A 576,716-nucleotide genomic window follows, 5' to 3' on the forward strand; every position below is an offset into this window, starting at 1 on the left:
GCTTGGGCAGCTGGAACCAACACTGTTATTTTCTGGGTGAGGGAATACTATAGATGCTGTAGATAGGCTAAGGAGCCTTCTAGAAATGGTCACCACCACCACCCCCCCAACAATGAACTAGAAAACATCTTCCTTGGTAAAGAAGGAATGGGGGCGGACTCTCCACGGTAGGGAGCACTCCAGTAGTCAGCTGCCTTTGGCCTGTGGGTGAGTGCTTGTCATTGCAAGAAGTCATCTGACTAATGTACCTGTTTCAGGTTCTGGTTTATATGTTCAAGGGAGACATATTTCAGTCAGTAACTTATTTCTTATGGCCTCTTGGGCTTAAATAAAATGTTGATTAGAGTAATTCAGGGTCCTCAAAGTAGTGCAAAACAGCTGCCATCTGCCACCGCTCTGGCTGGTAACTCATTTACTTTTCATAATGGGTTTCCACATCTATGAATTAAGTTTGAATGTGCTGCTTGTGCTCAGAGGAGCCGAGAAATGCCATGCTTTTGTGTTACAAGTCTCAGCAGTAAATGATTCAGTATTCATCACTGGTAGGGCTTAAAGAGAAACTAAATTTATTTGGAGAAGGGAGGCTCCCCCCACCTCCCACCCATCACCCCCTCCAGGACAAGCCTTTAATGTTCCCACCACAGTGCCTTGGTGGAATGGCTAATGTGTGTTTTGCATATTTATAAACACTTTGTTATTTATTAATGGGCCATTTCAGAGATAAAATTAGCACTCTGTTCACAGCACAGTCATTTCTCAAAGACACTCAGACTACTCACGTTAGAGGAGGTGTGAGCTCACAGAGGGAAGCACAGGCCCCATCTTTCTGCTGGAATGCCATTCCTCTAGAGTCTGTGCTGTAAAATCTAAATCAGAATCAAAGCACAACAAACAGCACCAGGGTCACACTAGTGACACCTCTAGCCAGAAATGTGTGACCACCATCTGGGAGGCCAGGGAGCTATGCTTCTGGCCCAGGCTGTGGCTGGGTCCTTCTGTGGTGCTCTGGGTTGATGGAAATTGGTCCTGTAGTGAAATTATCAAACCTGAGTGAGACTCTGATTCCTTTCTCGTCAAAATTGAGACGGGCTTTCTAGGACTAAGGAAGGGGAAAAGCAGCACAATAAAAACAGTGGCCAGAGGCTTTTTGTTTGGCTGATGTGACCACGTAAGAGACTCTTTTTTGGCTTTGATTGGACCAAGAGATGCAAAGCCAGACCCCTGGCAGTACGAAACTGCTAGTGGGGGCTGCTCAAAGGAGCCATCCTTGAACTACAGGCACCTGTAGGAGACCCTCATTGAGGGTCAATGAGGAGACCCTCAATGAGGAGACCTCTATGAGGAGACCCTCATTGCCAGACAAAAAGCCACATACCTGGTGTTTCTCCATGTTCTGAACATGCAGTGCACAGTGATGTATATTCGTTGTATGTTCCTCAGTGGCGTCTGCCCAACTTCCTCCCCCAGCTCCTTCCACTCCCCTTCCCCCAGGAATATTGCATGGTTTTTCCTGGAACACTCCTAAATATGTATAGACTGTTGAATCATGCTAAGCTCATTTAGCATAAAACTAGACCCATATTCCTTCCTTGAGAGGCTGGCTCTACAACCTGTGCTGGCCAGACTGGCTTCTCAGCTTAAGCTGTCTCCCCACCCATAAAAACTTCTTTCTGTAGTAATATATCCCTGTGATTTTTGGACTACAGTTCTTGCAAACTGATTGGCCAGAAATGCTGAGGGGTTGAGGCATGCCGGATTATATTTTAAATCCCCAGTATCTCCAGAATTCAGGCATTTCCTGACACCTTCAACCTAATGCCATTGCTGCCAGTGCTCACCTGGCTTCTCTGCAGTGATTTCTGAGTTTTTGAAATACCTGTCCTGGCCCCCCACCATCTCTTCTCCACCTCACCTCTAGAATGATCCTGCTCCAAATTTTCAAGGTTTAGTGTCTCACTTGGAGCAGTGATCCCCAAGGTCTTACACACCTCACTCTCCACCAAACTCAAGGCCAGGTCTAGCATCCCCAGCCCTGGCTTCCTCTGCTACAGCCTCTCTTGTGCTGGTTGTGGACTCTGCCTGAAACACTCTCTTCCAGGATAGCTAGATCTTGTCCATTCACTTCCTTCCTGTCTGCTCCAGGACCCTCCCTGGCTGCCTTCTATGAAATTCCACCTCCCCAACCACCCATGGCTTTTCGTGGCTCTCTTTCCTCCCTTGCTTTCATGCCACATGTGCTTAGCCTGCTGCACTACTTCCCGATTCCCTCCCTTGCTTTCATATCCACACACCCTGTGCTTTGCTAGCTATTGCTGTCTATTTCCTGGTTACTCCACTAGAATCGGAGTCCCTCTGGACAGGTTTGTGTGCTTTGTGCACTCAGATGCTCCAGGGTTCAGGGCAATACTTGGCATGGACTGTAGTTGGATGTCCAGTAAACATTTGTTGAATGAATGAACTGAGAGACGTGGGTTTGAGAATGACCGAGGCACTCCCTTATTCTGCATGGGGGAATGTCAGCAAGTCACTTTATTTCCTCCAGCTTGTCTCCCTGTCTGTAAAATGAAAACCATAATTCCTCCTGAGAAGTATTGGCATTGGGGTTAATTAGGCCATTCTTAGCATAGGGTCTCAGCAGGGCTTTGAGATTTGCTAGGGGTCTCCATCTAATAGTACCCGTGTGGAAACCTGTGAATCCCGCTTTCACTGTGTAGTCTGGAATGTTGTGCTTATAGAACCATTATGTATCTATTTACACATTTAGGAAAACTTAAATGGCCATCTCCTAAGTGAGTCTTGACTGTAGGATTTCAGAAAGTCAGCAATCAGTGTTGATGTTCTATGACTGGAAGCTTTTCAGACATTCAGGTAGAGGAAAGATGGGGTCATATTGTGTGACATAAGCCTGTGGAATTCAGGAAGAGTCAGTACTGCACTGGATAGGTTTATGTTCACATTCAAGAGGAATTTACTCTATATAGAGATTATCTTGTTCAGTTAATGTTATTTTGAACTTTGCTGTTTCCATAGTTATGTAAAGGCCATGCGCTTACAGAGTTTATATCAGGTTTTATGCTTCTACATACTAACAGTGTAGTGGAGTTCCACCAGGGACACAGAACCACTCTAAAAATCTGAGACAAAGGCACCTTAGTGGTCACCGGAGGAGGGTTGCTGAGAGCCAAGGGAGAATCTCTGCAAACTCAGGAAGCCACTCCCCACTAGAGGCTGAAGGAATAGCAGGTCTCTTTGGAGCCCAGGGTTCGGGCCACCAGGTGGAAGCTGAGACCCCCCAAAGAGCCTGTTTTAGGGGAAACTGGAGTCTTGTAGGAGGTGCAGTTGTTTGCAGAAGAGCTGCCCAAGGAAGCTGACTCCATTTCAATAGTGCACCCCCTTGGCGGAGTCCAGAAGAAGCCAGCTCACAGGGGAGATGGAAACTCATCCTGCAGGGAACAGCTAGCTCCTCCCCACTGTGTGTGTGTACACACACATACACATCATATACCTCATGCACACAGTGCACTCAGCACACACTACCCACCACACACATACCCACTCCACTCCCACATATACCTGTATACACATCTACTATGTGCATTATACACAGCACATACATAGCATGCATACACACACCACACACCATGCACACATATCACACAATACCACACACAGTGATAGACCACGCACACACATTACATACCAGACACATAACCACACACACCACATAGTATCTGTCATACACACACCATACATCACACATACCACATACCATATACATATCACACACAGCATATTATCAGACTTTATACATACACCCCATATATCACACATTACACAGCTGTACAACTCTAGTTATTATCTCAGGGCTTCTCATTTGTTTGAACCAATCAAATCCTTTTTTTAAAAAATCTTTTGTTCATTTAACTTTTTATTATCAATTCAATATTGATTCACAAAATCACATATTTAACAGGGGCATAATTCCACACTGTTCCCACCACCAGAGTTCTGAATCCCAAGTCCCTCCATGGTAAACCGCTGTGGTTCTCCCAAGGTTGCAGTCATGGGTTAACTGTCATCTCTACAACCATCTGTCTACATTTGCACATAACTGCCCCCTTTTTCTTCCAGGTCCCATCCTCTCTCCGTCCTCCAGGCCACACATAACTCTACATGTAAATGTCTCTCCCCTTTTTGTCTTCTCTCTCTACCTGATGGAGCTGGAGTTCAGAGTCCTCTTATCCTCTTCCTGCGATCACTCGATCACTCTCCCCTACTGGGAGTATGGATCAAAGTTGTTTTTGGGGTGCAGAAGGTAGAAGTTCTGGCTTCTCCACTAGATTGGGCATTGGCAGGTCGATCCATACCCCCAGCCTGTTTCTGTCTTTCCCTAGTGGGATAGGGCTCTGGAGAGGTAAGGTTCCAGGACACATTGGTAAAGTCATCTGCCCAGAAAAGTCAGGGTGGAATCATGGTAGCATCTGCAACTTGGTGTCTGGAAGGTGGCACGACATAAGTGAGACAAAATGGTTAATGAACAGGAACCAAAAAGTAGGAACAGAGCAGATGAGATTAGGGATCTTAGGCTGAAAGAAGGCTCAAAAGTCCATTTTAGGCATATATCTAGGGGCCCACGACTATGGTAGTTTTTGCTTGAGTTTGATAGCTAGGATGAAGTTGGATAAAAACATTGTCTGAGAAAATGGTGTCAGGGGGGTCGAGCGGTAGTGCAGCTGGTTAAGCGCACATGGCGCGAAGCACAAGGACCAGCGTAAGGATCCCAGTTCAAACCCCCATCTCCCCACCTGCAGTGGGGAGGGGTCGCTTCACAAGCAGTGAAGCAGGTCTGCAGGTGCCTGTCTTTCACCCTCTCTGTTTTCCCCTCCTCTCTCCATTTCTCTCTGTCCTATCCAACAACAAAAACATCAATAACAACAACAATAATAATTACCACAACAACGATAAAACAAGAGCAACAAAAAGGGGGAAAAATTAGTCTTCAGGTGCAGTGGATTTGTGGTGCAGGCACTGAGCCCCAGCAATAACCCTAGAGGCAAAAAAAGAAAAGAAGGAAAGAGAGAGAGAGAGAGAGAGAGAGAATGGTGTCAGAGTAGAGCAAAGGGCAAGAGAGTAGGATTAGAGCAGAAAGTAGCTCCCATTCTTGAAAATATTCTGTGGATAGAATTAACTATTTACCTCCATCCACCCAATCTAGGACCCATATATATGTTTATATTTAGCACCAGAGCCTGTATAACTTCTAAGTCTCTATTGGTCTGAGCTCGCAGTTCATGGTCACAACTGGGCACAGTGCAGGCTGCACTCATTTCAAGATCAATCTTCCTTGAGTGGCAGGATAGGATCCCTAGCCTCCCTTCGGAGACTGGGGCAGTCCCTACCATAGCTGCTCTATGGTGAGGGCAAGGTCCTGAGAGGGCCCACAAGAGGGCTTGTGATAATGTAGAAGTGACCAGTGGTGCTGCAGAGAGGAATTCATTAAAGGTCTAGGCCCATCATATTTGTGTGGGAATCCAAGGATTCCCTGATTAGGGCCCTAGATAGTGAGGTGGTGTGAGACTGACCAAAAGGGCCATCGTTAATCTTTTATTTATTTCATCCACTGGCAATGCCTAGAATCAAATCTGGCCTCAGGCATGCAAATCCTATGCTCTAATCACTGAGCTGCCTTCCTGGGGGCTGGTTAAATCCCTTTTCTTTTATTTACCTATGTATTTGTTCATTTATATTTAATTTTTGAAATAACATTGGCATAACTTTAGTTTGTTACCCAAAATCACAAGACAACAGAAAAGAAGGGTTTTATTGGTGAGAAGACAACTTAAGTTGGAAAGCCAGTCTGACCCACAGAGGCTACAGAGCCAGCTTCCGAAAGAAGTGGGGGTCTGGTTTTATGCGGAGTCGAGTTGGGGGGATGCAATAATAATCCATGCATATGTAGGAGTTTTCCAGGAAAAATCATACACATTGATGGGGGAAGGCAGCATCACAGGTGAAGATCATGTGACGAGCAGATGTCATCATGACACCACAGGTGTAGAAAGTGGTGGAGCAGGCCTGCGGGGTTCTGTCTCTAGCTTAGTCACAGGGAGCAGGTGGCTGCCAGTCCAGGAAAGCTCCACTGTGCAACCAGGGGCTGGGTCCTGATCACAACAAAGGTGTTGGTCCCGGCAGAGACTGAAGGGGCTGTTGGATCATCAAAACTACAAGCCTCAAGCCAGTCTTTCTCTTTTTGCTTCCTTAACCCTAGAGAGTCTGTCTCAGTTTTGAGGAGAAGGAATGGGGCCACAGAGCTGCACAAAGTTTGGATTACTTGGTTATAAGGTGTGAATCACTATAAATCGGCATCTGTACCTACTATACGAAGCTTAACATTAAAAGTCTGAGAACGGAGGGAAAAATGACAGAGGGAAAGAAGGAAGGAGGGGAAGAAGGAAGACAGGGTGGTGGGATACTCAGTCCTGAGCAGATTGGACATAGGTCATCTGTTAAGCTGAAGGGATATGCCCAGCACAGGAAGTTGCCATATCTTCCTCTTAGTTCCTACCATCTGTGTCCTCCTAGGCGTATTCTCTCACTGGGAGAGCTGTGGCCTTGCACACTCCAAGGCTGAGGTGGCAAGCTCCAGCTCTTCTCATTTCACAGGTCCTGGGCTGGGGGCGGGGAAAGGGAAGCCAGAGCTGTCTGTTTGGTCTGGTTAAACAGGCAGCACTTTTATTAGACATAAGCCTAAGGGAAAAAATAGAAAAACCTTCAGCTGGGGAAAGATTTCTATTTAGAGCTGGGAAACTGGGCCACTTTTCAGATCAGTGACCTATATTTCCTGCTATAGAAATTTAAGATGAAATAGCAGTTTTCATTGCTGCATGCAGCCCCTGAAACCCCATCAAAGGGCAGAAGGGAGTCTTAAAAGAGCCTCCCCATTTGAGAGCTAATAACACTGAATAATGGGAGAAAAAGGAGTTTCCCAGCTATGTCTTTGTTTTCAAGGAATAGCGGTGTTTGCTAACTGGTGGTTCCTTCAGAAATTAAAAAAAAAAAAAAAAGCCATTCCCATTCTGAGGTTCTTTCAAAAAGCACCAGCTGCCCTAGGCCCTTGCTCACCACCCGCAAGCCTAGGCTTGGTGTCTCCTGTTGGCATCAGCTGTATTCTGGACTTCTGAGCAGCCATGCACTTGATCTTGGATCAGGCTCTTTCCATGGGCCTCTGCGGCTCAGCTGAGGTGAAGAGGCTGTTGGGGGCTTGAGTGCCTGTGCTTCTTGGGGACTGGGGCGAGTATTGTTTAGAGAGAGAAGAGTGTACGTCCCCCCCCCCACACACACATCCAAGACTCTTGTTCTCTCCTCGCATCCTTACAAAGGACTCTGAGGGGCTCAAGACCAAATTTAGGTGCAGTTGATGAGGAGGAAAACACCCAGCCTATGATCACTTTATTTGCCTCTAATTCACAGGGTTTCCTGCTATTGTTGAAACAGGGAACCAGAAAAATCATTGATTCCCCACCTATGGTGGGTGTTTTATGTATATTTTTTTATGTAGTGTCAAGAAAAGAATCCAGGGCCTCTGGCATGTGCAATGCCATCACTGGACAGCCTCTCTGGATTGATGTTCTCATTCTTTTATTTCTTTGAGAAAGAAGGAGAGACTGCCCACTGTGCTGCTCCACCATCCATGGCTCAGACTCACAGCCTCTAGTGTGACAACGCCAGCACTCCCAACTGTTGAGCTATTTCCAGGCCCTGGGTATTTGTTCCCAGGGCCCCTGTTATCTGTTTCTTTCCTTTTTTTTTTTTTTAAATTTATTATTTATTTTATTTATTAGATAGAGACAGAGAGACATCTGCACCCCTGCTTCACCACTCGTGAAGCTTTCCCCCTGCAGGTGGGGACTGGGGGTTTGAACCTGGGTCCTTGTGCACTGTAACATGTGCTCAACCAGGTGTGCCACCTCCTCGCCCCATCTGTTTCTGTCCTGATCCCAATTCACTGAAAATTCTGTTCCCCATTCCCCAGGCTTTGAGTCACTGTCACAAACGACTCTGGGGAGGCCTGAGCATAGGAGTTCACATGCTAAGCCCCAGGCCCACTGTCTGCCCTACAAACATCTCCCCCCCCCCACATACTAAGAGAAAGGGTGGACATCTTAGGAACAGCCCCCACCCACTGGGTCTTAAAGTGAGAACATCTCTGGTCCTACCCCAGGCTGGATGGGTTGGGGGAAGGGGGGCAAGAGATGATCTTTTGTTTGTAGCCAGTGAGCTTAGGGGTGTCTGCCAGCCCCTCCTGACTAACACAAGTCCCAAGCACCTCATTATAGAGACCAGTTAGACGTTTTTGTCATTCCAGAGAGAAGCCCAAAAAGTGTGAGCTGAGCAGAAAGCTTGATGAACATGTTATTGCTGCTGGAGAAGCAGCAGGACACTCAGGTGTGGCCCTTCTCCCTGGGATCACTCAGGGATAACCCACACATACTGAGGATGCTTCTGTCCTGAGGGATTTTCAGCAAATGACCCCAAACCTAGTGGCTTAAAGGAGGATGCCTTCTCCTTCCACTTTTGAGGCTGGAAGCCAAGACGTCTGCAGGAGCATCCTCCCTCTCCAGACCAGGGCAGTGTCCTTCCTGCCTCACCCACCTTCATGGAGCTGCTGGTTATTTGTATGTCTGCCTCCCAGGTCACCTCTATGTGTCTCCCTCTGCCTTTCCTCTTACACTTGTTATGAATTTCAGGTCCACTTGGATAACCTAGAATTACTTCGTTTTCAAGATTCTTAATATCATTTGCAAAAATCCTTTTTCTTTTCTTTTTTCTTTTTCTTTTTCTTTTCTTTTCTTTTTTTGCCTCCAGGGTTATAGCTGGGGCTTGATACCTGGACTTATGAATCCACTGCTCCTGTGGCCATCTTTTTTGATTTTTTTTTGTTTTTGATAGAACAGAGAGAAATTGAAAGGGGAGGGGAAGATATAGAGGGAGGGAGAGAGAAAGACACCTGCATACTTGCTTCACCACTTATAAAGTGACCCCCCCTGCAGGTGGGGAGCTGGGGGCTAGAACCAGGATCCTCTCACTTTGTATTATCTGCACTTAACCTGGCGTGTCACTGCCTGGCCCCCTAAAAATCTTTTTTCCAAAACAGGTCAGCTCTGTACATTCTGGTTGGATGTGCCTTTGGGAGGAGCCACCATGCAATATAATCTATGAGTGATTTTTTTCTTTGGGGGGGGGGTGCTGCTGCCAGGCCAGGCTGTTTCTATCCCCTAGGACTCCTCTGTTTTATCTTCCAGGAGGTCCCTGTAGTAGGGATTATGGTGTGTGTTTATATAAGACATTTTATATTTGGGTTTTGGTTTACTAAATAATTTTTAAAAATATTTATTTATTCCCTTTTGTTGCCCTTGTTGTTTTATTGTTGTAGTTATTGTTGTTGTTATTGATGTCATTGTTGATAGGACAGAGAGAAATGGAGAGAGGAGGGGAAGACAGAGAGGGGGAGAGAAAGATAGACACCTGCAGACCTGCTTCACCACTTGTGAAGTGACTCCCCTGCAGATGGGGAGCCAGGGGCTCGAACCAGGATCCTTACGCCTGTCCTTGCGCTTTGCACCATGTGCGTTACCACCCAGCTCCCTATTAAGTAATTTTTAAAAACAAATTTCCCACTGCTACCAATGGAAGGTTTGGTTCTCACAACTCAAAAGACCAATAAATCAAGAAGCATGGATTGGTGAAGGCAAAGCAGATTTAGCCAGGTGCTAGCAAGCTCAAGAAAATAGCAGACTCACATCGTAAAAGATCATCTTTTTCTCAGGTTGGTGTTCAGGGCTTATAAAGGGCAGTTGGCCAGTGGGGGAGAAGGGGGTCTCATCACTCAGTCATCTGGCATAGGTAAGGGTTCTGTCACAAGGCTCCCTGTCTGGCAGAAGGAATCTGGTCATGGTGGCTTGGCAGCCTTGTAAAATTTTAGATAACATTGTTAAACAAATATCTGACCAAATGGCAGGCGCCTTGAGGGGTGGGAGAGGGTATAAAGAACATGAGTAGGAGACTGGGCGGTAGCACAGCAGTTAAGCGCACATGCCGCTAAGCACAAGGACTGGCATAAGGATCCTGGTTTGAGCACCGGCTCCCCACCTGCAGGGGGTAGCTCCACAGGCAGTGAAGTAGGTCTGCAGGTGTCTTTCTCTCCCTTCTATCTTCCCCATCTCTCTCCATTTCTCTCTGTCTTATCAACAAAGACATCAATAACAACAATAATAACCACCACAACAAAAGGGGTTAAAAAAGCCTCCAGGAGCAGTAGATTTGTAATGCAGGCACCGAGCCCTAGCAATAACCTTGAAAGCAAAAATAAATAAATAAATAAATAAATAAATAAATAAATAAATAAGGACATCTGTATATAGATAGCAAGATGGAATTAGTAAAGCTTGCAAGGATGGAAAAAAGATGGCCATCAGGAGCAGTGGATTCATAGTGCAGGCAGGCACTGAGCCCCAGCAATAATCCTGGAGGCAAAAAAAAGTATAAAAGATAGGAAAATACTCAGACTTTTGAAAGTTAGTCCTACTCTACATAAGGCTAGTGATTATCATCTGGCTATTTTATTTTGAGAGAGACAATAGATCATTGCTCAGCTCTGGCATATGTGGTGCCTACAGTGGAAACTGGATCTCAGACATTCAAGACTTGTGCTCCACTCTGAGCCATCTCCCAGACTTCCCTCCGCCTCACTCAATCTTCTTGAGTGTCTTTTTAAAAATATATATTTACTTATTCCCTTTTGTTGCTGTTGTTTTATTGTTGCAGTTTTTGCTGATGTCATCATTGTTGGATGGGACAGAGAGAAATGGAAAGAGGAGGGGAAGATGGGGGGGGAGATCTGCTTCACCAGCTGTGAAGCGACTCCCCTGCAGGTGGGGAGCTGGGGGCTTGAACTGGGATCCTTATGCAGGTCCTTGTGCTTTGCACCACGTGCGCCTAACCCGCTGTGCCTGACGCCTGAGCGTCTTTTCTTTTGCTGAGATATTTGCACCCATTTTAAAGACTGAAACTGAGATGGGTCTCAGGAACATCACATTACCTGTCCAAAGTCACCAGGTGGTGGGAGGCAGCGGGTATGCCCAGATATCCTTCCTGAACCCGAGACAGTGCATGTACTCCTCCAAGTCGTTTTTATTTTCTCCACTTTAGATGGTCACATTTTCACTTTTTTTCATTACTTGACAGACTTCTTTTTTTAAATATTTTATTTTATTTCCTTTTGTTGCCCTTGTTTTATTATTATAGTTATGATTGTTGTTGCTGTTGATGTAGTCATTGTTGGATAGGACAGAAATGGAGAGAGGAGGGGAAGACAGAGAGGGGGAGAGAAGTAGAGACACCTGCAGACCTGCTTCACTACTTGTGGCTCGACTCCCCTGCAGGTGGGGAGCCAGGGTCTCGAATCGAGATCCTTACACAGGTCCTTGCACTTTGCGCCACGTGCGCTTAACCCGCTGCGCTACCGCCTGACTCCCACTTGACAGACTTCTAAAATCCCTCTGCTGCTAAACCCCATCAAGTCACACAAGAAAAGTCATGTTGTGTTGTCTTGATTCTGTTAGATGTGGAGTCAGGCAGCAACTCTCAGAGGTAATTTTCTTTACAGAGAACAGGCCCTGTGACTGCTGAATTCAGGCCTGTGAATTCTCTTAAAGTATGAATGCCTTAGAGAGGTAGGGGCAGAGGGAGGTGCCCCTCTGTGGGTGATCCCACAGCGCCTAGAAGGAAGGAAATGTAGGTACTCTCTAGTCACCTAACAGATTAGGGAATCTGCTTGTGCACATGTCTCCTCTCCCCACTGGATTCAGTCCCACATCATGGGCTCCAGCCCCACCAGCCTTCTCTTGTTGCTCAAAGCCTCCGTCCCCTTGTTTGCCAGGTGCCAGTGGGGAATGCAGAGAGGCCAGCCTTGAACTAGTGGGGAAATGATTAGGGAGCTCTTTGAGAAACAGCTGCCCTATAAGTAGCTATAGCTGGAACTCCCAGTCTCTGGATTCACAAGGAATGTGGGGCCTCTGCCTTAGTCAGGCCTTACCTCTACCCCAGCTCCTGTCTAGCAGCAGGACTTAAAAGGACAGCCAAGTAGTAATGTTTGTGGATAGTAGCTGCTCATTTAATTCTTAATTTTTTTAAAGTTATATTTATTTATTGGATACAGACAGTCAGAAATCAAGAGGGAAAGGGGAGATAGAGAAGAAGGGAGACAGACACCTGTAGCATTGCTTAACCACTCGCAAAGCTTTCCCCCTGTAGGTGGGGACCTGGGGCTCAACCTGCATTGTAACATGTGCACTCAACCAGGTGTGCCACGACCTGGACCCACTTACTTCTCACAGTTATTGCTATTACTTCCATTTTGCAAAAGCCAAGTTCCAGAGAAGTTAAAGAACAGCCCCAAGAACTTAAGAGTTAAACAGAAGTAGGATTCACATTAGGCTGTCAGTCATCTCTTCCATCATCACCAAAAATATGCATTATTTGAAAAAAGTTTTTTTTCCCTTTTGTTGCCTTTTTAAAAAATTGTTCTTGTAATTATTATTATTGTTGTTGTTATTGATGTCGTCATTGTTGGATAGGACAGAAGTGGAGAGAAATGGGGAAGTCAGAGAGGGGGAGAGAAAGACAGACACCTGCAGACCTGCTTCACCGCCTGTGAAGTGAACGCCCTGCAGGTGGGGAGCTGGAGGCTTGAACCAGGATCCTTAACGCTGGTCCTTGAGCTATGCGCCACATGTGCTTAACCCCCTGTACTACTGCCGACCCTCAAAAGTTTTTTTTTTATTGAAGACATGTGTAAAGACATGTATAAGCTACAGTTTAACATCTCTTTCTCCCCACCCCTGCCAATGTGTGCTAGCCCATCTCATCCACTATGAGAATGTCCTTTCCCTCTAGTGTATGGTGTGGGTTCCCTCTCACTGTGGTGCTCTCCCAACCTAGTGACCCAAGATCTACAGACAGAAGTCAAGGGTTTCCTTCATGCTGTACCACTCAGTGAGAAGATAGTCAAGGGCATGGAGGTTGCTTCCTTTTCTATTTCTTCCCCTCTTTTTTTTTTTTTTCCTCCAGGGTTATTGCTGGGGCTTGGTGCCTGCACTACAAATTCACTGCTCCTGGAAGCCTTTTTTTTTTTTTTACCTTTTGTTGCCCTTGTTGTTCATCATTGCTGTTTTTTTAAATTTTAATTATCTTTATTTATTTATTGGATAGAGACAGCCAGATATTTGAGTGGGAAGGGGGTGATAGAGAGGGAGAGACAGAGAAACACCTGCAACATTGCTTCACTGCTTGTGAAGCTTTCCCCCTGCAAGTGGGGGACAGGGGCTCGAACCTGGGTCCTTGCTCATTGTAGCATGTGCACTTAACCAGGTGCGCCATCACCCAGCCCCCTGCTCTTTTTTTATTCTCTTTTAATTATTATTGTTGTTTACCATTGTTTTTGGTTTTTTGTTGTTGTTGCTGTCGTTAGATAGGACAGAGAGAAATGGAGGAGGGGAAGACAGAGAGGGGGAGAGAAAGATGGACACCTGCAGACCTGCTTCACAACTTGTGAAGCGACTCCCCTGCAGGTGGGGACCCAGGGGCTCGAACTGGGATCCTTGCGCTGGTCCTTGAGCTTGGTGCTACATGCGCTTAACCCGCTGCACTACCCCCCAGCCCCTTCTTCCCCTCTTGAGCATTCTTGGACTTGTCTCCTGGTGCGTGCGTACATACACGCACGCACGCACGCACGCACGCACGCACGCACAAGAGCTTCTCTAGAGCTGGATAATAGTTTGTCTGCTCTTTGCCTCTGGTTCTTGGCACAGAACTTCAAAAACTCTTAGAAATTCTAAAGTGATAGCAGCATCTTTGTTATAGCATTGAAGATACTCTTGGTGGGTCCCTGGCCAGTGTCAGAATGGGGCCTGGTCTTTAGAAACAGTAGACCTTTGAGGGTTGGGGTTTTTAGCTGTCTGACCCCTAGGTGTGTATTAGGGGCAGTGGGGTGGGAGGTGGGGATGAGACTGGAGATCACATTCCATGGTCAGTGATTTCAATATTTATGTCCTTGTAAGAACACCCCCCACCATACCCCACCCCACCCTGAGAACTCTGGTGGAGTTTTCCTGGTTGGGGACACACTGATGGCAAAGAAGGTGGTGTCCTCTGACTCCAAGGGGATGGGCAGAGAAGTTTTGGGTCTGGGACCTGGCCCCCCCACCCCCAACCTCAGTCTTTCATGATAAAACTGCAAGAGTTAAGTATACTACTTACCAGTCTTTCAACAAACTATCAAACCTGAGGAGGCTTTTGAGAACCCTGGAATTTATAGTTGCTATTCAGAATGGAGAGCCACAATAGCATCTGAATTGAATAATCAACCCCATAGGTGGCTTTGCCCATAGCCTGTGGGGTCAACACTCACTCCAGGTAGTTCCTGTCAGAACTGTATTTCAACATACTGGAGGTAAGAGAGTACCAGGACACACACATCCAGGGGTGACTGCTGCCAAGTTGTTTTCCAAAGCATCTGACTAATTCACAGCACCATTAATCAGCATCCCATAAATGTTCAGTTGGTTGCTACTCAGTCCAGACAAAATGGTGGGTTTTCTAACAATAACTCATGCTGATCTGATGGGTTTCATTGCTTTCTTACTGTGGTTTGGAATTTCCCTTTACTCCAAAGAAGTTCTCTTTCCATATGCTAATTGCTCTTTCAATTCCTTTCTTACAAAGTGCCTATTTATTTTTGAATACTGTAGAAAGTGGGTACCTGTTTCTTTCGCTCATTTTTTTAAATTGAAGCCAACAAATCAAAAATTTCCTTATTGAGTATATGTAATATTAGTTTCCATTTTGACCTTCCATTTTTATTTAACAATCTATTTTTATTAGTGATTTAATAACAAGATTGTAAAATAACAGGGATACAATTCCATATAGTTCCCACCAGAAGAGTTCCGTGTCCCCTCCCCTCCATTGGAAACTTCCCGGTTCTTTATCCCTGTGGGCGTATGGACCAACGTTCTCCATGGGGTGTAGAAGATGGAAGGTCTGGCTTCTGTAATTGCTTCTCCTCTGGACATGGACATTGGTAGTTGACCTTCCAGTTTTGCTTAAAAGTCTTTTTTGAAGAATTTTGATAGCATTTCTCAATCTTTGTGAATTATGTTTTCTGCGCCTAGTTTAATAAATTATTGGGGGAAATTATTGGCAGCAAGTTAAGCACATGTGGCGCAACCACTGGCGTAAGTATCCCAGTTCAAGCCCCCCAGCTCCCCACATGCAGGGGGGTTGCTTCACAAGCAGTGATGCAGGTCTTCGGGTATCTATCTTTCTCTCCCCCCTCTCTGTCTTCCCCTCCTCCATTTCTCTCTGTCCTATCCAACAACAACGACATTGATAACAGTAGTAATAACCACAACAATGATTTAAAAAAAAGGTAACAAAGGGGGGAAAAGTAGCCTCCGGGAGCAGTGGATTCATGGGTACATGCACCAAGCTCCAGCAATAACCCTGGAGGCAAAAAAGACAACAAAATTATTAAAGCCTAAAGACCTGTTTCTGTGTTGTCTTCTGAATTTGACATTTTGATTTTCACATGGAAGTGTTTCATCCACCTAGAGTTTATTTTTGTATATACTATGGGGGAGGCAAGGATACAGCTTCATTTGTTTCTACATCAGTAACTAGCTATCCCAGAACCAGCTATTAATTAGTCTTCCTTTGTGACTGAAATGCCAACTTCGCTGTAAACCAGTTTTCCATGTAAGAGAAGGTTTATTTTTGGCTTTCTGTCTTATTGGTTTATTTGTATATTTTGTCTCAATATTACTGATGCCTGCATTTTTGAAAAATTTAACTTCAGCTTTTACATCTGCTGCTGAGAGATTATTCCAACTCATGCTAAAGCTTTGATTATTCGTAGTAGCTTTGTTCCTCACTGTGTGTACACATTGAAGTCTGATAGTCCCATTGTGGTTTTAGGTCTCATTCTGCAGTACAGTTTCTCTGCTGGCTCTGGTTCAAGATTTCTTGTTGATTTTGAGCTATCACTTGGAACTTGGAATTCCTAAAGGACGGCTTGGATGGGTTGGATTGGCAATAACATCCTTGAGACAAAGAAGATGATTACTGTCAGGTGTCTGGGGTAGGACCAGCCCAGGACAGTTGGAGCTAAATTCTCACCTTGGGGCTTTTTCAAATAGACCAGGGAGTGTGAATTCAGCCTGTGAACCTGCATGCATCTGCACTGAGATTACCAACTCTCAGAGGAGGTTTTGTTTTCTTCTATAAAAGCCAGACACCGATTATCTTCCTTGTAGCATTTACAGGGAGGGGGTATCTCTTAGGTCTCTCTTATATGGGCGAGGCAACATTTCGACTCCCAGAATTTTGCTGGGAGTTCTCCAGTCACTGTACTTGGAGGGGGTCCTGAGTATGTCCTAACCAACAGGAAAGACAGAAAGGAAATGGAATTAGGGAGGCAACAAACTCACTGTTTATTATTGTATAGAAACAGAAATTGAGAGAGGAAGGGGAGATAGAGAGGGAGGGAGACAAGACACCTGTAGCCCTGCTTCACCACTCGTGAAGCTTTACCCCTGCAGGTGGGGACCAGAGGCTTGAACCCAGGTCCTTGTGCACTGTGTCATGTGCTCAACTAGGTGTGCCACTGCCTGGCCCCTCAGCCAAGCACTCTACCACACAATCTTAAATAAAAACTACAATAAACGATGGTAATGTATGTAAACACAACCCAAAGTGAGGAAAAGCAAGGGCAGAAGTGTATGGGAGCAAAATCCTGCCTGCTTGCAGATACAAACACTTCAGCTTTAAGGTCTCACACACCTCTTCCTGCTTCTGGGTTCACACATCATTTGCTCATTCTAGAAAGCTCCCCTGAGTCCTCTCAGGTGTGGCAACTAGCAGAACCATTACTTCCCCCTCCTCATTACTATGTGGAATATCACCAGTGTGTGGCAAACATTGTGTGGTTAAATAAACACACACTGACTCAGGCTCGAGAAAACATCTGGGAGCACCAGTTCTTGCTAGTGTAAGGCAGAGATGAGGGCTGCTTTACTGCAGCAATGCCTGGTAAACCTGTATTTTCTCTTGCTTGGTGTTTGGTGGGCACATTTGGATAAGTTACTAGATGTTGAGTTACAGGGTCAGACACATGCTGATCTCAGATTGGAGAGTCACTAGCTTTCTGTTCTCTAGTGATTTTCTCAGAAGCTGAGTGTGAGGGCTTCTGTTTCCAGTATATCCAGGTCAATACATTTAGTGTATCTTAAAACTGTTGTGAAGTCCCTCCCCCCTTTTTTCCTTTCTGCTAGAGACAGAGATTGAGAGGGAAGAGGGAGAGATGGAGAGAGACATGTGTGAAACTTCCCTGCAGGTAGGGACTGAGAACCTGAATATAGGTACTTGCTCTAATGTGTGTAATGTGTATGTTCTATCGGATATGCCCTGGTGAAGTCTTTTATAGTGTTGCTTCAGTTCTAACTCTGGTTCATAAATACCCAGTCAGATTCAGTGCTTAAGCCTCTATTGAGTTAGTGATCCCTCCCATTGCTGCTACTTTTTTCTCTATTTTGCCAAGTAGGTATATGGGTATAGGTACAGGTGTGTGTGTGTGTGTGTGTGTGTGTGTGTGTGTGTGTGTGTGCACTGTCCCACTTCTGACAGTGAGGAGGGTGACAGGTTCAGGAAGAGTTCCTTTTGCCATCTTCTGGAATCCTGCTGCCTCCTCAGGAAGGGGCCTTTGTCCTGTCTGCTCAGTGGATCATACTATCTGCTGCCCACATCTGTGGAAGGTGGGTCCCCTTCTAATCTTTCCCTACTGGCTAAGCTCCACCTAGCTTCTTGCTGGTCTGGCAGATTCTGAGTCCTGTCTGAGGGCTGATTTGGGTTGCAGCCCTCTTCACCCTCTGCCTGCAGGGCCTCAGCTTGCCCCTCTCGCCAGCAGTCTGCCTGTTGACCTGCAGACTCAGAACCTCCCACCACGCCCTGTACCGCCCCACCCCCATCTCTAGTGCTTAGCCAGGATGGGCTTTCAGTCAGCCTTCTCATGGGGGAAACACCTTCACAGATCCCAACTTCTCTCTCTTAATATTTTTATTATTGGATAGCAACAGAGAGAAATTGAGAAGTGAAGGGGAGATAGACACCTGCAGTCCTGCTCCACCACATGTAAAGTTACCCCCGTGCAGGTGGGGGCCAGGGGCTTGAACCTGGGTTCTGTGCATTGTAATATGTGCGCTTAAGCTTAACCAGGTGCACAACTACCTGGCTCTAGCACCCTAACTTTTAAATGATAAGGAAAGGCAGATAAACTGCCCAGCCCTGAACATAGAAGGTGCTCAACAGACATTGGTTTCCCTCCCTCTTCCTGCGGTAGGAAACCACTTCCTGTCTCTGTTCCTCTCAAACCCAACATGGTGCAATAGTGGGTAATAGGGGGAAAAGGAAAGAACGACAGTGCTTAGAGAGTAGTTACCCCATCATTCCGACAGATTTCACCTCCAGACTTCATGAATATACACCCGTGTGCGGGCTGGACAGGGACAACCTCTTTTACCCTCTCTTCACGCTTCCAAGCAGTAGGACCTCCATTAGAGTAACAGCCCTGCCTTCTCCTAAGGCCACGTGAGAAAGGAAGGACTTGGAGAAGAATCGGTCTGTGAAGCTTAGCATCTCCACCTTCTGGAATTATACAAAGGGCCCCCATTCTGCCTCGGGGTTCCCTGCTGTGAGGTTTGGAAGGACAGGATCTGGTCCTGCTGAGGGAGCCTGTTTTGGGCTGGTATTGTAATTCAGTAGAAGAAGTGATTCCTTCTAGGGTGCTATGTTGGGAAGCCCATAATAAGCCTCCCCCTCTCACGCCGCCCCCCTCTTCCTCTCTGCTTTCCCTCCTTCACTTCTTCCTCCTTGCTTCTCCCTTCCTTCCTTCCTCCCACTTCTTTCTCTCCCCTTCTCCTGTCTTTGCCTTTTGGTCCTCCTCCTTACCCTCCCTTTATTTTCCTCTCTTCTTTTCCCCATTCCCTTCTTCTACCTCCTTCTCCTTTCTCCTTCTCCTCTTGCCTCTGTCTCTCTCATTCCTTCTCTCTCATATATTGTTTAATTCCCTTTGAATGGTCATTAAATTCTCATCTTTTACTATCAAAACACCAGAACTCCTATACATTCATGTTCATATTTCTTTACTGTCTGTCTGATGAGCTGCTTAGGATAAATCACCAGAAGCTGGATTGTAGGATCAGATGATTTTAAATTTGAGAGGTATTACCTAATTTTTCTCCAGTTACTCTTTCATCAGCTGAGTGTGGGAGTTCCTTTTCCTCCATGCCCTAGACTGGCTATAATTAATTTTTAACAAAATCTTTGCTCATCTGCTAGCTGAAATATTGTTTTAATTTCCTTTCGGTTTATTACTACTGAGGCAGAACGGCAATTTGTTTTTCTTCTTTAATTTGCTCACCCAAGTTCTCTGTGAATTTTTCTGTGAGGATGATTTTCCCCTCTTTGATTTGTGGGTGTTGTTTTCCAGGTTAGAGATCTCAAGCCTCTGTTGGGGGTACATTAGCATAGGGGGTGAGAGGTTGGGTTTGCCAGGCTTTGAAGGAAGTTACTTAAACACTGCTGTGACTGCATCATCCTCAAATTAGTTCACACTTCACAGGCATGGAACACCATGCTCCCCCCCTACACACACACACACACACCACACACTACACACACACCCCCACACCACACCACACACACTACACACACACACACACACCCCACACTACACACACACACCACACAGACTACACACACACACACCCCACACTACACACACACACACACACACACACACACACCACACCCCTCCCCCCCTCCCCAGGAGGGGTCACTGGGAGAGGTGTGATGGTGGCAGCCAAGAGGCCTGGGTGACTTCACTATACAGTAATGATCTGGAGAGGGCAGGAGTCAGAACAAAGCAGCACTTCAGAGATGCATGTGGAGGCAGCTGCTCCATGTGATGATCTGTGAAAAAGACTGATGGGTTCAACTGTTTTTTTCCAAAGTGGAAGTGTTTTCAGTTTTTCCCTTGACATTTTTATTGATTTAATACTGCTTTACAATACTATAAGACATGCCATGGCTCATATAAAAGAAGGTATAGGATGCTTACTTTTTGAAATACCACTTGACTATTAAAAACCGACATTGTGTTTCAGGGTCAAATGAGTGGAACTGGAGGTGACTATGATAAGTAAATAAGTAATGAAGTGAAAGACAGATAATTTCATACATATGTGGCATATTAATAACTAAAATGTGAGAAAACCCACACTAACTTTTCGATTCCGTGGAAGCTTTGGTAGTTATCAGCAGAAATGGGGACCGATGGGGGAAGAAGAGTATGCTAGAGGTGCTAGATTCCAACTGGTATGATGGCACGAGAAGAGTTTTTTTTCAGTAAATAAATAAATAAATAACCTGAATACTGTTTAACTCTGGCTTATGGTGATGACAAGGATTGAACCTGAGACCTCTGGTGACTCAGGCATGAAAGTATTCTACTGCCCATGGTGCTATCTCCCTGGCTATATATTTATATACTTGATTTAATAATGACTGACAAGACTGTAGGATAAGAGGGGTACAATTCCATATAGTTCCCACCACCAGGGTTCTGTATCCAATCCCCTCCATTGGAAGCTTCCCTATTCTTTATCCCTCTGGGAGTATGGACCAAAATTCTTTATGGGGTGCAAAAGGTGGAAGGTCTGGCTTCTGTAATTGCTTCTCCACTGGACATGGGCATAGGTAGGTTGATCCATACTCCCAGCCTGTTTCTATCTTTCCCTCGTGGGGCAGGGCTCTGGAGAGGTAGGATTCTAGGTCATTGGTGAGGTCATCTGCCCAGGGAAGTCAGGTTGACATCATGATAGCATCTGCAACTTAGTGGCTGAAAAAGAAACATTAAGATATAAAGCAGAATAAATTGTTTAATAGTCAGGAACCTAAAGGTAAGACTATATCAATTTTTTTTAAAACCAGATCACTGCTAAGCTATAGGCTTTATTGGTGGGGTGAGGTAATTGAACCTGGAACCTTAGAACCTCAGGCATGAAAGCCCGTTGCATAACCACTATGTTATCTCCCCAGCCCTTGAACAGTTTTTTAAAGTAAGTTTTTCTTAGTGTTTCAGCTTTACCTGTTTGGATTTTGCCCCTATCCCTTAACTGCCAGAACTGTTTGTTAAATAAAATCCTCTTCCAGTTCTTTGCATCAGAACTGTACTTATTCAGTGTCTTCCTCTGGGTGACACTGCGCTTAGCTTAGAGCAGTAGCAGCAAGGCTCACTCAGTCAATCAGCACATTCATGAGAGAGGCACATGTTATACTTTCCCCAATTTGTTATAAGCCATTCTGTTAAGAGAATGGAGTCTCTTGAGGTCTGGGACTAGGCTGGTCCAGGTGTAGCCACAGCAAGGATGAAGCCATGAGACAAGCCCAAGACCTCCCAGGAGATCACTATGAACTTCCCACCAATCAGAATGGCAGTGATTAGAGCTTCGCTTGCATAAATAGACTAAGCCCCAACCCTTTTACCTATATAACCCTCTTCCTGGTCTCCTCATTCAGGCCCAGTGGCTGAGGAAGTAAGCTCTCCAAGCCCCAATAAACACAACTACAATAGAAGTTTTAAAACTGAGGCTGTAACTCAGGTTAGTGTGACTTGAGCAGGCTTTAGTTTCTTTTAAAAAAACATTTTATTTATTTTATTTTTGAGAGAGATGCAGAGAGAGCAACACAGAAATACCAGAGCACTGCTCAGCTCTGGCTTATGGTGGTGCGGGGGATTGAACCTGGGACTTCGGAGCCTCAGGCATGAGAGTCTGTTTGCATAACCATTATGCTATCTCCCTCGCCTGGCTTTAGTTTCTTAACAGAAGAGGCTGCGGTAGGCACCAGATCAAGAACTTAACACTTTTTTGCTCTACCTTTTAGAGTATAAACCACATCTTAAGAGTAATTTTTCTTGTAGCTCTAGGACTTCTGCCAGCAACCATCAGAATTTCTCCCTGACTTGTTGAGGAGGAAAGAGAAGAAAGTCTGGCTTGCCCTGCACCTTTCTTTAAAGAGAAAGTTGTTTTCCTCAGGTCTCCTGTCCTTCTTCCCCAACATCCCATTATACAAACTCACACCAAGTGTCTTAGATGCTGGAGGTGTCCTAGCTCTGATACCATCACTGGCAAAAAGGAGGGCATTCTTATGACTTAAATCAGGGTTTTCAAGGGCTGGTCCTTAGATCAGCAGCATCACCCCTACTGGGGATTAAACATTCTCAGGAGGGGTTGGAAGATGGCTCACCCAGTAGAGTGCACAGTTTGCCATGCTTGAGGGCCCATTGGGTTGAGTTCCCTTTGCCACATGTTTCACCTTGCACAGGGAAAGCTTCATGAGTAGTGGAGTGGTGCTGTGATGTCTCTCCTTTTCTGACTTTCCTTCCCTCTATATCTAAAATGACAGTCTGCCAGAAACAGTGGAATATGCAGGCATCAAGACCCAGCAAAGACCCTGGTGGGAGAAAAAATTTCTCAGGAGCTTCCCTAGATGTATAGAATCAAACTCCTGACTTTCTGACACCCATCAATTCAGAGACTGTCAGAGGCCTTGGAGCCTTAGGCAAGAGAGTCTTTTTGCATAACCATTACACTATTTCCACCACCACACTAGGTCTTTATTTTAGACAGGTAGGCTATTGAGATAAAATTCACATACTATATAATCACCTATTCAAAGCATATAATTGATTGTCTATTAATACAGTCTATTCATTCATCACATTTCTTTTAATAACATTTTAATCAGCCTCCAAAGAAACTCCACTTTCCCAGGACAACTCCCAATTCTTCCCTCACCCTCTGCCTTCAGCAGACATAAGTCTACTGGAGAGATTTGCCAGTTCTGGGCATTGCATATAAACAGAATCACAGGACATATGTCTTCTGTATCCAGTTTCTTCCACTTAGCATAATGCCTTCAGAGGCATTCATATTGTAGAAAGAACCTGCACTTTATTCCTACTCATTGCTAAATAATATTCCATTGGACCAAGATCCCAATAGCATAACACAGAAGAGAGACTTAGTTGAGCTGAATGCAGGATCGTCATGGCAACCTTCCTCTGGGGGTTCTCCAAGTCACATCCTAATAGCAAAGCTGAATTAAAGATGCAATATTTTATTTCTTCATTCATCAGTTGAGAGGCATCCATTCTTCACATCCTTCTTCCCCCTGCCTTTGACTAATGTGAATAGTGCTGCTATTGACTTTAATTTGCACATTTTTTTCCCATGAACAGAGGCTTTCATGTCTCTTGGGTACATGCCTAAAAATGAAATTTCTGGGTCATCTAGTAGTACTACATCTAACCTTTCTGATGAACTGCCAGACTATTTTCCCAAGTGTCTATAGCATTTGAAGATCCCCAGTTTATCAGCAGGTGATATTTTAAACCTAACTTTTTAAAGTAGAGAATAAACATAATAAAATACCCTAATTGTGGAAAGGTGGATGGCCATACAATAATAATGATTCCATATATTTTTCCCTTTGCTCTATCTAGATGATTGCTTTATGCCAACACTCATAAATCTCTTTCATTCTTCCTAACAGTTATATCTTATTCTGTTTCATGAATGTCTCATAATGGATTCCACTGGACCTCTTAAGGTCTTTCTTTTGCTAATGTAAACAGTGTTTTCTGTTGGAAGAGATTCTGTGTTTATATATATTTGTGTGAGAACAGATACATGCAATGAGATGTACAAGTGGAATTTCTGATTCAAAGGAAGGCCCATCTTAAATTCTTGATACTTTTCTGTTTTTTTAAAATTTATTTTAATAGAGAGGTTGAGAGAGAGAGAGAGTGAGAGAGTGAAAGAGGCCACAGAACCAAAATCCCACGTTTCCTTCAATGCAGTTGGGGCCAGGATCAAACCTGGGATGTGCACAAAGCAAAGCATTGCACTATCCAAGTGAACTATTTCACTGGCTCAAATTTTGATAGTTATTGGCAAAGTGCTACCCACCAGAGTTGCACCAATTTGTACCCATACCAGGAAAGACTCTTTGAAAACCTGTTTTCCCATCACCCCGTCCCAAAATTCTGGTGTCTTTTTAAAAAATTTCTTTATAAAAAGGAAACACTGACAAAACCATAGAATAAGAGGGGTACAACTCCACACACTTCCCACCAGAACTCCTTATCCCATCCCCTCCCTTGATAACTTTCCTATTCTTTAACCCTCTGACAGTATGGACCCAGGGTCATTGTGGGATGCAGAAGGTGGAAGGTCTGGCTTCTGTAGTTGCTTCCCCGCTGAACATGGGTGTTGACAGGTTGATCCATACTCCCAGCCTGCCTCTCTTTCCCTAGTGGGGCAGGGTTCTGGGAAATTGGAGCTCCAGGACATGTTGGTGGGGTCGTCTGTCCAGGGAAGTCTGGTTGGCATCATGGTGGCATCTGGAACCCGGTGTCTGAAAAGAGAGTTAACATACAAAGCCAAACAAACTGTTGACCAATCATGAACCTAAAGGCTAGAATAGTACAGATGAAGAGTTGGGGGGGGGGGAGTGTCTCTGTTTTGTAGATAGCTAGGCATATTTTATTTATATTCCAAAGGGCCTGTGGCTATACTAGTTTTCTGGTGCTTTTTTTTTTCCCCCCCTGAGCCTGAAATCTGATATTCAGGTGGATCCAAATTATTGTCTAGGGAGATGATGTCATGGCTGGATAAAGGACCAGAAAGCTGGATCAGGATAATATTTTAACATCTTATCTGTTGATACATATTTTTATCATTTAAATTGGTATTTACTTAAAAGGAATGTTGGTTATCAGATTTATCAGATAACCTTATCAGATTTCTTAGTCTAAAAATCCATCTTTCTATCTTTTTCTGGCAATCAGCTGCCCAGCCAGACCCTCAAAGCCTCCTGGCTTTTACACCAAGCAGCCGAAAGGCCTTCTCAGGATGAAAAGTAACAGACCAATACAAAAAGGTTAAAAATAAAACATCTCTGGAATAATAATGAAGGTCATTGCTATTCTATTGGCAAAAAAAAAAAAAATTTTTTTTTTACTGGCTCAGAAATTTACAGGCGCATGTGTCTCAGGAGGTCAGAGTAGCATGAGCATCTATTTCTTGGCAACTCAGAAACCAGGTGAAAATAGCTCTGAACCCTTCCATTGAGCAGTTCCAAATGGCATCAAGTCATCTTTTGGGGAAACCAGAGGCTAGTGTGTTTATACCTCCAGGATGTTCCTTCCCCATGCCCCCACCACCCATCTCCTCTGCTGCTGTTTGCTTCCCATTCCCAGCTCCTCCTTGATCCTCTGGAGTAGATTTTAAATGCCAGTTCCTCTGGGTCTTGTTAGAATACTTTATCAGTACCCATCTTTCTTGGCAGGGGCGACCTTTAACTCAGTTTTGCTGTCACTACCTGACTTGGACAACCTCCAAAGGCAGGTTGCCATGGTGATCCTGCATTCAGCTCAACCAAATCTGCCTTCTGTATCTTATTAAATGTTCCCAAAAAGGAAATCACACAGACTGGAGGATTTGAGGGTCATTCATAGGTAGCTGTGATGTTCTCTCCCCTGTGCTTCCTCCTCAATTATCAGCCTCTCCTCCTCTGCCATAAGGTCACTATTTGTCCCCTTCTCTTTCCCCCAATCCTCATAGTCATGGGAAGCACATATGTTTTAGAGGAGCAGGGGTGGGGGCTCGGTGATGGCAAATGTCAATTTCCCTTTCACAAGACATTTTTGCAGCTCAAATCTAGCACCACTGCTAATATCAGAAGTGCACATATAATGAGGCCATATTGAAGATGCTAATTGGATGGACTTGTTTTTGTTTTTGTTTGTTTTCTCTTTTCTTATTGGATTTTCCTCCTTTTGGAGACTGTTTTCACAGGGATTCTCATTAAATCTGAAGAAATCGTCTCTAGACCAAGGCCAGTGCTTCTTACTCCGAGAGAGGAGTTAGAAGCAAGTTTTTAAAAATTATTATTATTATTATTATTATTATTATTATTATTATTACCAGAGCACTGCTCAGTTCTGGTTTATGGTGGTGCAGGGGATTGAACCTGGGACTTTGGAGCCTCAGGCATGGGAGTCTGTTTGCATAACCATTATGCTATCTACACCTGCACGTAGAAGTGGGTGGTGTTGCTGCTGCTGGCAACTTTCAAAAGGTCACACTATCTGCCCAGCAGCTGAAGGAAAGGGGAGAAGGTGAGAACTGTGTGACCCCCAGAGAAACCATGACAGTCCAGACCAGCATCTCAGGCCTCTGATGTAGCAATCAGTCTGTAAAAAGATGAATGGGAACTGGGGAAACTAAAGCTGCTATCGGGACCACAGAACCTCAGTTCCCAAGTTTGGCCCTTGTCCTGGCTGTGACTTCTGTCTTCAGAAACAGAGACACCATATCTGCTCTAAGAGGAGGGAGCCTGACCCTCCTTCCAGTATACACACACAGAGGTGGGGGTACTGGGTGTATAGGAGAGAAGACTCTGGTCCCTGCTGTGTCCCCACCTCTGTTAGTCTTCTCGGTGGCTACAAATAAAGTCCCCCAGGCCTCACAGCTTCAGAGACAGATTTATTCCCTCACACACATGGAGACTGGCAGTCTGGGGCCAAGCTGTCTGCAGGACTGTTCCTGCTGTGTCCCCTCTCCTTGGCTTGGCCACTTTCCCCCAGGTCCTCACCTGGTCTCCCTTCTGCTCCTGTCTTTGTCTTGATCTCCACTCTCCTCACAAGGTCATCAGCCACAGTGGATTCCAGGCCACCCCAGTGACCCTGTTTTAACATAATTTCCTCCTTAAACACCCCACCTCCCCATACAGTCATATTTTGAGGTTCTGAGGTTGGTTAGGACTTCAGCATGTAAATTGGGGGACATTGTTCAGCTTAAAATACCCACTCAATGAGAAGACCTCTCTTCTGGGCCACTCTCTCCCATACTGTGTTCTCACAAGGAAGCAGCCAGAATTCTTTCCCAGAAGCCTGTGTCCAGACAGGTAAATGAGAACAGCTCCTCCCCTACTAGCTGTCAGTTTCTATGATGATGGAATGCCAATAAAATATAGTGTTCAGATAATAGAATAATCTGTTACAATAGAGTAAAACAGGAAGAATTCAGTAGGATCACCCCAGTGGAATGATCAAAACTCTAGGTTTGCTCATTGTACTCTCTCATCACTCTCTGCCTTCTCTTCAGTTGCAGTTAGCAGAGCTCTAGTTCACACATCACTTGGACTGGAATTAGTTTACTGTCACCTGTCCCTTATGACTACATGCTCTATCTGGGTAAGTACTACATCTGTTCTTTTCTGCACAGCCTGCACAGCTGTACACAGGGCTCTGGACTTAAGATGGTCCAACTTGGAATCTCTTGCCTTTGTGACGATGTCCAAAGTGATCGATCACATTCAGGAGAGACCATGAAGATACAATGGGATTCGGAAACATAACAACCAAAAGTCACTGGCAGCTCAGTAGCTGGAACATCTACTGTGGACCTGTGGCTACTGCCGTGACTGGGCTGCCATCAGAGGAAAGAGAGGACTTGCTTGCGTATTCCTAATCAGGAAAAGACCACAATTCCAAGCTGCCCAAGTACATTTGAGCAGATCTCAGGCCGTCAAGGGTAAGCATGATGCTTGGTGTGGTTGGTATGCTCAATATATATTCTGCTTGCAACTTCCGATGGGCTTACCAGGATATAACCTCATGATCAGTCAAGCCTGGTCTGTGTCACACTCACCTTGCTCAAGGGTTGTGACCCAATATGTGCTTGAAAAATGTACAGTGAGCACAGCCAAGAAGGCAGTGTCATGGTAGAGCACTTGACTTGTATGCATGAGATTTGGAGTAAGATTCTCAGCACCACATGTGCCAGAATGCTTTGGTCAGCCTCATATAAAAATCAATCTTAAAAATGTAGGAAGGGGTGGGGCTGAAGGGCTGAGTGGCAGATCACCCAGTAGAATGCCTGTATTACCCACCCTGAGACCCAGAAGACCGGGTGGGTACAGAGACAATGGAGAGCTGGTTGCTTGGGCTTCAAGGAGAGGAATGAAGGGGATGTTGATGGATGCCCCACTTGACAGTCACATCAAAGATCAGATGGGACTACTGCTGTCCCCAAGCCATGCCCTCTCACTGTTCCCCTGGATTCAGGTTCAGCCACAAGAAACTGAGGTGTAGAGTGTCTTGCAGCTCAGTAGAGAAGACAGGGTTGTGTTATTACTTGCCATTGAGTAAGGGACTCCCAATTTGTGCCTGCAGCACATGTAACAAAATTTAATGGCTCTCTCTTCTGGGTGGTGAAGCTCCAGGCTGTTTACAGATTGGAGGCGGGAGAAGGAGGCAGTCAGCAGGCCCTGAGTTAAGAGTGGGGAGGGTCCGGGACACAGGGAAGGGTGGTGAGGGGGAGCAGGAATGCTATATGACTTCTGTCCAGGAGCAAGGGTGAAGATGCAGGAACCAAGATCATGGCATTATCAGTGAATTACACAGGCTGGGGAATCTGTAGCAAAATTTCTTTTAAAAGCAAGTGATGATTCTGGGTGGACCTGAGCTGTGGACTGTAGCTTGGACTTCACACAGATTCTTTATTTTTCACAACTAGGCTCATCAAACTTGCCCACACCAACTCTTGCTGGGTCAGATATATTGTCTATGAAGTCTCTGATAGGTGTATGCTCATGACAGGAGAACCTGGAATAAATTGTGCTAAGCCTCCTACTGAGTGTTGAAATAAAGCAAGAGAAGAATTGGGGGGAAAGGAACCTGTATGACTCAAGGAAGTCTGCTTCACCTGAAGAAAACCACATTATTCTTTCAGTGAAGAAACTGGGAAGCTAAGATCTTTTATCATTTAATCTCTATTTCTCTTCCTCTTTGTCTCTATCAGAAAAGAAAGAAAATGGAGGTAAAGTGGTCATTGAAAATAGAGTCACCATGCAGGTACCAAGCCCCTGTGATAATGCTAGTGACAAAAATGAATCTAAATTTGTGGATTTCCAAACATTATGCTGTAAATTTAATTTATTGTAATGAGTTATTTATTTAAATATTTTCATAAAAGAGAGAAACCAAAATCACTGCTCAGCTCTGGCATATGACAATGCTGAGAACTGAACCTAGGGTTTCAGATATGCAAGTGTGCACATTTCTCTAGCCCTGGGATTTTAAATTTATTTGTGTTATTCATTGACTTATAAGAAATTTACTTTTAATTCCTTAGAATAGTCAGAGTTTTAACCTGTGGAGCAAAAGGAAGCCACAGGCCTTATACCCTTTTATGAGAAAGGAGAGTTTTTTACTGCCCATTTTATTTGGAGGTGAAAAGGTCTGTGTTGGGTTAGCAAAATAGCTTACTTGGTCAGTGGGTTGCTTTTTCATGTATGTGACCCACGTTCGAATCCAGCCTTTACCACTTGAAGGAAGCTTATGTACTATGGTCTCGTTCTTGCTGTCACTCTGTCTTTATCAGTAGAAACACATAGACACACACAATTAAAAAGGTCTTGTTGCTGACAACCATGTACTAAGACAACCAAGTATGGACCATATTAAACATAGAGCCTTCATTCCACAAGGAAAGCTGGGTCGGCCAGAGTTGGTTGGGAGGATTAGTGAGCTTAGGTCAGGGTCAAGAGCTACTTGATCTGAGTCATATAGTTAGTGTTGAGGACCAGCCTGGTCCAGTGAGCACAAAGCCATGGAGACATCTCCCCTTCCCTCAGTGAACTAGTTCTTGAAACAGGCTTGGGGGGGAGGTTACTTAGAAATGAAGCAGCTGATATGGGTGTTTGCAGCTGAGCTGCCCTTTCCTGCCTAATATTGGCAAGGGGTTGGGGCGGGGCAGGGCTTGATTACCAGGAGCCACTCACTCGCTCTGTGACCTTGGCAGCTGTTCTTTGAACTTCAGGCTCTTCATAAGCAAAGTGGGAGGAAGAGAGAGCCCACTGCACACACTCATTGGAAGAACAGAACCACATAATCTATGTAAACCTGTAGCATTAAGCCTGGCATAACATTTGGTCTCACCACTTGATTTGCAGTATCTATTCCATCTCAAGAGCTCAGTGACAGCAGTCTCACTGGGGCTGCACATGACCTTTGGCACATCCCAGTGGTGTGTATGACTCAGAGGCACAGTGTCAGTGTAATCATTTATGGATGATTTCCAAGTCCTCACTCTACATCTGGAAGGGCCAAGTCTCCTGACTGCTGGGTCTGCAGGTGACAAGTGGTCCTTGGGGATTTGCTGGAGGGATGGATGACAAGTCAGCTCCATTAGGCAGTTTCTAAAAGAGCATCATCTTGAATTCTCCCTGCCACTCTGGACATTGGGCACTGAAACTGTTGCACTCTGTGCTGTGAACTTTGTGCAATCTGGCCCATTGTAGAAACCAAAATCACTTAGTGGATTTCCTGGTTCGGGATGGAGTAGAAGAAATGACACAAAATAACTTAACAGAGAAGTAAAAGAGGCATTTTGTTCGTTCAAGGAGATTGTTGAACACCCAGTCCAAACACCCTTGTAACTAATTCATTACTTTACACCAAGCAGACATCTTTTAAATTAGGTGGAATACAAATGAGTCTTGTTTTGTGCCATTAATTTCAATGGTTTTGTACAATATTTGAATCACTGGCTTTTCTTCTCCTTTGGAGGCAGACCAAATCAGGCTGAATCGACTTGCACTAAAAGCCATTCATGGGACCCAGCCAGCCCTGTTTTGCAGATGGAACACCATATGCTTTGACTCCCCCCACCCCCTCCTTCTGTATGGAGTGGTAATATGCAACCCAAGAATAGAATGCACTGTTTCCTACATCTGCAATTCCGGTCACCTCTAACCCATGAACACTTCCCCTTCTGGACAGAAGCAGGAAAGTTCATCTGGAAAAGATTCAGAAAGATGCTGAGAGTCTAAAGGGATGCTTTTTGTTTTCTCTGGCCCTTTCTAGACTTACACCCTCAAATACAGTCAGTTCCAAGAGCATGATACAGCCAGAATATGGCACTTGGAAGGAATCCATTTTCACTTTTTCCAGGAATCTGTTAGGCCTTTTTAACTTCAAAGCATAACATTTGACTTTCTGTGGCGGTCAGGAGGCTCTTGAAATAACAAGGGAGGTGGTTTTGGTCTGTTCAAAAGTATTGAACTGAAGTTGATGTTTCTTGCGGAAATGTCAGGATTGATCACAGAAGGGCCGGGCTCAGGAGAGATGGGCAAATAGGTGTCTGGCTCATCTCTATAATGAGAGTGTGCCTTGAGCAATTTTGAGAGACATGGAGGGAAGGACCACATGTAAGTGAATGCAAAAAGTTTTCCTGCTTGTTCAGGTTGAGGTGCTTAAAAGAATTCTGAGCTGGGAATCCAGTCCTTTCACTGTAATTGCCAGCTGGGTGACCTTGAGGAAGAGGCAGAAGAATGTTTCTCTCCTCTGAAATACGGGGTTTTGGGAGGGCTGGTGGTGGATTTTATCTCTCATGCCCTTTTGCATTGGTGGGTGCTGGCTAAAGCTGTGGTCAAAGGCAGGGGAGGGGAGGTAAGATGAATTCCATGTCCACTGTGTGCATAAGAAGTGAGAGAATGTTTCATCACTTACCTGATTCAGACTCCAGTGTACCCAAGGTCTTTCCCAGCAATAACAAACATTTTGAAACTCTGACTTAGTTTGTTTAGCAATTAACCTCAAGAATCCTAGGCACCATTTGGAAACCTCTTCGTGACCGGGGAGGGGTCCTTCAACCTCCAAACCAATCTCTAACACCAGGAGCACCTCACCACAAGCTCCTCTATCCCTCTGCTCTGGGGAACCATTCTAGCAAAAGGCCATTCTATGTCATGGAAACACAGATGAAGCTGATCTAGAATTCTGATTGTAATGAGATTCTGATTGTAGACCAGAAGTGAGGAGCAGATAATGGGATTTAATCTTCAGACTGCCATGGTGTGGTCCACATCTTCCTGGATTTCTTTAAATAGCAATCAGCCATAATCATGACTCTTGAATTACTGAATGTTTATTTCCTGGGTCTTTAAAGATTCAATGTTAAGAAATTTCGGTGTCTGAGCTTCCCAACCCTTCCTTGTAGGCAGGTTTTCAAGCAAAGTGCTTGAATGGTTACCTATAGCAGCATTTTAAAACAGAGCTTTCAGTGTAACCTTTAACCAACGTGGCAAAGACTAAGAACTAAACAAAACCAGCCAAGAACCCTCATGTTCTTTTTTTTAATATGCTTTTTAAAAATATTTATTTATTTCCTTTTTGTTGCCCTTGTTTTTATTGCTGCTGTAGTTATTGTTGTTGTTATTGATGTCATTGTTGTTGGGTAGGACAGAGAGAAATGGAGAGAGGCAGGGAGACAGAGAGAGGGAGAGAAAGAAGCGACACCCCTGCAGGTGGGGATCCAGGGGCTCGAACCTGGATCTTTACGCCGGTCCTTGAGCTTTGCTTCATGTGCACTTAACCTGCTGAGCTACCGCCGGACTCCTGAACCCTCACATTCTAAGCCAGGAAACTGGACTTGCAAAGAGGATGACCTTAAACTAGTATCCTGCCTCTCAGCCTATCACCATCTCAAAGGAACCATAGTGAAACTGGCAATTAGAGGAGAGCAGAGCTTATTTTGGGGAGAGAATTGTTGACATACCATGTGACCTGTACCGCACACCAGCTGACACACTGTAAGGGAGAGGAGGCAGAAATAAGGGGAGGCAGGCAGTAGACCATGAGCAAAGCTGATGTTTCCAGAAATTGGGGAGATAACATACCTGATGTAGGTATGTTATCATGGGGATCAACCTCAGGACCTCATGCTTGAGAGTCTAAGGCTTTATCCGCTGTGCGACCTCCCAGACTGCCTGCCATAATTATTGTATCCCCATTTTCATTTTAAAAAATGGCACAACTGGACAGTATGTTCTACAACAGCCCTACATAGCAGGAGTGTGTCAGAGACTAAGGCATCAAAGCTGGTGGATAGGACTGCAGGAGACAGTGCTGTGAATATCCCAAGAGCTTAAAGGACCAGCAGGAATACTTTGCCTAGATGTTCTAGGACTTTACTAGAGGTGCAATTGTAAGGGTGATGAAAGGGGTATCTGGTGATTCTTGAGTGTTCATCTGCTAGCACTGTGCAAAATGGTGTTTGAAAACTGTATGTGTGCCCATGTGCAAATGCATGTGTATGTGTGTTAGCATGTGATCTATGTATTGTATGCATATGTGAGAAGTGTTTCTGTGCATGAGCATGTCTTTGTGCTAACCGGGAAAGACAAGACTTCTGTTTTGAAACAATCTCCAGTTTTCAGTGGCCCAACACAATGACAGTTAAGTTCTCACCTTCATATTCAGTGACCATTGCTCCAAATTGTTGTCTCCTCAGAACCATGCTAATTCTACAGATCCTTCATTAAGAAAAAAATACAGCCTGATGGTTCTATAATGGTTGTTGTATGTCTTATTCCAGAATTTCTGTGGCACTTTGCCTCTAGTTGGCTGATGGATCTAGAGTCACTTAGGCCTCACCCAACTCAGAGAGGGCTGGGCACTACTCAGAAATCCCTGTTCCTGTTAGGCAGCTGTGCCTATAGTCTTCCTCCCGTCTGATCACTGCATGTTGTTCTCAGTGGGACGTAGGCCAGCTCTGTCCCACTGCCATTTGGGAAGCAAAGTGGGGCATTTTTTAAAAAGCCATTAAAAAATTCATAATTACTAGTAAGATTCATATTGTTAAGATTTTAGGGTATAGTTCCCCACTGTACCCACTACGAATGTTCTGTGTCCCTACACTACTAATGGTAACCACCATAGCTATCACAGAGTCTTAGAGACAGTTTATTTGCTTCTGCTTTTGTTTGATTATCCAAGTCTGTGTGTCTCAGTTCTCTAGATTCCACATATGAGTGAAACCATCTGGTAGCTGTCTTTCATCTCTTTACTTATTTTTCTTTGCTTTTTATTTTATTTTATTTTATTTTTGACTCCAGAGTTGTCACTGGGGCTCAGTGCCTGCCTACAAATCCACTATTCCTGGAGGCCATCTTTTCTCCATTGTTGCTATTACTGTTATTGTTGTTGTTTCTCTGCTGTTGTTGGAAAGGACAGAGAGAACTCAAGAGAGGAGGGAAAGACAGAAAGACAGAGGGGGGAGAGAAAGATAGACACTGGCAGACTTGCTTCACCACTTGTGAAGTGGCCTCCCCTTGAAGATGGGGAGCCAGGGGCTCAAACTAGGATCCTTGCTGTGGGTCCTTGTGCTTTGCACTATGTGCACTTAACCCAATGTGCTACTACCACCTGGCCCCATCTTTACTTATTTTTCTAAGCATAATCACCTCCAGATGCATCCATTTTATTCCAAAGGACACAATATTATCTTTTTTGGTTGCAGAATGGTATTCCATGGGCTATATATTGCCATAGCTTCTTTAGCTAGTCATCTGTTGTTGGACATTTAGGCTGCTTCCAGTCTTGGGCTCTGGTGAATAATACAGCTATGAACATATCCCATTGACTGTGTAGCAGAAAAAGGGGCACTTTTCATTCACTGTCTTTCTTCTTTTTGCCAAGGGTGATAAGTTGATATCTTAGCACTGGAGCACTTTTGTGCATGACAGACTGGTTAATTCCACAAAGTGTGGTAGACCACTGAATGCAGAATGGGAGTTTTCTTTCTTGTCATGTAGAACATAAATGCATCTACCAGATATGTCCTTAAGGCCTAAAATTTGTTGTACCATGACTCTGGAACCATGGGTCTCCATAGTGAAAAATCAGCATATGCTAACTTTATCATGGATTTTTTTCTTTTTTCTTTTCTTTTCTTTTTTTTTTTTTTTTTTGAGCTCAGAAGAAGCAGAATGCCTCTTAATGTTTTAAGAGTTTATTTAATGGTTTATTTAAAGCTCAATGACAGCCTACTTTATTCTCTTTATAGGGAGTCATAAAAGATTCGATTTCCAGAAACAAATTGTAACTTGGCTTTTTTTTTTTTTTTTAATTTATTTCTTGGAGTCTATGGCAGAAGGAAGAGAGACTTCAGGGCCTGTATGTGGGACACAGGGCCAGTATTTAGAAGTTGCATCCTGAAATAGACTCTCCTGGGCTTAATCTTATCCAGGATAAGTGGGCCGTTGTTGGTGCTTTCTAAAGGAAGGACAAGGGGAAAAGGATGCTTTGTCTTTGGGGGTTTGACTTCTACACCCAATTCTAATGTTTGGAAGATTACTGGGACTTAGCTAATCCAGCACTACTTTTAAAGCTCACTCTAGGGAAGCAATATTTTGAACTAGCCCTGTATACAGATTTACAGGTGAGTGGTTGGCATGATTCAGTCCTTGGGGGCATAGAGTCAATACTTCCTCCTAATAGGCGCCATGGGCTGGAATTAGAGTCACAGCAGTCTTCTGTGGGTGGGTCTTTTTGGCCAGCCTTCTACTGCTCCACCATGGTAGGAGGAAAGTCTGTCTAGATTGTATCTTGCTTATGCCTGAATGTTTTCCCGGGAGACCTCATTGCAGTTTCACCAGGGAAGCCATGAAGTTCTTATAAGCCTTTCTTAGGCTTGCCAAAGACAACAGCTGAACCCCAAAATGGCAGAGTTGCTCTTGGTGCCCCAGCATTGGGAGAAGCCCCTCCCCACCCCACCCCCCACTGGTGCATGCTCCTTTGAAATAGGTGCAGCTCAGAGTCAGCACACGCACAGGCAGACTCAGAGATGATATCTCCTTTCCTGGGTGAACACAGCACGGAGCTCTGTTGGCCTCTGCAGTGTTGGGTGTGAGGTCACAAGCTCGGGTAGATCATCACCACTTAGCTGCCTGTCTCTGTGTCTCTATTTCATGTGCTGTCTCTGATATCTCTTCATCAGCCATGCTGACTGTCACATCACTTGACTACCTTACACAGTTTCTTAGAAAGGCATCACTGTATAGATTAGGCTTCTCTGCCCCACCCACTTCCAGATAGGCTTCTGGGTAGGTACATCCTCCTGTTGATCTCTTTACTTGAGGAAACAAACTGGGAGTCACCCCACTATTTACTATGTCTCATTTATTCCTGCCTTTCCTCTCTCCCTCTTCTAGGTGAAAGCTTTGATTTAGGGCAGAGGAGGGAGAGAGGGCAAGCCCCAGACAAGCCCTAGGCAAGGGACCGAGGGACCTGAAGCTGGTGGAGGAGATGCAGGCTGCCAGCCACAGGTCCATCTGGGGCAGAATCCCACTGTGGGTGGAATCAGAGAGGTGAAATCAGAGCACCAGAGTGCCTGCCCCACACCCCAGGAGAAAGGAGTTCCTGGCAGGTTCTGAAGATGCTCTGGAGGAAGGCTGCTATTAGTCATAAAATTTTGTACCCTAAATGCTGTTTGAAGCAGAGTGTTGTGAAAAGAGCATAGGCTCAGAAATTGGATCAATTACCACTCCTTCCTCAAATTAGCTAATAAGTCTGAACTCTATGTTTTCACTGGAAAATGTAGTTGATGTGTGTACTTTGCATATACACACAGCTACCTAGCTAGATAGAATCTCTGAGATGAAGCTTAGGGAATTGTGAACACCCTGGGTATTGGATTTGATAAACTAATGTTTGTCCCTACTCCCTTCTAACTTTTCTGCTGTATTTTGTGGTGTTGGAATTCTGGGATCTATTATTTCCCAGCCTCCCTCACCAACAGGATTCTGATTTCAATGCCAACAATGAGAGACAGTCATATATGACTTGAAAGTAGAAGAAAAATAAGCCACTGCAGTGTTTGCCATTATTTGGTGGGCAGTTACATGAGCTTGGGAAGAGTGCACATCTCTCTTGGGCCTCCCACTAAGTTTACCTTCTAGGGCAGTGGGGGCACAGACCACCAGTTTTCAGGCACAATATACTTCCTAACTTCCTTTTTAAAATAAAGTAATTTTATTTATTATTGGATACAGAGAGAAACTGAGAAGGGAGGGGGAGGTAGAAAGGGAAAGAGACAGAGAGACATCTGTAGTCTGGCTTCACCACTAGTGAAGCTTTCCCCTTGCAGGTGGGGACCGAGGGCTTAAACCTGTGTGTCCTTGTGCACTGTAATGTGTGTGCTTAAGTGGGTACACCATTGCCTGGCCCCTACTTCCTAATTTCCTAAGATTTAGTCATGACTTTCCTTGATTTGACCCTCTCAGTTCATCCAATAGTGCCTCTAATTTCTTGCAGTAAATATTTTTTCTTATTTTATTTTATTTTTGTGACCAGAGTTATTGCTGGGACTGAGTGTCTGCATGATGACTCAACTATAATATTCCTAGTGGCCGTCAATGTCTGATAGAGACAGAGAGAAACAGACACCTGTAGCACTGCACTGCTTGTGAAGCTTCCCACCTGCAGGTGGGGATCAGGGGCTTGAATGCAGGTCTTTTCACATGGCAACATGTGCCCTCTACAAGGGATCCACTGGGCAGCCCCCAGCGCCTTTTTTAGATTAGCGGTCACTCAAGTGTCCAACACCTGAAAGCCCAGAAATGCTTGAGAGCCTAGGAAACTAGGGTTCTGTGCATGCACACCAGTTCTTTCCTGACTTGGAGAGATTCTTCTCTCTTGTATGAGTTTTACTGGCTTATCTGAGTCTTACACATACAGAAAACATAGCTGGGGGAGTGTCTCAGTGTATAGACTATATTCTTAGCAGGCATGAGGACTTGGGTTCAGTCCCTGACATTGTAAATGCCAGAACTGAACTGTGGTCTCTCACAGTAAATAAATCTATCTTAAAAGAAAAAACAAAGAGAAACATTACCACATTTAAAAATTATGGGAAAGCTGGTGGGAATGGGGACTTCTGCTTCCTTACTATGAAAGAAGAAATTTGCAAATCTTGAAGCTAGACTTTGGGGGTTTGAATTGCAACTACTGGGATTGGTATGAGAAGCAGGCAAATGCTCAGACTTAAACAGAGACCTTCAGGAAGAAGTGATGGGACCTTGATGAAATCTGGATAAGAAGCTGAGGTGTTTTTTTGTTTGCTTGCTTGCTTTTGTTTGACTTACCAGAGCACTGCTCAGCTCTGGTTTTTGGTGGTGTGGTGGATTAAACCTAGGTCTTTGGTGCCTCAGGCATGAAACCCTTTTTGCATAACCATTGTGTTATCTCACCTCCCACCAAGAAGCTGAGATTTCAAAGTGACTTCTTGTTCCCTACTACTAGACAAGGAATCTCTGACAGAAGAGTGATCTCAGGCAGATTACATTAAACAGGAAAGAATGTAACCTGAACACAGGAAGAATCTTCCTAGTTCAGATGCATTCGAGACTGTGGGTGGGTAAAGATGATTGAAGTAAAGAGATGTACTCTATAACAGAGAGAGCTTCACCCACATAACCTGTGGGGACAGGAAGAAACCTATCATCTCAATGAAAGATGACTCTTTAATGTTTTACTGGACAGACCTCCTGATCCCTTCTAAATGAATGTGGACTGCACCCCTGACCCCTTTCAAATGGTGCTCTTAGAGTTCGTTATTCCACAACATTGACCTTATCTGAGAAGCACGAAGCCTTGTCTGCCTTCAGCCCACCCCTCCCTCATCAACAGGGAGGGAGCCTTCTTTCTACCCCTCTCTCCATCTTCCCTCCATGTGGGTTTTCAAAAAGATCATGCCCCCTTTTTACTCAGAGTCTGTCTTAGTCTTCATGGCAGAATCTACACAGACATGAGAGGGACTGTGAAGAGGGACTTCATTGGCTATGGGGATGCATCTCTGGTGGTGTGCTGCCGGATCCCCAGAGTCAGGGAGGGAAACCAGTTCAGCCGCCCAGGTAGGCGGCTCCTCCTGATTGAGGGGGTACTCAGTGGGAGAGTGCATGCTTCACAGGCTTGAGGCCCTGGGTTTACTCCCAGACACTAAAAACCAAACAACAACCCCGAAGGGCAGACAACTTCTCCCACCCAAGCTTCCAGCTTGTGTTCCCTCCTGTACTAGCCCTAGACCGCAGGGTGCAATGCCTGGGAATGCTGACCAGGAACCTCTGGTCTCGGTGCACTTGGGCCTCCCAGGGGTGAGTACTTCGAGGAGATCCTGAGATAAGTCAGGGGCCAGTCACTCTGGGGTCCACCCCGTGTGCTGGGTCTGACGGAAGAGGATGTGGGCTAGGGGAGGACACGGCAGAGGAGATGCTATGTCTGCTTTATTTTCATGCAGCACCTAGGAAGGAATGTAGGGTCTTGAGTGCATGTACTGCTACGTGGTCTCAAGGGCCCATTTCTTTCTTTTTAATTTTTTGCCTCTAGGGTTAAAAATAACCTGCAGGCTCAGTGCCTGCACTATGAATCCACTGCTCCTGGAGGCTGTTTTTTTTCCCTTGTGTTGATTGTTGTTGCTTTTATTATTGTTGTTACTGCTATCATTGTTGTTGGCTAGAACAGAGAAATCGAGAGGGGAGGGGAAGACAGAGAGGGGGAGAGAAAGATAGACACCTACAGACCTGCCTTACCGCTTGTGAAACGACCCCCTGCAGGTGGGGAGCCAGGGCTCAAACTAGGATCCATACACCAGTCTTTGAGCTTTGCGCCATGTGTGCTTAACCCGCTGTGTTACCGCCTGCCCCCCAGGGGTCTATTTCTTTCTCCCTTTTTTTTAGAGAGAAAAGAGAGAGAGGTGAGAGGAGAGACACCACAACATCACTCCACCATCCATAGAATTGCCCTGTGCTGTGAGGATGCTCTGAAGTGATGCCAGCACTTGAACCCAAGGCCTCAAACATGGTAAGGTGCTTGCTATATTGGGTAAGCTATCTCCCAGCTAACATGCTGCACCTGAAGGCCAGGCACCTCCAGGGCTCAGGGTATGAGGGGAGCTGATGGCTCCCGGAAGACAGGCCCTCTCACCTGGGACAATCAGAACTGTCTGAGGTCGCTGGGCTGGATGAGTCTTCTGTTTAGCACTGAGTTTCCTTCCAGACCACAGGAGATGGGCTAAGGTATCTAGAAACAAGATGCCCCTGACTCTTAAGTCTTTCTGTCGATGGGTAAAGTCAGTCAGGTGGTCTCTTATTCCAGATGAGCTGGGGGTTTGTGAAGGTATCCTGCTGTCTGTAGATGTAGGTGGACTCTGTCTGACTGATGTAGGTAGAATCAGAAGTGTTAAGTGGACCCAGAGAGCTGGCCCTGTATAGTAGAGGCCCTGAGGGGTGAGAGAAGGGTGATGAGGAGGAAAGGGAGCAAGGAGCCACAGTGGGGTGGTCCAGGAACACAGTTGACCAAGGTGGGCAGAGGGTGCCAACATCCTCAGTAGCCCCATTCCCAGATGCTGTGGTGACAGGGGCTCTTCACACTCAGACCTATATGCTGAACCCCTCTTTCCCAGGCCCCAACTCCCAATGAGCAGCTATGGGAAGGGAGGCAGGGAAATGTGGGTGTTGTGGAGACCATGGCCCCTCTGCTCACCAAGTAACCAGAGAGAGAGTTTCAGAAAATGGGAAGTACCATTCTTTTACTTATACAGCAGCCATTTGTTCATTATTGGGCCCCAATTGTATGTCAGGCCCTGGATACTCATAATCTACTGCCAGGACTTTAGATGGTCTTGTCACAAGAGGTCTGAGCCAGGCAGGGTCCTCTTTTTTATCTGCCAGCAAGAAGACAATTGGGAGACTGAAGTTCAAGCCCCGGGTCTAGCAAGGCCCCCAGCTGTCAAGGAAGGCTGGAGGCTGTGCATCTGCTGTGACTCAACCTGGTGACTGCGTCTCATTTCTAGGCAGGGTCCTATGAGGACAGCTGGTGATATCTGGCAGGTTTCACTGGAGAGTAGCTTATTCCCTCAGCTTTGGTCCTCTGCAGTGCTGGCTCCAGCCACTTTTCCAGACTGGTTCTGCCAAAGGGCACGTCCCATTTTTCTAGCAGCAGGAAGTCTGGCCACCTCCCCCCTCCCTGCCCCCATCTCATCCCAGCCTCAGGGCCAAGCAGCTTGGTGTCTGTAGACAGAGGTGCAGCTTCACCGCCAAGTTCAAAAGGCAACAGCTGTATCCACAGGGCCTGAGGCTGTGTAGCCAGAGCTGTTACCATGGCTGCACTAATGATCTGGAGTGGGGTGACAGAGTTGTATGTACATGCACAGAGATCAGTGTGGGAACAGCCCCTGTGGGACCTGGCTGGGTCAACTGTCATGTAATTTAAGGTGGGTCCCAAGGCTTCATCTCCATCAGAGTGCCTCAAGACCCAGGGGGACCACCTTAGCTTACAGGATTGGTGGCCCAGCACTATTTTAGAACCTGAGGATGTGGGTTCAAATTCTAGCTCAACCACTTCTTAACTTCTTAAATGTATTTGAGTTGAGAGACTTACTCATGTGCGATAATGCTGAGCAGACTCCCTGGCCTGGGTTCCTTATTCTGTATACTCAAGAAACAAGGAACTTCCTAAACTCTGTTTTAGCTTCATGTTGGAAAACCAATACTAGGTTAGATTTCTCTTAAATTTGTTCCTTACAAACAAGGATATAAACAATATGACTGTGTTTCTGAGCTTTCCACTTAGTCTAAGACAAGTTTCCTACAAATCTAGTAAGACAGAGAGAAAGAGATACACCCATGTGGTTCTACCCACTGAGCCATCTCCCTGTCCTGCTTCCTAGCTTTGGGGCCTTGGGAAAACCAGTCTACTTCTTTCCTTATCTATGAGATGGAGTAACAGAGGAAATCCCCCCACCCCCCGCCACACACACACACACACACACACACACACACACACACACACACACACACGTGCCTGGATGTTGGTCCATGAGAAGTATTGAGTTAGCATTCTTTTTGTCCTTGTCACCCCCTCCCCCTGGATCTCCTACTTACTCTTCAAGGCAACCCCTCCTGCTCCCAGTCCTCTGAGGGCTCTGTGCAGCCTCCCCTAGTCCTCTTAGTGCTTTCACACCCACACTTGCGATGTAAACTCAGGAGAGCCACACAGAACCCCTGCTCTGGGGTAAGACTGTCTGTGACATGACATGAGCTGTCACTGCCCTGTGATATGTGGGAACATGCTTTGGAGACCAAATCTTGGGCGGGGAAGCAGCTCAGTGGGTAGAGCACCCAGGTTCTATTCCTGGCACCACATCAGATAGGCAGGAAAGACAAAATCAAATAGAACACAAATGGCGGAGTGGTGCTCTAGTTTCTCTTTCTCTCACAGTAAAAATAAGAGACATCATCATCATTATCATAATCATAATAATAATTAACAATAATTTTTGCTATCTTCAGGGCTTCACCTTTTAGGTTAACAATTTCAGATACAGAGAGAGAGAGAGAGATACAGAGGGAGAGAGAAAGATACCACAGGACCAAAGTTTCCTCCACTGCAGTGAGGCACCCAGGCTGAAACCTGGGTCCTGCACGTGACAGAGCAGGCGCACTATCCGGGTGTGCTATTTTGCTAGCCCAAGACTAAATCTTCAGAGTTCTCATCGCAAAGAGAAGAAGCAACCCCTGCTTCCTTTCTTCTCAGAGTATCTATCTAAGATGGTGTGTATTAATCTGTGTGCTGTCACTTCACAGTGTGTGCCAATCTGCTGCCTTCCCTTTTACTGAATCTATATGAGACGGTGATGGTGATGAGCCCCTTGTGGACCAATCTATGCCCATCAAGCATGCCGTATGCTTCAGATTTACACCGATGGCTGTCAATTGTTTCTCAATAAAATGAGAGGAAAAGGGCAGGGTAGAAAGCATAATGGTTATGCAAACAGACTTTTATGCCTGAGGCTCTTAAGTCACGGGTTCAGTCCTCCACACCACCATAAGCCAGAGCTGAGCAGTGCTCCTGTTAAAAAGGGAAAAAAAAAAAAAAAAAAAAAAAAGGAAAAAAAAGAACTGGACCATGGATGAAAAACAAGGAGGAGGACAATCCACCACTTTTCCAGGCTCAGCCAACACGAAGCTTTCAGTATGGGGTCCTGCTTGGAGTCCAAGAGGGCCTGGGAGGAATTGTGAACAACCCAGGGTCCTGACCAATCTGTGACCATAGAGATACTTGGGCTCTTGTCCAGTCAGCAGCTGACATGGACAATGACTTTGCTGCCCAGGTGCTAGCTGTCCTAGGTCTCTCTCAGCCCTGCTGTGAGAGCAAGGTGGACTGGGAGGGTGGGGGTCAGCACAGTTGGTAGAGCACAGGACTTGCATATAGAAGGTCCCAGGTTTCATTCTCATCACCACCACTAGCCAGAGCAGGGCAGTGCTCTGTTCTCTTTCTCTGTCTCTCTCTGTGACTGGAAGGCAGAAAGCCAAACAGGAGTTTTCCAGACCTGGTGCCAGGGTGACACATTTGGACTTTTCTTCCAAGCACCAAGAAGAGTCATTGAGAATTAGGTGGACTGATTGGATGAGTAGAATCAAATGAGCATGTGGCTCATCTGCTACATGGAGCTGACCTCCCCATGTCCCCTCCTTGTCTCCTCCTCTCTCAGGACCCTGATTTACTTTGTCATAATAGCTCTGAGGAGAAGCAGACTGGCCTAGTCCAGTGGCCTCATCTGTGTCCCCTGGGCTCCTGAGTGACAGGTTTCTGGGTCATCTGGTGCCTGTCCCAGAGCTCCTGGGGTGCTGTTGGACACAGTGGACAGGGAGCTGCAGTCTCACCACCCCACCCCTGGAATGGGAAGCTGCATGCAGGCTTGCCTGCAGCCCAGAGAGCTACCTACACGCTGCCCCAGTGGCCTTCTCAACACTCAGTTACCATTAAATGCTAAACTCGGATGGTCCATCATCCCTGTGCTGACTGTCCACTGTGTCTTCATGACAGGCTCACTGCAAGTAGGAAATGGTAGGTGGGGCTCTGCAGACCACCCCTGTGGACTTATGGCTGTGCTTGGTCCTGCTGTCAGCCCCCCTTCCTCCTCCCACCTGGGCCCCAGGGCCTGCACTCCCCTACCCCAAACTGGCTGCTCACAGGGGGATGGTTCAGCTTTGGAAAAACTTCTTTTAAAAAAATATTTTTAAGCTGTGGAGGTAGCATAATGGTTATGGAAAAGACTTTTCATGTATGGGGCTGGGCAGTGGCCCACCAAGTTAAGTGTACATAGTATGATGCACAAGAACCCATGGCAAGGATCCCAGTTTGAGCCCGTCTCCCCACCTTCAGGGGGGTTGCTTCACAAGCAGTGAAGCAGGTCTGCAGGTGTTTTTCCTTCTCTCTCCCTCTCTATCTACCCCTCCCCTCTCTATTTCTGTCTGTTCTACCCAAAAAATGGCCACAGGAGCAGCAGATTCATAGTGGAGGCACCGAGCCCCAGCAATAACTCTGGAAGAAAAAAAAAAGACTTTCATGTCTGAGACTAGGAGATCTTAAGTTCATTCAGTTCCTGGCACCACCAGAATCCAGAGCTGAATAGTGCAGGGGGAGGGAGGCTTCACAAGCAGTGAATCAGGGCTACAGGTGGCTCCCTTTCTTTCCCTGTCTGTCTCCAACATTGCTTTGAATTTCTCTTTGTCCTATCAAGCAAAAATAAATACAAATTAAAAAATGAAAAAAAAAAGACTCTTGAGAGAGAAGAAGGGAGTAAGGGAGCGAGTGAGGGAGGGAGAGGGGGATAGAGACTGACCAAGACCAGAGCACTGGCATTGGGTGATGTTGGGGATTGATCCTGGGGCCTCAGACAGGCAAGTCCTATGCTCTAACAGACTGAACTATCTTCTAGGCCCCGGAAGAGGTTTTTCATATTTGGAAATTGTGACGTAAAAAACTTTGGGGTTTCTGTGGACATATGTTTTGAACTCAACTCCATTTTTCAGTTTCTAACTGGAGAATATGTTAGCTAAGTGACAGGAGGATGGAGAAAGTCCAAAGGGGTATTTAGGATCCTGGTTGCCTGGTTCTGTTAGGCTACAAGGAGGTTCCAGAAGAGCTGGCGGATCCAGAACTGACTCAGTACCACCTGTGGGAGTGGTCTACCTGAACTAAAAATTGGACTGGAAAGTCCTTCCCTCATGGAGAAGCCAAGGTGACTACACTGTTGCCCTGTAGTAGCCATGGAAACCTCTCTGTGCTCTGGGCCACCACAGGAACTGAGTCCCTGGTGCTTTGCCTCCCCAAGGGATGCTACCAGGCACTTCCCCTCCCCATTTCCTGCCAGCTCACCCCGTGGTCCCAGCAAAGGGCCCAGGTGCCAAGAGAGGCTCAGGCACTCTGGGCTGCCTGCCATTGGTGGTGCTGAGAGGAAGAACCTGAGAGGGGGCACAGAAGGTGAGGACGCAGTCACTTGAGGCTATCAGTGTCATCAAGCGTGGCCATTAAGGAAATGGTGGGCAGGGAGATGCTCTCCTCTGTCACCCCTGCTCACAGACCTCAGCAGATGCCCCTGCCCCATTGGTCCTGGAAGCACGGCCTTTGTTAGGCGTGCAGAGATGTATCAGCTAGTCCCCTCTTGGATCGGTTGGTCTCTCTGCCATCTGGACAACTTCGTACACCCAAAACAATAGCAGTGGAATGATTGTGAGGTCCTGCAGCTCCTCCCTGCCTGGCCAGACTGGAACAGCCTTTGGCCTCTCCCAAAAGGAAAGAGAGCATTGGCTGTGCTGATTGGCATTGAGCTTGGGTTCACACTGCCTTTACTCTGGGGAGTTCAGACTGGATCCCTGGCAACCAGGCCTCTGCTATGGGTGAGTGCCCAGCTTCCAGATCCCCAACTGGAAGGAAGAGTAGAGAAGTCTACAGTGTGCAGGTGAGAAGACAGGGGCAAATTCTGCCAGGATGTCCTGTCGCTTTATGTCAGTTTCAACCCATGCAAAGCAGGTAATGATTTGTGTGTCTATCCAAACCAGGTAACAGAGGTGCAAGTGACACTGTGGCTTCACCCCAGCCCTCAATAGGCACTGCAGTCTGGATCCAACAAACATTTATTGAGCACCTGCTGTGTGCTATGCACTAGCCTTGGTGCTGGGATGGACACGATGAATAAAACACAGTCCCTGCCCTTGGCGAGCTTACAGACTAAGGACAGCCAGAGGACAGGTGCACGGCAACTATAATACAAGGCAGAGCATGGTAAGTGCCATGAGAAAGGTACAAATAAAGTGCTATGGTGGTTTAGCAGAGGAGAGACCCCAGTGGTTGGCAAATCAGAGAGGGCTGCATGAAAGATGTGGCTTCTGTGTGGGTCTCGCAGGAAACAGGAGAGAGCATTCCAGGGGAGGACAGCAAGAACAAAGGCACAGAGACGGGAAGACGGGGTGCCTTTCCATGCAGGAAGTAAATCACTTCTAGGTGGACAGCAGGGTGGGGGACACAGGAAGTATGAAGTTTCACTGGGTCTGCAATGTCAGAATTAGGGCCTGTGTGTTATTTTGTGGGCCAGGGGGTCATTTAAGGGTTTGTGAATGGCTGGAGGTGAAAATGAGCTTGCAGGTTGAGGGTGGAGTGGAGGATAGACAAGCATGCAGGGGAACGTGGGAAAAGACTGCACATTGCCCAGGTGACAAGCAGAGCTGGCAGGGGTGGGGGACTGATGGGGAGCACCAGCAGGGGCATGGGTGGGGGAGACTCTGAGATGACTGTAGTGTCTCAGAAATGGGTGGTTGGGAACATCATGAGTCTTTGAGCAGAGAAGGGAGGGGAAGAGAGACAGGATGCTGACTCGGCTTAAGGTGCGATGAGTTTATCTGATGCTGGAGCAGTTGAGGGTGGGGTGGAATGTGTCCAAGGGGCAATGTGTTAATGGAGCTTGATCATCTGGGAGGTGTGGGGGTGCATGCTGGGGGGTAAAAAGCAGAAAGGGAAATCTAGGTCAGTGTTATCCTAGTGCCTCTTGAGATCAAGATGTCAATAAATAAATTAAATACATAAATAATAAATAAATACATAAATAAAGCAGGATGCGGCATTGGAAGGGAGGAGAAAAACCATGAGAACACAGCATCTTGGGGGCACAAGGGGCAGGGAGTGACCAGGAGGGGGTGCTGTGGAGCCAGGGATGGTGGAGAGCCTGGTGCTGAGAAGGGGCCTTGCATGCAGCTGTGTGGAGACCACTGGGCAGCTGGACCCAGGGTGGGGGGCAAAGGCCACACATCTCAGATGTGGGCATAAATGGAGGTAGGAGAATGCAGGAGCAGGGTGAGGGAGTGAGTGGGTACCAGTGGGCAGAGGAGATGGAGCTGGCACCGGGATGCTGAGGACAAGTGGGGAGATGCTGCTGGCATCATCTCCCAGAACTGGGAGGAAGGAGGGAGATCAGAAGGTTTTGAGGAGAGGCCTTATTTCACAGGTTCCAGCTCCTCATCCAAGGAGGCCACCTGGGGGCTGGAGACAAATGGAGGAGGCCTGATGGGCTTGGTGGAGCATCTGAGGGGGGCTGGCTGTCATCACTCCTGGGAAGCCTGTGGCTGCGGTTCTTATTAGGTAGGGGTCAGGCTAGAGCAGCACTGGCCGGTATCCTGAACCCTCCAGCAGCTGACCTGTGCTGGCTGCTGCCTAGAGATGGATCTCACTGAACTCAGCTCCAAGGATGGACCCCTCCTGACCAACGCCCCTCCCTCCCATGCATATCAGGGAAACCGTGATCAGGCCAGGGAGATAGCAGAGTAGATATGCAAAAGACTTTCATGTCTGAGGCTCCAAGGTCTCAGAGTCAATCCCCAGCACCACCATAAGGCAGTTCTCTAATGAAAACAAACACCCCCTGCCAAAAAAAAGAAAAAAGAAAAAAGAAAAAGCCACAATTTCCTAAGAGCCCTGACCCTTTACCGCCCTGCTGGGAAGAGTGTAGACAAGAGCAGGGCCAACTCCAGGACCTGACATGCCCCCACCCCACTCTGGAACATTCCAAACTGCAAGGTCATCCTGCCTATACACCTGGGTGCCAAGCGACAAGCTTCAAAAATCAAATGTCTCCCAATTGCCTTGGAGAGCCTGGAAGGGAGAGGAGTATAAGGGAAGACTGTGCTCCTTTTCCACTTCTTTCTTTTCCTGGAGGAGTGAGTCCAAACCATTTAGCTCCCACAGAGGCTGCTTTTTCACACACTCCTTTTATGATGCAAACCCCCATCTTAGGCTTCCAGCAACCACCAAACCAGTAGCAAGGACAGAAACACAGCCATGTTGCATTGTTGACAGAATCTGTGGCTGAAATGTCTGGATATTGGGTCACCAGTGTCCCCACCACCTCTGCTTGCTTCCTGGAAGCCATTAATTTGGGGGAAATATCTTGTTCTCTGTCGCCTTTGATTAATTATGTCCGGTCTCATAGCAGATCTTGATTACTTTCCTTAACTCCCTTCACCTTCTGGATAATGGTTTTTTACTTATCTTTCAAGTATGCTTTAGAACACTGTGATTTATCAGCCGAGGGAATACGTCTCGCAAATGGAGTCGGCTAGCGGCATGTCCGATGTGGCCTGTGACTCCTGAGCAGCTGGCCGAGCCCAGCTGTCCCAAGGGACAGTCTGCCCAGTATTCATATACTGTGTTTGGTTTTGAGTCTTTTTTTTTTTTTTTAAGTATTAATCTTCAGAGGGGAACAACAGGTTTTGTAAAATCCTGAACTTGCTGCCTCAGTGGGGGCTAGGGACGAAGGGTGTAGGGGTGGACGCCAGAACCTCTCTCCCGCAGAGCTGGGAACCTCAACGTCGTTGTGAAGCTCAGTTGCTGGCCAGAGTGACACAAAAAGTGACATGGACCCAGCAGTCGGGCTGCAAAGGCCCCCGGAGCATATGGTGCAGAAAGCAAACAGAGAGTGGTGACAGGGAGGTAGCACTCCAGGGACCAGCATTCTGTCAGGTCACATATTCGGGGGCTCTGGAGGCGCCCACAAGGCGATCAGAGCTGTTTCTCTAAAGGTTGGCATTTATTTTGATGGTGCCCTTTCAAGCTTTTGCTGTGGCTTCTCTGGTGGCAGAAGGGGGCAGTGCAGTCCTTGGGGTGACATTCTACCAGGGCAGGAGGGAGGTGAATTCTCAGAGTCCCTTTTACCTTGTAACAATTCAGCCTGGTTTAACACACACCTACAGACTGCTAGGTTGGCCACTCTTCTCCCTTGTTCTGCCATAGGTCACTTACATTAGAAAAAGGTGCTGATTTCTCAAAACAGGACCTGGGACACCTGGCTCCTCCCTATCAACTGTTTTGGGTCCAGATTCTGGGTGGTTCTTGTTAAGCCTGAGGGTGATTGGTCCATGGTGTGCTGCTGGCTCTGGCTGACTCAGCCGGTCACTCATGTTCACAGAGCAAGGCCTCAGCTGAGGTGGCCTTGGTGCCTAGTGCTCCACCGCCCCATGGAACGCTCCAAACTCCCACTCTCCATGAACGGTGCCATTTTTGTAGACTTGGGTTAACTGGTCTCCTAGGGTCTTGGTTTACCCAGAATCCACAGGCTTCAGAAGCTAGGGACATCTCTCCATTCACCCCCGAGTCCAAGCACCCTCCACACCAATGGGTACTGTGTCAAAATCCTGGGATTGGCTTCTCTTCATGTCGAGTCCTACCACACTCCCTCCCAAGATAGAGTCTCAATCCTATTCCGGTGGGCTGTCCACACCTTCTTCCTGTGGCTTTTCTGCCTAATGCTAGGTGAACACCACACAGTTATAAATACTCAGGTCCATATATATATGCAGGTAGAGAGAGAGATATATTCTGGTCACTGTTTTACACTTGAACAAAGAAAACCACTAGCCTGCTGTTTCTAGAGTTTGTGCCATCCCGACTCCCATCTATCTGCCTGTGGTGTAGACGGCAGGAAATGTGAGCCACTGAGTCCCCAGGAGCCCTCTTACGTGGCCCCATCGCACCTGCCCATGGTCATTTTCAAAGCCCCCTGCTCGTGCAGGCTCTTGAGGGCCTTGAACTCCAAGGGCATGGTGTGGGGGCTGGCCTGGGAGGTATAGCCATACTTGAGACTGTCGTAGTAGTGGTATTTGACAGGGTTCTGGTTCTGATCCAGTGGGAAGGGCCAGAAGCCATAGAGGTAGATCTGATTACAGAAGCGAGTGGCTAGGGTGTACATCAGGAGGCCAGTGGTGGGGCGCTTGATGTGGACCTTGTTGGTCAGCCAGTATCTGAAAGGAATCGACAAAGCAGAAAAGACACATAAGCTTATCAGTCATCCTTTTCAGAAAGGGGAACACACTCTCCAGCCCAGAACTGCCTCCTGCCAAATCAGGAGCTGTAGCGACCAACTGAGTAACAAAGTCCCACTTCCCTTCCTGGGGTGGTGGTAGGGATGGTGGTGGTGATGATGGCAGGGGAGATTTTTCTAGGAGTCCAAGCATCCTCTTCCTTTTCCAAGTGGTTCCCTCTATAGTGCTAAAGAACTAAACATTCTAGGTCAACAATAAATTCTTTCTTTTGGAGGTGGGTTGCTTTTGAATCAGACAAGGTTATAGATTCTCTTTAATAAAAATTTATGTATTTTAAATGGGTGGGGGGAGAGTGAATCAGCATCACTGTGGCCCATGTGAGCCGGGCATCAAGCTCAGGTCAGTTGCTCATGCTTGCAAGTCTAGTGTTCCAGCTACCATGAAACCTCCTCCCCCACCACCCAGACTGCAAGATTATAGATTCTCCTGCTTCTTCTTCTTCTTCTTTTTTTTTTTTTTCCAGATCACTGTTTAGCTCCGGCATATGGTTGTGTGGGGGTTTGAACCTGGAACTTTGGAGCCTCAGGCATGAGAGTCTCTTTGCATAATCATTATGCTATCTCCTCCACCTGAGATTATAGATTCTTATCAACCCATATAATTCTAGTCAATGATGCAATATTTGAGACAATGAATGCTACTTCAAGGGTCTCTCCAACCCAAATCACTGAGCCACCTTTCTGTTCCCTTAAATTTCCCTAGAGGCCTTCAGTGCTATTTGTGTCCAGAAAGGGGAAGGGGGGAGGTGGACTAGTGGTAAAGCAGCCAAGTTGCTCCTAGATGCCCTGAGGCTGCACACTCTCCCCGATGCTCCTGCCATCCCACCCCTGCAGAATCCATCCCCCTCCTACAACTGAGCTCATCTCATGTCTTCTTCCAGGTCAAACTGAGTTCACCATTCAGCTCTGTCTCCCCTTCTGGTATGCTGTTCAGTAGAGCTGATGCTGCTGGCTGTGTGGGTCCTTCCCCACTTGAAACCATACGGGGACTACATCCCGCACTCCTTTGTGGGGGGTTTAGTGTGGGGTGCAGCCAAGGCACGGTGCAGAGTAGTGCTCCACAGGTGCTCTTCTGTCTCCCGCAAGACCTGGTGATGGAAGGAAATGTCCCATCCCCTGCCCTCAGGAATTGCAAAGCTCCTGGAAAGATGACTTCAACCACCGAGGGAGAAATCCAATTGCCCTGGATCATGAATGGAGGCATCCCCCGCCAGCTGGCCTGACACTCTGCAAACATCAGAAATAAACTCACTGAGCTCGGGTTTGCAGGGTGTGTGTCACAGTACAGGCCTGGACTGATGAGCCTGGCTTCCATTGCACACAGCAGATATTTGCCTTCGTGGAGCTGGAAGTGGGGAGACATAGAAGAGAGGGAAACAAGCAGACGGTGTGGGGGGGAGGCAGTCACTGAGAATGGAACCGAGCTACCTGGGCTCTGGGATCAGGTGCCAGGTGTCAAGCCTGCTGGGAAAGGCAGTGATAAATCTAGGGCCCCATGGCCAGCAGGCACCACTGACTTCCTCTCTACCACAGCTTTGTCCGCCAGAGACACTAGGCAGTAAGGAGCAGCTTGCAAGAGAAGCTGACTGAGTAACCAGGACAAACCACTCTGATTTCCTTTCCATCTCCTCCATCACTCTGACCAATTTAGAGACTGTGTGTGCTGCCGACTAGTAGGCTATTTCTTTCCTTCACTTAATAGCTGGGCGTTGCAACACAAACTAATTAATTTTGCCTCCCTGAACGAGGTTAGCTGAGTGCAGCCGGGCCGCTATACTGACAATGCACCTTTAATATCCCAGGCTTAAGATTTTAATTAGGAGGCAAGGCAGTTTCAGAGAAGGCAGTAATTATTTTTCGAATCAGTTACCCCAATTGCCAAGATGATGAAGCGCTGCATTCTATGCTTGGGGACACCAATCATCATCAGGGATTGCCAAAATCGAAAATGAAAAACATATTGGTCCGTCCCATCTTCCTGGATTCCTGGGTTCAGTACATGGCAGGAATGTGGCTGCCACCATTTGAAGAAGGGACCAAAAGGACTTTCTCCAAGAAGTTCAAAGTGCTTTTTCCTTAAGGAGCAAGAAACTCCCCCAGGTGGTCGTCAAGGGACACCTGGTGACATTTTCTGCAAGATCTGCCACAGAGCTGGGAGCAGGACTCTCAGGCTGCTGGGTTCCTGTCATCTACCTCAGTGACCTTAGTCCTGATCCCGGAGTTCCACAGCCCAGGGCTGTCCCCTCCACGGGAGCTCTGCTTAAGGAGTAGGCTGTCCAGTTTTGCGGTAGTGGAGAGCTGGGTGTTAGCTCAGAATGTGGGGCTGCAGTGCAGAGCTGGTCAAACCCTCCACACACTCAAGGACAGTTTCTGGTTCCCAGGCCACTGTGCTCACCCATACCGGTGCCTTCACTCAGGGAAGCCAGGCCAACCTCCAATATGGCCAAGTCACTGAACATGCCCCAGAGACTCCTGGGGCACAGGATGACAGTGGGACCTCAGCTGAGCTAGCACTTCCTTCCCATGGGGCCCGAAGAGTCCTTCCCCCAGGAGCGTGCCCAGCCCCGTGCCACCTGCAGGTGCTGGTTTCCTCCTAGACACCTGCCTCCTGGGAATAGCGTTCCCCTTTTTTATTTCACCAAGGTTATCACTGGGGGGCTCGATGCCAGCACTATAAATCCACTGTTCTCAGCAACCTTTTTTTTTTTTTTTTTCCTCTTTCTATTTTATTTGATAGGACAGAGAGAAATTGAGACGAGAGGGGGAAATAGGGAGAGAAAAATATAGACTGCCGCAGTCCTGCTTCACTGCTTATGAAGTGCCCCCTGCAGGTGCTCAAACCTGGACCCCTGTGCATAGCAGTGTGTGTATACTCAACTGGGTGTACCACTACCTGGGCCCCCAACATCAGGGACTGTGCATGCGTGATATCTCCAAGCGGTTTTCCAGGTCCAGTTTTCCTTTTTGAGGGAGACAGAGAGACAGACAGAAAAAGGAACACCATAGTACTGCTCCACCACCAGTAGAGCTCCCTGGTGCAACCCAAGTAGTGCTGGGATTTGAACTCATGACCTGCAGTTTGTTGAGTTGCTCACTCTACAAGATGAACTATCTCTGCTTCCCCTCCAGAGCCGCCTTCTTGTGGTCTAAGCTTCTGGCCACTTTCTGCAGGAAGCCTCCCCAGATGGATGTGTGTTCAGTCTTCTTTCTTTCCTTAACACTGCACATACTACACTGTGCTGTAGTATTTGTCTACTTGTCTCTTTCCTCCCCTGCAATTTGAGTCTGTGATCAAGTGGACTGACTCCCTGCTTCTATATAATTCCAGATCCCAGCACAGCACTTGACAGATTTATTGAAATGAATGGAACCAAGCAAATAGAGGCCTGGACTCCTCTGCAGGTCTCTGGCAGGAGAAGTGACCGAGCTCAACCTCATGCCAGAACCTTTCTGGCCTGCAGGTGGGAATGGCTGTTGGCACTCAGGACAGAATGTTCTCAAAAGAAAGGAGCAAAAGCGTGATGCTGATTAGTTGAGGGGCTCCTCCTGCTACAGCCTCCCCTCCCTCCCACCCCCACCCCCAGGAGGAGAGACTGCTACCCACAGGCAGGTATTATCTCTGTGATTATCAGCTGAGATGCTGTGAGGCCATCTCTTGGGGGCTTAAACCTTCTGGCTGGATTCAGGAAGTAGCCAGGGAACTAGCTCAGCTGGTAGTGCACAGCACTTGCTTGCCTCAGGCTCCTGGTTCAGGAGTGGTGCTCTGGCTTCTCTCTCCGCCATGATTTAAATAATGAAAACAAATCTTAATAAAATAAAAACAAACCGATGCTGCTCCAAAACGGATTTAAAAAGAAAAACAGATTGCATCCAACTTCATTCATAATGAAAGGAATCCAATTTCAAATGACAATCAGACAACACTTTCCATTGGGATGGCAAAGATAGTAAATGTCGATCATATACCCCATGGGCAAGGTTGTAGGAAAGTGGGCATTTTCAGCTGCTACAGGTGAGAGTATAAGCTGGAAGCTCCCTTGAGGGAGGGCAGCCTGGCCATATGTAGAGAAATGAGAGCATTGTCCATCTGCTTTTTTTTAGCAGTGGTGCTTGTGGAAAGCACAGCTGTGCATGTATGCACGGAGTCAGGACCACAAGGTCTCGCTGGCCCCAAGGACACTGGCCTCAGAACAATCACTCTGCCTGCAATGGATTTTGTTGCAGAAGTGATGGTTCAGGCACAGTGGGACACGAGGTAGTTGTGAAACCACAAAGAAGGGATAAGCTAGTGTATGTTGATGGGGAGTAGTTTCCAGGACTGGATATGGCAAGGGGCTTAAGGCCTGTGTGGAAAGAGGGCTCTTTCTGGAAGGAGGTGCACAGGATCCAGCTTGACAGGTTGCATCTGAGGAGGAGGACTTGATGTTCACTTTTGTCCCTTTTGCATGACTTGGAATTTTCTTTCTTTTTTAAAAATTTTTTTTAAATCTTTATTTGCTGGATAGAGACAGTCAGAAATTGAGAGAGAAGGGGGTGATAGAGAGGGTGAGAGACAGAGAGACACCTGCAGCCCTGCTTCACCACTTGTGAAGCTTTCCCCCTGCAGGTGAGGGCCAGGGGCTCGAACCTGGGTCCCTGCGCACTGTAACATGTGCACTCAACCAAATGTACCACCACCTGGTCCTGGAATTTTCTTTCTTAAACATAATTTGTGATAGACTAGAACTCTGCTTTGTCATTTTATGAAGTACTGAGAATTGAACCCAGGGCTTCATGCATGCAAGGCATGTACTCCACAGCTGAACCATCCACGGGCCCTGAATTTTTTTAAATTGTATGTATAGTGATAATAAAAAAATAAACAACTGACCATTCACTAAATATGGCCAAATACCAGAACCATCTGTGCCCAAATAGCATAGAACTCCTGCCTTTTTTGCTCTGTCAGGCCATGGGGCATCGTTCTACTCTGTGTCACTGAGGGGAAGCCAGCACCAGCCCTATGGCTGGCTGTTAGGGGAGTGCTCTCTGGACTGTTGGTGTTGAGGATCTTGAACCCTTCAGCCTGGGATGGTCTCTCCTTGTGTTCTCTGAACTATCGTAATCCCCTGGGTTCCTGAGGCCCCTCCTCTGATGGCCTGTGCTCCCTCACCTGGCTGAGATGCCCACTGGACTAGTGCCAGTCTGAGTCCTGGCTCAAACCTCCTAGTGCCCACTGCAGCCCAAGTGTGGCTTCTTTCTCACTTCACAGTCCATCCTATGAGTCCCATCGCTGGAACTGAGCTTGTATCTTTTGCTAACCAGTTTCCTGAGGGCACACTTGATTGTAGCGATGCAGGGAGAGGGGTATTGCCTGAGCCTTTAGTGCTCACTGTTCATGCCCACAGCTGGCTTGGCACCCTTCTCAGATGGCTTCGTCCATCCCCTCCCCCTCATTGACCCCTTCCTCATGCAGTGACAACCAACCAGGGCTCTGAGATGCCTGCCAGGAAGGTGAGGCCTGAAGCCCCCAGAAGGGATGCCCAGGCTGTAGAGCAGGGCCCCTGAGAACGACAGGCAGGCCTTCTGCCTCACACTCCCCCTCCCTGAAATGCTTGGGCTTCAGCTCTCCCAGATGGGCCAGTTCTTGGGAGGACTCGATGTCAGATCTATTGTATCAAAGTATCTGTGGGCAGGACAGCTGTCTAGCCCAGCTGTAATGGGCTGAATGGTGTCCCCTCCAAGTTCAAATGCCCATCAAGATGTCAGGAAGAACAAACAAAAGATGCTCTAAACACACCATGGGATATACTCAGCCTTCAAGAGGAAGGCGATTCTGACTCAGCGACCATGGTGATGAAACCAGAGGCTCTGGTATGAAGTGAGATAAGTCAGTCACAAAGAAAGCAGCAGCAATAGCGTGCTTCTTAAAAGAATCAAAAGCCTATGATTCCTGGAAACAGAATAGTGGTTCCTGGGGGCCGGGGTTGGGGTGGGGAGGGAGTTTGCTTAATGGCTAGAGGTCACAGATTTGCAAGATGAAAGTTGTGAAGCTCTACCTCACAGCAGTATGGCTCTCCTTAACTGGCAGAGCTGTACACGAACAGTGAAGATGGTAAAGACGGTACATTTTATACGGTACATTTTATTCTATTGAAACATAGATAAAAAGGTAGCTTTCATGTTGTGTATATTTTGCTACTAAAAAAAGGGCAACCTTTCTCCCTGCCCCATAGATGGGGATGAACAGACAAAGGCTTTTACATCGGGATTCAGGGTTACTGTGCCAACCACAGTCCATGCTGGAACTTCAAGGGAGAAATTCTTAACTGGTGAGTCTGACATGACCCAGTGTTCACACCACCCCCCTTCCCCCTTCACTTCTGGCTCTACTTTTACCTCTTGATCCCATGGAACAAATCCGAGCCCTATAGCATGATGTTGGTGGCAGCCACCATGGTCACAGTAGTTAGGCTTGATGACAGGACCCTTCCCCAGCTTTCCCTCCCTTGCTGAAAACAGAGCCCCCCTCCACCCCCTATTTGCCTCTCCTGCAGTATTTCCTCCAGGGAGATCCTGCACAGGAAGATGTTAGCATCTCAGGATTAACAGCCTGTTTGTTTAAAGGGCCTCTTGATGGCGCCTAATGCTGTTTTGACAGATAAAAGTGAGTCAATTTTGGCTGGAAATAGCACCCTGCTCATGTGTCTTCCAGGTGGCTGCCCACACCCCACCCAAAGGACTTTTCTCTCCTTACCAAGGGGTAGCCTGCACCTCCTCTTATGCCCCCTACTCCCAAATCATGGAAAACTTTTCTCCTCAGGGGAAGAAATACATTTAAGGTAGCGATCTTCTCTTGTGCTTTTTTTTTTTTTTGTCCATGACTCTAATGAGAATCAGATGGGCAGCTGGATTCAGGACCAGACCCCATGTTGGCATCAGGGGTGCCGCCAGGGAACATTTATTAACAGTTGTCTCAGAAAGAAACTCTGTCTCTTAACATCTTCCAATAGGCAGGTGCTACCCCCAGACTCTTGTCACCTGAAGTAACTTCACTGTGACCCATTTGTCCAAGCGCCCATCCTAATAGTCATGCTGCATTTCTTATTTCTTCCATCTGGTGAGGTCCTTCAGTAGGCCCCACTGGCAAATTCTGTCACCTCTACTCTAATTTTTATAGCAACTCTTTAAATTATAATGATGAAACCACTGCATTGCTGCCACGTCTTAGTAGAAATCACAGACTTGCCTAACTAGACAAAGTCCTATTTCTGGGCTGGGAGAGAGCTCCCCAGGCAGAGAATGCTTCTCACCAGGATCTAGGCCCTGGGTTCAATCCTGGTGATAACATGGGAGTTCCATGTGATAACATGGTGAAGCAGTGCTGTGATATCTCTATCTTTGTATATACATATTTACATAAAATGAAAAGAACGAAAGCTGTGGCAATAGCTCAGCCTATTAGAGCACCATCTTGCATGCCTGAAGCATTGGAGGCCATCAGTGTATGCCAGAGCTAGGCAGTGCTCTGGTCCTCTGACTTTCTCTCCCTTCCCTATTATAATAAAATAAGTAAATCTTAAAATAAAAAGAATAGGGGCCTGGGCTATGGTGCATCTGGTTGAGTACACGCCTTACCATGTGCAAGGACCCAGGCTCAAGTCCCCAGTTCCCACCCATAGGAAGGAAGTTTTACAAACAGTGAAGCAGTGCTGCAGGTGTCTTTTTCTCTGTCCTTCTTTATCTTTCCCTTCTATCTCAGTTTCTCTTTGTCTCCAACAAATAAATACATTACCATAATAATAGAATGAAAAAAGCTAACTTGGGCATGGTGGTATTACAGATGCATAAAGCCCCAGGACTGCACTAAACAAAATAAATCTTGCTCATAGGGTCAAGTCATGGCTTGCCTGATAGAGCGCACACATCACCATGTGTAAGGACCTGGGTTTAAGTCCCTGGTTCCCACTTAACCAGGGGAAGGATTCACTAGCTGTGAAGCAGTGCTGCAGGTATTTCTCCTCTCTCTTTAATTTATTTCTCTCATCCTCCATATAAAAATGGCCATTGGGAGGCAGGTGGTAGCACAGCGGGTTAAGCATACATGGCGCGAAGTACAGAAGGATGCTGGTTTGAGCCCCCGCTCCCCACTTGCAGGGGAGTCAGTCGCATCACAGGCAGTGAAGTAGATCTGCAGGTGTCTGTCTTTCTCTCCTCCCCCTCTGTCTTCCCCTCCTCTCTCCATTTCTCTCTGTCCTATCTAACAACGACGACATCAAAAACAAACAAACAAACAAAACCAAAAAACGGCAACAGAAGGGAAAAATAAATATTAAATTTTTCTTTTTAAATGGCCATCTGGAGCAGTAGAGCCACACAGGCATCAAGTCCCAGCAAGAAGCAGCAAAAAAAAAAAAAAAAAAAAAAAAAGATAGAAAAGGAAGAAAAGAAAAAAACCTACTATTTCTTCTTTCCTTTCCTTCTTCCTTTTCTTTCTGTTTCCCTTTGGTGCCAGTGATAGGACCCAGGGTTGGCCACTCTCCATGCAGACCTTGGGTTCTACTGCTGAGCTGCAGCCCTGAGCCCCTGCTTCCACTTATGGCCTCCTAGGTTTATTCTCCGCCGCATCCCAGGGAGGAAGGTCCTTTACACAGCTTTCCAACCAGGGCCTACTTATTGGTCAGGGCAGGTGAATGGTGAACACAGCCCCTTGTCCCCACCTCCCCCTCCTGCAGAAATAATGCACAGAACAACCAAGCCATTTCCAGTGAATGACAAGGCCCTCCCGCCATGCCCGCCTGCCCGTGACAGCGCAGCTCACCCGCGGACGGCATGCAGCAGGCGCAGCGAGGGGTAGGCGGTGCGCACGTTGACGTGGTGCTTGAGGATGAGCGCATTGACCCACTCGACGCGCTCCTTGCCGCCACGGGCCATGAAGGCGGGGATCCACAGGATGCTGCCGTTGAGACTGTGCAGCCGCTGCAGCAGCTTCTCCCGCCACGTGGCATTCACCAGGTCCTCGAAGGCCCGCTGGATGACTGAGGGGTTCATGGTCACTAGGTCTGTCTTGAGCCCCACGTCCCGGGCATACTCCTGCACCGGTGCCAGGTTGCACCTGCGAGAAGGAAAGACAGGCCACTCAGTGCTGTGGGGGACAGCAGAGGCACTGCTGGGGACAAACATGGGACTTCGGACCCAGGACATCTTCTCAATCCCTGCCTGTCATATTCGCCTTCTCCTGCTGCTCGCTATGCTTATACTGAGCTCCAAGCAAACAGAGAACTTGGCTCAGCATGGAGGATGTAAAATGCTTCCCCACAAGACATCAGGCAGGATCTGATGGAGAGGAAGGAAGCAAACAAGGCAGCCTGCAAGATGGTCAGGCCAAGTGTGACAGAGAGGGCTCAGAAGGTATAGCCAAACTCAGCTCTCATGCTGTATGCTATATGATTCTCAGCCAGCTGTTCAACCTCTCTGTGCTTCTGGAGAGCTCCCTCATGAGAAATGACTACCCACAACACACATTCTTCTAGAAACTCACAAAGGAGTGCCCCTGCTTTGAGGGGCTACATCACAAGTTAGATCCTCTCATTGTGATGAAAGGATCAGGTGGCCTTCCTGGAGGTGGTGGGGATTGAGGGGAATCTACAAAGATGGATGTTCAGAATGTGGATAAATTACGTTAAGAAGCTGTTTCTCCAGCTTGTCAGAGCTGAAGAATCACCTTAGACACTTTAGACACTCACTTGAAGATCCAGTTCCTAGGCAGATCACCCTAGGGATTGATAGTTATTTTACAAGCTCTTCAGCTAAGTCTTGTGACCACTTTAGGAACTACCATGCTATGGCATTTTAGACACAAGAAACATATTCCAGGGGAGAATAGTGTGAAACCATGTGGGTACCAAGGGGAAGGCTGGGAATTTTGCTAAGTAAGGTATAATGTGTGGAGGAGATGGGACTGGAGAAGCAGCAGGGTAAGCTGGCAGAGGGACTGTATGGCAGGGGTTTCATTCTGAAGACAACAGGAGCTGTAGAAGGTTCTTGAGCAGGAGAATGGAATGGACAGATTTGCAGTGTAGGCAACAGACAATATGATCAATATGATTGTATGTGCTGGAGGGGAAGGGTCACTGTAATTTCTTGCTGACCCAGAGTTATGTGCTGTGTGTATGTGGTATGCATGTATGTGTGTGTGTGTTTTGTTTTCCCAGAGCACTGCTCAGCTCTGGCTTATGGTGGTGCAGGAGATTGAATTTAGGATTTTGATCTCAGGTATGAGAGTCCTTTTGCATAACCTTTAAGCTGTCTCCCCACCTCCACAGGTCTGCTTTGGGATCAACAACATTTAATCTTTCTCAGGAGACCTACCCTAGTGGGACCACTACTGGCCTCATGGCTAGCACTGTGAAGTCTCCTGCACAAAGACCAAGAGTCTGTTATGGGTGGTTCAGCAGGCTCCCCAGGGTCATCTGAGTTATGCAAGGATCCCCAAAGGTGGGGACTCTGAACCAAGGGCTCCCTTATGTACCTGGAGCAGGGCTATCACCAGCCAGGTGGTCAGATGGACACCTGAGTGCAGGGCCAGACCCCACACTGAAATCACTGGCAAATCCTGCTGCCTCCACTGCACATTTACAGCTACTATGTAAACTGCAATGTTGCAATTGTTGCATGGCCACAATGTCCCAGTGGAAGCCACAGTGTCATCTAGCAGGACTGTTGCAAGAGTTCCCTAACCTATCTCACTTCCTTCCCTTCTCTCTACTCCCCATTTTTAGACTGGAGGGTTTTGAGAAGTGGAGACAGAGTCATGGGACAGAAAGAACCTGGCAAAAGGTGACAGAGTTCCATTGACCTTGCTCACAGAATATGCAGAGTAAACACCCTATCTGTTCCCATGTCCCAGAACAAGACTAGTTTCCAAAGCCCAGGACAAGGCTGTCTTTGCTCTAGGGACAGTCTCAACAGAAACATGGGCTGGAGTGCTATTCCAGGATGAAATCTGAGGATTGTGTGTCCCACTTCTGACCACGGGACAGACAGTAAGGCCTTGTTTCTCCTCAGCCTGGGATGGAGGTGAGGTATAAGCTGACTGTCCCAGGTTATTGGACAATGAGACCTGCTACTTCATTCAAAATGTCTGTCAAGTACATACAAACCCAGCACTCTCTATTGCTTTCTAACTTCCCTGGCTATGACCATAGGATGACAAAAGTTAGTAGCAGAGCACAAGCTTTCAAAGCACCTTACAGAAGCTTTGCCAAGGGCTGCTGCTGGTGCACCTGACAGAGCACACGTCATCATGCACAAAGACTTGGATTCAGGCCTATGGTCTCCTATTGAAGGGGGGGAATGGTGAAGCGGTGCTGCAGGTCTCTCTCCTCCCCTCCCTCCCTGCCTTCCTGCTTCATTTTTCTCTGTCTCTTATCAAATAAAAGAAAGAGTAGAGGGGAAGAGGAATGATCACTGGAAGTGGCAGATTCATTGTGTAGGCACTAAGCCTACAGTGATAACTCTAGAGAAGTAGTAGTTTTGCAAATTTGGACCAGTGTTTCTCATAGGCTTTTTGTTGGCAAACTTTTTCTGCAAAAGGCCAGATCATAAATATTTAGGACTTTGTGCTCTCTGTTGTAATTCTTCAACTCTGCCCAAATAATTTAACATTGTTGTGGGAAAGCAGCCATGAGAATATAACAATGATGGACTGTGGCTGTGTTAGAATAAAGCTTTAGAAAACTAAGCTGTGTCCCATTAAAACTTTATAAAAATAGGATGTGCAGCATGGCTATGTCCAATAAATCTTTATAAAAATAGGCTGGAGGGGCAGCTGGGTAAGCTTAAGTGCTGTGGTGTCTGTCCTTATGTCTCTCTCCAGCTGAAAAAGTCAGCCAAGAGTGGTAAAGCTCAGTGATAACCAAAAGGAGAGCAGACCATGAGCTGTAATTGTAATTCTCTACTGTAGACCAGCATGGTAAATATCATAAACAAACAAACTTAAAGTCATCCTGAGTGAATAAAGGACAGAGCTGAGCCAGCAAGATAGCTCACATGGATAGTGCACTTTACGATGCACAGAACCCAGGTTTGATGTGACCCCGACCAAACTGAGGTTTAAAAACTTTGGTGTTGGGGGCCGGGTGGTATCACAGCGGGTTAAGCACACGTGGTGCAAAGCGCAAGGACCCGCGTAGGGATCCCACTTCGAGCCCCCGGCTCTCCATCTGCAGGGGAGTCGCTTCACAGGCGGTGAAGCAGGTCTACAGGTATCTTTATCTCCCCCTCTCTGTCTTCCCCTCCTCTCTCAATTTCTCTCTGTTCTATCCAACAACGACAACAATGATAATAACAACACTGATAGGGCAACAAAAAGGGAAACAATGGCCTCCAGGAGCAGTGGATTCCGTCTTGCAGGCACCGAGCCCCAGCAATAACCCTGGAGGCAAAAAAAAAAAAGCTTTGGTATTGTGGTATCTTTCTCTCTGTCTGTCTCTGTCTCTCTTCAGAAAATTGTCACAGAGCAGTGAAGCCCAGGGGAGGGCAAAAACGCAAACATTGCTGCCTTGGAGGGAGTGGGGAGTAAGCGGGTAGCAGGTAGGCCTCATATGCCTGAGGAGCCCTTGTTGCCACATATGAAGTAGATAAATTCCAGGTGGGGATCCAATTGTCTGGGTCAAAACCAAATAGAGCTGGGAGGTCGTTAAATTTCCAGCCAGCCCAGGTGCACAGGCTCGTGGACACGCCCAGATCGTCCACTGTGCGCACGGGGACGCCTGCATGCCAGGGATGGCGCAAGATAGAAATTCGACCAATCACCGCTTCACACCTTTCCACCAATCAGATCTGCACAAGACCCTCATTTGCATAGAGTAAACCTCTTTGTCCATAAGAGCGGCTCCCCTGAGGCCGCCATAGTCACAGGAATTCGGTGACTTTGGAGTCTGTGTCTCTCTCTCCCAGGTTCCTGAGAGACTCTGATGCGTGGAAGAGTTCATTCTTCACATGCAAGCACAGTCCTCAGGTGGGTGTCGCCACCGTGTCCCCACTCACCTGATGACAAAGCTGTGCGTGTCTATCTCGTGGCCGCAGCCGCTGTTGAGCAGGACGCCGGAATTGCCCACGATGGCGCAGCTCCCAAAGTGCTTGTTCTTGAGCGGCGACGTCCGGGGCAGCAGCTCGTACAGGTTCTGAGACACGTTCATCGTGCTGTCACGGTCAAAGATGTAGTGAATGATGTCGCCGGGCTTCAGGGTCCCCTTGAGGACAGAGATGTCCTTCTCAGCGTCCAGGAACTTCAGAATCTGCTTTCTGGAAAAAAACAAAGATGCTTGAGGAAGCCGCTTCCCTGCTACCCGTGGCCACCTGAAGTCACCTGTCCTCTGTCACCCTGCAGGGCCACGATCACTGCGCCCTCAGGCGAGGCTGAATCCAGACATGCCCGAGAAGGGCGAACTGACAGGAACCCAACCTGAGAAGGGCGTCCTGACAGGAACCCAGCCTGCAGGAGGTGGCCAACCTGGTTGCTGTGGTTACGCCTTCATCCCACAAGAGGTGGCAGTTGCCTGGGAGGTGACCCCATTAGGACACCAGGTGAGCTTACTCCTGGGCATACCTAGGAGGAATGGCCAGGAGTGTCTGGCGTTAGCACTGAGGTTCCATATCCTGGGGAAGCCTGAGCCCTGGATGCACCCAGACAGCAGCCACAGTGTCACACGCCTGTTATCTCAGTGGAGGTGAACTAGGAACAGGAAGCCAGGAGATGACTCTTGTCCCCCATTTATCCATTGTCTTTTTTTACCTCACTTTTTTTTTTTTCTGGCAGCTCAGTCAGCCCATGTATTATCATGCACAAGGTCTCTGGGTTCAGTCCCCACCTCCAGGGGGAAGCTTAACCAGAGATGAAGCCAAGTACTGCAGGTGTCTGCCTCTCCCTATTTTCACCTCCCCTCTCTCCTCAATTTCTCTCTTGTCTTACCAAAGGAAAAGAAATTCCTACCCCAAGCGGTGGATTCATTGTTCAGGTACTAGGCCCCAGCTGTAACCCTGGTGGCAATTAAATTTTTTTTAATCTTTATTTTTCATTTTTGAATATGAAAGACAAGCCAGAGCATCACCTGAAATGCTGAGGATTGAACTGGAACCGCAGGCATAAAAAACTGAGTAATTTCCCCCCAGCAGGGCTGTCGTTATTTTGCTAGAGTGAGTCCACTGACCCCAGTGGACTCTTTTCCCCTTTCAGTCTCAGAGACAGACAGAATAAAGGAGATAGCACAGCAGTGCCCCACTACTGGTGAAGCTTCTTCTCTGCATGCTGCTCACATTTGGTCCATGGGGCTGGGCCCCAGCTCCTTGCACATGGTAAACTGTGTGTTCTAGCAGCCGAACAATCATTCCCTGGGTGGTCTATTTTATCTGTTTGGTTATTCAGCCAGGGCACTACAGGGCATAACTGGATATTGGTGCTGTCTGGGAGGGAACCTGGGGCCTCATGCATTTAAGTGCTGTGTGTTACCACTGTGCTATCTCCCCAGATCTTCAGTGTCCTCTTTTCTTTTACAGAAACCTCTGGGCAAAGGGGCCTCCCTAGGGATGTGTGGGAGTATGGCTTTTGTGGGGTGTCACCCACACTGCTTTTGAGAACTTGGTCTGCTGTCAGTGAAGTGGTCTATTTTGTGGGATGCGTGAGCACTCCTGCTTGCTGTCTGGCTTGGCGTTTGTGAATGTTGATATCTCTGGTCCCATCTGGCAGGGTTCTTTTGTGTTGACTCAGAACAAAGGTGATAAAGGGACACTTTTCCAGGCTCGAGGGTGACTTTGACTTAGAGAAAGTTCGAGAATCACTGGGCAAAGTACACAGAATGGTGTACCCTCACAAAAAGGGTCGTGCGCTTGTTCAGAGTCACCAGGTGTTTTTAGTCAAATTCAGATTCTGCATACTACCCCTCCCTCCCCCCATCTGAGGATTCTATTTGGGAGGTTCTATTTATAGAACTGTTTGAATTACCCCAAAGAGCTTTAGAAATGATTCAAGTCATACAGAGAAAGAAGTTGGCACCAGCGGCTCAGCTGAGGCTAGTTTTATTTCTTGCAGAGAGCACTAATCTGGCATATGAGGAGCTGGGGTACCTCATGCCTACAGGCCTGTTCTCTCCCACTGTGCCACCTCCCAGCACCTCACTGTCATCCTTCCAGATGACTTGGATCACTTGCTCTCACACAGGGGAAGCCATCCTGGCTGAGAAATTTCTGTCTCTTGACGGAAAACAAAAGCACAGTTTTGATTTACCACACTCTACCACCAAGAATTATACAACTTGACAAATACAGTTTAGAAATTGCTAAAGCCTTTGTAATTACTTCCCCCAATGTATTTAAGTATAAAGAGAGCCCCCAGAAAGCCATAAATAAATACCTCTGTGAGTGGAATAATTTCTAATTAATTATGAGAAATTACTATCAATTATTAAACATCACTCCCAGTCTCTTATTATGAACAATTTGGGTGATTAATCGATGGAGGTGGCAGGAAATTCTCCTCCCCCTGGGTGAGAAGCCCTGCATTCCTGAAGGGCAGGATGTTTGCAGTCACTCCCAAAAGCTGTAGGCTGGGACAAATGTCTTCATAAGAAACCAAAGTGGGGAGACCCAGAGGAGGTCAGTGTGGATGGAAGCTGGATTGGCGAAGTATGACCACAAACAAAGACCCTAGGGCGTTTTGAGGGAACACCCAGGATTCTGAACCCCAGAACTGTGATGGGGTTGTATTTCTGTTGTCTGCAGCCACTGAGGTGGTGGGGGATTTGTGACAGTCACCCCTGGGAAGGGACACAGGAGCTTGCTCTGCTCAAGAGGCCAGTGATGATGAAGCCCACTGTGGGTACCCCAGAAGGGCTAAGGAGGGACAGGGTGGCAGGATGGTGGCACTTTGAAGGAGTCAGTTCTCCCAGGTGTTCCTTGGCTGCCAGCTCTCCAGCCTTGGGCCTCTCCTGTCCCTAGTTCCTTCATGTTCCAAAGCTAAGCCTTAAGACTTGGGAGTGGGGACATTTCCATTCTGACAGTCTGCCTACCTGGACAGGGCCCCTCTCTGCCCTACGTCAGCCACATTTGGTGGCTCTGACCTGTTGTGTCCTGGCCTCCATCTGTGTCACCCCCACCCCCACCTCCACTAGTGATGGCCTGGGAAGGTTGACCTTGACTGTTAAGGCTGTCTCCAAATGGTCCTGGCTAGGACACCTACTTCGTCACTTCCTGCCACCTCTCCAACAGAATTGAGCACAAACTTCTCCAACAGAATTGAGCACAAAAACACCAACTTCAGCTCCCATACATGCAGGACATAGCTTGGTATGCCGGGAAAACTCCTACCTAACCTTCAAAACACACTACTCCCAGCAGGGCTTTCCTGTTAGCCCTCTCAGTCCCCTCACTGAGCAAAGTACGCGCCTCACTGAGACCTGGGTATTTCTCCCTGCTCATAAGATGCAGAGCCTGGCTGTGCCTACCTCACTCCAGCTGCCCTGCCTTTGCTTTGATTTGTGTCTCCTGCTGCCTAGCACGTCTGATCCCTGTCAACACCTGATTCCTGGCACAACCCCAGCAGTGAGTGGCGGGCCTTTGCTGCTTGTCTTTGCTGGGCCCTTCTGGGCTGTATCAAAGTCAAGTGCCAACTCACCGAGGTCAGAATCCCTACCCCATTTTTTTCCTCCCTCCCCTAGAGAGAAGAGTGGAGCCCAGAAAATATACTCTGTAAAGATCAGGACAAGAACTGCTCCTCCCTTTGCAGCCAGTGGTCATGCCAGGGTCATCCAACACCTAAGTCTAGGGATGGCTGACTCCAGCCACAAGGACACACAGGCCCTCACTGCTGCTGCCCAGAGCCCCTCTCCACCCCAGCCTGGGGTTTTGACTGAGATGTAGTGAACCCACCTCTGCAGGAAGGACACTGTCTCCCCTACCCAGGGCCCTCTGGGTGTCACAGGGTACCAAACCCATGCTTTCTTTGTCCCCTGGGCAGCCGCCACTACCTGATCCTCAGCGACAGTGTCTGGTTGTGTCTCCAGGTGGCCGAGGCTGGCTGGATGCTGAGCTTCAAGCTTTCATTACTTCTATCAACAGCTGGTGATGAGGAGCCATTTATTACAACTTCGGCTCTGGGAAGGAGGAAAAAAAAAACCCAGGAAGAGGGTAGACAGGATCTGTTAGCACACCAATGACAAGTCTAATAGTTTTGTTTTTGTATGGGCTTGAATATAAACTTCTTCGCAAGAGCCAAATTGCAGTTATTACCTGCGAAGGGAAGGAGGTCTGTTTATCTTCCAGAATGCACTGACTGTCTCCCTCAGGTATAGCCTGAACACATTCCAGAGAGGGAAAAGAGTGATAAGACCCCCCCCCCCGTTTCCTCCCAGTGAAACCTTGCTGTCACTGTCAGAATGGTAATCCTTCTCCATGCTATTTTTACAGAATTACAAATAACAGCTGAATAAGCAGCCAAGTGTCTTGTGATGGCTTACAAACTTAATGAAGAGGGAACAAAACTTCATAGCTGGGTCCTGCCAAGAAGTCTCTGGCTCCTCCCCACAGTCCCTAGCTTCAGGGTTCAGGTGCTGTATCCCTGTTCCCCTCTGTTCTCAGCAGGGAAACCCCTTCTCTCCCCTCCCGGCTCCCCAGTGGTCTCACATAGCAGCTGCTCCATAAACAAGTGTTGGTTGAATTTGAGCTGGACCCTCAGGGAGTCTGAATCTGCTGGGACTCTGTATTCCCAGAGCAAAATGTAACTTGGGTGCACCCCAGCTTTCCACCACACTCAAGGACCAGTGTCATGGGGTCTGCTTGCATTTAGACACGAGAATCTATGCCAATAGGCTTCTGAGAATGTGGGTTATGGTGACATCTCTGAAGGCAGTGGAGAAGCCTGTCTGGCTCTGCCAGGGGGTGTAGATATATGCGGGTCACACCAGTGGGTGCCTTTTGTTGTGCCAATAGGGTGTTCTCCCTGTGAGGATGCATGGATCTGTGATGCCAAACTGGGGAGCTATAAAGAATCCAAACCTCACATCTCTGTCCTCTGCATTTTCCTTGGGAGGACCATGATTAAACCTGACAAAGCCCTCAGATTTAAAAAAAAATTATCTTTACTTATTGGATAGAGATAGCCAGAACTTGAGAGGGTAAGGGGAGATTGGGGGTGGGGGCAGAGAGACCTGCAGCACTGCTTCACCACCTACAAAGCTTTCCCCCTGCAGGTGGGGACTGGGGGTTTGAACCTGGGTTCTTGTGTATTCTAGTGCCACCACCTGGCCCCCTGACAAAGGCCCTTTAGTGAGCTCTAAACCCAGTGCTCTGTTGCTTGCTGTGGGTGGAGGAGAAATTCATTTGGGGTATGCTCTCCCTCCCCACCTGTACTCCTCACCCCTAGAGATTCCTGGCTCCTCTGGCTGAAGTCACCTGTCCTGAGTGTAAATATGTGTAACTTTGACAGATGACAGATGAAGGGGTTCTGAGTTTAGTTGATGCTGGTTTATGGGGCCCTCTGCAAGAAGGCAGAGTTTGGAATTGTGGCTGTCTCCAGGAAAGGAAGCAGAGGCCCTGGTGGAAAAAGTTCCCAAGTGGTGTGACTGTGGTGAAATGGCTTTATCTCTCTGAGCTTGTTTTCCCATGCAAGGAAAGGGTACAGGACAGGGAGCTAGCTGACTAGCACTGAGATTCTAGAATTCCATAACACACCCCAGAATTTCCTTTCCCCTGGGCTGCCTGTGCTGAGGCTATGGGGAGCAGGTTGTGGCTGTACCCTGCTGGGGCTCCCCTTTCCCACCCAGTCCTGACACAGACCCGTATGACAGATGTGTGTTTGCAGTGGTCCTCGTAAGAGGCTGGCTGAGGTTCTCGTCAGTGAACAACCTCCTAGCCCAGGCTTTCTGCGGCTAGTGTTATAATCTTGGGAGATCCCTGATATTCTGTGATTAGTGTTGTAATCTTGGGGGACACTTTTCAGAACCTGGGGTGCATTGGGAGTCCCTAGGCCCTCTCAGGAGTAGAGTGGTTCTGGTCTCCTCTGGGACACACAACAGCAGAGACAGGGAAGAAAAGTGATGTGCTCACATGGATTCAGTTGGAATTCCATGAGTCTCCACTTCTAGGGAGACCTTGGGTGGGGCAGGACAGTTAGAGTCTCATTGGAAGGGAAAAGAGAATGCCAAGTCATTTGACATAAACCATTGGCACAACTCAAGTGAAGGCTTTCTATTATCTAGCTTCCTATACACTCTCTCCCAATCCACCTGGAGGCAAGAGCTATATATTACGTGGAGTAGGATGTGTTCAATCTCTTGACCACCTCATGTATGTCCCTTCCTGACCCTGCACACTGACTGTCACTGCATCATGGGTCTCTGGTGCCCTCTTAACCTCCTGGGAGCTCAGCTTGTTCCATGCCCAGTGAAACATCAATATGGCAAAAGTAACAGAGGAGGTACTGTGTCCCCAAGTTCTGCCCACTTCTCCATGGATAGGTGCCCCCAAGAAGACCCTATGCTTGGAGCAGAGCCTCTGTCCCCCTCATTTACTTGAGGGCTGGGGGTGCAGTTCAATTGGGATCAAGTATGAGACTTGGTCCCAATTGGAAAGGCAGGCTGGGAGACAGTGTGGTGGTGGTGCATTGGCCTTGTATTGAGAAGTCCCATCACCACCAATAGATAGAGCTAAGCAATGCTCTGATCAATATTAATAAGAAGAATAAACGGAGTAATTTTAAAGAAAAGAGAAAGATAGTTGACAAAGTAGCTCACTTGGATAGTGTGCTACTATGTCATGATCCAGGTTTGAGCCCAGCCTCCACCACAATGAAGGAACCCTTGATGCTTTGGTCTCTTTCACACTTTTTTTCTGCCTCACTGCCTCTATCTGAAAAAAAAAAGTTAAATTAAAGAAGAAAGGGAGAAGTGGGAAGCAAAGTTTAGAAGCCAGGCACATAGCTGCACTCAGTCCCCTTGCATGCTGTCTGGGGGAGTGGGCAGCTGGAGTTTATAGGGCTGCAGGTCACAGCCATGGTGGAGTGCGGGGACCCAGAGACAGAGGCCAATCCCAGCAGTGGCAGTGCGGGTCTGCTGGCATGCTGAGCATGTGCACTGCTCCCAGCCTCCAGCTGTAATCGAGGTTAGCATTTCTGAGTTGACACCCTGTATCTATTTTAAGAGGTTTTAGCTAAATTCCAGAGATGTTTTTTATTTCCCTCTTAACCTTGGGCCAGGCCATCTACCACAGTGACACTGGGGAAGGTTCTGCTTCCCTCAGGCTCTCCACTGCTCAGCTGAAATGCAAATGAGGAATAGGCTCATCTGTGGGGTGGCTCAGGCACTTCTAGGTGGGTGGGCTTTTCTCTAGAGAGAGACTCTTAGCCTCTGCTCTTCCCATCTCTGTAGCCTCTAGACCTTGGGCCTTTTCATGGGCTCTTCTATCGACAGATCCACTCGCTTGCCCCAAGTGATTAGGGACATGCATAGCCAAAGTGAAACCAAACAGATCTGTTTGCTAAGTAAGAAGGGCACCATCCAGCAAAGAGGAGAAGCAGATTAATAGCTGCCTTACAGCAAAAACAAATGAACACAAAATCTAATTTACAAACCTATTAGATTTGCTATGTAAGCTGTTCACAGCTGATCTGATTGTACCTCTGCCTCCAGAATTCCTGCAAGACAAAGGAAATGCATTATTTATAAACCCAGCTCTTCTTTGCAAAGTCCTCTTCAATGACTAGGAGATTCCCCCAGCCTCCCCGGAGCCATAGCCAGAGGGCATTTGACTCTGGTTTGTCCAGCCCACACATAAACCCAAGCATTTTACAGAACTAGGCCTCCAGGATCCCCCCCCCCCCATTTGAACATTGTTTCAGTTCACACCAAGTTCCCCCCAGGAGACCTCCATTTGAGCCTTCAGAGATACCCCTTGGGGATTAATTTCCCCTGGTCATTCCCCAGAATAGTGGGACTCAGCATCTGCTCCAGTATGAATCAGCACACCCCTTCCCCTCCCTCCCCCCACCCCTGTGTTTGCACCAGGGCTTTTCTGCTTTCCACACACATGGAGTAAAACACCATCCATAGTAAAACTGTTGGCTTTTCACACTTGAGACCCTGGTAGTTCAACAGATGCTGTAAGATTGATTCAACAGTGCCTCCAACCAAATGTGGTGGTGACTTGCATATGGTGGCAGGAGAATGATGTTAACTGGTGTCACTCTGGGAGGTGTGAAGAGAGCAAGGGGTGGGCAAGTAATGAGGTCTTCTGTACCTGCTTTTGGAAGACAGGTCTGGGGAGTATCTAAGGCCCTTTTAGCCTTCACTGTCCTTTCAATCCTTTGAATCTTACTGTGGATGAAGCTGTTGGGCCATGGGATTTCTCCTGTGTCATTTTCACATGAATCCATTTGCCCCTGGTATCTAGGATTCCCAGCCTACTCTATTTTCCTCTATGTTCCCTCTCTTTACACACACACACACACACACACACACACACACACACACACACACACACACGGAGAGAGAAATTGAGAGGAAAGGGGGAGATAGAAAGAGCCATCTGTGGTACTCTTTCACTTCTTGTGAAGCTTCCCCCTTCCAGGGGAGGATCAGGGGCTTGAACCTGAGTCCTTGTGCACTATAATTTGTGCACTTTACCAGGTATGCCACTGCCTGGCCACTATGTGTTCTTAAAAAGTTGTGTGTTAGACTAGTTATTTTTATTATGGAAAATCTTTTTTTTCTCACTCTTCCTCTCTTTCTCTTTATTTTGTTTGACAGGACAGAGAGGAACTGAGGGGAAAGAAGGAGATAGAGACAGACACTTGCAGGGGGTGGGCAGTAGCACACCTGGTTAAAGCACACATAGTATGAAGCTCAAGGACCCACACAAGGATCCTGGTTTGAGCCCCTGGTTTCCCACCTTCAGAGAGGTTGTTTCACAAGTGGTGAAACAGGTCTGCAGGTGTTTATCTTTCTCTCCCCCTCTCTATCTTCTCCTCCCATCTCAATTTCTTTCTGTCCTACCCAGTAAAAAATGGGAAAAATGGCCACCAGAAGCAGTGGATTCATAGTGCCAGCACTGAGCTCCAGCAATAACCCTAGAGGTAGAGAGAGAGAGACAGGGAGAGAGAGAGAGAGAGAGAGAAGAGAGAGATTTGCAACACTGTTACACTGGTTGTGAATTATCTCCTGCAGGTGGAGAGCAGGGGCTTGAACCCAGGTCCTGTGCATGGTAACGTGAGCTTAACCAGGTGTACTACTGTCTGGTAGCCTTCTCATTGGTTTTTAGCCTGTGTGGTTTGGGGATTATTACCTTGTACTTTTTTCTCTTTTTGTTTACACTTCTGTCTAGTCTCTCTTTCTTTGTTGCCACCAGGGCTTTACTGCTCCAAACCAACTTTTTCCGATAGAAGGAGAGGGGTGGGCAGCAGGTGCCTCCCCAGTGGAGCACACACAGTACATGCTTAAGGACTCGGTCACCACATAGGCACACCTTCTTCATGGGCAGTGGAGTGGAACTGCAGGGCCTTTCCCCTCTTTCTGTCTCCGCACTGCCTGTTTCTGTCTCTCATCTTCAATTTAGAGGAAAAAACAAAACAGCTGTGCGGAGCAGTGGAGTCCTACAGGTACCAAGCCCCAGTAATAGTGCTGGTGGCAGAGAGAGACATATATACCACAGCACTGAAACCTCCCCCATCACCTAGTACTCCCATGTGGTATGCTGGGGGCTCCAATCGGGTCACGTGCATGGCAAAGCAAGTGTTCTCCCAGGTGAGCTACCTTGCCAGTCCCTCTCTAGTCTTTCAGTCAAGGTGTTGGTGCACTGAAGAGGAAAACTGCAACCACTGGGAACGCTATGGAATTGAAAGGAGTCCTGTGGTGCTGGGAGAATTTGACAGCCATACATGGAAAAATGAAACTAGACCACCACTTAATACCATGCACCAAATTCAGATCGAAATGGACCAGAAGGGAGTCGGGCGGTAGGCGATAGGTTAAGCGCACATGGCGTGAAAGTGCAAGGACCAGCGTAAGGATCTGGTTTGAGCCCCCGGCTACCCACCTGCAGGGGAGCAGTGAAGCAGGTCTGCAGGTGTCTATCTTTCTTTTCCCCTCTCTCTGTCTCTCCTCTTCTCTCCATTTTTCTCTGTCCTATCCAACAATAGTGACAACAACAACAGTAATAATAATCACAACAATGATAAAAGAATAAGGGCAACAAAAGGGGAAAAAATGGCTTCTAGGAGCAGTGGATTCATGGTGCAGGCACCGAGCCCCAGCAATAACTCTGGAGGCAAAAAAAAAAAAAAGAAATGGACCAAAGACCTGGATATTAGAAACTCTAAAGTTTTTTTTTTTTTTTTTTTGGCTTCCAGGGTTATTGCTGGGGCTTGGTGCCTGCACCACAAAATCCACTGCTTGTTATTTTATTGTTGTGGTTACTTTTGTTGTTGTCGTTGTTTGGATAGGACAGAGAGAAATGGAGAGAGAAGGGGAAGACAGAGGGGAAAGAAAGATAGACATCTGCAGGCCTATTTCACCACCTGTGAAGTAACTTCCCTGCAGGTGGGGAGCCAGGGGCTCGAACCGGTATCCTTATGCTTCACGTCATGTGCGCTTAACCAGCTTGCGCTACCTCTCTGCCCCCCAGAAAGTCTAAAGTTTATAGAAAAAGACATCAGTGAAACATTGCAGGATCTTCGCATCAAACATGTAGTTGGAGACTCAACCCCATGGGCATAGGAAATAAAAACAAGAGTAACTAAATGGGAATACATCAAACTAGTAAGCTTCTCCATAAGAATAACTAGGCAACTCAGTAAATGGGAGAAGATATTTGCACATCACACATCTGGCAAGTGACTGATACCAGACATCTATAAAGTTTGGTACTGCTCTACAAAAAGGGAAAAAATAACCCAATTAAAAAAGTGGGCCAAAGAACTAAATAAATAGTTTTCTAAAAAAGAGATACCCATGGCCCACAGACACATGAAGAAATGTTCCACTTCACTTATCATTAGAGAAATGCAAATGAAAACTACATTGAAATTCTATCTCACAGACCTATAAAAATGTCCTACATCAACAAAATGGGAAATGACAGGTGTTGGCAAGATTGTGGAGAAAAAGAAACTCTGTCTCACTGCTGGTGGGAATGCAAACAATGGCATCAATAACAACCACAACAATAATAACTACAACAGTAAAAAACAAGGGCAACAAAAGGGAATAAGTACATAAATATTTTTTAAAAAGAAAGAAATACATGAACTTGCAAAGAAAGAAAAAAGGGGGGCTGGGCAATGGCGCATCTGGTTAAATGCACACATTACAGTGCACAAGGATCTAGGTTCAAGCCCCCAGGCCCCCCAACCCATAGGGGGAAAGCTTCACAAGCAGTAAAGCAGTGCAGCAAGTGTCTCTCTTCCTCTCTATTCCTCTTCGCTCTAAATTTTTCTCTGTCCTATTGAATAAATAAATAAAGTTAAAAGAAAACAACAACAACAACAAACTGTCTCGAAGACTTTGAGAACCATGGTGACTATTTATTACTTTTGGGAGGTGGGAGGTTGGGGATAGAACCTTGTGGGTGTGGTGTAGAATTATACCCTGCAATCTAACAATCTTGTAACCCACTGTTAATCATACATAAAAAAGGAAAAGAAAGGAGTCTTGTGATTTAATGAAAAGTCTTTGGGGGAAAAGTTAATACCTATTTCTATTTTGGTTTTAAGTCTGCATATTTCAATCTATTTTCTTTAGGACTGCATACTTGTATGTGTCGTTTTCTGATAGATTGACTTATTTTCCAACATTTTTTTGGCAGCAGGTTATATTTTCTCATTTCACAGTCATAACTACTTGGTCAGATGTGGTCAGGACTTTTCTGAAAGCTGTTGGCCACACCTCCCTGGCTTTTCATATTCCCCCACTCTGACCCTGCTTTCAAAATCAGTACTTGCCCCAAGGGAGGACCTGCTGGGCTAGAGGTGAAGCCAGGCTGAGTAGTTGAAACACAGTGATAACAGGAGACTAATGAAGGCTAATGGAATGAAAAAGATCATTTAGAAATATTGCATAGAAGAGTTGATGTATGATTTAAAAAATCATTATCAATGAGAAATAGCTGGTTAACAATCTGAAGGTGAATGAGAGGGTGTTGGCCAAGTGTTAACCAACTCTAGACAGAAATATATTTCAAGTCGATGTAACCAGTGTTCTCCAAGCTCCAGTAATTCTCATAACCTATCACCAGCTCACCATATTGGTCTCCCATACCATCCTCTACTTGTTTTTTGTTTTTTTTTTAAAGGAAAAACTAGTTTGATCTTTTTTTTGTTTTGAAAATTCATCAGTAATTTTTTTTTCCTTTAAATTGTCACCAGGGTTATTGCTGGGGCTCAGTAGCTACATGATGAATTCACCACTTTTTTTTTTTTTTTTTTTGTAAAAATGGTGTGTGTGTTTTTTTTTTTTTTTTTTTTTTTTTTTTTTTTTTTTTTTTAGAGAGAGACAGGAGAAATTGAGAGGGAAGGGAAGATAGAAAGGGAGAGGAAGAGAGACAATTATAGCACTACTTTACTGCTTGTAAAACCTCCCTCCACCCTCCACAGGTGGGGCCTGGGGGCCTGAACCTGGGTCCTTGCTCATGGTAATGTACTTTACCTGGTGTGGCACCACCTGGCCCCTTCATCAGTAAAATCTAATAAAAACAATAGTCTATAAATTGAAATGACATTTAATTGCTTTACTAGAAAGTGAAATAAATGTAGGAAATGAAAAACTACATTTTAACAAGAAAAATAAGTAATATTCTATGATATAACTAACTCTTAACACAATTGAAATTACATTGATATTGGTCCCAATCTGTAATGCAATAATCTCAGACTTTAATAGATGCATAATCAGTAAAATCAGTACGTCCGTCACATTATAAAGCTTCTATCTCAAATATAAAATCTTGCAGCAAACTTGGAGCCATACTATTATATACTTAGTGTTTATTTATTTATGTTTTAATTTTTTCCATTGCCACCAGGGTTCTTTCTGGGGCTCAGTGCCTGCATCACAAATCCACTACTCCCGGCAGCCATTTTTCTTTATTTGATAGAAATTGAGAAATTTGATAGAAAGAGAAATTGAGAGAGGAAGGGGAGATAAAGAGGAACAGAGGTAGAGATGTGCAGTGCTTGCTTCACCACTTGTGAAACTTCCATACTGCAGGTGGGGTGAGGGTGTGCAAAACTGGGTCCTTTCAAATGGTAACGTGTGTGCTTAACTGGGTCTACCCACCATTGCCCAGCCTTCTGCTTCATTTTTTAATTGACTCAGCTTTTTTTTTATTTTACTTTTTTTTTTTCTTCCGGGGTTATTTCTAGGGCTTGGTGCCTGTGCTATGAATCCATTGCTCCTGGAGGCTATTTTTTTCCCATTTTGTTGCCCTTGATGTTGTTGGATAGGACAGAGAGAAATCAAGAGAGGAGGGGAGACAAAGGGGAAGAGAAAGACACCTACAGACCTGCTTCAGCACTTGTGTACTGAACCCCCCTGCAGGTGGGGAGCTAGGGGCTCAAACTGGGATCCTTAGGCCAGTTCTTTTGCTCTGCGCCACATGAGCTTAACCTGCTGTGCTACCACCCGACCCCCAATCGACTCAGCTCTTTAAACTTTCTCCTTCTCCTATGCAGTGTCATCTGTGAAAATATATATTTAATGACATGCATACTCATTTGAAAAAAGCACACAAGATCATTAACACAAAAATATTTATCAATAGAATTCCTAAAGACACCTTACATCATCACCAGGAATACTTGCAGCACACTCTGGGGAAGATTGAGTTAAACAGTTAAAATTTCAAGAAGGCAGTTCCTAAAAAAATCAGCAAGAAAATACCAAACATATCAGATGCCAAAACTTATCAAATCTCTGATACGGTCTCAAAAGTGTATGCAACGGACTTTTTACAACTTAAGTTGTAAGAGAAAATGTAGACAGATGAGGTTTCATAAGAATTTAAAGCTCTGTGTATACAAAGAGAAAATCTCCACCAACTCTGTTTGCCCCCTTTGTGAAATGTACTCCAGGAGCAGCCAGCACACATGGAGCCCATTGTGTTCTGAGGACTGGAGAGGACCCAGGTCCAGCAGTGGGTAGCTCCCCCATAGCTTTCTCCCCACATCTCAGAGCACCAGGCCCTGCTGACAACTCACATGCCCTTCCAAACCCACCTTCCCTCTCACTGGAGGCTTCCAACCTCAGCACTTGGGGCTGAATGTTTGACGTGAGGCAGTTTTCTGTTCAGCATAGAACGTTAGTACGTCTGACCTCTCTCCATCTAATGCCAGTGATGTCTGGAAACATCACTATAGGAGATTTCCAATATGTCCCTTTCCTGCCAGCTGCGGCCAAGAAGATGGAGGCCCTCCCCATCACCATCCGGCCACCCCAGCCCTCGGCATCACAAGCCCTTGCCCAGCCCCATCTAAATGAGAAATATATAGAAAAGCATTTTGCTCATGAGAAAGAGCTCTATAAAATAAAGTGACCGAGTGTAGTAACAGTTTCAAGAACATCCAGTCTTTCATCTTCCCCTCCCAAAGCATTCATTTCTGTCATGTCACCTTATTGTCTTTATTTCATAGAATTACAGGTGTGACTAGAGAAATCTTTGCATCACACGGTCTAAACATCTCAAGAGTTGAGACCAAAGCCTGGACATTTGGTTCTGGCCTCAACCACCTCGGCTGCTCCCTCCCTTAGAACATAAACCCCAGGTCAGGATGTAAGAGGAGGCATATGGACCATGCCTTTGCCTCTCCTTTTCCATCCTCTGACCTGGAGTGCTCTACTGACTCTGGGTAGACAGCTGGCCAGGGAGTGTGCCTTTTGAAGCAATCCAGAACCCACAGTACTCAACCTCCTTTATTAGGGCCTCACTCTGGGTCCCGAATGACCTGCTCTAATAACCCTAGAGCCCAGTGTCTGACAAGTAGGGACAGTACCTGTGCCCCACAGCCTGTAGGATTATTCAGACTGTTGAACCTAAGTTCCTTTCCCTGTACCCCACCTGGGAATATAACTGCCTGCCTTTTCAAATCTCCTGATGGCCTGAAAGTACGTACCCAATAATAACTCTCATACAAAATCCAGAGGAGTGTCGTGCATACCTTTTTAGTTGGGCACAAAATTTTGATCAGCTGAGGCTCAGCCAACCAAGTCAAGTGTCAGCACTTAGATGGGCTTTTCCTCCGCAGTCTTCCCTGCAGCTTGCTTGCCATGTTCCCATGTGTTATTTATCCTTGTACAAGACACAATTTCACAGCACAGATACCCTGGGAGTGAGCAACCCATCATTCAGAGCAACTCGTATTGCAGGCATTTGGCTCAAAATGAATCACATGAATTGACAAGGGATTTTTCTTTTTTCTAATTAGGTTTCATCTCCAACCTCACCAAAACAAACTTACCTTCCCTGTAGTGGGGGAACAGAGTGACAGTCGATGATGATCAGGTAAGAAAAATCGGCTAAAGATAATTCACACAGTGACATAGTCATAGAAACACAGATGTTTAAATCATCTAAATGAGAAATATATGGGAAAGCACTTCACTCATGAGGAAGAGCTCTATAAAACAAAGCATAACGATTGCAGTAACAGCTGTCCACTTGACCTGCTAAGCATTCTCCGATGTGCTGATGACAAAGGCTGACTGCCTCACAGGTCGACACTCCAGAATGCCAATCTCCTTTGCACTGTTGGCATGAATGCTGTTAAAGAAACACTCTGCACAGCTATGCAATCAGCAAATCCCAAACCTATATTTCTTCTTAACCTCTTCATCCAAGCCCAGTATTTACAGGTAAGGTAAAGTCCAATGTAGTTTGGTCTCACGGCTGTGTCAAACCCCAGGACCTCAATTTCTTGCTGGCAAGTTAGGCTCCGTAACTTTGAGGAGCTGACAGCTTAAATTGAATTAATAGCCTGGACCCAACTCAAACAGTTCATTAGTCTTGAGACTAGAAGACAGACTAAAGAGAGATTCATAGACTTGCATCAGATGGCTCTTCCTTCCTTGCTCAGGGAGGACACTGAATACTTTCTTTCAATGTGTGCACTGGGGGTTCCAGCCTGTTGACATGGGGGGTAGCTAGGGTACACACACTCAAGAATGTGGTTCCACAGACCCATGGGGGTAGGGAGGAAAAAGCAGGGAAATGGTGGATTTGGGCTCAATCCCAGGAACAGAGCTAGGGCTCCCAACAGGGCTCAGAGGTATATATTTTTTAATTTCTTTATTGGGGAATTAATGTTTTACATATGACAGTAAATACAATAGTTTGTACATGCATAACATTCCCAGTTTCCCATATAACAATACAACCCTCACTAGGTCCTTTGTCATCCTTCTTGGACTTTTATTCTCCTGCCCCCACCCACCCCAAAGTCTTTTACTTTGGTGCAACATGCCAATTCCAGTTCAGGTTCTACTTGTGTTTTCTCTTCTGATCTTGTTTTTCAACTTCTGCCTGAGTGTGAGATCATCCCATATTCATCCTTCTGTTTCTGACTTATTTCACTTAATGTGAATTTCTCAAGGTCCATCCAAGATCGGCTGAAAACGGAGAAGTCTCCATTTTTTATAGCTGAGTAGTATTCCATTGTGTATATATACCACAACTTGCTCAGCTGTTGTTGGACACTTGTGTTGCTTCCAGGTTTTGGCTGTTACAAATTGTACTGCTAAGAACATATGTGTACACAGATCTTTTTTGGCTGGGTATGTTGGGTTCCTTAGGACAAATCCCCAGGAGAGGAATTGCAGGATCATAGGGTAGGTCCATTTTTAGCCTTCTGAGAGTTCTCCAGACTGTTCTCCACAGAGGTTGGAGCTATTTACATTCCCACCAGCAGTGCAGGAGGGTTCCTTTGACCCCACAACCTCTCCAGCATTTGTTAGTTACCTTTTCTGATATATGACATTCTCATAGGAGTGAAGTGGTATCTCATTGTTGTCTTTATTTGCATTTCTCTGACAATCAGAGATTTGGAGAATTTTTCATGTGTTTCTCAGCCTTTTAGGTCTATTCTGTGGTGAATATTCTGTTCATGTCCTCTCCCCATTTTTGGATGGAGTCATTTGTTTTCTTGTTGTTGAGTTTGGCAAGCTCTGTATATATGTTGGTTGTTAGCCTCTTGTCTGATGTATGGCATGTAAAGATCTTCTCCCATTCTGTGAGGGGTCTCTTGGTTTGGGTAGTGGTTTCTTTTGCTGTGCAGAAGCTTTTTAATTTGGTGTAGTCCCATAGGTTTATACTTGCCTTAATCTTCTTTGTAATTGGATTCGTTTCATTGAAGATGTCTTTAAAATTTATGTGGAAAAGAGTTCTGCCAATATTTTCCTCTTAAGTAGCTGATAGTTTCTGGTCTGACATCTAAGTCCTTGATCCACCTGGAATTTACTTTAGTATTTGATGAAATATAGTGGTTCAGTTTCATTCTTCTGCATGTTTCAATCCATTTTTTCCAACACCATTTGTTTAAGAGACTCTGCTTTCCCCTCAGAGGTATTATTTTAAGAGTTAAAATGAATGATCAAATATTCATGACGAAATTTCTCTTTTAACCCATTAGGTGTCCAATTCAGTGGCATTAAGTATCTTCATGAGGTTGTGTAGCCGTCACCACTCCTGACCTCCAGCAGTTTTTCTTTACCCCAGACAGGGACCCTGAACCCATTAAACAACAGCTTCCCTGCCCCTTCTCCCCTGGTTGATGTTACGTTTTTATCACTATGAGTCTGCTTATTGTAGATATGCTATCCACATGTGATAATGCAGAATTTGTCCTTTTGTGCCTGGTTTCTTTCACTTAAGTGTGATGCTCTGGTTTTGAGGTGGCAATTATAAGTAGGCAGGAAGTCAGAAGAAGGGAAGAAAAGCCCCTTCTGAGTGTGGATCCCTGGCCACAGTGATAAGCACAGGAAAGGAGGCCCCACAGGCTGGCCTATGTGGGGATGGCCTGGGCTCTTAAGTAGCAGCTGCCAACAATTTGAACTTGCAGCCTCTCCCTTCCTCCACCTGAGCAACTAACTGTACTTGACCAAGTGTCCAGGTGGGCAAGGGGCCCGGTAGGGCTGATCCAGGGCATACCCTCCCCATGAGGCTGGCAGTGATGGTCTCTTTAGCTATCCTAGCACAATAGCCAACATGGCACCTGTCCTCCACTGGGAGTCGGCACTGCTGAGAAGGCTGCAGCAGGGACTCCCTGACTCTGAGCTGGGCTGCTGTGCGAGCCCTTGTCCATTGGGGCCAGTCACTGAGTCCTTTCCTGGTATTACCACCTGGTATTACCTGCGCTTGCTAGCTTCTCCCCACCAATGGGGAGTCCTTGATGAGGGACTCATAACTGTTTACCATCTGGTTCAGACTGAGAATTACCAGGGTCATCAGGAGACCTAAAGGTCCAAGGTCAGACTTTGCAAATTTGAGAATGGAGCTGCTGATCCATGCCATCAACCACTTTATAAATACAGCCTTCCCAACTGTTGTGTAGAAAATCCAGTAAGTAAAAAGAGAGAAAACAAACTTCTCTACATTTCTTTCTTTTTTTAAAGTATCTGTCAGGGATTCATGCATGCTATTCCAATGTTCCTGGAGGGCCTTTCTCTCTCTCTCTCTCTCTCTCTCTCCCTCCCTCCCTCCCTCTCCCTCTCTTTAAATTTATTTTTAGATAGATAAATAGGCAGACACCACAATACCACTCTTTATTCATGGAGCTTTCCCTGTTGCCTTGTATGGTGCTCTCATGTGGTGCTGGGGACTCATACCTGGGTCCTCAAGCATGGTAAAGTGTGCTCTCTACCAGGTGAATTCTCTCCTGTCCATCCACAAACTTCTTACTGACAAAAATAAAAATGTTAGCAGTAACTGAGCACAGTAGTCCCTGCCTTCCCAGGGGTTCAGCTACTCACAGTCACCCACAGACTGAAAACTTTATTTGCAACAAGGTATTTGCAATAAGAAGGAAGGAGAGTGAGAAACAGACCATACTCATATAACTTTCATTATGGTAGATTGATGTAATTGATCTCTTTTGCTATCAGTTTTTGTTATTAATCTGTCAGTGGGTCTGATTTATAAACTAAACCTTGTTATAGGAATGTGCAAACAGGGAAATGAATAGTATATGTAGAGCTTGGCACTGCCTGTGGTTCCAAGCCCACAGGGGGTTGGAATATATTCCCCACAGATCAGAGGTGCAACTGCATATTTTTGCTAACAGATATCTTAGAGAACATAATCTTGTTTAACTGAGGTTCAACCTTAAATGTTCCTGTCACCATTATAGGGAAGTGGCCTCACTCTTCTCCAGAGCCTTCCCTTGCCTCTAGGAAACACTCTCCCCTCCCCTTTAGTGAGCTCACTGAATTGCTCTGCAACTCTCTTGTAGAACTCCACTCTTTCTACAGAGAGCTGTCCTGTGGAGAAGCAGGTTAGGAGGCTGAGACAAGGCTCCCTGGGTCCAAATTATAGTTGAAGTAATTATTAGCCTTATAATCTTTGACCATTACTTAACAGATTTGGGAGCTTTCATTTGTTAATTCATCTGTAACATGAGGAACTGTATCTACTTCAGTGTTGTCATAAAGATTACAGGAGCTAAAGAATGCCATTTAGAATAGCACTCTACATTAATGTTATGTCTCTTTTGATCTTCCCAACCATTTAAAGATATGTAATCATTCCCAGCTTGATCACAGGGTCACACAGTAGCAGGGATGTGGTTGGGGGTGACTAGTGAGCCATACTTTCCCAGCCTCTGCTCTGGAATGTGAAGAGCCAAATGTTCCCCCCACCCCCAACTCCTCCCTGTGGCAGCTTCTAGGTCATATTCTTGTTGACATTCTTCTGGTTGAAGTGGGGTCTGCTCCCACAAGCAAGGCTTCCCTGAAGTCACTCTCCAGAAGGGAGGACCATGGGCTCCATGCAACAGCTCGCTTCCAGCAAGAGCACCACTATGGCTGGAATTGGCTGGTCACTTCTGGACTTTAAGCAGCTTCAGCTTTGTAGGCAGTGAGTGTCATGTATGACATGGGTTTTACACCAAGTTTAGCTTTAGTTCCAGGACCATCCAGTTTGTCAGTATCCCAGTTTGTCAGTCTCCTCCAGTCCTACTCACCCACCTTCTTGTCATCAGGCCTAGTAGCTCTACCTGCTCAGTGGTCCTGAGACACCCCTTTCTATACAGCAAGTCTTGAGATTGTGCATAAGCTCTTAAACCCCAAAGATAACTCAGAGTTCTAGAGAAACCAGTGGGTCCCAGCCTTGCTAGTGGTGTTTCTGTGGCAGCAACATGTTCCATATAGGCTTCTCTGCAGCCCTGCTTCACCACTTATGAAGCTTCTCCCTGAAGGTGGGGACTGGGGCTTGAACCTAGGTCCTTATGCATGATGATGCGTGTAAATGGTAAAGTGTGCCACTGCCTGGCTCCTGCAAACTTCTTTTTTTTTTAATATTTATTTTATTTATTTATTCCCTTTTGTTGCCCTTGTTGTTTTATTGTTATAGTTATTATTGTTGTTGTCATTGGATAGGACAGAGAGAAATGGAGAGAGGAGGGGAAGACAGGAGGAGAGAAAGATAGACACCTGCAGACCTGCTTCACCGCCTGTGAAGCGACTCCCCTGTAGGTGGGGAGCCGGGGTTCGAACCGGGACCCTTATGCCGGTCCTTGTGCTTTGCGCCACCTGCGCTTAACCCGCTGTGCTACAGCCCGACTCCCTCCTGCAAACTTCTTACAGCCTGGTCTACATGGATCTGTTTCCTCACCCGTCCTGACCTGGGGCCACTCAAGTCTGTTTTATGTCCCCACCACTCTCTTAACAGAGCTCTCTCGTAGGACCACCTGCAACGGGCGGTTTCAGTGTCCATCCCAGACCTTCTGGGTGAGGAAAGTTGGGGCTGTTAGGTCAGGAGTGGTTGAGGGCCCCCGGACAGACCTTTCCCTTTGGAGGAAGTAGACTTCCGGGAGGAGACTTGATGAATGAACAGCCCACATGAAGAGCTGGCTTAGAGTCCTCAGGGCATCTTTAAATTCCTTCTGGCTCAGAAAATCCATTATTTTAAATCATCTGCTCTCCACGCTTTAAGGTTCCATTTACAGCGACATAAAAACCCTCCTCGATCCTTACTGTTCCCCTGGCAGAGGGTGTCCCCAATTAAAACTCTGATTTCCCTCTGTTTACACCCAACAAGATCTTGTCCAGCATTCCCTTCTATATTCACAGGAATATTCTTTTTTTTTTTTTTTTTTTTTTTACCTTTTGTTGCCCCTTTTAAAAATTGTTGTTGTTATTGATGTCATTGTTAGGACAGAGAGTAATGGAGAGAAGAGGGGAAGACGGGGAGAATGTTGGAAAGTAGACAGTGAGTGTGAGGTATCATCTTGTGTGAGGTCTGAAAGTGGGGGACCTAGAAGGCAGGTGTGCCCAGAGCTATATGGGGAGTATAGGTCCCCCACTTTCAGACCTCACACAAGATGATACCTCACACCCTCCGTCTACTTCCCAACATTCTCAGAGATTACACCTACCTTGCTTCTTCAGAATCCAGTAGGGGAGGGGCTACACCTCCAACCGCCCCTCCCACATGGGGTTCTCTCTTCCAAGACCATCCAGCCTTTAGAGTTTACCACTGAGAGATGGGGCACCCTGCACTTGGGCCGTTACCTGGGTCCTGCCCTGGCTTCTGCTCCTGTCTCATCTGCAGTGGGCTTCTCTCCCAGGCAGGACTGTCTGAAATGCAAACACCCAGACTCCTTGAAGTTCCCCAGGGTTCCCTCCATGACCCCCAGCTTTCACAGTGGTCAGACCCACCCACACTACTTTGAGGGTCTTTCAAAGCTGGCCTTCTGTCCTTATTGCCTTCAGACAGACTACACACTGTGCCCCTAACACGTGTGTGCATGCACTTCCCCCTCTCTCCCTCCCTCTTATTCTCCCTCTCTCTGTGTCTCTCTGTCTCTGTTTCTGTTTCTCTGTCTCTCTGTCTTTCTCTCTCTCTCTCACACACACACACACACAAACACACACACACAAACACACACACGAACCTCTACTCAGTTCCAAATACTTAATTCAGAGTGAGCTGCTGGCCCTAGTGGTGTTTGGCTAGAGGTGTGTGGGATGGTGCCTCAGACAGTGTTCAACCTTGGGGACATCAAAGAGGCAGGGAAACCTCCCAGGACTGATGGTCATGTAAAGCATTTTCTTTCTTTTTCTTTTTTTTTTTTTATTTAAAGATTTTATTTATTTATTGATGAGAAAGATAGGAGGAGAGAGAAAAAGAACCAGACATCACTCTGGTACATGTGCTGTGGGGACTTGAACTCAGGACCTCACGCTTGAGAGTCAAGCACTTTATCCTCTGCACCACCTCCCGGACCACATAAAACATTTTCTATTCCACTGGTGGAACTGAGAAGTGGCAATGCCTGGGGGTGGGGTGGGGGCATACCTATTGTTCTTTCCAGCAGTCCACACTCCTTCCTGTTGTCTGTCATTCAGGAAATCCCCTGGGCCTCAGGGCTTTGAGTGAGATCCCTAGATGTGCTCCCCCCATGCCCTTTGGGCAGCAAACCTCAGTTCCTGTCTCTCTGTGTGATGCAAGCCTGCAGGACCTAGGGTGACAGAGAAGAGCTGTCTTTGGAGACAGCACTGGGTCAGAGCCCAGGACACCAGGAGGCACTCCCCTGCAGAGGTCTGTGGGAAAAGCTTCAGGCAGAGGCAGCTCAGTCACAGCTCTTCTCTCCTTTAAAACCCCAGGGAGGGGAGTCGGGTGGTAGTGCAGTGGGTTACATGCAGGTGGCACAAAGTGCAAGGACTGATGTAAGGATCCCGGTTTGAGCCCGGAGTTGCTTCACAAGCAGTGAAGCAGGTCTCAGGTGTCTATGTTTCTCTCCCCCTCTCTGTCTTCCCCTCCTCTCTCCATTTCTCTCTGTCCTATCCAACAACAATGACAACAATAATAACTACAACAAGAAAACAGCAAGGGCAACAAAAGGGAATAAATAAATATTTAAAAAAAAACCCAGGGAGGGAGTTTGGTGGGTGAGCACGCAGTGGGGGGCTACCACACACTCTTTGATACGCCCCCCACCCCAGTAGCAGATGAACAGGTACTGTCTTTTGCTGTTCCCAGGCTGGGGCCTTGAGGGAGCTTCACAGTCACCCAACTTTCTATAGAGTGGGGGGCTGGGGACAAGGTTAGGTGGCATCAGAGCCCTGTATCTGAGCTTCCAGAACCTCACCCCTCTTGCTCCTGCTGCCAGGAAATCCCTGGGGGTTGGGTAGGAAGCAAGCCCACCCTCATCCTAGTCTTGAAATTTACACAAAGGGTCCATCCATCTTAAAGGACTCTCAAAGGAGTGTGCCAAACTGAGAGGGCCAACTGGGCCCTGGTGCAGGCATTGTGAGAGCTGCCGGGAGAGGGTTGAGCTCAGAGGACACGCAGGTCCTGCCCAGGCACAATGGTCAGCATCTGGACTGGACAGGCCCAAATGGAAAGAGAATAAGCAGAGAGCCGTGGTAACAGAGACCAAATTTCTAGACCTCGCTGGGGTCTAGATTCATCCAGTGGCAGAGAATTCTTTACTGGTTAATTCCCCACATGACCACTAACTCTGTTTTCTTGAAAGAAATGCCTCTTGGACCCATTGCTATTCAAAAAGTAGAAGGAAACAAGCATACACTCATGGTTTGTGGTGTGATCCTGGCTCCCCCTTAACCAGCAGGGTATTTAAGTCAGAGCTTCCTCACCATGCTCCCACCTCTCCCCCGCCCCCACCCCGCAAATGAGTAAACTGTGAAGCATAAATGAGGTGACGAGGACATGTAAACAGCCTGGCAGATGCTGCTTTTGCTTTATTTGTATTATTGCTCTTGCCTATACTCTTCCAAGACTGGCCAGGAGGCAGCATAGAGGGCAAGCAAGCATGAGGTCCTGGGTTCGGTTCTCTGGTGCCATAAAAGCAAAGTGCTGATCTGTTTTTTTTTTTTTCATTGTTTTTTTTGTTAATAAAATAAATATAAATACACCTTTAAAAAATAAACTTCTATGCAAGGAGAGAGTGAATCCTAGCAGGATTCCTCTTCCTTCCCTCCAAACAGGAACTGAGCTGACAGGCTGTGGACCTGTGCTTCCTGTGCAAATGGGCATAAAATCTAAACTGGAGACAGGAGGCGTTCACACACACATGCTCATGAGACAGCCCCCAGCTACAGCAAAGGAGCCATCCTGCACCCCCCACCCCCAAGCCTTGTGTGTTGCTAAGAAAACAGAGATGAAAATAGAGGTTGACAAGTGGGGCTTGGGGAGTGACAGAGAAGAGCTGTCTTTGGAGACAGCACTGGGCCAGAGCCCTGGATACTGGGAGGCACTCCCCTGCAAAGGTCTGTGGGAAAAGCATCAGGCAGAGGCAGCTCAGTCACAGCTCTTCCCTCCTTTAAGTCCCCAGCTGTTTCTGGTCTCTCTACTTCCAGAAGGTGGTCTCTCTGTCCACATCCCTCATCTCTCCCCTGCCCTGGTTACTGGTCTCTTTTACCCTGAAATTAGGGTTTTATCCTATAACCTCTCTCCTTTTTCTTCCCTCCAATTTTTTCCTTTGTTTTCACAATTATACTCTGGCATGTGTATGCTGTTCTTCTCCTACCTGGCCTCTACCCATTTCTGCTCCTTCTCTTACCTCCAGCAACGCCAGTCAGCCAGCATGCCCCCTAATCAGGGCACTTCACTTCCTGTTTCTAGGGGCCCACTGATTTACTCTCGTCCCACATCTACCCTGTCCATGGCCTTTGCCACCTGAGTTCTCCTCCCAGCACTCTAGGTGAGGGTACAGCACAGAGCACAGCTCTGGGCTTCATCCATGCTCTGGCTTCACCTGTCTCTCCAAGATCACTTCCCAGCTCCATTCCAATGTCGCTGCTAATGTTACTCTCTTACAAACAGTTCCTAGTTGTATGCTATCTCAGCAGTGACCACAGGCCCGTCATTGCCTGTAAAATACAGAGCAGTGCTCTGTGGTCACTGAAGATTCTCAGTTTTTATTAAGATTTATTTATTCCTTTTCATGAGAGAAAGAGACACACATGAGCACTGCTCACCTCTGACAGAAGGTCATGCTAGAGACAGCCTGGGGCACCTATATCCTCATGCCCACAACCCTGGTGCACCACCACTATACTGTCTCCTTGACCCTACTTTGTGATTTATGACTCCTTTATCCCCACACAGAGGAACCATGTCCTCTTAATAGCACCTTGCTAAAAACTAGTTTCATCCCTGGCTTTGCAGGACTCCTGCCCTGTGGAGTACAGCCACTGGCCAAAGCGTCACTGACAGGCTCTAAAGGACAGTCACTTGGTCTCTGTTACCATAGCTCTCTTATTCTCTTTCCATTTGGGCCTGTCCAGTCCAGATGCTGACCATTGTGCCTGGGCAGGACCTGGGTGTCCTCTGAGCTCAACCCTCTCCTGGCAGCTCTCACATTGCCTGCACCAGGGCCCAGTTGGCCCTCTCAGTTTGGCACACTCCTTTGAGAGTCCTTTAAGATGGATGGACCCGTTGTTTAAATTTCAAGACTAGGATGAGGGAGATAGCATAATGGTATGCAAAGACACTCATGCCTGAGGCTCTAAAGTCACCGGGTTCAATCCCACAACCACTGTAAACCAGAACTGAGCAGTGCTCTGGTAAAAAAAAAAAATTCAAAAATTCTTGGATCACTTAAAGCCCATCACTGACTCACCAAGAGGCTGTCAGAGTACAGATCAACCCCCAGAGAACCCAGCGTGAACTCCACCCCCAACACTGGCTCTGAGTCCCCAGTCACCCCTCCTTATCCCCCTCCACCCCCAGCCCAGTTGCAAAGGCTCCTGTCATGCACTGCAGCTGTCTCTAGCTAGGACGCTGCTTCCCATACAGGCCACCAACCTCATTCTCTTTCCAACCAAGTCCTGGCCTGCCTTCAGGCAGCTCCCTGGTCCCACTTCCTCCAGAAAACATCTCTCTTGTCCCCAGTCCTGGTTGGGGACTCCCCCTTTGGGGCTTCTCTGTTCCACGAGCATACTGTTATCATCTGGAGGGGCTCTGCCAGGAGGTCAGGGACACCACCGGGCTAATACACTGTACGCACGTTGCTTGTTGGTGACGATGAATCTTCCTGATAACCGACAGGAAGAAGCTCCACAAACCCCCTAGTTTCACTATGCCTGACAGCAGCTCTCTGCTTATTTACACCTGCTCCTGTGCTGTTCTGAGGTGGTTTGTAAGCATGACTTATCTGGAAATGGATCCTGCTGTGATAGGGTGACTTTCCCTGTGGGGGTGCTGCCGAGCTAGGAACCCCCACACTAGGGAAGTCACTTGGCAAGTTTATCAAGAGGAATCACTGAGAGGCAGACACACACCCCATTCATGGCTCGCATGGTCAGAGTGTGAGTGTCTTTTCTCCCCAATACAGGCTTGTTTTCTTGTGTGTGTTGGGCACGTAGATGGTGAAAATAGACCAGCATCTATTTATTGCCCAGCTCTAAAATTTCAGAGCAAGGAACTTAGAAGCCTAGCAGAGGATGAGGTATTTCTGGGCTGTGTGGAAGAGAAGCATTCACTGAGTGAGTTGTGGCCCATTGGAGGCAGGGAAAACCTGTGGATTCATCTAGATGATTTACAGTTTACAGATGGGGAAACAGAGACCCAGAGCACTTAGGGTCTCCTTGAAGGCCCTGGCCACCAGTGGCAGGTTCATCACCCAGGCCCAGATCCCTGGAGTCACATTCACACCTGACACACTACTCATCATCACACGGGGCACCCTCTGCCCCCAGCTCCCTGGCACTATATGCCATCTGGTGTTACCCAATTCTACCCCAGGGCTGGAAAACCCCATGCTGAGTGACTCAGATACCTTCCTGCACAGAGCCAGACCCCAGGGTGCCGACCCAGCCCAGCTTCCTCCAGCATCCTGTGAGGCTGGTGCTCTGCATGGAAGGCAGGGGGAGGGGACAGCCTGGTGCAGCAGCCCTGAGCACGACTCAGGCACCTGAGCAGCCTTGCCTGAGTATTTGCCAGATAAACAGGACAGAAGTGGTTCCTTCCCTCACAAAAAATCATCTTGTGGAAAATGAAAATGACACAAACAAGAGTCCACATAGTACCACCTCAGCCAGGCAGAACAGTCCCCTCCAGTGGCTAATCTCTGCCGATTTCCAAGACAGAAAATAAAAACAACGCTCCGCAGTGGGGCTCTGATGAAGATGGAAAATCCAAAAGTCAACACACATGACTTTATTTTATCGCAATTGATCTCAGCTCCCAGATGTTCCAGTTTCAAAAGCTAAGATTAGATGCCATTAAGCCTGCTGGACTGGCATTGATTGAAAAGCCCTTCTTGAGGCTCTGGGATGGAGGAGCTTGCTGGGCCCCTTGTCACTCTCCTGCTTGCCAGCTGAGCTCAGCCAGCCACAGCCCTCTCACCTGGCAGCCCCCTCACCCCCACCCCCTGCCTCTGGTCCCCTTGCTGGCCACATCTTTCCAGAGCCCTGGTTTCCACACCCCAGGCCTCAGAGCCTCTGCAGCCCCCTGTATCCACCCTCTGACAGGAACTCTGACTACCTGTGGGACTGTCTTCCTTTGTGAAATCGGGAAAAACAAAGTGGACTCCTCTTACAAAGATTGGCTTCAGGTCTGACAAGTGTGCAGGGAGTAGCCATTCCATCCCTCTTTTTGCCATGGAGAGAAAGAAATGGTGGCAGAAGAGGCAGGCTGGGAGTATGGATCAACCATTCAATGCTCATGTTCAGTGGGGAAGCAATTACAGAAGCCAGACCTTCCACCGTCTGCATCCCACAATGACCTGGGGTCCATACTTCCAGAGGGATAAAGAATAGGAAATCTATCAGGGGAGGGGATGGGATATGGAGATCTGGTGGTGGGAAATGTGTGGAGTTGTACCCCTCTTATCCTATGGTTTTTGTCAGTGTTGCCTTTTTATAAATGAAAATGAAAATTAAAAAGAGAGAGAGAGAGAAAGAGAGTTTCAAGGACTTGTCTATATTAGTGCCATTTTGTTATTAGTTTTTTGCTTTTATTGCCACCGGGGTTATTGTCAGGGCTTAATGCCAACACCATGAATTCACCACTCCAGGTGGTCATTCCCCTTCCCCTTTTTTCTTCTTTCTATTTTTTATTAGAAAGGACAATTGTTAATGTCTCCTTTTTTTAAATAAATAAAAAAATTTAAAAAAGAAAAAGAAAAAAAAAGAAATGGTGGCAGAATCATGCTATAGGAACCTTCCTGAGCCTCTCCCCAGGAGCTAACCCTGTCCTTCCTTTATCTCCCACCAGTGCCTACTCTCTGCTAGGCACCATCTGAGGGCGAGATGCCCAGCATATAGAGCTGACTGTTCCTAGCCCTCCAAGGAGCCAACCATCAGGAGAAGCAGTTCAAGAACTGTTGGGTGTTGGGACTGAAAGATGATTCACTGGGTAGGGCATGCACAGCCCAGATTCCAACCCAGACACCACACAGGAGAGCCATGGCACAAGGAGAAACTCAGTGCAGTGGTGTTTTTCCCACTCTCTATGCTTCTCTGTCTCTGTCTCTCTACCTGAAATTTAAAAAGAAATGAAAAGTTGACCCTAGGAAAGGTGAAAGCACACACAATGTGCTTTTTACAGGGCTAACAAGATAGCTTACCTGCTCTGCCAATCAAAAGGCCCTGATTCAATTCCAGCTTCTGCCATGCTAGGGGAAGCTTTAATGCTGTAGTGTGTCCCCCCTACACACACAGTTATTGTCTTCTTGTCCTGTCTCCTATCTGAAAAAGTCAGCCTGAGGTGGGTAGACACAGACACACAGACACACACACACACACACACACACACACACGCACGCACGCACGCGCTCGTGAGAGGTAGGGTACTCAGGAGATGGTTAGCTGGCGGCTAGCCCAGTGGTAGTATTGGGGCTGGAAGGAGCCCACAGACCTCAACCATTGTTGCAAGACTTTCATTGGAGGATTATGGGGGAGGGCTATGACTTTCCAGATACAATGAGAAACAGCCTCTATGACTGGCTGCTCTGTGGAAGACTAACTCACTTCCTCTGGAGCCAGCCAGCATGGTGCTGTCATGGCTTGGTGTGTGTGTGTGTGTGTGGGGGGGGGGGGTTGGAGGGGGCAGAGGAGCAAGACTGGCTTATTACTGCCCAGACTCTGATCATTCGCAGGATCAACCATCATGTGTTTTGCTAATTCCAGTTTATTGACTTTATACTTCCCTTTAAACCAACTCAGTTAAAAGCATAAATGAATTTATCATAAACAGACTGTTTATATCACTACCACAAATAGAAAACAGTATCCTTTTCCCTAAGTAGAAAGTAGCAGTGAAAAATACAAAGTCTATCTTCACCTGAGGCCATGGTTTAGTTCTAAAAAGCGCCCCTAGCCCTGCCTTCCAGGGCCTCAAGATGCCCCCTCAGTCCCTCTGCTATTTCATAACCAAATCCCAGGCCAGGCAGCCCACCAAAACCACTCAGCAACCCCAAGCCCCCAGGGAACTGTTGCAATGTGTGTCAACTGTGAAGGGGGGAGAGTTGCCATGTGAATGATCACATACTTGCAGGGCTTGTGAGAGAGGGGGCTTAATGTCCCAGCTGGGAGGGCTTTGCTGTCCAGCTTCTTGGGAGACTTTGTAAAGATTTATTTATACCAATAAAAAGCTTGAAGGGGAGAAAACTAGAGTACATTCTGGCATATGTGGTGCCAAGGCTTGAACCTGGAACCTCACTCTTGGAAGTCCTATGTTCTGCCACTGTGCCATCTCCTGGGCTGCTCTCTGGGATTCCTCCTGTCCTGTGCTCCAGCCTGAGTGCACACAGGCTGCCTCTAGTTGAGACTCACTGCAACTTCATTCTTCATCTTCACTAGCTCAGTTCAGTCCTGGGCTGGGATTTCCTCTGGCCTCAGTCCTCACTTGGGAAAAGGGAGGAGGAGGCCACTGGCCAGACCCTTCAACCCAGGAAATGCCCAGATAGATCCAGACCTAGTTCAGTTCTTCTGTTTTTTTGTTTGTTTGTTTGTGTTTGCCTCCAGGGTTATTGCTGGGGCTCAGTGCCTGTACTACATGAATCCACTGCTCTTGGAGGTCATTTTTTTCCTCATTTTGTTGCCCTTGTTGTTATTGCTATTGTTGCCATTGATGTTCTTGTTGTTGGATAGGACAGAGAGAAATGGGGGGGGGGGAGAGACAGAAAGGAGGAGAGAAAGACACCTGTAGACCCGCTTCACCACTTGTGAAGCGACCCTCCTGCAGGTGGGGAGCCGGGGGCCGAACCGGGATCCTTAAGTTGGTCCTTGGCGCTTTGCGCCATGTGCACTTAACCCACTGCATTATTGCCTAGCCCCTTCAGTTCAGTTCCTCTATGTTTACTAAGCAGTTACCTTATTTGAGTCTGTCTGCTTGTCCCTAAAAATGGGCTTCTCGGGCTGTGTAATATATACATGCAAATTAAGGTAGGAAAAACCCTCTGTGTCATCCCACAAAAGTCTATAGAACCAGTCACTAAACTTCCTGTCACCCATTTGAAGGTCACTCTAGGCCAGCTCTAGGCAGTGAGTCTTCCCTGGTTTGCCAGGAAACCAGTGACTCCTTAGGGGTAAGCACACCAATAGGCAAGTCTCCTGATACCTGCAGGCTGAGGGTAAGTAGGCCTGAGAGATTGTGCTTCTCCCAGAATCCAGAGGGTGTCTGGGGTGTTGCTCCCAGGACCACTCTGGGTGAGGAGGCTTTAGCTGGCGGGTGTCTGTGTGGCTTCACAAGAGCCAAGTAAGTGTAAGCACCATCTGGAACTTGACATGCAGATTCTCAGGCCCCTGCTCTTGTCTGCTAAGTCACAGACTCTGGGGTGGGGTGCGCACATTTCCATCCATCCGCCTTTATTCCTGATGATGGACACTGAGCACCTTTTCACTCTGGCTGCCTCTTGGGGACTGTGAAACAGCTTCAAGGGGGAAAGACAGCTCTACCCTAGCTCTTCCTGGCCCCAACCCCTGCATGAGGGTTGGGGGGTTACCAGGGGTCTAGATCTGGGGGGAAGGGTGGTCGGGGCTGTCTGTGCCCTTAATGTCTGCCTTCTATCCCTACCTAGACTTTCAGGCAATTCAGAGCCCCTTCACTAAGTACCGGCAGACCAACAGGTGTGTACAGGTTTCCCGCAAAGATGTGTATACTAACTGTCCAATCCCCCCCTTTTTTTAATTGGATAGGACAGAGAGAAACTGAGGGGAGAGGGGGAGAGAAAGACAGACAGCTGCAGACCTGCTTCACTGCTTGTGAAGTGACCCCCCTGCAGGTGGGGGACTGGGGGCTTGAACTGGGATCTTTCAGTGGGTCCTTGCGCTTCATACTATGTGCGCTTAACCCGGTGTGTTACCACTTGACCCCCTTACTGTCCAGTTCCTAAGACCCAAGTGCCAGGGAAGTGTGTCCCCACTAACTCTGTCCCTCCTTCTCTCCCTCCACTCCTTCCCCAGCCCCCATACTTCTTGGCACCACCTTCTTTTCTACATTAACTAATACTGATATCGGTGTTGATTTGAGAGTGCCACCACCATGCTCTTAAACTAGATCACCACCTCTTGAGCACCTGCCAGGACCTCTGCCACCACTCTCATTTTGGGCGAGTCTCACATAATGTAAAGTACATCTCTCCTACCTCGAACGGCACACTTGGCAGTGTCAGAGTTGTGCAGCCAGGCCCCAGAATGCTTCTCGTCCTGCAAAACTGAGACTCTGGACCCCTAGATAGAAACTCCATTTTCTTCCATCCTGAGTTCTGTCTCCGGAACCTGCCCACCCCAGTGACCCAACTGTGCATGTGACTCAGCGCACAAGTACTGCCATGATGGGCTTGCTTCACTTAACAAGATGTCTTTTCGGGTCTTGCACTGTCACCTATGTTGGGATTTCCTTCCTCTTCGAGGCCACGTCACATTCAATTTCACCTCTGTACTGTCCCATCTTTTAGTGACATTTCGGTCTGTGACAGATTGCATGTCGCACGGTAGCCTGTCTGTCAAGCAGCCTGTCGTGCTGTGGGCTGCACCTCCCGGGTGTGTGTGATGCCCACACAGCTGCTATACCACCTCGCCATACACTGCGTTTTTGTTTCACTTTTGCCTTCAAGGTTTGGGCTTTGTGCCTGTATGATTCCACTGCTCCTGGCATACACTTTATTATTATTATTATTATTATTATTATTATTATTATTATTATTGTTGAGGATGAGAGACATAGCTAGAGAGGGGAAGACACACAGCCCTACTCCACTGCTCATGAAGCTTCCCCTTTGCAGGTGCTTCCATGCGGGGATGGGGGCTTGAACCTGAGTTCTTGTGCATGGTGAAGTATGTGCTCTACTGGGTGAGTCATCTCTTGGTATTTCTCATAGCATCTCCCTGCCATTCAGTGATGCAGGGCTGTAGCGCACTTTGTTTATGCATTCACCCATTGGTGGGCTCCACTTGGCTCTTGTGAACACTACTGTCATGAACAGGGTGTGTCATCTCTATTCTGGCCCCTGCTTCAGTGCCTTTGAGAACACACCCCAAGTGAATGAACTCCTGGATCTCACGGTGGCTCTATCTGTGAACAACCACCATAGCTGCCCATAGCAGCTGCACCACTGTATGTATCTGTCCTCAGAACATGGTGAGTTGGGCACCCTTAGCCACTTTATACAGGATGAGAAACTGATAATGCAAAGGGTGAGGTCCCCTGCCTGATTACACAGTTGAGAAGTGCTTCCCTAGAGCGTAGAGCCGCAGTCTCCCTTGGTCGGCAGCAGGGCGAGGTTCCTGGGGACACCCCAGTCTCCCTGACTCTCTGAGGCTAGTGCTCTCTTAGGCTTGGTAGCACCTGGGCTGCACAAGTCTCTGGGGTGGTGGGGGAGGTCCTTTGTGCACAGCTACCTAAGGAGGCCTCTGGCCAGCCCTGAGGCTCACGCCCAGGTCAGGGGCCCCATTGGGAACTTCTCTTGCCCTTCTCTGTTTCTTCCAGCAACTGTGCTTACAGGTCAGTTCTCATATTTCAGTAACTCCAGGGGTATGCATGGGGTGCTGGCTCCTTACAGGAAAACAGCAACACAAAGTCCTGTCAGTGCCCCAACTCCCTCCTCCCCCGATCTTACTCCACCTCCTTTAATATTTAAGCCACTCTAACATTTTTCAAGGAAGAAGGTGTGAATTATCCTGGGTATCACTCCAATATGTTTGTTTCTGAAACTGGAGAGTGGGAAACCTACTGACAGACAGTACCTCATCCTCACTGGGCAGAAAGCCCTCAGGAGCACAACCCCTACCCCCCACTGAAATGCACCCTAGTGGTGGCTCACCCTCTGGGCCCCCAGATACCGCCAGCTCCCCTTTACAGACTTTCTGTGTGGTATGAAAGTAGAGGCCCGGACCTCCCAGAGCACAGAAGGAGCCAAGAGCAGCACCAAGGCAGCCAGGCCAGCAGTGAGGCCTGAGCAAGACCTGCACCATCTTGAGCCCCCCGTGTTCTCTGCAAAGGAAGGCAGAGTGGCGAGGGGGCTATGGTGACCTGTGGGCTCTGCTCTCAGTGGAAAACAAATAAGGTCCCCCAGCATTTGCTTCTCTGCAGAAGCCCACCCCTCCCAGATAGCTTCATCCCTCCCTCCCAGGTGCCCAGCTGCCTGTGAAGCTGGCTGCTCTGATTCTTTTGTCTTTCCCCCAAAGAAAACTCCTCCAGGTCTTAATCATGTGTTCTGCTTCTCTCTATCTCTGTAATGAGGTGGACAAACAGGTCTTTTGTTCCAGAGCTATTCTGATGGGGGCCAGAAGGTGGCAGGAGGAGAGAAGGAAACAATGCAGGGCCAGGCAAAGCCCCCCAGCCTTGTTGCACTGGTCTTTGGGTTCTGTGTGTTGACCCCCAGCATTGCCTTCCAGGCTGCTCTCTCCTGCACCCTTCTGCATCTCCAAGCTTTTGCCTCTGGAAATGCCAGCATGCGTGTTCTCTCCATGGATGCCATTCAGTCCCTCATCGTGGATAGTTCTCCTCCTTCCCTGGAGCTTGGTTCAAATCCTAGCTCAGCCACTAGCTGTGAGACTTTGCCTGAGTTCTTCTACTCTTCTGCACCTCAGTTTCCTTATCTGTAAATGGAGACACTACTTGGATCTATATAGCTATATAGACTATAGCTGACTATAGCTGAAGTGCTTATGGCAGTGCCTGGCATATGACAGACACTCCCAGCATGGCCCTCTGCTGCTCTGCCTGCATCAGGGCCCCCAGAGGAAGGATGTTTACTCCTCAGGATAAGCCCAGGCCCTAGGATATTAGATGTCCTGAATCTGCTATTTTTCATAGATCAGACCGGGGAAGCTGGAGGGTTTCCTGCCTCTTTACCTAAGGAGGAGCATCACAGTCACTCTACTGGGTAAGAGGGGTAGCCTCAGTACCCCAGAGGAAACTCAGAGCCTCAGCTCCAAACGTGGAAGAGTTCTGCTGGGTACACTCTGGGGCAGCTCCAGAGTATCATGGGAACTTGCCCCTTCCCTGGCTGCAGGTGCCAGTCCTGCCCACACTGACATGGGCTTGTATCTTGCTGGAGCTATCCCCTTTGCCAAAGCAGCTCCCTGTGACAGCTGAGGCTGAGAAAAGACTAGGACAGACAGGTCTCATCAGGGCACCAGCGGCTCCCTGGCTGAGTGACGAATTACAGGCCATTGGGGAGAATTTAAAACCAGCCCAGCTGCCACCCAGGAGAGTGACTAATCTCCACATTTAAGGCTGAGCCTCAGGCCAGCAGCCATTCAGATTCATGGATGGCTCCCTAGGTAGATGGCACTCAGACATGCCCCAGAGGGGGTCTGGGGCCTGCCCCAGTCCTGGCAGGGGGGACCTGCTGCACACCCTGGCAGCCTTCACCTCCAGGCCCTGCCCTTTGCCTTTTCACTGTGTTTCTCCACCTGTTCTTGAACCCAGTTTTGCTTGAGCCACTGAGAAATAGGAGGCTCCTGAATTTAATTTGGGTTCTATGCAGCTACCCAACCATCCATCGCCATCCCTCGCTCAGCTGGTACTTGAAAAAAAACCAGACTCCTACCCTGTCCCCCACCCCACACCTGTTTAAAGTAAACCCTGGAGAAGAAATCTGCCACATGTCTTAGTCCTTCTGGAAGGCTCCTTTCAGGAGCCAGTCTTGGAGAAGAGATGGTCCTGGGTGCTCTCTCTGCCACTTTAACATTCTCCTAAAATGTAAATATGGTCACTCTTTTCTCTTGTGGTTTTTTTTTTCTCTCTCTCAGAACTATTTTCTTTTTCCTTTTTTTGTTAAAAATATTCATTTATTTATTGGATAAAAACAGCCAGAAATTTGGAAGGAATGGGATGATAGAGGGGAAAAAAGACACCCACAACACTTTCTTCAGCACCTGAAAAGCTTTATCTCTGCAGGTGGGGTTTTGTGGTTCTCCAAGAACCCCCTTACCCTTGAACCAGCATTCAGCACCCCTGAACCAGCATCCAGCACCCCTGCCTTGGAGGCCCTGTGCTGCCACACTCCATTGAACCTCCAACTGCAGCCCTAGAGACTACTGCAGCCCCCACAAGGGGCTGTTCTGTCTCCCCACACCCTGACTTCCCATGTCCTTGGCAGGCTCTTTATCTTCCTGGCCACCTCTCACTTTGCCTTTTCAGTTGGGAACAAACTCCCTGGCTTGAATACCTCCCCATTTAGGTGGTGGAGATGGACAGAGGGCCACTTCCTGTCCAGCAGGAGGGTAGATGGGGGCAGTGGCACTCTTGCTTTCTGCACAATAGAGGCAAAACAGATGCCTCACATGAGTATCCCCACTGATACACCTCCCCAGCCCAACTTCTCCCCCCTAATGTTTCAGAATAAAAGGGGGGGCGCAAGCACACAGTAGCAACACACAGGACTTGCATGGAAGAGGCTCCATGCACCACTCCACCATCTGTGAATTCTCCTTACCACTCTCATGTGGTGCTGGTACCGAAACCCCAGCCTTACTGTGTCAGGAGGGTGCTATTCTGCTGAGCCACCTCCCTGGGGACTTCCATATGTGCTTAAAAGCAACCAGAGCCATTATGGAGTTCTGTGCTCTCTGAGAAGTATCTATAATTTGCAATTTACAGCCTCCTTGATTTGTAGAACTTAAACAATTTGAAAGCCTAGCAACCCTGCTTTACCAAGGGAAAGAGGTCCGGAGTGGTGAGTCGGTTTCTAAGACAGATATCTATTTACAATTTAAATGTGATGCTAGGAACAGTTGGCAACAAGGACTCAGTGCAAGTGAGTTAAAACAGACCTTCTTCCTTTCCTGTTTTATTCTCCAGTCATGTTCACACTTGAGTGAAATGCACCAGGGCTGGGGAGAAGAATGGGATTAAAAGGAAAGATTGTGTGGTCTTGAGCTGGTATGTGCACCCCTCCAGAACACCAGGCCACTCACTTGTCTGATCCTCTTGCATGGTGCTCCTCACCCCATTCTCCTGTGGCAGCAGTAGCCCCTACTATGATCTAGTCATGACTCAGGACCAGAGCTGTCCTCCTCATCAAGGCCCTTTCCAGAGAGGGCTGATGGTGGACTGGGTTGCACTGGGCCCCCTGACCATTGTGTCCTGGGCGGCACAGCTTCTGACCAGCAGTGCCCATTCTGATAGGTTGGTGGTATCCAAGAGGGACCTGTTTTTTATTTTATTTAAAAATTATTTCATCTTATCTTACTGTCATTAAGGGGCTTCACTGATCTGGGTCAACTTTTGCAGGCAAAACAAAGCAGAGGGGAAGATAGCACAATGCCGAAGTTTCCTTTAGGGCAGTGGGACCGGGCTTGAATCTGGGCAGCACATATGGAAAAGCAGTTATCCTTTCAGGTGAGCTGTCTTGCTGGCTGAGGGTCTTATCATTAAGTATCTGATGCCATCCCTGGTTCGGACCCCCGGGTGTCTAGGAGCATAGCAGGTGGAAATGGCACATCCTTCATCACCACACCGAACTAGAGGGATAGGTCAGGGTGTGAGCGCCAAGCCCTTCCATGCTCTCCTCCATCTTTTCTCTTTCTAACCAGTGGAAGCTGAGACTGTTAAGAGCAGACCTGGCTCTTAGGAAAGCACTGGTTGGAGCTCCAGTGGCGCAATCGGTTAGCGTGCGGTACTTATACGGGAAAGCACTGGTCTTTGCACAAATCTCACAGAATGAGTTGGGAAGGCTGGCTCCCAGCCTGCAGGGGGAAAGACACCCCAGGACATGGCTGGGCTACTTGCTTTCTCTCTGGCAACCTCATGGTCTCTTTCTCTGCCTTAGTTTCCTCCCTGACAGCTGGAGACAGCCACAACACCTAGTTGTGGGCCGGGTGTTGAGTGGGGCAGGCCTTTGAAGCTGTGGGCACAGAGTCTTCCTCTGGCAGGTTACCGCCGGGCACTGTCTGCAAAGCACTTGGACCAGCTCTTGGCTCACAGCAAGTGCTCAGTACATGCTGACAGCTTGTATCCCCATCTACCTTTGTCATCACCCTGGTCACTGTTGCTACCACTGGATAGCTCCTTCTTATCCTGAGTTCTGGGACTCTGTGAGACCAAGTCTCTGGCTTCAGAGGACACTGGGTGGGCAGTGCAGTCCTCTCCAGCCAGGTGTCCTCTACACTCAGTAGTGATGTATCTCAGGGCCACAGGTGCCCTAACTGGGAACAGGGAATGTCTTAGGGTACTCCCCAGGTCATCCTTTGGGAAAGAGACTCAGGAAGAGCCACCAGAGGACAGCTCTGCCCCTCACAACAACCACTAAGACCCCTCAGCAGAACAGGGCCTGAAGCCTCCTTCTCCCCATCCACCCCAAAGCCTCACTTAATGAAAAAGGAAATCAAGAGCCTAAGGAAGTGTATCCCAGCATTGTTAGTGCAGAGCACACACACAGTTTTCTCTGTCCTCACTCACTTCTCCTTGCTTAATCCTTGGGAGTTTCTCTCCAAAGGGAGGATCTTAACAGACCCCAGGGGGACAAGGTCCACTGCCTTCTGGAAACAGCCTCCTCTTTCAGAACCACTGGCCCCCTCACTCCCTGAGGGCAGACATAGGCAGGTGGAGGGCAAGTAAGGGAAGGGGGCCAGGGCTTGAGTGAGACCCCAAGTCATACTCCTGACTGCCTGGCCACTGAGCATATACCTCCTGGAGTCCCAGCTGGTTGCTCAAAGCGGGTTAAATAAGTGACCGAGCTTGAAACCTCCCTGTAGGCAGATAGAAAAGGCTGTGGGGAGCCTTTTGCCCTGTCCCCAAACATAGCAAATCCTCTACTTCTTGGAGCTAACCATGTGGGAGGCAAAATGGGGTGGGGGGCATGAAAAAGAGAAAGGAGTTGTTTTTCAAGCTGGGACCAGTAATTTAAGCCATGGGGAGGGTAGGGCAGTGTCACCCCTCGATCTACTTGGCATTGTTCTAGACAGAGATCCCCAGAGAAACATCACCAGGGCTCACCCAAAGCAGAAGAGCCTACAGTTTGGACCATTCAATTTGGGCAAGCCGATGTGTATGGGTGAGGGGGGGGCGCTGGGGGGCGCTGGTAACAGTGCAGTTGGCAGGAGCAGGCATTTGTATGTGTGAAGTGGCATCCTGGCTGCAATTTAGTCACTGCAAGTCTCTGTCGTGTAGAATGTGTCCCCTGAAAGTCTAATGCAGTGCTGGGTGTGCCAGGGGGTCAGGGCAGGGCCCCGGGCTGTGTGACAGCAGAAAAAGGGTGGCCTCTCCTGGGTCAGGGTCAGTGGTCTGGGCTGGGCAAAGACCTCTCTGAGAGGTGAGTGAGTGGTGGTCGGGTGTTTGGAGGAAGGCTGAGGCCAGGGAGTCCCGGTCACCCCCAGAGTTGGCTCAGGATCCCCTCTGGCCCGCGGTCCAGAGTGTGTGTGTGTGTAGTGTGCTTCTTGCTGCGTGGGAGCCGGCAGCTGCGATCTCTGCACAGGCTCTATGAAAGTTTTCCGAGCTCTCCAGGAGGGGGAGGGAGGAGGGGGAGGAAGAAAATGGGGTTTTCCATGCGCGGGGCCAACGGGATCCTGGGGCTGCCTTGCTGGGAGGGCTGCCTGCCCCAGGTGTGGGCCCGGTAGGCATCGCCCTTCCCATGGGCCAGGCGGCTACGGGGCGGGTCCCCCACGCGCGCGCGCAGGAGTGAACATGGGACAGACAAAAGAGGTGTGCTGGGGAGCTCGCACCGCCAACCCCCTCCCCCGGGAGCGGACCTCCGCTGGCTCGGAGTCCCTGCCTTCTCGGGCTCAGGTCGGGCAGGGAGCCTGTGGCACCCCTGGGCCTGCCCATCTGCCCACTGAGGGCTGGAGGCTCTTTGTGGTGCGGAGTTGCAGAGAAGCTGGTCTCCGCGTGCTGGGGGCTGGGGAGGCGGGGCGCGGGTCTCAGCGTGGGGGGAGGCGGCGGTTTGTGTCCCACGCTGCAAGTGCGCGCCTGGAAGTCACGCCCCTATCACGTCCCCCAACCCGGGTGCGGGAGGCTGCTGGGTGAGGCTACGCACCTGCCCCCGCCCCCACCCCCACCCCCACCCCCGCGGGAGGCCGGACAGACTTTTTTGAAACGTTTCAGTTTGAGCTGAGAGCGCCAGGGAGCCGGAGGGAGGTGCGGGGAGTTGGGGGGGGCAAGGGTGGGCCGCGAAGTGGGCTGAGTAGCTAAAGCACGGCGGTGGGGGGCACTCAACATGCTCTCCCCGCGCCCAGCCTTCGCGGTGTCAGCCCCCGCCCCATTGCCGGGCTGGGGCTCCTGTGCGGGTGGGGGGCGCGGGTCGGGTGTATCCGGACACTTCACCTCCGGAGGTCGGTAGAGGCCTCGCCCCCCCGGCCCGGGGACCCCTTCCTCCAGCGCGGAGGGCCCCGCGCGCCCCCTGCCCACTTTACGGAGGCGAGAAAGCGGCCGCGACAGAGACAAAGAAACTCCAGCCGCCTCCACTCCCGCCCCCCGCGCGCCCCGGACACTCCCCGGCGCCCCCCGGCGACCCGGCCACGGGCGGGCGGACACTCGGGGGGTAGGTGGGCGCCCCGAGACCCGCCGGCCAGGCCGCCCGAGCCGCCCGCTTGCCCCCCCGGGACCTCCTCTTCTGCCGCGCCCCCACCCGCCGCCCTCACCTCCCGGCGGAGCTCAGGGGGTGCTACGCACACAAAGCGGGTCGGGGCCCGGGGCCGAGGCGTAGAGGTTTACCCGATCTCCTCCTCGATCTCCGAGATGTCCGCGAGGATGAGGAAGACCACGAGCAGCGTGAGCGCGGCCAGCATCCAGCTCCGGAACTGCAGCTGCATGGTGCTCCCGCCGAGCCGGCGGCGCAGGGGCCCAGGCGCTCCGCCCGCCCGCGCTCCGGGGTCCCGCGGCGGCGAAGGGAAGACACTGCGCGGCCGCCGCTGCTCCCGGGCTCCGGGCTGCTCCGGCTGCGCCCGCCAGCCCGCCCCGCCCTCCTCCCGGCTCTCCCCACCTCTCCCCGCCCTTCCCCCCTCCCCGCGCCCCGCTCCGCGCGCAGTTTGACAGCTTCGCGCCTCGCCTCTGCCCGCCTCTCCAGTCCGGGTAACTCCCGCGTCCAGCGAGCTCGCCCGGCCGCTCCAGCTTCCCGCTCCTGAGGGCTCCCGAGGCGGGGGCCGCCCACTCTCCCCGCGGAAGCCGTGCTGGGGCACCGCGTGCGCCCGGGTGCAGAGCCCAACCCGCCCAGAGCGCGCACACGGCGCACCCCGCACCCCGCCGACTGGCGGAGCCCCTGCGCCGCCAGCTCTTTGTCCAGCGCTCTCGCTCTTTCACAAAGTTTTGCCTGCACAAAGACCCACGTCTGGGGACAGTTCCCAGCGCGCAGCCAGGTGGAGACTCCAGCAGTTGACAAATGAGCTGAGGGGAGGAGAGAGGAGACTCTCCTGACTGGCGAAGTTCTGGCAGGTTTTGATGGTCCAGACAGTCACCTTGGGCTCCTTCTGTTGACCTGGGCCCCTGCAGTCGCACAGCCACGCAGGTCCTTCCTTTCTCTTTCCTGCCCACAGAAACTCACTATGCCTACCAGCCTTGACCCTGGGCCCAAAGCCACGCGTCATCTGCTTTGTCATGCTCCACTCACACAAAATCACTCTCCCCATGCCCATCTTCAACTAAAGGCCTTCTAGAAAAATCTAGCTCCCCATACGCGGTGCTTCTTTCGCCCCCAGCCCCATATATTTTACCCTCTTAGACAGCTTCACTCAAATTAGATTTGCACAAACTATTAGCCATACATGGGAAGAGCTCCATTCAGTTTTACTGGCATAGGCCATTACTTTTTTTCTTTCTTTCTGTCTTGCATTAATTGTAGTAGTCCTGAAATCAGCAAGCACAGCTACCCAGAAGTCATCATCCAGTTTTTGAAAAGATTTTGGGGGCTTGAGTGTTGTTTCAAGGAGTTGTGGGGACTATGCCAAATCCTGGAAAGCACTCAGGAATGATCAGAGGGACAGATTGGCCACCTCTGTAGAACCAGGCTTCAGAGGCTGAGTCTGGTGGTTAGGACTTGCTGAAACATCTTAAATGAGATGCACTGTTGCGCTGCTCGCTGTTTGACCACCTCCTTCATCCACTCCATCACTCTAATATTTATTGTGCCAGATTACTAGGAGGGGGGGTATGTTTCCTGCCCTCTAGTGGTTTGGGTTCAGGAAGAAGACACCTGTGTGACTGCAGGCTGGGACCTGAGCTGCATGTAGCTGTGGGCTCCTGTGTAGTTTGTAACATTTTGTGGGATCACTGCTAGATGGAGGAGAAACTGGCTGACCTCCTCCTCCTTTCTCTGTCTACTATATTGTCCCTCTGTGGGGCACTCCAAGGCCACTTTGTGAATGACCCTGTTCACCCCAGCACAGGCAGGCTCTCTGAAGCAAGCACTGCCACAGTGAAACCACTTCCTATCAGGTGATCCATGTGACCATCCCAGGCTCCAAGTCTCCGTCCTTAAGGTCCACTTGAGAAAAGTCAGGATGAGTGTCCAGGAAAGTGGAATCAGATGGAACGATTCCATCCCTTGTAGAGAAATGCTGGTAGCCAAGCCCCCAGTCCTCAAGTGCATCTGTTGGGAAATAGAGCGAGCTTTGTAGTGGGAGGCTTTGCCAATGCTGAGATCTTCAAAACGGGGCTTCACTTGCAGGCTGACAGGCGTCTAGGATTGCTCTCCGTCAACACTTGGCTTTGGGTCTGTGTGGGGCAGCTGTGCACAGCGACCTGTGCGTGCCTACCAGCCCTGGCCCCTGGCTCTGCAGGCTAAGCTTGCTCTGGGACCTGCCAAGAGAAAGAGTGATCGGACACACCAGCTGACACTGGCTAGTCACCCATGGATGTCTGCTCTCCATCTGATGCTTCATTTCCACAAGCCCCTTCTCATGTCTTGGCTTTCCCATAGACAGGAAGGCCTCACATTAATCACTTTAGCCTGAGCCGGTGAAAGGATGGGCTCAAACAGGAGCTGTATGAGAGTGGCAGCAAATTAAAAGTCATTACTGCCATTAACATTTTAACTCAAATTAACAAAGGGTATTAGCTATTTGGGAAAACTAGTATGGGCCTGAGAAGTGAGGGTTAATGAGGGAGAGGAGCCAGAGTGGGGGTGGGAGCTCTGCCATGACCTTAAGGGCACATGGGCTATGACTAGCCTGGGCAGCCCTTCTCTGTCTCTGACTGCCGCAAAGGGGCACCTCTCCTTCTACAATACATCCAGAGTGGAAAGCCATGGAGGCCCCCAAACTGCCCACCATTCCCACTTCTCCCAAACCCCCATGTAGCATTTTAAATCAGTTTTCATCTTGGCAGCATCACACAACCCTCCTGGCAGCCCTTCCACAGGTGGTGCTGTCTCCAGCTTGCACTGAAGGAAACTGAGGCTCAGGCAAGGCATAATTGCGTGAGATGTCTCTGGTAGCAGAAATTGACTCAGTGTAAGTCCCTGGGATTCAGTGACTTCCAGGCAGAGATTGCTAAGGTCACCTCCAACTCCAAGGGCAGGTCTCAATGGCTTTGTAAGCTGTGATTCTGACTCTGCCCCCCAGTTGCTCAGGATTCAGGGAACAAACTCCTCTCACTTACTCCCACCCCCTGCACACCCTTTCCCTTGCTGAGACTTGGGATCATAAATCTCAATTTCCATCTCCCTACATGGAAGAGATGTGTCTTCTTTACCCAGACTCTTTTAAAACTCTGTAATAAATAATAATTTTCTTACCCAGCATTCGGACCCAGTTCCCAGCACCCACCCTTGAACTCATTCTGAAAGCAGTTCTGACTTGAAAACTGCCAAGTTATAAGGTTCCTCTTCTCTCCACAGGATGGGGTCTGAGTGGGGGGACTGGCTTGTGGTGTACTGAGTGGGTGGGGAGATGGACTATCATAGTTGGAACAGACTAATAGGCTATTTTGTTCCTGCACCTTCAGTAACAGAGAGCCCACTTCTTTTAAAATCACTAAGTTCTGAATGTTCTTGCAAATGCAAGGTTCCCCCTTCAAAGTCAGAATTGGGAACAGTGTGGAAAAGCAGGCACATTTGCATTCCATTTGGAGCTTTCATAAATAGCAAAATTGTATATTAGCCCAAGAAAGAAAGGAAATATACCCAGGTAACTGCTGTACATGTTCAGACTTATCAGCAAGAGGTGTGTGTGTGTGTGTAGGAGCCCACAGTGAGGTACAGGGCCTGGGAGATGGTTTTACCTTTATTTCCCTGGAATTTACCCCCAGACTCTTCATTCAGGGTAAAAGAGGGCTCTGAACCAAAATGTGGAGTCAAGTACTAGAAAGCAGAGACAGAAGAGAAAAACATTGTTCTGTGCCAGTGTTCCTGCCTAACGATTATAGGTTATGATGGTCCCTGAATCAGCTCCCTGGTCCTGGTGTTCCTCTCCTGCCGCCTCTGAGGAAGCTGCTATGTCCACCCTCCCAACTTCAGTCTTCTCACTCCTTGCTTGTTGTTAGAGAGCAGGTAACGGGAGCAAAGGCCATGTGCCCATCCACCTACTGCTTGCCTTGCATGGCCTGGCCACCCCCATGGTTCAAAGGGATGGCTGAGGACTGCAGGCAGGTTCCAGCCCCTGCCTGGGGGCCCCCGAGGGTCTTATCTGCTCAAACCCTGGGACCCAGAGATTCTTCACAGACCCATGGATAATGTCATAGAGAGCAAGAGAGCAGACCCAACCCTTCTGCCTCTGCAGTGGGGACAGCGTTGTAGTACGGCACACACACCCTTTCGTTTTGTTCCTCGGGACATGGCAGATTATGAGGAGGCTTTCTTCCTCTTCCTCTCCCTGCCCCCCACTTGCCGCATGGGGGAGCTCAGTCAGCACCTGCTCACTTCACACCCAATGTCAAGTCTCACTGTCCTGTCCAAAGTTGGAGGAAGTGGGCCCCAGTGTCCCCACTATGGACACACAGTATGATGGTCCCCAAAGCTCAGGGATTAGTAAAGGCAGAAACTGCAGCTAGCAGGGGATGGTTGTCGTCAGTGTGTTGCCTTTTTTTTTTTTTTTTAAAGTATCACTTATTTTACTGTACATTTATAAGCCTTGCTAAGGGTTCAGTTTCACCACCAGTACAGTCACCTCCAACAACCCAGTGATGGGTAGCAATAGGAAGTCGTCACAAGAGCTGGCGAGATAGCTCATTTGGATGATGTGCTACTTTGCCATGTGTGTGACCTGAGTCTAAGCCTGGCCCCCACCACATTGAAGGAAATTTAAATGCTGTTGGTGAAGCCCTTTCCCCAATGGCCCATGACATCCAGGTTCTAAGCAGTAGGGTGGAGGAATAGAGAGAGCAGAAAGGAACATTCTGGAAGGTCACCACACCATGCTCCTGTTTACATTCCATTGTTTAGAAGACTATCATGCCAGCACACCTAACTGCAAGGGAAGCATGAAGCGAACTTTTATCTTCACTGACCATCTGCTCACCCGAGAATCAGGATGTTCTGGAAGCAGGGAAAGGCAGATGTGGGGAGCATCAGGCAGGCTCTGCCCCAGAGGGGCTGGGAAAGGTTGGCAGAGGTTTTCCTTCCCTTCTCAGGCTCTACTGGAGGCCTCCTGCCTTCAGATGATAGTGTGGAGGGTAGACTTGTATTTCTGTGTCTGTTTCACATTGCTGCATTTTTTTTTTGCCTCCAGGGTTACCCTGGAGCTCAGTGCCTGCACCACAAATCCACTGCTCCTGGAGGCCATTATTCCCGTTTTTGTTGCCCTTTTGCCCTTGTTATTACTGTTACTGTTACCATCATTGTTGTTGTTGGATAGGACAGAAATATCAACAAAGGCAAGACGGGGAGAGAAAGATAGACACCTGCAGACTTGCTTCACCACCTGTGAAGCGACCTCCAGCAGGTGGGGAGCTGGAGGCATGAACTGGTCCCTGAACTGGGACCACCTTGTGCTTTGTGCCATGTGCACTTAACCTGCTGCACTACCGCCCGGCCCCTGCATCTCCGTTTCTTATCACCCAACTCAGCTACATTTGTTTCATGGTCACCATCCTAGGGAGGCAGGGTAATGGCTCTTTTTATTCTAATTCCTAGGACTTTGCTGACTATGGAGAATAGCCCTCCTCAGGTTTATCAGTTTTTACCGTGAGTAGGGCCCTGTGTTTGAGCCCTTGCACTACATGGGAGCATCATGGACAGAGCAGGGCTTTAGTATCTCTTCCTCCCTCCTCTGTCTCTGCCTGTTGCCTGTCCTCTTCTCTCTCCCTCTCTAAGGATATAGAACTAAAAAATTGGCTAGTAGGCTACCATGCACAAGGTCCTTGGTTCATACCTCAGAGCTGCACAAAACATGGTTTGCAGTAGTGTTCCTCAAGCTGTTCCTGACACAGGACCAGGGTTTTAATTTTTTTATCCATTACAGACTAGTATGTGCCCTTCTGCCTGCCAATATGCAGTTCACACTGAGTACCATCCATGCTGTGTGTTGGGAACCCCTCTTCATCCAAGGGGACCATTGATCACACCTGTCACTGTCACACAGTGTGAAATTGATGTAAGTTCCTAAACCCTTGCCTTTGGTTTCTCAGAGACAACCAGTAGCATTCAATCCACACCCTGGCCTAGGTGCTTGACCACATATTGACTCCTTCTAGCTAAGAGTTGGCCTTGCAGTCACATTGGTCACTCACTGCTCAGAACTTAGCTCTGGGAGTCAGGCGGTGCGCAGCAGGTTAAGTGAACGTGGCGCAAAGCACAAGGCCCAGCTGAAGGATCCCGGTTCAAGCCTCTGGCTTCCCACCTGCAGGGGAGTCACTTCACAGGCGGTGAAGCAGGTCTGCAGGTGCCTATCTTTCTCTCCCCATCTCTGTCTCCCCCTCCTCTCTCCATTTCTCTCTGTCCTATCCAACAACAGTAAAAGCAATAACAACAACAATAATTATAACAACAATGAAAAACAACAAGGGCAACAAAAGGGAAAATAAATAAATAAATAAAATACCTAATTTAAAAAAAAAAGAACTTAGCTCTTTGTATGAACTTAGTTACTTTGTTCCATCTTTCTTGACATTAAAGGGAGAAGGTGATACTTAATTCTTGAGTTTCTACACGAACGAAGATCACGAGTTTAAAGCTCTCAGGAGAATACTGGCACAGAGTAAGTGCTCAGGACACACTGGCTTACTATTCAGACTGATGCCTAAATAGAAAGATATATGGCAGGCAAACTTGTTATTGCTGGCTGATGACATTTGGGCTGATCTTTATTTTTCTCTCCAAACTCTTGTCTGTTTTATAAAATTCCCACAATGAGCACAAATTACTCTGCAATCAAGAAAGGAAGTCATTAAATTTTGCTGTGTCTATTTTCCCCATGTTAAATTTTTTTCCTGCCAGAGTTTAATATTCTCTCTCAATAGCTCAAAACAAACACACATATTAGTAAAGAAAATTGGTTTTGCAAATAATTTCTAATCTTTCTTTGATGTTTTTATATACACCTACCTAATATTCACATTGCAATTTCCAGCAGGGGAAAGCACAGTCTATAAACCTTTGCCCACTGTCTTTGGAACCACGGAGATATTTCCAGGACCTCCTTCCCTCTCATAGAGGGATGTCTCCTGGTGGTCACCTCATGGGCATTTCTGTGGGCTCTGTGTTATCTCAAGTCCCAACTTGCAGAGGAGAGGGCCAGCTTGGTTCATGACCACATGCTGCACACACGTCGCCAATTTCTAGGGTCAGAGGGGGGTGCTTCCTCACTCTGCTTCTTCACCTCAAACTGCCCGTGGCTTTGTGCTGGCCATAGCACCAAGGGCATGTTAAAGGGGGAAGGGCAGCCAGCTCCTGATCAGGAATCTTTCCCTTACAAACCCTCACTGAGAAAGACCTCAGCTTCCGCCTGGCACTAGGTCCTTGCTGCAGCCATGGCTCTGACAAGAAGGGCCCTCGCCTTGAGTGCAGCTGTGTGAGACCACTTCATACCTGAGAATAGCCCTATTCCATTATTCTTTTGCAGGGGAGGGGGACATTTATTAAGATGAAAAAAGAAGGCAGTAATGAAAGAAAGCTCTGCCTAGTACAACCTAGCACTAGAATGGAAAAACAACCTAGCAGTGTAGTGTATCTTTGTGTCCTAGCAGTTCTCTACAGTAAGTTGGAACTCCACTTATAATTGATGGTTCTAGTAAATGTTGCCCAACAGGGAAATGATGTTGATGAGTCTAGGTGAATGTCAAGATTAGTAGCCGTGTCCCTGCCCCCGTGTTAGGGTACTATTGGTAAGAGCTGTGATTTGTTTGCTTCCCAATCTTTGGTCAGTAGCAGAAGCCCAGCTATAGCCTTGGTACAGTGGAGAGCATATAGTCAAATGGGCTTCCACTAAGCAAATCCAGTAAGGTGACAGGTGTGTGTGTGTGTGTGTGTGTGTGTGTGTTTGTGTGTGTGAATCCTCTGGGACTCAGAGCAGTTTAGTAAATTTCTTTGTGTGACCTCCAGCTGTCTGGGTTCAGCCTGTGAGTGTGGAAGTTACTCACACTCTGAGTCAGAAAAGACCAAGTGACTTATCCAAAATAGCAGCAGTACCTGGATGAGAGAGTGAGCAGGAAGCCCAGTTTTCATCCAAAGGGAAAAGCCAGGTCTCACATCCAGGAAGCCCCCAGAGTGGGCCGTTATTCCCCTATAAGTGCCCATAAGTTCCTTGGCCAGACTCTAAATGTTTCTGGAGTCAGCTTATGACTGCTGACTCTGCAGGACTTGTGGGTTGTGGACTTGTAGGGAAACTACCTAATGCCTAGAGGGCCAGGAGACCTTCAGGAATGTGCTTCTCTTGCCCTTTTGGCTAATTCTCAGGTGGCCCATTTGGGAGGAGTTTCACAGTATTTGGTAGTTTCCTTTTGTTCAAGATTTATTTATTTATTTATTTATTTATGAGGAGAGACCAGAGTACCCCTCAGGGCATTGAATGTGGGTCCAGGTTAACTCACCTGGGAGGTTCTAAGGTTCCAGAACTTCATGGGGCCTTTTATGAGCCCCCAGCCCTTTTCTCAGCATTGCCATTCTACCTTTCTACCTGGATGGCAAACTCCTAGGCTTTTCTGTATCTTCTGTAGCTTTTGTTTCTGCAGTGCAGCACATGTTAAAGGAGACTCTTGGGGTTCCAGACCTCCCTCCCTTCCTGTCTGTCTGCCAGCTGCTGGGAGGGTTAGACATGCTTCCCGCAGGACCAGTCGTGGCCGACCACAGCTGGCCTCTGTCCAAGGTGTGTCCACGAAGGAAGAAAACAAAAGCAAAGCTGCATTCACTTCAGGCTCCATTAGGGGTGTGCACTGGGCAAGAAAATCAATGGGGAAGAGGGAGCTGGCAAGAGAACTTCTTTGCCTCCTTTTCTAGAATGGAATTGACCACAAATCACCACAGGGTGGAAATCACAAGCAGCACCCAGGTGAAAGAAAGGGAAATTTGAAAATAACATCCAACAAACATTTTTGTTGTCATTTCCAAAGTATGATTACAAAAGAGAACTGTGTTTTTTCTCTTCAAATGGCAAAATACCAGCTGGGACCCAGCTCTCCAGTCAGCAGCTGGCATTGTGAGCACCTGAAGCCTTGTGTGGAGCAGGAATTATCACCCAAGGTTGCCACAGCCATTTGCAAGGAAACAATTCTTAAATATCAATAATATTGATGATTCATAACAATTGGTTAGATAATAGAAAACCATTTTACAGAAGCCAGTAAAGAGAGGGCTTCCTTGAGGAGTGGTTAACTGCTCAAAAGTCACCCTCCTCTGCTGACAGAAAACAATATAGAAGGGATTTGGTGAGCAGGCATTGAAAACAAAATCGTTTTGTTGTTTGTGAAATAGTCTCAACAGAATCACTTTGCCTTCATACAACTTGTGAATGGGCCGCTCCACCAAGAGGAGGGATTTCTTTTCTTTTTCTTTTTTTTCTTTTCTTTTCCTTTCCTTTTCTTTCTTTCTTTTTTTTTGCCTCCAGGGTTATTGCTGGGCTGAGTGCCTGCACTATAAATCCACTAGTCCTGGAGGCCATTTTTTTCCCTTTGTTGCCCCTGTTGTTTATTGTTATCATTGTTATTATTACTGTTGCTGTCATTGTTGGATAGGACAGAGAGAAATCGAGAAAGGAAGAGAAGACAGAGAAGGGGAGAGACAGACACCTGCAGACCAGCTTGTGAAGCGACTCCCCTGCAGGTGGGGGGCAGGGGCCTCGACTGGGATCCTTGCACCAGTCCTTGTGCTTTGCTCCATGTGCGCTTAACCCACTGCACCACCACCTGACCCCTGAGGGATGTGTTTTCTACCAGTCACTGGTTTCTTTCTTTCTTTCTTTTTAAGAAAATATGTCATTTTGTTGGGGAGGGTGGCATTATTGAGGGAAATGATTTACCACACACTTGTCACAGGTATACAGTTTCTTATCTTCCTGTGGAATAGGTGTCTACACACCACACTTACCACCAACTGTCATCTTTCTTGCTTCAGTGCAGCAGGTCCTCAACCCCCTTCAGTTCCCTCCCATCCTCTCCCCTCCCATCCCCTCCTCTTCTTTCAGTGTCCTTGGATCTGTTGCAGCAGACTATAGACCTGAGTCTCATTCTGTGTTTTCCCCCTTTTCTTTATTTTTCAAATACCGCCTGTGAATGAAATCATGTGTTGTTCTCCTTCTAGCTTATCTCACTTAGCACAGTTCCTTCAAGTCCCTTCTAGTGTGTATTCACTGATTTGTTTCACAGGGTCAACCCTGGTTGTTTAGAATTCCTCCTATTTGAAAGATTTCCCCCAACCCTCCTTTGTTGTCCCATTGTGATAGCTTAGGGGAGCCACCAGGTGGCACTGCGCTAGATGAGAGGGTCCCCCAAGTGAAGTGAAATGCTGGGTTGAACCAGTTCCCACCAAATAATGGGCCAGAGAAGTCAAAAGAGAAATGGAGAGAATGAGAGTGAGAGAACTCAACCACCAGGCATCTTGCATTTGGTTTACTGATCAGCAATGGACTCAGGGAAGCCTGTTGCAGTCACCAAGTAACTAGAGTTGAGATGGAAAGCAGGCATGGTATTCTCAGGAAATCACATAGGGAGATAGATCCAATTGACCTCTGCAGAGGGTCCCTTTAATTAACACTGCTTCCTGCCTTGGTGAGGAAATGAGATCCGAACTACTGTTCATATAGTCAATAGCACCAGTCAATAACAGGTCAACACCTGGCACTGCCTCTGGTCAGCGTCGATGTGCATTTCTAGCAATTTTAAATGGAAAATCTAAAAAAAAAATCAAGTATCCCCACTTCCCTGACATATGTTTAGACCAAGAATCAGAGTCTTTCTCTTTGACTCCCGTTCCCTTACTAGAGGCAAGCAGCTGGAACAGGACACCTGCTTCTTCGAGGGAAAAGGAAGAGAGTCGTTGCTACACACTGTGCCCTCACAGCTCTCGCACCACCACGGAAGTGCTTATTAAATATCATACCCACAAGAGCCCAGCCCTTTACTGGTACATGAGAAGCCGAGGCCAGAGCATTTCCTCCCTGGAGTCTTTGCACATAGCTTCCCGGTTTGATTATGGGGCAATGCCTGTTACACGTTACACAGATAAAGCTGCACCCAACCTCTCATTAACTTAATGGATTTCTCCAGTCAGTCCTCCAGGGATGTGGAGGGAAGCTACTGAAACCTGCAGCAAGTGTAAGTGTGTTGATAAATGCATCTCCTGCTCCTCCAGTTTTCGAAGAGAGTAAGCTGTGCTCCCAGCACCGCAGGAGCTGTTGCCCTTAGTTTGCTTTCTTGCCCTGCTTCCCTGGCGAGAATATTTATTAATTTTGGTGCACTTTGTCTGTCCTGGGAGTTCCCTGGCCCATTTCTTATGGGGATTATTGTTTTTGAATCACCTGTAGGAAGTGTTGACTTTGCCGAGGAAATGCTTTTTCCTCACCTTCAGAGGCAATAACTGTTTTTTACTAACTGCCTCTCTGAATATGAATCATGGATGATAAAACCAAAGCCCAAGTTTAACCTGAACCACACACACACACAAAAAAAAAAAAAATCAAGAAAAATATTTGAAAGTGCTTTTGAGTCTGATGGCCCCAAATATTCTTCCTCTCAACAAGGTTCCTCATTCCCTATCATGGAAAATGTCTGAATTGCACACTGTGCCCCCCACCTATTGAGGAGTCACATGGAACCCACTTGTTATTAAGGAAAAGGACCCATAGTGTTTCCATTTCATTGAGGCTGGATCAGCACCTTCACAAAGAACAGATTTTAAGTAAGTAGGAACTGTCCCATATACTGTGCACAGATGGGGAGACTGGAGCAGGTTCTCTGGTGATAGAACAGAGCTGTCCTCTGAGGACATTGGTCAGGGCTGAATTCTGGTAGAAAATTTGAGATGTTGAATTGCCATGGAATAAACAGAAAGGTGACATAACAGTTTACAACTTATTTGGCTAATTTCATATACTTGTGACAGCCATCAAGTATCTGGAGCATATTTCATGTTTACAGTGGAGTTTGTGATTTGGGGTGACTTTAATTCACGTCTCCCTTCTCTGTGTTTCAGGTTGGGTTCTTAGGAAGTAGGTGAAGTTTGGGTTAGAAGTTACTAACATCTCATGAAGATACAAGGCAGGGATATAATCCGCCTAGTAGAACATGCACCTTGGCAGGCACAGGTCCTGGGTTCTAATCCCTGTTATCACATGGGAACACCATGGACAGCATGGCAGGAGATCCATGAGCAGTGGAGTGGTGGTGCAATATTGCTGTCTCTCTAAACTAGAAAGTAAAGGGTTGGCTCAGCGGGCTTCTCAGCAGTCACATGGCTCATGCTAACAGTTCTGGTGCCACATTAAAAAACCTCATTTATTAGGGTCAATTCATGGATATGAGAAGGAGGAGAAGGACAGTGTAGGAGAAGTTGACCTTCAGTACAGGTCTGATAAAGCTTCATCCAGCCCTGGCCCAGGGGGTGGGAGGGAGGTCTTCCATGGAGAAGTTGGAAGGTTCTGTACTCATGATGGAAAGTTCTGGACTCAGGGTCACTTGCTCAGGTTCCACTGTCTCTCATAGGCTGCTTTCAGAGGGTGGAGGGCTCTTCCTTGTAGATGCCATGGCCTGACTAGAGCCCAGGTGCCAGTGGGCACTGTGGTTCTGTCCCTGGAACTTTCCACTTGCTTCCTGCCACCAGTAACAGCAATGGTCCTGTTGGGTCATCAGCTCAGGCAACAGGCTGCTTGCTCTGTAGCTGGATCTGCAGCCTGTCCTGTCCAGCTCTGGGCACTGCTCAGCGTGTCCTGCAGTCCAGGTCACCCATCTGCCTCTCGAATGGAACTCAGTGAGTGGAGCAGGATGCTTCCTGAGCTTGGCAAAGCCTGCCAGGCCCTGTGCCCCGCTTCTTCTTCATGGTGGGGGTGTATGTTGCAATGTTTACCTTGAGCATGCATCTGTCCAGGCATTCCCCTGACCACTATACCCCTAAAATCGCATTGCTGTAATGGTCCCACAGTTTCCTAGTCTAGCTCCCATGTTCAGGAGCAGACATGTGGCACCAGAGCAGCCATTTCTTCATTGTTTGGCCCAGCTGTTAACCATATCGACCCCGGAGAGGGAAGATGAAGTGCAGTGTTCAAAGTACTTTGTTCTCTTTGTGGGGAGAGTTCATGTGTCTGTGAGACCAAACTATGAATGTATATCACCCCCCCCCCCCCATTACAGAGGCTGAGAGTTGTTTCAGACCCTCTTTTCTACTAGGGATCATGGGTTTTCCTTCACTGAATCATTGGCCACAGGCCAGGTACCCGAGGCCTGTCCGTCTGAGCTGAGTCAGTGCAGCTGGCCTGACAGCTGTGCTTTGGGCCACTACTTTGTGGGGCTCGTGTTACTTCATTGTCATCTTTCAGGACCCATCTGCTGTCTGCCAGGGGCCTGACAGGTGAATCAATTAAAACTGTGATGGAGACTGCATCCTCTATAGTCTGTCAAGCAGGGGTCAGCAGACCTTCCTCTAAAGAGCTAGCTAATACATCTTTTAGGCTCAGAGGCTATCCTGTCTCTAACTATTCCAGTCCTCAGCAGTGCAAGAGATATGTATTGGCAAGCATGACTGTGTTCCAATAAAACTTTATTTAGAGAGAGACAGGTTTGGCCTGTGGGCTGCAATTCACAGCCCTAGCTTTAGGTCTAGAGGAGTATTGCTAACTGTTGTTATGGATGTAATTTACCATCTCACTTTGGAGGGTGAGGGTGTGTTTGGCAGTCAAGCAGTTTCCATGGGTTGCTTTTCACATGTCCATACATTTCACTAATAAGGGGCTGTTGAGGCAGAAGGAACTCAGACAACCAATGAGCCATGGCAGTGTGTTTGCATAGATCTCACCCCTCAACCCCTGAATTCTATGAGGTTAAGGTGAGTAGGTCTCTTGGTGCTGCACACACAGGTTTGTGCTACAGCTGAGAGACAGTGAGCTCAGGGGGTGCAGAACCTTGCAAAGGGTTACTGGCATCTCTGCCCATCCCCTTGGCAGAGGGATTAGAGTCTCAGCACATTAGTAGCCAAGAAACTATTCTGAGCAGAGGGCGATGCTACCATCCTGGAATGTCTGTGGTCTCTGTTGCTTGGGAGGCCTGTTTTTCCTCTTTCTTTCTTTCTTTCTTTCTTTCTTTCTTTCTTTCTTTCTTTCTCTCTCTCTCTCTCTCTCTCTCTCTCTCTTTCTTTCTTTCACCAGAGCACTAATCTGCTTTGGCTTATGGTGGTGCTGGTGATTGAACCTGGAACTTCAGAATCTCTGGCATGAGTTTCTTTTGTATAACCATTATGCTATCTACCCTCTTCCAAGACCCATTTCCTAGCTCCCAGGATTGAGACTCTGTGGGACCCTGCTCAGAAGATAAGCAGAAATGCCAGAATGGTGGAGATTTACCTGCAAACTGGTGTGCAGTTCCAGAGGCTTCCATTTGACTTTCCCCTCTGTGTCAGCTTCACCACATAGATCAGTGACCTAATATGGGGCTTTCCCCCACTACCAAGTATGATAACCCCAAATATACACCTGGAACCCTTAGAAATGACCATTAGGAGCATGAACTTGGCCAGCATGCCACTGGTTGGTTACCTGTCTCCATGGTGCTCCTCATCTCATAGGCTGGGAGGCGGAGGGAGGACGGTGACACTTCTGACTTATGAGGACCAGCATGAATGCAGGCCTATCTATATCTGACAGTCTTCTAAACGTGTGAGTGTCCTTTTCTCTACTTGGACAGATGCCTGATTAGTGGTGGCAGGTCTCTTTAAGCTCACTCCTCCTCAGCTGATTCCAGATAGTGTCTTGCCCCCATCATTCCACTGGGGTGGCTCTCACTCCCCTTGCTATCTCAGAGGATGGCCCCCGTCTTGCCGACCAAAGGGTCCATTTTCTGTTTCCATCTTGCTTGTCCCCAAGGCACCTGACTTATCAGCCCCTTCCTCCTCTTTGAGGACTTCACCTCAAGTTCTAGGGAGAGCACTCTGCTGGGTGACCTTTTCTTTTCTTGCCCTCCATGATTCCCTTATTCTCTGGCTGAACAGGATTCAGTCCTGAGCCCCTTGGTATCTCCAGTAGCAACAGCTTCTTTGCTGATATGATCTTAGGGACCCAAGTCTTTAAATACCTCCTGTATGCTGAGAGCTTTCCCCTTTCACTCTCCAGCTGTCCTGGCCCTTGCATTTTGCTCTAGACATCAGCTGCTCATGTCTCTTCTCCACTAGGGTGACTTTGCCCCACCTCAAGTGGACTCTCAGTTTCCTCCACTGTGCCAGATGGTGTCCTTCTCGCCTGCTATGCTCCGTCCCCACCACAGCAACTGGATATCATATCCCCAGACCCTCTCCATTGGCTTCCAGTTTAGATTCTGCCCACAGAATGCATTTGCATGAGATTTGGAAGGATGAAGAGGAGCTGAAACCAAATGATTGCTTCTCCTGGACTTGTACATGAGAGATCTTGCAGTGGCCTCTGACATGTTCCTGTAAATCACCTACCTCTGAAGCTGAAGTCATCACTAGAGTTTCCCAAACTTCCGTAGCCTCCTTGCCCTCTGAAATCTGGAGGTAAACCATGCCTTCACTGCCTTCCCACTTAGGAGGGTTTTGTAAGCATCTACTCCCTTAAGTCTTTTCCTGCTTAAAATACTTTCAACTGTTTCCCTTCTGAGTACCCTCTGAATTGCATATTAATATGCACCAGAAAACACTGAAGGCTTTTACAAAAAGGCTGATGAACATACCCAGACTTCTGACTCGTTAGGTCCTAGGTAGGAACCCAGGGGCCACGCTCTGAGAACCATTCATCTCAGCCTTCACCACACCTGCTAACGGTACCACTGGTCATATATCAGCAGATGCTTACATCTCAAACCTAGAAATCATTCTTGCTTCTTCTCTTTGCTTTGTGACCATCGTCAGGATCTTGGTTATTTGCCGGAAGCAAGTGACTTTCAGAGTCCTCCTGATACTTGCCCCAAGTGTCCTGCTAGTAGGTGGCATTGAAACCCTCTGAGACTGACTGTGGTCAAATCCTTCTCCAACTCCCCAACAGGCCTGCTGGAAGGGCTGGGGTGCCTGCTAGAGACCTGAGTTGAAGTGAGTCTCCCCTGCAGGGATTTCCCCATCACCGGGGTAGCTCTGGATAAAGGCCCAGAGCTGAACCGTAGAGCCAGGTGTCATGGCACTGGGCTCTTGATGGCCAGTGCTGAGAGCTGTGCAAGCCAACTGGCCCAGCCAAGTGCTCCTCCACACCTGGCAGCACAGCATGGCATCCACCCTATTGATCTTTGCCATTTGCTAAATGGAAAAATGGTATTATGCTGTTGTAAATGCAGACAATTTCACCTCATGTGAGAGTGAGCATCTCTCCCTGTTCCCCTCTGCAAGCAGCCCAGTCGTGAGGGAGGATGCTTGTGGACCTCAGGATCCCTCGAATGTGTCTTTTCTTTGTACAGGGAAGGAGTATAGGTAGGCTCTTTTAAAGAGGGAGTGAAAACTACTTAGATTAAAGGCAGATACATCATTTGTCCAACACCTTGGTGATGGGGACAGAGCAGTGGCGCACCTGGTTAAGCACACATAGTGCTAAGCACAAGGACCTGCGCAAGGATCCAGGTTTAAGCCCCTGGCTCTCTACCTGCAAAAGAGGCGATGCCTCACACACAGACAGTGAAGCAGGTGTCTACAGGTGTCTGTCTTTCTCTCTTCCTCTCTATCACCCCCTCTCTCAATTTCTCTCTGTCCTATCTAATAAAATGGGGGGAAATGGCCTCTAGGAGCAGTGGATTCATAATGCCAACAGTGAGCCCAGCGATAACCCTGGAGGCAAAAACAAAACAAACAAACAAACAAACAAAAACCCTGATAATTAAGACATCAAAACGACAGAATATTTAGGGAAAAGTTCTAGTATCCTGGCATCAGAGAGGAGACTGTTTTGGATAGACGGATCTTCCTCTGTCCTGTCTGGAGCCCCCAATATCCTCAACAATATGCTCCTCCCACCTAGATACCACCTGACAGAAGAACTGGCACCCCTGCCCCTACTTCCCACCACTGTGCTCCCATATCTAATCAGGGGAGATTGGCCCATAACTCCAGCCTCAGGAAACACCAGAAGGGAAGGGAAGACACCGAGGGAAAAAGAAATGATACAGTAAATCCTTGTGCTTACAGGTTCAATGGGAGCTGTGAGTCAGAGCCATGCATTTGGCAGCGCTGAAATGATACTAATGAATGCAAAACTTATGACTCATGCACTTCTCAACCCACCGTGTAACTCCTTAAGAGAAAAGGAGACTCCTAAATCTGGAGTTTGTCTAAGCTGAGACCCGAGACACAGGCACACACACACACACACACACACACACACACACACACACAGCTGGAGTGTGAAGGAGGGAGATCTTTTGAATTTTTCTTCCTTTACTGTGTGTGTCTGTGTGATTGTAAACAGATTCTTTTTTTGAATGGGAACTGAGAATTTCTGCAAGAAAGTGAAGAATAAGTCATTGGAGTCAGGTGTGGGGTGGGGACAGTGCCTGAGGGTGTGGTCGTGGCACTGGAGTGACCTATCCTCCTTTGAGTGCTTGCTTCCTGTTCAGTTTCTAAAGGTGAAGGGGAGACACCCCTGGCAGCTGTGATAAGAGTTGTGTCACATTAAGGGCTTCCTTTTAAAAAATTTTTTTTTTCCCTCCTCCAGGGTTATTGCTGGGCTCGGTGCCTGCACCATGAATCCACCGCTCCTGGAGGCCATTTTTTTCCCCCTTTTGTTGCCCTTGTTGTAGCTTCGTTGTGGTTATTATTATTATTATTGCCCTTGTTGACACAATTCGTTGTTGGATAGGACAGAGAGAGATGGAGAGAGATAGGGGAAGACAGAGGGGGAGAGAAAGATAGACACCTGCAGACCTGCTTCACCACCTGTGAAGCGACTCCCCTGCAGGTGGGGAGCCGGGGGCTCGAACCGGGATCCTTACGCCGGTCCCTGCGCTTTGCGCCACATGCGCTTAACCCACTGCGCCACCGCCCGACCCCTAAAAAATATTTTTTATTATCTTTATTTATTGGATAGAGATCATCAGAAATGGAGAGGGGAGAGAGAGATAGAAAGACACCTGCAGTCCTGCTTCACCACTTGTGAAGCTTTCCCCTTGCAGGTGGGGATCAGGGGCTCGAACCAGGGTCCTTGGGCACTGTAACATGCGCTCAACCAGGTGAGCCACCACTTGGCCCCTGTTAAGGGCTTCCTAACAGGTATTCGTGGAGCCCTGGTCCTCATGTGTGATTGCACACCCAAGTGAGACCCACACAGAAGCAGATCTGACTTCATCACCTGTGTGCTTCTGCCCATAAAGAAAAGCATTCTGCTTCCAGCAGCACAGATTGGGGTGTTTCTATGGCTCCTCTGATGTGCCCTGAATTCTGTTGAGGTTCTTGTATCCTTCACTCATTTAACCATGATAGCTTTTCTTTTTAATTATGCAAATTATTTATTCTGAGATATCTAAAATCTGAACAAAAACATCTTGGAACTTCTTAGAAAACAGGCCTATAGAGTGACTCCTTCCTTCTCTACAACATTAACCGTAATTGGAGGGGGGAACCCAGACATACAGAAAGATTCATATTGCTTCAGTTTCTCCTGCAGTTCTGTGATTTCAAATACCTCTGTTTTGTTGAGGTATAAGCTGAAATTTTTGGTGAAGTCATGAAAAGAAAAAATGATATGGCAAACTCCTGAAGGAAGCTCAAAGGTATAGAAGAGACGCCCCCTCCTCCCCAGTGGTACAATTTTTCCGACAGGTCATAAAACCTCTAAATCCTGAGCCTAACCTTCCCTCAGACATAGCTGTGCAGGAAAAGATAACAGTAACTAGAACAAACACACCCGAGCATTGGGCACAAGCCCCACCCCCTGAACGTTGCAGCCTCTGCTCCTGTGAGAATGATTTCTGCCCTCAGCCTGCAGCCCCCTATATAAGCTGTGCCTTCTCTTTGTTCAGGGCCCAGAATTCTTTAAGAGCATGAGCTGTTTATGTGGCCCACTAATGTTAATAAAGTTTCTTCTCTTCCCAAATCCTCATGACTCTTTAGTCTTGTTTGCCACATCAGTAAGAAAAAAGGAGAAGAGAAGATACAAAAAAAAAAAAAAAAATCCATCCCTCCAATACAGTTGGGGACGGGATAAACACACAACTAAACCCTAAGTTATAGTTCTTTCTGTTAACATATACAGTAACTACAAAAAAAAAAATCATTCTGAAGAAAAAAAAATTCCCTTCTTGGAACTCTGGGTTGGTGGGCTGAGTCTCCTGGTTCTGCAGGTGTCAACACTGAGCCCCAGGAATGTTCTGTGGCCTGCCCAAGGCTCCCAGCTAGTGAGTGGTGATGCTGGGTCTTACTGACTGAAAGTTGTGTCTTCCCCAAATTCACATGCTACAGCCCAACCCCCAATCCAATGTTTGAAGATAGCTCTGGGAGTTAATGAGACTTAGTTGCAGGCATAAATGGGACTCTCTAGATGGGCTTGGAGTCTTAGAAGAGATGCCAGGGAGCATGCTGTCATTTTTTGTCTACAAGAGAACACAGCAGGTAGGTGGTCATCTGCAAGTCAGGAAGAGAGCCCTCACCCAAACACGACCCCAGCTTCCAGCTTCCTGGACTGTGCAACAGTAAATGCCTGCTGTTTAAGGCCCAGCCCGTGGCATCTCCTTATGGCAGCCCTGCCAGATAAGGTGCTAGGCTTAGTCACATCTGTCTAACTTCAGCAGCCTGGTTCACCCCAGTCTACCTGCTGTCTCTTTAAGATGATTTCTGATTCCATGCTGCTACTGTGGGAAAACACACAATAACTGTAGTCTTAACTCCTGGTGAGGCACATGCAAATTGCCCTGAGAAATCTAATGTCCTAATGGTGCTTTTCAGAGTGATACATTTGATTCTGTTCTGCAGTCAGTAATAGTAAGTCAGTATCCACAAAAGTTAATGTGGTTCCAGGTTTTGTAGAACTCTAGTTTGGAGAAATAATTAAAAAGCTCCAAACAGTAGAATTTCCTTTATAAAGAAGTTCGTTCTTCTTTCAACTATTCCCCAGTTCTTGCCTTTGAAAAACGGAGTGTAGACAGACTTGTTCAGGACTGATAATATATTTGTCTAAACATCTAAAGGCTGAATTATATTGAGAAATCCTTTAGGAACTTTTCAGATCCAAAACATATATATGTACTTGCTACTGACCTTTTTCCCTAAGTGAAAGGGGCCTGAACATCAAGTTCATTGTCTACCTCCCCTTTGGAAAGCTCTTGGTTTGAAGTCCTTACCTCATGGTGGCCCTGTCCTTGGACATGAGCTCAGGGTCACCAACAAAGGTGAAATATCACCTCTGTTTTGATGCCACTCAATGCCTTGTCCAACCCCATCCATCTTTTTTTCTGATTTATCTCCAACTTTGTGCTTAAACAATCACTTTTGTTCTCTATTTTATTTCTCTCTCCTTCAGCAATGGAAAAACCAAATGAAGCTCAAACCTGTGATCTCCAGAACTCTCTCCCACCTCATCACAGGTAGGTAAGACTTTCCTTTGAACAGACACTTTGCTTTATTAAGTACCACATATTTGGGGATTATTTTACTTAAAGGCCTATGACTTGTTTTAGTGACATTATTACTGAATACTTTATCCCAACTAAGAGTTCAAGTTACAAATGTTAAGAAGGTATGTACTCATGCTTGTGTCCTAATTATTTATGAAATGTTTTAGCATAGAATTTTCCAAGTTACTGTGGAAACATCATGTCCTGCATTTAAGTTACTGTGCAGCTAGTGAACAGAGGAGACACTTTGGTGCTGACAGAAGACTAAGGCTTTGGTCTGAAACAAGTTTCAGCTCCCTGCTGTGCTTTCCAGTTGATGTGATTTACTTGCTCTTTTGCCCCAGTTTCCTTGTTTCTGAAGTGAAGTAATATCACCTGCCCTTTATGACTGAGAACTATGTGGAGAAAGCACTTCCTTGGTGGCACATTGCCTGCTTGCATTTTCAGTAGGGTTCAAATGAAGGTGTGATCCAGGCTGTGCTCTGACACTGGAGCCACCATACCTCCCTCCTTTCCACTTGTGTCGGCAGCTCCAGTGCTTCTTCACAAATGCAGGTTGGAAGAGCTCATGCCTTTTGCCTGCTGCCTTGTACACTGCAGCTCCAGGCAACTTGAGTTGTGGTTAAACAAGCACCGATTGTGCAAAGGCCTGGGCTCTGGGGACTCAGGACCAGTTGTCTTCCTAAAATGTTCCAGGCTAGTCTGTGCTAGGAGAACAAAGAGCAGTGCTCCACGTCAACTAGAAATCAGCCCAAGAAGCATGGGACATCTCCTGGGGACAGATTGTCCTCTTGGTGGGAGTGATACTAGGTCTCCCACTATAGATTGAGGGAGAGGTGGATGCTACCTTTCATGTGATAGGTGATGAAAAGGAAAGAACTCAGGAGGGCCATTTTATAATGGCAAAGGGAAGGCCTCTCCAAGGGTGAAACATGGGAGCAGGGACCCAACTAGATGAACAGACCTACCTGTGCCTATTTAGGGACAGAGGTGGGATGGCTGCCCTCCCATTGGCCCAAGCCAGGGGTGGGAGGAGGGCACTTCCTGGGAATAGGACTTCAGTCCTAAACCTGAATGGTTCCAGTCAAATCAGGGTTGTGGGTCCCCCTGGGAAGAACATCCAGGTAGAAGGAACAGCAGAGACCAGCTCTACTAAGAGGGAAAGAACATGGTGTTTTTGGGGGTGTGGGAGAGGCTGATATAGCAGGCACGTGGCCAAGTAGGAGGAGAGAGACGGAGACAGGCTGGTAGATCAGGGAAAAGGTGGGTAGAGACCTCCACCTTAGCAGGGTCCCCAGGCTTCAGCTGTAGGGAAGGGAGAAGACCCCACAGAGGTATGAGTCTGCCCTGGTGTACCCTGGTGGCACCCTGGGGTTACATCAGGAGCAACAAAGCAATTAGTTCTTCCAGGATCAGATTTGACTCCATCCTCTAGCCCAGTGGTCTTTAGACTCACCTATGAGAGAACCCTAGTTCAGCCTCTCCAACACTGTCAACCTCTGAGGTAAGTAGTCAGAATATCCCTTGATCCCTGGCGAGTTCCAAAGGCATTCAGGCTGGAGAGAGCCATTTTCTGGAAGAAACTTTGCCCCGTGGCCCCTCTACCACCAGGGTGCTGCTACCCCACAGGAAGCAGGGCTTCACACAGTAATGGGCTCCCATCCATGGGAGAGCTTCTTTCTTGTCCATCCCAGACTGGTGCTTTCCTTCCCACCCCTAGGGGCAGGTTTGGGATCTGCCTCCCATCACCTGGCGGTGGGCTGGAACAGAGGCAACTGGCCAGAGGAAGCAGAGTACTGGAAGGAGAGACTGTTGCCGGCATGAGTAGTCGCAACAGCAAGCACTGTCAGAGCCAGACATCTGGCCAGTGCCCATCCTGAAGGTGCTCTTGAAGCAAATGCAGAAGCAGAGATAGAGGGTTCTTGCAAGTGGGGACCAGTGAGTACTCTAGGCAGAGAAGTGGGTTTCCTTTCAAGTCGAAGCAGAACCCACAATGAATTGGAGACAAGTAGAAATAACACCACAGCCCCTGAGAAGTAAGATACAACTGAGAAAAGCCTAGCTGAGCCAGGTGCAGGCAGGCAGAAAGCAACCCTGGGGAGAGCACTTGTTTTGTGGTGAGGAAAAGGCGGACGTGGCTCTCACTTTCTGTGATTTACAGTGTGTGTGCGCACCACAGCTGGCCAACCTCATGGCCAGGGCAGGCTCTCCGTTTCTCCCATGCTGCTTCTGTTGTCTCTGTGCAGGCCAAGGGCTGCCATTGACTTCATTTATGGAAGCAGACTTGAACTGAGGGGTTCAGGTGAAAGCCCAGTTTGAGGACAGCCTGGGAAGGCAGCTCTCCTTGGAAAGGGGCCCTTGTGTTCTGACCTGTCTCTGGGGATGCACACAGTATGCTGGTGTCAGTGACCCCAGCATAGAGAAGAACTGCACAGTTGTTTGTGAAACAAACAAACAAAAAAGCCGTGGACTGGGTGGTCAGAATGTTACTGCAGTGTTAGGGAGCCAGAAAGATCTGGAAGGAGCACTAGTTGTCAAAGTGGAGAAACCAGGGGGAGGGGTTTACAGGTCAGCAGTCAAGCATGTGCATGACCGGCCTAAGGATCCCAGTTTGAGCCCCGGGCTCCCCAGCTGCAGGGGAGTCTCTTCACAGTCAGTGAAGCAGGTTTGCAGTTGTCTCTCTTTCTCTCCCCCTCTGTCTTCTGCTCCTCTCTCCCTTTCTCTCTGCCCTATCTAACAATGATGACATCAACAACAATAATAACTACAACAACAATAAAAAATAACTGGGCAACAAGAAGGAAAAAAAATAAATATAAAGAAATTGGAGAGGTTGAGGGATTCATGTGCTTGAGTGTCTTTAGGATGAGATATCAGATATATCCTTTATGAATGCTTCTCCTTCCTCCAAATCCCCATCCTGTCAGCTCCTATGGTGAGTGAATCAGCTCCTTGACAAGGACCAGATATTGACCGAGGTCCTGACAGGAAGAAACAGAATTTGCTTTGCTCAGTGATTTAAATAGATGTAGTTTGCAGACACCTCAGGGCTGCTTTAAGCACTGTGAAGGGCCAGCCTCTGAGCCTCCCAAGCTCTGTGGTCTCAGAGAGGCATCTCCGTGAACCTCCACTATTGCTGCTTCTCTTTTGGAAGCGCTTCTGGGGGCTGCAGAGGAGGGGGTTAAATGACACTGCCTCTGAGCAGATGATGAGAGAATGATTTCCCGAAGCTGAGCTGAACCAGAGCTCTGCCCTGGCAGAGGCCCCGATAACAGCATGCACTGCGAGAAAGGTCTCTGCGGATTTTCACAGAAAAGGGCAGATTGAAAGCAAACAAAAGGATAAAGAACTGGAACCTTTAATAGCTAGAGAGGAGCCGGGTGGTGGGATCAGGCCTTGCCAGGTCCTGTCTCCTGGGACCTCTGAGCCCTAATCCCATTACACACCACATTTAGCGGCAAACTCCTGGAAGACAGAATCTATGAATATCTCCCCTGAACATGTGATAATGAACTTGACTGCTTCCCCAGACCCCAGGCCCCAGGGTTCCCCTGCACTGATGCCTATCTTGGTCTTCCCACCTGAACACACTCATCCAGAGATCTGTCTCCACCACCCACTTTCCTCTTCCATCCTCTTATCTGGGAAGAAAAGAATATTTAGACATTTAATTGGCATGTAACGAGATAACTGTAACAAGTTAATTAGTTCTCAATTAAGTTGCATTTACCATGCTTCCTGCGTGTGTTCTTGGCAATTAGGGGGGAATCTAATGAACTTGGAGGAGCTTCTTGCTTCCCGAAGAAGCAGGGGGAGACCACCTCCAAAAGCCTGCACCACAGCAGGCGTTGTTTCTGGAACACCAGCATCCCAGGCCACAGCCAACCCATCTCAGGCTCATTTGCATGGAACAGCTGGCCCATCAGCCAGACAGTGCGTGGAGCTGAGCTGGTGCTGTGCCTTAGACAGGCCTGGGCACGGTGGGCTGGGGGAGAGTGTGGGCTTTGGGACTAAAAGGAAATGGGCTCCTATCCTGCCTGCTGCTCCCCAGCTGTGCCACTCTGGCGAAGTCCCCCAAGTCTCCAGGCCTCAGTCTCCCTATTCCTCTGCTAGGCATAATAATTGGGTGCTCCTAAAGTTGCTGGGTGGATTGTTGAAGGGGTGGTGGTGAAGCCTGTGGAGCTGTGTACAGTCGACATTATTAGTTTGCAGACTTTCCTTTCTGGGATCTGAGATTTTGAAGGATTTGAGTGAAGAGGTTATTTGGCAAAGTGCTGGGGTTTTAATTGTCATTTAAAGTCCCTGCAGGGGGACCCGGGTGGTAGTGTAGCAGGGTGTTAAGCCTGGTTGGAGCCTCAGTTCCCCACTTGCTGGGAGGTAGCTTCACAAGCAGTGAAGCAGGTCTGTGGGTGTCTGTCTTTCTCTCTCCCTCTCTATCTCCCTTCCTCTCTCAATTTCTTTCTGTCCTATCTGATAAAAACGAGGGGAAAAAAGGCCTCCAGGAGCAGTGGATTCATAGTGCTGGCACTGAACCCCAGTGATAACCCTGGAGGCAAAAAAAAAAAAATAAATAAAACTGACTGCAGGAGCCTTGCTTCAGATCACAGTGCCCTGTGTGTGCTGACAACTCCTGAAAGCACTATCAGGATAGTACAGGACATGCCAGGGAATGTGCAGGTGGATAAGGTTCATTATTCACTTTATCCTGGTGTCTCCCCTAAGATAACATTATTCACTGAGACTTGAGATCAGATACATGTTTGCATTTCTCAATCAAACACCAAGGAGGAATAAGAGCAGCACTAGTCCCCTATGGGGTAAAGGGAGGAACCATAGAGGATGAAAAAGGGTGTAGCTCCCAGACTAGCCTGTTCCTAAAACCCCGAGGGCCTCCCTCCCTCCCTCCCTCCCTCCCTCCCTCCCTCCCTCTCTTCTTCCTCCCCTCTCTCCCCCCAGTCTCTTTCTCTCCTTGCACCCTCTCTCCCCTCCACCCCCAGCCACAGGCTCACCTCTCCAGTGTCAGCTATGATTAAAAAGCCATGTTGAAGAATTGAAGAATCATCAGAAGGAGGGGAAAAAATTTACAAACTAATTTGCATTTTAATGAATTTTTAATTGAACCCAAATCTGTTGTTTCTTTTTAAAGATGCAGAGCTGACTTTGTGGTCTCTGCTGCTGAGGGCCGAGTGGGAACTTAATGTGATAAAAACAGTGATAGTGCTAAGCTTAATTTGGTTTGAAAACTCACCCGGAAAGGCTACTAGGAGTCTGGGAGTGTCAAGGATCTGAAAGCAGGGGGCTGGAGGGCCAAGCAGGATGGGAAGATGGTGCAGCCTATGCTGGGCCATCACCTTCAGCTCTCCTCCCTGCTGTCATCTTTGGGGTTTCCATGTGCAGGTCTGAGCAGAACAATGGGTTTCTTCATTAGCTTTGTTTTTTTGTTGTCAACAACAGCTCCTCTTCTTTCTTATATTTTATTTAACTATTTATTCCACCTGTCTCCCAGGAATGAACCCAGGGCCTTGAGCAAGCGTTAAAGTGCTGATCTACCTGTCTAGTAGATACCAGTAGTTTCATTCTTTATTTCTCAGAGAGGAGAGACACCACAGCACCACTCCACCATCCATGATGCCCCATCCCCCTTTCCTTGTTGTCACTTAATGGGGTCTTAGCAGGTATCACACTTAGATACGCAGATGATGGTCAAGGCGATAGGTGGGCCTTTTTTGGGAAAGAGGGGCCACAACAGAAAGAAATGGAATGGCCTGGGATTTCCTCCTGCTTACAGGCTGACCTGTCACTTTCCAGTGGGTACTGGCAGAAGACATGACACTTCTGGGGTAGAGACAAAGGGACTTAATTACTCACAGCAAAATCTATAGTTAGAGCTCCTTGTTGGTCTCTGTCTTCCGTGAGCTGCAGTCCCTTGGCTGGGAGTGACATAGGCAGTGGAGTGTGTAACAAGAGAGCGACATGATCTCTGAGGAGGCCACCCTGTCACAAGGAGGGAATAATGCCTGCTTCAGGCAGGGAGAAGCTTCCTCCCCCACACAGACCCTGAGGAGTGGCAGCCAGCGCCTCACATCCCAGCAGCATAGCAGGAGCCTGCAAAGGTGTTGGGCTGTGAGTTCACATCCTCCCAGGCACCAGGCCTGCACACCTAGAGCTGTGTGCCAGTGATGAGCTGGGTGGTTTGCTGGGCAGAGGCTTGTCTGCAATGGAAAGGATGGCCCTGGAAGTCCTCTAGGTTTGACTATTTGGTCTTGGGGGAAATTTTAGGCTGCTACTTGATGAATGTCTTGATGAATGTCCCAACTCCTCCTCTTGCACTTCCAGGCTTGTCTGTCTCTCACCTCTCTCTCCTGGTCTTTAGCTTCAGCCCTGATAGCCAGACATGAACACATCTCCCTCCAAGGCGATGACCATGGAAGAGAAAGACATCACATACAGGTTTTCAAGGTTTAAATACTGCTTAAGTGTAGCAGAAAATTGTGGAGAGATTGCTTGCAGCCTTTTTCTTCTTTAAACACAGGGAAGATAACAATCCACAGGCTGAGGACAGGAGGGAATGGTCAGAGATGAAGCACAAACTTTGGGTCTTTCTTTTTTATTTAATTGAAAAAGAAGATTTATATATTTATCTAGGAAAGAGAGGAGGAGGAGGGAAGAGAACCAGAGCACCACTCTGGCATATGTGATGTCAGTGATTGAATATATGCTTTATCCACTGGGCCACCTCCCAGACTCTGTGTGGGCCTTTATATGTATTTATTTATTTATTTTGGTCATTGCCAAGGTTCACCATTCTGGGCTGACTTTTTTAGATAGAAACAGAGATGGAGACGCGTGCGTGCACGCACACGCGCGCGCGCGCACACACACACACACACACAGAGAGAGAGAGAGAGAGAGAGAGAGAGAGAGAGAGAGAGAACAATGCCAAAGCTTCTCCTCAGTTCCATGGGGGCTGGGACACAAACCTGAGTTTCAGGCATGGAGATGCAGACACACTTCCAGGTAAGCTGTCTTGCCAGTCTGAGGTGTGGGCTCCTCTCAAGCTGCCTTTGGGGATGCCTACTGCATAGATACTCTCAGGATAAGCTATAAAGGAAGAAAACACAGTATCCTGGGAAAAGTGGTCACAGAAATATTTTGTAGGTGGGGTTGTATTATCTATGTAACAAGAGAGATGAGAGCATTACTCTAGCATATGCACTGCTGGGGTTTCAACTTGGGGCCTCACACAGTCAAGTCTCTACATTATGAGTCAACTCCCTGTCACTCCATAAAATTTCTTATGACATAAGGAAATATTAAATTTTGCTTTTTTCCAGGGTCAGCTTTTGCAGGGTACCTGGTGGTCTGGGTTGACATCTACCCATACACCCATCTTCCCATCTGCTTATCTGTCCATTCACTCATAATCCTATCCATTCATCCACTCATCCACCCATCTACTCAAGTGTTCTACTTCTCTGTGATTTATTTAGTCAGTGTAGTTTCCTATAGAGGGAAACATCAGAGACTGTGGAAATATGTGGAAAGACTTTCATGCCTGAGGCACCAAAGTTCTCAGGTTCAATCCCCAGCATCACTAGAACCTGGAGTTTAGCAGAGCTCTGGTAAAACAACAACAACAACAAAGAAAAAACTTAGTTGGTTTGGGCTAACAAGATAGCTCACTCAGAAAGTGTGCTACTTTGCCATGTGTGTGACCCATGTTTGAGCCTGGCCCCCACTGCATTAAAGCAAGTTTCAGTGTGGTCTCTTTCTCCCTCTCTTATCTCGCTCTAATGGGATAGATAGATAGATAGATAGATAGATAGATAGATAGATAGATAGGTATGGAAAGAAAGAAGAAACTATCAGGAAAGCTGTGACACTGTGAATACAAACAAGAAGAGGAGAAAATTCCCTCAAGAAAATTGTCTTCTCTGTCATTCTTCCCTTCAGTCATTGAACTCTTGCCTCTTTTAAGCCTCTGGACTCTCCTGTAGTCCTGTCATCCCAGGGAAGTCCTTAGACAGAGGAGAGAAGGCAGGCCATTCATCTTCACTGTTGTCCAGACCAGGGCCCAAGGGCTGACCAGGGATTCCTGCACACTGGGCAGGGGCTTGTCTCAGCTCGACAAGGACAAGCAGTTCTGGTCTGACTACTCCTCAGATGTATCCCTTACAATCCAACCACAGACATAAATCAAACCTCTCTAATTTCAGAAGCTCTCTTTCTGTTAGGTGAAAGGTGAAAGGACAAATCTTTGTAATCTTCCAGTGCTATAGATATGTTAAGAATATCCTGAACATTTCACTTTTCCTGAATTAGGATTGAGGATAGGGAAGACGAAATCCAAATAGTTGCCAGATGAGATTTGGACATATGATTTAGATAGCGTCAGTAAATGTCTGAAAAATAATAATTTGCCTCCTACTTGCCATAATGAATGCTTAAATTATTTTATTTTAAAGACCTATTTCTTTATTTTGAGAGAGATGGAACACTGTTCAGCTGTGAGACATGCAGTACATGACTAAACCCCAGGTCTCATGTATGCAAGTCCTGTTCTCTCTCCTGAGCCATATCCTGGGCCACACTGTTTAAATGATTTTAAAATGTCTTACAAAATGAGAAGCGCTTCCACAAGTGATGTTTTTAATAATTAAGAACACAATAATCACAAAAGCAAAACATGATAGAAATGCATAGAAAATGATCCTGATGACAACAGAGAAGCTTTGCCGTTCAGAGAAACTGCACAGACGGAATATGTGTGCACGCATACGCATACACACGTGTGACATTGGGCAGGAAGCCTAAGGAGCTGCCTCTTACCATTACCAAATGAGAGAGCTGTTCCAAACACACTATTTTCATGGTTCCCTTGTGGACTCAGGTATTATCAACCAAGGCAGGTAGAATTCCCTCTCTTTGTCCTTCACTTACCTCTTTCACATTCTGCAACAGACGTGCTTGAATAAGGAACACAGGTGCTTGAATTCTACCACCACAGCTCCTGCTGTAGTCAACCACCATCCATGCTAATTATAACTGCTGATCAGAGAAACTAGCTTCAGTTTCACAGAGAACTGGAGGTGGGGTGGATAATTGGAAGCTACCTATCATACACAGCATCTCTGCAGACTCAGAGGCTATAGTGTAGGCACTGTTGCTTCAGCCATCTCCCACATGTCACTTCTACACTTCATTTTTTAAATTATTATTATTTTTACAAGAGCCCTGTTCAGCTCTGGCTTATTGATTGTGGTGCTGGGGATGGAACCCGGGACTTTGGTGCCTGAGGCATGATAGTCTGCTGCATAAACCACTATGCTGCTTCCACAGCCCCACATTCACACTTTAAAATGAACATGGACTCCTATGAGCTATGTATTCTACAACAATAACCAAAAGTGCATTAGCTTTATGCTTTGTAATCCATGTTTCAATATTCCTAGAAAACACCCAGGTGTCTAAGAATTATACATTGATTAGTTTATTTTTTATGTTTTTTCCATGATCTTAATTCACCTAAAGTTGCTGGAATTGTATCTAAACTGATTTCATATAAAATATAATTACTGATGAATTGTTAGAATAATGACTCAATTTTGTTAAATAAAAATTTACATTTTTTTTAATAATCTTAGTTATCACTGGAATCATGTTAGCTCGTTGGATTAGTAAGCCTGTATAAATTTAGTAACTTCAGATTTTTCTTTTTCTTTTGGTGGTATAGTTGCTTTTAAAAAATATTTTGTTTTATCATCTCTGTAGGCTAATTTTTTCAGATAGAAAGACTGAGATAGGGGCCGGGTGGTGGCACACCTGGTGGAGAGCACCAGGTTACAGTGCTCAAGCCCCTAGTCCCCACCTGCAGGGGGAAAGCTTTGCGAGTGGTGAAGCAGGGATGCAGGTGTCTCTCTGTCTCTCTCCCTCTCTCCTTCCTTCTCCATTTCTGACTGTATCTATCCAGTAAATAAAGATAATAATAAAAAAAAAGTCAGAGAGAAAGATCACAGCTCTGTAGCTTCTTTCAGTGTTGTGGGCATCAGACTGGGACCTGGGTTATGCCCATGACAAAATAAGTGTAATAGCCTAGTGAACTATCTTTCCAACGCCTTTTTTTTTCTTTCTTTTGCCTTCATGGTTATTGCTGGGGCTTGGTGCCAGCAATACGAACCCACTGCTCCTGGTGGCCATTTTTTCTATTTTTATTGGACAGGACAGTGAGAAATTGAGGGGGAGGGGGAGATAGAGAGAGAGGAAGATAGACACTTGCAGGCCTGCTTTACCACTTGTGAAGTGACGCCCCCTGCAGCTGGGGAGCTGAGGCCTTGAGCTGGGATCCCTATGCAGGTCCCTGTGCTTCGTAGTATGTGTGCTTAATCCAGTGCACCACCGCCCGACACCCCCAACACCTCTTTTGTTTGTTTGCTCAATTCTGGCTTAAGGTGGTGCCTGGGTTGAATTTGGGACTATTGGTGCCTCACGCATAAAAATCTGTTGTATAAATATCTGAGCTATTTTCTGACCTTAACTAATATTTATTTTCTGAGTGAGAGAGACATACCCACACAGGTACCAAGCAGCTCTCAGTTTGCTCTGGCTATGTGGTGTCGGCACTCAAACCTGGCTCTTCAGATTTGAAAATCCTGTGCTCTATCATTGAGTTCTGCCCCGGCTCTCAGCTATTTTTTCTTGAGGAAAAAGAGCCAAGTAAAATGAAATGTACATTTCGATGATGCCTAACACTGAGAAATCAGAAGAAAGACACCCAGATTTTCTTTTTTTAATTATTTTTATTTATTTATTTATTACTGGATAGACACAGAGAGAAACTGAGAGGGGAGAGAGACAGAGAGACACGTACAGCTCTACCTCACCATTTGTGAAGCTTTCCCCCTGCTGGTGGGGACCAGGGGCTTGAACCTGGGTTCTTGCGCACTATAATGTGTGCGCTTAACCAGGTGTGCCACCACCTGGTCCCCAGATTTTCTTGATGAGCATTGACTTGCACACATTTATCATAACTGTGTGAGCTTTGATTCTTAAAATGTTTCTGAGTTGACACTTCAAAGATTTTCTTCCCAGGTTTAGCATACTGAAGAATCAGAAATTCAGGGGTTTTATTTACTGAGAATTTTAGGAGTATTCCATTTATAAGATTATCTATGTTTATAAACAAGTTAAAGAGAGCTCCTTTAATGTAAGAAACAGACATATCTATTAATACTCTCAACAGCAGGAAAACATTTCATACTCTTACAATGAGAAGATAAGGCCTTTCTCTATTATAGAGTCAGATCGTATATATCTTCAGTTCTACAGCTTTAGCCAGAAATCAAAAATAAATACATAAACACAGAAATCCACTAGTTTAGATGTCAAAGAGCTGATCTTTCTTATGACCATGAAATTGTTAACTGCCATGAGCTGTTTAAAACAGACAAATCCATAGTGCTAAGTACAAGGACCAGTGCAAGGATCCTGGTTTGAGCCCCTGACTCCCCACCTGCAGGGGGGCCACTTCACAAGCAGTGAAGCAGGTCCGCAGGTGTCAATATTTCTCTCCCCCTCTCTGTCTTCTCCTCCTCTCTCAATTTCTCTCTGTCCTATCCAGCAACAACAATAGTAGCAGCAACAACAACAATGGAAAAAAGATGGCCACCAGGAGCAGTGGATTCATAGTGCAGGCACCGAACTCCAGAGTTAACCCTGGAGGCAACAAACAAACAGACAGACAAATCAAACCACAAACCAGGTAATCTGGCATGTCACCTGATGAAGACTAGCTCTGTGACACTGCTCAACAGAGCTGATCACCTAGTCAGACCATGAGTCCAAATTCCTAATTGCTGTGGCAACTTCGGGGAAGAAATTCTTTAGCTCCAAGGAACCAGATAGAAAACAAGGTAGCAAATCAGTGCAGAAGAAAAGCTTTCTGTCTTTCCTCTTGCCTGACACACTTGTCACATTGGCAGATCTGGGCCCTGTGTATAAGTCTGAATGACACAGGAAAACAAAAGTGGCACAGGTAATTGAGTCTTCTTGAGGGAAAGACTCCATATCAGGCTCCCTTCCCCCTGAGATAGACAGAAAAAGGGGTCTGGAAAGTACACTCTCTGTTTCCTGGTTTCCATAGTCTGTGACACTCATTTAAAGTTATACATTATAGCTGAGTTATTTTTCTGGTGTTGAAAACCTCATAAAGTCTTCACATGCAAAGCTGTGTTAGGGAATCCAGGGTATTAAATAAGAAGGTTTGAAAATTGGATAGTGTCCTTCCAATAAGCACTGATGAGCATGTCTTTTTTATTTTCTCTCTATATGCTTATTAATATTTTGATAAAAGGTTTTCCTTGGAGGGGGATCTGGGTGGTGGCACACCTGGTTAAGCTCACACAGTACAAAGTACAAGGACCTGCAAAAGGATCCGGGTTCAAATCCCCAGCTCCCCACCTGCATGGGGGGATGCTTCACAGGTGGTGAAGCAGGTCTGCAGGTGTCTTATCTTTGTCTCTCTCCCTCTCTATCTTCCCCCATCTCCTTTCAGTTTCTCTCTGTCCTATCTAATAAAATGGGAAAAAAATGGCCACCAGGAGCAGTGGGCTCCTTGTGCTGGCACCAAGTCCCAATTATAACGCTAGAGGCAAAAAAAAAAAAATTCTTTGTATTTCCTGCCCTACATATTAACTGTTTTGTTTCAAATTAGTTTTATTAGTGAAATAATGATGAACAAGACAATTATTGTCATATGAGCACAACTTCTTATCACCCTGTGATAGTTGTCTGTACACTACTCCCAACACTCAAGTCCTCCTCCACCACCCTGCATGGTGTAGCCCAGTCCTCTCTCAACTTCCTCCTGTCTTCCTCCAGAGTCCTTGGCTCTGTAGCAACAGACCACATCTTTTCCAAGTTTCACCCTGTGTTCTTTTCCTTCCTTGTTTTTCTCTTCTTTTCTTTTCTTTCCTGCCTCTAGGGTTATTGCTAGGGTTTGGTGCCAGCACTATGAATCTACTGCTCCTGGAAGCTATTTTTCCCCCCTATTTTAAAAAATTGAATAGGACAGAGATAAATTGAGAAGGGAGAGAGGGAGAGAGAATGACAGACACCTTCAGACCTGCTTCACTGCTTGTGAAGCATCCCCCCTACAGGTAGGGTTGTGGGGGCTCAAACCCAGATCCTAGTGCAGATCCTTGCACTTTGTACTATGTGAGCTTAACTGGGTGTGCCACTATCTGGCCCCCTCCTTCCTTGTTTCTTAAGTTCCACCTAAAAGTGAAATCACCTCCCCTGCCCACAGGGTGCTAGGTGCCTACACAGTGGATCCACTCTTCCTGGAAGCCAGTTTTCCTTTTTTAATTATAATAAAGACAGGAATAGGTTGAGAGAGAAAGAGACATCTGCAGCATATTCCACCAATACATCTATTCCTCCAGATAAAATGCCCAATAGTGGGATTGCTGGATCATAAGGTAATTCCATTTTTATTTGTTGAAGGACTTTCCGTACAGTCTTCCAAAGGGGCTCTCTGTGCCTTTTCATATATTGTGCCTCCCTTCTCTTTGTTCTGTTGATGAACTCTTACTCATCCTTTGAAATCGGGATCATTTTCCCCACTGAATGTCTTCCCTTACCTGTTCAGGGAATACAATTACTGCTTTCTCCTTCCTTTACAATGAATCTGTTTCTGTTTCTTGAGACTCATATAGAATAGGTCTGTTTCCCTACTGGACCATGAGCCCCCAGGGAAGGACTTTCTTGTTTCCCCAGTGCCTGCCCAGACAGGTACTCAGCAAGTATAGACCAAGCTAAACTGACTCTGAAGCATCAGATACACACTCGCTCTCAATGCACATAGAGTTTGCAGAACTTTCCAATCTGTGACTGCTGCTGCACTGCCAAATCTGAGAAACCATAAACTCAACATACAGAGCCAAATTTAATTAATCATTTTGAATGAGTTATTTAATTTTTCTCAGCCTCATCATAATCTTTCTGTGTCATATTTCTACTCAAAAATTCCCATTGATCTGTGGTCCTTGCTGTAATAAATCTAAATTGCCTTCAGTGTGGCCAGGACAATCACTCAGGACTTATATGCACAAGGCCACAGATCCAGTCCCCGCTAGTGCTGGACTGGTGATTAGTGTATCTTTTTAACTTTTGAAGTTTCCCCAGCTAAAGAGAGGCCAGTTTTTGTGCCTAAATGTCCCAGGACCCAAACTTGTAATCTCCCCCTTTCCATGCTTGGCTCAAAAGACCCAGATGCCCATCCTAGCCCTGTCGTTTTCTCATCTCTCCAAGCAGTCTCTCCATTAGTAAAAGAAGCAGAAAAACAATCGCATGAGCTGAGAGTGAGGTGAGGGTTTGGACAGATACCTTTTCCCATCATAGATTGGCTTGAGGTTCCAAGAAGTTCTCCAGTCTAGAGGACACTTTGAAAACTGTGAAGAAGCAGACACACACACACACACACACACACACACACACACACACACACACACACACACACACACACAGTGACTAGCTGTCCTCAGTGCTGAGCGTGCAGACAGATCCAGGTTTCACCCCCTCGATGTCTGCACCCAGCCCACCCCTTTGAGTTGATGATGGGAGGCGGGGTAGAGTTAAAGGCCTCCACCCTTATCCCCACCAAGATCCAGGTCACACACATTCATTTGCCTGGCCTGAACACTCATGTCCCCTTCCACATCAAGGCCAAGCCAGCTTGACCCAGGGTGATGTCAGATATGGAGGGACCCTTGGCACCCATTCTGCACCCACACTGGGAGTGCAGGAGGTGACCACAGCTCTCTGGTTGGCCCCGTTCTTACTGGCAGTAGCAGGTGGACACATTTCATTCTATGCATCTTCCTAGTCCTTCCCATCATTGCAGGCCTTGCCAGCCTCTCTGGATCATGGGTGGGCTCTAAAAACAAGTCTCATTTGGAATAGTGGGCTGTTGCTTATATGGCTTCCTTGCATAGTGTCTGTGAAAAGGGACAGAAGTGCATATGGGGACCATCTGGGTGCCTGGTAGTGGGAACAGAGGGAAGGGGTGGGACTCCTGGCACTGTGTCGGGACTTCTGCATGAGCTCACACAAGGCCCCAAACTCTAGCTTCCAAGCACAGCTGCAGAATTGAGAAGGTGCTGTGACTGGGCCTGACCTCCCCCCACCCTCACCCTAGGTAGGACTGGCTGGAGACCACAGTCGGCCTCCTCTGAGGACACGAACTTCTCCTTCATCTGCTTTCCTTTGCCTGCCAGCTCGTGTTCACTCTGGCCCAATGGCCCTGCCTTTGCTAAGGGACCTTCTGCTCCAGCGCTGGTTGCCTCTGGTTCCTACCTCCACTGCTAGGGGCTGCAGGGAAATCGCTGTGTGCCTCAGTCCTCTCCCTTGCATGATTCCCTGGGTACCACACTTTCCCTCCAGGGAGAGTTTTAACACCATTACTAGGATCATGATTCAGCTGCTGTTTAGTGAACCACCTGCTATGTGCCAGGCACTATGCTCTGGGATTTCACCAGGCTTTTCACTGATGGTGCAGGAAACGGCTGCTCATGGTGCCATTGACAGCTTCTGAAAACTCCACACAGGGGCCCAGCCTGCTGGTGAACTGTCTGATTTCCCTTTTCCAGGGAGTGGTAGTATATCTGTCAGTCAGCTTCCTGTACCAGTCAATCAGAATGAGACTGGAGTTACTTTGAGGGACACCAACTATTCCCCAGCTGGACAGAATTAATGAATAGAACTGACCTGGTTCTAGATGAATAGAACTAACCATCGCTCCCCTCTTCTGCGGTGCTTCAGTCATTGGAGAAATGGCTAGATACCCCTTGACTCCCTCCTCTTGCTGTTGTGAGAAAAGCTGAAGCTGATGCCCTTGTGCCTGTGCCAGGCACAAAAGGAATTCTAGAACCTTAACTTCTGGGTGTGGAGACCTGCAGGGTGGGGCAGTCTGGGCCATTGGTTACAACCTTGGGCTCAGTATCAGACTGCTCCACCCTGCAGGTCTCCACACTCTGTAGGTGGGGGGCTGGGGGCTCGAACTGTGATCCCTGTGCCAGTCCTCATGCTTTGTGCCATGTGCGCTTAACCCACTGCACTACTGCCCAAACCTCATATGTGTGTGCTTTTTAAAAAAATATATTTATTTATTTATTCTCTTGTGTTGCCCTCGTTTTTTTTTTGTTTGTTTGTTTTTTATAGTTATTATTGTTGTCATTGTTGTTGGATAGGACAGAGAGAAATGGAGAGAGGAGGTGAAGACAGAGAAGAGGAGAGAAAGATAGACACCTGCAGACCTGCTTCACCGTCTGTGAAGCGACACCCCAGCAGGTGGGGAGCCTGGGGCTCGAACAGGGATCCTTAAGCCAGTCCTTGTGCTTTGTGCTACCGCCTGGCTCCCATGCGTGTGTTTTAAGACAGCTGGCTGAGGAGTTTCTCTTTGCTTGCTTGTCTGCAAGCTTCTTCCTCCTTTGTTCCCTAGAAAGACTATCGGTGAATCTTGGCCTCCTTGCTCCGCAGGCCCATCTCCTTACCCCGTTTATGCAGCCCCGTCATCATAGGGCTCTGTATATTCTCGGACTCTACCTCCTCCTGCTCTTCCTCTTTTCATGCTTTATGTGGCAAAAATATGTGGGAAAATATGTATATAGTCAAAGCATTCCATAATAGTCAGTGTACCTCAACTAGTAGTACCAAACTTCAAATCAATTTTTATTTATTTTTTTGTTTGTTTATTAAATAGACAAACACTGCCCCTTCCTTTCTGTGGTCACCACTGAGCTGTAATTGACATGTAACCTGTTGTTTTTAGGTGTATGACATAATGATTAAGTGTTTTTATACAGTGCAAAACTATTGCCATGGTAGGTCTGGTTGCTACCTGTCACCAGAGAGAATGGGCTGTTAGGAGTTACTAAGCACATAGTGCTCAGGTGTGCTCTGCAGTATTGACTCCAGCTGCCTTCTGCCATCTGTAGATGATGTCCCCATGTTTTACTCTGTGACTGAAAATCTGCTCCTCTTGACCCCCTTCCCCTGATCCATGTTTTGTTGCCCCTGTCCCATCTCACAGCCACCAATCTGTTGTCTGTGTTCATGAATCTTGTCTGTTTTTAATTAATTTTATGATGCACAGAGAGGGGTGTGATCACCGCTCAGCTCTGACTTATGTGGTTCCAGAACATGCAAGCCCTGTGTTCTGCCACTGAGCCAACTCCCTGGCTGTTCTTTAAGATCCTTTTGTGCTATTATGAGAGCCAGAGACCACATCCCGATGGCTTGATTTAAGATCACTTTTACTCTTTGAGGTCACAAAGCATTTGATTTTCTGCCCCCTCCTTCTGGAAGCTTCCCCACCACAAGGCAGAATTAGACTTCTCCTCCTTTGTGTGCTCATAGTTACTGAATTCAAGGTTCAAACTGCTTGCAGCTCAGAAGGCCAAGAGACAAGGTTTGGTGTAGGTTTATTCAGGTGCTGTCAGCCTGAGCAGATGGCAGACTCCTGTCTCAGGAAGTATCTTCTTTGCTGACTGGGGTTTGGGGCTTTATAAAGGGCAGCAGGGGGAGGAGAAAGTCTGTCAACTGGTTGCTTGGCTGACATAAAGGGTCTGGTCACTCGGAGCAAATCCCTGGGGGCCTGTCTGTCTCTCCTAAAACCTGAAAAAATACCATGTGACACCTTTTGCCTGGCTGGCTGTGACTGGCTTCTGGTTTAACACTCCTGCATGTGGGGAAACATGGCAGAGGATCTGAGAAGCACAGTTTGTGGGGCATGATGTTGTCTGCATTGCTCACATATTGTACGGCCTGTTTGTGGATGTCTCCTGCCGCTCCCTGAGGCTATGACCATCCCACAACCATTGCAGGAGTGGACAGGAGCCCTGGCTTAGCTTCAGGCAAGTGGGCAAGCTGCCTTGGGAGACTCTGCAACAGCAACTTTCCTCCTGCTGCCCTCCTGGCTGCTCCCACTTCTGTGATTTAATTGGGATTTGGAATTTCAGCCTCTTGGCTGGCCCTTCAGAAAGACAGTCATCAGCAAGAAAGCACCCGCCTAGCCTCCCACCTCCAGTGCTGGCAGAAATGTGTACCCCCACATGACTCTCCAGCACCTGAACCTGACCCAGAGGCTGCTCCAGCTCTGCTGAGTGGCAGAGGGGTCTGGAGACTTCCCTGTACCTCGCCAGGCACCATCTCGCTCATCATGGAGCCTAGGAAACTAATGAACAGGGAGGAAAGCCACAGGGATTTCAAACAGACAGCCAGGCTCTGCACCCCGATTCTGGTGGAATTAAGGGAGCTAATGTGCTGGCCACAGGGCTCAGCTGGTCCTCTCTGCGTAGCTTGATGGCACCTCCTCCCCTTTAGATGAGGAGATGCTGGCAGGGCCATAGCGGCACTAGGCCACAAATGCCAAGCAGGGCCAGCTGTGCCGGGTTTTGGAGGAGCAGAAGATGCCCTGGCAACTATCCTGCTCCCTTCCCTCTCTGATTTCCAGAGAAATCTGAAGGGATTGTCCACCAGTTGTGGGCATGCTAGGTGCCCAGGATGCTTCATTGCACCCACCCACAGCCCTGCAGCTTCTCCATCACCCATCAGACCTCACCTCTCCTCCCTCCCTCCCTCCCTTCTCTCCTTCCTTCCTTCCTTCCTTCCTTCCTTCCTACCTTCCATCCTTCCGTCCTTCTTTCCTTCCTTCCTTTTACCAGAGTTATTGCTGGGGCTCGGTGCCTGCACATCCAACCTACCACACCTGACAGCTATTTTTTCCTTTTCCTTTTCCTTTATTTGCTAGGACAGAGAGAAATTGAGAGAGTTGGGGAATATAGAAACAGAGAGACACCTGCAGACCTGCTTCACTGCTTGTGAAACTTCTCCTTTGCAGGTAGGGAGCAGGGGCTCGAACCCAGGTCCTTGTGCATGGTAATGTGCACACTCAACCAGGGCACCACTGCCCAAGGGCTCTCTTTCCAGCACAGTGGTGCCCCAGAGACAGGCCACCACCCCCAGCTTCTTAAGCAAGAGCTGCTCAGCAGCTGGCACCCTGCCTCCATATCTCAGTCTGGGCAGCACCTCCCATCCTTGCCTCCTACCCTGCAGCTCCAAACTTAGGTTGGGGCTAAACAAGCAGAAAGGAGGAGACCTGGAGAGGGGAGGAACAGGCTGATCTGAGCCCTGGCTTATTTCCAGGAACCTGGACAGACCCTCCCCGACTAGTGTGACTGTGTGTGCTCTCCCTCTGGCTGTCCCTGAGCTGGTGCCTGCCTTTTGAAAGCAGGGTGTGAAACACCCCCATCTGGATCTTTGAGCATGGTGCCTGGTTTGAGGAGAGGGTGCACAGAAGTTTGGGGTGTGAAAACTGCTGGTCTTTAAGGGATGTGGGATGCTGAATTCTAGAAGGTTCACCTGGTTCTGTAGTCCACAGTGACCAGAAGGCAAACGATGTTTACTAAGCATGAACTACAGGTTAGGCTCCACCCTGGCCACATCTACTCATCACCCCCATCGCACACTTGACAAACAGTGAGATACATACACTTGCTGGCTGTCCAGATGCCTTTGCTTGTGAGAAATAGCAAATTCTGTGTAAACTGGCCTAGATAAAGGACACCATTGGCTTGGAACAGCCAAGGCTCCTGAGGCAGCAGACCTCAAGGGAGACGAGGCCTAGAAGGTTCCTTCCATGCTAACTAAGACCTCTGGATTATTCTTATTTATTTATTATTAGATAGAGATAGAGAGAAGTTGAGAGGGTAGGGGGAGGTAAAGGGAGAGAGACAGAGAGACACCTGCAGTCCTGCTTCACCACTCATGAAGCTTTCCCCCAACAGTTGGGGACTGGGGGATTGAACCAGGGTCCTTACTCACTGGAATGTGAGTGCTTAACCAGGTGCACTGCCATCTGACCCCTCCCTCTCAGTCTCTATCACGAGGCTGTGCAGAGTCCATCATTTTTGCTTTTGGCCAAGTCAGATTGTTCTAGTGGCTCCATGTTGAGCCTTGTCAGACTCCATTTCAAGTTCAGGAGCCCTAGGATGAAAGGGAAAGGAGTGTGGTCTCCAAATAGAAACTTATTAAATAGTATCAGTAACTACAGTAGCCAGAGGCCAGTCCCCAGGGGCGAGTGCAGCTGGTTGTAGGTGTGCCTAAGTGGGGCCCTAGACTTGGTGATGTGACAGTAGGATTCCATACCTGGGCCAGACAGTGCAGCTGATAGCACACACACATTACTGTGCTTAAGGACCCAGGTTCAAATCCCTCCACCTGCAGGAGTGAAGTTTCATAAGTAGTGGAGCAGTGTTGCTGGTGTCTTCTCTGCTCTGTTTCTCTCTGTCCTTATCAGAAAGGAGGAGAGAGGGAGAGAGAGAGAAAGAGAAAGAGAGAAAGAGAGCTGAGAGCTGGCTAAGAGAAATTGGCCATTGGGAATGGTGGAATTGTAGTGTAGTCATCAAGTCCCAGCAATAATCCTAGTGGGGAGGAAGGAAGGAAGGAAGGAAGGAAGGAAGGAAGGAAGGATGGAAGGAAGGAGGGAAGGAAGGAAGGACAAAAAAAAAAAGACAGACAAAAAAAGGAAGGGAGAGAGGAAGGGAAGAATTATAACTCATCAGGTCCCTGGGTGGCACATGGCATTTTGCTGTTGTTCAATCCTCTGCTCCGAGGGGCTGTGTGGAAATGCCATCCTTTGCTGCCATGATTGCCATCCTGTCTTCACCTCTGTCTGCAAGGGCCAACTCTGTGTCCTTGCTCCAAAAGGAAATCTGCCAATCTCCATGGTGAGAACAAAATGCATGTTACCACTCCAGAGAGTCAGCATCATACTTTCTGAGGTGTGGGTGCAGGGTGATGACAGGTCCCTGGACACCAGGACCTTGGGTGTGAGGCCACTGTGCTGTGGAATCCACTGTGATCTTTTCAGTCAGCGATTCCAGTCAGCATAGACCTGACCCCAGAGGGGGTGTGGCCCTCTTATCCTAGATCCCTAGTGGACTCCAGGGACTGGCAACACTCACAGAGCAAGCCCCACCTCACACGTTTCACTTGTTCTTGACATGAACCCCTTCCCCACTCCATTCACAGTTCCCTTGGCATCAGAAAAAATTGGTGTGAATTCTCTGTGGTGTTGGAGTTCTGTCAGTACAAGAGCTGCATCCCAAATAATGCTTGTGTGACTGCCCTGGTGGGTTCTAAACAGAGGAAGGTTTGAGACACTGAATGCTTTCTCAGGTATGGCCTTCTGCCTCCCCAGTGGGTGCTGGCGGGCCTGCCAAGACTAATGATGGACTGGTGGGTTGACAGTGTAGACTCACTGTCCTAGGCCAGCAAGCAGTTCCCAGGTAGCTCTCCCCCTCTCCGTTTTCCCTAGACTGTTGCCTCCCCAAGTGGTACATACAATCACAGCCTCTGCACCCTCCCTGGCCAGCAGTGTCTTAGCTCAGAGCTAAGTCTGTCCTGGCATGTGCAGTACTGCCTGGCTCATGGGATTTGTCTTTTGCAGGCCCTGGACCAGAGGTCAGGCTGTGCATCTGTACGTGGTGCTGGCCTCTGCTCTGCTGCCCATCACTGCTTTGTGGCAGACTGATGGACTGGGAAAGAGGTGATAAATGTGAGTGCCCAGAAAGTCAAGGGCTCATCTAAGCCCTGTGCCTAGAACAGACCTTCTCTAATTGAGTCCCTGATAACAGAAGGACATTTACAGTTTGAAAAAAATGGAGGGAGAAACATCTTGAATTCTGTGTCTAGCTGGTAAGAAGGTTAGAAATGACTCTTTTGGGGGCTGGGTGCTATGCACACTGAGCGCATATAGTACAAAGCACAAGGACCTGCGCAAGGATCCCAGTTCTTGCCCTTGGCTCCCCACCTGCAGGGGGGTCACTTCGCAAGCAGTGAAGCAGGTCTGCAGGTTTCTGTCTTTCCTTCTCTCTATCTTCCCCATCTCTCTCAATATCTCCCTGTACTAGCCAATAAAAAAATGAAAAAAAAAAAAAAAGGCCTCCACTAGCAGTGGATTCATAGTGCTGGCACCGAGCCCTTTGGATACCCCCTGGGGGGGAGGCTCTTTAGTGAAGAGTAATAGTTGAGATGCTAGACCAGTAGCATAAACAATCCAGAATGTTCCCCAGCTTCTGTCCCCAGAGAGGAAGCGCAGACCTGATTTCCTAATGGGTCCTGTGCACAAGCTTTGGTGCTAGCAGCCCAAGGTGGACCAGCCATGGCTATGTGGAAGTGAGAACATAGGCTGGCCTTGATGGGCCCACACTGAGGAAGTCTCTGTTCCCAGAGATGGTCCTATTCATCAGGAGATACCCCAGTTTGCAAAACATCCATTCAGGCCTTAATTACTAATAATCCCAGCATGGAGACCTCCATTGAGGGTGGCACAATAGTCTGGCTTGGTAATCAGTGCCCCATTCATGCTCCAGTCAGTGCAAACAAATGAGCCTGTGGAGCTCTGGAGCAGGCACCAGAGGACAGGGAGAGGGGGGTTTCCCTTTCCTTTGTTGGGGCGTTCCTCTAATTAGGATCCCATTCACATGCTAATCAGCTCTGGATGATGGGCAGTGGGGGAAGCCCAGTGCCCCATAGGGTCTGCAGTCTCCTGCAAGCTGAGGTGCTCCTCCATCTTTTTTTTCCCTGACCAGAAGTGGCCCTGGTTCTGGCCAGGGGCTGTCCTGAACTCTGTTTCCAATAGGCTGAGGGCTACCTCTGAGCTGGGCCCAGCCGCATGTGCATGTCACCCTGGGGTCAGGTGCTCCAGGTGCTCTGTTCTCTTTATACCTTCTCACAAATATGGGCATGGTTGCACTCTTGCTACCCCGACTGGAGAGATGTGGAATCCTACTCTGTCTGGCTCTCCCCAGTCTCATGGCTATTGAGTTGAACTGGCTGCTGCCCCCTATGACCCAGGAGCACATATTGAAATGCAGCCCAGCGGGAAGGACGGGTCTGGAAACTGCTGTTGAGACACCCTTCATGGGCAATCTAGAGCAAGCAACAGTGGGGACTGGGACCAGGATGTCAGTGCTCAGACAGCACCAGACTCGCAAATCACAATTCATTCCAGGATTGTTCACATCCCTTCAGATAAGGACAGTGTGTGTGTGGGGGGAGGGGGGGTGTAGGGGTGGCTCTGCTTCATATACTAACTATAGATGCAGAAGTCTGCCATAAAATGTTAGCTAGTGAGACCAAGTTTTTTAAAAATTTTTTTATTTGTGATTAATAGTCACAAGATTTTAAGGTGACAGTATACAGTCCACACCACATTCACCACCAAAGTTCTGTATCCCCACTCTCCCATCTCCCAAAGGTAACTACCATAGTTCTCACAAATTTTAGAAAAAGTATGCTTGCCTTTTTCTTTTCTTTTTTTTTTTTTGCAAGTTTCTATATATCAGTTCTCTAGCTTCCACATGAGTGAAACCATCTGGTTTCATCTCTTCATGTTTTTCACTAATCATAAGTGTTAAAGAGATTGGGAGGGGGCAGCCTCTGTCCGCATTCCGAGAGAGTTCGCCATTATGAATTGATAAGAGAACATGATTATTGAGGTAATTTTAAACTTTATTGGACACAACATGTCCAATAAAGTTTAAAATTAAACTTATTGGACACAACAACATGTTAAGAGAGAGAGAAAAAGAGAGAGAGAGAGAGAAAGGGGACCCACTTATACATGGTGGTTCCGGGAGAGAGAGAATAAGGATAGAGAAAGACTTACATGATGCTGTCTGGGCCAGAGAGAGAGAGCCTGAAGGCAATCCATTTCTGGTTTTTATACTCAAAACCCAACCTACACCTCCCAAACCACACCTGTAGCCACTCCCATCTCTGAGTGGTCTTTCTCTCCCTCAACTTAATTACCTCCAGTTCCATCAATTTTGTCCCAAAGGACACACTACAATCTTTTGGGACTGCAGAGTAATATTCCATGGAATATATATCCCATAAGTTCTTTAGCCAGTCATCTGATGATGGACATTGAGGCTGCTTCAATTCTTTGGCTATTGTGAATAATGCAGCTATGAACATAGGGGTGCATATGCCCCTTCCAACTAGTGTCTGAGTATCTTTTGGATACATGCCTAAGAGTGGTATTGCTGGACCATAAGGTCATTCCATTTTTTTTTAAATTTAAAATTTTTTATTTATAAAAAGGAAACATTGACTAAACCATAAGGATAAGAGGGGTACAACTTCACACAATTCCCACCTCCAGAACCCTGTATCCAATCCCCTCCCCTGATAGCTTTCCTATTCTTTATCCCTCTGGGAGTATGGACCCAAGGTTATCGTGGGATGCAGAAGGTGGAAGGTCTGGCTTCTGTAATTGCTTCCTCGCTGGATATGGGTGTTGACAGGTCGATACATACTCCCAGTCTGCCTCTCTCTTTCCCTAGTGGGGAAGGGCTCTAGGAAAATGGAGCTCCAGAACACATTGGTGGGGTTGTCTGTCCAGGGAAGTCTGGTCAGCATCATGCTAGCATCTGGAATCTGGTGGTTGACAAGAGAGTTAGCATACAAAGCCAAACAAATTGTTGACCAATCATGGACCTAAGGGCTGGAATAGTGTAGATGAAGAGTTTGTAGGTAGCTAGTAGGCATATTTTAGTTATATTCCAAAGGTCCTGTGGTTATACTAGTTTGTTTGTTTGTTTGTTTCCTTTTTCTCTTTTCCCCTGAGCCTGAAATCTGATATGCCAGTGGATCCAAGTTATTGTCTGGGAAGATGATGTCATGGCTAGAAAAAGGACCAGAAAGCTGAATCAGGGAAGAGAGTAGCTCCCTAATATGGGAAGGGGGTATAAATATTGTTGACTGTAAACCCCATCGATTTGATGTCATCTGGGGCCCATAATCAGTTTCGGAGCCTATGTGACCTCTGCATCCCTCTAGATTTGAGCTCACATTCTGTGGTCACAAGTAGGAACATTCCAAGCTGACCCAATATCGACCCATCTCCCTCAGGTATGTTGTCCATAGAGTATGTTGTCCATCCTCCCTTCGGAGGATGGAACATTCTCTACCATTGTTGGTCCAAGTTGAGGGCAAGGTCCTATGGGGGCCCACAAAGGGGTCTGTTGTGTTATTCCTGATAAGAAATGGCCAGTAACAATGGAGAGAGGAATTTATTCGAGGTCTAGGCGCATCAAGTCTGTTTGGAAATCTCAGGATTCCCCAATTAGGGCCCCAGCTGATAGAAGATAATTTCATTTTTATTGAGATCAACATTTTTATAGACTAACATAGAAGAGAATCTCTGTAGATGACTTAGAACAGTCCCAGGCCCAGCAGGAACAATGTAGGATCATGCACACCTATCATCTTGGACGAGGCATATAAAGAATGCCTCCCATAGAAATGAGGAAGACCAGACTGAGCACGAGGCAGGACTTCACAGCTAGCAGACTTTCAGGGTTAGAAAGCTGTGTAATTCCAAGTGCTGCTACATGTTTCGGGACAGAGCCCTGGGCACTGCTGCCAGAATGCACAGTGGGTGCCTTTTCTTGGCTGAGAACCTTTGGAGAATGTGGTGGAGCAGCTCAGTGGCACTGCCTTTTGGTATTGCTCTCCGGGAGCATGTTCCAGACCCTTCCCTGGGTCTAGGTGTCAGGGTGCTGGAGAAGACCACCCCCAATAAATGGAGGTCCCTGGCAGAGCAGGGGACAGCCTAGCAGGGATTGACTAGCTGTAGCTGTAGCAACATGGATGAACTTTAGAAAAACTGCAATTCTGTGAGAAAAGTAAGAAGCAGAATGAAATCTATAATCCACTAAAATTTCTGAGAAAGTGCACATGGTGAGGGAGCCAGGCAGCTTTGCAACAGAGGGTAGAGAGGTGCGTGTGGGAGCTTCCAGCATGGAGCGGGGACTGGGATGGGCAGGAGACAGATGGCTCTCTGAGTACAATCACTCAGGTGAGGCTTGCTTACAGGGTGTCGGAGGGTGTAGGGAAGAACAGTATGAGGAAAGCTGAGTTATTAGTTCAGTTCCCCTGCAGGGGCTGGAGGAAGGAGGGTTGCAGCGACTAGAGGGTACAGAGGCTGCAGAGAGCTTCCAGGGGGAGCTGAGTGACCTTCCGGGCCTGGGAAGCCCTCACTCCAGGCCTCTAAGACCCACAGTGCAGAGTCCTGGTGCATTCCCCTGACCTCGCCTCCCCTGGCCCCTGGCCCCCATCCAGCTGGAGTTTCCCACTGGCCGTTGCACAGAAAGCCACAGGCCAGCCGGGCCACCACAGCCCACCAAGTCATAGATAGGGGCAGCCAGGTGACTAAGGGAAGCTAGGAGGTGAGGCCAGCAAGATAGCTCCCCTGGGAGGGTGCCTGCTTTGCCACGCGCACAACACAGGTTCAAGCCTGGCTCTCACCTCCCTTGGGGAAATTTCAGGGCTATAGTGTCTTTCCCTCTCCCTCTGTCTTTGCCTCCATCTCTGTCTGAAAAAAGTCAATTCAGAGCAGTAAAGCTCAGGCAATGACAAAAAAAAAAATAGTAAAGAAAAGAAAAGAAAAAACACAAAGAATATATGTTATATGAACCTAGGGGGGCCTAGCAACAAAAAAGATGATTCTTTACCTACAGAGAAATCTGGGACTAGCTGTCAGGGAATGAAGTTCTTTTCCACATTCTCCATATCCTGCATAGTGACGTGTGTGTGTGTGTGTGTGTGTGTGTGTGTGTGTGTGTGTGTTTAGCGCTCAGGTTAATATATTTGCATTTCTTATCCTTTCTATAAAGTTGGTGAGTTATCACACAGTGCACCAGTGGTGTCTAGTAATAGTCAGATTTTGGAGACATGACCTTTGAATTTGCAAGTGTGAACCATGGCATTAGAGTCCTATTTAAATAAGTACTGGCAGCTGAAGAGAGCTCACAGGTACATAAATCATTCACTACAGGACCAGTGTGCCTTTCATTTCCTGCTGCTTTTTCCTCCAGTGAACTGAAGGGGGAGCATCCTCCAGGAGGTATTGGGGTATTATCAGTCTTAGATTTGGGGAAGACACACTCTTATGGGTCTCACTATGAACACTCTACAGTCTACCCTCTTTGTTGTAGAAATAAACCCTGTTTGTTGTTAGGATAACTGTTTTTATCTGTGGCCAACACCTCATTTTTGTTAAATCTTCAGAGCTAGTCAAAACACAGAATTTCAGAGCCTGCTTTCATGGAATCCTCCTAGGTCTGAAATACTTCTTCATCAGGCCTTAGAGTTTCCAGCCAGAGTTTGGAAATGACTTTCTTGATTGAGTGTATCTCCATCTGTGATTACCAAGCACAGCCATCCATCTCCACAATGTAGCCCCCATGCCTGCTTCAATCTTTGATTAATCCAGATTTCTCCTACTTCCCTTTATTACAGACATTAATGTTTAAAATGCCACAGTTGCTAAGAGTTCATTGAAGTCTCAGGAAAATTCCATTTCTTTCTCCAGTTGAGTGATGATTTTACTGAGGACTGTTAGACCAGGGGCCGGGTGGTGGCACACCTGGTTGAGTGTACATGTTACAATGCACAAGGCCATGGGTTCAAGCCCCCAGTTCCCACCTGCAGAGGGAAAACTTCACAAGTGGTGAAGCAGGGCTGCAGGTGTCTCTCTGTCTCTGTTCTTCTCTATATCCTCCTACTCTCTCGATATCTGGCTGTCTCTGTCAAGTAAATAAAGATAATAAATTAAAAAAAAAGAACTACTGCCCTATAGTGTAAACAGAAGATGGATATATATATATATATATATATATATATATATATTAATTATTTTTTCTGTGTCATACCACGGTTGGAAGTTAGTATTAGTGACCCCTGTAGATGTCACAGACATTTACTAAGTGAATTCCCCCACTGAACTCTGGGTTTGGACATCAGGGGTGCCTCTCAGGTCTCTGAGACCTGAGGTAGTGGAACACAGCCCCTCAGACTTTGAGGATACGGCCCAGAGCTCAGTGAAACCCAGAGGTTAACAAATGTGACTTTGCTGAAGGTTCACGTCAGGCAGCAAACCAGTTAAAGGTTCAGACAAACCAAATACCTTGATTGAATGTTCCTTGCAAAGAAAAGACCTTAGGAGGTGAGACAGACCTTGCTCAGGGATGCTAGGTAGACCAGAATCCAAGTGCCAAGCTCTCTGGAGGTGAACAAAAGAAAGCTTCAGGGACAGAGACTCCAGACAGAAATGTCAAGGCTTCTGAGGCCACAAGGGCAAGCCTGGGGGCACAGACCATTCAGTAGTCAGCAGCTGCTTAGACTTATGGTCAGGCGAACCCATTGTAGTCAGTGGAGACTGGCTCTGAAATTCTACTAGGCCAGTGGGTCCTAGTGTATGCTGCATGCTTGTGGAGAAAGGAGAGGGTGGTGAGTGCAATGGGAAGGAGGGAGGAAGGCAAGTGGAGTGGGAGGGATGCAATCAACCTAATCAGAAGAAACATTCTCCAAATGTTATTTTCTGATCATATTTTGGAGATTTTCCTTTATTACTTGGTGCCTTTGTGTAATCTTTAAATTGATTTGTCAGTACTCACTAGTAAAATGTCTGTCATATAGAGAGGCAGAATTTTAAGAAAATAAATGTGAAGGAGACACATAAAATGAACTCCAAGTTTTAAGTTTCCCTGTCAATGGGAGGAGATCTGTTCTGTCAGCCCTTGACAGCCCTGCCATCTCAGTCCAGGTCAGCACTGTCTGTTTTGTGAGCAGTTTGAAGTCTTCCGCCCTCAGCAGCTGGAATGAGAACAGAGCCTTCTCAGTGGAAGGCCTTGTGTGAGGGGGAAGCATTTTCACAGGTGGGACTAAAACTTTCCTCTGGCAGGGAGTCTGGAAGTGGAAGGCAGCTTAGATAACTCCTGAGGAGCACAGCATCCATCCAGCCTCGATTGATTCTCCTCCTGTTTGTCCTCTCACTCAGCTGTCCATCCATCCATCTATCTACCCACCCACTGACCCATCCATTTAGTCACTCCACAAAACAATAGGCACTATGCAAAGCCTGTGGTACAAATAATAATTAACCTAAAGGAAATTCGGTGGGGGGAGGATTCTAGAACAGATGTTCCTAACCTTGACAGCACATAGGTACTCTTTGGGGAGCCACAGAGGGGCCAGTGCCTGGGTTCCACTCCATGAGGAGCCTCTTTGGTCTCCATGGGATGAAACCTGCCCATCAGCCTCTTGACTGAGCTCCAGGCAGGCATGCACATGCCTTAGGGAGGGTGATTCTGGACAGGTTGGGGAAGGGAAGACAGTCCAAGAATAAACACACAGAGCACAGGAACTCACGGTGCCTGAGGAAGGATGAAGGGGAGACATAGGGGAGAGTGCTGGGGTGGTTTCCTGGTGGCAGGGGACAAGCAGGCTAGGGCAGCCAGATGGCACAGGGAGGCATATCCTCAAACCCAGAGGGTTCAGAGAGGCTCATCGGGGAGGTGGACATTAAGTCCTTCCACTGAAGGACAGCTGAGGTGGGACAAATGGATGTGGTGTGGAAGGACAGCTGAGGTGGGACAAATGGATGTGGTGTGGAAGGACAGCTGAGGTGGGACAAATGGATGTGGTGTGGAATACCCCACCCCTCTCCCACTTGCCAGGTGGAGGGGACAGGAAGAGAGAGGTGTCTGGCAGAGCCCAAGGCAGGAGGGAGAGAATGACATGAAGACAAACGCTGGAGACCAGAAGCTGGGGATGAAGGCAATGGAGAGCTTTGACATCCTCAGCCTTAGACATGGGCCGCCAAGGTGAAGGAGGAGGTCTCACGCTCCGAGGCAGCCTAGAGGGTGGTGGGTGAGCCATGGATGTGGTGCAGTTTTCAGACCTTTCTCGTCCCTGACACAGCTGTCGGGCACATTATTTTAATCTAATGAGTAAGAGACATTTTCTTACCCTTTACACTCAGAAGCTGGCTTCTGTGCAGCGTTGTTCCGGAGATCAATCTTGAAATTGCTGCTGTTGGAAAGCAGCTCGTGGGGGTGGAGATGAGGGCAACAGGGCAGAAACAGGATTTTTTTCTTAAACAAAACAAAACAAAAAACCAAAAAACATTGCCACCTCAAAAACCAATTAGCAGGGAAGGCAGGGTGAGTAACATTCCTGCTAGCTGTTCCCTGGAGGCTGGGCCCTGCAACCTGCCTCTGTACTCTCACTAGGGGGCACCGTGTCTGGAATTTGAGGTGAGACCTGGCTGACATTGACTCAGACAACCTGATACAGACCAGTTAGTGGCTAAGGTACCCATGCGCTTGCTTCCTTAGGAACTGAGAACCTAGAGCTGCCCCACACCCGCCTCTGACCCCTGGTGTTCTGGTTCTCTCCTGGGTTCTGCAGTGTTCTGGCACCTCAGGCACCCCCACCTGGCTGTGCAGCTGGGAATATCCCTGTGTGAATGTGGGTGTCTCTCATGAGGGCTTCACCCCTGCCCTACTCTTCCTAAGAACGGGGTGGGGGGGCTCTGAAGCCAGAGTTCCACTACACACCTCCCTCCTGCCATTCTCCAAGCAGCACCATGGTGTGGCTTACCCCCCTCCCCCTGGCTTCCAGAACATCTGACTTCACCCCAGCTGCTTGTCCCAGGCCCTGACTGAAGTCAAACATGCTTCAGCGCTCAGGGAAGATGCTAAGGCCCCTTGTGTCTGCAGAACCTTGCCAGGAGGAACAGGAGCTCCACCTGCTTCCACTCCTGAGCTGGGTGACCCAGGGCATTTGTTGCACTGCTCTGAGCCTCAGTCTCTTCACCTGAGAACTGAGTGGGGAAACCATGCTTCCATCCCATAGTGGTGATGAGCATTAAGTGATGTGATAGGTGTCATGCTTGGCCTGGAACGGCATCTGGTCAGTAAGTGTGTGGTGCCCTTACCCTTGTTATATGAGGTTCTTCTCCTTGCCCGTGGCTTATGGGCCTGTTTCCTGGGCCCCACCTGACTGAGATGTGGGTCAATCTTTGTTCCCTATCTCCCACCCCTAACTCTATCCCCAGTGTAGCTAGCCCTCTAGCTCCTTGCCAGCCACCAGTCCTGCACTCTGACTATCCATCTTGCTGTCTGTGGCAGGTGTTGCTGTCACACACATACCCCCAGCACCCAGGCTCCCATTTTCACTCAGTGACAGAACCTATCAGGGAGCACACAGCCTGTCAGAGCACTAACTTGCAGACCTGAAGCCCAGTACCACTCCCGGTACCACTTATGCCACAGCCAGGCAGTGCTCTGGTCTACCTCTTCCCCATTCCCCCTCTCCATTTGTGTCTCTTTCTCCTTTTTTAAGGAAAAAAAAACCCCAAAACCCAGTAATATTCTTTTTTTAGTATTTATTTTCTCTTGTTGTCCTTGTTTTTTTATTGTTGTAGTAGTTATTGTTGTTATTGATGTTGTCATTGTTAGATAGGACAAGAGAGAAATGGAGAGAGGAGGAGAAGACAGAGGGGAGAGAAAGATAGACACCTGCAGACCTGCTTTACCGCCTGTGAAGCGACTTCCCTGTAGGTGGGGAGCCGGGGGCTTGAACAGGGATCCTTATGCCGGTCCTTTTGCTTTGCGCCACCCGCTGCACTACTGCCCGACTCCCACCCAGTAATATTCTAGCCAGTGTCCTCACCTCCCCAGACCCCCTGAAGGACAGCTCCATGTGTATTTAGCAGGTGCATATGACCAATGATTATTTTATTGGGGTTGGGTGGTGGTGCACCAGGTTGAATGTACATGTTACCATGTGTGAGGACCCAAGTTAAAGCCCCAGATCCCTACCTGCTGGAGTGAGTGAGTGGGGAGGGAGCTTCATGAGTGGTAAAACAGTGCTTCAGGTATTCCTATCCCTCTCCCTATGCATCCATCCATCCATCCATCCATCTACACCTATCTATCTATCTATCTATCTATCTATCTATCTATCAGAATGATGAGCCCTGAGTGGTAACCATCTTCGGCTGGTAGAGGACACTCTTGGGATTCAGTGGCTGCATCTCACACCCCAGGCTCCAGGTCTCCAGTGTGCAGCCACAGGTTCTCCCAGCCTTTCCCATCTTGCTAAACATACCAGCAGGGCTGGAAAGTCACCACCGACTCCCCAACATGGTCAGAAAGATGAGGTTCCCTCCCTCCCCTTGGCTCTGAATGGGGGAGGGTGCTGTGTGGCATGGGCAGGGGCCAGGTAAGCAACAGCCTGATGACCAGGGCATGACAGGGTGCAGCTGGTGAAGGAGAGCCACCCTCTGCTCTTCCGGGGACCCATGTGGTGTCTAGCACTGTGCCCTCTCGTTGCGTTCTGTTGATCTGTCTCTGTCTCTCTTTTTTTAAGATGGTACCTAAGAATAAACTCAGGACCTCATGTATTCTGGCTGCTGTGAAATGGCTTCCTGGGTCTGTTTTTTCACTTATTCTTTAGAGGGAAAGAAACACCACAGACCTACTCCACCACTCGTGGAGCTCTTCCTGCCACTGTCCAACCCAGAGCTCACACCCTTATATTTGGGAAGGCATAGCTCTTCAGGAAGAATTACCCCTGTGCCCACATTAATTGGTTTTTCTAATTTCCAAATGGAGGAGGAAGAGTTGTGTTCATATATATACATGCTAACAACACAGATACAAAAAAAAAAAGAAAAAGAAAAAGAAAAAAAAAAAGGAATAGAAAAATCCCTTCTGTGCCTGTGCTCCTGACTGTCCTCTTCCTCTTGCTAGATTTTTATTTATCCTTTCAGAAATAAGTCATGTGTTTAAAGTTTAATCAGACAGGCTGGAGAAGTCTACCCTAGCCATCGACCCAAAGCATAGTGGCTCAAAAAAGAAAAACATGTCTGCTTTCCTCCCCACTGTTGAGCCATACATCTTCACAGGTTGGTAGGAACTCTGGTCCCCAAACCAGCCAGTCACTCTGTGGGGTAGGGGCAGACTGAAGGGTCCTGCATTGGCAGCTAAATGCTGCAGTCTACAAAGGACACTGAAGCGTAGGAAGTGTGTCACTTCTACTTCAGACTGTTGGAGTAAGAGCCCCCCACTTCCCACCCTGGTGGAGCAGGGAGGCCAACTCACCTGACTCAGATGCAGAAACTGAGACTAGAGAAAGGTTTGACAGCTGATCCTCAAACACCGGTTCATGGTAGGTTCCAACTTGTTTTGTAAAGATCCTCCAAATATTTCAGAAGTGTCTATCTCATGCCTGTCTCATGCAGTCAAAATAATTGAGTATGAAAAAGTAGATGCGGAAATGATAACATATTTATACATGTGTCACAGCATATTGCAACGTTCCTGTTGGGAGCACCTGTTTATTGAATAGCTGTCTCCTGAGTGAGGGGAGGCATCTCTGCCCCCCACTCCTTTCGCAGTCCCTGATGCCCTGGGTTGAGGAGGAAGGAATACGGTGATTTAAGATTCTCTGGGCTTGAGGCAGAGAAAGCTCAGGAAGGTGTCCGGCCAGCTTTCTGGCATGGCTCCTGCTCTCACTGAGCCTCAGGCCTGGTGCCAGCCTGCCAGCCCCCAGGTTTTCCCTGCCTAGGAAAAGACAGGAGTTGGCGTGTCACCAACACACTGGCCACCTCTTGGATCGAGTTCCTCCAGCCACGCAGGATAGCCACACAGAGCCCTTTAAAAGGTGCTTGCGATGATTTAATTAAATCTGACAGATTTTTTAAAAACCACTAACTGGAGACCTTGGCTTGATTCCCATTTCTCTCTCTTTCTTTTTTCCTGCTGCTAAAGGTTAATAGTAAGCTTAGCTCCTTCTCTAGTTCCAGAGCCTCACTGGTACTGGGCACCCCTGGGGATTGGGACAGCCTCTGCACCGCCACCATGGAGCCACTTTCTCTCCTTTCCTTGACAGAAGGGGGTGGTCTACACAGGCAGCACAGGCATGAAACATGTCTCCTAGGCTCAGTGATAAAGCTCATGTGAGCTGCCATCTAGGGGCAAAGATAATTCCAGCCCAGAGCACCCTTGCCCTAGAAAGCAGCCAACTCCAGAGACCACACAAGTTACTGGACTCACCAGTCTACTATGGTGGGAATGCTCTGGAACTCAAAGCTTGGAGCTATGTGTGGACCACTTGGCAGAGGTCAGAGCCAGACTTTATCCCTCACCCCCCATGGGCAATTGTCACAGCCTGGTCTGAATCAGGAAGTTTCTGATCAAGAAATTAGCCACCCAGCATGGAATCTGGTGACACAGTACAGAAGCCCCTTGTACCCATGTTGACCCTAGACCATCAGCTTCAGTGCTGATGAAGCCATTCATGTATGTTTAGGGCCTTGACCACAGTCACTTGACTTAAAGCAACTGGTCCAGGCCTCAAACATGATTCCTTCAGCTCTCTGGGAAGCATTTCCTCCACTACCCAGTAGGGGTGCTCTCCTACCTCCTGGAGTCAGGCCTCCCCTGGCTCTGGGAGCACCAGAGATTGGTGGAAAGTACCAGAAAGGTCTTCCCTGCAGGGAATGAAGCCTAGCTGACCCCTGATTTCATATCCACAGCCTCCAGAATGAATCCATCGCTGCTGTTACAAGATACTCACTGTGGAAATGTGTGTCAATAGCCCTGAAATGACCCCTAACAGTCCTCAGCAGCAACACAGCCCCTGCGGAGTGCAGGGCCCTGAAAGTAGAAAGAAGCTGGTCCTGGCCCAGTGCCGGTCAACAACTGTTAGTTGAACGAATGCTAAAACTATAAGAATATAAAGGAAAGTGGGAGCCTAAATAGAGGGTAAACACATAATTAATGTGGTAAGATAGTAGCCTCACAGGAGGCAAATGAAAGTTTACTGGGAGTTAACAAGCACTTTTGGAGCACAATTTGTATCACTGCCCTGATTCTCAAAGGAGGAGCCAACATTCTCTCTGACAGTCATATACCTTGAAGTGGAATCAGGACAGACAAGATGGCAGGCAGCTAACTGATTCTCTCCCATTTTTTTCACATCACTGATGCCTAATATGACAGCTTCTTCACCCAGGCCCTAGGGAAAGAGTTTAAGCTCTTCCTGCATCTAAACAGTTATTTTACCCAGACAGACTCAAGACTCAATTTGGTACTCAGGCCTGCAAGAATAGCCTCAAAATAGCCACAGATATTAGCATGATTTGATAGCCACACATCCATGATTTGATCTTCAGAACCATTTTGGGAAGCTGGAAGGACAAATTTCACTTGCTGAAAAGAGACTTGCATACTGTTAACCGACTTACACACAACTAAGAGAGCTGATGGCTGGATCTAAATTTGACTTTTTACCCCAGACTTAACAGTGATTAAAAGACAGCAGGGGGGTGGGGTGGGCAGTAGCTTACCGGGTTAAACACACATAGTACAAAGCATAAGGACCAGCACAAATTCCTGATTTAAGCCCCCAGCTCCTCACCTACAGGGAGGTCTCTTCACAAGTGGTGGAACAGGTCTGCAAGTGTCTTTCTCTCCCCGTCTTCCCTTCTTATCTCAGTTTCTCTCCGTCCTATCCAACAACAACTATAACACCAACAATAACAGCAATAGCAACAACAATAATGAGAAAAAGATGGCCAGCAGGAGCAGTGGATTCACAGTTCAGGCACTGAGCCCTAGCAATAACCCTGGAGGCAAAAAACAAACAAACGAACAAAATAACAGCAAGGACAAAGGGGCCTGGGCAGTGGCACAACCAGTGGAGTGAACACATTACCATGCACAAGGACCAGGTTCAAGCCTCCTGTCCCCACCTGCAGGGGAAAAGCTTCATAAATGTTGAAGCAGTGCTACAGGTGTCTCTGTCTTGCTTCCTCTGTATGTTCCCCTTCCCTCTCAATTTCTCTGCCCTATAAAAAAAAGGAAAAGAAAATGGCCAGTGGCTACTAGAAGCAGTGGATTGCTTTTGCAGATGCCAAGCACCAGCAATAATCTAATAGCAAAATAACCCCTCCATGCCCCCCCCCAATACAGCAAACAGAAATAAAATCTTTATCCATTGACTAGCTTCATGCTCACTTGAAAAACACACTATGTTCTCTGGCACACAGACACCTGCAGCCACATCTGCACCTTCTGCAGGCTTTTTCTTGCTCCTGTGTGGGTGGGCAGAGATGCCACACCTCAGACCCCACTTACTGCTGCCCATAGACTCTGCCCAGGCTGGACACACCACCTCACCACCAAAGAGTATGTGTTGGTTCAGGCATAAAGTCATTTCCTTTCTAACTTCACATCTTTTGGTTTCTGACTCCCCCCCCCCCCCCCCCGAAAAAGAACTAAGTTAAATTTTGAACCAGAAAGGGCAAAATGTGTTATGGTATCCCCTAACAGCTGTGAGTGTGACCCAGATTGGAGGCAGGGGCTGTGCAGATATGTGCTGAGCTCTGGGTAGAATCACCCATGGCCTGGTGATCATAGAAGATCCATTCACTGCTGTCTCCATGCGAAAGAAGGGGGAGTGGTGATTCTTAGACACAGGAGGACAGAGAGGCCACTCAATTGCTGAGGCAGAGGGAAAGCAAAGCAACATCTGGAGCTGCCAGATGCTGGAGTGGTGGGGAGACCCTTCACCAGAGGCTTGCAGAGGGTGTGTGGTCCCACCAGGCTCTCTTGTTTTTTTGGAATCATGAGAGAGCTTTGATCCAAACATCAGACTAATAGTAACTCCTCCCAAGATAACCCTTGGGAATGAGCTGCTTTTAGATCCTTATCTCCTATTTCTGTCACCAGAATTCCCAATTTTTTTTTTTTTGGATGCAGATCATATTTTCCTGCTTCTTTGGCCATTTTGATTAGTGGATGTTATGTATTTTATGTTGTTGGTTGTGGGCATTTTGGGGGGGGGGGCTCCAGGGTTATTGCTGGGGCTCGGTGCCTATACTACAAATCCACTGCTCCTGGAGGCCATTTTTTGGGGGGGAGATAGGGCAGAGATAAATAAAGAGGTTAGGGAGAAATAGAGAGGGAGAGACTAACTAGATACCTGCAGATCTACTTCACCACTTGTGAAGTGACCTCCCTGCAAGTGGGGAGCTGGGGGCTTGAACCAGGATCCTTGTGTGGGTTCTTGCATTGTTGTTGGCTTTTCTTTTTCTTTCCCTCCAGGGTTATCACTGAGGCTCAGTGCCTTCACTATGAATCCACTGCTCCTGCAGGCTGTTTTTTTCCTTTTTGTTGCCGTTGTTGTTTATTGTTGTTGTTGTTATTGTTGCTGTCATTGTTGGACAGGACAGAGAAAAATCAAGAGAGGAGGGGAAGAAAGAGAGGGGAGAGAAAGATAGACACTTGCAGACCTGCTTCACTGCTAATGAAGCAACCCCCTGCAGGTGGGGAACCGGGGACTTGAATCAGGATCCTTACACCGGCTCTTGTGCTTCGCGCCATGTGTCCTTAACCCGCTGTGCTACCGCCCGGTCCCATGTTCTTTTATATAGTATAGATTTTGCTTTGGCACACTGTGAAATGACTTGGAATCAAATTTACATCTTTCTGAGGTTTGCTTTTAAATTTTTTTTAGGGCTAGTCGGAGAGCCTTATGAGTAAGTCAGCATGCTTCTGGGGACTTTGCCTATAGTAAGAGGTCTCTCTGCTCTGACTGGGTAGGGGACACACAGCCTTGTGTGAGCCCTGGGAGTTGGTCGTGGGTTGCTTCCTAATTGCTCTTTCTTTAGTTTTTGGTAATTTCTCTTCAAACACGTGCAGATCAACACTCAAGGGGGGAAGGAAGGTGCCACATCCCCAAGAGCACACACATCATGAGCAAGGACCCAGGTCTAAGCCCCTCGTCCCCAGTTATAGGATGTAGGTTTCACAAGTGATGAAGCAGTGCTGCAGTTGTCTGTCTTTCTCTCTCCCTCTTTATTTCCCCCTCTCAGTTTCTCTCTGCATCTATTAAAAAGAAAGGAAATCTTCAGTCTAGAACTGTGAAGCCTGGGGGCCAAGCAGTGGCTCACCTGGTTAAGTGCAGATATTACAGTTCACAGGGACCCAGGTTTAAGCCCCTGGTCCCCACCTGCAAGTGGAAAACTTCACAAGTGGTGAATCAGGGCTGCAGGAGTCTCTGTCTCTCTCCATTTCTGTCTCCTATTTCCCTCTCAATTTCTCTCTGTCTCTATCCAATAATAAGTACATAAAAATACTTTAAAAAAAAAAAAAGAACTGTGAAGCCTTGGTGATAATGGTAACAAAACAAAAAAGACTCAATCCCCATCTTGTATCTCTTCTTCTTTGCTCCTTCAAATCTGTTGCCTTGGACACAACTGCGTTCTCCACTCTGCCCCTCCCGCACCCTAACTCAGGGAGCGTCCCTGGCAATTGGACTTCATCTCCCTTTGCAGAGCCTGGAGAAAGCCTGCAGGCAGTAAGCCAGGGCAACCACAGGCTCTCTGCGTCTGTGCTGTCTCTCTCTTGTCCAGTGTCTGCTGAATGTGCAGGTCAGATTTTCTAGTTGTGTTATATTGGCATGGTTGTTTTTTTTTTTTTTTTTTTTTCTGTTTTCCACGCAGATTTAGCCTATAACTGTGTTCTCACATCTTTCTGACCCTTGTGTCTCTCCATACACCAAGCCAGGGTTTCTCAAGCTTGACACTCTGGTCATTTTGGGCTGGAAAACACCTTGCTCTGAGGCACTCCACTGTACATAATAGAAGCCAAGCAGCCCTCCTAGCCTACAGCCTCTAGATGCCAACAGCACAGTCCCACTTAGATGTGACATTCAGAACACTCAGATTGTGCCAGACATCACCACTGTCCACTGGCCAAATTCATCTCCAGGTGAGGGGCTCTAGTCCAGAGTAGCTAAGGCCTCTCTCGGAGCCATTGTTGTTGTCTATTCTCTGATTGTGTACAGAGATACATCCTTTCCACCAAGGACTTACCTTTCTGGGGAGTTTTGTTCACTAATATTTCCAGAGATTTAACTCTGACTTTAAATGCCTTTTATTCTGGTGACTTTGGCAAAGAATATAGGACAAAGACACAGAAGCTGAGGAGAGATTATCACCTACATTTCAGGCTTAGGTGAAGGGAAGATGACTGAAAGCGTTCATTTTCTCAGTAGGGATGTCTTCTACTGTGAGCTTCACAATAGATACATCAGTGAGAACAAGCAAACGACATTTTCAGAGCTTTTTGTATGTCTCAGAGCAACAACAACAAACAATTATTGAGTACTGATTCCCATAATTTATATCTGGAAAATATGCCATTACTAAATACTATGAAAAACAGATTTATGTGAATACTCCTGAGCCCTGTCCTCTTAGAATGGCTGAATGGAACCTTTTCTGTAAACATGAAGAAAAACTGGCAGTTTGTCACCAGTCAGCAAAACTCCAGAACAGTCAGAAGGTACTGACCACTAAATGGAAGAGGCAGTCTTTCTTTTAATGAGCTGCCTTGAGCATCTACCATGTTTTTAATCTGTTGAGTAGTTGATTTTCTCTTTCTTTCTTCCTTTCTTCCTTCCTTCCTTTCTTTCTTTTCTTTTTTCTTTTTTTTTAACCAGAGCACTGCTCAGCTCTGGTTTATGGTAGTGCAGGGGATTGAACCTGGCACTTTGGAACCTCAGGCATGAGAATCTCTTTGCATAACCATTATGCTATCTACCCCTGCCCAGTAGTTGATTTTTTTTTACACTTAAAAACATTGCACAATTAATTTGTTTTCATTGAAGAACAATTACAAAGTCCAAGTGGACAAAATGAAAGAAACCATGACAACAGCCACTTGTATTCCTGTGTGGACATCCTTGTAGAGTGTTCTACATTTCCCGTGTTAGACTCTTATCTGTACCTGCAGACGATCTACCTTTAGGGGGAAAAAATCGAGGGAAGCAGGAGTTAATCTGGTAGAGTGCACACTTATGTATGAGGATTCAGGTTTGAGATCCCAGTCACCAGATGAAAGTACCTGCAGCGAGAAGCTTCATGAGTGGCAGAGCAGTGCTGTGGTGTCTCGCCTCTCTCTGTCTCTATCTCCTTCTCTGTCTTTCATCCTTTGTTGGGGGGAAAACAAACAAGAAAAAAGTAAGGAGGGAAAATCTTCAGGGAGCTAGGGAATTGGAAGACACTGTCCTGAAGCTCTGTTGTCAAAAAAATAAATAATAAATAATACTACTAATAAATGATACTCTATATATCTTTATAGTATTTTACTCTTTTGTCTGTATTATATATGATGCATCATATATTGGTATCATAAATATCTGTCTGTATTAGCAATCAGAGCTGTATGACCTTTATATGGGTGCATAAGTTCGTTGTCCACTAGAACTGGGATGGGGCTGGAACAAACTTTAGTTCAATCTATGATAAGGCCCTGATGCAGGTTCTAAATTTTGTCTTTATAAGCAAAATACTGTTGGACTTCTACTTATATGCTGTCTGTGTGGTTTTCTAGTTTTTTCCCCCCCTTAGCACACTAAATACTGACCTCTCAGATCATTCCTCTGATAAGACCTGCATACTAGGCATTCCTCTTGTAAAGCAGGAGATTAGTTTTCAGGTGGAACCCTTGGCTCAGAGAACCAGAGGGTGAAGTTTGCAATAGAGGTCCAAGGGCAGGAAGCTGGGGCAAAGATCTCTCTTTGAGCAGCTACACACTTTTGTTACTCCATTCTATTAAATATTCTGTATTCTGAATAGAATATTTCATTTTGCTATATGAACATTGTAGGATAGGAGTGATATTCCCATGGAATTCACAGACCCTTTACACGCCTCCCCAGGGTTGAGAATTACACAAGATGTGTCCACCAGGTGTGGAGATCTTGAGTGCCCTTTTGAGTGCCACATCTGCTTTTCATACCATAAGAACTGGGCTTGTTGTTTTGGTTGTGTTCAAGATTTTTATCTCCTCTATGTTTAGGTACCTATTTATTTAGCTAGTGGTACTGGAGTCCTGTGCTATGTGTGCAATATCACTGCTCATAGACCAATGCTTTTTCTCTTCTCTCTCTCTTTCTCTTTAAAATTTCTAATAGAGAAAGAAAGGGAAAGAGGGACAGAGAGAAAGGAGAGAGATTATTCCATGGAGCTTCTCCTTTGCATGGTACCCCTATGTGGTGCTGGGGCTTGAACCCAGGGCTTATGTATTCTACCAAGTGAGTTTTCCCAGATACTAGGCACTGTCTTAAAAAAGTAGTTGCAGTGCGTTGGCAGGTGGCTCACCTGGTGGTGCCCACATGCCACCATGGAAGAGGATACTGCTTTGAGCCCCAGTGTGCCACACAGGAGGGCCTTCATGGGGGAAACTTCATAAGCAGTGGGAGTGGTGTCTCTTTTTATCTCATATTCCCCTCCCTCAATATTTATCATCTTCTGTCTAGAGGAAAGGGAAAAAAAATGGGTTACTAGGAGTGGTGGAGTCATGTAGGCATTGAACCCCAGCAGTAATCTTTTGATAAAAAAAATTGTAATTAGAGTATTCACCATTGAATCCTTTTTTATTTCCATGATAATGTGCCAGTGAGTTTCCATAATGTCTTGAGAAGCACCGTCTGGAGATTTGGGCTGATATTTGCTATAGACTCAGTGCCCCCCCCCCCCAATTTAGAGGTTGATGTCCAAACCCACAGTGTGATAGTATGAGGAAGTGGGGTCTGTGTAAGGGCTTTAGGCCCAGGTGAAGTCATGAGAATAGGGGCCCATGATGGGATTAGCACAGTAAGATGAAGAAAACACCTGTATCTCTCCCTTCTCCCCTGGGTGGGCACATGGGGTCATCCTCTACAAAGCAGGGAAAGGGATCTGTCCAACCAGGAGTGGAGTCTGCTAGCATTGTCATTTTGGACCTTGGTCTTCTGGAACTGTCTGGGTTTAAGCCCCCCAGTTCACAGTATTTCGTCAGGACACTGAGCTGACTAAAACAGTGTCATAGACAGGATTATTTGTCCATCTCTTTTTCAGTTACACACTGTCATTGCCTGGGTTTTAAGAAGGTCTCTCTTGATCCCTTTATCATCAGTTCTTCACCATGGATGTCAGGGTGGTAGGTTTCTGCTCTCCACCTCCTCCTCTTTCTCCTCTTCCTCCTTCTCCTACTTTTTCCTTCATCTATTGTTTTGAACAAGGAGGAGAGCTGAAGTGCTGGAGCAGACGGAGGCTGGCTTCCTCGAGACAGACTTTCTTCCACTGATGAAATATGTATGATGCCAGGTTGCCTAGCAATGGCCACCGGCTCTGCCTGTGATCACGAGGGGGCACTTCCCCCGGAGACACAGCCAAGAGAAAACCAGCCTAACAAAACAGCTTCTGCTTCCCTGATGAAAGTTCTCCTGCTTCCAGGCTGGGAAAATGTTTGTCAGGGAGATGGTTGCATTGGCTGGAATAATTCAACAGCTGGGTGAGAGTCAGGCTGGAGGAAGACTTTAAGGAGATAAAGGCAGGGTGGTTGTCAAGAAGCACCGTCTGTCATGTAGCAAAGTGTTCTCTTTTTTGTCACAGCCCACTGACACGTATCCTGCCTACACTGTCCTTGTTCCTGTCTCTTGCTCGGGTCTGGCTGTCAAATTTGGGGCTCACTACATACTGTAAACCAGGCCTTCAGGGGTCAAGGTCCCAGAATGCAGTGCCAATTATTTCCAGGGCTGTTGGCTACCAGGTACTGGAGCATCCCACAAAGAAGGGGATGAGGCTGGAGTTCATGACTAAAATGTTAGGTGTTAGAATATAGTTCTTTTAAGGGGAGGGATGCTCAAAGACTTGACACTTCCTAGACGTCCTTTTTATTTCTTCCCAGGTGTTGTTATCCAACCACTCAAAGTCAAGACAGTCGAAATCATTGTGACTGAACCCAAATTTCTCCTTTCTTCCCTTCTTTCTTCACCTCCTTCATCCTTTTCTCAATTTTTAATCACAAAGAACATTTTCCCCTCTGCCCACAAATCCTATATTTCAAACAAGAGTCACCAAGTAAATGTTACTCCACACAAAAGCGAAGACCACTTCCCCGTGTCAGACGTGTGGCCTCAGCAGGCAGGCATTGGCAGAACTGAAGTTGCTCAACCTCCTCAGAGCAAATTAACATGTACACTTGGAAACTGTGACTCTGATCTGTGCTTGGTCTTCTTTTTCCAGATGAAGAGAGCTTCTTGACGGGCTCACACTAATGTCAACAACTCCGGGGCCACTGGAGACCTGGGCTCACGGGAAGCCCCTAGGGTGCTGTGGAAGGGGCCACACCTGGGTGGTGCTGCCGCACAGCCAACCTGCCCCGTGGAGAGCACACCTGTGAGGTGCGCTCTGCCCTGCCCCCAGGGCTCCAATCTAGAAGATTGAGGTCAGCTGGCCTTGCAGAGGAAGTGTGGTGACTCATGACCTGGAAGCAGTTGTGTCTGCAGCCAACACTGGAAGCGCGAGTCTCTCAGGCCTACTCACCCCTGTGGAGGACACCAGCCCACAGGCTGAACCTTGGAGCCTGAGGAGGAGCCAGGCCAGGGCCTGAAGGCAGCGCCCTCAGGAGCAGGAGCTGGAAGATGGCCTTGTCACCCAGGTAAACCCCCAATGCTGGTGTGAAACCTATAGCATTTCTCCTCACAGCCAGGCACTCTGAGCTCAGTTCTGTGTGAGTGAGTGAGAGAGGGAGAGGGAGAGGAGAGAGAATATGTGTGTGAGTGGAGGGGTGGTGAGGGGCTGAGGGCAGGGCTGTTGAGTCCTGTGGGTGGGGTGCAGGAGCCCCAGAGGCTGCAGTGTCACCCCAAGTTGGCCTCCAGCCTTCCCTCCCTTCCTCCTCCCTCCCTCCCTCCTTCCACTCCTTCTCCCTCCCTCCTTCCACTCCTTCTCCCTCCCTCCCCTCCTACTCCCTCCCCTCCTCCTCCCTCCCCCCTCCCTCCTTTCCTCTCCTCCCTCCCTTACCTGCTCCCTCCCTCCTTTCCTCTCTCCCTCCCTTACCTGCTCCCTCCCTCCTTTCCTCTCTCCCTCCCCTCCTCCCTCCCTTACCTTCCTCCTTTCCTCTCTCCCTCCCTCTGTTTCTCCTCTCCTCCCTCCTTCCCCTCCTCCCTCCCTCACGCCCTCCCTTCCTCCTTTCTTCTCTCCTCCCTCCCTTCCTCCTTTGCTCTCTCCTCTCTCCCTTCCTCCTTTCTTCTCTCTTCCCTCCCTTCCCCCAGAGAAGAACCAGCAGCTTTCAGAGACCCCCAGAGACACCCCTGGGGGCGAGGGTATTCCCCCAATCCATGCAGTGATAGTTCTAGTGGGCAGAAGAGTTTATCCAGTAACCAAGTCCAAAACCAGGTCCCCCAGCCCCTCCCCCAGCTTCTGCAAAGGCCTCCTGCTGCAGAGTCAACCATTGGCCAACTGGGCAGGTCCCTGTCAGCCTGTAGGGCCCCTTGCTTGTCAGAGCTGCACTTTCTGGAAGTCTGCACCTTGGCCAGGTCAGGAGAGAGTGAGAGAATAGGAGCTGGCGGGCCTTTTGCTCCACAGACAGAGCCAATGCTCAGCCAGCCTGAACTAACAGAGAGTGTGGACCTCAGTAGAGAGCGACCACCGGCAGCCAGGATCAACACCCTTCAGGTGCTTCATACTGTGTACAGGAAAAGTGGACAGAACAGGTTTCACACTGGTGCCTGTCTACCTAATCTCTCTGCTGGGGAATACAAAGAGCCTACAGAAGTCCTGAGTTTGAAGGTCTCTAGGGGCCAGTGGGATACAGATGGATTTTAAGATGCCACATGCCTTTCTCTGCTTCCCAAACATCCCACAGAGAGCTTGGCTACATTAGCACACTTTAAAACCATTTTAGTGGTTTATATTAAGTGGCAATTTTAGTCTTGTGTCAAGTTGGGGGCAGAATATTATTTGAGTTTACATATCTTTAAATGATGTTCTTACTCTTATTTAAATATTGTTAACCTCTAACAGCGATGTAGATTGTTTTTCAATTACATAGTATCTCTTTAAATCACAGGTGTTTTTTTCTGAAAGAAAGAAAAAAAAAACCTTTACAAATATTCCCATTTGATCAAGTAGTTCCATTTCTGAGACACCAACTAAAGAAATAATGTTAAATATAGAAAGCACTTGGGAATGAGGATGTTCAGCAGTTTGTATAAAATGAAAACAAATCCTTAGTAAAAAAAAAACATCTTAAAGTGTCTAATTAAAGAAAGAATATGAAATCATTCTAAATGATTGGCAAACATTTAGCAAAGTGAGAAATAATAATTTTAAGAGCAAAAAAATTGTAAGATTGCTTATTTAATATAGTCATACTTGGGGATTACAAGTTGTAATTTTGATTTACATAGGTGTGTGAATTAAGCAAAAATACTGAGCATGGATTCTCACCAAAGCACTGGACACATTATAGCCTTCATTAAGTGCTAGTTCTTAGTTTTCTATACACATGTAAATTTGTAGAGTAAAAAGTATAAAGGGGGAGTCGGGCTGTAGCGCAGCGGGTTAAGCACAGGTGGCGCAAAGCACAAGGACCGGCATAAGGATCCCGGTTCGAACCCCGGCTCCCCACCTGCAGGGGAGTTGCTTCACAGGCGGTGAAGCAGGTCTACAGGTGTCTATCTTTCTCTCCTCCTCTCTGTCTTCCCCTCCTCTCTCCATTTCTCTCTGTCCTATCCAACAACGACAACAACAATAATAACTACAACAATAAAACAACAAGGGCAACAAAAGGGAATAAATAAATAAAATAAAATAAAATAAAAAATTTTAAAAAAGTATAAAGGGACAGTCATTCAGTACTTCATTATGATGGAGGTAAATTTAAAATTTAGGAGTATTTTTATAATTCTACATTTTTCAGATACTTAATATATATATATTTTTTTTTCCTCAAGGGTTACTGTTGGTGCTCGGTGCCTGCACTATGAATTCACCGCTCCTGGCAGCCATTTTTTCCATTTGGTTGCCCTTGTTATTGTTCTTACTGTTGCCACTGCTGTTGTTGTTGTTGTTGGATAGGACAGAGAGAAATTGAGAGAGGAGGGGGAAGACAGAGTGGGGAGATAAAGACAGACACCTGCAAGACCTGCTTCTCTGCTTGTGAAGTGACCCTCCTGCAGGTGGGGAGTTGGGGGCTCAAACCTGGATCCTTGCACTGGCCCCTGTGCTTTGTGCCATGTGCGCTTAACCCCATTAACTAATATTTCTTTACTGTGGGTGAGTAGAATTAGATAATCAGCAGAAACCTCACTGTCTCATCTCCCCATGGAAGCAGCATGTACGGGGAGGAGGGCCCTGCAGTGCTCTTACACACCCACCTCACCCAGATATGGTCAGAGGGTGGTGGTAAAGGGCACCAGGCAATGCTCAGAAGAGCAGCTTCAGTGGAGTGTGTGTTCCCTTACACTTCTGTGCATGTGTGTGAAATTAGATCCCTTGAAATCTTAGTTTTGTAAAAGTCTGTTAAGTCACCAATGAAAAAGCTGGGGGAAAGAAAGAAAGGAAGGAAGAAAGAGCAAGAGAAGCAAGAGATGAGAGACTCATACAGACAGGTCTAAGAAGGAATAAATCTGAAAGACACCTGAGGGGAAGGCGATCTCCATGGGTTTGCTTCTTCCAGGACAAGTGTCTGGGCACAATGGGGGTGTGTATAGATTGTGCTGCTTGTCTCCATGCATCCCAGGGGCAGCTGGAGAGTGTTTATCTCACTCAGACAATCAGGACAGAGTGATTTGCCCTAATCCAACATGGTGAAAACCAGCACCTACGGTGGCTCTGCTGGGCATGGCATATGGGTGTGGGAAGTAGTTCATGGTGGAGGGGTGCTTATTCAGGAAGATGGATTTTTGAGAAGAAACATCACCTTTAGCATTCTAGGGCAGGGGTCCTGCTGCGGCTTTTATCTTCCCAGTACCTTCCATTTCCTGCAGTTTCCACCTTGTGGCCATGTGAGTATAAAGATTTAGCTGTCTGGGAGGCAGGTGCATGGGGAAAAAGTATTCTCACCTTTCCTCACTTTCACAGGCAACTTCCATTAAATGGTTGATTCCCACTGGGTGATGAAAGACCTCCAAGGTGAGCCCACTTTCAGACAATTCTAGTACAGACTTGGGTCAAAAATAAAATCATGCTGGAAGCTGTCTGCTATACTGTGGCCAAAAGGTGGAGGCTCCTCACTGTCCCTCTTGTCTGCACTGGTCATGAAGGTGGGGACCAGGGTGGGCACTGAGGAAGGATAGTCTTTCTGCTCAGGAGCTATTGGAGGCCTTGTTCCCTCATCGAAGCTTTTGGTGGTGTTAATGCACTATCTAGAGCCAGCTCTCTAATTCCTTGTTATTGCACCCAGAGGCAGTTTAAGCTCTGAGAGCAAGAGTCAAACTCTCAAATAGGCTGAATAATCATTAGCCTTTAAATTAAGGGTTACTCACTACACAGATCTGAATGTTAACTGCCGAGTACTATCAGCTTCCATGGCTATCAGTATGGAGGTGACAAATGTGACCTCAGTCATTCTTGGCTCCGCTTGGCATGTCAGATACCAGCATTGAACCTGTAAAGTCAAATAGTTGCTTTCTGGTTTATGAGACCTGGATGCTTCTGCAGTGCTCATGAGTGAACTCAAGGCAGGCTGGCAAAATATTTGAAAACCAAATTTCTACTTTGAACACACCCAAGGCTCACTAACTGCTGATTCCTGTGCTTGCTGTGGTTCAGGTTTCACCATTCTAGCCCCTGGCTGTGTGATGTTGGGTTGGTCGCTCAGTGCTCCTAGGTTGTCCAAAGTGCAATGACTGGCTTCATGGGAGGGATGGACCCACTCAGACTTGGACTCTGTTATAGGCAGAGACTTCAGAGATTCTCTACCCTTCTTATCTGTTCTCATGAAATTATCTTAACCACCAACCTCCCCCATATATTCAACTACTATATAAAGTATACAAATAAAATATCAGAAGAAAAAAAATCGAACCTTTTTCACATGGACACAGCATATCAGAAATCTGGAAACATGCACAATCTCTACTCTGTGGCAGTTGTATTCTAGCTATGGCACTAGTTCCACAATATTTGAAAATATCTGTGGGTCAGACAATGATAGCACATGCTACCATGTGTAAGGACCTGGGTTCAAGCTCCTGGCCCCCCATCTGCAAGGAGGGAAGTTTCACAAATGGTGTAGTGCTTCAGGTGTATTTTCTTCCTTTCTCTCTTCCTCTTTATTCCTTCTTTTTTTCTCTGTGTGTATAAGAAGAAAAAGAAAAAGAAAATGACCACTAAGAGTAGTGGAGTTATCATTGCATGCATGGAGCCTCAGGAATTACCCTGGTAATAAAAAAAGAAAGGTAGCTTAGCAGAAAAGATGTTAGAAGCTGAGTAAGTCTGGCTGACACATTGTATCACCCTCTGAGTAACGTACAGTCCACACAGCTATTGAGTGTCCACTTGCAGAACTACATAGATGCACTCTGGCTCTTCTCATTCCCTCTGTGTCTTGAACCCTCTCAAAACTTTCCACCTCTTGGTTTCTCTCAGACTATTTAGAGTGTTATCGTTATGATTGTCACTGGAGCTTAAATGCTGCAGGCCATTTTTTTTTTCCAGATAAAAACAGAGGATCAGAGAGAGACACTACAGCACCAAAGCTTCCCTCAGTGCACTGGAGGTTTCGTTTGAACCTGATGGTGTCCATGGTAAAGCTAGATGGATGTTGCCTAGACTATTTCTCTGATGTTCCTCTGAGTGATTCAGTTATTTCCCCATCAATTTTCTCTAGTTCTCATCTCAACATAAAGAGCCCACCAGTGATTTTCAAGGGCAAATGTGTCTGGGTAGGTAGGAATATGCACTGGGATTTTTACATAGTTAGGGTCAAGGGGGAGCCAGAGACGACCCGAACTGCCCCTGTGGCTACAGACAGACTATGACCCACATAGTCAATGACTGCCACCTCTCCAGATTCAAAGGAGGTCTCGAAACTTTACATCAGGCTCAACCTGACGCTGTTGACTGGCTACGGAAGAATGGCAAATGCTAGAAGAAGAAGAAGTTTTCCCCAGGATGTGCCAAAGGCACTACTGTTTGCTCTGGGATGCTGGGGTGGGAGATGGGAGATCCCAGAACAGTGCTTTGCCTGGTTATCTGACTGCCTGAGTGCAGCAGGAAATTATTCTCCCTGCTGGCACTAAGAGTCTGCCTTCTCACCCCAAATGGGGGCTTCGAAGATCTGCTTATCTGTGTAAACAAACCCTGCTGATTCCTTTCTCCTCCTCCTCCTCCTCCTCCTCCAAAGAGAGAGAGGAGAGAAGAGAGAGAGGAGAGAGACTGATGGTTTTCTTGCTGTGTCACCTCCCAATCTGAAGTTTAATTCTTTTCTAAAGTGTAGCTAAGCCTAAACATTTTCTTTTCCTTCCAAATTTGTTACCATCTTTCTGGGAAGCATAGAACCTATTGATCTGATCATAGAGCCCCTGTTTTATGCACCTATATGAACTGCAGGTGTGCCCCAAAGTTAAGCAGTGTGAATGAAACTTTGATCTCGTTTCAGTTTATTATTGACCAGACAAATGGAGGGGCTAGGAACAGACCCAGAAAATGCCTGTACAATATTAATAAATAGAGAAAGGGGAGAAAAGGAGGCCAACTGTGACATATGGTGGTGCTGGGGATCGAGCCTGCAGACTCTGGGCCCTCAGGCATGCAAGTTGGTGCTCTGACTGAACTCTATTTCTTACCCTAAGTTTCTAATTTCTAAAAGCCCCACTTAATTCTCCTAAGTAGCTTCTTAAAAATTCCAACCTGGGGGGTCGGGCAGTGGTGCAGTGGGTTAAGCGCATGTAGCGCAATGCGCAGGGACCGGCATAAGGATCCTGGTTCGAGCCCCCGGCTCCCCACCTGCAGGGGAGTCGCTTCACGGGCAGTGAAGCATGTCTGCAGGTGTCTATCTTTCTCTCCCCCTCTCTCTGTCTTCCCCTCCTCTCTCCATTTCTCTCTGTCCTATCCAACAACAAAGCAACATCAACAATGGCAATAATAACCGCAACGAGGCTGCAACAACTAGGGCAACAAAAGGGGCAAAATGGCCTCTAGGAGCGGTGGATTCATGGTGCAGGCACTGAGCCCAGCAATAACCCTGGAGGAAAAAAAAAAAAATTCCAACCTGGTCTTGTAGTTCCCACTGATGATTTCTTCAACATGGTCTTAAATTCGTTTGCTTTATTGTCCTTTCAAGTTGTCCTGTGAGCTCCAGTTCTCCATTTGACTCATTAGCCCTTTTGGGACCTTGAGCCCCATTTGTTTCTTTTCTCATTGATTGTGAATTCCTCCCCAGTGGGGCTTTTCTTATCTGTAGTTGGGCTGCAAGTGTCTCTGAAGGGTGCTTGGGGCTTGTTGTAGCAAGAATTCTAGGAGAGGCACCTGTTCCTTTCTCAGCATGGGCTTTCATTAAGTGGTGGCATAATTTTTGGGCTAAGCATTAGAACTTCTTTATCTCCATTTCCCTGAGCTTGCTTTTTCCCTCTGCCTCTGGCCCCAGGAGGACACATCTCCTTGCTGTCTCCCAAAGCCCATGGCAGTCTGGGTGACAAAGTAGCTCCTCATCCTTCAGCTGTTAAGCCCTGTGTCCCCTCCCCTCACACTTGGTGCTGCTTTTCTTGTCACTTTACTGGCTGTCCCTCACTTCTCTCTGCTGTCAGGAGTAGTCTCTCTGCATGTCTTCAGACCACATCCCAAAGGATGAAGTGGAGTCACATCCTCCCTTCCCCTTTCCGCTGGCTGACTTGTCTAAAGGCACTGGTGAAATTAAGGCTTCTCTTCACTGACTTCTGTATGACTCTGCTTAGATGACTTCCTTAGATTATTTTAGAGATGATTTGAGGTGTATGTCATTTTAGAAGTTTTTGAGGGGAGCTTACATCATTTAACATTTTTCTTATCTTTTATTTAGGATGGAGACATGAGTTGAGAGGGAAGGGGGAGATAAAGAGGGAGAAAGACACTTGCAGTACCATTTTCACTGCTTGTGAAACCTTACTCCTGCAGGTGGGGACTGGGGCCTTGAACCTGGGTCCTTGTGCACTTTAATGTGGGTGCTCAGCCAGGTGCTTTACCACCCAGCCCCTCATTTACCAATCTTGTTTAATTAGTTTTGCCATAAGGGCTTTCACTGGGGCATCATGGCTGAACAGTTCACCTCTCTAGCAATCTCTTTTTTTTTTAAATGTGTGTGTGTGTGTGTGGGAGACCATAGCACTGCTGCACCATTTGAAGATTTAGTCTTCTTCCAGCTGCCATTTGGTCAGATAATTGCTTTGCAGATACTGTTTTCATCTATGACTTGACCATCCATATTCCTAGTAGTGTCTTTTGATGTTCAGAAGTTTTTTTGTTTTTTTTTTTTAAAATATTTATTTTATTTATTTATTCCCTTTTGTTGTCCTTGTTGTTTTATTGTTGTAGTTATTATTGTTGTTGTTGGATAGGACAGAGAGAAATGGAGAGAGGAGGGGAAGACAGAGAGGAGGAGAGAAAGATAGACACCTGCAGACCTGCTTCACCGCCTGTGAAGCGACTCCCCTGCAGGTGGGGAGCCGGGGTTTGAACCGGGATCCTTATGCCGGTCCTTGTGCTTTGCGCCACCTGTGCTTAACCCGCTGCGCTACAGCCCGACTCCCGTTCAGAAGTTTTTAATTTGATGACATCCACTTATCAGATCTCTCTCTTTGTGGTTGCTGCTTTCTGTGTCCTGTTTCTAACATTTGCTGACCCCAGGGTATAAAGCTATTCTATGTCTATTGAGGATTGATAGTGTTAAGTTTCACTGCTGAGTTTATGGTCCATCTTGAATTAGCTTTTGTGTCTGATATTTTCCACCATGAATATTAAGTAGTTTCCACCCCATTTGTTAAAAATTGTATATTTATTTACTCTTCAATTTCTCTCAACAGCGTTTTTCCATTCTCAATATAGAGATCTCACTTATCTTTCATTTTTAGGTTAAATCACAAACTATTTAATTTTAGATGTGATTTTTAGAGAGAGAGAGAGAGACTGATAAATCAGAGCATTATTCCAGTCTCTGTAGTGCTGGGAATTGAACGTGGGGTCTCAGCCACACAAGCCATTATTGTTTAATATCATTTAACACTGTCTGTACACTAGTGTATAAAATACAATATATACTTTTATATTTTCTGAATTAAAAAAAAATGGTTGTATGAAGCTTCCCTTCCCCTTTCTTTCCTTTACTTTTATATTCTTTTATTTTCCTTATCTTTTCCCCCTCCCTCCTCCTCCTCCCTCTCTCCCTCCTTCCTTCCTTTTTTCCTTCCTCCTCCTCTGTCCCCTCTCTTTCTCGCTCTCTCTCTATTTCTTTCTTCCCAGAGAACTCACTGCTCAGCTCTGGGTTAACGGTAGTGCCGGTGATTGAGCCTGAGACCTCTCAGCTTCAGACATGAAGTGCTTTCCCCTTTTTTGCAGCTCTATTTAACTCTGTCTAATTATAATCATTAGCATAGCATTAGTGAAAATGTGGTAAAGAACCAATGAGAGCACAGTAACTCTGCTATGGTATTGATAGTTTCCCAAAATGCTCCCAAATAAACATGCAGCAGTGTGTGTGTGTGTGTATGTGGGGGGAATTCAGTAAACTTATGGTTACAAAATGGTGATATATTTTGTAGTCATTGAAATTTTCTTTTCTTTTTGCTTTCAGGGTTATTGCTGGGGCTTGATGCCTGCACTACAAATCCACTGTTCCTGTGGTCATTTTTCATTTTTTTTTTTTTGGATAGGACAGAAATGGAGGGGAAGATAGGGAGAGAGAGAAAGACACCTGCAGACCTGTTTCGCTGCTTGCAAAGCAACCCCCCGCAGGTGGGGAGCCAGGGGCTTGAACCAGAATCTCTGTGCAGGCCCTTAAGCTTCATACTATGTGTGCTTAACCCAGTGTGCCACCACCCAGCCCTCAAGCCACTGAAATTTTCTTGAATAACCTTTAATAGGTGTGTGGAGAAAAGCTGATTTTATTTTATTGGGGGGTAGGGCAGGAGACAAAAACCAGAATAGTGATATTGTATTCAAAATCAATGTCACAATCTTGGTGTCTCAGCATATGAAAGGCTTAGCACAGTGAGGGTCAACTCAGAAATCTAAGCTGGCTGTTCTGCCCTCTTGTGAATCCAGTGTTCTAGACAAATGGTCCCTTAGGTTCTGTTACAGGAAGTATTGTCCAGAGAAGCTGGGAGGCCCAGCCCAGCCCAGCCCAGCCCAGCCCAGCATAGCAGCTGTTGTGTCAGGGAGCTGGTATATTCCCACAGCACTGTGGAGAGAAGCTGGCTCCTCACCTCAGCTCACTCCACATGCTACCAGTGAGGGAGGGAAGTGTCACCTGTACAGCAATGGCCCTAGAAGTTCCTCTAGCTCTATATAGATAACTTCCTTTGCAGTTACCACTCTGACTCCCTCACTCCTAACAGAGAGAAGCACTAGAGCACTGCTCAGCTCTGGCATTTATGGTGATGCCAGAGAAGGAATTTATGACCTCTGCGTATGAAAGTCTGGTGTGTGACCTCTGTGCTAGCTTCCTCACTCCTAAGGCAATCAATTACTGAATGGCAACAGAAGGCCAAGCAATATGGACAGCAGGATTAGCCACAGTCCCCTTTGAGGCTACCCAGCATGCCTGGCCTGCTGTCCATGGAAGGAGCTTTATCTGGTATTATGTATCATGGAAGGAGCACTGCTGCCAATACAGAGTGCTCATACCCTGCTACCAGAGGGACCCAAATGCCAGTCACGTGGTGACTTGTCTCCCAGGTGGTGTGCACTCCATTTTAATTGAGACTTATTTTGTCTATAAGAAAGGGGAAGAGAGAGTGAGGGAGGGTGGGAGAGAGAACACACACATTGCTCAGTTCTGTCTGACCCAGGATCTTATCTGACTCTCAGATATGCAAGTCCTGTGCTCTGATTCACTGAGCTGTCTCCTCTGCCTGAAATCCACACTGTTTTTCTGTTGTTCACTGTAGTTGGAAGGCTCTCAGTATGGGGTAAAAAGGCATCTCAGCATCACCAGGTGGTTTTTTAAATATCTCTGTCTGAGGTATTCATCTTTCCCTGGAGATTTTGCAGACTCTGCTGGGGTTATGAAGGCTGGCACTGGCAGAGGGAATGAGTATCTATTGAGCATTTGCCAAGTGTTTCTGATCTAGAGTGCCTCAAACTGACCTCAATTTTCCTCTAAAAGGAACAAAGAAAGTCAGTAGTTTGAAGAAGTGAGTCAATCTGAGTGACCAGGAGATAGAAAAGAAATCATGCTTGTTGTGAGGTTGAAGAGGGTGTCACTTTTATGCGAGAAGATAGCTATGGGGAGACTGTTTTAACAAAAGAAGAGAACTCTAGAGTTATCTCACTGGGTTGGGAACTTATCTTACTATGCATGAGGCCTGAGTTTATATCCTTTATATGGGGGTTGCCATAGCACTGAGGGAAGCTCCCTCCCTCCCTCTCTATCTGAATGAAATAGGGACCTGGGAGCTGTGAAGTCACACATTGTGAGGTTCTTCCTCACAATATTACAAAAATTATATTATTTTATTTATTTATTTTATTTATTACAAAATAATATTTTATTACAAAAAGTAATAAAAGGAAGGAAAAGATCTTGGAAATAAAGCATGATATAAACAAGAAGATTAAACATCAAATCCAGTTACTAGAAGTTAGTTCACTAAATGTTCCTCTCCTAGAAAACACAACCAAAACTCAAAAAGTCAGAGGTGGCTCTTTCAAATGAAAAGCTGAATAAACAGAGTAGAGCCAAGGTTCAGTGTCCACAAAACAGAAGATCCAGGTGGAAAAGTGGGAGGGGATGAAAGAGAAGCAGGAGGAAATGTCCTGGCCTGAGTTTGACTTTGGCCTTCTCACCACAGGAAGACCCGGTACCCTTATCTGATTCTGCACGGCAAGGAGTCAAGAGTGGGAAGCTAGTACTGTGCACAGGACAGAGTGAGACCCCAGGCCTTGCGTCTGTGACTGGCGGAGGTTGGCGGGCCAGCTCACTCTTTCCCCAGACCTCCCTGAACTGCCTGCAGCCCCAGGCAGCATGGGATAGTGCCCATTCTCATGGCACAATATGGAGTCCTTCAGGGTTCTGTTGGATCAATGCTGCAGTCCTCCACCAACACCAGTCACCCCCTTCCTCCGGAGCAGAGTCACACTTGCTTTCACTGCTCAGCAATGGCCCACTGTCCTCCTTAGGTGGATTCGTATCCCTACCTGACTGAGTTCTGGGGGCTGAGCAAGAAATGGTGAGGATTAGTGACAGGGTGCAGTTTCCCTGAAACAGGCTGTGGTCCCTGGGGCTGCTTTCTTCCTAGAGTTCTGGGGACTCCACTTCTGTCAACCCCAGGCTGTGGCAGAGGACACTGAAGCCTGCTTCTCACTTCCCAGACCCTCATTCCCACACTCACTGGTGAGCACTGGGCCCCCATCCTCTGTGAGTGCCTTCCCACTGCTTCTGCAACTAAGCCTCCATCACACTTGTCTCCTCACACTGGCTGCCTTAGGGGTGAGGAGCCTGGCGATGGCCTCTTCTTTCTGGGACTCTGTTTCTGCTGCTGCATGCCATCTTTTCCAGCATGTCCTCTGTCCACATGCTTGGTCCTTCTCTGACTCCTCATGAGAGAACCCACCACCCTTTACTAAAGCTGTCTCTGTCTCTGCATCTTTGGGTTTAGACCTTGGGACTCTGGAGGGCTGTCTCCATCTCAGCACCACTCAGGCCAAGGGTACTCAATGTGTGGATGCCTGAAGGAATGAGTGCCAGATCCTCATGCATGTTTTCAGTGAATGGTTTGCTGTTTGGCAACATGAACCACTAAGGTTATCTGGCAGCTGGTGAAATAGTTCACCTCGATAGTGTCCTGCTTTGTTACGTGCATGGCCCAGGTTTGAGACTGGCCCCCAATCCATTGAAGGAAGTTTGAGTGCGCCGTTCTACCTCCTTCTCTCTCTCTTAAAAAGAGGAGGAGGAGTTTTGCAGACTGGCATGGCTGTGCCTTAGCATCTCCATGAAGCTGACAGCTTGAGAAAAAGTTCATTTTTCTCTAGATAGCTGGCGGGTTCTTGGGCCCTCAAGACTCAGGTAAAAGGATTTTGAGAAAAGTCCTGCCAATAGTCACCAAATGGTTGACAACGTTAGTGTGGCTGGTGAAAGGCAGTGAGTGCTCTCTGTGCCCTGGAGGCCGCATCCTAAGCCCCAACTCACAGCTCCCTGAGGTGGTTAGTAGCCAGTGGATTCAGCTCTGCTAGCTAACAGCTGTGGGGGTTCAGCTTCCAGGGAACCAACCTCCTAGCCAAAACATGACTCTGGCTCCCAGAGAAATGATCCTGTTCCCTGCTGCCTTCCATCCAAGTGAAAAAGTGAGGGGAGCAGACACTGAGGTGTGGGGTGACCCAGGGAGGCCAGAGAGCCAGCCCTTCAGTGAAAGAAACAGGCCAAGAAACAGGCTATGGTTTCCAAACACTGGTCTCCCAAATTTTGCAAGGTGCTTTGAGAAATCTCCTGTGTATATTAACTGCAAGTTACACATTCCCTGCCTTATATTTTGCCTTGTTTCATCCTAAAATCACATGGAGTAAACTCGGCAGTTAGAGAACCCCTTCCTTGATTTCCCTGTCCTTCTAAAAGCAGTCATTATTAACCCATTGATGCCTGTTTTAATATGTAATTATTATAGCTTTGCTGCACTTACAGAATGATTTACCTCCCTTTCTACTCTTAATAGCATTTGCATTGAAATAACAATTTAAAGGCTATACTTAAAAACCAGTTCATTTTTCATTATAATATAAATCCAGTATATACTTACTAAACAAAAACTTAGGAGAAAAAACAAATTTTTAAAGTACTACAAACACAGGTAATGACTATATTTTGTGATGTTTTCCTTCAGTTATTTATTTTTATTTCTATTTATTAGATAGAGACTGCCAGAAATGTAGAGAGAAGGGGGAGGTAGAGAGACCTCTGCAATCCTGCTTCACCACTTGCAAAGCTTCCACACTGAGGTGGGGACCGGGGATTCAAACCTGGGTCCTTATACATTGTAACATGATATGCACTCAACCAGTTTGTCACCACCTGGCCCCTCCTTCAGGCTTCAGGTGTTTCTTGGGCTTGGGCAGGGAGGTTTTTTTTGTTTTTTTTAATTCAGTTGTAATTAAGCACTAGGTGCAAGAACATAGCTCTTTCTCTAACTTAGGGAATGTTTATTGCCATAACACACCCTATAATTATCACTAGATCTTTTCAGACATAGTTTTAATGACTCTAATATTCTTTTGACTAAATGTGGGGCATTAAATTGTTGGCAGTCTCCCTTTTCTAAATATAACCGCACTGAACATTTCCCTTATTATCTAGGAGGGATTCCAATTTTCTGTACATAGTACTTGTTGGTGATGAGGATTATTATGAATTACATTTTTTTTGATGCTCCAGTTCTGCAGCATCAGTTCTTCAGAAGAGAGGGGCTAGCTTCCCTTGAAAGTACAATAAATGGTTATTACACAGATCTTCAAAGTCACACAGCATGTTGGTGGCTTCTGAGCAGAGAAAACAGTTATACTGGAGGTTTGGGCCTGGTAGGTCCTTACCAGTCTGTGCCTAGTGCACAAAACTGCCTCTCTCTCTCTCTCTCTCTCTCTCCCTCTCCCCCTTCCTCCCTCCCTCCCTCCCTCTCTCTTTACAAAGGACCAGTGCCTGGCTCACAGTTCAAGCAGAATGTCACTGCATTTCCTGCACTGTGGACCCAGGATCTTCCCCAGCTCACCACATCGAGGTGGATAAACCTGTAATGTGTTTTCAAAGCATTTTACAACCATTTAGGAGCAAAGTGAGCAAGAACAAAGCAAAATCGTGCCAGCTATAGACCCATGGATTCACTGCTTCTGGCAGCCATTTTTTCCCCTCTTTTTCTTCTTATTCAATGTGAGAGAAAAATTCAGAGGGTGTGGGAGATGGAAAGACAGAGAGACACTTGCAGTACTTGCTTCACTACTCAGGAATCATCCCTCCTGCACGTGCTGAGTGGGTGCTTGAACCTGGTAATGTGTGCGCTTAACCCGGTTCACCAGCATCCAGCCTGTCTGCCCTCCACCCATTCTTCCTCTTTCTAAAATGGGACACACTGAGAAACCAAAGTACTGCTCTATCATCCAGGAAGCACCCTTAGGTGCTGTCCATGATGCTTCTACTTAAAAAAATGATTTCAGGGGTCAGGCAGTAGCACAGTGGGTTAAGTGCACGTGGCGCAAAGAGCAGGGACCAGCGTAAGGATCCTGGTTCGAGCCCCTGGCTCCCCACCTGCAGGGGAGTCTCTTCACAGGTAGTGAAGCAGGTCTGCAGGTGTCTATCTTTCTCTCCCCCTTTCTGTCTTCCCCATCTCTCTTGATTTCTCTCTGTCCTATCCAGCAATGAATGACAACAACAATAACCACAATAAGGCTACAACAACAAGGGCAACAAAAGGGGGGAAAACGTGGCCTCTAGGAGCAGTGGATTCATGGTGCAGGCACCGAGCCCCAGCAATAACCCTGGAGGCAAAATAAAATAATTTCAGGGGGGTTGGGCAGTAGTGCAGTAGGTTAAGCACACATGGCGGCAAACACATGGACCGGTGTAAAGGATCCCAGTTCGAGCCCCTGGCTCCCCACCTGCAGGGGGGTTGCTTCAGAAGCGGTGAAGCAGATCTGCAGGTGTCTTTCTCTTCCCTTCTCTGTCTCCCCCTCCTCTCTCCATTTCTTTCTGTCCTGTCCCAACAACAGCAACAATGGCAACAATAACAAGAGCAACAAAATGGGCAAAACAGCCTCCAGGAGCAGTGGATTCATAGTGCAGGCACCAAGCCCCAACAGTAACTCTGGAGGCAAAATAATAATAATAATTTCAGAAACAGTTACTGTAATAAAACAGCAGGTGGTCTCTAAAGAGTTGGTGTGCCTTGTGCACTAACAGCAGCTCCCTTTTGCAGGTGAGAACAAATGAGGCTAAGAGAGGTGAGGCAATTGCTCAAGGTTGCACAGCTGGTTCCTGCAGAAGACAACTTACAGGTATGTGTCACACCACGTCAGCTCACCTGCCTTCTACAACAAAACTTTGGGTGTTGAATTAATCTGGGATATGCTAAAAAAAATAACAGCACGTGTGTCTAGGCCCAGTCTACTGGTGCTGTCATCCTTGGCACGCTTAGCTCTGGGCTGTCCAGCTCCTCTCTGGACCATATGCTAAGTGTTAGCAGCGGATGTCACTTTTGATGTCTATAGATCCTGTTGTGGCACATCTCTCCTCTTGTATTTTATTCCTACCACAGACTGAGATGTTCTAGCTCTATATTGTGAGATTGGCCGAAACTTTGCTATACAATGAGCACTTTCATCTTAAAGATGTCATCCTAAAACTGAGCTGTCTTATGGGGTGTGACTTCACTATAAATATGACATTTCCCGGGGGGATTGTATTTTTTAATTGTGGTTATTATTATTGTTATTGATGTTATTGTTGTTGGATAGGACAGAGAGAAATTGAGGAGGGGAAGATGGGGAGAGATAGACACCTGCAGACCTGCTTCACTGCTTGTGAAGCGACTCCCCTGCAGGTGGGGAGCCAGGGGCTCGAACTGGGATCCTTACGGACTTTGTGCTTCGTGCTATGTGCGCTTAACCCGCTGTGCTACTGCCTGACCCCCACGGATTGTATTTCTAACCTTGGCAGGTACCCTCATGTTGCTTCCCTGAAACTGTGAATCCCTGGTGCTTTTGATCGGAATAATTTACCTTATTTCCACATGCTGGAGGGAAAGGGGAGCTCTTCTAAAGGGGGACGGGGAGGGAAGGGGCAGGAACATAGTTCTCGCTGCTTTCTGGAGGCTAATCACAGAGCTCACTGACTGAACATGTTGGGAGGCTTCTCTGAGGCACTATCCACCCAGCTCTGCAGAGAGGGATTTCGTGTCCTTGACCTCTCGGGAGATAAACTGGAGGAGAGGCAGTCTTCAAAGGCTGGCATCCTTACTGCCTCCTCATCCAGTGCTCTCAAGGGACACTTGATTCCTGAAAGGAATAGGTCTTGTTCTGCGCCTGTGACTGATGTGTCACATCTGAAACTATTACCCAGGGAGGGGGTGTGCATGGAGGCCCGCTGTACTTTTAAGTCATGTTTCACATTAAAGAAGCTCACAGCTTCTCAAGGGAGTGGATCCAGCATGACTTTAGCCTGTGTCTTAGCAGCCTCTTCCTTCCCAGGGACGATGTTGGTGTTGGGGAGTGTGTGTGATGGATTCACAGGGAGGAGAGACCCCACTTTCTCTATGACCTCCAGGCCTCAGTCAGTTTTAATTGATGAACATAAGCAGACTCCAGGCCACTGCAAAGGAACTGCTGCTTTTTTCCAGACAAGCCAGGGCCCCATTATGCAGACACCCCAGCACAAGGACAGTGCTGGCTTCTGGCTGAGTGCTACTTCTTGGGAGGAGGTGCTGGTGTTCCTGCCTGGGGGTGGGGGCTCCTGCCCCATGCAGGTCAGCTTGGTGGGCGTCATGCTGTGACTCATACACTATGTGGTTGAGCAAATTCCTGTGGCCTCTGCCATAGCAGCCAGGACCCTGGAAGGTGTGGGTGCAGGCCTGGTAGCTGTTTCTGTAGAGCAGCTGCGCATGTTCTGAGGCTTCGCTTCTGGCTCCTATCAGTTTGGCTTGGCTCAGCATAGAGTGCACTGAGCAAGGCAGGAAGGTACCACTTCCTGTTGTCAGTAATGTGGATGTTCTGCCCTTTACCCTGATTTCAACCAGGTTAGGAAACTGCGCTCGGCAGACCTGTTTCCTGGAAGTTGGGGAGCTGTTCCACTGCTTCCCTCTGCCTCTATGATTTTGTTTTTTAGTTGCAAGTTGCTTTGGAGTCACTGAGCCAGGGATTGTGTTTTAAGTTTGCCTTGTCTGCACCACACACACACACACACACACACACACACACACACACACACACACACACCATGGTTCTCTGTCCCTGCTGTGTGCTCAATAGTAATTATTTAAATCTTCAGAGAGTTCTGGTTCTATTAATATTAGTTTGTTAGCCTTTACTGGCTTTGAGAATTTTAAGAAATAAAGGTCCATCTCCATTGGAATAAGCTGTCTTGGCTCCATTCTTTGACCCAAGTCCCCATTCTGTCATCCAGCTCTTTCCCCTGAGAATGAATCAAACCAGAAGACTTCAGTTCCCAAGCCAGAGTCCCCTGCCTCCAATGTCATGTGCTCTTGAGATATTTCCCTCTGGAGGGAAGCTTCCTCCCTTCATCTCTTCAGGGTGAATACAGGGTGGTCTCACAGCTGTTACTTGAGAGGCACAGCAGTGAAAGGGAAACTCAGGGCCAAACTTGGAAGGGGTGAGGTCTATTGCAGCAAAACAAAAGATTCTGGACTGGGGGGGAGGAGGGGTGGGTGACATGAGGGTGAAGAGAGACTGAAGTTGATGGGAGTTGTGTGCAGATGTCTGTCGGGGAGATAAGGGATTCAACTCATATATCAATGTGTCCTGTAAAGCATTATTTTCCCTATAAAATGATTTTGAAAAAATAGTAATCTCACCTTTGTCAAACCAAACTTAATAAATACATTAAATTCTACTGGGGTCAGAGAGATTGTTCACTAGGTAGGGTGCCTGTATTGCCATAGATGATGCTGAGGCTTGAGCCCCCAGCACCTCATGAGGGTGCTGTGGTGAGAGGAAGCCATAGTGCTGCACTCTCCCTCTCTTGTCTGTCTGTCTGTCTGTCTGAATGAGGAAAAGTGGCCAAGTGTGGTGAAATTGCCTTACTTCTGCACACATAATTTTTTTACCCAGGGTAGCCTCTTCCCAGCCTGGGAAGCCTAACACTCTGTCCCCTTGGAGAGCTTTCATTTCACAGGTGTTAGCATCTGTGTGCTGCCATGGAGATGCTGACAGACACATGCTACACATGTGCAACCTGACTGCTCCCTCTACCATCATGGCCTTCAGTGTTTGCCCTGCAGCTGCCCTAGAGCCTCACCACCCCCACCCCAGCACACCCCTGTTCCAAGGATGCCCAGTACATCTGCATGGCAAAGAGGATCTGCTGTCTATGGTGGGGGGTAGTGTGAGGACCTGATGAATTCTGAGCTTCTTACACAAAAGGGGTGTGGGGGGAGGTTTAGAGAGTAGTCGTAGGTAGGGTGTGAGGTGCGTCACTGTACTGAGATCTTGAGCTTTCTCCTGCCAACTGACTGAGGAGCTCCCAGAAATTGGTAGAGTACTCCAGGCTCTGACTATAGTCACTTTAATAAAATTTCTGTGTAGCTCATTGTGCAAAACTGTAATGTGTCTGTATAATCCATACCTGGAAGCATAATATGAACAGGTGCTCAGGCGTTCATTTCCCAACTTTAGGAGCAGAGCATTGCAAGGACTATCCAGACTCTACACTTCTCCAGTCTCATGTCCCCGCCTGGTCCCACAGCCTCTGACGCATACACATACACCCACACACCCTCCTGCAACTAGAGGAATAGAGATGAGTGTTTAAATAATGTGATTTCACTAATTCTTACTCATACTTTTTATAAAATGTTATTGTGATGTCATATTCTTGAGTTCACTCAAAGTATGTTTCAAACATTCATCAGCACTCACTTTTTTGTACTTCTGCATAGCACTCCCTTCTGTGCTCAAAGCACACCTCTCTGATCTTATTGGTAGTTAACTGAGTTATTTCTAACTTGTTATTATGAAAAATACAACTAACAGTATCCTTGGACATATGTGCAAGAGTGCTTACTGTGCTGGATTTGATTCTTGTGGATGGTGTGAGGTAGGAATGGATTCACTTTTCCAAAGAGTGCCAGGAAATACTAAGATTTCTATTAAGTAATTCATCCTTACCTCAGCGATGGGCAAAATAAATGAGAAGTTTGTCTCTTTTTCTCTCATGTAGCTATGTAGATTTGTGGACCTTCTTTTTTGGTTCTAACTTTGTATATACTCCTTTATCTATATTTAAACTACTATTTATTTGTTTAAAAAAAGTCTTTAAAATATTTCACTGACAAACCATTGACGTGTACATCATCTTAAGTGTCCAGCATTGTAATTTGATTCCTGTATATATTGTATTATGCGTTCTACCAGAAGCCTAGTTTCCATCTACCGCCAAGCATAAAATTGACCTTCCCCCTCCCTACTCCCCGTCTGGCTACCACCATTTAGTTCTAATTAGTCGAAGAGCTTGGGTTTTGTTGTTGTTGTTTGTTTGTTTAATTTGCTTACATTTCCTTTCATTTTTGTTAATTTTTGAGTATTTATTTATTTTCTTTTGTTGCCCTTGTTTTATTGTTGTAGTTATTGTTGATGTCATCATTGTTGGATAGGACAGAAAAATAGAGAGAGGAGGGGAAATGGGGGGGGTGGAGAGAAAGACACCTGCAGATCTGCTTCACCGCTTGTGAAGCGATCCCCCTGCAGGTGGGGAGCCGGGGGCTCGAACTGGGATCTTTACTCCAATCCTTGCACTTTGTGTCACCTGCGCTTAACCCGCTGCACTACCGCCCGACTCTCTACATTTTCATTTCTACATATGAGTGATACAACCTGGCATTTTTCCTTCCATCTGGTTTATTCTCTTAGTAGAATGCCCTCAGGGCCCATCCATGTTGTAGAAAATGGCAAGATTCTGTTTTGTTACATATCTTCTTTATTCACTCACCCATCAATGGAGGTTTAGGTTACTTCTCTATCTTGGCTAGTGAAAATATATTTTCGGTGAATATAGATAGGGGAGCATATTTCCTTTCAAATTCAATTTTAAATACTTAGGATAGATAGCCAGAAATGGAATAACTGGGCCTTATGCTATTTCTTTTTTTTTTTAATTAATTAATTAATTTATTTATTCCCTTTTGTTGCCCTTGTTGTTTTATTGTTGTAGTTATTATTGTTGTTATTGATGCCATTGTTATTGATATCGTTGTTGTTGGATAGGACAGAGAGAAATGGAGAGCAGAGGGGAAGACGGGGAGAGAAAGACAGACACCTGCAGATCTGCTTCACCGCCTGTGAAGCAACTCCCCTGCAGGTGGGGAGCCGGGGGCTCAAACCGGGATCCTTATGCTGGTCCTTGTGCTTTGTGCCACCCGTATTAACCTGCTGCGCTACCATCTGACTCCCCCTTATGCTATTTTTATTTATCACATTTAGAGAAGTCTTCATGCAGTTTTTATTTTATTTTATTTTTTGCATTATCTTTATTTATTGTATAGAGAGAGCCGGAAATTGAAGGGAAGGGAGTGATAGAGAGGGAGAGAGACAGAGATACCTGCAGCACTGCTTCACCGCTTGCAAAGCGTTCCCCTGCAGGTGGGAACTGGGGGCTCAAACCTGGGTCCCTGACCACTGTAACATGTGCGCTCAACCAGGTGCGCTACCACCCAGCCTCCTTATGCAGTTTTTCTGTAGTGACTGCTTCAGTATGCGTTCTCATCAGCTATGTGTTACGGCCCTCTTCTCTCCGCATCATCAGATTTTTTTGTTGTTGTTACCTCCAGGGTTATCGCTCCAGGGTTATTGCTGCACTATGAATTCACTGCTTCTGGAGGCCATCTTTTTCCCCATTGCTGCTGCTGCTGCTGCTGCTGTATAGGACAGAGAAAAGATGTTCAGTAGGAGCTGGGTGGTGGTGCACCCAGTGAGTGCACACATTACCATGCACATGGACCGGGTTTGAGCCCCTGTTTCACCTGCTAGGGGTATGCTTCCTGAATGGCGGAGTAGATCTGCATATGTCCCTCTCCCTCTCCCTCTCCCCCTATCTCTCTCTCTCTCTCTCTCTACTGCCTCTCTCAATTTCTCTGTCCTATTAAACAAAATAGAAAGAAAACAAACAGGAAGAGTGCCAGCACCAAGTCCCAGTGATAACCCTGGTGGCAATTAAACAAATGCCCAATATTACTATGCAACCTTTATTGTTTTCTTGTTTAAGGTATCTTACTAGGTACTTATAGTTTAAGTTCAGCATCTTTCTGGGGGAACTTGAAAATTTATATCTGTCTTGCCAATCTTTACTACAGATTTTTATCTTAAAATCTATTTTGTGTGTTACCAGCATAGTTACAGCACCTTTCTTTGTCTAATACATAGATGAAATATTTTATTTTTTCTGTACTTTACAGATATTTTACACAAGCATACTGCTGAATTTTATAAACTAAGTCAGAATACTATTGACTTGTAAGAAATTTTTATCCCCAATTACTATTATATCCTTTTTGTTTCTTCTTTTCCTCCAGGGTTATCACTGGGGCTCTTTGCCAGCACTACGAATCCACTGCCCCTAGCAGCCACTTTTTCCAATTTATTGGATAGGACAGAGAGAAATTGAGAGGGGAGGAAGAGATAGAGGGAGAGAAAGACCTGCTGACCTGCTTTGCCACTTTCTACATTTCTATTTTTACTTCATTTCTGTATTTAAACACTCATCAGTTAACTATTTTCTTCATTTCTACTTGTATTTTCCTAAAAACAGTCCTTACTTTTTAAAAAAGAATTGTAGCTCCCAAATTCAGTTCCCCTTTTATTTATATGAAGACATTATTATTTCATTCTTTTTATTTTCAATTTATATTTATACCACTAAAAATAATTGGGACTTATTGCCTTTGTTCCTTCCTCCCTTTTCTTTCCTTCATCCTGTTTTTGATAACCAGGCAGAGGGAGAGGAGCAGGCACAGCTGTAGCACTGCTCTACAGTTTGCGATGCTTCCCCTGTGTGGCCCCCACATGGTAATGCCGGCACTCTACCTATGAGTTGCCATGTGGCCCTGTGTTTCCAACATTTTTTTAATATTTATTTTATTTATTTATTCCCTTTTGTTGCCCTTGTTTTATTGTAGTTATTATTGTTGTTGTCGTTATTGGATAGGACAGAGAGAAATGGAGAGAGGAGGGGAAGACAGAGAGGAGGAGAGAAAGATAGACACCTGCAGACCTGCTTCACCGCCTGTGAAGCGACTCTCCTGCAGGTAGGGAGCCGGGGTTCGAACCAGGATCCTTATGTCGGTTCTTGTGCTTTGCGCCACCTGCGCTTAACCCGCTGCGCTACAGCCCGACTCCCTTCCAACATTTTTGTTATGAAACTTGAATAAAATACATGTTGTTTGTGGGAACAGCAGTAAGAAAACTTTATGTAGCTATTTTTTAATTAAACCACTTTTTTTTGTTGAACCATATGAACGCTGTAAGCATCATAACATTCTTCTACATAATGATTCTATCACATTGCTGAACACATTAGTGTAACGCCATCTAATATTGGATATGTAGTCAGTGTCTCTCAGTTGCTCTTATAAAATCTTACTACTTGTCCTATGTTTGTCTTATAACCAGGTTTGTATTTTAATTGGTTGTCTTTAGCCTCTTTTTACTTTAAACTGTACTTGTATGAGTGGACTTTTAAAAATCTAGTCTTAAGAAAACTTCTCATTCTGAGTTTGTTGACTTAGTTGTGCTATAGGCCCCAGGTCTAATCACTTGGCGAAGGAGTCAGTCTCATTACTGAAAGATGCTTTGAGGCAGTCACACACTTCTGGGAAGCGCTTTGAAAACACTATTTCAATGGATTCTTGCTTCCTTTGTAACGGTTGAGATGGCTGGTAAGTCTTCTTTCTTCTTCTTTCTTTGTTGTTCCCTTTTAAGGCTTCTACATTTAAGAACCTCCAACTGATTTTAAGACCATCTCTATTCCTTTGGTGTTCTGCAAGTTAAGTTTATTGTATCTAGGAATGGAGATCTTCATATTTCTTGAATCTGCTATTCATTCAGTTTCCTCATTCTTACATTTTTATCTTTTTTCCATGCTGAGAAATCTAAATCATTATACTTCAAATACTGTTTCTTGCCCATTCTTTATTCTTTTGCTTCCTCTAAATCTTTCATATCTTAGTCTCATATAGATGAATGCTGAAATGTTTAAGGGTGAAATGTCATAATGTTTGCCGTTTACCTTTAAATGGTTTAGCAAAAATAGATGTATATAAACCATTATTTAGACCTTTTCAGAGTAGAAAGTTGGAAATAGAATGAGAATGAAATAAGGATGTTTTCATATAAAGAAAAAAGGAGTTTGTGAAATATTGTTCTTCTGTGTCTAATGTCTAAAAACCATCCACAGATGTACAGAAGATCTACTTTTCAGTTCTCAGAGACTGTCAGCTAGCTTTTCTGTGTTCTTTAACCTCTCTCTAGGAGCTTAAAGCCGAGTTATTGTATTTTACATTCTCATGAATTCTACCTTATTCCAATTTGCTTGTCAGTTCTCATAGACTGTTACCTCTAGTAATTTAATGATTCACCTTTTTATTCTTAAAACACATTTAACAACCTATCCACACTTTACTTGACAGTTGTGAAGGCTTTATAGACATGGCCTGTCATTCTAACTTTCTTTTGGAGTTATTTTTTTATTTTATTTTTTTTTTTGATGATTTTTGCTAGGAGGAAGCCCAGCCTTTTTAGAACTGTTTATTTATTTATTTATTTATTTATTTTTATTAGTGATTTGATATTGATTTAAAAATTATGGGATAACAGGGCATAATTCCATAATCTCACCACTAGAATTCTGTATCTCCATTCCCTCCATTGGAAGCTGCAGTAGTTCTCCCAAGGTCACAGACGTTCATTGACTATTTCTGTAACTGTCTGTCTGTCTGTCTGTCTCTCTCTCTCTAAATATATATTTGCCTGCTTTTTCCTATTGTCCTGCCGTCTCTTCCTTTCTAATCATACCTATACCTATTACTACTTCCAAATATCCTTTTTTCCTCTTCTTTTTTTTCTCCTCCAGGGTTATTGCTGGGCTCGGTGCCTGCACCATGAATCCACCGCTCCTGGAGGCCATTTTTCCCCCTTTTTGTTGCCCTAGTTGTTGCAGCCTTGTTGCGGTTATTATTGCCATTGTTGACGTTGCTTTGTTGTTGGATAGGACAGAGAGAAATGGAGAGAGGAGGGGAAGACAGAGAGAGGGGGAGAGAAAGACAGACACCTGCAGACCTGCTTCACCGCCTGTGAAGCTCCCCTGCAGGTGGGGAGCCGGGGGCTAGAACCGGGATCCTTACGCCGGTCCCTGCGCTTTGCGCCACGTGCGCTTAACCCACTGCGCCACCGCCCGACCCCTCCTTTTTTCCTCTTCTTACTCTGAGTCCTTAATAATTGGAATTCAGAGTCCTCTGGTCATATTCCCCTAAGATTTCTCCCCTTCTGGAAATATAGACCAGATTCTTTATGAGGTGCAGAAGATAGGAGTTCTGGTTTCTGCAATTGCTTCTCCACTGGACATGGGCGTTGGCAGGTTGATCCATACCCCCAGCCTGTTTCTGTCTTTCCCCAGTGGGGTAGGGCTCTGAAGAGGTAAAGTTCCAGGACACATTGGTGAGGTCATTTGCCCAACAGAGTTCAGGACGGACTTATAGTAGCATTTGAAACTTGGTGGCTAAAAGATGATAAGATTCAAAGCAGGACAAATTGCTTAATAAGCAGGGGCCAGAAAGTAGGAATAGAGCAGATGTGTTTAGGGATATTGAGGTGGAAAGAAGCTAGGAAGTCTATTTTAGGTAAGGGACGCAAGGCTTTAGTAATTTTTGCCTAAACTTGCTAATTAACATGTGGACTAAAAATATTGTCTGGGAAGATGGTGTCAGAGTTGAGAATAGTACTAGAAATTTAGATGAGAGCAGAGAATAGCTCCCAAACTTAAAGCAGTACAGTTAACTGTTCAGCCCATCAGTCTGATGCATAGATACTCACATTTAGCACAGGAGTCTGTAACCTTTGAGTCCCTGTTAGTTTGAGCTTGCAGTCTATGGTCACAGTTAGGAATATTCTAGGCTGCACTCATTTCAAGACCAGTCTTCCTCAAGTGTGAGGGGTGGGTGGGTGGCAGAGTAGGGTGATCTGGCCTCCCTTCAGGGAGTAGGGCAGTCCTTACCATTGCTACTTTATAGAGGGCATGTTCCTGGAGAGGCCCACAAGAGGTCTTATGATAATGTTCCTGATGGAAGTGACCAGTGATGGTGGAGAGAGGGATCTATTAGAGATCTTGGCCCATATTGTCTTTGGGGGAACCCAAGGATTTCCAGATGATGGGGAGACTAATCACAGAGGACTATTATGCACTCTTACTTTGAGGTATATAGTTGGCCTAATTTATGGATAGGTATATACATGTATCCAGTTCCCTAGGCTCTAGCCTATATCTAGGATCTGTAACTTTTTTTTAGAGAATGTGTCATTTGAAATGGAATTAGGTAGTCCCATGTGTTAGGAATGGTCTCACCAGATGATTGAAGTTGGAAGGTTGACATCTCAGGCTTGGTGTCTCTGGATACAATCAAAAGCAAAGAGGCAATGGCAGCATAATGTGGCTTGGTGGCACTGGTTGCACTGGTTGATCTGTTGAGGTCAGCAGAGAGGCAGTATAACAGGGTAGGAGATCAAGAGGAGAGGCATCTAGAAATACAGGCAACGTCCCAGAAGTTCCAGTACTGGAAGAAATACAGATTTTGAAGATAATGGGGAAAGTTCCTTGCAGTTTAGAACTCTGAGTCCTTGTTGAAGCCTGGGCTGCATTTCTGTAGGCTCTGTTGGTTCTTCCCAGACCACAGGAGTCATGAAGACTCAGATCCCTGTTAAGAAATCTCTCCAAGAGGTTTTGCATTATAAATGACTCGAATGGCTTTTGTATATGGGTAGTTTGTTATCATAGAAACTCTGAGCCTGTTATAAAATTTCATTTATTTTTATTTAACTTTATTGTTTGATTTTGTTTTTCTTGTCTCAGGGTTATTGCTGGGCCTCAGTGCCAGCACTATGAATCCACTGCTCCTGGTGGCCGTTTTTTCCATTTTTTATTGGATAGGAGAGAGGAGGGCGAGATAGAGAGGGAGAGAGAAAGATAGACACCTGCAGACCTGCTTCATGAATTGTGAAGTGACTCCCCTGCAGGTGGGGAGCTGGGGGCTTGAACCAGGATCCTTGTGCTTTGTACTATGTGCGCTTAACCCAGTGTGCCACCCAGCCCCCTTGTTTTATTTTTTTAAACTCTTCTCATTTCCCATGACTCTGCATTGCAGTCCTGGATTGAGACATGTATCTCACTACCTTGATTGTGGGCTATGGCCCAGAACATGCTGCCTTGCATCTGGCTGTGCCTGTGCTTGTCCTAGCTCGCCACCTCAGCAGCACACCAGCCCCTCTAGCCCTCCGGGAGTTAGAGTACACCTTGCTCACCACTGTGCCACCAGGTACATGGTTTCCTGAAAGTAACAGGCTTAATACTAGCTGTTTGCCAACTTCTAAGGTGTAAACACTCCAGCCATGCTCAGTTTTCCCACTACCACTGGCCTGGCAGCTAGATCTAAGCTTTCCTTAAGTTTCTAGTGCTGACTTTCCCAGCCAGCAGACCTGGCATTAGTACACAGCTGCCACCTTGGCATATCACAGAGAAGTCACTTGACTTGCTGAATTAAAGCACAAAGTAATTTCCCCCTTCTCTAGACATTTCAAAGTAGTTAGTTGAGTGAAATTGCCTCTCAGAGCTTCCTGTCCTATTTTCTTTTCACTTTAGGCAAAAAATACCCAAATACCTTTGTTCTCTAATGTCTTCCCTCAATTTCTTACAAGACTGCAAAATAAAAACGAGTAAAATGGGAATGAGAATTCTAACATGATGTGGAAAGCAAAGTTTGCCTTAAGTAAGATTCAGTGTAATCAATGCCTCTGTGGGTAATAATAATAATAACAATAAAGAAGTATGTGGGCTGCAATTCCAAAAGCAAATTTTCTGGTTTTGCAAAATTGGAAGGAAAGAAAAAATGCCAGGTCAGAGTGGGTTTCTCTTAGTGAGCTAATTGGCTTTTTGGCTAGACTATGCCTAGCATTTCTAATTGGCTTAATTGGCCCCGTTGAATTGCCTGTGGGACAAAGATATCCAGTACATTCTTCAAATCATAGAAGTTTAGAAAAGATGGAGAGTGATTTGCAGTGTTAGTGCTAAGAACAAGTCTCATGAGAGAGAGAACACTGTAGCTGGGCCTCAGAAGAAGTGCATGACTCAGCCAGCCCACAGTGCAGGCATCTGGAGAGCTAGGAAGCATCTGGAAACGTCACCAGCTCTGCCTTTCCAATGTCACCGGGCTCTGCCAGTGCTGTGACAATGTACAGACCTGTGGATGCAAAGGTGTCTTTCTCAGCTGTGGACAGAAAGACTCCTCTCCCTTGAAGAAGGTGGCTGAGGACTTTTGCTACTCCAGTTGATTTAGGTTGACTTTGAAAGGAACTAGGAATTCTGGAAAGGAATTTTCATAGCATAGGCAGTTTTAAAGGAAAATAGCTAAATGATCTCTTCCTTGACATTGGTCTTTTCCTGTCAGAGGGTCCCAGGATGTGATTATGGTAGATTGACTCCATGTTGGCTTAGAAACTAGAGGTGTGTCTGAAATTGGAGCAAAGACTGGCAGGTTCTGAGCCTTCCAGGTTGTGGGAGTTCTAAGATAAAGCATTTTAAGTGTTTGTTGTAAACAGTTGGTTGAGTTATCATTCTCATCCTCGAAAGCCAGAAACTTGAAACCAAAATCCTCCGGTTCCCTGATCCCACTCACTCACCACTCTTATTCATCATTTCTCACTAATATCACCAAGCCCACCACCCTCCTCCATTCCTCTTTCTGCTATTTTCCTGCAGAGACCTGCCAATCATGTCTTTGTTTCCAGCTTGTTTTCATTATCAGTTATGATGAATTCCTGTTGCCTACAGTAGCTCTCTCTCTCTCTCTCTCTCTCTTTCTCTCTCTCTCTGTCAGCTTAAACAAAGTAAGTCTTGTGTTTCTTCTCAAATAGAGAAGGCTGAGAGCTATGTGGCCTTTGGGGACTGTGCTGGTCCCTCTGTGGACAACAGCACTAGTTGTTTCTGCTTCACTGTTCTCAGCAGGTGGCTCCCACCCACAGGGCTGCCTCCTGGCAGCAAGGTGGACTCAGCTGCTACCACCATTTCATCCCCATTCCAGGTGGTGACAAGAAAGAGGATGACAGAGGCAAAAGAATTCTCTGAAATCAATGCTTTTCCAGAAGCCTTCCCTGAGTCTCTCATAGCTCATGAAATACCCCTATGTGAAAAGTGGCCCAGGAAAGTAATTTTTTTAAGTTGAAGAGGGACCAGGTGGTGGCTCACCTGGTAAAGTGTACATATTACTCTGCACAAGGACCCAGGTTCAAGTGCCATCCTTATCTGCAGGGGGAAGCTTCAGGAGTAGTGGAATAGTGCTGCAAGTGTCTCTTCCTTTCTCTCTCCTCACTATCAGAAAAAGAATAAAAGACAGGGAAAAAGGCTGCTGGGAGCTCTGGAGTCATCATATGGGCAGTGAGCCCCTGTGATAACCTTGGTGGCCAAAAACATATTGCTATTTTCCCATAAATACAGGCTCTGTTAATAAAAGAGGAAAATGGATACAACAAGGTGGCTGACAGTGACTGCCACATGCGTTGGTCTTTGTGTCCCTTATGAAAAAGCAGAGTGGTCCTGTCAGCCACCCAGGTGAGCCCCTGCTGTCCACCAGGTCCTATAAGCCTTGCCTCTTCTGTTTTTCCTCTTGTCATTCCCACCTCCTACCCCCCCCCCCACTGCCCCAGGTGGCCTAAATTCAGCTCCCTCCCCAAGTCCCTTTATCACTTCTGTTCCTCCTCTAGACCCAGGTTAACCTTAGAGGTCCTCTGAAGGGGCAATACCTGCAAGACAGGCCAGGTGTTCCTCCTCTCCTGCAGGGAGTACTTGCTACCTCTCTGTATCTCTTGCTTGTTTCTCTGCCCAGAGAGTTGCAAACTCTTGGGGAAAGGGGGGGGGGGTGATTTTAGCCATCTGAACATCTCCCAGGTGGCAGTGACAGCCCATCAGAACACTTTCTGCATTGTGGTTGAATGGGTAAGCTGACTTGGGGATGAAAGCATGGGCTGGTTGTAGGGTTGCTTATCCAGACGATTCCAGGAGTGTACTCAGTGGGAACATGGTGCGAAATGTGGAGAGAAGGGAGAGGAACCAGGGGGACAATGAAATGACCCATGAGGGCTGACTGGCTTTTTTTCTTCTTCTTCTTTCTTTTTTTTCCTTAATCACAACACTGCTTGCTCAGCTCTGGCTCATGATGGTGCAGGGGATTAAACCTGGGACTTTGGAGCCTCAGGCATGAGAGTCTATTTGCATAACCATTAGGCTACCTACCCCTGCAAGGGCTGACTGCCTTTAGCTCCACCATTTATATTGGAAGTTGATAGAAAAACCATGGAGCAGAGAAGGTTTTTGTGCCTAGCCATCAGATGATTGTCCATATTATAAGCTGACTCAAGAGATTAAGTGGTGGTTCATGTTAGGGCCCTGGGAGTCCTTGGCCTGAGCCAGGCCTTTGTGGGGACTAGCTCCCTGGCCTCAACATGCATACGATATATAAACAGTTGATTTCTTGAGGGTATGAAGCCATCAAGCTTTATTCTGGAGCATCACACTGAAACAGCGCTATCTTCCTGATCATCCGGGTCAGCTATTCTCTACTGGAAGCTGATCTTTGCTCAGGACTAAGAAGTGGAGGGAAGGTGGGTGGGCTCCTGCCACTCAGACTCCAGGCCTGTTTCTGGGCTTGGGATAGTGAACAGAAGTGTGGGGGTTCCCCTGTGGACTGAGAAGCTATCATGCCCTGCAAATCCCCTTGCTAATAGGGTAGTGTCCGTTGGGTAGGGTAGGGTAGTCTAGGCTCTGTCCGTTGCACCACTTAAACTTTAAATTGGGCATTTATGCTGCAGGAGATAGAGGGGAGACACAGCTCTAACCCATTGGTAGAGTAGAAGCTGAGTAACATGGGATTCTAGTAACAGATAGGACCTGAGTTTTGCCACGTATTTGACCACATTCATGCAGGCAGTGCTTTGTTCCTCTTTATATGTTTGACAGCAAGTCTCAGCACCATATGAAAGGCACCGTAGCTTCAGGGGAACCTCCAAAACTGTGGCATCTTTTCCTTTCTCTAATTCTCTACCTCTGTCTGAATGAAAAAGCTGCCCAGGTGGTGAAATCATACATGTGTAAGCCCTGGCTGCCCATGCTTCCCCCCCCCCCAAAAAAAATACTAGTGTCAGAGAGGCTCTCTGAGAGCCAAGCCCTAAAACGTACCTTTTGAATGGAGGAATGAATGATTATGTTGTACTAGCTGAATATTTTAAGGAATGAGTCATGTGACTTTTGTCCTACTTAAGAGGTCCTCAGCCCTGTTGGTTTTGGAGTCCTGCATCCCCTCACAAGGATTTCATCCCTGATTCTAACTGACTAGACAGATGTGGCAGACAGGCCAATCTTACTGTGGGCCTCACAAATTCAACTGTAATTTTTTGTTTCTGTGTGTCATCTTAGTGTCTAAGAAGTTAAATCAGGCATTTTATAACATGGCTTTATTGTCCTTCTCCATTCAAATGGAGAAATCATTTTATTGTAGTTGGGAGGCTCCTGGCTGAAGAAGAGCATGGTGTGCAGATGAACTGGCATCTAATGAGCGTTTCACTCCCCATGCTTAGAAATGTGTATGCTTAGCTCCCTGTTCCTTAGAGCAGAGAGGGAAGAGGCTGCTCACATAATAACTGTTCCATGTAACACACAAAGAAAACATCTGAAACAAAAACCAATGAAATCAGGCTTCCACACTTTGGAGTATCTCATCACTCTGCTAGAGTGTAACTAAAACTTTATAGTCTCAAAAAACTTAAGTAAGCAATTTCAACAGTTCATCTGTTATTAAAGTGACTCTTGTTGATCCTCCCTTCCGAGCCCCTTTGGAAATTCTGTAAGTCTTCTCACGCAGGAGAGCATCAGACTATGTTTCTTGAAGTATGATTGGTAATTCTCTTGAAAATGCTCTGTAATGGCTCTGAGTTGGAAAGGGCTTCTTGAGTTTTAGGAAGCAAACTGCAGTTTTCAGAGCTCATAGTTACCATCCTGAAGTTTTCTCTGGCAGGCTGGGGTGATAGCTCAATGGGGAACATGTGCACCTTGCCATGTGTTTAGGCCAGGTTCAGACCCCTGCACCCCAGTGAACACTCTGGTGCTGTGCTGACCCCTCCCCACCCCCATGAAAAGGCTGGCCTGGGAATGGTGAAATCATACTCAAGAGGCTCTGGTTCTGGGGAAATAATGTCCTCCTCTGCTTAAGTTAAAGACTGAAGTTGTTTGACATTGGAGTAGCACAGGTGACCTCCTCACTGATGACTGCACCAACATTCTTTTACCTGGTTGTTGGAGATGGGACGGGGTGGGGGTAGCAGGCATTAAGAATGGTAGGAAGAGTAAGACCAAATCACAAAATACACCATTGTAACTGGACAACTCCCCAAATTAAGGAGAGATGACTTCCATCTCTACTTAGAAGGCTGAGATGATACTTGAGAGCCTTTCCCAGGACCTGTTTGATGTAGCTGACGTGGTGTGAGTTCAAAGCAGCTTTGTTCTCCACAGCCAGGCGTAGCTCTCTACAGTTTGGAGTCTCAGCAGAAACAGCATCCTTCTTCCTAACCCCCCTGCCCCGCCATATCTCCTGGAAGGGCTTCAGAGGCAGCACAGACACTGGGCAGCCAGCAGTGATAGGAAACTGGGCTTGTGGGGTTCTAGAATATGTCCTCTTTCTGTACATTTGGCAGACAGGCCTAGCTTTGAACTAAGTGATTTGCTTCATCTCTCTGAGCCAGGGGCTCACAACTGGGGCTGTCTCTGTTCCCAAGGAATGGATAGGAACAGCACACTGCCTGGTGCCAGGAGACTCTGCTACCTCCTGCAGGGTGAGCTGGCCTCAAATGTTAGTGGTGTTGGAGTTAAGAAAACCTGCGCCAAGCCCCAGCGTCCTCAGCAGCGGTGGCAGCAGCGGCAGCAGTAGCCCCATATGGTAGGGTGAGGAGAGCTAGGGCAGTGATGATGGCTTGTCTGTAGGTCCCTGGAAACTGCTGTTGAAGCAAAAGGACATGTAAGGAAACCCGTTTGACACAGACTGACTGATGGGAATAAAAGGAATTTCTGCTGTATATTTCTGATCACAAAAGCATCAGCAAACTACTCAAGAAAGCTCCCAAGACACTTCTGTGATTAAATAATCAGAGGTATTAAGTCATTTATTCATTCATTCATTCATTTCGCAACCATCTGACTCCAGTTCTTGGGTGACACTTATTCATTCATTCATTCATTTCACAACCATCTGATTCTAGTTTTGGGGTGACCAGAACCCTTCCTGGCAGCTCAGGGTCAGTGAGGGTCCCCTCTCAGGTCACACACACACACACACACACACACACACACACACCATGGCTTTCATTATGTTAAGATTAGTCTTCCTGTACTCAATTTGTCCTTTTCACGAATAGAATGATAGATTTTGTCAAAGGCCATTTTTTGCATCTATTGAGGTTGAGGTCTATGTCTATTTTTATTCTATTATGAACATAGAACCATTCTTGTATAAGAGGAAGAATCCCACTTGGTCATGGTGAATGAGCCTTCTAGTGTGCTGTTGAATTAGGTTTTCTGGTATTTTGATAATTTTTACATCCATATTCATGGGGATATTGACCCATAGTTTTCTTACTGATAGTGTCCTTAATTGGGTTCAGTGCCAGGGTCATGCTGGCCTTGTAAAGTGAATTTTGAAGTTTTCCATTTCACTTCAGTTTTTTGAAAGTTTGATAAAGATTTGTATTTTCTTTAAATGTTCGGTGAATTTGCCAATAACAGTCTGGCCCTGGCCTTTTCTTTGTATGCATGTTTTATTTTTGGTTGCTGACTTTCCTCATTATTGATCTGTTCATATTCTCCAATTCTTTATGATTCAATCTTTTTTTTTTTTAAGTAGAGGCCCAGAAGGGGGGGAGAAGAGGGAGAGAGAGACAGAGATATCACAGTACTGAAGCTTCCCTTAATGAAGGGGGCGGGCCCTGTTCTCATCCCTACGTCATGCACACCACAAAGCAAAGTTCTAGCCAAGTGAGCCATTTAGTTGACCCATGATGCACTCTTGGTGGGGTATATGTTGTAGGAATGTATGCATTTCTTCATTTGTCCAGTTATTGTGTAATTAATTGTTCAGAGCAGTTTCTCATCATCCTTTGTGTTTCCGTAGTATCAGTTGAAATGTCTCCTCTTTTGCCTCTAAGGTTATTGCTAGGGCTAGATGTCTACAATACAAATGCACAGCTCCAGTGGACATTTTTCCCACTTTTTTTGTGGGATAAAGCAGAGAGAAATTGAGAGGGGAGGGGAAGGTAGAGAGAAAGATGAATACCCGCAGACCTGCTTCACCACTTGTAAAGTGTCCCCCCTGCAGGTGGGGAGCTGGGGGCTTGAACTGGAATCCTTGTGCTTTGTACTGTGTTTCCTTAACCCAGTGTGCTACTGCCCAGCCCCAACATTTCTAATTTTATTTGAGCTTTTTTTTTCTTGGTTATTCTAGCTAAAGATTTTCTGTTTTTTTTTTTTTTTACCTTATTTGTTATTTATATTTATTTACATCTGTTCCAGTCTGTATTATTTCCTTCCTTCTGCTTATACTGTGCTTAGTGCTTCCTCTTCTCATTCCCTGAGGTATAAATTAGGCTATTTATTGCATATCTTTTTATTGGATCTTTTTTTTTCTTGATGGATATATCTATAGGAATATACTTTCTTTATAGTAACTTTATCTGTATTTCAGCTAAAATTGATAATGTTGTATATCAATTTTCATTTTTTCCAATGCTCTTTTTTTTTAAGCAAGGCGTAGCCACTCCTGCCCACTTTCTCAGACAGAGACACCAAAGCATCTTTCAGTGTGGTAGGGACCAGTCTTTAACCTGGGCCACACAACTGATAGAGTAGGCCCACTATCCAGATGAGCTGTCTTGCAAGCCTTGCCTCAAGACTTTTTAAAAAGTCCCTGCTGGTTCCCTTTCTGATCTTTTGATTGATAAATTGTTGCTTACTTTTTATGGATTTGTGAATTTTTCATTTTCTTCCATCATTGATTTTTAGTTGCATGCTATTATTTTCGGGAAAGATATTTTATATAATTTCCTTTTGTATTTGCCAAGCCTTTTTTCCTTCAAGTTAACAATCTATCCTGGAAAATGTAGCCTTTGTGTTTAAGAAGAGTGTTCTCTTTGGCTGTTGGAAGGGCGCTCTATGCATGCTTGTTCTGTTGAGCCTGTAGTCTGTTCAGATTCACTTTCTGTCCACATGAGCTGTCCAGTGTTGAAAGTGAGGTAGCCAAGCCCTTCATGATGATGACGGCATATGTGTATTTCTTTTAGCCAGTTATTATTCACTTTCTGTCTTTAGGTGCTCCAGTGTTTGTGCCGAACAGTTTATGGTTATCGCATCTTCTCCATTAAATGATGATCCTTTTGTGGGGTTGAGCAGTGGCACACCCAGTATAGCATACTGCCAGGAGCCATTTCTCTGCTTGATAGAAGCTAAGCCTTGAAACAACAGAAGCCCTTGAGATAAGTTTCTAATTCCCGTAGGGAGGATGTTTGCCAGAAACTAAGTGACAAACTAAGTGACATATAGTTATAGTGACATACCATATAGTTATAGTTTAACAGAAATGATTGCAAGGGACCCTCCACCGCGATCTCTGCCTCCCCCTTCCCCCTATGCTCCCCCTTTCCCAAAGCCTTATAATGCCTGTGAACACAGTAAAATTTTGCAGCTTGATCAGAAACTTGTCTTGCTGTCGTTCTTTCATGTCTCTTGTCCCTGTCATTCTAGGTCTTTTAGGTTCCTAGCCCCTGTTCACCGCCCTGCTGGTCGGGGCAGCATACTATACACAAGGACTTGAGTTCAAACCCCTGTACCTCAGCTTCAGAGGGGAAGCTTCACCAATGGTGGAACAGTATTGTGTGTCTGTTTCTCATTCTCTCCACCGTCTCTATTTCTGTCTCTCAGAAAAAGGGAAAAAAATCTCATCATGCAGGCACAGAACCCTAGTGATAACCCTGATGGCAAAATGAAAAGGAAAAAAATATCCTTTCACTGTTTGTATCATGACTTTCCTTGTCTCCTATAGCCATACTTAGTTTAATATCTATTTTGTCTGATGTAAGCACTGTGCTTTCTTTTGTTTACCACTTCTTTGGAATACCTGTTCCCAGTTAATGAGAATATTAAAAGCCAAAGTGTAGGGAATAACACATTATTGGATTCTTTTTTTAAATCCATTGACCCAATCTGTTTTTTGCTTGGAATCAGTCAGCTCAGCTTGGAGTACTGGACAGGTGAGCTTGTGGTATCCACATATGGGGTGCTTCTGCCTGGCTCCACTCTTCAGTGTTGTGGTGGCTGACTGTTCAGTGGTCAGCTGAGGTCTGTGGCTCTGGCTCCCATGTGCACATCACTCAGGCATTGACCCTATAGGTCTGACTCCAGCCTTCACTGTGTGATGATAATGCCACTACGATGTAGTAGGACACAGAGACATGTGGCTTCAGCTGCATGTTTCCTGTGCTGGAATTATCAAAGGCTCCTGCTAAAAACTGAATCATTGGGAAAAAGACAAGCTTGGGGCACCCCACCCCCCAATTTCAGAGAAGGGATTTAAGCTCATCTTTATAAACACCAAGGGAAACAAGTCCCTGGCAGGAACCTGCTGTGGAGTGAAGTGTTTGCCCTTTGCCCTGTGTGTCTGCAGCCAGGCAGGCAGCCCCCAGCAGAGCTGGGTCTGGGCAAGGGGAGGGTCCGCCACAGGCTGATAAGAAATCTTTTGGGGCGGGGGTCAGGTGGTAGCGCAGCGGGTTAAGCGCACATGGTGCAAAGGGCAAGGACCTGCGAAAGGATCCTGGTTCAAACCCCTGGCTCCCCACCTGCAGAGGGATCAGTGAAGCAGGTCTACAGGTGTCTCTCTTTCTCTCCCCTCTCTGTCTTCTCCTCTCTCCATTTCTCTCTGTCCTAGCCAACAACAACAACATCAATAACAACAACAATAATAACCACAGCAACGACAAAAAACAACAAAGGGAAGAAAAAGGGAAAAAATAGCCTCCAGGAGTAATGGATTCATGGTGCAGGCACCGAGCCCCAGTAGTAACTGTGGAAGCAAAAAATAAATAAATAAAAGAGAAAAAAAAGGAACATTTTGGGGCATGACTTGGAGGTCTAAGAGGTTGTGTTTTTTTTTTTTTCTTTAAAAAAATAGCCATTTAAGCTAATGACTGCTCCAGCCCTTGTGCATCAAATGTCATTTACAGGGTCAGCAAGTGGAATAAAAAGGAAAATGACAAGTTTCGAGCAGACATGCAGGTGGCATGTACCCAAAAGTACAGGGGCCAGGAGTACAGACCATGAGCTGAAAGAAGGGGGGAAATGTGGTGTCATTTAGGAGGAAAGGGGGAGGTATCTAGCTAGAGCAAAGCCTGAGCAAGGGGGGAAGGTGGAGAGAGAGATACAGAAAGACAGACAGACAGACAGACAGACAGAGGTGGGTTGAGGGCAATTTCTTTTTTATCAACCTCAGTAAACAAAGGGGTTCAGAATGGAGATGTGGGCTCAGATGTCACTTCCCTCTCTCCTGGAAGCTCGCCACAATCAAGGAAAGGTAAAAATAAAGAAATGTCTCAAGCAACACTGAAGAGTGAGAAAGGAAAAGGCTTTAGAGCAAGAAAACTCCAGGGACCTGCTGGGCAGTGTAAGTTGGGGTCCTTCAGGGAAAGGGAAGGAGTACAGGGGAGTGGAGGAAGGAGGGCGTGAGAGAGGAAAAGGGAGGGAGAGAGAGGAGAAGAGGGGGATGTGCAAAGGGGAGAGGCAGACTAAGAAAGAGCCAAAGTGGCAAGGCAGGAAATGAAGATGCCAGACCTGAAGACAGGAGTAATTCTCTTTTGGTGGGGACATAGGATGGCGGTGAGGGGTTAGCCTCTCAGTCCAGTTCAGATGCTCAGTATGGGGGAAGCCCTCACCTCGAACAAGGCAGAGAATGCTGCTTCATTCCATCTGCAGGTATCTGGGTGCTTGTGGATGGCAATGGAAAAGGGAGCTATGGAGCGGAGGGGCCAGCAGCTAAATAGTTAACACTAAAAGGAAAAACACCAGCCTGGAAACATAGCTCACTTGGATAGTGTGCTGCTACTCCAAGAACAAGACCCAAGTTCAAGCCTGCCCTTCACTGCATTGAACTCCTTCCAGGAATCTTTTTGTGCTGTGGTCTCTCTCCCTCTCTTTCTGTTGAAGAGATAAAAAGGAAGGAAGATAGCTACCTCATAACATCTGAGCAAAGGAAAATCATCAGATCTCAATAGAATTCTAGAATGTTCTCTGAGGAATCACCTCTCGAGAAAAGGTTCCTGTAGGAAATGTACACATCTCTTGTTCACTCTTTCAAAATCGTTGGGGAACATTACATTTGTGGGGAGCAAAATCTAAAATTAAGACTTGAGGTTGAGGGGACTAGGGGGCTTACCAAGTGGCAGAGCACAGGACTTGCATGCCTGGGGTCCCAGATTTGATCCCTAGCAATGCACATGGCAGAGCTAAGCAGTGATCAGGCCTCTCATAAAACATACATAAACATGGGGTTAAACTATGAAATGACTGGCATGCGATCACTTTTGAATTACAAAGTTGGCAGTTTTATGTAGTTCAACCAAATAGTTTTTCAATGATAAAAACTGAGACATCAAGGGGCTTGAGGGGACAGAAATAGATGAATGTAGGCAATGAAAAGTAAGGGTCTGGGTGAGCTCCCCATGTTATGCTTAAGGGCCTGGGTTTAAGCCCCTGTCCACACCTGCAGGGGTGAGCTTCATAAGCAGGGGGGCAGGTCTTCAGATGTCTCTCCCCCTCCCTTCCAAGATCAGATGAGATTGGGTGTGTTCAGGGTGGTATAGTCATAGACATCCCCTCTCTTTCCCCCTTCTCCCCCTCAATTTTTCTGTGCTTACCCAAGAAATAAGTAAATATTTAAAGACATAAAAATGAAGTAGACATTGCAAAAAGTACAGTGATTTAGCAGTCTCATTTGAAATGCTATAGTAAGATTCGGAGGGGAAGGATAAAGTGATCAAGATGATTAATACTCACAGATTATCCGCAGCGCACCTTTCCTCCATTCTGTAAGCCATGCACTCATTGTTGGCAGTAGCTGCCTTGTGTCTGAAAGGAGACTCAGGACAGCAGTGGTTCTTAGGCCTGGAAATGAGGACACGTTTCCTGCTGCTGGGGGAGAAGGGTGCCGACCCATCTCAGTCTGCTTAGTGAGCCCGCCCGCTGTGGCCCCAGCCGCTCCACACACCCCCAGCCCTCCCCTTCAGAAGAGGCTCTGATCTGTCTGCACTCCTTGGCTATCAAGGCTTTTGACCAGTGTCCTGAAGGCAATGGCTTTTGGGTTTTGCTAGTGACTTAAGTCTTTTATTTGATAAAGGCGGGAATATTGGAAAATGGTCTGCAGGGAAGTGTGGCGGTGTGCTCACAGGACAGGCATACCTTGGGTGCTCTTCCTCAGGAAACAAATCCAGAAAGACTTGTCTAGGAAGCTGGGGCCTGAGACATTCGTGACAACAGTGCATTGAACTCTCATGCCTCTTGCTCCAGAGGTAACACTATCATAAGCAAGAGGTGAGCAGTGCTCTTATTTCCCCCTTTCCTCCATGTGAAAATGAGTAAAATTAAAATTAAAAAATATTTTATTTATTTAGAAATCATGTGGTGATGATGATTTTTGCCTCCAGGGTTATTGCTGGGGCTTGATGCCTACACTACACATCCACTGCTGCTGGAGGCCATGCTTCCCATTTTGTTGCCCTTGTTGTTGCCATTCCTGTTCTTGTTGGGTAGGACAGAGAGAAATCAAGAGAAGAGCGGAAGACAGAGAAGAGGCGAGAAAGACAGACCTGCTTCACCACTTGTGAAGTGACCCCCCCCCCCCGCAGGTGGGGACCTGGGGGCTTGAACTGGGATCCTTATGCTGGTCCTTGTGCTTCCTGCCATGTGTGCTTAACCTGCTGTGCTAACACCTGGCCCCAATGTGATTATTTCTAATTAAAGTGGTATAATTTTAGATAAGACATAAGAAGTTGTAAATATTTGTGAAATAAACAAAATCTTGTCTGGCAGAGCTAATGGTTATAGGGTATATACTTATTTTTAAATAATCCAAGCCTTATTAAAAGCAAACATTTATTCATATTTATAACTATATTATCTGTTAAGATATTTAGTTTTGTCCTCCTTTGATTTTTTAATTACATCAGAAATACTTTCATGTCATCAAAAATGCTCCATAAATATTTTTAATGACTGAGTAATATTCCATTTTCCAACTGTACAATGATTAAATATAAGTGACTTGAGTATGAGAATGTTTCTAGTACTTCAGTGTTAGAAATAATGCCACAAGACTCACTTAGATATAAATCTCTGTCTTCAGTCTTCATAGGATCCATTCACAGAAGTAAAATCACTGATTCAGAGAGGATAAAATCTTTTACAGCTTGTGACAGATATTGACAAATCATGTTCTGCAAACTTTAACAAAATACATTGCCACTAGAAGTTTATGAGAATATATGTCTCACTGAATCCTCCCAAATTTCTAGTATTGTTATTTAAAGTATCTTGACAATGGTGAATCATGAGGAACAGTATCTGATAGTTTGCTTTGTATCCGTTTGCTTGGCATTGAGTTTGAACTCTTTCTCACTCACTCATGTGCCACATTTCATTTGCTTCTAAAGTGCTTGACATTCATTATGTTGTCGTCTTCTTCATAATTTTTGTTTTCCCAAAGTGACTGTACCATTTTGTATCCTAACAGCAGGGTTGACATCCTCGCCACCATTGTAGACATTCAGAAAACTGTACAGTGGGGTCTTGTGGTTTAAGTTTACACTTCCCTAATGACTGCTGGCATTGAGTATTTGGGGTGTTTATTTCCAATTTATATATTCTTTACTGAAGTTCATTTGAAATCTTTTTGTCCACTTTACTAGGTTATTTATTTGCTTATGATTGTGTCTTGAGAGTTTGCTATTCTGGATACACTCCGCAGATATGTGACTTGCAAATATTTCCTCCTAGTCTGTGCCTCATTTCTTTTTCTTCTTTTCTTTTCATCCTCTCAGCAGTATTTTTGCAGAGCAGAATTTCTTATTGTTGGAGAAACATGATTTATTGTGTTTCTGTCTAATAGGGTATACTTTGGGTGTTGCATCTAATCGTTCTCTAATGCAGTGTCACAGTGATGATCTCATTGTTTTGTCCAGAATTTTTATAGTTATACATTTAAGCCTATAATCAATTTTGAATCAATTTTATATGTTATATAATAGGATGTGAAACTCCTTTTATTACATAGGCACATATGTGTGTCCCAGATATACTTGAAATCATTATCTTTTCTCCACTAATTTGCTTTTATATTTTTGTTAAAAATCAATTGACCAGTAGTTGTGCAGTAGCGCAGTGGGTTAAGCGTACATGATACAAAGCACAAGGACCAGTGTAAGGATCCTGGTTTGAGCCCCCAGCTCCTCACCTGCAGAGGAGTCGCTTCACAAGTGGTGAAACAGGTCTGCAGGTGTCTCTCTTTCTCTCCCCCTCTCTGTCTTTCCCTCCTCTCTCCATTTCTCTCTGTCCTATCCAACAATGACAACATCAGTAACAATAATAGCTACAACAGTAAAACAAGGGCAACAAAAGGGAATAAATACATATTTTAAAAAAATCAATTGACTTTTTTTTTTTTTTTTTTTTTGCCTCCAGGGTTATTGCTGGGCTCGGTGCCTGCACTACGAATCCACTGCTCCTGGAGACCATTTTTCCCATTTTATTGCCCTTGTTGTTGTGCTTGTAGTAATTATTGTTATTGTTGTCATAGGTTGTTGTTGGATAGGACAGAGAGAAATAGAGAGAGGAGGGGATGACAGAGGGGGAGAGAAAGATAGACACCTGCAGACCTGCTCCACTGCTTGCGAAGCAACCCCCTGCAGGTGGAGAGCTGGGGGCTCGAACTGGGATCTTTAGGCGGTCCTTGCACTTTGCGCCATGTGCACTTAACCAGCTGTGTTACTGCCCAGCTCCCCAGTGGACCATATTTCTGTGGGTCCATTATGTTTGGATTCATTATTCTGTTTCTTTAATGCATGCATCTTACCTTTTACCAGAACTACACTGTCTTCATTACTAACTTTAATCTTAAAATCAAGTGGTATAAATCCTCTGAACTCACTCTTTTTCAAAATTGTTTTTGACAATTCTAATTGTTTTGTTCATTTAAATAATAGACTCGGGCTGGGACGTGGCTCACCCCAGAGAGCACACCTGTCACTGTGTGTGAGGACATGGGTTCAAGTGCCCAGCCACCATGGGAGGAGTACCTGTAGGGGAGAGGCTTCACAGGGGGGCAATAATGCTGCAGTGTCTCTCCTCTCACTGCCTCTCATTATCTAAAAAAAAGGGTGGAGTGGGAAGACTGATGGAAGTAGTGAGTCATACAGGCACCATGCCCCAGTGTTAAACCAGGTGGCAGAAAAAAATTCATTTTGCAATATCTACCAGAAAAACTGCGAGGATTTATTTTAGCGATTGCATCAAATTTATGATCATTTTGAGGAAAATTGGCATCTCAAACAACATTTTTTAAATCCATGATCATGGTATGGCAACATATTTCTATATATTTTCTCTTTTTACTGTTGTGCAGTTTTCCAAGTACAGGTCCTACACATTTGTTAGCTATATACTAACATTTTAATTTGTGTTAAAGCAGTACTTAAAATTTCTGGTATGATTGCTCAACTCTAGAAACAAAGTGGTTTGTGTTACATCACGACTGTCAGCATGGGTTTAGCTGCACTCCACAAGTATTGACATGCTATATTTTCATTTTCTTTCAGTTCAAAATATTTTCTCATTTTTCTTGTGACATTCTCTTTGATGGGCTAGTTTAAAGTACATTGCTTTATATAAAAGTATTGCTGAATTTTCCAGAGCTATTTCTGTTACTGAATTCTATTTCAGAAAATAAGGAAAGTACTGCATGAGAATTTAGTTCTTTTAAATTTTCTAATATCTGTAGGGGGATCAGGACATGGTTACCTTAATGAATGTTCTGCACACCTCTACAAAGGGATGCATAATGGGCTTCAGTTCACTTGAATGAATATTCGCTAACCCAATCTATTAGGTCCCAGTGATTGATAACATAGCCTGGGATTTATACATGCTGCCAAGTTTGTTTGTTCCACTGACACTTTGTTGATGTGTTGTATTTTCTAAGTGTACTGGTAGATAACTGATTTCTTCTCTCACTTCTGTCAAATTCGGCTTTATGAATTGAAGTGCCTTTGCTAGGCACATACACATTTAGATCAGATAATTCTTCTTTATAAAATCACCCACACATTAGTGTGTGAAGACTGCCCTAGCAACGTGTCATGCAGTAGAAATATATTTTCTCACAGTCCTGGAAGCTGGACATCTGAGTTCACAGTGTCTTGAGGGTGATTCTCTGTGGGGTCTTTCTTCCTGATGTGCACAAGACTTTTCTCACTGTTTCTCATGTAACTGTTCTCCTGCAGGTATAGTGTGAATATTACTATAAATGGATTTAGGCTTACTATTTTATATTTTCTATTTAGTCTCTTCTGAGTTTTGTTCCTTTGTCTCTTCTTTCCTGCTGTATTTTGCGTTACTGGAATATCCTTCAGTAACACACTATAGCTTATGTACTGGTTTCTAGGCTGTTCTTCTTTGTGCTTTTGTTTTGTTGTTGTCGTCTTAGCTCTAGGGATTATGATGTACATTCCAAACCTTCCTAGTTCTATTTTACTACTGGGAGTAAAAGTCAGAAAGCTTATAGCTATGCACATCTTTTACCCTGTTCCGTCCTTTATAGTTTTCCTTTCATACCACAGACAACAGAATTTAAGGTAACCTTGACTATATACCCAGATTAATGCAATTAAGTAAATCTGGTAAATCTTAAATTATTTCAAGTACTTTTTATTCCCTACAAAAACCTTTCTCTGCTTTCTCTTGAATTCCAATACATGAGGGTGAATGAAACCTTAGTTATCCTAGAGGTCCTACAATTATTATTTGTGTTTTTCTGATTTCATTTCTGTTAATCTATTTTCAGGCCCAGTGACTTAACTCTTTCATTTTCATTCTGCTCTTTGAGTCATAAAGTCAAGTCTTAGTTTCAGATAATATATTTTTTGTTTGAAGTCTTTGGTCTTAGACTGGATCTGTTCACCTGGATGGTGCACCTGCTTTGGCATCTGTACTGACCAGTTGCTACCCCTCCATCTCCCCATTTCTCTGTATGTGAAAAAAGTTGGTTTGGCCTGGTGATAACAGAAAATAGTTCCCTCTGGTTCCTTTGTTGTGCCTATTTCTTTTCTGACATCTGTCACTTCATTCATGTCAGCTGTACTCACCTACTGATATGGAAACAGCAGTTTAAACTCTTCTTATGATAAATCCAGCCTCAAGGGTGGCATCTAGTGATTGTCTTTTCCTGGTGAATTGGCTACATTTTTCTCCATTCTCTTTAGAGTGATTTTTGGATTCTATTCTCAACCCTGTAAAAATTACGAGGACTAACATTTTCTGGAGTATGTGGATTTTCACAAGCAACCTGGTTGAATTTAGACTGAAAGTTCTGTCTGTCTTTATGTGGATAGTGGTTCTGATATCAAATCTTTTTTTAATGCGAAGAATCCTTTGCTGTTTTTGACTTCCTTTTCTTTTGAAATGCATCCATTTTACAAGAGTATGCAAAGTGTTGTTGGATTCTCTTAAACCTGTTCTTTCAGTTATTTTCTGGTACATATGGGACTCTTGTTTTTTTTGTGAGAACTATGGTGGTTATCTTTTTTCTTTATGGGGGGGAATTAATGGTTTGCAGTCAACAGTAAAATACAGTAATTGCTGCATGTGTAACATTTCTCAGTTTTCTACATAACAATTCAACCCCCACTAGGTCCTCCTCTGCCATCATGTTCCAGGACCTGAACCCTCCCCCCATTATACCAAACCTGGTCTAAGTTCTTTGTGTCTTCTTTTTTCTCTTCTCTTCTTTTTCCTTCTCCTCCTCTCCCTCCTCCTCCTCACCAGTGCACTGCTTAGCTCTGGCTTAGGGTGCTGTGGGGGATTGAACCTAGGACTTCAGAATCTCGGGCATGACAGTCTGTTTGCATAACTATTGCATACTGTCTACCTCTACCCTTGTGTTTTCTTATTTTTCAACTTTTTAAAATTATTAGTGATATGATAATTATTGAAAAGTTTGTGGAATAAGAGGGGTACAAATCCATATAATTCCATCACCAGAGTTTCATGTCCCATCCTCTCCATTGGAAGTGTTCCTATTCTTTATCCCTCTGGGAGTATGGACCAAAGATCTCTATGGGGTACAGAAGGTTGGAGGTCTGGCTTCTGTAATTGCTTCTCTGCTAGACATAGGTGTTGACAGGTCGGTTGTTACCTATGGGGCTGTTTTGAGACACACATCCAATCATTCTCATAGTTCAAATTTTTTTTTTATTTTTTATTTTATTTTATTTTTTTACCTCCAGGGTTATTACTGGGGCTCAGTACCTGCACTACAAATCTACCACTCCTGGTGGCCACTTTTTTTCCCGTTGTTGTTGCTGGTTTGTTGATGTTGTTTTTGGATAGGACAGAGAAATCAAGAGAGGAGGGGAAGAGAAAGATAGACACCTGCAGACCTGCTTCACAGATTGCAAAGTGAGCCCCCCTGCAGGTGGGGAGCCAGAGGTTCAAACTGGCATCTTTGTGTCTGGCATCCTTGAGCCAGTCCTTGTGTTTTGCATTGTGTGCACTTAACATGGTGTGCTATATCACCTACCCCCTCAAAGCAAATCTTTCAAGTTATTTTATTGTCATCTCCAGGGCTTCACCACTTTTGGATGGCTTTTTCAGGCAGGAGGGGAAGAGGGAGAGAGACCACAGTGCTGAGCCTCCTTCAGTGTGGTGGGGGTAGGCTTGAACCTGTGTCAGACACCTGGCAAAGCAGCATACTATCCAGGTGAGCTCCTCTGGCCCCCCAACGCAAACCTTTAGAGTATGCACTCCTAGTCATCATTCCAGTGCCCTATTCATGTCCTATTTTAACTTGCAGAACTACTGTATGTACTCTGTGTGTGCACCCTCTTTATCCTACCCAGCATTGTGGGCAAGTTCAGCCAGACATTCCGTTTGACTCAAAATAATATAGAAAAGCTGTCTTTGGATTGATGTAAATGATATTTTTGGTTCAATCATTTTAGCAGGTGAGCTTGGCGAAAGAGTTGAAAGTACTGAGACTGTGGACTGGCCCATATAAGAAATTTGATTTCCTCGGGATTTTTTTTTTCTCTTTATTCATCTACCTTTTTGTTTGTTGTTGCCTTCAGGGTTATCACTTAGGCTCATTGCCTGTACTATAAATCTGCCACTCACTGAGGCCATTTTATTTTCTTTTTCCTCTGTTTTTATTGGATAAGACAGAAATTGAGAGGAGGGATGGGAGATACAGAAGGAGAAAGACACCTACAGACCCACTTCTCGGCTCTTGAAACTTCCCTCCTGCAGGTGGGGAATGGGCGCACGAACCTAGGTCTTTGCCAGAGTAGCCTGTGCACTTCACCGGTGTGCCTGCACCTGGCCCCCTTTTTGTTTCTCTTCATTGCCACCAGGGTTATCTCTGAGTCTGGGTGCTGGCTTGATGGATCCATCACTCCTGGTGGCCATCCTTTCCTTTCTCTTTCCTTTTATTTTTTATTAGCTAGGACAGAGCTAAATTGAGAAGGGAAGGGGAAAGAGAGATACCTACAGACTTACTTCACTGCTCCTGAAACTAGAGTGGGTGTCGTAACTTGGGTCCTTTCTCATAGTTAAGCATGCTCTCAACCTAGTGTGCCACCGCCCAGTCTAGCATTTTACAGTTGAGACTCTGTTTCATGTCATTAAAACCTTGCATTCCTGGGATAAAACTCAAATTGTAAGTGAACTTTGAAATATTGAAAAACCCAAATTGAAAGACTATTTTTGAAACCCAAACTGCTGCCTGATGGGCACTGATATAGGATTTCTTTTCTGTGATTTTTGTCATTACATTTGATTTATTAAGGAGATCTCATGTTGTATTAGTGAGTTGTGATAAAATTACATCTGTCATTGTGAATGCCTAATGTGCCAATTCCTTTCTTGGTTTATTTTATATCTTCATGAAAATCAGATAGCTATTATTTTAAGGACTTTACAAGAGATTTTTAGTTTAGAAGAGTTACTTTATTGAACAGTATTTTACTGAAGGCAGTTACTAAAAAAAACAGATATTTTTCTTCAAGGTGGTTATAAGTGACAAAGGCAGATTTCAAATGCAAATTCACAAATGTACCCCAAAGCATCCTCCTTTCATAGAAGAGAAGAAAAAGAAACAACTAGATACTTTTGTGGGAATAAGATATTTCTATTACAATTTTTGTTTGATAGAAGGTAAGTGACAGAGGGGTAAAGAGACACACCGCAGCACTGCTCAACCACTTGTGAAGCTTTCCCTGTGCAGTGCTCCCATGGAGGCTCAAAAACATGGCAGAGTATGCCTGCAGTTAATGTGCTGAACTTACAGAAAGTATTTGAGTGGTGAGTGAGTGAGAGCAGCAGGCAGCTCTGAGGGGCATTCTGGGTGGTGGGGAATGTGCCTTAGTAACAGGTGAGAGAGAAGAGGAGCTGGGGTCAGGGCCACACACGGCAGACCCTCGCCCACCACTGGCAGAAGCAGCTGCCCTCCCACCCCCACTGGTCTCTTAGTGGATGTGATTTAGAGACAGAAGAGGGTCACAGGTGCACAGGTGAGATCACCAGGTCCAGGAGGGCGCTTCACCCCAAGGGCCCCACCAGTCAGCATGACTTTAACTTCTCTGAGAGCTCAAACTTTTAAAGGGCAGACATAATATCTTGCCTATTGAAATCTGCTGTCACTATCAGAGTTCATCAGACCTGTGGGGTGGAGGACAGTCAGTCATCCTGGTGGTTCCCTAACCAGCTAGTCCTCCCACCTGAGGGAACCCCTCTGCTCAGAAAGGCCTGCTGGTGGAGGAACCCTGCCTCCCCAACTCCTTCCTCTCAGCTTGGGCCAAAGGTGGACGTGTTCACAAGACAGGTTCTGAGAGACTCTGGAAGGGGAAGTAGATGTAGCTGTCGGGGCTTAGCACTCAAAGAACCGCATGCTTGATGAGTATTTTGGTTTTCAATTTGCCTGGTATGTTCCACACTTGGAGTAGAAGGGCCAGAGACCTGGAAATGTCAAGCAGTGAAACAAACAAAAACCTGATGGAATCCTGATCTTCTTAACCAGAGAGGCAGGAAAGGGGCAGCCTAGTAAGAAAGAAAACTTTGGTGATCTGACGGCCCACCAGTGTCTGGAGTGAATACAAGGTACAAGGTTCAATCTCTGGTATTGCATGTGCCAGGGAGATGCTCTGGTTCTCTCCCCCTGCCCCTCCCTCACCTCCCCCACACACATGCGCAGACAGTACCTGGGGAGCTTACCTCAGTCTTCCCTGGCATGGGGAGTGCTCTCCCCATCTCAGTCGGGTGCTCAGAGGCCTCACACAGTCAGGGATGACCCCCTTCCTCACCCAGTGAGGACAAGGCCCACCAGAACCCATGATCCCAGCCCAGGGGAGACCACCTGGAATGTGGCCGGTGCTATGGCTTTGGAATCAGGAAGGAGGCAGCCTCTAATGCGACTCCCTTCTTTTTTATTTTAATTTTTATTTAAAAATGGAAATATTGACAAGACCATAGGATAAGAGGGATACATGTCCAAACAGTTCCCACCACCAGAACTCTGTATCCTGTTCCCTCCCCTGATAGCTTTCCTATTCTTTATCCCTTTGGGAATATGGACCCAGGACCATTGTGGGGTGCAGAAGGTGGAAGGTCTGGCTTCTGTAATTGCTTCCCCACTGAACATGGGTGTTGACAGGTTGATCCATACTCCCAGCCTGCCTCTCTCTCTCTCCCTAGTGGGGCGGGGCTCTGGGGAAGTGGTGCTGCAGGACACATGGTGGTGACTCCCCTTTTCAGGGCTGTTTGGCCACTTAGTTTCCTTAAGATTCCACATGAGCCTTAGGGAGGACTTTTCTGTTCCAGAGATCACTGTCGAGTGTTTGAGAGTGTTTGCCTCAGGTCTGTAGGACACTTTGTGTATGGACAGTATCAAATTCACTTAAGCACAGGAATCTTTCCATTTTGTTAAGACTTTTAAAAATATGTCTGCAGTGATCAGTGATTTGACTAGCAGTTGCTTCCATGATAGTAAGGAGTTGTCATTCACTCAGATGTCCTCAGCGGTGATTGGCTGAGCAGACTGATTACACGTCGATCGATCCGCGATGCAGCATCACCTTGCCCAGCTCTCAAATAGGCAGTCTGTTCGCAGCTACCCCATGTTGTAAGGTTCCTCCATCTACTTTTTTTGTAATGATGAAATTATATAAAAGAGCAGGTGAGAAGTTGCCAGGATGGAGGGGTGAGGATGCATAGGGTGATGGGTACTCTATGCCTCTGCCCCTTCTGGAAGGGGAGATGCTTCCATTGGGTGGGGCTGGGCGCCTGGCTCCTTGACTCTTCACAATTATGTGCGAACCTGCACTTATTTCAAAGTGAAAAACGGCAGAGAAAAAGGCACAGAGATGTTCAGTAGCTTTAAAGTTGCCATAGACCCTTGAATAGTGGAAAGAAGGCACTGCATTCAGCAAAGAGCGGCTGGGAGGGCTACAGGCCTGCTTTCTGCTGTGAGTGAAAGGAGTCAAGGTCTCCTCTCTCTCTAAGCTAGGAACAAGAGTGGCATTGCTGACACAGCTGAGACAGGAAACAGGTCTAGAGACCTGGCGGGGGCAGAGTGGGGTGAAGGGGTCTGCCCTAAATGCTGTACCTCTGGATTGTGTTGTCTCAGGCACCCTGAGACTGTAACTGCCAGAGTGGGGCGAAGCGTGCACTACTGTCCATGGGGTACTGGGAACCAACTGGATATGACTTGGGGGAGCAGGTGGCAGGAGGCTTGGGTTTCTGTTCTGTGAGAGTCTACTTTAAAAATCACTTGCAGAGTAAAAACAACAGCCAACAGGCAGTTAGACTGAGAGTAAGAGAGAAAAGCATGGGCTCATGCGTGTTAAGTGCCTTGTGTGATTTTTCAGTATAGTGCAGATTCTGTAGAAACACCTAGTATGGCAGCCTGGGAGCAAGGCCAGCCTGAGGGCTGGGCACTGGGGCAGAACCTGGGTTAGGGCTGAGTTCTTCTCAGAATCCCCAGGCTGAACCCCTCTTCTCTCCATCATTCTGTGCTGGGTGCTAGGAGCGAGCTGCATTCCTGGGGAGCAGGAACGGCACACACCAGAAAGAGCGAGATGCTCCCCCGCTCACTCCATGGAGGATGCCAGCCTGGTGACCACTGGAGCAGAGTTAGGGAACAGATGTGGAGTTTCCATAGCAACCAGTGGGTGGCTCCAAATGAAGAAGGAACTGTTTCTTAGACTGGGCCCTGGGGGTGACAGTGACACTAACCCTGCCTTCCCACATTTTCTGTGTCTTTAGGAATGTTGTGGGGGTGGGGTGCACAGGAGTAAACTAGGCTGGGTGTCACTGAAGGAGGACAGTTCATTTTCGTGATACTGTACACCAACCTGCCACAGCAACATGAGCCTGCTGGGAGATGAGGAGGCTGATGGACCCTCCCAGATGTGGGGTTGGCCCCTCCTCGACACTTCCCTTGGCTCCCAAGCACTGGTATTGGTGTCTCCTAAGCAGGCCCCTCACCCCTCCCCTGGCTCTGCCTGCTGGGAGCAGAGGGGTCCACTGGGTATAACTGCAGGGGTCCAGGGCCCAGGGCCCAGCTAAGCTGTGTGCTCTTAGCCTTTAACAGAGCCCCTTCTCTGTCTCTGTTGCCTGCTTACCTTTGAGTGCATTTCTCTAGAAAAGCTCCGATTAGCTTATGAATAGCCCAGTCACACTACATCCTGATTTGGGTGTCAAAAGCCCTGATTACCACTGACCCCTGCCTGGGCATCAGCTGTGACTCTGCAGGGTTAGTGGCAGACATGGCAGCTCCCTGCTGCTGCCTACCTTGGGCTGTACCCCAGGAGCCCGAGCCTCAGCTGCTTCCAGGCAGGGCAGCCCCAGAGCTCCCAGGCAGGCAGGGGAGACCAACATCTGCTATCTCAGCCAGCAGACACCTGGCTTCCATCTTTGTGGGCGACAGACAGGACATGTTGATGCCACCATGTACCTGAACGCATATGTGTGTGTGACTCCCAACTCATGGCACCTGGGGAAGGGGTGTGCGTGTGTGTGTGAGTGTGAGGGTGTGTGTGTGTGTGTGTGTGTGTGTGTGTGTGTGTGTGTGTGTGTGTGTATTTAAGAAACAGACTCAGAGTTCATTTGTTTTAATTTAATAAGACAGAGAGAAATTGAGATAGGTAGGGAGAGAGACACCTGTAGCCTTGCTTTACTGCTTGTGAAGCTTCTTCCTGAAGGGAGGTCTGGGGGCTTGAACCTAGGTCCTTGTGTACAGTAATGTGTGCACTCAGCTGAGGTGTGACCTCTCAGAGCCTTGAAAAGTCGTATTTTTCAAGCAGCTTTAATTCACAGGGTCATACAGTGTATCCATCTAGAGTGCTGCAACTCGGCCTCTGCCCCCAATATCAATGGGAGAACATTTCAATCACCCCAAGAGAAGCCCCCAGCCTCTTAGCTGTCACTTTAGTTGTCCCAAGTAGTCTCTGCTCCTGGCAAACACTCGTGTACTTTGTGTCCTTACAGAGTTTTCTCTTCTTCAAATTTTATAGAAACAGTCTCACTGAGTCTGCTCTCCACTCAGGTGTGCAGCCCTTCCGTGCTTTTTTCCGGGCAGAATCCTATTCCACCTTGGGTGCAGCCCACATCCCATCCATCCATCGTGTCTGGATGTGTTCTAATCCATAAAATGATTTTTGTTAAATACATTTTCTTTCACTTACTGGTTTACTATATTGTAGGTTTCAGTGCAGATCACCCCTGATGAGAGTCTCAGCTCACCCCCGCCCCCACAGAAGGTCCCTTTCCACTCAGACCTACTCCAGCGCCTGCTCCTCCCACCTGCTGTTTCCCCTGGGGAGTCCCCCAGAGACTGGGAGCTGTCTGTGTTGCTTTCTAATTCATTTGTTTTGTTTATTAGGATTCCAGTTTTGAGTTGAAACCATTTGGTGACTGTCTTGCACTTCCTGACTGACTTAGCACAGTCACCTCCAGTCCCGTCCATCTTGCTGCAGAAGGCACGCTGCCATCTTTTAAATGGCTGATTGCTATTCTGTTGCGTGTCTGACCCAAGCTTCATCCTCCAGCAGCTGTCGATGGGCATTTAGGCTGGTCCCGTGGCTCCCGTGCTGCTGTGAGCAGATCCCTTTGTGAATTAATGTTTTCCTATTAGTTTGATAAACACTCAGCTTTAGCATCCAAATGTTGCCATCGACTTCGGATCTGTAGGATCTGGGTATAAGTTTTATGCATCGGATGTGATGCTCCAAGACTGGCAGACAAGGTGCCTGCCCACAGGCTGTGATGCTGGGCTGGGTCCTGGGGGCCCTACCTGCGGCCATATGGAGGAGAGGGTGCACTCGGCCACAGGCAGAGGCTGGAAAGGTGGGGAGGGGGTCTCAGCAGGTGGCTGCTGCTCAGCTCACACCATCATGCTGGCAACTGGCGTGAGGGTCCAGCTTCTCTTGTGGTTCTGGGGCTCAAACCCCAGTCCTCCACGTGACGGCGTGCGCTGACTGTGAGCCTTCCCGGGGGCTGGGCTGAGTTCTGGTGTGTGCACTAGTGTGTAAGTGCAGTGCAATCTCTAGGTGAGATTTGTTGAGTGAGTGCTGGGGGCCCAGGGGCAGCCTGGTGGAAGAGCACAGGACTTGTATGTATGAGACCACCCCACCCCCAGGCTCCAGGGCTGCAGGTTCAATCCCCAGCACCACAGGAGACCTGGGCAGTGCTCTGGTTTCTCTCTCCTAATGTAAAAATCTTTTTAAAATAATGAAAAGTAAAAATAAAGAGGCAACTTACAGGTAGGGCGCAGGCCTTGCTGCACATGTGGCTCTGGTTGAGCCCAGGTGCCGTGTGTGGGTGTGATGACCTCTCCCCACCCTGCTCTCTGTGTCTCCCTGTCTCTTTGCCCTCCTGTCTCCTATCTGTGTAAATAACAGGGTTGGTTGTGGAGCAGTGAGATCATGCATGGGCGGTGCCCAGTTTAGCAACTAACTAAAGAAAAAGGAGGCAAGTTCTGCGAGGATTTAGAACAACAACAGATTTCTGGCTATAGAAGGGCCTTTGGGAAGCTCGAGAACCAACAGCCATTGGGTGTACAGGAAGCCCTTGTTGAGAAGGTAGAGAGAGGTTTAGTCTGAAGGGGCATGGAGGGGAACAGGAGGCTTTCAGTTGCATCCTTCAGGTTGGGTGTGGATGCCACACAGACCCTCCCCAGGGAAATGGCTTCAGGTTGCTAGACAGGAAGCCACAGGTGAATTAGAGCGGCTCCCTGTGTCTGTGCAGGTGTTGTCTGTGGTTCCATAAAGGTTATGGAGCAGAAGAAGACATTGTCTGAGGAACAGATCGCAGTAGAGGATGCACCATGTGGGCCCAGATGTGATTTAGTGTCAGGCTGGTGTGGGGCCTGGGGGATGGGCAGCAGAAGCTTCTGGAATCTCCACTGACTCAACATGGGCTGCGGATACTGCTTCCCCACCTAGGTTCAGCTGGTGTGACCATGTGGAAGGGCCAAGCTGGCTTTGGAAGGCGCTTTAGTCTGGTCCCCAGGGGCTGGCTAGGATGGGGAAGCTACCCTGGGGGCTGCGGTGTGGATGAATCCCTGAGCCCTTGGTAGGCCTGAGCTAGAGGCCCACAGCCCTGCATTGGGTATGGGGGGAGGGGCATCAGCAGTGCAGTTTCTCGGCCCTACGAGGTGCCCATTGAAAATATGTTTCGACATCCTCGCAGCTGGTAAGCACACTGAGAACCCCAGCACTGGAGTGCCAGGCTTGGGAAGCCCGCTCCTGAATTCTCTAGGATGCACCTTGCCCTGGTGACTTGTGATTTTGCGCACTGATAGGGCAGCCCTGCCTCCTCTTCCCTGAGCCTGGCCTCCCTGTGCTTTGCTCACCTTCCTGATGGTCTTACTGACCCAACTGGCCCCCGTCTGTGCACGCTACTTCTGGTTCATTATCCTTGTTGACATGGAGGGATTCTTTTTTTTTTTTTTTTTTTTTTTACCAGAGCACTGCTCAGCTCTGACTTATGGTGGTGCAGGGGATTGAACCTGGGACTTTGGAGCCTCAGACATGAGTCTCTTTGCATAACCATTATGCTATCTACCCCTGCCCTAGAGGGATTCTTAATAGACTCTAGTGGTGCTTTGACCTTTACAGATTTTCAGTTACTCCTGATTCTGCATCTGCTGCTGTAGACTGTACAGCTATTTCAATGGTAAAATTGTCAGATCTGGCATCCCATATATATATATATGATTATTTTCTTATATTCTTGATCTTAAAAAAAATGAATACAAATGTTTCTAGTGGAGGGGACACAGAACTCTGGTGTTGGGAACTGTATGGAATTGTACCCGTTATCTTACAGTATTGTTAATCATTATTAAATCACTAGTAAAAAATGTTAAAAAATGGGGCCAGGTGGTGGAGCACCTGGTTGAGCTCACATATCAGAATGTGCAGGTACCTGGGTTCAAGTCCCTTCTCCCCACCTGCAGGGGGAAACCTCACAAGTGGTGAAGTAATGCTGCAGGTGTCTCTCACTCACTCTTTCTGTCCCCCTCCCCAACTTCTGTTCAACAAATAACAAATAACAAAATATTTAAAAACCTGAACTGGGAATGTCTTCCAAGCCTTTATAGCCTATAGGCATGTTTCACTATAAAAGTTATGGGGGTTTTGTACTTCTTCCTGGGGACCAATAATCACACTGTCCCCATATCCTTAGTATTTTCTGGGAATTGAAATGCTCTCCTTTAATATATTCAAAGTCCCCATGTCAATGTCTATTTTTGGATGTAAGTTTAAACCTTCAATCTGTTTATCTGTTCCCAAAAGAGTGGTGTTTTGTTTTGCTTTGTTTTGCCTCCAGGGTTATTGCTGGGGCTCTGTGCCTTTACTTACTAATCCACTGCTCCTGGAGGCCATTTTCCCCAATTTTGTTGTTCTTGTTGTTGCCACCATTGCTGCTGCTGTTGTTGGATAGGAGAGAGAAATGGAGAGAGGAGGGGAAGACAGAAGGGGAGAGAAAGATACACATCTGTAGACCTGCCTCACCATTAGCAAAGTGTGACCCTCCTGCAGGTGGGGAGCCAGGGCTCGAACTGGGATCCTTACTCTGGTCCTTGTGCTTCACGCCACTTGCGCTTAACCCACTGCACTACCTACTGCCTGGCCCCCAAATGAGTGGTTTTAAGTGCCCAAGCTTCATTAACATTTTGATTTTTTTTTTTTTTTTAGGTAGCTAGTTCTCATTCATTGTTCTTTTTTTTTGTTGTTTTCTGAATCACCATGAATATTTCTGAGCACTTCCATTTGAATTTTTGCAATCAGCTTGTGAATTTCCATAGACACTCTTATTGAGAGTTTCTTGGAAATTACATTAAAATCATAGATTCATTTGGGCAGAAATCACATTTTCTCAGTATTTAGTCATCTGATCTTGGATTATGGTAATGCTGTTTCTCAAGTTACTGTCTTTATCTTTGAGGATGTTCCACAGTTTTTTTTTCTAAAATAAATAATGTGCATTTCTATTAGGCATTTTTATAGGTTGTATGCAGTGTCCTGAATGAGAGATGCCATCATTACTGTTGTGATGATTATTAAGTATGAAGTAATTTGAAGCCTCTGTAAATGAACTGGGCTGAGTACAGCTTTTATATGCTGGTGCCTTTGCATTTGCATTTTTAGAAACCTGAAAGCTATGTAGGCAGGGAGTTTATATTCGTCAGTGCTCAAGAAATGGGGTCCTGTCCCTGTATCTGTGTGGTCCAGCTAGAAGGATGTGCGCCGTTACACAAATGAGGGGTGGGGGGAGGGGGCCCAACAAAGGGGGGAGTGGTGGCCTTGCCTACTCACAAGTCTATATGCACCCAACAACAGCTTAGTCACCAAGGAGACAGCTAGCTATTCAGTCCAGTTTCCAGACAGAAAGATCTACACTAACAACACAAAGTAATAGGGCTTTGCGCCAAAGTAAAAGACACAGGTGGGGGAGGGAGGGTTCAGGCCCTGGAACGTGAAGGCGGAGGAGGACCTATGTGGGGAGTTAAGAGTGCTATGTGGAAAACTGAGAAATGCTACACATGTACACACTACTGTATTTTACCGTTGACTGTAAATCATTAATTTCCCAATAAAGGGGAAAAAAGAAAATACAGAATAAGAAAAAAAAAACAACTTTGGGCATAAAAAATGTAAGAGTATGTCTAACTACAACAGTTTCAGTTCAGTATTTGCAAGAGGTCAGGAATGATCTCTTCCAAATACTTGAAAATACTATCAGCCTGGATGTAGTTTAGTTTTAGTCTTAAGAGGCGTATTGGTTCATGAACTTGGCTTGGTCTCAGGACCTTGCACCTTACAGTGCTTGTGGCCTGCACTGTAGGCATTTTCACGTGTGCAGTGGGTATTGAGACTTCTGTTTCCCTATTTTCACTTCGATAGCTTCATAGGGAATTTCTCTTCCATGCGTGAGAAAATGTGCAAGTGATCAATATGTTCTTTACATCCAGCAAAAGCTTCAGGACCTTATAACCAGACTGAAGTAAGTTCTACAGGAAAGATACCTGTTTCTGGATTTTTCCCATGGTAAAATCAAGTTTCATCTCCCATTCTCTCTCTCTCTTTCTCCCTCACTCCCTCCATCCCTCTTTCTTTTCTTCTCTTCCTTGTGTCTGGGGCTTCAGCACTTCAGGTTGACTTTTCCAGACAGAGACAGAAGCAGAGAGAGAGGGAAAGACATCTTAGCACTGATGCTTCCTCCAGTGTGGTGGAGCCTGTGCTCCAGCCTAGACACATGCATGGCAAAGCAGCACAGTACCCCAGTGAGCAATTTTTTCAGCCCTTTGACACTTCTCTTTTCAGGCACCTTGAAAGGACATGAACATAGATTCTGCCCAGACTCAGCAGTGAGGTGCTACATATAAGCACATGTAGCTGACAGACACCAGCTACTGGGAGGCCTTCAGAGTCACAGACAGGAGGCCAAGATTTAGAAGTGAAAACACCAACCAGTGCTCACTGCTGTGAAAGCAGTCAGAGTACTGGACTGCCCTCAGGAGGGAGGGAACCCCCTTATTGCTCAGGGCCATTGCTTTGGGCCCCAGAACTATTGCTCCTTTGTTTTGGAATTTAAGAATATCTTTGTTAATGCCATCTGTAAAGCTATTTGGGGCAGGGTAGGTAGAATAATGGTTATGCAAAGAGACTGTCATGTCAGATGCTCCAAAGTCCTAGGTTCAGTCTCCTGCAGCACCATAAACCAGAGCTGAGCAGTCTCTGTTTTGTTTTGTTTTTTTTTTTAAGGAAGATATTTTGAGTCAAATCCAAGTATCAGCATTCGATAACTTGGAAAATTCACAGACATAATTCGTAACTTTGTGAAGTGGCCACAATGTACTATATCCTTGGTCTACTTTCAAAAATAAAATTCTCTGGCCAGGAAAGGTGTTATCCCTGAATTGACCTGAGCACAAAGTAGCACTGCATTGTTTATGAATCTGTCTAGTACACAGGTCAAAAGGAATTATTGGCATGCGTCGTTTTATAAAAAACCATCAAAGTCATTGCTTCGTAGAGTCACTCGGTGTTTATAAGGGGTGGATTCCCGCTGGTTTTGGGATTCTGAGAACCAGGTTAATAAAAAAAAAAAAAGATCTAGCTTGGAGAAGCATTTCTGAAATACCTCTGGGGAGTAGATTTCTCTTAATAATCCAACCAGCCATTGGCTGTCATTCTTCCAGTTTAATTATGTTTATCTGCCAATTGGGGCCTCTGCTTCTTGTGCCTGTCATTTCAGTGGGTGCAAATGGGGACAGAGATAATTATTCCCAGGGCAGTAATAGCTGTTATAATTATTTACCCATGCACGTTAGCTCAGTTTGAAATGCAGCCCTTTCCCCCAGTGGCCACTCACACCATCCCATCCCTTCCTCTGTTGGCTGGTGGGGAGGCAGCAGAGGGACCCTGACTGGAAGTGTTTGTGAAAGATGTGGCCTTGCTCAGTGTTCCTCAGCATCCTCTGTTGTAAGGGCTGCCAGCCTCCTTGCTGAAGCCCCTTCCCATAGCAGGGCAGAGTGTGGTGGCCGAGCCGCATGAGAAGAGGCTTCTGGGAGACTGCAGATCCTGGCTCTGTCCTTTGGCCCATCAGGCTCACACCTGTTTCTCAAGGAGCGTACCCAGGTGGGCACAAATTGTGGTAGTTTTCCTCCCATCCCTGGAGGCTTGCTTTCCAGCACCCTAGATGTCAGTTTATGGGGTGCAGGGCACCCAGCCAAGCCTGGATCAATGTTATTAATTAGGTGTCAAAGCTGGGGTGTCACTTTTGGCAAGAGGGAAGACATCCTTAAGAGAGGCACTGCCTGGCTTTCTGCCCCTAAATCAAATCGAGCAGTTGTGTTAAAATTCAGGCTTCTGTTGGGAAGAGGCAGTGACACCTTGCACTCTGGCCGTGCACTGACTTGGCTCATCGCTGGGGAGATTCTGGGGTCGGGCTGAGGTGGGGGAGGTAGGAGCAGCCCTGGAGGCTCCTTGTAACAGGCTCTGGCGAGCTGGGAGGGAGGGAGGTGAGGTGGGTGTGGGTTTCCAGAGCCTGGCCCCTGGGGAGCAGGGCTCCAGCAGGGTCAGAGCCAGGACCACAGTGGGGGCAACATCTGGGCAGGGCTGAGCCCACCGGTCTCCCTAGCAGCCACCTTGGGCTTCTCTGGCTCGATCTGCCAAACCTCCCTGGAGATGGCAGCAGTGTGAACACCCCTCACCCCCAGCATCCGGTGAGGATGGACACAGCCTCCACCCCTGTTGTTGAGCTGTGAGCAGAGTGCTGGCATCAAGCTCAGAGCCAGAACAAGATGGTTGTACTAATAGCAGAAGGCTCTGCATCTTCTTTGGGCTATTTTCATCTTAGCTACATCCAGCTGTGGCTTAACCATGAAAATCTGGTAACTTCCATACAGAATAAGCCCCCACAGAAGAGTGTGTGTGTGTGTGTGTGTGTGTGTGTGTGTGTGTGTGTGTGTGTGTGTTTGGGCGAGGGGTGGCAGGCAGGGCGAATCAGGCCTTGGGGCTGAACTGGGGTAGGAAGCCCAGGACAGAGGATCTATCTGGGGTGCTGTGGCCCCACCTGAGGACTGGGGCGGAAAGTAGGGTGCTCAGAGTCCGTGCTCTAGAGAAGCCTCTTAGAATGTGGCTCCTTTCCAGGGGAATAGTGGCTTCTGCCACATCTGAATCCCTGGGCCCATTTCTGTACTCATGCATTTGTCACCCTGCCTCTGGGTTTAGGGTTAACCACCTCCTCCATTTCATACTCAATGTGCTCTGAAGGAGCAGAGAGGCGAGGTTATCTGTGCAACACTTAGAAGATCTGAAAAGTGCTCCCCAGGAGGGGCCGTAGATGCCTGTTCACGCGCTTCACAGCTGGGTGCAGGCAGGTCAGGACACTTCTCTGAGGCCTTTCTGCATTTGCTGCAGGTGTTTCTCTGCAGATACAGAAACAGTTCTGCAGCAGTGGCTAGGCCCCAAAGGAATACAGCTCTTTGTGAAGTGGGTGCATTTGCTGATTCTGAGTCCATACTCAAAGCCACAGAAATAGGGTTTTATTTAGCTGACGGAGCCATGTGCATGGCCAATCGGCCTCTTCACAAACTCTGGGAAAGGCTGGATGCTTGCCCCTGGCGGTCCCAGCGGTCTCGGCAGGGAGGGCGTCTGGAGCTTATGCAGCGCTGACCCTTGTCCCCAGGCTGGCTGAGTACGTTGTGAACACATCTCTCACCGGTCTGCTTCAGTGCTGAGGAGAGGCTCCTGAGTCCAAATAAGAAACAGTGAACACAAACGGAGGGTGCAGAGACAGTGCCCCTAGAAACCACTTTTATGGGAAGAGGCAGCAAGAGGAGAGGAGTCAGGCAGTGGTTAAAAAAGCAGTGAGTGATGCTGGACTCGAGAAGGACCCACCTGCTTCCCCACCTCCCACTGAACCTCTAGCACGAACACAGCCCGGCACCCAGAGGGCCAACTACCCACAATGTCAGCCACTTCAGCATCTCTGCACGTCGGTACGGAGAATATTGAAGTTGCATTTTCTTGGGAATTTTATGCTAGACAGAATAAATCATGTTACTTTACAAAAACAAAGAAAACTGGCCTAAGTAACAGCACCAGGCTAAAACAGCCCTTGCAACATGCAGGGGGTGGGTAATAGGCCTCAGAGGAGGCAGCTGGTCTGCGCACGCCCTTCCTGACTGTCCCTCCAGCGTGGAGCCGTGTAGGGCTAAGGGCACCATCTTCATGCATGCAAGCTTCCCTGCAGACAAGGAGCTGGAGAGGGCAAGAGGTGAGGTGGAACAGGGGTGAGGAAGTGGGTCAGTCACTAGGGCTAGTCCTGTAAGAGGAGGAGGAGGAACATTCTAGATCTTTGGTTTAAGAAGCAAAGCAGAACATCTGTCCCTGGTGCTCAGGACCAGCCAAGGAGGTGAGGAAGGTAGCAGGGACTGAACAAGGGCCCAGGTGTATGGGCAGCATGGGTGGTGCTGGGGCTGGGGGCAGGCATGGGCCTCAACCACTGTGAATGCCACCTGCTCCACGAGGCAGGGAGGTCTTCAGAGGAGACTGGAGAAGCAGAAAGGAGACTCAGGTGACAAAGAGCTCCCCACCCCACCCCAACTTGCCCCTCCCCTCCGCACTCCACAGGGGCTGGGGAGTGATGACCGGAGGGCATCTGCCATGAGCCCTCATGTTCCTGCAGCTGTGCCTCCCTCTCCCTGGATTTCTGCAGGTGGCAGTGGGGGCAGGAGGCAGGCCACTTGCTTAGTGCCACACTGGGGTCAAGTGCTGGGGGAAGGTAAGAATGCCAGCTTGTTTTTACCTCCACAGTCTCCTGAGTCCAGATCATACACAACCAGAAACGGTCCGCTAGTGAAGCTGGGGGTGCTCCCAGCCCAGACACAAGCGAGAGGAAGGAGAGAGATTACAGCAGGAGACTGAGGAAGAATTAAAATAGTGCTTTAATATAATTCTCAGCAAACGTACAGTATGAACTTTACATCACGGATTTCTAAACTGCTCATCTGGAAAATATAGAAGCTGCAAAAATACAGGATAGCACACTCAAAGTAAATTGAGTGTGCTCGTCCCTGCCTCCACTCAGGGACTCAGGTGACTCTGACCCCTCCTGCTGGGACCCAGCCTGGGCTGTTTCCAGAAGAGCTGTGGGAGCCCTTAGGCAGAGGGGCAGGGGGTCTAAATCAGGTCAGCAAGCAGCCCCCAGTGGACCTAGGAGGCACTGCTGCAAGGGAGTGGGCACAGCAGGCTGGCACTGCCCAGGACTCCTGCACCCCCCCCCACCACAGTCCTTGTCACAGGCCTGTGCTCAGGGCCTCCAAGGACCGCGGATGGCCAGATGATCTGCACAGGCCCTGGGGTCCTGGTGGCAGCCAGCCGTCCTCTGCAGGACCAGGAGGAGCCCTCAGCCGCTGACAAAGGAGTCTTCAGAAGGTGAGTGTGACTCAGGGCAGGCTTTCTCAGGCTCAATGTCTTGGTACTCAGTGCCTAAAGGGAGGAGGGGAGAAGAGCCAAGAGGAAAGAGAGATCGGTCTCTGCTGCATTTCCTATGGTATGTCAGGCTTATGCAACAATAGCACCACGGGTCTGCGGTGGGACGGACAAGAGCAGGAAGTCATGGGATGGGGTTCTGGGGTTGGCTCCTCACACCTCAAGGAACCAAATTCCAGCCTCCAAACACCTAAGATGGCCAGATCTCTGAGAAGCCCATCTCTGGTAGTCAAGCAGATGTCCTCTCATGGGGGTAAGATGATCCCAGAAGAAGAGGAAGACGCGCCCTGTCCGTGTTCCATGTACATCCCCAGCAACAGGCCTTGTGTCACTGTGATTTCCCCAAAGAGGGGACTGTGTGCCGAGAAAACTAGCCTCCACATGAGGTCACTTTCTGCAAACCTGTGGAGCCCTTTGCTCCCCAGTCAGCTGCAGACAGTCCCTGCATGCTGAGGGGGACAGGCTCATGACAGCAGGGCTGTGAAGGCTCTGCCTCACCCTCCCATAGAGGCTGTGGCTCCAAAGAGGAAACACTAAACACCCAACTTGACTGATGTGACATTCTGGGCAGTGAGGGGCAAGGGGAGCCCCTAGAAGTCTCAGGCACTTCCTTCTCTTAGACTTGGACCCGTACTACGCAAGGGGGCAGTTAGGCCCTGGGACTCCCTCCCTCGGGGTTTTGCCGCTTGATACGTGGGTGTCAGAAGCGTCAGCCTCCTTGTCCTAGGCAATCTGAGTGCCAGGTGTGCGTGCGCTCGTGTGTATGGGGTGGTCTGTGGGAGGCCAGGTGGGCAGGTGTAAGCGATGGTGCAGAGGTGGCTCTAGCGGGCAAGATAAGGATATAAGGAAGCTTGAAAGCTCCAGCCGATGTGGATGAGGAAGGAGGAAGAGAGAAATATTCTTAATGGTCTGCAATGTTGAACTGTTTTAAGAGTTACCATGTTCAGGTGTTGAGCCTAGAAGCAAAAATGTGCAAGGGGACTTGGTCTGGGCATCTACCTCAGGGATGTGGCGGCAGCCAGATTCTTGTCGTCTGTCCTCACTGTGGAGGCCAGGCTGCCTGTCCTGGTGACTCTGGTGACCCCGGGAAGCTCTCCACACCTGTGCCCTAGCTGGGCTACTCGCCTACTTACTTCCAGCTCCTCTTCTGGCCCTGGATGGATTCTAAAATCAAACTTAGCTATGTGAGAGCTATCTTCTATTAAGTTGACGAGGACATTACTTGGGAGGATTCTGTGGGATGCTAAGACCTCAGCCTCCAGGAAAATCTATTCTTTTGCTCCATGTCCACAGAACAAAAGACATACTCACTGCCTTATGGGAAATATTCAGAGTATATGCTAATTGCCACCTCCAGAATGTTGGCCTCAATCATTAGTGCTAAAATAGAAATGTCTAGAAACTGTTCCTGAAAGTCATATACCTAAGAAGAGGTGAGATGTACCTGAGGGTGGCCAGCATTGGTGTGTCTGGAGGCCCTGGGTAGGCTGTGGGTCTCCCCACCCCACCTCAGGACTTTTCTCCCATTTCCTGTCTGTCTCTGGTACCCCAAGTCAATCAATGGCTGAGCTGTGTGTTCTGCAGAGTAACAGAAGAACAAACTCCCCTGGAAGAGAGCAGCCACTGTGCTCCGATTGCCCCATCAGGGACCATGTATCACATGATGTGTGCAGGCCCTGCAGACCTCAGAGTCTGGATAAGAAAGTTCCCACAGACCCCTCCTGGCTTGAGCTCTGGGTGTCACTTCCCTGCCTCCTTCCCCTCTCGTGGAAACTGGAGCTAATAGCAGATCCACTCCCAGGATGACTGTCAGGACTAAAGGAGCTAAGCACATACTAAGCTGCTTCACAGTGTCAGGAGAGTGCTAGCCACAGTGATGACTAGCAAGTATTAGTGCTGCTGGGTGGACGGGGGCCGTGAGAGACTGGTCAGCATCCAGACTCTTTTGTTTCTTCCGTCTGCCTTGCCCACGTCCACCTCCACCCTTGGAGAGAAGGACCATTACTAGGTAAGACCCCAGCAGGTGGCAGGGATGGGAGGGGCTGTAGGGTCTGACAATGAAGGGGCACCTCAGTGACATGCCAGAGCCCAGCTGTAGCATCTCCCCAAATATGCCGACCTACTTCCATCTGGTCCCAGAACTCAGGGCCCTGAGGCGCCTGGACAGAGGCCCTCAGACCTGGCCTAGCTGCTCCCGAGCAGGGACACAGGCTGGCCCAGAAAGCTGCCTTCACAGGGTGTTGGGCCTCTTCTCTGCCTTCTGGCTGCTGCTCGTAGGTCTCTGATCTTTCTTGGGAGATTCCTGATTGCTGGTGTCATGGCTGCCCTTCCTGCACTCTTGTCATGCTGCTGTTTCTGCAGGGCGGGGACCATGTTTTATCACCTCTCTCTCTGGCTGGGGCCACACATTGAGGGAAAGGGATTAATCCAGGCCTAGGTGACAGGGAGCCTGGGGACCCAGCCCCACACTCTCCCTTCTGACCCCACTCCTGGGACCCACAGGTTCTGAGTTCAGTCCCTGATTTTCCATTTCAGGCCTTTCAGCTCTGGTCCACAAACCTGAGGAAGGGTATGTGCAGACAGTGGGCTCACATCCCAGCCTGGATGACAGGCCCCAGGAGGCAAGTGAACAGGCTCATCTTCCTTCCACAGTCAGCAGTCTCTGGTGCTGCTCTGCTCTGCTCTGCCTTGCCAACCTACTACTGAGCTACGATAGTGTGGGGAGGGCTGTCAGAACTGCTGTTCAGAACCTAGAATTTGGACTGAATGAGGGGACAGTGAATGAGGCAGGAAAAGGAAGAGTAAGGCTGTGGGTGGCCAAGTCTGCTGTGCATCCAGTACCTTTCCTTGTGGGTGGCCCCAACAAGGAAGGGAAGGATCGTCAGTAAGCTATTTGTCTGTTCTTTCCCCTCGTGGATATCAAACACAAATAACTGTCACTCTCCCAAAGTGGACAGAGGCTTTTATCTTGTGCTTCTGCTCTTCAGTCTGTTCAGCTGCAGGGACCTCTACCCACTGACCTCCTGTACCCTGTACCCTGCGCGCTGCTGAGGAGGGTGTGGGGACCTGTGAGGACTTTCTCTGTGAGCACATTATACACTTGTTCAGTGCACTGGATGCTCCTGAATGGGCTGCTGTGGAAGTGGGGAAGAAGTGCCATCAGCCACACGGCCCACTTTCCTGAGAAGATTTCTCCACACCACAGCTGCTATCTATGTTTCAGAGGGCATCTCAGGCCAGTATGTCTACGGGGGGAGGGAGACTAATGTGTCAGCTCTGAGGAAAGCAGTGGCCTTCAGGGATCAAAGCAGCCTCATAGCTGAGCCTTTGGAGAAAGGAGCAGCCCTGGCAGCTCACAGCCTAGGTGGCGAGACAGCAAAGTGCCCCTAGAGCTTCTTTGTCCAGACCTGTGTCCTTCATAGGCAGGAGCTACTGGGGAAACACTTCCTAGTCTGGGAGCTTTCTTCTTGTCTGAAGTCTCAGCAGAGAGGGCTTTTCCTTTTCTTTTTTTATAAAATAAAAAAAATATGTATCTTTATTTGACAGAGACAGCCAGAAATCAAGAGGGATGGAGGTGATAGAGAGGGACAACGACAACTGCTTTACCACTCGCAAAGCTTTCCCCTGCAGTTAGGGACCGGGGACTCAAACCCAGGTCCTTGTGCATTGTAGCATGTTCACTCAGTCAGCAGAGATGGTGGACAAATGGGTCTTCTAACAGACAGCAGGGAACTTGAGGATTCACATTCTGAGTCTGTTCTGCCCATCACACTAGGTTTTTGTTCTGTAGCCCAAGAGAACTTACCAGTCTGAAAGATAACACACAGTACTTCAGAGCCATGTGCGCTGGGGAGCTTTGCATTTATCTCTGAGACTGGGCCCTGGAGCTCTTTTGTCATCCTGCTATTTTACCCTAAAGTCCTAGGGGCAAAATCTAAAATGCAAAGGATTTTTTTTTTGTAGTTATGGAGAAAGATAAGACACCTGCTTCACCACCTGTGAAGCCACTCCCCTGCATGTGGGGAGCTGGGGGCTTGAACCGGGATCCTAATGTTGGTCCTTGCGCTTAACCCACTGTGCTACTGCCCAAAATCCCCGCAAAGGATTTTTTTAAAAAACCAGTAAGCTGTGGACACAGTAGGTCTGAGATCTATGTGTGTGTGTCCTGAGCTTGGAGTGGGCAGGACCAGAATCTAAGCACCACAGACCTGGAGCGAGTGAGGCAGAGCTCTCAGTGCCATGAAATGGAAGACCCTCCCCACAGACAGAGAGGGGCACCAAAGCTGGAGAGCTAGCTTGCCAAGCCTGAGTGTCCCCACAGCAGGAAGCAAGCTTCTCCTTCAGGGGGTCACCCTGGCTTGGTGCTCTGTGCTGCTCCTCAAATCCTCCTGCTTTTGATGTGAAAGACTTGTCTCTCCACCTCTTTGTCTTTCCAGTTTCTCTCGTCTCGTAGGTGAACTGGCCAGGTAACTGAGACTCTGGAAGCCTGGCAGAGGTCAGTGAAGACAGCAGGGTGAAGGCAAGCCTCACAGGGCTTTCCACTAGCTTCAGTCTCTTAGCACACACAGACCTCTTCCAGACTGACCTGGGAACATTTCTGACTGTTTCATGCACACAGCAGCTTTTAGAAACGGTGTGGGTCTTTTCACTGTCTCAGGGTGCTCAGCAGCCGATTGGTATGAGAGCACAGCCTCTCTCTCCCCAGAAACACTAGGCCCATCTAAACACCCACACGCTGAGAAGCACGCCTCTTGCAATTCCAGGCCTGAATAGGAAAGGTTCCCCATGGCAGTGATCACTGAGTCAGGAGGAGAGCAAGAAGGGAGGTTTCAAATGTGACTCATATACACTCTTCTGTAAGTTTTTTTCTTTTCCTTATAACATAGTATATTCTCATTTTAGCAGAATATTCATATAAGGATAAAATGATAAAAAAAATTACAGACTAATTACATCCCTAGAATCACATTTTTGGTGAATTAAAAAGAGGAGAAACGTAAAAGCAAACAGTGTAATAAATCAGCTTAGAGAATTGTTAGTGACTGACGGGTTAACATAGATTTTAGAAGTGGTTAAAAATAGTATTGGAGGTTTATACAGACAACAGTTTGAAACTCATATGCATTGCATGTTGTTTTAAAAAAAATGGCAAAATGTTTGGCAAATGACTTGGGCTACAGTGGGTTTCATCGGCTCTGAGCGAGTCAGTCATAGCCAGCGAGGCCCACAGCTTCCTGAGGTCACTCTGCGGGGCTGAGGGGCAGGAAGGGAGGTGCTGCCCCCCTGAGGCCCTCAGTCTTGAACATGGAAATGGAGCTGGTGAGAGGTGCCAATCACAGCCTCTAGCACGGCTCACCCCGTAGCGTCGCTGAGAGAGCTCTGGCCCTGGGGCCACAGGCAGACGGGCTGAGGCATCTACAGAGGACTGTGGCACCAGATATGTCACTAGTGCTTATCCTGGCAATGCTGTCAACTTGGGTCTATTTCACTTAGTAGACATTTTAAAATATATATATATATTTTTGTTTGGGGTGTGTGTATCCAGAAAGATCCGTTCTCCACGCGGGCCACATTGTTCCCTGAACTTGTCGGCGCCTGTTGCTCGCAGCTGTCGGCCTCCCACAAGACCACGAGGTGCCTCCCAGAGCAGGTTCTGGCCCATGGGCCGCAGTGCAAACACAAGGTCCCAAGCTCTTTGTCCTGACTCCTGTCTGGCTCTGGTTTTGAGGAAAAGGACAAAGGTCGTGTGTGTCTGTGTGTGTACTGTGTTTTTTTTTTTTTTTTTTGAAAAATGACCCTTTGATTTCTAACAGTTCACCCACCCTTGGTCATTATAAAACAGACTCCATGTTTTCACACCACTCATGGTCTTCCAGGTTATAGATAAACTTGGTCCTATGTGTCTGGTGGGGCACCGGGTCCCTCCCCAGGTTCTCTAGGGTCAGAGTAGAGGCAAAGAACTCACTGGTGGTCAGCCCGCCCTCGTGGTTTTTGATGTAGCGCTTGTAGTTCTTACGCAGGCACTGCCACGTGGTGGTGTAGAGCAGGAAGGCGAAGGCCTTGAGCGTGATGGCGATGCTCACGTACAGGTACCGGTAGGCCACGTTGTCGTAGAGGGCGCAGGCACCCTTCTCCCCGCAGAAAGTGCTCCAAAACAGGCAGGTGGAGTCAATGCCAGCCCCGAAGATGAGCGGTGGTGGGATGAAGCCTGGGGGAGGGAGAGCATGTCAGTCCTGCGCTGGGTTCCCTCTCCCTGCCCACATGGTTCTGCCCCTTCTTGATGAACAGACTGCACACAACTGTAGTCGTCTGTGCCTTAGTTTCTCCTCTGCAAAAGGGGCTAACATCAGCTCTTGTCATCTAGCTGCTGCACGCCAAGCCAGTGCCAGCTATTTCCCTTCCAGGGGCTCCGAGGACTGTGTCTAGAGAGGAGGGACCCAGGACCAGAAGTGAAGGTAAGTACAGAAACAGTGTACACACATCAGCAAAATGGCCAAGGAGTCTGTGCTAGCCCTGAGTTCAGCGGGCACCTGCTCTGGGGTGTCCCATCCAGACAGATTAGATGGGCTGCAGTCTGGCCATCAGCATTTTTATTCCAACATTCTCAGGTGATTTGCAGCTGTCGGAGGAAATGTTTCTTCTATGAGAAAGCAGTGAGTGGGTCATTTACCCAAAGTAACTGCTTCAGAGAAGCATCCCGTCACCTTCAGTGGACCTCACAAAGGGGAAGAGAGCTCACAGCCTAGAACATTCTTGCCAAGGCTGCAGTGTCTGTGCCCCTCTGGAATATGGCGATGTCCAGATTCTGAACCTGAAATAGATCCACCACAGCAGGACTTCCTTTCTGAGGGGCCCTCAAACTCATTCCCGGGCAGCTTGCTGATGGAGTCAGCATTATCTGCCCCCGAAGCTCAGCACACCCCCCCCCACACACACACTTCAGTCTTGGGGGGCTCTCCTCTTTCCCTGGTCCTAGGCCCCCCTCCCAGCTTGGCTTTCACATGTGGGAGGTATCTGCCTTTGTCATTCTACAGCCAACTAAGGAAGGACTGGTCCTCTTTTTATCAGTGACCGTGGGCCAAGCCACTCAGACCTCTTAGCTTGGGGCTCGCCTCATCTTCACACCCTCTAATCTATTCCTCTTTCCTGCAATCCCGCTTAAACTCTTGGGGGCAGGGACTCTGATCCCTGCAAAGTTCTGGGTCCCCATATTTTGGAGAGGGTTGCTCAGTGTAGGAAGGAAATACCTTCCAGAGAAGGTGCTGACACCACCTTCAAGTCCAGATTTGGCAAATCATGCCCGGGGGAAGGAATATTAATCTTAATCAAATGTAAATATTTTTTAGGGGATTTAAAAAAAGCAAGCTGAACATTTCAAAATACACCTGCCTTGCTGGAAACACCTGGTTAAAATCTCTCTGGGGGTCAGACTCAAGATGTGACCAGAGTTGTGCAGCCAGTACTGGGATTCCTGGGAGACACTTCAGAGTAAGTCACTACATGCTCCTGCCCTACACACCCAGAGCGCCTGAAGGTCTGCCGCCCATCAGCTAGCATTACCACCACTCCTTCCCTGGCCCCAAAGACACACACAAGTATCTTGGAAGAACAGCTCCACCCTTTCTCAAGCTCTCCTCACCTACAGTGGTACATCCACTTTCCATTGGGCACATAACTCAGTGACCTGTATGGGCTAAGACCAACCTTTTAGGAAATATCAGATAAATGTTAGTGATATGTGGGTCACAGTCGTGGAGAAATGCTGCTGTAGCCTCTGTTTAAACTCCAACACAGGGTTTATGGCTCCCGCCCCAGGATTCCTAAGAGCAGGGCTGTGCTCACTTACCTGGGTCTGGTCCATGGAGATTTAAATTTATTATACAATAAACACATTGTTCATTAAATGTGTATTTGGAATGGTTTTGCCTGACTTAGTGATACTACCTTCCCAGAAGGCCTCACTGTGCGAGCATGCACAGGGGCCAGACCTTGTTCCTAAACTGTAGGAATGGTCACAGTGAATGACGTCCTCAGGCAAGCATATCTAATGCTCATTCAACTTTAAAATAAGTGTATAGTGATCATCTCTGGATGACCAACGAATGCTCTATTATTCCAGAGGGTCCAGCAGAGCCACTCACCTGCACAGAGTGCCCAGGCTCCTTGAGCACGGTGACGTGCTCTATCACTGAGCTATGTCCCTGGCCATTAATCCTGGAGTGTAGACTCCTAACAAGAAAGTCACATAAGCCCCAAGTGTGGAGAGTTTGGAAGCATTTCACAAGCTGCTCATGGTTGCTCATTGAGGGTGCCAGGTTACGCCATCACGTTCCTTCCTCATCTGTTAGGATCTAGGGTGGCAGGAAGACAGACTAATGGGACAGAAACTGCAGCATCAAGGGAGCACTGAGTTTAGGATAAAAGTCAGGAGGAAACTTCTTCTTGTTTATGAAGAATTATAAATAGCATCCTTAAAGTAGACAAGCCCAGGCAATGTGACTTTACTGATATTTACTCACCTGTCCACAAGCACCCAGCTCAGTATAGAGGGAATTAAGAGAGAATACGTACCCAACAGACGCAGGAGGAGGAAGAGCACTCCCAGGGCGTAGGACTTGAGTTCAGGGCTGACCGTCCTGTGGGTAAAGAGAAGAGCGTGATGCTGAACTAGCAGCTGCCCACTATGGACCTGCTGTAGAAAAATCACTTCATGGCTTTGCTTTTTTTTTTTTTTCCTACACTCCTTGCCCAAAGTCTGAAGAAAAAAAAACTGCAGTGTCAAGTCTAGGAATTTAAGGGTACTGTAACACAAATACAGTCATGCAGTCTTCATTTAGTGACAGGGCAGCCGCTACTGGGGACACCATTTTTGTCTCCCCACAGCACAGTCCGACTCACGTCAGCCTATGAGGCCCACGGTTTGGTGCTTTGCCAGCCCCTTAGCAGGATCTTACCCCACACTTTCTAGAAGACTTCAGAACATAACATTTTCTTTAGGGCGAGGGGTAGGGGTTTGGAAACAACAGACTCCAGGTTAGAAGGGCCCTGATTGTCCAGTGCTCAGGCCCCAGCATCACTGGAACACTTCTTCCATCCAAGTCTGGGGGCAGGAGGGCTTGGCTAGAGTCAGCAGCAGTCTAGGATGCTGAGCCTGTCTGGGCAAGTCACTCTGAGGTGCTGCAGGGCCAGCATCATCAGACATGGATGCGCTTTGACATCTTTGGCCTATTTGAGAGGAAACACTTAAGTGTACAGTGTGTGATGGGGAAGCCCCCACCCTGGAGAGAAGCAGGGCCCATATTTGCACATCCACCTGAAGGTACTGGATCTAAAGACACAAAGGCAAATGTCCTCATCAAGAAAAGATGCTGGAGCTATCCTGTCACTGGAAAGAAAAGCAAGGAGCTAAGATCCTCCTCCTATCCTTTTAGGAAGCTGGTTCCCAACTCAGGGGAGACACACAGATGTGGTCATAGGGAGGTGGAGGGGCTCCCAACTTGACGCAAGGCCCGGTGGAAAACACGTAGCTCCTTTGAGACGTGTTGCTTCATCTCTTTCAGGCTCGGGCTCTCCTACAGGGCCCTAGCAAGTGGTCAGGCCTGCCTCCAGCTCACATGTGAGAACATGAGAGAAACAGGGTTAGTGCACCTCTGGGCTGAGACTCAGAACGTTTGGGCCCTTATACCTCTGTCTGGAACATCTGTGATGTCAAGTTCCGGCCTGTCCCAGCAGACACAGGCAGGGAGCCTACTCAAACTCCATTGCCTCTCTGGGTGCTGTATAGACTAACTTGCCCAACTCAACTCCCTGTCCTGCTCTCCCCATGAAACAATAGCAGTCCCTTGTTCTGTGTCCTCACTGGATTTCAGGAGAGATCTATGGAGCTTTCTGTCAACCAACCCAGCAGCTTCCACAGGCATGACTTCCATTGGGGCCAGGGCCCTGCCAGCTCCTTTGAAGTGCTTCTCCCCACTCTAACCCTGGTGGAAAACCCCCTGGTCCGATTCTTACTGTGTAGCAGTAAACACTCTCCTGGCTTGTATTTCAGCCCGAGTAGGAGGTGGATATGGAACAGTCTAGGTCTCTAGGCCATCTGACCCACTGAAGGGAATCCAGCATTTCCCCCCAAATCTCCAAGAGCTATTGATCAGCCTGAGATTTGGAAGTGATTATGATTTCAACCAGCTCTGTTTGCTCTGCCAAAAAACCAGGGAGCTGGTTCAGATCATGGGGATGTCTGGTCACTGCCTGGGGGCTTCCTGTTTTGTGGCACCTTTTGTATGTGAACACAGTATCCTTTCATGGACATTTCTAATCATGAAAAATAAGTGACTCAATGTAGTCATGCTAAACCCATACCCGCGATCTGGCAGGTTCTGCTCTTAGGCAGATTGTACATGACCGCCTCCTCCACAGATCAGTTAAGAGTTCATTTCATAAGTGACCTTATAGATCCTTAACAATTTTTGCTCTTGTGGTATGATAATCCCAGTCACTATTCCAGTTCAGGTTTTCCCTGCTAGTTGTCCTTAACATTGTAATGAAAATCGGAATGCACTGAGCTTGCTTTCTTGTAGTAAAGGGTTTTCCTAAGTGATGAGATGTAGAGTTACTGCACAGAAGTCTGAACACTTTGAAGGCTCTTGACTCAGCTGACCCAGGGTTCTGGTGGCCGCCAGCAACAGGTTATTTCACCCCACGTATTGCCACAGATTGTGGAGCTGCTTGCTGGTGCTCAGCGCTTGCTGTTTTTACCGAGCATCAGATGCAAGTGGCTACTGCTGCCCTGAGCTTGTTGACAGGCTTTTCTGGCAACCTGCTCCAAACCACGGTGCTCTGTATAAATTCTCTTCCTGAGGACCCCCCAGGGCAGGAAGCAGTCCGAGACCTGGGCACACCCAGCCTCTGGGGTCCCATGCAATTGTCCCAGCGGCTGCACTATCTCACTGGTGTCCCAACTCTGGCTCAGAAGGGATGTGGGAGGGAATACCTTACCTCTGAGGACCTTACACAAAGCGCCACAACCGTAATGTCTAATGTACTGTGAACCCAGAGAGAGAGTCACCCCATCGCAGGTGCTCACTAGCCCCTCATGTCTGAGGACAGTCTCCTTCACTGTCCACGCACCACCAGACACTGCCTCAGCCCCTCAAGCCATCAGTGTACCCCACAACCTTGCAGGAGGCTTGCAGGGCACCCCTGCTCCCAGAGTGAGAAACCAGCAGGTCCTAACTACTCTCACGTTATTTGAACGATCAGTCTGTCCCTTCCAGATTCTCCTGCAGAGGGCGCTCCTGGGAGGGCCCTTCGTGCTGTGTGTCTAGGTGGGAGGCAGAAGTTCTCTAGGACAGCTGCAGACACATGGGTCTGGCTGAGCTTACCTGATGAGGATGATGACAGAGGGTGTCTGTGCCATGGCCCCGATCATGCTGCAGACACACATGACGCACAGGAAGGTGAGGAATGCCTCCTGGCACCCAGGGCTGGGGCATTTCCCAGGCACCACAGTCGCGTTTTCGGGTGGGATAGTCGTGAGGCACGCACAGCCAGTGAGATTCTGCAAGGCAAGCACTGTCCTTTAAATGGGGCATCTCTGCTTTCTAATCCCCCAGCCACGCGTCAGCTGAGTTGTCACAGTCTACTTTATGCATCTGCTCCATGAAGTGGGCCCAGATAAATGAGCTGCACAACACATCCACAGACACGGAAACTAGGGGTGGGGGAGCTGATCCCGTCTCTCATGCATTTCCTTTCCACGCTCAAAATTTCCTCAGTAAGCAGTGCCCCCCCTCCACACACACAATTAGAGGGGAAATTGTGCTTCTATAACATAATAAAACATTGCCGAATTAACATTCTAATTACTCGCCAATTTGTCCTCTTTTTTATGCAGTCATAATTACACTGAGGTGAATTAAAAGAGGTAAATCAGGTAACCTGCACATTGTTGGTTCAGTGCCGAATGTGGCACTTGTGACAAAGGACGTGCTGGGGGAGGACGGGGTGTTCTAAACTGGCTAAGAAGGCAAAGAGGGCTAAGGGAATTCGGGGAGCTTGGAGCGGGTGGTGGAGCAGAGCTGGAGCCCAGGGACCTGCATGTATTAATACACGATCAGAGAGAGAGAGGAAGCCATTGCATTCTATTTGATCTCAGGGTGGAGTCTGCCCAGCTGCCCCCGCTCCCAGGAATCCCTGATGGCAGAGGCAGAGCAGCAAGCCTTCAGCCAATTAAGCTTCAGTAGTAACAGTGCCTAGGCCTTCAGTGAATACAGCACGAAAACAATCCCAAACGTTTTTCAGCGCTTTCTCCCCAGGCCGGGCTAGCAGGGCGCAACCCAGATACCCCACCAAGGGGCCAGCGGCTTCCTCCATCCTCTCCCCTCACCCTCTGTCCTTTCCCCACAGACCACAGCAAGAGCTTCTGAACCCCCAAAGCTGTGCGGGATGTTTTCAGGGGTACCTGCACAGGGTGTCTCTGGGGGTGGCTCATCACAGCATCCGGACACCCAGGGGGTTGTCTGCCAGTGCTGAGGCCCGGCCTGCTGGCTCTCTGCCTTTTAGCTCTGCCTGGAGATTTTCCAGCTCTTGTTCAAACCCAGTGCTGATGTCTCTGCTCTTCCCTGAAACTGGCTCAGCCCAACCTGCCCCCCATCCAAAGAGGCTTGCAGAAAAGGTGTGTGCAGTTTTCACTGAGGGTCTCAGTGCACAGCCCTGGGACACAAGCGGTTTGGAAGGTACGGGGCGCAGGGGCGGGGGACTCTTTAGGAAGCAGGACTTCTCCCCAGCCCTCACTCAGAACGCCATGTCCTGCCTTGCCTGGAACAGGACGCTGTTGCTCTGTACCCCAATCTCACCCACCACCTCAGCTCCCCCACTCTGTCTTCTCATAGCTTCCATCTCCACAGTATGGAAGGGATTGATCACACCAGGTGACTGTACCTGGACCCCACCATCCACTGTTCTCTCTGGAGCTGCAGGGAGCCCAAGTCCTAGAAACTCCTCTCTGGTCTCTTAGCCCATGCACCCAGCTCCCCTTTTCCGTGTCCAGGCTGGCACCTTCCCCACTCTCTGGTCTGGCTCTACTCCATCTGTGTTACCATTTAAGGGCCTCATAACACCTCTACATTTCACCTCTACTCTGGAGGCCTCCCAGACGCTTCCTAAGAGCACGCAGAGACATCAGGTCCCTCCTGAAACAGCACCCCTGGGGTCCCGCTGTGGTCAAGGCCCTCAGGCCTGGAGTAGAATTAGACGCTGGGCTCCATGCCGTCCCGTGTGCTCAACCTGTCCGTGAAGCAGACGTCCCCTGAATGGAGTGAGCCTGGGGCAGGGCCAAGCAGCCAGGGGGAGGGGACAGGTGAGGCCACACCAAGCCAGAAACAGGCAGGTCCAGCATGCAGCTGTGAAGGTAGCGACAGGCTGTGCCCAGGAGAAAAGCAGGGATGGACACCCCCCCCCCCCCCCCCCCGCCAAGTTGTGGGCATTCTGTGCTGACTTCCTCACTAGACAGTCCGTGTTTGAGATGAGCTGTGAAAGAGGATAGGGAGGTGTGATCAGAGCAAGGACTTCCTGTTTCCTTAGAGGCGCCATCCTGACACTGGACAGGGACTGCAGGTGGTGCCTGGGGTGGGGGTGGTGGCTGAGGGGAACTCTGAATGCACCCAATGGCCAGACACCATGTGTGGTGGGGAGAACACACCTCAAGCTCCTCTCCCCAGGAAGCACAGGGAGAAAAGACACCTCCCTCCCAGAGGGTCTGACACTGCTTTCTCAATGGAAACCAAGCCAAGTTAGGCCAGCCCTTTGGCTGGTATTAGCTGGGCACCCAAGGGAGAACCCCCAAACTTGGAAAGTTCTGGGTAGGAAACCTGAAAGTACAGAGAGAAGCTGGGTCATGAGAGAGCAATGCAGTCCATTGAGATTGACAGTCTGGGATCCTCACCCTTTCTGAAGACAGTCCTGGCTGGCAAGCTGACAAGCAGGTGGAGTTTGGACACTGCCAGCAGCCACGAGGGCCTGCAGGAAGTAGTCTGGTCATACTATGCACCTTGGTAGTCTCCAATACACCCACCTCTAGAATTTGGTCCCTGACATGGTGAAAATCCAACTTTCCCACCCTGGAATAGCTTCTCCATTTGCTACTTGCTAAGAGCTCTGGGAGCAGGACTCTGCTGGTGTGACACTTGGCAGAGCCGCATCCAGTTGCCCCAAGCAGGCGCTCCCTGTGGCTCGTGAGGATAATTGTGACCACAGTGCTCCGAAACCCAGGGTGACCTAGAGGACAGAGCAGGACTGGCTCTGGCTCTGAGAGGAGTTTCTCTTCCCACAAAAAAGCTCTCTGGGATTTGGATGCATTTTCTTCTGATGAAGGAAATGGAAAGCCTACTGTTTAGACAGCCCAGAACCAGTCCACAGGTGGGCCTGCCCAGGGACAGACATGGTGGAAGCCAAGTCTGCACACAGTTGAGCCCTCCCTGGGTAAAGATGTGGACTGCAAGAGCCCACATGCTGGAATGAATTCTCTAGGGAATAACACAGAGACAGCTCCAGCTCAGTTGTAAACAAAGCCCCATGTGGACAAGCTGCAGCACGCGACCGAAGGCTGTAAGACAAACGAGTTCCGGGGGTTGGGCGGTAGCGCAGCGGGTTAAGTGCACATGGCGTGAAGCGCAAGGACCAGAGTAAGGATCCTGGTTCAAGCCCCAGCTCCACACCTGCAGGGGGGTTGCTTCACAGGTAGTGAAGCAGGTCTGCAGGTGTCTGTCTTTCTCTCCCTATCTTCCCCTCCTCTCTCCATCTCTCTGTCCTATCCAACAAGGACAACATCAATAACTACAACAACGATAAAACAACAAGGACAACAAAAGGGGAAAAAAAAAAGCCTCCAGGAGCAGTGGATTCATGGTGCAGGCACTGAGCCCCAGCAATAATCCCAGAGACAAAAAGAAAAAAAAAAAAAGACAAACGAATTCCAGGCCCTACCCACTCAACAGGCACTGGGGTTGAAGCGTGCATGTGTAAGGAGATTTCCACTTGCTCCTGTTTATACAGCTGGATTTCTCAAATCAAGCCAAACTCATGGCTATTACAACAACCTCAAAACTCGAAAACATGAAAAAACAAAATCAGTGAGAGAAAAATTGCCACCAAGAATTATGCTCCTACTTCTCATTCAGTCATTAACTTAAACTGAGAAATGTTTCTGTTCTCACAATAAGACTGGAGACCATAAAAATAGAAAAAGATGCTCTGGAATTTTGGGTGTAATTTTTAACTGAGGAAGGGAATCATAAGCACACTGTCATGATAGCTCAAACTACTAGAATGAAATCTTGTCAGCTGTGTTTGGAAAATACTGGCAGATAAAGTTGTCTGGCCTGGGTCTCCCATCCTCATCCCCAGGTAGCAGGCCCAAGACACCATGACAACAGGCTGGGATGTGCGTCTCTGAATGACGGCCTCAGCCAATGTGTCCTGGACCTTTGTGGTTGGTCCTGTGACGCAGCGAGAGGCCCCTGATGCACTGCGACAGTTACTACCTTCCCTTTGTAGCCAGCTCACCTCACCTCATTGGCCCAGCTTGGAGGCTATTGCCGGCACCTCTGAACTGAACACAAAGACTCCACAGGCCACACAGTGCTGCAGGGACTATGGCTGAGGAGCCACAATCCAGGAGGGAAGGTCTGGACACAGGCAGGTCCTCTGTCCCCCTCTCATCTCAGTAACTTTTAATGTGGGGAGAGGACTTGTCCGGGGAGCAGCCAGGTCCCCCAAACTCAGCAGGAACGGATGCCGAAAGGATGCCGCCCTGAGCGTACACTGGGTCCTCATCTCCCTCCAGACAAGAGCCCTGCTTACGAGAAGGTTCCTGCCTCCACACCACCCTAACCCATGCCAGGCTGGAGTATCCTTCCTGACAAGGTGGCGCTGCCCCTCCTGAAGACACCCCCCCCCCATGGCCCCTCTGCCAGGCCTCACTTCCTACTTGCCTGCTCCTCAGCACAGAAGCACAAGCTTTAGCAGCACTTTTTTTTTTTCCTAAATAAAACTATAGTTTTTAAAAGTTCAATTTTGGGGAATAGGCACTGGCACACTTGGTTGAGTGCGTGTTACCATGTGCAAGGACCCAGGTTTGAGCCCCCATTTCTCACCTGTGGGGGAAAGCTTCACAAGCAGTGAGGCAAGTCTGCGGGTGTCTCTCTCTGTCCTTTCAAATAAAGTGGAAGGAAGGAATGAAAGAGAGAGAGAAAGAAAACTGACCACCGGGAGTAGCAGATTTCTAGTGCTGGTACTGAGCCCTCCCTGGTGGCCAATTTTTTTTTTTTTTATTTTAAAATTTGGAACAGGAATTCACACTAACTGAAAACCATTTAGAAAGTATGGGGGCCCTAATAGGCAACAGTCGTCTGTAGGACTAGCCCATCCATCCGGTGTTTCCCTCTTCCCCACAACCACAGATCTGTGCTCCTGTCTTTCGTAGACGGGCCATCCATCAGCCGTCTGCTCTTCTCAGTGTGGCAGGCTGGCCGCTGCTCTGGTGCTTCCCTTACATGAAACTGACCCCTTTCAGCTCACCCTGGTCAGCATGGCTCCCACTGAATCCATTCTGTTTCTCTATGGGTGGCCGGGGGGCAGTGCCTCCCAGAAGGCCGTGACCAGAGACCCTTCTGAACAGGAAGAGGAATGGCCGTTTCAGTCAGAGCCATAGCAGGGCTGTGGCTCCACAGTCTCGGGGGCTACAGAAAGGTGTGGAGACCACCGGGGCATGTCTCAGCTTTGGCTGACTGCTGCCCTTGGCCCGCCTGGGTCACAGCGCCTCCACCACCAGTGACTTCTGCTGCTGTGACATGAGGAGAGGCACCTAGTGGTGGGCCAAAAATGAGAAGGAATAGGACATCAAAAGACGAGTGTGCAGCGTCAGCTCAGATGCACACCTGTTTCTAGAAAAACTGACTTCTCAGAACTCACTCCTGGGTTGAGTGGTAGCTCACTAAGGGCTGGTGACATGCCACATTCATGGCCTTGGTACCACATGAGAGGTGCCACAGCACCTGGGGAAGCTCTAGCGATCTCTCCAGTCTGTCTGAATGTGACATTGGTGAGGGAGCAGTGAAAATGCACATCATGAGGCCCCTGGCTCCACAGAAAAACAGGAACAGCAAGTGTCAATGGGGAGCTTGCTGGCTGCTACTGCAGTCTGCAGGGCCCAGCTCCCATCTATGAAACACTCAGGGGCTGACAACACCCACCCCGGGGGCCCTTTGCAAGACAAAACCAGGATCTCAGGGCAGCCAGGGCTGGACTCCCACTACTGAGCATTACAGGTGCCCCCTGGACATCTGCTGCCCACAGCCCGTGTACTAGAAGGTTCTGTTGGTGCCCATTGCCCTGCAAGAGGCTGCCGTGGGCTTCCTCCACCCTTTTATTCAGCACATTGTGAGAGCACCACTTTGCACTGTCAGCATTCAGCAACATGCTTCCTGTTGGAATAATTACTTCTGAGAGTGAAAGGTACAGAAACAATGTGGATAATCTATCTGTGCCAAAGGAAGCTTATAAAATTAACTGGCTATCTCCTCTGTCACTCCTCCTGGCCATATGCACTGAGAAGAATTAGAAATCGTCAACTTGCTGCAACCCTGGAAACTTCCAGGGCTACCATTCAAGGAGTCATGAAATGAGAAAACACACAAAGCCTGAACCTGGGCAGGAGACTCAGTCTAATATGGGGAACTGGCTTCTGGGAATTAGAGCTTCTTAAAACCTGGATGATCTGATTGGTGAATTATTCACACCCAGTCAAGTTAGGGGAGTTTCCACCAGTCTTGATGGGAGTTAAGAGTCGGGAGAGGCAAGAAGGAAGGGCTGAGTCTTTACCTGCTGGCCCAGTGCTGCAATGAGACTGTGTCACTGTCCAGGCTTAGGGGGTCGGGGGTGTCAGTCTCCTGCTGGGTGTTCTGGAAGCCTGTGGCCTTTATCCAGGGCCGGGCAGGACCTGGGGCAGCTGTGCCTGAACCCAGGCCCCATCCCTGAACACTGGAAGCTAGTGAGGGAGCTGTAGGAACACACCAGCGCCTCCCTAGACAGGGAGAGTCCTGCCAAGAGCTGCAGGAAGGGGCACAGGGGAGTCAGTTGGCTAGAGAGGCAGCTGGGTAGCAGGCTCCAAAGGGCTGACTCAGGAAGCCTCCCTCTGACCAGAGGAGCCGTCCCTGCAAAGGTTCAGGGGCAGGTGAGAGCCGGAGTGTGGGGAATGCCAAGAAGTAGCACAGAGCAAGTGTTGCTGGGGGTGGGGAGTGGTGGCCACACCTGCAGAGCACAGTACATGGAGGGCCCTCCCTGGCAAGCCGGCAGTCACAGCATAGACAGACCCAGCTACGGGCGACACAGAGTATGGTCCACAATGAGCACAAAACACTGCTCCTCCCACCAGCCGGGACTAGCAACACCATACAGACGACCCAGCACAGAGATGGCAGGAGGAGGGCTGTGAGGAGTAAACACACACGTGGCACACGTTGCTGAGAGAGGAGGAAGCCTACAGCTGCTGACTAGTGTGGGCACTAGGGGAAGGAGGGGGAGCACACACACCAGGAATATAGTTCCATGTCTGGCATCTTCACAGAACGCTGTGGCAGAGTTCTAAAAGACTGAAACTGCTGGGAGTCGGGCAGTAGCGCAGCGGGTTAAGCGCACGTGGCAAAAAGCGCAAGGACCACTGTAAAGATCCCGGTTTGAGCCCCCGGCTCCCCATCTGCAGGGGAGTCGCTTCACAGCTGGTGAAGCAGGTCTGTAGGTGTCTGTCTTTCTCTCCCCGTCTTCCCCTCCTCTCTCCATTTCTCTCTGTCCTATCCAACAGCAATGGCAGCAATAACAACAATAAGTACAACACTAATAACGATAAGGGCAACAAAAGGGAAAATAAATAAATATTTTAAGAAACTGAAATTGCTTTTTGCTCAGTTTTGAACGACAGCCTGAATTCCTGACTTGGGGCCAAACTGCTGGGGGCCACGATGGCACATGGCAGACCTGGCAGCAGGCTGCTCAGGCTCTGGGGTAAGCAACCTGCTGCTGTAGGCGTCACGGCAATGCCACAAGGGCCTCTTTCCTGGGACACACGAGGCTCTGAGCCCCCACTCCCTCCTGCACCTGCTGGAAGCTGGGAGTCCAGAGGCCGCCGGTGAGCCCTGGGTTCGGTGTTTTTTCAGTCTCTGCCTTGTAATGAGAGGAAAACCTCACCTCTGTCTATCACCCGCAGACAGTGAGAGGCCCCAGTGACATGAAGGGAAGGCAGTTGTCTGGGGGAACAAATGGCATGCAAAAGGGAGTCAAAGACAGTCTTTTTGGGGGTCGGGCTGGAGCACGGTGGGCTAAACACACATGGTGTGAAACTCGAGGACTGGTGTAAGGATCCTAGCTTGAGTCCCCGGCTCTCCACCTGCAGGGGGGTCGCTTCACAGGCTGTGAAGCAGGTCTGCAGGTGTCTATCTTTCTCTCCCTATCTCTTCCCCTCCTTTCTCGATTTCTCTTTGTTCTATCTGGCAACAACAACATTAACAACAACAATAACCACAGCAATGATAAAAACAAGGGCAACAAAAAGGAAAATAAATAAATAAAGACAGTCTGTTTGATTATCACATCCACAGCTTGTTATTTTCAGCAAGTAGACCAACTGGGGCTTCCGGAGGCTCCCCCAAACCAAACTTTTGTCCATGTTAGATCATAGATGCAACCATTTCTTGGTCAGAGAATATTCTAGAACAGAGACTTGTTTGCTCTCAAGACACCAGCCACCAGTCTACACTGAGTCCACTTAATTTTTCTAACAGGAAAATAGACGCCAATTTATAATACAGCCTTTTGGATATTAAGATGTTAATGAAATTGTTGCCATGAAAAATAATAGCTTGTATTTTTATTTTAACCATTCTCAAGGCCCCATTCCTTTTTAAAAATTCATCTCTAGTCACATAAAGAAATTGCTTCATCATCTAATTTGAAAAATCCATTTCTTCCCACCCACCCCCATGCTAATTTATTTTCTCTATAGAAAATATTAATAACCAGCAAGGAAAATAAATGTTAAGAGCAAGGAAAATTGAAATCTCTGAAAATGAAAATAAATGATCAATTCTTATTTCAGAGAAATCGCTGTTCCTCTAAGTCACAGGATGTGGGGAGGGGGAGACCGATTCCAGCACTGAGATCCTGGAAAGCAGCCACCCAGCCCCTCCCCTGCCTGGCTCTGCCTCCCAGACACCTCACACAATCACCATGCTCAGGAAACTCAGATCAGAACATGCTCACTTAGCAGAGATGAGACAAGTATCCCAGGGACCAAGACTGCAGAAGGCAGCAGGGGTGTGTGGGGGTGGGGGAGGGGACTCTTACTGGGCATTGAGTTTTCATGCTAAGGACACAGAAAGCACTGGGCTGGTGGCCTGCTGTTCTCATTATGAGAAGAGAAGGGTCAGCAAAAGGTAGAGTGACAGGGCAGAAAAATAGAAGGAACCTCTTCAGGGAGGCAGAGGCAGAGGCAAAGGGGACTAATGAGAAAAGGTAAATTTCTGCCGCCCAGTTTCAAGGCTGGATGAGGTCTGCCCTGACTAGTGGATTTCTTGCCTTTCTTCAGTTACTTCTGACCATGGGAAGCCCACCACCTGTTGGGTTACCCTACTCCACTGATGCTCGCGAACTACAATCTTCCCCTGAGTTTTACATTCTTCACTCCAGGAACATTCTAGAAACCTGTCTGATTTAGCAAGAACACTGTCCTCCCACCTGGGAGATGGAGGACCCAACACTGGAGCAAAACTCCAGTGAGACAGAGTCCCAGCATAGAGAACAAAGCACAGTCACACACCCCACAGTCCTTTGGGGTCTAGACGACTACTCGGCCCCAGTGCCCAGCCCGCCTGTCTGGCCCCTTACCGTGCTGTTGCAGCCAGCAAAGCAGGCAGACAGGTAGGTGATGCCATCGGCCCCGCACACTGGAGTGAAGGAGTCGGTTTGGCATTCACAGTTTTTATTGCAGGGTGAGTAAGGGTCCAGGGCTGCACCGGATGCCGAGCTGGAGATGAAAGGAAACACAGGGTCCATCAGAAAAAGGTCAGTTTCTGGAAGGACCCCATGAGAGCCCTCTGCTGTTACAAGGCACTGGCACCCCGTTCCTTGTCCTTCCTTCCTAAGCCTTTATGTCCTGCAAGGCTCAGGACTGGTCTCTAGGCAGGGTCTCCTCCTCCAGGATGCCTCTCCTGACTGACATCTCTGTCTACTCCATCTCCCCTGGACTAGCACCCACCCCCAGCTCAGCCATCACTTCTCCCCTGTGTGGAATAGCCCATGACTCTTTGCTTGACTCTCCTTGGTTGGCAGAAAGCCTCCTGGTACTTTAAACACCAGTGCGATGAGACTGGCTTCTCAAACTACTACCTGTTTGATTCTACTACTCAGGAAAAAATAACACTAGGTTGCTTTACATTTTCTTTGGCACCTGCAGCAAGCAAACTGCAGCTCAAGGTGGGGCCAGTTCCTTGGGCATCATATTTCCAGGGAAGCCTCCTAGAGTTATGAGCCCTTCAGAATGATGTCTCTTCAGAGGAACCCTTTGGGGTGACAGCTGTCAATTTGCGTGGTGGGCAGTCAAGACACAATGCCAGTATCATTGCCTCTAATCTCACGGGGTTCACGGGGTTTCTGGAGAACTGCATGGGCACAGCCAGGGCGAGGAGCTACGTGCCCAGCCAGCACACACCACGGGAGAGCTGGCTTTGCCCACCCCACCTCCAGCATGGCCACTGCAGGCAGGCCCTGCGGTACTCACGTGTTTCCATAGGGAACAGTAACCCCAGCCACGGGGCCTGTGTCGCAGCCCAGGAAGAGGAAGGAGACGTAGCAGGCTGTGGACACCAGGTTGACCAGCATGGCCATGCGGATGGCCCCCAGGGCAGACAGGCTGAGCTTCTTCACCAGGAGCCCGCCCAGGAAGATGCCGAGGCAGGCGCACGGGATGGCCGTCATCCCTGGGGGGGGGGGGGGGGGGAGATGAGAGGGGAGGTGTGAGCAGGCAAGGCAGGTGAGTAGTCTAAGTGTGAGTGTGTGTCACGCTAACAGGGCCCTCATGGGTCACATGCCAGCTGGGGACAGCTGGGGGAGGGGCATATTTCAGCACCATTAGCACAGCAGAGCAGTACTGTTCATTGGGCACTTTAATAGGGGGAGCTCTGCCCTTGAGCTCCAGGCCTGCCCCTCTGTGCAGCCAGGAGGTATAAACAGTGGCTGCAGACCCTCTGGGCATTCTCCTTCTGGGTTGGGCCTATAGGCTCTAAGCAAGGCCTCAGCTGAGGGCGGACAGTGCAGCTGGCAGGAGGGGCAGCGGTCTGTGTGTCCATAATCTTAGAAATAGCTTCAGCAAAGCAGCTTCAGCAAGGCCCAGAAGCCTGCTGCTCCAGATTCCTGGGCTTTGAGGGAACCCAAGACTTGTATTCTGACTGCCAGTGTGGTTTTGCTCTGTTTTGAGTCACTTCATCTCAGCTGTCCAGCCGCCCCCTCTGCCAATCAAGAGACCTGAGGCCAGTTGACCACATAGATGCGGGTGTCCTTCACGATTAGGGTGTGAGAGGCATGACCAGGGAGGCTGTGCTCTGCCAGGGGACTGCAAGAGGCCCTTCAGAGTACACAGCGGGGGCCAGGACATGGCTCACCCCATGGAGGGCACGCCTGGCCATGCATGGGGCTCTTTCCCCTGCACCACACAGGAGCACCATGGATGTTACCAGAGGAGTGCAGTTTAGTATTTCTATCTTTCTCAAAATGCAGAATTAAAACTTTGCCAAGGAGGAGGCTTGGTAGTGCTGTGCCTTTGGGAGGCACTGTGCTTATATCCTGGCACTACACTGGAACACCTACACACACACGTGCACATATATAAACACACACGCGCGTACACTGGTGCTATCTGGCACCCTCGAGTATTTGTACCTGGTCATGCCCCGGCCTCTGTTCTAAGGAGAGGATCTCTGTGGCCCTGTGCCTGAGTCTCTGTGCCCACCCTGGTCACCCTGGTCCCAGTCAGCGCCTAGTCTCTGCACTTGCTTGCCCCCAAGTCCCGTCAGAGAGGCTTGTGTAGACCCCCTTTCTGAGCAGTCTCTGCACCCCACACAGGGACCCCTGTCCTTGCTCACCCCTACTGGTTTTGGGCTTCTCTGCTATTTGAAGTTGCCTCATTTAGTTTCAGTTTTCCTACTTTGTGCTCTCTTTCCCTTTGTAAGCAGCAGCCTCCTTGAGGACAAGAACCATTCCTGACCTGCTCTGCCCAGCCTGGTGCCTGCGCAGCATGGGCACAATGCCAGGGAGCCTTCCAGGGTGAACTCTGCGGTAAGAGGATGGACCCTGTGAAAGAGCCCTGGTGGCTTTGTTTCCTTTCCTAGCAAGACAGAGGGCACGCCAGGTGAGGTGGCAGCAACCATGGCAATGCCAAGGCTTCTAGCCTCTTCCCCCTAAGTCATCACCAGCCTGGGACATCCCTGAAACTGTAGACTGTGTCCTCATCTCCACACATGAATCAGTGCCACGAGTCCCTTCACCATCTGGTTGGTTACTCCTTTTTTTAACTGGCTCCATCTGCTGGCGACTGTGGGTGGTCTTGAGTACTGCAGGGCGCGTGGGGCCTAGTGCTTGGCCCTGAGGAGCTACAATAGATGGGGCATTTCCCAACAAGGCCAGGCTTTGTGCCCCAGTGCCTTTCTCTGTCCCCTGAAGGCCCGTACCCTGCCCCGCAGTCAGAGAACCCAGAGGGGGGTACCCACAAGCTTCCTGCATGGACAGCAGAAGAGTGGGTGGCTGCCCAGGCTGCATGTGGAGAAAGTGCCCTCCCCTGTGCTCTGACACAGGGGAGTCACTGGGAAAGAAACAGGTGAAGGAAAGCGAGATTGTTTTTTTGACCTGCTCTGAAGACTACTGATTAGTCCATCGATAGAAAACGTAAGGGTCTATCCTGACACAGAACACAGCCTCCACGTCAGAGCTATTGTGCAAATGTAATCAACTTAGGGAGCAGTAGCTAAGAAACCAGAAGGTGAGGGATAAACGCTTTGGGTGCTGGAGGGCACAATCTCAGAGGTTGTAGGTCTAAGGAAGAAGTTATAACTTTAATTACAGAACAATGTGTGTTATCTCTGCTCTGCCTGACGGTGAAGCGATGACTATATTTTGCTAATACTTTTTGGAAGTAATACTCATGAAATAGAGGTAGTGGAGAGTTATTAGTAATAAAGGTATCAGATAAGGCCTGGGGATTCTCAGGGATACTTCCTGTGATTAGGTCACATCATCACAGGAAGGTTTTGACTATTTTTTTAAATAAGATACATTACATCCTGTTAAATGCCAAAGCTTAACAGTAGCTGCTTTCCTGTATCTGTATTCACACTGTAAGCACTGCTCTGATCAAGCTTGAACATTTCCAGAAGTCCAGGAGACTCTCCGGTGACCCTTCCCAGCTATCCTCCCTGAAAGGTAATAGCATTCTAGCCCATCACTTTATTTACTTCATAGAAACACATCTGACCTCCTGTGTGTATAATGTCTGACTCCACACTGGGGACACCTATCAAGATTCTTCTCTCTCTCTGTCCCTGTCTCTCTCTCTCTCTCCTGCTGTGACTACCCACTGTAGGGACAACCTGTAATGCATGTGAGGGGCTGCTACGGACACAGTTTCGCATCAGATACGAAGACTGACCTAAGAGTGCATTTTTGCTGGCCACGTGGGCAGAGGGGGCGGTGGCTCTCGCACACGCCTAGCTTCACCAGGCAGTGCCAGAGTTCCCCAAGTGGCCACTACCTTGCACACACCCCCTACATGCACACCAGAGTTCTGGTTGTTGATCCCCAGACCTCTAGATGTGGAGCAGCATCTGGGCAGGTGTCCACGTGCCTTGTGTGACTCAGGAGGGGTTACGGTTTGTGTTTCTGCATTGATGGTTTTGTGGTGTGAGTAACAAGAAGCACTAAAGGAGATGTGAAGACACTGCCTTCCCCTTTCCCTTAGCAGATGGTCCAAGTCCTACTTGTGAGAGAGAATTCTTTGGGGCTCCCCTTCTGGCAAACTCCTTGGTAAAAGCTCACATAAGCTTTTATTTGGGGAGTGACCAAGAGAACTTAGCTGTGGTCTTGATTTTCACTCTTGGTCCTGTATAATTATTTCCTACACTGCAGCAATGAGGTCTTCTCTCTCACCAGCTCTACTCCCTCCCTCCATGGCAGCCAATGGGGTGGGCTCCCTCAGTTGCCCACCTCTACTTACTCCCTGCATGGCAGCCAGTGGGGTCATTTCTTAGTTGCCCAACTGTACTTGAACATTCTCAGGCCTCACTCAGCCCCTTCTCTGCATCTGCAGAGCACAAGAGCTCTTCTGGCAAGGGCTCCATCCTCTATCCTCTGTGTCTTCTGTGAAGCACCTGCCAACCTTTTGTCTCTGTCCAGATGCCCGCCTTGGTCTTTCTGGAACAGCAGCAGTTGTTCCCAGGGAGCACAAGCGTCCCCTCCTTGCCTTGAGCTCCACTCCCCCCAACACCCGGCTTCCTCTCCTGTGACACTGCCTTCATGGAATCGCCTCTTCCCTGAATCCCTGGCTTTCTGGATTTGTTTCGGATGCTTCTGCTTAGACTTCTGTGGCCTCTGTCTCCTTGCAGTTGGTATGTTACTCCTTCTCTAGAGATTTCACACATTGGCCCACATAAATTACACTGCCATTTATATATCAGTGTGGAATAGACATATCACCATCACAGATCTTGTTCTTGAGATCGGATCGTAACCAAATACAGGTGGCCCTTGAACAGCATAGGTTTGAACCATGTCGTTCATCCTTACAAAGTCATCTTTGGTATCACTAAGTTCAGTGTAGTACTGTACTGTATTTCCACTTCCTTATGAATTTGAATTTGGGGGTAGCTAAATGTTACATGTGAAGTTTTTTTTTTTTTTTTTTTTTTGCCTCCAGGGTTATTACTGGGGCTTGGTGCCTGCACCATGAATCCACTGCTCCTGGAAGCCATTTTTTCCCTCTTTTTTGTTGCCCTTGTTTTATCATTGTTTGGGGTATTATTATTGTTGTTACTGATGTCACTGTTGGATAGGACAGAGAGAAGTGGAGAGAGGAGGGGAAGACAGAGGGGGAGAGAAAGACAGACACCTGCAGACCTGCTTCACCGCTTGTTAAGTGACCCCCCTGCAGGTGAGGAGCCAGAGGCTCGAACCGGGATCCTTACGCCAGTCCTCGAGTTTCGCGCCACGTGAGCTTAACCTTCTGCACTACCGCCCGACCCCCATACATGAAGCTTTGGCTGTATGTGGGATCAGTAACCCCAGCCCCCACGTTCATAGGACCAGCTCACACAGGTACCCCACCCTCAGCAGCCGCCAACAGAAACTCATTCACATCTTCCCTGTGGGTCTGACTCTCCTCCACTGCTTCCAGTTCACAAATGGCATCGCCAGCTGACCACACCACAGATCTGGGAGTCACTCCGAGTCCCCCCTCATCTGCTGTCAGGCCACTCTACTCATGCCATATAGCTAATGCTGCTTTTCCTGAGGACAAATAGGTTTGTGTTGGAATGCTGCTGCTTCCAAATAACTGGAGGGCGGGGCAAGCATGGTGAGGCCACACCTTAACTTGGGGAGAAGTGACCGATTCCCAGCTGTGTTTACTGCTGGCATGGGGACACGAGGAGAGGAATGGCTTCTGAGCCCCCCCGCCACCATTGCTGACTGTAGGTTTCATGCCAGAAACATGTTCATTCATGTGTCTGTACAAACTGCAAGCCCTTCAAGTTCTACCTTACTTCCCCACTTTCTTCATGATCAAACCCCAAATGCTCCAGTTCAGACCCACCTATTGACCTCCTGGCCTGTGTCAGTGCTTCCTGTGTTCATTTTACATGTTTGCTTGTTCCCACTGCCACATGCGTTTAGCAAATGCCTCAGGTGGGCAAACCTGGCTCTGGAGAACCTTGAGGCTCCTGCTGCACACGCCCACATGCTGAGTGCAGAGCAGCTCGCTCTGGGCTCTTTGGCAGCCGTCCCCCATATCACGGACCTCGCACGGCGGAGCAGACTCACCTAGCAGTTGGTTGGCAGAGGAGGTGGTGAGGTTAAACTGCTGCTCCAGGTACTTCCCCAGGAAGGCCGCGAAGCCAGCCACCACTGCAATCTCCATGCAGGCGGCCAGGATAATGCAGGTGAACACGGGGTTGGAGAGCAGGTGCTTGGTGACCTTCGGGATCACTGTGGGGAGAGAGAGCGAGCAAAGCCACGATGATACACACTCACGGAACCCTCAGGCCTCCTGTTCCCCCAAGATCTTATTTTGACCCACTGGTGTCATCTCAGTTGCCACCCTCGGAAAATGTCAGAGGCTCAGGCAGAAGACACCTGTAACTGTGAAAAGTCTGGCTTCAAACATTTGCAGATAGTTTGATAACTAGGCTGGCAAGTACTAAAACAAGAGGCCACACCATGGCTTTTTCCAGTTATTTTACAATGAACTACTTTTTAAGCAGATACAGAGTATTTCCAGCTTTAAAAAAATAAAAAGGATAGGGATCTTAAAAGGAAAACATCTTAATTATAGATGATGAATTGTATATGTGTAACTATGTTAACCGATATATGTAAGCATTTACCTTGATATACCAGTGATGGATATTAATAACAGAACATGTGTTAGGAAAACATTTTTTGTCTTCAGAGTTTTAAGAAATGAAAAGTCTTGTGCTATCCCTGCTACACACTGAACTCAACCTCCACACTCTTTTTACCTTCTCCCCTTCATGGCTTCGTCCCTCTCTGGGTACAAAGGTAAGAGCAACCTAACCACAGGCCCAGTTCTCACCTTTGATCCACTATGAGCATCCCTACAGGGCAGCCAATGAGAGCAGTCACTTAGCTGCTGAGCTCTGCACGCTGGTCGACAGCCACACCAACTGGCTGCCCTCATGCAGGGCCTCTGGCCACTGACCACAGGAGCCTACTGCCCGCCCCTCCTGCAGGCTGCCCCCTCCCAGGTCTCTGCCTGGGCTCTTCTCCTCTGGAGGCTGCACTCAGATCTATCTCTCCTGCACCCACTCCTTGGACATCAGGTGACCTTTCCCCACTACCAGACCCAGCTCAGAGGAGCTCTGTGGTCTTTGATGTGTTTTAAATACTGACTGAGCTGAGTGAAGCCGTGGCTTTCAATCGTAATTTATTAGACTCTTGTTTTCTTAAAGTATGTGGTCTTTTAAAAAAATATTTATTTATTTATTCTCTTTTGATGCCCTTGTTGTTTTATTGTTGTAGTTATTCTTGTTGTCCTTGTTGGATAGGACAGAGAGAAATGGAGAGAGGAGGGGAAGACAGAGAGAGGGAGAGAAAGAGAGACACCTGCAGACCTGTTTCACCGCCTGTGAAGCGACTCCCCTGCAGGTGGGGAGCCGGGGGCTCAAACTAGTCTGTGCTTGCCTTCCGCTGGTCCTTGCGCTTTGTGCCATGTGCGCTTAACCCACTGAGCTACCGCCCGACTCCCAAAATATGTGGTCTTGTAAACCACTAAGACTTCCTCTTACATTGCTGCTTCAGGAAATGGGACACTTCTCTTCTCAAATCCCTTGAAAGCCATCATATTACTTGGACATTTCCAGCCATTAGAACCCTTGTTATATGGTCTTTGACCAGATTATCTCAGTTGTGTGTGCTGTTTCATGGCTGTTATGGTTTCATATGATGCTTGGTTAAAGCAAGTGCAGTCGTTTAAAGAGAAGTCTATTTCAGTAAAGGTGCAGGTGGTGGGCAGAAAGGTATGTCAGGATATACGTCTGCTATGGCCATAATACTGCAGCACTGGCTGGGTGGCATCCTTGTTTCTGGGGGTGTACGTGCAAATAATAAAGACGAGCCCCAGCTAAAGCAAGGACTAATCCTAGTCTAGGAAAACTGCCAGGGCCCCAGGCAGACACAACAAACAGGTGAGTAGGGTGTCTAGCGGGCCTTCCACTGAGATGAATCAACCAGCTGTGCTCAAGAAGAGAGCTAATTACATTGTGTAATCTCATCTCCTAGGAGATGGAACCTCAAATGGCCCAGCTAATTAGAACAAAATAATAAGGGGGCAGATAGGTTCTTAATAATGTTAACAGAGAACCCCGATAAATCAGAATGACAGAACAATGGGTCAGGGGCTGGCACATACACAAACTTAAAATTTATCCAGGAAAGGTACCAAGTTTTAGAACATGGAAATCTCTGTAGAAGCTAGGGGCACTGACACGTGAAGGCACCAGTCCACGGGCAAGTGGGTGCTCAGATGACTGGCAACTCAGGCTGACTCAGGGTCAAGCCATCCATCCCCATGACCCTAAACAACTAGACAGTCCTCAGAGCTGGGTGAGCTGCAGTGACTTCTAATATTACTGGAGCCTCAGGAAGGCAATTCTAGGGCTAAATAAAAGCACACACATGAAGAACAAAACAGACTTTGAAAACCTTATGAGTGAGAGTAAAGACAATGAGGAAATAACTTTAAATCCACACATCTATGCTTGGATCTACTGCAAGCGTACTGGCCTTGATAAGTAGTTTTTTTTTTTTAATTTTCACAAGGTTTCATGCATTTATGATAATCTGACTCTTAGAAATGTCATTTCAAATGTCCAGAAGTGGGTACACTTAAAACCGATGCTTTACTGTTGGGAATCTTTTCATTGTTAAGTCCACATTATTAAATATCGAGCAAATATTAGGAAGAATGCTGGCTACATAACACTTCAAAAGTAGGACTGTTCAGCAAACACCACAAACAGAAGCACAGCAGAGGTAACGGGGTACTGTGAACATTCACCAGCTCAATCCCTGAGCAGTTAAGACCCCATCTTCAGAAATCACTGCCCTGAGTGGAGGCGTTTTGCTGTTGAGTGTGGCCCACTGTGATGGTGAAGTGGAGCTGTGGCCGAATTTTCTGAGCGTCACAGCGCCTCCTTGTGATGAAGGACTGTAGCAACCCCACCTGTTGGCCTACTCTGGTGGGCAAGGCCCTGGGTCCTCTTGGGCCAGGAGGATTTGGGTTTGGTCCCTTATCTACTTGGGCCTCTATTTCTCCTTCTTCTTGACCATGGCCCCAGTGTTCTTGAGATCAGGGGAGTCCTCACTCAGCCAAGGGCAGTTAGTGGAGTGCTTTCACACCCAGCCAGAGATAACTTCACTTCAATGGGACACAAGATAGGAGCCTGCCTGCTTTTGTCTTAGTATCTAAAGACTAATTCTGCCTTAGATTAGATATCAAAGTCATTAAAGTTTGGGACCATCTGCCTGATGGTCTAGGACACCTCAGTGGGCCTTATTTACATGGAGAATGTCCTCTTTCCCCTCCAGCAAACCGATGGGCCTCCAGAAATGAGTGCTGCCTTGTGTCCAGCTGGCCCCTCCTAGCTTCTTCCTCCTCTCTGGGTTACTGCCACAACTTAGAGCATTCACAAGACAAGACTCCTTTTCAAAGGTTCAGCCTGCCCTCTGAAGCCCAGATTTATAAAGGGGTGTTAATTAGTTTGATCCTGACATTTCAAGCTCCTTCGTTCCAACAGATCGTTAAGCTCATACAATTCTAACTTTCCAAGGAGACAGTGGCTAATGAGGTTACCCAGATGGACACCAGGCCACTAAGCAGCTAGTGTCCCTTAACTATTTGCCTCCCACCTACTGATGTGGCCATGCTGTGTCGCCGGCAAGCAGAGATGACCACCTGGGACAGTGCTGGCAGCAGCAGGATGCTGTGCCAGGTGGGGACGGGCAGGGTGAGGTCTCTGAGGTCACTAAGGAAAACCTGCAGGTCCTCGAGGAGGGAGAAGAGCCTCTGCCCTCTAAGACCTCACAGGCCTCTTGCACTTGCTAAGGAGGATGCAAAGGCAGAAATGAATCAGAGGAGGGAGCACAGCAGGAACACAGGCTCCCTGCCTGCTGCCTCCTGACCCTCATCCCTGCCCTCAGCTCCCTCCACCCAGGTTTGAGGGTGCCCCACCTGTGCGGCTTGGCAGACATCACAATACAGCCTTGTCCAACTGATGCCCACTCAGGAGGGAACACAGCAGGCAGGACCCTGGGACAGGGGCTTGCCTTTTGAAAGAGGGGAGCTGTGGAAGGGAGAGAGGAGAAAGAAAGGGTTGGAGAGGGGACCAGGTTAAGAGGCCCCAACTCCAGTGCCACTGCAACTAGGATCGCACTTTTGCTGCTGCTGAGGAAGGATGGAATCAGGCACCAGAGATGAGCGAGCAGTGTAGAGACAGTCAAGAGTAGCTGGGTTAGACTACTTGCTCCCAGGTGAGTGGCCCTGGGGCTCTCTCCCCAGCAGCTAGAGGCACTGCCTCTGAGATGGAGAAGACACTGCCCTCTGGGAAGTGCCAGCACTCCTGGGGTCTCTGGCATTCAGAGCTAGCTGGAGACAATGATGGCCAAAGAAGCGGGCCTGGCCATAAGCTCAAATGAAATGGAGAAGAAATTGCAACACTCAGACCATCTGAGCTGCCCCTCCTCCTGCTATGGGCAGCACTGCTGGCTCCCCTGTGCCCACACACCTGGCTTTCAAGGCTCCAGATATGAGGGAGGTGTTTGGGGATGCTGGGCAGCACGGGCTGCAGAATCACTGTCTCAGAAGCAGCACAGCGGCTGGAACCCACAGTGGTTCTCTCCTCACATACCGGCCAAGGCCCACTTCTTGCCAGCCCATTTACTGCTGCCGGTTCAGTCCAGCATCACTGTGCTATTAGGGCAGCAGGCATCACCCTGCGACCACCTTGGGGTGACTGGAAATGGGCCTTTGGGGGGGGGGGGCTCTGATTAAGCACACACTTTGTACGATCAAGCCCAGGAAACGTTAGAGCACATACTTCCTGTCTATCCATGCATTCTTGCATTCTGGAACTTACAGAGATGGATTTTAAGTTCAGATGCTCCAGACAATGCCTTCCTTTCTCCAGAGAGTGCTGTTTGCTCCCCATGGGGGCCTGGGCTAGTCCCAAGGTCTTTGCTAGGGTGACCCTCTGAGGTCCCCTCAGTAACTCACTTTTTAAGCAAACCAGGCTGCTTAGATGTCAGGTATGTTCAGTGCTGGAAAGAGGAGGCGATGACAGAGTGACTAGCAATTCCTCCCGGACTCTGAGAGCACCAGCCGTGCTCCACCCAGCCCCACTCAGAGACGGCCCCTTAGCCTACCTCTCAGCTGCTGGAAGCAGGAGGCGCTGCTGTCCGGCTCCAGGGGGTGTCTGAGGACCCCGTTGCTGGGCTTGGGGTGCTCATACTCTCTCTCGGGGAGCATGGCCTGCTCGCTCTCCATGGCGGGGTCTGAGTGCAGGGGCAGAGACTGTGGGAACCCGAACATCAAGAGGGAAGAGAAGAACAGTAAGGCACCGCAGAGCAGAAAGCCGCCCCACCAGGCTCCAATCCAGCGGGGGTCGTCGGGAGTGATGTCCAGGCTGCCTGCAAGGGAGAGAGCGCATTAGGGGCTAGCAGCCGGCGCCCTGCAGTGAGGCCCAAGCGCTGGAGTGGGTGCTTGGGGAGGATGGACACTTGTAGTTTCCGCATCACAGTTCCTCGACAGCTGCCAAGTCAAGAATGAAAAATGAAGACGCAAAAGAGCCACAGGCTCTCCCACCACAGTCTCTGGACTGAGAAGCTGGCAGATGTGATGAGGGGTGGGGGTGGGGGTGGGGGAGAGAGAGACCCAACAGCTGCTGGGGGGACTGAAGTAGGCAGGTGAGACTGTCTTGATCTAGATGGGAAGAGGCTCCATCCTAATGTGACAAGACATCTGAGGGAGGCAGGGCTGCGGGGAGGCCATGTTTCTGTGCTAGCACTCTGTGGGGGAGTGTCTGGAAGGTTCCACACCAGTGTGCTCTGCTGTGTGTAGCCAGGCGGGGCTCTGTGGATGTGGAAACATCACCCTGGGCTCCTGGGGGCCCTGCTGGTCTCTTCATTTCTTCTTCCAGGGCACACAGCTGGCGGGAAATCCCCCACACTGGAGGAAAGTGGCTCTGAAGCCTGGGTCCTCAGGGTGGGGCTGGACCAGTGAGCAGAGTACCGGCACACAGCCCAGTACTGGGTTTCAAACTGAGGCCCACACTGCCAGAGCCACTATCTTCTCTGTGTCTGGGATAAAGAGTCTGCTATTCAATCAGAACGAGTAGTAACTCCTGTGTGTTAGCCCAGAGAGTGAGTAGTAGCGACTGGTTTTCTTGTGGAGGGGCTCTGCCCACCTGCAGGCAGCAGGGCTGCACACACAGTCACCCCCATGCAGGCAGCCAGGCACACAGAACCTAGGGGGACACTTCCATGTCTGCCTCCAGAGGCGTCTCCTCCCATCAGGAAGTCAGGTGGGATGGCACCCCCCAGATCCTCTAGTGAGATGGCAGAGAGGAGTTGGTGTCACTTCCCTGTGATGATCCTCCAGAGATGTGCACGACTGGCCGAGCTGCTCCTCCTGTCTGAGCCGGGAGCAGTGACCTCCACAGACAGGGCCTGAAGGGAATGATGGGCCAGGTGTCCCACCAGCAGCACTGCCTGAGTGTTCTGTGGGGTGGGGTTTGGGTGGGCATGTCTTCCAGCAGAATCTTTCTGCCCTCACTAGTACACAAGGCTAGAAAATCAAAATTCAAGGGGCCGGGCAGTGGCACACCTGGTTAAGCACACAAATTACCATGCAAGGACTCAAGTTCAAGTACCCGCTCCCCACCTGTGGGTGGAGGGGAGAAACTGCATGAGTGGCAAATCAAGTACTGCAGGCATCTCTCTCTCTTTCAAATTCTCATTGTCCTATCATAAAAGGAAAAAAAAAAAACAAGAAAAATTGGCTGCCAGGAGCAGTGGATTTGATGTCCAGGCACCAAGGCCCAGTGATAACCTTGTGGCAACAGGAAGGGAAGGAGGGAGGAAGTCAAAGTCCAGGCCCTTTAAAGCAAAGGTGCTGGGAAGGGCTGGGATGCCCCTCAGGGGCAAGACTGGAAACCTCCTTACAGATCACTTTGCCCAGCTCGAGTGAGACTCCCAATCTCAAACACTGTGACAAGTGCCCCACAATCAGCCTTCTGGTGGTGGTTGCCCAGAAAGAGGCCCAGAGTAATGTGAAAAGCACCCGGCAGTCTCACTTAGGAGTTCCATATTGCCAGGACCCAGGAGGAAGGAGGGGTCAGTGCCCCAGGCCACGGGTGCAGCCTGTGCAAAGGGGGACACACAGGGCCCCGGGGACATTCCTTCTGCCCACACTCTAGGCTCTCAGCCCTTCTGTTCTGGGGTCTGGCATCTGGAGCAGCTCTGTGATTTCAAAGGTCAAGCCAAGCAATCAACTGTTAGCTCTGCTGAGGATGCTGCAGATACATGGGGTTCACTGAGACACCCTCACTTCTGAGGAACATTGCACAACCCAGAGATGTGCCACCTGGAACAGGGTTAAACCAGCTGAAAACTATCCACCCAGCTCATGTGGACACCAGGGACTGAAACAGACGCAGATGCTAGCAGACTGGGGACAGTGTCCTCTCCCTGCTGGGCCACAGCGCTGTGGAGGCATGGCAAGGGCCCTCTAGACAGCTTCAACATGCTTTTCAGTCCATTTACCTATTTGTCTAACCTATTTTGTGAAACGTTTGCTATTCTTCTTCTAGCGTTTGCCCTTCTTCCGTAGCCAGTCAACAGCGTCAGGTTGAGCCTGATGTAAAGTTTCGAGACCTCAAGAACTCCAAGACCATTGTTAAGTGACAGACCTAGTTAGAAGGTCTGGAGGCAGGGAGGGTGGGCGAGTGGAACAGGCAAACTCCCTGCCGTAGGGGACAGACAGCACGGAGGCATGAAAGGCTGTCCTGGGCGAGCCAGGGAGGAGGTGCTCAGCTGACTGGCTTAGGGGTGAAGCCAACAGAGGGCTACAAGACCCCATGCCAGCTTCATGCTGGTCAGCTGCAAAAGCCTGGCTGAGGACCAGGCAGCAGGAGGTACCAGTGAGGCGAGGCCACTCAGTCAGCCCTGTGTCCCCAGGCTTCAAGGCAGCACCTGATCCTGGGCTGCTTCCGGTTGTGGATGTGAACTCATCTCTCCGCCTCCCTGACTGACAGACGTTATGGAATGTTTCTGATAAACCAGGCACTGTGCTGGGAACCATTCACTCCCACCAGGCCATCCCCAGGTCTACGGAGCTCATAAGGGGACTGGACATGAGCTGAGGTCCCCTACCTGAACCTGCAGGTGTGTTAGGTAGAATGGCAGGGGCCTGCCTGGGTCCACTGTTCCCCCATGCTGCAAACTTAAGCTAGGGCTACTGCCATGCTGATGCCCTGATAGACCTGCTGTGAAGTTCCTGGCTTCGTGTCTGGCTTACTCTGCCACCCATGCCACCTTCTCTTGGTCCTGTTCTCCACTACTCTTGAAACTGTGGATTAGAACTACTCCCACTTGGCTGATGGAAAGTCACATCCCCTCCTTCCCTTCCACACAGCTAAGAAGTTTTCCAGAGCCAAAGACTCCTTCACTGAGAATAGGACGCTGCCCTTCAACTAAGTCCCTGCCAGCAGCAGAAGCCATAGGCTACGACTCTTGCTGCCTGTCTGGAGCCTGTTTTCAAAGGAGAGGTCACACACACAGGAGAGCAGGTTAATTTACCTTCTGAGGACTGCTCTCGGAATTCCTCTATCCCCTTACCTAGTCACCCTGGGAGCCTGGGAGCCGGGCTGCATGCCTTCCCTCCTGCTTCACCACTATAGCAGGGCAAGGTGTTGCTGCTATGAGTTCTCAGGCCCTGCTCTGAGAACACCCTCAGGTTTACAGAGATGTTCAGAAAGAGCCTTCTGGAACCATGTTTCACAGAAACTTTCCCTCTGCTTTAGGGACAAACAGAGCCACGTGGGAGACCGGACACATAGCAGCCACAGAGAGCCTGAAGTCTCAGCCCAGAAGGGAAACTGAGGTGAGGGGAGGGCACCCTATGGGGCTCCTCCAACCATAGGTGGCTTGAGCCGACAACCAGATGCCTAGTCACCCCTCCCAGACTCAGCCCTGCATCCTCTCCTCTCTCTCTGTCCCACAATCGGTTGGGTCCTCCCCTTAACCCCAGACTTCCCAGGCTAAAGGCTCAGTTCAGCTCAGCTTATTGGGGAGCCCTGTGGGCACAGCCTGGTCTGGACTTTCCTGCTGCAGGACACACCCTAGAAGCTGGAGGGTATAGAAGGGCTAGGCTTTAGATGGAGAGGAGACAGGGTTAGTTGTCCCTGAGGAATTGAGAACCGCTGCCTCCATGGGAACCCCAACCCACAGAGACACAACCACAAGCTTAGGTGACAACATCGGAAACAGGAAAATCTCTGCAACTAGAATCCTGGGGATGTGCTGTCCTCTTCCGCCCTCTGCTGGTCAGGAGCCCACCCTCAGGGAGGATGCAGACAAAGACTCAGCACAATAGCCTCCCAGAGGCAGCACTAAAGGTCTGCTCCTCTGGCCGCCGCAGTACGGGACACAGAGGGACCCAAAGTGCCCACGAGGGCCTGGGGCCAGCTCACCAGAGGGGTGCATGCCTCACGGGCATGAGGGCCAGGCTGGAGCTCGAGCTCAGGCACCACAGGGGAGCACCTGCGTGGGGAAGCTCCAGGACAGTGGAGCACTGCTGTGGCCTTTTCCCTCCATCTCCAAGTCTCCAAAAACAAGACTCTGTCAGAGGTGGAGTGACTGAGCAGGTTCAAAGCTCCAGTGATAACCCTGGCGACAAACCCCACCCTGTCCCCAAACCAAACTGCCTGTGAGCCTAGAACCATAGGCTCATGTGTCTGTCTGTCGGGCCTGTATGGGTGAGGAAGAGACCGGTATCGAAGGCTGCTTTGGCTCAGACTCTGGTAATCAGGGGCCTGCAGAGGCACTGAGGACTAAGCATGTTCAGGTGGTGCAGCTTTCTGTCCAGAGACCCTGAAAGGAGTCTTCCCTGGAGCACTGCCTCGCAGCTCTGCCAGTCCTGGCTTGTGCTACCTCTCAGCAGAGCCCCCTGCCCAGCCACCCCCTCCTCCCCAGGAAGGGCATCCAAAGGGCTAGGCCCCCACGAGAAGCAGCACATTCAGTCGCCCCTTAGTCTCAGAGTCCAGACAAACAAGGCTGCCTTTGATTCTTCTCCCCACTTGCTTGGAAACCTGGAGCATCATTAGCTGCAAGTAAATATATCAGCAGGATTAATGGAGTGAATCGCAAAGTGACTTGATTGGATTTAAAACCGCATTATTTCTTTGGGGTGATTAGTAAATTTGGCACTGTGGAGAGATGATGGATTGAGGGTCTGGGGAGGAGAGTTCCCGCTGATCCTGAGAACTCATGCGCTGGGAGAGGGGGGGCAAGGGGAAAGCTTCTCTCATGGCCTTCAGGAAAGAAGCAGGCACTTCCCCCATACAACCCCATGCTGCACCAGAAAGTGTCCTGTCCTCTCCTCCTTGGAGCTGTGTCCTCATATGCTAGCATCTACAAGCCACACTGGCATTCACATCCCTGCCCTGAGTGAAGACTGAGCCAGAGGTTTGCTTCTAGTGGAAAGAAGGTCATACAAGTAGTGAGTATGACTTCTGAAATCTGGGTGAGAGAAGCCCACAGCTCTATCCAGCCCTGACACCCTCGCCTGGGATGTGCTCTGCAGGGCATGGAGTGAGCCTGAGAACACAGTGCCCAAGGTGGCCAAGAGCCCTGGAGGTGGGGAGAGGGCTCTCCTGCAGCTGAGAAGATTCCAGACCAGGTGGGGACCCTAGTGGGGGCCTTGGGGACCCTGGGCAGAACCACTCTGCTCAGAGGCTCAGGATCCAAGCCCCACAGAAAAACACTGCATTGCTACACTCAGTCACTATGCTGAGGATACTGGCTAGGCAGCAGTGGGAGGAGAAAAATGTGTCTTTTTGGAGCAGAGGCTCCCAGAGTACCGTGGCTGGGCAGCTTGAGGGGGTGAACTCCTATGAGCTGGAGTCCCAGGACACCTCAATGAGTGCACACAATCACTTTAGTGTGGGGTGTTTTGCACCACTGCCCGTCCTGCCAGGCTACTTTCTGGTCACAGCTTGCTCATCAGAGCGCCCCCTGCTGCCCTCTGAGAAGCCTGCTCCAAAGGGTTCAGGTGGGCTCTGCTTGCCTGCGAAGATCAGGAAGGAGCACAGCCCCGCACACATTCTGTCTCCACCGCAGCCTGTACTCACACTTCCAGAACTATTGCTACTATTCCTAGATACTGACAGTTCACTTGTGAGGAATGAAGTTGACCCTTGGGGCTATTCAGCCTCCAGGAAAACATGAGGTCACACACGTGAGCCCAGCCCCCTCCCCCCAGGTGGTCACCAGTGGCAGAGGGAGGGGCTGCACTGAGCTACTGTTTATAAGGAACCTTTCAGAACTCAAAGACCACCTTGTGGCTGGTGGAGAGCCCAGGCTCACTTACTTGTGTCAATGAAGACTGCATCCACATAGATTTTGGTACAGAAAGAACCCAGGATAAATCCGCAGGCTGGTCCAAATACTAGCATGGTGAACAGGATTCCTGAGAAGAGAAAGGGGAAAGAAAGATTAGGCTGGGTTATCTGCTAAGCAAAACTGAAGCTTTTTTACATTTAGCAGGTGTCTGATTATACAAATGACACTAAAGGAATTTGTCTAACTTTCTGAGAAGGGTGAGCTAGTAACTCTGATCTTTGCAAACATGGTTGAAAACTGATGTTGCAGGAATTCTGTAGGCTTTGGTAAACTGTCTTGAAGTACTGTACTTTCATCCTAGATTTGCTCAGCATATTAAAATGCATCCACGTCTCTCACTGAACACTTTCTGGCATCAACATTCTTACAAATAATTTTTATAGTTTTCCTTTTACACATTCTTGGCTTTATGTAATTCACTTAATTTATAACTGGCCAAGATTCTTGGACACTCATAGTGCAAACTCGGGAATTAGTGTAAAGTGAGAAAAAAAAATTGAAGCCACAACTTATTTTCAAATATAAAGGGATGTTTACACACATTTAAATAAGCAAATAGCTAAGCTGACATAATGGCCTGCTTTGAGAATACTTAATTAGTATTTAATTTCAGTGCTGTAGTTCCCTCCTATTTGGAAGTTTCTATCTGTTGCTCTAACGGTTGTCCAGAAGGAAGTTTTTCTGTAGGAGAAGATGGTGCTTAAATAATGGATGGACATAAAACACATGTAGATTTGAACTACTCTCTGGATCATTCCAGGAAAAAATGGAGCCCCGTTTCCTAGGTCCCAGGGACAAAATTAGGAGCAAAGAAGTGGCTGAGTGTGAGGCGGGCCAAAGGGTGGAGCTGGCTAAGCCTCATGGAGAATGAGGGGGAGGCGGGGGGCAGCAGGTTCTACCCCAGGATGTCTGAGTTTAGAGGAGGGCGGGTCTGGTCTGTGTACGGGGCAGGCTCCATCTGAATTCTCCTGCTGATGTGGTCATGATTACGGAACCAAAGACTCACCAATGTGATCAGTATTTGTAGGGATCCTTCTGTGTGCCCAGCAAGATTCTCAACAGTGAGGACCCAGGACTGGACTAAATAGTCAAAACTGGCTGTTCAGACTTGCATGGGGAATAAATAGCACAACCTCCACCTTAAAAATTAACACAGACAGTGAAGGTCTCACTCACTTATGACGGGAACCCAGAGCCTCGCCACCACCACTGAAGATGGCTGGCAAGCAGTGCTACAGGGTGAAGGAAGGCCTGGAGAGGTTTTGATCAGAGACAGACAGAGTCCACCCCCAGTGAATTCCTACTCTGGGGGTTAATGCCTTCACAGAGTCAAAGTATCTCAACATAGTCTGAGAGAGGATGGTGTTCTCCCAGTGCCAAAGGAGACTCAACAGAATCCAATTCTGAAAACTAGTGGAAGACGTCAGACGCACATATGTTGATGTGAAGAGAAATTTCCTGTCAGTTAAGTCTATGGGGCCATTTCCCAAGTGACCTCACGTCTGGGTTGGCAAGCCTCCAGCAGTAGTGTGTTCTAGAAAATGTTCTGAGGGAAAATCTGTGGTGGGGTGTGCTTCACACACCAGGAAGCACCTTTTACACCTCGGAAATATTTAGGAAAGATCCTGAGGCCGAGGCCGCTATGGTCTTATAGAAAAATACTCCTGACTGTACCCCTACTAGCCCTTCCATTCATGCCAGCAGCCTGGGATTCGCTTCTGTTCCAGAGCCGCATGGAATGTTCTGTGTGGGGATTAGGAGACAGCTCACCTGGTAGAGCACATGTTTTGCTATCGCACAGACCTTGGGTGAGGCCCTGGCACCACATGTGAGTACCATGGTTGGCAGTGGGGGAGCTCCATGAATGGTGGAATAGTGCTTTCTCTCTCCTCTCTTGCCTTCTCTCTCTCTCAAAAAAGTTTTGGCTGGAGAGAGACAGAGAGAGAAAGAGAGAGGCTATCCCAATCACTAAAGTCCAGGCTGTCTAGAGGTGCCTGGTAGCCCAGTGCTTCCTCCTGGGCTGCCTGCAGCTGGGCCTTTCCCCTGATGGTCCCTGAGCACCGTCACTGAGAGAGCCAGAGCTCCTGTGCATGAGGTTCCTGGTTCAGGGCCCAGCCTCCTGATCTGTCTTCTTCTCATGCCCATGAATCACGCAGACTGCAGGGGGCAGCACTAGGCTAGTGTTTAAGAACTTCCACTGATTCCTGTTTCACAGCAACGAACCATGCTGTGTGCACTCCACACACAGGAGCATTCTGCTGCATGTTGCATTGTCCAGGTACATGGGTCCACACACACACACACACACACACACACACACACACACACACACACACACACACACACACACACACACACACACAGAGATGTGGCCATCTGTGTGTGCCTTACAGAGGCTTCTGGGCACTCAATGGTGTGACTCACTCAGGGAGTCTCCCGAATCCTTCTCCCTGTCCGTTTCATCCAAGGAGGAACTGGAGCTCACAAAGCCTAAGCAACTGGCCCCATGACATGTGGCTTCTGGGTGGCAGCTGGGTCAGGGACCCACGGGCAAAGAGCAGAGCAAACTAGACCCAAGCTGGCAGGTGACAAACTATCAGTAAGCCAATGCCAGAAGGAAGCTAGTTACTGGGGTGTGAAGGTACTTGGGAACCCCTGCCAACAGCACCTCACTCTGCCATCAGAAGGGAGTGCCCTGGGCTAATGCCGTGTTCTGGTGACTCAGCAGTAGAGCAAGACAGGCATTCATGGGGCCCTGAGCAAATAAACAAACAAAAACCAATTCTGGATGCCAACTGCTCCCCTTCAGCAACAAAGTTTGGAAGGAAATGGTGAGATTTTCTGGAGTGCAGAACTGAAGGGGGCCAGGGAAGGCGCATCAAGGAGCAGCCGTTTCTCTACTGATCGGGGGAGAGTACAGAAGACGCCACAGACCATATGGAACCACACACAGGAGTAACCAAGCCCGTGTGCCATGCCTCCTGGTGCGGACGGGGAAGGGCACCTGAGGACGTGGCAGGGGGCTTCCTGGGACAGCACAGGTAGGGCAGGGAGAGTGGTGATAAGCATTCTCTGCAGACGAGTTCAGAGGAAAGGACACTCAGGCTGGCACAGGAGATGAGCTTCAGCGTCCTGGAGGACAGTGCTCTGCTGGAATCTGGGTCTTTGTGTGATTATCAAGGTAATACATTCAGAATGGGGTGGGGGAGCACTCTTATTCTGTCTTCCAGAGGTAATTATTTCTTTATTCCTCCTGTTTCTCTTTTTAAAAAATGTTTAATTTATTATTGGATAGAGACAGAGACTGAGAGGAGTGGAGAAGATAGAGAGGGAAAGAGACAGACACCAGTGGACCTACTTCACCACTTGTGAAGCTTTCCCCCTGCAGGTGGGGACCAGTGGCTTGAACCCTGGTCCTTGCAGACTGTAGTGTGTGTGATTAGCCAGGTGTGCCTGCCTGGCCCCTCCTGTTATTCTCAAGAACGAACAAAAAAATTCTCATAAGCACTTAATTCATATAGTACTTTTTTTCTTTTATAGATACGGTCAAAGAAGCTCAGAGAGGCAAGTCAGTTGCCTAAAGTCCAAGAGCAAGTTTCTGAAGGTAGAAGTGGTTTTGAAGTTAGCTGTTCTGGACCCAGACTCTTAAGAGAAAGGACAGGCGGGCATCCCAGTGCAGGGGAGGCACTGGAGGCACTGGAGTCACTCAGACCTAGGCTGGAGTCCTGGTCACATGTCTCCATTTCCTGACTGCTCACTTCCCAACTCAGCATCTTGCAGTAGGAGTGCCTTACAGAACAGGGAGAAGCAGATATGGCGCAGGTGACATGGATGCTCTCCAAAGCTGTGTGTGTGACACAAATGATGGGTTCAAGAAGGGGCCTGCTCCATGCAGGTGTCGGCTTCTCCAGGTGCTCAGAGGAATCAGTGGACAGAAGAGCAGCAGCCAGGCTCTGCAGCATGTCCCTACTAGAGGGCAGCAGAGGCCTGGAAAAGAGCACCAAGGCCTTGACCCTCCTCCAGTGGGGCGGTACTGCACACACAGAAAACCGCTCCTCTGAGCACTGCTTCTGTCATCTCCCACTTGTCCCCAGGCCCTCAGCTTCTACACATGTGTTCTTCCACCATGGGGGTCTGTGGCTGGAGGCTCCCTCAGCACAAGCTTGCTTCCTCACAGGTACTGAAGTAAAGCACGATTCCCGAACATTCTCGGCCCAGTTTCTCCCTCTCCACCAGCCTGAGCTGTTTTACTCTACACCAAAGCTGCCTTAAGGAGCAACACCTCCTCCAAGGAGCCTTCCTTCCCTTTCTTTCTTCAGCTACAGCATCTGGCTGAGAGTATTTGCACAGTGCTGCTTACAGAGTACCTGCATGACAAATCAAAGTTCCACGAGTGAGGTGAGCCATAGTCAAGCAGAATAATGGGAGAGAGAGAGAGAGGCATTCTCGCCTCCACAGTGGGCCACATCCCGCTGCCCCAGGAGGGGCTGGTGTCTGTCTGCCTCAGTGTGACCTGCTCACAGCAGGCTCGGAGAGGTGGCCTGGCACAAGACCCTAGGCCTGACAGAGGTCCCTAGTTCTTGCTAGTCTCACTGATGGAGCTTCTCTTCCCTTTTCCCCACCCAGCAGGGCCGTACAGGGAGGGCACACACCTCTCTGGCTGGGCAGCCAGTGGACTGTGGAGGTGAGAGTGCAGGAAGAACTGGTGTCCCCACCACAGTCCTGCTGCTCTGCACCTGTGGCCAGTAGGCAGCGTAGAGGTCCTGGGACACAGTGACCAAGAACAGCTCAGCGCACGCAGGGTGTGGGCCCAGCGGGTGGAGGCCCTACTTGGTCACCCAGGTGCTCTGTGCTCTCCAGGGTGACCTGGGTCTGCCCGATGCTCTAGGGGGGAAGTCACTACCTCTTCCATCTGAGCATATGCTGGGTATAACACCAAGGACACACGTGCTCCTCAGGCCCTGCTCTTGTGCCAGGAGCAGTAGAGGGGATGATTTAACCCTCCCAGTCAACAAGACAGGCCCTTCCGCTTCCAGATCACAGACAAAGAAACTGAGGCAGAGCTTGTGTTACAGCCTATGGTCCCACAGCCAGAGCGACCCCTCCCCACCCTAATGCTGCACTTCTTCCCACCCACTCTCCGGCTGGAGGAAATGGTAGCACAAGGGCTGTGGACGGGGGTTTCTTCTCGTATGTTCTAAAGACACTGAGTCTGAGCCCAACTGTTTCTGGGAAGCAGGGTGGACTGAAGGGAAGGAGCTGGACTCAAGTGCACATGTGAAAACACACACACACACAAACACACACCCCCCCACCTCTCAGGATGACAGGCCTAGCTGAGTTCACCCTCTTTAACAAGTGTGCCTTACACCATAGGGAGCGAGCGAGAGCCCTGGCATTTCCTTACCACCAGAGGGAGCCAGACTCCAACTTTCCCCGGGGATTGCTTTCTGTGGCGCTGTGTCTTCTAGAGAGGAGGGTCCTCGGAGGCTACTGCATAGTTCCCATTCTTGCAGGGCCCAGTAGCACAAATGGCCCTTGTGTTCTTCAGTGCAAACACGTGTTGTGCTTTCAAAGTGTCTGCCAGGAGAAGGGGCCTCCATGACTATACTGGGCCAGCCCGAATCCTGTGCCTCAACCTCTCCGGCTGCACAGTCTACACACTCTCCCACTTGCAGTGGGTCGGGGCAGTTGGCCCAGAGTCTCCCTTGGAGCAAAACATCAGTACCAGATGCTGGGTAGGGAGGGTAGGCTGTTGGGAGGCCCCTGGGAGTGGCCCATGGGTCTGTTGGGGTCCTGAACAGAAGTTCTGGACATGGGTGCATGAGAAGCCCCACTGTCACTCACAGGGCACAAGAGGGCATCAGGAGCTTGCAATCTGGGGACCAAGCAGAAAGCTCACACCTAAACCAGGCTCTGCTCTCAGGAGAAGTGACAGCAAGGCAGCCAACTCAGCCCTAGAACTAGGGCTCTGGCTGCAAAAAGCCCTCCTGTATAGAAGTTCAGTGGCTGAGGCCTCATCATGGACAAACAGATGTCCATCTGGTCACCAAATTTCTCCAGAGCAATCTACGATGGGGCTGGGAGGAGAACTGGGAGTCAGAGATGTGTATTTTCAACAAAGCAACACCAGAGTTTGGTCCTCGCCACCCACCTGGGAACAGAGCTAGAGAAGCAGTACATCACTAGGCAAGATACGGAGAAACCTCTGGAAAACTGGCTCTGGTCCTGCCTGCACTGAGGAGCAGGGGAGAGAACCGTGCTAAGTGGGAAGCAGCCTGGCTGTTGAATGATGCTCCCCAAAACAGCCTGTCCAAGTCCCAGAGCCAAGGATGGCATGTTCACTTGGGAGCAGGGTCTTGGCAGAGGCTATTACATTAGGGACAGAGAGAGCAGAGGAGGGCAGGACGCCAGGGAGTGACTCGGCACAACCAAGGAAGGCCTGCAGCCACCAGAAGCTGGAAAACACCAAGATGGGTCCCAGGGCTCCTGAAGGTGATGATACTACAGCACCTCCACTTGTAGCCCCCAGAATCATGAGGACAAGTGGAAAACCAGATCTGTGGTGGCTTGAACTACAGCCCCAGAAAGCCACTTTTCTCTAAAATCTGTCACCTGAAGTTTGAAGATAGCAAGCTGTATACATAGCATCAACTCCCTTCAAGCTTCTGTTAGGTCCAGAGCAGGGACTCAGGGATGCTGAACAGTGAGCAGCCAGCAACCTGTGAAGCTGACATGGGCCACACCTCCTACATACAAGTTCCAGAATCCTGCGTGTCCATGTGCACATGTGTGAGTTGGGTGTGGTTGTGTCTGTAGTCTTGGCATTCTTGGTCCTTACACAAACCCTCCACTCAGCACCATCCAAAGTCCTTTGAAGCTCACAGCATAGCTACAGATCAGGAGAGAGGCAAAGCACTAACACTTTCTCTGCCATGTAGGCATCATATGACATGTTTCACAGGGAAAAGAGGATTTACACTGTCAGTTGTACCCTCAGTGGCAACAGGAGAAATGGGAGCCCCTCATTTCCAGACGCCCCCAGGTTCTGATACAAGATGTCAGCCTAGGCCCCCGAGTCACAAGAAGACACCTCCTGTGTGGACAGCCTTGCAGATGGTGTGTCAGCACAAACTCCAGAGTAGACCCCGGGGCCTTGAAAGTGAACCCCACTCCTCATTTCAAAGGTGGGGACCCCCAGAGCCCAGAAAGTAAGAAGGTATGTCCCTGAGTCTCTGGGCAGGGGCTTGTGGGCCAGGAGAGTGCTGTCACTGCACACAAGACTGGTGTGGAGCCTGGAAGCCACCACCAACCTGTAACACTGAGCTCAGTGAGGCTTTGCTTCCAATGGAATCTGCCTTTCAAAATTCCTTTATTTTGGGGCAGGGGAGATAGCATAATGGTTATGCAAAGAGATTCTCATTCCTGAGGCTCCACAGTCCTAGGTCCAATCCTCTGCACCACCATAAACCAGAGTTGAACAGTGCTCTGGAAAAAAAATAATTTATTTTTAAATATTTGCTTATTTATGTACTTAATGTGACAGAGAAAGATAAAGTGCTTACGGCTTAAGTTGGCACCTCATACATGCATGTCTTGTGACCTAGTCACTGAGTCAACTCCCCAATGCAGAATGCCATTACAAAAAGACAAGAATGGGAGGCACTACAGCTTCCCAAGCCCAAAATGACCTGCCCTACACCATAGGCCTTACACCGCTTCTGAATTTTACTTTCCTTCATGTAGCTAACCAGGAAGGCTTGCTGATCTCTGAGCTGAGGGTACTGGTCTTGAACCACCTCTGTTTTTAACTCCAGTAGAAGGGAAGCTGACTTCTTGCACCCAGTTTTGAGCAGCTTTGAACTGCGAAGGTCTGCTTACGTGTGGCTTCTTCCTGAATTCAGAGGCTATGTGGTCACAGATCTAGCTAGCTATGGGCTAAGCCACAGACTTAGAATTGGCACATCTCTAAGGGCTGACATAAGAAGCTTGGCCATGTGGGGATTTGGTCATTCTTAGGGTGTTGGGGGCAAGGTGGGCTGTGTAAAGAAGCCCATCATTTGTGGATACCAAGTGGTGACAATGGTTAACCAATGGTTAATTTTTTTTTTGCTTTTTTTATTTATTCCATTTTGTTGCCCTTGTTTTATTGTTGTTGTAGTTATTATTGTTGATGCTGTTGTTGGATAGGACAGAGAGAAATAGAGAGAGGAGGGAAAGACAGAGAGGGGGAGAGAAAGATAGACACCTGCAGACCTGCTTCACCACCTGTGAAGTGACTCCCCTGCAGGTGGGGAGTCGGGGGGCTCGAACCGGGATCCTCATGCCTGTCCTTGCCCTTTGTGCCACATGCACTTAACCCGCTGCGCTACCGCCCGACTCCCACCAATGGTTAAGTTAGGGGAGTTAGAAGTTTCATGCAGAGTTTGGACTATGCATGAGCGAGGATCCCTAACCCAAGCTGTTCTAGGGTGACTCTACTTCATTATGCATCTGGCTGGGCTTCTCAGACCAGGCTCTCGACCTGCTCTACTGACCTGCCAGAAACAATAGCACTTGGCTGTGGATGCCTGACTGCCTTGTAGGAACTCTTCCGTCTACCTACGTGAGATGCCGCCAGTCCTGACTACCCTAAATCTAGTCATTGCTGGATGTCCTCTGGGCTAACAGTGGCCTTGGGTGACAGTCACCAATCTAGACTTACCGAGGCCGAGATCTTTATCCCCTGGGAGCCCAGCGTCATGTCTGAGGAAGAACTGGGATCTCAAAACTTTGTGATCTCTAAGAACTGCCCCCTCTGAAACACAGCTGTGGTTAGCAGACCACCCCGGGGGGGTGGGGTTGGGGTTTGGAAGCCCAGGTCACATGGCCAATGAGTGACAGGACTGGCAGTGTTACTGCCACTGTGCAGTGTCTCCCAGTCTGAGAAGGGAGAGAGTCAGAATGAGGCTCGGAGGCGGCGCTCCACTAGGGATCCCCTTGCTCTGGCACCAAGGAGTGGGGATGCCCAACATCCAGACAGAACATGTTGAGTGCCTGCAGCTGCTCACTCACGGGTGCTTTCCAGACACCGTGAGTACTGGGCCCGTGTGATGGGAACCCACGACTGGAGCCGCGTGGCCCTGTGCATGCTATGAGAAGATTAGGGTTAATTTCATCTTAATCTCCCCAGCAGCTCAGACCTGAATAACTGAAAATAATAAGAATCACTTTTGTAATACGCGCCTAGGAAGCTCACGTCCTAGTGTGGCCAGGCCAGGGATGAATTTAGTTAGAGACTTCAAGTGCTGTCTTAATTAGGTGTAGAGTCTGCTTTCCTTTTTCAAGAGGGAAGTAGAACAGAGTAAGCTGTCTGATTCATCTCGGGTAGTGGGAGCAAGGCGTGTGGGCTGTACTCCTTGGGTTGCTGTGTAACATGCCATCGGCTATAGGCTGAGCAAAGAGTGAGGCTCCTCACTCTAGCACTGTGGGCTACTGCTCAGTCTCCATGAATGGGGGCGAGATACAAGGGCACTAATAGCTCCCCCACCTGTCCCCAGGCTCAATTAGGCTGTACCCACTGGTGTCACCTGGCAGCCACCCTATGGGGCTGCCTAGATCAGTGGTCCTTGCTCCCATGTGACTAAGTGACCACACAGGAACACTGAGATGAGTGTGGACACTCAGCCAGGCAGTGAGATGCACTTAGTGACTGCTGCCAGGTTAGGAGCCTCACGTGCCATGCCTGCAAGCCTCCTGATCTCCAGTGTGTGGGCAGCCATGGCCTGTGTGTTGGAAGAGCAAGACACTGCATGCACGGAGGCAGGGGGTGTCTTAGTAACCGGGTGCTAGGATGGACATGCTCCCTCCCTCCCCGAGGCCCAGGGACCGAGGGCATGGGCTCTGGGTGCTGTCGGCAGGCTAAAGGGCAGCCAAGGCATCAGAGTGAGTAAACTGCCAGTTAGTGGAGACCAGGGAGGAGCAGGTTTGGCCTAAAGCCCAGGTGCTCTGCTCAGAGTGTGGGAGACAGGCAGGTTCACACCCTTGCAAAGTCTCCCCCCCCCAAAGCAGCTCCCGGGGCCCAAACCCACAAACACAGAAGGATGGTGAACCTACAAGGGAGTGAACAAAGTCTATTCCATGAATGGTGCTGGGAGCACTGGGCAGCCACACACATAAGAATGAAACCAGATCACTAGCTTACATCACACTCAAAAGATTAATTAATCCAAACGTTAATTGAAAATGGAGCCAGTCTTGCTATGGGAGAAGGGCTCACTTCTCAGCATAGGAGAGCACCAACTCTCACTTCCCTTCATCTCACCTGTCCTTAGCCAGGCTGAGCAGAGGTGACCTCTGCACCTTCCCCACAGCGAACAGGTGAGGCTCCCCCCTCCCCCCGTGGTGACTGGTTAGGGGCTCAGCTCAGCCTAGTTCAGGCCCTGCCTAACCAAGTGAAGGGTCCCCCATGTCTAGGGTGGGGCAGTGTTGTATGAAGCTTGGTAACACAGTTCTAGCCCGTCAAACTTGTCTTCTCTCAATACTTGTCTTCTTTCTTCAGTAAATCCCTGTTTCAAATGGAAATGCATAGAGAAGACCCTCTCAAAGGCAGATGAGCAGAAAAATGCTCTGATGAAGTGGTGAGATGCTAGAACAAGTCAGCCTGGTGCGGTGAGGCCTCAGAGATGGGCTAAATGAATGAATGAGTGACACACCAACATAAGACGGGTTACTGTTACCCACATTTTACAGGTGGAGACCTTGAACATCAGAGAGGTTAAGTAATATACCCAGGCTCACACAGGATCCTGTGGTAGAGACGCTGTTACACAGCAGGAAGACTGGCTGCCGGGTCAGGTCAGGTAACCACTAAGGCCACACACGAGGCTGGACTGTCTCCTTCATGCCTAGACCAAGACTCAGGGGTCAGTGGGAGCTGAAGGAATTTGTGTGAGTGACCAGATGAGCTCATGGCACAACCCGGCAAAAAAAAAAAAAGAAAAAAAAAAGAGACATCAGGTTTGAACAGATGGTTCAGCAAAGGAATTGTATTCCTTTATAATTTTGTTTTACATTTTTTTCCTTTGATGGAAAATATTAGTCAATCCCTAAGGCAGAATAAATGTGGCTATAAAGGAAATAGAACCCAGAAATAAAAAAAATAAATAAAAGCATAAAAAGAACTCTAAACCTGGCTTTTAATGACTTCAAGGCCCCTTACTTGCTCTGGGTTTTGGATGCAGACAAGATTCCAGGAGCATCACAGACTTCTTGGGAAAGATAGTGGAAAAGGAGAGAAAATGCCACAAAATTGGCACTAGGCAAGAGTGGTTTGTAAAGATCAATATAGGCAGATTTAGGAAATTACCTCAGTGACAACACTGAGTGATTTTAATCAATGATTTATGATCCCTTAAGGAAACAAAGGCAATAAATGAGTGAAAATGGGTTTCCTGAAAACAATGGAACCCAACTAACCTCATTTCCTGTTTCCATAAGGCTACCAGAAGGAATGGATTAGGGGAAAGGTGACAGGGAGCTGTGCATGACAGTGCTTCACCTATACCCCCAAGATAGGGAACACTGGTGGGGGCAGGGGGCGCATAGAGAGCCAGTGGGCTCACATAAAGCCAGTGGGAGCTGCATGTGGCCCAGGCCTTGCCTTGTCTGCCAGGCCCTTTTTTTTTCCCTTAGGAAAAGAATATGGAGAGGAAAGCAAGACTCATGACTGCAGAAGAGGCCACATGCGAATGTCCTTAAATAGAGGAAAATGTAAATGACCAAGGAGCTCCAGGCCACAAGGGCCTTTACTGTGTTCATGATGGCATCAGGTCCCAATGCCTAACACAGTGCCTGGCACACAGCAGGTGCCCAAGGGATATTTGGGAGTAAACAAGACTGGTGATGTAGGGAAAAGATCTATATTTACTCTCAGATCTGTTAGATAAAAAGACTGATCTACTGAGTTGCCAGAAAAACCATGACAGATGTTTACATAGAAGGGAGCCAGGCAGTGTGTCACACCAAATTGAGCACAATGGCCCCGGCTGGAGCCCCTGCTCTCCACCTACAGAGAGGCTGCTTCACGAGTGGTTAAGCTGCTCTGAAGGTGTCTTTTTCTCCTTTTTGACTTCCCCCTCCCCTCACCTGCAGGTGGGGAGCCGGGGGCTTGAACAGGGATCCTTATTCCAATCCTTATGCTTTGCGCCAAGTGTGCTTGACCCACTGCACTACCACCCAACCCACTGTTAACTTTTTAAGTTGGTATTTTTGTATGACCTGCAAGTCAAGTTATAAGTCTCCAAGTGGCTCTAGACAGAAAAATACCTTCTAATCCTTGTTCTAGAGTTGATACTGCCCAACAGAAATATAACTGAACTAAGCATACACTTTACATTCTCCCAGTAGTCACTATAAAAATTAAAATGGATGAAACAGACTTGAAAAATATTAACCCACTGTATTAAAATATTATCATTTAAATACATACAAGATAAAATTAACGTGAATGGGGAGTTGGGTGGTAGCACAGCAGGTTAAGTGCAGGTGGTGCAAAGCACAAGAACCTGCTTAAGGATCCCAGTTCGAGCCCCCGGCTCCCCACCTCAGTCGCTTCATAGGCGCTGAAGCAGGTCTGCTGGTGTCTTTCTCTCCCCCCCGCCTTCCCCTCCTCTCTCCATTTCTCTCTGTCCTATCCAACAACGACGACAACAATAATAACAACAATAAAGAACAACAAGGGCGACAAAAGGGGATAAATAAATTAAAATAATGTAAAAAAACAACATGAACGAGCTTAAGTATAAAATACATTGTGTGCTTATTTATGTGTACATTAAGAAAGCTGTCTTTGAAGTGAAGTCTTTGAAATCCAGTGTGCGTTTCACATTTACAGTCCACCTCTCAAACGCTTGACAGCCACAAGCCAAGCGCTTTCCACACTGGAAGTGCTGTTTGAGAGGGACTGAATCCTGACTGTGGGAAGCCTGCTTCTGCACAAGGGAATGTTAGTCCTTGGCCTGGTGTAGTCAAAAGAGGTGTGTCACTGACCACGATTCTAGACTGGATGAACCTGAGGCTCCTCCCCATGCCCTCAGAGCACTAACCTGGACTTGTGCTCTCGAAGCCAGTCAGCCATCCGCTGAAGAGCACCAGCCTGTGGTGACGCAGGACAGGCCATGCCACAGAGATCCCACCTGACTCTCTCATGGCACCTGCAGGGAGCCATTTCTATGGTTTCTGTCTTATTGTTTGAGATTAGCAGAGCGGCATGAAGAGAGCCAGGGTTTGCCCCAGTGCAGGGGACTGACCCGACCCCAAGGTAGAGAACAGGTTCATGGGTGCCCAGCTGACCAGAGGTCTTGGGTCTAGAGGTTCTGGACCAAGCCCTTAGCAGCCAAGGACAAGGAAGGGGGAAGGATATGCCCAGTCAGGGGCAGTGTGGGGTCCTGGGCCATGGAGGCTTTTGTTCTGTACTCAACAACCCCTGAACATGGGAAGTAGGAAGCTAGAGGCTGACTTTGCTCAAGGCACTGTGTCAACGGTCTTCCAGTCACACCCTTGTTAGGTCCTCAGCTGCTCCCTAGCACATCTGCCCCAAATAACACTGACATTTGGACGCTACAGAAAAGACTCAGGACTGTGGAATTACAAAAAGCATCTGACTCTCCTTACACAGCCCTCTTGTTGCCATCTGCCCCGAGGCAGCAGGAAAGGGAGAACACATCGGTGGAAAAAGTGTGCCTTCTTGGAACAGTTAATGGGCGCGTTTCCTGGCTGCCCCCTTTGCTGCAGAGACCAGCATTAACTCACTACACATGGGGATGCTAGGTGGTTACTCAATTTGAGATAGGTTCAGAAGACAAGATCTTATCACTTCAAGCTGAAGCTCCTGACCTTAGGCCTCTCTCCCTTCCTCATCAGCCTTGGCTCCCAGCTACTCCTGCCTATGACAGAAAAACACAACTTCACTCTCAAATCCTGACTTTTTGGTTCCACTGAGCAAAGCCAGGGAGTCTAGTTTATTACTCCCTGTGCTCACTCATCTTTGTGGCTTTGCTTATGCTGTTCCCTCTCCTGAGCTCCTTTCGGTCCACATCTCAAGTACTTGGGTCACAGGTTCTAGCTCCAATGTCACCTCCCATGAAACCTTTATCTCTTACCTATTTCTGATCGTTTGTACCCCAGTTATAGCACAACAGAAGAACAAGATAGCCCCAGAAACTGCAGGGCCTTGTTGTGGTGCAGTAACGTCTCATACCAGAGGGCACTTTCCAGGCACATGTTTGTCTCTGGAGAGCACACAGCTTTGCTCCGGAATTACTAGAGCCCCCATTTACTTCAGCAGAGCACCTGGTATGCAGAGACTGCATCTTCATGGCTGCTGAACGATGAGGGGCAGCACTGGTGGGAAATTCCCTGGGAGGCAAGTATTAAGAGGTCAAGTCCATTTACATGTGACAGTAACCTAAGTGTGTTGGTCAGAGAGCAGTTGGACTTTGTGAACCAGTGATGACACAGAAAGAAACAAGATCCTGGACACACCCTTGCTGATGCCTAGGGTCCTGGGCCTGTGGGCTCTTCCTGCAGAATCACTGCTCCTTCTCTTCAGTGGCCTGTGATTACCAGGCAGCCTGTGCTCTGCTCACAAGAGACCAGTGTCAGGAGCATTAGCAAGCTGTCACTCACCCCCCCCCCCCACCCCAGGGTGCTGTGCTGGAAACCACTACAACACTCTGTATTTCCTCCCGGATGTCTTCCTGAATGGCCTGAATGTCAGTGATCTCCTGGAAATTGGCCACTGCTGCTGCTAATGCCTGGCTGTCAGCGCCCTTGCAGCCTCTGCATTTGTCATGGGCTATTAACTAGCTAACTTTTCATTAGATGCTGGTAAAGATCAATTTTGGGGGGTGGGGGAAGTCCTGGTTTGGCTCCACTTGTTTGCTAAGGGGAAACAAGTGGAGAAACAGATGTCTGCCCACACCTTCACAGACTCCTTGGCTAGGACTGTGGCCTGGGTACTAGAGGTAAAATTCCTGCTTTAGAGAATTTGGGCAAACTGGCCTCTGTTGTCATGGTGATAGCTGAGCAAGGGCTGTGTCTAAACAGTGGCAGGAGCACTGGGTATCAGGGAAACCAATCACTTCCTCTCCTCACCAAGCCAACCCAATGCACAGTGCTGATTGGACCAGGAACAAGCCACTCACCCTAGCTGAGCCAATCGCACTGCTCCTCCTGGGCATCTGGATTTCTCACTGAGGAGGTGGCATTTTCACTGGGTTAGTAGGGACAGGGTTGGCACTGAAGCCATGGGAGAAGCAGGGACCAGGAGGGAAAGTGACAGGTGGAAGCTGAGGACGCCCTGCCCATCCTATATCTGTGGAGTCCAGCAGAACCTCACTTCCTGTCTGGAGCAGTTGCTGTGCCTTCAACTAAGCCCTGCCAGGGTGCTTTCTTTTCCTGGCAGCCTTGCAACTCTCACCTGGGTTCAGTGTTGGTGCTGGCGTCTGCTATGTCACTTACTCAGTGGAACTCCCAGGAGGCCTTGGTTTCTTCATATGTAAAATGGGATTGTGGCCCATTTTACATATGAAAGGATAAAGTGTGACTGCAGTGGCAATGCCCTTGACCATGAGGACCACGGGAGGTAGAGGGAGAGCCAGGGTCTTCTGGGACTTCCCCACAAAAGAAGGCTGGATTCAGAGTCCAACAGAGAATGGGAAGCTCAGAAGCATCAGAACTGGGTGTCAGTCCCTGGGTGGATGGAGGGCACGGATGGTGGCAGAAGCTTAGGAAGTGGTAAAATTTGGGTATCAGGGGGCTACACGTTGGGGTTTGAGGAGAGTTGTGACAGTTCAAATAGACTTCAAATACCACCACCTTGTGACAGGAAGGGAAGTAATTCTTGTGGAGAGGTGGAGAGAGGGTTGTCAAAGGCTAGCAAGGCAGGAGGGGAGTTCAGGGCCCCAAATAAATGACTGGAAGTCATTAGGGGCACAAACGGGTGACAGTGAGTCCCACAGCACAGTGAGCACACAGCTGTCTTATGGTCCTAGGCCCTGCTCCTACCACCTGGGCTCAGGGCAGTGAAATGACTCCAGATGCTGAGATGGGTGGGGCAGCTGGCAGAGTGCCAGTCTGGGGAGGCCTCGGGCCTGGGTGGGGCTGAAATGGGCTGGTGGCGGGTTGGCTGAGGCTGAGCAGGAAGGAGAGACTAAGGCTGCCAAGTGCAGAAGCACTGGACTTAAATTATGCTAAAGAGTGTAGCAGCTGGGTTGCAGGTTTTGCCATTCTAAGGAGAACAGCTAAGGATGTCAGTTAATTGCATGATCTGTCTTCTAATATCTCTTTAATGGCCCAATCCCAATAATGTGCTGTGTAGTGTGGTCCCCAGTTAGCACAGAAGCACTGCCCTAAAGTATGGCAGAAATGCAAGCTACCAGGCACCATGGGAAACCTACAGATCAGAAACACTGTTGCGACAGAGCTTCCAGATAATTCTACTGGTGTGAGAAGCTCTTCCCGAAGCACTGGATACACATACTCCAAGGTTGGGTGATAAGATGTCTGCAGCCCTGGTACTGGCAGGCGGCAGGGCAGCTGCAGACCCAACAGCTGAGTGCAAGAGGATGAGACCCTCACAGACAGCTCCTCCTGAAAGGCTGACTTTTCTGTTCCCCAAAGGCGCCTCAATATAACCAACACCCAGACATGCAGGTACCTCGAGAGCCTCTTAGCTTCTTGGTTTATAAAATGAGAAGCAGTTCCTTGCAGAGCTCATCCTGTCCTCAGAAAGGGTAGAGGTGAGCCCCAGACACACCTTAGTTTACTGTGCAGTGGAGGAATGACAGCAATGGTGAGGTTGTTCACCCCTTCACTGCCCTTCCCTCAGATGCATGGCCCTGTCACACCACCTGAGGGCAGAGCTTCAAGACTAAGCCCGGATTGCACCTCAGCACCTACCAACTGCGTGGCTCCACTCAGGGGACTTGAGACACTGCTAACAGACACTTTTGCAATGTGACTCCATGACTATGAAAGGGAAACAGAGAGCAGAGACTGCACACCAGGAGCTCAATAAATGCAATTTGCCTCTGGATTATTTTTTTAAAAACCATGTGGGAACATGTTCAGAAGAGAGCATAGCAAGATAAAATGTATACACAGCACAGTAGCTGTGTGAAAATGTATACCTTCTGTATGCATGTGCATGTGCCTTTAATCTTGGAAAGATCCAAAGCCAAGTTGAGCTCACACACCCGAACCTAGGGCTAAGGCCCAAGCCAGGCTGAGCAGGCTGGGACAGTGGCAAGCCTGTCGCATCTAAGGCAGGCCTCTGGCCAACTGCTAATGCCACAGCCCCAGCACCAAGGCCAAATGACTCTCAGCTGATCAGGCAGCCCAGGCTGTGACAAGTGTAGCAGGTCGGGTCACAAGAAGTCACATAATTCACCGAGAAAAGCAGAGCTCAGCCCAGCCACCCTGTTTCCCATCCTCTCCCCACCGTGGCCACCTGAGTCATCCTCCTAAAATTCCCCTCACAACCCGCATCATTTCCTCTGGTGTGCAAAGTGCCCTGAGCTGCATGGGGCAGACACAGCTCCCTGCTACGTGGCCTCAGCTTTTTCATTCTCCTTGACCTGCAACCTGAGCTTGCTGGCTTCCAGACCAGCAAGTCTACCTCTCATGGCTAAACTTCATCTCAGCCACTCTGTGTCCTTGGCCTGGAATGCTGCTGTCCTTTCTCAGCCCACTCGGCTGAAGTCACTCTAGCTGTGCCCAGCCCTGAATCCCACTCTGCACCCTGCACTATGTCCATGAACTATTCTTGGCACTAGTCTTGACCAAAGGCCTTGCTGCCCACCTCCCAACACCCACACACTCCCTCCCCCTCAATGTCATGGTCCCTGTCAGAGTCTATCACAATGCTCTTACTTATCAATAGGTGCAAAGAATCTGAGGTCATCCCAGCCTCATTCCATGTGAACCAGCCTGATAGTCTGGGTGGAGGTTGCAGAAATCATTTTTTCCAGGTCCAAGCAGAGCCGGCAAGTTTCAGGCAAGTCCAAAGGAACGCGCCACCCAATGTCAGAGATAGCCAAGCCTTTTCACAGTGAAAAGCAAGCCCAGGTTTGCTCAGCCAAATGACTGAAGTGGGCTTCAAAGTCTCCCCTGGCTAATTTCTGACTGCGTGTGAATGTTAAAAGGTGACAAGAGAAGAGTCAAAGCATTTGCCAGGGGACAGCTGCCAAGAGCTAGTATAGATGCAAACACAGAAACCACTGCAGTGCCAAACACAGGCAAAGGGTCAGGAAGGGCCTTGTGAAGTCATGCGAACCCAGAGCCACCGAGGTCACCCCAGAGGGCAGACTTCTGACCCCATGGAGGTGGGTGGGTCTCATGATCACTGTATCACATCAGTACCTCTACTACTGCCAAGCCTCCAGTGAAATGGCTCTAATATGCTCAGCACACAGCTTCGTAAAAGACCGCAGACCTGAACCCCACCTCACTTGCCCTATGCCTCTCTGCTCCATGCTCTCAAACCCTTTTGGCACCTAGGCATTCAGTCCCCTCCCAGCACTGTTACTCTCGCCCTCTCCACCACTGCAGGAGCCTACCCACCATCCACTCTGCTTGCTTGTTGTATTAGCTCACTTTCCTCACAGGAGCTGAGCTCTGCAGGGAAGCTGTCCATCTGTTCTGTGGTTCCAACTCTGGTGACAGCACCCCCAGTCCTAGTCTCAAGCATCCCACCTCACTCCCCATGCTTGGCTATGAGTATGGACGTTTACCTTCCTTCAGGTTTTGCTCCCCAGGTGCCTCCAGCTGCCCAGGCTTGAACTGGGCTACCTGTCCATGGACATGGCTGGAGGTGAAGGGCGATATGGGTATGTGTGGCCCCCACTGCAGGCCAGAGGACAGACAGCCTTGACATCTGCCAGTTGGTTTTTCTGATCTGCCCCATACAGGCCCGACTCCCAGTCTCTCAATTTATTTTGCTTGCTTGTTTTTGCAGTCAGGGTTTGAAGCATGCACAACTTCACAGCCCCTGGGTCACCTTTGGAGGCAGGGTCACAGGCACACCAGAGCTTCTGCACATTTCATGGTGCTTCTATGTGGTGCTGGGGCTTGAACCTGTGTGGATTGGTCTTTTCAGTACTACATCTGGGGGGTTCCTCAAAGTCGCTCTGTCACTTCACCTCTGACTTGGCCCATGTCTTCCTGACAGTTTGCCAGCAGTCACATTATCTGTCCCCCCCCCCCCCCCCAACACACACACCTTTAGCTGCTTTCCACTCCAGCCCATCAGTCGTCATGGCAACCAGTGCACCACAGCTCTTCTCAGCAGGGCAGTAAGGTTCTAGGTGGCACTGTGCAGGCACCCCCACTCCTGCCTGGGCCTGCCCTCAGGCCTAAGTACCTCCACTCTCCTGCAGAACTCTGGAATTCTGCACCGCTAAGGGAGCATTCCCAGGGGCAACAGGTGGGATTCCTTCTCTTCCTCATACTCACTGCTCCCCTTTTATTTTTTTCATTTCGTATGCACAGGGCATGGCCCTTTGGGCTGGAGACTGGTCTAGAACCAGTTTAACACCAGTGCTCTGGTGGGGGAGGAGGGGGCTGCATCTGGCCCTGTTCTTGGCCAAAGTCACCTGCTGCAGAGACCAGCGAGAAGCCACGTGGGCAATCCCTGCACATCTGCCACCAGTGACAATAACTAACGGCTCAGCCGTGCATGGATGCTTCTAGGGGACAGCCACCCAACTCTGGGCTCAGAAGGTCGGCCATCTAATGGCTGCATCTAACACTCCCATGGGCTCCTTCCCTGCTCAGTGTGACACAAAATCTAAAAGGTTAACATAATTAACACTCTTCTCAAGCTTTTCAAATTCTTTTTATATTGCTATTATTTCTCCACTGACTCATCTCTTAGGAAAAAAAAAAAACCCTCGTGTTTAACTCCTAACTTTTTTCTCATTCGAGGCTCTGTTGATTGCCCTTCTTTTTCCTTCCCTCCCCCTGGGCTTTTATTTGGGGTGCTACACAGCCACAGCACCAACTGGATCTGGCACAACTGGACTCAATTGGATCCCAGGACCCTGCTGTGCAGAACATTTCTTTCTAAGAGGAAAGGCATTCTCAGCACTCATGACATGTTCTGCAATGCTCTCTCACAGGGCAAGGCTGCCCCAGATCAAGGCATTTCCACTTCTGACAGAGGGTGGTTTCCAAGCAGTGAGACTACTGAGCATGGGCTATTTCTCATTTCTAAGATGTGACCTGAACACATTTCTTAGTGTCCTTAGAAGGCAGGAATCCACAGGCCAGTGAGACATAGGGAGTCATGGCTTGGGCTTCAAGAGATGTGAGTTCTAATATGCCTCTGCCCTGGTCTCTTCTGTCCTCGAAAATTGCTTAACCCTGAAAGGGGCTCAGTCTCCCCATCTGCACAGGCTTGGGAAAAGGTCACTTCACAGCCTTACTGGATTAAAATTTCCTACTGTTTCAGCTCCAAGTTCAGAACTCTTTTGTGTCAGGTCTCCTTGTTTGAATGGCAGAGATGGCAGCGGGCTGTTAAATATTTCTGGAGGGACAGTAGTGGCAGTGGCATTTAATGGGGCTCTGGGATGCATTGGATCGACCTTCTCGTGGTGCATCCCGTGAGTACCCATTCATTGGGGAAACTGACGATCCTTCCTAGCCGACTGAATCCACATGGATCCCAGTCACTTTCAAAGCCAGCAACAAGCAGCTCCTGACAGCTTTCAACCTGACCTGTTGACTGGCTACAGAAGAAGGGCAAACGCTAGAAGAAGAATGGGGCTCTGGCAAGTAAAAGCCCAAAGAGCACTGGTAAGAAAACCAGGCAGAACTGTCCCAACACCCCATCCACAGAGTTTTTGGCTGAGGCTCTAGAGAAGGCAAGAGATCATCCACTATGGATTCCCAGAGTGAAATTCTGTATTTTGCAAATGCCTTTCCCCCTGGTATTTGTCTAAGAAAAGTATCCATGCATATATCTCAAATTCTCAGAAGTGGGGGAAAAAGGTGCAAGCAACTGTGCCTAATGCTTGGCTTTTAAAAGTCAACTAACCCTTGGGGCATTTTACAGAAGAAAACATACAGAAAAAAACCAACAGGAGAATGGCAATAAATTATTCAAAAAACATCATTAAAGCAAACTTTGCTGTACTTGTGGGGGGGCCTGAGCAGAGCCCATGGTCAACATAAATGATTCCTTTAGGACTCCTAGTACCAACTGTTAGAAAATTCTAGCAGAGAACATTCTATTAGAGTAACAACAGAACCAAGGAGAATGATCCATTGGGCAGGTGGCTGCAATTCAGAACAGCTCCTGGGTTAACTGGCCTGTGACCTTTCAGTTCAGACTCTTCTGGGTTAGGGTTAGTCAAGAAGATGTTATGTCGAATCCTAAATCTTTAACCTTCCAGAATACTAGATGGAAGAATGCAGTGTGAAGGGAAGTGGGCAGACCTCAGCAGAACCCATTCTTTGAGGTGGAGGTCACTCAAGGCCTTTGCTCCCAACAAAATCCTATAAAATTATTCATTATACAAGGTCACCTCTACCACATGTCTGCTTGTGGGGAAATTACAGACAAAATGTCTTTAATCCTCAGTGGAGGGGAAAAAAGATCATTCTTTATTTCCTTCTTAGCCCTTCTTGGATTTCCAAATTTCCTATGAGGAAAGATAAACACTTTTCCACTAATATTCACCTGGGTCCTGGACCAGGCAGTTTACAGAGGTGAGTGGTGCCAAGTGCCAAGTTTGCACCTGGTATCTCTGTAGCCGGGGAGCAGCCTTGCTTTGACCCCCAAGCAAACGCCTTTTATCTCCAGGGTTTAGGGGCCCAGTCTTCCCAGCCCCACCCAGAGCAGAGGCCCTGCCTATAACTACAGCAGTCCCAGACAGCTGTTCCCACAAGGCCAGGGACAAGCCCTAAGTCTGGCATCCTCAGGCGGGGACCCAGCTTCCTCTTTTCCGCCTGTGGTCAGCAACTGGCCCTGTCAGCACAACAGGCTGTAGCATTCCAGATAAGCAGCTTCCTCCTGGAGAAAGCCGTCCAGCAAGGATGGCGGAGCTTTCCCAGAAGAAATTCCACTTACCGCCTCTGCCTTCAGAAATGGCTTGGCAACAGGATGTAATTTAATTAAAGTGTTTAAGTGTATGCCCTCTGGAGTCTGAAGGAAATCCCAGATTTTTCTAAGTAACTGGCGGTTTGGGGGAGGTGGTCTGACTGTAGGTCAGGCTCCTTCTGATTTTAAATGCACTCAAGGGCACATGTACTTGCTAGTGTGCACACACATGTGCACACACCCTCTGCTTCTGAAGCAAAGGAGAGCTCTACCTCATTATCCCAGAGAAAAAAATCCCTACCATTTCCAGACCCTACAACATTCATTGAGAACAACCAGACTTCTGGCAACTCTGCATTTGTTCCCAGGACTACAGGAAAAGTCCCAGCTGCACCATGTTCGAGATAAAAATCAGAAGCAGGAGTTTCACAGAAATATATATATTTCCATCAGCAGGACTTCCCCGCTTCTAGATAACATTGGGGGGGGGGGGCGGGGTGGTGGTGGAAAGAAGATGTTCCTTGCAATGCAGTGGGGGGGGGGGGGTCAGGCCCCTTTTTTCAACTCAAGCCCTGAACTTGGGAACCAGAGAGATAGCATAATAGTTAGAAAAATGCTTTTCATGCCTGACATTCAGAGACCCTAGGTTCAATCCCAAGCTGATTCACCATAAGCCCAGAACTGAACAGTGCTCTGATTAAAAAATTAAAAATTTGATTATATATTTGAACTGTTAGAATATGGCCTTCGGTCCACTATCCCAATACCCCTTTTGAGGACTGTCTTTATGTCTTCTTTCCTTCCCTTGCCTCTTCATCTGTCTGCTGAGTAGACACACTTGCAGAGTGGGGTGGACAGGTGTGGGTGGTTATGTCTGGCAGGCCAAAGCCAGACTACAGGGACTGCTGTTAGCACTGCAGCTTGCTATGGTGGAACTGAGTCTGAGGGCCCCAGTAGGCCACCCTCTGCCTGGAGGACAATAATTAAGTCACAGAAGTTCCAGGGGGGGCTTGAAGCCTTCACTACTGTCCCTGTTGTCCTGTCCATCATCCTGACAGGATGGCCCTGCTTCCCACACCCCAAGCCTTCCCTCTGTCTGGTGTACCAGGCCTTTCCTGTACCAAAACTGGGGATGGAGCTTTGTGGTAGGGGTTATACTTTGCACACATGAGGTCTTAGGTTCAATTCCTAGCACCCCCAAAAAATTTCAGATAAAATAAAAGCCAAGAGGCAGAAACGTACACTATGCAGCAGCAGCCTGCTGCCTCCTGTTCCTGGGACAGTGTGGAGTTCTTTGATTCTATCCCCTGGCGGTGCCCGGTCTCTCCTCCTGCCAGGGCCACAGTCTAGTTGAAGTGGAAGTGTGAGCTTTCCTGTTTACACTCAGGCAAGACTCCTGAGCCTCATGTGAACTGGCATCTTTGCAGACCTGTGTTAATCCAGTCAGTCTGTCCATGAAGGTTTTGGGGGCTACCTGGGCAGCCTCTATAGCCTGAGGGGGGCAAGTAGCACTGTGGTCTAGAGTACAGAGAGGGAGAGAGTGGGAGGGGCTGCCATGTCTGCTCTGCCTTTGCTGTGTGACCTTGGGGAAACGGTCTTGTCTCTGAGCCTCAATGTGTTCATTCACAATACAGGAAAACTGGCAGGAGCCTCCCCATGTGCTTGGCCTAAGTAGTACATGAAGGAGGGGCCAGGTGGTGGTGCACTTGGTTGAGTGCACATGTCACAATGCACAAGGACCTGTGGGTTGGAGTCCCTGGTCCCCACCTGCAGGGGGAAAGTTTTACGAGTAGTGAAGCAGTGTTGAAGGTGTCTTCTCTGTCTCTCTCCCTATCAACCCCTTCCCTCTTGATTTCTCGTTGTCTCTATCCAATAAAGATAATAAATAAATAAAATAAAGGAGTACATGAGGGCAAGGTACACAAAGCCTTTCACCTCTGGCACAATTTATCTCTCAAAAAATGGAAGCACCATGGTTGTTTTCAAGCAAGATCATAAGGACATGAAAAAATGTAGGAAGTCACGGCTGTGCTTCTGCTTGACCCAACAGTAAATGGATTAAATGAGATGCACTGCCTTGGCTCTGCTTGCTTTTAGGGAGCTCCTGACAAGTCTCAGCTATCTCCATCAAAGCTTCCATTTAATACCCCCCTCTGGTCATCTGTGCGGTCACTCTCACATGTGTATTGTCTATTGTTTTTTGAATCTATCTTTTCCTGCTTGATGAAACCCCCTTTTGTCTACCTCCCTTTCCTCTTCCCTTGTGACTCATCTTAAAGAACCAGACAGTAGTTCCATCTCTGTGCCTACATCTCCAAACTCTGAAGAAAACAGACAGCAGAAGCCAGGGCACCCTGGGAACCCCTGTCCTACTATTTTAGTGACTGTGGACCAGTTGCTCTGTGAGCCTGTTTGCCCCACCCCTTTCTGTCTCAAAGTTCTCTATCAGTGGGAAAAATAAAAACGAAATGAGAGCTGAGCAGCCCACTTTCTCAGTGTCCTCTGTTAGAACTAATTCTACCTGCACTGGTCATTTTGTCCTGCCCCCACCAGTAAATGAGGGACCTTATGTGGAAGAGCCCATTCATAAGACACACAAAAGAGTAGGAGGCTTTTCCTAGGAATTTCAGTGACTTGCTTCAAGTCTCCAGCTTGAGGCAGCCATGTGAGAAGCAGAGGCCAGGCCTCCAGACCCAGTCAGCACACAGCAAAGTGGAGGGCTGCTATCTGGCCCCCATAAGCTGATCTCAAGCTGCTCTCCTCAAACTCTGCAGAGAAGGAAACCAAAGCTTCTGTATGTTGCCAAATATCTGAATCCAGAGGTCCTATCCCAGGTTCTCATATCCTCTCCTGCTCCCATTCCCCAATGACAGACAGCACTGCAGGAGTCACTGGAGGCAGACAGAGTCCCCTGCCCACACCACAGTAGGTAGCCTGTCACAGGCCACCAATATGGACATGAGCAGGGGAAAGCCTGATGCCAGAGTCTCTCTTGGTGGACAGAGGACAGCAAAGTAATTCCTGCCATATGGGGTTAGGGGGTGATAATCAGCTGCTTTCGGCAGTCCAGAGCAGGCACCGGGCAGACAGGGGAGCAGGTGAGTGGCCCGAGATACCTAAGCAGCCAGTACAGTTAGATTGCTCTAGCCCAATAAAATGCCTTTATGAGGTAATTAGCAGTTCATAAAATCTGCTAAGTAACTCAGAGCCTCTGCAGCACTCCTGTAGTGTTTTCCTCTGCTAAAGGGCCCTGGGGAAGTATTAGCTTCTCCTCTCTGATGAATCATATGAATTTGGCAAGGGAGACAGCAGCCACTCACCATGAAGGCAGCTTAGCAAAGCTTTCTGCTGCTCTGAGAAGAGGCTCATGCAGCACCCTCGTGAGTCATCACAGGAGGCTGTGATGTGGTTGCCACAGGGATGGGCAGAGAAAAAAGGTGACCTGAATCCAAGTCTCATGTCCCCCTTGTGTGGATCACCAGTCTTGCATATTGATGCCAATAACTAGAGAGCAGGAATGGGTAGTGCCTAGCACTGCTCCCAAACCATCATCATACTTGCTAATTCCAGGAGCCTCGTTATTCCTGGAGCTCCTACCATGCCCTCCAATGACCCTTCATGGGAGCCCTGTGAATTAACTGTGGCCTTAAAATAAAAACTTAAGACTTCAGAAGGGTCTGCCTTGGCTCATATTCAAGTCTGTTTCTCTACTGTGCTTACTTCTATTTATGGAAGAGTGGACATTTAAGTAGATGGGTGGTCAGGCGTGTAGATGGATAAACGTTCAGGTATATGAATGGTCAAGCAGATGGATGGGTGGGCAGGTGGATGATGGATGTTTGGGTGTATGAATGGATGATCCCAAGGACAGATAGTTGGTTAGGAGTATGGGTGGGTGGGGAGGTGGGTGGATGGATAAGCAGGTGGCTGGGTGGGTGAGCTGGTGAGTGGATGGGTGAGCAGGTACATGGCTAGGCAGTTAGATGGCTAGATGGGCAAGTGTGTGGATGGGAAGGAAGGTGGATGGGGAGCAGGTAGGTGGATGCACAGGTGAATGGATAGATGGGTGAGTTGTAAGAGCAACATATTTACAGTTTTTGTGTTATTTTCTAGGTACATACTTTCACTTCAGTTTTCTGTTTAAATGTCACCTCCTTAGAGTGGCTTTCCCTGGACCGCTTGTTGTAAAACAACTTTATTCTGCCCTGGTCTCTAATCTTGATTTTGTGTTCATTACCGACATCTTTATAACATATTCATTTGTTAATGATTTGGCCTCCCTTAAGCTGTGGTGTAAATTACACGAGGAGTGAGACTTTGTTCTTTTGTGGTTTCATCCCCAGGGATTAAAGAAATACTTGGCACACTGAAGGCATGCAGGATTTGTTATATGGAAAACATGTGAAGCAGTGCTGTAGAGTATGTCTCCTCCTCCTCTCTCCCACCTTTACACTCTATCTAAAAACAAACAACCACAGTCCACCAGCAGCAGCGAAATCACATAAGCATGAAACCCCAGTGAATCCCTGACAGAAAGAGAGAAAGAGAAGGAAAATAAAAGAAAAATGGAGGGTGGATAGAAAAATGCACAATACAGCTGACATAAACTCAGCACAGATTTCTTTCTCCTCCTGATTTTCTTTCACATAATCCCAAATTTCTTTCATTTCACTGCAAACATTAATATTTCATGTTTTTTTTTAATGTAGCTGAACAGTTACATACTCCACCATGCATGTGTCATTGTCTGTCCCTGGGCAGGCTGGCAGTGGGAACTAAGTAACACAACGACAAACACTATAAATGCTGTGGTCCACAAAACTCTTCAAGTTAGTGTCTCATCTTCTTCAGATATGTGTCTGGGAGTGGGGTGGCTGGATTATGGGTGACCCTGGGTGTACTTCTCACTCAGTCACCTTGATTTACAAGTCTAGGACGTCTTGATGTGAAAGGAAAGGAGATCCTGCTACAAAGCCAGTGGGAGCAAGTCTTCCCTTTATAGAGAGGACAGTGGCACCACACTGGCTTTTCATTTGCTTTTTCATTCACCAAGGAATAGACCTGTGCTCTGTTCTGGGTCCTACAAATTGGTGGGCTACAGCAGGGAAGGGATAGTTTAAATACTAGGTGCTACTTTTGGAGCCCAGGGGGCTGAGGAGCCTGGGAAGTGATTTCCAGCCAGCTCTGGACACGGAGCCAAGCTCTCCAGAAACACCACCTGCCACCATCATGACACTAGAAAAGGAGCTGAGTCCCATCACTCAAAAGTCTCTCAGGAAAATATTTAAGGACATAAGGATGCCAGCTTAGATGACTTAAGGAGAAGAATTAAGGTTGGTCTCAATTTGCAAACTTGTTCATTAAATATCAATTATACTCTCTGCTCTCTCCGTTTGCAAACTACCTCAGGAGGGATACACTGTTTCCTAAATAGTACTATTTCCTATTTCCATTTATCACACCCCCAACTTAGAATTCCCAGGGTTTCAAACTTCATTCAATCAAGTTTTGAGGAGAGTATGTCTCCTTGCTGCTTTCAGGTCTCTATATTGACTCCACCCCCAATACTCTCAGATCCATAGTTTCTAAAAGGCCTGGTTTTCTTCTCATACAGACTAGAGTGAAAAATTGCAATGCAGATAGTCAAAAAGAAAAGAAATAGTTTGCAGTGCTGGGAACACCAAAGCCCTAGTCTTGAGTCTCTTTCTACAAACTGGGACAGGAGAGCCACGTTTCCTGAAATGCAGATGAAGATCACGTTATGCTCCTTCCTTCCTCGATGACTTAAGGCCATGGCCCTGGCTGCCCAGCTCTGGAAAGTTGGCCTCTCATGCCATCTGTGCTGCTCACATGCCCATCTACCGTCTATCAAAGCACATGAGAGCCAGCAACTTGGCTCAGAGAGATGAGACAGTTTATTGTTTAAGGGTGAATTAATGCAGGAAGAACAAATGTCCTGAGCCTTCTCTCAAAGACATACAATAATAAGGTTAAAATAATTCAGTCTGAGAAAAGTCCTCCTAGAGCAGATCTTCCTCTATTCCAGAACTTTCCAAACTTTAGAGCTAGTGGGTCAAAGCCATCATGGGTGCCCATAATGGTACCACTGGTGAATGTTGCCCTGGACTAATACCCTGCCTGCCCCATCCCCCAATACACACCCAAGACTAAAACAGGCATGGATCCTCAAGCATCTGATTCTCTAAACAGGACCTGGGGGAAGCAGCTTGCTTTTGCTTCCAAACCCCATCAGTTCAGTACATACTCTGTACCTTAAGTCAGCAAAAAAAAAATTATAGAGCCAGAGACTGAAATTGTTTTGAGCATCTCTAAATAGCCTACTTCTTGTGCTCAAAGTCCTGTCCTTTTAAAGTCAGGAAATCTCTCAGTATAGCTTGAATATCACAGACCTTTTGTTCTTCCCCCAAAGGATTCATTGGGATCTTATGCCAATGGCTAGAACTCAGGATTTCCTAGATGTGGGTGGAATCTAGTCCCAGAGCAATAAAATGTGCTAACTTTTGTCTTCCTGCCACTCCCATCAGGTGCAAAGCTCTCACTATATTATGGATCTGGGCTTTGCCTTCTAAAAACTTGGGTGTCATGGCCAGGAGAGATGTATCTTCCTTCTTGAGAGGCCTGGGCTGGGTTCAAGTCCAGGCACCATGGAGGACACCATGGCACTAGAGGAAGTTCCACAAGTAGTGTAGTGGTACTGTGACACCACTTCTGTTTCTTCCTCTTAAAAATTTACCTCTCTCTTTTTTTATTTGAAGGGACAGAGAAATTGAGAAGGGGAAGATGAGAAAGACACCTGCTGATTGGCTTCACTCCAGCTATCATCCACATTGGTCTCCAGCTCCCACTGATTCTGTGCTCGGAGAAACTAAGATGGAACTTTCGGAAAGCAAACTGGCGTCTGTTCAGTGATCTTACCAACAAATCTATTCCTGCAATTCCAATTAACTCTATCCCCTCTGAAGATTCCTACAGGCGCTTCCGCCAAGCCATCTTCAAAGCAGCTTCCCAAACCATTCCTCGTGGGAGACATGCTAACTATACGCCTTGTCTTGATGCTGAATGCGAGCAACTACTAAAGCAGTATGATGAGTCGGGCGACCCAGATGTGGCTGACCATCTCATTGCCTCCCTGGATGCAGCACGCCAAACCCGCTGGCAACAACTCACGGAAAGTCTGAACTTCACCCACTCAAGTAGGAAGGCCTGGAAGCTTCTTCACAGACTGGGTGCCGGTAGCCAACCCCCTCCCGTCTCCCATCCTCCCGTATCTCCAAACTCAGTGGCCAGTCACCTAACTCAAGTTGGACGTGCTAAGATCGACCCAGTCTGGAAAAGACAAATTTCCCATGAGTGGTCATCCCACTTCCGGTTATCTTGTCCATCTCCAAAAATCTCTCCCTTTACACTGTCTGAACTGGAAGACGCTTTGAAGAGGGTTAAACCGGGAACAGCTGCTGGCTATGATAACATCACCCCAGAACTCATTCTTAACCTGGGCCCCGCGGCAAAGAAGTGGCTCGCTTCATTCCTGTCCCACATCTTGGAATCTGAGTCTATGCCCAAAGTTTGGCGTCGTGCGAAGATAATAGCGGTTTTGAAACCAAAGAAAGACCCAACACTGGCCGCCAGCTATAGACCAATTTCTCTCCTCTCGGTGTGTTACAAACTCCTTGAGAGGCTGCTTCTGTCACGTATTTCTCATCTTACAGAGAAATTCCTATCACCCGCCCAAGCTGGTTTCCGCCCAGGAAGATCTACCTGCAAACAAACCCTGGCCCTCTCAACTTACATTGAAAATGGATTCCAGAAGAATTTAAAGACGGGTACTGTCTTTGTTGATCTCACAGCAGCCTATGACATGGTCTGGCACCGTGGTCTCCTAGTCAAGATCTCAAGATGCCTGCCTCCATGGGTGGCCAACACTATATCGTTTCTTCTCCAAAACAGAAGATTCCGGGTGCATCTGGGTGACAAGTCTAGCAGATGGAGACTTGTCTCAAGTGGCCTCCCCCAGGGCTCTGTTCTGGCTCCTACGCTATTTAATATTTGCATCAATGACCTCCCAGAAACTTCTTTAAGGAAGTTCATCTACGCCGATGACATCTGCTGTGCAACTCAGGCATCCTTGAGGAAACACTCACAAAAGACATGTCTCTGATATCTGATTACTGTAAAAAATGGCGACTAATCCCTAGCACTGCAAAAACGGTATCATCTGTTTTCCATCTACACCATGCCTCGGCCTCGCGTGAGCTTAATGTGCAGCTTGGCGATACGAGAATCCGGCATGAAGCCCAGCCAGTCTATCTTGGCGTTACTCTGGATCGCACTCTGTCATTTCACGAACATCTCATAAAAACTGCAGCAAAGGTGGGCGCGAGGAATAACATCATTGCAAGACTGGCCAGCTCCTCATGGGGCGCGAGCGCTTCCACACTACGATCATCATCTCTGGCATTCTGCTATTTCACTGCAGAATACTGTGCCCCAGGATGGTTCCGTAGCCCCCATGTCTACTTGGTCGATTCCAAATTACATTCCTCCATGAGGATAATTTCTGGAACCATCCATTCCACCCCGGTTCCATGGCTGCCAGTTCTTAGCAACATCGCCCCGCCAGATATTCGTCGGGATGCGGCATCATCTAAGTTCATTTCCCACATCTACGCTCGACCGGACCTGCCAATATACGCGGATATCTTCGCCCACCCTGTCCGACGCTTGACGTCTCGTCACCCAATCTGGTCCCCTACGCCTACACTGAACTTCTCTGTTCCAGACTCTTGGAAACAGAGCTGGCAGTCAGCTGAGGTAAAGAACAAACACCTCATCACAGACCCCTGCAAGCGTCAACCTGGCTTTGACCTAGCGCGTTATGATTGGGCCCTCCTCAATCGCTATCGAACAGGCCATGGCGGGTGCGCCGCTATGTTCCATCGCTGGGGAGCCAGAGATGACTCGAACCGCCCCTGGGGCTCCAGACAGACTATGACCCACATAGTCAACGACTGCCACCTCTCCAGATTCAAAGGAGGTCTCGAAACTTTACATCAGGCTCAACCTGACGCTGTTGACTGGCTACGGAAGAAGGGCAAACGCTAGAAGAAGAAGAAGAAGAAGAAGAAACTGCTTGTGAAGCATAGCCGCTGCAGGTGGGGGGAATGGGGGCTTGAACCCAAGTCCTTGCACGGGTCCTTGCACTGAGTACTATGTGTGCTTAAGCAGGTGAACCACCACTTGGTGTCTGAATTTCTCTCTCCTCCTCAATATCCACCTCTAGCTGAGGGAAAAAAAGGTAGCTTGAACAAATACGTATTTCTGAGAAAGATGACTTTGCAAACTTCTCCCCGGCTGCCTGTAGTGGTGACGTGTACAAACGGGTCTCTTGAAAGCCACTGCCAGAGGATAGCCAGGATGCTATGCCCAGGCCTTCTAGCAGGGCAGTGAGCGTCCCCCTCTTTCCTGTCCACCCCACTCAGGTACCACCTGAGCACTGCAGAGATAAGTGAAGGGAAGGGACAGCCTGGCTGCACAGCTCACTGTCAAGGACAGGGTCCCCATCGCCCACATGGAGCCTGAGAACTGTGCGAGATGGGCTGCTCACTTCCAAGGCTGACCGGCTTCCACACCGCTTCAATGCAGCAGCTCTGGGACATGACAAAGGTGTGGCCTATGGGGAAGACACTATCTGTTCTCATCTCCCTAATTAGAGAGACGCTCCAATTCAGGACACACAGAAGTTGGGAACAGCTGTCCCCATCATGTAGCTGGGACACAGGCTGGGGACAATGAGGACAAAGGGTGCAGCTAAGAACGCGCTGTCAGAGGCTTGCTCCCACCCCCACAGCACCCCAAAGAGGCACACAGGCTGAGAGCTTCCCACAAGATCCTGAGGAGGCCAGCAGCCCTCAGGCCAGTCAACTGTAAGAGATGCAGGTCAGCTGCCAGCAGGCTTCTCCTTTTCCTTTTTCTTGGGAGGCAACTGCCACTTATACTTTCCCTAAGCTTTCTCCTCTGCCAAGGTCTGGACAAAGGGAAATGGGCTGAGGCCTCCCCTGGATTGAGAAGAATAGGTGTGTTTGGTGGCAGGCTTGTGGCCCTAAAGTGCAGAAAAGGGGTGTGTGAGTACACATAAATCCAGGCCTCTCACAGACCACAGGAGCTAGGTTCCCACCAGGACTTTCACCCACCAGGTAAGCATTGCTTTTAGTTTTTTTATTTTTATTTTTATTTATAAAAAGAAAACACTGAAACAAAATACAGGATAAGAGGGGTACAACTCCACATAATTCCCACCCCTAGAACGCCACATCCCATCCTCTCCCGATAGTGTCCCTATTCTTTATCCCTCTGGGAGTATGGACCCTGGGTCATTATGGGGTGCAGAAGGTAGAAGGTCTGGTTTCTTTAATTGCTTCCCTGCTGAACATGGATCGTCTTATTTTTTAAACACAGCATGAGGGAACAAATTTAGGGCCTCAGGCATGGGTAACATCAGAGAGCTACCTCTCCTGTCAATTTGCAGTCTACATTTTTACAAAGAAAGAGAAGGATGAAGAAACTCCAAAGCACTGTGCCACCATTCATGGTGCCCTGTGCATTCTCAACCTTGCTGCTGCCCATGCTGGCCTGTGTGGTGTATGGAACAGAAAGCACGTGCTCTATCCACCGAGCCAACTCCCGCCCTGAGCAAAATTCTTTTTTTTTAAAGTTTTTATTTATTTATTAATGAGAAAGATGGGAGGAGAGAGAGAAAGAACCAGACATCTCTCTGGTATATGTGCTGCTATGGATTGAATGCAGGACCTCATGCTTGAGAGTCCAATGCTTTATCCGTTGCACCACCTCCCAGGACACCTGAGCAAAATTCTTAGGCTCAGCATCTTGCTAAGGTCAGAGGTGCACAGGCAGACCCAGGAACTTACCCAGGTATGATTTCATGGTGCTTCAGACCAGGATCCTGCCAGCATGCTCCTACCAGTGGGACCTCTGAAGGTCCTTTCAATTCTATGATGGATCTGCAACTTGGCTGGATTTAAAACCAAGTAATGAAGTTTGATTATGAGTGAAATTTTCTGTATCACTAGAAAGTGACCATTTCACATTCTTAATAGTTTCCATCCTCAGCCAAGAAGTGTAATCAGAGTCAGGTGGCTGCTGGGCACACCACCTACTGAAGGGCTCTCCACGTCAGAGTACTGAGCAGGACCCAAGTCAACTGCCTTTTGCCACAGCAGGGGCTCTAACCTCCATGGCCCATGGGTCAGGCAAACAGCACTAGATTAAAAGAGCAGGCTGCATGGAGCAGAAAGGGGAAGCATGTAAAGGGCAGGAGAGCGAGCATTCTTGTGACATACAGCATGCCTCAAAACCCAAGCCCCAGCTTCCCCACTGGGAAATGGGTACAATGGTACCAAGCTCACTGCCATGCCCAGAGCTGGTGATGGGTCCTTGGAGTCCAAGTCTAGAAGCCATACCTAGTTTGCACTGAGAAGGGCTCTCTCTGCCCCCCTCACTCCCCCCCCCCCCCAGGAGCCGGGCAGCCCATTCTCCTGCAAAAGTCTATTCAGTTCTCTTCCCCATCCCTGTGCAACTGGAACTGCCCAAGAAGGTGACCTGGAATCATCCAGATGACAGCCAGTGACAGTTTGGGAGGATGAACTGCTTCTTGACCTGTGCACTAACACTTAACACGTGGCAGCGCCTTTACTGAAGGCCCTCAGCCTCTACTCTCTCTAGCCCCTAGGCAGTCTCTGTGCTTTCTCCCAGCCCCATCAGTCAGGGTCTAAGCAGAACCTCCCCCTTGGCTGAGTTTGGGGAAAGAGACCTCAGAGCAGAAGGGTCCACCCATCTGTGTGAACTACTCAAGCTGGGTGGCAGTGGCTATGGTGTCCTTATGGTCTATAGCACCTCTGGAGGACAGTGTTCACTTAAGTACTTTGCTCTGGGTCCTACAGGCCTCAAGGTGACTTTATTCCCAGAACAGTGTGTCATCTGAGACAGAAAGGAGTCAGAAAGAGTTTCATTTTTCATTTGTCCATTTGGCTTCAAGTAAACTGGAGCACTGGAAGCCTGTCCCTTTTTTTTCTGTTATCCAAAGTGACATTTAACAGTGAGCTGTTTGCTCAGGTAGAAGCCGTTGCCACCTCAAAGGTAAGGGACTCAGATTAAAATACCTTGCTATTTGTGAGAAACCACAAGGACTGACTCTAGCAAAAAAAAAAAAAAGTCGTGCAACAAATTTATGCTCATTGCTATTATCGCATGAGCACGACCTAATGTGACAGGCGAGGAGTCATCACACTGCCTGCTGTTCTCCAAGCTCTGCTCCCCTTCTCCAGGCTGTCTCTGCACTGTCCCCACCACATGCTGACAAGCAGCTGACTTCCACCTTCAGCTGTGACAGCTACGCTCAGAAGTAGCACCTCTTGAACCTAGGAAAAGCTTTCAGCCTGAGCAGATCCAAATCACAAGGCAAACTGAGATGCTCCCTGACATCCAGCAGACTTCTAGATAAAACATGTCCTGGTCACATCACTCCCCAAAGATGGGGAGTTACCTACTCAGCCTATTTAACAGGAAGATACTAAGTTCCATGGAGCAGTTCAACACTGTTCTTCACATGGGGCTCAGCTGAGAGCCAAGCCAAGGCCCTGTTCTCGTGAGCTAGTTCCCACAGGGAAGGAAGACAGGCACCATCTGAATAGCCATGTCTGGCATGTAAGGTACTGTGGGGGAGAACGGCATGAAGGGCACAGAGACTGAAACTATGGCCTAATGCACTAGGACGACCCAACACAGCCCTAAGGGGAGGAGTGGTCGAAAAGCAATGAGGTGGGGTAAGCAAAAGAGAGCTCTTTCACACTGTTCTTCAGGGACTGCTTTGTCAAATTTGTAATTACAGGAAGGAGTGGTAAACAGAAGCTTACTTAGATACCTGCACCAACACCACATCCTTTTTACTTTCAAATAACCAGACAAGTCTAAAATCTGTTAGAAGCTATATTTAGGAGAAAATGCACCAGAAGCACATCATCACCCAGGAAGCCAGAGTTACCCTGTGGCCCACCTGTTTCATCTTCAAGGGCCCCCACTGTCCTGAAACCCATCTCTCGTTTTTCAAGAAATAGGCCTGATGGAAATTTCAAGGCCATCCATCCCCCTGTATACTCTGCTGTACAGAGGCAGAAAGCCTGTCCTAAGCACTGTTTCTGCCTCCATTGCAGTCTGAGATGGAAAGAAAAGCCTTTTCCTTGTTGAGAAAGCAGTGTGACCCTTTATGACTTTCTATGGCACCTAGCAGTGGGTCCACGGCAGGTTTTGGCAGTAACTACTGGGGAGAGTGGCCGTGTTACAGAGGGCATCACAGGTAGGTTCTGTGAGGTGGCATCTAACAGGAACTCCTGATCCCCCGTGTGAGTTACCTGTGTGTCACAGGAAGAACGTCCTAGTCAGAGGTGAGTCACAGTGCTCAAGAGGCAGGACCCTGCTTGGCGCTTTCTAGGAAGAGAAAGACGTCTGTGCCTCGAGGCCCATTTTCAGGATTTCGGGATTTCATCTGATTTGTGTTTTGCCAGATCTCCCTGGCTGCTGTGTGGGCAGGGGTTTATGGTTGGGGTTCTAGTAATAAGAATGGCATCTGGGCAATGTGAGCGGTGCTGGAGGTGGAAGGAAGTAAAGCATCATGGGTATATATCACAGCAAAATTGGCAAGATTACAGGGACATCGTTCAAATGACCAGGACAGACTCACGTTGTCACCTTGTTTCAGTGCAGCCCCTCCCCAGGGTAGCAAAGTCCATGAAACACTGGGAAATACCAAGTCTGGGTCTACCTCCTCAGTTGTACCTCATTTTATTGTGCCTCACAGCTACTGCAGTTTTAAAGGTTTATTTTATGAGACACACAAAGAGACCAAAGCACATCTAGTCATGGGGCATCTGGTCTTCATCATCTGAGCGCCTCCTTCTTCCCAGAAGCCACAGGCTTCCGCCCCACTCCTCAGAGTACAGACCCAGAGTCCATGGAGAGTCTCCCAACAGAATCAAACTGGTTTTCTTCTTCTAAGAACCTGTCTAATGTTAGTTTGATTGTCTGACCAGTTAAGGAAGAACTCGGGGGGGGGGGGGGGGAGCTGGGGAAGGTCTCCTCTATGACCTGCAGTCACTCATCAAGGACGGCAAAGGCCACAGCGGGAGGGGCAGATCCTAACACTGGTCTAGAGCCAGGCTGTTCCTTTGCTTTGACATGGCAGTTCCTGGCACGGTCACAGCACAGACCACCCCCAGCATCAGTCTGTGCTGCAGAGACCCTGAGACTGAGGAGTGAGCCGTGTTTAACCCGGAGCACTGCTCAGAGCCAGCTGCCAGCCAGTTTCCATCCAAGGGGCAGAAAGATGGAGAGGTGGCCGGGCCCTGGCACAGCATGTTTGCTCCACCTGCAGAACTGTGTGCCCTGCTCCTTGGCCTCCAAAGAACTGGCTTCTGCTTATTTCAATTCAGACTTGTTCCTCCAGAAAACACTCTGATGGTGAGGCTGAAAGGGTCACTGACTTCCCAGTGTAACTTAGCAGATGGCTCAGCAGAGCACAAAATGTGGGGCAATGTGGAGCCTTTGACCTGGATTTGGGTGGCAGATGGGGGCCACCAAGAAGGAGAATGAGCTGGTGCAGAGAATTGTCACAGTACACAAATGTCACTACAGTAAAGAAAAAGATGTCAGAAGTATAGTATGTCTTATTGCTCCACAAATGACTCTGCCTTCAATATGGTACAAACTCATTTTACACATCAGAAATCCATGAAATCTCTTCAAATGGAATCTCTGGAGCTGCAACATGGCCCATGCAGCAGACGGGCAGCTGGCTGTCTGCCATGCCCACTGCCCGTGTGATGTACAGCAGACTGGCTTTTAGTCTCAGTTTTACAATTGCACACATCATATTAATGATCAAGTCCTAATCACTGCTCTCTGTGCAGACAGATCACATTTGCCATTATCTCTGAAAAACATCAAGGACACAGCCTATACCTGTTAGGCATAGAGTACCCTGATTTTCTGCCAGCTTGAGCACATAGTTTTAAGCCAATTCACTAGTCTGGTGCCAATTTTGATTCTCCACACCTGTGAAAATGGATCTAGATTATTTTAACAAAATAGCACAGAATGGAGGTCACTGGTCAAAGAATTTAAATTGAAAAAGCCTGATTTTTTTTTTAGTCCATGCTGCTCTGTCAGATTTTTTATAAATATTTTTTATCCCATGCATAACAAGTGGCACTATCCTGACTTCCAAGGCTGAGTTAAGCTCCTAAAGGAAGGCTGGCCTGACTTGGGGGAAGGCTGGCTGCTGGCGCAGAGGAGTTGGGATGCTCACCCAGCTCTGATCCTGGGTTTCTGGTTCTTCCTAGAGGCACCAACTTCCTTTCAAAATGCAGAAAATAAACTCCCAATCTTTTTGAACAGCCTGGAGACCAGATCTCTTCTCTTTGTTCCTCATGTAAAATAATCTCCTTAACCTCCTCACCCTTGTTTTATGCTTTGTGGGTTATTTTAATCCATTTAGCTTATGATGTCTCAACAATTACAGACTGAAAAAGCAAATGTAGCAACCTTCTCCCTCCCGCCCACCACACACCCATTCTTCTGATTATCAGGGAGTCTGCTGGCTCTCAGGCCTCTAATCTGTGAACACTCTTACCACTAACTAAAAGAGCCTGCCTGCTGTGGCCTCTGGAGCCCATTGGCCCTTGTCCAGGTGCTGCTGTGGCTCACAGATCATACCCTCCACCCCTTCTCAGTCCCAAAGCGGCTCCTTGCTGTGTGTGCTGTTAAACAACATGTGATGCCCTCTCTTGTTCTCTCACACTTCTCCTTGGGGCTGTTCACTGGTTTGACATAAGACGCCTGTCAGAGTGGTCCAGGAGGTGGTGCAGCGGCTAAGGCACTAGACTCTCAAGCATGAGGTCCTGAGTTCAGCACATGTACCAGAGTGATGTCTGGTCCTTTCTCTCTCTCTCCTATCTTTCTCATTAATAAATAAATAAAATATTTAAAAAGCCAGGCCCGTCAGGCTTAGTGTTCAGGGCTCCCATCTAACATGCAAGTTGGCTCGGGCTGGGCGTCCACAGTGAGGAACATACTGCGCTTCCACAGCAGAGCAGCAACGGCACAGTTGCCCCACACACTCTCCATCCAGCTCCAACATTAACCAAGTTGCAGGGGACCAAGTGTCTCCTCAAGATGTTCAGAACAGACCTTTCTAAAATGTGTCACTTGGGAGTCTGGATTATTTTGAGCTGAGAACCTTTCAAGTCCTGCAGACTCACAAGAAACTTTTAACACTCTCTCATTTAGCAAATGAAAATTGGAGGTATTGCCCAGAATTCAATTCCCCTTGTTTCCTTCTTTCACTAGAAGTAACCTTTCAATTGGTCAATCTATTTATTGATAGATGGCAGGGTAAACATGTAACTACAGGACACTGAGTCTTTATCATGTGGCTGTACTCTTACTATGAGGCCCCTCTCCTGCTCCTGAAAGCCCAGGTTCCACCCCACTCCTTAACTCAGGACAGAAATGCCATCTTTCTGTAAAACATTAATTCCCCAATAAAGAAATTAAAATAAATTAAAAATTTCATCTATCTCTCTGACCTAGGAATTCATGTCTATGTACCTTCCCTGTAAGTACAAAACTCAATCCATTTCTTCTACTAATCTCTCTGTTAACTTGATTGCTTGACCAGTCAAACTGAGAGGAACCCAGAGGGTGGGAGGATCTTCCTCCTGCCCCTCTCAAGCACTATTAGCATTTGGCAGGAATTGGGTCTTGTTTCTTTACCCAGATGAGAGTCCATGTGTAATTACAGCTTCCTATTCAGTAGCCATGCTAATTCCAGTAAAACCCATTCAGATACAAAGAAGGAAGTAGGCTATCTGACTCACGTGGCATTTTCGCTTCGGTCACAGATCTCAGCTAAGGTCTCTAACCTCTAGCTAGGCTTTGCCACGGACATTCCAGACCAATGTGCTTGCTGCAAAGACATTCCTTTCCTGTATAAACTTCTGCACAACATGCACCAGTACTGAATCAATATGACACGATGTGGAACATTACATAATTCCTATAGCGTAATTCCTAGGCTACTGTTGAATGCACCTTTCTGTTGCTTCCTTTAGAAATTCATCTAGGTGGGAGTCGGGCAGTGGCGCAGTGGGTTAAGCGCACATGGCGCAAAGCGCAGGGACCGGCGTAAGGATCCCGGTTCGAGCCCCTGGCTCCCCACCTGCAGGGGAGTCGCTTCACAGGCGGTGAAGCAGGTCTGCAGGTGTCTATCTTTCTCTCCCCCTGTCTTCCCCTCCTCTCTCCATTTCTCTCTGTCCTATCCAACAACAAAGCAACGTCAACAATGGCAATAATAACCGCAACGAGGCTGCAACAACTAGGGCAACAAAAAAGGGGGAAAAATGGCCTCCAGGAGCGGTGGATTCATGGTGCAGGCACCGAGCCCAGCAATAACCCTGGAGGAAATTAAAAAAAAAAAAGAAATTCATCTAGGTAAAGGAAACCAGCCTTCTAAAAACACATCAAATAAAGGAAGACACTGCTAAGAGGGGAGCTGGATGAGCTTAAACAGACATCCCAACCAGCACTGTCCTAGGAGTGCTCTCCATTTCTAGCATGGTCCCTTCATGAGGGAGATGTGGGCAGCTAGGAGGTGATGGGCTCCGCATTGCACATCTACCCTGCTTACTAAGCTCACAGCTTTGGGGAATCAAGCTGAAGCCAAGTCCTCCTCATCAAAGAATGCAGTCATTGAAATGAAAAGTAAACTTTTTTCTTGCTGGATTTTTTTTTTCCTCGAGAGCTAAGCGTCTCTCAGCTCTGGGCCTTGGTGGGGCAAGGATCAAACCTGAAATCAGCAGCAATGCAAGTCTTGTGTGCTACCATTGTGCAATATTTTAACTCATCCTGCCTTTTCAAAAAGAGGTGGCTAGAAGAGGAAAGACAGGATTAAGCAGGGAAATGTTGGGTTATCAGTGAGCAGTAGGCAGTCACCAATACAGATCCCCAAATCTTTTTCTTTTTCTCCTCAAAAAGCAGCTTTCCTCTTGAACCAAATCAGTTGTCATGCTAACTCCAGTAAAACCCATTCAGATACATGGAAGGAAGAAGACTATCTGACTCATGTGGGCATTTTCGCTTCTGTCGGATCTCAGCTAAGGTGTCTAACCTCTAGCTAGGCAGAACTAGCTCCTCAGATAACAGGACAGTGGCATAGCCTTGCCTGTCACCCAAGTGCATGTGGCAGAAAGGATGACAAAACTCTCAGACAACTTCAGCGCAAGCAGGAATATGTGAGAGCCAATTAATTAACCACCAAAGTGAATTTATTTTTTGGATCACTGGTTTCTGGGCTTTATAAAAAAACAGATTAGCAAATGAGCCAACTGCATGCCAAAGCATGCTACAACAGAACAGCTTCACAGCTAATAGGGAAGCCCTCTTGGCTCGACCCCAAGCCCCACAAAGGCAAGTGGGCCTGTTTCTTCCTCATGTTACAGGTAGTATAACATCGGCTCAGAAAGATTTTCTCTGAGCCCCTGGTGAAAGAAAGCAGAGAAGATTCAGGGATGGGATTTACTTCCACCGATTCCACAGTTTGAGTTCATGTTTTTCACAGTGACAGCAGTCCTCACAGACACCCAAATGACTGCAGAAACCCTTTGGAATTGGCTCTGAAATGCATTAGCTGCAATGGGTCACCCTGTCCTGTCCCCCACAAGAATGAAACATTATATAACTCCTGTAGAGTAATTCCTAAGCTACCATTTAATGGGCCTTTCTCCCACTTCCTTTAGAATTCTACCACCACCACACACCCCCCACCCCCCGCACCTTTTTATTTTTTTTGAGTCCTACTTCCTTCAGAAATCAAGCAAGCTGAAGAACCTCTCAACTTCCCAGTTGTAGGGCAGCCAGCACTTCTGAGCTCTCAGACAAGCATTTGCCCTGTGCATTCCTCTTCCTCCCCCCCCCCCCCCCCCCGCATTAACTCAGTTAATCCCAGAACTCTGTGACAGTCACTTTCATCAACATCCAGGCACACAGAAGGGGACAGAGGAGCCACAGGCCATGCAGCTGGAGTGTGGGGGGTGGGAGGCTTGGGACACAGCCTGGCTCATCTAGCTGAAAAGCTAGGTCCCGTGTACTTAAGCACAGCTCTCAACTCCACCCTTGAAGTAGCATGGACTGGAACTTGGTAAAGCTGGTGCTTCCTATGCCCCACCCCCATAGCACTCCATACACAATGCCCAGACAGGAACCCCAAACCTGCCTCTCTATCAAGTGCCCAGAGGGTTCCTGTACTGCTGCCACAATTCACTCGCTTCAGCTGTGTATTTCAGCTCATCTGGACGATCATCAGGAACCCAGATAGAGGCTGAAGGCTCCAGCTGTGGAGCAGGTGAGAACACTAATCATGGGGACACACAGCTGGTTCCCATGGGCAGCCCTGCCTGGCAACACCAAGATCAGTGCCACACCTCCAGTCACCTGCCAAGCATTATAATTTGACCCGGTGTCATGCTCTAGCCAGGAGCTGGTGAATCAGCCATACTCTTACTGCAGGACATCCAGGGACAGTTACCACAGAGATAAGGCAAGACATGTGTCAACTACCTCAGTAGGCAGATGGCTTTCAGGCATCAAGTGACCTCCAGTCCCTGGGGGTCCAGCAGTAAGAGTAGCCCTCCAGTCCCTGGGGGTCCGTCCAGCAGTAAGAGTGTGACATCACATCTCCACCATGAAGATGCTGGAAGTCGGGGCATACATTGGGGCATCAGATGCATTTCCTGCCACCTGGGGCACATGGTCTAGTCAGGCAAAGCTATTTTAGTGCTTTTATTTTAGTGGAAGAATGGCAGGATTTCCTTGTTTCACCTGTATGACACTGAGAATCAGTATGTCTCCTCACACTCATTTTACAGGTTGGAGAACTGAAGCTCAGGGGACCTGAGTTAGTGACAAATATGAGAGAATGACTGTGGAGAGTTAAAGCAGCTGGCTGTGTATGACCCTGTCAGCAGGGAGTCCAGTTAGTACTAGAGGACCAGACTGAATTAACTAGCAATACTGAATTTAAAAAGAGGTGCATTTGGGAAAATTTAATGCAAATGTGTGGGAATTCCATAAAAAGCTTAGTCTCCTGCTCTAGCCAGAGCTTCCCAGTGGCACCGTTATTACCATTTCTAGGCATAGCTTCACTTTACAGACTCTCACCTACCACAGGCTGATCAAGTAAAGATTTATTGTTTAGGAAGGTGGGAGTCAGTGAGAAAGAAATCCCAGAATGACAGTTAAGAACCAACAAACCCACATTCCATGGCAGTATGGTTTGCTTGTTGATGTCACAGGAATTTCACTGCTCTGGCTCAGAAGGAGATAGGGAAAGAGACCACAGCACTGAAGCTTGCCTCTGTGTGGTAGAGACCAGGCTCAAGCCTTGATCTGTGCATAACAAAGCAGTCAACTACACAAATAAGGCATCTCCCCAGCCCTATAACATTCTGTCTTAAGAAAAAGCACTGGGCTCAGGAGAAAGCATAATGCTTCTGCAAAAAACTTTCATGCTTGAGGCTCTGAGACCCTAGGCTCAATCCCCAGCACCATCATAAGCCAGAGCTGAGTGGTGCTTTGGTCTTTTTCTATGACTTTCTCTCTGTACCCCATTCTCCCTTAAATAATTTTTTTTTTAAAAATTACAAGGCACTTAATTTGTTCTTACAGTGCTCTAATCACTTATCACCTGGATTGTGACCAAATCCATCCCCCTCCTTTTTTTTTTGCCTCCAGGGTCATTGCTGGGGCTCAGTGCTTGGACTATGAGTCCGCTGCTACTGGAGGCCATTTTTTCCCCTTTTGTTGCCCTTGTGGTTGCCCTAGTTGTTATTACTGTTATTGTTTCCATTGCTGTTGTTATTGTTGGATAGGACAGAGAGAAATTGAGAGAGGAGGGAAGACAGAAGGGGGACAGAAAGATAGATACCTGCAGACCTGCTACATTGCTTGTGAAGCGACCCCCCTGCTGGTGGGGAGTGGGGGGGCTCGATCTGGGATTCTTACGTCGGTCTCTGGGATCTCTTTGCACCATGTGCACTTAACCACTGAGCTACCACCTGGCCCCCAAACCCAGCCCTTTATCCAGACAGGTCAGATCAAGTACTTGGCTCAAGTGTCTTTAATACCTGTCTTGAAGGTTTCTCCTTCTTGGTGTTTTGGGTCAAGAGCTGATATGTGATGGCATGTGCCTGGGAATTTATGGGGGCATCTGTCCATATGGCAGGAAGATGTCACTTCCCTTCTTCCCTCAGATTGCAGTCTTGTTGGTATGCATGAGACCCCTTCTGTTTCATTTGGTTTAAATCCCCCCTGCTTAACACTATTCTATTTATATAACCGCTGTTAACAAGCACCTCCCTCCAGGGCATTGGTTCAATCCCCACTGTTTCATGATATGTTTTTGCTCCACCCCCCCTCCTTGTCACACCCTGATCCCCTCTTTGTCACACTCTGATTTTCGCCAGTCACTTTTCTCTCCACCCTTTCTACGTCGCATCTTGTTTCCACCCTACTTGGGAAGTATATATAAAGACAGCATTGTGAGTTTTAGAGTACTGTACTGTACCTTGAGTTCAGCTTAGCTCGTCTTAGATTGTGCTGCGTCCTGCATGAATAAAGAGATACTGCCTACAGCTCAACTATGAGTCCCTGGTCGTCTGTTACCCGCCCGTGCCCGTGAAGCCAGCCTGGCGAAAACAACATAACCCGTCGAAAACGACACAGTCTAGACTGAGAAAGATGAGAAACCACACACTAGTACTGGGGCTGGAAGGCTCATGTGTTCACTGGACAGAGACCATGAGTCTCAGCTGCTCAGGGTTCAAGGTGGATTCCTCAACTCCACCCCGCCTTGCCAAGGGGCCCCATGCCATGGTCTCAGGAGCATGGGAAAAGAGGGGATTCTAATGGCCTCCTGTCAGCAGGCAGGAGAAACCTGCATTGACTGGATATCATCTAAGGAGAGGTGACAACTGAGCTAACAGCACAGCATACAACATTCCTGCACAACAGTCTTCACGCTTCAGAAGTGCAGTGTAACAAGTTAGTGAGTACTGCCTTGCACTCAAGTCATGCCAGAAATCTAACATTTAACTAGCTTTAGTGCTCTAAGAATTTCATTTATTTTTATTTATTATTATATTTTTCCCAGAGCACTGCTCAGCTCTGGATTATGGTGGTGCGGGGGATTAACATGGGACTTCAGAGCCTCAGGCATGAGAGTCTCTTTGCATAACCACTATGCCATCTACCCCTACCCATGCTCTAAGAATTTCAGTGCATTTGTTTTGGTAAAAAGCACCTTTTTTCTCTGTGTCCTTTCATGAAAAATTCAACTAAGAAGTGTCTCTGAGGGTGTATCTGAGACAAGGAGCATGGCAGACATCTAGATGTCTATGTCCCATAGGCTTCCTTCAGCCACACACACAGGGCTCAGCTGCTTCAAGTGATAGACAGGCTGGGAGAAAGGTACACTTAGCAGGCCAGTGGTTGGCATTCCTCCCCCAAAGTCCAGGAGGCAGGAGCAATTCAAACCAGAAGGTTTTGAAAAGCAGGCCTCCCCAACACATTTCAATCAGGCATACGACTTATTTTGAGATGAGGTCCATCAATGTCCCAAGGGCTCAGCAGAAACTCTTATCATGACCTTAACTACTTAGAATAGAAACTGAGGCTTTGGCCCATAATCATGGTTATTACCAACAATGACCTTCTCCTATTAGAGAAACCTACCTATATGGCAGGCAACTGTCTATGATAACTCCTGTGGTAAGACCCCTTTTCTCAACTCCTGCCTGCCTTCCAAATCCCTTAGCTCTGAATAAACACCCTTGTTTTGGTGTAAATACTCTCATTTACTATGGAGTCTCAAACTATGTAGATTCTCTACACATTCACAGTTAAAGTGTTTTCTTCTCCCATTCTGCTGTTAATTCACTTGCTGGTCAACCCTGAAAAACCCACAGGGCTTGGAGAGGAGAGGCTTCCTCCTCCCCAGGGGCCATAGCAGCCCCAAGCAGGAATGTATGCCACAGCTCTGGGATGTGAGCTTCTGCTGAGTCCACAGCTGGATGCCCACCCCAGTAACCTCCTGTGGGGGACAGAGGGACACAGAAACAAATGCAAACACAGCAGCGCTTTTCCCTGGCCATCAACACACACTATTTGGAGGCAACTGCCTAAGGTGGTAAATGTGCAGCGGCTTTGATGAGGCATTCAGACTTACATCTCAGGAATGAATGGCTCAAAATGAGACCTGGGAGCTAGGAGAATAGGAAGATGATGACAGTGACAAGGTAAATCATGTATTTGGAAGACAGAGAAACAAAGACAGACAGACTGATGAGCCTTGTTTCTGATTCTGCTCCCCTAATGGGGGATGCATAATCAATGAGGTAAGCCATTCCCTTGCCCTGAATCCAACTGAGGACAGAGCATCCCTGGTTGCCGTGGAAACACCAGCTGAGTATATTGTGAATAGGAAGGTGTGTGCAGATAAGGGAAGGGGTACCTTCTGTATTCAGGGACTACAGATGGTGTCCCCACAGAGAAAGGATTCCTCTGGGAAAAACAGTGTGGTGCTGGGAGTTGCTGCTTGTTGATTTTAAGCATAAAATGAGGATTTTTTTTATTGCTGGAGCCAAGTTTACATTTAACAAAGGTTTAACATTTCAATATTATTCACACCAGTTCTCTCATTCTCTCATTGTATATTTATTCTGGTCACCAGGGATATCACTGGGGTTAGGTGAATGCACAGCTCCACCATTCCAGGTGGCCATTTTCTGGTGGAGGCTGACAGAACTGAGAAACAAACGCCAGTGGTGCTGCCCCATCACTTGTGAAGCTTCCTCCTTGCAGGAGGGGACTGGGGGCTTGAGTCTGAGTCCTTATGCATGGTGATTCCTGCCTGTGCTTTACCAGGTACGCTACCACCCAGACTCTAGATGGATATTATTAAGGAAATAAAGTATTACAGGTTGAAGTCTCCCCAACATATCCAGAACAGATCTTTCCAAAAGTGTCACATGGGCATGTGGATTATTTGGAGTTGAGGTCAGTTGAGGTTCTGCAGGTTCATAAGAAATTTACTACCCTCTTAACTGGAAGAGTGAGAAGTGAGGGTGTTACCCAGAATTAGGGGTTTAATAGAAAATAAAAACCTTTCTACTGGAGAAATACGCCTTTATGATTGGGAAAATATCTCATTACAGAACATCTGGCTGTTTTGCCCATGGGAGACCCTTCTCTCTCCTTGAAGCCCCAGGCGCCATCTCATTCCAGCTCAGATCTAAAGCCCTGTTTCTCCCCACTGACCTTGGGATTCTCATTTCCATGTAGAGGCTTCATACATGAGTAATTCAATTTGGGGTTTTCTCCTCTGATGTTAATCTGACTATTCACTCACTGCAAAAAGAAGCTGAAGGGTGAGGGGATTTCCTCACCCCTCCACATCATTCTACTCAATTCAACTTCCCCCTTCCCCTCCATAGAGGGCCGCTCTTCTCAGCTTTCACATGTCCTTTCCAGGCAAGGTCTATCCATTCAGCAATTATGAACCACTGTAAAAAAGGTAAAGTGCTATTTGTGTTTTTTTTCAAAGTTACATTAACAGACTTCTACTTTACTATAACTTCTTTATAAACTAAATATTATACTATCCAGATTTATCTAAACTATTAACTGCTATATAGAACTCTACAGTCTACACAGAAATTATTATTTTTAAATATTTTGTTTATGAGAGATGCAGAGAAAGAGGAGACAGAAACACCAGAGTACTGCTCAGCTCTGGTTTATGGTAGTGTTGGGGGGGTGGAATTTAACCTGGGACTTTGGAGACTCACGCAAGAGAGTCTGTTTGCATAACCATTATGCTATCTCCCCTGCCCAGAAACTTTTTTTTTTCTGACGGACTTTTTGATTGGTCTTTTGTCAAGAAGGTTTAAGTGTACACTCTTGTAGAAATGTTTCCTCATACATAAGCACCAGGTTTTCCCAGGAGTGTTCCTACATATGGAAAAACTCATGATTTTTAGTAGAAGTTGCCATTTACAGGGGTCAGGCAGTAGCGCAGCAGGTTCAGTGCACGTGGCACAAAGCACAAGGACCAGCATAAGGGTCCTGGTTCAAACCCCCAGCTCTCCACTTGCAGGGTCGCTTCACAGGTGGTGAAGCAGGTCTGCAGGTATCTGTCTTCTCTCCCCGTCTTCTCCTCCTCTCTCCATTTTTCTGTCCTATCCATCAACAATATCAGTAACAACAATAATAATAATAACCAAAAAACAACGGCAACAAAAGGGAAAAAATAGCCTCCAGGAGCAGTGGATTCATGGTGCAGGCACCAAGCTCCAGCAATAACCATAGAGGGAAAAAAAAAAGAAAGAAAGAAAGAAAGAAAGAAAGACAGACAGACAAACAAAAAGAAATTGCCATTTACTTCCCATGGTCACTCCCAATAGCATGAAAATGGCTACAGTTTTACCAAATTTGGATGTGGCCAGGTCAAAAGGTGTGTGGCAGTATTCATATTCTGTATGGTTCTCACTTGAATCTTCCCTTACCACTGTTGAGTTTGACCACCGTGCATGCTTCGTGACCATTCAGCCTTCTTGCCTCTAATTCCTCCTGCCCCTAGCTTGTACTCATTTCTCCCCTGTACAGTAGTCTCTTTCTTACTGACTTACAGGAATTCATTAACTATTCTGGATATTGACCCCTAAATAATTATGTGCAGTCAATGTCTGCTTGCAGTATGTGACCTTTCATTTAATATTGTTCATGATATCCTATTGCAAAGCTTTTAATTATAAATTCAGTCAAATTAGACAGTATCTTAAGAGTTTCTTTTTATCCCTAAATTTTTAATATTTTGGCTTTTAATACCCAGGACATTGAGGACATCTTATTTTAACTGACTAAAAGTTTAATTATTTTTCTTAGTGTGGTGTGAAGAGTCTGCTTTTCCTTTTGATACTTTTGGTTTGCTGACAGATTAGACATCACATACAGAAGGGTTTCCCTTACTTATTATCCCAACTGCTATAATTCATGTGACTATGCATGCAGGGTTTAGCTTGTGGGCATAGCACACAGCTTAAAGGGTCCCTGTCTAATCTCCATAAAAATTAAATTTTATTATTCTTAATATTCCTAGAGAGTTTTAGGATTACTTTTCAGGGAACAAGAATACAGCCAGTTTTCTTTTTATCACTGTAACATAAAAATTACAGACTAAATTAAACCTGAAATCAAACCTGAAGAGAGGGAGAGAGCCACTTGCGCCCCTGCTTCACCACTCGTGAAGCTTTCTCCCTGCAGTTAGAGGCCAGGGGCCTGAACCTGGGTCTTTGCTCACAGTAATGGACTTAACCAGGTGCACCACCACCTGCCCCCCCCATTTTTTCCCTTCCCCCAGGGTTATTGCTGGGGCTCAGTGCCTGCACTACAAATCCACTGCTCCTGGAAGCCATTTCTTCCATTTTTATTGTTGTTGTTGGATAGGACAGAGAGAAATTGAGAGAGGAGGGGGAGACAGAGAGGGAGAGGAAAAAGACAGACACCTGCAGATTTACTTCACTGCCTGTGAAGTGACCCACCCCCCATGCTGGTGGGGAGCAGGGGGCTCGAATCAAACTTGGATCCTTACACTGGTTTTTACGCTTCACACCATGTGTGTTTAACCTGGTGTGCTACTGCCCGGCCCCCAAAAGTATCTTTTTAAGATAGTGAAACATTTTATCCATGAATTTGGTATGCTTTACCTTTTGCTTAATTTTTCTTCTTTTGGGGACCAGGTGGTGGCACACCTGGCTAAGGGCATGTTACCATGCACGAAGACCCAGGTTGGATGCCCTGCTGCTCACCTGAGGGGATGGGAGGGAGACGCTTCACAAGTATGAAGTACTATAGGCCTGCCTCTCTCTCTCTCTCTCTCTCCCCCCCCTCAAAATAATCTGTCCTATCAAAGAAAAAATAAAAGGATAAAGAAAAATAGTTGTCAGGAGTGATGAATTCATCTTGAAGGTAACTGAGCCCCAGCAATGACCCTGCTGGCAATTAAAATATTTATTTTCGTCTTTTATGCCCTAAAATAATGCTCATTTTCCATAATGGTCTTCTTTGTTTTAGTCAGTGTTTTTTTTTCTTTGGGTTTCATTTTTTTTTTTTTTTCCCTAGTATGAGTACTCACTTTAAAAACCCTTTTTCATGGTCCGGGAGGTGGCACAGTGATAAAACATGAGGTCTTGAGTTCGATCCCTGGCAGCACATGTGCCAGAGTGATGTCTAGTTCTTTCTCTCTCCTTCTATCTTTCTCAAAAATAAATAAAATCTTTAAAAAAAACTTTTGTCAAATTTGGTTTAGGTTTCTCTATAGGAATGTCACTCATTTCTGAGCATAAAGCTCAGAAAAATTAAATTCATTAATTTCATTAAATTAATTCATTAAATTTTATTTATTAATAAAACTGTATAGATTTTAATTTTTCACTGATAACCATAGCTCCTAAAATATGGACAGTTTCATTTGTTCTTTTCTAGTCTTAATACTCTATTTTTCTTGTCTTATAATCATCATCATTATTCTACTTCCTAAGTAGTCAGAATATCCATTGTTACAATGAAAGGAAAAAATCAAATACTCCTGAATAATTTTTAATTTTTCACAAGTCTGATGTTCCCCAAAGTTAATATTTTTGAAGACACTATTTATTAGATTAAAGAAGCTCCTTTCTATTTTTTAATTAGGATTGCTTTTCTGTTGTTTTCTAATTTTGTACTTTAAAAATCAAGAATGCCCAATGGAAAGGTTTCTTTTCCTACCCAGTTTCTAAGATATATAAAATGTGAAAAAATGTTTGAGAGCACAGACTTTTTTCAGGGCAAAATAACAGCCTGGAAACCTGCATCTCTTATCTCCCAGCCAGCCTAGGTGTCAGCACCCAAGTCTTGCCTGGCACAAGGCACCCCAGGGACCCCAGGCTCTGCAACTCCTATCTGTCTGAATGATCAATAGTTTCAGACTAAAGTTCTCCCTGAATTCCCTTTAGAAACAATTTTATGTGTTATCCTGAACTCCTTCTGAAGTACTGACTGCCAAGGACAATTGCAACCTACGCTGATTAAAATGAAGGAAAAAAATACCAGATACTCAGGCACGGGTCCCGCATGATCTCAGGCGAACCCTACAGGAATGCAGGAGCTACCATTGTCATTTTCATTCTTCCATTCAAAACCCAACCTCAGGGGATGTTAAATGAAGTGTTTCTCAGAAGCAATGAAGCTGGGATTGGAACCCAAGTCAGCATGACTTCTACTGCCTGTGGCACTGACCAGCAGATCTCCAGTTTACCCCATGCAAGTGCTTCTGGCTCCACAATGCAGACCATGAGAGTCCACAGGCCTTTGTTTAGTTTTTGTCTCTGAGACTACTTTGTACATTAGGGGTGGGGTTCCACACTGCCCACTCTGCATTGCTGAGTAATGTAATTAAGCACAATAAGTGGTGTTCTGTTGCAAGTCTGCCAGTTAACAATGAAGACCAGCAGAGGCTGGCTATGGCTAAGGAAGCAGGGTTTTCCTATATGGAGACTCAGGGTTGAGTCTCAACTGGGGCTTGATCTGGAGTGCTAAGATGAGGTGAGCCAGAGTCCTCAAAGCACCACAAAAATAGAAGCTGCTATTATCCCAACTTTACAGACAAGTCAACAGATGTTCAGAAAACTGTTTTAGACAAGAGTCTGGGTGGAGGTGCATAATCCTAACCAAGTTTCACTGTAGCTCTGTTTTTTCACTACTTCATCATCAGCCACTTCAAGGAAAGAATTCTTTACTTTCAATTGCTACCCTAAAGAGGCCATAGCTTCTATGCATTAGTTCTCAAATTCCTGCTTCATATGAAAGAACCTGGTGTGGCAACCTTTTCCGCCATCTAAGAATGTCATGAACTACTTTCAACTCCAGTGACAAGACTTCAGGTGGTTTGGGCTGCTATCTCAGGCACTGCTGCAACCACTCAGGGACAGGGCGGTGTCCCCTGACAATGGTGGGAAAGTTTCTTCCTGCACAAAGCCAGGCTGCCTGTTTCCTAGTCCCCACCAGCTGTGCTCAGGGGATAAGCTCCCTGCACCTCTAGGAGCTTGTCTGCAGGGCTGCGGGGCCAGAAGACGGGGGTTTTATATTATAAGTGAGAAGAGAGCAAGCACTATTCTGGGGGGGCCAATGGCTCCCCTCAGCTTCTTCACATGAGGCCCAGGCCAGAGATTTCAGACACGGGGACACATAAGTGGGTCTGGCCCCTTCCTCTTAGTAAAAGAAGAAGTAAAGCTGAATTCTTTTTAAAAGGCAAGACTTTTCAAAGCAATCACACAGAGCTCCAGTATGTCACACTTTCGTCCAAACAAACTCCCCTTCTCAGGCCCACACAGTTGTGGTCCTCCCTCTAATGTGGGATACAAGAAAGCAAAGCGCCCACTTCCTTCATCTTAATCACTGCTCCACCCTTCTAAGTAGTATTTTTAAATTTTATTTTCAGGAGAAAGTAACCAGAGTATTGCTCAGCTCTGTTTTATGAGGGAGCAGGGGATTCAACCTGAGATCTCTGAGCCTTTGGCATGGAAGTCTAGTGCATAATCATGTGTTTTCTCCATGGACCCAGCCCTGTAAATGTCCAACAAAATCAATCAGACAGTAGTTCAGATGTGATATGTACTATCACTGGAAATGTACATGAGACTGGGGAGACAGTGGGAGGGAGCAGTAACACGTGCATACCCAAGGCCCTGACACCACTGTATGCCACACTGAGCTCTGCTCTCTCTCGGAAACAAATCTTTACATATAAGAAGATATACATAAAGACTAAAATCTTTATGAAAGACCCTGATACTGGATCTTGAATTACCCCAGATGCTACAATTCAGAAGCTACCCTTTTTCAGGGCAAATGGAAGAAACTTTCATAATCCTTTTTACCATCCTGGCAAATATTTTCCCAAGTGATTATGTTAGAGCTATGGATCCAGACACTCTCTTAATTCATCAGATAACCCATCACTACGACCAAAATACAAAAGAGATTACAGTTGCTTATTCAATAAAGCAATTGTGACATATTTTCATGTTCCTGGCCTGGGCAGGTACCAGCAAATTGCTTTTCATTAAACTAAGTTCTTCCATGAAGCAACTAATAAAATCATATTTAGAGTTGAATTTCACTGCATTGCAGAGCCAAATAGTTGCAAGCTCAGAATTTCTTCTGATCATTTTATTTGCCATGACGCTGCATTTCTTTTCCAAATGCCAGTTGTCTAAACTCTCTGCATTCCATTTATTGGCTGTGACTTCATTCTATTCATTTTTATTGACTAAGGAATCTGGAGTGCTTTCAAAACTTATCCAGTCATGCAGTCCATAAATATTTACTGTCTATCTGCTGTGTGTAGGTGTCTGATGTCCCATATATTAAGTAGTTCCCACAGGTCTGCTGCCCCCAGATATTTAATAGTTCCATATATTCAATAGTTTGTACGGGTCTGCTGCCCCCAGATATTTAATAGTTCCCATAGAAGATGGGGACTGTCACTATTGCACATTATAAGTGATGATGTAATGTGACAAGCATGTGGTTGGAGCCTGCAGAAGGCACAGAAAGCAGGAAAGGGGCAGCTGAACAGGGTTCCTGAGGACTGAACCTTCCTTTGCTGGAGTTTAAGCCAAACCATTGCAGATGCCTGCCAATTAATATTCCAGCAGCCAGACTCTCAGCTGATGGACTTTTAAAATTAGTTCTCAGTCTCCAGTAAGGAGGGTTGTGAACTTCTATAGAAAATCTGCTTAAATTGTTCATTTTTTATTTACTTAGGGTAGCCATTAAAGTGGGGTTATCAGATACCATTTTATCACCCTGCAGAAATAGTCCAGAGGAGGATTTATGCCTTTCACCGAGTTCCCACCATGGCCTTTGAGAAAAGTCAACAACACAGCTCAAGGCTGGGCCAGGCAAGCAAGCAGAAATGAAGGCAACCCCTCTTCTGGGGGTGGGGATGAGGGGCAGCAAGGGGAAAGGCTGCCCTGCTGCCCCTGTCTGGACAAACACAACCCTGGTTGGGCTAGGAGTGTCAGAGGTCAGTGGCTGACTGGGGACACCAGTGGTCAGAAGGCAGGCACCCTTCATCTCCCTCATAGCAGTGTCTCCACTTTCTGCTGGCTTTACTAGCTAGGCTGGTTGCCATGGACGGTTCACTGCACAGCATCCCAAAGCATCCACATCAAATGAGAGCCATGGAAGGACTCAGGATGTAGCAGCTGACTGAACATCCTATAAGAGGACTTGTACCAACATAGAGCCACACACACATTCATGAATCACAGCTCCCTGCCTCCTCTGTCTGCGACAGATTTCTTCTTGACCTCATGCTAATGTCTACCAATGCTTTGGCCTTTTTTTTTTTTCCTCTAAGGTTATTGCTGGGGCTTGGTGCCAGCATTATGAATCCACTGCTCCTAGAGGCCATTTTCCCATTTTTTATTATTGGATAAGACAGAGAGAAATTGAGAGAGGGGGAGAGAAAGAGAGACATCTGCAGACCTGCTTCACCACTTCTGAAGTGTCACCCCCTCCCTTGCAGGTAGGGAGCCGGGGGGGGGGTGTCAAACCAGGGTCCTTGAGCAGGTCCTGGGCTTTGTACTATGTGTGCTAAACCCAGTGCACTACCGTCTGGCCCTTGCTTGTCTTTTTGGTCACAAATATACTGATGGGGTTCAGCTCTCACTCCCTCTTATTCTATCCAGGGCAGTCAATTAAAGATTAAGTCAGAATCACAGAAAAATCTTGTGGACTGGGAAAGTTGGAGTTCTGTTACAATGCCAAAAGATGGAGATGGATGGATCAGACAGGGCAGCCCTCGGGGAAGTGTCTAGAAATAGATCACCCCGTGACTCTTGAGGCTGTGCTGTAAGACAAATCTGGAAGAAATCCACAGGACTCTTATTAGTATTCTTCCACTGGAATAGCCTTTACAGAGTGAAATGCAGGACACAGAGGACTACACCAGCATAGGTCGGGGGTGGGGGGGAGAGGGGGACTGTTCAGTGACTGGCAGAAAGTCAAGCACACCCTGTAAACCAGTCTCTGGAAGGGGCAGAGGCAGGGCACAGGGGTTATATCCTGCATTTGGATTCCCAGTTCCCAAGTCTGTTTCTCCCTGAAACATAATCAAAACTGGGGCCTGGCTGGCAAGATAGCTGACTGGGAGGACACCTGCTTTGCCATGCATGCATCTCAGGTTTGAGCCACTACCTCACGTGGCACAGGGGGAAAGTTTAGTGATTGTGGTCTGTCTCTCTCTTTCAGTCTGAAGAAAGTCAGGAGCAGGAGCAACAACAACAACAAAAATTGGGGGCCCAAGATGATGAGCCTTCAGTGACAGAAGTCCACCCCAGCACTATGAACAGTATAAACAGAAAGGCCTTTTGCTTTGGCATCCCTGTGCCCAGCAAAGTGAAGTGAGCACTGGACTGGTGTGTGGGAGTGAATGAAGGAACAAACAAATGCCATGGGCAGTTCTCTCTGTGTAGTGTCCCTCCCCCTGTCCATCCAGGCCCTGGGCAGTTTTGGGGAAAGAACTGAGGCTGAGGGGACTGAGTGCATTCTGGGAGCACAGATGGTAGAAACCTGCACACCCAGGCTCCCTGATGCTTTTCCTGGAGGAAAGGGTGTGTTTAGGGCATTCCGTGAGTGGAAGCTGAAACTGCATTTCTGGACTTATTTCCCACAGGAGGACACCTTCTCTGTTTGCCGTGGTGGAGTTCAGGGGCAGAAGCATGACTGACAGGCATGGGCAGAGCTGCTAAATACCATGATCCCCACCTGTGTGTGTACCCTTGGTAATAAAATAATAGACACTACCATTTCATTCCTATGAACCAGGGGTAAGGCATTATGTCAAGCACCTGACATGCATTACTCATGGAATATTCACAATACGATTAGATAGATGCTATTATTACCACTCATTTTGGAAGAGGATTCATGAGATCAAGTGTCTTGCTCAAGGTCACATCATGAGTAGCAGAGCAGTAACTTAAATCCAGGATCCAGGATGTCTAATGACAGTGTTGCTACTACTACACTGCAGTGCCATTCAATTTTCTTACAAATGAACAGTTTTTATTATCATCATCACCACCACCACCATCACCATCTTGTCATCACTGGGGTTTTACTACTCTGGGCTGACTTTTTTCAGATGGAGAGACAGAGACAGACACACACACACAGATATACAGATAGGAAACAGGGAGAGAGGGAGGGGGTAAGGGGAAGAGAAAGAAGAAGGGGCAGAGACAGAAACAGAGACAGACATCAGAGCACCAAAGCGATCCCCAATGCAGTGGGGGCCGACTCAAGCCTGGCTTGCATTCATGGCAAAACAGACAAGACACCCTGCAAGGAAAGCTGTCATCAGCCCCATCACACTCTGGGGAAAAGGTAAGATGACAGAAAGGACAAAGTTTGAGGCCCTGCTTCAGTCAGCCATCACAGTTGGTGCTTTATGGATACAAACTACTCACCACAGAGGAAAGGATGCCACAGATGGAGTGGGTAGCATGGAAGTGGTTTGAAGCTTGACTAGAGGTTGGCAAAACTTCCTGTAAAGGGTCAGAGAGGCCATACTGTATGAAGTTCTCTGGACAAAAAAGGACTCGGCCCAGGGGGCTTTATTTTCTGAACCCTGATCCAAATAATGACAACATGTGGAAAGTCTGAGATCTCCAGAGACTTGTGCTCTTGTGGCAGCTTTCACAGAGGAATGAATTCATGATTTCTGATTTTGCCCTATGAACTGAGAATCATTAGCATATACTGTCAAAAGCCAAACCCCAGGTAATTATTAAGTCAACTCCAGTGGGAAAATTCTAAAGCACAAGGAACTTTTAAGACAGAGTAAGAAAGAAAATACCTGGAGGCCGGGCGGTAGCGCAGCAGGTTAAACACACATGGCGCAAAGCGCAAGGAATGGCAGAAGGATCCTGGTTCTAGGCCCTGGCTCCCCACCTGCAGTGGAGTCATTTCACGGGTGGTGAAGCAGGTCTGCAGGTATCTATATTTCTCTCTCCCTCTCTGTCTTCCCCTCCTCTCTCCATTTCTCTCTGTCCTATCCAACAACAATGACAACAATAATAGTAACAACACTGATAAACAACAAGGACAACAAAAGGGAATAAAATGACCTCCAGGAGCAATGGATTCGTAGTGCAGGCACTGAGCCCCAGCAATAACCCTGGAGGCAAAAAGAAAAAAAAAAGAAAATACTTTCCACCAAGGGAGGAAAACTCTGAGCCCGAGATGCAGAACAGATGCTCAGATTCAAACCAACACGAGATCCTTCATTCAGAGCTCTCCTAGCTATGACTGGGGCTTAAACGAGTGCCTGAGTAATTAAAACTTTAAATAGTGTCTCTGTCTGAATGCCAGGCCCATCCACACACTGCCATTTTCACTGACAGATGAAGGGGCTTAGTTCACTAAGAAAGAAAGGACAGAGGGACTGGAAATACACAAATTAGAAGCAACTCATCTGAGAATATCTTGCTGAGGTGGGAAAATCCCTCAGTGACCTGCTTACAGATCTCTCTTTGACCTATGAGCTCGGGTGATGTAGTCTTAGCTCCAGCCTTAGCTCTAGTACTGAAACCTAAAGATGCTTTCCCACAGATCCTCTGAAGTCACTCTGTTTTGGGTATGTCTCCATTATCCCCAGACACACTCGGGACAATGGTCAGGAGCTGTGAGGACACAGCCCTGTCCTAGATCTGGGGTCAGAAAGCTCTTGCCTGCAACCTCTCTCAGGGATAAAGAGATTCTCATCCATGAAGGAGCTTGGAGCTGACACCACCCCAAGGGGGAGAGACCATGAGCAAAAGCCTCAGAGATGATGGTACACTCCGGAAGCATTCAGCACACTTGGCCATTCCTCTGCCATCCAGTCAGGGAGGCACTGGTCACACGTGACTGCCAGCACCTGAAATGCAACTAGTCCACAGAGACAGGCGCCGTAAGCTCACCACACAGGTCAGCCTTCAAAGGCTCTGCACCACGACAGCTGATAGCTGAGATATCTGGGATTAAATACTGATTCTTAAATCAGTTTCACCTGCTCCTTTTCAATGTGGCTCCTTTATCTAACAAGGTAAGAAAGTGACAATTCTGCGACTTGCATGTGTGGCTCATTGCCGAGTCTGAGGACCTGCAGCAGAAGTAGCCATGACTCCCTCTGGGGAGAGTGAGTTTCCACGTGAGGCTCAGAGAGCAGAGCCACTGAGCCAGAGGACCTGCCACCCAGCTGTGAATCCCACCTGAGATTGCAACCTCAAAGCAGGACAGAACTCACCCTTACTCTCAGGACACACTGGTATAAAGCCTGCTGAGACCCTCATGCCTGCAGCAGCTCAGCCTGTCCCACCTTCCAGATATGGCCAACAGGAATGGGCTCTGCGGTCTGCGCAGCAGGACACTTAATCTGAATGCCTGTTATCTGCTGAAAAGTCCCTTCTGCAGATAGGTCTCTCTCTGCACACCCAATCCTGTGATCCACAGTGTTCTGTGGTGGTAATGGAGAGTGGGTTGTGGGCAGGAACCCAGAGGACTGTCTCAGGGTCACACTTTAGCATGCACGTCTGCCTGTAGGCCTTTTTGTTTGGGGGACACAAGCTGAGAGTCAGCTGGGGCTTTTTTTTTTCTACCTCTGAACTGGGCTTCAGTGCCCATATGACTAGTGGCTATTTTTTCCCCTTTTCTTTCTTTTTATGATAGAGTCAGAGAAATAGTGGGGAATGGAGTGAAGAGAGAGATGGAGACACCTGGCAGCACTGTTCCACTCCTTGTAAAGTTTTCCTCTACAGGGAGGACCAGGGGTTTAAACTGGGTCCTAGTATTGGTACAGTGGGTACTCTCCTGGGTGTACTGCCTTAGCTGGGGCATTGTGGTCAAGCAGGAGGAGAAGCAAGGGGAGGCTGCACCCAGCCTCCAGGGCCATGTGTGAGAGGACAATGGACCAGAGACTCAAATCTGCAGCCACCACTTGGAATCCTGGGCTTGCAGGTGGTCCTCCTGGCTTTGGAGCCCTCTGCCAGGGCAGCTGGTCACCACTGAGCTCCTGGCCAGAATCCAGCCTTTGAACATACCCAACCACTTCAGAAACAGGACTCCTGCCCAGGCCCTGCAGAGATAGCTGGCGGGGTTGATGGCTGATTCTGAGAACACTTTCACCTGTCCCCGCAGGAGTCCTGAGCAAGGGACACTAAGTGTGTGTGTGTGTGTGTGTGTGTGTGTGTGTGTGTGTGTGTATATAGGGGGATTGAGACAGAAAGCTGTGAGGTGGGGATGCAGGGTGGATGGGGATCATGCTAGTTATGTGCGAAGGCATGCACATTCAAGTTTTTAATTCAAGTTTTTAAAATGCACACCTGGGCCAGGAGGTGGCTTGGTGGCACAGGGTTTATATGTTTGAGGCCCTAAGTTTGACCCCAGTACCTCCTGTGCCAGAGTGGCACTCTGCCTTCTCCAGCACCCACTCTCCTTACATGCATATGCATGCAAGGTGCTGCCAGCTACCCGTTGCACCCTAGGCTGCCTGATGCAGGCTCAATTCCACTGCCTTCTCTTTCCAGACTCTGCACCTGATGTTTGCTGGAGATTTCTTTTTCCCAAGGCATCTTCTCTGCATTTAAACTTTCAGCTCATGACAAGTCCAGTGGAGTGAGTGCAGTGACCCCACAGTTTCTGTGAAAGTGTGGGATAGAGACAGTCAACTACCCACACCTGCTGGCCCCCACAGAAAGCTGCCCTATTTAATAGATGCTACGAAGAAGGAGAAGGAGAAGGAGAAGGAGAAGGAGAAGGAGAAGAAGAAAAGCAAGCTTTGGGTCTGCAATGAGGATGGGCTAGAAGAACACACTTTCACTGCAGCTTCCAGCTTTATTCCAAAGTCCTATTTAAGCTGCAGTCTCTGGTATTTCAGCAGAGAAAAGGGAACCAAACTCCACAGTACAGGTAACAGTAAGCTTCTCCTCTTACCTGTACAGACTCTGAGCCCTAAGATCCAACAGGCATGCTTCCTTCAAAGATCTGCTTTCACTTTCACTTAAAAGTTCTCAGACCTTGCTATATATATTTTGGTCAACACAAGAATTTGGTGAAACTAATCTCAGTGGTCTGGGAAGCCCTGCTGGCCCCATCTAATGAGCAAAAATGATAAGTTACAGGCAGTGATACCAGATGCAGAGCTCTAGAGGGCGAGCCCCTTGCTCTCACTCTGCTTCTATCAATAATAATCCCAGAAGAGCAAGAAAGCTTACAGGAGTCCACGGGCTTCCTCCAAATGGTGTCAGCTGAATCCTCTCCCAACAGGCAACTGAGAGCAGCAGCAGTAGGGAGCACTGGGGGCAGTGGGGAGCACAGCACTCTCCTGCTGGGGCAAAAACTATCCTCAGGCCTTGAGGATGGTTTCTTCTGCGGCTGCCTATTAATGGATGGGCCCTACTAGCCTGGGGACTTTCTGAGGTGATTAGTGGAATGAAGAGAATGTCCAGGATGAAACCTTCTGAACAAATAAGGCAATCAGCAGGGAAAGGCAACAAGGACATTTCAAAGTCATCCTCAGCTCTACAGGGGGAGGGAGGAGGCAGAGAAGGGGCCTCCCTCTGGGTATAACTACCTGGCCTGTGAATTCAGGGTGCCCAGACAGAAAGAGAACTCCTGTTGGTGGGATTCTGGGCATTGCTGCAGAAGCGACCTTGACCACTATTCCTGCCAGCAAGTCCTAGTGCCTCCCAAAAGTCATACAACCTCCAACAGTGCTGGGGATTTGTGGGAAGACCAAGCCACTTGCCATGTGGCAAATCACAGGATCCAGGAGACTGACATGAGACAGTTGCAGGAAGGCGATAGGACTGAGACCTATTTGTAGTTGGTCCACCTAAAGAATGGGAGTTTATATTATAAAAACAGGCTCCCCCAAGCTGTCTAGAATAAGCTTTCCCAAGATGCATCACTCTGGTACTTTCAGTACTCCCTTAATTGTCCAGAAGAACGAAAATGAGGTCTACTTTGGAATTAAAATTTTTCTCAGAAGTACCCTTTCAGTGGAAGAAGGCTCACCATTTGGCATCATACACACCTAGCTACAGGTGTATATGAGAACCTGGCTTGCCCAGTGAGTCACCTTTTCTTTCCTTCTCAATTGAGTCTCTCTCCTTGCAGCCCTAGGCCCTGCTCCCCTCTTCAGGAGAGAATATCCTCATTTTGCCACATTTCTTTAGCATCTCCATCCATGTAGACTTTCCATACATATGTTAATTACATCAGTTTTCTCTGAACTACCCAGAGGGTGGGCAATTTGCACTCTTCCCTGACAAGTACATCAGGGAAAACCTGGCTTTCTGTGCTCACCAAAAGGTGGGAGGCATGAAGGAACAGGTCATCAAACCATCTGGCTCTTCTCTGCAGCTGCACTCAGCAAGCCCACAGGAGGTTCAAGGGCTCAACTTGCTCCTTCCACTAACTCCAAGGGTGGCCCCTGGGAGAAGTGATTCACAGCACACTGTCTACACTCAGCCCCAGGAACTGGCCTCAACACACACAAAGACACACAGAAACACAGATACACATACACACAAGACAAGTCAGGGCAACACCTCCCCAGCTGGCTCAGGAAATATTGTGAGGAGCTGAGTGAGTCTCTCGCAGGTGGCCAAGCACTCTGACTGGCCAGCTCTACAGTTAGAGTGCCATTAGCACCATGCAGAGTGGAGTGCAGGCCCGAGGGGTATCAGGTTCTCAGGGCACACCCCACACACACCACAGGGCGCAGGCCCCTCAGTCAGCATGGGGCACTGTTTAGTATCCCGCCTAAACTGGGCAGGAAAGACCAATGAGAGGACCCTGGAGCCAGAGCCACCACAGGGTACAGACTCCAGGGCTGCGGGTCACTCTGAATGACTTTTCTAGAGCTCGTGTTGGCCCCCTTTTCCTGCAAACTTATTTCCATTTGTTAAAAACATGCCTCCACCCACCAGGAAGAAACACGGTGTGACTCATGTATATGACTCTGTCCTCAAGAGAGCTGTCTGAGGGTCCTTGTCAGAGGGTTTGGGTTAGACCCACATGGCTGGCTTTCCGGCCAGGGGAGAACACCTGCAGCCCAAGCCCTCCCAGGAACAAGCACTGCTGGGACCTCCCTCTGGTCTTGAGACCTTTCCTGGCATCCTCTCCCCACCCCCCAAATGTCCTCTAACCTAGTTCCCTGGGCTTCTCCAGTTTCAGTGATCACCTGCTTTCTACCTCTGCAGGTCACAGGAAGGCCTGGCCCTAGAGTTTACAACGTTGTCTCCTGTGCCTTCTCTTCTGCAGGTGGTGGACTTTTCTGAGAAGTTCCAAATGACCAACATTTGGGGATATTTGGGGACCCAACAAGCTTGGGAGAGAGCTGATCTGGGATGCAGAGACACAGAGATCTCCAGATCTGGCCATGACCCTGAGTACTAACCTCAAGGTTGTGACCCTGGGCTTCCCTCTCCACATGTGGAGTGCCTTTAGCCCAGATTGTCAGCAACCCAAGTGCACTCACACGCCCACTTTACACACCCACCAGGCCCTTTCATATTCTGAGGATCCTCTGGAGATTTAGAGATACAACAGTAAATGATTCAAGACTCCTAGAAGGAACAGCAGCAAATAAGCACTTAATCTGCTAAAATCAAAGAGTTCTAGGGAGAGAAAGAAAGCAGCGTGGGAACCAAGAGTCAAGACAGGGGAGATGTCAGAGAGTCTTACTGATGCAGAGACAGGCGAGCAGGGGATTGAGGGGAGTGGAAAAGCAGGTGCAAAGGCCCAGAGGTATGTTCCGTGACACTAAGCACCAAAAATGCCCTGAACTGTGCTCCAGAAAGGCGAGGCCTGACTGACACACACCTCAGACCCAGGCGTTCCCCCCACCCCTCCCTCACAGAAATCCTCAGTGTAGAGCCAGAATCCCTGATCTTTAGAGCTGAAGCAGGGACACACACATTTTCCTTTAGGACAAGAGGACAATAGGAGTCTAGCAGGTGCCATAGTCCTGATGTTGCCTTTGCTATCACAACCTCACTGGATGCCAAGGCTTCCTGAACCTTCTAAAAGTGCTCTGTGTAATCCCAATGGGGTCAAGAATAATTCAATTAGGAGATAATGAAATTGGCTGAGTGGCCTGGGAGATAGCAAGGTGGGTAAAGCATTAGATGTACAGGAGTGAGGACCTGAATTTAACCCTAGCACCTCAAATGCCAGAGTGATACTCTGGAGTGAGGACCTGAATTTAACCCTAGCACCTCAAATGCCAGAGTGATACTATGGTTCTCTCTCATAGGTAAACAAATGAATTAGGAAGGAAGGAAGGAAGGGAAGAAAGCAAGCAAAAAAGGAAGGAGAGAGAAGGAAGAGAGAAAGAAAGGCAGAAAGAAAGAGGAAGGAAGGAAGGAAGGAAGGAAGGAAGGAAGGAAGGAAGGAAGGAAAAAGAAACTGACTGAAATGAGAACTCAACGTCACCTCTGAGACAAACCAAGAGTTCTCCAAGAGGAACTGCCCCAAGGACAGAGCAACCGCTGGGTCTGAGAAAGGACTGAGATAAAGCCCTGTGGTCCAGTCTGCCAGGCCAGGGGAGGCACCAAGAAGGAGTCAAATCAGAAAGGGAATGATAGGGGAGGGTGTCACAGGAACTACCACCAGACACATAAAACAGTGACAAACTGCTAAGTCAACCCTCTATCAAGGCAATGCTGGCTGGGACAAGTAAAACAACCTCTAAAAATAATTATAATGCAAAGAAATGGGTTCAGGGACCTGCTCACGTTATGGACAGTTGGAAGGAGGTGTTGCTGGAGTACCTCTGATGTGTCTATGAATGCTCTGTGCACACTGGTATTCAGAGCAGCAGAGTTTGCTGCATAGACAGAGTAGAAACTATGAAAAGGCCCATCTCTGAATGAATGCAGAATATGTGGCTGATCCATGAAGTGATATATCCTTTGCCACAAAATGGAGTGAAACACTAACACAAGTTACTACATGGATGAACCCTGAAATTATTAAGAGAAAGAAACCAGTCACAGAAGGCCACATACTCTATGATTTCATTTATATGAAAGGTCAAACCAGGTAAATCTATAGAAATGGAACACGAATCAGAACCAGCTGTTGCCTTGACCTAGAGGGTAGGATCAAGGTCTCAGATGGCACTAGATGGGGCTTGCGGTGCTTTCTCCTCCGGGTTCAGCCTCCAAGAGGAGACAGAAGGTTCTTTCTCTCAGATGGCACAGAAGCCAAATTCCCCTCTGCCTGTTCAGACAAGGTGAGAGAGCTCCCCACGCCAGAGGCTGCTCCTCATGTCAGGTGATCCATTTACCCCACGTGCTTTCTTTTCATCTTTTGCAAATTCATCTTTAAAAATTCTGCTTACTCCATTTACAAACATGCCAGCAGACCTGCAGGCTGGAAGGAAAACCCCACAGAGCATTGGCAATGGGACTGCCCAGAAGTGGTAAAAATTCCAACAACCAACAGTCGAATTCTATCCGCAACAGGCGGGAGCCATGGTTTGCACACAGGCAGGTGCACAGGCATGTCTGGGCTGCAGACATCCTGCTCACGCTCCAGCCGGCCCAGAAGACAGGCAGAAAGGAGGGAAGAACCACAGACATGCTTCAGCTTATTTTCAGTCTCTAAAATCTGGCCTGAGACTCCAATGTACACATTGTACATTGTCCCCGCCACCTGGGGAGCCCCACCCCCACCCCTATCTTGTCCTTCCCTTGACTGAGAACCATGTTTGGGATGAACATGCTTTGGCTTCCAACAGTGCAAATTAGACCTCCTGTTGAGAAGAGGCCTCACAGTGTGACAAGTCATTCAGGAAGACCCTTAGCAGTGACTAGAACCGGTTTCAGAACCTTCTAGGCAATCAAAGAATTTGCACTCCAGCCCCTGAAAAATGCCAGTAAGAATAGCAGCTTCCAAAGGCATCAGTTGGTGGCTTGCTCATGGTACCGACACAGAGTGATGGGATTTCCAGGCAGATAAAGTTGACCTATCACATGCACACTTTCTATGTGCTAGACCGTGAATGGAAACATGTATGGCTCCCAGTGCAGTGACTGAGGCTGCGGACCACCATCAAGTTGCCAGGGCCCAAACCCTAGGCCCATTGCTTCCTTGTGACTTCGGGTGAGGAATTCTACCTCTCTGGGTCCCAGTTGCCTCATCTGGAAGATGTGTCCAGTGTGAGACCTACTCTTCAGGTTTGTGAAGAAGGCCGAAGGAGGTAGTGTGTGCTCAGCATTTGGGTCAGTAGCTCAACTTCTGAGCTGCTATGCGACTTAAGAAAGTGATATACTTGGGTGGAACTTGAGCAACAATGACAGAAAAGGAAACCCCAAAGAAAAACTTGGACTGGGTGTGGTATATTGCACACAAAAACAAATGTCTCTGGGGAGGAAGGCAGAGGGGAGAGGTGGGGAGCTTTGGGCCTGGTGCATGGTGGTGGAAATGGACCCAAGTTGGGAGCCAAAGTGTTTTGCAGAGCCTGTGATGGGAAGGTGTGAAGTTGTACCCATGTGTCATCTGTATTGTATGTTAGCCATTAACCCCAACAAATTGATAAAGAAAAAAACCCTAAAAATTTAAAAAAGGAAATGATACACTGGGAAGCAGAGGTGAAAGGAGAGGCTGGGGGACGACTGTGGGAGAGAGACCTCTCAGGTGGGGTACAAGAGACATGGAGGACTTGACCAGGGCCCATAGACAGAGGGAAGAGCAAGTGAGGGCACAGAGCAGGTGGGGTGTGAGAAGACTTCAGGCAGCCCGGGGCAGCAGCAGTCAGGGACACCCTCTGGGACCCACTGACTGGGATGCAGGGCCAGGCCTGCAGTGCGTGGAGGCCTGTGTGTGGGTGGGGGCAGGATGCATTGCAGGCCAGGCTCGGGCTTCTCATTCACTGGGCTGTAACCACATGGGCCCCCACTGGCAAAGAGCTACGTTCTGGGCCTGCAGTATTCCCCATCCAATCAACTTCAAAAAGTCTGAGAATTTCTCCATGATCCCCCTCACATGCAGAAAGAGATGTTTTAAAGATATCAGCCTCAGGGAGCACTGGCATAGGGCAGGGAAGCCTCTAGACAAACTTATCAGCTGTCAGGCAGGGAGCCACCACCCTACCCAGCACTACAGAGATTCCCCCAAGCTGTCCCCCTCTTCACCACCCACTTCCCCATACTATCCCAGGCACTTCTGGTCACCTCTCAAAGCAGAGCTGGGCAGAAAATTCCACCTGTCAACCCTGCTTCCATATCCAAAATTAGGACTTCAGCTAGTTCACAGCAGCAAGTCTGGTTCCCATCCACACACCATCATTTCCTGGGTGCAAACCCCAGGATGGGAAAGAACCTCACTCTGCCCCCGACATCCTAATCAACATCTGCACCCTGCATCACCTTGCAGGCTCACCCTCCTCCCCACCCCGAAGCTTCTTTCAGAACCCCCCCTACACACACACACACACACACACACACACACACACACAGACACCTCTACTCAATGACCTCAGGGCTTCCCAGAAGGAAGGAGTTCCTGCAGGACAGAGGCACATCATGTGCCAGCCAAGGTGGGCCTTTCCTGGAACAGCCAGGGAGCTCCCAAGAGTTTATTCATGGAATGAGGGAACTGAAAGAATTTGTGAGTCACTTGGTGACTTTCTAAGCTGAAAGTTTATCTTAGTCACTTTGTAAACAGAGATGGTCTGAGCTCTCTTTCCAGAATTAAGGGAGACTGTGGTCAGATCTGCAGACTAAGACTCAACCACCCTGAGGACTTCCCAAACCCATCTCCACTGACTCCCCTCAGTGCTTCAGATTCCTGATTCCACTCCTCAGAGTGGCACTGTGCTCAAAGCTGAGACTGGTCCAGCTGCCTCTTTCCTGACAGATGCTGGGGATATGCAGCTGAGTCTGCCTCCCTGGACTGTGGACTTTTGCCCTCTGGACCCAGCACCTCAGGGGTCCATGCAGATTTGATTTTGGAGTGGGGTGGGGGTTGTCCACAAGTAAGAACTGCAATTCCCAGCACAGTAAGCACACTGTTTACAGGACTCCACAATCTCCCTATTAATTTCAGGAAAGATTATATACTGAATCAGAAATGCAGGTGCAAGCCCAGCTCTGTACCCAGTCTCACCTTCACTGATCCTGAAAATAACGTGCAGACAGAAGACGCCTCAGCATACTCATGCATCCCATGCTGCTGTGGTTTCCTCGGCAATTTATCATCTACTTCTTCCTTGCCCAGACTCACTTCTACCCACAGAGTGGCGAAGGGGAACATTCATTTACTTGCTCAAACCACTTTGTGCCAGGCATGGGGCAAGGTGCCAGAGGGCACAGATGCAATTGTTCCCTGGAGACATCTCAACATCAGGCTGATCCTTCTTGTGTAAAAATCTGAGTATGACTCCTGACTCCCTAAAACTTAACTACTATGAGCCTACTACTGAAAGGAAACCTTGGCAGCATCATGAACAGTTGATGAACATAGATCATATTCACCGTATACTATATTTTCACAATAGAGCAAGCTGGAGAAGAGAGAATGTCAAGAGTCACAAGAAAAAAATACATCTGCATACTTAGAAAAAAAAACTTAGCAAGTAAGTAGACCCCACACAACTAAGGGTCAACTGTAAAGATCTGACATGAGACTAGTATTCAGAACATGTCAAGAATTCTTGCAATCCAGCAATAAAAAGACTATTAACTCAACTTCTAAACAGGCATTTTTTTTTTAGCTGATGTTTCACTGCTCTGTGCTGTCTTTTTTCAGAAATACAGAAAGAGCCTAGGAAGCATGGAAGCTTCTTCCAGAGTCCAATACTCCCATGTGGTGGGCTGGGTTTTGTGAAAGGTGTATTGCCCTTCTAAGTTAGATATCTTGCTAGCCTTAAAACAGACAAAATTTGGGGGTGGTGGTGATAAAATAGCTCGCATAGTGCCATACTTTGCCATGCGCATGACCCAGGTTCAAGGCTAGCCGCTACACTGAAGGAAGCTTTGGTGCTGTGGTCTCTCTCTTTGGTGCTATGGTCTCGGTTGGTCTCTCTTTCTCTCTCTCTGTCACTCACACACACATACACAAACCAGGCAAAAATTTTAACAGATATTTCTCCAAAGAACACACACATAAGGTCATTGAGAACACAAAATGGTGTTCAGAATCTTTACTCACTAGGGAACGCACACCTAGACCACATCATGGCTGCCAGCGCAGTTACAACCAAAAGGATAACAATGAAAACTGTTGGCAAATCTGTCAAGAAGTTGGAACCCCTCACACTTCACCAGTGAAATGTAAAATGCCACTTGCTTCGAAAGACAGTTTGGCAATTTCTCATGATGTTCAAATAGGTGCCATGACCCAGCAGTTCCACCCCTGGGTATGCAAACATTCAAGAGAATGGAAAAACATATGTTCACAGAGAAAAGCAGACACAAATTCTCAGAGTAGCACTGTTCATGATAGTTTTTCAAAAGTTAGAAGCAGCATAAATGTCCCTGGATGAAAGAATAGACACAATCTGTTACATCCAAGCTATGAGCTCTTACTCAGTCAGTAAAAAAAAAAAAAAGAATTCTTGCCCAAGTTCCAGTTTTCTATTTATATGCATTGTCCAGAATGGGCAAATCCACAGAGACAAAAAGTAGGTGAGTGGTGCCTGGGATTGTGGGAGGGGAGAAGGGATAGTAATAACTAATGGGGATTTAGGGGGGGTTGATGGAAATGTTTGTTTGGGAATTAGATTAAGGTGACAGCTGTAAAACCTTATGAATATACAAGAATACAGTTTGAAGGGTCGAGTTTTTCAGTAGGTGAATGACATCTTGCTAGATGACATAACTAAGGGTGTGAATAAGTGGGGTTCAAATGACTCGCCTCAGTGCTGTGTCACCCGCAGGGAGCTGTGGGAATTGGCTTTAGCTGACAACTTGCACAATAGCTTAAGCTCCCGTCAAAGGAAGTGAAAGCCAAAGATATATTTCACCTTGGTCTTTGTCTCTCAGATTGGATATTAGCTACCTGTTGTTAGAGTTGCAGAGGGTGGTTCCCTAGCTGGATTTCCTAAGAAATCCTTGTCATCAAATTACTAAGGCAGAATCAATGTTGCATGTTATCATAAAAGTCAGTACTTGCCAAAGCCATTTAACAGCATGCTGCCTACCTCTCACCTCCCAAAAGCTGGAGCACTAGTGGCTGGAATGCAGAAACAAACGGAGTTGGGAGAAAAACTAAATTTGCTCCAGAGGGAGGAAGCTGAGGGAGAATTAACTAGGTTCCAGGCACCAGAAGACAGAGCTCAATAACGGGGCCTAGAGCAAGACAGGCAGACAGCAAGAGCCTGTGTGTGTCCATCCTCTGGATGCAGGAGAGCTCCCTACTTGAGCACATCTGTCCCTAACCTCCACCTGACTCCCCGCTGGGGATCAGAGACCTAGAGATAACCAGCATAGTTCTCACAAGTCTTAGAAACAGTTTGCTTATGTTTTTTTCCCCCCTCTTATTTCACTAAGCATAATCACATCCAATTCTGTCCATTTTGTCCCAGTGGATACAATATGATCTTTTTTGACTGAAGAGTAAATATTCCATGGAATATATTACAACTTCGTTATCCAGTTATCTGTCTCTAGGCAGTTAGGCTGCTTCCAATCCTTGGCTACCGTAAATAGTGCAGCTATGAACATAATTGTGCATATGTCCCTGTGAATTCCTATTTTGGGTGTCCTCTGGATAAATGCCTAAGAGTGGTATTTATAATAAGAGACCTCATTTTATCTGTTTAATGATTCTCCATATAGTTTTTAAAAGGGGCTGCCCCTGTTATTCTGGTGGGGTTTATTTTGACTACTCTACACTCCAATCTTTCCTGCCTTGGGGTGTTTACCCATGCTGCCCCTCTGCCTGCAGTGCTCCCCTTTCCTTAGTTGTCATTTCCTGACTTCCTAACTTCAACTTGTACCTACTGTGTTTGCCTACTCACTCACTCACTCTTCTCTGAATGTCAAGTCCAAAAAAGCCCAGACTCCTCATTTCTTTTGTTCACTGTCATATTCTCAGTGGGCAGGCTGGTGTCAGTCACACTAAACATATTTAGTAAATGCTATGGAATGAATAAATCACCCAGTCCACAGCTCAGAACAGAAAATGTCCAGACAATCCCATTAGGATGGGCTCTCATAGAGATGGGGGGTGGGGGTGTTTAAAATTGGTGTGGGAGTTTCTTGGAAAATTCCAGAGAAGTGAGATGCTTTGGCTACACCCCAGATCGTGCCTGCATGTGCATGGCGGTGGCGGGGGTGAGGGGGGGATGTGTGCCTTTACTCCCAGCTGATGCCATCATCCGCTCTGCTGGGCAGGACAGCCACTGACCCCACATTCCTTTCCAAGTCACTGGGGTGTTCAGGACACATGGAAGGCTCCACCTGAGACACCTCATGAGCAAAAGAAGGGGTGATCAGTGGCTCCCATGTCAGACTCAGGCCCTGCAGGCCCTGCTGTGTTATGCCCTTGGCAGATGCTTCCCAGGAGCCAGGCAGAATTCTGAGGCTCCTAAGGGAAGTGAAGGACCTGAGACAGACCATCTGCCACATGAGCACAAAAGCTGGGGGGCTGGATGCCTTCCAGTTCCTTCACTCCAGGAGTGCAGGCTGGGAGCTGTCCTGTGCCATCACAGTAGAAGTGCAGGCACCTGGAAATCCATTTGCCCTGAAGTAGGCCCTACTACACAGAGTTCACTGTAGGCTAAGAGGAAGGAGGCGTGTGAGACAGTCCCTCATGAGGACTATGAGACAAGCTTAATGAAGTTCCGTGACTAAAGTATGGGGTTTTACACTTAAAAACTGAAAGGAAGAAACTTTTTTAAAAATAGAAAAAGATAAAGAGCACATACCTACATTGGATTCAAGCCCTGCAGCTCTAGTTAAACACACCCCACCTCCAAGGGTATCAAGAGAATCAGAGCCCTCAGGTGGCCTGGCCAAAGATACCAAGCCTTGAGACTCAGAATTGAGATGGGGCCTTGCCCAAGGACTCAAGGAGCCCTAGCAGCCCCTTGATGCAAATCTACTGGGGAACCTCAGGCCCCGCATTGCCTGGGGGTGAGGTGGGAGGCTCTCTCTCCCCTTGACTAGTCTTGGCTGGTCACTTATTTATGAGATCTCACACAGAGACACATGGTCAGGCAAGGTGGTGCTTACAGAATTAATGTGCCTGGTAGCTAGCTAACTACCTCTAATTGCATGGCTGGAGGCTTGCACACTAATGCAGGCAAAACCAGTCATAAATTTGAAAGGGCAATTCCTTCCCAGTTCCCACCTCCAGGGTCTGAATCAATCATTCTCCTAATGTGGCAGGTGGCAAGGCCCAAGGCCAGGGCCAGGGCCAGGAGCCTCCCAGCAGGCCCCTCATTAACATGTAGCAACACCTGCCCAAGGAGTGCCTGGGGCGGGGGAAGAAGAAACCCAGCAGAAGGAGGCTGTTACCCAGTTCTCCCCTGGAAAGTCACTGGGTACAGGAGGCTATCTGGGGCTACCAAGGGGGCCTGAGCCATGGCTAGTGCCCACAGGTGTGTCCAGCTGCTCACTGCCTGTCCCCGAAGGTGCAGGTGTGGCAGGAAGGTGACAGCAGGGCTCAAGAGCCCTGACAGCTGCTCTCTAATGAGTCCTGGATAGCTCAGATGCAGGAACCCATTTAATGCCACTGTGTCCTTTCTAGTTCAGCCAAAGACTGACTGGTGGATTTTAGCCACAACCTTCAGCTTCTTCTGCTTTCCCCCTTCTCAGTGAGAAACAGCCCAGAGCAAGAGTGCAGGGCCCCAGGCTCTCTCCCCTTCTAGGACTGCCCTTCTTCCCTTTCTTCACAGATGCCAGAAGTGCAGGCTGGATTATCTAAATCCCCTGTAACACTCAGCAAATGAAGGAAATTCCCAAGTGTCCTGGAATCACAGCACTGTGGTTATAGCTGAAGAACGCAAAAGGGGTGTTTGGATCCTCACCAAGAAGGGGGATTATTAGAATCAAGAATGTGGGGCATGGTGGCCAAGGACGACATGTACCATCCATGACCAGGAGGGGCTGTGTGGCTGAAGGCAGCAGCTCTCAGTCCAGACCCAGCCTTCACCCCACAGAACCCTCCCCAAAGTCATCTAAATGGACAGCAAGGCAGCTCTGTCAGCACCATGATGTCTTTCCCCGCTTGTACAAAAGGACAGAGATTAAGCCAGTGCCAAAAGGAAGCCTTTATCATTATGCTTTCTAATCCCCCCACTCCCCATTTAAAATTCTGAAACGTGGCCTCAGCATCCAGGAGCCACGCTCTACTCTCCAGCCAGGAGATGTGGCTAGTGCAGCTGAGCAATTAATTGCCTTTTCAATGTCTCTAGACTAGAACGAATGAGTCACTTGGGGCGTGTGGGTGCCCTACTGGACAGTGGTGCATCAGGCCATGATTGGAAACATGCTCCTTCAGCTGAACTCTGGAAACCAGGCCATGGAGGTATAGGGCCTGCGCTGCCACCCTGTCCTCTCCCTAAGCACTGGCTTCCTGATCACACCCCTGCAGCTTGCTGTCACCTCTGCAGCCCAACTCCATGAGGGTGGTGCTACACCTGGAAGAGCCCATCTCAGGGCAGGGAGTGATGAGGAGTCAGGCTGCATGCAGGCAGTAGTGACGGCTCGGCTCAGGGCTCTGAGTGTGGAATGGGGAATTAGTCTCCCAAGGTACCAGAGGCCCTTGCTGATGCTAGCCTCACACGGATATACCAGACACTCCTGCTTTTTCCACAGAAGCTATGAGACACTGTTCCCACTGTGAGACCCCCTGAGCACACAGCCCATGTCAGTCACCTCCATGTACATCACAGCTGCCCTTCAGCTTCCTGTGAGCTTGTTGTCTACTCTGCATGCCTTGTGTTTCAAGCTCTTTGCCTTGATGACAGTCTGCTGGGAAATAGAGGGTCACACCCCTGGAGAAAGACTTGTGACTCCCCATGCTGACATGTAACTTATTCTCTGTGCCCCGAATTCCTTTCCTACCATGCAGACAATAAAACCTAACCTTGAGAATCACACCAGACACTACATGTAGAACGCCTGGCCCAGTCTGCACACACACAAGCCCCTGACACACTCCAGCTGGTACTAGCATGGCTCTCAATGGATGGTGCTGGCCTGCCCACCTGGCAGCCTCAGTTCCTTGCACACACCTATCTCAATAAGCTGATAGCTGCTATATTTCCTCAGTGAAAGTAATGGATCTAAAACTAGATACTTGTTTGCAGCCAGTAACAAGGTCTATATTTTAAAGTCAGCTAAAGCACCAATGTGGGAGACATCTGGTTATTAACGCTGCCTGATCACCTTCCAGTCTTGTCTTTAGGTCCAGAACCACACTTCCACCAACAGGGTACATCTGGCTGAGTTAGTCCCAGGCTCCTTGCTCTGTAATACAAATGTACAGGCTGAGGCCAGGGTAGGTGAAAAGATTTAGATCTAATAATAGACAGCATTGGGCTTCAAAAGGTTCCAAGTGTCCATACACAATTTTAGAATCTATTAGACCCTCACTGTGCTAATGAGACCTCTTGCTGGGAATCCAAATTCACTCTGTAAACTCCATTAACAACCACCGAGGCAGGTGGGCCAGACCAAATGTTCTTATGGTAATAGCCCTTGCCCAGAAAGAGGCAGGGGAGAAATCACATCCATTAGCTTCACAGGCATAGAACATACCGGAAAGAGAGCAGCTCTCCTCAGAGCAAGAGTTGGATGAGTTCAACCACAGCTGTCCTTCTCCTTCGACACCTGATATAGGAGGCTGTGAGGTTTCTCAAAGGCAGCAACCACCCACAAGACTTTGGGAGAAAATGTTCTGCCCATAAAAAGTCTACAAAGTAACTCAGATCCCAGAATAATTCTTTAGGTTCCTCATAGCTTTCTTCCTGTTTGTTGGTTTATTTTAAATTGCCCCATGGGAATGTTTCTTAGTAAGAACACATGGAAAGTTTTGACTTTGAGATTTCAGATTCCATTAATGATCCAAGTGCATTTTACAATGTTTTGTTCTTAAGGGAAAGAAAGAAAGAAAGAAAGAAAGAAAGAAAGAAAGAAAGAAAGAAAGAAAGAAAGAAAGAAAGAAAGAAAAGAAAAGAAAAAACGATTTTTCCCCCTATCTGTGCATCAGTTCAAACCAGTACAGACAATTTGCAGAATACTGCCTAAAACACCCCGTTAGGCTGAAAGAAGGGATGGAAAATTTCGGCCCCAGAGGAATTTTTGGGCAGGTAGAAGAGGCAGCATGGGAAGAGGAGGGTTGGGTGTGTGTCCAGTGCTGCCAAGAAGAGTCTGGTTTTTCACCCACTGTAACCCAGGAGGTCCTTCAGGGCTTCCTAGAGTGGGTGTGGAGGGTCTCTAGAAAGCAGAGAATAACAACTCATCCTCACATGCCATCTGTCACCCGAGCAGCCTACTCACCTCCCCTACCTCAACTCATCTCACCCTGCACAGCAGCAGAACCTCATTCAATCTTGATCTTTTTTGGTCATGGACTTTTTTGAGAATCCAGGGAAAGAAAAATTTCCTGCAAGGGACCACACGGACATCAGCCCCATGTCATTGTAGAAGGCTGTGAGCCCTGCTTGGTCCCAACACATCCCAAAACCTTTAGCTTCAAGCAGCTCTCCGTGTAAATCACTGTAGCCTAGTCCAAGTCCACATCTCCTAATCTGAGGTCAAATGCCAGCTTTTCCACCAGCCACCTAATACTCTAGCATCTTCATATTCTGTCTATGAAAGCGCTCTCTCTCTCTCTCTCTCTTTCTCTCTCTCTCTCTCACACACACACACACACACACACACACACACACACACACACACACACTCACACCCCTTCGCAGAAATAAAATGACAGAGCCACATTGGGACTGGAGCACATTTGTTTAGACCATATTCACTCCTAACAGCATGCAGTCATCAAAGGGAGCAAGGTGGCAGAGACAATCACAATCACGGGATTGTTGGGGATGCTTTTTCCATTCAGTAAACAGCCCCACTGAATGAGCCAGCTTGCTTCACTCCCTCCTGCCCACATACAAGACTCATCAGTAAACACTGACTCTACAGAGAGCCTGCCAGCAGGTTAGTTTTTTGTATCTTTGTTTTTGGTGGAGAGGAAGAAGAAAGGCAGAAGAAGGCAGAGGCTTTCCATTGAGCTTCTGGGTCCCTGTCCTGCAATTTGCCTATGAAATAAGAACTGAACCAAAATTTCAACCTGCCTGTTTTACTGTACATACATGTTCAGGAAAGCTTCTGTTTTTTGGGGCATCAGCGGTGAGTACCCTGGAATTATCAAAGCTAGCGCTGCTTTTCTCAGAGGGCAATACGCAGGGCAAAGGTGAGGCCTAGTGTTTCTCTTCATCTGGCCATGACCCTCATCCCATGAGGCAGGCCAGAACAGGCTTCTGAAAGGTCCTTTGCTCATTTCTGCCTCAGTGCCCAACATGTGTACAGGAACTTCCAGCCTGTCCCAGTGCCCATACCACTGTGAATCATGAGGTGATAGTCTTCCTTTCTGCATTGATTTGTTGTATTTATTTGCTACTCAAAAGAAGAGTCCAATATGAAATTGATAGTCTGGAGCAGTGAGACCCAAACAAGTGTCTGATGTGCCCAGGCTGTCTTACATGGCATTTACATAGGGTTTGGAGACCATTTCACTGAGTGGGCATTATAGTCACTGAAAAATAAGAATCCTGTCCTGCTTAAAACCCAGACAATCTGGCGAGACTTTTCATTCCCACAGTCAACAAAGGACTAAGGAAGAGGTGAGGACCCTGCCCCACCTCCTCAGTCTGCTCTGTCCTGTGAGGAGAGCTCCTGCGGACCTGAAGACAGCTGCCCCTAAGGGGCCACCACACACAGGGCCTGCACAAAGCCTCCTGCTAGGACACCCCTGTGCTCTACCCTTTGGTTTCTGGAAAAGTCACCACAGGCTAAGTGGCTAGTCTCCAGCTCACACCAACTGTACCTGAACAAACCTGAGTATTCAACGTGTTCAGCAAATGGAGACTGACTACAGCCACACATTTGTTTGGTGAGAAGTCCAACAACAGATTTTCTGGGGCCGGGTGGTGGCACATTTGGTTGAATCTACATGTCACAGTGCACAAGAACCCAGGTTTGAGCCCCCAGTCCCCACCTGCAGGAGGAATGCTCTGTAAGTGGTGAAGTAGTGTTGCAGATCTCTCTCTGTCTCTCCTTCTTTATCACCCCCTCCCCTCTCGATTTCTGTCTCTATCCAGTAAATAAAATAAAGATAATAAAAAAATTCATGGGAGTAGGGCAGTAGTGCAGCAGGTTAAGCACACATGGTGTGAAGTGCAAGGAGCAGTGTAAGGATCCTGGTTCGAGCCCCCAGCTCCCCACCTGCAGGGGAGTGGCTTCACAGGCGGTAAAGTAGGTCTGCAGGTATCTATCTTTCTATCCCTGTCTTCCTCTCCTCTTTCCATTTCTCTCTGTCCTATCTAACAATGATGAAATCAGTAACAACAACAATAACTACAAAACAATAAAAAAAGGATTCTAGTATTTCTAGGACATCAAAATATCACACAATTTTCTAAAATGATAGGTACTGGGTATAATATATCCATGGATAAAAAGCAGGTTTACTTTGAGTATGGTCCTAACTAAGAACATTGACAAAAGCAAACAAGCAGGAATACAATATGCCAAAATACTGAGCAATCTTTCACAGATATCTGAATTATAAATGATTTTTGTTCTTATTACATTTACTTTACCCAAATTTACTAAAATGAGAAAACACCTTTGAAAAGTTAAGCCAACATTAAGAAGCAGTGTGCTGAAACCCAGGAAGCTAGCCAGTCAACACCTCACACTGTGGCCACAGCCACACCAGGGCGCTCTAACCTGAGGGGATCCATGGCTCACCATCAGGGGCCATGCCGAACCAGCACTTTCTGGACTGGGGCATGAGTCACAAGAAGGGGGTTGCTGCAAAAGGGCCCTGCTGGGTTATCTCAGGGCTGAGCAGGGTGCTATTCTCAGGTCTACTAGAAGGATTTTTATTTATTTATTTTTATTTATTTATTTATTTATTTTTATTGGGGAATTAATGTTTTACATTCAACAGTAAGTACAATAGTTTGTACATGCATAACATTCCCCAGTTTCCCATATAACAATACAACCCCCACTAGGTCCTCTGAATCCTTCTTGGACCTGAATTCTCCCCACCCACCCACCCCAGAGTCTTTTACTTTGGTGCGATATGCCAATTCCATTTCAGGTTCTATTTGTGTTTTCTTTTCTGATCTTGTTTTTCAACTTCGGCCTGAGAGTGAGATCATCCCATATTCATCCTTCTGTTTCTGACTTATTTCACTCAACATGATCTTTTCAAGGTCCATCCAAGATTGGCTGAAAACGGTGAAGTCACCATTTTTTACAGCGGAGTAGTATTCCATTGTATATATATACCACAACTTGCTCAGCCACTCATCTGTTGTTGGACACCTGGTTTGCTTCCAGGTTTTGGCTATTACAAATTGTGCTGCCAAGAACATATGTGTACACAGATCTTTTTGGATGGATATGTTGGGTTCCTTAGGATATATCCCCAGGAAAGGAATTGTAGGATCATAGGGTAGGTCCATTTCTAGCCTTCTGAGAGTTCTCCAGACTGTTCTCCACAGAGGTTGGACCAATTTACATTCCCACCAGCAGTGTAGGAGGGTTCCTTTGACCCCACACCCTCTCCAGCATTTGCTGCTGTTACCTTTTCTAATGTGTGACATTCTCACAGGAGTGAAGTGGTATCTCATTGTTGTCTTTATTTGCATTTCTCTGACAATCAGAGACTTGGAGCATTTTTCATGTGTTTCTCGGCCTTTTTGATCTCTTCTGTGGTGAATATTCTGTCCATGTCCTCCCCCCACTTTTGTATGGGGTTATTTGCTGTCTTGTTGTTGAGTTTGGCAAGCTCTTTATATATGTTGGTTATTAAACTCTTGTCTGATGTATGGCATGTAAAGACTAGATGGATTTTATAATTGGCTGGAAACCAGGATCCAAGTACTCTTATCAAAAGACCTAAGTGTTTAAGTCACTTAGTCCTGCTTTGGCGTCTATACCTGAAAAGTGGAAAGGATGGGGCCACAGAGGTAAACAGGATAACATTCACTGTGTATGTGATTGACACTTGATACCCAAAGTAGACCCCAGTCTTATTTCCCTGATAAGGTAAAAGGCTCAGGCCACTTGCAATGCACGTGAAATCTCGTAGCAGCTCCAAGGAGGAGCCAGGATTTGAGTTTCAGGATTGTCAAACTACAGAGCCCCTGCTTACAGTCTTGTGGTCACTCAGGCCTGAGCGGCAGAGTGGGGAGTCGTGGACTAGGGGACATGAATTATGAATGACTGAAAAGGCCTGAACACTTCCTCATCTAGGCAATATGGAAATGCCAGGCAAGAATCACAGGCTAAAACACTCCCAAAAGGCACACAGCTGGCAAGTGGGGTGGGGTAGTGGAACAGAGCCAAACAAACAGACCAGCTTCACAGTGCCATTTCTTTTAGAAAAAAAATAATGAAGGAAATTTTAACATCAATGAAATTGCAAGAATGGAATGAGCTCTGCTTGCTCCCAGGAGGGATGGCTTTTTAATTATTTTTTCAGATGAACTGCAGTTACAGCATATTTGATCCACCTGACCCACATTCTTTGGAGAGTTAAAACACATTTTACCCAACTGTCAAGTTAAAACAACAGCCCATCAAGAACAAAATAAGTCTGTGCTCCCAGGGCTCTGAAAAGAAATTTGGTTCCCTTTGGTTTCTGGCTGGTATTAGAGTGACCTTTGTACTGAACAAATACATGGCAGATGAAATCTCAGAATAATTCTCTTTGCATCATTAGCCAGAACATGTGGGGCTCCCCTGGGTGTCAGCATAGTGATAAATAATGAAATCCTGATGCTTGCCTGCCCACTAATACATGTACCCCCAACTTGGGGCAGCTGATCTTGTTTGGGCACAGACAAGACCCTGCACCCCCCCCCCCCCCACACACACACACAATGAGTGCCTCTCACAGGATTGCCTCTCTGGCTAGCTCCCACTCTCCCTCTAGTCAGCTGTCACTACATCCTCCTGTGTGTTGCAATGTGTCTGCCAAACACACAAGTCTCAAATTACCTCATTTTATCTTGATCCCATTTTGCATTTTTACAACATCACCTACCATGTGATTAAGCTGCAGAGAACTATCCACACAGACACACACCCACACAGATGCACACAAATGAATGCAATGTTCCTCTCCTCGTTGTGCTATTTACTATGGTTATGCAAGACACTACCAATGGAAGCTGGGAGGAGGGTACTGGGGAGGCTCCTGATTCTGTAACAACTTGTCAATCTATCAGTACTTTAAAATAAAAGTGAAAACACTACATTTCAATGTTAGGTACCTTAAAAACATGACAATGTAGCTCCTTATAGAAAAATAAGGAGAGGGAGTCCGTGGTAGAATGGTGGGTTAAGTGCACATGGCGCAAAACACAAGGACCTGCACACAAGGACCTGCATAAGGATCCCGGTTCAAATCCCGGGCTCCCCACCTGCAGGGCGTCACTTCATGGACAACCCCTTCTGTCTCCCCTCCTCTCTCGATTTCTCTCTGTCCTATCCAACAACAGCAATGATAACAACAATAACGACAACAATAAGGGTAACAACAAGGGCAACAAAATGGGAAAAATGGCCTTGAGGAGTAGTGGATTCATAGTGCAGGCACTGAACCCCAGCAATAACCCTAGAGGCAGAAAAAAAAAAAGAAATGAAAAGAAAAGAAAAAAAAAGAAAACTAGGGAGAAAAGATAAGGCAGAAGCATCCTGGTTTGGTCTGGTACTCGTCCCCTCAGTACCTGTTATGGGTTCACTTGTGTCTTCCCATTCCTATGTTCAAGCACTACAACCCCAGTAGTTCATATGGGACTGTATTTTACCTTAAAAGAAGTAATAAGACTAAATGAGGTCATATGGTAGAATTCTAATCCAATCTGACTTGTGTCCTTATAAGAGAGACATGTGAAGAAACACCAAGGATGTGTTAATAAAGTAAAACCAAGAGAGGGGGAAGGTCTATAATCCAAGGAGTGGAGCCTCAGAGGAAGCTAGCTCTGCAGACACCTTGACCTTGGACTCCAGCCTCTAACTCTGCGATTAGGCTCCCAGTCTGTGGGGTCTGTGCTATGGTAAGGTGCCCATTCCCATGCCTCAACATTCCCCCTCAAGCTCCTTAGCCCTTGGAGTCTATCTTTAAGAGGAAAAGGATACTGGGAGTGTGGCAGGACAAAGGTCTTAGTTCCAAAGCTAAGCACTCTCCTCTCCCAGTATGATGCTGATACTCAGTTCTAGGGAAGTGATCAAAATATGAGGAGGTAGCCCAATTTTGAAGAATGGCCCACAGGGTAGAACCACAATCATCAGAGGCTGGAAAGCAGGGAAGTGTGGTTCAAAAAAGAATTAGCATCCAATGAAGGCAGTGTCTCAAAGTGGCTGAGGAGAGGAGAGCAGAGGCCAGACCCTGCCTCCACCCCGCAGCTCTCCTCTGTGGCTGTGGACTCCAATCTCTGAGAGACAGTGCACCACCTCTTTACAGAGGCCCAACTATTAGCCAATACAAGCCCCATCCCACACCCCTCAGACCTTGGCCTCCACATCCACTTTCCACCCCAGTCACTCCCCCCCACCCCGGTATTGAGACACCAGCTCTCTCTATCCTCCCAGCTCCTACCATCTCTGATCAAGCTATTTTGTTTTGCTCCTGAACTCCCCCCCCAGTTATCCACCAGGCCTCAGTCCCACCCTAATCAGAGGCACCCCAAAAGGTCATTATTTCCACTCAGTCCCACTCAGAGAAGTCTTCTGAAGTGAGTTATTTAATCTCTCAAAGGCAGTTTACTAGTCTACCATATTTATAACAGCAAAATAATTTCAAAACCCTATCAAACAACAGAGGAGATTAAATATTGTCATATTTAATGTAGCTAACCCACATGAGAATATTATACACAGAGAAATAATATAGAAGAATATTTAGTGACATGGGTAAATGCTCATGAAATATCTAAAGGAAAATCATAAGCGGTCTATTACAATTTTTTGTAGAAAGGCATATCAATTCAGGGGGAATAAAGACTACACAATCACAAAACGAAAGGTAATGGCTTCTATTCTTTTTCCATACTTCCAAAGCTGTTCACAGTGAATGTATAATTAACACTTTTAATCCAGGAATGAAGGTATTAAGAATCCTTACCGCTCACAGTTCACCTTTCTCCTCCTCAAGGGGGAAAATAAAGGAACAACCAATGACATAGCCATGAAAGGGCGTGGTATGTGCTGCCACCCTGCTCATTATTCTCCCGTTACCCACCTTGCTGGGCTTTCAGCTTGCACAAACAGGACAGCTAGAGAAACTGCACTAATATTAGCAAAGTACTGACATGGAATCGAGGACAAGGGACCTTCCAAGGTGCCTATGCCTGGACCCCAGTTCTGTTTCATCATATGGTTTTCACAGACCCTCTAGGAAGGAAGGCTACCTCCTGGTGTCACTGACTCCAGGCTGAGCCCTTGGGAAAAGCCTCTCATGGAGCTATGTTCCCACTCAAGGCATCTTGTGTTCTCTGGCTCCCTTCCCATGCCAAAAAGGAGAGGCCACAGAGCAGTGCCAGCCAGAGAAGCCCCTGTGAGTGGCCCATCAAGGAATCCAGGAGCTTGGCAGAGCTCGGCCACAAGAGGCCAGAGCACATAGTCACTTTGGCAGAAATTACCAGCGTGACCCAGGAGGGAAGCTGCATGTTCCCCCTGGCTAGGGCTGAGCTGACTCAGAGGCACAGATGTGCAGCTGATAACCATATGGTGACGCACTACCTGGCTGCCCAGAGGCATGTATGTCATGTGACCTGCAGTCTTTGCACAGGTGTTTCTCACTCTGAGGACAGGTTCAGCTGGGAGCCAGCCTGTGTTGCATACATGCAGTATTGCAGTATTTATAGTCTATTCAGCCTTCTGTCTACATCCCATTTCAAGCATCCAATCAGACAGCTGGTGAGGCTCCATTAACCAGCTATTTAGGAGCTAGAAATGGGGCTCATGTAGCAGCCACCGCGATAGGTACACCAACCACACCATCCTAACACATGTTCCCTCTGACTTTCCTGCTCTCTTTGTGAAGTTAAGAGGCCGCATTTCCTATCAAATCCACCCAAGGAGCTTCCCTGAATACCTCCTAAAACAAAGTTATGTGGGTTTAAGAAATAACTTTCTATTTAAATAAATAGAATGTTAAAATATCTCTAGTATCACCAACACTTCCCTGATATGCACAGTGAATGAATGAACCAGCTATGTTCTGCAAATGCTATGGCCCTCTTATAGTGTTCTTGGAGAATTCAAACTGTGCATCGAATAAATAAAACCTTCTAAGAGGCCAATCTGTGCAGAAGGCTTGCTCTATACTGCTTCATGTAAACAGTCCATGGAGTGAAAGCCCTCCTCAACACGTGTGTTCTATCATGTGCTGGAATTTGGTCCAGTGAATTAGAGCCCCTAAGAGGTTCAGGCACCTTGCAAAAACACTCCCAACTCTGCATGCACTGTGTGCTACCCTCTGAGCTATTCCCCAGGTTGTAGATGCCCCAGTTCTGACTGCTTACCTATCTCAAAGGAAAGGGGTGTTCAAAAAGATAGCTGATTGGAACATTCCTCCCACCAAAAATGTAGTACAAGCCCACAGACAAGTTTTCTCAACACTGGAGAAGGCCCCCTTCCCTTCCCTTGGTCAGCCCCACTGCCCAGAACTCCATGCCCCCAAACTCAAGTGTTCTTTATCCAAAAGCCCTTTTATAAACCGGGCCCTTTTTAGAGTGGGAAAGATCACAAGGCCCCACTAAAGAAGCACTGTGCCTGCCTCCAGGCAGGAAGCCCCAAGTAAGGGGACTTTTCTGCCATGACTTCAGGAGGGTTTTAGTGAGAGTTTGCTATTGGAGTCAATTATCAGACACAAGGACTTGGCTTTTCACATCCACTTCCTCTCTGTTGATGTGTCTACTTGTTACTACTCCCAGAAAAGCACACTCCTTCCAGAGACTGGGCAACATCATTATGGACGGAGAATAATCATCTAGGTGGACTGCAGGAGACTATGCTGGCTGCAAGCTGTGGTCCATCTCCTACAGTGTGGCTTTCACTCAAGCTTTCAGAGTAACAAAATGCAGGAGCTGGAGAAGCAGCTCAGTGGTAAGGCATCTGTTTTTCAGGTATGAGGATATACTTTCAACCTCTGAAATACCTCCAAATGTAACTAGATTTAAATGATTTCTGCCAAGGTTCCAGCTGTGCTGGCTTTTGGACACAATTACGGATGGATGCATCTAACCTAGTGGGAAGGAACTGGCCATCCTGGGCCAGAGCAGGCTTTTCTTGAACTCTGTTCCTAGCTAGTTTGTGGCCAGGCTCCATGGGGCTCCAGCCCTGGACAGAAGGGCACACCTGCAGTGTCTTAGCTTCACGAAAACTCACACTCCCTGGCTGAGCTGCAGACAGAGGAAAGGGAGATTTAATAGGTGAACTGCTATGAACGCGTGCTGTCTCAGAACGCTGGCCAGAGAGTGCTCAAGAGTGTAGACGACATGAAGAATCCTTGTACCAAAATCTGTCCAATTTCCACTTGAATAAACTTTATCCCTCCAGGCTTACCACTTTGGGGAGGCACAAAGCTTCTGCAGGTAGAGGAAGTTCTATTAAAGCTTAGCTTTCAGTAACTGAGAATTATATCCTAACAACTCAACAGCTGTGGGAAGCAATGCCCCAAAGCTGTGTTTGGTCCACAAGGGTTGGATATGCCCACAGGCCTCCCCTTGCTCTACAGGTGAGCACATGCTGGGGTCCAGAGGTAGGGACGCCCACCCATCCGCCATAGGAGCTGCTCTCCACCTGGATACAGCCCAGCCCCACAACTGTGAATAGCTTCCACCTGCCCAGTAGAGAATGTCAGAAACATCACAGAGCAAAGAAATCCGTAAAACCTCATTGGTACCTAATTTCCCCCTAATATCCCTTTCCAGAGCCAACCCATGACAAGGAAATGACTTAAAATCACCAACTCTGAGTGACACTAAGTGCAGGATGCAGTCATCTCTCTGTGCTTCCAGAGGAAAACGACCAGCAGGTGGTTTTGATGGCTAAAGAATGGGCTCCCAGTGTTTAGAGCCCGTCACCCTTGCTGGCTGTGGGCATATGCTCAGGTCCATGTGTACAAACCGGCACCAGATAAACAAGCACAAAATTCCATGGGAGGGGGATCCATATATTATACTCTAGCATATTTGTTGTATTAGGACCCCCTGGGGGGCTCTGAAAGTGCAATGTGCCCCCCAAGCACCACAGACCAACCAGACCAGGCATTCCCAAATGTAACCTGGGCATTAGCACTTTGCATTTGAAAACCAGGACCACAGTCCTGGCATTTTAAAGGGCCATACCCCCTCACCACCACACACTCATCTAAGACTGGTGCCCAAGGGTGGGGAGAACCTACCTATGTAGAGGGAGGAGTCCTTCCTGCGCACGTGGTCGTCGATGTAGGAGACGCCCAGTGGCTGCACTGGGGTAGCACCGATGCCCAGGAGCACCTGGGCCCCAATGAGCAGCAGGTACATCATGTTAGTGGCCGTCCGGCTGCGGCAGATGAGGTCGGGGTCCGGCCCCTGGTCGCCCCTGGAGCCGTTGGCAGCACAGACGTCGCGGCCCTCTGCGGCCCAGCGGATCTCGCCCGCCTCATACTTGTACTGGTGTGTCAGGAACTCGGGCAGCGCCGACAGCAGCGCGCCCAGGGCCATCACGATGCCGCCGCAGCCGATGAGGCGTGGCCGGTGCCCCCGCGCGCCGAAATAGCTGACGAAGAGGATGAGCGCCAGGTTCCCGATCTCGAAGCTGCTGGCGATCACGCCCACGTCGGCGCTCTGCAGATTAAATCTGCGCTCCAGCGTGGTCAGCACGCTCACCTGTGGATGCAAAGGGAGAGCTCAGCACTGGTGTGGATGCAAAGGGAGAGCTCAGCCCACGGAGGCCCACCCAGCCACGACCCCCCAGGGGCTCACCAGCGCAGAAGGCTGTGTGTGTGCAAAGGCTTGGTGAAGGGTTTACACTTAACTAACTCACACAGCAAAGCTGTTTTCCTTCCTGTGCTTTCCATCCCAAAAGGCTGTTTCTATTCTGCAAGCTCAGTCCACTACCTTTTAGAGGCCATAACTTCCGAGGATGTTGAAGTTCCCCATGCTCCCAGCTATGTGCTATTTATAGAGCCCACTCTGGCAGCCCAAGAGGAGCCAGAACTTCTCACTAAAGAAAGTAAACAGAAAGGCAACAAAGACCTGGGGCCAAATGACCAAGCCAGATGAGCAATTCAAGCCACAGAAATGCAGGCTCCCCCAGAGGCAGTCAGGTGAACAGGCCCTGAAAGTTCAGGCAAGCAGATGCTGACTGTCTATGCACCCCGCCTCAAGCCCCATGTTCCCCACCTTTGCTTTCCTGCCTGCCTCACATTTGTTTGGCAGATATTTGTTGAGCATCTGCTGTTGGTCTGACAAAGTCCCACACAGAGTCAGAGGATGGGCAAAAGGGGCAGAGACATAAGGGCCTGGGGATGCTGCCCTGCTAACAGGAGGGAGGCTCTGACCCAAAGCACAGACTGCCTGCGAGCATCAGGTGGGGCCACAGTGGGGGTGACTCTGGGGGGCTTTGAGGTGGAGAAGATGCCAATGGACATACTCTCCTGCTGCTTGCAACTTCCCTGCTGGGGGCTGTGAGCGTGACAAGCTTCCCTGCCTTCCCTGGGCAGGAAAGACCTGCAGGCAGGGAAATGAGCACAGCACAAGGCTTCAGGACTGAATGACAGAATGGGAAGCAACTGGAAAGGAGAGCTGGAGACCCCTGAATGAGATCAGAATGCTGATTTGACTCCTCTAAAAATCAACTAGCTTTGTGTCTTGGTATCAGGGAGAACTGGTTTCAGGACACACACAAACCCCAACCACACCGGAACCTACAGATGCTCAGCTCCCTCACAGCTTCCCCACTATAGCTGAGGGTCTGCAGCTCAGAGTCTGTGACTACAGCATCTGCAGACACCAAAGGCAAACTTCCCAGCCTGTAGCGGGCCTGCGCTGTTCAAACCCATGTAGATCAAGGGTCAACAGCATAAAGAGCTACAGCTGCCACCCGAAAGCGATTAGACCAGCCCACGCAGAGTGGTGGGAAGAAGGCACAGAGAGCACCTGGTTTGGATATAGCTATTATTTCCTTAATTAGCTGACTTAGATCAAGTGATTTAACTGCCCAAGTCTTGATTTCTATGAAAGAAGAGGAACAGGGTCTATCTGCGAGGAGGCAGACAAGGATCAGACATAACAGATGAGAAGCCTGTTAGCACAGGACAGCAAGCTGGAGAGAAGCTGTGGAGAGCAGGAGCAGAGCCTGGGCTCTGGGGCCAGGAGGTCCACCTTGGGGAGCTGGGACTGGAGTTAACACTGACATATAAATGCCGGCTAAGAGCCCCAATAACCATCATATTGGCTTGACCTGAGAGAACTGGGGACATGAAAGTGGTTCTAGGTGTGGCACATGGCTAGAGAGGTGAAGAAATGAATTCAACAGTGAAAAAAGCCAGACTGTTATTACTGAGAGAATGGATAATAGGAGGCTGAGTTTTAGCAGTAGCTATGAAAATGAACAGGCATGTCTGAAAGCAGCTTAGAGGCAGAATCACATCTCTAGGAAGAGCAGACAGGGAAAGACCCAGGATGGACTCCTCCTCCAAGTGTGAAACGTGGGTTCTCCACAGTGGCCGCGCCATGCCTCAGTGTGGAGGACTCTCTAGTTGACTGCCTTTATTCCAGGAAATGATAGGGGACTCCAGCCTTCCTCTTTTAGCCTTGCTTACAACTTCATACATTTAAACAGACATCTTTAATTAGGGCTTCTCAACTCTACCCCCAGATTGAAGTTAGTGGGAAACATTCAAACTTCCAGATGCCCCATCTCTCCCAGAGTTTTGACTCAGTCTGTCAAGGGAGCTGCCAGGGCCCTGAATTTTGTTACAGCCCCAAGTCCATGGGTGATCCCAGCCAGAGTGAGCAGCACAACATCAAAGCAGAAAAAGTCACCTTGGTCTTTTTTTCCGCACTGGTCCTGCAGTGGCCTAACACTGGAACACAGCCCGCAGCCCCGTAAGGCAAAGGCAGCTCACCTACTCAGTCAGCCCTGGCTATGAGTTCGGATTACTTCAAGCACTGAGTATTTGCAGTTGTTGAGAAATTTTAGAGTATTTAGTGAGTCTGGGCCTTGTTAAAAATGATTTCCAGATGCTACCAAAGAAGTTTCTTCTGAAAGGAATGGGTGAGTCAAAACAAAGCACTTCTCTACTGGTAACACAAGCTGACAGGATGTAATAAATGCTCTGGCAGAGGCTTCCCCCAGGTAGCAGTGTGGGAGCTGAGGAAGGCAGCCTGCCAGGAGGTGGGGGCTGCAGAGGGGCTCCAACCAGGCCTTTGTGCTGAGTCTAAGAAAAGCCCAGAGGAAGCCAAACACAGGGCCCCCTGGGTGTACTAGTCTCACATTCTGCAGGCCAGTGACTTTCACTGTGGAGCAAAGGTCAGTGCACATGCGCATGGGGTGGGGGGTGGAGCAGGAGCCATTTCTCTTTTCCACTCTGAGGTCTAATGGCACACCTGTCAGGCAGCCCCATGGAAACGTAGCGGCTACTCTGCTTGGCAGGTGTGCCCTCGTGTGAGGGAGGCAGCGCACAGGTGTGGACAATTATGAAGCTACAAGGCTGAAGCAAACAGAGCAACCAGCTCCTCTGGAAGCTGCTGACTGAACTCATACTCTGCAGAAAAGCTGGGAGCTGCCAGCAAACAGCAGGGGCTTTGCCTGGACCTAAGGCCTCTCGGTTTTGACCAACATTTAAGCTGCAGAAACATTCTAAAGAGACTCTGAATGGATTAGCTACATCAGAGGCTCTCTTAAGACACAACTTGGAGAAGATGGGTTAATCAAGTATGCAAACAGCTCAGCAGCCTACCTGTGGCTTTCCTGCCTCAGCAAATACTCCCTCCACTAAGTAGAGGCCTGCTAAAGACAGCCACTGTCTATTTAGTGGGAGAACAACTTAAATTAGAGATGACTGAGCCATGCTGCAGAGGGAAGAGCAATAAGGAAGTGTCCTGTCATGGGCCAAGTGGATATGAGGTTATTCAGAAAATAATGCAGTATTTATCAGGCTACATCACCACAGCACATTCACACACTCACCTGCCAGCTCAGTCTCCTGGAGTCTTTGCTGAAAATAAGATTCTCATGAGGCCCAGAAGCCTGAGGGCTGCTAAAACTGCAGGGCCACTCATGCCCTCAAGTAGCCTGGCATCTGCCCAACACACACTCACCATCCTCTGGAACTCTGGCTCTTCACCCTCAGTGGCAGCAAAACCACCTGGAGGGAGGACAACAGGCTGCCAGGCCTATTTCTGAATCTGCAGGCTCTGGAGGGTCTGGACATCGGCATTTCTAACAAGTGCCCAGGTGATGCTGGTGCTAGTTAGAAAACCCACAGCATAAGGATCCCAGTTTGAGCCCCCGGCTCCCCCCCTGCAGGGGAGACACTTCACAAGCGGTGAAGCAGGTCTGCAGGTGTCTGTCTTTCTCTCCCTCTCTCTGTCTTCCCCTCCTCTCTCCATTTCTCTCTGTCCTATCCAACAATGACAACATCAATAACAACAATAATAACCACAACAGTAAACAAGGGCAACAAAAGGGAATAAATAAATAATAAAAAAAGTTCCAAGACACCCCCCCACTCCTGCCCTGCATACCCTTAAGTGAAGTCAAAGAGCTCGTTTCTAAATCCACTCCAACCGAGGGCACCCACATTCCCCCACTCAATTCCAGCTCACAAAGTTCTCCTCAAAGTAAAAGATGGGTTGAGGGAGCCTCAGGCCAAGATGGGGGTCCAGGCACAAAGAGGGGACTTTAGGTCACAAAGGCCTTGAAGCAGGCCAGCTCAGTCTCCTGGAGTCTTTCTGAGAATAAGATTCTCAGATCACCCAGAGGCTGTGGCTGGGCGCACCCCAGCCATGCTCACCTTCTGTTTATCTGAAGCTCACCAAGAGGTCCAGTTCAGAGGAGGCACAGCTAAAGCTCAGGAGGGCTCAGGAGGGCTGTATTCTCCCCCAGCCTGGGCTGCAGAGTGATTCTGAACTGGAATCACCTGGGGAGCTTTGGCGACACATCAGTGTCCACCCCTTTCCCCACGACAGTGTCCAGGATGTGTTGGGAAATCATCACTTGGTTCATCCTATCCCTCTTTTCCAACTGGGGATTTTGGGTATGTGCACTTCCACCATGCCAGGCGAACTCTTCCTTCATTATCAGATGGCGGGGTGAGGGGGGTAGCAGGGGGGAGACTACAACTGACTGACCCAGCCCAAGATAAAGGGAGGGAGACTGTTAATCCAGGAGCAGCGGTCACATACATGGTTTCCTTCAAGCTCCCTGGAGCAGAGGTTGCTGAGTGAGCATGGGTGCCATCACCAGCGTTACATCAGAGCAGCAGGGGAACTCCACAGGTGGTGCAATAGTGCTTTGGTCTCTCTCTACAAATAAAAGGATAAAACTGGAGCTGGAAGGCAGCTCAGTGATGCTATGCCCATGAGACCCTGGGTTAATTCCCAGTACAGCATAAAATAATAAAAATGTTACAGTTTCTAAGACCCTCCCCGGGATATCAAGCTGGGGCTCTTACCCACAAGAGCCTAGCCTGGCTGAGCATGAGCACTCTGCAGGTGGCTCTCAGCATAGCTGGCCAAAGGCACAGTGCAGAGCGGCATGTGCACAAGTCGGTTAAGGGCACATGGTGTTTATGACTGCAGCCTGGCCTCCCCGTGCAGGTGGTGTGTGTGGAGGGTGGGGAGGGCTGGGATCAAATCTGACTCCCAGAGTACCTACACCAGCCCGGCTTTCTGAGTCTACTCCGACATCTAGAAGCACACACCGAGCTCCCTGTCAGAGCAGCAGCAGCAGACAGAGGTGTGAATTAAACAGCCACACTTCGGGCTAGGATGCATATGGAAGCAACTGTATCTGGAAGACAAGCATGAGCTGGATTTTAACTAAAAATCAAATTTGCTTCCAAAAGCAAAGATCAGTGTGTGGGGAGGGGAGGCATCGGATGGCAAAGAGGAAGTCCAGACCACCTCTGGGGAAACAGAAGTCTACCATTTGGCTTCAGTCAGAGGAGAAATCTGTGGTCAAAAGGCCTTAAAGGCCAGGCTGAAGGGGAGCAATCACAGAAGCCAGACCTTCCACTTTCCTTTTTTTTTTTTTCCTCCAGGGTTATTGCTGGGCTCGGTGCCTGAACCGTGAATCCACCACTCCTGGAGGCCATTTTTCCCCCTTTTGTTGCCCTTGTTGTTGTAGCCTCATTGTGGTTACTATTATTGCCATTGTTGATGTTGTTCGTTGTTGGATAGGACAGAGAGAAATGGAGAGAGGAGGGGAAGACAGAGAGGGGGAGAGAAAGATAGACACCTGCAGACCTGCTTCACAGCTTGTGAAGCAACTCCCCTGCAGGTGGGGAACCAGGGGTTTGAACCGGGATCCTTACGCCGCGGTCCTTACGCTTTGTGCCACATGCGCTTAACCCACTGCGCCACTGCCCGACCCCCTGACCTTCCACTTTCTGCACCCCATAATGATCCAGGGTCCATACACCCAGAGGGATAAAGAATAGGGAAGCTATCAGGGGAGGGGACATTAGCCTATAGTCACACAGAGGACCCTGCAGGGTGCGTGGATAGATCCTTTTTAAAATTTTTATTTTATTTTATTTTATTTTATTTTTGCCTCCAGGGTTATTGCTGGGGCTCAGTGCCTGCACTACGAATCCACTACTCCTGGAGGCCATTTTTTTCTTACTTGTTGCTCTTGTTTATCATTGTTGTAGCTATCATTATTGTTGTTATTGCTACTGTTGTTGTTGGATAGGATAGAAGGAAATCTAGAGAGGATGAGAAGACAGAGAAAGGGAGAGAAAGATAGACTCCTGCAGACCTGTTTCACCACTTGTGAAGTGATCCCCCCCGCAAGTGGAGAGCTGGGGGCTCAAACTGCATCCTTACGCCAGTCCTTGCGCTTTGTGCTATGTGCGCTTAGCCCACTGAGCTACTGCCCGGCTGCCAGGCTAGCCCCTTTATTCTGTCAGCAAAGTCAACATTTTTGACTTCCAGTTGTGTGGCTTCTGCAGCAACTACTCAGCCAGGACAGCACAGGAGTATGACCGCTCCCACAGGGGAAGAGCGTGCTGTGTTCCCACAGAAAGTGGCCCACATGAGCCAGGGCTGTTACGATTGCTCAGCCCTGCTCTGCAATTTCCTGTGAGTCTAGTCTGGGGATCCTCCCATCTAGTAATACAAATTCTGCCCATTTATAACATCTGTGACATGCTGGCACAGAAGTCAGGGCAGGCACATTGCTGATGCAAGATTTTTTAGTGCCACCAATGTCACTTTCGAGCCAACCTTGATGTCTTGTTTGGTGTGCTGAGGATAGGTCTTTCTGGGGCACAGGGAGGAAGGGGCCAGATTAGCTCAGTCCAGGCAGTAACTCCCCATAAAACAACCCATCTCCTTAGGAGAGGCAGGCATGCTGTGGGGTGGTTTTAAAATTCACACAGCAACTCAGTTGAGTGACACAAGACCAAAGGAAGAGACGCACACAAGGCATGCACTCTGAACTGTGACATCTGAGATTACCAGGCAGTCACAGAAGCACCTCCAGCAACTGCGTGGTGGCAAACAGCTCTAACCTGCCTCAGCGACATGCCTGTGGAGATTGGAGTGACTTAGAATGTAGCATGCCCACGCATGAAATGGCTGTCACTGTACAACTGGTTTTCTTAAAATGCAGAGTAGAATTTCAGGGATTTGGATGCTAACTCTGGCCTCCAGTCCACAGGTGGTGGGAGTTGAGGGGGCAGAATGGAGAACCACACTAACCTGGAGCCCCAGGCAAGGTACTTGACACTCCCTTTCCCCAATGGTAATGCAGAGATGATGACTCCACCCTTGCAAGTAGGAGGTAACACTGCAGTAACCCCTGGTGATGCAAATGTGCAAAACAACTTTACACCCTTCTTTGAAGTAGCATCTTTAGAGCCTGCAAGCTCTCCCAGTACCTGGAACTCTAATGGAAGCACTAAAATGTAAATACTTGGTCCCAGCCCAACTTTTCTTTGAAGGCTACTGACATGTCAGCATGGACATTCCTTGTGTTTTCCTTTGCTTCATCACATGCATGTCTTCCAGACTGTTCTGCCCTTTACATTCCACCTCTTAGTTTTTCTTGTCACTCTTCTTTCTTTAACTCTCCTTCTCAAGATATCCCTAATATACAACAGAGGTGACTTCAATTATTCTTCATATTTAGTAAATTATTATGCTAAAATAATTCTAAGAGACTTGTAACATTTTATGACTGTCTTCTATTTGGGGGAAAAACCCTCTATATTTAATTGTTTCTTAGAGATCTCATCATTGATTTTTCTCTATATCGCAATAGTTCATCACATCAAACAAAGATTCTCCATTCCTGTCAGGTACAACTAATGGAATTTCCTTCCACCCAGTTACTGAGCTTTAAAGTCATTATCAAATTTTTGTTATATCAGGTTGACTATTATTAATAGTTTGTGTTTGGCACCTTTCACACAACTGGCACTCTTTCAATCCACATTTTATGGAGCGTCAGGTCCCTTTCATTATAAAATGTTTAGGAAGAATAGGAGTTAGTAGCTTTCTAAGCATTCAGAAATGCACAGATGATCAGATACAGTCTAAGGAAGAGATTTCTGTCTTAACACGCTAATAATTCACATGCACACCTGCAGGCACAACTATTTCACTGAACCAGGCTTCTCTGTATGATCTGAGGATGGTGTAGAGACACCTGCATGATGAGACCCCAGGAAAGGCGGAGCCCCAAAGGGTGAAGCACAAGCCTTGTGTGCACACAAGGTCTGAATATGACTGCTCACACCACAAGTGGCGAAGTCTCACTCTGGTGTTTCATAGAAATAAAAGTAAGGGGCTGGGTGGTGGCACAGCTGGTTGAGTGCACACATTACAGTGAGCAAGAACCTGGGTTTAAGCCCCCAGTCCCCACCTGCAGGGAGAAAGCTTCACAAATGGTGAAGCTGGGCTGCAGGTGTCTCTCTGTTTCTGTCCCCATCTCTCTCAATTTCTGGATGTCTCTATTTAATAAATAAAGATAATAATAATAAAAAGAAATAAAAGTTAAGAAACAAAGGGGCTGGGAGATGGCTCAGCAAGCAGAACACATACCTTCCATATGTGGGGTTCTGGTTTGAGCACCACACAGGAGCCCCATGGACAATACCAGGAGGGGGTTTATACATGGTGGAAAAGTGCTGAGATATCTGTCCTCTGTTTTTCTTGACCCTTTACTTCCTCTCCACCCCCCACTCGCTCATAGAGTTAGATTCATACTGGGGAGGCAGTTCAACAGGATCAGACATACACAAGATCCTGGGTCATTTCCTGGAATGGCATAAAAATAAATAAAAATAAAACACCCCACAATAAGCACCTGTGCTGTGGAAGTTTCTAATCCAGGGGATGCGGTTACCCTCAGCCAGTTTCTAGTATAGTGGAGAAGACTACTATGAAAATAGAAATTATCACAAAGGGCAATACCAGCAATTATTCATTTTCAATTTTATTTTTGATAGCGATAGAAACTGAGAAGGAAGAAGGATATATATATAGAGAGGGGGGGGAGCGTGACGTCGAGGGCAAGGGAAAGGGTGAGGGAGAGGGAGAGGAAGATGCCTATAGCACTGCTTCAGTGCTCCCAAGACTCCCTCCCAGCTGGTAGTGATAAGGATCTTGGAGACAGGTACTAGCATACAGCAGTGTGTGTATTCTACTGGGTGTGCCACTGGCCAGACCCAAAAGTTTTCCTAATTTTGAATGCAGGCTTAGTCTTGAGGGGCCCCAACACAAACCTGACCAATTATCTATTATGCTACCTCTAACAAACCAGGTTTTAAAAGAAAAGCAAGAATTTTAAGTCATATAATAAAAAAAAACCAATAATACCAAGAATTAATAATATACAACCAAGTCAAGACATCAATGACCACATACCACATGAGAGGTTACAGATTTAGTCCAGAAAACTAAAGAAGCCTATAGGAGTCACAGAGTGACATAGACTCAAGTTTGGCCCTCACTGTACTGAAGGAAGCTTTGGTGCTGTGGTTTCAATTCTTGTTTCTCTACCTCAGTCTCACTCTTTCTATCTGGAAAAGTGTGTCCAGAGCAGTGAAGCCCCAGAGATTAAAAAAAAAAAGTCACATGAACCTTAGGGTGAGTGGGGGCAGAAAACCAAATTTAGAGCAGCTAGGTTGTATTATCCAAAATGCCATGACATTTTACACCTGTGAGAATGTTATAAATTAGAAAAGACAGAAACATCAAGTTGGAGAGACTGTGGTGGGAAAAGGACTCTTGTACATTGCTGGTGGGAAAGTAAATTATTCCAACTCCTACGGAAAACAGTCTGGAGATTCATCAAAACTCTAGAAATGTACCTATCTTGTGACCCAGCAATCCCTCTACTAGGGATTTACCCAGAGAAAGCAAAAGCGCCTTTGTGCACCAGTGGTCATAGCAGCAACTTCTGTAATAGCCCAAATTTGGATGCAGCCCAGATCTTCAATAACAGATGAACAGCTAAGAAAGTTGTGGTATATTTATACAATGGAGTACTATCCAGCTGTTAAAAATGATGAGGTCAACATTTTTGTGGTGGGTGGGTGGATGGGATGGGACACAGTCTTTTGGTGGTAGGAATGGTGTTTAAAAATAAAAAAATTAAAGAAAAAAAAGATCAGGTCATCTCCTTTACAGTACCATGGTCAGAACTTGAAGGCATCATTATAATGTTGAATGAAACAAGGCAGAAAGAGAAAGACCAATACTTACTTACAGGTGATCTCACTTACAGGTGGAATTTAAGAACAAAGGTAAGTAAGGGAAAGTATATGGTGAAACTTGGACTGGTTATGGTGTTTTGCACTAAAGCAAACAACTCTGGGAAGGAAGGAAAGCGACTGGATGAAGGGGGACCGGGGTTCTGGTGTGTCTCCTAGACAAGAAGAGAGGAGAGCCTGTGCCTGTGTGTTAAAGGCTATACAGTAAACCATTAACCCTCCCTATACATTTTTTTAAGTGTCAAACTTTCAGCCAAAAATTTCAGAATGATGCAAATAAGCAAAGATGTGTGGCCCTTCCTTACTTACAGGGAAAAAGCAGCAAACAGAAATGGTCCCAAAGGCGACCCTTAAAAGACGTCGAGTTGGGGGAGGGCGCAGGCAGTAGTGCACCAGGGTTAAGCACACAAAGTGCAAGGACATGCACAAGGATCCTAGTTCAAGCCTCTGGCTCTCTACCTGCGCGGGGGGGGGGGTCTTATCACAAGAGGTTTAGCAGGTCTGCAGGTGTTCATTTTCTCTCTCCTTCTCTATCTCCCCTTCCCCTCTCAATTTCTCTCTGTCCTACACCCCCAAATAAAAAGTAAACAAAAAAATACTCAGAGTTCCAACTGTAACTATGTACAAAATATGAAAAACCACCCATGTATATAGAATCAATAACAATATGATGATAATAGTACAACAAATAGAGAATGTGAATAAAGACAGATGTAACACCAACAGCAAAAAATGGAAGTTCCTAAGTTCAAAAGTATAATTAAAATAAAAAATTCACTAGAGAAGCTTATCAGATTTATAATGTAAGAAGAATTGATTAACTTAAAAACAAGTCAAGGGGGTCAGGTGGTAGCACAACACGCAAGGACGGGTGTAAGGATCCTGGTTCGAGCCCCCAGCTCCCCACCTGTAGGGGTGACACTTCACAAGTGGTGAAGCAGGTCTGCAGGTGTCTGTCTTTCTCTCTGTCTTCCCTCTTCTCTTTCCATTTCTCTCTGTCTTCCCCCTTCTCTCTCCATTTCTCTCTGTCTTCCCCCTTCTCTCTTCATTTCTCTCTGTCCTATCCAACAACGACATCAACAACAACAATAATCATAACCACAACATTGTTAAACAACAAGGGCAATAAAAGGAGAAAAAGTGGCCTCCAGGAGTAGTGGATTCAAGGCACAGGTACTGAACCCCAGTAATAACCCTGGAGGCAAAAAAAGTCAATAATTATTATCATTCTAAAGAGGATAAAGAAAAACTTGACAAAATCAATAAGGGCAAAGTGGATTTGTAAAACATCACCTAGCAATCTTACCACTCAACTATAAAATAACAAACCATCCAAATTTAAAAATAAGCTCATATCCATTAGGAACAACATAATGGATGCCTTTGTGGGTTCCTACAGGAACTTGCCCTCAATGTGGATCAACACTGGTGGGGACTGTCCCATTCTCCAAAGGGAGGCTGGACCAAAATACTCTACCACCCAAGGAAGATGGGTCTGAAAATGAGTGCAGCCTAGAATGTTCCTACCTGGGAGTCGGGCGGTAACGCAGTAGGTTAAATGCATGTGGCATGAAGCGCAAGGACCAGCATAAGGATCCTGGTTAGAGCCCCCGGCTCCCCACCTGCAGGAGAGTAACTTCTCAGATGGTGAAGCGAGTCTGCAGGTGTCTGTCTTTCTCTCCCCCCCTTTTTTTATTGTTGTTGCAGTTATTATTGTTGTTATTGATGTCGTTATTGGATAGGACAGAGAGAAATGGAGACAGGAGGGGAAGACAGAGAGGGGGAGAGAAAGACAGACACCCGCAGACCTGCTTCACTGCTTGTGAAGGGACCCCTCCTGCAGGTGGGGAGCCAGTGGTTCGAACCAGCATCCTTAAGCAGATCCTTGCGCTTGCACAACGTGAGCTAACCCACTGCGCTACCGCCCGACTCCCTCTCTCCCCCTCTCTATCTTCCCCTCCTCTCTCCATTTCTCTCTGTCCTATCCAACAATGACGACATCAATAACTGCAACAACAATAAAAAACAACAAGGGCATAAAAAGGGAAAACAAAATAAAATAATGTTCTTATCTATGACCACAAAATGCGAGCTCAGACCTACAGGGATGCAGAGGTTACACAGGCTCCTGCACTGAATACAGGCCACAAATCAAATTGATGGGGTTTACAGTTAACGGTATTTATATAATTTCCCCATATTTGAGAGCTACTCTTTTCCTTGATTCAGCTTTCTAGTCCTATTTCCAACTCAGATACCATCTCCCCAGATAATACCTTTGGTCCACCTGCATATTAGCTGTTGGGCTCAGGCAAAAATTAGTAAAGTCATGGGCCCCTTGGAATATACCTAAAATAGACCTACTAGCTTTTTCCACAACAGAGACTCCAAATCCCATCTGCTATATTCCAGCCTTTAGATTCCTCATTATTAAACAATTTGTTCTTCTTTATATCTTAATGCTTTTTCAGACACCAAGTTGCAAATGCTACCATGATGCCAACCTGACTTCCCTGGGCAGATGACCTCACTAGTATACCCTGGAATCTGACCTCTTCAGAGCCCTGTCCCACTAGGGAAAGACAGAGACAGGCTGGGAGTATGGATTGACCTGCCAATGCCCATGTTCAGTGGAGAAGCAATTACAGAAGCCAGACCTTCCACCGTCTGCACCCCATAATGACCCTGGGTCCATATTCTGAGAGATAAAAAATAGGAAAGCTTTCAAGTGAGGGGATGGGATATGGAACTCTGGTAGTGGGAATTGTGTGGAATTGTACCTCTCTTATCTTATAGTCTTGTCAATATTTTTTATTTCATAAATAACTTAAAAAATAAATAAATAAATAAAAATGGGATCACAATTTGAAATGTCTTCACCAAAGAAGACATACAAATGTCTATTAAGTACTTGAGAAGTGTTCATCATAGCTATTAGCTTTTAGGTAAATGTAATTAAATAGCCTCAGGTCCCACTGACCCACCCATTAGAACCAGTTTAATAAAAATACAGACAACACCAAGAGTTTATGTAAATATGGAGTTGAAAATCTCATACACGACTAGAAAGAACATATAAGATGAAATGGGGTCAACTACATAGCTCATCTGCTTAGTGCACCTGCTCTTTTATGTACTTGACCCAGGTCCAAGTGCACTGTGGGAGGCTTCAGTTCTGTGGTGTTTTTCCCTCTCTATCTCTCTATCTCTGTCTCAGAAAGTTGGCCTGGAATTGTGAAGTCCTGGCAGTGACAAAAAATTGAAATGGTTATAGCTTCTTTGGAAACAATTGGGAAGGTTCTTTAAAGGTTAAATATAAACTTACCATCTGACCCAGCACTTCCACAGCCAATCTATCCAGCTAAGTGAAAACATTTGTCTTCACAAAAACTGCAAATAGCAGAATTATTCATAATAACCCAAACCGAAAATAACCCACTGTTCATCAGTAGTGAATGGGAAAAAATGTGCCATAACCCATACTAGTCCAATGTAGTAATTTAATATCCATGAAATTCCAATGCCAAAGAATAGTGTTTGGCACTGAAAAAGAGCAAAATCCCAACTGAAGCTACAATGCAGGCTAACCTCAAAAGGAATATGGTAATTGGTGGAAGTCAGATATAAAGAACTGTATGCCATGTTATTCTAGTTCTACAAGTGTCCTGAAAAGGCACATCTCTACAGAAAGAAAGCAGAATTTCTGGGACTAGGGGCATGGTGGGGGTAACTGCGAAAAGGAAACAAAACAAATAATAAAATGGAAATGCTTTAGAATAAGGGTATAGGGATGATTGCACAGATTTTTAAACTTATCAAAACTTACAGTTAAGAAAATCATATGCTTAGAAGAGCAGATTTTTATAGTATATAAATTATACTGCAATAAAACATAAAAAGTCATATGTAGAAACAGCCAAAATGAAAGGCAGAAGGTGGGAAGAGCAGTAAGAAGACCAGCAGGTGGCTCACCCAGCAGAGCACACACCTTATTATGGGCAAGGCTGGGCCTGGGCTTGAGCCCCAGGCCAATACATGGGGGCACCTGTGGGGAGGAAGCTTCATGAGCAGTAGAAGAATGCTGTATTTTCTGTCTCTTTCCCTCTCTCTGTCACCTCTATCAAAATGGGGACTGCAAAATAGCTCATTGCATAGTGTGCTGTTTTGCCATGTGTACACCCTGGGCTTGAGCCCAGCCCCCACTCTGCTGAAGGGAGCTTCAGTGTTGTGGTCTCTTTCATTCCCTCTTTCTTGCTGCTTCTCTGTCTCTATTTAAAATAAAGACTAAAATACCTGAAAGCAGGATTACACTAGAGTTTGCAGTGAGTACCTCCCTAACACTTCCTCTCCACTATTCCAAGCTTGGGATCCATGATTGCTCAACAAATTGTTTGGCTTCATATGTTAACTCTCTTTTCAATCACCAGGTTCCAGATGCCACCAAGATGCTGGCTAGGCTTCCCTGGATTGAAGACCCCACCAATGTGTCCTGGAGCTCAGCTTCCCCAGAGACACACCCTACTAGGGAAAGAGAGAGGCAGACTGGGGGTATGGACCGACCAGTCAATGCCCATGTTCAGCGGGGAAGCAATTACAGAAGCCAGACCTTCTACCTTCTGCAACCCTCAACGACCCTGGGTCCATGCTCCCAGAGGGCTAGAGAATGGGAAAGCTACCATGGGAGGGGGTGGGTTATGGGGATTGGGTGGTGGGAATTGTGTGGAATTGTACCCCTCCTACCTTATGCTTTTGTTCACTAATCCTTTCTTAAATAAAAAATTTTTTTAAAAATTAAAAAAAAAGACTAAATAAATAAATAAATAGCCTCTGGGAGCAGTGGAGTCACACATGTATAGAACTCCAGCAATAATGCTAGTGGCAAAAATCAATAGTAAGAAACAGGGGCAGATGGAGAAAGTACATGAATGGCTTCCTGCAAGGGGAATCACTGGAGCCAGGCTTACTAGAGCATCTGTAGGTTAAGGAGAAAGAAGGGGGAATCTAAGCCAGAGAACGTATTTAGTGAAAGAACTGAGGTGGGGCAGGCTGGGCTGTGTTTGGTTACATGTTACTCAATTTGTCAAAGAACAAAATAGTGAGAGAAAGGAATAGAAAGCATCTGATTTTCTGCCCTGGATCAGCTTCTAACCAAAGTCACTTTCTCAGGAGTCAGGTGGTAGCACAGTGGATTAAGCACAAGTGGTGCAAAGCACAAGGACCGGTGTAAGGATCCTGGTTCGAGCCCCCGGCTCCCCACCTGCAGGGGAGTCGCTTCACAAGAGGTGAAGCAGGTCTGCAGGTGTCTGTCTTTCTCTCCCCCTCTCTGTCTTCCCCTCCTCTCTCCATTTCTCTCTGTCCTATCCAACAACGAACAACATCAGTAACAATAGCAATAATAACTACAACAATAAAAAACAACAAGGGCAACAAAAGGGAATAAACAAATGTTAAAAAAAAGTCACTTTCTCTCCTTGTTCAAAGTCACTAGCTGTGAGCTTCCTTTAGTTCTTTCTACTCAGGAGATGCCCAGGTGATGTCCAGAGCCCCTCAGGATTCTATGGTATATTTGGGGTAAGGTTGGGAGTGAGGGTCAGGAGTTGGTATTTTTTAATTTTTTTTATTTTTTATTGTTGTAGTTATTATTGTTGTTGTTACTGATGTTGTCATTGTTGGACAGGACAGAGAGAAATGGAGAGGAGGGAAAGACAGAGAGGGGGAGAGAAAGATAGACACCTGCAGACCTGCTTCACTGCTTGTGAAGCGACTCCCCGACTCCCCTGTAGGTGGGGAGCTGGGGCCTTGAACCGGGCTCCTTATGCCAGTCCTTGCGCTTCACACCATGTGCGCTTAACCTGCTTCACTACTGCCTGACTCCCTCTCCAAAAGCTTTTTTTAGACATTTCTTAATTGTTCCCCCATGAAATTTTAATGAGATGTGGAGACACGCTGTGTTCATATACACATCTATGATCTACATATACTAAGAAAAATATGCCTTGCCTCTTCTCTTGCCCATGAGATGCAATTTTCTCCCACTAGAGGTGACACAGCCCATTGAAAAAGTCTCTGACCTCTCACAGTAAGGGAAGATGATCCCACCATGGAGTATAATAAAAACAGCCAGTGGGCCTAAGTTAGATGACTTTAGCTGAATGTCTCAGATCAACTGGAAGTAAAGATATGAGCTTTTCAGGGCCCTCTTGGGCAATAGCTCTAAAGATGAGAGAATACAGTCACATCAATAAGGATTTTTTCTGTGACTCTAGAAGCTAGGAGCCCATAGAGCTCACCTGGATAGTGTACACCCCAGGTCAGGAGCCAGTTCCCACTGCACTGGAAAAAAAAACTTTTGTGTTATCATTCCTTCTCTCTTTCTGTCTATTTGTTTTTTCTCTGTCTGAAAAACTAAGTCAAAGTGGAACAGTGAGCATTCTAGGCTGTACTCAACATCAACTTCATGTCTAATAACAACTGAAATCCTCCTATCTATATGATTTACCTAAACAGTGTATCTCTCCTGAAGATCGGCTATAAATTATATGGGAACTTTCAACTGATCAGGATATTTGAGGTATTGCCTGTTCACTTTATCCATGGAGAAAGTGGCTGTTACCTAACATGGGAGCAGAGAGCTGATAACATGTTGCTCTGTCAGTAAAGACCTGAAGTTAGGACTTTGTTCTTAAACAGAAAGGCTGGTGTCAAAGGAGGGTCAGTAGATGTGTCCCCTGGGAATATGGAGTCTGATCATGTTAATGGAGGTCACATTATCTCCCCTTAAAATCATGCACAGAATAGAAGATATGTTGAAACACTTTCATTCAAGCCAAGAAGACCAGGGACAAACCATGATCGCCATTTCTGCATCTTATTTACCACCTACTCAGAAAACAATGCACGTCTAAAGTCACCCTCTCAGACCTCATGTCACTGGTCACCAGCATTTGTCCCTGCAGCACATCCCCTGTGGCAATATGTTATCTACACAGGATGCCTCCAAAGTCAGACAGCAAAAGAGGCAGTCTGGCAATTGCAGGCCCTGGACTTGGCGTTCGGAGCTGCTCATTGCCCTTGGCAGCAGCAGCAACCTAGGCAGCAGGGCAGCTCAACCCAGCACAAGGTGCAAACACAGCCCCCAGCTGCCAGGGCCCAGGGAGACTATATGATAGCCACGACAGGCCTAGTCTTTCCATCAGCAGAGAAGACACCTGTGCTAGAGTGTTCTGGAATAGTTTAAAGAGCCAAGAGAAAGAATCTGATCGAGATCAGAAGGCAGCTGACTTCTTCAGGTCCAAAGGATGTAAACACTGGACTAAAAGAGCACTTGTAACAGCCAACTTTTTAATATCCACATTTTGTTTTAAAAGCAACGATTTGTGTAGAAAATGGCAGTGAGGTAGAAGCCTTCCATACTAGGCTGTTAATTCTCACAGCATTCCAGCTGCCGAGACAACATTACTCCTTCCTCTGCCAGAGAAGATGAGAGAATCAGGACAGTTTTACCTTTTCTTACTAAGTCAGATCACTCAAAAGTCATAGAGACAGGATTTCAACGCAGCACTGCCTGGCTCCTGTGGTGCCTCTCAGCAGACTTGCAGCTGGCCTCACAGGGCCTGGGCCTCAGCTCAGCTCCGACATTCTCAGGAGGCACATGTGCCTGGGTTATGAGCACCTGAGACAGTCAGTTGCAGGGTTTGATTTGTATTTGCTGGCAGATAAAGAAAACGCAAAGTTTTGGGGGCTGGACAGTGGCACACCCAGTTAAGTACACATAGTACTATGCAAAGATCCAGGTTCTAGCTCCAGCCCCACACTTGCAATGAGGACACTTCACTAGTGGTGAAGCAGGTGTGCTGGTGTCTACCAACCTCTCTTCCTCTCTCTCTCCTCTCAATTTCTCTCTGTCCTACTGAATAAAAAAATAGAAAAACTGACCACTGGGAGTGGTGGATTCTCAGTGTAGGCACCGAATTCCAGCAATAACCATGGAGGAAAAAAAGAAAGAAAGAAAGAAAAAGTAAAGTTTTTGCAGCTTTGAGATGGGATCCACTGCTCTGACTCCCCATTCAGGAAGTAAGATGCTGATTTACAGAGGGCAGGGTAGGGAGCAAGGTGTGCTTGTGCTGGCAGTATTCCCACAAGCACAGGGAAGGTGATGCCCTAAATCCAGGACCACTTTTCATGAAGGGTTTGCTTTGATCACATCTGTGTCTTCCTTGTAAGCAACACCTCTAGAGTTAGTAGTAATTCCATAAAAAACAAGTGAGGAAAACAAACATCAGCAGGATTCATTAAAGCAGCAAAAGCCCAGAGTGGGTGGCTTCATTCAACAGTTTCACAGGCTGAACAAGAGAAAGTTGGTCATTTCTACTGAGGTAGGTCAAGACAGTTCAATGTCCCCAGCTCTGCCCATCAATAACAACGACAATAATAACTACAACAACAATTTAAAAAAAAAGGGTAACAAAAGGGAATAAATGAATATTCAAAAAATCTATATGGGCTATAACAGAAAGATTTGCCTATATTAGAAGTGAAGAACATAATAAAAATGCAAGCTACCTCTGCACATCCAAAGAAACTATTAAACAAACAGAGACCCCTCACAGAATGGGAGAAGATCTTCACATGCCAGACATCAGACAAGAAACTAATCACCAAAATATATAAAGAGCTCAGCAAACTTAGCCACAAAAAAGCAAATGACCCCATCCAAAAATGGGCAGAGGAAATGAACAAAACATTCACCACAGAGGAGATCCAAAAGGCTAACAAACATATGAAAAACTGCTCTAGGTCACTGATTGTCAGAGAAATGCAAATTAAGACAACACTAAGATACCACCCCACTCCTGTAAGAATGGCATACATCAAAAAGGACAGCAGCAACAAAGGCTGGAGAGGATGTGGGGACAGAGGAACCCTTTTACATTGCTGGTGGGAATGTAAATTGGTACAGCCTCTGTGGAGAGCAGTCTGGAAAACTCTCAGAAGGCTAGACATGGACCTTCCATATGACCCAGTAATTCCTCTCCTGGGGTTATACCCCAAGGACTCCATAACACCCAACCAAAAAGAGGTGTGTACTCCTATGTTCATAGCAGCACAATTCATAATAGCTAAAACCTGGAAGCAACCCAGGTGCCCAACAACAGATGAGTGGCTGAGAAAGCTGTGGTATATATACACAATGGAATACTATGCAGCTATCAAGAACAATGAACCCACCTTCTCTGACCCATCTTGGACAGAGCTAGAAGGAATTATGTTAAGTGAACTAAGTCAGAAAGATAAAGATGAGTATGGGATGATCCCACTCATCAACAGAAGCTGACTAAGAAGATCTGAAAGGGAAACTAAAAGCAGGACCTGATCAAATTGTAAGTAGGGCACCAAAGTAAAAACCCAGTGGTGAGGGGTAGGCATGTAGCTTCCTGGGCCAGTGGGGGGTGGGAGTAGGCGGGAGGGATGGGTCACAGTCCTTTGGTGGTGGGAATGGTGTTTATGTACACTCCTAGCAAAATGTAGACATATAAATCACTAGTTAATTAATATGAGAGGGGGAAATCAATTGTATGTCTCAAAGTTTCTTAAAAGACAAACTGAATCTTTTTAATATATAGGCTATGTATTTGATATGCGGACTCTCTCAAAAGCCTAGACCAAGTAGATTAGAAGCATCCAATAGCACAGCTATATACAAGATACTGGGTACTGTACAGCAAACCATAACAAAGGGACTTTTCAAAGTTAACCCAATTAACAAATAATGTGATGATAATATTAACTATCGATTGTCTTTTTGAACCCTAAGACAGCAGGAACCTCACATCTTCACTATAGAGCCCCTACTTCCCCCAGTCCTGGAACCCTTGGATAGGGGCCACTTTCCCGTATGCATCTCCCAATCCAAACCAAATAATATTGCATCCGCCGATCACAACCTAACCAAAGCAACAATTGCCACCTCAACATGCTTCACCTCAGACTGTATCCAGAGACTTCACGTGTGGAATGACAACCCTTCAACTTCATTGGGTTGAAAAGGAAAGGTGAGACCTTTCCTTTTATAGTACACACTAATTTCATCTCAGGTAGTTCACTTTCTAACAAAGTCCCATAATCTAGATATACACCAGTTTCTGTGAGAGAGAGCTTATGTGCACACGTATCCATAAACTACTGGAAAATATATACCTGAAAGCAGAAGTACACTAGAGTTTGCAGTGAGTACCTCCCTAACACTTCCTCTCCACTATTCCAAGCTTGGGATCCATGATTGCTCAACAAATTGTTTGGCTTCATATGTTAACTCTCTTTTCAATCACCAGGTTCCAGATGCCACCAAGATGCTGGCTAGGCTTCCCTGGATTGAAGACCCCACCAATGTGTCCTGGAGCTCAGCTTCCCCAGAGACACACCCTACTAGGGAAAGAGAGAGGCAGACTGGGGGTATGGACCGACCAGTCAACGCCCATGTTCAGCGGGGAAGCAATTACAGAAGCCAGACCTTCTACCTTCTGCAACCCTCAACGACCCTGGGTCCATGCTCCCAGAGGGCTAGAGAATGGGAAAGCTACCATGGGAGGGGGTGGGTTATGGGGATTGGGTGGTGGGAATTGTGTGGAATTGTACCCCTCCTACCTTATGTTTTTGTTCACTAATCCTTTCTTAAATAAAAAATTTAAAAAAAAAATGCAAGCTACCACATCATAATTTATTAACCTGTAATGATGAATGCTATGGCACTAAGGAACTCAAAAATTTACACAGAAGAAAGCTGTAAGATGAGCGTGGTGCAATAACCCTCAATGTTTAGACTGAGGAGTCAAGAAAATAGCTTCAATACTTCATAGAATGTGAAGCATGACAGATTATTAGGAACTACTGGAAATGCCATGAATCAATGATATTGACTGAGAACTAGATGGCAAGCCATGGTAATTTTCTCTCAGTAATCAAATGTTAGGTCATTTACAAAAAGCTTCCATATGGAATCTTTCCTCATAAAACATTCTGTTCAGTCCCTGGACAATCAATGTGGCTGAGCTAGGCCTTTCTGAAAAGAATACAGCCCTGAGTCCTACCATGTGGTAATAGGTTGTGCTCCATAGCTTTTGCAGAGAAAAGCATCAGATTACGCTTTTCAATACCTCTTTTCTGGATTCATTAAGAAACAGATCCTGAGCAAGAGGCACTGTTTTGGGGTCTAACTTCCTTTCTCCTGAAACCAATCATCTTCTTATTAACATCTCTAGGATCAAGTATCACTTCTCCCCAAGAACACCAAGAAAAGGCATGGTGTTAATACATGGACTAGTGACATAGCTCATTTGATGGTGTGCCTGCTTTGCCATGTACAAGACCCAGATTCAAATCTAGCTCCCACAGCACTGAGTCAAGTGCAGGGGTTTTGGTCTCCCCCTACCCACCTACCCATCTGAAAATGTCAGCCTGGAGAGGGGGAGCCACGCTGAAGACTGGAGGAAAAAAATACACAGAAGTCACATTGTCTTCTGCCCACAGAACCTTGTGCTTGAAAGCCTCTTTTTCATGTAAAATATATGCTCCTCTGTGTGGCTCTACAGCCTGGACTTGAAGAGTTGTGCCTGTGCTGCTACAGGCTGTGAAATCATTGCCAGGGGTATCTGTTCCCTAACGACCAGCAAAGGAGCAGTGGCTTTGTCCTCACAAAGCAGAGTCCTAGAGTCTCTGGAGAGGATTCAAGTCATGAGGCCAAGATGCTATGTGAGTGGGATCAAAGGAATCAACTTTGAGTCCTGAGAGTTCCTCCAGGCTGCCTCCTACCTGTTCTCAGGATACCCAGGCTCCTGTTTGTGCCTCTGTGAAGCTGGAGTACCAAATGCAGGCCATGTCCTCACTAGCTCAAGGTGGTAGCTGGTCTATCATCACTCAAAAAAAAAAGGGGGGGGGGGCTTACAAACCCTGTCCCAGATCTACCAGTCAGATTCCTAGGTGATTAGCACATGAAAGTCAAAGTACTGCCTAGGGTTATGCAATTTATAACCCCCTGAATCTACACTTCTAGCAGAGGAAGCTTCTTTCAGCCTCCTGAATTAGGACTGGAGGCAAGTGAGCTCATTCTGCCCATGGGTGCTCACTGCCAAGGTGTGCTTGGGGCAGAGGGTATGGAGAAAAGTGACTGCTCCCTTCACAGAGCCAGTCTACTCACCGTAAGTCCTGTCACTATGCAATGGTGACTCCCCATCTGTCCACCCTTTGGTAACCAATGCCAGATCAGTGCTGCACTCACAGAGCTGCCTTCTCTGCTGAGCTGCCACCACCCTCTGTGCACCTCCACCACCTCCCTGAGCCACCCCACACGGCCCTCGCCATTGCCTGAGCACCATAATGCCTGGGCAACTGGACAAATTCACTTGGCACCTAAAGAAATGTTTGGGGTCCACAAGGCAGATCACAGCATGGAGCAGCTCATCATCTCCCAATGTGTCCATGACTCAGCGAGGAAGCTAGGGCCACAAGGAGCAGCAAGGGAGGCTCACCGCTAAGGCTAAGTAGAGCCACTACCTACTTACTAGGTCAGACCACAGAGACACTCCACTCATCCTTCTGCCTCATTTGTGAGATGAAAAAGTAACATGAGCACCTTGGAAGGCAGTTGTCAGACTCAGAAATTATATCCTACAAGCATCAAATGGCAAAGATGTCCTTCCAATGTCACACTGGACCATTGTTTAGCATGGCTGTCCAAGACCAGACCACTCAGCTATCTGGGCCAGGGGTCAGCATATGACAGCCCTGGAGCCAAGTCCCTCTGACACCTGTTTCTAAGTGGAGTTTTAAGGGAACACAGCCATGCTCATTGTTTAGTCTCCACAGCTGTTCTCCTGCCTGTGGGTGAGGAGAAGAGTTGAGAGAGATGAGACTTCTAGCCAGCAAAGTCTGAAATATTAATCATTAGCTCTCTATAGTAGTTAAACCCTGATCTTGAGTGTCGTATGCTTTACATTGGTTTGTTCTAGCCCTCCCCCGCCAAGAGAATTGGATGAGTCCTGTTAATTTCGCGGGCCTGCTTGGCCCCGCCCCAAGGAACCCCGGGAGAGGGTTCCTGAGTTCGAGAGTGCCAGAGTTTTCAGAGGGTTCCCCAGTACGAGAGTTCCAGAGTTCCAGAGTTGGAGAGTTCCCGAGTTACAGAAAAGGAAAGAGTGCTTGTGCCGCCGCAAAGAGACAGCGGAGTTCTGTTTGGTGATTAGTTTGTCTTAGTTTATGAATCGTTGTTCCTGAATAAAGAAATACAGCTTCCCTGCCCAGCCATTGTCTCTGCGTCTCTGTTACCCGCCGTGAAGCAAGCCAGGCCGGCAAGAGCCTCCGAAAATTTTAACAACACTTGAGGAATATACCAGAGTTTAAACTCGCTCTATGCTATTATTATGGGCCAGGAAACTTAGAAGTTACATGATACCTTGTTGATTTCTGTAAAGTAGAAGAGATAGGGGACTAGCAGTGGTACACACTTACTAGGTGCACAGACAGAGAGTCAAAGCCCTGGTCTCCACCTGGCAGGGGTGGGGGTAGGGTGCTTCACGAGCAATAAAGTAGTGCTACAGATATCTCTTTACCTCTTCATATCTCCCCCCATCCCTCTCAACTTATCTCTGTCCTACAAAATACAAAAGAGGAAAAAGTGACTATCAGGAGTGGTGGATTCATCATGCAGACACTGAGCCCCAGTGATAACCATGATGGCAATAAAAAGGGAAAAGATAATTAGAAGTTACAGTAATACTGGCCTGTAGGACATTCATGAATTTTGTATCTCCTGGCTACAGATTAGGTCTCCCAGTGGATACATGGGACAGCAAATTGATGAAGGTGTTTCTTAGGGACAAGGAGGGAGGGAGAAAGCAGGAAGCAGGCCAAGGGGGGGAGAGACTGACAGACACTGAGTGGGAAGCAGTCCTGACCCTGAAAGGGGGCAAGTAGGACTGTAGGGTCTGGTCATTCTGGGGACAGCTTGAGCTCAGGCCTAGGGGTCCTCTTCAGCTCAGGTGATCCCTGAAGGGAGATGACTGCTTGGGACTCCCCACAGTCAGCACTCCTAGATACTGGGGTGCATCCAGGCTGATCCAAATGACACCTCCCAGCTTCACTCACATTTACCTAAAGATTCTCTTCTACTCTCCTCTTTGCCAAAATAAATACTCAGCTCTGCAAATGCTCTTTGGGCCAGCTTTACACATTGAGTGGACCTTCATAATAATTAAGTCAAATATCTTGGGTTCACTCTGTAACTATCTAAAAGTCATGTCTTTCATGTCTTTCACCTTTTTTGTTGTTGTTTTTTTCAACAGAATGTGTATCTTAAATGGCAATTAGTGGAGTGGTGTTACAAATTCTGAATGGAGAAGGCTGTTCTGAGCCCCAATTCCCCACCTGCAGAGGAGACATTTTACAAATCTGCATGCCTGCAGATGTTTATCTTTCTCTCTCTCTCTATTTCCTCCATCCCCTCTCAATTTCTTTGTTCTAATAAAAATAGAAGGAGGGGGAGGGAAAATGTGTGCCATAGTGGTGGATTCATAGTGTGGTATTGAACTCTAGCGGTAACACTGGTGGAAATAAAATTTAAAAATAACAAGTCTTTTCTGTAAAATGAGCAGGTAGCTCACTCATATCTGGAGACTTTGTGTGCACTGTTCTGGCCTAGCTGGACAGCCAGGGCAGAAAGGATGTCCCAGTGCATCCCTAGTGCTGAGAGCGGAGCGCTCTTTCTCTGTGCAGATCACCAGGATGGTGAGCTGGAAGATGACAGCAGGCTGTCCAGACCAGAGCATACTGGAACATAACCCAAGGGCAGATGATTTCAACAATGCTTCCTGGAACTCACCCTTCCAGAGCCCTATCCTACTAGTGAAAGACAGAAACAAGCTGGGGTATGGATTGGCCCACCAGTGGAGAAGCAATTACAGAAGCCAGAACTCCCACCTTATGCACCCCCCCAAAAGATATTTGGTCCATATTCCCAGAGGAGTAAATGATAGGGGAAGTAAACCAGAGAGCTCTGTATTCCTATTTCACCAGGAACCAAAGCATTTGTCACCAGGAATCTTATTTTTATATTATCAAAGGAAGGGAAGTGAATTTGGAAAACACTAGAGGAAGTCAGGCACTGTTTCTTTTATTTGACAAGAAAAAAAAGGAAAGACATCAGAAGTAGTAATAGGTGTAGGGGTGACTTAGAAAGGAAATGAAGGCAGGACTGTTGATATAATGGGGCAGGGGATAGATAGATAGATAGATAGATAGATACAGATAGATAGATAGATACAGAATCAGCCTATATCAGTGACATTGGCAGAACTACTGTTGTCGTTTCCAGTGGAGGAGATGGTGACCCAGCACTCTGGGAAGTATATGGAATTATACCCCTATTACTTTACAATTTTGTAAATTAATATTAAATCACTAATTAAAAATAAAAAGAAAGAAAAAAAAAGGAAAATAACTCAAGGGGAGACCTGAGGCAAAATCAATTTGGCTTTGAAACTGGAGCTCACTGACCCAACTCCAAAGACATAAGAGGCTGCCTTGCAGTGCCTGTGGTAAAGGGAGGGTGTGACAGGGTCCCCTGGGGAGTCTGCCTTAATTTCATTGCTTGATGTGGCAACTTGAGCAGCTTTGCTTTAAAATATGCAGGGAGACCCAGACTTGTCAAGGCCAGAGGAGGCTAGAGCCCTGCTGAGGCCTCTGGAGAGAGGGCTCTGGGCCTGCTGGGGAGGCTTGAGACAGTCCTGACTTCGTGCCAAGGTCTCTGCTAGTGTCAGGGATACCCAATGTGTAACACTTGCTTCCTGTAGCCACTGCAAGTCCAAAGATTAGGAACAGCAACAATTACTTATGAAAACAGAGTGGATGGATAAAGTCAAAATGATCAAATGCAACCAGTTGTGATTTGGAGTCACCAAACTGGGTATAAAGGCATTAAATGGACAACTCAACTTTTTTGCACATTTGACATATTTCACAATAAAATACAGAAGGGGCAATGTATGGCCTCACTCCTCTATATCCCAACTGCTAAGTGATTGTATACCAACAAACTGTATATATTTATAAATATTTATGTGTGTATATATCCATAATTAAATGAAACACAAATTATGCAGCCTTGTTGTGCAAGTACACAAATTGAGAGATCTTCACTCTGTGTTTGAATTTTATTCCAGCCAGAAATTAAAGTCACAGTGTATTTTCTTGACTGCACAATTTAGAAAATTGCAGTCTGTCTTTCCTTAAAGTAAGTTATTCTTACATGTACAGAAAGTTGCTTAGGGCAAATGGTATTTACAAACTAGATATCACAGAATGACAACCCTGAATGATGCAAGATGAAATCATTCCAACAACCTCCAGAGGAAAAGGAACAAAATTCAAATAGCAAACTTTCCTTGAAACCACCCAGTGTTTTGTCTGGGCAACTTGCCTAAAGGAACAGTAGAAAGCAAGCCTCACCACAGCCTTATTGTCTGAGAGATAGGCAAGAAAGCAGATTCTGTATGCAAAGGACTCTGCTATGACTGACACTAAGAGATTAACAATCACTTCTGAAATGGGTTTGCCTTCCAGTTTCTAGGCTAGTCAACTTATAGGGCAATCCTGGCTGGTGAGGCACAGAAAAGCCCCAGATAAAACCCTATCCTGTCACCTAAGTCCATGACCATGACAACCTTGGGTATAAGAGAGACAGTGGGAGCTCAGGACACTGAGACCCAGGATTCAAGTTATTAGTCTAGCCTAATGGGGCTGAGCAGAGAAATTCAGTGCTAAAATCCACAAAGTAATACACCCCAAAATAATATACCCCAGGTTCAGTAGGGCATCAGTCCTGGTGACAACTTAGACTGAGAACCTACTTATATGGAAGGAGTCTACACCATTAGTGTCATGACCTCAAGAGATAACAGGTTCACTGTACTGAGAACCAATGTCCACTTTGCTGGGATATCCACTTACCTGGTACTAGTAAGTGTTGGAATGGTAGTTCTTACTGATATTAATACACGAAGTTCTTACTGAGCACTTCTTACGGAGTAGGATCCATGCTCAGAGGCTCTATGTGCTCACCTAAACCTCACAGGAGCCTGCAAGGCCAGTGCTCGTCCAATCAGCAGATGAACAGACTGGCTTCTTATGACTAAAACCTTCCAGGGAGAGGTACTGGGGCTGCTGGGCCACAGTAAACACTCAATCTGCTTGTCACCAACCCCACCTACCTCTGCCATTTTTATGACTGCAAAGATACAACTGAAATTAAGCAAACAAAAACAAGGACACAAGTCTTTGGCAAGAACCAAAGACAGCCAGACAGCCAGACAGAGACACAGACACAGACAGAGAAACACAGACAGAAAGACAAACACACACACACACACACACACACACACACACACACACACACACACACACACACACGGGGGGAGAAAGAGAGAGAGAGAGAGAGAGAGAGAGAGGTGAGAGATGTGATGAGAGACTTGTGGGCCAGTCCCTGAGCCATATACCACAAGAGACACAGCCAGCCTCTTCTCCAAGGCAGAGGACTTTCTACTTCTGACTCCAGGCCAGTTCTTCACTTTGTGGCAACAAGAGGGCACACAATTCTCAAACAGGTTAATTATAACACCACTAAATGGAACCACAAATAACGGCATAATAAAAGCCCTTTTACTTTTGTTTAAAAGCATCAGGAATCTGCCAAGTACAGATCACTGCACACAGCAGAACTGCCTGTCTTGATGTTGATGTGTTTTTTTGCTCCTGCCCAGGATCCTATCTGAGAAAGAGAAGAAGCTAATTATCTACTGAGTGCAGCTGGTATGCCAAGAGTGGGACACAGTGCTCTCCACAAACATAAGCTTATTAAATCCTGTCATGAGCTGTGTGTGGCATAGGTGTTAGTCACTTCAATGAGAGAAACAGGAGGAGCTCAGAGAAGTTGAGTCACTCATCCAAGGACACACAGCATGGCAGAATGGTCACTTTCATCCTGGCTTCTTTCTACCATGCGGCTACCTGGCTACTTCAAACATCTTCTACCACAAAAACAGCCCAGAGCTGAGGGAGAGCAGAGGCCTTCAGAAATTCAATGATGGAACTGGCATACCAGCAAGAAGTGATCAATCACCTCTGGTGGCAGTCTGGAGACTCGGCTGACATCAGTGAACCCCCCAGGCTATTCCGAGATGCCCTAACAAGAACGAGTAGCGATGGGCACCAGCTCATTCACAGGTGGTACTGTGCCACTTTAGGGTGAGGAAAGGAGGTCTTGTGGCTGCACAACTCGGCCACACAGATCGAAGGGGTTTCACAAAAGTCCCTGGGTGGGAAGGGGTGACTGGACAGCAAATCCCAGTCAGGAGACAACTCGAGCCACCATGCTTTCAGAGGAGAAAGGTAAGGGGGGGAGAGAATAGAGACAGAGGGATGACAATACTTTTTTTTCTTTTTTAAAAAAACCTTTTTAAAAATTTATTTTTATTATCTTTATTTATACCAGAAATCAAGAGGGTAGCGGAAGATAGAGAGGGAGAGAGAGAGAGAGAGACACCTGTAGCACTGCCTCCCCACTTGTGAAGCTTTTCCCCTGCAGGGAGAGAATGGGGGCTTGAACCCAGATCCTTGTGCATTGTAACATGTGTGTTCAACCAGGTGCACCACTACCCAGTCCCCGACAATATTCTTGAGTAAAGTGACTTGTCTGTTTACTTTATGAGGAATAGGACAGAGACCAGAGCACTATTCTAAGCCACATGCGGTGCCAGGAATGGAACCTAGGACTTCATGTCTGCAAGTTCCACCTACTAAACCACCTTCTCAGGCCACAGAATGACACACAATTTTATTATTATTATTACTGTTGTTGTTGTTGTTGTTATTTGCTTACAGGGTTATCGATAGGGCTTGGTATCTGCACTGTGAATCCCTGCTCCTGACAGCCACCTTTTTTTCCCCCATTGTGTTGTTGCTCCTGATGTTGTTGTTGGATAGGACAGAAATAAATTGAGAGAAAAGGGGAAGACAGAGAGGGGGAGAGAAAGATCAACACCTGCAGACCTGCTTCATTGCTTGTGAAGCGACCCCCCTGCAGGTGGGGAGCCAGGGACTTGAACCGGGATCTTGGTGCCAGTCCTTGCACTTTGTACTATGTGCACTTAGCCTAGTGCACTACTGCCTAGCCCCTGGCACACACTATTCTTAAAGAGAAAAAGGAAGTATTGAAGTTTAGAAAATAGCATCAGCCCTGACACTGGTCCATCTTATCTGGGAATTCGAGGCATTTCTAAATATGCCCAAGACCAGAACTGAGGAAGTGGTACTGAACAGTGATGATGAGCCTGGCAATCACACACATTGTTCTCCTTGTGCCTCTCACTAGGGCCATAAAGGCATTGGAGGATTCTCTGGGGAAATGAGTCTTGGCCACCGCACAGACACTCACAGAGACAAATATGGAAAGAAACTGATGTTCGCTCTCCCTGTCACGACAATGTCAATTGTAAGCAGAATTCTTTGACTTCCCAAATGTGGCCTCAGGTTCTGAGTGATGATCCAGAAGCTGCAGGGTTAGAAAGAGAGAGGGCTAGACAGTGTCTGCAACTTCCAGCAAGGACTCACCGACACCCTCTTTCCCTTAAGTTCACAACTCAGAGACAGCTGGCTGAGCACCACTGAATTATACCCTGCTCCTGTCAGTTAAGCTGGACAACTCTGAGGTCATCATGCAAGGTCTCTAGAGCAAAGGGACAGATGGTGCAGCCACCTCATGGAAAACAACAGGGATGCTCAGAGCTGGACTTTGAGTCTCTGGAAGGGCAAAGCAATGGCAGACCACCCTGTCCAAGTTCAAGTTCATGCCCCTTGTGCAAGAAGCCCCAAAGAGAACTGCACACACTCATGGGAAGACAAATTAGGAGACAAGTGGGATGTGCAGGAGAGGTGAGCAGGTGCTGAGAGAAGGTATCGCTCACCTGTTCAGGTGGAGAAACACAGTTGAGCTCTGATGCCACTGTTCAGCTAATAAGGGGCAGTGTTAGCTCACAGGAAACGGTAACATTTTCAAAACTTCCAGTGTGGCTCTTCATGCTGATGCTGCTGTTAGGAAAAACTTTGCACTGCACAATTAACTAAAGCCAAGGGGAAGCACAGGACATGCAGAAGGAAGAAAAAAATTAAAAGCAAAGATGCAGGGGAAGCAGACTGATTGCACATCCCAAAATAATACATCCCAAACTGGCGGCTGGAAGAGAGGCCTTAACGAGACCTTCTGGAGGTGCCACAGCCTGAATTTCCTGGGAAGGACACTCTGGCCTGGGAGAGCCAGTGTCTCCAGACATGCAGGCTGGACAAGTACTTGATCTGAGCAAGCTCCCAGCAAGTCCCTGAGCAGAGGCAATAGGTGAAGAGGCTGGCAGAGAAGCCCTCATCTCTGAGCACTCTCTCCTACCCAGAGGGCCAGAGCAGACCAGTCTGAGAGCACCTCTCTCCACTGTCAGACCCTTCCTTCCTCAGCCCCCTAGATGGATGGGAAGACCGTTTTCCTACTAAGTGCACAGACTGAAAATTTGCACAACTCTAACTTGCCCCACAACGTTTCCCTGACGATGTAGAGGTCACCAGACTCTATCCCCTGCCCCCCCCCACCCCCCAGTTATTATGTGAAAACTCTCAGCACAGGACCTGGCTAACTTGAGCAAATCATTCTGGTGATTTTAAAAATGCAATGTCAAAATTAACAACTGGAATCTAATGATCAGAACTTTCTAGACGGTAACTCTATATGATCTAATTATCAGAATGTTGTAGATACAACCCTATTAACACTAGAAAACTGACTTTTTAATAAAATATATCATTTAGCTTTCCTGTGTACCTAGCCCCACTCTACCCCCCAGCTGCCTGCCCTGAGGAGGGTTTCTCTGTGTGTATTAGTGGGAGGATTAATTAGACAATAGCTAAAAGGTAAATGCTAGTGCACTCACTGGTACAGGTCTGGAATTGACTAAGTAGAAGAGAAATCTGGCACAATGATAGGTTAGGAGGTTGTACCCAGGGGTGTTACCAGTAGATTCTGCTTTAAAAATAGTTGGAATCAAGTTTCTACACATAACACAGTAAAGCATACGAACTAATTAGTGTATGAATAATGTGTGGAAGGACAGCCTTAGTAATTCAGTACTACAAAACTAAACTTGAAATATATAACCAAGACCAACTTAAAAGGTGAGAAAGACATAGAAGAAGACCCTCACAGCCCTGGGGAAGTGAGTCAATAGGCAGAGCACAAGGCTTACATGCCTGAGGTCCCAAATAAAAACCTTGATGTCACATTACAGGAGTGATGCCCTGACTAGCTCTCTCATTAATAATTCTTTTTCCCCGGAGTCAGGCGGTAGCACAGCAGGTTAAGCGCTTGTGGTGCGAAGCCCAAGGACCAGCGTAACTATCTGGGTTTGAGTCCCCAGCTCCCTATCCGCAAGGGAATCACTTCACAGGTGGTGAAGCAGGTCTGCAGGTGTCTATCTTTATCTCTCCCCCTCTCTGTCTTCCCCTCCTCTCTCCATTTGTCTCTGTCCTATCTAATAACGATGACATCAATAATAACAACAATAACTACAGCAACAATAAAAAAACAAGAACAGAAGGGAAAATAAATATAAAAAAGGATTTAAAATAATTCTTTTTCTTAAAAGAAAAGAATGTAACTGCAAAAAACTGAGAGAAAACAATCCCTGTGGAAATGAGTGTTATAGGTAGAGAATGCTGAGAATACAGCAAGTTCTAAGGGCTCCATAGAGCCCCAGGAGAGAGTCCAACACAGCAGAGTCCAGACCCCTTCCACTGACAGCCTATGCCTTCTGACACTATCCAAGATGCCTCTCTGAGGAAGAAAAGGCCAACTAGGGAGAGGATTCTGGGGTGGCAGGTCACCCTTCTCTTCTGACCCTCAGAAAAAGCAGATTTCATAAAGCCAGCATCCCAGGCTCCTGGAGAAGAGAAATCCAAACCATCTGCTGCTAGCTGTTTTTCCCCCTTAAGGGGATGGAGGGACTTACTTTATTATCAGGCAGCCTCAAAGCATCTTGCCAAGCTGAAGATTAAGATGAGCTGATAGGCCTGGAATCTGAAGGGCTAGAGGACATGGCTCCTTCCCAAGTCCTTGTCACCTGCCTCTGTTTGCAGCGGACAGTGCCAGCCTGGCCACACTAGGGACACTAGCCTCCGTGCTATTTCTAGACAGCCCTACCAACTTCTTGAAGAACAAGTTAACACCACTGCTGCTGAGAGACTAGGTAACTGGAGCCTAGATATTGGTAGAATTTTAGCTCTTCCCCAGCCTGTCATTTACTGGCTCTGGTGGAGAGAACTTTTAGCACATATTCCACAGAGTCAGAGTGGGACTGAAAGATCATATGTGGTAGCCATGGAAGTGGAGGGCACCTGGACTAGTAAATCTCATGCCACTGACCTACCTAATCATTCTGTTATTTAGCAGCCACTTGCCAAATCCTACCATGTGCTTGCCTGAGTTCAGAGATGTGAAAACATAGATAAAAAGAATGTCCATGCCCAGTTTCAGCAAGAAGTCTTTTTAAAGAGAGTGTGATTGGTCTGTGCTCAGCTCCACTGAGCAAAGGCAGATCCTGTGTGTGTGCCAGGAGGGAGACAACAACCACAGCTTCAGGTAACTGGACGTCCCTCCTATGTCACTTCCTTGCACCCAGGTCTCACCAAAGCTGAGAAGACCCAAGAAAAGGCTAGGGGAAAGCAAGGGAAGGATCAGGCTTCCAGCTCCAGCAGCTATCTCCAGGCAGTCCTCAGAGATTGGCAGGCAAAGCTCTAATGCTGCTTATGCTAAGGAAACCAGTTTCCATAGTCTGGACAGGAAGAGAATGTTTCTATTTCCTTGTAGGCTGTCTGCACAGGCACCTCTCCCACAAGACCTGCATTCTGGATTCTGGAGTCAGTCCCAAAGGAGAGCTGTGTGCTCTGGTCTGAGCTGCTGGTGTTAAAAGCTTCCGATCCAATATGTTACGCTCCTGAGTGCCTTTTAAAACTTTGTTCACAATGCTCTAATAACCCTTTCTTTAGGTGCACAGCTTAAATTACACAGCAGAGGACTGTGAATGTCTTCTGGTTGTATAAAATAAGGGGCTGGGTGAGTTTGAAAAAAAGTCTTTCCATAGGACAGTGCAATGCCAGACCACTGGGCCCCTTAGCTCAGCGTATTTAAATTCAGTCCTGTAACCAGTAAATCATTCCTGGGGCACATTTTTTAGAAATTCAAATGGCATACTTCCCACACTCAAAATTGTTGAGTGCAAGGAGAATCCCCAGAGTAGAGTCAGGTTTTGATCTTCACCCACAAAGGGCTGGGGGACCAAATAGGCTGCACAGCTAGAGTTACCTCTCCTCTTATCACCCCATTCAGGAAAGCAGTGATCTTCCATCCGTTCCCGGAGAACTACAGGCCAAATCTTGCACACAGGCTTAAGGAAACCCAGTCTAGCAGAACCTCAGGTCACTTGCCAGTTCTCCTGGCTTCATTTGGCGTGGGTCTCACTGCTTCTGGAAGGTCCAATGGACAGAGCAGACAAAGACCAGATGTTGTGCTGTCTGGACCCCATCAACCTGCTCCCAGGAACTGCTTAAGAAGATAAACACAACCCAGTGTCCTTCTCAGAGTGAGTGTTCAGACTGAGAGTGGCACACCCATAGCATGGAACAAAAAGGAACCAGGTACTGCTACATACAACCACCTAGCTAGATCTCCAGGGATCTGTGCTGTCTGATCCCATCTGTAAAACATTTCTAACAAGACAGCATTTCCAACCCAGACATGATGAGTGGCTGCCTGGAATGAGGGAGCTGAGGGAGAGTGGGCAGTAGCTATGACAGACCATCAGAAGGCCCCACCAGGTGACTGTTGTGTTTTCTCTTCCTTTTAATTTCTTTATTGAGGGGTTAATGTTTTTAATATTTTAAATTATCTTCTTATTTATTTGTTGGATAGAGATAGCCAGAAATCAAGAGGAAGGAGGAGACAGAGAAGGAGAGAGACAAAGAGACACCTGCAGCCCCACTTCACTACTTGTGAGGTTCTCCTCCTGAAGATGGGGAAAGGGGGCTTGAACCCCAGGTCTTTGTGCATTTTAACTTGTGCACTGAACCAGGTGTGCCACCACCTGGCCCCTTTTAAAACATTTTAAATTATGTTCATTTATTTATTGGATAGAGACAGCCAAAATTGAGAAGGAAGGAGGTAGAGAGGGAAAGAAACAGAGACACCTGCAACCCTGTTTCATCACTTGCAAAGCTTTCCCCCTGCAGGTGAGGACCAGGGGCTTGAACCTGCATCTTCGTGCTCTGTAATGTGAGTGCTTAACCAGGTGTGCCACCACCTGACCCCTGTGAGCTGCTCTGTACTTTGACTGTGATGGTGGCCATGGGAATCTGTCCCTAGAGAAAATGCAAAGACTAAACACACATGGGTGAGCTTATGTACACACAGGCAAATCTGTAGGCAGAATGTATCTCCATATCAGCTTCCTGGCTGGTCTTTATTTACTGGTACAAGGGAGACTGGCGATCTGCATGACACATGGCTACTCACAAAAACCTTCACTGGAAGCCTCCAGACCACTAGCACTTCCTCAGAGATCTAGGGGAGTTATTCCTCCCTGGAACATGATTTCCACTTTGCAGCTTCCCCCAACCTTAATTTTTTGCCCATAATTTGGCTTACAAAAAAAAAAAACCAACCAAAGGCTGACTTTTTTGTTAGATACACATGCATCACATCATACTATAGTTGTGTAAGAGCATCATTCTCTCAGCACACTCCTGATTTCTCCCAAGTGTGATATAAATTTCAAACCAATAAGTAAAATGAGTTTAGACTGTCCTTGCGGATGGTGCTAACCCTCACCCCCACCAATGACATCACTGTTTCCATAGCAACTAATGTACTTCAAAGTGGAGAATGCAGATGGTGGCTTTTTTAAAAAGCACACAAAATAAGAGTTATTGTGTAAATGGTGATGCAAATGTACCTGCATTAAGAGGTGCCAGCTCAGAGAGGGGCTGTAAATATTTCAGCAGAGCCCTTAGACTAACAGCTACTCTTTAGGGTAGTCAGATTCCAGAATGACCTTTGCAAGCATGGCTGTGGATCTGTGCAGGAGGCGGAAGCTGTGCTCAGCAGCACAGATGCAAATATCAGAGACTTTCAAAATAAAGTCGCCAACTCTATTTTATAGTGATGCTGTGATTATAGTCTAATGGAGAATAGTCATTGAAGAAATATTCATACTTATTGATTGATTTTATTAGTGATTTAATATTTACAAAACTATAAGATAACAGGGGTATAATTCCATATGGTTCTCACCACCAGAGTTCTGTATTCCCATCCCCTCCATTGGAAACTGCAGTAGTTCTCCCAAGGTTATAGATATAGGCTGACTCTATAACTATCAGTGTGTGTGTGTGTGTGTGTGTGTGTGTGTGTGTGTGTGTTTGTGTATGTTCTTTTTTTTTTTTTAATGGTCCTACCTTCAATTCTTTTCTAAGTCACACCTAAACCTATTACTACTTCTGTCTTTCCTTTTTTTCCTCTTCTCTCTCAGATAAGAGAAACAGTACCTAGCTTTCTCTCGAATTTTCCAGATCCACTTCCCTTTCAGTATTGGTATAAAAACAAGATTCCTGGTGACAAACACTTCGTGTCCTGGTGGTACAGGGATCCAGAGTCCTCTGGTTTACTTCTCTATCATTATCCCTCTGAGGATATGGACCAGAAATATTTTTAATGATTTACTTATTTATTTATGAGAAATACAGGAGGAAAGAAAGAACCAGACACCACTCTGGTACATGTGTTGCTGGGGATCGAACTCAGGACCTCATGGTTGAGAGTCCAGTGCTTTATCCACTTTCCCAGACCACAGAAATATTTTTTAAGCCAGAACTAATGCAACCATTCCGAAGAGAGAAATGGAGAAAAAACAGGTGAAGACAGGGAAACCTCAATTCTTATTTCCTATGATATCAGAGAAAATAAAAATGATTGTTAAAATGATTTTAAATGATAAAAGCCGACAAGATAACTCATGTAGATAGCACACCTTCTTTGTCATGCATGACTCAGATTCAGTGTAAGCCCCCATGGCACTGGAGGAAGAAGCTCTGGTGTTGTGGTATCTTTCTCTCTCTCTCTCTCTGTCTGCTGTCTCTCTTTCTATCTGAAAAACTCATATTAAGACTTCCGGAGGCGGGGCTATAGAGCGGCGGCAGCAGCTGCGTTTCTCTCCTCTCCTCTCCCAGGTCAACTAGGAATAACAAAGAATAAAAATAACACCTGGGACCACAACAAGACAAGATTAGAACGACTTCAGGAACCCACCAAATCACCAGTGAGTGCAAACACGTGTGGCTGGTGAACAGAGAGGAGCCTAGGGAGAGATTAAGTGACTGGTAACAGTCCGGCAGTTTACCAGTTGAGACACCACCTCCAGACTGTTTCACCAACAAAGGGACGGCTGAAGGGAGGAGAGGACTCCCCTGAGACTCACCAAATGCAACTGTGAGTCTCCATTGCTACTGCCCTCAGAATCTGGAGCAGAGGCAGGGAGGCCCTGTGCTGACACCAGGGGACAGAGAACTAAGGAGGAAACTCAGGAGAAAATCTATACCTCAGTGGCCTAGCTGTGGGGCTGTGAAAGTCTCTTTGCATAACCACTGGATTATCTCTGCCCCACCCTGCTTTATCTCTTGGTTAGGAGTGAGGGATTAAAATAAGCCTACTTATAGTTTAAAAGTCCTCAGGCTCCCATAGCCTACAGGGAAGAAAAAGAACAAAGGAGGCTTTTAAACCACTGAACTCCAACTCAGGGATTGAAATAATATTGAAACAACTGTTAATTTCCACAACTGTGAACCTTTTAATTACCTTACTTAGACACAGTCAATCGAGGCAAGAGTGATCAGTAATTTGAAAAGTACAAGAGAGGGACCTCATAACATACTATATAAAATGGTTAAACCAACAAGAAGAAATATTGGAGAGATGAACCAGGACAAGAGTCCTTCTAAAAGCCCCACAAAGGTTGAAGCACAAAATAATGAGGTCAACATCCAAACACTAGTTAAGGAAATAATCAGAGGAGTGAGTAAAGAGTTTGAAAGAATTGTCATCAGAAATGAAGAAACAACAAATGAGACCCTGGAAGAAAACACTAATTATCTCAAGGTTATTAGAGAGCTGAAAGCTGAAATAACTGAGCTAAGACCACAATTCGCTGAACAAGCTAAAACAGTATCATAACAGGGGAACAAAATAGATGAACTCCAGAAAACAGTAGAGGGGAGAGAGAATAGAATCAATGAGCTGAAGACAAGAATTAGCAAGATTGAGGACAAATTAGAGACAATTAAAGAGATCTCAAAAAGAGACTAAGAGATACTGAAAACAACATCAGAGACCTATGAGATGATTTCAAAAGAAATAATATACGCATTATTGGCTTACCAGAGAAAGAAAGAGGGAGGGGAAGAAAGCATTCTCCAGGACATAATAGCTGAGAACTTCTCTAAACAACATCAAAGATATAAAGGTTCAAGCAGCCCAGAGGGTCCTAAACAGAATTAACCCAGACTTAAAGACACCAAGACACATCATATTGAGAATAGAAAGGAATAAGGATAAAGAAAGGATCCTGAAGGCTACAAGAGAAAAACAAAGAGTCACCTACAGAGGAAAATCCATAAGATTAGCAGCAGACTTCTCCATACAAACACTACAGGTGAGAAGAGAATGGCAAGATATCTATCGAGTGCTCAATGAGAAAGGCTTTCAACCAAGACTACTGTATCTTGATAGACTGCCATTCAGAATAGATGGAGGCATCAAAACCTTCTCAGAGAAGCAACAATTGAATCAACTATCACCAAACCTGCCCTGAGAGAAGTTCTGAAAGGTCTCCTATAAACAGTCAGACCACCATAAATAGGCCATATATCAGAACACTCTAAAATTCTACATGAATGGCATTAAAATATCTTCAATCTTTGATATCAATAAATGTCAATGGAAGATGGGTCAGAAAACACAGCCCAACAATATGCTGTCTATAGGAAACCCACCTAACTCAGTAAGACAACACAGACTGAAAGTGAAAGGATAGAAAGCAATCATACAAGTCAATGGCCCACAAAAAGGGCAGGAACAGCTATTCTCATATCTGACATGACTTTAAAATAAATAAAATTTAAAAAGATAGGGATGGACACTACTTAATGCTCACTGGATCAATCAAGAGGACTTAACAATTATTAACATCTATGCACCCAATGAGAAGCCATCAAAATACATAAAACATCTACTGAAAGAGCTACAGCAATATATTAACAGCAACACAGTAATAGTAGGGGACTTCAGCACACACCTCTCTCCACTTGACAGATCATCCAGGCAGAAGTCAATAAAGACATGAGGGAGCTTAATGAGGAGATAGATAAACTTGGTCTATTGGACATTTTCAGAGTCATTCATCACAAGAAACTGGAATACACATTTTAGTCAAGTCCACATGGGTCATTCTCAAGGATAGACCGTATGTTAGGCCACAAAGACAGCAATAGCAAATTCAAGAGCATTGAAATAATCTCAGGCATCTTCTTAGACCACAGTGGAATTAAACTAACACTTAACAATCAACAAAAGATTAGTAAGAGTCCCAAAATGTGGAAGCTCAACAGTACACTACATAATAACTACTGGGTCAAAGAAGAAATAAAGGAAGAAATCAAAATGTTTCAGGACTTCAATGAAAATGAAGACACAAGCTATCAAAATATTTGGGACACAGCTAAGGCAGTACTGAGAGAGAAGTTCATAGCCATACAAGCACACATTAGGAAACAAGGAAAAGCACAAATAAACAGCCTGATTACACAGGAAATTATTGGCAGAACTCTTTTCCACATACATTTTAAAAACATCTTCAATGAAACTAATCCAATTACAAAGAAGACTAAGTCAAGCGAAAACCCATGGGATTACATTAAATTAAAAAGCTTCTGCACAGCAAAAGAAACCACTCCCCAAACCAAGAGACTCCTCACAGAATGGGAGAAGATCTTTAAATGCCATACATCAGACAAGAGGCTAATAACCAGAGTATATAAAGAGCCTGTCAAACTCAACAAAAAGAAAACAAATAACCCCATCCACAAATGGGGAGAGGACATGGACAGAATATTCACCACAGAAGAGATCCAAAAGGCTGAGAAACACATGAAAAAAAATGCTCCAAGTCTTTGATTGTCAGAGAAATGCAAATAAAGACAACAATGAGATACCATTTCACTCCTGTGAGAATGGCATACATCAGAAAAGGTAGCAGCAGTAAATGCTAGAGAGGTTGTGGGGTCAAAGGAACCCTCCTGCACTGCTGGTGGGAATGCCAATTGGCCTAACCTCTGTGGAGAACAGTCTGGAGAACTCTCAGAAGGCTAGAAATGGACCTACCCTATGATACTTTAATTCCTCTCCTGGGGATATATCCTAAGGAACCCAATACACCCATCCAAAAAGATCTGTGTACACAAATGTTCTTAGCAGCACAATTTGTAATAGCCAAAACCTGGAAGCAACCCAGGCATCCAACAACAGACTGAGTGGCTGAGCAAGTTGTGGTAAATATACACAATGGACTACTACTCAGCTGTAAACAATTATGACTTCACCGTTTTCAGCTGATCTTGAAAAATTCATGTTAAGTGAAATAAGTCAGAAACAGAAGGATGACTATGGGACGATCTCATTCTCAGGTAGAAGTTGAAAAACAGTATCAGAAGAGAAAACACAAGTAGAACCTGAACTGGAATTGGCATATTACAGCAGACCTTGGACTGGAGTTGGTGTATTGCACCAAAGTAAAAGACTCTGGGGTGGGGGTGGGGGGAGAGTTCAGGTCCTGAAACAAGATGGAGAGGAGGACCTAGTGGGGGTTGTATTGTTATGTGGAAATGTTATGCATATACAAACTGCTGTATTTTACTGCTGACTGTAAACCATTAACCCCCAATAAAGAAATAAAAAAAAACTCCTATTAGAGTGAAGCCTGAGTGAGGGACCCCCCCCAAAAAAAAGAACAAAAACTGGTGGCTGTTCTCTCTAAGCATAAGGCCCTGTGGACACTTTATTGGTGGCACTGCATATTTCATTGATGGGATATGTGTGAATGGAGATTATTTATGAATGTGGCATTGTAAGGCAGGCAGAGAGGTGGTGGCAACTCTTGGTGGTTTGGCATAAAACTTAAATCTGGTTTTAAAATAGAATAGCGTGTAGTGGGGAGCTTGCTGTGTCCCTGTCAAAATGTCACGCCACAGGGAGCATTCTAGCACTTGCCGCACTCAGCAGAGGCTCCAAACTGCCCTTCACATAGTCTTCTTGCTGTGGGATCCAACAAAAGACATGAGCTGCTCTTCCTGTGTGTAAACACCCAATGCTCGACTTCCTTCTCATGACCTCTGGCTTACCTGCAGGGCCACATCAGAAGTCAGGAGCCCCAGAAAAAGCTAAAATCCAGGGGGCCAGGTGGTAGCACAACTAGTTAAGCACACATTGCGTGAAGCACAAGGTCTAGCATAAGGATCCCAGATCAAGGCCCTGGCTCGCCACCGGCAGGGGGGTCACTTCACAGGCAGTAAAGCAGGTCTGCAGGTGTCTGTCTTTCCCTCTTTCTGTCTTCCCCTCTTCTCTCAATTTCTTTCTGTCCTATCCAACAACAATGACAACAACAATAATAATAACAACAACAAGGGCAACAAAATGGAGAAAATGGCCTCCAGGAGCACTGGATTTGTGGTGCAGTCACCAAGCCCCAGCAATAACCCTGGAGGCAGAAAAAGAAAAAGAAAAAACCAAAAATTCAAACCCACCCAGGTTCTCCCGGGAGGAAGGGAGGGAGACAGGAAGGCAGGGTGGCAGGGAGGGTGAGGGAGAGGGAGAGGGAGAGGGAGAGGGAGAGGGAGAGGGAGAGGGAGAGGGAGAGGGAGAGGGAGAGGGAGAGGGAGAGGGAGAGGGAGAGAAAATGAGAATATGAACCAGAGTATCACTATGGTATATTCAGTGCTGGGGGTCAAACTCAGCACCTCATGCATGCAATCTACCCACTAAGTCACCTCCTAGGTAACACCATTTGACCTTTTGTTTTAGACTATATCCATGAATATTCTCCATATTCATGTAAGAAAAAACTGAAGGAATGAACCAGGAGCTGTGCAGGCGCCTTTGCCCAGTGATACACCTGGTGGTGGTAAAAGGAAAAAGAGAAGAATTTTTGAAGAGAGTCACTTCCAAAACTGCAACTGACTTTCATATAAGGAGGAGGCCTTCCTTCTCCTTCTTGGGAGGGGTGTCCTGACTGTCTCTCTAGGGGTCATTTGCTTCTCTTCTTACAGTAGGAGCCCTATTGCTTGTGATCCTGCTTCCTCCACAAGTGTCTATGTTCTCTTCTTTCCATCTCCACAAAGGGACGCTTTACACTTAGCCACTGCTGAGGACAACTGCAAAGATTTGGAGAGCAGAGGTTTTCTGTGTGTTTACACAGTGCTGTACCCTCAACAACTATGGGAGTGCCTGAGAAACCACAGAAGCTCAGTGAATAGCTCTTGAATTGATAAGATAGCTTCAAAGCATATAAACATCTCAAAAATTTAAGGGCAAGAGAAGTGAGGGCAGGGTTTGATATCAAAACAAAAAAATACAGACAAGAAGAACTGTCATCCATTTTGGGTACTTCACACCAAATTAATTAAAACATTAGATAGTTATTCAAGTGGTTAGAAGACAACACTAAAGGGAAAAGAATCTTCCACATCAGAATTAAATGTAATGCTTCAGGTCAATAAAAACTATCTTTTAAAAATTTTATTATCTTTATTTGTTAATTAGATAGAGATAGCCAGAAATCAAGAGAGAAGGGGGTGACAGAGAGGTACAGAGATACCTGTACCAATGCTTCACCACTTGAAAAGCTTCCCCCTGCAGGTGGGGACCAGGGGCTGGAACCTGAGTCCTTGTGCATTGTAGCATGTGCACTCAACCATGTATGTCACCACCTGACCCCATAATAAAAAATACCTTAAAGATCAGGAAGTAATTCAAGTGATGTAAGCTGCATGCGACAGAAAATGATTTTAGGAATGTAGTCTGTTTCAGTCCAAACGCAGAAGTAGCTTATGGAAATGAGGTTTCTCATTTAGTGGAGTTGAATCAGTTCCATTTGGGTCAAACAGCAGGACCCCTAACTCTGGCCAAAGCACAATACCTATAATTAGTTGTGGTGTTCATGGGCCAGGAATACAGCAGGGGAAAGCCTACGACAGGTCCACATAACCCCTCCATCGTGGACTCCAAGAGAATGCCCCCTCCATCAAGGAACTCCCCTAAACATAAGATTCCTATCATAGACCTCTTCCACCAAGGAACCCCCCCATCCAGGATCACCTCTATCATAGACCCCCTCATCACCAGAGACCCCCTATAGCGACACCCCTCACTCCCAGATTCCCTTTCACTATGGACCACTCCTACACCATAGGTCATCTCTACATGGGAAGCAGAAAGGAGCACAAAGACCATCTCTGCAGGCAAGGGGAGCTAGACTGGAGGGAGGAATGGCCCCTAAGAGAACAAACATCTCCAGATCCAGCCTGCTGCAAAAATACCTGTGTGTACGTCTGCATTTCACTTCTAGGGGGATTCTGAGATTAGCAGGAGGGGCTGCCCTGGGATTGAGTCAGTGTTAGGATCTGACAGAAAAGACAAGAAAGGGTGGAATCTTTCCCAGGAGTGAAAGCTGAAGACAGGAATTTACTCAGAGGCAGCATCTTCTCTGAGGAATAGGAAGGAGAGATGAGAGTACTTTCTGTGAGAACAAATAGTAAATATCGGTACATTGCAAGCCATGTATTCTGTCACAGCTCTGCTTTCGTAGTGAGAAAGCAGACAACAATGTATAAGTGAACCAGTGCAGCTGCCCCAAAAGAACCTGACTCAGAATCACATGGTAGGGTGCTCAGGGTGCAGCTGAATGGTGACCCTGCTCTGGGGGCCATGCCATGCTCTAAACCACCCTCACCCTACACACCAGCTCTCAATTTGCAGCATTTACCTCCAGGGGGTTACAACAAAACCTAAGGGACTATCTTCAGGAATGCAGGGGAGGATGACGGTGATGATGACCTAGGACTTAGTGTGCACATGTGCCAACACCCCGCTAAGCCTGTGAGTGGTGGCCTGTTTCGTGCTCACAAGAACCCTAGACTTCTCTCATGTGCAGGTCACAGCAGTGCCAGTGGAGCTGTTTTGGGAATACCTGGAGAAACCCAAGTGTGTAGGTAGCTGAACTTAGGGAACATTTAGTGCAGCAGCAGTGGTAACAGGGTTGTGGTTTTATAGGAAAGTAGTCACTACCTGGAAGGTGGCACAGTGGATAAAGCATGGACTTTTTTTCCTCTCAAAAAAAGTAACATTTTAAAATTATACCAAACACCAAGTATGCATATGCATTCAGTTCAGCTGTGCTTTCCTGAGCTGTCATCTGATGAAAGAAAGAGGAATGGCTCAGAGCAAGCCAAAGCTGAGAGGCCAGGATAAAGTACTGCTGGGCCCATAGAGCAATTGAGTTCACTTCTCTGAGCCCTACTTGCTCACCTACAAAACAGACAATGGCATTTATCTGCAGAGTGGTTGTGAGATTCCAATCAGATCACTTCTGCACTTTGTGGTACAAACGGGGCTCAAAATGTCCAGATAACCTCTCCACAGTAGGTCCCATTGGACTCCCTCCCTTGACTATGAACACCCCTAGAATCTCATCACCATCACCCCATTTTGCAGCTCTGAAAAGCAAGAGAGATAAAAGTAATTAGGGTTGGTAACACAGCTATCTTGGATAATGTGCTCCTTTGACAGGAGGCATGTGGCCTAGGCTCAAGCCCACCCTCTACTGCACTGGAGAAAGTTTTGGTGCTTTCACTCTCTTTCTACCAAAAGATAATGAGAAATCTGAAGTTATGTTAAGAAAACAAAGCTATATCGTTCCACCACACAGAAATTAGACTAAAGGGAACACAGTGTAATAGTAACACATAGATCCTTTCAATGATGCTGTGTTGTTCTCAAGTAAAATGGTACAGTAGAACTATACAAAATCTGACTCTCCCACAATTTAACCAAAAAAAAAAAAAAAGCAAAAATAAAACTTAAGTAGAAATTAAATAATCACCTGTCAGAAAACAAATAGGAAAATGAGCACACTCCTGTGTCATAAAATTTAAAAATAGCCTGCCAAGGAAATAAAGGAAGATTCTAGAACTGAGCAGAACGGTAAGGTGTGGTGAAGCTCATAACATCACTCTCAGAAGATGAAGCAGTGAAAAATAAAAATTCAGAGTTTTTCAGTAATATCGAATCTGGAGACAATTTGCCAGCTGAGCAGGTATTCATTGATGCCTCTCTTCTGACTAGGAACAGCGATTGCAAGCACTGAGAAGAAAGGATAAAAATGAAGTCGTGAACTATGTGCTGATTAGCTCTGCTGGGAGGAAGTCAAGGCTCTGGATAACAGAGCTGGTCTGCAGTCTGCAGTGCATGCCTCCACACAGGTAGACTGAGCCCACTTAAAAAACCCTTCAGACAATTCCAGAAGTCAAAGTTGCAATGCCTACATTTTCTAGCTGCAACTACCCAGAATTATGCATACCACCTGCTATGGCTAAGTTCACAATGGTCATTTTGTATTTCTCTGGCTACTGAAAGCACAAACAGAAAAATCAACCTTCAAACTGAACTTTTGAGATAAGAGGGGAAAGAAAGACAGACATCAGATCAAGTGGTTGCCCATACTTAAAACTACAAAAACCTTGACAGACATACTTCAGAATAAAGGGATAAAAAGGCAGCACATTTATAAACACCAACTTACGGTAGAGGGAAAAAAGGAGGCATTGTCTTAATTCATTGTTGTTGCTTTTTTTTTTTGTTTGATAGGTTTTTGGAGGCAGAGAGGTAGTGTGGTGGGGATGAAAGAGGCCATAGCACCAAAGCTTCCTTCAGTGCAGTGGGGTCCAGACTTGGGTCTGGGTCATAGATAGGACATAGCAGTGCACTATTCAAGTGAGCTATTCTGCCAGTCCTGAGACATTGCCTTACATAGAGAACTCAGCCTGAAAGAAAGTGTGACTCAATAGAAGGAGAGGTTCTAAAATAATTATATATTTGAGCCACATAGTTTAGCATGAATGTAAGTGCAATAAACTGAGGGCTCCAAGAACACAACACAAAAACAGAATAAGACTGTAAACCTCAAATCTTAATTGGGGACTAAAATAAACATTTAAAAAGTGATGTGTAAAGTAGAACTAAAGAAAAATATTGCTCAAAATCAATTTACAGACTAGAGGGAAGCTCAAGATGAGCACAGTGAATATAGATGAAAAGGGAATATAATGATCAAAGCAAAATAAATACCTATGGAGTTCAAAGGTCAAAGGCAATCCAACATACAGATAATTGGTGTACTTTTAGCAGAGAACTCACTAAACAGAACCAAGGAATTGTTCAAAGTGATAATAAGGAAAAATATCCTAAGATGAATAACTAAATCAGAAAGAATAGATCAAGCTCAACACAAAAACAGACATTGTTCAGCAGTGATATTCTATGATTAAGTTATATGTCAAATATTGAGAAGAATTCCTTAAATAAGAATTCATATTAAAAATAATTTATCATTTATAAATAATTTATAAAGGGGGAAAATCTGCCTGGCCTTGAACATTTTTTAATAATATCCAATGGGTGGAAGGTACTGACATCTCTTGAGTTTTAATTTTCCTGATAGAAATTTACTACTGTGTATTTTAAGAATATGTGTGTGTGTGTGTGTGTGTGTGTGTGTGTGTGTGTGTGTGTGTGTTAAAGAAGTAAATTTAAAACATCTTACATCTTTATTTATTTTGGACAGAGACAGAGAAATTGAGAGGGAAGGGGAGATTAAGAGGGACAGAGACAGACCCTTGCATCACTGTTTCATCACTTGTGAAACTTTCTCCCCTGTAGGCAGAGACCAGGGGATAGAACCCAGGTCCTGTCGCATTGTAATTGTGTACTCAACCCGGTGTGCCACCATCTGGCCCCTAAGAAGATATTTAATAAATTCTTTTTAGTCAGTCCATCCCTCTAGTGATAAGGAGGGCTTCTTCTTTTTTATTCCCTAACTTCAGATCTTGATTTAAACTAATAGAAGTAGCTCCTAGAATAAGTAGAGTAAAAGATCTGCTCTGCTGACATTTTCATTCCCAAAGAGGGAAGGAGTGGCTTCTCTGATAAAATTGAGAGAGGAGCCTTATAGTCTTGCTGACCTCTCTCCCACCCCTGCTTTTTTTTTTTCTTCTTTTTCTTTTCCTTTTTCTGTAAGCAGTCCTCAGGATTGCAGCCTTGGCTCTCTCAGAAGCTAAGTTTACCTGAGAGACCCCTGTAGGCACACAGTCTGCTATTTTGATGAAGGCAAAGGAGCCAGAACCCTGAATCTGGCCAAAGTCTTGGTTTTCCAATCCAAACTCCAGTGTTTCCATACAAACTCCAAGCTGGTGTTTTATACCACTGTGGTGGGCTATTCTGTCTACTTGCCCAATTGATTCTTAACTGGTAGGAGAGGAGAAACAGATAGGAAGACATGACTAATTACTCCTTAAATTCCAACATCAGCCATGATTATCTTTGAATGGCAGGTTTGGAATTTCTTAAAACATTTTTGTCTGGATAATAAATAAGTATTATTTGTACAAAAACAATAAAGTTGCTTTTCTTCAAAACCATGATACCAAAAAAAACATCTGATGCTACAGAAGTAATCACAATGGCTTTTAGAAGAAAAACAGGTTCTGTTATTTTCTTTTCCCCTTTATATCTATTTAGTTATATAGAGACATGGGGAGAGAGGGAGAGAGAGAGGGAGGGAGAGGGAGGGAAGGAGGGAGAGGGAGAGGGAGAGAGAGAGAGGGTGGGAGGGAGGGAAAGGAAGAGGAAGGAGAGGGAGAGAGAGAGGGGGAGGGAGGGAGGGAGAGAGAGAAAAAGAGAGAGAGAGAGACACTCCAGCAAACTGACTATAGCACTGAAGCTTCCTTGTGGTAGCAATGTACTATCCAAGTGAGTTATTTTGCTGGCCCCAAAACAGGTTTCTAAAGAGGATGTGCAGTGTGATTTTTGGTCTAGTATAAAATAACAACAGTAGTAATATAGTACAGAAAGGCGGAGGACTTTGGGTAGATCAAGAAAATCTATATGTTAGCCTCCCATCTCAGAGATGAAATAAATGATTGGAGAGTAAGGTCATTTGCCCAGAGCCACAATAGATTAACAAGTGAGGGCAGGGACTTCATTGACCCCAAAGTCAGCACTTGGTAGCACTTTATCCTAGAAGTCAGGTAGGGAGGCAGGTGAGCCCCGAGAGACTGGAAGGACCCACACCAAGTGCTGACAGCAAACCTCTGGGCATAGATAGGTGCTTTTTATTCTTTTCTTTTCTTTTTTTTCAATATTTATCTTTACTTTCAAAATTTCCAACAATACATACATTTTTTGAGCAGTAAGTAAACTCTAATGCCTTAGTCAAATGTTAGTCATATTAAAACTAACAGCCATGAACATGAACTTGACATTCAAGTCAATGGCAGAGGTACATGGGGCTCTGGAACCGGCAAGGAATGCTGGACTAGCATATGTGAACAGCAGGTGCAAGGGTGGAGCTCTGTGGCCAGGCTCCCACACCCTGTCATAGGCTTTGAGGCTGAAGGGTGACCACCTCAGTAAATCCCCACATCCTCAGGACAGTCTGTTTCACTCTCCCTCTTTTTTTTTTTTTTTTTTTTTGCCTCCAGGGTTATTGCTGGGACTCGGTGCCTGCACTACAAATCCACTGCTCCTGGAGGCTATTTTTTTCCCTTTCTGTTTATTTGTTATTGTTGTTGTTGTTGTTACTGCTGTCATTGTTGCTGGACAGGACAGAGAGAAATTGAGAAAGGAGAAGACAGAGAGAGGGAGAGAAAGACAGACACCTGCAGACCTGCTTCACCGTTTGTGAAGTGACCCTCCTGCAGGTGGGGAGCCGGGGGCTCGAACTGAGATCCTTAGGCCAGGCCTTGCACTTCGCACCATGCACGCCTAACCCGATGCGCTACCACCCGACCTATTTCACTCTCCAGATCACTGCAAGGATGAGGGAGGGGCATATTCTCTACTCTTCTCAAGGAGAGCAGGAAGGGCAGTTTGAATGGCATCCCTCCCATTCTGAAACTGTAAACTGCACACCCACTTTTTGTTTAGAGATATTTCCTGTGAGTGAACACAATTTGTTCTGCCACCAGCTGTGGAGGTATCCAGAACTGATACATCCAAGGCCAGGCTCAAGTGTCTAAAGAAGTAAACCATGATAAGACCTTTCCTAATTTTAGCTCATCTTGCAGAAATATAATCTGTAGATACCTCAAAAGGGAGGTTGGAGCCGTCAGTCCTCTCCTGCACGGCCCTCACAGGAGCACAGTGTCCTTCAGCTCCTGGACACACTGTGCACAGAGCCTGAGGCCAGGGGAGGAGGTTCTGAGCTGCCTCCCTCACAGTGGAGTCTAGCAGCCTTTCAGGGCACTGCTTCAAAGACAGGAGGTGGAGGGGGGAAAGTCTTGCCAGAGAGCTGTTGACAGCCCTGGCACTGCAAGCTGGAGTGAAGACCCCCCAGAGCTAGTGCTAGAATATCCCTCCACCCCCACTTCAGGGGCATGGTGGGCACTACGTTCCTTGCCTGCCCCTCCCAGTCGCCAATCCAGTCTCCCCTACCCAGAGAACTTGGCAGCCAGCCCAGCTTCTCTTCATCTCCTCTAGGACTTCCCCTGACCAATGGTGAGAACTCTGTTTTACATCTACAACCAGACATGCTCTGTCCATCCTCCCCACCCCCGCCCCATCTCCAGTACTAATGCCAGCACCCAGCCTCTCTAACCTGCTGGGATCTACAGAGTCCCTGTAAATTTCTGGACTGACCACAGGAGTGAACAATTACTGAAATAGGAGGACCACAGGGCTCAGAACACCCCTTACTGCATGGGTACCACTTGCTTCGCTTAAGGAAGGTGTCCAAGTCCACCGGTGGGGCAGAGACCAAGCATGCTCTTTCCCAGGGAGCCTGTGCTGAATGATTCCCAGAATCCTCCAGCACCACCTCCTACACAGAAACCAAAGGAGATGAGATGCAGACGTAACTCCTGACAAGACATGGTCACACTACACCTGAATGCCAGTCAGCCTTGCTTACTCAGACAGGGCTTAGGAAGGACAGAGCCAGCTGGAAGCATTACCAGCATGACCCTATGACAGAGTCCAGAGTGGGGGCAGGGAGACACATGAACACAAGTGCATACCTGTGTGCATACTCTAAATGTGAGCACAGTGCTCAGAGTACACTTCTAGATGTCTTATATATGCTTCTCTCAATCAGAAGACCAGGTCTCCCAGTCCAATCCCTGTGTCCAGCAAGGCCCAGAAAGAAGGACTTGTTTCAAACTACTCATTTAGTCAGGCTCATGCCCACAGTCTAACCACCTTGGAGAGAGGCATGGCTGGCCTCTTACAGAGCGGAAACAAGGCACTCTGACACAGAGAATCATCTTCGCTTGCTTAGGATGACTGTCCAATCAATATCCTATCATCTTCCCACCCTTCCCAGCCCCTTAAGAGGACAAAGACATTTTCCTTTTCCCTCTTTACCCCCAGATACTTTAGAGCCCACTGATCTTTTCCTCCCCCCATAGTGTGGGCTGAACTGGGTTCTACAAAAGTCACAGTGAAGTCCTAACTCTGGGACTCTTGTGAATGTAACCTTATTTGGAAACAAGATCTCAGCAGCTGAAGTGAAGGCTAGATGAGGTCATGAGGGTGGGCCCAGTCCACAGTGACTCCTGTCCTTCTAAGAGAAGAGGGAGCCAGAGAGGAAGCTCCGCCTGAGCTCGGAAGCAGGGCTGCACAGATGTGGCTGCAAGCTAAAAGCACTAAAGAACTGAAGCTGAAAGAAGGAAGAAGAGATCCTACATAGTCTCAGAAAAGCCTCTGACTTACCTTCAGACTTCTGGGCCACAGAACTTTGAGAACACAAATCTGCGGTGGTTTGTTATAGCAGCCCTGAAACAAACACATACGGCTTCTTCCTTCCAAAAAGCCGAGAGAACACACTCCTGTTCACCCCACTCACACACCAGGTCCCAGCCCACCCACTACTAGAGGAGGAACTGTCAGTCACACTACCTCTTGAGCACTGGACAAATCTTCCTATCCTCAGGGAGAAAAGATAAGCTCATCTGCCTAACTTCAAGAGGGTGAAAATGTTGCAAAATGACCCCATGGGCCTACCAAATCCACAGAAAGCAAAGGGCAAATAAAACCCAGTGCATCTCCTCCTCTCCCACACAGAATTCTTTAGGGCCCAGCACTGGCCAGGAGCAGGAAGTGGTATCCAGTTAACAGTGGAACCAGATCTTTACAGTCTCTTAGGCCAAGCTCAGCCGGGTTATCCAGGGAATTAGGATGATGTGAAGCCACCAGAGAAGGAACTGGAAGCAAGGTGGCAGGCTGGTACCCTGGCATAAGCATGGCACAGGAGCCCCACTTAGAGTGACTGTTTTTGCTTTGTCATTCACCACGCCTGACTGACTTTTTAGATAGAAAGAGTCAAAAATGGGAGTCGGGCTGTAGCGCAGCGGGTTAAGCGCAGGTGGCGCAAAGCACAAGGACCGGCATAAGGATCCCGGTTTGAACCCCGGCTCCCCACCTGCAGGGGAGTCGCTTCACAGGCGGTGAAGCAGGTCTGCAGGTGTCTATCTTTCTCTCCTCCTCTCTGTCTTCCCCTCCTCTCTCCATTTCTCTCTGTCCTATCCAACAATGACAACAACAACAATAACTACAACAATAAAACAACAAGGGCAACAAAAGGGAATAAATAAATAAAATAAATATTTAAAAAAAAAAAAAAAAAAAAAAAAGAAAGAGTCAGAATCTGAGGGATAGAAGGAGAGGGAAACACCACAGCACTGAAACTTCCTGCAATGTAGTAGGTGCTGGGCTTAAATGTAGGCTTATGCAAAGCAAAGCAGGTGCACCATCCAGGTGAACTATCTTGCCAACCCAGGAATGGCAGGGTTTTGGTTGTGGGGCCTTGGCCTCAGTGAGTCTGACATCCTGTCACAGGGTGCAGGTGATGTGGTGCTGTGGGGCCAGAGGAGGGATAGAAGAAAAAGTAATGAACAATCAGGAGACAGCAGCGCTGAAATCAACTCAAGGGGCACCAAGAGAAAGGGGGCCAGCCTCAGACACAGGAAAATCCAGCTTCTTCAGGAGGCTCAGAAATGTTTGTTTGAAATTGGTGAACTAAATAAAACAGTAAGATTCTACATTGTATGACTAATGAGTGCTTGCCAGAAAGGAAGTGGGAGTGGGTGAGGGGGTAAGGAGGTGGACAATATAAATCAAGAAAAATGGGTGCATGTGTTGATTTCCTTTTTTCTTCTCCAGGGTTATCACTGGGGCTCGGTGCCAGCACTGTGAATCCACTGCTCCTGGTGGGGAGCCAGAGGCTCTAACCTGGATCCCTGTGCCGGTCCTTGAGGTTTGTGCCATGTGCACTTAACCCAATGTGCTACCGCCTGGCCCCCTGATTTTCTTTTTTAAATTAATGTACTAAACAAGAGAGCGACTAGAGCACTAGAGCACTGAGTTCCACTCTAGCTCATGCATTGTTGGGCATCAAACCTGGGGCCTCCCATCTACAAGCCCTGTGCTCTATTCTCTGAGCCACCTCCCCAGGCACAAGTGCTGATTTTCAACTATGAACACCCAAAATCTATATGATGTGATACACTGATGAGACTTCAATAAACAAATTTAGTTAAAGGTTAGTTTTCTATGTCACACTGAGCAGTCTCCCTGGAAGCCAAGGGAATTGGGGATCATGACTTACTTGTGATTGCTGTCTGGGTAGGACTATTTTTAAATGTTAAAAGCATTCCTCAAGGAAATCCAAAATATCAGAAGACAGATAAGAACAAATGTGGGGAAGTATTTTTATCTGCTCAGTAGATTAAGGACAGATAAGATGCCTCCTTAGGGAATGCCAGTCAACTCAGAAAGGTGGGGAATATTTCAAAGAGAATGAGAAAACAAGCAGTATTTCCCCCAGCATTTACCAAAACACTATTTCTATTTGTATATGTATATGCTTATAATCATTATTTCTCCAGATGAAACTCTTCTGGACTGTGTTCCTGCTCCCCCAGGCTGGCTAGGCTGGGCAGGATGGGGAAGAAGGTACATGTTTGGGTAAGTGACTTAGTGTCTTCCAATGCAGACTGAGACCAGTTGGGGACACAGGCCAACCATGCCATCCCTGCTCCTCAGCCAGATAAAGAGCTGCATCCCAAGCACTGCTGGATGGATCCCTGACAATCTGAGGCCAGGGGGAGTATGAAGGACCTCCCTTCCCTGAGCAGCAAGCTGAAAAATTGCTTGCCGACTTTCTGACCTATTTATATGAATTTCCATGGCTTGGCAAAGGTAAAGGGAAGGTGCTAATTTATGGTTTTTGTTTCCAAAAGTGATCCTCCCTCTGGCTGACAGAAAGGAGTTGTTGGCATGGTAAGTTTTTGAAACTGCCATAGTATTTACCAGCACTGGGGTGGCAACACACCATGCCACATATTAAGTCCTGAATCTCACCCTCAATTCATAAAGATGGGAGATTCCTGTGGGAGGCACTTGTAGATCCACTTCATCTGGTCTGGTTCCCCTGAAACCTTTTCTCTCCTGCTTTCTCCATGATCCAAAATCAGCTCTTTGTGTATAACTGAGGAAGCTAGAACCTCCAAAAAGCTAGCACTCCAGCAGTGAGGTATGTGTGGCCCCAGCATGTGGAGCCATCTGCAACCTGCATGGTTCACAAAACAGCCTTGAGAGTGGCAGTGACCATAATGCTGGAACCAGTGCTTGCACCCCTGGATAGCAGGGGTCTGGAGTTGAGATCCAGAGGTTCAATCTGTGTGGCCCTAGAAGTCAGCTTCAAATAATACTTTGACCCAAATAGGCAGTGGGAAGATTAACTAATCAACACCATTCTTCCTTTTGCAGGTTGCATCACAATAATTGAATCTTACATAATAAAAACATATGGGCCTGTGCTGCTGAGAAATTTTTGTCTTCATTAAGGGATTTCTTAGCAGAGCAAACACAGGATTTCAGGTACAGTATTTTAAGGCTTATATAATCAGTCAGAGGGCAGCTTTCCAATTTCAACTTGCTGATATTCAAGGTGGTAATTTCTCATTCTAATCAACTGGAGATGGGAGAGCGGCAGACTCAGATAAGGGAGTACATCAACACTTAGGAGCTCTGTTGCTTTACATAAGCCTTTTCCAGAATGGGGGAGGGAATGATACCAGCCATTCCATTCCAAAACTTACTACAGTAGTCTTTCACTGGGGGGGAGGTGGGGGGGAGAAGGAAAGAAAGAAACAGAGGTCAAGCCACCTCTGCCTTCTTGGATCCAGCTTTGTGGTGGTGAGAAGATTTAGGAGTCCCTGCCCCTGTCAGACTGCATTCCCCAGGACTGCTCATGGCAAGCTGGTTCAGTCCCTGTCTATTTCTATTAACCCTACTACCAGAAGCCTGATGGCTATAGAATAAGAGCTACAATATACTTTTAACTTTCTATGAGAAAGTCTCAAGGATGGCCAAGTTCATTATCTGGATACCTGTCTAAAGGGCAAATTTGAGTCTGCCAACACATACATAGGACACACATAAGGAATATGGCTGGCTGGCTAAGTGAATGAATGAATGAATGAATGAATGAATGAATGGGGGTTGGGTTGATGGGTGGATGTATGGACTATTGGGCTGATAGGTGGACAAACTCACAGAACAAGTGGCATACCCTACACTGAGTAATGAGCAGGGGCTTATAGCCTCTGTCCATCCTAGCAATATGGCAGCTATACCATTTCCTGCCTGGATGGGTTGGTGGCCATAGCCTGTTTCCAGAATTCTCAGGAGCTTGATTATGAAGTATGACAAGTTTGAAAGACAATGCCAAAGAAATTATATATAATTTAAAATGTCACTTGAGATGTGACATCCCAGAAGAGAGTACTGAAGAGGTGATGCCAATGTATTTTTTAAGGAAACAAGGCAAGGAGGAAGGTGGGTTCACAACTTTGCTCCTACCCCTCCCCCAAACACACACACACACACACACACACAGAAAAAGTAGGGCACTTAGTTACTATGTCCTGGAAAATTCTAAAGACCAGCTATAGTATCTCAAACAGTGAAATAACTGTGAACAGTCAACAGAAAAATACTTCCCTGCTTGAAGAGGAATGTCTGGCTACTTAAGAAGCAGTGGACTGGCTACCACCATTTCTATTAAAGAGCTGAGCTATTAAATGCCCCCCCCCCAGAAGTGCTTGATTCAAAGCCACAAAGAAGAACTGAAATAAAGAAGTTGAGGACAAGCACCTGTAGAGACCCTGCCTGCAGCCTGTGAAATGTTTCTGTTGTTGTGTCATCACTGGGACACCAAGCACCAGCACCAAGCTCCCTCTCACTCCACCTCTGTGGTTAGGGGAGGCCCAAAGCTTTAGGTTTCAGGCAAATCTCCTTTCCTTAAGCTCACACACAACCACTAAACATTTGAGACTGGGAATCATCAGAGAGCACATTCTTTCTCATGATGTGGCACTTGCAGGGGAACTGAGAACTCTCCCACAGTAAGACTGCAGGGAGGAGACCATTCCCACCCACCCTTCCCAGGGGCAGGGGAGACCGGCCTGGGGGAGGAAACTGCTTGTAAAACTGCCCGTGAAGTACAGCATGTGAAGAGCAGACACAGGTGGCTCTGCAGGGGGAGAAGGGAAAGGCAGAAATCATCTGAGAGTCAGAGGCTGGACTGCAGGATGAGAAAGAAGACTGTACCAAGACCCTACTCTGAACCCCCAGAAGGGATGGAGGCAAGGAAAGGTATGTGCCAGTTCAGGAGCCCTGCTCAGCCAGTGCCGCAGGGCGACTACAGGGCAAAGCACAGATTCAGTGCTGCCAGGCAAGCAGGGCTCATCTCTGAGGTCACAAGCCCTGAACAAGGCCACCTAGAGGGCAGCATATGTGCATAGCATATGTCCCTCAGCCCCCCTCCTGCCACCACAGGCCACCTTGAAGTGGCCAGTCAGCCTTTTCTGCCAGAGAAGCAGAGCAGCAGCAAGGCTGCAGACCTCCAGCCCAAGCAAGAGACAGGCTCAGGACTCACTCAGTCCTCAAATCCTCAGTTCCTGGAGAGGTGACCTGAGCAAAGGTCTATGAGTAGGCTGGAAGGGCAAGGAGACAGTACAGGGTGGTGCTCAGGAATTGCAAAGCAGTGGCCTCAGGTTTGAGTTGTAGCACCACCAAAAGCCAGAGCTGACAAGTGCTATGGTCAAGTGAAAAAAAAAGTAGCATCAGTCCATGACTGTTAAAGCAGGTACTGAATACTGCACTCTGAGAGTCATTGTGACTTTGTTCGTCCATTTCACCTCTCCACCATCATATCATCTGCAATTTTTCAGATGAGGATGGTGAGGCTCAGGTCAGTATTGCCACTGGGAGAGGGGAGACAGCAGGTCTAGACTCACACTCAATCTCAAAACAGGTCTAGGCCTTGTGACCACAAGCTGACACTCCTTTCCTGCCCCACTGCCACTCACAACCCAGCCTGGACCTCCTCCATTCTGTTTTGGCAGACAAGGAGGAGCGACAGCAGACTCTCAACAGTGGGCATCAAGCCACCCCACTGTCCCGATGCTGTCCCCGTTCCACTCAGCTAAAGTAAATAGTTGATATCACCTACTAGAGGATTCCTTGCCCATGAACCAGGAATCCCGACAGCATCTTGAGGTACAGATGGATTTCTGCCCTTCTAATGGGGGTAAACAAAATTAACATGCAGGACTTACTTCTTGCTCTCACAACATTTTACCTCTCAGAGAAGATTCCATGCAGAACAGAGATATGCTTGAATGTTAAATTCACTCCACAAAGCCAAAAAAGCTTGAGAGAAATCATTTTAGTTCACAATTGTGGGGGCCCTACAGTTATCATTTACAGTAAATTGGTGTGACCCTACTGTTAATAATCATACTAGGTAGTACTGATCATGTCCCATGTGCTGGGGAGTGTTGCACACTTACCAACTCATTTCTTCCTCACAGCATGCAAGCAGGATAGGTGCTGTGATAATCCTGGCTTTAAAACCAAGGCACATACAGGCTCCATCACCAGTTCAAGGTCTCAGAGGAGAGTAAAGAGAAAGGGGAGAGCATAGGAGTGAATCCAATGAGCCTACTGCCACAGGTACTTGTCAGTGGAGTATTAACTCACTCGAGCTGAAAGGGCCAGGATAGAGCACAGGTCTTACGTATTCAGAGTCCGATTTCTGACACCGTATGGGAGCACCATGGACAGCCCTGGGAGGAGATCCATGGGTAGTGGAGTGGTGCTGTGGCATCTCTCTTCTCTGTTTCTCTTACAAGTAAAAGAATGAAAGAGTAGGACCTAGTGAGAATACTCAGTAGGGGTATTACACATGTATAAGACCTCAGATTCTTTTCCCAGTGCCAAATAAAATAATCTCAGAGTCAGAGTTTTAACCATGAAATTTGAGTTGTAACCATTATTCAATAATTTCAATCACATCAACACATGTAGATTACTAAAATACGTTATCTTCAAATCACGTATCCTATGAAAGTCAGTGATTCACTTTTTATTGTCTGTTTTGTAAATACAGACCTAGAAACAAAGGAAAAATAAATTTAAAGAGCAAGCATGTTGTCTGGCCTAGAGGTTACTAAAGGTAACCAAAGGAAGTCCAGATAGTAAATTTGTGTACAAGTCATACCTTTGACAAACCCTTTAATATCTTCCCCTAAAAGCATTGCATGTTAGTACATCTATGGTGAATATAATGATACAGAACAGGCATACAGATGTAAAACACATACACACACACACTGACCTAAGGAATATAACAGAGTACATGTGTCACACGTATAAAACATCAGTGAGCAGAGTGACAATGCACCTTGGCTGTACTTCAGATGAACATGGCTCTCAAATGATGCATGCAGTGAAATCTGTGCAAGTGACAAAGGCCCCGGACCAGTCATCTGCAGGTCCCTCACTCAGTCTGGCACTGACACTGGCACTGCAGGAAGTCCTCAGTCCTGCTAAGGACTTTGGTCAGTTTGTCACAGTCTCCACTCTTAGCCTCTGCATAAGACTCCCCCCAAACCAGCCTCTGCTCTGTTGCTGCCACTAGTCAGTCGCACGTGCAGAGTATTTCTTTACTCAGCGCCTGAACCACCATGAAATGTAGCTGAGCCCTCATGCTCTCCACTCCTCCTAGGCCAGTCTGCTAGTAAGCTTGGTCTCTGAACATGGCAGAGCCTCAAAGTCTGCATGGAGATCAGCAAGATAAAGTCACAGCAGACCTCTTGCTCAAACTGCCTTTGCCCAGTGATTCTGCACAGGAGGATATTTCTCAGGCCTAGTACACAACAAACAGGCAGGCAGGGCAAGCTGTGAGAACTGAGTAATTGGTCAGCAAGGCTGAGCCTCAGTAATCATCCTTCCAGTAAGACTTCTCAGGTTGAAAGAGCAGAGAGGGTTATAAGCACTCTAAACTTTACAACTAATTTAGTTGCCCTGAGAGTCAAACACACAAGGAATATCAAAGCACAGAAACCAAGGTGTGTATACAGAGCCAGCTGAAAGGGATTTTCAGAAGCAAATTTTTTTCTATGAAAAATTATTAACTAAATACTTTGAAATAAGCTGTAAGAAAAAAAAAGCAGGGTAATCTGACTTCTAACTATCTTGGGCTATGTAGTTATTATGCAAATAGCAGGGAATTTGTCACTTTGAGTAACCATAAGTGTGTAAAATAATTTGATTAAGTAAAATGCAGTTGCCTTAGTCGTCATATTAATTTGACAAGAACTTTGAAAATGTCTCTTAGCTGTCTGTTTCTCAGTTAGATATGCAAAACATCACTCTTAAAATGATGCATCTTTAAAAGGAAAAGAAAAACAAGTGCACAGTTCTGCTTCACAGTTAAATGCAATCCCATGAATGTTCTCAGGCCTAAAAATATATATAACAATAAAGCCAAGCAATGGGATGGGACCTTGTTAAAGACACTTAGTCTTTTATTTCCTTACTTTGTCACCAAGTGTCAGACTGCTTTTACATTACAATAGGTAGACACATACCCATCCTTGGTTCCAGGCACTGCCTATGGAACTGGCCTTTTAAAGTTTTAATCCTGAGGAAATTCAAATGCATTTGTATGGCAGCCTCAATCAGCCTGCTGTGGTGTCAGAGGCTTTAATTTCCTGGACACATCCTTATCTACTCCTGCTCTTAGTAATTCAATATAAGGCACAAATCTCTATATGCTGGGCCAGCCTCAGTGAATGGCTTGAAGGGAAGAATATTGCAGTGGGTCTCCAGAAAGCAGCAGGAAGTGCACACAGAATGGCTTTTCCTGCACTACCCATATGTCTTCACCTTTTCTGAACAGCCAAGTCTTAAGCAGATGTTGCATCCTTGAAGTAGGTCAGTTCAGAAACCACGCGAAACAAAGACTCAAGAAGAAGAAAAGGAAACTGCATTCTCTATTTGACACACAAAGATCACCAAACCAAGCTGTTCCCTTTTCTGTATTGGAAAAAAAAATCACTTCACAGCCATCACAGCTTAAGAGACTACAAAGGCGGCGTTCTAGGACTACCTTGAGCCTTATTTCCAGTTCAAGCATCTGCAAGGGTAACATTTCAGAATCCACAGCTGGCACAAGCTGCAGCAGAGGACCTTAACTGTAGCCTCACTGAGCCCTGGGGTGTCAGCTGTAGTGTCCTCTATGCTCCCTGGGAGTTCCTGACACTCAGGTGAAAAGTTGCTAGTTTTCTGTCTAGCTGAACAGTGAGTGGGTCATATGGTCTGTAGTTCTCCCTTGAGTAAGTTCGGCATGGGGGGGGCAGGGAATCAACAACACACACACACACACACACACACACACACACACACCCCTCTGCCTTTAGAACTTGCTTCTCAAATCACAGGCAGCTCCCTGCACCACCCCTGCAGCCAGAAAATCTATACCAATGTCACTGATGTCATGAAAAGTGCTGGGTAGTCTGTCTGTTCAGAAAGGAAAGGGAGACATGAAATGAAGTCTTCTAATACAAAATAAGGCATCCAGGGCTACTAAATGAGAAGGCAACTTGCATGGATTTTTTTGGATCAAGTACAAAATCTGTCATTAGAATAAAAATTGCAATCATAACCTCTTCTCTATGAAAATAAGCATTTTTGGGGGTTGGGCGGTAGCGCAACAGGTTAAGCACACATGGCACAAAAGGGACTGGTGTAGGGATCCCAGTTCCAGTCCCTGGCTCCCCACCTGCAGGGGAGTCACTTCACAGGCGGTGAAGCAGGTCTGCAGGTGTCTGCTTTTCTCTCCCCCTCTCTGTCTTCCCCTCCTCTCTCTATTTTTCTCTGTCCTATCCAACAATGAACAACATCAACAATAACAATAATAACCACAACAAAGCTACAACAACAAGGGCAACAAAAGGGGGATAAATGGCCTCCAGGAGCAGTGGATTCATGGTGCAGGCACTGAGCCCCAGCAATAACTCTGGAGGCCAAAAAAAAAGAAAAGAAGCATTGATGGCCATACCACAATAGTGCCCTTCACTGGGCATCTGAAAAAGTCACCTCCAAAGGAAGGTAAAGATCATACATGGAACATGCCTTGCATATACAATACACAAGAGTACACAGGTCTTGGGTATCCTAAGGAAGCCCTGATGAAGTAAAAGGAGAAATACGCCTTCCCCACAGACATCCTGCAATATTTCATTCTCAACTCACACGTAAAGAGGTCTCACATATCTGAAGGAATAATATCCCCCCCCCCCATTCTCAGATGACAAATGAAAACTCTGAAGTAGCCAGAAAAGTAAGACCTATAGCAAGCAGGCTGATTCAGTCAACCCTGGAAAGCAAATGATCCATTTTCAAGAGGTTCAGATGGCAATGGAGGTAGAGTCAAGGACAGCCGGGAAAGGCCAAGCCCCCATGCCTCCACCCCTAGTAATGAAAAGGGATTGAATTTCCTGGGCCTCTCCTCCCCTCTCCTAGGTGCCCATCTGCTGTCTGCCAGTCATTTGCTGACCCCTATGGCCCAAGCTCTCTACCCCCATCCCCAACCAGGCTGGAAATACCCTCCTCAGCCCCTAACCTGGTAGACTCCAATCTTCCCCTTCCTGCTATCGTACTCAAGGATTAAAGTCAACTTCCTAGCTCCTAAAACCAGCCCTGGTCCTTCCATGCCCCTCCAGCCATTTAACTTTCTAAAGGAGTTTAGGCCACTCATCTGAAGTTCAGCTTCATTTCTTTCTAAACCCTTTAGACCATTGCAAGCAAAGCCTATGCCCTTCTCATTCTCAGTGTGAAAAGTTTTGCCTGTCTTCACCACACACAAATAAGCTCTACTGAGCAGAACTGAGTAGAGGCAAACCGTGACACTGGAAGCAGCTGCCGATTACCCTGTCCACCACAGACCTGCTGAGCTACAACCCACTTTGCATGCACTACAGTGCTCCAGCATATATTCCATTCATGTACATTTGCATCTCTGGGATATATATGTCTATTTTAATATTTTCACAGTCAAATCTTCCCCATAAGCCTCTGACACATGGTCACTCCCCCCCCCCAGCTCCAGAGGCCACAGCTGTCTACAATGGGTAATCAAATTATAGACTGAGGTGTGTTTGTTTACAAAACAAACATCTAATCAGAAAAGAAAATATGCTTTTGGCTACAGGGTTCACCTGCAGCATACAAGTGATAAGAGGCCAGGGATGAGGATCTCACAAACCTGGTGGCCCTTAATGAGGAGCAGTGCTGAGCCCCAACCCCCACCCCACCCCATCACCATATAACTCTCTCTACCCCACAAGCAGTCTGCATCTGACAGCAAGTGGGAGACCCTTCATGAGGTATCCAGAGCATTACTACTGCCCTTATTAACTGCAGAGCCTGGAGGGAGGGATTTGTGGTGCCATCAGTAAACTGCACAGAAGCGTCTAACAGTCAAAATCTTGTCCAATTCTATCTCCATCAGACTTGTTAACTTGCACTCAAATTCCAACATTTGATTTCCATTTCAGGCCAGTAGTCAAGTAATGACTTAACACTACAGACTGAGAAACCTCTCCTGTAGAGACAGGGCTGCACTTGGGTCTGGAAGTGAACCTTCCTGAGCTCAAGTTGGGACCACCTGTGCAGGGCAGGAGGAAGCAGCAAAGTAGAGACTGTCAGTGCTGAGTCATTACAAGCTGTTTGCTCTGCTGTGTTCTACACCCCTGGCCTTTTCAGTAGTCTTACCCCTTTCAGAAGCCAAACAAGATGACAAGATAGAGGCACACTTTACAGATGCACCCCCCCCCCCGGGGGCAAGCGACCTCCGTGGGGGACTGAAGTCTCAGCGGGGGAGCAGCAGCTACACAAACTCCAAGTACTGGAACTTTATCCCAGTCCTTTGGGATAGGGGCTGGCAAGAGACTCCTGCAGCCTCGGCTCCATGGGCCATACTCTGGGCATTTTCCTTAGCTGTTAAACTCCCAGCCTGGTAACTGGAGGATGGAGGAAGCACTGGAGAAAATGATGCAGAACGGATTTGTTATACAGGCAAACGGAATGGAGAGGAGGCCGAGGATGCTAACGGGCTCTTCTTCCCATAGGCAGGTCATCTGAAAACTGCCGCGCCTGTCTCTCCAGGGGACTCCCGAACTCGCCCCTTGTCTGCGCCTGCCTGGGGTACTGGCACAGCTTCACACCCACCTGCCCGCCGCCTCTGCTCCCCGGGCCCCCCAGCCCCAGCGGCGGCCGCGAGCAGCTGCCGGCATCCGCGGTCCCGCCCGCACTCGCTCGCTTGCTTTGCAGCCCGAGCCGGCTGCTCCCCTCCGCGGCCGTCTCTGCACCACTCGCCAGCCTCCACGCGGGGCCGAGGTCATGCCTGCCTGCCCCCGCGTCCAGGCCGCCCGCTCCGTGCCAACCGGCCGCGGGAGCGCGGGGCTGCAAAAGGGGCGTCGCAGCGGAGTTGGCTGGGGACTCACCAGGTAGGCGCCCACGGTGCCCTGCGCCAGCATCAGGGCGCACTCGGACACCAGGAAGATCTTGATGTTGGAGAAGCAGGACACCTTCTTTTTCTTCTTCTTGTTCCTCTGCGCCTCGTCCCCCTGCAGCTCGCCGCTCCGGCCGCCGCCCGAAGAGCCGCCTGGCTTCTTCCCCTGCATCCTTCCCCCGCCGCCGCCCGACCGCTCGCCCGGGGTGTCGGGGCCGCTGCCTGGCGCGGGTGCGTGCCGCGAAGCTGAGAGCTGTCCCCGCCCCGGGCGGCCGCCCCAGTCCTAGCTTCAAGGTGGAGGCTCAGCTCCGCGTCGCCGCCGCGCTCGCCCCTTCCTCCGCCTCCTCTGCCCGCCCCGCGCCGCCTCCTCTGGCTCGGCTGTGCCAATCACAGGGGCTCGTCGCGCCGACCGCCGCCGCCTCGCTGCCCGCGGACGCCAGCCGCAGCCATGGCCCGCTCCCTGCGCCCAGCTCCCCGCACCCGGCCTCGGCACCCGCTCTCCGCTGCGCGTCCCAGCTGCTGCCGCGCCGCCGGGCACCCCAGGAGAGGCGCGGGAACCGGCTTGGGGGGCACCCCGGGGGACTTGGTAGCGGAGGCTGGGAGGCTCAGCTGCTGTACAATGGGGGAACGCGGTGGAGCCAAGAGGGGCGCCCCGGGGAGAGAGAGGCGGTGCCCTATCGCTAGATGACGCTGCGGGGCCCGGGGCACCGCGCCGACGCGAGGTGGTACTGCGGTAGGAAATCGGGGCGCGGAGGCGTCCGCACGGGGCGGGGATCTAGCGGAGAGACCAGAGCGAGTACCCAGGAAAGGTCTGTGTCGTCCTCCCCCGCCCCCATACACAGCCCGGATATTCCAGCGGACAGACGTTGCGCTCTGGGGCTTGGGGAGATGCCGGAGGTCAGAGCCACTGAGGCGTGTGCAGCCGCCAGCCCGCCTCTGTCCCTCCTCCCCGCCCCTGGGCGCGCCTGCATGGCTCAGGACCGCCCAGTGGGGCGACCGTGGAGTTCAGTGAATCCAGGGAGGTCGTGCAGCCCAGCAGTCGCTCACGGCCTTGGTATCCAGGCGGCTGCAGGGTCGCAGCGACCCCAGCAGAGGGCCTTCTCCCGCCCTCCATCTGCCTAAAGTCCCTGCTCAGGCAAGCAGCCGCCGCCTCCGCGGGAACCCGTTTGAGCGATTGGGCTCACCCCTCCCTGGGTTGGTGGCCCGGCCCTTCCTGGGCGTTGGCCGCAGGGCAGGGCAGGGCAGGGCTGAGGCAACCACTCTTTGTTTCTTGGAAGTTGGGGCACTAGCACTACAAACAGGAACTGGTCATCTGAGCCAGTTTGGAAGCTCAGAAGAAACTGGACAAGCACCAGCAAGCTCCCAACAACTTCTCCCTGGGCTGGGAATGGGATGGGAGGGGCGAGGGGCGCTAGCCAATGAATGACATGAAAAACCTCACTTAGTAATCTTTTCCAGGAAGAGGTTCCACTGGCCTGTGCACCAAGGCCGTCTGGAATTCCAAACTGAGTAGGATTTTTACTTTCTCCAAATCCTTGAATGCTGAAGGGCTGGCGTGAAGTGTGTTGGCCTGCTATACCTCTCAAATACGACCTGGGCTACTGCTGGCTAGCCCTGCCAGTGCTCCCCTTTCCTTGACTGGTCCTCTTATCTGAATTGGCTCCCAGCACAAAGGTCTTCCCATCTCCCTCTCCTCGTCATGTCTCTCACCTCATTCTCACACCCTGCCCTCACCCACAGACTTCTCTAGAATCTTCCCCTCTTCCTCTTGGCCCTTTTGACCACTGGCAGGGTCGAACCCCTTACCCATTACTTCCTGAGTAGACACCAGATAAGCAAATTCCTTCCCTGCCCCTGGCTTCCAGCTGCAACGCTGGGTTGAGACAACTCCTTGTCTCTGAACTGTGATACAGTTGTTACTGGAAAGGCTTCCAGAGTGCATTCTAGTCTTTATTTTGAATAAGAGCTGGTGGCTCATTGTGTGCCAGTGAGAAGGGCAGTGCTTCACCCACATTTACAATTTCATCCCCAACACGCACCTCACCTCTGAACCTGATACAAGGATTATATGCCCAGTTTCGCAGGAGGAACTCACCAGTGCCACTTGCTGCAGCATATGGTGGGCCAGGCTATGAGATCAGGGTATCGGCTCTTAGTGATGGTCAAGCATCATCTCCTCTATCACCCAGGGTTCTGTCTCTTGCGGAGGGTGGGGTTCTTGTTATTTTCTCAGATAAATGGAGACCCAGAGACACACTTGGACTAGTGCACTGTCACAAGCATAAAACACACAGAGTCCATCTCTGTAGCATAACCTTGTGTCCCCCCGACACATACACACACTATACAAAAGTATAAGATCCCTATTTGCTGTGACTTGGTTGGTTATTTGGGGAGATTGAAGAATGTTTATTTTAATGGTAATGGTATTACCAGTGCGCACACACCCCAACCTAAACAGGGTGCACATGCTAAGTTGTTTTATTTCATTTTTTCTCTCATTCTTCTTCCTCTTCTATTTCTCCTTTTTCTTCTCCTCCTCTTCCTTGTTCTTCTTCTTCTTAGTTCTGACTATTTATTTGATATTACAAATTAGCTATTTTAGATAATTCAATATACTTTTTTTGCAAGAGGATTCCAGATTAGGGCTGTAGATTCCTCCCATAATCAATGATAAACAGACATGAAAATAATCTGTGCCTGACATCTTAGGAATAGTCATGTTTGCCAGAAGGATGTTAAAGTATTGGCCTCAGGACAGTCAGAAGAAAGAAACTTGTCACATCCCTTACTCCTCATGCAACTTTCATTTACTGCAGATCAGGGTCCCAGGCTATGGAAGAAGGGCAAACGCTAGAAGAAGAAGGGTCCCAGGGATGATGAGGTGGGTTTATAAGCAACAGATGCTTCTGCTTATCTCAAGTCTTGCACAGTCTGTAGAAGTGTGCTGAGTGAAGAGCAAATAAATAGTAACCATTCTCACATCTGTATGGCAAGAGAAGCTGATAAGAATGCTTTGATGCCCCTTATCTCACTCAAACCCCACAGTAGGATTGGGGAGGGGGTTGGAGCTGGTTTATTGGCCCCCTTTACTTTTAAGAAAGGGTAATGAGTGGCTAGTGGGGTTCACAGAGGGCAAGTGGTAGGAACTAAACTGCGTTTTCCACTCAAGTTGTTTAAAGCACCAGGTCTGGGAGTTGGAAGATTAAGAGGGGCTTCAGCTTCCCTATATTTCTGGTGTCCCTCCAACCAGCCTCTCAAAAGAGCCATTAATGATTGTGATGGGCGAGGCAATAAGTTAAACACCATTTAACACCTCAGCTAAGTGACCTTGACCTTAAATGTTTCCTTGGAGAAATGTTGCAGGCCCCTCTTCCAGATTAGAGCTGTTTTCTCTCCTCTATCCCTCTATTGGTGGGTTTAGGAAGTGAATTTAGTTTTGTAGATAGGGTCTTAAAGTGTACATCTTTTTTTACTGGACAGAAACAAAGAAACTGAGAGGGGAGGGAGAGAGACAGAGAGACACCTGCAGCTCTACTTCACCATTCATGAAGCTTTCCCCCTGCAGGTGGGGACCACAGGCTTGAACCTGGGCCCTTACTCACTGTAGTGTGTGTGCTTAATGAGGTGTCTTTAAGTACTTTAAGTAAAAGGATACATAACAACCAACTGAACCTTAAATTAATTAATACAAACAAGCATCAAGTATCTACATCAGATTTCTGGTTACAACAATAAAAACGAATCACCAATCTTTTAAACGAAGAAAGCAAGTATAATATTAAACAATTTTGAATGCATTCACTCATTTTCCAACCTGCTTGTTTCAGTTTGGGGTCTCAGATAACCAGACCCTCTTGCTGAAGTTGAGGACACAAGCTGGGTTCCCTGTCTGGACAGGAAGCCTTTCCATCACAAGAGTTGTCACACAGACACTCACTCTCTGCAGCGGAGACTGATGAGGCACACAGAGAAACCTCATGCGAACATCTCTGAGTTGTGGCAGGAATCCAGGATTGCCCAGAATAAGCCCACTAGACATGGAGAAAACTGCACACAGATAGGGGCCTCAGCAGCCAATCAACTGCCTACCCAAATGCCAGCACCTATTGTGTCAGGACCCTTGTGATCATGTTGGTCTTCTTTACTTTTCAGGACTCTTTTCTATGTCAGGTGAAAATATTTCTCACTCCAGTATTGGGTCCATGCTTCCTTACTTCTCTGGCTACTAGAAGGATTATAAATATTGTGAAGACATGCTTCCTTGATATCTGACATATTGGACAGCAAGAGAAAATAGACTAACTTATGTTCCCCAACATTAATATACATCAGCTGTATGTAAAATTACTAGTGAGTAGGATCTGCAGACCACCCATACACACACTTCAGAAAGAACGAGTAATTCTTCTAGGAGAGAAGTGGGTTAACTTCATGGGCATGGGGGAAAAAATGACACTACCTTCCACTGTTAATTGTAGCAAGATTTCACAGCAACCAGCCTAAATGCAATTCAATACAACAAGAAGCTGTTGTTCAAATAATTCACATGAGCCATCCTTTGCCAGCTTCAATTTTGTTCACAGCAAACACAAAGTTGAAAAATAAATGCAAGGAATGATTTGTAATTGTCAGTGGTGTGGAAAATAGACACTTAGATTCTTGCCCTATGGGTGGTTTTTTTCTTTTCTGAAAACACACCTATCACATATTGTACCCATCCAAGGACAGAATTGAGACTAAGCCAGATTTTTTAATTTGAAAATAATATTTGAGTTTAGTTGAAGGCTATTTGTCTTTCTTGGGATTTTCTCTCCCCATTCTCCCCATCTCCACTTTGCAACTAGCCTAGTCCATATGCTTTTCCATCATCTATCTGTGTTTGCTAGCTACTAAACTCATGGATATATATTTTTTAAATTACATCTCTTAATTTTCATATATCCTAAAGTTCAGTACGAAAGTGTAAAATATATGTATTAGTATAAATGAGACTATTTAAATGGTGAATTCAGGAAATGAAAAAAAAACTAATGGAAGCCAGAGAATATCTATAATGGAACTTGGATTTTAGAAAAGAGTTTTATTTATAGGAAACTATTTTTGAGTTAAAGGAGAAGGAATACAAGTATGGAGTAATTCCCAATATATTGTACATGGCAAGCTTCTCACTTGAGAAAGAAGAAGAGCCCACTGGGAGGAGTGCTGGAATTGTACAGGCATGAAGCCCCAGTAAAGCCTACGTGGGAAGAAAGAAAGGAAAGGAAAAAAGGAAGAAAGGAAAGAACACAGACCACATAGTATAAAATGCCACTAAAATCTGAAACAAGAGAAGAAGTAACAGGGATGTCACATACAGATGAAGGAGAGGAGGAAGACCTGCTCAGGTTAGGGTCCTTCTCATGCTCTAGCTTCCCAACCCTTTCCTCAGAGTCCCTAAGGCCCTCTCCCTACAGAATGTGTATAGTAAGGGAAGCAATGTGAGCAGTAAGGCTGCCAACTTCTCTCTGCTCTGTGCAACCTCCCCACCAAAGTGCATGAAGTTCTCAACCCCAGAACTACAGAATGTGGTTATATTTAGAGATAAAGGGGGCTGGGTGGTGGTGCACCTGGTTGAGCGCACACACTACTGTGTATATGGACCTGGCTTCAGGCCCCTGGCCCCCACCTGCAGAGAAGAAAGCTTCATGAATGCTGAAGCAGGGCTGCTGGTCTCTCTCTCTGTCTCTTTCTCTCTCTACCCCCCCTTTCAAATTCTGGCTCTCTCTATTGAATAAACAGATAATAAAAAAAGTTTTTAAAAAGAAAAGGTATTTGGAAAAATTCTTTTTTAAAAAAGAATTAATCACAAGAAAGATAGTAGAGAGAAAGAACCAGATATCACTCTGGTACATGTGCTACCAGAGACTGAACTTGGGACTTCATGGTCAGGAATCCAGTGCTTTATCCACTGTGCCATCTCCCGGACCACTAGATAGAAACTTTAAAGAAATAAAAGTAAAAAAGAGGTTGTCAGGATGAATCCTAATACAACAGGACTGGCATCCTCAGAAGAGAATAGAATGGGCTCTGTACTCAGAAGGGTGATGATATAAGGACAGAATCTGCCAGTCAGAGAGGGCCTTAGGAGAGACCCCACTGGAGATACCTTGATCTTGGGCTTACATCCTTCCAGATTTAATGTCAGCTTGGAATATCACCTCCTCCAGGAAGCATTTACAGAGCACCCTCTCCCCAGCCACTATCTCCACTTGCCACCTATTCAGTCTTTGCCCTCACTCTGACCTACTGCTAAGAGTGCTTACTGCTTGCCGCTGATGAATACCTCCCATCTCCATATTTCTGCCCCACACAGATCCTGGTCCAGAGAGAACAGTGACTGTTGGTGAAGGAACACCTTCCTCACTGGAACTCTGGGACAAGACAACATGGCAGGAGGAGTCCCTGAGCCTCTTGGAGGAAAAGAGAAAGGGACATGATACTGACAGTTGCTGCAAACCACACTGAACCAGGCAGGAAGTGAGAGGCTTTCTGGGCTCTTTTCTGGAAGTGAGAACAAAGTGGCTGACAATGAGTCAGGGTGTGGTTCCCCTGAGCTTGTGCAGATGTTCAGGCCTCAGCTCCACTGTACTGCAGTAGAACTTTATATGCTACCTTGTGACTTTAGAAGAATGGGGAGCTGGGAGAGGCCATCGGGAGCAGCATTTTACCATTATATTCATTCTGCTTTGCATCATATCTGGTGGTTTAGAACACAACAGAACATGTTTAAGTGGGACTTAATAAATAGGGATGGGGAGGAGAACACAAAGTGAAATGTACACTGGGAATGGTGTACTGCACCAAAGCAAAGGACTTTTGGGAAGAAGGGAGAGAAATATGGGGTTCTGGTACATCGTAGAAATTGTACTTATCTATATTATATGGCCATCATAATCAAAACAGCCTGGTTCTAGAACAAAAATAGGCACACAGACCAGTGGAACAGAATTGAAAGCCCAGAACTAAACCCCCACACCTATGGACATCTAATCTTTGATAAGGGGGCCCAAATATTAAATGGAGGAAAGAGGCTCTCTTCAATAAATGGTGCTGGGAAAACTGGGTTGAAACATGCAGAAGAATGAAACTGAACCACTTTATCTCACCAGAAACAAAAATCAACTCCATATGGATCAAGGACTGGATGTTAGACCAGAAACGATCAAATACTTAGAGGAATACATTGGTGGAACACTTTCCCACCTAAACCTCAAGGACATCTTTGATGAAACAAACCCAACTGCAAGGAAGACTAAAGCAGAAACAAACCAATGGGACTACATCAAATTGAAAAGCTTCTGCACAGCCAAAGAAACTATCACACAAAGATACCCTTCACAGAATGGGAGAAGATTTTCACGTGCCATACATCAGACAAGAGACTAATAACCAAAATATACAAAGAGCTCAGCAAACTTAGCATCAAAAAATCAAATGATCCCATACAAAAATGGGCAGAGGACATGAATAAAACATTCACTTCAGAGGAGATCCAAAAGGCTAAGAAACATGAAAAATTGCTCCAGGTCACTGATGGTCAGAGACAATGGCACAGCTATACAGACAGTGGCACAGCTATACACAAGATGTTGGGTATTATAGAGCAAATCCTAACAAAGGGACTTTTCAAAGTTAACCCAATTACCAAATAATGTGATCATAACATTAACTATCCATTGTCTTCTTGAACCCTAAGATAGCAGGAACCTCACATTTCCACTATAGAGCCTATATTTCCCCCAGTCCTGGAACCTTAGGGTGGGGTGGACTTTCCTGCATGCTTCTCTCAATTCATACCAAATAATATTGCATCCGCCAATCCCAACTTAATCAATGCAACAAGTGCCAACTCAGTATGCTTCACTTCAGACTGTGTCCAGAGACTTCAGGTGTGGAATGACAACCATTCAGCTTCATCATTCAGGTGAGACCTTTCCTTTATAGTATTCTCTAATTCCATTCCAGGTGGTTCACTTCCTAGTCCCAAAACCTAGATATAGACCAGGTCCCCTAAGATAGAGCATATGTTCATATGTATCCATAAACTAGGGTAAAATATATACACAATAGTCTGTAGTGAGTACCCCCCAACAATTCATCTGCACTATTCCAGCCTTTAGGTCCATAATTGTTCAACAATTTGTTTGGCTTTGTATGTTAACTCTTTTCAGCCACCAGGTTCCAGATGCCAGCATGATGCCGACCAGACTTCCCTGGAGAGACGACCCCACCAATGTGTCCTGGAGCTCTGCTTCCCCAGAGACCAATCCTACCAGGGAAATAGAGAGGCAAACTGGGAGTATGGATCGACCAGTCAATGCCCATGTTCAGCGGGGAAACAATTACAGAAGCCAGACCTTCCACCTTCTGCAACCCGCAATGACCTTGGGGTCCATACTCCCAGAGGGATAAAGAATAGGAAAGCTATCAGGGCAGGGAGGGAATGGGACATGGAGATCTGGTGGTGGGAATTGTGTGGAGTTGTACTTCTCCTATCCTATGGTTTTGTTACTGTCTCTTTTTTTTAAATAAATAAAATTAAAAAAAAAAGAAATTGTACTCATGTGTCAATGACTGCATTGTAAATCATCAGACCGCCCACCCCAATAAAAAAGAAGAGCTAAGATTAATAATTGACTTTATAGAAGATATAGGTTCTGTTCATCCTTCTGGAATCATGACATGCTATCCCACAGAGAGGGAGCAGGATGACTAAAAATTGGGACCAAGGAATATATGGGGCTGCCTGTGCTGTGTGTTGTGTCTGGCTATGGCTCTGAGTGGAAACTGGGACACGGGACTTCTGTATTGTGACAGTAGTCACTGTGTACCTCTCTCAAGTTCCCTACAATACCATACACATCCAGAAGATGCTAGGACATAATAGAGGCAAATCTCCAGGACCCTGAATACAGACTACTGTTTCCCAGGGGAATTAGTCCTGAACACAGGGCAGATTGGCTGAGAGATGGCTCACATGGCAGAGCAAACACATTACTATGCATGAGGACACAGACTCTATGACTCCTGCCACCACATGCAAGCACCTGAATGGGGGAGGCTTCACAAACAGTGTCATAGTATCTCTCCTCTCTCACTTTCTAAATAAAATCAATTAACTATTAAAAAAGTCCAGCAGGAGCAATGGAGTTGTACACACATGGAGTATCAGTGAATGAAAGAAAAGAAAAAGAAAACCATATAGAGAAGTCTTTCTATCAATGAAAGGAAAAAGAAAAAGAGACAGGGACCAGGTGGTGCTGTACCTGGTTGAGCATACATGTTACAATGCACAAGGACCCAGGTTCAAGCCCCCAGTCACCACTTGCAGGGGGAAAACTTCACCTATGGTGAAACAGTGCTGCAGGTGTCTGTTTCCTTGTCTCTATCTCCCCTCCTCTCAGTTTCTGGCTGTCTTTAATTAAAAATTTTTAAAAAGAGACAAAGTTGGGGACCAGGTGGTAGCACAGTGGGTTAAGCGCACATGGCACAAAGCACAAGGACTCATGTAAACATCCTGGTTCGAGCCCCCGGCTCCCCACCTGCAGGGGGGTTGCTTCACAAGTGGTGAAGCAGGTCTGTAAGTGTCTATCTTCCTTCTCAATTTTTACCCGATAATAAATAATAAACAGAATTAGAAGTTTCAAAAGACTGTATGCTTATGAAAATGTAGAGGGAAAAACTACAAGATTAAAACAGAAGGAATACAGTACAGTGTGATGGCAACAGAATGGGCTTCCTTACCAGGAGATCTTTTTTGGAAGGAGACTGGCACTCAGCTAACTTTGGCCTGGAAAATGTACATACTTACTTAGAGCGTGTTTTCCTGTCTATAAAACTAGAACAACATGTGCCTCTTCGAGTAGTATTTAGTGAATACATCTCCTCTAATCCTCACAGCAGGCAGTTGTGGGGATTAAAGGAAATACCAATCTGCATAATTTCATCTAATATTTAAGAATAAGTCCATAAATGAATGTTGCTGCTATTTCCTCATTATCACTTATAGTAAAAGATTTCTAAAAAGCACTTTAAGGGCTCTTCCTTGGGGTTTTGTTTCATAAACCCACAGCTCAATGTGAGTGGTTTTTTTTTTTTTTTTTTTAATTCTTTGATTTGAATCCCTTTGTAGATTTTGATCAGTTCCACAGATTTGACATTCAGAATATTTCTTTCTTTACAATATGGACTAGGCCATGACCAAGTGTGAGCTTCTTGCTGATGCAATACCTGCAGTTGCTATTTCTCATGTCAGCATACAGAATGGTTTCCCTGGACTCTGCCTGAGCATCACACTCCCAGATATCCCCAGTAATTATTCAGGTCAAGAGGATGGAGAGTTATAGTAATACATTTACATGATTTAACCTCCTCTACTAAGATACTGAAAATTCATTATTCAGCTACTAGTAGGTGTAACTTAGAAAGGAAGAGAAGGCAGAGGCATAGAAAAAATAGAGGGGGATACATATAAATATAGATATGTAGTTATAGAAATTATAGTAAACCCAGATCTGTGATATTGGGAGAACTAGGGCAGTTTCCAATGGAGGGAAAGGGGACACAGAGCTCTGATGGTGGCAAAGATGTAGAATTATGCCCCTGTTATCCTATACTTTTGTACATCAATATTAAATTACTAATAAATAACATAATATAAAAAAGAATATGTCAGGGAGTTGGGCAGTAGCACAGCAGGTTAAGCACATGTGGTGCAAAGCAAAAGGACCAGCATAAGGATTCTGGTTTGAGCTCCCAGCTTCCCACCTGCAGGGGAGTCACTTCTCCTGAAGCAGGTCTGCAGGTGTCTATCTTTCTCTCCCCCTCTGTCTCCCCTCCTCTCTCCATTTCTCTCTATCCTATCCAACAATGATGACAACAATAGTAACTGTAACAATAAAACAACTAGGACAACAAAAGGGAATTAATATTTTTAAAATATTTATAAAAAAAACAAAGAATATGTCTATGAGCTCACTCATAAACAGAAGTTGAGAAGGATGAACAGACAGGGAAAGCGAAGTAGAATTTGACTGAGTTTGGAGTATATCACCAAAGTAAAAACCTCTGGGTGGAGGGTGAGGGTAGATTATCAGCTTCACTATATAGGGGGGTGAGGGAGGGACACAGATCTTTGGTGGTGGGAATGGTGTTAATATACACTCCTATTTACTTATAATCTTATAAATCACTATTTAATCAATACAAAATAAAAAAGAATATCTGACTATGGACCTCTCTACAAGAAAACATATGCAACACAAAAGAACACAAACATAAAGAGTAAATATTTATCAAAAACATAGACAAAAATAAAGATTAGGTATTAAATTCATAGAAGAATGATGCAAGGCAAGAAATATTAAATGGATCAAGTTGTACAGAAAGATTTAGTCTTCAATGAAGACATAAAAAGCATATAGACAATTGATAGGTCACATATATAAAGCAAAGATGTGCAGTAAAAATGGACAGAAAGATTTGCCTTCCATGAGCTGTTTATAGCATAACTTGTCTTTAAAAAACAAGCACAAGATATAAATGTTGTAAAGACCCAGTGCAGAGGCTAGGAGATAGCTCACCTAGTAGAACATGTGCCTTACTATGTGCAGGATCTTGAATTCAAGCCATGGGACCAGCGGGAACACCACAGTACACAGGGAAGCTCCATTAGTGGAGGAGCACTGCTGTGATGTCTTTCTCTTCCTGTGTGTCTTTATCTCTCTCTGTTCTGAAATAAGAATGAAAAAGTTGGCCTTGGAGCAATGGAATCATGAATGTGCAAGGCCTGGTAAATCAAATTTATACTAAAACAAAGACTGTACAATATAGAATTAAAATAAATTTAAAACACAGCTAATACAATTTAAAGAAAACATTATGTTCCAAAGATAATCATAGAAAAATAAATCAGTTACTGTTAACAGAAACAGTAAAACTGATATGCACTTTCAAGAACTATATTCTGTAACACAAGTCTATATAATATATAAAAGGTAAATAGATAAATAAATTTAAAAGTATAAAAAATACAAAAATAAAACCAGGAAATTTTAAGAAATAAGCAAACATTTTTTGAAATATTTGAATTCTTCATGGTAAATGATAGCTTTAAGAACTTCAAAAAGACAATTCTATTTTACATGACTTTTTCCAAATTTTATTCAAATTTGTATCATTTCTTTGCTAACTTTTTCATTCTTTTTATTTGAAATATGAGAGAGGAGCTATATTCATACCCCTCCCCTAAGACTGATTTTATAATATCAAGGTATCACTAATATAAAAAACTGACAAGAGGGAGTTGGGTGATAGTGCACCTGGTTAAACACACGTTACCATGCACAAGGATCCGGGGTCAAGGTCCTGCTACGCAACTGAAGGGGGTACTTCATCAGCAATGAAGCAGGTCTGCAGGTATCTATCTTTCTCTCTCCCTCTCTGCCACTCCTCCCCTTTCAAGCTCTCTCTATCCTATCAAGTATAATAGACAAGGGGAAAAAAAAAAAAGGAGAAATGGAGAAATGGCTGCTTAGTGCAGTGGATTCATAGTAAGTGCCAGCACAAAGCCCCAGCAATAAAAATATATATATAAATAAAAAAAACCCACAAGCTGACAAAGATAGTGCAACCACAGAAAATTAACACCAGTATAATTTTTCAATGACAAAAGGAAAAGCAGAAGATAAAACAATTTACCATTCATGTATGGCACTGCAACTCTAAAGTTCATAACAAATCTTGAAATAAAACTGTAACAATTAGATTAAGATGGCATGTCTTATCAGGTATTTAAATATAGTGTAAACAGCATCAAGCATAGCATTATAGGACTAGCTTAAGAACTAACAGATTGATAGAATAAAGCAATCATCCCAGGAGTAGAGTTTAGTACATATGCCAATATATAAATAAGTATACCAACATACAAATGGGAAAGGGAGAGGTTATCCATCTAATGCCTGAGAAAATTGATTAACTCTAATTATAGCCTTACCATGCAGCAGGCAAAAAAAAATAATAAAAATGAATGCACTAAACATGCATAGACAAAGCTGTAAGTGAATAATTACCAGATCTCTGAAAGGAGAAAGACACACTAAGCATAAGAGCAATAGACTTACAAAGAAAAAGTTAGATTTTACTACAACTCCTTTACATCAAAAATATTATTCACAAAAAAGTATAATTGCAGAAAATAGTTCAGCACCAAGGAAAAAGTTAATGTCATCAAGACACAAATCATTCTTAAAATCAGTAAGTGAAGCTCTACTATTCCAAAAGAAACACAGAAAGTCCACATGGAAAATTTAAACAAACACAGAACTCTATAAACACAGAGAAATATTCATAATCTCAACTAATCAAATAATTACTAATTAAAGAAATTATAGATTAAATTATATTTGCCCACTAAAGTGACAAAACTTTTTTAAAGGTGTCTTGGGAATAACCTGAAGGGATGGATTAAATAAGTGGTGGGAACCCACAGTGCAAGTAACCTGTGGATGGGAAGAATACTAGTTGTATCCAGCAAAAACTCTGCGGGACTTCTAGATCCCTTGGATGAAGTCTGGAGTTAACAATCAAGGAAGATAGCTATAAAAATGTAAGAAAAATAGGTTTTCTAAAAGTAAACATATTACCCAGGCTGAGACAGATGGGTAAAATGTCCCTGTCCTTTCACTGTTCTCATTGAGATGACTACCCAGAGGCCACATCTTTCTTCCTATGCATTCCTCTACTGAAATGCACTGGAGGTCAGTAACTGAAAACTATAGAGACACAGAGGAGGAAAGGGAACTACGGACCACGGCTAATATGGGGACCTCCAAACTGAAGACAGGGGTGAGTGAAGCCAAATTTTTCTTGAAAAATCAGAAAACCAACATGCTGCCACCCAGAAAAAAAACAATTACTCTCAGGCGTAAAGACATACTTTGATTTGCCCAAAGGTCACCTGTGATGAAGTTGGAAATCAGTGTCATAGGGCCACAAAGACCAATCCCCAGTCCTTGACTAAAAGGGTGACGTGAAAAAAAAGTCAGTATCTCCTGGATATAACTATGAACAAAATAGGTTCATATCAAGGCCATTTGCTGCATCAATATATTAGACAGTTTCAGAAGTCAATAAAACCTCATGAGGTAAGACTCAACTGAAGTGAATTAATTATGTTAATAATTTTAGAAAAAAAATCAATGTGAATTCATGATGTTGAAAAGCAATCTTTTGCCCCCTGAAATACTTCAACAGTGGTAACATTTTACTCACTGCCCATTTTCACATGAACTCTCAAGATACTTTCCAAGATGCCAGTGACCATGCTGAAAGGACAAAAGAGTTCGCCCATAAGCTAAGTTGTAATTGGAACATCAAAAAAGGGTATAATAGTTGTGGTTAATTGAAATATGATGGATGTGTGAAAAGCTACACTTCCATAATGACTTTAAGATACAGTTCACATAGAACATACTAAAGGTAATTATGATGAGTCTAGAAGTTTCGCTATTCAGATCTACTTACTTTTTATAAATTTTAATGAAGGGGTTATCATAAAATGATACTTTATTTCCTCTTCTATTAACTCTGATTTTTAAAACAGACAGGAAGCAATTGTCTTTGTGAGCGGAGAAGGAGAAAAGCAGGGAACTGTGAGTCAGCTTGAGGAAAGAGACCCAAGAACAGGAGGGACTTAGGAAGCAGTGCCCACACAGGACTCAGCAGAAAGGAGGCACAGACCGGTGTTCCAAGGAGAGGAATTGGCCAAATCTCCTAGAAAGGAACATACATTGCACAGAGTTAGTTTCACCTTTCCTGAGAGTGAAACTTCTAGATGCCAGTAATTAAAATGAGACACAAGGAAAGCTTCTGATCATATGAAATAAAATAGTCTGAATAGACCAGGCTATCTCAGTGACAGGTCAACTGGCTGTCACAATGGCCAAGAAAGAGCTGGCATCTGATAGGGAACTAAAATTCACAGGAAAAACATGAATGCAAACTTTCCTTAAAAAATAAAAACGTTAAAATACATGTACAGAGAGAGAATATTCTCATTTTTTAAAAATGGTAAAATGTTTATTTATGAGACTATTGCTGTCACTGCATAGTTTCACAACTCCCCAAGAAAGGTGTCTGCATGCCTTATCCACCCCATTGTCCTCTCCCCCACTGTAGGGCAATGTGCCCCTCAGCACCCCCTCAGCATCCTCAGGTCTCCCCTTGTATGCCTTTGGGTCTGTTGAAATAGACCCAATAATTTATTAATGATTCACCCTGTGTTTTCTCAAGTCCCACTCATGAATGAGAGAATCAGGTATTCTTCCTTCTGCAATATTTTCTTTTTTAAAAGGAATTTATTTATTTTATTTGTTCATGAGAAATATAGGAGCAAGAAAAAGAAGCAGAAATCACTCTAGTAAATATGCTGCCAGGGATTGGACTCAGGACCTCATGCTTGAGAGTCCAATACTTCATTCACTACACCATCTCCTGGACCACACTTTCATATCTGCTTTAAAAGACAGTTTTTTGGGGGGTGGAGGGGCAGTGGTGCATCCGGTTAAGAGCACAGCACATATCACCATGTGCAAGGGCCTGGGTTCAAGCTCCCATTCCCCAACTGCAGGGGGACTGCTTCATGAGTGGTGAATCAGGTCTACAGGTGCCTGTTTTTCTCTCCCTCTCTATCTTCCCTCCCCTCTCAATTTCTCTGGCCTGTCAAATAGAAATAGAAAGGGAAAAAATGGCATCCAGGAACTGTGAATTTGTAGTGCCAGTACTGAGTCCCAGCAATAATCCTGGTGGGGAAAAAAGAAAAGAAAGGAAGGAAGGAAGGGAGGGAGGAAGGGAGGCAGAGAGGGAAGGAGGGAGGAAGAAAGAAAGTTAGTTTTAGGGCTAGGAGACAGCTCGTGGGTAGACTATCACCTTACCAGGAGTGGGGACCTAGGTTAAAGTCTCAGCACCTCTTCTGAGCAACATGCATAGCACTTGGGGAGCTCCATGGATGCTAGAGCTAGAACAATGCTGAGTCTCCTCTCTGTGTCTCTTCTCTCTCTAGATAGAAGGAAGAATGAGGGGAAGAAAGGAAGAAAAGGGAAAAGAGTTTCCACCTGTTGACCATGGCTGTAGCTTGGGTGACCTCAGGATAAATGACCTGGGTTTATGCCATAACCAAGAATCAATCTGGACAAAAAGCTCTTGTAACCTTGACTGTATGAACTGCTGCTATTCCTTTCCTTCTTGTTCTAGATAAATAAATCCGGGGTGGTTTCTGATTAAGTATTGCTATAATTCAAATGGATATAGATGTGGCAGTGAAATTATAAATAAGTTGAAAAGGTTAAATTGTTTGATGTGTTTGAAATGCTTAAATGAACATTAACTAGAACAGAGAGTGATAACATGTCCTTTAGAAGAAATTAGACACCAGAGATTTTCGTAACCCTTTCAAGGTCAGTTTCCATTGCAGCTTTGGGAGAAGCCAGATGGAGATGGGCTGTGGAGAAATACAGCAGGTCTAGGTCGGGTAGGCAAGTGAGGCATTTGCCATGGGAATAAAACAGAAGGGGATACCATACCAAAAAACAAAACAAAAACAAAAACACGCAAATCAGATTCATAGTGTTTAAGGCACTTATTTTTCTTAACAATCATAATTAAGCCAAAAAAAACTCTACAATGAACAAACAAAACCAACCACCATTTCCGATACTACTACTGTAAATTAAGAATGAAGATGGGCACAAAATGGCTTATCTGGAAGGGTCGCTGCTTTGCCAGGAAGACGACCCAGGTCTAAGCCCACATGGGAGGACTGAGGAACTAGGGAAGCTTTGGTGCTGTGGTGTTTCTCCTTCTCTCTCTAAATTTCTCTCTTTGAACAATTTGGCCCAGAGCTATAAAGCTATGGTAATGACAACAAGAATAAGAAAGAGTATGGACAGTAGGTACATACAAAAGGGTCTTCTTCCAGGTATACCTGGTATAAGCAAGAACAGAGGTTTTGTTCAGAGGAGAGCAAGAGCTCACAGGGTGCTCTAGCCTGTCTGTCTGCTTCAAAGATGGAGAAACTTGACCATCTTTATGTGCAGAGGAAGGGCCTATGCTCTCTGCCTGTCTACCTAGCAGGGCAATGGCTACAGGGAGACAGAGGCAGTAGAGAACTCTAGGTGGAGGCACAAGACAAAGGGTTCTTTCTATGTGCCAGGTACTGGGAGTGGGGGGAACAGACAAGAATAGGGCTATGCTGGGAGAGTCTATCTCAAAAGGCAAGTAGTTCTAGCCTCCTGTTGGTCTAAAGAACTTCTTATCCTCTCTTCCAGGATGTGCCCATGTGATAAGCCCTTACCTCAGCTTCACCCACACACACCAGTGCCCACTCCCTGCCTACCCACCCTTCCAGAAGCTGACACCAGCAGGAACCAAATCAACTTCAGAGTGAAGAAACAGTGGGTGAAATTATACTAAGAGGATGTGATGCTATTTACTTTTTAAGATTTTAATTTTGGGGGGGTCGGGCGGTGGCACAGTGGGTTAAGTGCATGTGGCGCAAAGCGCAAGGACCGGCGTAGGGATCCCGGTTCGAGCCCCCGGCTCCCCACCTGCAGGGGGGTCGCTTCACAGGCGGTAAAGCAGGTCTGCAGGTGTCTATCTTTCTCTCCCCCACTCTGTCTTCCCCTCCTCTCTCCATTTCTCTCTGTCCTATCCAACAACGAATAGCGTCAACAAGGGCAATAATAATAACCACAACGAGGCTACAACAACAAGGGCAACAAAAGGGGGAAAAAGTGGCCTCCAGGAGTGGTGGATTCACTGTGCAGGCACCGAGCCCAGCAATAACCCTGGAGGAAAAAAAAAAGATTTTAATTTTGAAAGTGACTGATAAATAAGAACTCATATTTTTGTTTCAGATTTCAGGTAAAACTGATTCACTCAAATGACTCTTCATTTGGAGGTAAGGACTTTGGAGAACCACACTAAAGGAACTAACAGTGGATACTGGCCTTTCTAAGGTGACTTTGCTCAGGCTACCCGCCCCCCCCCCCTTTTTTATCCATCCAATCCCCAGACCTCAGTTTATGTCATGGGCTGAGCTTCGTGCTCCCAAACTACATATGTTTAGGTTCTAACCACCCAGCACAGTAGACTATGACTGTATTTGGACAGGGGTTCCTGAAGAGGTAGCTGGGGTTAAATGTAGGTCACTGGGATGTTTGGTTTTGTTTTTGCTTCCAGAGTTATTGCTGGGGCTCGGTGCCTGCACTACGGATCCACTGCTCCAGGAGGCTATTTTCCCACTTTTGTTGCCCTTGTTTTTTATTGTTGTTGTTGTTATTGTTATTGCTGTCATTGTTGTTGGATAGGACAGAAAGAAATCTAGAGAGGAGGGGAAGACAGAGAAGGGGAGAGAAAGACAGACACCTGCAGACCTGCTTCACCGCTTGTGAGGCAACCCCCCCTGCAGGTGGGGGAGCAGAGGCTCGAACCAGGATCCTTATGCCAGTCCTTGCATTTTGCGCCATGTGCACTTAACCTGCTGCGCTACCGCCTGGCTCCCTGGGATGGTTTCTTATCTGGTAGGGCTGGGGTTCTTACAAGAGAAGAAAATTAGGTCTCAGAAACACAAAGGGAAACCCAAGTGGACAGAACCCCACACATGAATTGGGTCCCCAATATAACTGTACTTCAGAAACACATCCAGCCCCTAGAAAGAACATCAGGGGGATTTGGCCTTAGCTCCTGGTAGAAGAAGAAAAAGCTCTCCTGGAAATCTGAACCAGAAGGTGATCATCATGCAGGTTTGTGGTATGAAGTCTCCTTAGATGTAAGACCCAAAATCCTCAGGCAGGAAACCTAGTTTAAAGGGGTCCCTGCTTGGGAGCAGCTCCAAGTGAAATGCACAAAAGGCTTCTCTGCATGAACTTGACTCCCTTGCAGGCCATACCCACTGCAAGACACTGATGGCACTGTGAGCACTGGCCTCCATCTGTACTTGGCTTTGCCTCCTTCCCTCAGCTGAGTGACTGCACAGAGAGGAAATTCCACATATATATTTTTAACTCCATTCTATTTGCTATTTACTTATTTGTGTTCAGTGAGCCAGTGTTGGGACACAAAGTACATTAGACTTGGAGTCTGGATACTTGGGTTCTGGTCTCTGTATCTTTATTGATTATCCCTGACACTTGGGACAAAGGCATTCTAGTTCACTACTGTAGTTGGACTATATCCTGTGATCCCTGGTGTCACTTCCAATTCTAATAGGCTGTGCTACAATTATATGAAGAAATTAATACTGGGGCACACTGCTATTTTGTAGCTTCTCCTGGGAGTCAGACCTGAAGTCAGCATAGAGCTGACAATGTGGTCTTCTCTGCAGTCTGAATGTGACTCTTATCTTTGCCTCACTACACAATGATGACACTTTTATATACTTGTTTCACATATCTTCATGCAGCAATGTAAATGTCAGTGGATTGTGGATAAAGAGTAAGAAATTCAGCCTGAAGAAAATAAAGCATGACTGCAATAATCAAGTATTAATCATGGACAGAAAAGAGTCCAAGGCTTTGAAGCAAGGCTGAGTCAAATTGCTGAGATCAAGGTAACTGTGTGAAGAAAGAAGGCAGATTTGTAAGAAATAGGTGGAATAAACACCAAAGCTTCAAGCCACATGGAAGATAACTTATGAGTAATCAGAAACTCAGGAATTCTTAAGAGTTGAAGGCTTAGCATAGAGTAAAGAGAATGCCAGGAAGTGCCTGAGAGTAAAGGGAGTTTCCACTGATGCCCATGCCAAGAAAGACTTGCAGTCCATTCTCCTGTCTCATTTCAGTGGGGTGTAAAGTTCACAAATGGAGAGGCCTTCTGTTCACAAGTGGTGAGGCCTCTGTTTAGGTGCTAACAAGTGTTTATGGACAAAGACTGAACTGTCCACAGACAATGGGTCAGTTAGGGGTAGGAGACCTCAGTAGGCAATGGCTAGAAGACCACTGGCACTCCATGAATGGGCCTTGGATCTATGGTATTCCTTTCCTCCTGCTACCAGGCCTGCTTTGCCCTGTCTCATAGTCTTGGCCAGCTTTTATGGGCCAATTCTGAGAAACAGATGGGTGCGTGATATACAGACTATTAAATGCCCTGGAACCCCCCCCCCACCACCACCGCGCGCCATTGGTAATGGAGAATGGTGAGCAGAAGATGTCTTAGGAAACAGGGGAGCAATGGTTAAGCTGGTATCCAATTCCTGACTAGATAAGATGAGGCATAGGGCATTGGTCAGAGACCTGGGCCTTAAGGAGGACTGCTTTGCACAAGTGTGTGGCTAGATTCTGTGGTTCCATCAAGGTGAATCCATATTAGAAAAGTTGAAAATGACAATGAGAGAGAATGAGAGAATCCCATTGACAGGAAGTGAGATGTCAAGTCTGTTCTGACACTGGACCTATAGCAGACCTAGTTCCCACTTTCTTAGAAGGAGCCAGATTTATGGATAAAAGGAAAGGTTCCTTTAGTTGGGAAAGGGTACAAAAGTTCATTAGGGGTAAATGTAGTAACTGTTATACTTTTTAAAAAGTTTCAAAACACCTGTTATTTATTCTACCTAGCCAATTAAACAACAATTTCCATATAATCCCAAGGAAGTAGGGGTGTGCTACCTCAGGAAGAGGAAGTACATATGGGTTTGTACAAGGAGGGAGAAGGGAAGCACTTATCTGCCCTAGATAGGTGGAAGGGGGGGAGGAAGGGAAGAAGGAAGGGAGGGAAGGAGGTAGGGAAAGGAAAGAAGACAAGAGAAGAGAAAATAAGAAAAGAAAAGAAAAGAAAAGAAAAGAAAAGAAAAGAAAAGAAAAGAGGACAGACAGGCTGCTGGGGGTGTTAAATTTGTCATGAGCCTCAGATAACCCTGGTGGCAAAAAAGAAAAAAAACTGTATTTTGGAGTTGAGGAAGTACAGTAGAATCCCAAATTTTTCTGTTTTCCCTGAGAAATCGTGTGTGTGTGTGTGTGTGTTACGGAATCGGCCAGCACAGGGTTTTGCTAATGGCACTATATATTGCATGCAGCTTAAAAAAGGCAATTACATAGTCCTTATAAGTTTACAAGAAATCAGAACACATATCATACACACACACACACACACCACGTCAGTTTTCAGAGAATTAGAACACAATCAAATTCTCTTAACATAAAACTATACTGTGTATAATTTTAATCTTTCTTTGATGATTCAGAAGCTATTTTAGGCTTCTTATGCCTTTGGGTTATTATTATGAACATAAATTATTACCAGGCAATTCTTCACTTGTTCTGGTTATTTTATTGTGAATGAGTGGGAGTCTTTTAGACTACTTTAATTAATTACTCTGCTAAACTAGTAATGAATGTACAGATCATTTTAAAGTATGATTCAGTTACCTTATAGGAAAATAACAAGGTTTCTCCTAAAATTAAAATGTATGGAAACTCTTTGCTAATTATGCATTTCAGTGATGGATTTTCCAAGTCAAACATAAGAATTCCAAAGAGTTCATATAACTCTGGATTGTAAGGGGGAAAAGCTAGTGAGGAGAGTAAATATGGCCGTGAGGGGTGAATCAATTCATTAATGGGGATCAGAGAGCACTCCAGGTGGAAGAAGTAGGAAGTACTATAAGGGTAGAGGTGGTCTGAGTTGAGTCCCTAACTACTCAAAACTGTGGTCTATGAAATACCAGCATCCCTTTTTTAGAAATGCAGAATCTTGGGGCTGGGTGGTGGTGCACCTGGTTGAGCACCCATGTTATAATGTGCAAGGACCTGGGTTCAAGCTCTCCGACCCCACCTGCAAAGGGAAAGCTTTGTGAATGGTGAAACTGTGTGACAGGTAACTCTCTGTCTTTCTCACTTCTCTGTCACCCTTCCCTCTCGATTTCTGGCTGTCTCTATCCAGTAAATAAATAAAGATGATGAAAATGGAAAAAAAAAAAGAAAATGCAGAATCTCAGGCCCCCCAAGCCCAGTCCTACTGGATTGAAAGCTATATACTGAGAAAGATCCCTATCAGACTCACATGCATTTTAAGGTTTGAGATTGAAGGGTGTGGGAGATATGCATTAAACAAAGCTGAAAATGGTACTCACGTGGGAAGGTCTTAAAACCGTACTAAGCAATTGAGAGTCATTTAACAGGTTGTGAAATAGTGAGTATTTATAGACATACTGATGTCTAAGATGAACCCCAGTCAATGAAGCAGATGCTAGGCTTATCCTGGGGCTAAGGTCCTAGAAGCCACCTGACACATCACACTCTCCCAACTGGAACTCTGCATAGAGGAGGTAGAGGTAGTCAGGTTGGCAGGGCATTACTGGGGCTGAGTCAGTGGCTACCTGCCAACTGTTGGTGCACAAATAATACTTTAGGAAAAATTACTCTATGGTTATTATAGTTGCTGTGTTTATGATGCATGTGAGTGAGGAGACACAGAACACAGGAGAGAATAGTCAAAAGACTTCATCTCTGTGAGGTACTTAGCCTCTCATGGGGGGAGCAAATAGAATTGGAAAGAGGTTAAAGACAACTGTGAAACTGCAGAGGTCAACCACCAGCAATACATAAATTAATTAATTAATTAACAAATTAATTAATTTTTCATCAGGCTTACCTCTAGGGATTGGTGCCTGCAACAACCCCACCTCTCTTGGTAACCATTTTTAATTTTTTTTCTTTCTGATAGAAGGTGAGAAATAGGGATAGACAGGCAGAAGAGAGAAATACCTGCAGCACTTTTCTGCTTTTGTGAAGCTTCCCTTTTATAGGTGGGGACTAGATCTTTAAGCTTTAACCAGTGTACTACCATCAGAGCCCCAAAGCACTATTTTCCAGGCTTTGAACCATCAAAGAGACAAGTTCTAGTTACTCTTATAAAGTAACTCAAAACTGGAGACAGAGGAGACATAAAACAAACGGATTGTAAGGTGGCAGAGTTTATCTAGAAGTCCCTGGAAATAAAATTCCTGTAGGTGAGTCTCACTTGTGCAGAGGAATAAAGAGTTGGAAGGACATGGCCAACCTGAAGAAAAGTCTCTTTGTATCACATCTAGGCTTCAAAGAAGATTGACAAGAGGTTGCAAGGATAGGCATGAGCAAAATTCATAGTCTTTTATAACATCAAGAAAGCTGCCCTTTATTCTGCAGGCCATAGGAAGGCCAAAGGGAGGAATCAGAAGGATTCTAAACAGGGAAATGATATTGACATTTTAGTGCATTTTCAATTTACAATTACACCAACGATGAAGATGATGAATTTCAGGACAAGGACATGAATGAGCTCAGGGGGAAATCAAAGTATGAGGGATTAGAGAAGAGAGCAGACTACTGTGTCAGAAACCACCCAGACACCAAGTAGCCTTAGAGCTAGAAATACATCCACTTCCTTGGCAATAAGACACCACTAGTATCCTTTGAGAAAACATGCTCAGTGGGGAATAGGTATAGACAGAAAGAACTCAGGGCTGTGTGAGGAAGGGTAGAGACCCTCAGTGAGGAGATTATAACTGACTGAACAAGAGGGAAGAAAACAAATGCATGTTTATTTTATCAAATACTCTCTTCTGGAAAAAATATATTACCTTATCTTTTCTAGGGCAGTGCTATCCTTGTGTCTGATAACTGTCACATGGGTAAGTATATACAAAAGTGGATGATGAACACTTAGATCATTTTACTTCACCCCAGAGCATCTTAATCCTTCAATTGCAAAGTTTAGTATGAATCAGAATGAAAATGGTGCCATTTGGCTGAACTAACTGCTTCATTCAGATGTTGGGTAATGGTAACTAGTGGGGCCCAACTGAATCAACCAATGTTTCCATTTCTCCTCTGGCCAGTGTTGTCCAATCATACTACAATGAGCAGTTTTTGCATTGTAAAGCTTTTTTTTTATTCCTTGTTGGCAAGTTCTTTTGTATATACTTATTTATTTGTGTTTACAAATATTAGCTTGTTTTAGATCTTAGATTTGTATCACTTGGCTTTATTTTAATTAATTTTCTACTGGAAGCTTTATAAATTTTTCTAAGTAGTTTTCTATATATCTGAATATGATAAAGAAAAGTAACTGTGTGTACAAATGAAAATTACTAACATGATAAAAATGCTTTTAAACTAATATTTTTCTTGTGTACTTAAAAAAAGTGCTAGGCGTACACCTTCTCTTCAAATTTCACTTAATTAATTCAGTGGGGCTTCAACTTTCAAAGCATCCAAAAGGTTTATTTACCCTCCATCTGATTACACATGAAGAGCAAATTGAGAGCAAGTTGGCATTGAGTGCAGCAGTCATACAAGTCTGTATATAAATACAGTCATTCCAACATTCTATGGATAAAGAAACAAAACCAGCATCTATGGAAAACATGCTACGTCCTGGTTTCTGGATTAGTGGCCTTGATTTCATTTTCACGACAAATGCATGAGGTAGTTGTTTTCACTCTCATGCAAAAACATAAGGGCTACCTTGGGCTGTCTGCCCCAGGTTCCTGGGCTCTGAGCCACAGGGTTCAGACCTGGCTTTCTCTCTCATGCTGCCTCCTCAGGAGGTAAGATTTAGGAACTTTGATAAAGATAAGAACTACAAGGACCAGCGTAAGGATCCCCGTTTGAGGCCCTGGCTCCCCACCTGCAAGGGAGTCTCTTCACAAGTGGTGAAGCAGGTCTGCAGGTGTCTTTCTCTCCCCCTCTCTACCTTACCCCTCCTCTCTCCATTTCTCTGTCCTATCTAACAACAATGACATCAACTACAATAATAACTACAACAACAGTAAAAAAAAACAAGGGCAACAAAAAGGAAATAAATATTTTTTTAAAGTTTTTTTTTTCTAAAAAAGATAAGAACTACATGTCTCATTCAGATGGATTGCTCAGAGCTGTGGTGATCACAGGGTGAGTTCTCCAAGTCATTATGCCATGCTGTCTCTGATATACATAGTTTTGCTCCCAGCCCTTTCTTTATGTCACCAATATTCTCACAGGGGCGTGGGCTACTTAGGAGAGAACTGAATCTTCTCCTCAGACATCTGACTAGTGATTGGCACACAGAGACACATAGGATACAATATCAGGATAGAATAGGGGTAGGGACGAGAGGCTGGTTAACTATGTTGGTTCATATTTAGCTTGGCCTCTTATGCATGTCAATACACATATTTCTTTCCATATATTTAATGTGAGGGCACTGAAATGCTTACACAATTCATAGTTTAGCTTTTCAATGCCATTAAATATTCTTCTAAAACTCATTCTGACATGAAAAACAACTATATGCATTACCAATTTCCTGATTTTCCCACCAGAAAAAAAGTTTCATATTATGGAAAATAATGAAATACTTTGAGATTGTCTCATGGATCATATAAATTTAATGAACTCTACACAATTTTCACAGAGAACTACCGCTCCTAAAGACAGAACTAAGTAGATGATAAAAAACAAAGATTATTTCCAAGTTTAATGTTCTCACTGCAGAGACGCAGTATTTTTTATGAAGAGAAGAAAAAAAAAAACACCTCCAAAACAGCATAAAAGGAAACGTCCAAGCTCTCAATAAAGTGCACTGGCAGTGCAGATCCTGTGACCTAACATGGAAGAGCATGTTACCAACATGTGTATGTAGATACAAGATTGTCTGGTTGGTGTTCTCTGCGTGCTGATTATTGATTTTTTTTGTCATTATATGCTGTGCCAGCTAGTGCTGTATAACACATTATCCCCTAACTTAGAGACTTAAAGCTGCACACTTCTATTATCTTAGTTTCCATGGGCCAGGAGTGTGGGAACAGTTTAGTTAGGTGGTTCTGGCTTAGGGCCACTACTCAGGATGCTGACTAGGACTACTGTAACCTAGAGCTAAACTGAGGCTGACAGCTTCACATGCAGACTGAGTGTTTACATGGCAAGGATCCTCCATTCCTCACTTGTGAGCCCCTATACCAGGCTGCCTGACTGTCCTCACAACACAGCAGTTGGCTTTCTTCAAACAAAGAAGAAGGAGGGAGCCATGCAATCATTTACTTTCCTCTCAAGATCTATATCCTGGCACTCCAACCATTTTAGATTTGTTACAAGTGAGTCTAGGGATAGGAATAGCTCACCTAGCCAGGCCAGTACATTGTCATGCACAAGGTTGTCACAGGTATGGCACTGGGGAACACTCCATAGATGGTGGAGTGCTACTGTGTTTTTTTCCCCCTGTTTCTTTCTATCTAAAGGGGTTTTATTTATTTTTATTGTTTTTGTAGTTATTATTGTTGTTATTGATGTCATTGTTGTTGGATAGGACAGAGGGAAATGGAGAGAGGAGGGGAAGACAGAGAAGGGGAGAGAAAGATAGACACTTGCAGATCTGCTTCACCACTTGAGGGTTTTTTTTAAGGAAAAGATAATTGACATGAGTGGTAGAATCATTCATACATGAGGCTGTGGTGCCAAAAAAAATTTTAAAAGGAAGAAGAAAGAAGCTGACCTGGAAGTCTATCTGCACCCCATAATCATAGCAATGTTCTTCACAGCAGCCAAGACATGGAAACAATAGAGATGCTCATGAACAGATGACTCCTGTCCTTTTTAAGGTCTGTTGGAAGAACCTTGTCCTTTCTGAAGTAGAGCAAGCTGAATTTGATAATCCTTTTCTTTTTCTGATATACAATCTTTTTTTTATATTTATTTATTTATATTTATTCCTTTTGTTGCCCTTGTTGTTTTGTTGTTGTAGCTATTATTGATGTCATTGTTGTTGGATAGGACAGAGAGAAACAGAGAGAGGAGGGGAAGACAGAGAGGGGGAGAGAAAGACAGACACCTGCAGACCTGCTTCACCGCCTGTGAAGTGACTCCCCCTGCAGGTGGGGAGCCGGGGGCTCGAACAGGGATCCTTCCGCTGGTCCTTGTGCTTAGTGCCACCTGCGCTTAACCCGCTGCGCTACCGCCCGACTCCCTATACAATATTTTTTATCACATTATTGGGGGCAAGTTAATGGTTTACAATACAGTTGTTGACACTTGGGTATAATTTTTCATGAGAATATATTTGACCTTCAAAGAATGTTAAGTTAAAAACAGTTACTAATAAAAAAAAGTTACTAATACTCCTAATTCACTAGTATTGTCACCATATACAAGCACAAAATTTCTGCAATAGCTAGGAGTGATTGAAAACCTTAATAGTTCAAATATCTTCTTTATTTTTGACATACAGCTTACTCAAGGTTGATGAACATATACTCACTTCAAAATATACTCACTTGCATAAAAGAAATGAAACCAAACTTTGGCTTTTCTCTATTTTCTTCTTCTAGGAGAACATATATATATATATATATATATATATATATATATATATATATATATATATGCCTAACAGAGAGAGAAAATCCCCCCTCCCTGCCACACACCATGAGACACACCAGTTGTAACTTAAAACGCAGGACATTGGGAGTTCAGGCTTTGGTGTGTTGGATTTCTATGCATGTTTAATCTTACTCACCACCACAATGGGTGAGTAAACACCTTAAATCTGTTGCTTTATAGGCAAAACAAGTAAAACTCATCTGTTTTTCACAAAACTGTATTTTAAGAAAGGCTGAGAACTGGCACACAATTTCCACTAGCAAAGCATTTCAGAAGAAAAGTTGAGCCCTTTGTGGATATCCGGAGTAGCTGTTACCACAGCTATTCATCCTATTGCTAAGGAAAATGGCAAAGTTTAGGTCAATTTCCTCAGAAAGAAAAGTCTAAAAAGCTGTCCTGTGGACCAGGCGGTGCCGCACCTGGTTAAGCACTCACGTCACAGTGCACGAAGACCTGGTTGACCCTGGTCCCCACCTGCAGGGGGAAAGCTTCACAAGTGGTGAAGCAGTGCAGGTGTCTCTCTGTCTCTCACCCTCTCTATCCCTGCCTTCCCTCTCGATTTCTGGCTGTCTCTATCCAATTAATAAATAATGATAATTAAAAACAAAAAATAAAAACAAAAACAAAACAAAAAAGCTCTTAAAAAAAGAAAAAGAAAGCTGTCCTCTTCTTTTTTCTATTTCTCTTTTTTCTGTCTTCTATTACTTTACCAGTGCATAAAGTAGGAGTTTACTTGACCCTATTTTTTACTGAAAAATTAAGTCAGATAATTTGTACCTGATTTAGTAAGCTCAATGTTTTCCTTGCTCAGAACTTTAAAGTGTTCTTTTGCTATTTAAAACATGACAAAATACTCACTCTGGCCCAGAGGCTCTGCCTGGCCTGATCCTGCCTCTCCTGTTGTGTGGTGTACTGATCTTCAGTCACTTCATATTCCTTAAAAAGTGGATTTCTTATGCTTAAAAGTCAGAATGATTACAAATGCTCCTACACCAAAGCTTTCTCATTTTACAGATGAGAAAATGGAGAAGGGCTCAGAGTTGTGCTCAAGGTCAATGGTTACCTAAAGTCTGCTCTTAATTTTTACTTCAAAAAAGTTTAAAAATCACTCAGAAGTACTGAACAGAAGCTAACTACTTTCTTTTTGCTGTTTTACTTTTTGCTGTTTTTTTTTTCCTTCCCTGTCAAGTCTCTCTTCCTTGTCTTCCCCTAATGTTGTCTCTTCTCTCATATTTATACCTGAGAAAATGAAGTTAGGAGAACTACCGAAGAGTCAAATTTGGAGTTATTATTAAGAGGGCTGGATTCTCTTCATATTCACAGAAGTCCTGGCAGAAGGGAGAGAGACTGTCTTCACATCAATCAGGTGGTGCCCAAAGTTTCTCATCAGACAAGCTACATCTAGGGCATCTCTCCCCTGGTAGGGAGTGGTGCCCCACCCTATTCCTTTCACCAAGTCTGGCCCATTCACATACCACACAAGTGTAAACAGGCAACAGGCCTGCCAGCTTTGCTATCACACTGCCTCCTATTCAGCACTGTCCTCCATCCAGATCTTGATTACACCTACTACTTTCTTGTTTTGCTTTTTTGACTTGCCAAGTGAGTTTTGTACCTTCAGCTAGTCCTCAGCCTTGATGATGACAGATGATAAAATAATAATTCCTAATTATCATACACCTACCATATGCCACCATACATAATTTGTGATCTTGATGGTGACTCTTCACTATGCTCAGTTTAGAGACAAGGAAACTGAAGGTTCAGAGACATGAAATGATTTCTTCAAGGCCACACAATTCATAAGAGGCTGAGTTGAAAGTCCCCAGGCTTTTCTGACAGTCAAGCCTTGCCCTTCCTGCCACCGCAAATTGCTTCTTTAAGGATGTTATTTCAGGCATATTCTCTGTCCTTTTCTGTTCTTGGTCTCCTTGAGTGTTTCTCTTTGACTCTCAAAACACAAACTCTAGAGGTTGTCCTCATTTAGATCCATTTCTGTCCCTCAAAAGCAAAATCACAGGGAGTTGGGTGGTAGCACAGCAGATCAAGCACATGTGGCACAAAGCACAAGGACCAATTTAGGGATCCCGGTTTGAGCCACCAGATCCCCACCGGCAGGGGAGTCACTTCATAGGCAGGCGGTGAAGCAGGTCTGCAGGTGTCTATCTTTCTCTCCCCCTCTCTGTCTTCCTCTCCTCTCTCCATTTCTCTCTGTCCTATCTAATAATGATGACATCAATAACAATAACTACAACAACAATAAAAAATAAACAAGGGCAACAAAAGGAAAAATAAACATAATTAAAAAACACAGTTTCTTTAACATTGCTAGATAAAAACAATATCGTCTCCCTGCTGATCTAAGTTCTCCTCTTGTAGGAGGGCAAGTCCTTGAATAATGAACTAGGATGCAGAAAGAAGGATGTAAGAAATCAAGATATATCTGGAATGATAGGATGAGAAGGATGAGAAAAGGAGACAAGAGATCTGAACAGAGACAAAATGATATCAGTAACTGATCAAATCCTTTTAAGGAACAATGGCCTATTAAGCAGTAGGACTCTTTCTTAATGGGGCATCATCCAAAGGTGCATTTATTTAACCATTGTCCTTACTGTTCTACAGGCCTTTGGGAATTCTTAGCACTGAAAATGCATGGACTTCTTTCATAATTGACATCTCCCAGAGGGTTGGATATTAGCAAAGAAGCCAGCTTAATATAGAGGGACAAAGACCAAATGCTTGTGGTTATTTTAATGCCTCTTCTGAATAGATTGACCAAAGCATCAGGGACCTTCAGTGCTGGCAGCATTTAAGGCAATAAACCACGTGCACATGTCAAAGACAATATTAGATTTCATAATCTTGATAGTTGGGACAATTTTTACTATGCATAGTCCCACCACTGTAATAAACTGATGTCTTTTATTGCTTCCCTGTGGAGAAAAAGTTAGATCTTTTCCAAGTCATGAAACTAACCTGGATCACACAAAGTATATTAGTTGCTTTCACTGGATATAGACATGATACTGAAATGATCAACTTGTTTTAGCCTGGATACATCACTGTATCCAAGCCCCCTTGAATTCTACCCACTGCTTCCTAGTTGCATCCTGAGAAGCCAAGGCTTATAACTACAATGTTTTGACTCAGTCAACACTGGTCCGACTCTGATGATCTAACATCCTAATGTCCTTAGCCTGACCATCTTGAAGTCACAATACTCAAATTTGATTTCTGCCATAAATTTAAAAAAACATGTTAGTAAATGGAAGTATGTCTTGACTTGCATGATGCCTGAGGCAACATAAGTGCTTCTATGGTGTCTGTTCTGAATTAGCCACACATGGAGGAAGTGATTCTTATGATGAGGACAGAGCTTTACAAGTCCAGTATAATTACTGTTCCTCAGTACATTCTGGTGATGTGAGGCTCACAGCGACCCCCAAAGCCAGAGAAATTATTGATATGTGATCTACATTTATTGATAAAATTATGTCCTTTCCATATTAAGAAGAAAACAATGTAAGCCACAAAGATTTTTGTTGGACAACATCATGTAACCCTTGACTTTAATTTAATGACTATAAAATTACATAAACCTGTCCTGTCTGAGACTATTTTATCTTCTGTATTTCTTACAGGAAATGTATATACTGCTGGTTTGTGATCCCCCAATCACTGGCCACTTGCTTTAATTCAATGGCACCTCTGCACTGCCTATTGTGCCTCTCAAGTACTATCCTTTTCCTCATTTTAGGTATCTACACACCTTCAATCAACTATCTCTACTTTCTCTTTGAGCGATTTTACAAGATAGACTTTTAGTGGTCTTCCAAAGTCCAAAGAGGGGATAGAAGGCTAGATCACCCAGTAGGGCACCTGAATTGTCATGCACTGGGCCCAGGCTTGAGCCCTGGAACTACATAGAAGGTGCTCGGGCACCAGAGAAAGCTGAAGGAAGTTCCAGTGCTATATATTCTCTCTATCTCTCTCTCTCTCTCTCCCCTCCATCCCTACCCCTCTCCCTTCCTCTATGGAAAAGGCACCCGGAGCTATGGAATCATACATGTATGAGGCACTGGATCAGAAGGAGGGGGAGGGGGAGGAGGAGGAGGAGGAGGAAGAGAAGTAGAAGGAGGAGGAGGTGAAGAAGATGAAGGTGAAGGAAAAGAAGAAGAGGAGGAAGAGGAAGAAGAAGGGACTATTCCAAATCCAAAGATAACAGTGGTGGCAACAAAGATACATTTTTCGCTTAAACATCAGGGCAAAACTCTTAGGAGGAAAACTATTCAATTGTTTTGCTTTTCAGCGGTTTAATATATCTAATATGTCAGTAAGGGTTAGTAAATAAAGTTTTTAAAATATTTTTATTTTATTTATTTATTTATTATTGAATAGACACAGAGAGAAGTTGATAGGGGAGGGGAGATAGAGAAGGAAAGAAACAGAGAGACACCTGTAGCCCTGCTTCATCACTGATGAAGCCTTCCCCCTGCAGGTGGGGACCAGGGGCTTGAACCCCAGTCCTTGTGCACTGTAATGTGTGCACATAACCAGGTGCACCACTCCCTGGCCCCAACTTTAAAAAGTTTTAATTTCTGATACCACATCCTCCCATAATACCTAGCATACATAAATGTGGACTCAGGAAAGCTCACTTGGTATGAAGGAGAGAGATTACCATGCCCTAGAGCACTGTGCTTCCTGGCATGACACAGAGCTGCCACAGCAAATATTTCCTGTTTATAAACTATCAAAGGGCCTCTTAGTTTGATGAGATTTGAAGCAGATGAGCTTAAGAAGCTAATGGGGTCAGAGATGATTTATTTTAAAATTTTATTAGTGACTTAATAATGATCAACAAGACTATGGGATAAGAGGGTACAATTCCATAGAATTTCCACCACCAGAGTTCTGTATCTCATCCCCTCCAGTGGAAGCTTCCCTATTTTTTATCCCTCTGGGAGTATGGGTCAATGATTCTGGGGTACAGAAGGTGGGAGGTCTGGCTTCTCTGTAATTGCTTCTCCGTTGGACATGGGTGTTAGCAGGTCAATCCATACCCCCTAGCTTGTTTCTATCTTTCCCTAGTGGGGTAGGGCTCTGTGGAGGTGGGTTTCTAGGACTCATTAGTGAGGGGATCTGCCCAGGGAAGTCAGCCTGGCATCCTGGTAGCTTCTGCAATTTGGTGGTTTTTTTTTTTTTTTTTTAAATGTGTACACTCTTAATTCTCTGCTTCATGCCTACTTGTGTTTCCAACATATACTACAGCACCTCTGCACCTAACATCATGCCCCAAAGCTGTTCCAGCCCTGGCCTGGCCCACTAGCCTGCTAGCACTGGAAGAGCAATGTGTCCACACTTAAACTGAGTGATGAACACATCGCCACAATCATCTGGGGGAATCTTTTTCATTTCTTCAGAACGCATAAAACTAAATTATATATATATACAAACATACAATCATCCTGGGCACCCTTGAGACTGATCTCTGCACAGCATAACATGTAAGAAATAAAAGTCAGACACAAAAGAACCTTGAAAAGTCATGTAAGGCAGCTGAGAAGATAGTTCAACTGGTAGAGTAGTGGACTTACATTCCTGAGGTTTGATCCCTAGCACTACATGAACCAGAGTGGGACTCTTATCTCTCTCTCTTTCTCTTTCCCTCTCTCTCTTTTCTTCCCTTCTCCTTCTCTCCCTTTCCCACCTCCCCAATTACTCCATCTGTTTTCTTTCTCCCTTCTATGTGAAAAATCTCTCTCAAATGTAATAAAGAAAATCTTTTTTTAAAAAAGTCATCAGCATAAGGATCCTGGTTCGAGCTCCCAGCTCCCCACCTGCGGGGGGGGGGTCGCTTCACAGGTGGTGAAGCAGGTGTGCAGGTGTCTATCTTTCTCTCCGCCTCTCTGTCTTCCCCTCCTGTCTATTTCTCTCTGTCCTATCTAACAATGACAACATCAATAACAACAACAATAACTATAAAAGCAACAATAAAACCCAGCAAGGGCAACAAAAGGGAAAATAAATAAATGTAATTAAAAAATTTAAAAAATAAGAAAAGTCATGTAAGTAATTGAAGAATTTCTTCTGAGGAAGGGGAGATGAGGAAAATTCAAAAAATACACAGAATATCCTTAAATCTCAAAAGGTTGATCTACCAAGTTCAGTTTAATAACTAGCAAGTGAATTCCTTCAAATTCTCTTCCTCCTCCTCCTCCTCCTTCTGATCCAGTGCCTCATGCATTGGTTTCTGATTTCTTGAACTCAAAGCTGTTTAACTAAATAGAAAACAAATAACTTTTTCTCATTGGTTAACAAATTCATGGGGTGCAGTTGGTCCTCTGGTAGTTGGGTGTCAGTGGAATGTACTACAATGATCTCTTTGCTCTTCATAATAACTCCAGAACATACTGTGCATGTTTCATGCCAGTGCTATTCTAATTTCATAATTGGAGATGCTACCTTGGGAGAGGAAGGATTTTAGAAAAACAGTCTTTTCTATAATAATGTTCCCTCTTCTGACTTAAAAATGATTCTATAAAGCAATATATATATATATATATATATATAATCTTCCAATAACATAAAATTGCTTTTTTTTAATTGCCTCCAGGGTTATTGCTGGGGCTCGGTGCCTGCATAATAAATCCACAGCTCCTGGAAGCCACTTGTTTTCTTTTTTCTTTATTTGATAGGATAGAGAGAAATTAAGAGAGGGGAGATAGAAAAGGACACTTGCAGTACTTTACTGCTCGTGAAGCATCCCCCTTGCAGGTGGGGAACATGACCTTTAAAATGGGGGACCTTTAAAATGGTACGGTCTGCGCTTAACCAGGTGCACCTGAAATTGCATTTCTAATTAGAAAAATAATAGAAAAAGTAATTGGAGGTGGGCTAGGAGATGATTCACCTGGTAAAGCTCCTATTATATGTGAGAACTTGTGTCCTAGGCCCCAGTCTCACTCCACATGAGCAACCATGCAAAGGAGAAGCTTCAGGAATAGTCTCTTCTATCTCCTGTCCATCACACTCTATCTGGGGGGAAAGAGGCACCAGAAACAGTAGAATCATGCAGACAGAAAGACTCAGTGACACCCTGACAGGAAAAAAATAGTAATTTTGATCTTGCTCTCTCAGCACTGAAAAGCTGAACCTATATTTGGAATTCCACTATCATTGCCTGTGCTGATTACAATTCAATGAATATATTTTTTCAAATTTGCATATAAAGCAAATGAATGTATTACCATTGATTTAATAACATCCGATAATGAACTACATTATAGTTCTTTAAATTTTACTTAAACTTAAGTTTGTAAATTAACTGGCTAACTAGGTATTTCCCTCTGGATTTGTAGTGCTCTCTTTTGTCATTCTGTAATATATTCTCAGGATCATAATGTACTCATACCTATGTTTCACATAATCAGTGTTAACTTAAAGGTAAGAAGATGATGGGCTTAGTCTGAAAGATGCTCAGTGTGAGCAATAGATAGTGATGCACCCACGACCAGTTAGGCTGATAACCTGAGAAGTTAGGTTTGTCAGAAAAGTCCTGCCCAGGTACAAATGTGAGTTGCTAGAGTGCAATGCCATCAGTCTAGCTGAAGGAATCCAGTAGAAACAGGTAAAGGCAAGAGAAGAAGAGGGACAGACAGGAGACTGACAGCGAAGGTGGTGGCCAGGAGAGACAGGGAGAGGAGGAACGGTAAATGGAGGTAGAGATGAGCAACTCTAGACTTTTTCCAGGTGAAGGTCTTACACTGAAATCGTGAAGGTAAATGTCCAAAGCAGAACATGGAAAAGACCCCTTTCTACCAGTGAATTTTTGTGGTAGAAATTCTACAATATGCACCAATATCCCTCCTCCTATCTAAGTAAAAATAGCACAAATACTGAGATCTTGAATGCCAAGAATCAAAGGCTGCACAGTCCAGACTCGCTCGCAGCTGAGTGTTACTGTGGCTGCATCCTACTGGGAAGCAAATGGAAACAGAAGTGTCGTGAAAGAGGGAAACGTAGTTCTTCCCCTACAGTTTTCTCTTTGGAATACAGCTGGTTCTCATGAACAGAATGCAGCTGCCACCTTGGACCATATACTTTCTTCTTCTAGCGTTTGCCCTTCTTCCGTAGCCAGTCAACAGCGTCAGGTTGAGCCTGATGTAAAGTTTCGAGACCTCCTTTGAATCTGGAGAGGTGGCAGTCGTTGACTATGTGGGTCATAGTCTGTCTGTAGCTGCAGGGGCAGTTCGGGTCGTCTCTGGCTCCCCAGCGGTGGAACATAGTGGCGCACTGGCCATGGCCTGTTCGATAGCGATTGAGATATACTGAAAGCTGCCAGTTGACCGCAGAGCAGTCAGCATCAAGAAGAATTCAGTTTAGGGATGTCTGGGTCTTTATGAAAAGGAAACAAGCTTGTTTTTGCCAGTCATGCCTCTTTTATTTTGGAGTTTCAATTCTCTGTAGTCAATATTAAGTAAAATGCAAAAGAAGGAAAGGATGACAAGCAGGACTCTGAAGCATGTTGTTACTTTGCTTTCTCCTTCTGAAAGGTTGAGGGACTGGAAAAAAAAAACCATCACGAAAACACCAGGGTACCTTGGATTGGCATTGAGAGAAAAGGTCTGAATGAGAGTTTCCTGAAGCTCACAGACTAATTCCAGCCTATCAATCGGCAATGTAACAGCCCATGTCACTAATCATCAGATTTCATACAAATTCAGCTTTCCCAGGCACAGCAGAAACAGTACTTTCCTCCACTGAACACAGACATTTTCCCAGCTCTTCTGCTTCCGCAACGCTACTTCCCAGGCACAAAAGCACTCTTGCCGGCTCCAAGTGTGCTGTGTGGGGAGCAGGGTAGAGTGCAGCGGGTGAGCAGGTGGCAAACTATAGCCCATGAGCCAAATCCAGCCCACAGCCTGCCTTGTATAGTTCACATCTAAGAATGGTTTGTGAATTTTTAAGTGACTGCAAAAAGATACTCTTTTGTGACATGTAAAAAATATATTAAATTCCTATTTCAGAGTCCATAAATGAGTTATTGTAGGCACACATTCATGCTCATTTCTTTATTTGCTCCTTGGCTACTTTCACATGATATTGACAGAGTAGAGAAGTTGGGCCAGAGAGTATATGACCTGCAAAACCTAGAATACTAACTGTCTTGCCATTTGTGTCAAGTTGTATCAACCCTTACTGTAGGCAAAAGGTGCAGCTTTGGCTTAAATCCTGATTCTATTGTTGGTTGGATGAATTGACCCTTTTAACCTTTCTTATTTCCATTCTTATGATATGTAAAACTTGGGTAGTAATATCTTTTTGGATAGAGTTTTGAAGAAGGAAATAGATAAACATGAAGATTACCTAGTACTTTAATAAAATAGCTAGCTACTAGCTCAAATTCCCTATTCCAGAAAAGTTTATCTTCCATTGAGATCACTTTTCTCTATGCACACATAAAAACTTTTACTTCATATTTTAGTCTGGTTAGATATTGATAGAAATAGTAGAGCAAATAGCACTGGAGTGTAACCAACAGACCTGTGCCTCTGAGATAGTTCTGAAGTTTCAACAAGAATTCCTGACCCACATGCATCACCACCGAATAAACTATGCTGGTGCCAGTTGTGTTGAGCTGTGACTTCTTGGGTATCTCCGTGTATTCTGAAAGCTGTGTCTCCACTGGCTTGAACTTGCACAGCAAAACTCAGCCAGCCTTTTTCTTTAAGGGAGCTAAACCCATATGAAACCAATGACATTATATGTTAATTCAGTAAGCACCCACCAGGTTGCTATTAACTAGGTGTGAGACATTCTGCTAGACTCTAGGGATAGCTATGGAATTGACGCTTTCTTAAGAAGTCACAGGCAGATCAGCAACATAGTTCCCCTGGACAGTGGACTTGCTCTGCTATGTGTGCTATGAACCCTAATTTAAGCCAGGCTTTTGCCCCTACTCCCCCGCCCCCCCCCCCTACACTGAAGCTAACCTGTGGTGGTGCTTTTCTCCCTCCCCCTTTTTATCTAGACAATTCACAATAATGGTAGAGACCCATCGGTGACACACATACACAAATGTTGCAGACAAAGCTCTAAGGAATGGGGCTAAGCATGCTAAAAGAGGTCCTGTTAGAGTAGCAGACATATTTGGGTGAGATAATGTTCATAAGTAGGCTAAAAGGAAATTTAGGAAATTCTTATTGATACTTATTTTGTATTCTGTTATTTCTCCCTCATCACCTTATGGTCACTACAGACTACCACATCTTTAAACAACCTGTTATCCTTTGATAAGGGGAAAAACAAAGTGTGAATGCAATGATTATAATGTAATACAGAGAAAAAAGTGCTTGATAAGAGACATACTTCATTGGGGGCTAGGAGGTGGTACACCCAGTTCAGAGCACATAGTATTAAACACAAGGATCCAGGCTCAAGTCTGAATCCCCATGTGTAAGGTGGACCTGCTTCACAAGCGGTGAAGCAGGTCTGCAGGTGTCTATAGTGGCAAAAAAAAAAAGTACTTCATTTAAATTAGCAAAAGCTGTTCTTAGAGGAAATAAAATATATGGCAGAAACACTTTCCCTTTGTCATTGAACTTCCTTTCAGTAGAACAGTGTTTTACCTGAAGTTGGGCATTTGTTTGTAACATTGTAAAATACAGTGTAAAATACAGTAAAATACAGTTTGTAAAATACAGTGTTACAGGGGAGTCGGGCTGTAGCGCAGTGGGTTAAGCGCAGGTGGCGCAAAGCACAAGGACTGGCATAAGGACCCCGGTTCAAGCCCCGGCTCCCCACCTGCAGGGGAGTCGCTTCACAGGCGGTGAAGCAGGTCTGCAGGTGTCTATATTTCTCTCCTCCTCTCTGTCTTCCCCTCCTCTCTCCATTTCTCTCTGTCCTATCCAACAACGACAACAACAATAATAACTACAACAATAAAACAACAAGGGCAACAAAAGGGAATAAATAAAATAAATATTAAAAAAAATTTTTTAAATACAGTGTTACAAACAAATGTTGTAACATTGTAACACTGGAGCCATCAATCTCACAGAAACCAAGAAGCACAATAAGGCATTGATTCACTTTTGTGCATCAAATTTCAAGGTAGCTGAACTAATATATATCTATATTAAATTGAGAGAGAGAAAGAGAACCAAACTATCACTCTGGCAGATGTAATGCTGGGGATCAAACTTAGAATTCCATGCATTTAATTCCAGCACTCTATATTCCTGTGCCATCAGTATAGTTAAATTTCAAGAAATCTTTAAAATATTGTAAGTCATGGTAGTCAAATTATATGGGGCATATTTTTTAGTGTACCCAACTGAAACTCTTTGAATAACTCTTTTTTTTAACTCATTCTTCTTTTTGGCTAAACTTTTGCTAATAAAAAATATCAAAATTGCTATAATTCCAGCTACAATCTCACCAGTTTCAGGGAAAATGAGACAATGAACAGACTTTCTGCAGAGTGGCACAATTAAAGAAAATGTCGGGGGTCGGGCGGTAGCACATGTTAAGCATACATGGCACAAAGCACAAGGACTGGCATAAGGATCCCCGCTCCCCACCTGCAGGGGAGTTGCTTCACAGGCAGTGAAGCAGGTCTGCAGGTGTCTATCTTTCTCTTCCCCTCTCTGTCTTCCCCTCCTCTCTCCATTTCTCTCTGTCCTATCCAACAAGGAACGGCATCATCAACAACAATAATAACCACAGTAAGGCTACAACAACAAGGGCAACAAAGGGGGGGATGGCCTCCAAGAGCAGTGGACTCATGGTGCAGGCACCGAGCCCCAGCAATAACCCTGGAAACAAAAAAAGAAAATGTCTTGAGGCAGATACTTTGTAGTAGGTGTTCTCCCTTTCTACTCTCAACCACCTCACCGCCCCCCCTAACCCCACATATATCTGCCTAAGAACTCCCAGTCCCCTTCAGGACAAAGAGCAGATATTAGCTCCTTTAAAAAACTTCCCTGGGCAGAGCTAGTGTTTCTGTGCTCTGTGACACTTCTGTAGTTCCTCACACTCTAATTATGTGTTTACACATTCATCTCTCCCACTCTATCCTGCCATTCCCCAAAGGTATATACTGTATCTAATTCATCTTTGTATCCTGCTTCTGAAACATTGCCCAGCACTTATCAGGTCTCAGCAAGTGTTGGATAAGCAAATTAATAAGGAAAGGACATGATGGGGAAGAGAGTTTTCCCAGGGATCTATTTTTCAAGATAATATCTAGTCTCCTCAGCTGTGCCTTGAATGGGAAGAGGATCCCATATTCATTCATATTCTCTCTCTTCTCTCTCTCTCTCTCTCTGCCTCTCTCTCTCTCTCCCTCCCCCCTTTTGTATGATTTAATTTTGACTTAGGTTAAGCGCACATGGTGCCAAGAGCAAGGACCAGCATAAGGATCCCGGTTCGAGCCCCAGCTCCCCACCTTCAGGGGGATCGCTTCACAAGTGGTGAAGCAGGTCTGCAGGTGTCTATCTCTCCCCCTCTCTGTCTTCCCCTTCTCTCTCCATTTCTCTCTGTCCTATCCCAAAACAACTACAGCAATAACAACAACAATAAAACAACAACAACAACAATAAACAAGAGCAACAAAAGGGAAAAAATGGCCTACAGGAGCAGTGGATTCATAGTGCAGGTACCAAGTCCCAGCAATAACCCTGGAGGCAAAAAAAAAAAGTACCCCCAGTTAACTTTTGACTTCCAGAAGGTATTTGACATTTCTCTCTTTTTTTTAAATTTTCCCTTTTGTTGCCCTTGTCTCTTTATTATTGTTGTAGTTATTGTTGTTGTTATTGATGTCATCGTTGTTGGATAGAACAGAGAAATGGAGAGAGGAGGGGAAGACAGAGAGAGGGAGAGAAAGATAGACACCTGCAGACCTGCTTCACTGCCTGTGAAGCGACTCCCCTGCAGGTGGAGAGCTGGAGGCTTGAATCAGGATCCTTCTGCCGGTCCTTGCACTTTGCGCCACGTGCACTTATACATTTCTCACCGGTTGATAATCTTGTTGTGATAATTCCTCCTTAACTCACTATTTTACATACAATTTCATTCACTCATCTATTTATTTTAACTAGAGGATTGGAGGTGTCAGGGATTGAACCTGGGACTTCTGAACCTTGTCTTTTTTTCGTAAGTCTTGTCTTTTTTATATAACCACTTTTTGTCCTTTTTTTTTTATATATAAACACTACACCATCTCCCAGTTCTGACATAGTTTTACCTTTCACTAAGCTCTCAGAATGAGGACAACAGTGATCATACTAGGTAAGAAGTGACTTACTTCTAGCTGCTTCCCAGAGTATTTTCTTCTGTGTAATGATGAGGACGTTGAGGGATTCAGTGGACACAAATTAGCCTACTTAAGTCCACTGGTCCATTTTCCTCCTGTTTATCCAAGCCCAAATCTCTTGTCATTTCTGCCTGTCAAACCACACATCTTAGTGTTTTTTATTGAGGCCCCTTCTTTCCTGTGCCAGAAGCAGAACAATGGGAGTATATGGGAAATTTAGATTGAAAAGTCATTATTCTTAGCCTATAGAAGCAGAAAATGCCTGTCATAGTATGTTTACACAGGGTGGTGTGTAAAAGTAATTAAGCTATATGCTTCTAATTTGTGCTTATTTTATTTTTATGTATATTTCAGACAGTAAGATTTTTGTCATACTTCGTTTAAAGCAGTGAACAGACAGTTGTGCACAGGACTATCTCTGTCAGAGAAGACAGCCAATGATCACAATAGAAGAGACTGAGAAGCAGGTAAAACAATAAAGGGACAGTGCAGTGATTATATGTCTACCCAAGGACTTTTGTTACACACACAAGAAAGGAATCTTTCTTACTAATTGATGGTGTAAAAAAGTAGTAAGATGGGATGCCTAACAACTTTCACAGAAAAGGCATGACTAGAGGTATCATGGGGGTAAAGAGAAGGAGTTCCTCATTCACTGTCATGTCCCTTATATATGGTGGCTTGAGTAATTTTCAAATTCTCCCCAAATGAAGGAGGGAGGAGTTTGAACTGAATGAGATCCAGCATCTCTAGGGTCAAAAGCTGCACATGGTACTTACTGTTCACCTGGATCTCCCTGCCCCTTCCTAGGATCAGGTGAGTGAAGCTACCAGACTCAGTAGTAAGGTTGTGCTTACTCTGGAAGAGACTGTATGGTGGCACAATTTCTCATGAAGGCGTCATTGTCCCTAAGAAGGAAGTGGGAAGGAACAAGAGTTCTCCCCATCTGTAAACCCCCCTCACTGCAGGAAGATAACCTAAACATGTGTGGATGAAGATGACATTGAGTCCATAGCCGGCACATAGCATGCTGGTGGATACAGAAGCAGCCCGACTCTTCTACTTCCTCTGACATCAGGAAGGGCATTTTATCTGCTGTCCCTCTGCAGGTGGGGCAGCCATGCTTACCTGTGACAGAGGCCTCACTGTACTTGCATTTTGCTTTAGGAAAGTTAACTTTATCAACTCAGGTGTACAAAACTGTGTCGGGGAGAATACAGGTCCATGAAAAATGATGAATGAAATAGTGGGGGTTGTATTGTTAAATGGGAATCTGGGGAATGTTATGCATGTTCAAACTATTGTATTTACTGTTGAATGTAAAGCATTAATTCCCCAATAAAGAAATAAATTATTTAAAAAACAAAACTGTGTCATCTGCAGTCTGAAATGACTTTGTTTACTTAGCCTATTAAGAGCATAAATGGCAAGATTTAGGTTATGGAAATTCAATCAGAAACGGACTTGATACCCAAACATGGTAGATAGAGTAAAAAAGATCAGCCCAGTTTCTCCCACTGATTTGGAAGCTTGAAGTGAGAAAATACAACATAAACAGAAAATGGGAGCATTTGCCTCCAAGTTGCAAAGATTAAAGCACACATCTAATTACTCTCGACAAGGTTTCTAAATCTAACCAGGCATCCTTTTAAGCCTGGCCAAGAACAGTGACGTTTTTGCCTCCTGCCATTTTAACCTCCCAAATCTGGGGCAGCAGTCACACACCCCATGTTCAGGGCACGTCCAGGGCGGTAGAGGGCAATCCCCAGGCAAGGGGGCATAACTGGGTGATTACTTCAGAATCTTCTCTGGTAGCTGTTTAATATTTAAATCCACACAGAGCCCTTGGGCCCCAGGGAGGCACTGGTTCAAATCGAGTGCACAGGGGAACCATTTGAGCCAGCCATCTGTGCTGCTATTCAGGAGGATCAGATGAACACATCACACGGGCACTACACAGGTCAGACAGTCTCAGCAGGTGCCTATTCTGGGCTCTGCTTCACAGATACTAGCACTCATCACTTGGTCTAGGGACTGGAAATAGCATACCCTTTTTAGAACCTACAACAACTCCCAATAAGTTTACCTTGAATAAAATCCTCTGCCCCATTTTGAAGCTATGTCAGCATCTGACCTGAGGGAGCCATCTAATTCCTGTGTTTATGCAGTCAGTCTTCAGGCCTAGACCACACCAATTTCTCCTTGGAAACCACACTTTTCTTCCTCATAGGAGTTGCCCTCACAGGACAATGATGCCACCCATCTATTTTCATTTGGGTGCAGCTCCAGTACATATCCCTTGGTTGGAATTATGTCTCCTGTGACTGTTCCAACAAATGTTAAGACTAAATCCAAATCCAAAGCACAGTAACTAAACCAGTGCGGAGAGCATGCATACATACACGGATTCTTGGGGCAGGAGAGCTCACCCAGAAACAGAGAAACACATAAAAATGTGTTTTTGTTTGTTTGTCGCCCCCTGCCCCCAACAGAGCACTGGTTAGCCTGGCTAATAGTGGTACTGGAGAGTGAACCTAGGAACTCTGGTGCCTCAGGCATTAAAGTATTTTTACATAACCACTATTTTACATCTGCAGGCCCAACAACAGTTTTTTTTTTTTTAATTCAGAGAATCTGCACATGCTTAGTGGGCAAGTGCAGGTGCCACACATGCCATGGGAAACACTGGTGATTAAGTCAGTCGTGGCTCTGCCCTACGGAAATGACCTCCCAGGGTGAAAAAGGGAAACTTTTAACTAACCAATTTATTTGTAATACTTAAATAAGGTCCATCCTTGGTTTGGATGGGGAGATGTCATGTTCCTATCACAGAAACTGTGTACTCATCTGCCCCCTCCGTTTGGAATTCTCCTTCCTGACTTCCCCTACATATATGCATGACCTATTCCCTCACTTCATTCTAGTGAGAGTCACCTCCATGGAGAAGTCTTCTCTGACCTTCCTGCCCTGAGCATCCATCTCTGCTACCCTCTCTACATACTCTCTGTACTTTGTACTCTGTATTCTTTGGCAAACTGAATGGTCTTGAAGATATTCTCCTGAATCTTCCATAACCCATCTAAATGTGAGCTTTGTATGTGAGTTAAGATGAGGCTAAATCTTCGTTTTATTTCATTTGCCCATGCTAGTACCTAGTGGACTCGCATCACTTGTTCCTCTCTCACATTTCCATAATGGAGTGTCTATATGTACGGGTCTGTTTCTAGACTCTGTTTCCTTGATCTACTTATATGATTTTGTACTAATTTATCTGTTAATTATAATGAACTTATAATATATATTGATGGACTTGGGCAAAAATATTTCAAATTTATTCTGGTTGCTCTTGAATCTCTGTTTTTACATATACATTTCAAAATTGACATAACTAAATTACACCTGATAACATAAACACAAATAAACCTGATGAAATTTATATGAATTTGGAGAAATCAATTTGCAACATTGATTCTTCTAAGAAATCTGATATAGCAATCCACATTTTGAGGTCTTATTAATAATACTCCTGTTGTCTTTTCTGTAAGCAGAAATTTTACATAATATTTTTAGGTATTTGATGTCTGGAAGATACTAATCTACTTGACATTTCTAATTCTATTGATTTTTAATTGTGCTACCAGTATATGGAGATAAATTGATTTTTATTTTGATCTTGTAGTAAATAACCTTGACAAATTCATTTATATAGTCTAGTAGTTAAAAAATATTTTTTTGTGTATATGGCCATGCTGTCTGTGATTGAAAACTGTATTTATACTTCTTCTTCCTTTTTTATGCATGTCTATATGCCTGTATGTATTTCATTTAATAACATGTAGTAGGCCATAGACTCTAATACAAAGTTGAATAAGTGTAGAGAGAACTAAGTCATTATGTTACTCCTGAAGGAATCATGCTAATAAGATAAGCCAAAAAGAAAAGGGTGATTAGTTAGGAGAAACTTAAGAAACAAGGACAGAAAAGGAAAATGCAGAGTTAAACTGAACTGAATATATATATAATTTTAAAAGTGCTTTCTTTCTTGATTGTGCATAGAACCCACACAAACAGAACAGTGGGACCCCTGGCCAAGCTTATCAAGGAACCAGCTACACACTTAGACTTGACTAGACACTCCTCTGAGCTCTAAGTTTCTGGACATGATCACAAGAGATGCAATGCACCAAGGGTATCAGGGAAAGAACCTCAGACAGATGCCGCCTGAAGGTAGCCAGATAAGACAGAAAGATAGTATCATGGAGAGTGAGCTGCCCTCCAGCATTGGGAATAAAGTCTAAGCTCTGGCACTCAGAGAAAGGCCTCTGGCTTGAAGATGATGATTATGTAAAGTCAGCAATCTCCTTTCTCCCCACCCCCAATGCTGCTTCCACTCCATCTTCCCACAAATCAACAGGAGAAGAAAGAGAACCAAAAATAGCAACTCTAAAATAGCACTGAAAATAGCAGGACCCACTAGACAATGAGGCAGCTGGGAACAGACAGGTGCACAGGGACATTCAGTGGGCACTTGAGAATCTATTTCCCATGAAGGCTCTGGTCAGGCAGGGCCAAGGTGGGCAGAATGGCAGGGACTGCTGTCATCCCATACACAGGTTAAAGCCCCTCAGAGTAGGCTGTTATCAGGGGGTGATGAAGGCTTAGAACAATAAGAACAAGGGTACAGGCCTTGATTTCAGTTGCTTCTTTGACTAATTTGAAATTATTAATTTTAATTGATTTATTATTATTCCTTGAATTTTAAAATTATCACCAATGCAAACTGGCAGATATTTAGGAAAGGCTAATCATAGGTCTTGATGTTAAGCAGTCTCTTAGGTATAAAGGATGGGGTGTTAAATGAGTCAGATTAGAGCTGATGACTTCTTGAGGAAGAGGAGGCAAAATTCACCAGAATGAGGAGATTCTGCTGCTTACTGCCACTCTCACCCAGCACTAGTGTATCCTAAAGACTGGCTGCCCAAGGCTTCCTCCTTGGGACACACAGCAAGGAGGAAGGAGAGGTGGAAGCAGAAACAAGACACAGGCAAGAGTTGCCCTCAAGGACCATGAAAAGGCAGCTATGCAGTAACCTTTAAGAGTGAGTATTAGGGAAGTGCTTAAAAGTAACTGAACATAAGAATGTAGGCTTCTGTACTGATCAAAGGAGATGCTCATTGATAACCTTTCCAATACCTTCTGAGGATACCTCTTTGATAATTCATTTGTCTTTTTGTAATTAATTAATTAATTAATTTTTACCAGAGCACTGCTCAGCTCTAGCTTATAGAGGTGCTGGGGATGAAACCTGGGCCTTTGGAGACTTAGGCATGAGAGTATCTTTGCATAACCATTATGCTATCTATCCCCGCTTTATTTTTGTTTGTCTTTTCCATCTATGGGGGAGACAGACAGACAGACAGAGAGAGAGAGAGAGAAAGAGAAAGAAGGGAGAACAGCAGAACATTAAAGGTTCTCTCAGTGCAGTGGCGGCTGAACTCAAACCTGTGTCACACCCTTGGCGAAGCAGTCTCCCCCTAAGTGAGCTATCACACAAACCCTCTTATAATTTAATTTGATTTTCAATAGTTCAAAATAAGGGAGACTGTGTACAGGGGAATTCTTACACCGTGTTCTCTTATAATCTAGACTGGTGGTGTGAAAATTAAACTGACAGGACCAATTAATTGACAGATCAAGCTGACTAATTAAACATATTTTTAATATTTTATTTATGTATTATTTGGTTGATAGAAATTTTTAGGGGGTGGGGTATATAGAGAGGGAAAGAAGTAGAGAGAGAGAGAGAGAGAGAGAGAGAGAGAGACCTGCAGCCCTGCTTTACCACTCCTGAAGATTTCCCCCTGCAGGTGGGGACCAGGGGCTTGAACTTGGGTCCGTGCACACTGTAATGTGAGTGCTTAACCAAGTATGCCACCGCCTGGCCCCTAATTAAACATATTAATAGATGAAACATAAAAGCAGTGAAAATTCTGCACATTGAATTTGAATATCATTCTAGCAAATAGGTGACTGTGACTAGACAAAGAAAAGGGATTTGGTCTTCTGGGAGCAGTAAATTGTGAGGTTAATATTTGGGGGAAATCACTGGGAGATGAGGGTTATTTGCAGGGCTTAGCTTGTGTAGATTCATCCCGAAACTATCATCTGCAGTTATAAAGGCTACTCTTCCTCTCCTGACACCTTCACAAAGGAAAATGTTCTCCATCATTCTAGGCAGACAGAAGGCAATGGGGAGCTCTTCCGGCACCTGCTAGCTCTCAGTAGCTTTTAGCCCAAACAGTCCTTGTATCAATGTGACATAGTCTGATCCTCTTCAAGGAAGAAGCACTGTGGTTGGTTGTGGTGTCAAAGGGGGCAGATCATTTGAAGCACAGTCTTAAAGTAGAAGTTGAGTCAAATAAGGATGTGGTACAGGCCAGCTGAACTGTTCACTGGTGACTCTGGATTACAGTTTGCACAGACTCCCAACACAGCAAAGGTGCTACCTATCACCTACCCGTAACCAACAACTGTCAGCCCATCACTCATCCATCATCCATCCATATAATCAAATATGTGCCAAGAACTACACAAGACAGGCTAGCCACTAGGGACACAGAAATGTCTATTAAATATCCCATGAGCAAAAAGTGACTCTAGCCCTGTACAGGAATGAAAGTTATAGCATGAATAATTACTCTGAAACCTGATTACTGATACTATCTAGGTTACAACACACCTCAGAAGAGCTGGGTGTGGTGCTATCCCTGAGGTGTGACTGATGTTTCTACCCCCACTGGAGGCACAGAACCTGGCATGGCATTCCTTCTCTTGCTTGAGAGCTGCAGAACTCCTAAGGGACTTGTTAGTTCAATCAAAGGATTCTTCTCTGAGTCTTTCTTATGGCAACCAGGTAAACTGGGGTGCTGGTTCATCCCAGGCAGCACTGAATTTAGGAGCTAGTAACTAAGAAGGCCTGGGGAGACTCCTACCAGCAGGTGTGTTTACAATAACAAAAACACAGTGCTGTTAATTCAGTTTAGCAATGTTAATTCCTTCGTGAGGAGAGACTGAAATTGATGTTAAAACCAAATGCTCATTACAATTGCAATTAATTTGAGGTGGCGGTGTGTGTTTGTGCATGGACACATGTACATATATGTACTTCAGGTATAGAATTTGTGGATAGTAATAAAATGTGCATAAACACACTGTATGCTTAAGTATTTAAGTTCAAGGCATTGCTTTAGCAAACCAAATATAGTTTTGAACATTTAATATAGGATTATGTTTTTAAATCTTTGATTTAATTTTTCTTAATTTTTTTCATTAAAAAATTGAAATTTCAAGACGGAACGTTCTATATAGTTATCACATAGCCAGGGGCTACTCTGAACCAGAATTTACACTCACAACAGCTGATAACATCCCTGTCTTCAGATTGCCTGAGGAACTTCAGAAAAGAGAGGGTCAGAAGTTCTCTGAAGAGAGTGTCACTGTTGAAGACCTTTTGAGAAATTAGTTACAAAATGACCCTCTCTTTTCTGAAGTTCCTCAGGCAATCTGAAGACAGGGATGGATTTAAGTCAAGTTGAGCTTCCATGAACATGCATACCCACATATATTCAAGGAGTTGGAAAACCTGTCTTCACAGCGCCTCCTGATCCCACATCCCCCTTAAGCTCTTTACAGTTAAGTCCTTGTGTTCCTAGGCATCACCCACATTCAGATTCCTAGCCTTCCTGCTGTTCACTCCTCACCACACACAGCTACTGTTTCTCTTTCATAGGACTCCTGATATGACAAGGGGTCCAATTTGCATCTTCTCTACTGGACACAAGTCCATGAGGGAGAATCAAGGTCTATCTCCTGAATCACCTCCTGTGATTTCTCAGCACAGAACCAGGCTTTGCTTTTTTGCCTGTATGAATGCACAGTTACACTGCTCCTTGTAGACTTTTTCACTGTAAGTTCAGATAGGCAAGGAGAAGTAATGGACAAAGAGACACCGCAGCATGCTCCTCCATTCACAGAGCTTCCCCTAGTACTGTGTAAGACACTCCCATGTGGTACCTGGGTACTTATCGAAAGTAAAGTGAGCTATCGCAATGTCCCAGGCTTTCGTTTTTGTTTGTTTGTTTGTTTGTTTGTTTGTTTTATTCAAGTTGACGAACTCTGGAGGGAGGAAGGAATCACCAGGGTCCCAAGGAGCTTTGGTGACTGAGTGATGAATTTACCACATGTGGAAAAAGCAGATTATCCTACTGACTTTGGTGAATGTGACAATGGTCAGGCTTTTTCGAGGATCAATGATGCTCATACCTTCATACCTTGGCCAGTCTCTCAACCTAGGATCCTAAAGCAACAGGGATTCTCTAGAACTGGCCTCATATCTACCCAAAGGGAAGTGGTATAAGATCTTATAAATCAAACGAGAACCTCTATACCCAGCACAGTGTTTGGCCTGGATGAAGTTTAACCACTGCTACCTTCCCCTTTGCTTACTCACTGAGTTATTTCTGTTAGCACCAGCTACTATGTAGTCAAAGTAAAAAAAATCTAAAAGGTATTCATCTGCCTAAAATGATATTTTAGCTATTCCAGAATGCCACTGCTAGTGTGACTTTTGGAGTAACTTCACAAGCAGGGATATTGAAATGAAAATGAAAGCTGAATTTTATGACTCATGGGAATTCTGGGCAGCACATTTTTATGAATGGAGCGAATTTACTGTTTGTGACCTTCAGACCCAAACAATGAACTTGGGAGCAGGTTGCAATTCAGGGATGAAGCAGTTTCTAACATGAGCAGGGATTTCAGCAGTAGAAGTAGTCAGGGATTCAGAGTGGGATTGGTTCCAGGGCATGGGTGGCACCCCATTTACCCTGATGCTCCAATCTAGGGGCCTTGATGTGATAGAAGCAGAAGAAAAATAAGGCTTTTTAATGCATGCCGTACTAGCATGGGCAAGGTGGAGCCAGTGTTCTCTGAGGCAGGGGAAGATGACAGCATGAGCCATGAATAATAAAAAGGCTAGAATCTTCCATAAGCTCCAGAGAGTGAGAGTCTGGAACTCTGCTCTATTTTTAATACCAATTTTCTTCCACTCTTGTTCCCCTTTCATATATAAAGATGACCTCAAGAGCAGAAATATAATTCCAATGAAGTGAGAGGGTGCCAAATAAAATCTAGCTAATTAGACTTGGGAGTTTTCCCTGTTACCGTTATAGTTAAATAGATATTGACAAAGAGTATAACCTGCAGGGAACTGAACAGTGTGGTACTGCCTGGACAGTTATAATTAGAAATATGCATCACCCCCCTTTCCTCAAAGAGCAACACAGTGGTATTTAAAGGGACAGGTGGATGTGGTACATGAACAGACCTGACTAAGCAACAGCTGAGAGCCAATTTATAAATTACCCAACCTCTTGTGGATGTAGTTAAATCTTTCTAATTTTTACTATTGCATCTCCATAAGCAGTATTGTTGATGTGAGTCTCAGAGCTGAATCTAGAGCTGTGCAAAATGGTTCCATGTCAACTAACTATTCTATTTGCAAATGTATAGCCTTTACCTATAGTTGTATTGGGCCTGCATGTTCTGATGAGCAAGGTGATTATCCTGTCACTTAGGGAAAAGATGAGGTAAGTATATTTTAAACCCAGACTTATAAAAAGGCCTGCTCACTCCTTTTATCTCTGGTGAAGGCAGATGAATGTACTTTTCTTATCTCTAGACAAGTGGGTCCTTTCAGTTCTCTCATGTAGTGACTGAGCTAGGATGCTGGCCCTGGAGGAGGGCTGAGCACCAATGGACGGTACATAGTGATGAGGCGCTCTGGCTGGTAGAGGTGGCTGAGCCAAATAGTTAAGTGCATGGACTGTGGGTTTGGACAGTGGACTGGAAACTTCCCTTTGCTCCTTTATAACTTCACTACCATAAGCAACTACTTAATCATCCTGGATCTTGTTTTCCTTATTTGCTAAGTAAGGACAAGAATAATGTCCAGGTATTTAGGATGGCCCAATAGAAAGTACATGATTTAGCCAGTGACACTGGCAGTGGGTCCATCTTGAATAAAGTTCTATGGTGGAGCTGAATATGTGTTCAAGATACTTCAGCATCCTACAGAAATCTTCTGGCCATGGTATGCTGTCATTCAAGGACCACCCCAGGGCTTAGGGGCTGGTGCCTACCTTCCTGGAGCCAGCACAGGAAGGAGCTGTGCTCTAAAAGAAGAAGAGACAGTCACCACAGACCAAAGGGATGAGTTAGACAAGAGCAGGAGGTACAAAGCAGTCTAGGGGAGCAAGGAGATTAATGACCAACACCTCTATGACCAATGGCTCTCAGGAGAGAGGATCAGTGGGTAGGTAAGCACAACATTACAAAGCAATAGTCAGCTGAGCTACTAGACATTTGTTCAGCAAGCATGTGAAAGGTCCAGAGGTTTTGCTAGAGAGGGAAGCTAACTGATAAAGATAGGAAGCCTTGGTTTTCTTAAATGTCTTGACATAGAGATGTGCTTGTGAGGGTGCTATGGTCATGAATTCATTCTTAGTTTATTAGAATATGACAAAAGTAGGGCCATCACAAAATTGCTATCTCAATAAGCTGTGCCACGCTGATGGCCCTATGTTAGAGCACAAGAGGGACAGTCCCCTTCTGGTGTGAAGATGAATCCATACAAAGTGACACAACTGAGAACCTGTCCTTGGCCTTCCTGGCTGGTAGAGGAAACTCCAAAGGCTCAGAAGGATTGAATTCTTGATAAAAAAAAAAAAAAAAAGATAAATGGGCTCTGAAGAAAGTGGAGACTTTCTATTCTGTGGATTCCCCTGCAAAAGTGGGAAAATGGAATATCCTTTAGATCTCAAGATGGGTGTTATAGGTCACTGGTCCAGAGAGTAGAGGCACTTGAGGAATGTGGTGTCTTAAACCTCTGCTCATCATAGGTCATCATTTGGATCTCAGTTGAGAAGAAAGGGAATTCTTGTAGAATCATCATACTGCTGTCCTTAAAGTAGTCAGAAATCTTTAAAGGAAGAAGCTGTAGAGGTTACACAATGATGGGAATACCTCACACAGAGCCTGTGTAGACACTATCAACATGGGAAGTCTTAGAAACATTAGTAAGTATATGTGTCAGAAATCACTGAAAATAAATTAAGTTGAACAAAGCAAAACATGTGAAAGTATATTGTGGTTAAGGCTGACCTAAAGTCAAGAGGAAAGAAGGACAGTGGGGACAGCCTAGAGAGATAACCCTAAGAGCTTTTCCTGGTGTTGGCAGCCCAGGAGAAATTGAGTCTGTCAAGCCTTTGGCCCCACCTGGCATTGTGACATAATCTGGGGACTCAGTTATGTCACACCTAGATTTCTGACCTTCAGATCCAGTGAGATAAAAGATCCGTTCCTGTTAAAAACAGCTAAGTACCCAGGCAATTTTTATGCAGCAGTATGGATAACTAAAATAGGAACTCACATTAATTGAGCGCTCCAGTGTGATATCCAACATCACTTACCTTATTTCTGAGAAAGTAGTGTGTTTAAGAAACTTGTTTACAGACATTTCATTAGAAAGCAGCAAGGATTCCTGGCTGACTCCCAATGTGTAGGCCAGGTCTAAGATAAAGAGTCATAGAGAGAAACAGTCCCCCAACTAAAGGTTGTTGCGGAACTGAGGGGCACTCTTAAATATGGTTTCTACACCCTCCTCCAACCTGATTCTTTTTCATGCCGTCAGTGTCATTAGTCACTTCTCTGAGGTAAATCCTTGCCTCTATGAGATAACAAGCTCCTTAATAAAGTCCATCCTTTGTTTTTACTTTGCAAGGAGACAGTAAGCAGATGGGCTTTGAGGGGGGAGGGGGGAGAGGGGGAGAAAAGAGTACCTGCCAGGTGGCCCAGAGCTGGCCCACTCAGGTAAAAGGCGGGTCAGGCTGCTATGAAGGTGCTGAGTACCACACCACCATGGCAGATGGGGGGTTTCTTTCTTGGAGAATGAGGAGTTAACTGAGAGGGAACTGAGCTAGTGACCCACTGCCACAAGTTACACTCTGGCCAGCATTCTGTCCTCTGAAGTCCCTTTCAGCAGTGGATGCTTTGTGGCTGAGTGGAAACAGGAAAGTCTTCCTGACCAGTGCATGTTTTCATAATGGCAGTTCTCTTCACAAGGAAGATAACCTTTTCTAGGAATCTCAGGGCTTACAGAAGCAGGATTGGGACAGGTCTAGTAATCATTACTCAAACCTATCACAAGACTCCCCCCCTACCCCATGTTTGTAAGTGAAAGATGTCAAAAGCATTACATTCACTAGTCAGGAAGTTTTACACGTTTTCCCTGGATAACTCACACACAGGATCTATGCCTTCAATAGTCAACAATTCCAGGGGGTTGGGGTGAACCTTTGTTTCCCTACATTTGGCTCTGCAGGTGATTCCAGGGAACACAAAGGCAGGCTAGCCACATGGTGTTTGGGTTGCTGTGACCAGGCCCTGTCAGGACTTTACTTCTAGCTGGAAAAGTCCTGCCATTTAATTTATTGCTGGGTCACTGTGCATGCAAAACACACCCCAAGTACATGCAGACTCTCACTGGACCCTATCAGCAAAGACAGCCTACAATATATATTCATGCTTCAGTGTTACTGCAAAATATTCCAAACAGGGGCTGTGTGGTGGCACACCAGGTTGAGTGCACATCACAATGCTCAAGGACCTGGGTTCGAGCCTCCAGTCCCCACCTGTAGGGGGAAAGCCTTGTGAGTGGTGAAGCAGTGTTACAGGTGTTGGTCTCTCTCTCTTTCCATTACTGCCTCCCCTCTCGATTTCTGGCTGTCTCTATCAAATAAATAAATAAAGGCAATAAAATAAAAAAAACTTTAAAAATATTCCAAACACAGAGGTATACAGACTACAGTAATAATAGTGAAAGTATGTACCTACCACCCACCTTTGATAAATTGTACTACTTTCCTTATTTTCAAGAATAAATAAAATATTTCAGAAGGGGAGTCAGGAGGTAGTGCAGCAGGTTAAGTGCATGTGGCGCAAAGCACAAGGACTGTCATAAGGTTTCCGGTTTGAGCCCCCGGCTCTCCACCTGCAGGGGAGTCGCTTCACAAGTGGTGAAGCAGGTCTGCAGGTGTCTCTCTTTCTCTCCCCTCTCTGTTGTCCTTTCCTATCTCCATTTCTCCTGTTCTAGCCAACAACAACAATAAAAACAACAAGGGCAACAAAAAAGGGAAAATAAATAATAAAAAAAAAGATTTCAGAGGATGTTCTCAAAATAAATGCCATACTTCAGACCATGTGTCTGAGGACTGATATGAAAGTTAATCAAGGTAATTTCTGGAACCAGATGACACTGAGATGCAGTCCAGCTTGTCCCATCCTTCCTTCCCTCTGGAGCTTATGTGGCCATCGCACCCCTGAGAGACTGTGGCTGTCACTTCCCTGGGCTGCAGTGGGCTTCGTGAGATGGTAATCAGAATAGACCCATACATATTTGGCCACAGATACACGTTCACTTCCTGGGCAATGATTTTAAGTGATTGTAACTAGAGCAAATTCACACTTCTATTCATCCTCTACATTCAGCCAATGCTGTTTCTGTACTGGAGGAACTTTCTGCTCCTTGCTTACCACTGGGCCCTAGACATGTCCCAGGATCCTCACCTTCTGCCTATGACAATCCATAAACCATGCTCAGCATCACCTAGTCGGATCTTGTTACAGAAGAGCTCTCATATAGGGTCTTTTCTGAAGTTTCAGGGAAGCTTCTGATTCCCTGTGTGTCTCCCACAAGCACACACTGCTCCAGGCAACTGTAAAAACAACAGCCACAGGTTATTTATGGATGAATATAAATGCTGCATCTGTACTGAAGCAAAGCACTGGTAGAATAGCTGTATCTACGTAAAGTGCGAAATAAATGTAGTAGAAATTTTTCCCAAGTCATATATTATTTACTCTTGATATTCAATACAAAATTCACACTAGTGAATGTAATGCTTTTGACATCTTTCACTTACAAACACGGGGTAGGGGAGGAGTCTTGTGAGAGGTTTGAGTAATGATTACTAGACCTGTCCCAATCCTGCTTCTGTAAACTCTGAGATTCCTAGAAAAGGTTATCTTCCTTGTGAAGAGAACTGCCATTATGAAAACATGCACTGGTCAGGAAGACTTTCCTGTTTCCACTCAGCCACAAAGCATCCACTGCTGAAAGGGACTTCAGAGGACAGCCATCCCAACCCCTTAATCTCCAGGGGCCTGCAGATGTGCAGTGATGCACGAACAACATTTTGGAATGAGGTCAATAGGATGAATGCCAAAGGGTTCTGTGGCTGTGGTGCCATGGGTTGGATGGAGAACAACAGGACCCAACGTGTCTTCTTTATGTGCCAAAAAAAAAAAAAAAAAATCAAGATTTATCCTCACACAAAAAAATGTCTGAATGAAGGAGAAAGTCACCACAGGCAATGGAACTGTGCATGTGTGAGGCCTCAACTCCTAGAAAAACAAAACAAAAACTTGAAAATTTAGAATTCTGGGTCTGTATCAACATAAGCACATTAGAGGCACACATGCTTCCTTTACACTGAAGTCTGTTAAGCCCCTCAGTACATGTATATGCATGTTTTATGTCTGTCTATCTACAGGAAAAAGATGTATGGATAAAGATCTAGTGGCATCTCTATTTAGAGTGAAACTCCAATCACCCTAATCTCTGATTTCATCTTCACATGGCTTTTCCTTGTGTCTCCAAATGTCCCCCTTTTATGAGACTCCATTCATAATGAATTAGAATCTCCTTTAATAATTTCAACTTAATTAGTACTTGTCCTCCAGTGGCCCTATTTCCAAGAAAGGCGACATTTTGAAGCACCAAGGATTAACAAATCAATACTAATGGCAGTCAAGAAATAGCTCAGCTGCTAGAGTGCAGGATGTTTGAGCTTCCCAGTTCAATTTCAGGCACTGTGTGTAATAGAGTGGTACTCTAGCTTTTCTCTTTCCCACCCCACTCTCTCTCATGAAATTCCTTATCTCTTATGAGAAAAACACAAAATAAAAATTAAAAGTCAACATATAAATTGAGAGGGACTCAATACAGTTTGTAGCTGGGGATTTTCAAGTCTCAAATTATAACTTAGGTGGCTGAGTGTAGTCTAACTAATACAGACTTAGTTTAGCATAATACCTGACTATTCTGATTAAAGTACAGTTTAAAATTTCTAGCAGGGATGGTTTTGAAGGACACCATACCCAGAACACACACCTGGAACATAGTTAGGGGTTAACCCACTGGTAAGTCAAGTGGTATTAAATGTCATGTCAAAGATGTTGAGAAGAACTCTAAGTGTTTTGTTCTCTAAAAGAAGAGACAACAGGAAGAGAACAAGGTGGAGAATGGGGTCTGAGCACTTACAAAAAGTAAATGTAAAAAGCCTCCACAACTTGGACATGAAAATACCTTTTTGTAATAGCTAAGACCTGGAAGCAAACCAGGTGCCCAACAACAGATGAATGGTTGAGAAAGCTGTGATATATTTACACAATGGAATACTATGCAGTTATTAAGAACAATGAACCTACCTTCTCTGACAACAGAATACTATGCAGCTATTAAGAACAATGAACCTACCTTCTCTGACCCATTTTGGATGGAGCTAGAAGGAATTATGTTAAGTGAGATAAGTCAGAAAGACAAAGACAAGTATGGGATGATCCCACTCATAAACAGAAGTTAAGAAAGAAGAACAGAGAGCAGAGGGTAGATAGCATAATGGTTATGCAAACAACCTCTCATGCCTGAAGGTCCCAAGTCCCAGGTTCAATCCCCCACATCACCATAAGCCAGAACTGAACAGGGCTCTGGTAACAAAAGAGAAAGAGATGGGGAGGGGAGAGGGAGAGGGGAAGGGAGGGAGGAAAGGAGGGAGGGAGGAGGGAGAGAGAGAGAGAGAGAGAGAGAGAGAGAGAGAGAGAGGGAGGGAGCGCAGAATGGGAAACTCAAAGCAGAAACAGAAAGAGAAACTTAAAGCAGAATCTGGCTGAGTTTGGAGAAGGGCACCAAGTAAAATCTCTGGGTAGAGGGTGAGGGTAGATGGTCAACTTCACTGCGGGGGGGGGGGGGCACAGGCATTTAGTGGTGGTAATGGTGTTAATATACACTTTCAATCACTATTTATTATTATGAGAAGGGAAAAGTGGACCAAATGTCTCAAACTTTTTGATGTGTAGATCTTAGCTCTGAGTATATGTTCCCTTAATCTAAGCACTTAAAACTTCAAAGTGGTAATCAGATTGAATTTTAACAGTGGGCTCAAACTGTTAATACATTTCTAATAATGACTTGGTCTTTGAAATATTAAATCTCCTAAAAACTTAGGGAGAACAGAAGCAATTGGTGGCATACAGCTATATGTACATAGCATAAAAGAACATAAATTATGGTGAGGTCTTGTATGATACAGCAAATCCTAACAATGAGATTTTCAAAGTGAACCCAATCACCAAATAAATTGGTTTTAAAAATAACTACCTATTGCCTTCTTAAGCCCTTAGACAGCAGGAACCTTGCCCTTTCTCTATAAAGCCCGTATTTCTCCCAGGCCTGGAACCTCTAGGGTGGGGCTCACTTTCTTGCCTGCTTCTCTCAATTCATATTAACTGATAGTGCATCTGCTAATCCCAACCTAATCAATGCAGCCAGTACCACTTCAGCATGTTTCACTTCGGACTGTGGTTAGAGACATCAGGTGTGGAATGTCAACCTTTCAGTTTCATTATTCTGGTGAGACCTTTCCTACCTCATAGGACTCCTTAATACATTTTGGGTGGTGCACTTCTTAACAAAACCTCAAAAACCGAGATATAGATCAGGGCCCATGAGATAGGGCATATGTACATGTATCCACAAATTGGGAGAAACTATATAACAAAGCAAAAGTGCACAATAGTCTGCAGTGAGTTAATAAAAGAAGTGAACAAGTAGAAAAGAAAAAAAAAGACACCATAAGGTACCTAATGAAAGAGTTTCTGCTTAGACCAAATACCCTCCTCACCTATCTCTTATTACATGTCCCTCAGTCACTCCAAACCTAACCTTGTCAAAGTAAGGACTACAAAGCTGAATAAGGAGAAGAGACTGGCACACTTTAATGATGACTCTTTAGTCACTACCATGCCACCACATCACCTGGGGCCCTAGTCAGGGAGTCGTGGGATTCCCATAGAGACATGGCAGGCCTAGACCTCTAACAGATCCCTCTCTCCACTGCCACTGGTCATCTCCATGAGGAACAACATAATGGACACTTTTGTGGGCCCCTATATGACCTTGTCCTCAATATGGATCAATAATGGTAGAGAATGTTCCATTCTCTGAAGGGAACAACATACTCTATCTACAACCCGAAGAAGATGGGTCCTGAAATGAGTACATCCTGGAATGTTCCTAGCTGTGACCACAGAATGTGAGCTCAGACCTACAGGGATTCAGTGGTTACATAGGCTTCTGTGCTGAACATGGACCCCAGATCAAATCGATGGGGTTTACAGTTAACCATATTTATACACTTTCCCCATATTTGGGACCTCCTCTCTTCCCTGATCCAGCTTTCGAGCACTTTCTATGGCATCATCTCCCCAGACAATAACCTGGATCCACCTGCATACTAGATGTCAGGCTTAGGCAAAAACTAGTAAAGTCATGGACCCCTTGGAATATACCTAAAATAGACCTACTACCTTTTTCCAAAACAGAGACCCCAAATCTTCACCTGAAATATTCTTGTCTTTAGGTTCATGATTAGTCAACAATTTTTCTGCTTTATATCTTAACTCTTTTTTAGCCACCAGGTTCTAGATGCTAATATGATACCAACCTGACTTCCCTGGGCAGACGACCCCACCAATATGTCCTGGAGCCTCACCTCCCCAGATGCCTGTCCCACTAAGGAAAGAGAGAGACAGGCTGGGAGTATGGATTGACCTGCCAATACCCATGTTCAGTGTGGAAGCAATTACAGAAGCCAGACCTTCCACCTTCTGCACCCCATAATGATCCTGAGTCCATACTCCCATGGGATTAAAGAACAAGAAAGCTATCAAGGGAGGATATTGGATATGGAGTTCTGGTGTAGGAATTGTGTGGAAATGTAATCCTCTTGTCCTATGCTCTTTTTAATATTTCCATTTTATAAATAAAAGTTATATAAAAAATTTCTATTCCACCTTAAAAAAAAAAAGAAAATACCTTTAGAGTAAATGGTGTGAAGACTATCACTTAATGAAGTACAACATAAGGCTTAAGAACCAAGATGCCTGAGTCAACTGCCTGGGTATGGAATTCTGGCACCTAATAGCCATGTGGACAAGTTATTACACCTGTTTGATTTTCTAATGTATAAAATGGGAGTACCCATATAGTGGTGGTGTGAGGACTGTGTGAGCTAATACAGGTGGCATTGAGGACAGAGCTGCCACAGGATATGCTAGTGAGATTACTGTCATCACCTGCTGAAGTAAAAACATCCAGGTGGCCAGCAAGAGGTGATGAGGGCAGGCTACAGAGGGCTTTGCTGCAGCAAAAAGGGCTACTGCTTTCCCACTGGGAGTGAAGAAAGAGAGTGCTCCTAGACAGCAGAGTCTGCTTGTGCTCTGGGAAGAGGGACAGCAGGTATGGAGTGGGGTTCCACTCCAGGGCCACAGAAGAGTTCCACTTATCTTCTTGTTTCTAGAGCTGGGTTCCTTGGAAGTCTGGATGGAGTACCCCTCAAATCCCTCAGGCTCCTTCGGGTACGATTATACACTCATCACATAAACAGCTAGCTATTTTTAAATCAAATAAATATTTAATTGTGGCAAAATATTCTTGGCATTTACCTTTCTAGACATTTTAAATAGTTCAGTAGTCTCACGTGCATTTACATTTTTGTGAAACCAAATCTTCAGAACTTTGTCTTACAAAGATGAAGATGGTTATCCACAAAACATCTTCTCATTTTCCTTCCTCCAAGCTCTTTCTGAGCACTTTTCCCATTTTCTCTCTCTATGAGTTTGATGACTCTTGGTACATCATCTGAGTGGAACCACAAAGCATTTGTTGCCTTTTAACTGGCTTATTTCATTCAGCATAACACCCTCAAGGTTCATCTATGTTGGAGCCTATGCTAGGATTTTCTTACCTTTTAAGTATGAACAATATTCTGTTCTGTTTACCACATATAAACTCTGTTTTAACAGAATTTAAAGTGTTTTGGTGACTGGCAAGCTGTATATATGATGCTAGTCCAACAGTCTATCTCAGGCAGCCAAGGTATGCAGTAGGCTACACAATCTGGGTTTGTTTAATTACACATAGATTTTCACACAGTGAGGAAATTGTCCAGAACTACATTTCTTTTCTCTTCTTTTCCTTTTTATTGCCCTTGTTGTTTTTATTGTTGTTGTAGTTATTATTGTTGTTGTTATTGATGTCATCATTGTTGGATAGGACAGAGAGAAATGGAGAGAGGAGGGGGAGACAGAGAGGAGGAAAGACATCTGCAAACCTGCTTCACTGCCTGTGAAGTAACTCCACTGCAGGTAGGGAGCTGTGGGCTCCAACCAGGATCCTTATACTGGTCCTTATGCTTTGTGCCACATGTGCTTAACCTGCTGTGCTACTGCCTGACCCCTACCCCCCAGCACTACATTTCCAAGAGTGTGTCCCTGTTAGTAACTGACATATGATTATATGCTAGCATAATGCTAACTATTCATGTGACTTCTGAAGTATGATGCCATTTACCTGATCTAGACAATGGGCAGAATGGGGGAGGGCACTGTGGTGACTGGAAAGGGAAATGTGTGGGGGGGGTGTTTCATTCTAGCTTAGTGTCCTTGGAAAAAAGAGCATGAAGTAGAGGCTGATGTGGGGAGTGAAGACCTAAGGAATAAGAGAGAGAAGGAGGCAGAGTCAGTAGTATGTAACTGCTAGAGATAACCACCACCAAGGGTCACTGCTTGCTAAATTCTGAGGGACAAGAAGGTGGAGAAACAATCTTCTACTAAGTTCTCTAAATGAACTAAGGGCAGAGGAGAGGGGAGGGGTTATCCCTGATGCCTGTCTTTCTTGGTCAAAGGCTAGTCCTATGGCGACAGCTCCACTGCCTTCCAGATCCTGCTCATGTGGGCATGAAAAAGCCTCCAGCACTCCATGCCAGTAGGGATGGCTGAAAAAGCCGAGACAGAAACAGCCACAGTTCTCAATAGACAGTGAGGGGAGTCAAGAAGATGGGGTCTAGTGCCAAAGTGAGAGAGAACCAGATAGAAAGTATGCCTTGACAACCATGAGGCCCGAGTTGGAGAACTGGCACCATATATGCTATGGTGCCTCTCTCTCTTTCAAAGTAAGTGAAAAAGTGGATGCTGTGGATGCTAATGTGTGCGTGTGTGTGTACACACACACACACACACACACATACACCATGTGATGTGGAGTATGCATTGTGGAATGGTTCTTGGATCCAAAAAAATGGATGAAATTTTGTCATTTGAAATTAAGTGATACTAGAGGGGCTCTTCTTATGCTATGTTATTTCAGTTTTAAGTAGTATACAGAGAAAGCAAACAGATGGATTTTTTTGGCTATGATATATTTCATTATACCCATTATATCTAATGGATACCAAACAAATAAAAGTAAAATAAACTTTTAAACTGTAAGTTGAGTGATTATGAGAAAAGAATCATGGGCATGTTAGGTGAAAGAGGTCAGTTTTTACAATGAAAGATAAAAGTTGAACTTTCTGTAGTGAACTTAATGTAATAAATACTAATGCTGTTTTCAAATGCTACACACTTGAAACTTAGAGAATTGTATAATTCAATGTAATTTCAACAAAATCACAGGGATCAGAGCTGAATCCAGCTCTGACTTTAGTTAGTTTTGGTTAGTAATCTGATTCTGATCTGAAAAGTTTTATATTGAGATCCACCATCAATCATATTGTGCTTTGTTTGGATTACTTAGTCAGTGCTGAGTCCTAACTAAACTGAGTTTCTGGATTTACAAAGCTGAGGATAAGCATTTGGGCTATGACTTCACTGGTGGGGACTTCTCCCTTTGGAATCTCTACTTTGTCTCTCTCAATCAATCTTCAGATAGTTCCAATATGATAGGGGGAATGTTGTGAGTTGATAAGAGTATTTGTATCAATTACTGTGAGCAAATTTTAACTCACTATAAAGTTTTACAGCCATAGTTTGCCTAAGGATGGAGATACTCCTGGTGTGAAAGGACCTGGGTAGACTAAGGAAGCACCATTCAATGAATAGAAAGGCCTTTTCAGTGAGCATAAATTCTATATAAGAGGGGAACCATAGTGTCTGGGCATGTAACTGAGTTCACTCAAGGAAGATCTGAACTGTTGGTTCTTTAATCCTGTCTTTTCTATCTCTTCCATCTATTTTATCATCTACCTATTTTATCTCTTTCCTTGAAGTTTTCTATCCATCTGTTTTTCCTCATTTATTCTCTCTTTCAATCTGCCCTCTGTTCATCCTGCCACTCTTCTTTTTAAAATTTTATTGATTTATTTTAATGAGAGAGATACATAGAGATGGAGAAAGAGACTGGAGCACTGCTCAGCTTTAGCTTATGGTGGTGCCAGAGACTTAACATGGGACTTGAGAGCCTCAGGCATAAAAGTCTTTTGCATAACCACTTTTACTACTACCTTTTGGTTGCAAGAAGGCAACAGACACAAAATCTAAATTAGGCAAAATCAAATCTTGGGACAAGGCATCAGGAAGCATTAAGAATAGGCAATACAGAGCCAAAGAGACAGCACAGGGGTAGCAAACCAGACTTAAATGCCTGAAACTTGGCAGTCCAAAGTTTAATTCCTGACACCAACATAAATCACAGCTGAGCAGTGCTTTGGTCTACCTCTAGCCCATCAAAATAAATGTTTAAAAAAGTAATTGGCAACACAGAATCAAGGAGCTAGCTCACCTGGTAGAGCACATGTCATCATGCATGGGTCCCTGGATGTGGGTCCAAGCATTACATGGGAGAACCACAGATGGCACAATAGGAGCTCTCCCTTCTCCATCTACCTATCTCGCCAGTCTCATTCTGTTTCTCACAAAGAATGAAAAACTTGGTTAGGAGCTTAGCATGGCATTTTGCCTACACAAGGCCTTGGATTTATTTCTCAGCACTGATTTTTTAATTAAAAATATTTATTTATTCCCTTTTGTTGCCCTTGTTTTATTGTTGTAGTTATAATTGTTGTTGATGTCATTATTGTTGTGTAGGACAGAGAGAAATGGAGAGAGGAGGGGAAGACAGAGAGGGGCAGAGAAAGATAGACACCTACAGACCTGCTTCACTGCCTGTGAAGTGACTCCCCTGCAGGTGGGGAGCAGGGGGCTTGAACTGAGATCTTTGCGCTTTGGGCCACCTGCACTTAACCCGCTGCACTACTGCCTAACTCCCCTCAGCACTGCATTTTAAAAGATAGTGGTCTGAGCAGTCGGGCACCAGGTTGAGACCACATGTTACGATGCACAAGGACCTGGGTTCAACCCCCTGGTCCATACGTGCAAGAGGGAAGCTTCACAGCAATGAAACAGTATGTGTAGGTGTATGTCTGTCTTGTTTCTTTCTCTCTTTCTCCTACCCCCCACATACAGCTCTCCCCTCTCAATTTCTATTTCTAACCAATTAATTAGTTAATTAGTGAAAAGACAGTAATATAGTCAGGAAACAAAATTTAGGATCAGGGCATGGTGACATATTTGTTCATCAGAACTATTTATATGAAATGAATTAACCCAGTCATTTCCCTTCATTCTTCCAGCACTTTAACAACCTAAGTGGATAGTGAACTCCGTTCACGATAGTGAACCCTATGCAGAGTGAACTGGGGAGGTAAATTTCCAAAGGAAGTTAAGGTTCATTTATAAAAAAAAAAAAAAGCAAAAATCAAAAAACAACAGCAAACAAAACAGATGCCCAGTATCCAAAATATTATTAAAATGGTCTCTGTGTGATTTTTCCACTCTTCCTCTTTCTTCCTTTATACAACACAGGACCACAAGGTGCCTCTCATCAGCCTATGGCTCCTGGTGGAGGTCTGAGTACAGTGTCCTGGCATTTCCTTCGGAATGATTATGTACCACACAGACCTTTGAATTGCTCATGTATTGAATGTACTTTATCTCAATGCATACTTAGTCACTCTTGTAACAGGCTGAATTGTGCCCTACCACCAGTCATAGGCTAGTTAAAAACCTAGCACCTCTGAACGTGACTATGGTCAGAGGTTAGGCCTTTATTAAAGAAGTATACAGTTAAAATAAGGCTGTTAGGGTGGTGTCCTCATAATAAAAGGGAATTAGAACACATAGAATGACACTGGAGCTGTGTATGCACAGAGGAAAGGTCATGAGGCCATCTGCAAGTTAAGGACAGAGACCTCAGAAGAAACCAACCCTGCCCATGCCTTAATGTCAGACTTCCAGTCTCTGGAACTATGAGACAATATACATCTGCTATTTCAGAACCCAGTCTGTGGGATTTTGCTCTGGTAGCCCTGGGAAACTATACTCCTTTGTGTGTAATGACCACAACAGATCAGGAAAGGAAACTAAGGCTCAGAGAGGTCATGGTACTGTATTTGTCAAAGCCTGGCAGTGAGTGAATAACAGAGGAAGCAGATATGCTGGTTCCAGTCTAGTTACTTTCTGCTACATCACCCCATTATTTCTTTACTTCCTGCTGTAAGACATCAGCCCTGCCCTCTGGAATGTCTGTCCTCCTTTGAGCCCTAAGCTCAAAGAAGTAGGACGCGTATGACCTCCCATATAGCCTGTACTCTGCCTACCCGCAACTGTTAACAGCATCGATTCCCTCTTAAATACACTTCTTCTTCTCTAGCTTCTTTAGCTAAGGCAACTCTTCAACTCCTAGGCAACTGCTGTTGACAGTCTGCAAAACAGCTGATGCTATGCTGCTCTCAAGTATTAGCTCTCACTAAGTGTGCAATATGGAACTTTAAGTGAACTTAATTCATTATTGATTTAATAAAGAGATCTCATTTCATTAGCGATTAACTGTCTGTTAAAAAGTCATAGTAAATTCACTGCTGCTGCTTCCAAGATTATATGCAACAAACAGTAATATTATCCTTTAAGGAGACCTGGGTCGGCCCAAAAGCTGCTGGGTTTATAGTATGAGTCATATTACATTTTGTAATCTTATCCATACAGGTTTAACCTCTTGCTCCCATTTAAACTGTATATTTTTAACTGGTGTGGGGTATGTGGGTAATATATGTCTAAAAATAGAGAACTATTCTTAAGGGAACTTTGAAATACCAGTCCCCAATGTCTACTTAGGTACCCAATACCTCAATGTCTGTGACTTTGCCTGCACTGCAGCCAACTCTTTTCTACAAGCAATACCGAAGAAACCTAGTATTTCAGCATATAAAGCCAATACAGATGGATTACTCCTCAGTTTTACCATGACGTGTGATAACATGCCCAGCAGGGGAATTTGCCACTCGTTTTCACAGGGTGCTGAAATAGCTGGGGTGCATCTGGTCTCAGAGGGCTCCCCCATGCAATTGCACAGATGCCTTCCTCAGGGCCACAGTCCCTCAAGAGAGTAGAACTAGGGAGTGGATACTTTCAACTGAACTAAAGCATTCTTAGTACAGCCGTGTTTTTCTTCTGGGGCAATGCCTTACACTTTGTGCTTTTAGACCAATACAGAATGCCACTAATGCTGTTAAAGTGGAGGCCTACACACACACACACACACACACACACACACACACACACAATTACAGCACCTTGCCACCTCACTTCACACTTGAAGGACATAAATCATATTCACCAAGACTAATCTGCCTCTATTTGCACCTGCCACATATCAAGGTCACTGAAATACTAAGTACAATCTTAACAAGAGGACATATGTAGACAGAGTTTGCTGGCAGAGCTTTATCGATCTCTGTATCAGTCAAATACCCATAACAAACACTGAAAGACCACATAAGGCTATTCAAAACCTTTGAATCATTTGTCAGACTCCAGGTGTTGTGATACACATGCCTTTCCTGGGAGTTATGCTTCAGTCTTCTTCTCTTCTGTTTCCACAACTCTGTAGTACTAGAATTCACAATGAGAATTTTATAGACTTTGTGAATTATATGTTCAGACAAATATAAATTATTTAGTTTTTGTATCTAACTCTACTTATTTTGCATATATTTCCCCAAATTGGGGTGGTCAGTGTACACAAAAAGATAATGATAGATCCTGAGGGCTGATGATACTATTGGATACTATTTATTGAAAGAGATTCTGAATGGAAAAGCAGGTGGGATGAAGAAAGTCTCTTTGCCATATTTTTTTTAAAAGATGTTATTTATTTATTCATGAGAAGATAGGAGAGAGAGAAAGAACCAGACATTACTCTGGTACATGTGCTGCTAGGGAAGTCCAATGCTTTAATCACTGCACCACCTCCCAGACCACTCTTTCACATAGTTCAGCGTCCAAAACCTTTGGGAAGGTAGAGAATTATGTGCAAGAAAGAATGGATCTAAGCTCAAGGTACTGGGGAAAGGAGTTGGAAGGGTCTTTTATTGGGATTCTTGGATAAAAATAAGATTAAAGAAAGCAAAAAAACATCGTGTGCAACTATTTGGAGTAAAGGGATTTGCCAAGTGAGTGCAATATACACTAGCAAGGAGTTTTGGCCAAGTATTTCATGAGTTCTGTCCAGTGAGTGAGGTGGGGTGGCACAGGGATAGATACCTCAACACTGGTAGGTCTCATTCACAAGATCACATTTCAAATGCTTTCAAAATAGTATTTTTACATGGACATTCCTGCTATAAAGCAATCCCAGAAGCTGGGTGGTGGCTCATTTTGTACAGTGTATACATCATCATGCCCAAGAAGCCAAGTTCAAGCCCTTTGCCCTCCCCTATGCGGGGAGGGCATCATAAGCTGTGAAGCAATGCTGAACGTGTCTCTCCTTCTATGTCACTCCTCTGTCTCGGTCTCTCACCTCTATAGAAACAAAAGAAAAGGAAAATGGCCAAGGAACAGTGGAGTCATCATGGTAAGAACATCAAGTCCTTGCAATAACCTTTGTGGCTAAAAAAAAAGAAAGAAGGAAAGAAAATAAACAATTCCAGGTAAAGTTAGAAGATTCTGATGAAGCAGATTCCTATGCAAAGGTGAAAGTGTGCATTAATTTATAGTTTTCCAAGTAGAACCTGAACTGGAATTGGCGTTTTGCACCAAAGTAAAAGACTCTGGGGTGGGGGGGGGGGGAATACAGATCCAAAAAGGCTGACAAAGGACCTAGTGGGGGTTGTATTGTTATATGGAAAACTGAGAAACGTTATGCATGTATAAACTATTGTATTTACTGTCAAATGTAAAACATTAATTCCCCAATAAAGAAATTCTTTAAATTTATATTTGTTTTCAACTCAGAATTTTATGAATGTGTATTTCATGTCAATAAATATGCCTGCAAAGTAATGCTAATTATTAGGTAGTGTCCGATAAATGATCAAATGATTTATTTATTTCCTATTGTTGGATATCTAGGAAGTATATAATAAATAATGCTATACTGAACAGTTTTACAATTAAACCTTCATGCTTGACCTAGGAATTCATTTTCTAAATGGAAGTGCTGGAACAAAGTATATGCATATTTCTAAATCTGTTAGGGATGCCAAATTCTCCTTCAGAAATGTTTTACTTAGAAGTTCACCCTCACCTGTAATGCACAGCAGCCCTGTCTCCATTCATTCTGCCAGCATGGAGTAGTATATTTTAAAATCTCTGCCAGATCTTTTCAGTGAATGTGCTATTTTTATATTTGATAAGAAAAGATCTTGCTTATCCTCTCCTTCAAAGCTTGAACACACACATGCACACGCACACGCACACACCAGTGAGAGCTGACTAGTGATATTGAAGAGATGCAACATATACTAATAAAGTGGCATTAAACATGACTAGAAAACTTGTCAATCACTTCCACATACACACAAGAGCATAGTGAGAGAGCACAGAGACCATGAATTCCAACTACTAGAAGGCGAGCTAGCAAGTCCCAGGGAATCTGAGAGTATGCAATTTCTCTTAAGACTTTTGTTACTATTGCATGTATGAGTATTGCCTAGTAACTATAATTCTCCCCCCATTCCCATGTGTATGTGTTACAGAGGGGACTTGTATAAGGGGTGGCCAAGGATAAGGACAAGGATACGGACTAGAATATTGATAAGTATTCTAGTAAAGATCCCAAGATATCATAAATATCAGAGAAAGTTTGAAAATGAGTCAAAAGTCAGAGGTTTGAGATGAAGGAAAAAAAAAGATTTCAAGTTATATAACCAAATGTTTCAAATTTTCCATTCTTTTCTACTTCCTAGACATCTGCAGCATTGTATTTCCCAGTTCCTCTCAGTTAGATGGGGCCCTATGGTGGTTCTGGGCAAAGGTGAAAGTAGAAACAATACTTTATCACTTCTTAATTAGAGACTTTTATCCATGTGGCTCTATGCCTGCACAAGGATTCTGCCTCTTTCTTTATTTTGCAGTGGTAGGAGACATAAGTAGATGATAGACTGATAGACTGAATAGATAGATAGGGAGAGAGAGAGAGAGAGAGAGAGAGGGATAGGGATAGGGAGAGGGAGAGGGAGAAAGAGGAAGGAGCATAGACAGGGAGGGGGAGGAAGAGGGAGAGAGGGAAAGAAGGAGGGGGAGAGAGAGAGAGAGAGAAGAGAGAGGAAGGAGCACTAGTCTACTGCTTGTGAAGCTTCCTGCAAGTGAGGACAGAGCATTTGAATCCTGGTCCTTACATATGGTATATCACTCTACTAGGTAAGCCACTGCCTGGCCTTGGGCTACAATTTGAATTACCAGTGAATGATTTTCCATCTCTCTTGCCTTTTGTGATATGACTGGCTTGAGATGTTGAAAGACCAGTCAACCTGGGTCTGTGCCAACTTGAGTTTGTCACATAAGCTGGTATATGTAAATCATAAGTCATTATTGTGGTAAACCACTGCTGTCCTAGAGCTAAACTTAGATTTGTTGTATAGAGTGTCTAGGCCACTAATGCGTAAGTATCCAGTAGTTCATTCCAATAAGAGGTCATGAGGAGAAAGAACCCTAACTAATTCTTAGACTGATTAGACAGACATGTGTGTAGTTATGAACCCATCTTTTCAGCAATTTTTCCTAGCAGCTCTTTCTGTGAAACAGAAGTACAACTGCCTACAGGAATCTCTTCATAACCTGCAATTATGATTACCTGGGAACAGTGGCCTGCAAACAAGCAATTAGAATTTAAAGACTGGCATGAGCATTGTGGCTGGACAGATAAAAATTCCATTTAGAAGGTGACTGGTCAGGGCTGGGGAAGTACTTCAGTCTGTTAGAGTATAAAAATCACATGCCTGAAGCCCCAAGGGCTACAAGTCCAATACCTAACACCACTTTATTCCAGAATGAGTAGAGATCTAGTGCTTTCTCCCTTTCCTCTCATTTCCTCTCATATAAATACATCTTAGAAAGTGACTGCTCTAAGCAGACAAACCATCCCAACTCAGAGTAGGGCTAGCTAAACAGGAGCTACTTAACATCTAGACCCAAGATTTCCCCAGTTTTCCAAGAGTAAAAGCAGTGACATTAGAATGAGCTTTATGTCCTTAATACATTAAAAGAAGTGTATATTGGACGGGGTCAAGAAAACACTTGAAGGAGAGGAAAATCATGATTAAGTCTTGACTCTCTATTTGGGGAAACTGTGGTAGAACATTTTTTAAAATAATTTTTTAACTATTTTTATTATATATAACAATTTAAACATTTTTATTATATTTATTGGACAGAGTCTGTCAGAAATCAAAAGGGAGGGGGACATATATATAGAAGGGGTGAGAGAGTGTCAGAGACACCTACAGCTCTGCTTCACCACTCACAAAGCTTTCCCCCTTCAGGGATGGACTGGGTGCTTGAACCCGGGCCCTTGCTCACTGGAACATGTACATTCAACCAGATGTGTCACCTCCTGGTCCCCAGAACATTTTTTAAATATTTATTAATTCTCTTTTGTTGCCCCTTGTTATATTGTTGTAGTTATTATTATTGTTATTGATGTTCTTATTGGATAGGATAGGGAGAAATGGAGAGTGGAGGAGAAGACAGAGAGGGGGAAAGAAAGATAAACACTTGCAGACCTGCTTCACCACTTGTGAAGTGACTCCCCTGCAGGTGGAGAGCTGGGGGCTTGAACTGGAATCCATATGCTGATCCTTGTGCTTTGCACCACTTGAGCTTAACCTGCTGCGCTACCTTCCGACTCCCCATGTTTTTAATTAAATGACATTCCCTGGGGATTTCTAATAGCAGGAAGCACAGTGAAAATTTCACAACTAACCAATTCATGTGATCAGTTCAGGCACAAAACAAAGACTAATAAGAAAGGTCAAGAGAAAAATCACCACAGCTCTGAATTAACAAGATTGGCCATTTACATCAATCCATTTGGAAAATAGCTGCCAGTATTATTTCAGTTTATGCTGTGAGGGCAGCTATAAAGACACCTTGATCTATAGCAAAATTTTAATGTTATATTTTTCATATATAACAGTCATGCACTGCTTTGGAAACTCAGCAGAGCCAGGTTTGGGGTTAGTAGCTTCCCTGTGCAAACGACCCCACCAATGTGTCCTGGAGCCCTGCTTCCCCAGAACCCAGCCCCACTAGGGAAAGAGAGAGGTAGGATGAGAGTATGGATCAACCTATCAACGCCCATGTTAAGCATGGAAGCAATTACAGAAGCCAGACCTTCCACCTTCTGCACCCCATAGTGACCCTGGGAGTTCATACTCCCAGAGGGAAAAGAATAGGGAAGCTGTCAGGGGAGGGGAGGGGTTATGGAGTTCTGATGGTTGGAACTGTGTGGAGTTGGACCCCTCTTATCCTCTGGTTTTTGTCAGTGTTTCCTTTTTAAAAATTAAAATTAAAATTAAATAGAATTATTTAGATAGTAAAAATTTTAAAAAGTGTGAATTGGATTTTGCTTGTCTGAGTTTTCAAATTTCTGGCAATTATAAAAAATCTTACCTATAATGAATGTATTTATTTTTGACTCATAATGAGTGATCTTAGATTGTAAGTTCTGAGCATTTCCCCACACCCATGGTGCTCTGCCTTTCCTTACAGTCTATTTCTTAGGTCTCTCCAGAAACCCCTACAATATATTTATGAGAAAAACACTCCAACAAGTATTCATCTTTGTTATTCTAGTGAATAACCTTCTCTGTGAATCTTTCCTACTTTCCCAGAAAGCTTAGGAAAATTCCTCCAGAGCTCCCAATGAACTCACATTGAACAGAGCAATAATTCTAGCTGTTCCCTGTTTATCTTAACTTCTGTCTTACCTGTAGAGGAAGCTTCTGGGTAGGACATTGTCCTCATTTTTCATACTGTCTGACAATATGAATGCTAGCACTAAGAGCTTATAGTCTAAAAACACTTTATGACTTAATTAATTCAATATTCACAGCAGCCCTACAGATTAAGTCTTTGTTAGTACTTCTATTTTGCTGAGAAAACCAGAGTGGAGAGGCTAAATAGCTTCTTTGCTGTTTATATAGATCATTTTCTTTTTCCAGCTGGCTAGTCTAGAGAGCTTTAAGACCAGACACTCATTTTGTGGAATAACTCTCCAGGCATCTGAAGTCATTGCTCAAGTATTCCTTTATTCTTGAGGAACTTGCTTTCACATAAGCTGTAGGATAAAGTTACCCAACACTTGAGTACTGCTATCATCAAATCTCCAAGAAGAGAAAGTCAAGTATGCAAATAAATAGAATTGTAAACAATAGAGGAGATATCAAAACTGACACCACAGAAATCCAGAAAATCACGTGAAACTTCAACAAAGAACTATATGCCACCAAGCTAGACAATCTGGAAGAAATGGAAGCTTTCCTAGAAACATATGCCCTTCCAAAACTGAACCAAGAAGAACTACAAAACCTAAATGTACCAATCATAGACAAAGAAATTGAAACGGCTATTAAGAATCTTCCCAACAACAAAAGTCCTGGACTAGATGGCTTCACAAACGAATTCTACAAAACCTTTAGGAAACAGTTAATACCTATACTTCTAAAGCTCTTCCACAAGACTGAAGAAACAGGAACATTTCCTTCCACCTTCTATGAAGCCAACATCACCCTGATACCAAAAGCAGATATGGACACGACAAAAAAGGAAACTACAGACCAATATCTCTGATGAACATAGATGCCAAAATATTAAATAAGATCCTGGCCAACCAGATACAGGAGTATATCATCACAACCAAGTGGGATTCATCCCAGGAATGCAAGGCTGGTTCAACATCTGTAAGTCAATCAATGCCATTCACCACATCAATAAAAGCAAAACCAAAAGCCACAGATTATCTCAATAGATACAGAGAAAGCCTTTGACAAAATCTAACACCCATTCATGCTCAAAACACTACACAAAATGGGAATAGATGAGAAATTTCTCAAGATAGTGGAGTCCATATATAGCAAACCTACAGCCAACATCATACTCAATGGACAGAAGCTGAGAGCATTCCCCCTCAGATCGGGGACTAGACAGGGCTGTCCATTATCACCATTACTCTTCAACATAGTATTGGAAGTTTTTTCCATGGCAATCAGGCAAGAGAAAGAAATCAAAGGAATGCAGATTGGAAGGGGAGAAAGTCAAGTATGAGGGAGGATGGCAGAGGAGCTCAACAAGTACTCAAAAGTTTATTTTTTTCAACTTTCTTGAGATACATCCATACTTAAGAAATGAAATATATATGGAGAAATTGGAATTTTTATTTTTATTTTATTTTGTTTATAAAAAGGAGACATTAACAAAACCATATGATAAGAGGGGTACAGCACCACACAATTCCCACCACCAGAACTCCATATCCCATCCCCTCCCTGAAGCCGGACCTTCCACCTTTTGCATCCCACAATGACCTTGGGTCCACACTACTAGAGGGTTAAAGAATAGGAGAATGAAATATAGTTAAGTTATACAGTATGATCAATTGTTTATTTACTGGATAGAGAGAGTGATAAAGAGGAAAGGGGGAGTAGAGAGGGAGGAAGACAAATAACTGCAGCACTGCTTCATCAATCTTAAAGCTTTCCCCCTGCAGGTGGGGGCTGGAGGCTTGAACCCAGGTCCTTTTGCACTGTAATGTATGCACTTGACAAGGTATGCCACTGCCTGGTCCCCAATTTACATTCTTAATAACAATACAAAAGTTTCTCTTTTTTTTGTCAGATCCTTATCAATACCTGTCATCATTTTATAATAATATTCAATAATAATACTCTACTTTAATTTCTGAATTTCCTATTTAATGACACTCTTAAGGGGTTAACAGAAATGACTGACCAGAGAGAACTTTTTGTTAGGTGGGGAGGAGAGAGTAGTGAGGCAGCCAGACTATTTTTTTAACTTTTCTTGAGATAAATCCATATTTGAGAAATTTAATATATTTAAACCATACAATGTGATCATTTATTTATCTATTTATTGAATAGAGAATGAGAGAAGTCAAGAGGGAAGGGAGAGTAGAGGACTGCCAGCCCCAACTCATCATTTTTGAACTGTTGCTCATGTGATCCCCCAGGGCTCTGCAGGGTCTCTATCTCTGTGCACTCTACAGCTATAAATATCTCAGAGAATTCCCTGACCCCAGTGGGGCTTAGGATAACTATTTATTTATTTATTTATTTATTTATTTATTTATTTATTTATACCATAGGACTACTCAGCTCTGGCTTATTGTGATGCAGGGAATTGAACCTGGAACTTCGGAGCATCAGGCATGAGTGTCTCTTTGTGTAGACATTATGCTATCTACCCCTGCCCAGGATAACTCCTGAAAGCACTCTTCTTCTGGTGAAAGGTGAGGTTTTGGAGAGAAAAATCCTATTCTTACCACAAGGAGTTGTCAACTACCGAAACAATACAAGAAGTCGTCAACTACCGAAACAACTCAATGGGTTATCAAAATAGGGCATCAGCTCACAGGAGGCCTGGAAAAAGCTAAATTTCTATTTCATTTTCCAAGAGAATCATGCATCTGGGGAAGGTATGTGACCTTCAATGGCCAACCTTAGCCTGGGAAGATTTTGGTTTTGAGATAGTTGAAACAAACTAAAAACCAAGTATTTGTGCACAGAAAGGGACTATCACACCTATCAGTATTTTTTACTCTGGAGCATTGCTGAACAATCCTTAGATTTGTGTTATGTGGTTTGTCACATTCTTTGTGTTTGTGAAAATAACCTCTGAGTAAATGAATAAATCCAACTAAAGAATATAAGTGCATCCTAAGGACTCAGAAACAGGATCTCTGAGTCTCATGCAGGTCTCTGAAGACCCTGAGACACTCTTCTTGGATAAGGATGCAACATGTGGGGCATGACTTCTCAGAGACCACTCTTGAAGTGGATATAAAGTTGCTTCTAGGGCCAAGGAGACAGCATAATGGCTATGCAGAAAACTGTTTCTTCTTGAGACTCTGAAGCCCTAGATTCAATCTCTGGCACAACTACAGCCAGAGTTGAGCAGTACTCTAGGAGAAATTAATTAATTAATTTTAAGTTTTATGTTGATGCCAGGCTCTTGAGAAAAGAGATAGTGAGTACTTCTTTCAAAGGAGCTTTATGCCAAACATCCATATTGTCTCATAGTTCTTTTCTCACCTAGGGAAATAGACTAGAAGCCGGTGAGTTTTGAGTTGATAATTAAATTGTTGTATGTTCAAGAAACACCCTCGGGGGTCGGGCAGTTGGTGCAGTGGGTTAAGCGCATGTGGCGCAAAGCGCAGGGACCGGAGTAAGGATCCCGGTTCGAGCCCCCGGCTCCCCACCTGCAGGGGAGTCGCTTCACAGGTGGTGAAGCAGGTCTGCAGGTGTCTATCTTTCTCTCCCCTTCTCTGTCTTCCCCTCCTCTCTCCATTTCTCTCTGTCCTATCCAACAACGAATTGCGTCAACAAGGGCAATAATAATAACCACAACGAAGCTACAACAAGGGCAACAAAAGGGGGGAAAATGGCCTCCAGGAGCGGTGGATTCATGGTGCAGGCACCGAGCCCAGCAATAACCCTGGAGGAGGAAAAAAAAAAAAGAAAAAGAAACACCCTCTTTCATAAGTAAAGTGGGCCCAGTAAGGGTCACGCCACTCACTTGATACTTAAATCATCACTTAGTGGTATTACTAGTTTTCAGTGTTATTTAAGCCAAAAATATAGTAAGGAAAAGAAAAAATTCTTCTGTGTCCACCTCTAGTCATGCCTCTTCCCAACATAGCTGACTGAGTAGGCACTTCTGCTCTGGGAAACATAAGGCACCAGGGTTCTCCTCCCAGGGTCCAGCTCTGCCTTCACAGTCTCCTCTTTGATCAGAATGCCTGTATTTCCTTGCCAAATAATCTCCATTTTGAATGTTCTTTGTGGATCCTTGTTGAAATTTTACATACATATATTTTTCTACAAGATAAAGGGACTTGGATTAGACTGGTTAAGCTCAGCTTGTTAGTTGAGGCAACCCTTATTTCCAGAATAATGACTGGCATTCTGATGCTCAAGATCTAAACAGTCATAGTAGACATGTGCCAGGTATAGGACAAGACTGTCCCCTTGAGATGAGAGGCCTTCCTACCAGGGGAGCTGATACCTCAGTCTCTAGACATAGCAGGTTATAATCGGAACCTTTGTTCTGCCAGCTGATCTTAGGACACTGTGTTTCCGAGGTGGGGACGCAGGGCTATCAGTAACCTTTACCTCATCAGAAGGGTCACAGGACTCACCAAATGAGCTCATCACTTACTTCAACCTGATATTCAAACAGAATTGGGATTGTCTCTCTATTATAATTTCATGCACAGAACGATTACTGTGGCCAGTAATAAATGGGCATTTGTGACAAGGCTTATCTTAAACATTCTTGCCAGTGAGTGCACATGATGGGAGTCATGGGACTGCTATTTTCTTGTAAAATTTAGCTAATAAATATGTAAATGAGTCTATTTTTATTCATAACCTGGCAGGGATCTGACAGGAGAAAACAGCCAAAAACCACTGTTATCTATAAAATTAAGTGGTTTAATATCTCCAAAGCTCAAACATCAGGAAAATAGCATGAATAAAAAACTTTTTTTTCCTGGTCAGCTTCTTGGTGAGCAATAGTTAACATGTCTGTCAATTCTTTTTGTGCAGAAGCAAGGAACTTAAAATGATACATATTTTTTCCTTTCCTAAGCCACCTTGTGCTTTCAATTGCGCATGTAGTTTTCTATTCTTTAAAGAAAGAAGCTTGGCTGCTCCCTCCTGATAATTACCTCACTGTCAGAAGCTGCTTTTCCAACTGTGGTCCATTCTTCTTATTTTGCTATTAGGAAGCTCAGAAGTGCTAGCCAAATCCCTCATGCTTTCATTTTCTTGTTGAGCTCCAGGACCCCACAAGGTGAAGGCAGTCCCTTGAGTTAAAACTTGGCCACTCTCCAATTTAACCTCACCCTCCAGCCTGCTTTTTTTTTTTTTAATTTATAAAAAGGAAACATTGACAAAACCATAGGATAAGAGGGGTACAACTCCACACAATTCCCACCACCAGAACTCCGTATCCCATCCCCTCCCCTGACAGCTTTCCTATTCTTTAACCTTCAGGGAGTATGGACCCAAGTTCACTGTGGGATACAGAAGATAGAAAGTCTGGCTTCTGTAATTGCTTCCCAGCTGAATATGGGCATTGACAGGTCGATCCATACTCCCAGCTTGTCTCTCTCTTTCCCAAGTGAGGCAGGGCTCTGGGGAATCCTAACTCCAAGACACACTGGTGGGGTTGTCTGTCCAGGGAAGTCTGGTCGTCCAGCCTGCTTTTGTCTGCTCCCCAGAGATCTCACTGCCAAGAGAGCAAAGAAACCACGCTCCTGATAGAACAAGGATATATTCCTTTCAGAGAGCTATTTTTCTCTGTGTCAACCAACTGCCCTCATCCAGAAGACTATTTACTGAGAATCTGTGCTCTCTTGCCACTAGGGGAATTTTAGAGGTCACTCTGTTGGGTTAATTCATTGGGCTCCCTGTAAGAAAGAGCTGGGAAAATGGAGCTGAACCTTCAGCCCAGCTCTGGCTTGCCTCAGCTCAGTGACCTAACCTTGGGCAGCTACTATACTTCTGAGTCTTGCTTCCTAGTCCACAAAGGTGGAATCCTGATGCCCACCTTGGATTTGAGATGTCTTCTCTGCAGTGAGAAATTCACAGGCTGGTGCTCAATGAACAAAAAATTCTCTCCTTTATCTTCTCCTTCAAATGAGTTTATTATAACATCTGAGTTCTAGAAGTAAATAGATTGTTTCTGCTCTTTCATGTGTTTTGTATGTTATACTGTGCTCCATGATTTCTGTCTCCCAACAGAGCACTTACATGTTGTACTTTAAAAATCACTACGCTATCTGTTGTCTGTCTATGCATGCTAGAATCTCAGCTTCACAAAGGCAGCCACCTAGTCTACTTATTGCCTGATCTAAACCAAGGGATCTTGAAAAGTGCCTGGTACCTATAGACAGTATTTGATGAATGAACTCACCAAATGGATACAATTAGCAAGTGACAATGACAGGGTCCAAGAGTCCATCACTAAATTACACACACTGACCAGTTAGGCTGTGCTACTGATTAGTAGTGAACTGTGTTTGAGTTAATCAAGATAGAGACATGACAGGTAGGAAAGATAAGGAGGGAGGAATGAAGTAGGGGAAGGAAGAAAGAGAAAGTGCACATTAAGGGAAATACTGCACAGGGAATTTACAAACTTACAAAAAAGAATCAATATGTAGCTTATTTCAGTTTAGAACACCTTATTTTATAGCTACTATTGATGCACTGACATTGAGCCCACGGCCAACAGCTCTGTGACTTATGCCTGAATACAACTATTCAGACACACATTTCTCCGCAAGGAACATTGCACCCTTCTGGCACTTAGGACACAAGATACACATAACACACAAGATATGCAGAATGATCTATATTTCCCCAAACTCACTGTGTGATTCAAAATCCATGTCTTTGCAGATGCTACTCTTTAGTTCTGGGATGCTCTTTTTCTGATTATTCCACCTTCAAAATATGCCAGCAGCAGGACCATCTCCTGCGGAATTGTTTTCTTTCCCTGCTTTATCCAGTCACAGAGCTAATAAGGCCTCCCCTGAAGCACTTCTGGGCCTCTTCCTCATTTATTATGCTTATTGTAAGACAATTCATTGCAAGAATTATTTATGCATCTTTTTTCTTGTCTCTTGTGTCAACTTTAGTCTTTGGCATGCATCAAGTGCTCAGTAAGCACTAGTTGGACAGAAGAGAACTTTTACTGACCTATTTGTAATCAGCACTTCAGAAACAACTAGCTAAAGAAAAGCAGGAAGTGTCATCCTGAGTCTGACCCAATTTTCTCCCCAGTCCAGACATTTGTTTGAAAGTAGCAATTGTTTTATTATTGTTGTTGTTGTTATTATTATTATTATCAGGGTGGCATGTTTTCTGTGTTGCCAAAATGGAAGCCATCAAGGAATGCTAACCTTGAAATAACCTCTATTTATCTATAGCAAAACTAGTATCATAGGAAATTTTCAATTTCCTTGGAGATTTCACCATTCATGTGGATAAAGAAGCAACAGATGTTGGGCTCTGATGATGGAGACCTGGATTCTCATTCCAATACTGCCACTGTCCAACTCTGTGACTATAGTTGGGAACTTACACAGCTTGATTTGTACCTTTCTGTAACATGGAACCAGTAACCTTTCTTTGTCTTAATAGGATTCTACTAATAGTCAGCTAAGATAAATAGATGGTACATGCTAAGTGTTTCTGAAAATGGAAACTGTCTCATCTAGTGTATCTGTGCAAGCTCTAGCTTCCTTGTTTGCGTCCATGTCTCTTTTCAAGATTTAAGTGACCTACTAAGCCCATGGCTTAGGAGAGAGGACAGACAGACTGGGAAGGTTGTTGCCTCCTGCTCCCATGCTCATGGTAGACGTCATTCAGCAACTACTTCATAGACGTGTTAACCTTGGGCCTGCACTGCTCTCCGTAGTGCTGTTTATCAAATGCTCTTTCATGAAAGGCCAGATCACCTCCTCTCAGACCTCTACTGTAGAGTGGAATGGATGAGAATGTAGAGTGGAATGGGGGGCTGGGTGGTGGCGCACCTGGTTGAGTGTATGTTACACTGCACAAGGACCTAGGTTTGAGCCACCGGTCCCTACCTACAGGAGGAAAGCTTTGTGAGTGGTGAAGCAGGGCTACAGCTGTCTCTCTTCTTCTCTCTCTTCTACTTCCCTTCAGATTTCTGGCTGTCTCTATCCAATAAATAAATAAAAGATAATAAAAATAGTAAGAAATCAGCAGCTGGCTCCGACAACCCCTGAATGGGCCCTACCACACACAATGGGAAAAGTCTGCTCATCACACACTCAGATGTTAGGCTAACATGATTGCATGAGAGTTCCTAGATGAGTATTTTCTTTTTCTTTCTTTTTTTTTCAGTGCCTGCACTAGGAATCCACTGTTCCTGGAGGCCATTTTCCCCACTTTGTTGCCCTTGTTGTTGCCCTTGTAGTCGTTATAGCTGTAGTTGTTGTTGTTGGATAGGACAGAGAGAAATTGAGAGAGGAGGAGAAGACAGAGAGAAGGAGAGAGAGAAGGGGGGGAGACAGAGAGAGGGAGAGAAATATAGACACCTGCAGACCTGCTTCACCACCTGTGAAGTGACTCCCCTGCAGGTGGGGAGCTGGGGGCTCGAACCGGGATCCTTACACTGGTCCTTGTGCTTCGCGCCATGTGCGTTTAACCCGCTATGCTACCATCCATCCCCCTAGATGTATATTTTCTATTTGTGCAGTAGAAGTATGCTTTGACAAGCACTCCTCTAGGCAGCAGGTCTCCAACAGATGTGGGTTAGCCTGTGAGATTAACCCCCTTGGCCTCCACTGACCCTTGCTCTTCCTCTACAAAATGAGATGAATAGCACCAACCTCACAGGCTTCCTGTGAGAATCAAATGAAACAATATTCAATAAAGCTCTTTTTAAACTCTGCCATGCTATCCAAATATTAGATTATTGCTGTGATCCCCATATCCATTTCCTAGTCCTTGAAAATTTTACAGCAATACATGAAAAAGCTTTGTTCAACAAACACAGGTCATTTTCTCATTATGATGGCCTCCTTGTGTTTGTTTTCCTAGGCCAATGATGCTCATCAATGTTTGTTCTGTTCTTTTCTGCCAGCACTTCACGCCTAATGTAAGAGGATGTTACAACGACACTCACTTTGGGGCTTTTCAGTAGGGTTCCAAAGAGAACAGCACAGCAGGGGTCAAGTACCCCCCACACCCTCTTCAGGACTTACTGAAAGACTGGAGAACCAGTTTTGCAAGCTGGAGCCCTTCACTGCTCCAGAGCTAAGGGTTTGAGAGAGAGCTGACTGGGAGGGCTTCTGTGGGCAGAGATGTCTGGAGGGTGGAGGGAGCCTCTGCTTCACTCTAGGTTTATTGAGAGATTTTGAGGAGGCCAGTATGTACCTGTTCGCTTCAGGAGCACACAGTATCATGTATCTCCATATGCCCAATCCCCAGCAACCCTACTGGGGAGGGGAAGGAAGGGAGGGGAAGTACAGGGGAGGAGAAGGGAGGGAAAGGGAGTACAGGGAAGGAGAAGGGAGGGAAGGGAAGTACAGGGGAGGAGAAAGGAGGGAAGGGAAATACAAGGAAGGATTAGCTCTGGAGAGGGAGGGAGAGGAGGGGAGGAGAGGGAAAGGGAAGGAAGAGGGATGCAATACTGTTCATGGAAGAATTCATTTCAACCCCATTTTCATTAGGCTTCCAAGACTAAGAGGTCTGCCCCTACCCACATAGTTTTAGCCCCTTAAAGTCCTCCTAAGAAGATTTAATTAACTGAAGAAATACACAGCAAGTACAACATTTTGAAAGTACGCTGCACAATTTAAAACTCTCCAAATCTTAATTTTAAAGTGCCCAAGAGTATTTTCAAGCACTCTTTCCAAGTGAAAGGGGCAAGCAGGAGAGAGAGAGAGGTAAGAATAAGGAGGAGGAGGAGGGGGAGGGGGAGGGGGAGGGGGAGGGGGAGGGGGAGGGGGGGAGGGGGAGGGGGAGGAGGAGGAGGAGGAGGAGGAGGAGGAGAAGGAGAAGGAGAAGGAGAAGGAGAAGGAGAAGGAGAAGGAGAAGGAGAAGGAGAAGGAGAAGGAGAAGGAGAAGGAGAAGGAGAAGGAGAAGGAGAAGGAGAAGAAACTCTGGGTGGGGGAGCTCTGGGCTCCTGGGGCTGCTCCATTATTAATTCCCAGAACCAGAAACCATTTACTTGCTCCCTGATGACAGTGGTTCTACACTTCTTGGCTTGGTCACTGCATCAATGAGGTAAGTGTTTTTGGAAACCCTTATGATTATTTAATAGGGAGGAAAATCAGCTCTTGTTTCAGTTCCACCTTCAAGCCTCCTCTCTGGACTGCTGCTAGCTGACTGCTTCCTTTTCTGTCAGTCTCTTCCTCTCTGACCCCCAGCACACCCTGGGCTTGGCTCTTTGGCTTTCTGTTTCCTACTTGTCTGAGTTCTAGATGAATGGAGAAGTGCTCCACCCACCAACAAGAGGACTTGGCTTTGTTTTCTCTCTCAGAGTTGGCATCCCTTCTTTTCTTGCCTAATCCTCCCTGGAAATGGTAGAACATTTTCAGTGGTGATATTAGCAACACAATCAGCAAGCTTCAGAAGTATGATTTGCAGATGGAGAATGAGATGGCATATTTTGAAAGACTGAGGATTTGGAAACTTAGGACTTTTCTTAAGAGGGGAAAGGGAATGGTATATCAACTGTCATAGGTTGTTCCTATGCTCCAAGTACCCCATGATAAAGAGGCAAGCTGGCCTAGGGTAGCTCTGCTGCACCTTGACCTTGGAGAAACACCTGTGTAGTCCTCTAAGTTGCAAGTGAGGTAGTCACTTCTTTCTCTATTATTTTTTATTGGGGGATTAATAGTTTACAGTAAACAAAATCATTGGTACATGTATAAAATCTCTCAGTTTTCTGCATAACACAATCACTCTCAGGCCAGGTCCTGTATCAAGACCTGAAAGCTCCCCCACCAAGTACTTTATTTAGGTGCATTGCACCAAACCCATTCCAAGTTCTGTTCTGTGTTTCCCCTTTATGTTCTTCTTTTTCAAATTATGTCTGTTAGTAAGATCATCCCATATGCCTCCTTCTCTTTCTGAGAGGTAGACAACTAAAAAAAAATAAACATCAATTTTACTTGGGACACATGACTGACAGACAACTGATAAACTCAGGAAGTTCAGACTTGGGTATTTTAAAGATATTTGCTTAAAAAATATATCAAATGAGCCTGTCACTTGAAATAAAACAACTGATTTTTTGTTGCTTATAATAAAATTCAAGGTTTCAAGTGAAAATTAGACTTTAGGAAGATTTATACCTGTCACTGTAAGCCTGACAGGTTCCCCATAATGATTTTTTTTTACAAAATCAGTGGTAATATTAATAAGTGTATTTCTGATATTGTATAAAGAAATATGACACTATAGAAGATTCATGGAACTGAGCTAACATTTTCCAAACAAGTAATGCATGGTGTTATAAAAGCATGCATGAATAAAATATATATTCAGAATACTAAAATGAACAAATGGATTTTAATAAAACAGTATCTGAGAAAAAGTCCACTGGCAATGTTTCACATTTTATTATCTAACAATCTTTAAGAAATTGCCACTGAGTTTTGGTGTACTAGAAAGATGACCTACAATGGAAAGCTACTAAAACCTTTTCAACCACACAGATATATGGTACTAGAATTTCTTCATAACCTTCAAATAAACAAGTTGTAGCAGACTGACTACAGAGGATTCATGAGGACTTTGTGAATTGTTCTACTTATTCTGGACATTAAAGAAAAAATTTAAAAACACAAAACAATCTCATTTCCCTATTTGTGATTTGAAAATATGATATCTTTTCCTTGAAATTATATAGTATTTTTTGGGGTATGGGGCAGTAGCGCAGCGGGCTAAGCCCATGTGACACAAAGCGCAAGGACCGGTGTAGGGATCCAGTTCCAGTCCCAGCTCCCCACCTGCAGGGGGGTCACTTCACAAGTGGTGAAGCAGCTCTGCAGGTGTCTGCCCTTCTCTTTCCCTCTCTGTCTCCCCTCCTCTCTCCATTTCTCCCTGTCCTATCCAACAACAATAGCAATGACAACAATAATAATATCAACAACAAGGGTAACAGCAAGGGCAACAAAATGGGAAAAATGGCCCCCAGAAGCAGTGAATTTGTAGTGCAGGCATCAAGCCCCAGCGACAATCCTGGAGGCAAAAAAAAAGTATATAGTATTTTTGTTAAGATGCAGTAGACTTGCTATTGTTCTAGTATAACAAGTAGGTGTTTAGATTTTCAGTTTTAACTACGTGCATGCAAATGTGTGTGTATATCTGTATACAAATAATCAGTGATACAAATAATTTATTCTTTCAGCATGTATTTTTTAAAGGAGTTGGATCTGTGCTGATAGCTGGGAGAATGGTGCTGAGTCTGATAGGCATTTTCTGTAGTTCAGGTCCTAACATGTACTAGACAATTTATTCATCATCATCATAGAGAGATAACATCATCAGACTCCACCTGCAGGGGAGTCCCTTCACAGGCGGTGAAGCAGGTCTGCAGGTGTCTATCTTTCTCTCTCCCTCTGTCTTCCCCTCCTCTCTCCATTTCTCTCTGTCCTATCCAAGAATGAAGACATCAAGAACAACAACAATAATAATTACAACAATAAAAAAACAAGGGCAACAAAAAGGGAAAATGAATAAATATTTTTAAAAGTCTTCAAAAAATATAAAACAATTTAAAAAAAGAAAAAAGAAAACACCTTCTGCCATTTTCGGATTTTCTATAATGAGAAACTTCTAGAAACAAAGGCACTGGGACTAACTATCTTCCAGAGGTAAATGTAGCTGCATAGTATGTATGCTATGTACATGACAGTTGCCTTCTGTATTCATATTCATAACAATTATAATGCAAGAACTGAGGGGACTTTATAAGGAAAAAATGGAAGGAGAGAATAAAAAACCACTGAAAAAGCTACTGATTGAAAGAGTATTATTTCCAGGAAAAACTGTAAATTTGCACATCCATTCATGTTTAATTAGTGATGGATATATATATTGCTTCCAGAGTTATCACTGGAGCTTGATGCCAGCACTATGAATCCACTTTTTTTTTTTTGGAGACTTTTTTTTCCCCCTCCATTTTATTGGATAGGACAGAGAGAAACTGATAGAGGAGGGGAAGATAGGGAGGGAAAGAAAAAGGACAGACACCTGCAGACCTGCTTCACTACTTGTGAAGCGAGCTCCCTGCAAGTGGGGAGCCAGGACTCAAATGGGGATCCTTGTACAGGTCCTTATGTTTCATACTATGTGCGTTTAACCCATCCTGGCCCCGAATGAGGACTTAATAGACTACTTGTTCTATATGAACCTTGAAAGTTGCTCTATGAAGAAAATAGGCAACTAAGCAGTTACTCCCTTTGTTTTGTAGCCCACTACAGGATGTCACTAGCAGCTAAATTTGGTCCCTCACCACCTTCCAATTCACTTAACATTCTCTCACAGTCATAGCCTGTATCCTAGCTCCAGTCACACTATGGCACAAGCTAATAAGGGATGCCATCATGTATAAAGTACTACATGCACGAGAATGGTAGCTTTTTCTAGCAATCCTGGAGTAGTTATATCAGGATTTTATAAGGAAACGTGACTTGCTTCTGTCAATTCTAAGGGATATTATAATGATGAAGAGGAACCATTTATCTCACATTGCCTCTCCCACTAGTGATTTAGATCTGATTTTTTTTATTGTTGTTGTGATTGATGTCATCATTGTTAGACAGAACAGAGAGAAATGGAGAGAGGAGGGGAAGACAGAAAAGGGGAGAGAAACAGATACCTGCAGACCTGCTTCACCACCTGTGAAGCTACTCCCCTGCAGGTGGGGAGCTGGGGGCTTGAACCGGGATCAGATCCTTAAGCAGGTCCTTGCGCTTCGTGCCATGTGCGCTTAACCTGCTGTGCTACCACCTGATTAGATCTGATATTTGATACAGTAATTTTTCACTTGCGTCTGAAATGGTCACTTCTTGTACTAAAACTCCCCTGTATACACGTCTTGTGAGATTTGATTATTGGTGATGAATACAGAACCCCTCCTTTGGAAGAAATCTCACTTCTTCTCCTTCTTCTTCTCCTCTTTTCTTTTTAAATTATTTTTTTATTGCCACCAGGGTTATTGCTGGGGCTTGGTGCCTAGATGACATCACCAGTCCCAGTGCCCACTGTTTCTTCTACAAACATAGCGAGAAGAGGCCAGGCAGTGGTACACTTGAGAAGCACAAGGACTCAGGTTCAAACCACTGGTACCCACCTGTAGGCAGAAAACTTCACTTGCGAAGCAACCCCCTGCAGGTGGGAACCTGAGTCTTGAACCGTGATCCTTGCGCAGGTCCTTACGCTTTGCACTATGTGCACTTAACCTGGTGCACTACTGCCCGGCCCCAGAAAAAAATTTTTTAAAAAAGAGTGAGAGCGCCACTCCACAACTTGTGATACTAACCTCACGTGGGAGCTCTTGTGGTGGTGGCCAGAGCCTCCAACCCAGGTCCTCATGCATAGCAACCAGCGCTTTGTATCAGGTGAGTCATCTGACTCCCTGGAGGAAATGCCATTTCAGTGAGGGACAGTACTCATCTCCCCCACTCTCCTCTCCTACCAAGGAAGATGCCTAGATGTTTCTTTTTTTTTTTCCCCTCCAGGGTTATTGCTGGGCTCGGTGCCTGCACCATGAATCCACCGCTCCTGGAGGCCATTTTTCCCCTTTTGTTGCCCTAGTTGTTGCAGCCTCGTTGCGGTTATTATTGCCATTGTTGATGTTGCTTTGTTGTGGATAGGACAGAGAGAAATGGAGAGAGGAGGGGAAGACAGAGAGGGGGAGAGAAAGATAGACACCTGCAGACCTGCTTCACCACCTGTGAAGCGACTCCCCTGCAGGTGGGGAGCTGGGGTCTCGAACCGGGATCCTTACTCCGGTCCCTGCGCTTTGCGCCACGTGCGCTTAACCCACTGTGCCACTGCCCGACCCCCTAGATGTTTCTTTTGTAGATGATTTCACTGGCATGTCTCAATCTTTACTGATTAATGTTTCTTCATAGGTCTAGTTATAATAATTCCCTTTGCCTTCCTTGCACCATTACTCTTTCTTCATCAATAGGACTGCTTCCTTGTCAGCAACCAAGGAACCCTTGCAATCCATCCCATAGGCTTTCTCTTCTAGATTTTACCATCAGCCTTGCATCCAAAGCCTTTCAGCATGTGCTTATTGAGAGGAATCACCACATAGGCTACATTATTCAAATTATCCACTCTTCAAAAGCAAATTCAAATTCCTATTATGTATGCTTTTTCCTTTTAATTTCCTTGTTTGTGCATCCAAACTAATGAAAATGAAATGTTCACATGATGCAACTCCATTCTATTATTTGGGGTCATGGGCTTGGTTTGTTGATTTTGTTATCTCAGCTGCAATGCCATCTTTCACCTGTTTCCACTCTATCCTAGGCAGGAACTAGAGGCCCAGGCTTGAGGCTCTCCTGGTCATGCTTTTGTGGATCTGGTTATTTGACCTTCCAAGTTTGGCTAATGTTCATTAGATTCTAAGCTTCAGGGGTCTTTTGCTAATCCACCGAACTTAAGGGTGCTTGGTTTCCTGCTCCAATCTTTTATTGTCTGTCTAGCTTCAATTATTTCAAGGGCTGTGTGTCTGGAACATTACCTAGAAATTGGAAGGCTCAGAAATCAAACCCATATGTGCAAATAGATAAAATCCAGAGCTGCTTTGGCAAAGGATCTGTAAACAGATTTTTTAGATATCTTAGGGGGTTGTCAATGGTTTTTTCTAAATTTCATAAATGAACAAGGCAGAGGGTTAGGGCACTTAAGTTCCATAGTGACAAGTCATTGGGCATCCATAGACATCCCAAAAATAAAATGGATATATGTATATCAATTCTCAAGGGAGAATTGTTCTATAGTTTTCATTACATTCTCAAAGGAAGGAGACACTACCTCCCAATTAAACAGAATTTTTCCAAGGCAGTTTTCTTATCCAGTAAAGGGGTGGCCTAGCATCCACCTACCTATCTTCCTAACTATTCCTGAACTTCCAGTAAAAAAGATTATTGATTCACTTAAAAATACAAATTATTTTGAGACCTGCATGAAAGACATTACACTGAGTAAATGGTATGCCTTGCCATCCACATAGTCCAGGTTTGCACCCCAGAATTACATAGGGATGCCATAACAGTGGAGAAAGCTCTGATGCTGTGGCGACTTCTCTCCATTTCTGTCTCTCTGTCTCTGTTGGAATGAAAAAAATAAATGCTGGAACAGTGAAATTGTGCATGTGTGAGAGGCCCTAGTCTCCCTCTTCCTGTCTTTCCTACACACACATATACACACATCCCAGCATGCCTTATTTTTTTCTTATTTATTTTTGTTGAAAGAGAAATAAGGGTGGGAAGAGATCAGAGCACTGCTGAATTCTGGCTGATGGTGGTTAATATATACATATTATATTCATGTATGAACATGACTTTATATTTCATATATGTATATAGAGAGAATGTACACAACTCACAAATAATTATATACAAATACATAGATCACATATATGAGCACAAGTGTTGCCATGAAGGTCCCACCTGTGTGAGTTTCCCACCATCTCAGAGTGTTGCTCAGGTGCTTTGGCTACATAGCCAGCTGTGTGTGGAGCCTCTCCCTACCCTTAGTGTGTTTAATATTTCCTATTCAGGAAGCAGCGATAGGTTTGCCTGGACCTGCTGTTTGTGCTTTTGCTTATGCGACTGTTTACTGACATTACATACCTCCATGCATCTAGGTTGCCGGTTTTTGTTGTTGTTGTTTTGTTTTGTTTTAAAGCAATTTTCTTGTGACCAGAGGGGAGAGAAAAGTAAAAAAGAGACTTCCTTGGATCATACCTTGAACAGGTGCCTCCATCTTCAAGAGTCCTCACTTCCATCTAATGTTTACATAGGACATACCTTATGGAAAAGAAAGAAACAGTTGGTGTTAGGGAAATCACCAAATGTTGTCTAACTGACTTCCTGTTTTTTTAATGTTTTATTTAAATAATGACCTTCAAGCTCTCATTTTCCTTATAAAACTGCAGGCTTAATCATATCCCCCATGTTGGCACAGAGCATCTTCCTGTGAGTAAGCAACACTGCTTCTAGGAAACGCCTAAGCTCCAAAGCCACAAAGATGTTCTGATGCTCAGCTAACATAGCTTCATGCCTGAGAGTCTCAATGCTGTCTTCTCTCTCCACACCAGATGATTGTGTCTATCCTGTAGGGTGGGTTTTAAATGATCAGACACTCCTGCCATAAGGTTGTGGGTGTTTCTATGAATTTCAGTGGAAGGTGTTCAACAGATATGCACTAATTAAAAGCTACATCAAAGAGATATGAGTCCTGCTTGTGACCCTTCTAGCTGCCTTGGAGAAGACAGTGCCCTTTCTCTGGCTTCCTGGTAATTACATTCATTTCCTTTGTTTGCTATGGCTATTTGCTATCTTTATTGATTCAGCAGAATGATGTGTTGCAGTAGAGACAGACTTGAAACGTACATTAAAAATACCCACCAAAAGAGACCAATTTTTCAGTCAGATGCATAAAGGAGCTCCTGACTGTCTCAGATGATTTACCACAGTGGTTATTCATCAAGGTTGGTATGACACTGTGGGTGTGTGTGTGTAAAGCTGAAGATTTTAGCAAAAGATGTAAGATATGTGGTTCTTATGATACAAAGAGAAAAACTCTGAGCTGGTAGGGCTGGTGGTCGAATCACTAAAATCTTATAAAGCTGTGCACAGTTGTTAATAGTACAGCCTCTCTGTAGTCTTTGTAAACTGGATAATTAATCAAGTCCTCATGCTTCTCCTTTTATTCTTTCCCTATTTTCTCTATTAATTTGAATGGAGAGGCAAATTTGCTTTGGCCTATGACTGAATGTTCCCAAATGGAAAGTACCCAGAGAAGCTCTGTCATATATTATGACTCAGAGTTGATCTGGAACAGTGGTCTGGTGTGTGTGTGTTTTCTATTAAAACTTAATTTTTTCTTTGTAATCATTTTAGATTTACAGAAAAGTTGAATAGTTAGTACATATTACTCTCATTGTTTTGGCCAGTTTTTCCTAGTGTGAGCAGCATACATAATTAATCTGTATTTGTCAAAACTAAAAATCACATTGGTACAACACTTTACACAGTAGACTTTGTCAGTTTTTTTCCCCAAAATGGGCATTTTATTAGTTATTTAATATTGATTTACAAAATTACAAGATAACAGGGGTACAATTCCACACTGTTCCCACCCCCAGAGTTCTGTGTCCCCTTTCCCTCCACTAGAAATTGCAGTGGCTCTCCTATGGTCATAGATATGAGTTGACTATACTTCTATAACTGTCTATATTTATATATATTTTTCTCTTCCTTTCTATTAGTACTTCCAAATGTCCTTCTCTTTCCTCTTTTCTCTCCAGGTCCTTATAGAATTGGAGTTCAGATCCCACTGGTCATCTTTCACTATCACTTCTCCCCCTCTAGGAGTATAGACCAATGTTCTTTATAGGGTGCAGAGGTGGGATCTCTAGACTCTGTAATTGCTTCTCTGCTGGACATTGGTGTTGGCAGGTTGATCCATACCCCCAGACTGTTTCTATCTTTCCCTAGTGTGATAGGACTCTGGAGAGGTAAAGTCCAGAACACATTGCTGAGGTGGTCTGCTTGGAGAGGTCCAACTTGGTAGCTGAAAAGCAGTAAAATAAAAATCAGGGCAAAGTGTTTATAAACAAGAACCAAAAAGTAGGAAGAAATCAGATAAGATTAGGGGTCCTGGGGTGAAAAGAAGCTAGGAAGTCTATTTTACATATGTTTCTAGGGGCACATGACTTTAGTAATTTCTGCCTGAACCTGACCACTAACACACAGGTGGACTAAAAGTATTGTATGGGAAGATGGTGTCTGAGATGAGAAGAGGGCTAGAAAGCTGGATTAAAAGCAAAGAGTAGCTCCCATACTTGAAGAAAGTATATAAAGCCCATTAACTGTTCACCCCATAAAAATGATCCAGGGCCCATATATATTCACATATAGCACAGAAGCCTGTGTAACCTCTACATCCCTGTAGGTCTGAGCCTGCGTTCCACGGTCACAGCTAGATACATTCTAGGCTGCACTCATTTTAGGACCTGTCTTCCTCAAGTGGTAGAGTAGGATGAACCTGCCTCCCTTTTGAGAATGAGGCAGTCCTTACCATTGTTACTTTACAGTGAGGCCCACACGAGGTCTTATGATGACATTCCTGATGGAAGTGACCAGTGATACTTTTGCCAGTTTTTTTCCCCAGTAGTTCTCTACTGTTGTTTGAAGGTTCAGTCTGGGATAACAGTGCACTGAATTGCCATGTTCTTTAATTCCCTCCAGTCTGTGGCAGTGTTTGGCATTTGTTTCCCATGACCATGAAAGTTGTAAAGATTTTGAAGAATATTGGTCAGATATATTGAAGTATGCCTCTCAATTAGATTTGCTTTGAATATTTTTCTGGTTAGACTGGGCTTAAAGCGCTTCACAAAGAAGAACCTCTCTTATTACACCAACTCAGAGTACCTGTGAAGCCAATATGGCTGGATTACTGGTGATGTTATCCTTGGTTTTGGGTTCAGGTGGTAACTGCTAGATTTCTCCACTTTTATCTTTTCCTTTTTATAAAGCACTTTTAAAGTTGAGCTTGAACTCAGGGGGAGTTTAGTTATGTCCCACCTCTTGAAAGAGGAGAAATTTATATATATTACTTGAATTTGTTTGTACGAAAAACTGACTCCATTTTCTCTATGTATTTATTCAATCAATCAATTATTTATTTATACTTATCTTTATATGGGCTTCTGGGTAGTTTACTTTGAGAATTCAATCCAAAAGTATTGCTACTGAATTCGTTACTCAAATTATTTCACTTTAACTATTAAGAGTTTCAATTGATTCACATCTTGTAGACAAACCCCATTCTTCTTTCATCCTTTTCTCCTCTGCCTCTTTTTTTTGCCTCCAGGGTTATTTCTGGGGCTCAGTGCCTGCACTATGAATCCACTGCTCCTGGAGGCCTTTTCCCCCCACTTTGTTGCCCTTGTTGTTGTCATGTTGTCATTATTATTGTTGTTGGCATTGCTGTTGTTGTTGGGTAGGACAGAAAGAAATGGAGAGAGGAGGGGAGACAGAGAGGAGGAAAGAAAGACAGACACCTGCAGACCTGCTTCAACACCCCGTGAAGCGACCCCCCTACAGGTGGGGAGCCAGGGGCTCGAACTGGGCTCTTTCCGCCCAACCCCCTCCTCTACCTCTTGTTCTTTTTGAGAGGGAGGACTGCATTCTTACTTTCTGGCACTGTAAGTTATTTTTATTTATATAGTCCTTCCTCAAAGCCCAGATTCAGTCTTTCCTCCAAATAAGAAGAGTGGGCTTAAAATTAAAATAAAAAAAACAGCCTTTTTGGCCAGAAACCTTGAATTTTATTCCTAATCATGCCACAGCTAGTTGAAAAGTTGGGGCAAGTTTCTTGATCTCCCGAAGTCTTAGTTTCCATAGCCACAGTAGGTAGATAATGACAATGCCTGTATCATGGGCTTGTGAAGTGACTAACCCATTTAGAGGAGCAAATGCCATCTCTTGAGTATAAGATCGCATCGCTTTGCTTCTTTTGCTGGCAGAGGCACTGTGAAGGGAGAGGGAAAGAAAGTCCTGTATGTCAGCACTGGCAGAACTAGTCAAGGAATGGAAGGTAAATCCATGACTGAAATCTATTTATTTATCACTATGAATTAAGTGGTCTCCTAGTCAAGATCTCAAGATGCCTGCCTCCATGGGTGGCCAACACTGTATCGTTTCTTCTCCAAAACAGAAGATTCCGGGTGCATCTGGGTGACAAGTCTAGCAGATGGAGACTTGTCTCAAGTGGCCTCCCCCAGGGCTCTGTTCTGGCTCCTACGCTATTTAATATTTACATCAATGACCTCCCAGAAACTTCTTCAAGGAAGTTCATCTACGCCGATGACATCTGCTGTGCATCCAAGTTCGACATCCTCGAGGAAACACTCACGAAAGACATGTCTCTGATATCTGATTACTGTAAAAAATGGCGACTAATCCCTAGCACTGCAAAAACGGTACATCTGTTTTCCATCTACACCATGCCTCGGCCTCGCGTGAGCTTAATGTGCAGCTTGGCGATACGAGAATCTGGCATGAAGCCCAGCCAGTCTATCTTGGCGTTACTCTCGATCGCACTCTGTCATTTCACGAACATCTCATAAAAACTGCAGCAAAGGTGGGCGCGAGGAATAACATCATTGCAAGACTGGCCAGCTCCTCATGGGGCGCGAGCGCTTCCACACTACGATCATCATCTCTGGCATTATGCTATTCCACTGCAGAATACTGTGCCCCAGGATGGTTCCGTAGCCCCCATGTCCACTTGGTCGATTCCAAATTATATTCCTGCATAAGGATAACTTCTGGAACTATCCATTCCACCCCGGTTCCATGGCTGCCAATTCTTAGCAACATCGCCCCGCCAGATATTCGTCAGGATGTGGCATCATCTAAGTTCATTTCCCACGTCTACGCTCATCCGGACCTGCCAATATACGCGGATATCTTTGCCCACCCTGTTCAACGCTTGACGTCTCGTCATCCAATCTGGTCTCCTATGCCTACACTGAACTTCTCTGTTCCAGACTCTTGGAAACAGAGTTGGCAGTCAGCTGAGGTAAAGAACAAACACCTCATCACAGACCCCTGCGAGCGTCAACCCGGCTTTGACCTAGCACGTTATGATCGGGCCCTCCTCAATCGCTATCGAACAGGCCATGGCCGGTGCACCGCTATGTTCCATCACTGGGGAGCCAGAGACAACCTGAACTGCCCCTGCGGCTACAGACAGACTATGAGCCACATAGTCAACGACTGCCACCTCTCCAGATTCAAAGGAGGTCTCAAAACTTTACATCAGGCTCAACCTGACACTGTTGATTGGCTACAGAAGAAGGGCAAACACTAGAAGAAGAAGTGGTTACTCTCTCCATGATGTAAGCACCCTGATGCAATCAATCAACTGTCACATGACCCGGGGAATGGCCTCAGATCAGGGACTCAGTGACCTTCTCCTGATAGAAATTGGGATCTCTGCAGGAGCGAGCACCAGCTGAATGAGCTTGAGTGAGAGGAAGTTCAGGCTTTTGAGTCACATGTTTACTTCATCTCTTCTGTCAGAGGTGCTCTGTTCATACCCTTTATAGATGGAAAACTGTCTTCTCCAGGGTGTGCACCCTCTGGGGCCACGGATGTGAGATATGAGCACTTCCTTGTGGTGCTGCCAGTAGACTACATGGTTCTCAGGAGGAATAAACCATTCGGGCAGCCTTACTCCCAAACCATCATGAGCACAGTGATTTTTTTTGCCTCCAGGGTTATTGCTGGGTCTCAGTGCCTGCCCTACAAATCCACAGCTCCTGTAGGCTGTTTTTCCCATTTTGTTGCCCTTGTTGTTGTGCTTGTTGTAGTTGTTATTGTTGCCATAGCTATTGTTGTTGTTGAATAGGACAGAGAGAAATGGAGAAAGAAGGGGAAGACAGAGAGGAGGAGAGAAAGACAGACAGACACCTGCAGACCTGCTTCACCACTTGCAAAGCGACCTCCTGCAGGTGGGGAGCCGAGGTCTTAAATTGGGATCCTTATGCTGACCCTTGCACTTGGCGCCATGTGCGCTTAACCGGCACAGTGATTTTTTAAGGTGCTCCAAGACTTTCACTATGCATCCTGCCTGTCTCAGACATTTCAATGTCAATGAATTTGCTAGATCATGAGAACTATGTGGAGATCACCATCCAGGATACAACTAATATGGAAGGGTGGGTGTTGCATCTATATGTGCAAGTAGAATATTCAGTACAGAAGCTTCCTCTGACCACCCTAACTGAATAAAGTCTCCCCAGAGCCACAGTGGCTATCATACAGCTAGCATTTTTACATCATAATACTTCTGTCAGGATTTGTCTTATTTATTTGTTAATCACGTGTTGCACCTACTTAATTGTAAACTCCAGAAGAAAAACTAATTGATCTCATTCATTTCTATGTCCCCTGTGCATGGAATGATGCATGGTACACAACAGGTGACATCTACTGGATTCATGACTCAGCGTGAACTCTCTCAGCTCTCATACTGCATCGCTCACTTATGTCAATGAGCACTGGATATCTATTAGGTATTCTTATGGTAGTATATTTTATTTCAACTCATTGCATCGTCTGCATAGTTCAGTGGTTCTAGAAGGTTGTTATTTTGTGTCAGCCTAAGAATGACTTTTAATAAGACAGCCAGCTGAGGAGAAGAGTAGCCATGAACTTTGTAATCAAATAGTGCATTTAAGTAACTGTGGCCAGTACAAAATCATACAATATTTTCAAATGTTTCTCATCTAGGGGTGCACCTCTCTCAATCTCTCTCTCTCTCTCTCTCTCTCTCTCTCTCTCTCTCCCTCCCTCCCTCCCTCCCTAACATGGTATCTGCTTTCACAGAATTTCAAGAGACACATGTATGCTGCCTTTGCCTCAGTGAGAATAGGCTTTTGTACCCAGGAAAGGACCTGGTCTCAGTCCAAGGCAGGCTTGGTAAATTACTCAGTTACAGAACAAGAACAGGGACATATTGTTCTGTTAGACTCTGGTGTCTGGGTTATCTTAACTCCTCAATTCCCATGCCCAGTGGGAAAAAAATCAATGCCAGTGGCCAATCTCCAGTTGCTGGGCAGGTCGAGGTCCAGGCACCAGTGGATGTCCTCAAGTCTTCACATGAGTGAGTTATGGGAACAGTTAGATTCTTGACTGGGCTGGCCAAAGTGTTACTGGCCATCTTGAGGGGACAATTTTCATTATGCTTTAACTATAAAAATGGCTGCAGGGGGCCAGGTGGTGTAACACTTGGTTAAGTGCACAAGGACCCAGGTTCAAGCCCTCATTCACCACCTGCAAGGGGGAAGCTGTGAAATAGTGCTTTAGGTGTCTTTCACTCTTTCCCTATCTCCCCATTCCCTTTCCATTTCATGGTGTCTATCCAAAATAAATTAATAAATAAAAATTTAAAAATTTAAGAAAGTAAAAGCAATCGCTATACTAAAGGATTTATACAAACAAGAGACTACAGCTCCATATGTTTTCTCTTTGTTAACTGGCACTAGACTCTAAGAGTCCTTGGCTTGGAAGGGTAAATAGTAGGTGTAGAGTGGTTGTGTGATGATGTATTATTTTAATGAGTTTACAGTCTTGTAAACTAAGTGGGATTCGACCCTGCTGTTGTGACCAAAGGAGCTCTTTTTTCCTGCAAGGAGACATTGGGTGAGAGAAGCAAAATGAGCAGGGCAGGGCAGGGCAGGGCAGGGCAGGGCAGGGCAGGGCAGGGCAGGGTAGAGTAGGGTAGAGTACAGTAGAGACATAAAGTCAAGAAGGAGAGACCAGGGGTGTTAAGAGGGATGGCAGACTCTTTCCCTCTTCAGCCCATAGGGCAGTTCTCCTACACTTCCAGAGGACCAGAAAATAGGGAGAAGAAATGAAGGGAGACTAAAAGGAAGGGGGTACAAGTCTTCTTTTGCTCTTTTTCTACTTCTGGAGAGCAGAAAGTGACCAAGACCCACAGTACACTACCAGGCAGGAAGAGTAGCCCACAGTCACTCTGAAGACACATATTAGCACAGCAGTGCTCAGGTCTCCAGGTCCCTTGGCTGCTCAGGCTCAGCCTATTCATTGGTCAGATGGCTTGTGGAGGGTGCAAACAGAACCACCGGAGCAGAATTTGAGAGCACGCAGAAAGCAGAGGAGCTACATGGAAGTGCAGTGCACGCCTGTCAAGTTCAGGGATTTACAAGAGCAGAGGAAGCAGAAAACTAAGTGAGAAGAGGTGAGGGGGTCAAAGAGGAAAAAGAGACATGATGGAGGTTCTGTGATGGGGGACTGAGCAAAAGTTTCCGCTGGTGATGGAGCACAAAGTCAGTGGTTAGGAGGGAGGGATGATCAAAGCCACCCTCTGGGAGCAGAACTGACAGGCTGGTTCCAGACCCCATTCTCTGCCCTGCGGTCTGGGCTGGGTGTGAAGCAGGACATACATGATGGACGCCCAGGGGAGTCTGAAAGCAGTGAGGTAGGACAGATAATAAGTTGATTTAATATTTCTTATTCTATTGCTTGCTATATTTCTTCACATTTTCTCATTCTGGGAGTGTACACATTTAGGGAATGTGGACTGTTCAATATAATAAACAACCCCCCCCTCTGAAATGGTAACTAGTGAGATGGTGCAAAAGAGGTACTTGGTATTTATTCTGTGAGTGTTTTGAAAAATGGCAACGGGTTAGTAACACAGAAACAAGAGAAACTCTTCTGGGGGGTCTCCCATTTACTCAAGGAACTTTCATTCTTCTTCCCCCATTCTCAGCTAGGTTCAAGAGCCTCTGTTAAAATGCCAGGAAAAACTGATTTCACCTGAACAAAGTATCTTCTCAATTTTCAGCCTATGTTAGGACCCCAAAGAGCAATGAAGCTAACCAAGAAGTTTCCATATCTACTGCTAATCTATGTGCCGTGAACAGAGAATACACACTGGTGTAGTTTCTATGAAGGGTCCCGGAAGAGACTGGAGGATCTAATTTGTATCTACTCATAAGCTGGTTTATTTAGTGTGTATATTGGCAAGCTCAATATCCAATTAGGCTTGTATAAGATCTTAATTAGATTTGTCACTCTGATCATTATTGGATTTTAGCAAGCATGCATAATGGACAAGGATAGAATGACTGGGGTTTAGAGTGATCATTTAACCCAGAAAACTCAGATGCTGTGCTTATCTCTGTTATCTTGGGCAAAAATCACTTTATGCCTTGGTCTCTGTTCTTGCAAATGTGGCCTTGGGGTTCCCTTTCACACACCTATTTTGTGAATAGAGAACGAAGGAATACTGTAAACTTTCCAAAAGGAAATACTGTGTAAACTATCTATTATTTACTGTTATACAGGGACTTCTCCTAAGAACTCGGGGGCCACAGCCAGGCTATCATAGGACATCATTTAGAATGCTAGTGCTTGAGAACACATTGCTTTTTGATGCTTTGGAAGTTCCATTGCCTTCAAAATGCCCTTTCTTTTTAAAAAATGATCATTGTAAAAGTGACAAAGATAGGTAGCTAAACATCAGTGGAGTGGGACAAGACTGGCTTTGGGACTCTGAAATGGCTAAAGTAGCTTCTTTTCAAAATTCAGGTACAGTTTTCATTCACTTTTCTTTAAATTTTTTCTTTCTATTTAATTTGACAAGACAGAGACAAATTAAGGGAATAGGAGGAAATAGACAGGGAGACAGGGAGAGACACTTGCAGACTCGCTTCACTACTCCTGAAGTGTCTTCCCTAAGGTGAGGAGCAGGGGATCCAACCTGGATTGTTACACTGATAATATGTGTGCTTAACATGGTGTACCACCATCTGCCCCCCCCCCATTCCCTCTTAAAATCTCAAAGAGATACATATTGGGTTGTTGGAAAAGTCACGATGCATTTTTGCACAGAAAAATATGACTTTCCCAACAGCCCAATAGGTAAAGTCCCCTTTAATGTTGGTCAGTGTAAATTTAAGTCTTAGAAGGAAAATTGCAGAGTGCTATGATTCTGTTCAATTATGACTGTCATATTTGGAGAGAACAATATTGATTATCACTGATATTCTCTGTCATCAGAATGAAGTACCCTCTAGAGTTAACAGCAAAATCTCTCTCTCCTTTTTCAGATAAATTAAGTTACAGTGTTCAGATTAAATCAAAAGTGATTGTCTTGTCCCTTTGTATGTTTTCCCCAGGAACTTTCAGAGACAGAGGTTTATTTATTTATTTATTTTAATGTAGTGATCGGACTAGAAACAGAGAGAAATTAAGAGAGAAAAGAGAGAGAGAGAGGCACCAGTAGTACTGCTTTACTACTCTCAAAGCTTCTCTGCAGGTGGGCATCTAGGACATAAACTTAAGTCTTTGTGCATTCTAACATGTGCACTCAACTGAGAGCACCACCACCAGTCCTGAGATAAAGATGTTAAATGTAGCCAGAACCTAAAGCACTTCTTATAAGTCACCTTCCAAGTGGCACATCTTTGTCCTCTAAGTCTGACTTTATTTGGGAAACAACTTGAAGTCATTCTGAACAAATCTGGCATCAAATAAGGAAGGCAGTCATGCTGGTAGTGTGTGCCTTTTCTGGTTAGAAATATAGTGAATAAATCAGGTAGTGAGAGTGGCTTTTCCTTTTCATATTTTCTTTCACTTCTCCTTGTACCCTGAGCTGTGAAATTCACCAATGTTCAAGGCAGGTCAGACAAGTGTGCATCTGTGAGTAGGCATGTGATTTAATGGCTCAAAAAACTGGAGATCAATGTGTAAGTGGTGGTTTACGGGGGGGGGGGTAACCAGTGTCAGAGTCAGGCTAACCCGGGTTTAAGTCTTGACAGTTCTCTGATGCTAGAAAAGTCATTTGAACACATTTTTTTATAAATGCATTCTGAGAAACAGTCAATACCAGTTAATACTCTAGTTCTTTATAGTCCTTTCTTCCTGAGTTACTGGCTTGATAAATATGTGGTGTCACTTCCAAGTTACAGAGAGGAAAAACTTGATCAAGTATTTTCTCTAAATACAAAAAAAGTCAACTCTTTACAAGAATTAGATCTCATCTCAGGTGTTTTAAACAGAAAAGAAACTAATCCAGGGAAATGAATGCTTGAAATTAGTAAAAATACAGGAAGAGCAGAGTAAAAAGTTTTCTGCACAGCTTTAAAATCTTGACAAAGCTGTGGTGACCTCAGTCCCCTGCTGCTACAGCCAGTGTCACAGCATCCCAACTTCATGAAGACAGTGAAACATAAAACTCGATGGATACAGAGACCCACCCCTGCTGGAACTCAATGAATGGTCAGCTGCCCTCAACTCAGGGTCAGGACCCTCAAAGCAAGGGAGTTGGAAAAACAAACACAACTTCAAACTCGAATGCAGATCACACACATGTTTGGGGTGGAGGAGAGCACTGGGTGGCAGTAGCATCTTGGCCAGGACAAAGGAGGTCCTCAAACAGCAGTTGCTCATAAAGGAATCTCCATCCTATCACACTGGCGGCAAAAGTGAGCTGACACTAGGACTCCTGCGTGCTTCGCCATCAACCATAAACCTGAGGAGTGTCTGGGCTTGGTACAAATGTGAAGGACACAAATAGGAGCATCTGAAGGGTGTACCAGTTGCCCCACCCCCGACCCCTGAAGCAGTTTTTCTGGGATATCTCCATGGCACAACTCTAAGGCCATCCCATGATTCTAAATTCACCAACATCAAGTGTAGGTTTCTTATTGGGAGTCCCCAATTACACCTCTGAAATAACTTATGTTACTCAAAGCAAGAAAGAGCCATTTTGTTCTTGAGTTTGTCTTAGTAGACCTTTAGAGGGAAAATCCATCAGGAGTATTATGTGGAAATAAAATAAAACTATTTTAATGAAAAGGGCTTTAATCTGGTTAAAGAAGGCACAAAAGGTCAGCTTAGATTAATGCACTGGGTACTTCGCCATTCCCTGCAAAAATTCTCGGGATACCAGCACAACTTGAGCTGCCTGCTTTTCTGAGTTTTGCTGCAATGTCATACATACCCTTTGCAATGAAGGATTTTAATTAATATGTGAGTACACAATTATTATATTAATAAACACTAGTTTGTATAGTGTACATATTATGTACCTGAAGATTTATCAAGTACTTTATATAGATCAGTGCCATGGCATTATCCTCATTTCACAATGGGGAAACTGAGGAAGATTATGTCATCATAGGTTATGCAGAAAGAAAGTAGAATAGGATTCTGACTCTTGTGGTGATAAGTCTGTGCCCTGTTGCCTGAGTAGTACTTATTGAGCCCTTTTCCTCTACTGGACCCTGATCTACATGGATGTTGCCCTTATCATATATACACATTCTGGGGCAACACACTATAATCAATAGGAGAAAAGGTTGCAAACAGCCTCCTGTCTGTGAAGGCCAATGTTGTTACCTATGAAGTTAGATAAAGATATTTTGTTGGTCTGAAGTAAATTTTGGACTTGGAAATTATGGATAATGGGATATATTTGCCTAGTAATGCAGAGCCAAGATTTGAATTAAGGTCCAGTGGGCTACAAAAATGCCACAGTACCTCAGTTTAGGAGATGGAACCCGGGAGTTGGGCGGCAGCATAATGGGTCAAGCACATGTGGCACAAAGCACAAGGACCGGTGTAAGGTTCAAGCCCCTGGCTCCCCACCTGCAGGGGAGTTGCTTCACAGGTGGTGAAGCAGGTCTGCAGGTCCCTATCTTTCTCTCCTCCTCTCTCTTCCACTTCTCTCTCCATTTCTTTCTGTCTTATGCAACAATGACGACATCAATAACAACAATAATAACTACAACAACAATAAAAACAACAAGGGTAACAAAAAAGAAACAAATATTTTTTAAAATCTTTTAAAAAAGAAGATGGAACCCACTGCCTTAAATTGCCTAGTGAAGTCTGTATGGGATCATAAAGTTCAGTGCTAATGGGCTCGGTGGCCCCAGTGCCCAGCAGCACTGTATAACCACAGTTCTGAGTTGGGCTGTGCATCTTCCCCACTCTGCATGTGATGCAGCACTGCTCTCCTCCACTCTGACTTCACTCAACATGTGGTCTAATTACACTCACGACCTCCCCACACATATTAGCCAGGGAAACCAAATCCTGTGTTCTGGTGCACACAGGATTGCTACATTCTACTGCCATAAATGTCTTGCATCTCAAAAATATGTGTGAGATCAAAACAGGTGTTACTACTATTATCATGTTGCAAATGAAGAAAATTATAGCACAGGCAGGTTAGAAGATATATCCAAGTAAGTTTGTCTATTGATTTAATTACTCTCTGAGTTTTATTGTGGCTCTGGTCCAAGTTCTGACCCCTGGTCCCTGTGAATAAGGCCTTAATAAGAAGGGTTTTTTTCAACAAAAATAATGAAGTTAAAATTAGATCACTAAGGTGAGCTTTAATACAACTATTACTGGTACCTGTCTACAAAATAGATATTTGACAAAAGAGAGAGACCATTGAAAACAGAGAAGAGGATGAGAAGATACACAGACAGAAAACATCAAGGAATGGGATGTCTCATCTACAAACCAAGAATTGGAGGCAAACCCCAGAAGCAAGAAGAAGCAAGGGAGGGTTCTTTGCTCAGTCTTCAGTGGGGCTGAGGCTCTGTAGAAATTTTGATTTTAGAATACTAGCTCTCAAGTCCTTGATAACAGAGGTCTGTTATTTGAAGCCACCCAGCTTTGAGTGCTTGTTGGGACAGTCTTAGGCACATAATATAGTCATTATTTATTAATATCCATCATATGCCAGACACAGCCTAGAATAGAGACAAAACAAAGAATAAAATGACATCTTCTGACAGGTGGTAAAGTGCACATGTTTCCATGTGTAAGGACCTGGGTTCAAGCCCTGGGCAACCACATGGGAGTGCCTACAGGAGGAGCCGTGGAATAGCAATATAGTGCCTCTCTTCTCTCACTGCCTTTCTCTCCTTCTCTATATCTTACTTTCTTCTTAGAGGAAAGAAAAAGAAAGAAATGGCCAGTAGGATTTGTGCAATTATGTAGGCACTGATCCCCATCATAACCTTGATGGCCAAAAAAAAAAAAGTAAAATAAAATGATAATAATAATGATACCTATAGTCAGGCACTAGCAATAGTTATTTAACCACAACTACACAAATATGCATGACTATGACATACACTGAGATGTGACCTCTTTGGGGTGGGAGGTGAGGAAAGGTTTCCAAGAGAAATAGAAGCTTTGGATTTGAGATCAAAAGGGTTTTACAAGTTGAGAGAATGGTATTGATGGGCATGAATGAATATTCTAGGCAGGAGAGACAGCTTGTAAAGTCATAAATAAGTGGACAAAAAGAAGAGAGCATAGGAGGATGCTAACAAGAGTCAGGTCTGATGGCTCATAAACATTTGCCTTCTAATTCCAACTTCTCTACTTCTTTTCTCCCACTGCCCCTCAAAGATCTGTTTGGTGAAGGATGAGTCTCAACTTACTTTCATTCTCTTTGTGCTCCAGACTAACCACATTGACTGGTGGTGGCTGTATTGTTTATTAACTCTTTCCAGGAAAAATATTAATTGATAATTTGTACTGCTCATCAGGTTTCGCACTTGATCATCTAGGGGTCCCCCAAACTCTGCTTTTTCAAAGTCAGTCAGCAGGGAAAACCATTCCACACTCTGAGGTCAGATGCCCTTCACAGCAAGTCAGTGCTTCTGAGAAGGTTTCCTTAGTTCAAGTAAATGGCTTGTAACATCTGTTACTACCACTACCTTGAGGATCTCTTTATCATTTTTTTAGGTGCCATGACTCAGAATTCTGCTGTAAAAGTAAAGGGCTGTACTGAACAGAACACAACACCTCACTGTCTCCACTGGCTGGTGTATGGATGGAGGCCATCAGACTCAGGATCCAGGCTCAGGGGTTGCACACAACAGGGCTCAAGTCTTTATATTCTTGCTCTTGTGCTGACCATTACCTCAAGCTTTTCAAGGATGAGGTGGAGAGAAAACTAATAGCTTGGTTCAAATAAAAGTCTTTATAAGGCTTAGATAAAATTAACTTAGCAAAGTACCTGCTCCCTTAGTAAGCACTCAATTGTGTTAGAGCATTAATATTATTATTACCAGTAATTAAAATCTACTACAGCAGGGACACACGGTTAGACTTTAGGTGACTAAGTACATTAACATAGTCTTTGTAATCAAGACTAGGCATGGGTAAGTGATTAGTGGCTGTGCCATTAATTAACTCTCTTCAGTGATAAAAAAAAAAAAAAACCACCTTGGGACTCTGCACTTAAACATCTGACTGCAGTACAATAAGTCCCATTATGCAAAGATTCTGTTGTGGGCCCTCTGCCTTCCACATAGAGAAATCTGAGGTTAGAGAGCAGAAGATCACCACCCCCTTCTCTTTAATTAGAAAGCACTAAGAAGATGAAGACACATAATAAGGCTCTGTAGTAGTTAAGTATAACCCCAGTAATGTGTGCTTGGGGACAACCACCCCTGCCCCCACCCCGTCTCCCAGATGTGAAACAGTGTGGTGACTGAGCACATGTCAGAGTCTGGCAGAGCAGAGGCACAAGCTCAGCTCAGCCACTTCCTACCTGGGACATTTTCTGGGCACTCAACCTTTGCTGAGCCACTGTTTCCTCACTAGAGAAAATGAAGATAATGAAAACCTCCATCACAGTGTAGCTGTGAGAGTAAAGAAGGGTTATGTGATATGAGATGGTGCAGACAAGGCAGGCAAGATGCTTCCTTGGGTAGTGTGCTGACTTTTGTTGAGCCTGACTCCACTGCACTGGAGTAAACTTGGTATTGTGGTGGTGTCTTTCTCTCTGTCTGTCTACTGTCTACACTATGTGTGGATGTGTGGATGTGTGTGGGGGGGATTCCAGAGGGGTGAGGAGTCAGACTGGAGCAGTGAAACCCCAGTGGTGACTTAACAAATAAAAATGGCAGGGATAACTACGTGCTCAGATTTCAACATATCCTGGTACATAGTAAAGACCCTAGGGACATCAGCCCTCACAACTATTTTTCAGAAAATGGGGGATCCAGCACAGATGCTTTCATTTATGAGACCGTGGATCAAAAGAATTTGGAAGCAGATATCAAGCTGGTGAAACCTTGTTTTCTGAATTGAAGATTAAGTCTTCAAAATAAAACAGAATCTGTGAAATCAAGAATGTGTGGAGCAGGGTAAGAGAGGAATGTGGGAAGCAGGGAAGTTCTCAAGATTCTTTATCTCACCTTAAGATTCTAGAAAATTCTCCACAGTGAGGTATAAGTAAGTTCAACTTCAATTCTGCACATGGGTTGAGTGGAGAGGTTATACAATCACACTGGATATATTTTTCTTCTATTTTCATCATTAATGACATATGACTTTAAGTAGGCTAAATTCAGTCCCTCTAGGTATCCATATGTAAAATGGATGCAAAGAGTGCCTACCTCTGTCGTGACTGCCACTTATCCAGAGCCTAGCTTATGACAAGTATTCAAAAAAGCTGTTTCTATACCTGAACAGACTTGCTAAATCAGTAGCACTCCATCATGTGTGGAGTCCATGTGGTGCTGGGAACTTCACACCTGCCAGTAGGGATCTCTATCGCTGTGCCACCTCCCCAGGGCTCCTGTTCACTGTAATTAAGCGGCACCATTTAGTACTGAGGTCACAGAATTTCTAAAAATTCAACACTCAACTCCCACTAGCCAATAGCTGCAATTCACCAAAAGCTCCCGTCTTGCTGTGAATCCATGGGCCTGGAATATGAAGAGCAAACATAGCCTGCAAAGCACGTCCTTGGGGTCCAGGATAACCAGGGTGTTGTTTTGTTTCATCCATCATCCTAATCACATATCTCAAATATATGACAGTGGTTTCAGAGAGTAAACCGCAAGACTTGCAGCTACCGCAAAACTGCAGGGACACCGGCCTATTAGGCTGAGGAAGGCATCTCAGGGCACACCTCTCCCTTTGCAGTCCATAAAAGGCATGTGATGACATCGAGAGGTATTTTGGTATCTTCATTATAAGTTCAAGAGTTTAAACAAGATTTAATACTAGAATCATAACAATTAATATTTATTATAGGGTCATAGAAGCCATCACAGAAAAAAGGAGGTTTTTCTCCCCCCACTTTTGTTGCCCTTGTTGTTTCTTTTCTTTGTTGTGGCTATTATTATGTTGCTATTGCTGTCGCTGTTGTAGGATAGGACAGAGATAAATGGAGAGATGGGGAAGACAGAGAGGGGAAGAGAAAGATAGACACCTGCAGACTTGCTTCACTGCCTGTAAAGTGAACCTCTTACAGGTGGGGAGCCAGAGGCTCAAACCAGGATCTTTACACTGGTCCTTGCGCTTTGCACCATGTGAGCTTAACCCGCTGCCCTACCGTCCGACCCCCAAGATATTTGTCTTTGTATTTTCCTCCTTTGCTTTTCAGTAGTTAGGTCCTCACTACCCTTTAATTCAGGCAGCAAGAAAAAAAGAAGAGTTTGCTTAGATTTATTCCTAAAGTTTCCAGTCTTAAGGTAAGTGGAGATGAATCTGAGCTACTGGGAAGTGAATGGGGTTAGCAGGTGAATGGATGTGGAAGACACAGAGGTTAATGAGTCTCAGAGAGGGCCATTAACTTGAAACTGGCACGGCTTAGTCAAGGCCTAGGACCCAGGGTCAGGAGTAAAAACTTAACCCTGCACACAGCTATCCCTACCCAACCTTTCTGTTCATTTGTCCTTTTCTGAGTTTCCTTACTCAAGTCAGTTGATGCCTTTTTGCAAAAAGAGACACTAAAAGCAATTCTAGTCCACTCTCTTTTTCTTTCCTTTCCCTTTCACTGTTTATCCCTGCCAGTCTTCCTAATTCTAAAAATGGGGGGAAATGGGTTAGAAAAGCAGTTACATCCATGCTGGAGAGTCTGACTTTGATCTCCAGTATACATATAAATCAGATAATGAACTTAGAACTAAATTAAGTACAAAAGGAGTAGTACTCAAAATAGTAATTTTCTATTATTTTACTATTTCTATTATCTGAGTTGCTGAGACTGTTTGGCCACTAGTATGAGGGGACTACTGTCTAAGTAGGGTGCTACTGTACCTCTCTCTCAACTCACAGTAAGGAGACTGGCTCTGCTGGAAGTCTTACACACCAACCGTTGGGGGGGTTGAGCCTTGAGGAAGACTAGAGCAGAAGTGCTGACTGTGAACTAGGGCACAGGGGTAGGTGGTGGAGTCAGAAGTGTGGGACCTCCATGATCAAAATGGGACTCAGGGGAACGAATGTAAAAACACCACAGGAAGAGTGTCCCAGAGCCAGCTGTGGGAGCCTGGGGGCAGGCATGGGATATGCCAGCTGGGGCACCCTCACAGGGACACTGCACCTATGCAAGCTCACAAGGTGCAGGGGAAGAGCAGGCTGAACAATTTTCAGGCTCCAGTCTGTGTCAGCGAGGGTCTACTCAGGAGACAGGAATAACTTAGCCATTTAAACAGAGAGTCACTTAAACATTAACAACCAAGAATTGTTACCTAGGTAATAAAGTTTCTTTTTTAATTGAGGGGAAAAACAATTCTAAAGTGTCAAAATATTGCAACTGCAGAAAGAGCAACACCCTCTAGGGCTAGAGGAACAATGTGAAGAAACTAGAGATTTTATAAATTTGGGAACTAAGAGGTGGAATCCTGTGGAAGTGAAACTCAGAGCCTCTAAGAGTACCTGTCAAAAAAAAAAAAAAGAGCACCTGTCGACTGCAGGGGGTGAACATAGGGGTGAGGGGGTGTAATAAATTGCTTCTGTAAATTGGGTTTGGTTACTGCCACAATAAGATGCTGCTGCTGATACCAGGGTGAGGAAGTGGGGCCACAGTCAACCAGAAAGGAATAGGAAACAGAAGCAGGAAAGTACCTTGTCCTTCTAGCAGCCTCACAGTCACCATCTAGTGCCCCCTACTGACAGAGCCAAAGAAGCTCTGACTAATGTGAGTTGCACAGATCTCAAGAGAATTACCCCCCAGGATATGGTGTCTGGCTTGCAGATGGCTAGGCCTTTTATGACTTTACCAAAGAATACCTGACCCCCCCTATTTAAGAAGAAAGAAAACATACCTGGGCTTCCTTAAGTATGGAAGCTTAAGGAGTGATGTTTGGAGTATGAGATCAGATGCTCTGGAAGAAGAAAAAAGTAAATGTTGGAAAGAAAGGAGCTGGAACCAAGTGAAAGTCCTGACAAGCACATGTACAGCCAGCACGTGGCTGAAAAGCAAGTGGCCCAATTGAAATGACCTGCTGTTCAGCTATTTTGCATTAAAGGTGGATTTAGTCATTTTTTGTGTTTGCAATTTTTAGGTATATTTTAAGTTTTAGGTCTTTATTCTCAGCTGACCTCCTTTGTAAAAAGAACTGGGATACCATGTTTGTCTTAGTATCCAGTGATTATCAACAAAACCTTTGAAGGTCATCTTTTGTGTGTGTGTGGGGGGGGGACAATAATGCAAGCTTTAGTGGAGAAAAACATTTGTCCTCTTAAAAAGTATCGTAACAACTTGATTTTAATAGCTACAATAAACAGCGCACCTCCCCAGGGCTAGTCTCTGGGTTATACATTGAAGAATTTAGCCCCTGTCCAGAGAGGGCATCAATTCATAGAGGAGAAACAGTACAGGCAAGACTTGAAGGAGCAGTAGCTCTGCCTAGAGGCTGATTAGGAGGCTGAAAGTAGTTCAGGAACAGGGACTCTTCACAGAAAATGGAACAGTGGTGGCACCTCAGAAGACTGTATAGGAGTTTGCTGGGTAGAGAATAAACATTGCATGCACAGAGGATTCTCTCTGCATGAGAGAGCAGTAATAGCAAGGTCTCCTTGGAAGTGTGGTCAGAAGTATGCTTTACCTGCCCCGTGGGCAACAGATGTCGTCCTGCAGGAGACAAAACATCACCAGAGGAAGCTGGCAGCCAGCAGCTTTGCAAGTGTCAGTTCCTCTGTCCTTCAGACAAGTTGCACCTAAAAATAAAATCACTTATACAAATTCTGAGTCCTACCAAGTCCTGACCTCCTTCTTGCAGTTTAGCTTTAGTTTCATCTAATTTACAAGCTCTGGCTACTGATTCACATTTTATCTCCCTTGTGTGTCAGAGATGACTCACTAGAGATGCCTTCTCTCCAGAGTGCCATTTACTATTCCACATGGCCATTGCATAAAAACAGTCGGAAAGATTTAGACAAAGAACTGATGAAAAGTGGAGCACTGCACAGCTGGCAATGATATTCATGCAAGCCTAAGCTTTGGCTGCTTGGAGAAGAGCCTTCAACTGCCCCCTTCTTTCTGTCTGCTTCGAGTCATATAGACTAACTCCTGTCTACAAATAACTCCAAAGCACAGCATTTAAAACAGATGGGAATTGAAATAGTTCAAATACCTACATTAGAGCTGCATGACCCTGCTACATGTATTTCTCATACTCTCACATCAGCAGGCAAGCCCAGGCATCGTAATCGTACAGAGATGGAAAAAGAAGAATATTCACCACAGAAGAAATCCAAAAGGCCGAGAAACACATGAAAAATGCTCCAAATCTCTGATTGTCAGAGAAATGCAAATAAAGACAACAATGAGATATCACTTCACTCCTGTGAGAATGTCATACATCAGAAAAGGTAACAGCAGCAAATGCTGGAGAGGGTGTGGGGTCAAAGGAACCCTCCTACACTGCTGGTGGGAATATAAATTGATCCAACCTCTGTGGAGAACAGTCTGGAGAACTCTCAGAAGGCTAGAAATGGACCTACCCTACGACCCTGCAATTCCTCTCCTGGGGATATATCCTAAGGAACTCAACACATCCATCCAAAAAGATCTGTGTACACATATGTTCTTGGCAGCACAATTTGTAATAGCCAAAACCTGGAAGCAACCCAGGTGTCCAACAACAGATGAGTGGCTGAGCAAGTTGTGGTACATATGCACAATGGAATACTACTCAGCTGTAAAAAATGGTGACTTCACCGTTTTCAGCCGATCTTGGATGGACCTTGAAAAAATCATGTTGAGTGAAATAAGTCAGAAACAGAAGGATGAATATGGGTTGATCTCACTCTCAGGCAGAAGTTGAAAAACAAGATCAGAAAAGAAAACACAAGTAGAACCTGAAATGGAATTGGCATATTGCCCCCAAGTAAAAGACTCTGGGGTGGGTGGGTGGGGAGAATACAGGTCCATGAAGGATGATAAATGACATAGTGGGGGTTGTATTGTTAAATGGGAAACTGGGGAATGTTATGCATGTACAAACTATTATATTTACTGTTGAATGTAAAACATTAATTCCCCAATAAAGAAATAATTAAAAAAATAGTTACAACTGACATTTGAAAAAATAAATAAATAAATAAATCTGACACCCTCTTAAAAAAAAAAAAGAGCAAGAGGTCAAGTGGAAACATGGCCAGCCCCTTACAATCTGGCTAGAAAGTACCTCATCATCGCTTCCACCTATGTGCCCAAAGTTGGTCTCATGGCAAAGTCAAGAATCATGAACATAGAACCTAACCATCATGAAGAAATAAAGAGGTAAATGGAGGGATAGGGGAGAAATTGGAACCAGTAATACAACCTACGCTGAGGGATCTAGTCCCTGTCCAGAGAAACAACTGATTAATAGAGAAGCAGCAGCATAGCCAATACTAGGAGCAACAAAAGTTCTGCCTAGAGGGAGAACTACACTGGTGATTACATTCTCTAGCTGTTCACTTGGATGGTCTTTAACTCCCACTTCAATATGGGTCTCAGATTTCACTTAGATGGAGAGACACTAGCATAATTCTAGTAGAGGCTTTTATAGTGTTAGTTTAACTAAATGGTATTTACATCCCATAATTCCTTCACTACTCCATGTTCTTTGGTTAATGTTGGCCATAAGAGAAAGGAGTGCCAGCTTTGAAAGGTCCATGCCAGATCATCATATACTGTCATATGCCAGTGTGTTGTTGTGCCTTGTTAGCCAGGAATAGCAGTGAAGCCTGCAGCTCGTCCAGCTTGTGAAGGTATCTGTCAGCTGCTCTGAATCTTGGCCGAGGCATCCATATGTACAGCTCCACAGAGAAAGACAACATGACTCCTCCATTACTGCGGCTGCAAACGAAGTGTCATTCGTTCTCATGAGATTCAATTTATCCTCACTTTTCCTACTTCACATTCGTTTTTCCTACCTGGTATAGTACTGCTGAGTTCAGTCCCAACACTAGATGAAGAAGCAACAGCTTTGGACAGACTGTTAATCAGCTTTCACAGTAAGATATAATTGCTACAATAAATCTTGTATTCTTTTTAAAAAATATTTATTTATTTATTCCCTTTTGTTGCCCTTGATGTTTTCTTGTTGTAGTTATTGTTGTTGTTATTGATGTTGTTGTTGTTGGATAGGACAGAGAGAAATGGAGAGAGGAGGGGAAGACAGAGATGAAGAGAGAAAGATAGACACCTGCAGACCTGCTTTACCACCCGTGAAGCGACTACCATGCAAGTGGGGAGCCTGGGGCTTGAACCCGGATCCTTACTCCAGTCCTTGCACTTTGCACCACATGCACTTACACCACTGTGCTACAGCCCAACTTCCTAAATCTTTTATTCAATATCACTCATTGTAGTTCTCTTGTTGTAATCAATACCCAACAGACCTATGGTTAGAATAGGTAATTTAAGACTTCTATAAAACAGTTCACTTGGATGGTGTGCTGTTTTTTCATTTGTGTGACATCTGTGTGTCATGTGTCACTTGTGTCATTTGTGTGTTTGAGTCCAGCCCTCATCTCACTAAAGAAAGCTTAGGAGCTGTGGCCTCTTTCACTTTCTCTCAGCCTTTCTGCTTATCTCTAACAGTAACAGTAGCAACAGCAACAACAAAAAACAAAATAAATGAGAAGAACATGTGATTTAAAATATTTGAATGGTTAGGCTCAGGGTGGGTCCACTTATCTATTATTAATTCATCTATCCATATGCTTACTGAGTATTTGCTACATGGAAATTCCATTGCTCTGAATACAATACAACATAATACAGAGTTTATAACATAAGGTTGCTAAAGATATTCATAATCTGCTGAAAGCAATAAAGAATACACATTGAAATGCATGATAGTAACTGCTAAAATGAAGAAGCACAAAGTTCTGCTTAGAGATAGATTAGGAGGTTAGGAGCAGTTAAGAATGGAAAATTTGGGGGGTCAGGTGGTGGCACACCTGGTTGAGCGCACATGTTCCAATGCTCAAGGACCCAGGTTCAAGCCCCCAGTCCCCACCTGCAGGGGGAAAGCTTTGTGAATGGTAAAGCAGGGTGGCAGGTGTCTTTTCTGTCTCCCTCTCTGTCTTTCCCTTTCTCTCAATTTCTGTCTCTATCCAATAAATAGAGATAATTAAAAAAAATTTTTTAAAAGAAGGGAAAATTTGGAATATGGAGACAGCTGTACGCCATACAGTATGAGAGGCATTGAAGAAAGATTTTCCTTGGATGTTAGATGTGCTGGAATTTGGAGGAGGAGCAAGTCCTCACCAGCTGGGTAAGATGAGAAAAGGCTTCAGGAATGATAATTACTATAAGCAAGCCAGTGAAACAGCCACTGAAGAGCATATTACTGAATAACTGTAGCAAAATAACAGTGAATATCCTCAAAGAAGGTCTTATTCATCTTATGGATTTTTTTGTTTTATTTGATTAATGATTTAATATTGATTTACAACATTATAAAATAATAGGCATAATTCTACATCTTTGCCACCACCAGAGCTCTATGTCCCCATCCCGTCCATGGGAAACTGCACTATTTCTCCCAAGATCACAGATGTGGGTTGACTATTATTTCTATATCTGTCTATATTTGTATATATTTGCCCATTTTTCTACGGTCCTGCATTCTCTTCCTTTCTAAGTCACACCTTTCCCCGCCCCCCTTTTCTCTCAGGGTCCTGATGGAATTAGAGTTCAGAGTCCTCTGGTCATCTTCCCTTAACATTTACCCTCTGGGAGTATGGACCAAAATTCTTTATTTGGTGCAGAAGGTGGGAGGTCTGGCTTCTATAATTGCTTCTCCACTAAACATGGACATTGGCAGGTCGATCCATGTCCCCAGCCTGTTTCTATCTTTCTCTAGTCAGGTAAGGCTCTGGAGAGGTAAGGTTCCAGGACACATTGGTGAGTTTGTCTGCCCAGAGAAGTTACCATGGGACATAGTAACATCAGCAACATGATGGCTGTGGCTTAGTGAGTTTCTGAAGAAATCGTGTTTGTATTTTGTTAAATTTTCAGGTGATTTTTCTTTTTTTTTTTTTTTCCGTAGTTTATTAGGATCTGAAGCAGCTCCTACTCCATAACTACACCCAACCTAATTGTTCCTACTGATAACCACAGAATCCAAGTTCAGACCTACAGGGATGTAGAGGTTACATAGGCTCCTGTGCTGAATATGAGCCCCCGATCAAAACGATGGGGTCTACAGTCAACAATATTAATACGCTTTTCTTATATTAGGGAGCTACTCTCTTCCCTGATCCAGATTTCTAGCCCTTTTTACCAGCCATGACATCTCCCCATACAATAACTTGAGTCCACCTGCATATCAGATGTCAGGCTCAGGCAAAAACTAATAAAGTCACAGGCCCTTGGGAATATACCTAAAATAGACCTACCTGCTACTTCCAAAATGGAGACCCCAAATCTTCATCTGTAAATATTCTTGCCTTTAGGTTCATGATTAATCAACAATGGCTTTACATGTTAACTCTTTTTCGGCCACCAGGTTCCAGATGCTACCATGATGCCAACCAGACATCCCAGGACAGACAATCCCACAAATGTATCCTGGAGTTCTGCTTCCTCAGAGCCCTTCCCCACTAGGGAAAGAGAGAGACAGGCTGGAAGTATGGATCGACTTGTCAATGCCCACGTTCAGCAGGGAAGCAATTATAGAAGCCAGACCTTCCACCTTCTGCACCTCATAATGACCCTGGGTCCATACTCCCAGAGGGTTAAAGAATAGGAAAGCTATCAGGGGAGGGGCTGGGATACAGAACTCTGGTGGTGGGAATTGTACCTCTCTTGTCATATGGTCTTGACAGTGTTTCCATTTTATAAATAAATAATTTTTTAAAAGAATGTTTAGGCATTAGGGTTGATGTCTATACATTCCACTGTGAAGATCAACTCCCATTCTGCTCCATTCCCTGCTTTAAAAATCCAAAATCGGATCATGAAAACAGAATAAAAATAGCAGGAATTGAAATTTCAATGTACTTAGTGTCACAAGCTCATTCCTTGTGGATTGAAACTAACAGGGAATCCCATCAGTGTGAAATGAGGGCTACAACTTAACCTGGGCTGACTCAAAGTTAAAGATAGCATTACCTCCAACAGAAAATATTTCTATCCTACGATCAGCATACAAACTCTTTGGTAGGAACCCCCCCTGAGTATTAAATTAACATAAATATAACTAGTCACAAACCAATTTTTTTTGTCATTTGATTGGTCTTGCTCACTGAAGACTTTTCCTATGACCCTTAGCACTGCCCTCCTCCCTCCCCATACAAGGCACAATAATCATGTTGGCAGGAACTGCCCTTGGCAGAACATGCTGTAAGCTGGCATGATCAAACCAGCCTGTTGTAGGCTCAGAACCATGAGTTTAATGTAGGCTTTATCCTCTTCTTTATGCTCTAGATCTTAATAGCAATGTAAGTTACCTAAACAGAATGTGGAACTTTCAAATCTTTACTACTAGGATAGTGATTGCTTCCATTTTATAGACTTGATGGGAGGATAAAAAAAGCTAATACAAAGAATGTTTTCAGAAAAGAACACTGATTATTTGGTGAAGGCTCTAAGAATACTAGTTGCTTATGTATTAAAAAGACTCAGTCTGTGCTTTAAAAAGTTTGAGACATTCAATCAGTTTTTGCCCTCTCATATTACTTAGTGATTTATATGACTACAAATTAATAGGAGTGTACATAAACACCATTCCCACCACGAAAAGACTGTGTCCCCCCCCCCCACCCCATGAAGCTGAACATCTACCTTCACCCCCCACCCAGGGTTTTTACTTTGGTGCCCTACTACAAGTTCAGTCAGATCCTGCTTTGAGTTTCCCTTTCTGTTATTCTTCCTCAACTTCTGTTTACGAGTGGGTTCATCCCATACTCGTCTTTATCTTTCTGACTTAGCTCACTTAACATAATTCCTTCAAGCTTCATCCAAGATGGGTCAGAGAAGGTTGGCTCATTGTTCCTAATAGTAGTATTCCATTGTGTATATATACCACAGCTTTCTCAGCTACTCATCTGTTGTTGGGCACCTGGGTTGCTTCCAGGTTTTAGCTATTATGAATTGTGCTGCTATGAACATAGGTGTACACATATCTTTTTGGTTGGGTATATCCCCAGGAGAGGAATTACTGGGTCATATGGAAGGTCCATGCCTAGCCTTGTGAGAGTTCTCCAGACAGCTCTCCACAGAGGCTGGACCAATTTACATTCCCACCAGCAGTGTAGAAGGGTTCCTCTGTCCCCACAGCCTCTCCAGCATTTGTTGCTGCTGTCCTTTTTGATGTATGCCATTCTCACAGGGGTGAGGTGGTATCTCAATGTTGTCTTTATTTGCAGTTCTCTGACAATCAGCGACCTGGAGCAATTTTTCCTATGTTTGTTAGCCTTTTGGATCTCCTCTGAAGTGAATGTTTTGTTCATGTCCTCTGCCCATTTTTGGATGGGGTCATTTGCTTTTTTGGTGCTAAGTTTGCTGAGCTCTTTGTATATTTTGGTGATTAGTCTCTTGTCTGATGTATGGCATGTGAAGATCTTCTCCCATTCTGTGAGGGGTCTCTTTGTTTGTGTGATAGCTTCTTTGGCTGTGCAGAAGCTTTTCAATTTGATGTAGTCCCATTGGTTTGTTTCTGCTTTAGTCTTCCTTGCAGTTGGGTTTGTTTCATCAAAGAAGTCCTTGAGGTTTAGGTGGGAAAGTGTTCCACCAATGCATTCCTCTAAGTATTTGATAGTTTCTGGTCTAACATCCAGTCCTTGATCCATTAGGAGTTTATTTTTGTTTTAATACACAGGCTGAGTCTTTGATATGTTGACTCTCTTAAAAGCTTAGTCCAGGGAGAACAAAAGCAACCAGTGGCATAGCTATATACAAATAATGTCAAAGGACATAACATATGGTGATAGTGTGTATGATACAGCAAATCCTAACAAAGGAATTTTTTAAAGTTGACCCAATTGCCAAACAATGTGATTATTGAAATAACTATTTTCTTCTTAAACCCTAAGGCAACAGGAATCTCCTGCTTCCTTTATAGAGCCTATGTTTCTCCCAATCCTGGAACCTCTGGGATGGGGCTCACTTCCCTGCAAGCTTCTCTCAAGTCAGGCCAAATGATATTGGATCCGCCGATTCCAACCTAATCAGTGCAACGAGAACCATCTCAGCATGCTTCACCTCAGACTATGCACAGAGACATCAGGCATGGAATGCTAACCCTTCACCCTCATCACTCGGGTGAGACCTTTCCTTTCATGGTAGTCTCTCCATTCCAGGAGGTTCACTTCCTAACAAAGTCCCAAAACATAGATATAGGCCAGGTCCCGTTAGAGCATATGTTCATATGTATCCATAAATTAGAGCAAAATATATACCTGAAAGCAAAAATACACAATAGTCTTTAGTGAGTCAGTATCAAGTTCCTAATGAAATAGTGTCTACTTAGACTTAGATACCCTCCTCACCTACTTCCTATTACAGGTCTCTCATTCACTCCAAAGCTAACCTTAGCAAAGCAAGGACTGCACAAGCTGAATAAGGGCAAGAGACTGGCATACTTTAACGATAACTCTTTAGTCACTCTCAGGCCATTCCACCAGCTGGGGCCCTAATCAGGGAATCCTGAGATTCCCAAACAGACATGATGGGCCTAGAACTCGAATAAATCCCTCTCTCCATTGCTACCAGTCATTTTTTTCAGGAACAACAGAAAATATCCCTTTGTGGGCCCCCATAGGACCTTGCCCTCAACTTGGATCAACAATGGTAGAGAATGTTCCATCCTCCGAAGGGAGGATGACAACATACTCTATGCTACACCTGAGGAAGATGGGTCAATACTGGGGCAGCTTGGAATGTTCCTACTCATGACCACAGAATGTGAGCTCAGATCTACAGGGATGCTGAGGTCACACAGGCTCCTAAGCTAATTATGGGCCTCAGATCACATCAAATTGATGGGGTTTATAGTCGACAATATTTATAGCCCTTTCCCATATTAGGGAGCTACTCTCTTCCCTGATACAGCTTTCTGGTCCTTTTCCCAGCCATGACATCATCTCCCCAGACAATAACTTGAATCCACCTGCATATCAGATTTCAGGCTCAGGCAAAAAATAAATAAATAAATAAACAAACAAATAAATAAATAGAAAGAAAGAAAAAGAAAAAAACCACTAGTATAGCTACAGGGCCTTTGAAATATAACTAAAATATGCCCACTAGCTATCTACAAAATGGAGGACCCCTCAACACTTCATCTGCCCTATTCCAAGCTTTAGGTTCATGATTGTTCAACAATTTGTTTAGTTTTGTATGTTAATTCTCTTTTCAGCCACCCGGTTCCAGATGCTAGCAGGATGCGACCAGACTTCCCTGGACAGACAACTCCACCAATGTGCCTTGAAGCTCCGCTTCCCCAGAGCCCTTCCCCACGAGGGAAAGAGAGAGACAGGCTGGGAGTATGGATCGACCTGTAAATGTCCATGTTCAGCGGTGAAGCAATTACAGAAGCCAGACCTTCCACCTTCTGCACCCCACAATGACCATGGGTCCATACTCCCAGGGGATTAAAGAATAGGAAAGCTATCAATGAAGGGGATGGTATTTGTAGGTCTAATAGTGAGAACTGTGTGGAGTTGTATCCCTCTTATCCTATGGTTTTGTCAATGTTTCCTTTTTATAAATAAAAAATTTAAATATATATTTTTTAAAAAGAATACTAGTTGCTACCACCATAATATCATCTTCCTCATCCCTTCTGGCTGGCCTATAAAAATGGAATTAACTGAGTGAAACAGAGAGTAACTAAAACAAAGATGCAAAAGAACATAAATGCCTGTAATGGTGACACATAGTCTTTCTAGTGAGACAAAAGCTTCCTGTAGGAGCACCATTTGTACTTTTAAAATACTGACCTGTCTCATCTCCCTTACTCTTTCTAAAATGCAATGTACCTGCTGAGGTTCTTAGAGACCAAACACTCTGTGACCATAAAACATAAAGACATCAATAATGGCTCCAACCCAGAAGGAAACAATCAATGTGAAGCCAGATATTAAATAAGAGCTGAGGTAAGGTGGGAAGGAGCCTATAAACTGTGTCAAAATAATGGGTTTAACCAAAAGGGAAACCACATGATGAGAAAGATTACAGTGATACAAAGATTGAACTATTAAAAAAAGGAAAAGAAGAGGGGAGCAATACTTCACTGACAATGACTTAAAGGAGTTGCTGGTATTGGAAGAAAATAAAAAGAAGCTGGAGAAAGTAGAGTGGTATCTGAGAGGTGACATCTTCAAAGTCATTTTTGGGTGAATAAAAGGAGAGGGAGTCCACAGTTTCTTCAGAACCCAAACAGTGGGGAATGAAAAACAAAGTTTAAGCAAAGAGGGACAGGAGTAGATGAAATTCAAATTGGAGGCACTATGCATCCCACAGGTGAAATTTTAAAGCAAGGGACCTGGGAGAAGATGGACATAAAAAACCAGCCCTGAAGGAAGATAGTTCTTCTATGAAGTCATGAAAACAAACAGAAAAATGGAGAGATGGAGGGAAGCCTCTCAAAATGACGGTGTGTAAAGAAGTCCCTGAGAGACAATGATTCCTGAATTTAGAGAGGCTAAAGGATGGTCGCCATTTCCACGTTCATAATTATCACCCTAATAAAGCTGCCATTTCTAGTGATGCTTAGCGGAAAGAGTCTAGCTTGCAACTGTTTTTAATGAAGAAAATGTATTCAATTCTAACAATACCCCCCTAGGGTAGAGAGAGCAGATATTATTATTTTTATTTCTCAGTTAGGGAGTAGAAACCCAGAGCAATGCAGAGTATGGCCCATTTGGTACAGAGGTCAGATACCCAGCAAGACAGGGACCCTGCTGTCCTACTCTGAACCCTGAGCCCATAGAGGAATCTGCCTGGTAACTGGCTGTCATTATGCTGATTAAACCCATGGCATTTCCTGTGATACTTATAAATCTGCATTTCTATTTTTTACTTCTAGAATGATACTCTTCTAAGAAGCCTATCGAGTTTTGCACATTTTAAATTCTGATGCATTCAATCGTTCTTGGAAGATACAGAATGACACATAATTCCCAAGTGGTAGGTGCTTAATGGGAAAAAAACAACAGAATGACAGTGATTTCCATTTACATATTTAAAAAAAAAGTCTGGAGACTGGGTGGTGGCGCACCTGGTTGAGCACACATGTTACAGAGCACAAGGACCTGGGTTTGAGCCCCCTGTCCCCACCTGCAGAAGGAAAGCTTTGCAAGTGGTGAAGCAGGGCTGCAAGTGTCTCTCTTTCTCTCTCCCTCTCTATCTCCCCTACCCTCTCGATTTCTGACTGTCACTATTCAATAAATAAAGATAATAAAAAAAATTTTACAAAAGAAAAAAAGTCTGGCCCTCCTGGTAAGAAAGTAAATGTAAATTAGTGATGAAAGGAGGTTAGAACTAATAATGAATTTGAAACATAAGGAGGGATACCCAAGGAAGAATTAGAATATCTGTACTCAAAGCCTTTTGCCCAAAGGCTCCCAAAGCCAAGAACATGAAAGTGGAGGTTGACCACACAGAACAGTCAAATAAACGAATGGGAATAATGTCAAGTTGGACATAATCCTAGAAAATCTGTCTTCACAACATGGCCAATTTTTTTTCTTTTTGTAATTGCATTTTTCATGCCACAGGCTATGAATTAATTGTTTGGATTTGTCATAAGCTCATATTTTCAGGGATTTCTGGTTGTAGCTTGCTTTCCTAATAGAAGTGTTTGTTTTCACAGGTTTGCTCTGTACTGTGTAAGAAGAACCAAATATTTTTCAGAAAAGGAAGAAACATGAACAAGAATGAAAAAGCTTTCTTTTCTAGAATGTTCCTGTCCCTGAATAGCTTTTATTTTCAACATACAGAGGTAATCAGGAGTACTTCTCTGTTTCCTTTCCACTCTCACAGAGCACTGCTTCCTCCAGGTCCTCTGAATTGACAGTTTACTCTTCTGCCCATTTGAGAGAACAGCTCCGCTGCTGTCTGTTCTGATCCACTCTGCAAATCCCCATAAGGGAGACAGTTTTAGAAAGCAGTCTCATAGTCACATCTTTCCTTGAAGTATCTCAATGGCTCCTCACTGTCTTTAGGACAAGATTTAGGTTTCCCCCCCTTTGTTTGTTTGTTTTGTTTTGTTCTATAGGATCCTCCAGATTTTCATTTAAGTTTTGTGTGTATTACTATATTTTTGTTCATTTAATATTTTCTTACAATGCTAAAGAAATTTCAGGAGTATAGTTTCACAGCTATATGAGTGTCAATGCAAGACTCACCAGTAAAGTCCCAGTGCCATTACCTCAAACAGAAACCCCTGATTGCCCCCCACACCTCCTCCCCATCCCCTCAGATGACAACCACAGTTACCACTGAACCCTCAATTCATTTTTTGTTCTTGCCTCCAGGGTTATTGCTTGGACTTGGAGCCTGCACTATGAATGCACTGCTCCTGGAGGCTATTTTTTCCCTTTTGTTGCCCTTGTTTATTGTTGTTGTTATTGCTGTCGTTGGATAGGACAGAGAGAAATCAAGATAGATGGGGAGGACAGAGAGGGGGAAGAGAAAGACACCTGCAGACCTGCTTCACTGCTTGTGAAGCAACCCCCCGCAGGTTGGGAGCTGGGGGCTGGAATTGGGATTCTTGTTTTGGTCCTTGCATCATTGCACTTAGCGCCACGCACTTAACCCACTGTGCTACCACCCTGCCCCCCTCATTTCAACTTTTAAATTACAGATGAGACTGAAAAAAGTAGAAATTTCACCGTGTGTGTGTGTGTGTGTGTGTGTGTGTGTGTGTTGAGGGCTTATTAACCACAGCATCTACTGGATAAGTGTTGTGCTTAACAGATGTAGACAATGAAGCCCGTGAGGACTGGCAGCGCTTCCGTCTACACACCTCCAGAAGGCACTATTTATTGAACTTTGTCTTATAATGAGTCAGCCATGGGGTGTAAACTGTGTCTCATATTTGTGCTTCTAGAACCCAGGCATTTCCTCCACCAGATGATAAGTTCATGTCTGCATGAAGTGTTGATAGTGTTGATGGGGGGGGAGATGGTGGCACATCCAGTAGAGCACACACATCACATGTGTAAGGACCCATGCTCAAGCCCTTGTCACTCATCTGCAGGGGAGTAATAAACTTCACGAGTGGTGGATCAATGCTGTGGGTCTTTCTCTCTCTGTCTCATCCTTCATCAAAAGAAAAAATGAAAACAAAATGGCAGTCAGGAACAATGGAGCCATCTTGCAGGCACCAAGCCCTAGCTGGGTGACAGAAAAAAGAAAGAAGAGGAGGGAGTCTGGGAATGTGAGGTAGCTGTGAGGACGAATGGAACAAGTTTAAGCTGGACTCTTCATTTTCCAGTGAAGATACAGGAACTTAACCTCTCAGATTCTCCTTCTGTGACAGAAAACTTCATATAATGAGATTAAAATGAATAACAAATCTTTGAGCTAACTTTATTTCCAGAAGGTCTGCCCAAATTTCAAGTGTCTGTGATCCTGGATTCCATCCAGAACCCAATATGGCTCTGTCAGGCTTTAGAAAAATGGAAGATTTTTGTAGCTGTCTAGTCCCAATGAGGAAGGAGTTCCAGAAATGTGACAAGGACTTTACAGTTTGGGAAGTTGCAGGAGCTTTGTATAATTCTGTCATTGAGTCTATAAAGGAGGAATTTGGCCATCTAATTGCTTCTGGCCTAGATATGGGTTATGTTGGAATGCTGCTGAGACAGGCGGAAAAGTCACACTTGCTTAACCTTCTCATCCCTGTGTAGAAAATGGTGTCCCACTGTGATAACTCTACAGCACTGCCACCAGCAGAGGAAGGGGAGGAGACATGGCAGGGAGGAGTCCTGGAGAACAGAGTGCAGTTTGTGCTGCAATGCTGACAGCTTACTTGGAACAAAGTGTTCACAAGTCACTGCCCTTTGCCTGGCATGTATAGCTGGTGAATGAAGATGGAGACCCTGTTGCTGCTACAAGCCCTGCCATCTGGATGAGTGGCTTGGAGCTGACCAAGGGAGCACCTGGGCTCCAGAAAGAGACCACAGAGCAGGCATGCCTCACAAATGTGGCCTTCCAGACACCACTCAAATAGTGGCTGGGAGCAACTGGGCATTTCTATGTATGCTGAAGGTGAAGAAGAAGTGATTACTGTGAAGCAAGCAATGTCTAAACTTTTTTCCTCCTCCTCCTCCCCAGTCCTGTCTTCAGAAACTGCTCTCAGCCTAAGGAAGCAGTTTCCCCTAAACTTCAGCCCACTGCTGGCATCTGGCCTGTGTGGAGACTCACAGGCCTTCCCTCAATGCTTGAAACCAGATACACCACAGAAGGCCTTTCCTGGAGTAGTGTTCAACTCTGGCTTAAGGTGGCACTGGGTACAGAATCTGGGACTTAAGGAGCTTCAGGGATAAGAGTGTATTGCACAACCTTAGTGTGTCTCCCCAGGCCCCAGTTATGCTTTTGACCCTTTCCTTCTAGCACTGGAGCACAGTGGTTTTCTCTCAATGGAACAATGTATGAAGTAGTTGGTCTTCATTGGGGTTCACAATATAAGAAAAATATCTCTTTCCAAATAGTAAGATTAGCTTCACTAAGGAAAGATGCCCGTGTGAGAAGGTATAAAATACTTAGCCCATTCAAATCATGCCAACAGCATACATGTGGGATGCTTTCTTCTAGGTGGGGCTAAGCATGAATTATCATAGCATATCACTTACAAGTGTGTAGTATTCACTGTAACTTAAATTTCTACTTCCATGCCAGTCATGCTCATTAGATCATAAACTCCTTGGAGAAAGGACTGGGTCTAACTCAGGATCTGACACTCGCTATTTCAAGGGTGTTCCATACTTTCTATCCATTGTCCAACATTACTGCAGTAACATAACATTGACTGCCCGAACCTTCTCAAAATCAGTGACAACTCCTGCCCTCCATGTAGCTACTGCCACTTATTCATTAGTCTAACAGTTCCCTGCCTGGCATCTCATCTGTACCTGGAACTTGAAAGACTAGGTTGTCTTTGTCTTCATGGAATTGCCTTTCTAGAAGAGACTACAAATAAAGTCCTACACATGTTACTATATGATTACAGCTACGGCAAATTCCTCTAAAGATGAGTATACTGCATATATCAAATTTTCTATGCATTTTTGCATAGAAAAAATACATCATGATTTTTCTGACAATCCAGTAGAAAGCAAGACAGCAAGACCCAAGTCAATCTAGGAGTTTGGCAAATGCTTATTTGGGAAGTGAGATTTCTGCTAAGGTGGAAGGGTGAGTCAAAGTCTGTCTGGAGCAAGTGCCCCAAGCTGGTGCACACACTAATGACCTGGGTATGTGACTGGACACTGGAGATGCCACCGAGGTCACTCCAGGTCATGCTCAGGAGGTAAGAAGGTGTCAATTCATGCAGAGCCATGCCAAGGGTTTTAGATTTTCATCCAAGGCAGAGACAAGTTATAGGAAGGTTTTAACGACAAATCAAGATTACTATATGTAACAGTGGCTCAAGAGAGGGCAAACTTAGGGGCATCCAGAGGTGCATTAGTGGTACTTGAAAGCTGACTGAATCTGGAGAGAAATGATTTGAAGACAGATTTAGTGTGGCCACCTCTGGAATTAACTATGAACTCATAATGAGTGTGGAAGTGATATGATTGATCATGATAGTAAAGAACAAATATATTCTGAGGTAAGACCTCAGTTTCAGGACTAGGGTGTTTGTATAGCTTGGAATAACATAAGGGCCTGCAAGACAGTTCACCTGGGTAGTGCAACTGCTTTTTCATATACACAACTCAAGTTCATGTCTAATCTGCACGGCACTAGAAGAAGCATTAGTGATGTGGTGTCTTTTCCCTATTCCTATGTCTCTTTTTCTATCTGGAAAAAAACCCTCAAAGAAACCCTGGTAGTGACAACAGCCTTAAAACAACAATGATCAGAAGAGCAGCCTGAGCTTGGGAAGGCTGTTCCACTGGCTCAGGTTCCATTTAGGCAGGAATGGGAGACTTCTTGGTTATGTGAAAAAAGAAGCAACTTGGCAACTTTGGTTAAACTTAAGTACAGCAAGCTTCCATTCTTAAAGTTTCCATTTAAGAAATGATTTAAGGGGTCAAGGGGTCAGGCAGTGGCATGCTCAATTTAAGAACACACATTGTTATGCAGCAGGATCCAGGTTCAAACCCTGGTTCTCCATTTGCAGGGAGGTGGGAAGGAGAGGAAGCTTCATGAGTGGTGAAGCAGGTCTGCAGGTATCTATCTTTCTCTCTCCCCCCTCTCTCCCTCACCTCTCAATTTATATCTGTCCTATCAAATAATAATAGAAACAAAAAAGAACAAAATAGCTACAGAAAGCAGTGGATTTGTATTACCTGCACTGAGCTCTAGCAATAACCCTGGTGGTAGGAAGGGAAGAAGGAAGAAAGAAAGGGAGGGAAAGGGAGAGAGGGAGAGAGAGGTGGAAGAAGGAGGGAGGAGGAAGAGAGGGAGGGGAGTCTACAGTTGCTGCATCTGAAAACCATTCACAACGCAAGTGTCCCAAGCTGGTGCAAGTGTGATTGATCATGATAGTAAAGAACACATGTATCAGAGATCCTCTGAGGTCCCTATACTTTTAGGCAGTCTGCAAATTCCAGTGTGACTTATTCTTTGTTTTCTCATGACCCCCTGTATTATAGGGATTCTGCATCACTGAAAGTGATAATTGTTTGGGAGGGCAGCTAGATTAGCTTTCTGTAAGTAAAGCATCTGGCAAAGAACACAACATATAAAATCACACCTTTAAAAGTCAAGAAACAATGGGAAATAGCTCAATGCTGGGAAGCCAGAGGCCGTTTTCTATTTGAAACAAAACACTGATTCATCCACATATTGCTTTGAAACAATGAATCAAATATTAGACTTCCCCCAAACAATGGTTTCCGTGTTGAGGGAGGCACTAGACAATTCTATCCTCCATTTTTAAGGACATCGCTGACACAACCAGAATGAATGCTGCAGGCACACTATAAACTCCCATCAACCATGAAATATGAAACTCAGCATGAACAATGGAGAATGAACTGGGGCCCACCTCTCTGGACTAGTATGGCCTGGAGAGTGGCCTCGCATGACCTATCTTCCTGTGTGTGGGGTTGGGGGGTCAGGAAAGACAGCCTGGAGAAATCACTTCTGGAGTGTGTGCACCCTTGAGAAGCCCTCTGCATGATTAACACTGAGAGAAAATTTCCAAAAATGAGTCAAAGGAAAGCAGTCTCCATTTCTCCACTCCTCAGCAGCATTTGGAATCAGCTTCTCCTCATTTGCTCCAGATGTCCAAACCCATAAGACTAATTTTCATGACATCCTGCTGCACAAACCTCTCATTGAAGGCAGCCGTGTTCTGTGATTCAGAGACTGGGAAAGAAATAAAAACAAAACCTAGTATTTGGAGGGGAGCAGGGTCTATGTAGGCCAGGACTTAGCTTCCACTAACCATCCATCTGCCTCCAGGACTGAATCTTATCTGATGATTACCATGGCAACAGCTGCAGGATTAGAATAGGATGAAGGTTTAGGAAGAGTTGCTGGAATTCAGTCTTAGAGGAGTGAGGATTATTTAACTATGCTTGCGTTGCCATGGAAACGCAAATTTACAAATCAGGCAGAATTTCTGTAATTCTGCATTATATTCCTAGGACCACTTCAAATCCCCCCAATTCCATCTCCTCGCCTACCGTGGAGGAAATATCACAATAGATATACTTTAATTACTCCCAAGATAGGCCCTACTTTCATTTTGAAAGCAGAAATGTGGAAAGAATAAGAATAGGACCAAATAATTATTCCTGCAAAGCTTTTCTATTTATTTTGTTTTTAAAAGCAAAATTCAATTTATTCTAAAGAAAAGCCATCAAACACGATGGGGAACACACCAGTTCCTCAGTTCCACACCAGTCCAAATCAAATGATGATGAATATAAAGTTTCCATACTTGTGTCTTGAAAAACCCATCAATCCTGGACTGCTAATTCAGGATCACCAGGCTCATTTCATGAAAGTGGTGGTACTTCACCACGGACCACTGCTATAGAATTTACAGATCAGGTCCACCATCAGCAGTTACTTCTTGATTTCACGACAAGCTTATGTGGATGAAGTGCAGGAGTCAGGACCAGAACTTAAGAGATGAGAATCTGAGGTCTGAATGTCTCTATGGCTTGTCTAAGACCTGTCAGCCTTTCCTCAACACTTTAGGACTAATGACTAGGACTCCAGTGAGGACTTTATTTAACTCTTTAGAGTGGTACTTACAGAATCCCTCAGAAATCAATGCATCTTATTTATTTGTTCAATTAATTAGTTAATTGGTGTTGCTTATCTTTCCTCAAATTGTCTATCTTCTTGGAGGTAGACCCCCCACACCCACTTTGCAGTGTCAGAGTTGAGCTTCATGTCTGTATATTGAAAATAGAGAGAAGACCTTGTATGAGTAAAGCTTAAGAACAAGGTGCATTTTCTCTTCATTTGATTCCACTTCCAGGCCACTTACTTTAACAAAGCCACAGAGCTCTATCCTAGCAGAGGTAGGAAATCTGATCCCCAAGGAAGGCAAGAAGGTAGTGTAATGAGGAGGGTAGGATCAGGACACATTCCATAGCTCAAGAGTGTAACTGGACATGATTCTGACAGTATAATTGCAGTTGACAGGCAGGAGCCTTTCTATTTCTATAGTCTGCCTTGAGAACTGCTGAGATGTCATCCCTTTTAGTTTTATCAAGACACCTGCAAGGGGCAGGGGTAGGTAGCATAATGGTTATGCAAACAGACTGTCTAACCTGAGGCTCCAAAATCCCAGGTTCAATCCCCTGAACCACCATCAACCAGAGCTGATCAGTGCTCTGGTTTAAAAAATACACCTGCAAGATTAGAATGAATGTTCACAATATTATTCTACTCATCTTATTGATTCTCTGCAATCTCAAAGTTATTTGCACCATGCCCACCTCCATGTCACATCACCACCATTCCTCCCTCCATGCACACAAGTATTCAAGACATCACATGAGGCCAATATCACTTTCTACCACTTTCATTCAATACTAAAATGATACAGTATCAGAGTCCAACATTAATTCAGTGTTCTCAAGGTTAATCAGAAATACAAAGGGGTAACTGGGACCATCAGTCAGATAGTCACAAACTTACAACATGAGCTGATGTAGCCCTTTGTGGGGATAGGCAGTGATAGGTCATTTGCGTGCTGGTTTTAACTCTAGTGGTTAAGTTCTAGAAGCTCAGCTGTCAAGAAGTGAAAATACAGAGGACAGAGTAGAGCGAGCATGTTCCCCTGAAGAGTACAGAATGACCAGAATGGCAAGAAAAAAATGAATCATCATCACAGTGTTGGCATAGGGCCTGGGCAGTATGTGGGTTGAGTAGTTGGAACTATAGGCTGAGAAAGGGTGGAGTTTTACTTTAGGATAATAGAACTTTTAAAACACATGCATACTCTTCAAACAGTGGTATGGAGAAGTCACTATTTTGAAGGACAATCTAATCACATTTGTCAACCTGTAAAGACACATAACTTTTAACTCTTCCTAATAACTAACATTGAGACACAAAGATGCTTATTATAGCTTAGCTCATAAAATCAAAATAAGTAAAATAAAAGCTACTTACATCTGGATACAACCTCAGTATCTTTACATAGAAAACTAATTATATAAATGTGGCACAAATATTCAAAGGACACCATGCTGGTATTAAATAGATGTGGTTGGCCTATATGCATAAGCATGAGCAGATTTCAGAACTATAGCACTAAATATTACAGCAGTGTAGAAGGCCAGGAAGTTTGTATAAAAAATATAGACACCAGGGGGGTCAGGCGGTAGCGCAGCAGGCTAAGTGCATATGACACAAAGCAAAAGGACTGGTGTAAGGATACTGGTTTGAGCCCCCGGCTTCCCACCTGCAGGGGGGTTGCTTCACAAGTGGTGAAGCAGGTCTGCAGGTGTCTATCTTTCTCTCCCCTTTTCTGTCTCCCCCTCCCCTCTCCATTTCTCTCTGTCCTATCCAACAACAATGATGACATAAATAAAAACAATAATAATAACCACAACAACATTAAACACCAAGGACAACAAAAGGGGAAAAAATAGTCTCCAGAAGCAGTGGATTCATGGTGCAGGCACCGAGCCCCAGCAATAACCCTGGAGGCAAAAAAATTTAAAAAAATATATAGACACTATATGGACAGATGCTATGAATATGTAATTTCTAGAGGGACCCATTAGAAAACATTAACAGCATTTCCACTTGACAGTGAGACAGTGGTTCAAAGAGAAGTGGAAGCACTTATTTCTCCTTTTACATTTGTCGGTGCTCACGTGTAATTTTTAAGTTGTGCACCTACATTTTTATATAATCTTTACTACTAAAAAATTAGCTTGTTAAGCGCAGGGACCAGCGTAAGGATCCCGGTTCCAGCCCCCGGCTCCCCACCTGCAGGGGAGTCGCTTCACGGGCGGTGAAGCAGGTCTGCAGGTGTCTGTCTATCTTTCTCTCCCTTCTCTCTGTGTCTTCCCCTCCTCTCTCCATTTCTCTCTGTCCTATCCAACAACAAAGCAACGCCAACAATGGCAATAATAACCGCAATGAGGCTGCAACAACTAGGGCAACAAAAAGGGGGGAAAATGGCCTCCAGGAGCGGTGGATTCATGGTGCAGGCACCGAGCCCAGCAATAACCCTGGAGGGAAAAAAAAAATTAGCTTGTTAAAAAATAAACAGAGAAACTGAATTAGTGTAGCAGAATAACAGCATGTTGGGAAGGGGAAATATATAAAAGAAGAAAGGAAAAGAGAAATAAAGAACTACTTTAATTGACAGGAATGAAATAATTATCTTTATAGGATTTTTGTTTTTTAAAAAACTACAACAGCTTTGCTGATATATAATTTACATAAAATAAAATCTCATACCACTTAAAGTATATAATTTCATGGTTTTAAGCATATTTATAGAATCTCGCAATCATCATCATAATTTTATATAAAATACTTCCTACTTCTTTTCCATTAGCAGTCACCCATAGTCTCCATTTCAAACCTCCTGCCTCCATCCCTTGGCCAATTAATTTGCTTTATGCCTTTATAGATTGGGCTATTTTGGTCATTTCATACAAATAGAATCAAACAATATGTGACTAGATTCTTTGATCTAGCATAAGATTTAACAAAAATGAGATCTGATTTCTGATTTTCCGCAAGTGTGTGCCTGTGACTAATGCCATGAAATACCCCACTGAACAAGATGACAATGAGTGCATGATCCAAAGAGAGAAGTGACATGGTACAACAATGGCAACTGAGGACCCCAGTGTAGAGTAAACACAACTAAAGAAGCAGTGGTGGGTGAACAATGTAGGTCCTTTCTGCAATGGTAACTTGGTTACACATGAACTTACCCTTCAGTCTGTCCACAGGATGCTTGCAAATTTTATGAGTAGCATACAAAAATCTCTTGGGGGCGGGTGGTGGCCCACCTGGTTGAGTGCACGTGTCACAGTGAACAAGGACCGAGGTTCGAGCCTCTGGTTCCCTCCTGCAAGGGAAAAGCTTCACGAGTGGTGAAGTCGTGCTGCTGCGGGTGTCTCTCTGTTTCTCTCCCTCTCTATCACCCCCTTTCCTCTCAATTTCTGGCTGCATCTATCAAATAAGTAAATAAAGATAATAATTTTTAAAACACTCTTTAGACACTTGTCATGTGATAAGGCCAAATTGTATTTGACACTTCAAGAAATGGGCTTTCTGAAACTGTATGCCTTGATATCATTTTTTTACTGCCACCAGGATTATGCTGGGGCTCAGTTTCCCTGGGGGGAAACTTTATCATGAGTGGTGAAGCAGGGCTGCAGGTGTCTCTCTGCCTCTTTCCCTCTCTATCTCTATCCCCCTCCCTTCTCATTTTTTCTATCTCTAATAATAAACAAACATAACTTACATTAAAAATAAAATAAAGAGAGATAGAAAGCTAGATAGCTGCAGGTCTGCTTCACTACTTTTGAAGCAACCCCTGCAGGTGGAAAGAGGGAGCTTGAAGCCAGGTCCTTGCATATAGTAGTGTGTGTGCTTAGCCGGGTACACTACAGCCTAGCCCTGGTACTGTTTTTTTAAATGACACCAAAAGAAATTCATTCCACACACAAAAATAATTCTGACTTAAATAGAGTCAATATTTAAACCAGAACTTTACTTCTGCCAAATAGTTTGCCTACCTACCATGTACCTGTATCCATCCATCTATGTAGATAAAGCATCTCTGATCAGTCATTGATTATCTGACTCCTGGTCTTAAACACATGCCTATCTATAAGAAAAATGGAAGGGAACTTAGAACAGCACAACTCTGTCAACTAATAATGTAGATGTTTTCTAATGAGGTTGCAGATGATGACTGGTCTTCGGAACCAAACGGCTTCCAAGTTTAAGCCCTGATGCTGTGAGGTACAATGGAGAGCTTGGATGAAACTGTGTTTCCTTGTTCTTACTGATAAAAATGGGGCAAAATGCTAATGTTTGTTCTGAAAACTAAGTAGGATCACAAATCTAAAACATCTAGCATTTGTCCTGGCACAGCATTAGCCTTATATAAATACTAGTTATTAATAATATTTACTTTTATTTAATTCTTATCTCCACATGAAATAAACTGGAGTAGAATTTGAAGCTTAGTCTCCTCCAAGGTTTAATTTACAGAAACAATAACAAAGGACAGGAAAAGCCTGCATCTCTTTTCTGGACTGTCAGTCAACCAGTTGAGAGGCACTGATTCTTGAACATATTGAGCACATGCCAGGTTGTTTCTAAATATTTTAGATATAGCTAGGAGCAAAAGAGGAAAAAATTACTGTTCTTGTAAACTGTACAATCTAGGAGCAGAGGAAAGATAACAACTCTTTAAGTAAAGCACATAGTATACCAGATGGTGGTGAGTACTCTTCTCAGAAATAGAGCAGAGAGGCAAGAGTCGGCATGTTTAGAGGAGGGTTTATAATTTTAAGCAGGGTGGTCAGTGCCAAAAACCTCTCTTGTGGAGGTGATTGGGTATTTCTACCCATTCATAGAATATCCTACTTGGCATCCAATATGGTACCTCTAACTCAAAGAAGGAGTTAGGAGCCAGAAGGTGATGTGGGTACCACCTCCAGGCAGTTTCCTGGTAAGTTGCTGAATATATGTTTCCTGCTAGTTTTGTTTTTTTAAAATCTACTCTGTAGGTCAGCCAGTCCCTTTTTTTTAAAAATATTTTTTTAATTTATTTTATTTTATTTATTTATTCCCTTTTGTTGCCCTTGTTGTTTTATTGTTGTAGTTATTATTGTTGTTGTCGTTGTTGGCTAGGACAGAGAGAAACGGAGAGAGGAGGGGAAGACAGAGAGGAGGAGAGAAAGATAGACACCTGCAGACCTGCTTCACCGCCTGTGAAGCGACTCCCCTGCAGGTGGGGAGCCGGGGTTTGAACCGAGATCCTTATGCCGGTCCTTGTGCTTTGCGCCACCTGCGCTTAACCCACTGCGCTACAGCCCAACTCCCTCAGCCAGTCCCTTTTAAATAGACTGTCATGCATACGTCATAAATGCCACCCAATGGGGGTCGGGCAGTGGCACAGTGCACATGTGGTGCAGGGTGCAGGGACCAGCGTAAGGATCCTGGTTTGAGCCCCCAGCTCCTCACCTGCAGGGGAGTCGCTTCACGGGAGGTGAAGCAGGTCTGCAGGTGTCTATCTTTCTCTCCCCCTCTCTGTCTTCCCCTCCTCTCTCCATTTGTCTCTGTCCTATCCAACAACGAACAACATCAACAATGGCAATAATAATAACCACAAGGAGGCTGCAACAACAAGGGCAGCAAAAGGGGGAAAAAATGGCCTCCAGGAGCAGTGGATTCATGGTGCAGGCACCGAGCCCAGCAATAACCCTGGAGGAAAAAAAGTGCCACCCAAGCCTGCTGGAGATTTGGAGAGGTCCCTACTGCCATCTGAAGCATGCTTGGAGACAGAGCTCCAGTAAGTGAGCCGGCCTGCATAGCTGGGGAGTTGGCAGGCACCACCTACTGAGCTACAGAATTTATTCCTGGGCCAGAAATCATCATCCTCTTGTTCCACAACTTACTGGGAAAGGAAGAAATATGATTCAGTGATGTACCCTGGCAGTAGAAAACAGAGGAACAGACTAAATGCCTGGTGTGAATTTCCTGACTCAACTTTCATTCACAGTAGATATCCCCTCTAGATGGGGATCAGGCAAGTGGTAACACCAAGGGGATGCTCAGAAATCTTTGCTGTGGGCTCACATGTGGAAGCAACTCAACCCAGAGCAGAGGTGTCTTTATAACGTTCAAAACTGACTTCTCTATCCACGGCATTATGAAACAACATGTTAATCAAAGCTATGTTCTCCATGGAAGAAACGTGCTTCACAGACAGCTCTTCTTCAATGTGAGTTAAATGAAGAGACTACATGCTCTTTTTTCTGTATTTATCCAGGGGAGCTACCACATATAATCTCCTACTAGATGCCAAGTAGAAGTAGAGCACTGATATTAGTTAGAAATTTATGTAGCCAATGGGTCAATGTAGTTCCATTTCAGATGGCACATTATCTAACAATGTTATAGATACTAGATACAGACTAGGGCCTAGGGTGCTGGGAACAGCTATACAGATACCCATAATCAACAGGCAACCATATCACTCAAAGTAGGGCCTAAAAAAGGCAGACCCCATAAACCTAACACTGGATACAACAGATGATGCTTAGTGCTTTGGCAAATGGTAGAAAGTCTAAGTTTATCAGATTAAGAAAGGACTACAGGGAGTCGTGCGGTAGTGCAGCAGGTTAAGTGCACGTGGCGCAAAGCACAAGGACTGGCATACGGATCCCAGTTTGAGCCCCTGGCTCCCCACCTGCAGGGGGGTCATTTCACAAGTGGTAAAGCAGGTCTTCAGGTGTCTGTCTTTCTCTCCTCCTTCTGTCTTCCCCTCCTCTCTCCATTTCTCTCTGTCCTATCTAACAGTGATGACATCAATAACAACAAAAATAATAACTATAACAATTAAACAAGGGCAACAAAAGGGAATAAATAAATAAATAAATACCAAAAAAGAAAAAAAAAAGACTACAAAAGCTGAATAAAGACAAGAGACTGGCTCACTTAATATTGGCCATTTTGGTCAATGCCAGACCACCCCATCATCTGGAACCCTAGTTAGGAGATTCCCACAAAGATAGGATGAGTTTAGACCTCTAATAGATCCCTCTCTCCACCATTACTGGTCACTTCCATCAGGAACATCATCATAAGACCTCCCTTGGGAAGTCTCTTACTCCAGGAGCTTCTCCTCCTATAAAGTAGCAACAGTAGGGTCTGCCCCACTCTCTGAAGGGTGGCTGGGTTATCTTACTCTTCCACTCAAAGAAGACTGGTCCTGACATGACTGCAGACTAGAATGTTCCCAGCTGTGATCATGAACTGTGAGCTCAGACTGACACAGACTCAGAGGTTAAACAGACTCCTGTGCTAAGAATATATATGGGCCCTGGGTCAGGTTGATGGGGTAAACAGTTAATTTTATTTATAGATTTTCTTCAAGATTGGGAGCTACAATCAGCCCTAATCTAACATTCTAGCCCACGCTCAACTCTGACACTACCTTCTTGGACAATGTTTACCCAACTCCACATAAGCTATCAAACTCAAGCAAAAACTGTAAAAATTATGGGCCTAAGAACTTATTTAAAATATACTTCCTCACTTCTTTCCACCCTAAGATCCCTATATTTATCTGCTCTATTCCTACTTGTTGGTTCCTGTTCATTAATCACTTTATCATGATTCATATCTTACTGCCTTTCAGCCACTAAGTTTCAGATGCTATCATGATTCCATCCTGACTTCCCTGGGCAGATTATCTCACCAATATATCCTGGAACCCCACATCTCCAGAGCCCTACCCTACTATGGAAAGATAGAAACAGGCTGGTGATGTGGATCAACCTACCAACACCAACATCCAGCAGAGAAGTAGTTACAGAAGTCAGACCTTACACCTTCTGCACTCCATAAAATATTTTGGTCCATACTCCCAGTGGGGGAGAAATGATACAGGGAAGATGAGCAGAGGGCTCTGAACTCCAACTCCAACTCCATCAGGACATAGAGAGAGAGAAGAGGAGAAAAATAAAAGACATCCAGAAGTAGTAGTAATAGATACCTATTATGACTTGGTATGGAAGAGAAGACAGGACTATGGGGAAAATTACATATATATATATATATATATATATATATATATGTATATATATTCATAAAATAATAGTTAACCCATATCTATGACTGCAGGAGAACTACTGTATCTTCCAATGGAGGGGATAGGTATACAGAACTCTGGTGGTGGGAACAACATGGCCTTATGGACCCCTTTTATCTTATAATTTTGTGAGTCAATAGTAAGTCACTAATAAAATTAAAATGAGTTAAAAAAAAGAAATTTATGGAGTCACAACTGAGTTGAACAAAACATATATTTCATCACATTAAGACAGACAGTCCAGGGCTAGTGGAAAGACAGAATATTGTCAAGACTTGTATACCTCTGCCCTGCCATCGTTACTTGTTTATTTTTTGGTTCTTGAGCCTTTTTGCTCCTTGGTGACCATGTCAACCAGCATTTACATAAGAGGAAGGGAAATGGATAGCCCTGGTATTACCTTTCTGTTTTATAAGGAAAGCAAAAAAAAAAAAAAATGCTACAGGTGGGAGGCAGAGCCAAGATGGTGACTTGGCATGGGCTCCAAAAAGAAGCAGCTTATAGCATTCCCTCTCAGATAGGGGACTAGACAGGGCTGTCCACTGTCACCATTACTCTTCAACATAGTATTGGAAGTTCTTGCCATAGCAATCAGGCAAGAGAAAGAAATCAGAGGAATACAGACTGGAAGGGAAGAAGTCAAGCTCTCACTATTTGCAGATGATATGATAGTATACATAGAAAAACCTAAAGAATCCAGCAAAAAATACTGGAAGTTATTAGGCAATATAGCAAGGTGTGAGGCTACAAAATCAATGGCATTTCTTTATGCAAACACTAAATTTGAAGAAGAGGACATCCAAATCACTGTCACAGCAAAATCAATCAAATACCTAGGAATAAACCTGACCAGAGAAGTGAAAGACTTGTATGCTGAAAACTATGAGTCACTCTTCAAGAAAACAGACAATGATACCAAGAAATGGAAAGACATCCCATGCTCATGTATTGGAAGAATTAATATCATCAAAATGAATATCCTCCCCAGAGCCATATACAAATTTAACGTGATACCCATCAAAGTTCTACCAAGCTTCTTTAGGAGAATAGAACAAAAACTACAATAATTTATCTGGAACCAGAAAACCCCTAGAATCACCAAAACAATCTTGAGGAAAAGAAACAGAAATGGAGGTATTACACTCCCAGATCTCAAACTATATTATAAGGCCGTCATCATCAAAACAGCCTGGTACTGGAACAAAAATAGGTACAAAGAACAGTGGAATAGAATTGAGAGCCCAGAACTAAACCTCCACACCTATGGATGTCTAATCTTTGATAATGGGACCCAAAGTATTAAACCATTTTTTTAAGATGGGTCTAACAAACCCTTGACACTTTAGGATAGATTAGACCTTACTCAACCCAGCATGGTTTTTCTGAGTTTTGCACTGGAGGTATTACACAAAATCCCTTCATCCTCTCTCTTTGGAAATCAAATGTCTTTCATCGCTGTGTGAATTTCAGTTTCAGGCTCAGATCAGTAACTTACTGGTTTTTCCTTTTCGTGGAGACTTATTCTGCATATGCAGTTTATTTGGTCACAGGCTTATGGAATTATGTGGTTTTTTACTTTTCTTTTTCCTGCACAATTTTTTCTACCCTGCTCTGAACATTCCAGCTGTCTCAACACTCTGAATTCTGTTGTCTCTTCAGCCATGAGATAACTGCCTTCTGTTTGGTTCATCTCTTGACAGTATCTTAGTTTGGAAAGCTCCACCAGGCAGAAAGCCAGGACCAGAGTAGGATGTCCTCATTTCTTTATTTTTTATTCAAATAACAGAGTCCAGTTGCTTTCTGTTGTTGGCTATTTGAAATAGTTTCCTTATATAGTTCTGTTTCTCATTTGCCTATGGCCGCAGTGATAGCTCCATATGTAAAAGGTCACTGGCTACTTTATGAAGAGTCCAGTAAAGACTGAAAGACAGAAAGCAGGTAGGCGAGGGGCCAGGTGGTGGTGCACCTGGTTAAGCACACATACTACAGTGCAGAAGGACCCAGGTTTAAGGCCCTGGTCCTCACCTGCAGAAGGAAAGCTTGATGAGTAGTAAAGCAGGGCTACAGGTGTCTCTCTGTCTCTTTTCCTCTATCTCCCCTCTCCCCTTCTCAATTTCTGTCTATCTCTATCCAATAAATAAATAAATAAATAAAATATTTTTTTAAAAAAGAAGAAAGCAGGTGGGCCAGGTTTAAGGCTATTGAAGAAGTACAGGATGAAAGAGAATATTTAAAAATTATTATCTTTATTCATTTGCTAGAGACAATCAGAAATTGAGAGGGAAGAGGAGATAGGGCAAAAGATAGAGACACCTGCAGCCTTGCTTCACCACTCATGAAGCTTTCCCCCTGCAGGTGGGGACCAAGGGCTGGAACCCAGGTCCTTGTGCACTGTAATGTGTGCGCCTTACCAGGTGTACCACTATCTGGCCCCAGAAACGCAATTTTAATGGAGACTTGGCCATACACATTGTTTTCTTTACTCATCTACTTTAGTGGTTGGTTCTTAAACTTTCTATATTCAGATTGGGGGGGGTTGTTGTTTGACATTCTGAGAAGGAAGTTTGAGACATAACACGTCACCTTTAGTTTTGGCAACAGGCATATCATCTGTATGTACCCTCCATAAACAGTTTTCATGTGGACACTGAGATAAAAGTTTCATTTTCATGGCATTTTTGTGCAAATACAGTAAGTGACATCTTGAAATTGATTGCATCAATACCAATTTTAACTTTACTCTTTTCCTAAATCATTCTAATATACATACTATGTGTAAGAGAAATTATTAACTGTTTCCCAAAGTGCACCCGCAAAAGTCTTTATTATCTACCTGTGAGTCTTATGTGGAGGTACAGTCCTCAAGGGAAAGTTTATTAAATGCCCATGGTGTGCAAGACCCTTTACTAAGCTATGGGAAGGTATGCCTTGTTTCTGTCCTGGAAGAGCTACATCACAATCACAGAGACAGGACAGATCCAAATAAACAGGGAGAAACTGCAGTATTTAGATTGTTGGGGGTTCTGAAGTAAGAATCAGGAAAACTGGATTTAGTTTCAGATTCTGTTACCTTTGGAAAATAGAGTTTATAGTTTTGAACTTCATGTATAAGCTACATATTGCTTTCCTGTCCTACAATCTCACTCTCGGTAAGCTGGGCATTAGGATTTACAAATGCTTCCTAGTTCACATCCAAGGCTGAGAATCTCTGGGATGTGCAAAAGGAGAAGGGACTGACGGTTCCTTGTACATTGCAAAAAAGAGTCCCAGTGTGTGATTCTAATGGAAAATGCAGTTAAGCCTGACATCTCCTGAGGACCAGGACCACTGAAGCAAGAAGCAGGAATTTCCCTGGAGTTGAGAAGATGTTAATGGAGCAGTGGATTCTTAAAGAAGGCAAGAACTCAGAATCAGTTACAGTGCCAGCAGGAACAAAGGATACATCCAAATCATATCATCTTAGTTTAAAGGCCTGGGTGGGGCAGAGGAAGACCTTAAGCAGAGGGGTGGGTATCTGGGACCACTGACAACTGGGTCTTCTAACCATTCCAGATGTGAAGGGACAAGATAAAAAGCAGCTACTCAGATGGAGAAGACTTTGTAGAGATGGCTGCCTGATAGGAGTTGCCACTTTTGGCTCAGAGAAACAGTCTGTTTCTCTGAGAGGGAACTAGAGGAATAAACACTTGCTCTTCCTCTCCTCTCTCCCCTCACCTCATCTCCTGAGGGTGCTTCCTCTGCTCAGACTTACTCAGAAGGCAGAGGAGGGAAGCTTAATCATGGAGCCTGGCAAGGGCAGCTTCTGGGGACACAGGACAGTGTGGAGCTGACAGAGAGGCAGAAAAAAATCATTCCCAGCAGCTGAAACAGTGCCCTAGAACCAGGGGCTATGGCCATTCCTACATTCTTCAGGAAGGTGTGGGATACTGAAAATATTCAGATCGAGAAGAGGATGAATACACATATGTAATGGGTCCTCAAGCACTGCATGATAGTCATAAGTAAGAACACAGTCACCTGTTTTATATTTGGTGCCAGTGCCTCATGCAAGCACATCACTTCCCAGTAGCCTTCTCTGGAACAATGTTCTCACTCATCTATTTTAAGGAGGGCTGGGGGAGAGAGAGATAACACACCACAGTACTGTTCCAGCATTCTTGGTGCTCCTGTGTGGTGCTGGGACTCAAACCTAGAACCCTGGGCTGGATGAGGTTCATACACTATCAGGTGAGCTCAGTCCCCAAGGCAATATTTAGAGTATAGCCTGCTGTGTTCATGGTCAGATGTCAAAGAAGCCCAGTTCTAGGAGTCTATGCCAGTGAAACCAACTACAATTCTATCGAGTAAGTAGGTGGCGCACCTGGTTGAACACACGTTATAAAACACAAGGATCCAGGTTCAGGTTCGAGCCCCCACCTGCAGGGGGAAAGCTCTGCAAGTGGTGAAGTAGTGCTGCAGGTGTCCTTCTCCCTCTCCCTCTCCCCTGTTGTTTTCGACGGGTTATGTTGTTTTCGCCGGGCTGGCTTCACGGGCGGGTAACAGACGACCAGGGACTCATGGTTGAGCTGTAGGCAGTATCTCTTTATTCATGCAGGATGCAGCACAATCTAAGACGAGCTAAGTTAAACTCAAAGTACAGTACAGTACAACTCACAATGCTGTCTTTATATATGCTTGCCAAGTAGGGTGGAAACAGGATGTGACATAGAGAGGGTGGAGAGAAAAGTGACTGGCGAAAATCAGAGTGTGACAAGGAGGGAGTGGAGCAGGCAAGAATCCTATCACTGAACCACAAATGCCCTGGAGGGAGGGTGGTACTTGTTAACAGTGGTTATGTAAATAGAATGAAGTGTTTATGTAAATAGAATAGTGTTAAGCAGGGGGGATTTAAACCAAATGAAACAGAGGGGAATCTCATGCATACCAACACTCCCCCTCTATCATCCCCTTCCCTTTCAATTTCTGGCTGTCTCTATCTAATAAATAAATAAAATATAGTCAGTTGTAAACAAATATTATGTCACTAGACAGGCTTCAAAAGGTGGGGTATCGAGCAGTTTTGATTTGTGGACTCCTGAGTCCCAAGTAGACAAAGGAAAGGCATTTATCCATTTTAGGAAAGTGACATAACATAAGCAGCAGCTAGTCTCTGAGACTGGACACCAATAATTACTGCAGAAATGTTAAGTGCCAGGAGTGGGGGTATCATTCACCCCTGTTAGAGTACAAGTGAGATGTTCCTTGTCTGAGACATTACTCTTTTGGTAGGAAGAAAAATGAGCATAGTCAGAATAGAGTGATTTTTGGTGGTCAGGTGGAGGTGCACCCAGTAGAGTGCATACATTATCACGCATGAAGACCCAGGTTGGACCAACCACCTGGTTCCCACCTGCAGAGGGGAAGCTTCACAGGTAGTGGAGAAGGGCTTCAGGTGCCTCTCCCTCTCTGTCCCTCTCCTTCTCCCACTCATTCGCTATCAAAGAAAAGGGAAATAAATAATACAGTAGTTTAGAAAACGAAGAATTTTTTCAGATACAAAGAATTGCATATAGTTTGCAGAATCTCAGGGAGGGAGCAGTACAAGGGCCACTCTATGGCCCTCTACTTTGGTAGCCCTTTGTCAGTACAGCAGTCCTCAAAGTTCACCTCCCATAGAAAGATGAATGAATTTCATAGGCAAATTTGTGTCTAATCTAAAAAGCTATGACAGTGACTCTCCAAATGCGGTCTTAAATACAGCAGCGTGAGGACTACATGAGAAATTGTTAGGGATGCAAAACTCAAGCCTTATCCTAGTGGAATTAAATCAGATGTTCTAGAAGTGGGGCCCAGCGGTCTGTTATCACAAGTCATCCTGGTGATTCTGATGCACCCTCAAATTTAAAATACCTTGAACTTTGACAAGAAGGTGTGGTTTTGGGGGTAGAGTTAATAGCACACCCATGAATTCAGATTTCTTTGATCCAGTGGTGTTCACAGAGTTCTCAGTGATAGGAATAAAGAATGGGGAAAGTCTCAATAGCTGCTTTTACCTCTTGCTTCCTGAATCTTTTTGTTTGTTTATTTGTTTTTACTTTATGGTTTTTCATTGAAACAAAAGTTAAATATAGAATTGATCAAAATCTAAGGACATTGTTAAAAAAATGAGTATGAGAAGTTTCATTGAGTGAAATTAATCTAAAGGACACATTGCCATGTCATGTTGGATGGATAAAATGGTGGCAACTTTGTGTTTTGCATCAACTACAGTACTTCACAAAACCTTAAGTTTTATACAGGTGTCCGACTCCTCCTTGGAAAGGGAGATCTTTCTGTATTATTCCTAAGTTTATTTTAAATAACTGGAGCCCAAGGCAACAGTTGTTTAAAGAACTTAACAGGGAAATAATAATACGACATAATTTAGTACATTAAAATAACACAACGACAGTAAGTAGCTAAATGTCTCAAAAACAGACAACTGGGGAACTTAATATCTTCCAAACACAACAGCTTGCCTCTGGGGGGAGGGATTTATTGGTCCACTTGTCCTCTGGTTTTACAGGAACGACAGAGCATTAAATCTTCCCCCACCCCCACCACTGCTTTTTCTAGTCTCTGGTTCAGGTACACTAGCTAAGACAGAACCATTCCGGGGCTCCTTGTATCAATGTCAGACCTCTGGTAACTACTCTTCCTTCCTGAATCTTAAGAGAGACATCTGAGATTCTAACAATTCCACAGGCAGGACATTATTGGAAAGCTAATATTTTGCTACTGCTGGTATGAAACTATTATACTCCAGTGCTGTCTGGACCAAAGCAGCAAGGATTACAAGTAAGAACTTGATATGGATATAGAGATAATGAAGAAACTGAATAAGCCTTGCTCTACAAGAGTGTTTCTTAGCTTTGGGTGCATATCAGAATCACCTTAAACTCCTGGGGAGGTTTAAAAGCTACTGGTACCCTGCTTCCATGCAAGAAATTCTGATCCAGTTGATTTCCTATAGGACCTGGGCATTGGAAATTTAAAAGTCTCCCACATGATTCTTGTGTGCAGATAAATTTGAGGAACTCTAGATAAAATCTTATCACGACAGCTCTGAGCTTTTGAGTATCATTTGAAGGTGGTATGGTACAGAATTTGCACCCAGTGGGTTGATTGAAGTGGGACTATGTGATAATGGTAAACACTTGCTCTGGTAGAGCAGGTGAGTTTGTATCTGTCTACAGCAAAACACAAGGTTCAGTTCAACAAACACTAACCAAGCTTCCTATGCCAAACACTCTGCTAGGTGATAGGAACACAGTGTCAAATAACTGCTCCCTCTCTGGAGCAGGAACCAGACAGATACAATGTGAGCCCTGGGCTCTGTTGTCTACACATTGATTGTTCTCAGTTTTGGTGCTCAGGCATAAAAGTGAGCTCAATCAGTTGTTAATGTGCCATAAATAATGTGCTATGACCATAGCTAAAGTGCTACAGTTTGCAAAATTTTCCTCTAAATAAACCAATTATGGTACATTTACAGCCACCCAAAAAATAGTGTTAGCTGTACTCTAGCATTTAGTGAGAATCAGAGGCAGCATTATGACTAGAACTTGTTCATAACCCAAGTAACAGGATCTGTGCATCTTAAATGATCTGTGGAAGATCCAGTTTCTTATGTTGTAAATTGTTATATTTACTTGTCAGTAAATTCAACTTATTCAGTCAAAATAGTGGACTGGCTTGTCTTGGGTACTGGGATATCTGTGAGGAGTTATCAGCTCTAGACTCTAAGAGAGACAAATATGGATGGATGAAGTAGCAGTCAGTAACCCAGTACCTAGAACTTCCAGGAAGGCTGATTTCTCTTTTCTCTGTTCCTAGGAGAGCCCAGAACAGGAATCCTTGCTTTGCACACAGTGGGCGGCTAGCAAATGTTTACATGTAGAGCTGGATAATGGGCTTGCTGGGTAACCCAGTGTTACAGGCCTGCCCTCCTTGGAGTATATTAGTAAATTAGTGCAGGCACAGATAGCTCTTATGTGTGTCTCTAGGATCTCCAGTCCACTGTGTTGACGTCAAGTCTCCCCACCGTGGTGGCCAATGGGTCACCAGCTACTCTAAGCTACATTCCATTAGCTTAACAGTCCTGGTGGGAAAAGAACCCCTGTGTTTCAGAAATACCCTGCAGGCTGAGGGGTAGAATTAGGATTAAACCAAAGTCACAGGCCCACTGGGATGTAGTTATTTCATAGACTAAGGCATAAAACCAGTGAGATAAAAAGTGGGTCCCAACAAATTGGCTAGGAGTAGGGAATGGGAGATTTCCAAAAGGAAAACTGGTTTTCTATTTCCAACCCTATACATAGGTGTTATTAGAAGCATCATTTGAAATATAACTTGGCAGAAATGATATTTAGTGAAATGTGAATAGATTTGCCTAAAATCACAAACAGTAAGTGACAGAGACCAGCTTGCCCACAGTAAGTTTGATCAATCCAATAACCTAGTCTCAAGAATGAAGGGTCTGTGAAGCTAAGGCATTTTAGCTTCCTTCAGGACACCAAAAATAAATGGTAAGGCAATATGAGTTTTTAAATGTTTACTTATTGGGGGGAAGAGGGATGTGGCGAGGAGAGATAGAGAGAGAGAGAGAGGGAGAAGAGATATACCAGAGTGTCACTCTGGCACATGCAATGCCAGGGATCTAACCCAGGACTTCAAGTTTGAAAGTCCAATACTCTACACACTGTGCCATCTCCTGGGCCACAAGGTCGTATGTTTCTTGAAACAATATTCTGATAGCATTTTCTGATATCCCTTTTCTTAAAGATTGCTGTGACAATTTCATAAACTTCTGGTCCTCCAAAATCTGCATTTGATTTCTGATTACCACCCTTTTCATTCCTGAATATCTCACCTACTTGTCAGAAGAGCTTACTTTAGGACTCAATTTTACCAAATGTGATACTTGTAGTTATTATTATTATTTTTGTGTGTGTGAACACCATGGTTTCACTGCTCCAGAGTGGCTTTTTCAGATAAGAAGAGAAAGACAGAGACGTAGAGAAAAAGACACCCCAACACCAAAGCTTCCTCTTCTGGCACATAGACCAGGCTCAAAGCTAGGTCAAACACATTGCCAAACAGGCATATCTCCAGGTGAGTCTGCCATTCCTCTCCCAATGTCATATCAAATCTTTCTCTAGCCTCTCTGGTAGGACATGATTAATCCCATTCAATGAAACCTTTTTGTAGATCTAGGACACTTGTCACAGATGTCCTTGTGTTCTCACTAAGTATCTATTTTTTTTCTACAAAATGTAAGCCACTTCAAAGTGACAGTTGCTTTCTTAGTCTCTATGGTATCAACTATATTGCTTACTAGAGTTCATGCACCTAACCCTGCATGCAGAAAGGATGACTCTATGCCAAGTGTTTCTTTGTGGGGCTTTCCAGGAGCTTCAGGGGTAGGGGTGTGTGTGTGTGTGTGTGTGTGTGTGTGTGTGTGTGTGTGTGTGTGTGTGTGTTTATCTTAGTCATCTAGAAACAGGAAATTAGTTATTCTACATGATAAATGTTGATAAATTTAAAAACAGAAGCTTTGGTGAAAGACAATGCCATCAAATATATTGCAGACCAAAATTTCTTTTATTTTTCCAAGGAGCTATACAGGAAGCACTAAGGAAGTTGCTAGAAATGTCTTTGCTTTCCCTGTGTCTCCTCCCCTCTGGGACACTTCCACCACTTATTTAAGTGTTTAAAAGGTGGCTGGGTTGTTGCCAAGTCTTTACCTGTAAATATTTAATCAGTAAAAACCTTGTTTGGTCTCTCTAATGCCACAGGTCTCAAATAATACATGAAATAAAAGGTTGTTTTTTTTCAGATGTATCCTAGGGTACCTACAGAAAAGGCACAAATAATCTTCAGAATCAATAATGCAATTTTCTACACATGATACACGACTTGTGTGTTGTGTTAGACAAATATTTAAGCACTGTGCTTTCTGTAATTTCAAATGCAATTTATTTTTATGCACTGAACAGATAATACATACTTATTTTGGAAAACACACAAAAACAAGTACTGGGTAAAATGTTTCTATGAATATTTCTATTGTAAATTTCTGAAATGCTTTAAACAAGACCTCAGTGTGTTGGTAAAGGATGGTTAATTCTTTTCACAGTATACCTACATGGGCACCTGCTGAGACCTTCAGATTCTATTTTAGAGCAATTACAGAGGAAACAACACTTCACCACCCACATTAAACTGTCTTACCAGTGAATGAATATGAGTAAAACGAAGTAAGCAGGCCAGAGACATAGGAACACATACCAGGGAGATGAATCAAAGCCTAAGGAGGCAGCACTGCAGACTGATCTTATTTCTATTCAGGCTGTAGCTAAATTTCAGTTTCAATGAGCAGAGTACACTATGAAAGCTTCTATTGTCACAGTTTTGGAATTTTCCATGATTTCTTTTATCTTCCTAAATTATTTTGTTTCAGAGACAGAGACAGATAGAGGGTGGGGACAGGCCACAGCATAGAAGTTTCCTTCAATGCACTGAGTGTAGGGGTTAAAAAAAGTCTGGGTTGGGGGCTGGATGGTGGCTCACCTGGTTGAGCACACATGTTACAATGTGCAAGGGCCTGGGTTTAAGCCCCTCTCCCACCTGCAGGGGGAAAGCTTCACAAGTGGTGAAGCAGGGCTGCAGACATCTCTCTGCCTCTCTCCCTATTTCCCCCTTCCTCTCAATTTCTGTCTGTCTCTATCCAATAAATAAATAAAGATAATAAAAATATTTTTTAAAAATCTGGGTCATGGGGCCAGGTGGTGGTGCACCTGGGTAAGTGCATACATTACAGTGTACAGAGGAGGTTGGGCGGTAGAGCTGCAGGTTAAGCGCACATGGCATGAAGCGCAAGGACCAGCATAAGGGTCACAGTTCGAGCCCCCAGCTCCCCACCTGCAGGGGAGTCACTTCCCACAAGCAGTGAAGCAGGTCTGCAGGTGTCTATCATTCTCTCCTCCTCTCTGTCTTCTCCTCCTCCCTCCATTTCTCTCTGTCCTATCCAACAACACCAATAACAACAACAATAACTACAACAACAACAACAAAAGAGCAACAAAAGGGAAAATAAATAAATATTAAAAAATTACAGTGTACAAAGACCTGGGTTCAAGTTCCCAGCCCCCACCTGCAGGGGAAAAACCTTCACAAGTGGTGAAGCAGGGGCTGCAAGTGTCTTTCTGTCTCTCCCACCTTTCTTTTCCTTTCTTTCTTTCTTTCTTTCTTTCTTTCTTCCTTTCTTTCTTTCTTTCTTTCTTTCTTTCTTTCTTTTGCCTCTAGGGTTATCACTGGGGCTTGGTGACTGCACTACAAATCCACTGCTCCCAGAGGCCATTTTTTCCCCATTTTGTTGCCCTTATTGTTATTATTATTGTTACTCCTGTTGAATAGGACAGAGAGAAATCAAGAGAGGTGGAGGAAGACAGAGAGGGGGAGAGAAAGATAGACACCTGCAGACTTGCTTCACTGTTTGTGAAATGATTCCCCTGCAGGTAGGGAGCCGGGGACTCAAACTGGGATCCTTAATGCTGGTCTGGGAGCTTCACGCCATGTGCACTTAACCTGCTATGCTACTGCCCCCCCTTTCCCCTCTCTATCCCCCCCCCTCAGTTTCTGGCTGTCTCTATTAAATAAATAGAGATAATTTTTAAAAATTTTAAATAAATCCTGGGTCGCATGTATAGCAAGGCAACACACTATTCAAGTGAGCTATTTTGCTGGGCTGCTTTCCTAAATTCTTTTATTTGCAATATGAGGGAAAAGGAGTTGTCATAGTGTGTCTAGGTGCAGTCAGGCAGTGGTAGCAATAGACTCTGGATCCTTTCGTGCCCAGTTTGAATCAGATGAATGATCAACGCAAGTGTAAGTGAAGTGAGTTCAGAGGTGTGTTGGTAAAGGTTTAAGAATTGGTTGAGAAAAAGGGGTAGGAGCTTAAACATGGAGCGCCTGCCAATTTCTGTGACACAAAGCCTAAGTGAGTCCAGCATGCCCCTGTGTGAGTCATTTCAGTGTCAACAAGTTAGTTGCTGGTGGAACCTTCTTGGGCATCCTTTTGCTTTGTCAGTAATTGTCAAAGTTTAAGATAATGGCACCACCTTCACTCTACTGGGCTGGATATCTATGTGGATATGGAGAGCAAAGATCTGCTTCCTGGTAATGCTCATCAGGAATGAGAAATAAACATTTTGCTTGTTTCTGCTTTAAGTCAGGATAACTCTGGGGTGGTGTCCTTGCATCATAACCTAATCTGTCTGTGAGTTTCATAACTTTGGGTTCCTGTCAATTATTCATTTATAGTACCGATTAGGTTCTATAATCATGTTTTATATATATATATTTCACCTTCTATGAAAATAGTCAGTGTTCCTACTCTATCACCTGCTTCATGCCAAAAATATGAAGTCTCAGCCTTTTAGTATGGCTCTTAAAGTTCTCCAAACACATCCTCCAGCTGCACCTTACATCTTATTGCTCTCTACATCTTTATACAAGTCCAGCATTTCTAAGATTTTTTCTGCTTTAGGTGTGCATCATCTGTGCCTCTACCTGGTACTTATTTACCATAATGACTCAAATATGAAATTTTCATTGAATGTTCTTTCTGCTTATCTCTACTTATCTCAGACAGTTCTGACTTCAAATGTAATATTATACACATAATTACACAGTCATCTAGAAAGAAGATTTTCTGGTTACCTTCAAATGAACACAGGATACTCCCAGGGTCTGAAGTTGTTTGCTAAGCACAAGAAATTCTCTTGCTATGAGTCATAAACGTATCTCAAACACACACATACACACACACACGATTGCTTGTGACTAGAAAGATAAAGTAAATATAGAGCTGAGCACAGAAAAAGAAAGAAAAGAGAAATAGACAAGAAAGCAAAGGAATATAATTGACAGAAAATCCAAATCAAAATGACTAGGACAGTGATAAGCAGCAAGAAACAAATTCGCTAAGAGTATCAGAATCCAGTGACTCAGCGCAGAGCACTTCACAAAAGAGAGGCAGAAACAGCCTCAACAGAGAAGTGGAGCACAGGCGACAACTGATTAAACAAGCAGCTAGTATTTCTATGTGCCAAGTGCTATGGAAAATTGTTTTTGCTCACAAGGACTAGGCAAGGATCAAGGTCCAAGCCCCTGCTCCCCATCTGTAGGGGTGGGGGTCATTTCATAAGCAATGAAGCATGTCTGCAAGTGTCTGTTTTCTTTCTTCCTCTCCCCCTCATCTTCCCCACTAAATTTTTCTCTGTCCAGTCCAATAAAATGGAAAAATATCTGCTGTTTTTTAAGGTTTTGGAATTATATACCTACTTCAGTTTTAAGGAATTTATGTGACCACACTCTCAGTTACTAAGTTATAAATTTCCTAATTAGCCACTATCTTTTCTTCTGGTTCATCTTCAATTTTGCTTACCCTTCCTCACTGGTTCCATGTGCTTCCATCCTAGGAGATGGGTGCTGACTGTTCTGAACTAACCTTGATAACTGCATCCCCTGGCAGTGACTGGCTAACAGGTGCCCATGTTATCTAATTCTAAGTAAGAAGACTCAGGAGGGAGTTGGGCGGTGGCGCAGCGGGTTAAGCGCACGTGGCACAAAGTGCAAGGACCGGTGCAAGGCTATTTTTTTTTCCCATTCTGTTGCCCTTGTTGTGGTTGTTATTGTTGTTATAACTGTTGTTGTTGTTGGATAGGACAGAGAGAAATCGAGAGAGGAGGGGGAGACAGAGAGGAGGAGAGAAAGATAGACACCAGCAGACCTGCTTCACTGCTTGTGATGCGACCCCCCCTGCAGGTGGGGAGCTAGAGGCTCGAACCAGAATCCTTAAGCCAGTCCTGGCGATTTGTGCCATGTGCACTTAACCCGCTGTCCTACCACCCAGCCCCCAAGAGTTCAAATTTTAAGAAGAGTTATCTTGTTTAGACATCTTAATCTCTGGAAATACTCTCAGCCAAATATGTGGAGAAACTGAAGGACCCAGCAAGATAACTTTCTTCCCCTTAAGAGATACACAATTCAAGGTTTGCAAGAGGTACACATCAGAAGACCTGGATCATGAAAACTAATCCGTGATATGGGAGCAGCATCATAAATAAGTTATAAGGAAATGCAGGTGCATTCCTAAGTCCATTCTGGGTTTCTAAAGATAATGCAATGTCTGGAAATGGTTGTGCAAGTAAGAGATTCACCAGGAGTTAGAAGGCAGGGTCACTGAGACAGTTCACCTGGGTGGGTGCCTGCTTTGCTATGTGCGACTCCCAGGTCTGAGCCTGGTCCCTGCTATACTGGAGGAAGTTCCTCCCACCCCAATGTCTTTCCCTTTCTCTGTCTATCTCTGTTTCTGTGTCAGTCTGAAAAGTGCAGCCCAGAGTAGTGACATTTTAGCAAAGACCAAAAAGAAAGACGTTACAGTTACAAGAGAAGACAGAACACATTTTTAGGTAGGAGAAAACTCTTATGCAAACACAGGAAGAATAAATAACCAACTTCTATATTGGTAGCATCTAAGCAAGCTTATTACTAAATATGTCTTTTGAGGGTATAAAGCAGAAGGAAGTTGAGATGGTTATGAGATATAGTGAGTTGTCCTGGGAACCCAGGAATACTCCACTTGAATTAAGATGTTATATGTTGTTTCATCTGGAGGTATTCATTTATCACTCTACAGATTCCTGGGGTAAGAAGCAGAAGAGCTGGAGTTAACTTCTAGGGCCACTGCCCAATCGAACACAACTTCCTCATTTACATACTATCTAGTTTGCACTGTATTGTTCTTATGTAAATTAAGTGGGGTTATCACCTAGTGTATCTAGATTGGTTTTTGGCACAGAGAAACAACCGTGGGTACTGTACCTTGTGAGTTATCCAGAACTAAAACAGGCACAATCCAAAGTGGTTATTTTCTAACTCATTTCTTTTTAAGACACTATCAATAAAGGTCAGAAGCCACTAGAATGGTAGCCATTATTAAGTGGATCAACTTTTTTTTTCATAAACAGAGAACATGTCACATCTCAGGTCTTGATTATCTCTCTCTAATCAATTAATTGCTGAGTGGATAAATTGCAACTATGTTGAACTGAGGAAGACTTGTAACACCAGTTCCTTCCACAGAAGTCCACCTGCTGCATGCCAACAACAGACTGGCTACAAGTTCTCCTGTAGGACTTCCTGTGCTACACCCTTGGCAGTCAACAGGTGGCAATGTGATAGATGATATATAAATGGACTTCCTCTAGAAAGGCTTCTCCCCAAAGTGTGGACTGAACAGTAACTAGGACTATAATCAAACTGACATAACAACTTATCTACCTCACCCACCACCCACTGTAATTCCTGCCCTTACCTACAGTGTGTTGTGGCCCAACAGCTTTCAAAGATCTCTTAGGAAATATTCTTTAAGGAAATTAAAGGGGAGGCAGGAATAACCGATTATTATCTATGCACCAAAGTGCACACTGCCAAGTTCTCTTGTGGCCACAGAAAGGAAGCCCTGGAAATGACTGAGGGAGTCTGGGTTCTCAGCCCATTGTCATAGTGGCAGCATCTAAGAAAGACATTTGGTGATGAGGGGTAATGTCTGTGTGGGTATCAGAAGGTGATGTTAATACTGAGGCTAGAATAAAGTTCTCCTCCTTAAGCTTCCTATCTGCAAACTTGTGATAAGTACTCACCCTGTTTTATGTCAAAGACCGAGAACTTTAAAAGTAAATTTCAAGTGTCTAGCAACAGGAGTTTTGGTGAAGTTGAAAACATTTTACATATATATATATCATCCAACAAGCTAATTACCCATGGCTATTAAGTACAGGAAATGAAGAACTGAATTTTTAACATTACTTTTAATTTAAACAGCCACATGTGGACAGTGGCTACTGTACTGAATATCACAGGGAAGTTAACCAATCCAAACATTTCCCAATCTATACCCATCCTACAAATGCCCCAAACTGTAATCCAGTATTCACCACCAATGGTGAGAATACTATGGTCTTTCAAGCTTACTCCTTACATTTTGGGCCCAGGGTAAGAGGAAGATGAACTTATCATCCTTAAATCAGTCTATGTGCATCTCCCAACCTGTAGTCCCAATTGCCTTCACCTAAGACACCAATAGACTTAATTCCTCAGTCTAGCTGAGGGAGAGGGGGTTCTTGAGACCAGAAAACTCCACATTCCAGACAAAACATGGCCTGAATAATATCTCGTGCTTAATAGCACAACTTCTGGATTCAGACTGGCTGTTTCTGAATCTGTTTCAACATTTATGATACACACAGCAGAGGTCCAATGACCAATCATTGTTCCAATTATGATTTTTCTTGTGAATAAGAGCATAGGAGACTGAACAGGTCTAAATACATTATACCACCATTAAAACATATGACCCACTATAAGCAGACTAGAAGTGACCCACAGTTATTGGTCTCCTCAATTGTCAATGTCTTCTTAAATGGCAATATCCAGAGCCATGGGGACATGCACCCAAGTGCTTCCTGAACTGAAAGACCATGGGTGGTGTGCTGCTTTTGTACTGTGAATATCAGAGCTTCCCTCTCCATTACCTCCCCTCTCCTTTTATTTCTTTATTTATTTTATTATTTTATTTTTTTGCTTCCAGTGTTATTGCTGGGGCTCGGTGCCTGCACTACAAATCCACTGCTCCTGGAGGCCACCTTTTCCCTTTTGTTGCCCTTGTTGTTTATCATTGTTGTTCTTATTGCTGTTGTTATTGCTGTTGTTGTTGGAGAGGACAGAGAGAAATCCAGTGAGGAAGGGAAGATAGAGAAGGGGAGAGAAAGATAACCTGCAGACCTGCTTCACCACCTATGAAGCGAACCCCTATGCAGTTGGGGAGCTGGGTGCTCAAACCAGGATCCTTCAGCCTGTCCTTGTGCTTTGCGCCATGTGCGTTTAACCTGCTGCGCTACCACCCAGCCCCCTCCCCTTTTATTTCTAATTATCATGATATTCTGAGGTTCTCCTTTATCCTAAAGTAATAGAAGAACTTCTTGGAAAAAATCTTATGACAGGGGCTGGGCAGTGGTACGCCAGATTAAGTGCACATATTACCACATGCAAGGACCTGGGTTCAGGCCCCCAGTCTACATCTGTAAGGGGAAGCTTCATGAGCAGTGAAGTAGTGCTGAGAATATCACTCTTTCTCTCTTCCTTTTTACCTCCCCTCCCCTCTCAATGTCTCTCCATCCTACTAAATCTTAGGATATTTTATGGTGTCATCTGACACAGAGTGAAGCTTTCCCAAACACTTATATACAGAAATATGATCATAGGTCCTAGTCTTTGTTTATGAGCTGTTCTATTCTATTAAGTTGTATGCCAGAAATAATTGCATGAGGAATACTGAAAAAACGTTCAGGCATAAGAAGTTCTTGTCTTTCATATGGGAGAACTTCTTTGTCTTAGATATCTGCACTAGATAGTCATTAAAACTGAGTTCTCATGCTACCTGCATCACATAAATTATGGTGGAATCCCAAAGAATCACATAGCTTTGATCAGCTGTCTGGATTATCTTCTCAACTCTTGTTTGATATAGGTCTTAGGTAGGTTAGCTGGAGAATAGAGTATAAATTGTAGTGAGAAATATAAAATTAAATTTCATGACACTAGGATAGTGATCCTGTGGATTCAACTAGGAATGGCAAATGCATTGTGGGGAGCAAGTGCTGGTTTTATGTCACTAGGATCAAGAAATGTTAGAGAAAAAATCATGCTCTTCACTTCCAACTGGGGAAGTAGGAGGCCAGAGGCAAAGGAAATAGCAGGGTATAGAAGGCTAACAAAGCTGCTCATAGTCTATAAGGGGCCCACAAATAAATCCTCATCTTAGCTAGGAGTGAAGCATCCAAGGACAACAGTAAATTGTTAACGAAAGAAGGAAAAACTTAGTTTGAACAGATATATACTATATGGGTCAATATGGATTCACTTAAGGAAGTTTAGTATTTAACTTAAAGTTACAGAATCAAACACTGCTCCAACTACACAAACAGTGCAGGCAGAAGTTGAAGTCAAACAGGTGTTAGACTCTTACAGTGATTGTGATGTGTCACTATTTTCACAAGAAACACAGCCCTCCTTCACCCCAAACCTAGCAGTCAGACTCTAATCTATTATGCTGTTTCTAAGAGCAAGATGCTGGATAACATAAACCTGTAGTTAAATTCATACTGACTTTGATGTAAGTGAAGCCACGGTGGAACACTTAGACCCACAGAAACTGTATTTCCTGCCTGCCTGAGGCACTCATTTCTTCCTGGATGAACTCATTCTTCACCACTTGGGATGGGGAAAAGCTTGCCTATCAATAACTGTGCTCTTGCTTGGTCATCTTTATTTCCCCTGCTCATAGGAAAGTTCTCAGTGAAATCCATATTGATCCTCATAAGGAAATGTTTTCCCGTTTCTTTCTTGTCAACAGAGTATCAGACCCAAGAATAGAAAGGCATCTGGAATCCAAAAAGCAGCAGAGGTCTATTTAGTTTAAGAAAAAAGTTAGAGAGACCAGAGCTCCTGCTTTCTAAGTGGAAGGTCAGTTGATTTAAGAGCACATAATTAGACTAGATAAATGGAAGTAGGCGAAAGACTCAAGGGGACTGAGACTTGTGGAAGTGTTATATCATTTTAAGTATGTTAAAATACATTTTTATGCTGAATACTTAACCCTGCGGATCTTGAATAAAATTATATTTGACAACACTTTTCAAGCATTGCATTGTTAGTGAGATTTTGGAACCCAGTAATGTCAGAGTAATTATGGTGTTAGATGGAATGTGATCTCGCTGTACCCTTTACTCCATCATCTAACATCTTTTCCTGTCTGCCTGCTTAAGGCAGGAATTTAATTTCCTTCATATCTTACAAACTCTGGTTTGTAATTCTGTGAGCTGTTATATATAGAATTACATGTTTGCAAGCCCCTTTGCAATCAATTATTGATGTCTTTCAAGACATTCTTTGGGAATGTGAATTCTGTATCCACCTCCTGTTGTTTGTTCATTGATAAAGCTCTATAGTATTAATGCACATTTTGTTAAATAAAAATCACCCATAATACATCTTAATGCAACTTTTCTTTGCTACATACACTTTCCACCTTTTCTGAGTTGGAACATCTATTACAGCACACAAAAAACTGTATATTGATAATATATAAAATAATCCTCCACTAAAATAGTTTTCAGTTTTTGTCATTTTAACAAGGGCTAGGAATTGTGGAGTGAAACCTTTCTCCTTTATCTCCTCACATGCTAGAACAGAATTCAATAAGCAATAGGCAAAAAAAATTCTGAAAAGTTAGTGAATTTATTTTTGACTAATTGTCTCTTTATGATAGCTTATATGAACAAGAAAAATTACTGGGTCAAAGGGATTAACATTCTAAGGTCCTTCTAAATTCTTTGAAGCTTTCACACTATTATTTTAAATTTAGGCTTCACCATCATAATAATGCCTGCTATGTTATTTTAATTTGAAGTAGAGCATACATAGCATATTTTTGCTAGTGGTTATTTTATTGTTTGCTTCTTCCTCTGGACATTCAGTTAGTTTTTGATCTGTCTCAAGTCCCAGGTAGCAGCACAGTCCATCACTTGCTATAGTGGTAGTTGGAATGACCATATTTTTCTAATTTTTTTGGATAGTATTTCACTTGATCTATGTATGTAGAGCTTTGGGTTGTAACTAGCAATCCTACTATGAAAGAGTCTATTCTGATTTGAGTTATTTGTATGGGATGAGTACTAAATTTTGCTCATTGTTTTGTCTGCATTATCAGATAAATAATATTTTGATTATTGATTTTTCCTAGGTGTATTTGCAGTCAACTAACACTTTTGAAGAGATGGTATGTACCAGACTCTGCTGAAAGGCTGGAAGCTATATTTACCCTGAAAATAGCTGATGAATTTTGCAGATGCTAAACTTAGAATCAAACAGCCCTGTGGGCCTATGGTCAAACAGCAACAATGGGTGGGGCCAGGATTCCACCCCGACTTCAGAGCAGACTATTTCACTGCTACAGCCTGCTCATACAAGCGACTGACTTGGTGAATAGTGTGCTTTAAATCTTTCTGAGCCAACATGTAAACTCTTGGAGAATTTACACAGCCATCAGAAATGTTCCTCCCTCTTTAGCAGTTGGTAATTTTTTTTGGATGGCGGTCTCAGATAGCCACACCCTTTTGGATGTAGTTCTTGCCACCAGGGATCTTCAGCATCAGACATCCTCACTGAGAACTAGGACCCTGGCCACATGCTACTTGTGCACACTGGTGGTTTCTTTTAGTGGAGGCAGATTTCTCTGTAAATTTGCCCTTCTTTTAAAAAGAGACTTCGAGTGATGATGGAAGAGAGCATATTCTTTGTGGAAGTGAATCTTGCACCAGTGAATGTAAACAGTATAAAGGCCAGCTGCCTGGACCAGGCAATGGCACACCTTGTTAAGTACTCATATAGTGCGTAAGGACCCAGGTTCAAGCCCCTGGCCCCCACCTGTAGGGGGAAAGTTTCACAGGTGGTGAAACAGGGCTGCAGGTGTCTCTCTGTCTCTCTCCCTCTCTGTCTCCCCCTCCTCTCTCAACTTCTCTCTGTCTCTATCCAATAATAAATAAATAAATAAATAAATTTTAAAAAATCCACCTGCCTAGTCCTCTGATGGACTTAGAAATGCTACAGGGTAGGGCCCGGGGTAGCATACCTGGTTAAGCACATATACTGCCAAGCATTAGGAGCCATGTTCAAGTCCCTGCTCTCCACCTGCAGGAGGTTGGCTTCATGAGTAGTGAAGCAGATCAGCAGGTGTCTATCTTTCTCCTCCTCTCTCTATCTCCTCATCATCTCTCAATTTCTCTCTGTCTTATCTAATGTAAAAGAATGAGGAGGAAGAGGAGGAGAAATGCTATAGGATATGAACAGACACTTGGTCATTACAGAATTATCATTCTGTGATAATCAAATTTTATTTCCAGTATAGTTGTTTGCAATATATTTATGTTGTCAAAAGATTCCTTGTGCTCTGGAGTTTCGGCCTGACAATAACATTATTTCTCTTTCTAGAGTATCAAGTGTAAAGATATTTTTATGGTTGTAAAGGAATAGCTATAAAAACTTGATGTCACTGAGCAATACAATTTAGATCAAACAGAGGTGATGAGTGGAATTGACAACTTTTTCATTTCTGTTTCTACTGACACAACGACTCTAGTTCTTCACATCCTTATTACCTAATGAACAAAGAAAGCTCAATGAAACTCACATAACAGTTGCCTTATAAATGGTATGCTGACTTGCCCCTAACATGAATCACTCTTTTAAAATGTTGATTATAACATAATCAGAACAGTGCCTGACAACTCATATCTTCCTCTCAACCATTACCAATCAAGTTATTGACAAATACTGTTATATGAAAATATATATAGATAAATAACACATACTTTTCAATGTACTCCATGAATTATTTTGATTGATAAATAGAAAAATAAAGAGTGGGAGGAAGGTAAGAAGAAAAGATGGAAGAAGGGAAGAAAGAAAAAGAAGGAAGGAGAAGAAGGTGCAAATCTCCCTGCATTAGTTTGCAAGGGCACCTTTAACGAACTACTACAGACTGGGTAGTTTAAACAGCAGATATATTTTTCTCACAATTCTGGAAGCTACAATTCTAAGCTCAAGATGTTAGCAGGATTGGTTCTTCTGAGGATCATGAGAAAAGAACCTATTCACACCTCTCTGCTTGGCTCTCACCTCCCTGGTTTGTGTCCTAGTCTCTTCTTTCTAAAAGGATCATATCAAATAAGTACCTGTACCATGACCTTGGTTTAATGTAATTACCACTTGAGAGGCAGTTTCCCAATACTACTACATTTTGAGGAAGTTACTCTGAGTTAAGACTTTAACATATGAATTGAGGGTGGGGGACATAACTCTAACCATGATAGTTCTCTCTTGAACAATTTATAAGTGAAATCAGGAACCCTTTGAGTCTAAAAAGAAATAAGTCATTCAAATTCACAGTGAGTTACTCTCCTATTTTGACACTTTTTCCCATTTCACGTTTTACACCATAAACTTTTGTTTTTGTTATATGCCTGAAATCATACTTTATACACAGCTTTGATTCCTGCATTCATCAATTAATAATATAAAGTGAACAGTTGGCAGATATTGCACATCTAAAATTCTACACACTTTCTTTAAAGCTGAAGATCATAATAAAATTGGGCTTATAAAAAGAATTTTATTATCTTGATATACTATTTTGCCATCATTTTGTTTATGTAACAAGGTGTTATTTATTCATTAGCTATCAGAATCAATTTAAGAATGAGATCCTGATTTTTTTTTCAACTATAAACTATATCTGCCAAATGTTAGGAGTGTGGCCATTCATCAGGGAGAACTTTGTATTTCACTCATAAATACTGACATTTATAGGTTCTTAATAAGACATATAATTCATTTCCTTTTCAAATTTAACACATATTTATGTAGTATTCATATAAAGTTAATCTTTTTTATACTATTGTTTACCCTTTCTCATTTTGAAATGACTCATTTTTTATTTTTCTCTACTTTCCCATTATTATATTTACCAACATTCACCTATGTTATTAGATTTTTCAAAGGAATAATTATTATATTTATTCACTTTAATGTTTTGCACCTTTGTCTAACATTGCCTCTTTTATCTTTACTTCCTTTAATTCATCTTGAAATGTTTATTCTCTTATTTTTCATAGACCCTGATTTCATAAATTGCTGATTTTCTCTAGAAACATTAATCTTGAGTATTGTGTTATCAACCAATTCAGAGATTTACTGGGAAATGTAGCAGTTTAAATTTTTTTTCCATTCTTATATTTACAATTAACTTCTTAAAAGCATGTCTTGGAAGAGAGTGGGTTGCCGTTCTCTTCAGTTGATTCCTGAGCAAGAAACCCAGTGGTAGGCTAGTATTTCAAGGTGCATTACAAGCTGCCACACATTGCTGTAGGGGGTCACATGCTGCACACCTGCAAGGGTTCCATTCAGGAAACCAAAGTTTCAAGAGGAGGGGGTTTTCCAAGTATCAGTCCTTAGATTTGTACTATGCATAATCTAAAAGATGTTTAGCAACACAACACACAGGACTTGTGTTTTGTGCCTCAGTAATTCCCATCCTGGAATTTTACCTTGATAAGTAATTCTAAGGCGCCTAGCAGGTGGCATACCTGGTTAAGGACCAGCCCAAGGATCCCAGTTAGAGCCCCTGGCTCCCCACCTGCAGGGGGGAACCCCTCACAAACAGTGAAGCAGGTCTGTAAGTGTCTATCTTTCTCTCTCCTTGTCTGTCTCCCCCTCTTCTCTCAATTTCTCTCTGTCCTACACAATAAAATGGAAAAATTGGCTCCCAGGAGCAGTGGATTCATAGTGTTGACACTGAGCCCCAGTAATTACCCTGGCAGTAAAAAAGAAAAAGATAAAAGTAATTCTGTACAAGAGTTAATTAAAATGCATTAACTCGTATTCAAGCTGGTAGAAACTAGGAACCATTACTATTATTTTAGTTTTAATATCCATATCTAAAAATTCTCATAACTTCATAGACTCAGTATGGTATAACTCAAACACATGGGCTATTACACAAATTTCAAGCAAAGGTCTTACAGTATTAAATATAAATTAGAATTATAAATTACTATATTCACTCTGACTGTAATTTATTTTTACACAGAGACAGAGAAGTAATGAGGCAGTGAAAAAGAAAACAGGGAGAAGGAGAGGGAGAGGGAGAGGGAGAGGGAGAGGGAGAGGGAGAGGGAGAGGGAGAGGGAGAGGGGGGAGGGGGAGGGGGAGGGGGAGAGGGGGGAGGGGAGGGGGAGGGGGAGAGGGGGGAGGGGAGGGGGAGGGGGAGGGGGAGGGGAGGGGGAGGGGGAGGGGGAGAGGGAGAGGGAGAGGGAGAGGGAGAGGGAGAGGGAGAGGGAGAGGGAGAGGGAGAGGGAGAGGGAGAGGGAGAGGGAGAGGGAGAGGGAGAGGGAGAGGGAGAGGGAGAGGGAGAGGGAGAGGGAGAGGGAGAGGGAGAGGGAGAGGGAGAGGGAGAACACAACCATTGAAGCCTCCTTCAATGCAGTGAGGAGGCCATGCTCTAACTTGGGTCATGCATATAAGAAAAACAAAAACACTATCCAAGTGAAATATTTTGCAAGCCCTATGTTGTAAAAATTTTAGAAGATTTATTTGTCTGATGACAGGGAGAAATAACCAGAGCATCACTTGGCATATTGCAGAGCTGAGGATCAAACTTGGGGCTTCACACACGCAGTACTGTGCTCTACAGCAGTGTCACCCCCCTAGATACTAATCGACATTTGTTTACATTCATGAAAACTAACATATACTTTAAAAATAAAAAATAATTATGGATTAGTTTCTTTTATAAAAGTATTCCCAAATTTTATAACTACATTTTTTTCTAATGCAAACTAAAGGGAAAAAAATCCGTTGCTCTTAGAAAAAATAATGTGCTATGGCTTTTAAGAGAGCATTGTTCTTTGACTGCAGTCTGCTTTCTAAAAAGGCCATTTCAAGCATAATGAGTGTCCCAGCATGTTCTCTCCCTCCATGACTTATCATGAAAGAAGTGCATGTGCTCTGCATTGACATGGGCTGTCCTGGCCTCTTCCTGTCACTTTATATCTTTGTACCCCTATGTGCTTTCCAGAACCCAAGATGCAAATTCTCCCTGGCCAGTTAACCACAATCAGCAAGAGCAGAGGCAATTTTCTTCTCCCTCCAGCAGTGATAATCCATGAGAAGGCTGATTTTCATACTGTGGAGTAGAAACTGGTAGCAGGTGGTTTTCAGTCATCTAGACAGCACCTCATTGAGTTGGCACCTCTTTCTAAAGCACAGCAGGAAAATTGCTCAGTAGTCAATCCGTACATGAGTACATGCCGTTTGTAAGAATTTCTTTCAAAAGCCTGCCTAATTTATGATAAAGCCACTGACTGTCTTCAACCAAGTTAGAGCCTTGAAACAATATGTTAGGGTTATCTGGTTTCACGTAGAGGTTATTTGAATTAATTTATAGCTGATTTCTAGAAGCCATGATAGACTATTATAGTGTATGCTATGGATGGTTTTAGGAAATCATAAAGCAGATTTTCCTGATAGGCTCTCAGTAGATTCTCAGTCTTGATCCTAAGACTAATACTCCTGTGCTGATATTAGTCTCTTGAAAAGAAAGAAACTTATTTTTTAAATACTAATGTTACTTAATATTTATTTTATTTTACTGCTCATTTCTGGCTTATGGTGATTGCTGGGGATTGAACCTGGGACCTTAGACCTCAGGCATGAATGTTTTTTGCATAACCATTATGCTATCTCCCCAACCCAGAAAGAAAACACTATACATAAATACACAAGACTGAAAATAGTTTTAACTCCATATTACAGAGTAAACATTGAGGATTGCTAAGCCAGGGCACAGCTGAAGGATAAATGTAAACATTTGATTCTAAGCTGATTTATTCCTCTAAAAGCTAAGCACACCATAAGCGATAAATGATAAACACGATGTCTTGACTCCAATAAAATCTCAAACCCTGTTATTTAGAACTGATTGGGTGCCCTACAGATAGATGTAGTCTCAAGAAAACTCAGAGAAGATTCATCTGAAGAAATAATTAGTTTTCAATCTACAAATTTGATATAGTTCGTCACCTCTTATAACCCCTGAGTTCTCTCTCTTCTATGGTTTACATCAATTTTCTACTTAATATCTGTTTACTAAAATGGAAAGTGTTGGCCAGATACATTCTAGAAATTCAGCTTTACTTTTAATGAAAAGAAATGTATCTTAAATTTGTGTGAATTATGTTTTTAGAAGTTGTTTGATTATTTGAACCTTTTTCTTCCCCTTTCATTTCCCCAGCCTTATGTCCCCAGGTTCATGCCTTGCCACCCTGGGACTGCAGATGTCCTGATATTGTGAGAAATGTGTGAGGATCAACTCTCACTGAAGGGTATAATTCTCAACTCATAAAGGTAGCAGAAGCCTAAAGGCATATAAGCACAGAGTTAGGGAGAGAGTCTAGGCTCAGAAGCTAAAAATAAGAGTTAAGTGAGGGGTGTGGAAAATTCAGAGGTCAGTGCTGGGAAGAGGATGAAGCAGCTGCCCTAAGACAGAGTCTTCGTGGCTCTAGCACTGCTTTTCCCATCTTTCAGTGTCAAGGTTAGGATGGCAGTGAAGACTTTGAGGGTGTTTTGGAAAACGCTATGAATTCTTTTAACAATCTTTCTTTTAAATCCAAGTGACTTGTGAGTAAGTCGTAATTAATATTATATGCACAAAATGATTTCCAAAGCAAGATCAGAATAGGGGATGTTATAGTTTCTGCCTTTCTGCTCATTCACTAGTGGGAAACGCTGAGCTATTTTATGTCAATACATTTCTAACTCATACTGTAAGGTTTCAATCATTTCTCAAACAAAAGAAAAGGAATGGATGTATCTGCAGGAGAGGTAAGTATACACAAAGCAGAGGGAAGACATAGACTACTCATGGATCTGTAAGCCCACTTTGAGTTTTAAACCTGTATTCTAAACTTTTCAAGCATGGGTGCCTCTCAAGTGAGGACAAGGAAAGTCCCCGTGGAACTTCTAAGCTATAGTTTACATCCCTACTGAAAGTAAAACATCTGGTTTAATTCCATGGAGAGTTAGGTTAAGCTTAAAAACACAAAAGTGCAGAAAGAAAATTTGAGGTATATAAAAGCTCAATTTATCACTCTTTGTATCTCCTATACCTGAATAGTTAATATTAATTTATTTGTTAAGTGGAAGGAGATCTAACAAAATCTACATGAACAATAGGCAACAAAACAAAATATTGTGTGCATTTTAATTAATCAAGTGTATTTTTTCTGAACATAAACAAAGTTGGTATAAAACAAACAAAAATAAAACAGATTTAAAAGTATAAGAAACAAAAACTGAGTTCAGTGAGATAGACTGATAGATTCTGATCTGTTGGTTTAAACCCTAACTGACAGTGAGAGTCACTTTTATGGGACTCCAAGGGGCACCACACCTGAGCCAGCCAGGCACTAGCTGGCACTTTCCAGCAGTCTTTAAATTAGGGAGCTTTTCTATTTCATAGACTAGAAGCATCGGTATATTAGCATTCTTCTGGATTTGGGCAAAAGTGAGTAAGTACACAAGATGTCATAGCAACAGAAATAGCATGAGCAAAGTTTAAGTTACTGAATTTAGAACTATTGTACACAGTAATTAAGGATGCTTTGCAATGAATGAATCAGCCCTTCTCAAATAATATCTCGACCTCATTACAGCCCCATATAAAATGTATCAACTTTCAGTGTAGACTATTTTTTTATATTTACTTTATAACTTAAATCATATAAGACAGAGGAGGAAAAGAAGTAAGAGCACCGCCCTGGTATATGCAGCACTAAGGATCTAATAGTGAGTCTCAAGCATGCAAGTCCCACCCTCCAACACCTAAGGTATTTTCTAGTCACAAGTGCTAACTCTAAAGGATACTGAGGGGGCACTGGGCGGTGGTACAGTGGGTTCAGCACACAACACAAAGCATAAGGACTGGCTTAAGGATCCTGGTTCCAGCCCCCAGCTCCCCACCTGCGGGGGGGGGGGTCGCTTCACAGGCGGTGAAGCAGGTCTGCCTGGAGGTGTCTATCTTTCTCTCCTCCTCTATGTCTCCCCCCCATTTCTCTCTGTCCTATCTAGCAACAACTACATCAATAACAACAACAAAGATAAACAACAAGGGAAAAAAATAGTCTACTGGAGCAGTGGATTCACAGTGCATGTACAGAGTCCTAGTGATAACCCTGGAGGCAAAAAATAAAATAAAATAAAATAAAGTAAATAAAATGGATACTGAGCAATAGCACATCAGAAAACACTCTCGTCCAGATAACAAATGATCAAGAGGACCCACATAAAGTCAAAATTAGATATTGGGTTGATTATCATGCCCAGAAAGTCACTGATTTCTAAGAGACTGACACTAAGCAACATATCATCTTATTGTGTTTGTTTTATGTGCTTTTCTGTTTAAAGTATATCCCTTTCACAGTGAGGGTCCATCATCCTCAACTAGTGTGTTTTGGCTTTCTCTATCAAATTACAAGGTTGAAATATTGCTTTTGTTATATTTACAGACTGATATATGAATCAGCTTATATCCACATCTATATAGGCAGTCATAAATAGAATATAATAAGAATGATGTTGGCCATGGCCTGGTAGGAAGTTGCCAGAAGCAAACCCAAACTAGTGCTGTAGAGCTATTCTAGTAAGCACGAGCCGACCAAATCCTGCTACTGGAATTGCTACTCTGGGTGCCAAGGTACTATTCAGTTTTGTGGTCACTGAGTACCAGTCTTAATTATTTTTGGCACAAACTCCTAGGTCAAAAACTAGAACAACGCTTCTGAATGGTCAAGAAAAGAGTATGGGGCAAGCAGAACACTTGGATAGTGTTCTTGCCTTGTCACCCATGTGATCCAGGTTCCACTCTGGCTTCACAGTACTGAAGGAATTATTTGCGCTATTAATGTCTCTCTTGGTCTTTCTATCTGAAAATGTCAGCTGGGAGCAGTGAAGCACTAGTGACAACAACAGAATGGAATGAATATATATATATATATGATTTGCTAACTATGGGTGATGTGTCTAGGCCTAAGTAGGAGGGATTCTGAAAATTTTCAGTAACTACAATGTTCAATATCTATTTCTCACCAAAATGAAAGAAGTAGGGGAACATTGGAATGGAGTTTGCCTCTACAGGACTTTGCTCTCAATATAGAACAACAGAGATAGAAACCGCCCCACTCTCTGAAGGGAGGCTGGGTCAACATACTCTGCCACTCGAGGAAGATTGCTCCTGAAATGAGTGCAGCCTAGAATGTTCCTAACCATGGAATGTGAGCTCAGACTGACAGGAATGCAGAGGTTACACAGGTTCCTGTGCTAAATAAGAATAAGCCTTC

The 576,716-nt window shown here is 45.7% G+C and overlaps 2 protein-coding genes and 2 long non-coding RNA genes across 8 annotated transcripts; 2 read left to right on the forward strand and 2 right to left on the reverse strand.

The window, feature by feature from the left end:
* Positions 1 to 39,688: 39,688 nt before the first annotated feature.
* On the forward strand, positions 39,689 to 46,623 carry LOC132534865 (uncharacterized). The gene is made up of 2 exons (XR_009546607.1): positions 39,689 to 39,883; positions 45,928 to 46,623. It is a non-coding gene; the product is annotated as an uncharacterized LOC132534865 (long non-coding RNA).
* ST8SIA2 (ST8 alpha-N-acetyl-neuraminide alpha-2,8-sialyltransferase 2) lies at positions 45,985 to 103,757 on the reverse strand. Of its 2 annotated transcripts, XM_007517749.2 has the most exons (6): positions 103,530 to 103,757; positions 70,837 to 70,899; positions 67,238 to 67,363; positions 63,264 to 63,521; positions 59,035 to 59,328; positions 45,985 to 50,154 (listed from the first exon to the last, which is right to left on the reverse strand). In XM_007517749.2, exons 1-6 carry the CDS (start codon positions 103,625 to 103,627, stop codon positions 49,869 to 49,871), a joined length of 1,125 nt encoding a protein of 374 aa, XP_007517811.1. In that variant the 5' UTR covers positions 103,628 to 103,757; the 3' UTR covers positions 45,985 to 49,868. The 2 variants fall into 2 exon arrangements, with proteins under 2 accessions (XP_007517811.1, XP_060035340.1); XM_060179357.1 differs by lacking the exon at positions 67,238 to 67,363.
* Positions 63,453 to 235,199, forward strand: LOC132534864 (uncharacterized). Its single transcript, XR_009546606.1, has 5 exons — positions 63,453 to 63,803; positions 78,676 to 78,752; positions 123,830 to 123,893; positions 182,769 to 182,847; positions 235,092 to 235,199. It is a non-coding gene; the product is annotated as an uncharacterized LOC132534864 (long non-coding RNA).
* SLCO3A1 (solute carrier organic anion transporter family member 3A1) lies at positions 228,123 to 414,564 on the reverse strand. Of its 4 annotated transcripts, XM_060179354.1 has the most exons (11): positions 414,068 to 414,557; positions 351,176 to 351,641; positions 267,158 to 267,256; positions 260,935 to 261,198; positions 255,817 to 255,981; positions 250,514 to 250,712; positions 249,622 to 249,760; positions 240,069 to 240,244; positions 237,259 to 237,323; positions 234,653 to 234,895; positions 228,123 to 228,684 (listed from the first exon to the last, which is right to left on the reverse strand). In XM_060179354.1, exons 1-11 carry the CDS (start codon positions 414,245 to 414,247, stop codon positions 228,602 to 228,604), a joined length of 2,079 nt encoding a protein of 692 aa, XP_060035337.1. In that variant the 5' UTR covers positions 414,248 to 414,557; the 3' UTR covers positions 228,123 to 228,601. The 4 variants fall into 4 exon arrangements, with proteins under 4 accessions (XP_060035337.1, XP_060035339.1, XP_016045953.2 ...); XM_060179356.1 differs by lacking the exon at positions 234,653 to 234,895; XM_016190467.2 differs by lacking the exon at positions 228,123 to 228,684 and having other exon boundaries at positions 233,685 to 234,895; positions 414,068 to 414,563.
* Positions 414,565 to 576,716: the final 162,152 nt, after the last annotated feature.

The sequence above is a fragment of the Erinaceus europaeus genome, chromosome 20, assembly GCF_950295315.1.
Source record: "Erinaceus europaeus chromosome 20, mEriEur2.1, whole genome shotgun sequence".
Classification (NCBI taxonomy): Eukaryota; Metazoa; Chordata; class Mammalia; order Eulipotyphla; family Erinaceidae; genus Erinaceus; species Erinaceus europaeus.

Coding starts and splice junctions, on each gene's coding strand:
- ST8SIA2 (XM_007517749.2), bottom strand. CDS start 103,627: ATGCAGCTGCAGTTCCGGAGCTGGATGCTGGCCGCGCTCACGCTGCTC. Junction 67,364..70,836: donor TTACATAGCAAATCTAATAG/GTTTGTAAATTA, acceptor CCTCCTTCCCAG/AGCCGAAGTTGTAATAAATG. Junction 50,155..59,034: donor CTGCTGCATGCCGTCCGCGG/GTGAGCTGCGCT, acceptor GATTCCTTTCAG/ATACTGGCTGACCAACAAGG.
- SLCO3A1 (XM_016190467.2), bottom strand. CDS start 414,247: ATGCAGGGGAAGAAGCCAGGCGGCTCTTCGGGCGGCGGCCGGAGCGGC. Junction 267,257..351,175: donor GGACTCCTCCCTCTACATAG/GTAGGTTCTCCC, acceptor TTCTCTTCTCAG/GAATCCTGTTCACCATGCTA. Junction 240,245..249,621: donor TTGCTGGCTGCAACAGCACG/GTAAGGGGCCAG, acceptor CTTGCCTTGCAG/AATCTCACTGGCTGTGCGTG.